This window comes from Vanacampus margaritifer, chromosome 4 (genome assembly GCF_051991255.1).
Source record: "Vanacampus margaritifer isolate UIUO_Vmar chromosome 4, RoL_Vmar_1.0, whole genome shotgun sequence".
NCBI lineage: Eukaryota > Metazoa > Chordata > Actinopteri > Syngnathiformes > Syngnathidae > Vanacampus > Vanacampus margaritifer.
In genome coordinates, this window is record NC_135435.1 from 14,531,351 (window position 1) to 15,070,521 (window position 539,171).

The 539,171-nt window shown below is 38.7% G+C and overlaps 19 protein-coding genes and 1 long non-coding RNA gene across 48 annotated transcripts; 7 read left to right on the forward strand and 13 right to left on the reverse strand.

Moving 5' to 3' along the window:
• Positions 1-3,718: 3,718 nt before the first annotated feature.
• Positions 3,719-24,423, reverse strand: stk33 (serine/threonine kinase 33). 5 transcript variants are annotated; one of them, XR_013293981.1, is made up of 16 exons: positions 17,259-17,778; positions 14,990-15,094; positions 14,468-14,581; positions 13,134-13,238; positions 12,913-13,051; positions 12,491-12,573; positions 11,810-11,897; positions 11,540-11,615; positions 10,485-10,597; positions 10,255-10,340; positions 10,096-10,168; positions 8,554-8,681; positions 7,935-8,009; positions 6,938-7,066; positions 6,067-6,144; positions 3,719-4,388 (listed from the first exon to the last, which is right to left on the reverse strand). XR_013293981.1 is itself a non-coding variant. In XM_077564744.1 (16 exons), exons 3-16 carry the CDS (start codon positions 15,092-15,094, stop codon positions 6,136-6,138), a joined length of 1,323 nt encoding a protein of 440 aa, XP_077420870.1. In that variant the 5' UTR covers positions 22,764-22,851; positions 24,321-24,423; the 3' UTR covers positions 3,719-6,135. The 5 variants fall into 5 exon arrangements, 4 of the variants coding, with proteins under 4 accessions (XP_077420870.1, XP_077420869.1, XP_077420866.1 ...); XM_077564744.1 differs by lacking the exon at positions 17,259-17,778 and adding exons at positions 22,764-22,851; positions 24,321-24,423 and having other exon boundaries at positions 3,719-6,144; XM_077564743.1 differs by lacking the exon at positions 17,259-17,778 and adding exons at positions 22,764-22,851; positions 24,026-24,164 and having other exon boundaries at positions 3,719-6,144.
• Positions 24,424-25,755: 1,332 nt separating this feature from the next.
• LOC144050715 (uncharacterized) lies at positions 25,756-30,000 on the forward strand. The gene is made up of 3 exons (XM_077564248.1): positions 25,756-25,931; positions 28,068-28,112; positions 28,569-30,000. The coding sequence occupies exons 2-3, from the start codon at positions 28,073-28,075 to the stop codon at positions 29,036-29,038; spliced, it is 510 nt and encodes a 169-aa protein (XP_077420374.1). The 5' UTR covers positions 25,756-25,931; positions 28,068-28,072; the 3' UTR covers positions 29,039-30,000.
• Positions 30,001-30,134: 134 nt separating this feature from the next.
• trim66 (tripartite motif containing 66) lies at positions 30,135-53,413 on the reverse strand. 3 transcript variants are annotated; one of them, XM_077564245.1, is made up of 18 exons: positions 53,170-53,413; positions 49,255-49,475; positions 48,764-48,959; positions 45,333-45,456; positions 44,936-45,052; positions 43,673-43,787; positions 43,303-43,449; positions 42,951-43,068; positions 41,954-42,765; positions 36,714-36,932; positions 35,630-35,759; positions 35,473-35,545; positions 35,223-35,388; positions 34,301-35,133; positions 34,087-34,210; positions 33,939-34,013; positions 32,240-32,392; positions 30,135-32,155 (listed from the first exon to the last, which is right to left on the reverse strand). In XM_077564245.1, exons 2-18 carry the CDS (start codon positions 49,261-49,263, stop codon positions 31,919-31,921), a joined length of 3,648 nt encoding a protein of 1,215 aa, XP_077420371.1. In that variant the 5' UTR covers positions 49,264-49,475; positions 53,170-53,413; the 3' UTR covers positions 30,135-31,918. The 3 variants fall into 3 exon arrangements, with proteins under 3 accessions (XP_077420371.1, XP_077420370.1, XP_077420372.1); XM_077564244.1 differs by having other exon boundaries at positions 35,223-35,391; XM_077564246.1 differs by having other exon boundaries at positions 35,223-35,391; positions 49,250-49,475.
• Positions 53,414-55,151: 1,738 nt separating this feature from the next.
• dennd2b (DENN domain containing 2B) lies at positions 55,152-99,306 on the reverse strand. Of its 5 annotated transcripts, none has more exons than XM_077563103.1 (21): positions 99,174-99,306; positions 86,983-87,081; positions 81,857-82,041; positions 80,782-81,779; positions 79,035-79,180; positions 74,778-74,896; positions 73,690-73,905; positions 71,993-72,086; positions 71,800-71,844; positions 71,327-71,511; positions 70,202-70,311; positions 69,910-69,979; positions 68,022-68,099; positions 66,918-67,058; positions 66,619-66,767; positions 59,102-59,279; positions 58,041-58,082; positions 57,800-57,911; positions 56,159-56,398; positions 55,778-55,864; positions 55,152-55,547 (listed from the first exon to the last, which is right to left on the reverse strand). In XM_077563103.1, the coding sequence occupies exons 2-21, from the start codon at positions 87,020-87,022 to the stop codon at positions 55,513-55,515; spliced, it is 3,270 nt and encodes a 1,089-aa protein (XP_077419229.1). In that variant the 5' UTR covers positions 87,023-87,081; positions 99,174-99,306; the 3' UTR covers positions 55,152-55,512. The 5 variants fall into 5 exon arrangements, with proteins under 5 accessions (XP_077419229.1, XP_077419227.1, XP_077419226.1 ...); XM_077563101.1 differs by lacking the exon at positions 99,174-99,306 and adding an exon at positions 95,364-95,511; XM_077563100.1 differs by having other exon boundaries at positions 80,782-82,041.
• A 1,974-nt stretch (positions 99,307-101,280) lies between these two features.
• On the reverse strand, positions 101,281-108,407 carry tmem9b (TMEM9 domain family, member B). The gene is made up of 5 exons (XM_077564863.1): positions 108,180-108,407; positions 106,939-107,030; positions 106,750-106,858; positions 105,738-105,872; positions 101,281-102,299 (listed from the first exon to the last, which is right to left on the reverse strand). The coding sequence occupies exons 1-5, from the start codon at positions 108,249-108,251 to the stop codon at positions 102,144-102,146; spliced, it is 564 nt and encodes a 187-aa protein (XP_077420989.1). The 5' UTR covers positions 108,252-108,407; the 3' UTR covers positions 101,281-102,143.
• A 531-nt stretch (positions 108,408-108,938) lies between these two features.
• Positions 108,939-152,731, reverse strand: scube2 (signal peptide, CUB domain, EGF-like 2). 9 transcript variants are annotated; one of them, XM_077563106.1, is made up of 23 exons: positions 152,469-152,731; positions 152,033-152,149; positions 150,370-150,495; positions 148,789-148,923; positions 146,443-146,568; positions 146,222-146,338; positions 138,937-139,026; positions 134,717-134,833; positions 133,593-133,715; positions 131,814-131,930; positions 130,492-130,614; positions 130,093-130,209; positions 128,263-128,352; positions 128,013-128,135; positions 125,309-125,476; positions 124,799-124,996; positions 117,675-117,845; positions 114,914-115,081; positions 113,651-113,812; positions 113,377-113,574; positions 112,178-112,330; positions 111,965-112,044; positions 108,939-110,113 (listed from the first exon to the last, which is right to left on the reverse strand). In XM_077563106.1, exons 1-23 carry the CDS (start codon positions 152,554-152,556, stop codon positions 109,967-109,969), a joined length of 3,054 nt encoding a protein of 1,017 aa, XP_077419232.1. In that variant the 5' UTR covers positions 152,557-152,731; the 3' UTR covers positions 108,939-109,966. The 9 variants fall into 9 exon arrangements, with proteins under 9 accessions (XP_077419232.1, XP_077419233.1, XP_077419231.1 ...); XM_077563107.1 differs by having other exon boundaries at positions 124,799-124,993; positions 152,033-152,152; XM_077563105.1 differs by having other exon boundaries at positions 152,033-152,152.
• A 1,272-nt stretch (positions 152,732-154,003) lies between these two features.
• On the reverse strand, positions 154,004-160,077 carry sinhcafl (SIN3-HDAC complex associated factor, like). Of its 3 annotated transcripts, XM_077564929.1 has the most exons (6): positions 159,948-160,077; positions 158,901-159,069; positions 157,737-157,836; positions 157,432-157,546; positions 156,387-156,540; positions 154,004-155,667 (listed from the first exon to the last, which is right to left on the reverse strand). In XM_077564929.1, exons 2-6 carry the CDS (start codon positions 159,026-159,028, stop codon positions 155,475-155,477), a joined length of 690 nt encoding a protein of 229 aa, XP_077421055.1. In that variant the 5' UTR covers positions 159,029-159,069; positions 159,948-160,077; the 3' UTR covers positions 154,004-155,474. The 3 variants fall into 3 exon arrangements, with proteins under 3 accessions (XP_077421055.1, XP_077421054.1, XP_077421053.1); XM_077564928.1 differs by lacking the exon at positions 159,948-160,077 and having other exon boundaries at positions 156,387-156,537; positions 158,901-159,921; XM_077564927.1 differs by lacking the exon at positions 159,948-160,077 and having other exon boundaries at positions 158,901-159,921.
• Positions 160,078-160,688: 611 nt separating this feature from the next.
• Positions 160,689-197,831, reverse strand: dennd5a (DENN/MADD domain containing 5A). 4 transcript variants are annotated; one of them, XM_077564088.1, is made up of 24 exons: positions 197,598-197,831; positions 187,877-187,948; positions 186,921-187,030; positions 183,913-184,591; positions 178,513-178,700; positions 176,106-176,417; positions 175,032-175,247; positions 174,365-174,599; positions 172,963-173,113; positions 172,785-172,878; positions 172,515-172,619; positions 171,206-171,337; positions 170,867-171,019; positions 170,681-170,768; positions 170,514-170,601; positions 168,428-168,556; positions 167,262-167,383; positions 167,036-167,181; positions 166,345-166,463; positions 166,075-166,256; positions 164,869-164,951; positions 163,460-163,583; positions 163,216-163,384; positions 160,689-162,065 (listed from the first exon to the last, which is right to left on the reverse strand). In XM_077564088.1, the coding sequence occupies exons 1-24, from the start codon at positions 197,695-197,697 to the stop codon at positions 161,882-161,884; spliced, it is 3,981 nt and encodes a 1,326-aa protein (XP_077420214.1). In that variant the 5' UTR covers positions 197,698-197,831; the 3' UTR covers positions 160,689-161,881. The 4 variants fall into 4 exon arrangements, with proteins under 4 accessions (XP_077420214.1, XP_077420215.1, XP_077420216.1 ...); XM_077564089.1 differs by lacking the exon at positions 187,877-187,948; XM_077564090.1 differs by lacking the exon at positions 172,515-172,619.
• Positions 197,832-198,917: 1,086 nt separating this feature from the next.
• tmem41b (transmembrane protein 41B) lies at positions 198,918-205,267 on the reverse strand. Of its 2 annotated transcripts, XM_077564538.1 has the most exons (7): positions 205,018-205,266; positions 203,604-203,721; positions 203,278-203,406; positions 202,886-202,979; positions 202,300-202,404; positions 201,191-201,329; positions 198,918-201,097 (listed from the first exon to the last, which is right to left on the reverse strand). In XM_077564538.1, the coding sequence occupies exons 1-7, from the start codon at positions 205,130-205,132 to the stop codon at positions 200,928-200,930; spliced, it is 870 nt and encodes a 289-aa protein (XP_077420664.1). In that variant the 5' UTR covers positions 205,133-205,266; the 3' UTR covers positions 198,918-200,927. The 2 variants fall into 2 exon arrangements, with proteins under 2 accessions (XP_077420664.1, XP_077420665.1); XM_077564539.1 differs by lacking the exon at positions 202,300-202,404 and having other exon boundaries at positions 205,018-205,267.
• Positions 205,268-206,893: 1,626 nt separating this feature from the next.
• Positions 206,894-225,272, forward strand: ipo7 (importin 7). The gene is made up of 25 exons (XM_077563092.1): positions 206,894-207,419; positions 211,343-211,424; positions 211,887-212,040; positions 213,032-213,190; positions 213,259-213,415; positions 213,983-214,072; positions 214,163-214,257; positions 214,329-214,413; positions 214,510-214,644; positions 214,942-215,041; positions 215,143-215,219; positions 215,372-215,488; positions 216,113-216,202; positions 216,351-216,516; positions 217,641-217,801; positions 218,460-218,588; positions 219,991-220,057; positions 220,171-220,296; positions 220,433-220,530; positions 220,614-220,709; positions 220,820-221,040; positions 222,311-222,519; positions 222,654-222,860; positions 222,940-223,056; positions 224,225-225,272. The coding sequence occupies exons 1-25, from the start codon at positions 207,336-207,338 to the stop codon at positions 224,320-224,322; spliced, it is 3,120 nt and encodes a 1,039-aa protein (XP_077419218.1). The 5' UTR covers positions 206,894-207,335; the 3' UTR covers positions 224,323-225,272.
• Positions 225,273-226,187: 915 nt separating this feature from the next.
• Positions 226,188-236,703, forward strand: LOC144050117 (switch-associated protein 70-like). 3 transcript variants are annotated; one of them, XM_077563094.1, is made up of 12 exons: positions 226,188-226,393; positions 227,908-228,048; positions 229,408-229,581; positions 229,661-229,885; positions 230,831-230,977; positions 231,794-231,902; positions 231,988-232,169; positions 232,621-232,728; positions 234,736-234,902; positions 234,970-235,168; positions 235,305-235,401; positions 236,395-236,703. In XM_077563094.1, the coding sequence occupies exons 1-12, from the start codon at positions 226,298-226,300 to the stop codon at positions 236,511-236,513; spliced, it is 1,764 nt and encodes a 587-aa protein (XP_077419220.1). In that variant the 5' UTR covers positions 226,188-226,297; the 3' UTR covers positions 236,514-236,703. The 3 variants fall into 3 exon arrangements, with proteins under 3 accessions (XP_077419220.1, XP_077419221.1, XP_077419222.1); XM_077563095.1 differs by lacking the exons at positions 226,188-226,393; positions 227,908-228,048 and adding an exon at positions 228,835-228,855; XM_077563096.1 differs by lacking the exons at positions 226,188-226,393; positions 227,908-228,048 and adding an exon at positions 229,090-229,212.
• A 1,746-nt stretch (positions 236,704-238,449) lies between these two features.
• On the reverse strand, positions 238,450-321,667 carry sbf2 (SET binding factor 2). The gene is made up of 42 exons (XM_077564619.1): positions 321,512-321,667; positions 313,407-313,492; positions 293,351-293,488; positions 289,768-289,902; positions 289,570-289,680; positions 288,911-289,016; positions 284,203-284,335; positions 283,547-283,655; positions 283,239-283,352; positions 281,800-281,877; positions 281,455-281,568; positions 280,763-280,891; positions 280,486-280,584; positions 279,281-279,485; positions 279,088-279,197; positions 277,941-278,090; positions 271,800-271,868; positions 265,604-265,774; positions 264,731-264,996; positions 263,639-263,811; positions 263,324-263,397; positions 260,545-260,740; positions 260,268-260,395; positions 259,165-259,340; positions 258,847-258,980; positions 258,545-258,746; positions 257,713-257,909; positions 257,499-257,639; positions 256,693-256,776; positions 255,577-255,651; positions 252,536-252,714; positions 251,546-251,722; positions 251,243-251,344; positions 246,518-246,703; positions 243,793-243,919; positions 243,430-243,557; positions 242,105-242,329; positions 241,926-242,033; positions 241,672-241,862; positions 241,067-241,154; positions 240,863-240,994; positions 238,450-239,495 (listed from the first exon to the last, which is right to left on the reverse strand). The coding sequence occupies exons 1-42, from the start codon at positions 321,564-321,566 to the stop codon at positions 239,397-239,399; spliced, it is 5,700 nt and encodes a 1,899-aa protein (XP_077420745.1). The 5' UTR covers positions 321,567-321,667; the 3' UTR covers positions 238,450-239,396.
• Positions 321,668-323,737: 2,070 nt separating this feature from the next.
• On the forward strand, positions 323,738-327,190 carry adma (adrenomedullin a). Its single transcript, XM_077564625.1, has 4 exons — positions 323,738-325,035; positions 325,632-325,734; positions 325,818-325,931; positions 326,012-327,190. The coding sequence occupies exons 2-4, from the start codon at positions 325,640-325,642 to the stop codon at positions 326,313-326,315; spliced, it is 513 nt and encodes a 170-aa protein (XP_077420751.1). The 5' UTR covers positions 323,738-325,035; positions 325,632-325,639; the 3' UTR covers positions 326,316-327,190.
• Positions 327,191-332,805: 5,615 nt separating this feature from the next.
• On the forward strand, positions 332,806-343,298 carry ampd3a (adenosine monophosphate deaminase 3a). Of its 2 annotated transcripts, XM_077564623.1 has the most exons (15): positions 332,806-332,857; positions 335,696-335,918; positions 336,543-336,729; positions 337,041-337,206; positions 337,278-337,497; positions 338,832-338,961; positions 339,046-339,240; positions 339,341-339,472; positions 339,646-339,809; positions 339,892-340,018; positions 340,127-340,290; positions 340,363-340,483; positions 340,688-340,861; positions 341,537-341,647; positions 342,043-343,298. In XM_077564623.1, the coding sequence occupies exons 1-15, from the start codon at positions 332,806-332,808 to the stop codon at positions 342,214-342,216; spliced, it is 2,340 nt and encodes a 779-aa protein (XP_077420749.1). In that variant the 3' UTR covers positions 342,217-343,298. The 2 variants fall into 2 exon arrangements, with proteins under 2 accessions (XP_077420749.1, XP_077420747.1); XM_077564621.1 differs by lacking the exon at positions 332,806-332,857 and having other exon boundaries at positions 332,912-335,918.
• Positions 343,299-343,452: 154 nt separating this feature from the next.
• lyve1a (lymphatic vessel endothelial hyaluronic receptor 1a) lies at positions 343,453-347,129 on the reverse strand. The gene is made up of 6 exons (XM_077564624.1): positions 346,970-347,129; positions 346,725-346,902; positions 346,501-346,640; positions 345,177-345,353; positions 345,017-345,089; positions 343,453-343,802 (listed from the first exon to the last, which is right to left on the reverse strand). Exons 1-6 carry the CDS (start codon positions 347,049-347,051, stop codon positions 343,736-343,738), a joined length of 717 nt encoding a protein of 238 aa, XP_077420750.1. The 5' UTR covers positions 347,052-347,129; the 3' UTR covers positions 343,453-343,735.
• A 3,078-nt stretch (positions 347,130-350,207) lies between these two features.
• Positions 350,208-379,217, reverse strand: mrvi1 (murine retrovirus integration site 1 homolog). The gene is made up of 38 exons (XM_077564620.1): positions 379,116-379,217; positions 378,661-378,749; positions 378,427-378,546; positions 378,159-378,339; positions 377,762-377,823; positions 377,619-377,673; positions 377,391-377,549; positions 377,115-377,232; positions 376,980-377,030; positions 376,341-376,418; positions 376,222-376,278; positions 376,089-376,148; positions 375,948-376,003; positions 375,056-375,149; positions 374,828-374,965; positions 374,657-374,742; positions 373,680-374,382; positions 372,683-372,818; positions 370,569-370,597; positions 365,364-365,570; positions 364,206-364,312; positions 363,917-363,978; positions 363,526-363,699; positions 363,097-363,143; positions 362,887-362,928; positions 361,608-362,009; positions 361,421-361,499; positions 360,572-360,689; positions 360,443-360,473; positions 358,768-358,908; positions 358,065-358,196; positions 357,201-357,354; positions 357,002-357,051; positions 356,791-356,925; positions 355,409-355,473; positions 353,533-353,655; positions 353,065-353,196; positions 350,208-351,638 (listed from the first exon to the last, which is right to left on the reverse strand). The coding sequence occupies exons 2-38, from the start codon at positions 378,677-378,679 to the stop codon at positions 351,476-351,478; spliced, it is 4,566 nt and encodes a 1,521-aa protein (XP_077420746.1). The 5' UTR covers positions 378,680-378,749; positions 379,116-379,217; the 3' UTR covers positions 350,208-351,475.
• Positions 379,218-379,808: 591 nt separating this feature from the next.
• On the forward strand, positions 379,809-391,313 carry ctr9 (CTR9 component of Paf1/RNA polymerase II complex). The gene is made up of 23 exons (XM_077564629.1): positions 379,809-380,136; positions 380,803-380,901; positions 381,340-381,579; positions 381,668-381,785; positions 382,509-382,598; positions 382,682-382,938; positions 383,018-383,125; positions 383,327-383,563; positions 383,786-384,004; positions 384,312-384,495; positions 384,581-384,669; positions 384,944-385,129; positions 385,248-385,335; positions 385,410-385,558; positions 385,636-385,752; positions 387,343-387,488; positions 387,654-387,725; positions 388,127-388,262; positions 388,357-388,503; positions 388,863-389,011; positions 389,249-389,336; positions 390,381-390,490; positions 390,562-391,313. Exons 1-23 carry the CDS (start codon positions 380,092-380,094, stop codon positions 391,121-391,123), a joined length of 3,636 nt encoding a protein of 1,211 aa, XP_077420755.1. The 5' UTR covers positions 379,809-380,091; the 3' UTR covers positions 391,124-391,313.
• Positions 391,314-392,438: 1,125 nt separating this feature from the next.
• On the reverse strand, positions 392,439-399,884 carry eif4g2a (eukaryotic translation initiation factor 4, gamma 2a). 2 transcript variants are annotated; one of them, XM_077563054.1, is made up of 20 exons: positions 399,780-399,884; positions 399,583-399,639; positions 399,225-399,350; positions 399,032-399,134; positions 398,807-398,938; positions 398,647-398,713; positions 398,426-398,577; positions 398,140-398,250; positions 397,879-398,061; positions 397,660-397,813; positions 397,404-397,567; positions 397,215-397,325; positions 396,951-397,058; positions 396,771-396,875; positions 396,444-396,659; positions 395,960-396,218; positions 394,937-395,141; positions 394,643-394,851; positions 394,450-394,571; positions 392,439-393,363 (listed from the first exon to the last, which is right to left on the reverse strand). In XM_077563054.1, the coding sequence occupies exons 7-20, from the start codon at positions 398,507-398,509 to the stop codon at positions 393,298-393,300; spliced, it is 2,097 nt and encodes a 698-aa protein (XP_077419180.1). In that variant the 5' UTR covers positions 398,510-398,577; positions 398,647-398,713; positions 398,807-398,938; positions 399,032-399,134; positions 399,225-399,350; positions 399,583-399,639; positions 399,780-399,884; the 3' UTR covers positions 392,439-393,297. The 2 variants fall into 2 exon arrangements, with proteins under 2 accessions (XP_077419180.1, XP_077419181.1); XM_077563055.1 differs by lacking the exon at positions 399,583-399,639 and having other exon boundaries at positions 399,780-399,881.
• A 5,980-nt stretch (positions 399,885-405,864) lies between these two features.
• galnt18b (UDP-N-acetyl-alpha-D-galactosamine:polypeptide N-acetylgalactosaminyltransferase 18b) lies at positions 405,865-480,238 on the reverse strand. Its single transcript, XM_077563056.1, has 11 exons — positions 479,801-480,238; positions 442,204-442,399; positions 440,349-440,515; positions 432,218-432,401; positions 431,692-431,889; positions 430,576-430,690; positions 415,303-415,488; positions 411,722-411,859; positions 408,671-408,766; positions 407,199-407,363; positions 405,865-406,896 (listed from the first exon to the last, which is right to left on the reverse strand). Exons 1-11 carry the CDS (start codon positions 480,042-480,044, stop codon positions 406,750-406,752), a joined length of 1,836 nt encoding a protein of 611 aa, XP_077419182.1. The 5' UTR covers positions 480,045-480,238; the 3' UTR covers positions 405,865-406,749.
• Positions 419,250-426,450, forward strand: LOC144050100 (uncharacterized). The gene is made up of 3 exons (XR_013293784.1): positions 419,250-419,358; positions 424,169-424,259; positions 426,313-426,450. It is a non-coding gene; the product is annotated as an uncharacterized LOC144050100 (long non-coding RNA).
• Positions 480,239-539,171: the final 58,933 nt, after the last annotated feature.

The following is a 539,171-nucleotide window of genomic DNA, read 5'->3' on the forward strand; positions in this document are numbered from 1 at the left end:
TCTTCAGCGTTCTTCCAGTGGGACATGTCTTTCGTTTTTAGTAGGGGTGTGAATTGCCTATTACCTGACGATTCGATTCGTATCACGATTCATAGGTCACGATTCGATTCGATACCGATTAATCCCAATGGAAATCTATAAATTGATTGTTGCGATTTTTCCCCTCAAATTTAGAAAATACAAATCAGTAAACTTGTACATGCACACTGTAAGAATGACATAAAAATGTATTTATTTATCTGAAAATTCTGGCTTATAACTGAGCCACTGCATTTAACAAACAGGTTGCAGTCTGTTTCATGTTTGAACAGCACTGAAATAAAATATTAAGGCTTAATGTTCCATTAATATAACATTCTTGCATACTTAATGTGTGAATCCTAACTCTAAGTAAGACGTTTTGTTGAATATTCCCATAAAAAATTGATGTTTAAAAATCGATTTGGCCGCATTTCGAATCGATTCGAGAATTGCGCGCTGTAATATTGCGATATATTGCCAAGTCGATTTTTTTCTAACACCTCTAGTTTTTAGTCTTTGGTAATTCATTTAATACATGAGCCTTTGGGGATGATTTTAAATGTGATTTTATTTATATTTATTTCAATACTAACTGGAATAAAGACGTTTGAAAGTGTGTCACACAAAAGTGATGTCATCTTGCAGCAGCCAATAGAAAAGCACCTTCAGATGCTAAGCGACAAATTTGCCTGCTTGACTTTTGGCTCCAATGACTCGGCTCGCCTGCTTTTTCATTCAACTCAGCCGAAATGCACCGCTAGGTAAGAAATGTGTTACTTTTTTCATTTTACCATATCATATTGCATAATGCACATTAAATAATAATAATAATAATAATACTGAAACTAACAAACTACACTAAAACTAAGCCTTTAAAAAATTTAACTAATAAAAGCTAACAGAACCCCCCCTGAAAACTGAATAAAAACTAACTAAATTTAAAAAATTAAACTCAAAACAAAGTAAAAACTAAACTAAAATGAAAATTCCAAAACTATAATAACCCTGATATGTAGACATGTGGACTGCACTTCATAAAGGGGAAGTCAACCCAAATATTTTCTTTACAATATGTTGCATGTGACTCCACTACTCATAACATGCAATTCTGATTAACTCATTCACTGCCATTGACGGCTATAGACGACAGAAATTAATTTGAACTATTCATATTAGTTTAAAAAAAATTCCCACTTTTGTTAACAAGATTATAAAAACCTAAAAAAAAATGTATTGTACATTTAGAACAGATATAAAATTTGTGATCAATTGTGAGTTAACTATTGAAGTCATGAGATTGACTACAATTTAAAAAAAATTATCGCCTGACACCCCTAATTTTTAATAATCTTTTCTTAAAAAAATAAAAAATAAAATAAAAAGATTATTTAAAAAATGTCTAGGTTTTCATACTCTTGTTAACAAAAGTGGGGAAAAAATGTTAAACTAATATGAATAGTTCAAATGAATTTTTGTCGTCTATAGTCGTCAATGGCAGTGAACGAGTTCATCAGAATGAACACGAGGGGCGGAATACTATGTATTGACTGATTGAAATGAAGCAGGGTTCGTTTATTGCATTTTAAAACTTGCCCGAGCCTTGTGCGTCACAATTCTGAGAAAACCATTTGCCCTTCTTTGCATGACTTGATAACCGCACAATACTGAGAAACGCTGATGAAAATCTGTTTTTTTTTTGGGGCCTCTCTTTTCATCATCATCAGTCGCCTTAAAAAAAAAAAAGCTTAATTACATCCGCTAATTATTTGCCGAGGAGGTAGAGAAGCATACGAAGGCGCTGGTCTCCGCTCAGAAAGGCAACGCAAACATGGAAGGGGATCAGGATCATCAGCATGTGTGATGAGCTCACACAGATAACGTCGCCACAACACTTCCATGACATTGTAGCTGTGTTACCTCATTACCGCAATGTCACAGCAGCGGCGTGGGGATGTTGTGTTTGGGGAAGTGGTGGGGGTGAACGGGGGCATAATAAAGGCAACGTACGAGGGGGTTGGGGGTCCGCTGCAGGTATCGGGCCTCTGCAGATGAGCTGATTAATTAAAAGGAGCTCAATTAAGGTTACTGAGCTGATCCCCTCCCCACCCCTCGCTTTGCTCATTGGATAAAGGTGGATGGAGCAGAGGGGGGGAAGCATCCTTGCTTCTTTTGACATTAACACGCCGGCGCTCGCTCCACGCACACACGCATGCGATGTTGCCTCAGTGCGGAACACCACACCTTGGCAGGAATGACAGTCTTCGGGGTCTCAAATGGGGCCCACAGTGTTTTAATCCCTGCAGCCCATCAAGCCACCCGCCCACACTTCCATCTGTCAGGGTGGAAGCGTTTGGGGGGAGGGGGCACTTGGGTGCATCTCGTTCCATCCCAGCGGATTTTGTAATTTCCTTCGCCTCCTCGCTTTAGCTAAAATTCACACCCCTAAACTAGCCACCATAGCCTCAAGTCACTGAAACCTCTTACACTTTTTTCTTTTTCTTTTTGGGGACAAAATACAATACGTACTGCAAGTATCATTTGATATCTGGACCCACCTTCAAAGTAAAGGTCTTCAAGTTAGACTTTATATTTTTTGTTTTCATTTAGCGTGTCAAAAAAGGCACATTCTGTAATAATGATTCAACTTAAAGATTGTCTTAATGCGTACACTATTAAACACTCAAGACCAAAGTATTTTTAAACTGGCCAATTTTTTAAATAGAGATGAAATGTATCTTTTATCTGAGAACGACACAAGAACTATTTTTTTTTTTTTTTAAACTGCAAAATGTAGTGGAAAGTATTTCAAATAATGTTATAAATGTTGATAAAGTTCCAAGTATGTCCTTAATTTGTCCCTTTTTTTCTCTCTCTGTACTGTTTTGGCATATTTAATATTCTAGAAATATTGTTGATTTTTTTGAAGTCCAGGTTAAAACTATAATTTTTTTCTCAGGCGTAAGTTTGAGCTCTACGCATTTAAAAATATTTTATTTGCACTCCTAGTAATTTTACTGTCTTTTATTTCTGTACTTTGTTTTTAAATGTCTTTAGTTATTAAATGTTTTTAAATAAAGCTTGCCCATAGTAATCAATTATCATTAGTGACCAAGATTGTATAGTATGGTTGAAATTGTCATGGATGTGAATCATTTTCAAAACAGAAAAAAATGTTTTTTATGATACATTAAAAAAAAATTGACCAAAATAAATTATTTAAAAAGTTTCCCCACAACAACTGAGATAATGAGCCTCGTTTTCAGATTAAACCAATCACATTCACTCGTGTTAAATAGGAGTCAGCATACACTTGCCACCCTTTAAACTGCATAAATAAGGTTCAGATGTTCTAGTAGGCTTTTCTGGACATTTTTGTAGACACATCTTACAGCGCAAGCCATGTTTTGCAGGTTGGGTCATGTTAATGGTAGAACATTTTTAAATCATTTATATTGGGCTGGCATTTGAACTAGGATGTGTAGACTTTTTAAATCCACTGTATATTTTTACACAAGCACACAATAGCAAGCAAATACAAAAAATATGGACCTAACATGCTTTTCATTGGGCGGTAGCAATATACACTGAAATTAAAGTGGCATCATCACTTTTCACAGTTTTACAGTTCTGTGAATAAGATTGATTGTGAATAAGATTGATTGTTGTAAAAAAGAAGTTTAAAAAAAACGAAAACAGGTACTGTATATCTCAGCCATTTATTTAGTTTGAAGACAAAAAAAAGCTTATTTATTTTGTGAGAAAACGCACAGCATCACAGTTTTAATGAGCAATTTGTAATTATACAATGTCAAAAACACAGGTAGTAAACGTCAGCAACTTCTCCAGGAAATGAATTCAGCAACCGAAAACAACATTGTGTGAGAAAACATCAGCTTCACAATTACAATATAAACTCAACAATCTTAATATGTTATGGTTCGCTTTAGTGGGGGAGAAAAGAAACAATTCAACCTTGGTCAACATTTGAGTTGTTTCTTGTGCGTAACGCAAACCAATAGGTGGAAGAAATGACAACAAGCAGCTTGTTTTTGAACACAGGCAGAAAAAAAGGCCCCATTGCTGGCACTCATTCACTTCCAAGATGCAAATGGGCGGATTTGAAATTCAGCCTCTGTGTGTTCTGCTTGGCTACTTTAATGTTGTATCTATGCGAGGGATTATTCTCTCTACAGCGGAAAAAACCTGTGCTTGAATGGAAGCGCCCTCAAAGTAGCTGCGGCTGCTTTCAATGGCCTCCAAACAAGATTAGAGCCGTGGTGCCCTCAGTCCCAATCCTCTGCATTCACACAGAGCAGAACCAGCCGCTGTGACAGTCTTTCTGTTTTGACAGCGAGTGGGAGCAGTCGCTGTATTTGAAATTGAGAGGTCACAGCGTCAGAAGGAAAATCCCCATCGCCCCACTGCAATGTTGGGATAGCATCTTCATTCAGCATCGGAGTAATTGGTTAAATGTTTTTTTTTTTTTTTTTTGCTTTATGTAATATTGTTCATGCTTTTGGCACGCACCATAAGATATAAGCACACCATAAGATGGAAAAACTGGCTGTAAAGTGTAAATAGGGAGAGGTAGAGATGTTGACCTCAGTTAACAGGGTCAAGGTACATCTTGTGATTGTGAAAATTGGGTCCAGCGAAGGACTTCCATAGAATCACCAGACCTCGGCCATTTTGTGCTCTTGGAGGTCAGTGCAGTGAAAGACCGTCTCTGCTATAAAGGATGTCCACAAAGTCTCCTGCAAGAGCAACTGATGAGATTTGTTATCCTCAATGGTTAGCAACAATTATAATATCATTGCACGTGTGTATTTCAGGTGCCCTATTGATGAAATAAGGTAAATACCCTGCAAGAAAAGTGTATTGCGGTTTATTGAACCTAAATCGGATATGCAGACTCAGCAAAAATGTAGAGTGAAAATCGCTATGACATGCCTTTTGTGTCTTCATCAGTCATAGTGACAATGTAGCAGAATAATGAAGCTCTGAGGTTTCTCATCGGATAAACATTTGCGCATATAAAAAGTGTACAAAGTCTCTTAAAATGTCTTTCCTTTTTCATTAGTTTATTTATTTTTTATCGGATGACCATGATTTTGGCATGTCTCACACGCTGCCAACTACTGTGTAATTGATACTAAAAAAAATAATAAAATAAAAATCCTCGCTGTCGGAGTGTAACCAATATGCATTTTTAACAGCATGACAGCATGACATCTTAACTCATTCACTGCCAATGACGGCTATAGACGTCAAAAATTAATTTTAACTATTTCTATTAGTTTAACAATTTTTTCCACTTTTGTTAACAAGAGTATGAAAACCTAGAAAAAAAATATTGTACATTTAGAGCAGATATAAAATGTGTGATTAATCATGAGTTAACTATTGAAGTCATGCAATTAATTACAATTAAAAAATGTAATCGCCTGACGCGATTTAAAGATTATTAAAAATTCGGGGCGTCAGGCGATTAAAATTTTTAATCATAATTAATCGCATGACTTCACTAGTTAACTCACAATTAATCACAAATTGTATCTGTTCTTAATGTACAATAAAAAAATCTAGGTTTTCATACTCTTGTTAACAAAAGTAGAACAAAAATATGAACTAATAGAAATAGTTCAAATGAATTTTTGACGTCTATAGCCATCAATGGCAGTGAATGAGTTAATTTTAACTTCATGAATATGAAGGCAAAGGCACCGTATGGCAAAATGAACTCATCTACCAAACATCCACGTCACGTCCCTCAATTTGCACATGGCAAAAGAAGGCATTTATGGAGACGGGGGTGGGCAGAGTTGGAGAAAGGGTGCTCATATCCAGGTATGATCTACTCCCCATTTTCCTTTTGTAATAAATTGTAAAGAGACTTTATGGACACCCTGCACTTCCTGAATGCTAACATAATATAAACACATTTCTAATAAATAAGCTTTGCTGCATTCAAATGAAGAATTCTCACATGCTACCATTGCCAGTTTTTTTTTGTAGTTTCTATATGTGCCAAGTGTATTTAAATACCTTAAAGCAGGGGTCTCAAACTCAACCTTTTTGGGATCTGTTCAAGATTCAGGGTGTGTCTGGGCCGCATCAAGTATTCTACAAAAAAAAGGGGGTTCAACTTGATATTCGGAAAAAGTACAACTAATCCAGTATTCTCAATCTTTATTAATAATATTTCGCCAGAAGCTTTCGTGAGCCTGTGCCATTAATTTTTTTTTAATGACACAAAAGGTGGGGCCGATAAATATCATCCTGCAGGCCACAAATGGCCCCCAAGCTGTAAATTTGACACCGCTGCCTTAAATAGTGCCTGTATTGTTTGGGCAGCCTGGCAACAGCTGCTGGTGACAAAGTAAACATTTGCATAGTCAATCTGCTCTGTCCCACAGACCGAGGCCCTTTGGCAAAAATAGGACAGTAGAGGAGAAATTCTGGATTCATACCGTGGTTATAAAGTGCACATACTGGCCACGTCATTAGGTACACCTGAAATATGTTTGTGACTAAAACATTAGAAACAGCTCTCAGTATGAGATAGATGTATACACACTACAGCTAATGTGACAAAATCATTTTTTTAACTTTGCAAAGGCAGAACGTGAGCAGGTGTACCTAATCAAGTGGCCACTGACAGCATTGTACTATTATTATTTTATTTATTTGACACAACCATCACCAGCGTATCTCTCCTCATTCTCCTCAGATTGCACTATTCCTTCACTTCCCTGCTAAACCATTCCATTAAATACAGGAAATCTCCTTCAAATCATTTCTTCATCAAATACTAAATCTACTTTTGTTTGTTTTGTTTTTTTGGTCCCTCTTTGTCCCGCGAGGCAAACTCTGTGCCTTTAGTCTTGTTTTGACATCTCCTGACAGTCAGTCATACTTTCAGAGGAGATGGAGGAGATCTCTGTCCGTTTTGATGGGAGTCTGCTTTCTTCTCAGAGTTGACGTTTGTCTTGCGTTGAGACTTGCGTGATTTTAAACTCGACAGTGGGCGGGGTCTCACGCCACTCTGCGGAGATCACATTTAGATTCATCTTACGTAACACAATTGTCAATCACATTCATTTAAAGTATTGCTTCAGGAAAGGTTGATTTGGCACCATCTAGTGGTGAAAATAAAAGTAAGCAACACGGATACTGTTGTTAAGCTTCAACTTTCCTTCTTAAAAATGTAACATCCAATAAAAGATGAGCTAAACTGGGGTGAATTTAAATCAAGCTTGTGTGATTCTGGTACAGATATTACAATATAACATAGTATGTTTGTACTGACCTAAAAAGCCTTTTGAATAAATAAATAAAAAACAATCATAGTGAACTCAGTATTATCTTAAGTAACATGAACAAATGTGTGCAACGTTAATATTTTATATTATTTCTTCTTCTTTTTCTCTTTTTTTTACATCTTATACAGCCTGGGCTAAAAACACCAATGAAATATGAAAAAAATATATATATGATGTTAATTTTTTATGTATACCCAGTTAAAGTAGTCATGAAACAGCTAAAAAAAATATATATATAAAAATAAACATCTTAAGAACTTCACTGTTGAACAGAATGACTGTGATAAAATATGAAATGGTAATCGCAATGTTTATTGATGTCAAACATTGAATTGGGTCAAATTGACCCAAATTGAGGATTATTCGGATAAATGAACAAAAGCAATCGAGGATCATATTCTCCTCTTTTCTTTTTAACACACCATAATTACTTCTGACCCACCCACCATGCATAAGTGGCAAATGTGTGTGCAGTTGCGCACCTAGCAAAGAGATCATGGAGTTTTTCTAACACTTGAAATTATGGCTGTAAATAAGCAACAACTAACGCACAAACTAGAGGAAAGCTGAGGAAAAAAAAGTCCAACATACCAGTGGTGTGGTGGGCTTAACTGCACCGGCAGTGATTTTCTCTTTGTCCTGTGGATGGCCACTGTCCTCTTTGGTCTGAAGAGAAACAACCATAAATAAAAAATTCCACAATAATTTTTTTTAAAGTATGACTTTTATCAAGAGGTATTAATTTAACAATGTTTTATCAATGTGGTTGTCGTAGTGTCAAGGTCAAAATGTTAAGAAATGGATTTGAAATAAAAAAAGAAATGTTTTCACATTTATCCAGATTCATCCATCTTCTCAAAACCACAAAGTGTTGTGAAGAATGGATTAATAGTTTAGTTCATAATCTCACATAAAGACAAATAGCTCTAAATGAGCCCATATAAAGTTTTTCCTCTCATGCAGTTCCTCAACTTTCAGAGGAAATTTACGTTTTATCTGGCTATGTACCTGTCGGCAGTGGGAAAGTGACAAATTATGTTTACGAATTGCAACTGCGAAGCGCGGCGTCCTTTATCATCAGAATGTAAAATGTGTATACTGCCGACTGAAACGCAAATCCTTTTTTAATAGAAATTTGATATCATGTTTACATGAGGGCCATACAGATCCCCAGTAAGGAAATGCATGTGCGGCTCGAGTGACTGAGTACCGGTTTGTTGGATGTGGAAGGTGAACAGGAAGTGTCATCATGGTTCAAGCCGTTGCTTTTCATCTCTGGCGATGTTGGTGAACCAGGAACATGGGAGGGGTCCAGGCTTTTGTTCGGGTTCTGCGTATCTGTCATGGACGGCAAGCAGAAGATTTCACATTTATAATTCATATTTACTTAGTTTTTTGTTTGTTTGCTTTTGCCCTTTTTTTTTTGCACTATTTTTATTTATTTTTTTACAATTATATATTCTAATTTCAAAAACATTTTACGTTTTACTCAAAGTATTTTATGTGAGGTAATGCTAATACTTAGCTAATAGCTAATACATTAGTGTGGGGAAAAAATATATACTAAGAACAGCAGAAAAAGTACTTCCTGAATTCAATTTTTTCAATTCAAAAATTTATTTCACTCTTTAAAATAAAATAAATGAAAGGGGACATAAAGAAGTAAAAACTTGTTGTATCTGCCCCTGATCAACACACACACACAAATCAACACAAAACAAGACGCTTTCAGTATAACAATTCTATAAAATAATTCAACAGTATGTCCTTGTGCTATACAGTGTTCCCTCGTTTTCCGCTGGGGTTATCCGCAAAATAGTTAGCTTTATGTTTTATATTTATTATAAATGTTTTAAGGCTCTAAAACCTCTCAACAAACAGTTTATACACTTTTCTCATCAAGGCATTTACATTTTCTCACATTTGTCTTGTTTAAGCATTTTTCTCAATGCTCAAACCTTTATGAATTTTATAAAATAAGTACATTACTGTAAAAAAAAAAAATGCATGCAAAATTGCACTAAAAAATCTGCGAAAAGGGAACACTGTATATGATTTTCCAGTAATTGTGCTTTTACACATTTAAAAAAAAAATTATACAGATAAACTGAGAAGATTTTGTTTTATAATCCAGATTGTTCCACAAACTGACACCTTGGTTTGGGGGGGGAAAAAATGTCCGTTCCTCTTAATTTTTACTCACTTTCCCTTTTTTTTTTTATTATTTGATTTGTATATTGACTGGTAAAATTTCATGATGGGCTTTATACATCACGGTTAAACTCCACCAATTCATGAAATTTTTAAGTTTTTAGTTGTAAAAATAATGGACTAGTGTGGTCTCTGTATCCACAACAGAAAACGACACAAATTGCACATGTTCAAGAATTCAAGGTGAAGAGAGACAGATTTGATAGAAAAAGGCCACTCTCGCTGTTCATTTTGTTTACCAGTAAACTCTCTACATCTGTTTTGAATTTGAAAAAAGAAAAAAAATCTGACTCTCTTTTTCAATAAAGCAGGGTTTGGTGAATGTGCATAGGAAACTGGTAGGGTTCAGTACCGCCACCAAGGTTAGGAACCGCAGCATTAGTGTGACATAACTAACTAAAAACATTCAAACTCATTGAATGGGAGTCGCCATACACCAATCACTAATAATCAAACTCCAATAATCTCTCAATAAAGCTCAGAGGTTCTAGTAGGATTTTCAATGGATATTAGTTGTGTATTTGTCATTAAATGATGTTACTCTTCTCTTGTTGATGGAAGTTGTGCATCATCTCCAGTGCGTTGAGCGGCATCGCCGGCGTGTTGGTGTCACCCTGTAAACAAAGCACCCAGTGAGCGCTCTTCATTCCATTCACGTTGGGCGCTTTGTGAATGCAATCAGAAGAGTCGGCTGCCTTACTGTAATCCACGGGTTGTCGCGTAACTGATTAGCTGACATGCGGTAAGCGGGGTTTTCTTTCAGCAGGCACGTCACGACTGTTTTTGCTGTTGACAAACAGTCAAGACAGTCGGGGCATTTGTCAAGCGTTTTCTCTAATGACACAAATGTTTCCCTCTTATTTCAAGACCAGTGCGTTGTGCATTTAGCTTGTGGGTGTTTAGAAAAGGACATTGGAGATAAAGTGTCACCTGCATCACTGACTGTGTCCCAGATGGGTGAAGAAAATTGGACTCCTATTGTTCTAATCTCCTTAAGTCGGTTTTCTTTTGATTTGGATATAAATGGAGGCTCCCCACACAGCCTGTTGGCGGACACAGATGAGACTCATGTATTCATAGTCTATGGGTGCATGAATAATGCTTATGTGTGTGCACAGTTAAGCCCATGATTGTTCATACTCAAGACAAATTATGCGCTGAAGTCCATTTGAATTTGTCCAATGGATATCTTGACAACGGATGACATAACAAGTTGTGAAAAGTGTTCATGTTCTCTTATATGTGACAATTCTGAGGAAATAATACTTTTAACATCAGTCTACAGCATGGGTGTCCAAACTTTTACGTTTAAGGGCCACATACAGAAAATCAGAAGGATACAAGGGCCATGCAATGTTATGACGAGAAATCGTGTTTAGTCCTAACACAAATAATTTATTAGTGTTTTTACATATCTAGAAAAACGCTACAGTATATAAAACAATTTATTTGGAATAGTGGCATCTATTTAAAAGTTATCAGGTATCACTGATTGTCACACCCACCTAAGTTCTTTCTTCGCATTTGACCCATCCTCTGAAGGAGCGGTGAGCAGCAGCAGGAGCCGCGCTCGGGAATCATTTGGTGGTCTAACCCCGCAATTCCAACCCTTAGTGCTGAGTGTCAAGCAGGGAGGAAAATAAATGGGTCCCATTTTTATAGTCTTTGGTGTGACCTGTGTCAAAACTGTGTCAAATGCCATTTTTAGTATATGTCGCGGGCCACTGAAAAATGAATGCTGGGCCGCAAATGGCCCCCAAGCCATAGTTTGGACACCACTGGCCTACAGGTTAACAACGCATAATCTATGGCATTCTAATCAACTGTACCACTGAAAAAGCGCATTAATTATTTGCAACATGACTTTTCATGTGCCTCATACTCCAGCTATAGAGCGCCTCGTTGTCCACCATGGGTGTGCGCACTAACTCAAAATTTGGCCTGGGTATGAATAACATAAGGCTCAACTGTAAGTGTATACTTACAAAATATACATAATGACTCCTACGCTCCACATATCACACCAGTGTGTGTATCCACGTTGGCTCATCATTTCCGGAGCTATAATTAGAGACGGGGAATCATTTAAAAATGACAATATCACATTTACAACCCCGACTAATTAAGTTCCAGCATAGGCCCCGTGGCAGGAAAATCAAAGACAGCCGACCACATGCGTCCACACTGCGGCTTGTGCCACCCTTGCTATCATCACGACCATCATCACTATGACGGGATACTGCTGTCATACACACCCATATAGATTGGAGTCCCACAAACGTCCGACAGAATGTTTTCACTTCCAACACCCAAAGTCTTCACTGATAAGCCAAAGTCTGCAACCTGGTTGGAGAAAAGCAAATGACATCATCGCATTTGTTCCATTGGGATCTAAATAAATGTTCCCGATGATGTGACTAGGAATAAATATAGCAATCTACACCCTGAGAATTTTAGATACAAACCACTCAGCTACCATGCTTCTCGCAGGATACCATTCAAAAAATTGCATCGTTAAACAAAACAGTCCCTATTCACAAAAAAATAAAGTTCATTTCAGTTCCATTCATTTGCAGGGTTGTTTCCGTTCACAAAACAGATCATGTACAGTAAATCAAATACACACAGCTAACAAGGTTTTCTCCTCAAATGGGTATGTTGTTTGGAAATGTAAAGCAGCCGAGCTCCCTTTCAACCTGCACGGCACAAATTGCATAGCTGGCTTCTTATGAATGCAACAACATGCTGAGCTCAGCTGGTAGTTTGTTTTAAGAAACTGCTGCTTTACTTTTGTGCAGGTGTTTGAGACCAGAGGGAGGCTGTCCTAATGAAATATAGTTATTGCTAAATATAGTGGAAATGGTGGGTGAAGAATATTCCAACACAGAAGGAGGTAGAAATTATGGAGTCGAGTTTGAAAAGAATTTTAACCTTACCCTAATGTCAAGTCTGCCGTTGTAGTCATCAAGAGAATTTTTCACCAAAATGTTCTCAAGTTTTAAATCTCGATGCATTATGTCTGCCAGTTGAAAGAAGCATATATTATTAGACACACATACAAAAGTACTTGAGATAAACATGCGCGACGTACCCCGCTGGCCTAAGCGGAAGATTAAGGTCAACAAAGAAAATGGCACGACGCGACTAAAAGCTATAGAAACGTGCACAGAAAAACGCACATCCAGCGTGTAGATTTGGTCATGAAGCACATCCGAATGTAATCAGATCAAATGTTTGTTTTCAAAAAGGCTCTTTCCTGTTAGTCTTTAAGAATCCAAGAATTGTAGTGTCGAAAAGCTTTATATCAATGCTGAAAATATGCACCGCTTTCAAAGTTAACAAAACAGAAATGTGTTACTTTTTTTGTGAAGGTAAGTGATGGCGTCAGCTAAGCATCCGATGATGTGTCTCGCCTCCTCCTCAGGAAAGGACTGCTTCTGATGTAACACCTGCTTTAATTCACCTCCCACACACAACTCGGTGATCAAATATGTCATCTGGGGAGGAAGCAGAGATGCACCTCACCACCCAAACTGTAAATGTACCTGAACGTACCTGTACATGATAATAAATGCTTACCTGAGCTGTTTCATAGATCTCCACCAGACGTAATATGTGGGGGTGTTCCACTTGTTTGAGTATTTTGATTTCTTGCTCCAGCATCTTGACCTTTGTACTTCCCGGCTAAAATTAATTAACTAATTATAATAATAATAATAATAATAATAATAATAATAAACAGTAACATTACATTTTGATCTTATGGGTTTTTTTTCAAAAACAAAACTAATAATAATAATAATAATAATAATAATAATAATAATAATAATAATAAACAGTAACATTACATTTTGATCTTATGTTTTTGTTTTTCCAAAAACAAAACCTTTGAACTGGTTAACCAATGTTTTTCAAACTTTTGACACCAAGTACCGCCTTAGAAATATTGTGGTATTCGAGTACCACCATAATGATCAACATTAAAACGGTGCAATAAAATAAAATACTGTACTGGCTATATTTTAAAAAGTGCTTGAATACAGGAAGAAGAAAAAACTACTTATTGATTCAATTAAATTTAGTGTGCATATTTTTTTTCTTTATCAGAATAAATGCTTAACAAACATTTATAAAACATTAAATGTCAATCTATTGTACCTAAAAAGTTAAATACAACTGAACTGTACTAAAAAAAAAGTAAGGTAACGCTTGAAACAAATAAACGTTTAAGCCACTATAACACTATGCACAGTTTGATAATGTCATTGAGTTTTTCACGTTCCACACCCAAAAATGTTCTTTACAATATTATGTTATGCAGCCTCACTAATCTTAACACAACATTGTGATTAATATTTTGCTTGAGAAACATGAGTGAGTTAAGAAGCAAAATCCACGTATTTTTATCCATCTCAGGTGGCAGCCATTTTGCCACTTGCAGTTAACCGAAAATAACATCACAGTTGCTCAGGGCTCAGGTACCAATCATGGCTAAGTTTGCGAACGTCACATGACCAAACTGAGAAACAAGATGAGCCGGGATTGGTCTTAAGCCCTGACCAACTGGGATGTCATTCTCAGTCGACAGCGAGTGGCAAAATGGCCACTTGCTGTCGACTGAAAATGACATCACAGTTGCTCAGGGCTCAGGTAACGACCAATCACGTCTCAGCTTGCGAACGTCACATGAACAAACTCTGAAAACAGGTGAGTTGAGATTGGTTATTACCTTAGCCCTGAGCAAATGTTATGTCATTTTTAGTCAAAAGGCAAGTTGCAAAATGGCCGCCCCCTAAGAAATTCATTCATCAGAATGTTGTGATTACACTAGTGGGCGCGTATCGAACATATTGTAAAGACATTTTTCGGGTTGACTCGCTCTTTAAATGGTTCATTCCATTCTAAATACTCACCTCTGCTTTGCAAACCGTTTTGATGGCCCATTGGGTCTGTGTTCTAATATGTGTGGCTTCATACACCACCCCATAACTTCCGTGGCCCAGTTTCTTTCCAAACATGTATATATCCTTTGGGGATAAGAAAATATCCAAATGTGTCATCTTTATTTGCTGAAACTTACACGTGTCAGACAGCAATATTCAGTTGTGCCAATTTAAAAATCTGGCAACATAGAAAAGACTGTGTTTTTTTTTCCAATCTGTGGAACTACATAATATAATAATTTCTATTCAAACGACAAATGAGTTTGCGTCTGCATTTGGTTTCAATCTCAGGTCTAATTAACTCACTCATTATCTGTGTGCACGCAAGGCTAACCAACAGTGCTGTGTGTGTGTGCTGAGTAGCAGTTTCGTATACCAGTAAAGTGAGCTACAGTACAGCAACAAAATGAACTTTGATTCATATGGTATGTACAGATGCAAAAGTGTGTGACTGTGACTGATTTATGTTTTTAAAAAAAAATCTCACTTTACCTCCACGTCACCATCACCAACCAGACGAAAGTGAGGCACATCCCTCTCAGAGATGCTCTTGGCCACTGTGTTTTTTCCTAAGCCACTAAATGCTGCCTCTGCCATCTAGAGACAGAAAAAAAATGCTGTTATTTTTTCTTTGCCATGCCTTAATTGACCAATAATGACTCGTTGCTTTTCTAATCAATTAGAAATGTAACTAGAAAAATTGGTGAAGCTGGCTTACAAGTAGTGCTACAACATTTAGTGTTTTGTTGTGGGTGAAATACTGTATAATTTGCGTTTATTAATTTTGCCAAAACTAGTACCTTGTGTTGGCGATTGTAGACTGTTTTGTGGTACATTAGCTGTTTTTTTCTTGCAGCAGACACGATGCACTTTGTTTGCTTCTTTTTGAAGTGTAAAAATGATGCCAAACTTTGGAGGTTCTATCTTTTGGGCACTCTTTCCTCTTGGCTTGCCGCCATATTTCTACTTAGAGTGGTGCGTGAACATGAAGAAAAATGATCACTACAAGATTTCTTGTGATCAAATTATTCCAGTTATTCAATTCATTGTTTTAGCTCTATAATAGGCTCATACAAGACTCTGAGTTGTGACAACAGCGCAACTTTTGACAAACTATTCATTTTTGAGAACACGTTTACTAAACTGGGTCTTGATGGAAGAATGACTCCCCATCATCCAATCTGTTTTCAGTTAAAATGACATTACGACCTGTGCTATGAAAAAAGGAACTGTTCTTCTAAGTATTTAACTTACGTCTATAGAATTTTTTTTTTTAATCAGCTCCAAAAACATTCTTTTGTTAGCTACGCTAATTAAATGAGTAACTCTGACTCAATCTCAGGCTTAATACCTTTGGTGTAGCTTGTCATTTTTTAATCACTCGTCTATGACCAAACTGCTGTCTCTGTCTGAGCCCACATTAACTTGAAGCGCAATTTAACCACCTTGAAAAACAGTCTCTGTAGCCAAATTAAATGTAAAGCAATTATCAAGTGATGACTGGGCGCAATGAAGTGGATCCACCACATGCACAGCAATTAATTATTAACAAGGAAGCTGTGTCTTTAACCTCTTCACTCTGGTGCATCATTTTAGCCCTGACAGGGCTCTAATAACAGGCCTGTCTTTCCCATTATCTCCTGTCTATTTTCACATCAAAATGATTGTGACAGCCTCTGGAAATTCCAATCACCACAATCATATCTCATTTGGGGAAGGTAGATGTGTGTGATGAGTGTATCAGTGGGGAGGTGACGGCTAGAGGAGGCAGGTTCTGGGTACTTCTGGTGGCGCTACTGATAAGGTGGTGGCGCTTATACAACCAGATCTTCTATCAAAAAGAAGTGGATTGTCCAGTCGGAATTTTCCAATAACTGATTAAAATTACAGTAGCAGAAAAAGTATATGCATCGTACACTCACCCAAAAGTATCAGTATTCAAGGAACATAACTTTAAGAGCAGCAATATCACACTTGAATACACATGTAACATAAGTTAGGGGCTGAGGGGGGTGGGTGAACATAACCGAGCAAAACAACATACATAAATAAAAACTGTAATTTAAAAAATAATAATAATACTTTGATGGAAATACTTGCAACGTGTCATTAAGTAGCTCTTTATAACTCAAATGGCAATATATTGTGTTACCTGAACTTCACTGTAAATGCTGTAAAATTTTGAGTCACATGATTTGTCCCTGCCTGCATGACAAGTTAAACGTAATTTCATTAAACCATTTCTAAAATGTAAGATATGCAGTTTATATAATGGGTGGGTGTTCTTTTTTTAAATCTCATTAAATAAATGGTTATTCAATGAATACATAATTTAACTTTTAATTTTCTTTACTATAAGATTGTTACATTAAGTATAATGATTTAAAAAAACATTACTATAATTGTCATATCACTAGCATTCATCATTAAAAAATAAAAATAAAATCAGACAAAGTTCGGTTTTTGCTAACCAACTTTCACCTGGCAAACTTCAACGTCTCGACCATGAAAGCGTCTTTTAAAATACTGTACTGCAATCAATCTCGTACTCGTTACGTTATTCCTTCAATCGGATTGGCTAATGAATTTTGACAGACAACAGCATCGTCCAATCACGTGTTATATGAGCTTAAATGTGCCGGTCGCTTCTTGGTTTGTGCCGGTTGATTTCCCAAGTAGAATGAACATGTATGAACAAGCCCTTACGAGTCGGGTTACAGGTGACAAGACGCTCATTTGTTTCGAGGAAGCATCAACCTACCAGTGTTGTTCCTGCTCGCCTTTCCTCTAAAACATCAACCCCATTATGAGAACACCAAAACGGTGGCATGTTTCACTCGTTTTGAGGGACATCTCTCGGACAGCCGACACAAGTCTGGGGAAAGGCGCTCCTCTCCGAATAAATGGCAGCTTTGGAGGCTTTCAAGAGCAGCGACCTACATAAGGAGCGATGTGCGTCAATTGTCTTGTGTTGTAACAACGAGTGGATGAGATGCGGGCCACAAAAAAATAAAAAAATAAAACACACACACAAGCGAAATACAGTCGTGACGTCATAACCACGTTGCGTCAACAAACTGCTAGTTTTCATCGTTTTGTCTTTCATGAAATACATCACGGCGGTACAGTGACTAAGTGAAAATATACCAGCTGACTGACTACATCAAGACATTGACCAGGTAAAGTTTAACTGCCTTTAAAAAAAAAAACAAACGTAATAAGACCAATTAAAAGTGTATGAATAGCTAAGTGACTTTGTCATTGCAGTGTACAACAAAACTAGAAAATAAACATTTTAAAACATAATTTAAAAACATAACTTTTTTTATTTTTTTATTTTTTTTAAATCAAACTCAGTTTAATATGGACAACCCTTTACGATTCAGTGCAGTCAGCACCAACAGGCCCTTATTCTCTGCTGGGCTAAACTATCATAAACTGTGACCTACACATATAACCTAAATTCTAAGATTGTTTATTATATTAAATTGTGTTAATTTTTCAAAAAAAAAGTCAACTCTCTTAATTTTATAGTGTTTTTCTTGGCTGCGCCACTAATTATAAAAACTCATAATAAAAATGGGCAAATATCACAATAGTAAGGCAATGTGTTATATACTATATTTGCTACTTTCTTTTATGAATTGATACTACCTTTAAAAATAATAAATACATAAATAAATGCATAATGGAATTACTCTACCTTATGACTATCAAAAAGATGCGCATACATTTACCAAGTAAAAATTCACTTTAATTCAAAAGGGCACAATCATTTTGGCCTCGTTTGTATTGCTACACTTTATATTGGTGCATTTACACAAAGTAAAATTTAATGTAAATGAAAGGTTTGTAACAGCATGCAGATGCCACACGGTGGTCGCTACGCACTTCAAATGTAGCTCATAAAGCACTAACACTATGCATCTAGAATGTACGCAAATGTTCCCATGTTACACAAATAACTATTCAGTAGTTTAATTATGTAATTCATTATAGTTATGAAACACAGGCCATTTGTAACGTTATGGGTTATTAGTAACTGCATTTGGGAGGAGACACATACTTTTAGTTTCACTTTTGATTGTGCATGAGATGCATTTAAGGAACACAAACAAAAAGACTATTAATGAATTAATCTCATAATATTTGTATTGCTTTGGCGAATTTGAACATGCCAAACAAAACCAATTATTTTTTTATTAATTTTTTTATGTTCAAACAGTCGTACAGGCCAAATCGAACCAAAAAGTAGCAGAGAAGGAACTAATCATATTTGTTCCTTTGCAGGAAAAAAACAAACAAAAAAGAAGTGAAGAGAATACATTGGTGATCCGTGCCGCGCCGAGCAGACTGACTGAGCGCTGTCTCATCTCCAGTTTGGGCAGGAAGTAATTAGAGCCCATACTTCATTCAAGTCGACTCCATACTCTCTCCATCATCCCGTCAGACAGCAATTTCTGCTTATTTATACTCTACGTGGGCTGGAAAAAGCATTGTGCTTGCTTACAGCTGGTGAGTGCGGGACATTTTTGTCAAAGCACACACAGTGTCACTTTGAAACAAATAGACCAAGAATTTACAAAGGTTAGCCTTGATTGTCTGACTTTTCTTCCCCATCAACTGGGGATTACGCATATTTACTTTTGAACTATAATTCTCAGAAGGTTGCTAGGCTGTTTGGTGAATGCATATCTTTGGGGAAGTAAAACAAAACAAAAAATATGAATACATAAAGTGGATATAAAAAGTCTACACACCCCTGTCCAAAAGCCATGTTTTGTGATTAACTCATTCACTGCCATTGACGGCTATAGATCATTTTAACTATTTCTACTACTTTTTAAAAAAAAATGTCCACTTTTGCTAACAAGAGTATGAAAACCTAGGGGAAAATAATATTGTAAATTTAGAACAGAAATAAAATTTGTTATTAATCGTTAGTTAACTAGTGAAGTCACGTGATTAATTACAATTGAAAATGTTAATCGCCTGACGGGTTTAATCATAATTAATCGCATGATAATTTTATGTTATAAATGTACAGTAAAAAAATTCTAGGTTTTCATAAAAAATTAAATGAAATGAAAAAAAAAAAATATATATATATATATATATATATATTTCACATGAATTTTTGACGTCTATAGTCGTCAATGGCAGTGAATGCGTTAAAAGAAAAAGAAGAAAAAATGCTAGATACAGTGTTTCAAAATATTTTACACCAAAAATGCAACCTAAACCTGTAAAACTCACTTTTTGCTGTTACTTTTTCCAAAGAGGAGTAAAGAAAATATGCAACTGAAATAATGCGTTTATTACTTTTTTAACTGGGATGTGGCTGCTCTTTACAACACACACACCTGCCATCATTTAAAGTGCCTCTAATTAGCTCCATATAAAGCTCAGCTTTTCGAGTAGGCTTTCCCTGGCATTTTGTTTTGCTTTCTAGCAAAAGCCTGAAGGTTTTAATGGCAACACTGACTTGATTTGGGACTGTTCATATAATTCCCTCCACCTTGACAAAAGCTCCAGTTCCCTTTTGAAGAAAAATAGCCCCCAAAGCATGTTGCTCTTTTGGTGATGAGCAGAGTTTTGGAATTATGGTGGGGGGGAAAAAAAGTTTAGAAAAGATTTATCTTGGTCTCCTTTTTGTATCACAGAAAACTGGCATTTGAACAGGGGTGTGTAGAATTTTTCTATCCACTGTAACTGATCAATTTCAGCGTACCAAAATTCAGCCCTGATCCCATCTGGCATATGGAAATGAAACTTAAATCGTTACACCAGCCACTCCAACTGCATTTCAATCTCAGTCACATTATCGAGCTAACACTTTAATTATTGTACAGACTCTCTGGAGGTTTGTTTTCTTTAATAGTTGAGCGCATTTGGTTCAAGCAGCACTTTGGCTGTAAAATAGCAGCCACTAAAATTTAGCGGCAACATCAAACAAAGTCTCTCTTCCTAACTGCAATTAACGTGTAAGCTCAATCAATTTTGCTGGAGTCCAAAAGTTACATTTTCCAAATGTGGAACTTAATCATATATTGACAGCTTGGCTTTGATGACAAATGATAAACTTCACAGTCCTAATGAAGCGTGGAATTACATTACCTGATGAGGCAAGAAATTGCATGTTTAGAATGCAAATATAGCACTCATCTTCGTCACCGAGTGATGAGGTGAAACCTAATATCACGCAGGCAGATTATCAAAGCTTGCCGTCTAAATCTGATACAGCGAGGACGTCACGCCCAACACGTCGCTGAGGAAAATGTAGTGGACGTTTCTTTAGGTACACCAGCACAGTCGCATTGGTTCAATGAAATAAAATGGCGCAAATTTGATTGAATGCGGTAGTGAGCTACATAATAGACACGGTTGGTCGGTCAACTGTGACGTGTTTGGAAATTTCATTGGTCAGATGTGACAAGATTATTGGGCGGCATGATGACTCATCAGTAAAAATTCATACACGATGAACCACATCACATTTAAAGCCGCAGGGCTCAAAGCGAGAGAAAAAAGCCAAACAAAAAAAAAAAGTATGGGCTATATAGGCCCAATCGCTCTGATCAATTTTCCCTCTCAGGTTCATAAAGGTTTGCTTTTCTCCCATGGACAGCTTCTTCATGTTTGCTTAACAGCAAAAGCAGTTTTCACTCGTGAAACCCATCAGTCACATGTTCCGATACTTTTACTCACTTAAAAAGTAGATGGCTTCAAACAAAAGGTGCTGACATTTTGTAATTTTGTCTCATTCATCTTTTAACCCATTCACTGCCACAAATTCATTTAAAAAAAAAGATCATTCAAAATTTGGGGTGACAGTCGATTATTATTTTTTATCGTAATTAATCGCATGACTTGGAAAAAATGTTGAACTAATAGAAATAGTTCAAATGAATTTTTGACGTTAATATCCGTCAATGGCAGTGAATGAATACATTTTTTTTAAAAAGATTATTAAAAATTCGGGGCATCAGGGGATTACATTTTTTTAAATCGTGATTAATCGCATGACTTCACTAGTTAACTCACGATTAATCACAAATTTTATATCTGTTCTAAACGTACAACAATAAAAATCTAGGTTTTCATACTCTTGTTAACAAAAGTGGAAAAAAAAGTTAAACTAATAGTTCATATGAATTTTGGACATTTATAGCCGTCAATGGCAGTGAATGTGTTAATCTGAAACCCAAATGTCTTCAGTGTACAACAAAAACAAAGGAACTGACCTTGCCGTTCCAATACTTTTGGAGAGGAAATGTACGAAGCTGCTTTCAGTTGAACTCTTCAGCTGAAGCCCCTTTTTTGCTTTAATTACACCTTTCAGTATTTTTGTGTAGAATCATCAGTAGGGCACATCTTGACTTGGCAATATTTCAATATTTGTGCACTCCAGCTTACAAATGCACTCCAAATGCCCACGATTGTGGAGGGATCGTCTGTGCACAGTCCTTTTCAGGTCACAGCCCAGATTTTCAATTGGATTGCCCGGGCCAATTTAATAAAGACATCTTGTTGGTTTGGAAGTAAGCATGCTGAAAAGGTGAATTTCCTCTTCATCTTCAGCTCAAGGTTTTTGCCAAAATGGACTACTATTTGGAAGTGTTCATAAGTCGCTCCGCAGTGGCTACGGCTTCAGAAAAAAATGCATCCAAGTATTAATGCTGCCGCCACCAATCAACTAATAATTATGTTGATAATCCATGAATCTGTCGATTATTTTATTATTATTATTATTATTCAATACAGCACATTTTAGTTTCCATCCCATTATTCAAAAACGGGAAATTGCACAAGTCATGACTTCATCCGTATTTTTGACCTGGTGTAAAGTAGCAGTAGTAGAACAAATATAGCCGACATTTTGTGCATTCTTACCGTTAAAATGTGCATGTAGCAGTTCTCTCAGTCTTATCGGTGATATTATTGCCATAGAGACAGAAAATAACGTGAAAACGCCACAGAGAAATCAATGTATTCAAAATAGGTGGCCTTATAGCAAGTGGCAACCTAAAATGGCCGCCGGTGGTTTCGCTTTTCGCGACAGCGAGTAAACGTCATGCTTAGTCCATTCATATCTACGTCCGTCATTTTGAAGCTATAGAAACTGCAAATTATGATTACGTTACAGATTTAGTCCGTAGCATGTCGGAAAATAGGCAACAATGAGCATCGTTGTTTTCCAAAGTAAAAGCAAAAGTCTTATTTTAATTCCTATTTTTGTAGGCAGGCAAGGACAAATCTAGCTTACCGTGTTTGGGAATTTGGCAGACCGCGCTTCGCCTCGCTGGCCGTTCTGGCAGACTGAGGGCGTTTTCTATTACACACCCCCGGCGCATCTGAAAAAAAATTTAGTGGCAGAAAGTAGATGAGACTTTAGACCAGGTGAAAGCAGGCACAGGTGTGAAATCCAGGTCTAGAAAGAAAAAGCCTGCCACAGTTTGACTTTTACCACAGGTGCCAAACTGGGGTCAGTGTGACAGACATGCAGATTAATGTTACAGAACATGAGGCGGATCTCAGCTGTTCAATATGCCCCAATATTATTGGTTGTTTTTTGCAAAGGATAAAGAATACGTGCCTGTATGGAGACATACAATTGTTGTCTAGTTGTGTTCAAATATACATTGCTTAAAGGGTTATAGCACTACAGCTTCTAGCTAGTCCATCTATGCTGTTTTGTTTTGTTTGGTTACCATTAAGATAATCTGACGTACACTATCTGGTTATTTTATATACACGTGTAAATCTTTGCTTCATGTTTTGATTGGCAGTTAACTTTGACTGAGTGAAATACAGGTTTTCAGCCACATTAAAGGTTTATCATGGTCTTCATTTTTTTTTACTTTTTGGGGGGTTCTTTTAACAGGGGTGTGTTCGCTTTCTATGTCTGCCTGATGTTTTTTGCTTTGTTGTTGTTTTTAATGCTCAGGCAACTTGTTCAATAGGAAACATTTGATTCAGCTGTATTCTATGTATGTGGGATAATAAAGTTGAATCTGATTCAAAATGGAGACTTATTATCTTTGGTTAGCTTTATTTTTTCTTTATTTTTTTAAAATCAACGTCGTCTCCCTGAATCCAACTCATTTACACCCCCCAACCTCTCAGCCCCCCCTCGAAGAATTCCATGTTTCTAGTGGTCATGTTTGCTAAGTGTCATCTGGCATGAAAACACGCTTTGCCAAAAAGGAAGCAAAAGATCAACTTGTGCCATTTGCTCAGAGCCCTCCACATGTTGCTGGGAGATAAGGGCCAACAAATTCAAAATGTTTTCCCCTCATTGGTTTAATCCCGGTTAAAGCCAATCTGTGCCCTCAGCCTTTGGGACGCGACGAGGGCAGACGTCTGGAGAAATGTGGGCAGTAGCAGAAACAAGTCCAATTCCGTTGCAATGACAAGCCAGAGAAGTCAGCACATTTCTATCAAGTCGCTCGCAACAGCAGCAGCAGCAGCTTGTTATTAAAATCATCCAAACTGCCGCCCCTCACGTCCCTCAGCGTAAACACTTACACATCGTAGTATAGCAACGTTGACCAATCCACATGTACTTTAACCTTTAACTCCTGCCTAAAGAGAATACACAAAATAGTCCACTTTTGAGCTAATATCCTAACGGGTGCGTTAGCTGGTACACGTTGCCATGGCAACGAGTGTGAAGCAGAACAAACGCGTGCTATGGGCGCTTACAGGCCCCCCCGCCCCCCTTTAAAAAAATCAAACACACACACACATATACACATATTGATTAAAAGCATGACAACTTTGACAGCGGGTAGTTCTAAACAATCCGATAAAAGCGCCTTACCTTGTGAGTTTTTTCATTTTTGAAAGACTTCAGATGAGAAGTCGGCGATTGACTACGGGAAGGGAAGATGGACTAAAAGCCTTCGAGTCAAGCAGGCCTCGAGAGGTGGTCTTTTAGCGCCCTCAGGAGGTAGCATGCGTTACTACATGTCCCATCTACTTGAGCGATGGGCAGCCTTCTCCTTTCTTTTGTCCTGGTCAGTAGTCGCCCTCCCGCGGGCACAATTCTTACTGCAGCTTTTTAAGTATTTCTTCGCCTTGATTGAACATTGAATTCATTTAAATTGATCATACTTTGAGGTGACAAATTTACAGGTTGTATTTTTTAAGTAGAAGTGCAGCTACTGTGTAAAATAAAATAAAAAAGACTCATTTAGCATCTATAAGTTGTTTTTTTTTTTTTTTTTTTAATCATCCTTGCATGATGATGAGTTTTACTTTTCCATTAAAAAAATATTAAAATTGTGTTGTTATATTGTTTTTCATTAATAAAAATGCTATTGTTCACAAACCTTTTGTTCTATGTATCACAATAAATTTGGTATATGTGGCCGGTATTTGTCCATCATGTGATTTTCTTTACAGTATGTAAAATGTTTTTAATAGAAAATTTTTTTATTGCTAATATGAAATAAAGGGTATTACTGTATTGAATCGAAGTGTGGCATTCTGATTCGACTCCTGTACCTAAGCGAAAATATAAGTTCAAATTAAAATGATCTCTAATACTATTTTGATATTTTGGAACAACATACTATAGTTTCTTTTAATTAATTTTTTCCCTTTCTGGGTAAGAATGGTGGTTTAAAGGTTGGCACATCTGCCTCACAATTCTCAGGTTCTGTGTTTGAATCTTATCCCCGTGTCGCATATTCACCCCGTGCTTCAACTAGCGCCCTCATTTCAAAAACATATAGGTTAATTCAGCTGTTTTTAAATTGGCAATTAAAATGTATGTAATGTAATTGGTTGTTGCAATAAATTGTACTCAAATGTTGTCAAAAATTAAATGTGGTCCTAGAGCCCAGTTTTCAGGTGGTTCTATTACTCACCCAAGAATAATTTAAAAAATGCCAGAGGAAGAAGCTACAGCATATTTATTTGATATATTACATACAACTTCTCGTCGGTTTCTGGGGTCAAATGTCATAGTGGTATGTGAATTTTGACAGCCGTCTTAATAGAGATTCAATAGGTTGCTCCATATGAATGCTACTGTTGCTGTTGTTATTTAATGAATACACTGATTAATATTGATCTTAAGAGCACCGTTCCATGCGAATAGCTTGCAAATGAATAAGCCCGCACGAAAACAATTGACTTGTTTTTGCACATTTAGAATATATCATCATAATGATGTCATTATGTGTCCTGTCCTCAACTGTTTTAATCAAAGCATTTTGATTCAACGCTTACAAAGATTGCGTGATGTCACTGAGCATTTATGTCTGCACTGTATTAGCATGCATTATATTGAACCACGTCCGGGTTCAGTTTGGCCGATAATTATGGTAGAAGTGCATGTTTTTAAAAATGTCAGAATTGGGAAGCCCGCACCAAATTACCTCTGACTGCAAAGACTGAAGGCATCTAATAGAGCAGTCCACTGAAGGTTTGTATGTACATCAGGGGTGGGCAAACTTTTGTGCTCAAGGGCTGCGTTTGATTTTGAAAATGTGTGTACGTATGTTTCTGTTATTTAAAATATGTATGTAAAATATGTGAAATTGTTTATTTCAAATATTCAATACCAACATCTTAATTCAATCTCCTTTTAATTATTCATAATTGTTAAAAATGTTAATGAATGTATTGGGGGGAAATTATATTTTATTATTTACATTCAAAGAAACAAAAACAAACACCCAATTATCAATAAAAAATCATTTTAAAAAAATTATAGGCCGCAACTTTTTTCGTTGTAGTTAAAGCGCTATATAAAAAGCAGTCAATTCCGTTCATTAACTCATTCACTGCCATTGACATCAAAAATTCATTTGAAATTTTTCTATTAGTTTCACATTTTTTTCCAACTTTTGTTAACAAGAGTGTGACAACCTAGAATTGTTTTATTGTACATTTAGAACAGATATAAAATTTGTGATTAATCATGAGTTAACTATTGAAGTCATGTGATTAATTACAATTAAAAAAAATAATCGCCTGATGCCCGTAATAAAAAAAAGAGAAAAGATTATTAAAAATTAAGTGGCGTCAGATGATTTAATTTTTTTTAATAGTAATTAATCGCATGACTTCACTAGTTAACTCAAGATTAATAAAAAAATATATATATCTGTTCTAAATGTACAATCCTTTTTCTAGGTTTTCATACTCTTGTTAACAAAAGTGGGGGGGAAATGTGAAACTACTAGAAATAGTTCAAATGAATTTTTGACGTTTATAGCCGTCAATGGCAGTGAATGAGTTAATTCAACAGCTTCGTGCTAAAGTGCTTAGCATATCAGCATCACAGTTCTGAAACCGTGGGTTCAAATCCGGCCTCTAGCCTTCCTTTATATAGTTTTCATGTTCTCCCGTGCTTGTGTGGGTTTTCTCTGAGTATTGCATCTTTCTCCCATATTCCCCAAAACATGATTTTAAGGTTAGTTAAAGACGGAATTGCCTGTTGTATTGACTTAATGATACAGATACTACACAGTAAATTTGACTCTATTTAGAGTGGGACCAAATAGACTCGGTTTTAGAGTAGGCTAATATTTACACTTGGAAAAGAGTAAAATAAAGAATTGAGAAAAAAAACTAAATTTAAATACGCCCCTCCTACTGTTTTCTTATCTCCAAGAGAACAAAAACATTATTTTTGGTTTTGGAGTTAGGAAAATTTCAGCTGACACGAGTGCTGCATGCCCCGGGGAGTATATCAGCTGTCTTAAGGTCGTGAGTTCGATCCTCAACCCTTGAGTGGCTTTTTTTTTTCAATTCTTTATTTTAGTCTATTCCAACTGTAATTATTACTCTAAAATTGAGTCTAAATGGTACCACTCTAAATCAGTCAGATTTACTCCGAAACAACACATTTCTCATCAACAAAGCTGAGAAATTGTGTTCCTGTTTATTGATGATCACTAATTGTGATAAATTAATGATCCAACCATCAATTCTGCATAGCATTTGTCCTCATTAGGGTTTTAGAGTCTTCAATTAACCTAAGAAGCATGTTTTGGAAATGTAAGAGGAGAGCTTGAGCACATGAACACGAAGGCCAGATTCCACATTCAAACCCTGAACCCTCAGAAATGTGCCCCAATTGTTGATCAGTTATCCAAAATGTCATAAACACTTCTTTAATTGTATAATAATTACAGCAAACAACCAACATCTAATCCAGGGTGTGTCAAACATACAGACAGAACCGGCGCGTAGTCGTCACTGAGTCTAATCTGGCTTTAACTACAAATTTTCAATGAAAGTAACTGTTGTTGCTAATTTTGTCCACTGGAGGGCGCGCATCTGAAATTGGCTATCGGTAATTCAAGATTTGAAGCCTGATCTTGATAAAATTGAGGAGGCTAAAAGATTCCATATTTTAACAGAAAGTACATCTAGAATGCTGTGCTATCTTTGCACTGTGAAGACTACCGTTCGGTGAAAATCAATGCCAACTGTGAAAATATTTCGAGACTGAATATTGCAAAATATCGCTCAACAGCTTCATGAGTTTGGTAAATATTACTCTTATTTGGTGTTTACTACCTAATTGAATGAAATATTTGATTCCTCTTAGATCAAATGGACGGCCAAGGAGACGGAGACCACAACGGTCCAAATCGTAAGTTGATGTCATGCGATTGTAGAGCGTTTTGTCTCAGCTACAGTATTTTTTGGTGGTTTTGGTGTTCTGGGGTAGGCCCCAGCGCTGGCCACATAGCAAGTGGCAAAGCTAAAATGGACGGATGCATGGTCGAATCAACTCCAAGTCTGAATTATCTTGCAGGCTACCGTACGTCCATACCAGTAGGAGATCTACCACCAAGTGATGATAGTGATGATGATGATGATAATGATGATGATGATGATGATGATGATAATGATGATGACCATGACGATGTTGGCGATGTGGAAGACATGGAATCCGTTTTCCTCATGCATTTGTTTGTCAATCATTACATGAGATTCTTTGTACCCCCGCGAGCGACACTGCAACAAGCTAACGCTGACAGTGAAAACATTGTACGAGATGTCAAGATTGAAAAAAGTAACGCTGATGATATCGTTGACCATGAAGATGAGTTGGACGTCTCAGTCGGGGCCGAGGCCGAGTCGGGTGCCCACCAGCCAATGGAAGAGGAAGAAGACCCCTTGCCGGGACCGTCGAGGAGCAGAAATCGAGAAGACGAGGAGGAGGAAGACGAAATGAGGAGCAGCAGTAGATACTTCCGCTGGTGGCACGAATTTGACAACAGTTCGGACGGCAGCACAGACTTAGATAATGACGAACAAGACACCGTGCCAGGTGGCGCTAAGAAAAGGTCGCGGGATGACCTGGACGGGAATTTAAGACTGCAGGGCGACCTGTCCCTTATGACTCTGAGCGGCCATCATGTTCACGGCTCCAAGAATCCTGCCAACGAGGAACGAGGAGCTGCCAGGGTGGGCGACTTTCATTTTGGTGCGCAAGAGACTATGGATGATGCGCCGTCCAGAGAAAACTATGACAAAGAAAATAAGAGCGGCAAGAAACGATTCAAGAGATGAGAGATGTAGTGGCTGTCTACAGAAAAAAAAATGATTACACATGTAGTTTTCACTTCATTTTAGTCACTTTTGACACAGACAGACTTTTATATCATTTCTGAGTCCTTTCATTGACATGGAAGTGAAAGAATCACTTAAATGGTGATACAAGCATGACATTTGGTAGTTTTGACCTACTCTTCAAATGACACTTTTATTAAAAAAATAAAATAAAATAAAAAATATAAATATATATATATATATATATATATATATAAAGCTTAATCAGTTTCTACTACTAAAAACTACTAAAGGCTTCATCTTCATCCGCAGCATGAATGTGGAAAGCTCCATGAGACCGAGCTCAAATTACTTTAAACACACTCAGTACATGCTACGTTTGATCCAGTCACTAAAAAATCAGGGTCATCTTTATAGCATTGAAAAGGACCATCTTAATAGGGTTGAAAATCAATTTTGCATATGTGTCAATGCAGACATTTATCCACTGTCACGACTACTAAAATGGAAATAAATCATTGGAATCGCATTAATAAATAGCACGAAAAGGTCAGCACATCAAATCGAATAAATGATAGTCCAAAATTTTCATGTGACCAACGCCTGATTCGTCAGGAATCATTTTTCTCTCTTAGTGTCTTTCTGCCTGCCCTTTTCATTGTTTACCAAAGGTTACAGCTGTGTCTGTCTAATTAGCATTCTGTAGTATTTGACTCTGCTGACTGAAAGGTCGCCAACCTTGTCGGACAATGAAACTTAGCAACGTGGCTGTGTTCAGCGAGGGCCACTGACTTACAAGAGTGGCATCATTATATGATAGCCATGTCTGGGAACAATCAGATTAAGCTTTTATAACAGCCTTGTGGTGTCCCCCCAAAAATTCCCCACGTCCAAAAATCACAGTTTTGCAACATAAATCTTGCACTTTTTATTGTTGATATGTGCGGTTATGGCTCACTTTTTAAAAGATGGAAAATAAAGATCCAAACTGTTGTACTAAAAATGAAAACAGCGGTTTAGTATTGTTTTAGTTTCATGCAAGAGGAAAATGAAATTGAGTGAATTGCCATTAACATTAAATACACACTAGCACTACTACTGATGGAACATCATTTATTTCTATAGCACTTTTCAACAACAACAAAATCAAAGTGTACACCCAATATTGTGAACATACAGTAAAAGTCTGTCTAGGGAAGCAAATAAACACGTATAAAATGGGAATGTGCTATAATTAGCGAAAGTGGCTTAGCATAACATAATAACAAATATAATTATCAAGGATGAAAAGCATTTCTGGGCAGAGATGGCAAATTCAGGTCCAGAAAGTTAAAACCCTGCCACAATTTGGCTTTAGCCCCTCGTGCTAGCTAGCTAGCTCCCTAGCAAGTACACAAGCACCCGGGGAGCTAGCTAGCTAGCACCTGGGGCTAAAGTCAAACGGTGGCAGTTTTTTTTTACATTCTGGACCTGGATTTGCCCCCCCTGTTTCTGGGCCTGAGATATTTGGGGTTACTGGGTCAATCATTTTCTGCAACTGGTAAGATAAACATTCATGACAGACAGATTGTCTCCATGTGGCACTATTAAAATCTTCACATACCTGCACCAATTAAATACGTTTGGTAAGTGGCACTTATCGTTTTAATCTGTATATGGGCCTTTATTAACTATGTAAAGACACCGGAAATTATTTCGAGCAAAACACAAAGGACATTTTGAGTTCATGACGATAATTCAGTACATACAGTACATGTACGCCCCGACACATACATACCCCTTTATATACTATGGGGTATAATTTACATTACAAATTTAATTAGGCAGGACGATTGACTGTCTCCAATATATAAATAATATTTACATTAATTGCGTACAATCCTTTTAGCAACTATTATGAAATCTGAATAAGACTTAAATTGTGCATAATTTGACATATACACTGGACATTTACTTTCACTGTAAATACGATACAATATTTCAAAGTGCTGTCATGAACAAAATGTTAAACTGTTCACTCTCTAAGGACATTTTTACAAACATACAAGCGCAGCATTCTTGTACTACGGTAAATTGATATATCGTACAATGTAGATAGAGGCAAGTGATTGTTAGTGCATTAAGGGTGAGGGAGAGAATCATAATGAGTAAAATATGGCGTAATAATTATTGTACAATTCTTTGCAACAGGTTAGAAAATCCAACCCTACAAACTCTGGATTCTTGTCTGCTTGCTATCCTTCTCAACATGTTGTGATATTGGCTGTCATTGTCATTATTTTCACGAGGAACTGACTTTATTCTTCAAGGAATGTTCTCAACACATTCCACAAAACCACCAATGTTTATCCAAAAAAATATGTTTTTAAATCAAATCTGGTACATTTTTGGTAAATCCAGTTCAATATTGAAACTGAGTTGTTTGGATATTCTCAGATCAGTTTTTGGTTTGCTGTGCTTATCCAGAAACTTCATAGCTATTAAGAAGAAAAGCTTGATCACGATCCAGTATTCCTTCTCGCTCCAAGGGAACAAAACATCAATATGACACTCAAAGCCACTTAGTGATTTCGCTACTGACAAAGATTTTTAGCCTTAACACTGTCAAAAGTGCTTTACTTACACCCATCCATCCATTTTCTACAACACTTCAAGCCTCTCCCAGGTTGTGAAGACGCCCTGGACTTGATCACCAGTCAATCACAATCATTCTCACATTTTGAGGACGATTAAGACTCAACTAATATAAATGCTTTTGGACTGTGGAAGGAAGCCGCAATGACAAGGTGAACACCATTTTGACAAAAGTCCAAAAAACACATTCCGCCAGTTGTTTTAAATACAAATATCAAAAATACAGCAAAAATACTGTCGTCCTGGTTACATGTGATGTCTCCTTGACTTCAGCGATTGTCTCCTCTTCCTCTTCCTGTGGCACTGCTCCCTCCTCTCCGGCCAGGGAAAGACACCGTCAGTTGCTCGGAAGGCCTCATCGTACTCATCGCTGTCACTGTCCGCCTCAGCCACTGGCAAAATTATGCCCGGGAACACTTCTTCCAGCTTGCCGGCAAAAAAGGCTTCGAGGCTGCGGCCCGCTTGCGCCACCTCTGAATCGGGCTGAAGTCAAACAGGCCAACAATGCTCATAGCAATCAACAATAATAATAACCTAAACAATAGAAGTTAATGTGTCATAACTTACGTAGTTGAACTTAGCACAGTTGTGGAACATGAGATAAACATCAGCCACAAACTGGTCAGGTGAGTTGTAATGTTGTGCGCTCCTCTTGTTGAGTCTTGCTCGGATGACGGACAGGTCAATAGGCCTCTTGATGATCTGATAGTAATGCCGAGCCTACACCATCAAGCATCCACACATGTGATATTTTGACTTCAACCCTCATCCCAGTATTATTGATTTCAAATTCATCAGCATTCAATTTGTGAGAGGAAAACTTGTCTGCAGTGATTTGCACACAATACGTTTCATAATCTATCTATGGTAAGTGATGTATTTTATTAAATGTTTTGTTTTTGTCACGTTACCTAAATATGTATTCTGAACCAATCATCTATAGTTGCCTACTATAATGCAGTATTGCCATTTTACAGAGGTGGGAGAAACCGTGAATACAATGGTCCGTCATTGACGGATGCCCGCGTGTGCTTCCGCATTTTCGATAGTGCTGTCACTATCGAATATTTTTTGTAATCGATTAATCTATTGATTATTCAATCGATTAATCAACTAATTTGATTCATTACGATGTAAAGTATTACTAAAGCAGCCCCCCGAATACTGTTTATTAACCAGTGATTGGTGTTTATTTCGTACTTCGTATTCGTATAGTGATTTAAAAAAAAAAAGGAGGGATTAACAATTAATGTTGATATGCTGAAATCAGAGGATTTGGACAATTTTAAATTAAAAAATGGCTCCCAAAAAATTACTTGATTATTAACTCATTCACTCCCAGGCATTTTCACTGAAGCAACCCCCTTTGCTTCCGGCTGGATTTTGACTAATTTTGTAAGGCCCACAGAATATTGTGTTCTATTGCTATAAAAAAAAAAACATGGAAAAGAAAGATTATAGTCTCTTCTTTCATCAGGACAAAAAGTATATTTGTATCTGTTTCCGTTTTGCAGCAATTAGCATTAGAATATAGCTAAATTTCATCATTATTCAAAAATCTGTTTAAAACATTGGGGAGAAAACAGCTTTTTTGTGATCTTTTACACTCTGCTGCCACCTGTAGGCCGTTTTTGTACTACCATTGCTTTAGAAGATCTCTTCAGGTCAGAGACTGCATCAAAAGACTTCTGTTTGCTCTAGCATAAGAAAACATAAACACACTTATAAATAAGTTTTTGGGACCATGGCGATATTTAAAATAGAACTTTTTTAGTTAAAATAGTTGTCAATTAATTTGATAATTGATTACTTGTCAATTAATCGATTAATTTTAATAGCGCTAATTATCAGCTTTGACGCCAACCCTAAAAATAAAAAATACACAGACTGAGCACCGATTGAAGTTTCAGTCCAGATGCTCCTTCTGAGTCCGTGTATTTTTACGAGGCTTTGCGTCATAAAGCACTCGCCGACAACTCTGGCCGTTGTATTGACGGTTTTGCCCACCTCTTGATAATTTCTAGAAAAACGACCCAATAGTGATGCATTAAGAGATGGATCTTCCTCACAGATTGCTGAGCTACCAAATGGACAGCCCACCTCTGTGTCCATGACATTAAACATTAAGTTCCTGATCATTTCCAGACTTCTCCTCCATTCACCTTGATAAGCAAAGAGAGAATGTTGACGCCTCAAGGACAACATACGAGACGGGCTTTTGACTTGCAGTTGCCTAAATGAAAGAGGAAGTATGAAAAGCACTCACAAGTGGACTGACGGGCTCGTGAAAGGGAGCACTCAGGATGTTATTGAGGATCAGGAGGGTCAATCGCTCACATTTCTAAAAGAGAATGAACACAAGTGAGCAGCATGTACATAAGCCGTGACGGTTTGTAAAAGGACTTCCTACTTACTCTCTGATCACATGCAGACAGGCCGTGTCTTGATGCGTGCTCCCCAGATGTTCTTTTATTTTCACAGTCATACTCAACCTCTGGCTGCTCAACATCTCTGCACAGGCTGCAAAGCCAGTCGCCCCTGAAGGTGACAACAAATAAACATTTGGTTTGGAGGTTAGCAGTTAGTCAGCAAAAATGTGTATTGCGAGCAAGAGAATTGTTAACTTACGAAGGGAAGCTTAGCAGAGGTGGGATGTGACATGACAAATGGTAAACTTTTGGACAGCGATCACAACATAAAAGATCCCCGCCGATCAGACACACCGCACAGAAGTCCTCACTCTCAATTTCCGCATTGTCATCCTCAACTTCTTCTGGCCTCCTCGGCAGGCCAGGGTTTGCGATTAGAAGTGGCCTCTGACCGGGTCCAATAGGGTACTCTTCGTCGAGGTCAGAACGCAGAGGCTGAGGGTCATCTGTTGTTTCATGCTCAGATTCCACGTCAAGTTCAGACTCCACGGACCCCTGAGAGTCCACATGCTGATCAGACAAATGGTCTGAATCTGTTTCCGTATGGAACATGGCGTCAACTTCTGGTTGGGCATCTGACTCTGTGTCTGCAGCGCCAGCGTCCGGTCCTCCTTGCCCGTCCTCGGATCCTGCTCCTGAAGCTGATTCTGAAAACACGTCGCAATCAAGACTTTGATCGTAATCCCCCATAGACTCATTTCTGCTGCAGATTTTCAGCACTTCATTTTCCTTGCCCGGACTTTCCAGTTCTGTCTCTGATGAGAGCTCTGGTGATGTATCCGATTCGAGTTGCGTTTCCGCTTGAGAGACAACCGCCTCTTCTGAGACTGACCTGGGGTCAGAGTCAGAGTCAAAGTCGAGTACAGAGTGATTATCCTGAGGGTCATCAGGTGGCAGTGTCGATGCTTTAGGAAAGCTGGCCCTTGGACGAGTATCCCGCTCACTGTCTACTGTGAGCCACTGACGATTGTCTGGAGACCGCGATGCTGCGACTGCGTTGGTCTTCGGGGGATCAGGGCCTCTTGATAAACCCTATAAGGAATAGGACAATCATCTCACCTCAGATTTTTGATCAGACCTCAGTTTGATCATGCTATACTTTTTTGCAGTATTCTACGTACCTTGTATGTTACATGGTGCCAGGTTTGCTCCTTTTCTGCCGTGCTTGCAGGTAAGGGGTCGCTCTGCCTTCGTCCATGCGGGGGAAGTTGAGAGATGAGAATTTTCAGGCGTTCCAGACAAACGACTGGAACTCTGGCTCTTCCAGAGCCCCTCTCAGAATCCCTGCTGCTTCACAGGAACATGAATAACAAATTATAAAACAATAAAAACGTCTCATCTTGTGCAAATACAACAGTTGGCTGTACATACCCGTTGTGACCGTTTCTTGACACGCTGTACTTTTCCGTGGCGTCAAGACGAACATCATTTAGGTATGAAGGATCTAACAAGCAGGTACAGGAGATATAGAGCTTATAACATAAATTAGTGGCGTAAATAATTCAAATATTTAATCACTTGCCATCACCTGGCTCAGTTTTATAGGAGAGTAATGGAGACCGTCGGCTTCTGTTGAGGATTACGTCGGATGAGGTTTCCTTGACAATGCAAAGAACACCATCTGAAGCTCTTCTCTGCCTGGAGTCTGATCTGGCATACTAAACATAAAATAATCAACATTACAAAGTCTGTTTCAAGACTTCTCCAGACACTTCAACTTAAAAGGCGAAGTCAACCCAAAATTTGTTTTTGACAATATGTTCTATGCAGCCCCACTAGTCTAAATATGGTATTTTGGTTAATATTGTGTTATATGAGTAAAGCAGCAAAATCCAGCAGTTTTTATCAGTATCACAAGGCGGCTATTTTGATACTTGCTGTCCACTGAAGATGACATCAAAGTTGCTCAGGGTTCAGGTAACAACCAATCACAGCGCAGCTTCAGAAAACAGGTGAGCTGTGATTGGTCGTTGCCTGAGCCCTGACCAACTTTGATGTCATCTTCAGTCGACAGCAAAAGGCAAAATGGCTGCCCCAAGATGGATTTTGCTTCATAACTCATATTGCACAGATGTAATATTAATCAGAATGTCATGTTCAGGTCACATATATTATTGCCAAGAAATATGTAACCCCTTCAGGCCTGCATTTTTTCTCTCATTTTGACTCTCTTCCCACATAAGAACAACATGGGGAAAAAACTTGTGTTTTTATCTGGTATCGTGCACGCCAGGATAATAAGGCTGTAATGTGTTGTAAACTTACAGGTTAGCCCTATATGTAACATTTTTAACATGAACATCATGCAAATCAACTTGCAATTGTAATTGGTTAGCTAGGATCCAATCATCACCAGAAGTGTTGACATCTAAATTACGTGTTTTTATTGGTTTAGACACACAAATATGTCATGTCCACTGCAATTATCTATGGGGATCAATTATTAAGGTTGACTTCTCCTTTAAATCCACATTCGTGTGGAAGCTTGCATTCATTACAAGCCTTTAAGATTTCTCCTGGTAATACACACCATGTCCGTCAAGTTTAATCATGGTGCCAACATTTTCCAGAGATCAGATGAGATTATGTCTTGACTGTGTGTCTATAACTACCTTGCTTGTTAGCAGATTTGCAGTTCCAACATCAGGGCTATGAGTCGATCCCGTTGGCCTTTCAGAATAAGAGCTACCGGATGAGGCTGCTAGCTCTATCGGTGTACTCTGACAACATCTCTTTCCGCTAGCGCACGATGAACTTGGGTTGAGTCTGCACTGCTGCACATCAGAGCCACAATTGTTGCCTGTCACAGGCACCTCGAGGGACGTGGATCTCTGTGCGGAACACAGATGAGCAAACCTCAACAGTGTTTCAAGCTGTGCCACACACGCAGGTGCACCTGTTCGTGTCATGAACAGCAGACGGGTACGATGTGCATACAACAAAAACATCACTCAGAACCGATTCTGGCACTAATTCAAAGCAAGTGGGTCCTTCAGAATCACAGCTGCATACTCTTAATTGTTTATGCAATGAAAGGATTGGTTACAGTAGTAATTACCACATGTACATTCATCATTGAAAGAGCAGTGTGTTGCTTTCAATAAAGTCAAAGCATTAAATAGCTGTTAAGTGTTTTTTGTTTTTTTTCTTGCTAGTGGGCCCTTGCTAAGTTGTAAAGTTGAAAGAAATATGAGCAACAAAGAGCTGGGCAGAATTAAAAAAGTCGAGCCATGAATTACAGTGGTGTTTTGAGGTATTATACGAGTGACCTTATGAGTTTTTGCTCTGACCTGTGAATTCAAATATAATATATACTCAATATATGAGTACTGTATGGTGGGAGTCAATTCAATTCACTTCACAACACTGACAGAATAAGTGAGCAATTCCTCCAAAAAGAGGCTTCGAACTGTTTATTGCCACTCCTATTTGAAGTCTACTGTCACACCACACATAAAAGGGAAACACCATAGACGAATATCATCTGTGGCGCACAGCGGCGGTGTTATAACCTTAAGCAACAGAGATGAGAACACACAAGGTGGTACAGATAATGTTAACGATACTCTCAGGAATAGATTCTTTATCCTCTTTGAAGAACGACTAATAATCCTGGTGTGGAGTTGTGACGTGTCTATGTCCATGTCTGTGTTATACTGACCCCAGGTGGCCAAGGCTAATGCAAAACTCATCAAAACAGGTCTTGGAAAAATCATGTCTGATTGTTTTACATTAAAAGCATGCGCCCACCTGTGAACAACAATATTAGCATTTATGCTAACACAACATGTCCAGGCTTGTCCACCAGTTTCATTAAATATTACAAGTAGATGATCTGGGGTCTCTATAGCAAGTACAAGGATACTATCCAATGTATTATAAACCAATGAAGCTGTTTAAAGTGAAATTTAAAATAGTGCCATCACTTATCGTCTGCTTACGGAAATGTCCTGACATCTACGCAAAAGATTGTATCATTCCACGGGGCTACTAGTGATGTGATTTGAATTTGGCCATATATGCAATTTTAAAGGTATTCAAGTGACACTAAACTAAGAAACTAAGTACTAATTATCTTGTGTTTATCAACTGTTCTATATAAAACAATATTGCCAGCCAGATTGACAGAGCAAGCAAAATGTACAGTAATTCAGATGACCATCTTAAAAATGCTTTCTTGACAACTGTAACCCATTAAGATGATTTAATAGCCATTAACGGCCAAAAAAAACAGGCTGACCGGAGTACGCCCCGCGTCGAAGTTGCTAACAGAAGTTTTTACGACTCGCACCTGCGATTCAACAAACCTATTGTTCCAAGGGTCATCTCACGTTCAGGTTCAGGCTCATAGCCTACTATAATATTTGTTGTCACACTCTAGTGACATCAATATGTTAATAAGAAGGTGTTGACTTTTTTGAAATACCAATAGAAAACTAATCATGTCGAGGTGGTTCTCTCCTGGGCCAATGAAGTACAGGGGATGGGCATTGAATTTAAACTATATAAACAAATGCATTTCATGGTTGCGTAGTTTACTCTGCTTGCGAAACGGAGCATCTCATGTCTTTGTCAATAAAACCATTCTGTTCAGCTTGAATCTCGGCCAGGACTTTTGTCATTTTAATTTGAGAACTTGTTTTTTTGTAACCTGACTTCGCAGAATCTTGCCCCGGGCATGGACCAGTAGAACCATCTTTTTTATACGATCACGGCTGGAGAGGACAAAGGGTCCTCTATCTTCATTTAAGCGTCAGCCTTCAGAAACATTTACCTGCGCTAAGGGCTGACGCGACAACATTAGCGAGCGGTTTCGCCATCCATGGACAACCAGTTACTATGCTGGACGGTCCTTCACCATTTATGCCTGGTGACAACACCAACAACCAGGGGACACTCTCAGCAGAGACACGAACAGAGAGACACTACACTTTTTGGATTAAAGGTTAAAAAAAAAAATCTTTAACATGGAGAGCTCATTTGCCTCGATTCATCCTTTACAGATTACCATGACCTTGATGAACCACCTTTACCACAATAAAAAATATTATACAGGAACAGTAGGTTTTACACGTATTTTATTGCTAATGGATTGGTGCTGCCAAACATTATTTTCCTTCTTCATGTTGGTGCTTTACAGCCACACTACAAATCATCCCTCTGCTCCGTTATTGCAATTTAAGTCAGACGTCACATCGGGCTTCTTTGAAGATTCAGCTGAGTCTTCAGCTTCTGTAAGCAGGAAACTAGAAAAACGATTAGCTTTTTATACACGCCCTTCTTTCCAAAATGAGGTCAGGCCGATATAGAGCACCTGCTCTTGAGTATCATGCGATTAAAACACCTACCTGATCCGTACCTCTTCAGAAGACATATGAAGGATTGCGACTGCTTCAGAACATGCTTTAATCCTTCTTTCTGAAATGGTAGTGTAGGAGTATATCTCGGGGTGTTAACTACAGCTGAATGATGCTGCTGCTATTTCCCGAGTGGCTCATTAATGGCAGGTTAAGTACATAAATGATTACGCTCAAGTGGTTTTATGTCATATTCACAGTCTGTGACACAGAAACAATGCATCTCTGTGTTTCTGACTGTGTTTGTGATCAAGCATCCCGAGGATTTTTAGCGAGATAATTATTGCGGTTGCTCAAACCACTGGCAGCAAATCAAGACTGTGTTTTCTCCTAAATTCTTGGATGCTTTGCTGAGAAATGTGAAACTCTGTTTTCCCGTCATCCTTTCTTCATAAAAGCAGAAGCTACTTTCTGTTGTACCATCTGTTTTCAGGCAAGCTGTCAGCTGTGAGAAGTGATCATTCTGGCAATAAATTAAACCGTGTGTTTTTAGTTAAAGGACTTTGCAGATTTTAATTAAAATAGAATAATCTTGCTCTCTCTTACATGTCAGCCAAGTAAATCAGTCACTGCCTGGCTGCCACCATCGTATTTATTTAGGTATTAGCTTAATAGAATTTCCTTTGTGCCAGCAAGTGTTTGAATGCCTAATCTGAAATATGGTCTTGATTCTGCAAGTTAAAAAAAAAAGAAAAAAAAAAGAAGTAAAATCATTAAACACATAATTAAAATAACATGCACCCCAATATTATACGCCCCCCAACCAAAATCAAACTTAAAAAGCATTTTTGTTTTCTCTTTACTGATACAGTCCCTCAAATTGTTGTCTTTTATTATCAGAGTGACTCATTTGAATGAATAAAGATTCAAAACATAAATAACAATAAAGTGTACAGATCCTTTAAAAAAAATTTGAAATATCATGGAAAAGTTCATTTTTTTCCATAACTCCATTCAAAAAGTCACACTTTCATGGATTATAGATTCTGGGCCCACAATTGAAGTAATTTCAACTATCCATTTATTTATTTTTACATAATTTGGGCTTCTAGTTCATAAAATCCATAAAAACAGGATTACATTTTTTTGAATACTGTTAAGAAATCACCATTTTCTTCTCAGAAAAAAAAAAGAAATTAAGATCACATTAAATCACTCCAAATATTGTACTTTCAAAATGATGTGTCAATCTTTAATACTTGGTTGGAAATCATTTTGACTTAATAAATGCCTCAATGCCAAAGGGGTCGGGTGCGTAGTACAATGTCTCAGAAGTGGCTTGACCCGAGGAGATGCTTTGTGTTTAGTAGATGAAAGTTTTGACTGATTTTGTAACAGTATTCTAATTTTTTGAAATCCTGTTTTTGTGGGTTTCCATGAGCTGGAAAACCAAATTATATAAAAATAAACAAATGAATATTTGAAATACCTTCAAATGAATCTATAATTTATGAAAGTTTGACTTTTTGAATGGAATTATGGAAATAAATGAACTTTTCCATGATATTCCAATTTTTTGAAAAGGATCTGTAAATGCTTTATGCCATATCTATGATTAAGATTTTTCAAAGCATTTTTAAAATCATGTTTTTTGAAATTTTTGGTAAGAGAGATGAAGTGATGTTAGAATCCAGAAAAAAAAAAAAGAATCCAGAGTAGCGACTTTGATGGCTAAAATAGCCCATTTGAGTAAGCCTCGTTTGTTTAAAAAAATCATTAGTATGAACTGCAACTGTGTCAGGCTGTCAATATCAAAATGTACAGTATTTTTTGTCAATCAAACTGCCTTGAAAATAAGTCAGACGACTGTTACCAGTCTATATGAGCACTCGTTAGAAGCTAGCTACTTGCTCGTAACACTGGGAGCCGTGTTCTACAATGTCTGTGTAATTAGTTTTTTTTAGCATCCTTAGTTAACGATTGAACATGATTTCAGGATGACGTGTTGATGTTGGTGGCAACAGTTTGTGATGACAATTTTAACATAAACGGGACTCCAACTTCAAGTCAGGAAGACGAGTCAAGTCAGCCACCACGTGCTGCCATGAATAACTTAAAAATAAAAGTATACCAAGAAACTGATGTCCTAGAAGACTATTTGGGAACGTTTTATTTTTATGTTGGCCTCACCATGTTGGCTACGTGTTCTGTCATAGATTTCATGAACAATTGCTACTGCTGCTGGCGTGACTAGTCTCACCGAGCATTTTTTTTTTTAAATCAAGGTATTTATCTTATCTTTAACTTCTAGGCAGTGGTAAACGTCTATAAAATATATATTTTTTCAATCTGTGTATAATACGGGGGCACAATTTTGTATCTTTTTCCTTGCAAAAAAATGTGTATTATTGTTTATCCAGTATTATACACTCACTGAAATCATCATCTGTATAATGTATTTATTGCTATTATAACTTTGGATTGTGCCATTTTAGTTAACCGATATTTGAAATGACTTCTTAAATTATAGAATTGTTGTGAAAACTTTCTCTCACCCGGCCATTCGTTTGACCTCGTAGCATCAGTGCAGAACTGGTTCTCTGTTGCTCTTTCATCAGCTCTGCTGCTGGAGAAACCTGAAACTGTTGTTGTTGGACAGGACTTTTTCCACTTCTGTCAGGCTGAGGCTCCTCATGTTCTGTAACAACTGTTTGTCTGTGATTCTCCTCCACTCTGCATCTTTCCTCAGCCGCATTGTCTTGCTCCACAACCGTATCGCCAAGCACCTCCCGCAGACTTGCACTGCGTGACAATTTCTCCTGGCACGGGACATGGCTCGGGCGTGACTGAGGTTGGTCTGCGCTCTGCTGACCGTTGCTGACTGGAAGGGACCCTTTCTGGTGATGGTGATGGAGATGAGCTTCGGGAAGCGACTGGGACTCAGAGGCGCTTGCTTGTGTTTGGGATGCAGGTCCACGACTGCAATTCATCTGGTTTGGTTCTACGATGGGGACATGCGATGGAGGCGACGAGCACTGGGAAGATGTTTGCAAGGTAGAGGAGTCACTTGGGTCCCAGCACCTCAGCAGCTGTTTGCTCTGCACCCGGCACCCGGGGCCAGTTGGAACATAGCTGGAGTTGTAGAGTGGGCCTCCCAGTTGGCTCTTGTCCAGATCTGACTGAGAAGGGATGCCATGCAGGCAACACACCTGGGGCTCATAGCACATTTGGTAGCCACAGGCTGATTCTCGTCCTCTATGGCAAACTGACGGCAGAGCCAAGCATGAGATAGGCTGCGGCCTTAGAATGGTGGAACACGCCAAGCCCTGAGGGTAGGGGCAGTGTCCACCTTCCACACTCAGCTGGCCTGTGGAGCAAACAGTTACACAGGTACATATGAAATTGAAAAAAATTTTTTTTAGGTATTATTGTAAAGAAGGTAAGGAGATGGATGTGGAGGACCACACAAAACACATGGCTATTCAAAAAAAAAATGTTTCTCTCATTTAGCTTTGTGAGGAAATCATCATTGTCGTCCTGTTGGCATCTTACCTAAAGACGACATCTGTTTAGTCCAGTAGCTGGCATCCCAATTGAATTTGATTTTTACAGGACTCCAACTTTCAGACTGCAGTGATGAGTCAAGCAGTTGTTGAATTTGCAGAGAAACCTGAAGGAAGAAAAATAGAAATGTGATGGGATGTGCCATTTACTTGATGCAGTGTCCTATGGTATTGAATGAATGATATGGTGTATTTTTTTTTCTTCTACCATCACTGCATAAGTGTCACCATGTCCAGATAGAGGAGTCTACATTCAACTATATATTCCTCTGAAGCTCATTGAATGTAACCTATTTTAAAAGTATTTTAGTGAATGTCATTGGATAATTCTGTCTGCATACCAATCTCCTGCTGAAGAGCACTGGGCCCCGGCAATGGTGTGTCGTTGCCCAATTGATGAACTTCTGCACGTGGTCCAGTTGGGCACATGTCTCTATCGCCCCCTGCAGCTGGTCGTCCAGACTCTGCTGGAAGTCCTCTGAGATTTTCTGCAGAGAAAAAATAACGTGTGTGCAGTCTCTTGTGCCTACTGGCCCACAAGGAGCAATCACCGATCAATGACTGCTCCAATCAATAAATGGTGTGTTCAGATCATTTGATTTAGCCCAATGGGCTTTAGTTTGCTTTCTTTCAATACTTCTAACATTCTTAACATGTACAAAGGCTAACTGGCTAAGAGATAAGAAGTAAAGAGAAGGAGAACGTAATTACCTCCAGTTGCTCTATTAATAGGTTAGCTCGTTTGTTAAGCTCATTCATCATAATCATTTTTGCCATCTTAATCTGGTTCTCAGCCTTCCTGTGTGCAATCTTGACTCCGTGAACTCTACAAAAAGACAGAAAATGGAAAATAAATCTCATCTGGCAGGACAAAAAATACCAACCAATTCCACTTGCATAAGATTGTAAGAAATTCACAGGGCTCAATATTTAATATAGAGTGGATGTAAAAGGTTTACACACACCCCGGTTCAAATACCAGTCTTTTGTGATATGAAAAAAAGAAGAGATATAGATAAATGTTTTCCAACATTAATGTGACCTATAATCTTAAAATTCAATTGAAAAACTTTGATCGTCATTTAATTAGGCCAAAAATGTACTTTGCCCCCTTTTTGTGGCATGCGGCAATTACAAACATTTCTGGGTTGATGTCATTTGCTTTTTTTTTTGTTATATTTTTGCTATATATTTTTGCTAAGTTAAAGTTATCGAAAGCTTTTTGTTTAAATCGAATCTAATCATGGCTGATAGCTGATGAAACTTTGCACACACATCAGACCTGTCATGAAAATTAATATTTTATCAACTTCTTGTGCAATTTTCAATAAAAGGCTCAATAGCGCCCTCCACAAATCATTAATAAAGCATTCCTGGTTGCACGTTTCACCTACACTTGTGAGAAATGAGAGGCATATCTATCAGCCTAAGACCTACAAAAAAAGTCAAGCCATATGCTAAACCTAACAGGAAGTCCACCATTTTGATTTTATTTTGAGAATTGCGTACCATTTTTGGCCGTTTTATAATGAATACGCATGAAACTTTGCCCACACAAGCCCTGGCAAAAACTATCTATTAAACTATCTATATTAGGGGGTTCTTATCCTGACAGTACCCCAATGTGCACGTACCCCAACGTGGCCCCGGGTTGCGAGGGCCCTAGTTTTATAAAAAAATAAAAAACACTTTTAAGATGTCTCTATTCATTTCCATCTCAAAAACGTAAAAACAAAAAAAATGAAGAGAAAAAATTGACTTGTTTTTCACATTCCAGCGATGTATCGTTAAATTATGACACATCTTAATCAAAAATGGACCTTTGCAATAGAGCACATGAAATGGAACTCATTAGATTAATTAAGTGTCTGGGAAGTGAAGATAAATGCATTTTTCATGTTACATTTTCAATGCCACAGTATAACACAGAAGTGAACTCAATGCCATCACGGATTTCTTTCGAGCCGAACCAACCTGTCCTCTATCTGCTTTGCGTTGTTCTCCACTGCAGACCTCCTCTCTTCCACCTGTACCATCAAGCTTTCAAAGAGCCACCGCTGATCCTGAAGAGCCTTCCCAATCTGCACCACCCTGCACACATTAGGTGTAGCGTTCACAGCAGTCACCGCGGAAGAAGTTCATGAATAAACAACGCCAGAAGGAAATGTGTTTCTCCCGGGATGCAGGTGACCTTAGAGCCGAGTACTGTGCTGTAACATCACCGAAAAACAAAAGCATATGAATACTGAATCGATGTGAGGCGAGCCAAGGGTAGTGTTTATGCAGATCTTAATGATAAAAGTGACAGTTAACTTTTTAACCTGCACTAAGCCCTTCTTTGCCGTGTCCTTGTGCGTGTGAGAAGACTGACCTGTGGGTTTTGTGGGAGGACAGGTGACAGCTGCTGCAGCACAGGAGGTCACATGATTCACAAAGCAGCTCCAGGGGCTGCTGTCTATGAGAGTGGCACATGAGGAGGGAACAAGGATACGACCCTGTACCCAAAAAAAAAGAAAAAGATAATATGCAACAGGAATTCGAAAACAGGTGACTCGAGTAGACAACTCGGCATGTGCCAAGCATTTGCGCAACAGGTGTGGATGCATGTTAACGAGGTGCTTCATTAGGCACGTATTGCATAGCAAAAAATATTGTCTTCAGGAAAATTTAGTTTTTTCTTTGTCTTTGAAGATCAGGGATGAGCAACTTTAATAATGGAAAGGGACACAATTTGTTCATCAGTGCTACTGGGCAGAGGACCACACACTTCCTAACTAGATATACGACAAAAAAAAAAATATATATATATATATTTATTAAATATGCACAAAATACGTGCATTAGTATAAAAATGTTGTGACCAGCAAGTGTGTTCAGAGAGAACAAACAACTACTTTAATATCCATGGATCCATTTTCTATCACCTATCATGTGCAGGGCCAGGGAAGAGGCTGGAGTCAGCTAAAGTACAGTATGAGAATGACAACACCTGCAATAGCTGCCATAAGTGAAATAAGCAGTTTTGAAATGCTGCCAGAAAATGATGATGTCATAGTGATGTTAGCATGGGAATCAGCTTTAGCCAGGAGATTACACATGAACCAAAACCCTGCTGTTAAAAAAGACACTATTCATTTGCATTATATCTCTACTATTAGCCATTTTCTTCTAATCTAGCTTAATAGACACACACAAATACACAATACACATATATTGTGTTTTACAACAATACTTAACCTTATTTACAGTTCATTATTTTCCAATAGATGAAATAGTGAAGCTTTTGTTAAATTGATCTGCAACCCCCGTTGCTGGGTCCACTCACTTGAATGCATTCATTTGGTGCCTCTCTGAGGTTCTGCCACCGGACACACAAGGCAGAACTTGGCTGTAAGTTGAAAAGGGCCTTAAGTAGCTACGCCAGCGGACTATGCGAAGGAAAGATGCACTTTCGGGTGTGGGTGTAGCTAGCTAGCTAACCACAAGTCGCATTTTTGTTGGATAACCACTGATGCGAACGAAAACACTTGAGTAAAGCAGGGTACTCCATCATTTTAGCCATGCCCGAAAACATCTGAAAAACTGAAATAGTTTCACACTGTATCTCCACAATTGAGTACTACATAGTTCATGTATTAGCGTCTAGATAAACAAATCTCTGAATTCCCTTTACAGGCCCAATTAGCCATGTTCCCTCCCAGGTGTCAAGTGACATGTTAGTGTTGATAGATGACACCACATAGTATACTTTGCTACAGACCACCAGACAGCATGAATTCCGGCTACTATTCAAGTTAGACTCAAACAGAGCAAGAGCAATCTGAGCGATAAAAAAAAGTGAACACAATATTCCGTGCTGTCCAATCGATTCTTTGATGTAGCAGCCAGCTGCACTCTAAAATATATTTCAAACACTTGTAAATAGGTCAGCATGGAGAGTGCCGAACACAGACTCAGCGCTCTCTGTTGGCCGACCTGCTCACACTTACAGTATGTGGCTTACGAGTGCAACGTTGTTCAGAGTTCACAATGCCAATGTGACTGACCGCATCCTGTCTGCCAGCTCTTCTCACTCTTCACATATTATCACTCTTCATATTATCAGTAAAGCCTCACCATGAACGAGCGCAGAGGACAAACGAGTGGTCTACAAAAGCTTCCACTCCACTTGAGGCTCTTTAAATAGCGCCAAGCTAATATTAGCAAATAATGAAATCTTACAGCCTCTTTACAAATCTGGGACAGTTAGTCAAATAAAGGTGTGATGAAAATAGAGACCTTCAGGAACCATTTGCAGCTATTGCTAAAAGGCAAACCATATTTTCTAAAATAATGGTATGGGGTGTATTTGAAGTAAGTATTATTAAATAAAATGTAAAGTAATCAGTGCTTTGCGACGTTTTGCTTCAATAGACGATGTGCACTTGTGCAGTACTACTACTTCTGGCGTGCACACTTAGGCCACCTGGGGGTAATATACAGGCATGCAGATTTACAACAGTACATGGAGAGTGTCACTAGTCATTAAGCCGTTTTAATCGGATTTGTTCTTTGCAGAGGATAAAGAATATATGCCTGTGAGTATTGAGTCTGTTTGCACGTGTTGCTGCACGTTTTTTGGCTCAAATCGCTTAAGGTTCAAATATGACACGGATTCTATTTGTTAGCCCATCTATGGGTGTTTTGTGTTTATTGTTACCGTAAAGGTAGTATAACTTTACTAAGGCAAATAAATATATGTGGTTGTTTGAAATGCACTAAGTGTAATTCTTTGTTTTACGTTTACTTTGACCATACCTGGGAGGAATTAGTCGTCAAACAGCATTTATTTGTTGATAATGAACTAAGGCATTAATTGAAGCATGGAATTTATTAAAATGGAGGCCAATGATTAAGAAAATAGTTTTTCATGTATTTGTACTCAGAGGTGGGTGGTAACCATGGACTTATATATGAGTGGAGTAACAATGCCGTCTACCCGACGTTGGGAAAAGTGAAGCCACCAGCGGCCATCTTACGTTGCCATTCACTAAGCCCACACCTAACTTGAATATATTGATTTTCCTGCGTCATTTTCATGTTTTTTTTTTCTGCCTCTATGGCAAAAATACCACCGTGAATGACATACAGTTGTACCAATAAGTCTGGGAGAAGTGCTACATGTACATTTCATCACTAAGAAATAGACTTTTAACTTTTAAGATTTGTTTACATCACGTTGTCAGGGGCCAATTGACAGTCCATTCATATATAAGTCTGTGGTGGTAACAAGTTACATTGACGCAGTTACTTTTACTTAAGTAACTTTTGGGATAAATTGTACTTTTGAGGGTAGTTTTAAAGCAAAATACTTTTTACTTTTACTTGAGTATTTTTGTTAAAGAGGAACTAAATCCAAACATTGCCAGCATTAGTCAAAACACTGTACTGTACTCTGATTAATATTGCATTAGTGGAATAAGAATTAGATGAATAATTCATCAACATATGGGGGCCGCAATGTTCGGCGAAATCGTCTTCAGCTCCAGACTGGAAGTGACGTCACAGCTGCAGTTGCACTTTATCTGCTTCTACTGAATTGTGTCTGCTGAGATGGAAAAAATACTACGGCCATCAGAGGAAGTATAGTAAAGAGTAAATCCGCTGTACATCAACTTTTTGAAGTGAAAGACATCCGTAAAAAGAAATCTAGCATTTAAAATACTTCAACGAGATGTTGGCTGACTGATTGAGATCTGGATCCTAAAAAAACCTGTCAGACGGCCCCATCAAAGAAAAGTCATATAAACAAAGCACGCTTGCCTGGTGCAGTCGTCAGAACGGAGCCGGATCCTCTCTGGGGCGGTTCAGGCCTCTGCTGGTCGTGCAGGTCCGTATATTGGGATGACACTGCGGCTCTCTGATGCTGATGCACATCCGTGCACTGGTAACACAACCACTTGTTGCAGAGTGTGCACAAGCTCTGTGCAAGCGTCATCTCTGAGCATTCTGAGCAACTCTGATGAAGGGAGAAAAAAGTCAACAACACTATCAGTAAATAGAACAAAACACAAAGGTGAGATAAAAAAATTTAAATAAATTGTGAGTCTATTATAGATTTCTTGTCATTCATCTTGTTATTAGAACCTTTCAAGACTAATGAGCACAGATTGGCATGTTAGGTAATTTTTTAGAGTGCCAAAAAAAACACTGTAAAAACCTCAGCAAAAAAAAAAAAAAAAAAGCTTGCATGTGCAACCCAGAAGCAACAAACACACAGTAAAACTAATCATCAAAGCAATTAACAACCTTACGTTCTCCATTTCTGTGGCTTGGCAGAGCGGCGGGCGGCGCCTTCGTGGCGAGAAGCGTGTGCCGCCTGGCACCTCGGCAGCGGGAACACTGAGCCTGAGACAAGACTGAAAAGACTTCTACCTGAGGCAGGAAGCGCTGTGCCCCGGAGGAGACCGCTTACATGACAGCCTCACCGCACGCTCTCCCTCACCACTTCACCCGAGTGGCGGACCCCCCCTCGCTGCGGCGGAGGAGAGAGAGAGGGTGTCACACTCAAATTCATCCCCTGCTTGCACCACATAAATCGAAACATCTCCTATTTAAATAAGCCCGTGCATAATAATTGGGAATTAGGGAGAATTTTTTTTTTTTAATAGGGCAAAACATACCTGGAAGCTCTTTTCGTGCAATGGATTAAATAGGACCAAGTGAAGGAGGGAGGAGGAGGAGGAACATTTGTTTGCCAGCAGGTGGGCAGGTGCAACAGAAGGATGTTTGGGACAAGACTGAGGCAGCTGTGGCCTTCTACAGCCCTGTGTCAGCATCAGCACGAGGGCCCGCAGGAGCTAACGTGGCTCATCAAAACCAGGTCAACCTCTGATATGCGCCAGATGGGACCGAGTTACACTCCTGCAACCCTTGCTAAAATTACCAAATCAATTAAGATTCTCTGAGACTGACTGAGATGAAGGTCCAATTTAGACCATGGCTCAACTGATTAATCGGCCGACCGGACTTAATCTGTGTGAATCTCATATGCTCTTTAACTCATTTGCTCCCTAGAACGTATAACTACATTCTATTTTAAATGTTTTAAATGTCCCAAAGACATATTTATACGTTTTTTAATTATTATTATTTTTTTTTTTATGCTTAAGAAGGCTTTGATGCAGCCTCTGAACTGCAGAGAACGGTTGAAGCAATGGTAGTAATTACAAAAACGGCAAGCAGGTGGCAGCAGAATGTAAGAGATCAACCAGGACCATGTTGCAAACAAGCTCATTTACCCACAGGTCTAAACTGATTTTTGAATAATGATGAAACTTAGCTATATGCTAATGCTAATTGCTTCAAAATGGAAACAGATAGAAATATACTTTTTTTCCTGATAAAAGAAGATACTCTAATCTTTCTTTTGGTAGGTTCCATGTTTTTATAGCAATAGAACACATTTTGTGGACCTTGCAAAATCCAGTAAAACAGCCTGGAGCAAAAGGGGGTTGCTTCAGTGAAAATGGCTGGGAGTGAATGAGTTAAGATAAATTTTCTGTGACGTTGATATGTTTTGTATTATATTCCATCTGAGCACTAAAAGTGTGTCATCTCTTTATGTTAAAGAAAATAAGAGCAGAAGAAATGTGATTTCAGCATGAAAGGGCATTATTCATAAATAATCTTTTGCCAGTAACCTTATGTTGCTTATTTACTGCACATACTTACAGTCGAAATTTAAAGCAACCCTGGGCCTTTTGTCTGTGCAACGTTTCAGATTGGTGATCACAGATCCAGATTTCTTGTCTTGGTTTCTTTTAATCGTCTCACTCAGGGCGATTCTAGGTTCTGAGGTTTAGTGGTGCTGATCTCCCGGCTAGGTAAAATCAATTGAACTATTTTGTAAAATTTGAACACAATTTCAACCCCACATTTGTGACAAAGAAGTTTAACACTTTTTGTCATGGGCATTCAATCAGTTAGCACCTCGCCTTTAAAGTTTAACGGGACACAAAAGCTATCTTCTCCCATTCCAACTCAAAGAGCTGGTGTTGTCTCTGACCAACGTGAGCTAAAATGAAATAGAGCTACAATGAGGACTTGTAATGATAATGTCCAATGTCCAATTTATTTACTATTTACTATTACACGGTACACCATGACCGTACTGTTGTCAGTATATCATTGGAAGGTGCAAATTGTCTGTGAAGAGGTGGGAGGTAAGAAGCCTTTTTTTTTAGGCGGGGAATTGCTGTAATTTTCATCAAAGCTTATTTAAGGACATACACTCCACACACATAACCTCGTAAACATTAAGGGGGCTGTAATTAAATGTAGGGGTGGCTGAGCACCCCCAAAAATGGACTAGAAAACGACCATGGCCTCACACAAAAAACCTGATAAAAGCCCAAAACTGAAACCTTTCGTCAATTGCGGTGATAGAATGTGCCCACACACAAATTGAATGACACAGCAATGAATTAAAAGGCGTAAACTTGTACATTAAAACAAGAAAGGTTTCTCGGGCTGTAAAGACACTTCCCTCCTACAAGGACATCAAGAGAAAAAGGGGAAGAATCAAAAGGGCAGTGTCACAATAATTACTGCAGTAGGAGAACACATAAAATCTTTGTTCCATCTTTTGATAATGGAGTATATAGTAAAAGAACATAACATGTGTTTATTTATCATTTCACCGATTTGGTGTAATTATACAGTACAATAAGTTTTTCACTGGCCCTGTTACACTTGAAAATTCCTCTTGTTAAGTTAAAAAAAATACTAAAGGACAATTATAAAACAATGAGATGTTCTGCCTGTAATTCATATATTTTTTGATGTAAGCGTTAAGGGACAAACATTTTAAAAATGTTATTTATATAATAATAATAATAATGTATGTTGTAAAATAATCAGATGATTAATCGGTTATGTGTTTTTTTTTCGGACAAACATCATAATCAGCCTAAAAAAATCAATAACAGCCTGACCCTAATTTAGACACAAATTTGGGTGGTATTGCAAAAGAGGAAAATATTTGAAGCTCCCAGAAGCTGTTATTAGCTGTTATTAATCTGCCTGACAACAACCTCTGCAGCAGCCTGACCTACAAATGTGGCAAATTTCACATCCTTGGGTGCTCCAGTGGGGAGCTCAGAGCAATCCCGTTCCCCGCAGTGCGCCCATGGACCCAATTTGAGAACGCAATTAGTCGGTCGTCATTCACTCGGCTTTTAATATGGGCACGCTGGAACAAAAAGGGCACGGTGCTGTCTCCTACAAGCTTCCATTGCTCAAAGCTTGAATAACATGTCAAAGGTGTGACAATTTACTTTTGCATTTCATTATCCTGTTAGGCCACTGCGATCTGTTGACGGCCTTTTAGTATCCCGGCCTCACACGAGATTAAAAAACTTGACCCCAAATTGTGGAATGCACTTCCTTTCGAGTTGAGAGCTGCCTCCTAGGGAAATATTTATATCAGCAGAAAGTACTAGAAGATTGTTTTGATTTATTTTGTATTTTAATTAGGAATGTTGCATTTTAAATGTGATCAATACTTCTTTACTTTTATTCTTATTTAATTGGTTAGATTGTTTTTTTTGGATCCATGGTTTTTTTTCCTTATTAACTGAAAAATGTACTAGTAGTGTGCAGATGTCAACTAGTGGACAGTTTTGCCTCATTAGCAACATAGTTGTACTAGTAGTATGCCAAAGTTGTCCTACGAGCGAATCATCAAACAGTAGTGGAAAGTGTAAACTTTTGTTTATGAATAAGACACAATGGCTCGCTGAGTATGCAACTGTCTTACTAGTGAGGACAAAGGATGTATGTACTAGTAGTACATATATCTAAAGATGGTCAAATGGCTTTCCATACGAGCCACAGATAGTGTGGCAGTTACAAAACAAATGTAATGTTTCAGATGAGTCCTTAGCACCTAACCATCTGTAATGCAACATCAGTGCTGTCAATTAAATCGACGCAAGCCCCGCCCCCCGCATCCAGCGCCTGCAGCTTCAGCATCGGAGCACATTTTGGGAGATGACGCACCTATCTATCATGGCAGCATGGCGCAGTAGAAAAAAAAACATAAATATTACACAACCACCGGAGACAACGCAGCACACGCACAAAGTTAATGACTATTATGTTAACAAAATAATGTGTGGACTAGTTCGAATGTGCTATTTGAGGTACACCCGAAGTAAACATCCTACCAGGTGTGCGCCAATTCCGTGTGAGCTGCTCCAGTCACGCCGAGACTTTTTTTTCTCCGTCCTCCTTGAGTGTCACAGCTTTAATGGTAGCCTCCAAAAAAAACTTGCTCCGTGTCCCCTTCTTCGTGAGCTGACTTGTTTTATTAGTTTGTGTTTTTGAACCTTGTTCCCTGGCAGTATCTCCGATTGTCGGTCATCACCAGCGGATGTCGCTCTACGGCCCAGACAAATTTGGGAGCTTCAAATGTCGCAGTGTATCGCGAGACTATGGATTTCTCGTGGATTACTTCTGACGTCTTGCATAACTGTGACATTGTTATGTTTTCTTGTTTGTTGTTTTAATAAAAATATACACTCGACTCATTCCAGGATTGGGAGATTAGTTAGGCATTTATTTTCTAAATGTTTGTTTTTAAGAAAAACAGAAACTAAAGACCATTTATTTGATTAATTTTTTTTGCAGTGTTTAAGAAAAATAGCTTATAATCCTTCATAAAATTTGTCTAGCTCAGCTCTCAACAGTACACTTTATTCCATTTATTTGCCATATGTAATTTGCTGTCTTTAGTGTAACCCTATTACAAATACTCTCCTGTAAAGTAAAGTCTATTTAAAAACATATTGTTGAATACATTTTTACATATAATACAAATGTTATGTAAATACTAATTTAATTTTAGTATTATTCTATTTACAGTAACATAGCGGCATATCAATGCAAATATTAAAGACTTCTTGCTCAAGATTACATGCTATCTGTGTTAGCTATTAACCTAAATGATACAAAACAAACTTAACTACAGTTTACCTCATAAAAATTATAATAAATAAATAAAAACTTTGCTAATACTGTGTGTTTTTCTGATAACGAGCGTTTGTTTGAGTGAGAGACTCTGGCTGGGGGAAAAAATGAACAAATATGAAAAATAGAAGTATATAAGCTCTTTTTTTATTCTCTTCTAGAGAGAGAAGTAACGGGTTGGTGTGTATGATGAGAGACACAAGTTTACAGAAAAACATGTTTGCATGTCTTAATGTACTGTACTTTAGTTCAATTTGGACAAAAGGTTTGCAATTTTAAGGCCATTTTGTCCAGATTTAGACATGTTAGTTACAGTAATACAATACAATATACATTTTTATTCATCATCTAAAAAGTTTGAATAATCCTGGAAAATTCTCGAATTTACCGAGCAAGATTAAGTTCTTAAAATCGTCTTCTTTTTTTTTAATAGTATTAGCTAACAAGTGAATCATCTAAATGCTTTTACTGTAGGCCTATCGGTAATTGAGAAGAACATTAATCAACATTTACTGTAATATAGTTTAGCATTTTGACCACTTTAATCATCTAAAGGTGTGTCTCTTACCGTGAGGTTGAAACCCTTTGTTTTCTTTTCCACTTCCTTTCTTCTATTCTCAACTACACTGCGCTGCGCCAATCCCACTTTATTTTCCTCACAACCGTGCCAACAAGTTTATTTTGCAGGCATCTCCGTGAATCAATATGCATAGTAAGATGGAGGAGTTGCATGAGAAGAGGGGTAGGAGTCAAAGCACAGAAATTAAGACTAAAACCACTGCTTTAGATCAAATAAAATGTTATTTTTTTTATGTGACATTGAGAATCTCGGACCCCCAGGCATGGTAAGATGGCCCCTGGGTTGATGGTAACGCAACCATAGTTGCAAACAGTGATTTCATGTTACATGAAGTGAAGAGTTAATTGCAGACAAGCAGGGGAAACGAAACATGTCACCCCGAGACAACGGGGAACTAATGAGAGCATGGCGGTGACAGGCAACAGTGATGAGAACAGACGTAATTGGGTTAACGTAGCTGCTGTTAGACTTAGCGGGTCTTATGGGATCTCTGCAGTGGTCTCAGCGGATGCTGGGCGTAACCTGCTTCGCTTTGGGACACAAAATGATTATTTAGAGGAGATAACTAAAGATAGTGAAGTTGAACATGTATAAAACACATTTTTTCCCAATTATTTTATTGAAGTTTTTTTATTGAAAGATTGCAAAATATGTTTACAGTTCACCATCTTGATGCACTTTAGAATAAATTCTGACGCTTCTGTCTGGAACTGATTCATCATGGAAGCATACAAACTGTACATTTTATGCCATTGTCGTGTCACATACACGCTTTACAAGAACACCAGTGGTTTCTGAGTGGCCCAATTGCTGTGTACCATTCTGCCATGGCTATAGTTCATACTCTGACCAGTATCAAGGCCAGCTCACAGTGAAATATGTACTGTACAAGTTATACATAAAATAACAAGGATCACGATGCAAAGATGCAGGACAGGCTTGAAATCGGGATCCGGCCACCTCAGTTCTTCTTGTGGAGAAACTTCATTTTGCTTCCTGGGAAAGTCCAAACAAATCATAGTAATTAGTTACTGGTAATTATGTAATACAATTTAAGAAATCTACAGTCAGCACACTTTTAAATGAAATGGTTAATGACTAATTGTATTTTCCTTTTCATTCAGTCAATAGCAGGACAACCACTCACAATCACAATCACACCTATGAATAGTTTGCATGCATTCAGGATGTACTCATTGCTTGTAACGGGCCTTCAGACACCTCACCAAGGCCTTTGAGGAACTTGTTGACGCCACTCTGCTCCGTGTCTGGCAGCTCCTCCAGGTACTGATCCACCCTCTGCTCGAACAGACCTGTCACAGTATAGCCACTAGAGGTCAGTACTAGTTCAGCGGAAAGCATTACAGTTCCAGCACAAAGCAGGTCAACACTGAACAAAGTGAAAATATGCAAAGTCCTTTGAGCTTTTAAAATTCAGCACACAAGTAAAAAGATGTTACTTTTTTTTTCACTACTGTATGACATGTCTGCCTATTAGTAGGGCAACTTTGGCATACTAGTACACACAAGTTGAATTCTATAGTCATTCTACTAGCGTAATGAAAAGTCTTACTAGTGAGGACAAAGCGCATACTAGCACAGAATACCTTTGGCACGAGTCTTCCTCAGCTCTCGATCTTGAATGAAGCCGGCGAACATCTGCGACTCCATAAAGACGCCCAGGAAGCGGCGAATACTCTTGGACGCCACAGACTTGCGGAAGGCCTCTCTCTGGAAAAGGCGCTCGCCGCGTTCGTTCTGGGTGATGAACAGAGAGTAGTGGCCGATGGTCTCGAGGAAGAAGCGAATAAAGGCCTCGGACACCAAACTGTTTAACGAGTTGTACTCTGCAAACACACAAAAGGGGAAAGTAAATTTGGATGGCAGGTTGAGACGTTTGAAAGGAAAGAATGGGTCTTTAAGTAGCTTGAGAGCAGCCATTTTTTAAGGAGAAACAGAAGTTTGGCTCAACTTGGCAATAAAATGCACCCGCTGCTCTTGACAGCACAGTGCAGATTCAGGGACACCACTCATAAATTCTCCGAAGCTGATGAACAAATGAGCTCCATTAATTGACACAGTATGTTTGTAACCTTCAGGTCATTATCCCAGTATCTCATAATAATCACAGAAGTGCACGTCCACACAGAAGGTCAAACGACGCTTGACTGTTATGCTTACCTTCTTCTTAGTATTTTAAGAACACAATTGATTTGAACTTATCCTAGAGTTGTGAAATTGAATATACTTAACATTAATGTAGCCAGTAGTAAAACAAAATTAGAAGCTAATGAAGCGAATTAAGCTAATAAAGGTACCGGTACAAAATTTTCTGGTATAATACCATGTCATGGGATCAATGTTGTTTAATTAATCTAGTTTTTACATTACATTAATGCTATCAATAACAATATGAGAGGTGTCTTGGCTGATCCACCATCTTTTTTTTTTTTTTAATGGTATTGCATATTTTTAAAATTATTATTACCATCTGTTTCATGTTGCACCAATAGACCGGAAAAAAAAACATAATTGTGAATGTACTTTGCACTGACGCTGGCGATAAAATCCATTTTGATTCTGAAAATAGGTGATGTAGGGTTGCCATGGCAACCGCTGCTGGAATACCAAACAAATCCTGGTCCTGCTTGTCGTAGTAAGTAATAGTAGTAACTAGTTGAAAACAAAACAGTTAAGCCATTTAAGGGCATAAAATGTTCCATTTCAAAAAAATGTAAGAAAATAAATATACAACGCTGAAATATCATAAATCTGTCTGCTAGAAAAGTGGGGAAAAAAAGGCAAGAAAAGCCTACTAGAACAGCTGAGCTTGAGTGTTTGTCGGAATTTTAAGAGCGAAAACTGTGGCAGACCATTTTACACGAGTTTGAATGTGAAGTTTTGACATGGATTATATTGGTTTCATGTTTTTAATCACAAAACCCTGGCATTTGATTAAGGGTGTGTAGACTTTTAATATTCACTGTATAATGTAGATTCATTAAATGCATTGTGTGATGGTGAAAGTGGGGTTTTTGTTTCTGATGTAACATACAAGTCTAACCTTTTGAAAATAATTTCCAAAATAATTATGCTTTCCACAATATTCAATTTTATTGAGATGTGCCTTTACACTACTCATCAAGCAGTGCAACTTTTTTTTTTAAACTATACAGAAGCTGTTGTTCTACTTAACATGGAAAGCATCAGTCACAGTGTCACAGTGCAATGGTTTGTCACTTATTTACCTTCGTCCGACTCGCTGTCTGAGTCCTGACTGATGATGTCATTCCTCTGCTCCAGCGCTTGTTCCAGAGCTGCTTGAAGTTTCCGTGGCAACAGCGAGGCCTCGTCATCCATCTATAAACAAACGTATAAAAAGACAAACGGCACAATCACTGGCGATAAACAACATTTTACAAGATGATTTTCAACGTGTTTCACAGCCTTGTTAAATAAAGTTCTTCCTCCACGTGTTAAAAGACAAACCTGTCTGATGAAACGGTCAGTTCCCAGGTCCACCATTAATGCCTGATGACAAGGAGAAAAAAGTCAGGAAAAAAATGGCATCTCCTCACTGTTGTTTACACTCACCAAGGACATCCTAAAGACATCTAATACAATACTTGTATCAAAATATCTGCTTTTACAAACGTCAGTTGGCAACATGGAGAGCAACGTGGATGTTGAGCAGATGTGGCTGATAGCCATTGACAGACAAATCCACACTCTGTCAGAATGTAGCCGCCAACACTTTAATGCTCACCACCTGCTTGTACGCGTGTGTACTTGAAATAATACATTGAGGAGAATATTTCACTTCCCTGTACTGGATTTCTTAACTCTTACATACTTCTCATTTTCACTGTTATAATAATTATCTCTGTAAAAGTCTGAACTACATAGCTACCGTATTCATATCTCAAAGCACCATTTACTATTGAAATGAATGGAAATGCCATTAATCCGATCCTGCCTTATCCCCAAAAAAGCAACAACAAAAAGTTGTAGGCTAATGTGTATTTAATGTATTTAATTTTGGTGCTGCACTGTTTCGTTTTAATCCATTGACTATAAAGCACCACAACACAGATGATAATTAGCATTAGCATTAAGCTAACGGTCTGAAAGGCTAAACTATGTACATTTTTAAAATCCCTGTTGTGTAGTTATCATGTATTTTCATTGCTGTCAAATGTCAAAACACTTTAAATTTGATCTGAACACTATCTAAGGGTTTTTCTTGTAAATGAAGCAAAAACTGAGTGAGCAGGAGCCCAAAACGTGCTGGCTGGTGCTACATTGCTTCAGGCACAGTGCCAGCTGGACATACCTTGTCCAGCTGTATTATCTGTGTGAAATATTGTGTACAGGTACAATGGGGATGTAAGGTCTAGACGAGATTTTAATAACTCATAAACACACAGGACAATTTTGCCATGTGCAACAGTTGTATGACTGTATTAAAAAAGTATATACACTTGAAGACACAATAATATTCTGACTCAATTTAGAAGGTAGTGAGGTGAGAACAAAGACGCTGTACTCACTTCTTCAACAGGCAATTCTTTGAGCTTCGGCAAGGAGCTGGACAGCAGCCCCACCAGGAAGGGGGTGGGACAGCAGACAATGTCCAACATGGACCCAGGCAGCACAGGGATGAAGGTGTGTTGCCAGGAGAAGGGGTAGAGCAGAGCCACCACGGCGTGCATGCAGCTGGACAGCGTACTGATGGGGAGGAGATAGACAAGCACAATTTCATCACTGCATTGCACAGGCCACACCACAATATTAATGATGTTTTGTTTGCTCACAGGGCTTGAGATGAACACCATTGGACAATGAGTAAAAAACAAAACAAAGAAAAAACATACTGTCATCACAGCATTTTTCATATACTGAATGGCAGTACAATGATACTCAGTAGAGCTGAAACCTCTGCCAAGGCCAGGGTTGCAAAATTCTTAATTTGCAAACTTTTCTCGGGGGTTAACAAGTATGTATGGGACTAAATGGGGTGCCTGTGAACATGTTTTTTTTTTGCCTTCCTAGAATAAAGTGCAATTGCACATCTATTACAGTAGGTGGCACTGTTAAAGTGTTCACAAGAAGTATTAGCACCTTTGAAGAGGCATACTTACAGCAATTTTATAGACAAATTATACTATTTATAGTCACAGCGGAGAGTTGGGACAATATATGTTCTTCCCTGGGGGGGATGCGTAATAAAAAAATAATTGAGAAACACTAATTAAAATGTTTACACTTTTTATTTAAAGCTACTGAATGCAGAAATTTAATTTCCAGAGCCGTATAAAGAGAGAGTTTAGCCAACTCGGTTTCAGCAGGGTAACAAGATGGCGTCCATATGTCATGTGACCAGCAGTTGACCAATCACAGCATGAATTCATGCTGTGATTGGTCAACTTCGAATCCCTACTGCCACCTGTGGCCAAAAGACGAAACTGCAATTTTACTTTCTTCATATACTGTATACAATGTGCACATCACGTCACATCCGCAGACTGACAAAGAGGGCGGGAAATTTGAACCCGATATCCTGTCTGAAAACTATTGGCCAGAGGCTTGCTAAGGCAATAATCTACTAATTAAAAATGTCATAAATGGTGAAATAAAAAGGCTATTGTAAAGATATTTTGGGCCAAATTGTTCCAGTATAGCTTTAACTCATTCACTGCCATGAATTCATTAAAAAAAAAAAAAGATTATTAAAAATTAGAGGCAAGAGGCGATTCATTTTTTCAAATTGTTATTAATCACATGACTTCACTAGTTAACTATCGATTAATCACAAATTCTTTATGTTCTAAATGTACAATAAAAACATTCTAGGTTTTCATACTCTTGTTAACAAAAGTGGGGGGAAAATAAAACTAATAGAAATGGTTCAAATGAATTTTTGACGTTTATAGCCGTCAACGGCAGTGAATGAATAAAAAAAAAGAGAAAGAAAATATTATTAAAAATTTGGAACATCAGGTGATTAAAGTTTTTAATCGTTATTAATTGCATGACTTCACTAGTTAACTCACAATTAATCACAAATTGTATGTACAAAACTAAATAAACAATAAAAAAAATCTAGATTTTCAAGAAAAAGGGGGAAAAAAATTATGTTTAACTAATAGAAATAGTTCAAATGATTTTTTGCCGTTTATAGCCGTCAATGGCAGTGAATGAGTTATGAAAAATAATCCAAAAATATCTGTAATATGTAATATTTTATAGTATTATTTAAAAAAAATATATTTTTAAATAATTTTATACTTTAATCAAAGAAAATACTAACGCTTCAACATTTTTAGGGACTTTTTTTTCAGGTAACATGTGATAGAATATGTGTCAGGCCCAAAAAAAAAAGTGCAGAACATATCGCCTCACACTTGACCCGTTTATTGACTGCTATCATAAAGTGAAGCACATTTTGTGTGTGAAACCATCATGTCAGCGCACATGGATGCAGAGGAGTTAGCATGATGAATTATTGAGTCACGTCCACTGGACATGCTGTGACAGTTAAATGGGAGCCCAGCTGACGCAAATAGCCCCAAAAATGCTGCAGTTCTGTTCCCCTTTGACAGCTGCGGTATAACATCCAGATCCCAAATAGCAGCCCATCTTTCTCACGATCCGTCACTTGTTGACAGTGGCTGACCCTCCTCCTTCTCTCCCTCCCCCCTCGTCCGCTACATACGGTCCAGTCTGTTTCACAAGAGAGTGAAAATAAACTGCAGGCCCGATCACATACACACACACAAATAGCAGAGCACCAACAAATCAGTATGGATCAAGAACAAGACCCGGGGATCAAACATGGTATGCAAACACACCCCACTTGAGATACACTTTTAATGAGAAATGTCTCTCTGTGCTCGCTGTCATCAACAGTCAGCATAAACAAAAGTTGTTCTCTTCATGACAAACACATACACACACACACAGCCCAGTGAAACATAATCAATCTGTACTGATAAACCATGAGAGCATGTTCCTATTCACTGCGGTTTTTGGAGTCAAACGACCAGCTCTAAATTATGTTTTCTTCACAGGGTAAAATTAAATTGCATTGGTTAAAACCCAAATTATAGTATTTTAAATAAATAAATAACATGGAGGACTTGCATGTTTTGTTTTGACCTGTGGAAGCTTTGATAATTCCTAACAGATCCCGTCCCAATAAGGACTGACGGGGCACACATCTTGGAGAAGCTTCGCCACAGGCTAAATGTAGACATACACACGCACGCGGTGATACCAAAAGGATCAGTTTCATTAAAGTGCCCCATACTACCACCACACACACCGCTGCAGTGAAAACACTCATACGCATACATAACTGTGTCATAAAAACAGTAACACACTAAAAACAACATGACTCCGTAAGCATAAAATCAAAGTAAAGCAGAACTTTCAGACTTTATTTTTACAATATACTGTAAGTCCATTTCTACCCCTGTAAAGTTTTAATAAAACGGATTCTACTTCCTCTTTGGTCTGTTTGATCAGACCATCAGATCAAACTAACCTCATCTAGGTTGTCTCAGTGCACTTCCAAACAAATGCTGGCACAGTTTGACAAAATTATCCCACCTCACTCCATCTAAACCAGCTGCCAAATTAACCAATCAGACTAGACTCTAATAGTATAATGATGATGTATCTACAGGTTTTACTATCTTTGTGGGGCCATCTCATTGACATAATGCATTTCCTAGCCCCTTCCCCTAACCCCAACCATCAAAAATGATTGCCTACCCCTATTCCTTACCCTAACCTCAACCATAACCCAATTCAAACCTAAACTCTAAAACCAAGTCTTGATCCTCAAAAAGAAGTCTTGAGTCGTGAGGACCGGCCAAAATGTCTTCACTTCACAAAAATGTCCTAAATCTGTTGGTTAAAGATGTATTTTGGTCCTCACAATGTAGTATGTACAAGTACACACACACACACACACCAAAAAAAACATGGTGGGGCACAGAGAAACCATGTAAGGAAAGGCACCCAGGAAACACTGGAGCAAAAAACTAAAAGACAAAAAATGAACTGGGAACTAAGTAAATAAATAAAAGGGGTTAAAAAGATCATTTAAATGCCAAACTACTGTGAAAAAAAAAGTGTGTCTTGTGCCTCCTCTTAAAAGTATCAATAGTCTCTACGGACCTGATTACATAGTAGGTGAGGGCCTTAAACACGTCTTCAGTTTAACGTGCGTGGTTAGAATTACAAACACAGCTTTGTTATTTTATTATTGACAAAAAACAACATTTCCAGATGTTGTGTTTCACTCGCTATTCCACGTAGAAAATGTTCTTCCTGTTTACATACAATTGTAGTTCAGTGTGGGAAAAAAATTGATCAGCAGCTCTCAATCTCCTTTACATGAATTCTCCTCACGGTTACAGCCATCCTTCCCATTCAAATAGCTTCCCCGTGCGTGCTCATATGAAAACAAGAAGAGGATGATGGAGGCTCTCTAAGGGGTGGGAGGAGTGGGGCGAATATGCAAAGGTTGTCGGTAAGTGTGCGGGCGTAAACTGTGATGAGAGCTGCTGATGTGAAAATCAGCTGGTCTGCCTCCTCTCTTTTCGAAGCGTTTTTCACAACACATGTTTTGAGTGTGTAGATTTCACTCAAGCAACAGCACATATATTAAGTGCATTAAATTTAATACACATCAAGTTATATTGCTGATTGGAAAATGGTCCGACAGCAGTGATCACACTCAGAACACACTGCACCAGGTCCAATTACTAGCAAACAAAGTGATATGCTACTATGGGTTTTATTATTGGCACAAGGGATGGTGAAACCCAAGCAGTCCAACCCTTGATGAGTTCAGCATGGCCATGAGAAAGCCATTGTTTCAACAAGCTCTCAACAGTCCTCCTTTTTGCTCTTGCTCCTTCATCACATAACCTCCTTGCCATCTGTGTTAATGCGTGGCCACTTTGCATCAAGATTTTGACACATTATTGACATGTCATCTGTAATAAGAAAGGTCAGACACCTATCAGGAAGGAACGTTGAACAGACGTTAAAACAGAGGAACACGCCAAACAGAGATGGATGACTATCAAAGCAATTAGCAGTATTAAGGAAAGTATGGTGAAAAATAATATTAGAGCCAAAAATCAGCAATCTTGTCTTGCTATTCATTCTGTACTGACTCTATAATCTTTTGTTGAACAAATTTAGACATTGACAATTATTTGTTTTAACAGGATAAAATTAATGTTTGTAAAACTGCAGCTACAAGTAAATGTTTTTTTCAAATGGATTTATTGAGTTTTGGAAAAGAGTTCTTCAAAATTGTACCTACACCAGTAAGCCAGGACAAATAGCTATGCCTACACAATCTTCTCAGGTTTGATTAACGCTGTCATAAATGTAGTCATGTATTAATATGCACTAGATTTACTTTTATAAAGTCTACATGCCCATGTTAAAATGCCAAGTTTTGGTGATTAAAAATTTGAGACCAATGTAGACTAGACTATAACTTGTACAACTCAATTGAAAAAATTAATGAAATAACTATGATTGTATAGTTGCAAAAGTGTGCACACCCCCTCACTGGGTATGTGAGTATGTCTTCAACATTAATCAATCACATTCAAACTCACAGCCCACACCTGCCACGATTTCAAGAACCTTTGAATAACACCAAATAAATTCCAGATGTTCTAGTAGGCTTTTCCTGACTCACTGCTGTTTTCTAGCAGAAACCTGAAGTATTAATAAGGGTAAATGGAGTGCACTTGCGTACCACTTTTATTTACACCATAATAGGCTAAAACTAAAAAAATTCCCGCAGAAATTTTAAATGAGACTGCTGACTTTTGCAAGGTGGAAAGCCGCATGTGCTGAACAGTTTGTACACTTGTAGTTGTAGTAGCAGTAATTGTAGTAGCAGTAGTAGTTGTAGAGCTTGCAGTAGTAGTAGTATTTGTAGTAACTGTAGTATTAGTAGCAGTACTTGCAGTTACTTGTAGTACTACTACTAGTAGTAGTAGTACTACTACTAGTAGTAGTAGTAGTAATACTTGTAGCTGTACTTATAGTAGTAGTAGCAGTACTTGTGGTACCTGTAAAAGTGTAGTACTTGTAGTAATAGCACTTGTAGTGCTTACATGAGTACTTGTAGCAATATTAGTAGTTGTAGTACTTGTAGTAGTATGAGTAATAGTACTTGTACTTTAAGTAGTAGTATTTAGTAGTAGTAATAGCAGTACTTGCAATACTACTACTACTACTACTAGTCCATTTACTAAGTATTATCAGTACAGTAACCTCATAATTATATTGAGTGTAAAAAAATAATAAAATTAATCATGATGACTCATTTTTGCACACAAAGCAAAAAAAAGGTATTCTCTATTTTTCTCTTTATACCTATAATTGGGTTATCATTCCCCAAATTAACCTGACAACCATGAGCGTTTGCTTACATAAGCGTAACACATGCAACAAACATCCAGCCTCTGCAAGTTGATTCAGTTTAGCGAGGGTTAGTTGACATAGCTGATGGTGATGTCATCCGATTAAACACTCGACATGCAAAGAACAAATGATCTGTTGAAAAGAAATTGCCCTTGAAAGTGTGTGAAATTCCAGTACAATAGTTACATGCAGACAGTATGGCTACAAAACAAAGAACTATTGTTTCACTGCTTTTCCTCTCACTGTTTCCCTTTTTTTCTGGATGTACATTTTCAGGGAAAGACGCATACATCATATTCCGCTGAGGAGCTATTTGGGGAATGAATAATGCAACAAAACCCCAGAGGGAGCAGCCCTTTTATCATGGCAGTCATTAATGCGGCATTGATGTAAGAAAATAAGAGCTCTGCACGTAAGCACGCTTACTAATCCAAACACAGGCACATTATTCAGCAATTCCACCGACTGTGTCGTTAAGACTTGCAGATTTCAAAATTACAGATCGCTTGTAATTGTATGATGCAAGTTGTGTGACTCAAGATCTTATCTCCTCTGACGACAGCCGTTCAGTTTCGTGCTTTCTTGCCAACACTCGCACATGTGGGCTGCCGGGCACGGCTTCAGAAGACGAATGGTGGCGGCCGAGCAGCACACAGGAAGTGCATTCCGTCCCCTGTGCAGTCACGGCCCTCACCAGTGTTTGTTTAAACTGGCCTCTTGTGCATGGAGACTCGCATCTCCTCCCATTCCACCCTTGCCCCCAGCGCTACAAAAACGCCTCCCGAGTCCCGAGCCTGCGACAAGTTGACACGGCGGGTCCCTTGAGACCCCTCATGACTCATTGTGTTCGACTGAAAGAATATGAGTGCCGTATTTATCTTTGCCCATTTATTTTTTGGTTACACTTTCCTGGTTCATGGAAGATGACGTAGGACGTTTCCAAGATTGAATACTGTATTTGTGTCATAATGACGCACATGGCAAACACTCCACTTGTGTAATCAGCTCCTTTATCTGGATCGCCACCTAAATCTAACAGCCGTTGCCCTGACCCATGAACCACCTTTCAATATAGTTTTGTGACAATCAGGTACTATAGTTCATACGCAAACAAAATTTGGGGTTAAATTGAATTTTCATTTGTGAGTAATGAGCATAATCTGTCTGAAAATTGAGGAAAATAAGTAGAAGTATTTGCCATTTCTACTTACATTATCAAAATTATTCATACTCATAATAGGCTTTTTCACTCATACATTTTGATAAATTATACATTTAGCACTTTGGCTATGCCTCTATTAGGAAAAGCACTAACTAATTTACAACAGTCAAAAAAAGGTGGTTGGCATCATTAACACCGGAAGTCACTGATAACTTTTTTTTATTGCATGGCTAGTTCCATAAGTTTTTTTAGGAATATTATAAATATCTGTCCATACACTGTAACCATACCAAATACTGCAAATGTGTTCAAAGTATGTGCTTCTAATTATATTTTTATTATATTATATGGACGATGACCAAACTTTCGACCTTTTCTGCAAGGGTTTTAATTTCTGAAATAGTATTTGAGTATTTGTGAACCTACGACGGGGACCCTCACCTGAGTTTATCAGCCACAAAGATGACCCTGCGCTCCAACAGCAGCGAGGCAAAGACCCGAATAACCTGGCGAACACCGAGGCAACCAAACAGACTGTCAAAGTCCACGTGCTCCAGTCTGGAGTCGGCGGGCCGCCTCAGCTCGATGACCTGAACAACCACAGAGTTAACATCTAGGTGTTAAAACCAGATAACATCACACATGAGAAACTACAAGAGGCTTTCACCGAGTTTCCTTTCAAATGAGAAATACTAAAAGCACTTAATGTGTGCCATGAAACGAACAGGTTGTGTTCTGACCTCATTTCCTGCACCAGGCAGAAAAGTCTTGACTTTGATGAGCTTTCCGGGGGCAGGAAAGGGCGACTCCATCAGGCTCCTCATGAAGGGATAGACCAGCGCTGCTGATACACCTCGCCGCCGCTCGACCTCATCCAAGATCTAGACAACAGAGAAGTATCAACAGTATGGTATCAATTATGGACATCATGGTGTATCTTTCATTGAATAACACAATGCCTGCTGCACGATAAATCATATTGTTGTTGATACACTATAATAAGGTTTGAGTATTGTTTTGAATTTGCCACTACATCGCAGTTCACCTGCTAACACCGCTGCTGAATTGCAGTTTTTTAAGTGATTGTTTTTTTAATAGGTTTTTACGGTACTGCATACAAATAGCTTGAAGCAAGCACACTGTCTCTTATTTTGAGAACCATGCAAGTGTGAGAGCCATATTTTCATTTTCTCAAAGTGATTTTAAACTATTCCTTGACTATGATCTTATAATAAGTGCGTTTTGTTAAGTTTAAATGTGTTTAAAGGGTGTGGGTAGTGTAAAACTATGCAAAAAAATTATATAGTCTCGATGTAGCGGTGCTTCAGCTACTGCAGATGGGTTTGGAATTTATCCCTTGCAATAAGCAGAGGTTCACTGTACACTGAATGTTTTTTTTTTTGTACAAATTGTATATTAAACATAATCAAAAATATATCATCCGTAATCAAAAGTAATATGAACTTCGACCGGTTGACTTTAATACTGCCATGAGTGTCCTCGTTCAGGTTTCTCTCATTAACTTTAAATTTCGGCATGACAACATTTAAATCTTATCATGATACTTGAAATCTCATCTTGTCACTTTTCTTTTCTCTATCTCTCGATAGGCGACCCTAATAATCAGTTGTAGTTTTGGTGTGCAAACAATAACTCTGCAAACCAGAAACTAAAAAAATAAATAAAATAATAAAAATAATAATAGTAATAAGAAGAAGAAGAAGAAGAAGAAGAATGGACACACATAGAGCTGAAGTTCAAAATTGAGCCAAAACCACACACACACACACACACACACACACACACTCTGCTTATCTCGGGTACATGTGTTTGAATGTACTCACTGTGGAGAACAAGTCAAAACAGCCGAGCCTGCTGATGACACAGTACACTTCTGGAAGGCGAGGTCCTTTACCACTCGGCTGAAAGAGAAAAAGATCCAGTTGAACAGCAGCGATGACAGACTTATCAGCTTTAAAGGAGGAAAGGGTTGCAAAGGTTGAAATGCACCTAAAAATCGAACTCTGACTGATCATGTTGTTTATAGATTGTCACTGAAATCTCAAATCTATTTGAGGTGAGCCACTTCCTAAACACAGGTGCTTTATCTGCTGCTATTGATGCTTATCTACCTTCATAACATATAGTACACTCGCAGGCCGAGACGTTCCTCGAGACGCTCACACAAGGCCTCAAGAAACGCCAAACCTCGTGTCCATATTAGGTATACCATTTTCTCTTGTTTCTCCTCTGCCTTTCCGAATGGATGATTAAATCAACTGTGTGGAGCTTGATTCAAGTGCTCAGGAATGCTCACTTGCTGCCAACTTGCTGGACAGACGGAGGGAGGAAACAAAGCCACCGAAGGAGAGCAGCTCACCGCTTGTTCTACCTTCATTAAAGTCTTCGATCGACATTCATCCTAGCTCATCATTGGAGTGAAATACGAGTGGAGGAATTCACTACATTAAAATTCTCAGTGACCTTTTGAACATAAACATTCGCAGTATGACTAAATCGCAAATTCTACATCATGAAGCTCGGTACCCGCAACTTAGAAACTGGGCAGGCAGCTCAATAAAAAAAAAAAGTTCAAAGAGCTCTGTGGCCTCATTATGAAGATGAAATGTCCTTAAATGACAAAGTTGAGATCTTTAATGGTTTCTGTTGGTTTTTTCTTCCTCATATGCTTATAAACTTAACGAGACTCAGCCACTCTGTCCTGAGCACACAACTGACAGCAAGTAAAAACTCCCCGAGTCCCCGCGAGCAAGAAGCAGACAGGATCAGACGGCCATCTGGCTTGATCAGAAGGTGAACGACAGGCCAAATTCTGCAACGTCTTTGATTTTGTTATTTCAATGACAAATACTGCTATTACTAATTCGCTATATTTATCTTTGTTTCAAACATCTTGATGAAGAAAGGTACAGCGGTTAGTTCTGACTAAGCTTTATTGTAGTTTAGTCGTAATTATTTTTGGCCATCTAGGATTAGAGTTCCAAAGTACATTACATGTATATTTCATTTACCTTATTTTAATTTTAAGTTGGATACAAAGGATATCCCAAAATGCTCAAACAAATTTCGATTTGAAAGCCTGAGCATGGGTTAAAAAATAGGGCCCAAATGATTCATTGATCTGCCGATTTGATCCGCCGATATTGGCTCTTAAAAATCAGCAAAATTGGCCATTTAAAAAAATGTTTTGCCTATTATATATTTTTTATGCATTAATTAACACATTACAACATAAAACACATATTGACATTGAAGCCTCCCACCCCCCCAAAAAAATCCTTAAAACCCCCCCCAAAGAAAGCAAACTGATTTCTGTCAATTATGACCTCAGCTTCCTCCATCTATATGTCATACAAAATCTTCACCAGTTTTCTCGCATTGAGAAAAATTGAGAAAAAGTTCAGAAATCGCCTTTTATGTCGGATTGTCTTATTCAAACTTATGCTACTTTGAATGGTTTTGTTACCATTTTCATTCATGCTAATTAGCGGAATCATTTTAAGCTACATGATTCACACCAATGTACGGTACGAGTGTATTGTTTTTTTTTACACTATATTCATATGTTTATCTTCCTCCAAGCCCAGAAAATCAACTATGGCGTCACTGGAAAACCCTATCTCACGCACTAATGAAAATGTCTGTCACAACAAACATGGCTCAGCAGGGTGCAGAAGCACTGAGAGGGTGGGGAGGTGAACGGTAGCTGACCAGTAGGCGTCTGCAGTAGCCGAACCTCCTGCTGCCGTCTTCTCCAGTCAACATGAACGAGAAGGTCTCACTGTAGCATAGAACAACAATTGGCATGTAGTGGGGGCTTCATATGAAAAACAGTCTAAGGTATTATTTTGAAAAGTCACAAATTGTAATGGGCCAAAAAACCTGTAACCGCTTTGAAATTACGACATTTTGACAGTGAATATGGCTTATTATGAATAATTATGTATGATTTACATATTTTTGTATTTAAAATGTATGTGTTAAAATACACACTCGGCCATACCTGGAATACTCCGTCACGGGATTCCAGTCTTTTGCATCAGGGAAGCAGAACTGAGGAATAGCTTTGAGCCTCTGTTCTGCCTCCCGCATCTGCTTGGTGAGCCTCTCGAGCTGCAGGGCCGGAGCAGAAGAAAAGCCATTCAGATCATTTTGACCACAAAGATCTCTGTGTGACATCATTATTTATTAAAACACCTAGACATGGGCAGTGCTTTTGTAATAGAACATTGCCCCGCTGGTTTGACGTCTAATCGTATATAGGAAAACAATCATTAATGCCACTTTGCCACTGCAACTATTTGGCTCACCATAGCTTTACTGTTTTATGATTGCAATTTGGTAGCTACAACACTGAAACCTGATTTACTAAAAGTTTGCCCATACAAACAGATGTGGAAGCTGATCTACTAACCAGGCTTGCGTCTGCCAAACACTCTTAATTATTTTGCACACTGCGGTTTATATTGCACATTGTGCGAGGATTATACGCACATAAGTGAATTTAGCACAACATAATGTGATTTATCAAAAGTCTTTTGAATTTCGCGGGCCTTTTTTTCATCTTGAAATAGTGCATCTGAAAAGAGATGCCAGGATAGTGCGGGAAAAACGGCAGCTGGTATTCCGCTTGTGTAAACATTTTTGAAATCCTGGAAACAAAAACTATTGCAACATATTGTTTAGTTAGTGATTGAATTTGGGAGCCAATCTTAAGAAGGAGGCATGCCTAACAATGACAAAACTCCTTTTAACTCCTTTTAAAATGTACACATTTCACACTGTGTCTGGTTCATTTCAACACGCTTCAACAATTGGTGAGTCCCGGAGTAGAGTTTCGGCTGTTTCAACACTCACAGAAAGGAAACATACTGAACAACTAAACATATTCAATTTCTGTAACTCAGTAATATTAACACTTTTAATTCCATCCTTTTAAATATCATTTTGCACTTACAGTACTCTCCCAAATGTTCCTATTTGAGATCTTAGTAAATCAGACATTAGTTGAGGCGTGAGGTTGCTTTTTGTCGGACCACACACAAGGGAAAACAAATCACTTCAAATTCTTGTCTTGCTAGGTGTAAAATATGCTTGATGAGAGGACTTAGGACGTTCATGCCCTCACCTTGGGGAACTGGTAAGTGACCTCTGGTGAGTAGGAGTTCTTGGTCTGCTTCTTCTTCAAAGACACAACCACAAAATACTCAAATAGTTCTCTCTCCTGCCACTCAATCAGCTGCAGCTCCAGCGTGCGGTAGCTGGGGGCCCGTCGAAGGATGGATTGCAATTTCAACAACCTCTGCGTGTGAGCTAAGGAGGGAAGGGAAAGAATAATATGAAAAATGCAACCTTAGATCATTTTCCAGTAAATCAACAAATGCAATTTCTTGACTTGACTTCAATTGGTAATGACAAACTGTAAACATTCCGAAATCTTGATCAAAGTCACATTAACTGCTAAAAATCCCATTCATTTGGCAGAATTTGTAAGGTCAAGAGAGGTCCAATTCACAAAAACAAAACTGACGTGGGAACCTGCACCGACCCTCACAGAAGTCTCACACCTCAGCCCTGGAAAGTGGCGACGTGGTCACTCACCTTTGAACCTGTCATCAGAGTCGCTCTCACTCTCGCTGTTGTCATCTGTGGGGCAGACATGAGACAGACAAGAAACATTTCTTCGGTGCAAAGGGCAATATCACAAGCATGTGGGAAAGACATGGCTAGATCTATTTAAGGCTGTTTGGATGAAAATACCCTCCCCAAAAGAAGAAAAAAATGTCAGACCTACCTCTCAAAGAGGTGTCGAGATTGGTCATGGACAGCTTTTTAAGTCTCTTCTTTCCACGTTTACTGCAGTAAATGGAGTTGATTCTCTGGACCAACTGTAAACAGAACACACTATCTGTAGCGTAATCTCAGCAAATAAAAAAATTAATGACTATTCAAAAGTAATAGTTAATAAAAAAATATCACATATAGTTTAAGATAAAATAATACTGCAGTTGTTGCTACTGAACTGAATAATTTACTCTAAACGAGGTAGGCCTCCTCTCAGAGAACATGAAACCGTCTACCTTGGTTGGTGGTGCGCACCAGTACAATACAAACATTCTGGATTCTATTTTCATGATTTTTTGGCTCTTCTAAAGACTGCGGCGCGCCAAGTGGAAGCTGAAAGCAATTGGTCAGTCGTGACTCCTCGCCACAACACCGCTAGCTTGTTTCCAAGCCAATGGAAGTATGAAAGGCGGACGCATAGTCTGACATTGACAAAACAGAAATTGATTCGCTGGCATTCATGCAGAAGTTCGAAGTGTGCAAAGCATAAATACATCACCACTGTGAAGTGGGCAGCTGCAATGATTCAGAGGGGTTGAGGCACAATTTTGTCAATCACATCTGTACCACACATCAGTGGAGCGCAGAATCTGTCTGCCTGTGCCTTGATCAAATTCGCCAATATCCCTTTCCACCACCTGCGCCACAACTTAGGCCTGGTTTTGCCTAGTCTAAAGTCTAGTCTACTTTCTAGTATTGCACTGAATATTCGGCCACCGAAAATTTTCGGCTCAAAATGGCAAAAATATGCACTTTCAGCATTCAAAATAAAATTCAAGCCAAAAAAATATGGCCAATAGAGAATGTTGTGGTGATGCAAGCAAAAGCCCCTCAAGCGCTTCCACTTTTTCACTTGCATTCTGGTGGCCGTGCTAAATACTTTGGCTAATGTTAGCCCTATTGCTATCACCAGTTTTAAACAAGTAAACACTTACCACTATCTCCGGGTGAATACAGATCTGTGCAGGACGCTGTGTGTGACTTTGCAGTTCGTTCCCAAAGCCGACATGTCTGTGGTGTGGACGCATTTCAATTTATATTGTGCTTTGTTAAAATGCCTGTGCTAAATAGGCCTAAATATTTTATAATAATATTATAATTTTAATTATTTATAATGAATGAAATTATAATAACAAATTGGCATTATTTTTTTTCGGCATTTCGGTTTTTGGCCAAGCATTTCTCATTTTCGGTTTCGGCCCAAAAAATTAATTTCGGTGCATCCCTACTACTTTCTGTCACCAAATTGTTAGGTAGAACGGGGCAAAACCAGTCGACTATTATGAAAACTAGTTTCTGAACTCGCATACGGTGCAACATTTCAGTCGCTTGTGGCAATGTCCTTAGACACTTCTTTCCTCTCTCACCGATGGAACGATCAGTCCCTTTTTCCATGTACCTGATGTTTAGATGCTAAGCCGGTTACATATTTATATTAATATATTTAAAATGCTCTTCATTTTGCTCATACTGCTGCGTCTTACACTGAAGTTATCTGGCACCCCTCACGGGAGGCATGCCTCGCGCTTTGGAAACCACTGCTCTAAATCAAAGCATTGTAAGAATCCAAGAAAACTGGAAAGGAACACAAGTAGGGCTTTGCGAGGGCTAAGCGGAGATGTTTGTGTTGGATCCAGCTATGTGTACCTTGGGAATCCGCCAATGCCTGTGTGAGGCCAGGTTATCACTGGTGCCGCAAAGGCTATCGTCCAGCAGGCCACAAGAGGAAGCTGATCCACCCATCTGCGGGAGGAGCAGCGTTTCATCATGACTGTAGCGTTTGGACAACTGTGACACCCGGTGACTTTTCCGGTCATTGGTGCTCATGAGGCGAAGGGACTGACTGCTGGGTTTGGACGGCAACTTCATGTGATTACAGAGAGGAGAATATGAAATGATTAGTAGCTTGACATTGCTAATACCAAATACATCAACCACAAGATTTACATTAAGTGTTTTTTTTTTATCGAAATGAATGGAAATGCCCTTATTACATTTCAGCCTCCCCCTAAAATAAATAAAATTTTAAAAAAAAATGTTGTAAGGTGTTTTTATAATATGGAAAATAGCACTCTATAATATTTGACTTTAAACAAAATAGAGTACTAACATAATTAAATAGGACATAAAAAAAAAAACAGTCTGTCATTATTTTATGCTTCAATTCAATTCATTGCACTGTGCCATCTGGTGTACCACCGGGGGCCAGTGCAATACAGTCATACAGACCAAAACGAGTAACTACTACTGTCAGGATTCAGAAGCTGCAATATTAGTTGTTTTTGTTTGTTTGTTTTGCGCATTGGGTATATAATGTTTGTGACTACTGTGACATTGTTTTTCTACATGTGTTGCTCCAACTTTTGTGTTTAAATAACTGTTGTCTAAAGGCGACAGTCAATGCTATTCATTCAGTGTTTTGAATACATAACACTTCATTCTCTGCTTTTAGTTTGACAATAAACATCAGCTGGTAGTACCATTTAACAGCTTGAAATCTCTCTTTAGAAGAATTTTTCAATATCTACCAAACTGCTGCTTATTGTGGAGTAAGAAGAGTTGAGTTTACTGCCACCATACAGCGCTCACGACCGTATGATAGCTGATCTCTCGAAAAACTCGTTAGTCAGGTAACTTGCATCTCAAGGCACCACTTTATGAAACTCTTTTCATATTACAAAATAAAAACTGCATGTTATCTGAAAAGTGGCAACCCCATAAAGCTGTTGGTTTACCTGAGGTGGAGAATTCTGCTTCCGGTCCATAGCAGTCCAAGATCTGCTGCTCTCCAAATGAGTTTTACGACCCAAGCTCCTCCTCTTTAGGTCAACATCCTCGTACGGGTTTTCCTTCTCTGCGGACAGGATGTTCAGATTCAGTATATATTCAATTACAGTAAGTTTACTCAGGGATGAAGTCCAAAATTCAGAGCAGACTATGTGGTCAAAAAGGGCAGTTGAGGGAAGAAAGGTAAGTCAAAGGTCATTCCCAGCTGAATCTTGCTTTTTCAAAACAGTTGTTGGCACTGGGCCTCGTAGAACCCAGTGAGCCCAACTTAAGCTGATGAGTCACTGTCCAGGCATGCAAACCGTCTGCTCCACTGAGGAAGAGCAGGCTCATCTTCGTAAAGATGTCTTGGTGTGATAAAACTTTTGTGATAAGTAATTTCCTTTCCTGCAAGATGGTAAATCAGATCAAGTGCAGAAATAGGAAGATAAAAAAAATAAAACAAACTGCTACCCCATTAAATTTGGGTAGAAAGGGCAGTACCATCGACGTAAACGAGAATTGCATTCTAACCAGGGCCTCAGAAAAGCTATTGTTTTCTCTATCTATCTATCTATCTATCTATCTATCTATCTATCTATCTATCTATCTATCTATCTATCTATCTATCTATCTATCTATCTATCTATCTATCTATCTATCTATCTATCTATCTATCATCCCTCCATCCATCTATCCATCTATCTATCTATCTATCATCCCTCCATCCATCTATCTATCTATCTATCTATCTATCTAGCTATCCATCCATCCATCCATCCATCCATCTATCTATCCATCCATCCATCACCGCATCTGCGGCTATGTCAGAAGTTAACAAATTCCCAGTGTGACCTCAAGTGACATACAGAGTAGGGCAATTTTGCTATGGTGTCGGACTAACGCGTCAAACGTTGACAATGCACTAAAACTTAAAGTGCATTAATGTGCACTGTGTACTTGCGTCTCAGTAAGTAAATAATAGTAGAAATGGAAAGAATATGCACATTACAGAGAAATGCAGTCTGACTGAGGGCCAACTTAAATAAAGAGAACATTTGTCATGAGTCCAGGTCAACTTAAATAGCTACACTGAGAAAAGCCTTTTGGCAAGGTCTGACAACTGTGAGAAAGTAAGGGAGTCAAATCAAGCAGAGCATGTACCCCACACTTCAAAACAATAGGGAGCAATATTACAGGCAGATCGCTTATAGTGTAATGGTTCACTGACCTGACTTACCGACAATGTAGCAAAGTTGGGAATCCCTAGTTCTAAGTTGTGTGTGACATTTTTCTTGGCAATGTGGCTAGCACAAACCGCATGGAATCAAATCTTTTCCAGATAGATAAATAAATAAATGTGATATTTATGTTATACAATACGACCATCTTAAGCAATCCAACAAGACATTGTGTTGCCTGCGCATGTAAGCCAATTCAGAGGCAGAGAAAGCATTAGCATTGCAGTTAAGCGTCAAAACTTGCAAACGGATATGATAGGATGGAGCGATGTCCGTTGCCAACTTGTTTTAAATTTCATACGTAGCAACTTTAAAAGAACAAAATGTAATTGTATCTTTCAAAGCAAAAGAAAATAATACAGCTCTTAAATTAGTGTTTTAGGTACTTCCTGAGGGGAAACATGTACTCAGGATGTCAAACAATGGGTGTATGTGGAGCATGTTTACCATTAACCCGCCGCCCCATCTTTGTTCTGTTATTTTAAGGTTAATTTTTAAACTTGAAGGGGAGGGCAGAGACAAGAAAATGTGCTTTCCTGGGTGACATTGCATGTATCATCAGAGTTGAGTAGAATGAGAAAGACTTACTTGGCCCCTTGCGGGGCAGCAACTCTATTAAACTGAAGCAGTGCTGTAATGAGAGCCTGCTGGGAAAATTACATGTCTGTGAAGCAGCTAATGTACTGCAAGGTACTAGTTACTCCTCTCTAACACGCAGTATAATGCAGAGGGTGGACACACCTCAACTCCACTCTGTGATTGAACATCTCTGTGTACACAATGGAATCTCCGGCCAGGGTGAAGCACTGAACAAACTACGTATGTATCAGCTTACCCTATTAAATGAACACATTACAGTACAGTATAGAACCCTGATTGTGCATGACAAAAAAGTACATTTGGCAACAGTGGGCGCATAATTTAGTTTGTCTTTCCTGAACTCCTTCTCCACATTGAGTAACAGACAATAGTGTCTACGTATAACAACACCATTATGTGCTAAATGCTAATGCAACCTGATACTGTGTATTCAAAAACCTTTGGCCAGATGCATTTACAAGAATCTAAGCAGATCATTTTGTCAATGACAGTAACACATTAGAACGTCACTGAAATGAACAACACAGACGGCTGACTCATAGCATCAGGGTTGTAAAGTGTGTGATTCATTCTCTGCTTCAACAATTCCCTCATTGACACATCATTAATACGTTACACTTGTCTGGCCTCTTTGCCTCAGTGATGCAACTCTAGCACAACTGACTTACATTCTAAAATCCACATTTAAAGTAAGCAAAGAGCATTTAAAGTGAATTCAGAAATGTATTTCTAAATGCATTATACGTTTGAAGATAAAGGCTGAAAACATATGCAAAGGCTGTGAATTACATAATACTGTGCTTAATTTTTCACCATTTCACATTTCCTGGTTGAGTTTGGGCGTGATTAAAACAAGGCCCAGCAACGCCCCTTTCTCATTTTAACGAACATTAAGTGCCTTTACTTTTAGGTAACTAACTAGCGATGCCTACACCTCAACGGTATCTTCCATTCGGATAGCTTGCTGCCATGGCCACTTTAAGAGTGCCTCGTTGTTGGCTGTAAGTGTGCACACGTCACACAGAGAAGGAAGTGGACTGTGAAAATGTAAAATCTTTGTTGTAGAAGCAGTATTTAATTAACAGTTGACAGTTGAGTGGGGTCTGATTTCAACACAATGCCTACAGCGTTCGAGAATGGAGACTAGAGAATGACTTTATTTTTCATTTTATACATGTGGTATATTTTTTGACTCACGAATTAGGCAGGGCTGTTAACACTCTTCTGTATGGTGTCAAATTTAGAAGTTGTTTTTATTCTCACTTTACAGGGACTTTCAGCAAGAGATGCTTCAAATATGTATCATCTGGCCCCATAACATAGCATGCATGGTATTGATGTGGCAGTCCGTTTCCATTATCTATTTGGGAAAAACTCTCTTTTGGGAGGAGAAATGGGCATTGGAAGACTGCCACTCTGCTGCAACCTCTATACAACCTGACAAACAATGGGCCCCTTGTTGGGATTTCAATGTTCTTATGCTCTCTGGAAGACTACAAAACATCCTCAACCTCAATGAACTGCTGATGAACACATTGCTGATCGTTCAAAAACAACACAAATAATATGATTGTGTGATACAACATGTGTATCAAAATTTAGACAATAATTGGATGTTATTAAGAATTTTTCATGAAAGCTTTTTTCCCCCCACTGAATCTCAAATTAGTTTCATCATGAGACACAGTATATATGCAATTGCAAGCCAGGCTTTACTCATGCTGACACTCATTTCCAGCACATTAAGTATACCCATGGGAGCTGACAATGGGAATGGGCAGAAGGCCTGGGGGCATTTGCTTGTGGAAAGGAATTTGGCTTCGACATCTCCAGCATTTCATGCACACATGATCTCACAAGTAATGACTCAGTGCATCTTACAGTAAACTACTCAACATCCATGTCAGATCGCCTTCAAGTTTGCTTCTGTTTTCAAGGGCAAAAAGAAAATCAAGATTACTGATGGCAATGAATTATTCAGTTCTAGTTTGGTTTTCAAATGTAAACTGTAAAAAAAAAAAGTAAACATTCTGTCAAGTAGCCAAAAATGTGTTAACTGTTAATCTCATCAATTAAGGACTCAGTTAAGGCTTTGCAGACCACTTCCGGGCTGACACATTTGCCGTGAACATCACCCCTCAAAACAGGACAGACACAAGAGCAGGGACAAACCCGCCTAGGGTTAACACATGAATGTTCTTCTATGACCTTCTATGTCTGCCTTATCTACACTGTACAATAATGGAAAATTCTAACAGCTTCTGCTTTGTTCGCTTTTATACACTACAATCAACAACTGCCAGTTAAATACACATTTTATTTGCTTTACCTACTTTTCATCCAAAAGTGTAATTAGTAGGAAATGCCTCCTTCAAGTATGCTTACCTATTATGTCCTCATATGCATTCTCCTCTAAAGTGCTTTTGGAATTGGGTTGACTCTGCGTCTTTGTGGTTACTGTGCCATTCTCTGAGGGCGAAGAGGGGTGTGACGACAAAAGGCTTGTAGCATCCGCTGATTCACAAGGCTCTCTAAAGGAAAAGAAAGTACAATTAGGCTGAATAGGATGGTATCTATATGAGTACAGACAGCTGTAAATAGAAAACGATAATAAAGTCATCACAGAAGAAGGCATATAAACATTTAGTTTTACAAACTCAGCAAATTCCCCAGGAAAACCTTAATCAGCAAATCATAAATAAAAATAAAAAAAGTTTCCAAACGAAATCCCTAATTAGTGTCATGTGGATATTTACTTGTATTTCTGAGTATTCATTGCACATACTAGAAGTACAAATACACCATGGTTATGTTTTTTGGTGCATTAATGCTAGGATTTACATGATGGCACTGCTCGTGGCTTTTAAGCTTGGTCTGAAATTGCTCAAACCACAGGAATGTTCAACGCAGTCTAAGGGATAAACAATTGTCATCCCTATTTCATATTAGGGACAATCCGGAACAGCCCCACCCTCTCAACAGATGACATCCGATCACGAGAGTTTAAGTTAAAAATAAAGGGAACATTAGCCCACAGTTTCAAAAGTCCAGTCTCGGATTTCATAGGTAGTTACGGGATAAGCCGTGCTGCTTGTTTCAATTAAGATGAAAAAGTCAGTATTTTCAAATGAAGAGTAAGTGGGCATATGGGCAATTTGCAATTCCAAAGAACCAAGTAAACAGTCTGCAAATTCCAGACGAAACCACCAGTATGAAAGGTAAGATCTATAATAGCGGGGTTAGCCAAAAAGTCTTGCTAAAGATAAACAGCAGGAAGCCACTAGTTGCATTGTCCCTGTAAAGTCATTCTTCAACATTTTACACATCATAGAGAAAAATGTTGTTAGCCCTGCCAAATTTGAACAATTTAAAGAAAGAGCCAAATAAATACATTGAAGCTTAAAAATCATGAAGAATCACACCTTTTTTTCCTCTCTCTTTTAGATGAGGTGTCTGTCACCCACATACATTTACCTTTGACCTGAAAAAAGGATGCTGCTTCATTTACCATCGTTCTTATGTCTACACATTACTATATGTTTGAGCTGAGAAAACATGCTTAAGTCTCCGGTGGCTGGAATCCCACCGGGTTGTCACAGGGCTTTTCCACGCTGCGACAAGCAAGCGCTCTGAAGCGGGCATGGCAACGTATTTACGGGGTGTGGGAATCGTTAGCTAGCTAGCTAACCGTACATCCAAATGTCGCCAGATAACCACTGAAGTGGACAAATACACTCAATTTCTTTCAAAGGGGGGGGGGCAGAAATGTGGAATCCAGGTCTAGAAAGTAAAAAACCCTGAAACAGTTTGGCCTTACCACAAGTGCTTCTATTCAAAATGTGGAGACAAGCTTGTTTACCTGCCAGCTGAGTAGACACACCTGTGGCTAAAGTCTATCTGTGACAGGGTTTTTACTTTCTGGACCTGGATTCCCCTTCCCCAGTCGGGGAAGGGTGATTCATTGCCGAGCCAAAGTGTATGCACTGTTTAAGCCACGCCCAGAATGGTGAAAAACAGCTAAATACTCTGATATATCTGTATTTAGAAAAACGTCTCAGAATTTTCTTTACAGTGTTGTTGAGGACATACATGAGTGAGTAGGAGAGCAAATGTTAAAAAATCCTACTCTCACCTGTCCTGTGATGGGCTGGAGGTGCCGCCCACCAACTTCACCGTCCGTGTGGCGCTGGGTGCAGGCGTTGAAGGCAGGGGTGGGGGAGACTCGCAGTCTGGAGGTAGTCCATTCACTGACAATGTGCCCTTCTGCTCACGTTTGGACTCATACTCAAAAGTTCGCTTGGGTTTAGGGAGGGGGTTGATGGGAGGTCCACCTGATGTCTGTTGACTGGCTGGTTCCGGGCTCACGGACCTGACTGAAGCCACACTGAACCTTTGCCTGTGTTTTGTGAACTTATCAGGCACCAAAAGAGATTCTGGTTCCGTGGCTATAGAGCAAATACTACTGCGCTTGCTGGTGCATGTGCTGTCAAAGTCCTCACCAATCACAAAAGATTTTTGTCTTGTCTTGTCTGAAGCGTAGCAATTACTCAGATAACGAGGTGGAGATGGGCTAGGATTCTCCTTGAGGGCTTGTTCTATCTTTTGTATCCTGTTGAGGACCGCCGAGGTCTCCTTACGAGCAGACAGGGAGCGTACAAATGCCCCAGATGACTCAATCTTACTTATCCGTTTCTGGAAGCGACCTAAGCCGTCTTTGTCGGAAGCTCCTTCCTCTTCCTCCGTTTCTGTGTAGGAGCATTCTGAGAAAGCTGTGCTCATCCTGCGAATCCCCTTAAAGTCAAATGCTTTCTCGCTACAGGGAGAAGAGAGCAAACTTGGGCAGCCCTCACTGCCTCCGATGCGCTCTCGTCCTGGCCTCTTATCCAGACACAAGCTCATCCTAGGCAAAGAAACCCTCCTGCACTCCCATTGTGAGATCTTTTTGCGGACACCCGTTACTTGCCTGTTGACAGAAAGGGAGCGCTTGTGGCCTTGGTTAGAGAGAGATCCAAGTGAAAGTGTACTCCTACTCAGGGGTCTACCATTAAGTCCCTCCGATGGAGGGACGCCCCCTTGGTTCTCTTTTTGCTCCTGGGCGTCTTGACTTTCACAATACTCCTTAGCTTGAGGCTTATAGATAGAGAGACGGTTGTCCAGGCAGCTGATGCTTTTCGACTTTGTGAGACGGTGTTGTGACTCAATATCACCTGTGAGAGACGGTCCACTGCCAAAGCTTGTGGTCTTGCTGTTCCAGCCAACATGTGCCAAAAAGCGTCCGTCTGTCCTGAGGTACTTGCTCTGTTTCTGATCGTTTTTCCCGTCACCAAGGAGAGGTGGCTCACTCGGACCCTGGCCACCGGACAGAGCAGGGCAGGGAGATGCAGACTGGCACCTAAAAAGAGATAAGGAATCAGCAATGCAAGTAATTAAATGTTTATTCAGCAGGGTGGCAAACACTTTGCATAGCCTAGGCAAGGTACACTGCAAAAACTAAAATCTTACGTAAGATATCATTTCTTAAATTTAACCTAAATTTGCTTATTTTGATTTGACAAGTTATTTTTTACTTATAATGAAATTGTCAGGCAAGATCAATGTGTTTATTTTAAGATACTTATTACTTAATTATCTTATTTGATCAAGAAGTCTTGGCATTGAACGTTAACAGCCAGTTGTAAGTACTGTGAGGATTAAAACAAACATTTCCCACATTTTAAGATGACAACTAACCAACATCAAAGGCCCTCAACTGGGGTTTCATAAGTTTTCTTATTTGAAGATTTTGCATGCAAGTATGAAAACAGATGAATGCAATATGGTTCATTTTGTTATATTTACTAAGCTCATTTTTCCTTTTCTCAGTACCAGCTTAGTGGTCTAGTGGTAGAGTGCCAACCCTTGGACTTGGAAGTTGTGTGTTCAATTCCTGACTGGGTCATGACAAACAAAATGGGACCTGTTACCTCCCTGCTTGACACTCAGGCTGTTATCCAAGTGTTACAAAAAAAACAACTCATGTATTTTAAGAAAATTGTTCTATTTACTACAGTTTGAAAAAAGTCAACATTACTTGTTTTTAGTCTGAAAATACTATTTTCAAGACTGTAGTGGTTGATATGGGCCTAGTATTTTTTTTCTTATTTTTCAAAATTTTACAGGTAAATTTAAGTTTAATTTTCTTGTTCTGTTGGCAGATAATTTTGCTTATTTTAAATAATAATTTTCTTATTTTACTATATTTTTTTCTTAAAATTTCTACTGTCCTTTTTACAGTGTAGTCTTCCTCCCATCCACTTCAAGAAACAATCAAGGACACAGAAAACGTTTTTCAGAGTCAAGAGCTTTTTGTCGTCTCTGGAGAGCCTACCCATCTATCGAGTGAGATTATACAACAATATGTTTTATGATTGCCTATTTCTGAAAATGTGTCTGTGAGCAAGCCATTCTGAGTTTTGCCAGAGTGTGACGCAACAGTGTGGCTAATTGAATACCACTCTCCTACACCTAGCTCTGACTTGGCAGCTAAGCTGAGCAATGATCCACCACATTTAAGAGACAGCTGGAACAACTGAAACACGATGTCAAATGGACAACTGCCAACTGCCAACTACCAAACAACTAAGAGAAAAAAGCCATTCCCCACCATTTTTGCACAAACTGTGTCCTAATATAGGGACAGCATATCTGGGAGGCTGCATTTGAAGTCCAATAATGTTTTTCCCCAAATCAAAGACTCCCTAAATGCAGCCCACAAATACAGTTTTCTCCATTTTTATTCTATATTTTTATCTTTTGTAGGATGCAAAACATGGAAACGTCTCCCAGGCTACACACACCCATTTAACAAAGAATGGCAGCTTTTAGAGGAGCTTCCGAAGGCGCGTAGGCCGGGTCCTCCAAAGGGCGGAGCTCCTGAATTGGGTCACAACCAGTGACGTGTAAAACCCCTTCACCTGTTGTGTTCATCCACAACTACATTTAAAGACTTCCTCTGGAGAAAATTGGTTTTGTAGTTTGAGTTATGCTGGTAACAACAGTCAATAAAAATACAAGCAGGTAATCAATCACAGATGTTGAAGAAGTCATATCAATTCAGACAGTGTCAGACAAATCAGACATTTTCAATTAATTTCCAATATTGTTCGCCACCTTTCTAAAATATTCACAGCAAAAAAATTCAGTATCTTGCATGAATGTGAAATTCTGGGCAAAATAAATCTCCCCTGCATTACAATGCCAACATATGTTTATCCAGATCTCAATATATCAAAAGATCTCACACAGTAAACTATGTAAAGATTTCATCATATGTATAAGTGTGTTTTACCTGTAAGTGTCTTCTCAATCCTCTCCTGTCCAAAGCTGAGTGATCTTTGTCGTTAAATGATACTAGATGCTTATCCCAAAGCTGCCTGGACCAGTTTCGCGCAATGCGTCATTTTAGGTTTCTTCAGAAAGGCAAACTTTGCCTGTAGACAACAGCCTTACCTCACACACCGTACAACTCATAAAGGTTGAGTAAACTTACCATGACTTGGAAGCTGGGTTAGTGCAGCGTTATGAGATCTGATGTCACAGCTTTGGTTAGAATAACAAGCAACGTGGGAGGAGGAGGCTGGGAGCTGTGGGACTGCGATCCAACAATGCAGGTTGGGACAAATCTCTCCTCACACTTGCCTGCCCTTCCCTGGTTTCGATACTCATGCTCCAGGGTGGGAGACTTTTAGGACCCATTGAAACCTGCTTGCTGCTAGGATGAGGACTTCTTACACAATGAACTTATAAAAAATACCTTGTCAGACTAAATCAATGGAAAATAATCTATAGCTTGCTCGATTATTTATTCTCAAGAAAATACAAGAAGACATATATAACAAATTCATTTGATGAAGAAAGCCATCAGATCCAACAGAAGACATGTTGCATTAGAGCCAAAGGGGGATAAAAGAATGTATTCCAAACTAAGTTGGACTTGGTTCTTGGAAATGTTCCAAACTAAATGACCAAATCACATATCTACCATGGGAAGCAACAGAGAAGTACATAGTAAATATTAATTGGAATGTTTTAGAAGTAACCCAACACAAAGACTCACTAGCATCTTGTTGATTATTAACTTATTCACAACTGAAGTTTACCTTGTGGGATGTTTAGCTTGACATACTCTCATTTCACCTTTAGAGTTGTGTCCCAGCAACACAGATACTGCCTGACTGTCTGCTGACATCATCTTAAAGGCATTAAAGAAAATATTAGCACAAGAAATTGTCTTGTGATATCAATTCATCCATTTTCTATACTGTTTATCTTTACTAGGGTCACACGCAGAATACTAAAAATAAGTCCACTTTAGTCACTGTCTTCATATATTATTCACTTCTGTAGTAAAAAAAAAAAAAAGTTCACATTAGGCTATAAGGCTGCCCTAATAACTTCCTCAGTGCACAGCAGAATGTTCTCAAAAGCTCAATTTATACTATAAACAATCAATTCATATCAATGAGTTGGCCTGACTACAGTATTACATTTAAAACAATCCAAATATATGAACATAAATTATTATTTTTTTCATTTACATACCCTGCCTTAAAATGGCTGAGCTGTCACAACGTGCTGTATTTGCTGTATAAAATTTGCAGAAGTCCATATGAAAGGAATGTTTCACTTTAAACACGTAACTGAACTGAATAATTGAATAAGGCACTGTGAATCTACCTATTTAAGATTTTGATCAGGAAATGTGTGGCTAATGTTCTCTCATGGGATATGCAGTATAGCCTACATGCACTTGTAAACCACATTGCTCAAATGCGAAGCAAAGCTAAAATGCACGATATGAGTGCATAGACATTTAGCAACCACATCCTATACAGTCCCATATAATTACAATGCGTGTGGTTAGCCACCTCAAGTGGGCCAATCTTATCATGCAAGTACAGTGGAAACTCTCAGGTCAATTGAGGTTACGTCAACCATAATTTTCAGGAAACATATGCCTTTGAAGTTGCATAAAACTTTGGAGTTCCTTCCACCGTCAATCCTAACATCATTTGAGAGATATTCTTCACTTGACCTTAGTTCAACAAGAATCAAAGAAGTATATCCGTGCAGTATGCTCATTTCCCTTTTTAATTTGGCTTTTTGAGAGCTTACTTCTTTTTTTTTAGCAACACTAAATCCAAAAGAAGGAAGGACAAAGGGTGTTTAGACAAACATACCCTAAGTTACATTAAGGACAGCCGCACACCAAGCAAAAAGACCACCTAACCGTGAGTCATGAGCTGCCAACCATCAGCCAATAGTGCCATTAAAAAAAAAAACACATTGATGCAGATGTAATAGCCAATCAAAAATGCCATGTCGTATCACATGAGCATTCACAATAAAAAATAATGTTACCGGGTATGATCCAGCTGGCCACCTCAAAGTCTTACCAATAAAGTATATACAGTATATATTGTAAATATTCTGTTAATGTTAATTAACTACATTTATAATTTCATCTGTACCTGTGACTAAAAAGTGAAGCACCTAATATATGAGCGCAGTCAATTATAATGGGTGATCACTGCCAAGAGCCTCTCAACTATCCACACTTTATCCTCTATTTCTTGCTTGTTTCCGCTTTGACTCACATTATAATTAAATTGGATGACGTCCCACGTCCCAAGGTATTTTTGCCCAGCCTTAAAGAGTCTTCCTCATTTAGACACAACAGGTTAAAAAGTTCATGAAAATATTGTCTTGCGCGTCTGACCCAGACTCAAACTCACAGCTTCAGCACAATATAAAAGTGGGCTACCAAGAAAGTTAAACCCTCAAGCATGAGCATAGACTACAGGCATGTTTAATAGCCAAAACATACTGAAGAACACTGCTTTCACTGTAAGGTCAGTACCACCATTTTTTTTTTCTTAAACCAAAAATCAGCCAGTACTCAAGCTGGTATGATTGTTGATGGATTACATTTCACAGTTGTAGCCACCACTGTAACTTTATCTTTCTGTTTGAAAGAGTTTAAGAGTGTAAAGAAAACGCATGACAGGATGACGGACCAGCTAGGCAAGATATCCCATATCATTCCTGAAGCTCGTTTCGCTCATTAGCTCACAACATGCTGCAGCTCGCTACTGTTAATAGTTGGATGGGGCCCTTGTCCAGGATCCAGGGACATACAGTACTTGCAAAAGCTTTGGAAGTTGTTGTTTTTTTAACATGATTGACATTTGTTGCCCTTTATTTCCCAGGAGTAAAAACAAATACTCATTACATCCCAAGAAGCAGTTACATAGTTTAGAAATCAGGAGACATGACTGTAAGTGGGGTCACTAACCTGTCAGGGGGGTCCTGTGGAGCTTTACCCCCTCCTGCATGAGGCACAGCCTTTGGACTCTTGTTGGCAGTCATGCTTGCCTGCAAACCGCCCACTCACCTAGTGGACAAACGCAAGCATGTTCAGCATCTTCATCAATTTTACAGTCGATTTATAGACAAAAATATAAATCATTGTGAACTCATTTGCTCCCAAAAACGTATAAATGTGTTCTATTTGTAATATTACGATGTTCCCAAAGACACATTAATACGTTTTTTATGGGGGTTTTTAATACTAGAGCATACAGAAGGCTTTTATGCAGCCTCTGAACTAAAGAGAATGGTTGAAGAAATGGTAGTTATTACAAAAACTACCAGCAGGTGGCAGCAGAGTATAAGAGATCAACAAGGGCCATGTGGAAAAAAAGCTAATTTACCCACAGTTTGAAACAGATTTGTGAATAATGATGAAACTTAACTATATTCAAATGCTAATTGCTGTAAAACGTAAACATATAGAAATATCCTCTTTTTCCCTGATAAAAGAAGAGACTCTAATCTTTCTTTCTTTAGATTCTGGTAGGTTCCAGGTTTTTATAGCAATAGAACACAATGTTCTGTGGGTCTTGCAAAATCTGTCAAAATCCAGTAAAACAGCTGGGAGCAAAGAGGGTTGCTTCAGTGAAAATGGCTGGAAGTGAATGAGTTAAATGCCAATTTAACAATGATTTTTACTGGCAAACGCATACGTTCAAACGTATTTCAAATTCAATACGTTCATACGTATTTGGAAGTACGCTTGAACAAGTGTGTTTAATCGTATTTATACGTTTGTATGTATTTGCAGTACTTTTTTCCCATAATACCATGGGGTAGTTAAAGGAGGGGGTAAGTTATAAAATGTTTGTTATTTTAACATTTGGCCTCCTTTATACCAATATGTTTTAAAATTAAGTAAGTTAACATTTATTTGTAATTTTTATGATTTGTTATGTCTGCAAGTGAATATGGTACTGACTTGTGCATGCGCATACCCAAAATGTATTTAGCCTACAAGTATGTTCAAACGTATTTGCCAGTCAAACATCATTACTCCACATTTCAGTTCAACTGTTTTCATTGTTTAAAAATCTCAAATGACAAATGTACATATTTCCCCAGCTGTGATCAATTGAAGACATTATTATGCCAGATGCCATTTGCCAAGACTATTTAAAAAAAAAAAATCCATCACTGATAAAAGCTGAGCAGACAGTTGAGCTTTGATGGCTAAATCCCACCAGGTCACAGGTACATGTTGTGTGCTGTACGTTCATGCACTTCACAGGGAGAAATAAAAAACAGTTTCTCCGCCCTGCCTGTTTGCCCTCAGACAAGAGGCCATTACTCATGAAAATCACATTTCCCAAAGTACAAGTGACCCTTTGCAGAACGCTCATAGCAATTGCTGTGCAGAACAATGAGGTCAAATGGAGATCCTTAGAGATCAGACATGGAGGATGGGAGGGCGCTTGAGTAGCATGTCATGTTTACAGGAAGTTGTTGTATGAAGAAGCCAGCCAACCAGAAGTGTGGCTGAGTCCTATAGAGACAGATGAGAAGAGAGAGGGAGCATTCCTGCTGTCAGCTATTTCCTGTGACTGTGGACCGTGCTGCAGGGACGGCGCATGTATTCTGATTAGCTTCATGAGACAATGGATTTCATGCATGACACTTCAAAGGCTTTAAGAAAATGTGACATTAAATATTGAGATATGTGGGTTATATTTTCCTAATGAATAAGATGCTCACAAGGCGTATCTTGGTTTTTAACAAATATATAAAGATGACAAACTGCAGCAGCAAATTTCAATATCTGTCATACAGATATTGTTGATTATGCCTGCTCTCACTGTCACATACCTGACTTTTTTTCTTTTTTTTTTTTTTATCTGAACATTGCTTGAATGACTTTTTTATTTCATGTATTTATTTATTTTTAAAAGCTACAATCAGTGTGTCACATGGGGCCCATGATGGACTTTTCAGTGTAAACAACAAGGCGTTAGCCAACTGACTTCCTGAGCTGATAGCATCTCCCCTCGCAAAATCCTAGTGAGTAAACAACAAACCCCTGGAATACTATTGCGCTACTCCACAGAGTGTACATGTTATTTGAATAATTCATATTCTCATATGAACTAATGAACTTAACTACAAATGACACATTTAATCAGAAAGTGGAACATGTCAAGATTCTTACTGCTTACATACACAATGATACAAAAACAGTGGCGCCTTGACTGGTAAATTTAATTCATTCCGTTGGTAATACTCTCAATATGGGTCTGATGTCATCATAATATGTAGATCGATGAACAGGTTCACACCAACCTTCAACAACAACAAAATGATCATCCCAAAATTGCGAAATTGTGGAAAAGCCAAGGGAACCGGTTTTTAGAAAGACAAAAAGTCCAAATTAAAAAGGGCCACTTGGAAAAATCCCCCATTCATCATCACAATGACCTAGCAAAAACATTTCAGTTTTTTTTTCCCCAGGTCTTGCCATGCTCATGTCTACAAGTGCTGGAGAAGATAATGAGTTTTCCCTCAGCGAAAAGCTTTTACGGGAAAGAGGAGAACAACGATGTCTTTATGGCACAAACAGATATTGCATAGAAGAGCCCTTTGTGTTCAAAGTGTATGTCTTTGAAAGGGAGGGAAAAAATGTCTTATCAGCTTGGCTTATGCGCGCATGTAAGTGTGTATAAGACACAGACTTAATTAAGTTGAATGTCTTTCAAAAAAGGGCCAACGTGTCCTTGACCCTGTCACATTTGACAGATCATCTGATATGCAGTTCACCGCCCAACATGCAAGAATGTACTAATATTTGTCCAATCCATCAGGCTGCCGCAGCTACACTGAAACGTATCAAAGGCTGTTTTCACAGACTGGAAGAAACAAAAGAGCGATGAAAACACATCATCAACTGCACAAACAAACTCCATGAAAGGGCACAATGACTTTTCAACAATTTAATGATGATATGATATGTCAACATTTGGTTAATCAGGCATTTTATTTTCATCTTGGAAGGCAAACAGAAGGACACAGCGGCCTCTACAAAGGCTTAAAATATCTCAAATTCCCCTCACTTGTCTCTAGCTACTCTACTATTCAGGCTAATCTGGTCCAGAGTTTCTGCTGATCAGCAACCTGCCTTTTAAAAACCACAACGAAGCCGAGCGAGGGACGCCAAGAGTCAGTGGGAAAAGGAAGAATTAAAATGCTCAGCTATTTTCAGATCTAACTACGCACAAAGCCAGCTACGACATCAGCCCTCAAACTGATCCGCAACTTTAAGTGTCTTGGAGATAAGAATTGTTCGATGTGAACAGGGACAGTAGGAGAATGTTTTGACCATAAATGCTGGGTTAGTAGCATGCAGTGGAAGCGGGGCATTAGTCCAACAGCCATCCAGTGTTCGTGTTAAAGCATTTACAGTACACATCAACTTTGTATGACAGAAGGGTTATTCCGTTCATAGCCTCTGTCTCAAGAGGACGGTTTAAAGCTCTTGACAGCTTCTATAATGTCTACATGTCAAAGAGAAAACTGACTGTTGCATATAATCATACCTATATAATTACCCGCGTTGAACATATGCTTTGCCTTTTTATCTCCATTTTAGCTTTTACAGAGTAGTCATGGTGTATTTTGGTCATGGCGGCAGAGGGGAAAAAACCCTCTGAGTAACCTAGATATGAGCAAGCACAGCTGCAGAGGCAGGCATGTGGAAAACAGGCTTTTATCCATCTGTGCTGCAGGGGGGGGGGTCAAAGACTCTGTGTCATCTGACCTGGGAAACAGTCTTTGACTTTTCCAAGGACATTAAGTGGATAAGATGAATTTTTGTTGCTGTCTGGACGTCTGAGTTCATCTGGTCTACTCAAAAGAATGACATAAATTTTGTGACTGACATTTCTACATTATGTTGTTGGCTTGCAGTGTTTGTAATTGTGATGGGTTAAATCAGATAGAATTTGTGAGGGCAAGAGAGCTGTTTAGCCAACAGATATAACACATCATGAGCCTAATGGCATAATTGTCAATGTCATTGTTTACTTACTGTCACAATTTCAATAAAAATACAATTGCGATCTGACCTGCTAGCATAGGCTTCAGAAGCTTTGTTTTATTTTGGAATATCCACCTCTGGAAAATAAGAAATAAAAAAGGGGGGGAAAGCGTTCCCTTTGTTCGCTAACAAGTTGCCATAAGACTAGCAAACAGAAGCAGAGCAAAAGGAACCTCTGGCTACCGAGAGCATTTAGAAGTGACACTTTTATTTATTTATTTTTACTTTTAACTACTTGCACATTCCACAAAGCAAAACATCAAACTGATAACAGTGTCAGAGTAACACTCTAATACAAATAAGTCACGCTTCCAACCAGCCATGGCTAATGTCAGCTTGTTTACGGTGCTAATGCTAGCTTGGTATTGCTAGCGCTGCTATTTTGTTGAAGCTGGACGGCATTCTCCGTGACTAATTATCCCACCTATGCACTTTCATAATAGCATGGAGTGACGAATGGCCATGTTTGAGAATCATACTCATGCATGTCAGTGAGGGGCCCGCTGGTCAAAGACTCAAAGGGGGCCGCCGTGAGGCTACAATCAAATCTTGCTAACGGTTTGAAAAATGTAAACTCCAACATTAACAGAAAAATGAGAAGCACAAACAGTGGAACGTGACTTCAACAATGTTGAACCCACTTTTCTGTTGGTGCTATTAATTACACCAGGATGTAGTGACTCATGAGAGAATTATATTTTGTGTCCGTGATGCTAATGTAACACTGTTTCTTCTGCATTAAAGCGGGCATTGCACAAGAAGCAGAGCTGTACTGCAAAGCTCACATTTCACCAGTCATTATGAGTTCTAACCTCACCTGTGGTCAAGACCATTGGGAAGTGACCAAAAGAATGAGATTGTGGATCCAGCAGCTGACAGGAGTTTCCTCTGTGAGGTGGGTGGGCTTGCATTTAGACATCTGGAGGGAGGCTTGGAGTCGAGCTACTTTTGAGTTTCCATCCAGAGAATAACCGACGTGGTTTGGGCACCTAATTGGGATGCTTTCTTACACGGTGCTAATGCTCAGCTATAACATTTAACAAAGTTCCTGCTTGGTTAGACGGGCAAAGGGTTGCATTCCAGGAATTGAAACCGGTATCAAACATTGTATTAATACAACTCTTGTGTTTACTTTAGGCTTTAGTGACATTATACCCATGTTCCAAACTTGCTGAATTGCTCAAACTGTACATGGAATGTGGAACTGGCGATCATTTGCCATCCCTGTGAACATGAACAGTAAGCAAGTGCCAAAAGCCAAAGCCATCCTTCCAAATATCCCATTCCAAAGCCACCAATGTCAACCAGTGCTTGTGAAAAATCCACAAGATTCCTCATCAGCGCATGATGTCATATTTAGCTGCTACTTATTTTTGACATCAACCAACAAACAGAAAGGAAAAAACAAGGATTCTTTAAAAAGTAGTGTTGTGTTTAAAAGGCTCCTTTCCATGGAATTATTCGAAATTGAGTAAGTGTATTTATCAAATTAAAATCTGGCTCTGACTTGCATGAACAATGCAGTCTTGAGAGGGAATGCCTTGTTTTGTTTAGGGGGTTAAAGACACAACAATAAAGTCTGACCTTCCATTTAAGTGTTGTAAACAAGCAGCAGCACTTATCACCAAATCAGCAACTATTTCAAATATGTACAGTATTAGCACATTTAACAACCTAAAACTTAGTTATATTCTCACAAATGTTTCTGACAGTTGAACCTCCAAAGCCGAATGCTTCTGATTTAGTATTGCTTTATGATGATTTCTTGTGCAATACATTATTCCAACCGTTTCTGAAATTTTGGAATTGGCAAGTGCAATGAGTTGTTTCCAATTAGGTTTACCATTAACAAGTACTCCTAAAAATGTACTCACTCATACCTACCTTTTCTGTCTCAGAATTACACGTTAACACTGCTGACTGATTAACATTCGCTTTAGGGATGCACGATAATGCCATTTTCAACCGATACGATAAACCAATCATTTAGAAAGTGCCGATGTCGATAACCGATAAGCAAGCCGATAATTGTCTGCAAAATTAACTTGAATACAAATATACTTTCAAGTCCTACTATAAGTGTAACATGTACAAATACTGTACATTGAAACATGTGACACAAAATGACATAATAACAAGGATAAGCAGTAATTGGCTGTTGAAAATGAACACCAAATGATTATTTCCAGATTCAAGTCACTCACACACAAACACACACAGCAGCAGATGAAGGGAGTTTGGCATGCATTTGTGATCTCAGTCTGTTCAAATAAAATAAAAATAAACTGTGATCGTGGATTTGAGGTACCGGTCCAGCCCCTGTATGACAATTTATATTACAACAACAGCAATCTTTGTATTGTACAATAGCAACCGGTGCGTGAAGGTAAAAAGCCCAGTCAATGATGTCGCATCCAATCCTAACATGGCGACTTGCATTCCAATTAACCAGGGGGATTGCAGGTGTGCTGTTTTGACAAATACAGGACTAGACAAAAAGATGAAAACACCAGATATTTATTGAAACATATTATTTCAATTTCTATTTTTCCTAAACCACAACAAATCACATAGAAGTCGACCAGCGTCAGAGGTTCTACTGTAGTTTGTAGTTCTTCAATCAACAAAATAACAGTTAAGCTTCTATTGATCAACAACTATTTCAAACAAATACTAGTTACTGAGTCGAAGCTTTAAAGTGTGAAACTGCGCAGCACTAAAAAAGTGCTTCCATTTCCACATCAATATCCTCAAAAATCTGTACATGGTAGTATTGTGAGTTAAAAAGATGTCCTACATGATTTACAGGTATGCTTAGCTGGACACACAAGCCTCAGCCTAGGAAAGAGATCTTTTATTGTGATTTAGAATGAACAAGAGTCCCTTTCAGAGAAAATGGGGAAAGGCCAAATTCTCTCTTGAATTACTGAAAAGGAACCAGCAAAGAATCTCCTCAATAGATTTTGTTGTTAGTCCTGTCTAGTGAATATACACACAGGCAATTTCCTCAATAGAATAATGCAAGTGAAAGGAAAAGACCAATAATCCCCAAAGGAAGCAATTGTAAGTTCATTTTTGCCACAGCCATAGTCTTTAATTTAAACAAAACATGTCTGAAACTAGCGAGAGGTAATAAAGATTAGTTCAAAATAAATTTATCAGTAATTTTCTTGGTCAGTTTTATTGATAGTCACCGTGCTTACATAATTATTACATTCAAATGTACTTATGTTTATAAACAAAATGTGTTGCACTGTACTTTAAAGTTAAATACAACTAAAGCGTACATAAAAGTTTAAACAGGCAGAGGTCATGCTTTATTCTATTATGGGTAACATATTTTAAATGTAAATTGACATTTGTATTTCTAATTCAGTGATTCTTTCTTGCACCACTAGAGGGGGCCTGTGTGCCACAAATGGTACTCATACTACACTTTGAGAATCACTGTTGTGACTGCAAAGTGTAAACTACACAGAAAGAGAAATGCCACAATACATTAAGCTATAAAACACACTTAACATTAATGAAGAAAACCATCACGTGCATTTAAAAGAAAATAAGCAGTTTCTACTATCACAAATACTGCGATTGGCTGGCAACCAGTTCAGGGTGTACCCCGCCTACTGCCCGAAGCCAGCTGGGATAGGCTCCAGCACCCCCGCGACCCTAGTGAGGAAAAGCGGCCAAGAAAATGGATGGCTGGATGGACTATCACAAATAGTTGTGATGGAGACAAAACAGTGTGCTTCGCTCCACTTTATCTTGCATGAAAGTTCAGGGAAAAACAAACATTCCCATTTCCCATGATCCAAATTCCCCAAATAGTGACACACCGTCGCCTTCAATCACAAATAACTTTTTTGTAGAAGTGATTTTGATTTTTGAGAACTTGATTTTTTCCCCCCCTTTTAGGACAGACCTTTACTGATTACTTTTATTTATTTATTTTACATATAGGCTACTGTACTACTGCCTGGACTTTTGACTCCCTTAATGATAAGTAATTCTACCCACAATGTACACAACAGAGCTAAGAGATGCAATGTTTAGCCATTTAGCTCCCCATTCATCGTTAAACATGATGACCAAATATGGTCACGTGGAGACCACTTTTTAAAAACGCACCTTGAAACTTTTCACAACACCTCCACTAGAATGCTGCAACATATTTGTTGTAGCTAAAACGTGTTTTGAGCTAACGTGCAGCCTCGCGGGTCGTTTTGAACTTCGGCTTGAGAGTGTTGTGTTGTGTTTTTGTTTTGTTTTGTTGTTACCTCCGAGTGGTTCCTCGAGCGCATGGCGGCTGACATTTTGAGATGTTATTCCATTCAAGTTTGTCGGATACCTGTCCTTCCCAATAATGTCCCACTCATGTCTTTGCGAGTATAACTGACACACACACACAAAAAGGAGAGAGGAATGAAGCTCTCCAGCCTCCTCTTTAGAAGGCTGGACTTGTTGCCATGGAAACGGGTTGTTTGCCCCCACTTTTGTCGTGATTTGGCCCCAGCGTCTTCCTCCTCCTCTTCCTCCTGCAGGCATTCTCGCTCGCTCTCTCTCTTTCGCCTTGTTTATTGTCACGGTGGATGAATGGCAGATTTCGGATGAATATTCACCAGTGGACGGCTCGCACGAATCTACGGAATGTCACGAGGACTTTTCCCCACATCCACTCACAAAGAAAGTCTTTAAACACTCATTAATGGCATTTGAATTCAGAGATAACAGAGATACTTGTTTACCTTAAAAAATGGAAATCCCTTTGACCATTTAAAATATTTCGATGTATGAATACATTGAAATGTCATATCAGACTAAAGTCCATGTACTAGTACCTACGTTCTTTGTCTTTACTCAAAAGACAATTCATTACAATACTAAATCAACAGTGTCTTGCTGATCGTGTTTTTTTTCTACTATTAGTACAGACTAGTAGCATCAAAATTCTCAGTAGTAACATGTTGTCCTACTGGTATGACAAATATGACCTACTGGCTGTGCTACTGGTACAAAACATTACTAATAGTCACACACAGTCTCTCTACTAGTGCATTGTCACACTAGTTGAATTGTGTGACTAGTGAGTACAAAGAACATGCTAATGCTGCAACACTAGCCGTTTTGGTGTCTTTCTCAAAAGGGTGCAGATTATCTCTCCAACAACTAGTTGCATTATATTTGTGAAACTGTCATATTTTGTCAAGCTCAAGAGTGGCTATGAAGTACAGTACAGGGCCGCACTAAAAAAAAAATGTTGAATACACAATATGAAGTGTTCCTGTTGACAATCCATCAGACTGTCTTATAGTCCCCTTAGCCTCTCTGGGAGTTTTTATCACCTGACATAGTCGGGCAGAAAGGAAGTGACAAAATGCAGACATCCGTCATGGCAGCGTGTAACATCAAGTCAGCAGGAAGCCTCGCAACTTTGCTTTGCAGCGATTGTCCTTCCTGAACCCTTGGAATGTCCGCACACAAGAGACGGCGACTCCGCTCTGGGAAGCAGTTTGAGGCTGAGCATCTATTCCATATCCTTGATAGCCAGCCGAAGGTTCGTGTACTAGTAGTATGCTCTGTGTTCTCAATAGTAAGACAACTCAGCACACTAGTACAAGGACTGTCTTACAAGTAAGACTACTAGTAAACCCTATTCATTCTTAGTGTACATGTCTTACTCGTGAGGACAAAGTGTGTACTAGTATCTGAACCTTAAACTAGATGCCAAGGAAAAAATACTGGCTATATCCTTCATAAAGTTTTTCTTCTAGTGCGTACAAACATCATAGTCGTTAAAAAACAACAACTGCCACACTAATTGACAATTGCATGCTACTAGTACTTTTACTGACATCAAATTTTACTAGTTAACATTCAGTACTACATGTGTAGTACAAAAAGTTTTGCCTCACTGCTAACTTGGAGATGTGCCACTAGTATGCCAAAGTTGTTCTACTAGTAGTGTGCTAAAATGTCATACAGTAGTGGAAGGCAGTCATGGAAAATATGTTACTAGTAGTAAGACACCAGTGCACTGAATTATTTTACTAGTTAAGACAAATGGCGTACCAGTGTGGCTGTAAAAGATATTACAAAAATGCTCAAACGGCATTTGAGCATGATATCTAGCGTGGGTTTATGTAGTAGTATGTCCATAGTAGTTGAGCAAGTACATGTTGCTAGTAGTGAGGCAAAACTGTGCACAACTGCAGATATACTGTAACTGCATTGTAGAATTCTACTAGTTGGCATCAAAGCGCCACTTGTAGCACTACTAGATGTCTACTAGTGCAGTTTTGTTTCACTAATAACATGTAGATGTTCTACTAGCATGTAGTTGTCCTACTAGCGTGTAGAAATGCCATACAGTAGAAGGGCTGTTAAAAAAAATTAAAAAACAGGTACTAGTACAAGTCTCACTAGCGCACTAATTGTCTTACTATTGAGGACCAAGAGCTAACATGAATCTAGCACTTCATCAGTAGTATTAGTAATGCACAAATGTTTTGTCTCACTAGTAACACAGTTGTCCTAGTATGCCTGTTTTTCTACTATTATACTACTAGTCTACTAGTACATGGACCTTGGCTATCAAGGATATCAGCTGCTATTCGTCACACGTTGACCCTTTGCAGGCCTCATTTGAACTTATCGCCGTTCTGTGAATCACGTCTGGATTCCGCCCGCCGCACGACGTCCCTGGTGATCATAATACAGGAGCATCCCTCAATCAAATCCAAGCAAAACTCTTCACGTCAACAGCTGCGCAGATTTAAAGACTTAACATACTTGATTTCCACACCTGCTCAAGCCGCCATCACATTTATTATGTCAAATAAAACCGCTGAGCTCTACATATGTTTGTTTAGGATTCAGCACCAAGCCAAAATCCTCAAACATCTAAGGGGGATTATTCCACACAGCTCCGGGGCTTTTGCCACCTACTTTCCGAAAATTCAGCTCGGATTCTATCGAAAAGGTGGAAACACTGAAAGCTTTGGTGAAGATGACATCATAAATGCAGCATGCGCATCTTTACTTCCAAAGAAAAGTGCATATTCACGGTTGGACCACTGATCATAAACTCACTTGTCAATTTTGCAATGAGAATGCAAAATCAGATTTATAATCATGTTTGGCCTCAAATGTGTTCCTTCATCATTTCTATCAAAATCACTTGCAAACATTAAGCTCTACTTGCATTAAAGTGAGAGATGTTTTGAAGATTTTTGTCCCACCTAGCCAAATGAAGGAACCAAAATAGTCTTACTAGTGAAGACAGAGTGCACTAGTAGCTACTACCTTATGCTTAGGCCAACTAGTAGGACATATTTGGCATACTATGGGACATGATACTTGTGAGGCAGACATGGTGACAAATCTACTACAGCAGTTAACATTTAGCTTTTCACTGGTAGTACTAGTAGTGGCATGGCCATGTCAGCTAGTGCACAGTTTTGCTACACTAGTAACATAGGTGTTACGATACTGTCAAATTATCTTACTAGTGCTTATTAGTACAAAGAGGCGAACAGTACAGTGAACTTAAGATGAATATCAAGGACGCCTTTCAAAAACAAAACAAAACAAAAAAGTCCCATCCTAAAGAGCACGTCATTGGTGTGATATTGTTTCCATTCAGACAATTGCGCCCACCAAGTTTTGCAATGCAACTTGTTGAGACAGACAGACAACAGGGAGTGTAACATTTAGAGTGAGAAAAAGAGGGGAGAGTACTGTAACAAATATGCGTCTGGTGTTTAGGATTGAGCCATTTCATAGACTGAAGCGCCACCTGTAGGCAAATAACTGTAAATGCAGCCTTCGACTGGAAGTTTGTTCCTATGCGTTAAATGTGACATTTCGTGATGGGAAGACAAATAGAGTATAGGCGTGTACAGTATTAAAAGCTGTAACTTAAGTCGTTTCAATCATGAACATCATGGAACAAATGAAGACATCCGAACTGTGTTTTTTTTTTTGTCGAACACGCAATCACGGTTGGCTACCAAAGTTGGGGAAAGTGTCAACTTTTCTGGTTGATGTTGACATTTACAGCATCAAGCGAAGAAATAATCAAGCCCTACCTGCTTGTTTGCGCGGTTGACGTGTTTACTTAGTGATCCATTCTCCAGCACACTGTCGCTCTTCTTTGCGTGTGCAGTCCCAACACTTTTTTTCCCCTCCTGTGGAAAAAAAAAATCGTCTCCTCCGTGGAACTGCAAAGAAGACGCGAGAGAGAAAAAAAGTGAAATGGACAGGAAACGGTGACGCAACTTGTGTGGATCACTTCTCTGGATGAAAATATGCGAATGGTGATTACATATTTGCTCAAGGGTCCGCTAATTAGATGTGCCTTTCGGGTCCAGCGGGGTGAAACGAGCTTTTGATTTTAGCCTGTGCGCTTTTTCCAATAGCTGACTTTTTTTCTTCTTCATCTCATCAGTTTATGCAGCTCAGAGATGATGAAGCGTGTCGCACGTTTTCAGCAAACATCGCGCGGCTCATTTTGGTTCTGCATTGTTGACTTAACTTTAAAACGTTAACTCTTTTAACCTTCTTAGAACTAGACGACATTCAGATTATATTTTGGCGCATATGCATAAATCAATATATGCACATGTGGCCACGGAACTGAAATAAATTCAAGAGTGGTTTTCCTGGAATTAAGTCGGGGCCAAATGTGTTGTGGCGACGTGTGCTGAGTGAACGGTAAACGCTCAACCCTGACTGAGTGATGCGTTCATTTGCATGTGAAAGGGTAAAGATTTTGATCCAAAAACTACCATTACTGACGAATTAATATTGCAAAGAAATGGGTAGTATAGCTAATTACCAACATTTTCAAACAAGAAGTGACAAATTTCTCTGGTCAAGGTCATACAGTGAGCCACAAATATTTTGGGTGCAGATTTTACACTAGATGTCCTACCTGAGGACATCATTGAATGTAAAAGTAAACAGTTCCTTCGCAGAGGATAAAGAATATATCTGAGTGTTGTTATATTGTCCATTTAAGTGTTGCCGCATAGTTTGTGTTCAAATATATGTTGCTAACACCACCAGAGATACTATTCATTAGCCCATCTCTGTCATATCCTATAGCATTAAACTAGTGGATTTCAAGGCGAAGTTGTGATTTGATTTGATTTTTTATATACAGTCGCTCATATTTCAAGGCATTACTATCATGATCCATTTTCTATTCTTAATTAATGTTAAGGTTTATTTGGTAATACATTTTTTTTATTGTTTTATGTTTATTTTTAATCTTTGTTAGTGCGTGTCAGTATGACTCGTTCTTAACAGCATTTAGAATTTTGATCTTTGTATTGTTTCTGTAAAGCAAGCTGCTTGATCCTGGAATTTCCCCCAGGATTAATAAAGCATATTTTCCGTAGTCTAGCTGGTCCTTTTGTGCTCCCCTACAAAGAACGTAGCATTATCATCATTCTCAATTCAAAAGGTCATAACAGTAAATCCAAATAGACACTTTTAAGGATTACAGCCACCTTTCTAATCTAATCCAAGTATCTGCACATTTATGGCCCAAAAGCAATTGTCGAGGAGGAAAAGCAGCACATCCCAATGAAGAGCATTGCTGGTGCATACTGATGAGGTGTCTGTTGTTACAAGGTGCCAGATCCACTTTAACGCTCAGCATTCTGCTCAGATTGAAGCCAAATGCAGCAAAAACTAAAAAACAAAAACAGTGGGATAAAACAGTGTTTCACAGTGCAGGAAGTTTGATGACCCAAAACATACAGCCAAAGCAAACCGTGGGCTTTTCAAGGCAAACAAATGGAATATTCTTGGCCAAGCAAGTCACCTGACCTCAACCCAAATGAGTCCCACAAAATTGCAGTCGAGGCCTGGAGCAGCAACCAAAGGAAAGGCCACGCAGCAGTTGGTGACGTCCGTCGGGGTTCGACTTAAAAAATAAAAAAATAAAAAATCATCTGTGTATAAATATCAAAATGAAACGTGGCTTTAAATCTTAAAACATAATGGAGGGGTGGGTGGGTGTTCACACTCACAATCACATGATTTTGTTTCCAATCTATTGTGGTGGTGCATCGGAAAATTCTCAAAATAAATCACTAACAGATGTGAGTGGATGCATTGACTTGTGTACGGATTGCACCTGGAGGGAATTTTTGTCGCGGATCGGGCCACAAAATAGTGACGGCACAGTTGCAAGGATCACAAATATTCACATCCATTTATTTCAAAGTTAAAAGGTAGCACACATGTACAACGGTTAAGAACACTTCCAGAGGCCTCCCAAAAGCAGTCATTACAATACGTCCAGTGTGCTGCTCCAGTGGTGGGTATCCAACTAGACATGTTATTTAGGACCTTCATAAAAGGAAGTCAAGTTAACGGAATTGGAACGTTTATAAATCTCTATCATTAAGTTCACATTTAGCGTCATTGATCAACTTCCTCTCCCAATGTGGAATCCATCTGGTGGATGTCAGGCATACAGTTAAAAATAAAAATAAATTAAATTAAATGAAAAAAAACAGGTCAATGGTACAGATTTAGAGATAAATAGCACAAGATCACCTATAACGCTAACAAAAATTGTCAAACATATTAAATACTGAGCACTGCCTTACATTAGTTATCACAAAGGAAACGCCTTCATAAGATGTCATCAGCCTGTGCATGCTGTATTCTGAGAGCCAGTTTAGTGTGTAAAATATACGAGGGTGGCCCAGCGTTGATCCAGCTGGTTCAGCGGATATAACAAATCATTGTCTTCTAAGGTTTTTACTTGGCATTTATTAGTCACATTTCCATGATATATTCCCTGGCGACTTAGCGCATCTGTGCACGGGTTCAGATCATATCATTGAACACAGCGCAACAATAGTAATACGAGAAACATCAATGTAATCTCTTGTGCTGTCACTTTTCGTCTACTTGGTACTTCAACTCGACACTTAGTGAGATGCAAACCACACAATGAGAAAAAGGGAAGAGATCTAAGTCACAGACTCTGTCACAGTGTGTTGTGGTTTTAGTGTGGGTTTTTTTTGTCCTCTCCACCTTTAACTGAGGACGACATGGCGGTCGAAGACAGACTTTCTCTGTTCCTGGACCTGTCTCCTCCAGCGCTGCTGGGCGTGCTCGACTTTGTTCAGCATGTTGGGTCGCGAGTGTGAGCGAGACAGGACGTTGTGAGCGTTTGCAAAAGGCTGCTGGTCCTGAAAACACAGAAAATAGAAAGGTTCTGATATTAGTTAGTTGTATGACATTCAATGACTTAGATTCCAAAGTTTATAATGTAGCAAACATAAAACTTTCTGCAAATGTACTGTGGGTGATATACAAAGTTGACACTTACAACTGCAAGGAATTACAAACTGTTTCAAATCGTTAGCGTTTTAACATAATTGTCCAAGTCATTCAATTAATTTAATTGAATGGTGTACACACTTAAAGTGAGTACAGACGAACGTTGTGATTGAATTCTATTAAAATAACTTGTTTTTCACACATTGGGTGCCTTTGCGTAGTGTTATTTCACCTGTGGGTATGTTTTCCCACAGCATTTGTGCGTAAATATTCGTTACTTGAAAGAAAAACACTCCCGAAGCCGATGCTAACATCCTGTTAGCATTTGAATGGGATCCTCCCTTCGCTTTTAGCATTAGCGCTAGGCTAGCGATGTTTTTAAAACAAATAATGTTTAGTATTTAAATATATGTAATTCTTCGCATCGTGTGTTTAGTTTTACAGTTAACTCCAACTGGGGTGTCATTAAACATCTTAAAGGACACTTAGGGACAACAGAATAACCAGAATAACATACGCTACACACTTGCTAGTTGCTAATGCTACACAAACAAAATGGTGCATTCAGGGTACTTTTACAGAGTCGTAAACTTGGGTTTTCTTCAATGATAATGTTAAGGGGAAAATAATCTGCCATTTGGCCCAATTGGCCGATTGTTTTGGCTGATGTTTGAAGGGCAATAATTGGCCGGGCCCTAGTTAGCCTAATAGCATAATTACCTTAGCTTAATAGCATTATAGCCATTTTGGCTAGCCTTTTCAGAACGTTTTTTGGAAAATAAGAAAAAACAACAACAAATTCAACAACAACAGGAGTACAGTAGCTTTGAATCAACCTTTGTGGATCACTCTGAAAGTCTATAAACTTTATTTTGGGGTTCAGCATGCACATGAAATGGTGGAAGGTGTGTCAAATTATATTTTTAAAGTTGTTGTACAGGTTGTAGTTCACATTACTTGGTTTTGAAAAGATTTATCTTGAGTTCTTTATATCACCAAATCTATATCTATATATATCTATATATATATATCTACATATATATCTAGCATTTGAACGAGGTTGTGTAGACTTCTTATATTCACTTTATGTGCGTAAACAATGTCACTGTCAAAGGACATCGACAGCAAGATAGCAAAGGAAGCCCAGGTCAAACGTTAGATCAGTTCCTGTTTACTGTCAGCATTTTTTCCATCAAGTGAATTTTCCGCAGTGCTAATTTGCAAGCTCGTTGAGGGCCAAAAATTCTCCAGAGGATCATTTGTATTCCCTGGTAGAGTTTCAGTGTCTTCCTGGCACTTTTCTCACCATTTAAGGTACTCAAAAAATTACACAAGCATAACAACCAAATAATCAAGGTTATAATGCAAAAAATAAATAAAAATAAAAATAATAATAATAATAATACTCCGACAAGAAAAACGCTAGAATTGACCTAAAAAACATGTCATAGTAATATGACCTCCACAAGGAACAAATCAAAACGTTAGTTGGAGAGACGCTCGTCTGCCGGTGAATCCTGCCGAGATGCCCCTGAGCAAGTTTCACGTCTGTCATAATGCTGTTCACGCTCTTTTTCATTCTGTTTAAACTCCACATTTTTTCCCACAAATTCTTGGTTACTTCCCACAAGATTACACATTCAAACCGTAATCTGATCACTGATGTTACTGCGTTCCAATACATTTTTATTCTTCTTGACTGAACTCTGCCAAACAACACACAAAAAAGGACGCTGTGCTCCTCTTTGAGCTATTGAACAAGAGGTTCAAAATTCAGCCTGTGACCACATAGCCTCGGGTTCAATTCCCCAGGGCGAAATTAGTTTATGGGCTTGGGAGTGAATATGCAGTGGAGGTGTGTATATTGCTGAAATACTTAATTAATTGCATAGGTGGTGCCTTTACTTACAAGTACAAACCACACTTGATTGAATGCATCTCAAATCGTCTTTCACCATTGAAAGCAATGAAAATGCCATTAATCCGTAAAAAAAAAAAAATTCTATAACAGTTTTTAGGAAACAAAGCACACTATACAGTATTGTACCTTATAAAACCTTACTGTAATACCATAATTAAATAGAATGTAAAAAAAGTAAACAGTTTGGACATCATGACTTCATGCATTGTTGACTCATCACTAATTTTTGTACACTTTGACTACAATTTCATTCTTTTGGGCTGCTGGGAAAGGAAAACAGAGACATTAAGGAGATTAATTTGAAGAAATTCTGACCACTCGATCCATTTTTAGCCAGACGGGTCACATATATCTTGATCGCATTACGGTAAAATGCATTTTTAACAATCTTACAATAATACTTAATCAAAATGGTCAGAACACACTTTAGTAGACTATGTCGGATGGAAATCTGTTCGGTTTATCTTTGCTATTCTCTCCGGACACTCCTTTGTTAGTCCACATTCGCCATTCCATGAACGGCACACAATGCGTGGCACATGACGTCATGTGAATACCATCTATTGTTAGATTGTCTGTCTACCATTGTTGCTTCTAAGTGTTGAAATTCCTTTATGATTACTGTGATATCAATGCTAGTTTTGTTGGCCTCTCTTAATGTGTTTCCTTTATGTGTTAGCATCAAGCTAGCATAATTCCATGCTAAAAAGTTATGTGATTGGGTTATACTTTATGTGTGTTGCCGGACACAAATTTAGGAGCAACTATTTGAGTGGCGTTTGTGTTTCTTTCAAGTCATTCACCACAATATACACAGGCAACAAGATCTAATAAAGGAGCTGTACTGTACATCATCTTTTCTTTGTAGCTGCACAATGTTTGATACAAATCTTGTACAGTATTGGATTTCATTTGATTGTGCAGGTGCTGTGTATATAATGCTGTTCCTGCCTATGCTGCTACATAAGCAGACATGACTGCATTTACCAGCTCCCTCTAAATAATGAATGCGTTATGACGACAAGAAGACCAGCACTCGGAAAGTGAGCATGTGATTGGACTTTCAAATGGATCCTCCAGTCAACTCTCCCACACATTACATTAAAAACTATCATTCCACTCACAACTTATTTTGAGACCACTTTAAGTTTTTGTTTCTTCTTAACCCGACTTCAATTTCTACATTTCAGTATTTCAGATCTATAATCTTGCTAAGCTTGTTCAAGAAATTGGATTAAGGGGAAATCTTCTTATCTTATACACACAAGCCTTCACAGTTAAATGTTAATTAGTTCAGTCAATGTTTAAATAGGAAAAATATCACATGAATATTACTATTAGACAACGGCCACTGGTTGGGGAATGTCATAAAGAGAGAAATATGTTCTTGAAAATGAGTTTTTGATGAGGTGATATGATCACATACCCCGACATCATCGTCACTTTGAATGAGCTGTGAGTGACCGAACAGACGTCTTTTCAAGATGGGCTCCAGGAGCGTCAGGTAGACCATGTAAAGGAGCAGCAGGCCCAATATGGACAAGTAGATTATAATGGTGACCTTAGGTGAAGAAGAAGGAGAAAAGAAAACAGTACATGTTAGGAGGGTTGAAAAGGGGCACGAAATCTCAATGCATGTGCCATGGACCATTTTAGGGTCATCAAGTAAATCAAAAGGAAAATCTTATGTGACAAGCAAAAAAAAATTAAAAAATTGAAACGATTGAATGTGTAATTAGTTAACAGTTGAAACGGAGTCATTTTATTAAGGAAACAGCACTCTAGTCTATAGTATTGCACTAGATAACAATAATATAATGAAATAAAATATTTTAAAAGATGAAATGCAATTCATGCTTCAATTAAATGGGTATTGTACTTGTCCTATAGGTATGCACGGCCACCAGGAGGCAGTATAATACTTGCATAATTATGCAGAAAAAAGACTGAAGCTCTAGTAGTATTGGTCATTTCTCACAATATATTCCCATAACTACAAGTATATTGTCTGTCTATATGTGTTCCAGCATAGTTTGTGTTCAAACATCCATTGCCTTAAGGGTTATAACCACAGCGACACTAATACTAGGTTTGTTAACCCGCCGATGACACTTTGCATTTGTGTGCTAGCATTAAGCTAGTGGACTTTAAGTTATGTGGTTTGGGTAAGGACATGTTTTGTTAAAGTTGGCGGTAGAAAGTTTTGCTCTGACCAAACAATCAGAGGAAAGAAAATACTGATTTCGTTGAGGGCCAGCTCGCTTTAAATTTAAAATCAACAAACACTACATTCAGTTTACACAGAAACACTAAATTCAGAAAATTTCATGAAACAAATATCAGAATGTAGGTTAGTATTTCTCATACTGTAGGTAAGTACTGTAACTGTATTTGTGCTAATAACACTCATACAGTAATGCAACTGGCATACAATTTACCTTAATAGTGTCTGAGCTTCTCTCCTCATATTTACATTCGCAACGTAAACAGTAAGCCTCCACGTCTCTTCCATCCACCGGCATTGGTTCCACTACATGCAGACAGTTACTGGAAAAGGGAAAAACACACAAAAAGACATTGATGCCGGGAAAAATATTCATCCCTTGTTGGAAAAACATTGAGCATACCAGTCTTTAAGAGACACGTTCTGCTTGTAGATATGTCCATCGATTTCTCTGTATGGTGGACAGATGCATTTGCAACGGTAGTCTTCAGAATTCTGTAAGAGATTACAATTTGCAATCATTATATCATATTATCTAAAGCCCCAGTGTGTAATAAGCAACCACTAGATGTCACTTTAGGTATAATGCAGCTGAAATGCAAGCATTTAGAAACATGCAGAAGCACACACACTACGGTGGCTCGGAGGGACCACACTTTGCAATCTTACTACCTTGACGAGTGACGACGAAAGACCGTGTGAGCCAGATTTAGCCGGAGCAGCTAACAAGAGCAGCTAGCGGGAGTTAGTCGGAGCTTAGGCTGGAGTGGCTAACAAGAGCGGCTAGTGGGAGAAGCTAGTAATTATTTTATTTTTTAAAGGGGAAAGTGACAAGCGACGGGAGCCCAAATCACGGGACTCGGCGACATCCACCTGCAGGACCCAGCTGTGGAAGGTAAGCGGCGGTCGACCCATTGGCTACGATACAAAATGCAAGCACCACCAGGGCTAACAACGTTCGCGAAGTTGTCCTTTAAGAATCCGTAGCAGGAAGATGGTGCCAAAATACCAACAAAAATTACAACTCTTGTAAGGTGAGACTCCAGCCATGTCATATAATTAGTGATTACAAGACCCACAGGTTATATATATATATATATAGTTGTTTTTTTAAAGGAAGGTTTATGTGATTGATAGAACATATTTATTTGCATGAATTATTAGTTCACTATTACATGGTGCTAAAGATGACAGCCTGTGTCTTTAATGGGTTCGCCATTTCAATTGTATACTATACGACTGCCATTTAATGTACCCTCACATTAAAATAGGTTGTGCTCATCTCAGTGTAATATTATTTTCACTGCTTGTCCCTGGAACTAGTAAGAGTTACCATAGTGAGTTTGAGGCATCTATGAGCATCCTAGCCTGAAATAGGTTGGGGATGCATTTTCAAGCAAGGATGCATTCTCACGGCAAAATATCCACTGTCAAAAAGAAATAAATGCTCAAAAACGACTTTCCACAGCTATCAGAACTGTTCAGAACTGTAAATAGCTTACGTGACTATATAGCAGATATTTGATATTATTTTATCGGACAACACTCATTCAACAAAAATCCGTATGAGTTGTGATACATAAATAAAACATTTGTGATTGAAATGTACATATTTTCCCATGTCCCAGCTAGCGTTAGCCTTACCTTCGCTGTCACTTCGCAAAAAAGCAAAAAACACATAAAGATAAAAGACCGAAGAAGAAAGGCGGCCTTCATTTTAAAAACGTGTAGTGTACAAAGTATAGAGGAGGTAAACAATTTCCACGCAGCACGCCGGTAAAAGTGTTTCACTTCCGAACGGCTAGGTCAGCCATGACGCTAGCACGCAGACAAACAGCCTCAGGTCGCACCAGCTGACTTGGAGCTTCCGGGGCATGGCGAGTAATTCCGTATATCTTTCGGCGGGCGGTAAATAATGTGCTTTTTTTTTTTTGATCAAAGCATTTGCACAAATATAACATATTAAACAGGGTTATAGTCATATAAGATGACCTTATAATGATAATTTCTTATTCAATTGTGTCTACTATTACAAGAACAGACGGGTGGAGTTAAGTTCCGAAGATTATTGGATGACGTGATGAAAGAAACGAACGAACCTAATTATTCGCAGTCAAAGTGAACGATCAGGTTCCAAATTTTGGTGCGCGAAATCTCGCAAACTTGATGCTAAAGTAAAGTAAAGTGAAATAAAGGATATTCACGACTTTAAGTACAATACTTTTATAGTGGCCGTTCAAATATTACAGTATTTTAAGTTAGTCTTGCCCAATGTAAAGTTGTAACAAAAAAAGGCAATGTCTTTACTCACATTCTTTTCCTCTATATTTTAAATGTGGATTTATTTGAGCAGACGAAAGTCCCTCTCCCAATGTTAAAAATAAAAACCAAGCACTGACTGAATACTGTAAGGTTTCTATCTTTATTTACAGCATAGTAGATGTACAAAACAACCATAAAAATATACACACACACAAATCGTCTATGACAGGTGAGTAGCTCACTTCTATTTTACAAGACTTTTCAAGGACTTACCTCATTTGACTGATACTCGGAAACATGTCTTTCCATTATATGCTCTCAATTATCAGAAGAGTTTACAGCTGTCTTTGGTTGTTGGTTCATAATAAAATGTAAAATAAAATAAAATAAAAAATGGAAGATTTGAGGTGCCCTAATTCCATTTATTATCTCCCTCTCTTTTTGGAATAATGTTTTTTAAGTGATTTCCCATAATGTGGCAACCTCTGAATAGGAGTTGCAGTACTATTCTGTCAAACATGTCATCGCTAGCATACATTGCACCTAAAACTTTTTACATCATATACAAAACATTCATCGGGATAATTGCTTTTTGTGGTTCCACTACTTTTTTTGTAGTGCTAAAGTTCCCCAAAACAACATTTGTGCTATCATTGCTTCTCTGATTGCGTACCTCTGTCACTTGTAAAAGTAGCCTATGTTAAAACTACATACACACTCTATATACAATGTCACTGAGTTTCAGTATATGTTTACTTTCCTACTCCTCGTCAGAATGCCATCAGCAAACATCTCCTAGTGTTATAATGAGCAGGTTGAGCAATATTCAAATAGATGAATACAGATAAGATGAAAATACAGAAGGCATCATGAGACATATACATCTACTAGGAGGTTATACAGTTAATGTAGTTGATCTGTTTTAATACCAACACAAAGTGGCAGAAGTGATCCTGATGCTCTATTGAGGACACATTGTTCCCCCGCTAAGAAGTCCAGTTCAAAAATCTGCTCTCTTTCTCTTACATTTCTCGTCAGGATTGCTTGCATCTGTTACACGATCCACTTCATTATTAAGCATATAACTAGAGAAAACATTGAAACCAGACAAATAGCCTACTGGGAGCTGCTTTAACTATTCATCAGCACGGTGTCATTTCAGCACTTCCTTACGGACGAAGGAATCTCAAGACTTTGGAGCGCAGGAAGCGGATGAAGGATTTGGGGAACATTTCTCGGGATTCTTGGGCTGTGTAGTTGAAGAAGTTTTGTGGGTGAGCCAGAACATCGAACAAGGCCTTCATGAGCTTCTTGTCCTGCATAAGATCATAGGGGAGGAATTATGACAAAAATGCACTCAAGTGGAATAAATGTTGGAGGTGATAAATGATAAATTAGCATGTGCTCTAGCGACAAAAAGAATATGCAGCATTAAATGTATTTCACACAAAAATGCAGTCGTTCAACTCTTGCACACTGAACACCTCTTACAACAAAAAGTCAAATGGCACCAAAAAAAGTACTTCATAAATTATCATCATGTTTGACAACAACAGATCTTGAGGTAAGAAAAAGTGATACTAGACTTTTACCAATACGAATGAACCAAAAACATTAGGTGAAGGCTTGAAATTGCCAATCATCTCATATTTAATTCCTAAACATCACAACCACTAGGGGGCGTTCGTTTTCATTAGTGCTCTAGCGAGGGTCGGGGAGTCCCGTTCCTGTGCGTTGAGCTAACCATATGAACCAGTTTTTCTGGCGATCTTGTGCCAGCTGCTCTGCATCCTCCACCGCAACGCCGTGTTGTTGAAGGTCGCATATTTGCAAAAAACAAAAAAAATCCTGGGATTTGTTATTATATGATATGATATGTTGGAATGTATCAAGGTAACAGCAGGGACATTTCCCATTTCTCATTGTGATTGTAGTTTGTAGGTGTTCAAAATGTTTTCACTCGCTCTTGTAACTAAAAGAAGAAGGCAACCAACATTTTGAAACGACTCAGCATAGTTCTATACCAATTCTCCATTGCTAAATGAATCCCTTCTGATCAAAACCTTGCAATATTATCTTTTGTGAAAACAGTATTTTATGTGTTGGATGCCGTTAGTAGATCATGTTCTAAATGTTGTGGCCAGTGTGTGTATTGTAATATTTCAGCTTCATGGGAGAACAAGAGGCTACTTCATCTTGACTTTGTGGTGGGCCTCTGGAGAAGCTGGCGGTGTGGTGCCGCTCCAAACCAAAACATATTTGTTCTTGTGGCTTGTACGGGAGGGCAGCTACGGTTTGCCTGCATGTCTTCATCCTCATGAGAACAAGCACTCGAGAATTGCAAAAGCTAAACTCAAACATGACTTTATTATTATTATTATTATTATTATTATTATTATTATTATTATTATTATTATTATTATTATTATTATTATTACCAAATTAAATCCTGGCTCGTTTTCTTTTGACTTTGCCACTAACGTTGGCATGAGCAGATGCTGCTTGCAGTTCTACCTGTTTCCAAGAGAGGGCAGTGCCCACTTATATAAACAAACAAAAAAAAGTAGAGAAATGTTTACCGTAACTAAAGGTTCCCAAACTTTTTAACACCAAGTCCCACCTCCTACATGTCAGACGTTTTAGTCCTTAAAAAGTACGTTTTATATATTTGTTAGCCATGTAACATTAACATAGGAAAATGAAACACTGATTATGCAATAAGCATATGCTAATGATTCTATGAAAATGTATACTGTACATAAAAGTTTAATAAATATTGTACTATAATAAAATTCAAATTAAAACAAGAAGTTGTTAAAAACTAAATTTGAATGTACTGTACTTAAAAGTTAAATACAACTGAATTGTTTGGTGCTGGATTAAAAAAAAGAAAAGATTTAGCCACTGTAATTATGTGCTCTCAAAGCTGCTGAGCGCAGAAAATTGAACTGCAAAATGAAACCACAACCCCCCCCCCCCCCCCATGTTCAAGTACACAATGCGCGCTTGATGTCACATCCGCAGACAGAGGGCGAGAAGTTTTAACCTGAATCCAGACTGAAAACTATTGGCCAGAGGCTTTCAGGAGTACACATTGAGTGTGATAATACAACTGAACTGTACTAACTTCCCAAAAAAAAAAATATATATATATGTTGTATGAATACCTTTAGAATCTCTTGATGATTCTCCGATGCATATAACCTTCCGTCCCTTACGATGTCCTCTATCAATTCTTGGTAGTCCTCTAAAATAAAGCCCATCAAGAAAGTCATAAATAGCATCTGAGTGTAACAAGAAAAATTTGCATACATATAGACTTGGCAACATCAAATTAATGAGACAAGAAATGCAATTTTATGATTTTTTCTCTCTCTTACCATCATATGTAACATATGGGACCTGGAAGCCTTTCCCACTGTTTCCCTCATTGGATCGGAATTGAATCCAGAGCCTCTTGGAGCGAGACGTGAAGGCGATGGGACGCTCGTATGTCTGACACGTTTCGTACGTCGTCACAGAATTTAACAGAGCTGTGAAATTCAACCATATGACACAACATCAACGACATGTTCACAATAGAATGACATCCTATTCATTCATTCACTTTCTGCAATGCTTGTCCTCATTAGGTTCAGCCACCTAGTTGATTTTTTGGGGCAAGGCTAAAACCACTGACGCACCTCTGTGTGGGACCAAAAATGCCAAGATAATAAAATTAATAAAAATGACAATAAAAACGTATATAAAATATAATGCAAAATTAAATATATAAATGGAAATAAAAACATAAAAATATATACTTATATAAATAAATAAATAACTAAAGTAAAAACTCAATAAAAAAACTAAAAAATGAGATTCAAAAATATAAATAAATGTAAAAATAAATGTGGAAATAAATACAAAAATAAATATATCAATAGATTTAAATATCAATAAATAAATAAAAATGCTTGTGTATATATATATATATATAATTTTTCCACATTTATTTATTTATATTTTATTTGGGCATTTTTGGTCCTCCATACACCTTGGCCCTGGCATGAGTCGTCCCTCCCCCCAATGTAAAAGAACATTTTGCTGCTTGCCGCGAGTGTGCGCATATCATGCAGAGAAAGATGGAAAAATTAGGAGGAAAGATTATTATTATTTTATTAATAAGTCTGACTTAACAACCAGCGTGTTGACCAGTGCTTCGGGCTAGCTTGATAACTAAAGAGCGCCTCATTGTCTGCTGTGAGAGTGTACACTTCACTCAGAGAAAGGTTGAAAAGCAAGGAGGGAGGAAGATTTAAAAAATAATAATAATCTGACTTGACAGCGTGTGTAAAGGGGCTTTGAGCTGGCTTGGTCACTTTAGAGTGCCTCGTTGTTGCTGTGTGGAAAAGCTCTGTGACGACAGGGATACATTGCAGCCACCAAAGACACACTCTTTTCTGTGTATCAAGTTGACTTTAGGGGTACTTTACAAGTTAAACACAACTCAACTATACGCAACACATGTATTGTACTACATTCGAAACAAGTTGAAGCCACAGTAACATTATGAGAACAGACTAACAGAAACACTGACCACTTTTCCTCATGACTAAGTAGTCTCCACACTCGTCCTCAATTGGCAGGAAGATTTCTGGCACCACAATCAGAATCCTACGTTTGGGCGGCGGATTGATGGTCCACGTGCACTCCACGTTGGCGGGGTAGTTCCCGGGATAGTTGGGAGACTCGATGTAGCCAGTGAAATCTCCCAGCTCGCCTCCACACTGTCTGTCTGTGAACCGACACTGTTTCGTCAACTCTTTTGATTTGTCCAAACCATCAAAATGTTTAACGGTGTACCCACATACTTTTGCACTGCATAATACTAGTGGAGCCATCAAAATCAGTGGAGGTGTTTCCAGGGCAGGCGATGCAGTAGTTTTGACCAAACTCCACCTGAAAGGTGCCCGTGGAGCAGCGGATGCAGCGGTGTGTTGTTGTGTTGTAGTAATGGCCAGGAGAGCACTGAACTGCAAGGACCACAACAAAGATGTTAGTCCATCATCATCTCTTTTTTTATATATTGTATTCAGTGGATGAAGTTAAAAAAAATTAGTGAGTAAACTCCAAATTGTACTTATCAGATATTGTTCATCCTCACATCAACAACTAAAATTTCATATCATTTTAGTCAAGTCAAGTCATCCTTTTAGCTATTAAGATCCTTTAGAATCACAGATCTTGGAATTGAAACATTCTGCTATAAGGCTTGGTGTATTTTCGACTTTTATTGGTTGTTATGTGCATTTGTATTTGTTAAATAAGAGGCGGGGTAACTCCGTGTTACTTTGAGGCAGGTTCACCAAGACGCGCTCGTCAGCTAAAAACACACTAGCTAATGATGCCCTTTGACAACTAATCACTGGGCTGCTGGGAAATGAAAACAGAGACCTTCAGGCGTATTTTGGGGGGAAAATCTCCAAAACAACATTTTTGACTTGATCTATTTCAGTTAATTATGCAAAACTACCTTTTGCAACATACAAACCCTTTAGCCGGAGTAGGTTACATAAACGTATAGATCTTTGAAAGAAATGCAACATTTCCATTCATATTGCAAAATGACAAGAAACTCATTGTATCATATGCCCTCAAACTGAGTTGTACCAAAACAAACCAAATCTTAATCCCACAGAAACAAACCCAATCATACCATTTAAAAATGAACCGCCATTGGATTATATCGCACCCCGTGTATTGAGACACGCATCGAATTGCCTTATGTTGGATAGCTGCACTCACTAGCGTGTATGTATTCATTAAAACAAAAAACTAAATATTAAACAAACAAATAAACAAACAAATAAACAAACAAATAAATAAATAAATAAAATAACATAAATAAATAAATACATACATACATACATACATAAATTAAAAAAATAAAAATAAAAATAAAAATAAAAATAAAAATAAAAATAAAAATAAAAATAAAAATAAAAATAAAAATAAAAAATAAATTAATAAAATAAAATAAAATAAAATAAAAAATACATTTTCTTTTTTAAATAAATAAAGTAACAACCATAAGGGTGTTTAGGTCAGTATGAAGAATAAGCACAAAAGCACACCTTTGGTCTCACACTCTTGAAAGGTGACTGCACCGCTGCGCTTGGTGACCAGGTTGCCTCCACAAGGGAAGCAGGTGGTACGTCCTACCTCTGGCTGGTACGATCCCAGAGGACACAGCAGGCAAGGGGTGAAGCCGTCATGGGAGAACTGACCAGGGGGACACTGACCTGAACACGCACACACACCACATAAGTTTAGCAAGAACTTATTCCCGTTTGGACTGATGTGTTGCAAGTGCTTCCACGAAGACAAGAGAGCAGATGGTGGACGGATAAGCATGGTTCTTTCTTTTTTTTTTTATCTCCAATCACATCACACATAGTAACTGCTGGGTGACTAATACAAAATAGGCGCCTCTGGGAGTGTACAGATAAATCTTCTTGTTTAGTCTGTCAGGAGCGATGTGGATTTAAGCTATGGCATCACACCACACGCTGAGTGCGATAACGACCGGCGGGGAGACCAAAACATGGTGGCTCTCCCTCAACATTTAGAAGAACAAAAAGATAAGTTCACCTTGAAACTCAGCTTCTTTGGTCTTACACAAAGCAGAGAATTTCTGACAGAGAATCCTTATCGAGCTATGGTTGCATCTTGTGTGGTTTCTCATCATGAAAAAGTTACTTACAAGCTGGCTTTTGTATTGCCCGGCGTTATCATTTTACTGTAAACTTCCATTCATTCACATGATCAAATTATAACAATTTTGAATGCGCCTCTAGGCCAACATTCTTACTGGATTCGGTTTGGTGCCTGTTAGGTCATTATAAGTACCTTCAAGGTCATTTCAATGTCTTTTTGCCATAAAAAGCTTTTAGTTTTAAAGAATGTGACTTTTGTAACTCGAATTTTACAAATGTTTAATTGATTTCATAACGCGCGGAACACTTCAGTTGGTTCTCCCAGGGGTGTTACCGTCATTTTTGTAATAGCTGTAGTTATGGTTATGTCTGACAGAATTACATAAATCATCACCACATAATACATTATATACAACTGCCCACACATGGAATTATGATCAATATTTCAAATTGAAATCAAGGAAAATAGTCACAATCAAATATTTTAGTATACAATGGATTACAAAATGATTGCAGCTCGGAAATCATAAATTCACCTTTTCACAGATTCTTTTTTTTTCCTTCCCGGAACTTATCCCCTGTTATTTAATCAGCATTAATCAATTCTGTCTGTAAGAATCTGGGTTTTGGAGTCATTTTCATCATTATTTTTTTGTACAGCCCACGGTTATTCATAAAAACGTGGATTTGCATTGTTTGCACAAGTCAGAATTAATTAATTAATTAATTAATTTAGCGTTATTGGGCTCCTATTCGTGAGATTTTGCTATTTGCATTTGTTCGTAGTCCCTATCCCTTCTCCAAGTTCTCCACTATCTACTGTATAATTTATGTGAAAAATTGATTTGGAAAAAATAAATACTTCTCAATACTCTCAGTGCTTCTCAATTATTTTTGGTTACGCGCCCACCGCCCTATGGAAGAAGAAAGTATTTCGCGCCAACTCGCGCCTGAATCTGTATGCCTGTGCCTTGATTCACTCACCAAAATTGCCTGTGCCACCATTTAGACCGGGTTTTTGCACGTCTAAAATCAAAGTCTACTTCTGGTCACCAAATTGCGAGATGCACCAGGGGCACAGCAGCCAGAATGCCCAGCGAAGCGTAGTGTGCCTACCAAATTCACAAACCGCAAAAGTAGACTTGCACCGGCACGAACATGAAGATGCACCCGTTTTTACGAGCGCACGGGTGCCCCTCTACGAAAATACGGCCCATCTCTCTAATAGTATATGTAAAATAATCAAGTACAGTTTACCTGTATTTAGCACTAAATCTTGAATAACTGACTGTTTTTAATCATTTGGTGCATTCTTTCTTTAACCTTTTCATGCAATATTGTAATTGAATCATTATTTATTTCATTTATTTTCCAATACTTTTCGACAGTAGCTTACAATAGAACGTGTTAGACATTATTAACATTTTTAATTCTTTATTTCATATATTAACCATGTTGAAATGTTTTATAGATGTGTAGAGTAGGTAAAATAGTGTTGAACTCAGTATAATTTGACCTTAACCTTGTTTTTGTCTAAAAATTCCTCCTCAGTGGTTTGCGCACACACATTCTCTTCGTGAGAACAGATTTTGCCACACACATACCCTGAGAGCACCATCACTCATGGCCACTCTAAATCCAGTTCAATTTGTTTGTGAGATATTGTTTTGGGAAAAAAGTACGAAAAGTACCCTGAGAGTATATTTTGTCTAAAAAGATGAACACAGCTGCGGACTGTGTACGGAAATCATATTATGTAACATATTGTGTGAGAACCAATCTGTTTTACTTATTCAGGAGGAGAATAGGTGTTCTCTTACTGATTTGGATTCTTTAAAAGCTGTATTCCGCAAAAGAGGGGGCACACACGCACCCTGGAATTCCACCTTTTACGTGATGTTAAGTGTTGTGTGACCGGAGAATTCTCTGTAATAAATCATCTTTGCAAGGAGTTTTTCTCACAAGAAGTCTATCTTCAAGTTTTTGGAACACGCAAAAGAGGACAAATAATTAGCCTCTTTCAAACGCAATAAAGTTTTTGTCTTACACTTGAACACTTAAGCCTACTATAGCTACTGTATCCTATTTGGCCATAAAGGTGGAATTTTCAAAGCATTTTTTGAGGTGTTTTTTTTGGGGGGGGGGGGGTTTCAGAATCACCATCTTAGTTACATTTTACCTCCGCATTCTGAGACATTTCGAGCTCCGGCCACTTTGGCGACGTCCCTTCCTTCAGGTGTGGGGCACGCCTCGCAGGACGTTTGACCCTCCTCATCCTGATAGGTACCAGCTGGACACGTTACGCACCTCCCCTGGTCGCCATCGTAGTATGTGCCAACACTGCAGCTCACTATTTAGGACAGGTGGGGAGTGACATTGGTATTTAACACATCAGTGAAGAACCTTGCTCACACAAAAAAAAAACTTGTCATGCTTGTGCTTACTCGACAAGGTGAATGTTTTGTCTTGTGTGGAAAAAAAAATACACATCCCCTGAATAAAAATAGCCTGGTAATGTGGCATCTTGGTGCTTGTGTACCCAAGTTGGTGTCCTCGCAAAACCAAAACAAAGAATTAGAAGAGCCAAAGCTAAATATCGTCTGCACTTGTAATTAACATCCATTTAAAAGACAGATCAGTATGTGGCGTGTCATTAGAGCACCCCCGCCGCAAAAGCCATGAGAGGGGAAGCCAGACAACAAATAAACCCGTTTGCCCTGCGGCAACACAAATCAAACGGGCCTGACAACACTGCAGATTTACACCATAAACACAGCACTTCAAGTGTGTAACAAGAACATAAAATGAAAAAAGCAAGCCAGACTTCATCAGCACAGCAGCTGCCTTAAACAGGACCTGACGCGCAGGTGACAAAGCCTGCTACTTTTAAATCACACGCTAATTCCCAGCACATTTTCACACTTTAGCACGTCTTGACAAAAAGAAGTGCAGTTTATTTGAAAGCACTCACTGCCTCTTTTTTCCCCCCCAGCAACAAGTATGTTTTACTTTTGTCTAACTTGGTGAAGTGATGTTACAAGGAAGCCAGTGAAGTCTTTAAACATTGGGGAAAAGAGCATTTCAGTTCAACACTCCATTTATCTCATCCCAACAAACAGATAACATTGTATGGAAAGCCATTTCAGCATTACAATATCATTGACATTAAGTTGAATGTCCATGAAACAGCTACTATTTGTTCTCTGTAAATATCAACAACTCTTGCTAATGTGACCAAGTAATATTGTTGATGTTTTGAAAATAATAGACAGTTTGTTTTTTCAACCCAATTTGCAAAATGGCCTCGAACAACAAGAAAAAACTTGATAAACTTAACAAACAAGGAGACCCAAGTTGCCTCAATTCAATCTTTGTTTATTAACATGACATCACTGAAAAACTATACTAACATAAATACAAAAAATAATCATAATACGCAAGCACATGGATATTTTAAGTTCTATTGTGACACCAAGTTCAAAATCACTTATATAATAATGCTATTAGGCTAACAATATGTTTGTTCATAAGAAATAAATACTAAGCTCTGGTTTTAGTAAGCAAATGTGTAAAACTAAGTAAGACCAGTAATTGTACTCTAGTAAAAATGATGTTGCTTTAAAATAATAATACCCAAGTAAAAGTAAAACAGTAGTCCTCCAAATAATTACTTGAGCAAGAGTAAGAACTCAATGAAAAATCTACTCAAGTGCTGAGTAACTGGAGAGTAAATGTTTTTTGTTTTTTTATTATTATTATTATAATATTTTTTATTATATTTTTTTATTTTGTATTATTCATTTATTTATATTAAAAATGTGCAAATTCCCCAACAATATCACTTCAACAGGACAAAGCTATATACTGTATATGTGTAATTTTGCAAGATAAATAAAGGCACATTTGACCACAAAAAAATTGTGTCAAATAACTATACTGTATATTATAATTATTTAACATATGATAAACCACGTAACAATAGTGAGTAGAAGTTTCTTCTAAACAAAAGGACTCAAGTAAAAGTAAGAATGTATAATTACACTGAAAAGTGTATAATTTATTATTAAGTAAATGTAATGGAGAAAATATTGTACATTACTACCAACCTCAGGGTAGGACGTGAATTGATTTACATGGGTTTAACATCAATGCCATCATGTTATTAAACACCAAAATGTTAAGTTGACCAAAGTAGTAATTTCATGTGTTCATCGCACTTAATACTAGTGTTCCGATACCGGTATCGGGAGAAGCCCCGATAATGCATAAAAACAGTGCTATTGGCAAGTACTGTTATACATTATTAACTTTTTTAATTCTTTATTTCATATATTAACCATGTTGAAATGTTTTATAGATGTGAAGTAGGTAAAATAGTGTTGAACTCAGTATAATTTGACTTTAACCTAAGCTGGTACACATTGTTTGGTCTAGAAGTTCCTTCTCAGTGTTCTGTGGGAAAACCCATTCTGTTCGTGAGAGAGAGCGCACTCCTACAACTATACTACATTAGGAGCTGTCGAGTTTAACTTGTTTGTGAGATTTTGTTATGGGAAGAAGTACGAGAAGTGCCCTGAAAGTATATTTTGTCTAAAAAGAATGAACACAGGTGCAACTGAGAATTCTGTTTTCTTCTCTTATATAACTTATTTACTTATTCATGAGAGGAGGAGGAAGAGGTATTTTTCTTTTAGACTTGATTGTAATAAAAAGCTGGCTCTTCGAAGGAGGAGGGGCATTATTGATCTGAAACTGCTTTGAGTTCTATTCAATGATGTGACTGGAGATTTCCGGAATAAATCATCCTTGCGCAGGGACTCTGTTCATGTCTTATCTCATCATTTTATTTATTGGACACGAAAAAGTATGGATTTTTAATATACGCCCTTCAGTACTAACAAGTAGCATGCCGATACCATTATTTCCGATGCTAATATAGGGCTTTGGATGCAGCATCTTGTGTCCTGCTTGTGCACGACATTCACTGATGTGTGATGTGTTCACTGCATGCCGAGCCAAGATATCCTATTGGCCCTTGAATGCTCTGAACCAAATAACAAGGCAGCTTTTTCATGTTGAAAAAAAATAACAAACCTAGGTATTGGTACGGTATCGGCAATTGGTATCGGAACAACACTACTTAATACGATGGTGTGGAACACCAAAATACAAATAATGACTGCTTTCTAATTTAAAAAATTGTTTTATTCATGGGATGATTGAGACCACTTTTTTTTTCAAACCAATATTGGTACAAATATTCAGCTCTTGAGTAGTTATTGATACTGACACAGAATACCCATATCAATACTACTTTTGAGACATAGAATTTGTAAAAAATATATATTTAAAAAAAGATAGGTACATCATTTTAAAGAAAGACCTATATCTCCCAATATAGCATTTCCCCCTAAAATTGTATGAAATTAAAGTCAATTTTCTATTCTTTTCTAGTTCCCTTTTTTTTTCTTTTTTCTTTTTTCTTTTTTCTGGAGAGCTCAGTATTGTTCATTCGGTAATTTTACCAATTTGACATGTCATCATCATTGCTCTCTCTTTTTTATTAAATTTTTTTATTTTTATTTTGTATGTGGGTGAGTATGTGTATGTGCGTGCGTGTGAGTGTGTGTGCGTGTGTATTCATTAGTTCACCTAAAACCTATTAAAAAATCCCATACCGTTCACCTAAACCGAACACTTCCAGCCAGAGTCGTGAGGCCGTCAGGAGACCCGAGGAAGGACCAAAGAAAGTAGTTCCTGATCGCAAAATGGTCACAAGAGGAATCGGCCGCCATTGCGAGTGCTGATACCTTGAAACGAGGCCTGACCCTGATACCTGGTATCGGTAATAACATTTGGGCTATAAGTTATGTTAGATATTATTAACATTTTAATTCTTTATTTCATATATTAACCATGTTGAAATGTTTTATAGATGTGTAAAGTAGGTGAAATGGTGTTGAACTCAGTATAATTTGACCTTAACCTAAACCATACACTTTGATTAGTCTAAAATTCCTTCTCAGTGTGCGAAAACACATTCTGTTCTCAGAACAGAATCTGCCTCGAACACACACACCCACAGTTCAACTTGTTTGTGAGATATTGTTTTGAGAAAAAGTACCAGGAAAGTATATTTTGTCTGGAGATCGGCACAGCTGCAAATCTGTTGTATAACGTGTTTTAAAAGGCGTTTCACTTTCCAAGCTCGATACTATAAGAAGGCACTCTGAAAATTCCACCTCCTACGTGATGTTCAGGGTCGTCCCGATGTCCGGAGATCTCTGTTTTAATAAATCATCTTTGCAATGGTGTTTTTTCTTACAAGAAATCTGTCTTCATATTTTTGGAACACGCAAAAGAGGAATATATTTAACCTCTTCAGTTACACCTAACAACTGTAATTTAGCAAGGTAAACACTGACTCAGCCTCGCATACCTCCTGCATGAGCCTACACATACGCACGTCACATTAAGGTATGCATGCTCATCGCTCTCCTTCATATCAGTTAGCATGTGATGCATGAAACAGGGCACATCAAAACGTACAAAAGCGCTGCGCCGAGCCGTTAAAAGTGGACGTAAACCCGATGCCAAATGCATTCATGTAAAAAGCAGAGAGACAAAAGAGCGCCAGGCCTCTCCACAGCTGCCTCCAGCCAACGGCTGCTGCGCGCCGCCAAATGACTTTTAATGTCGCCGTAAGCGCCCCAAACACAGAAGCAAATCAAAGAGCGCGTTTCCCTCTTATCTCTTAAACGCTTAATTAAAGGGACCCTTTGCTCGGGTTCCTCCCATTCAGCCTGTAATTAATTTCGGAACCACTGTGTGTTATTCTTAAGAACTCGACTGCAGAGAATAAATCAAGAATCCGAACGCTCCGTGCTCACAAAGGCATTAATTAATTATGTGTGGTTCGGCAAATTGTTCAATTTCCCTCCTTGAAAGAAAAGAAAATATCATCTCAAGAGCGCTTCAATTTTTGGAAGGGCCATTGTTTACCGTGAAACAGCATGAGGAGCCATCATGGCATTGTCCGAACAGCTTTTATTTGACAGAGGAAAGCAGTGAGAGAAGAGACAGAGTGAGAGTGAAAGAAAGAAAAAACCTTGAAGCCTTTCAAATGCAAAGAGCGCTTCCATAGAGTCCTCCAATTGATGGCCCCAAAGAGGTTTAAAAGACCTTTCACCTCTATTCAAGCCCTCAGTCTTTGCCCACTTGATGACATAGGAAAACACTCGGGTATCACAGTGGTAAGGAGCTGAACCCAATAAAAGGGGTCAGCTTTCTGAATCCCCCCATTCTGCTCGGCCCAATCGCTGCTCGCGCCCATCAGGCCGGGGCCCAAACAGCTGATGCTAATTGATTCCCATGGTGTGGCTGAAGTCAATTCTCTTCAGTAGTTTAGTGGCTGGGGGTCATGCAAAGTGGCCCCAGCTGGGGGGCACTTTGGATGCATGGGGGGGGGGATGAGCGACACTCAAACTGCCAGCTTGAATCAACAGGACTTCCTAAACAACTTAAAAACAAACAACGCACCTCATTTAGTCACTTTTTATATTTAATAGTGGTCGCAATTAAACGAGCTCAAAAGATGGCGTCGGCCCGTGCATGCAAATGAAACTGAAGGCGCCAGGAAGTGAAAGCGCACCTCTCCGAATGCACTGGAGGCTGCCTTGTGGTGGAGCGCCTCGTCGCTCCGAGTGGGCTTTTCAATGAAAGGCACCAAAATGCAGAGCTAAGCCAAAGCGGGAGGTGGGGGAGGAGGAGGAGGAGGAGGGGGAGGAGGAGGGGAAAATATAGCTCCTTTAAAGAGCTGGAGGTTAAGAATGCCTTTCACTCACCCCCGCTCCACCTCCGCCACCACCTCTTTTCTCCTAAATTACATGTCCACCCCTGCCACGGCCAATAGACTGCTTAATGTTGACCTGAAAAATGTAGCACTTAAAACCTGAATAACTCCCACAGATTATGAAAACAACATTATATCAGCTCATGAAAATAAATCAACACCTTTCATGATAAAAAAGAAAAAGAAAAGATGTCTCATGTAGGGAGGATTTATTACCGGGAAAGAGTGTTTTTTATGTGCATCTAAATTGTTAATAAATGTGTTGAGAAGTGAGCCTAAAGAGGAATTTGGTAACACTGTATAACAGTGAAGACATTATTAAAGGTATACTAGAATACGACTACAACGAGGCACTCTAACGAGCCACGCCAGCCCAAAGTCCTGATCGACACGTTGGCTGTCAAGTTCAACTAAAAAAACTTTTTTAAATCCCCCTTCTCGTTCTTTCAGCTTTCTCTGCGCACACTCATGGTCAACAATAGGGCTGGGTTGAAAAAATCGATATATTGAAATCGAATCGATATTCCTTTTCATAGCCCAATATCGATTCATAAAACCATGAATCGACACTTTTAATATGACCCTCAACATAAATGAATGTGCCTTCTCGAGTCACGGGGAAATTTGACAAAAAAGCCCTGTGTTTTTGCCACTTTACTTACATAGTGCTGTGGTTGTAATCAATTTCAATTATTATTTTTTGTTTTGATCGGGTCATGTTCAATAAAACATACATGATGAATGTAACTGCATTGGATTGAATTTTAAACGGAAATATTCATATAAGAGCAAGAAGTTTCTACAATTTACAGCATTGATACTTCTGAGAATGTCTTCCATATAAAATCAAAATTGGTAGTGAATGAAATTCTTAACTGAATCAAAAATCAATGTGTATCGAATAGAATCGGGGCCTTCTGAATCGAATTGAACCAATTTTGGAAATCTGAATCGATAACCCCAGCCTTAGCCAACAATGCGGCCAAAATGGTCCCGCCAGCCCAGCCCTGTTTTCCACGCGGGCCGTCAAGTCAAACATTTTTTTTGTTTTGAACACTATATATAGTTATAGTATAAATTATTTCCTCCAAGATTGGTCAGCTGCAGAGAGTTACATAGCTTCAAATCTCAGTGTATATCAAAAGTCTACACACCCTGCCTGTTAAAATGCTACGTTTGTCCAAATTTACTCCACAACATTAATGTGACTTAGAACCTGTATAATGAAATTGAGAGGGGAAAAAAACAACTTTTAGAGAGGGGAAATAAAATTCAGATAATGTGGTTGCATAACTGTGCACACCCCTGTTTATAACCACAGGTTTTAGTCGTTATTTTCGCTTATTGTTAACAAACATAAAAAATTACGAAATGGTTGGGCAGTTGTTGACCTTTTTATGTATAATAAACATTGTTGAAAAAGCATAAAATAAATAAAAAATCAAACTCACCACACCTCCTGCCCACCAGCACCTGTCCGGCCACGCAGTGTCCCGCCGGCTGCGCCAGATTCTTGGCAAGCTCGTAGTCCGAGCCGGCAAAATGGAGGTGGAACTGCTCCCGGTTGATGGACTTCCTCAGAGTGCGGATGGTCTTCCTCAACCTTTTCTCTGAGCGTCGTCTCACGCAGTTCAGGTCGCAGCCCTCTGCTGAGAGAAGAGCTAGATACCACAACTGTCTCCAGGAGGGGAGGAAAGATGTCATCTTTGTGTTTGGTGTCAACTGATGCCTTCCTTGGAGGCTTGCATGCAAATGTGGACATGCATGGAGACAAACACCCTCAAGTAGAGAAACACTCTTGGCAAGGAACAAATCTAAACATGAGAGCCTTGAGCCCCAAACTACTGCCCACCACCATTGCAGCACACTCAAAACAGGAGATACTTTAACAGGCAGAAGCGAAAAGGAGCAGACAGGGAAGCAAAAACTGCAGGCAGGCAGGCAGGCAGGCAGAGACCAACCTGTTACCTCCTCTAGGTTCACATCCAGTTCAAACTCGGCCGTGATGGACGATCCGTCCTCTTCGGCCGCTTTCCTGCCGTGGCGGCTGCGCCCTCGGTGCGCCGACGAGGTGCAGCGCAAGCTCACGTAGCTGAACTGCACGTTCTCGGTGAAGGGAAACCTGCTGTCTGTGGACAGTGGGAGAGCATCATCACTTGTCAGACCATCAATAAGTGCTGCAAATTGAGATAGAACGGCATTATGGCGTAAGAATGTGATGGATTTAGTGGCATACAGAAGCCCTTTACAAGAAACAAAATATTCATACCGCATGTGATTTAGGGCTCAGAGTAGTAAAGAATTCTTGCGCTAATTCCACCCTCGCTTGTCACTGGCAGACAAATGCTGCGCCAAAACGGTCAAGACAAACCAAACCACATCACTTGGCCCACAAATTTCTTTCACATATGCATCTGCTTTTTGCCGTTGTTTTGAAGCAGCCATCGTGTATGCTTGATCTTCTTTCAAGGGCGCCTCACAAATCTCTCTTCTTGGTGTAACCAAATGTGTTTTGAGACAACAATTATACGAAGCTTTGTTCAGAGTCGTTGTTGTTTTAGTCGTGATATTTTATTTAGCGTCGTCGTCGTCGGAGGGGTTATGCGAGTAAAGTCAAACGAGAGCGAGGACTAATTTGACGGGAATTTGAACCATTGTGTCTGTGTGTGTGTTACTTGCCAATAGACAAACTATCGATGATTAGGAAGGGGAAAAAAACACAGTTGTTTGTTTAAATTCATACAAATGTCAATGTGAGGGAGCTCTGCTTGTATATTTTAATGATTAAAGAATATGTATTTAATATTTTTATTATAATTACATTTCTCTTTGTGGCAGCCAGAGATTTTTTTTTTAAGTGCTCCATATAAATTCAAAACGAATTGGGACTCACTGTCAGCAGTTTATATCTGTGTATTGGTTAACCGTTCATAGGTCACTGATTAAAATCCTTGAGTAGACAATTACTAAAGGTTTTGTCATTTTCTTTTTAATATGTTGACAGAACATTGTTTTGTTTTGTTTTACTCAGGGGTGTTCTCACTTTTGTTGCTTTAAGTCTATTTGTTGAGTTATTTGGCAGATATAATAACTTTTAGGTTGACTACATTTCATCATTTCGTCAGTGATGTACCATGTAAAGATAAACCAAAATGATACTTTTTCAACTTCTTTCACTTCCGTGTTTTTGTTTGCTATATATTTATTTAGCAATTATTCAGTACTGTGTGAAAGTAAGTGTCGAACATTAAAACGATGCTGTGCAAAAAAAGACCACCATTATATTGATTGTTTAAGGAATGTCATAATTAAATTTCCATTCAATTCAACACAAAGTCCATTTAAAAAAACTCACAATGAGAAATATAGTTACAGAAGACCGTCTCTGTTTAAATGATGAAACGCTATCATGATTAGTTTCTGTAATTGCAATACTATCACAGAATACTGAAGAAAATCATAAAGAAATGATAAAAAGGAGAACCATAATATTTATCTTAGTTAGTATTTTATTTTTAAGACACTGAGTAAGATATAAGATAAAAATTTCAAAGTCCAAAATGGAGCAAAAATCATTTTGCACAACAAAATTACGTTACAGGAAGCTGTCTCTTAAAACTGTAATTAACCATAATTAACTCATTCACTGCCATTAATTCATTAAAAAAAAAGATTATAAAAAATTAGGGGCAAGAGGCGATTAAAATGTTTTATTGTAATTAATCGCCTGACTTCACTAGTTAACTCTCGATTAATCACAATTTTTACATCTGTTCTAAATGTACAATTCTAGGTTTTCATACTCTTGTTAACAAAAAGTGGGGAAAAAAATGTTAAACTAATAGAAATAGTTCAAATGAATTTTTGACATTTATAGCCGTCAATGGCAGTGAATGAATAAAAAAAGAAAAGAAAAAAAGATTATTAAAAATTCGGGGTGTCAGGCGATTAAAGTTTTTCATCGTAATTAATCGCATGACTTTATTAGTTAACTCGCGATTAATCACAAATTTCATATATGTTCTAAATGTACAATAAAAAAATTCTAGGTTTTCATACTCTTATTAACAAAAGTGGAAAAAAATGTTAAACTAATAGAAATAGTTCAAATGAATTTTTGACGTTTATAGCCGTCAATGGCAGTGAATGAATAAAAAAAGAAAAGAAAAGATTATTAAAAATTCGGGGTGTCAGGCGATTAAAGTTTTTCATCGTAATTAATCGCATGACTTCATTAGTTAACTCGCGATTAATCACAAATTTCATATACGTTCTAAATGTACAATAAAAAAAATCTAGGTTTTCATACTCTTGTTAACAAAAGTGGAAAAAAATGTTAAACTAATAGAAATAGTTCAAATGAATTTTTGACGTTTATAGCCGTCAATGGCAGTGAGTTAACATCATTTACAACCAATCAATGACTCTTTTACTACATTTAAATGGCGGTCCATAAAAGCAACAGCAGAGTAGGTCACGGGGTTTGACTTTTGCACAATTCTGTCTTCTATTTGTACTCATTTTTATCGCTCTTTTTGTCCACTCAAAATTTGGAAGGAATCCTGTATTTCTCCAGCCCACCTTTTGAATAGCCAATTAGGCTGCCAAATATGCTTCCTTGCCCAAGTTGAGTGCACTTGCGTTGTATTGTTGCAACGTGTGTACCTGAACGTGCTGAATTCAAGCTCTCCCTGAGTCGCTCCTGACTTCTTTTTAAGTTGCACTTGGTCGTGCCCGACTTGAACGTAGCTGTGGTCTTAATGCGAGGCACACCGGACAACTCTGGAGCTGCGTGGAGAGGGGAAAAAAGACAAAGAAAATCTCGTCATTTTGATCAAAGTAAACATCCAAGTGAAAACACTCAAAGCCTGAGTGACGACAATCTGGCTTTGAATCGCGAGTGTTTTGTACTTGCCGAAGCATTGCAAGCCACTGTTGTTCTTTTGTGCGTCAGCCAAGCAGGGCAGTGGCATTCCACAGGTCACAGTGTATGAATCCTGCGTCCCTGAAAACACACACGAGAGGCCGCGGCACATACAAAAGTTAGGGCCACAAAGGCAAGCCAGCAGCATGTAGGAACACGACTATTTGGACAAGAGATCCCACAGCGGCTTGATGTTTAAATCATGTTTTATAACAACAGCACCATTGAGGTCTTGTTCACATTCTTGACTGCGGGAGCAAGACATTAAAATAGGGTTTAATGAACTGTACTAGACTTTTGGTGTTTATAATGATTTTCGAGCAGAAAAGCGTCTGCATGTACAAAACTACAGTCAACTCATATGCAATTTAACCTTACTGTTACTAGTGCATCACAAAAGTTGAATTCAAAATCCTTGACATCTGTACTATTATTTTCTTTGTCCTCACTAATAGAAAGTATTTTACAAAAAGTCTTTCCAGAAGAGTGGAACCTGTTGTAATTGCAGGTGGTGTTTTTCCACTTCCTGCCTATGCCAGGTGTCCCAATTCTATTGTCCACACAGTGCAGCTGAATGTTTTTCTAGAGAGCAGCTTAGCCTTCGCGTAAACTTGAATGAATCAGTCATAAGCAAAGTAATGTGGATTTTTTTTTTTTTTTTTTGCGTGTGTGATCTTACAACTGTGGCATCATTAAAGGCCACGGTGGTGAATGGAGGAATGACAAATCCTTTTGAACGGCGTACAATATGAAACAGATGCAGGAAGTGTTGCGTGGGCTACAAACGTTAAGCCATCAAGGGCGGCACCAAAGTCCACAACTGGCATTTGACTGACTTTAAGAAGCAGACATGTTTTTGTTTCAAGAAATTGGTCACAGCTATGTGGTCATTTCATAATTGGAGGACATTTTCTGTCCCGCCCGATGAAATTTCAAAATGTCCATGAGCTTTTTGTATAACTTATAGTTGTTCTAGACAAAATGTAACTGTAGCTGGAGTAAAAGTGATTCCTCAAAAACCTCTTAAAGTTCCTTTTGTCAACTGTCGCTCCCACATGTTGACTCATTTGCATATCAAATATAAGAGATAAATTAAGCTAAAACACTTGGTTCATCACAGACACACCATGCAACTGAAACACTTATAACCATCTAGATTTTTTTTAAGTGAGCAGCACGACTCAGTACATTCTAAAAATAAATGAATCAATAAAGGCTATATATAATATAGTATCACCAAGCTAACTGTTCTGAACATAGGTAGCTACAGTGAAGATTGGTTGTCTCTTCTATTGTTCATATTTTTTCGATTTTTTTTTTTCCAATTTTAAATGGAATGTGTCACCCAAACCAATGAAATTGTGTTCATCATAAAATCAGACAAACATATATTAATATCACGATTTTCTTTTTAGCAAAGTTTGTTGTTGACCAGTTAGCTTAGCAGCCAACACGGCTAGCATGTACTAACATTAGCATTGGCTTGCAATCCTGTTTGTGTAATTTGAGTAATGTTAAAATTAAATGATTTTTAAAATAAAATCTAACATTCTTTATTCAATTGTAAAGGATTTATTCAGCAATATCTTTTATTTTTGTTGCACCAAACACAGCCATAAACGATAAATTAGCTCGTAAAAAGTGTAACCTTGATTCTTGAGTTGGACAAATCAAATTCTATGACGGTTTATGCCCTGTTTTCTTAAAAACATAACAAAAATTTGCCCAAAAAATGTCGATGCCTAAATTGTCCTCCAATTTTGGAATGACCCTTACACAACAGGTTTCATTGTATAGAGCGATGCGCTTGATCTGACTCACCACTGCTGATATGAACTTGGGACTGGCACGTCAGGAAGCAGCGGTCGCCTCCCTCCTGCTTGCTACAGTTCAATGTAGGCTTCGAGGCGGCTTTCGCAGGTAGTAAACCCTCTGCCTCTAGATAGAAACCACAATAAAACTCCAAGGTAAAAGAGGAACGTGTTGGACAGCAGCAAAGAGGAAGAGGAACCCAATATTTGGACAGCAACAACAGCACGGCTCTGATTATTTTACAACCGCACACGAGAAATTGAGCGAGTGAGAATACAAGAGAAAAGAAACAGAATTCAAAGTATCTCCTGTTTTTGTCCCACACTCCCTCCGCCTTCCAGAAATGTCACAAATACATTGGTTTTGTTTCAAATGGCATCTTATCATGCAGAGGAGGCATTGACTTACCAATACAGTCTTTTTTGTTCCAGTGGAGCTTGTAGCCAGGGTTGCAGGAGCATTCAAACCCACCCTGGGTGTTCTCACAACCCTGCTCACAACCGCCATTGTTCACGCTGCATTCATTTATATCTGAGAGGAAAGAGTGCAAGTAAGCTCATATAGAGAGTTTTCGAAAATGCTGGTAACCACTTTTGGTTACTTAGACAGTGCACTTACTACAGCATAATTGTGGGAATGCTGTGTATTCTCCACACTTTTTTTGCCATGTAACAACTCAAATTTCAACTTGCTACAAAAATTCACGCCTCCTGGGGTAAGTATCGTCTGATTTCACATTACTTACAGTATTCGCACAAGTCCCACTTTCCACGCCCACTTTTATACATACAACTTATCATCTTTACCACCTGTCTAAGTGCATTGTCCAGTAACCAGGAAGTGGCGGGTTCAGATCCCACCTTTCGACTGTATATCGCAAATATATCCAGGCCCACTATGCTAAGTGATATACGTATATACTAACTGTCTACCATATCAAGAAATTCATTATAATTTCACTGAAATGACAAAATGAATGTTAGCTTTCAGCATCAGATGACACTTTTCAAAATAAATACGCTATTAGCCATGATTTCAAACAAGTCAAGTAAGTTAGAGCAATTGCCTTCCACCACGGAATACCTGGGTTCAAACCCCGCTTGAACCACATTTTAATTAATAATTAAGTAATTTATCTTTCAATTTACTTAATAAGCACATGCATTCAAATTTTAGCATTCAGCTGATAGCATTCCTACGCAATTTCTGCAGAAACTGCACTTGTAGTGTTAAATGACTACCTCTCCATGCCAACAACATTCGAATAATTTGGTACAAATACACATATTATATATTGGGGTTTAGGGTAAATTTTCAGGATGAAACAGAAATTCACAACCTTTACTGGTGATTTTAATTTGACTTTCTCTAAAATTTTCACATTGCACATTGAACTGAATGTGAAGGGAAAAAAAGTGCTCAATCCATGAATGGACCAATTTCCTGGTTACAGTAGAACTGGCAATAGAACAGTCCACTTCCTTAAAATATTCATATTTTGATATTATTTCTTAGAGAGAAGTGGCCACTGATCTTAGAGTGTCATCATCGGCAGGTTGCAACAGAGAGACTGGCACCGACTGAACAGTTTGACGTGCATCAAAAAGGGTCAAATTCAGATCACCGATGTCGTCATGCATTTCAGCCTACAATAACCCTAACATTTTGAGATTAGTGTGTGCTTTTTCCGTGCGTTCACGTGCCTCCACCTCCACCCAGCCTGATCTCACCTCCACAGTGGGCCAGTCCGTACATGGTGTAGCCTTTGTTGCACAGACACTGAAAGCTACCGGGGGAGTTGACGCACGTGTGATCGCACGTCCGCTCAAAGAAGCACTCGTCTATATCTGTAATTAAAAAACAATCACGTGACATAAAAGTAGGGAACTGTTCATAAGGAGGGATTTCCCATCCACACAGACAAGCAGGTGCATTTGAATGAATGCTCAAACGGCTCGGGCTTTGACAATAATTACAAGGGAGAAGAAAGAAATGTTTTACTGAGAAGCTGTGTAGCTACTATCAGTTATACATCATATACTTGCTGAGATGTAAAAGGTTTGATTACGAATGCATCTTAACACAACACTTAATAGAGAATAAAGTGATACAAGTCTAGTAGTATTATTGGTTAATATGTATTATCATTGGGGGCATGATCATGACATTGACTGGATCACATGCGCATCCTTAAATAATCTTAAACAAAAACTAATACAAAACAGGAGATAGAGGGCATGGCAACACAAGGAATGAGATTTATTCCTGAGTTTTGCATTATAATTTTCAGATTGTTTCAATGTGAATTATAAAATATTTTGGAATACCATTATTTGATGCCAAAAACAACAGAATGACAGATTTTATATATATATGTATATATATATATATATATATATATATATATATATATATTTATTTATTTATTTTTTAACCAGATTAATCACATTTTAGAATTCTGATTAATCACGATTAATCGCCTAGTAAAAAAGCCTTTTTTTAATCAAAAAAAAAAATCCCGCCAAATTTATAGAGCACCTGTTATGTGTTAATTCTTTCGACATTTAATGTTATGAGGACGTCTTCAACATTTTTTGATCCACTGCACACGCTCATCCTCCTCTTTTTCTAATCAGTTAATTACTTGCATAATTTAAAATGAGAAAAAAAAAATGACCCCGATAGTTTGACATGAACAAATATTCTAAATGTGATACGTAAACATTCATTCAATGCTTTACTTTAATGCATGAAATTATGTTTATTGCTCAAACACAACCTGTGCTACCTTAAACGTAGCCATCCGCTGTCACGCTAAAGGCTAATCTATGGTCAAAATTAATAGTGCGATTAATCTGCGTTAATTCATGATTAATATATATATATATATATATATATATATATATATATATATATATATATATCAGAAGCACTGACTTACATTTACAACTTGTGAATTGGCTTACTGAAATGGTTGTTTCTTTTTTTAACCAATCAGATTTCAGATTTACCATTTTGTGCCTTCAAAAGGTTCAGAGTGACATCAGGATTTTTCAGTCTGATTGGTTCAGCTAAATAGTCTGCTATGTTTTCCCCTCTGATTTTTATGCTAAACATACACATTAAAGCCTGAATTACAAAGGAGAATGACGCCGAACATAATTAAAAATACATTGTCACGATAATGTGGCAAACAAACAATGTTGCCGGCTAGCTTGTTTCAACCTGGAAAAGCATTTTTTTCAGCACTTTCAGTAGTCAACTTCCACTTATTTTTATTTATTTATTTATTTTTTAACTATTTAAATGTTACTTGGTCTAACATTACCTGAACACTACAACCGCTTATTCTTATTTCAATTTTTTCTTATTGGGATGGATTTTGGTGTGACTATGAGGTACCACTGTACTATTGTTCTCAATGAAAAAGTGATTGCCACGTCAGTAAAAGGTGATGTAATGCTGATTTTTTAATTTTTTGACACAAAAATGCAAGTCGCATGTTATACCTTGGCATGAGCGTTCATCCGTCAGCAGCTTGAAGCCTTTCCTGCAGTTGCACTCAAAGCTGCCGATGGTGTTCCTGCAGAAGTGATCGCAGCCGCCGTTTTGAAGCTCACACTCGTCGATGTCTGCCGGAAAAAGTGTGGAAACCATTTAAGCATTTATTCCGTAACCTTGATATTCAGCATGTACTTGTATGCTCTTTTTCGTCACTAGTTACCTATTTGAGATCACTAGTGGAATGAGTATGTCTTACACATAATGTTTTTGCCACTACTCGTGGCACTTTTGACTTGCTAGTACATGATTCAACCTTACTAATAAACTACTGTGCTGCACTACTAACATTTCTAGTATTGCCACACTAGTAACATGTAGTTGTCCTACTAGTAAGTTATTCTATTAGTGTGCAGAAATGTCATGTTGCCATGGAAAAAGCCTTACTAGAGACATAGTTGTTCTACGACTGCCCATTTGAGCTTTTATTCAACAGCCAAGACGTCCATCTCAAGGTGCACTAGCAATCTTTGTCCCCACAAGTGCAACAATTCAGCACACTAGTAGAATAGATTGTTTTACTTGTGAAGACAAAGAGTGTACTAGTACAAACATGGACCTAAACTGGATATTAACTCATTCACTGCCATTGACGGCTATAGACATAAAAAATTCCTTTGAACTATTTCTATTAGCTTAACATTTTGTTCTACTTTTGTTAACAAGAGTATGAAAACTTATATATTTTTTATTGTACATTTAGAACAGATATAAAATTTGTGATAAATTGTGAGTTAACTCGTAAAGTCATGCGATTAATTACGATTAAAAAATTAAATCCCCCTATCGGTTAAAAAATTTAATTAAATTTTTTTATTGTGATTAATTGCATAACTTCAATAGTTAACACATTTTATATCTGTTCTAAATTTACAATATTTTTTTTTCTAGGTTTTCATACTCTTGGTAACAAAAGTGGGGAAAAAAAGTTAAACTAATAGAAATAGTTCAAATGAATTTTTGACGTCTAATGCCGTCAATGGCAGTGAATGAGTTAAGTATGGACTCAAACAGCTTGTCGTAAGATCACACGTTCTCAACAAGACGAGACGGCGGCAGCAGCAAGACGGACCTTTGCACGTTTTGGCATCAGGCTGCAGCGTGAAGCCAACGGGGCAGCTGCAGCGCACGCCCGTCGATGTGTCTTTACAAGTGCAATCGCACCCGCCGTTGTTGACTGCGCAGGTCTCTGCAAGGGTAACACACAATATGCAAATGTATGGGAAAGAGGAAATCCTGCAACAGACACAACATGTTCAGTGATGGACAACGTGTTGCATCCAAGCGACTGTGGAAAGTTTTTCAATTTGTATGTATAATCAATGTGTGTGTGTTTTGTTGTACTGCATATGATATTATTACAGCCATTATTGGATACTATGATGGAATAGCTTTTAGTGGCTTTATTTTCCTACTTTCTTTGATTTTGAGTTGTTGTTTTTTTCTCTACTGCTGATCTTTTATCATATACACAGTAGAGAGGCAGCATTGTTTGGAAAGCCATTTATTCCATATCCTTGAAATTCAGCTTAAGGTCCATGTACTATTTGTCCTCACTTGTAAGATAATTCAGTGCACTAGTAGAACCACTGTATCTTATTCGTAAGGGCATAATTGTGCACAAGTCAAGTTGTCAGAAGCATACTACTAGTGCTACTAGTGACATTCAAAAATTCTACTTCTACTAAGTTCACAGCTAGTGCCCATTTTTTCCTCACATGAAGATGTCAAAGTTGTGGTGGCCTTGGCTCAAGGTGTAGAAACGGTCATCAGTAACCAAAAGGTCGGCTGTTTGATCCCCGCTCTCCCCAAGTCATGTGTCGTTGTGTCCTTGGGCAAGGCACTTCACACACATTGCATCCAGTGCTACTCACACTGGCGTATGGAAGGTGCGAACGTTTGGTGGTGGTCAGGGGGGCCGTAGGCGCATACCGGCAGCCATGCTTCCGTCAGCCTGCCCCAGGGCAGCTGTGGCCACTAAAGTAGTTTATCGCCACCACAGTGTGAATGTGCATAAATAATGTATCCGTTCCATTGTAAAGTGTCTTTGAGTGTCTAGAAAAGTGCTCTATAAATCCAATGCATTATTATTATACAAATACAAAAGTATGAAATCCTAGATTTTTTTTACTGAACAGATATAAAATGTTTGATTAATCGTGAGTTAACCAGTGAAATCATGCAATTATTTACTATTACAAATTTTAATCGCTTGACGCCCCTAATTTTTAATAATCTTTTCTATTTAAAAGAAAAAATCTAAATTTAAAAAAAATACGGCTATAGACGTCAAAAATTCATTTAAACTATTTCTATTAGTTTAACATTTTTTTCCACTTTTGCTAACAAGAGTATGAAAACCTAGAAAAAATATATTGTAAATTTAGACCAGATATAAAAGTTGTGATTAATCGTGAGTTAACTAGTGATAATTACAATAAAAAAATTATAATCGCCTGACGGGCCTAATTAAAAAATGTTTTTTAATAAGTTTAATCGTAATTAATCTCATGATAATTTTATATCTGTTATAAATGTACAATAAAAAAAATTGTAGGTTTTCATAAAAAATGACATGAAATGAAAAAAAAAAGTTAAACTAATAGAAATAGTTCACATGAATTTTTGACGTCTATAGTCGTCAATGGCAGTGAATGAGTTAATAGGCTAGTTTTATCCACAACTGCCTTTCTCTACTGTTACTATTTCAGTCTAGTGACGAGTGTAAAGCTACACATGACTAATACTACTAGTGAAGTGTTGTTGACTAGTACAATTTTACAATGTCACTATTAATGCAACTAGTACACAGTTTTGATTCACTATCAGCATATGGTTGGTTGTTATACACATATGCCAAATTTGTCCTACTAGTGAAGACAAAATGTATGCTAGTACATGGCCCTTTACATTGGATATCAGGGATATGGCATAAATGCAGAAACAGCTTTCTTAAGCACTGTGGTTATGGTTGAACAACACCGTGACCAAAAAGGTCATGTTACACATTGTCAATGATCTTTGGAACCACTCGAAGTTGTCCTCGCAAAGAACACTTTGTAGTCAGGACTAGAGTCAGCGGACATAACATTAAGCATACCTGCATAATCTGATAAGATTGAAGAGAAAAAAAAAAAATCTGCCTTCACAAAGACAACTAGAAAAGTTTCCCGCCAGGCATCCTCCAAAATGTTAAATACTACTGAACAGCACTTAACAAATGTGTTGTACTGAGAAAAAAATAAATAAATGGCACACAGTTTGAACACTTCTTATAATTCTTAATATTTCATGTGATATGCTAATGAATCAAGGAGGCATTTAATAAACAGTGGAACCTCTCGGTTTTCCCATGCTCTAGTTTTCGTACAATTCAATTTTTGACCATTTGTTTGATGATTTATTTCCCGGAATTGATGCACGGTCATCGGAAGCGATTCATAAGTTGCGTGGAAATACAATTCAACAGATGGCAAGGCATTTTGCACAATGCAACACTACTTACAAGTCAAAGCAATAACCCTCCCAATCTGCTTTGCAGCACTCAGGCAACATCTGCGTAATGCATCCTGTCAAAATCCATACTTTCAAAATAAAAGCATGGCGTGTAATAAAACGGATTCATCACACTTTCTGTGGTCACACGTTGTCTTATTTAACAGTCACAGTCAATAAACAAGCACAAAATAGTTTAAGGGTGATTAAAATGTGTGTGGTTAAATAACTGGTAATAATGTAACGACAGTAGTGGAAGTAAATAAGTGACTTAATAATAATCAGAAGAGCCAAATTCAGTATAGTGAGACTGTTTCATACTGGAGTGCTTTTATTTTGAAGGTCTGATTTTAGACAGGATGGCATGCCAATGTTGCCGCAACTTGTCCTAGTGTTGTCCTAGTGTTGTCGAGCAGATCGGAAGGGTTGTTATGACCTTGAGGTCAACCAACTCAACGACCAACTCATTCACTGCCATTGACGGCTATAGACGTCAAAAATTCATTTGAACTATTTCTATTAGTTTAACATTTTTTTTCCACTTTTGTTTACAAGAGTATGAAAATCTAGAAGAAAATTATTGTACATTTAGAACAGATCTAAAACTTGTAATTAATTAATTAAGAGTTAATTATTGAAGTCATGCGATTAATTACAATAACAAATTTTAATCAGCCGACGCTCCTAATTTTTGATAATTTAATCGCCTGACGCCCCTAATTTTTAATAATCTTTTCTTAAAAAAAAAAAAGATTATTTTAAAAAAAAGTCTAGGTTTTCATACTCTTGTTAACAAAAGTGGGAAAAATGTTAAACTTATACAAATAGTTCAAATGAATTTTTGACATTTATAGCCGTCAATGGCAGTGAATGAGTTAATAATAGGTAAAAACTGACTTAATATTTTTTTGTTGACATTTTAGGGTTTCTGGAATGGATTAATTGGTTTCATATTCTTTCCTATTGGAAATTTTGTGTTGCACTTTATGTAATGGATTAATCATGAAAACCGAGGTTCTACTGTGCAGATTCAAATTATTCTAACGATACGAGCACAGGTGTCACAATTAAGGCCCCGAGGCCAGGCCCAGACAGCCACATTATTTCATGCGCATCGATTTCATGTTTATTCCTAAAAATGTGTACAAGATTCTCTTTTGAGGAATTGCAACCATTTTCCTCGACTTGTGATTTCTAAACCAGTTATGCATCAATTTGTTGTGTATATATAATAATTGAATGAGGTGATTATTCATTTATATGGTTTGAGTCATAACAACCCTCTGAGGGAAACCAGAAGTACAATGTGCCCCGCAAAGTACCCCCCCCCCCCCTCCCCGACTTGGAGTGAGCAACAGCTACTAATCAAATGATTATTTGACAATAAACTCCCGATAGGGGGGATTTAATTGAGTGTTGCCATTGTTTGATTTACGCCTGCTTGTGAACTTGAAAGTGCTCATATGGTAGCCACACATTAAGCAAAGTTTTATGACTAACATGTAAGGAGTGGCCTGAAAATCTGTCAAATCCAAAGTGTGGAGACAAGTCTTTCACACTCGAGCCTTCCCAAATGGAAGGAAAATGTGAAATGTACCACACTGTCACAAGTGCATATTTTTCAGGGGAGAAGCAGTGGGCGAGACGGTGAGTGTGCAGCCATTTCACAGTTTGCTCAAAAGGCTGAGGAATGCTCTGGTTTACTAGACATTTCGCCTCTTCAACGCCCAGCACTTCCTGGCAGCTCCGCATGCCATCACACAAGCCAATGGAGTGACGTTCAGACTGCTATATTACCCATCAGAAGCCTCCGCTTGACCCGTTTGTCCACCTCGGCGAAGGACGTGGCGTTGTGGTCCGACGACTCGGTGGTGGCCTCGTCTCGCTCTGCGACACAAAGCTCAGAGCTTAGGGCACACAGTCACTATTCACACATACTGCTTGGGCACAACAAAGCAAGTCATGTTGAGCACTAATAGCCATTCCACTCACACCGCAAACAAGGAGTGTGGATAGGAAAAGTCTACACACCCCTGTTCAAAGGCCAGGTTTTTGCGGTGCTGAAAAAAATGGGACTGAGAAGATTCATTTCAAAAACGAAATAATGTGGTTGCACAAGGGTGTCCACCCTCATAACTGGGAAGTAGCGGTAGCTGCGTTCAGATTTATGCAAAATGGGACTTAGTACACACATGCTACCATTTCAAGTGCCACTGATTAACCACAAATACTGTAGATTTCAGATGTTCTAGCTATTTTGATGGCCGATGAAGCCAAAAACTTGACCAATTCCAAAAGTGTTAGACACCGCACATCACCCGAAAAACACCACGCCCAGAGTGAAGCATGATGGTGGCAACAGGATGCTTCGGGACTATTTTTGTGGTAGAGGAAATTACCAATGATTCAAAATAAGAGTCAGCGTTAGCACTAATACTTCAAGGCTTCTTCTACCAGAAGGCAAACAATGTCAGGAAAAGCTTATTAGAACATCTGAACTTTATTTAGGGTTTTTCGGAGGCACTATAATTTGTTTCAGGTGAGTGCTGAATCCCACTTAACACGAGTTTGAAGGTGAGTGATTAATTCTGAACACAGTCATGTCCCAACAATAAGAGGTTATTCAGTTTCCATTTCGTTTCCCTCTCCTTTTTGCAAATGTAAAAGTATTTAAATAATTCATCTTGATCGCATTTTTATAAATCACAAAAACATGGTATTTGAACAGGGGTGTGTAGACTTTTTATATCCACTGTCTACTGTGAAATCTATATTCAAAGAGAACAAATATATTTCTCTCCTTATGTATGCTCTCAAAGAAGGTAATGGCGAATAACTGGATTGCTTTAGTCTAAAGACAGCAAACCAGAAGCAATAGAAATAATTACCGGTAATTTGGAGATGGTTGTCTTTTGATGGCTAATTACATTTAACATGTTTCATTTTTCTTGACATAAGCAATTGATTTTTGTCTTAGCTCTATTACAGTGCTTTTTCTACAATAATAAAGGCAGAACAAATTGAACAAAAACAAATTTTGTCATTTGGCAGGAGACGGATTTCAGGTTTTTATGGCTGCGATCAAAATGTGCGGGATTTATCTATTAGTCATTACTATGGAAACTTTGGATACTTGTTTTTACAGAAATTGGGCGTTTTCTTAGTAGGGATGTAACGATAACGGCAATATCGTGATATCGCGATATTAAAAAGTGCCACAATAAATCGTCGTCGTCACGTCACGATATTAAAAGCAGTTGAGAGTTGATTTCCATTTGTGCAGTTCTAGCACCCTCTGGTGGCTACTTTTTTAGTGCCGTTTAATTTTCATTCGGCATGTTTTGGCCCTTCTATTAAAATTTCTTCGTTTTAAATTCCATGCTAATGGTCAGGTTAAGGGGATGTAATATGCTTGTGACCCGAGTCAATATGTGACGTCAAAATTCATTTTAACTATTTTGATTAGTTTAACATTTTTTTCCCACTTTTGTTAACAAAACTATGAAATCCTAGATATTTTTTACTGTACATTTAGAACAGATATAAAATTTGTGATTAATCATGAATTAACCAGTGAAATCATGCAATTATTTACGATTACAATTTTGAATCGCTTGACGCCCCTAATTTTTAATAATCTTTTCAATTTAATTTTTTTTTTACATTTAAAAAAAATAATAATAATCTGTTCTATTTACCAAAATATTTTAATTATTTTTTCAATTTTTTTATAATATTTTCTTTAAAAAATATATTTTTTAAATATATTTTTTAATCTTTTCTTTAAAAAAAATTAACTATTATTTTTTTATTTGTTATCTTTTTTTTTATTATTGCTTTCATTTGTAATAATTTTTTCTTTCAAAATATAATTTTAATTATTATTTTTTAAAATTTTCAACAATCTTTTCTGTTTAAAAAATATTTATTTATTTTTTGTTTTTAATCTTTTCTTTAAAATAATAATTAAAAAATGTAAATAATATTTTCTTAAAAAAAAAAAAGATTAGTAAAAATTAGGTGCGTCCCGCGATAATTTTTTTAAATCATAATTAATTGGATGACTTCTCTAGTTAACCTTATATCTGTTCTAAATGTACAATAAAACATTTTTTTCTAGGTTTTCCTACTTTTGTTAACAAAAGTGGGGAAAAAAATATTAAACTTACATAAATAAAGTTAATTTTTTACATCTATAGCCGTCAATGGCAGTGAATGAATTAAGTGTTATTAGAGATTGTAGGTTGTTTATATGCATTGCTGTAATGTACAAAAGCACAATATTGTGTGTGTGTTTTTTAGTATAAGCTCTTTTTTTTTACAATATTGTGACCTTTTTTGTGTTGCCAACCTCCTGGGGTATATGCCACGGAGGAGGCGGGACTTTTGACTTCCTGGTTTTCACACATTAGCTTTGTTTCCGTTTCCTGTTTGCGACGCGTGGGCCGCGTCCCAATTCTTGAGCTTCCGCCTTTGTGCCCCTCGGTTGCCCGTTCCTGTCGACGGGTGCGAGTGTGTAGCGTGTCTGTCTCAGTTGTCCGAAGCGTTTCAGATAGTTGAGACGCCCAATGGGCGGGAGCGTGTGGTTGGGGTGGGGCGCAGGGGTGAGGGTGCGACTGTTGGAATGTGGCCATCAGTGGCCGGAAACGACGCTGATGTGTGAAACCCGGAAGTCGGAGGTTCGTGGCATCTACCCCATATCGTGATAATATCGTATCGTAATGTCTGGATATCGTTACATCCCTATTTTTTAGATTTGGACATTTTATTATTTATTTCAAATAAACGAAATCTGTCTAATGGATTGTTAAAAAAAATGGTTTCATCATTTTTGTGTTAAAACTCTTTCATTTAATAATAAGTATGTACTATATGTATAATTAGTTTAACAGGAACTTTTGTGCACGTGCATTTGTCATGAAGATGTGTGAAATCACTATTTCCTGAACGATGATAGATAACATTCACTATGTTGACCTTCTAGAACAAAAAAACACTGCATTATTTTTTGGGTGTATTTTTTATCTGTATTTATTACAAAAAAACAACTTTTTTTTTTTTTTGCACTTCTGAAGTCAATCAACTTCTACAAGAGAACACAAAAATATTTAAAGTCTGGAGAAAAAAAAGACCAAAAAAAAAGTCATTGTCCATTTGAGTCCTCTTACTCATTAAATTAAAACCAAACTCAAATGCAGCCAACCAAAATGCAACCCAAAACTGTCGTCTGTTGTGCGTTGCGTTCAACTTGTGTCATCATTTTATGGCATGTGGCGTGTGCAGTCAGCTGGCCAAAACCCTTAACAATTTAAAATATACTTTTTTTTAAAAAAAATAATAGCCAATTAAAATATTTCTTGTATTTATTGTAGGTGATTTTTACTCCTGAACCTCAGCATACAGCGTCGGCATATCAGGGTTGTGATCTTCCAATTAACTGCACTTAACTTTTACAAAATGACAAATATGGAGTTAGCCCACTGTGGTTTCAGTGGCTCATTTGTGGGGCAGTAATTTGTGTAGTGTATGGATTTGTATCTTGGGAGTCAACAAAATATTCATTCATCCAAAATATCACTAATCTTAGTGCTCATCACGCAGCATGTTTACACTCGTGCGTGTGTATCTGGGCACAACGGGAGACCCGATTTGAAAACAAGGCTGCACGTATATATGCTTGGACCTCACACACACGCGCACACACACATAAAAGCCGCCACGGTGGAGCAAAGATATCACCTGATATCTGCAGCCTGATCCCGATCCTTCATGGTCCACTCAGAGCGCGTTCCCCCGCTACCGTGTTTTCATTCATTCATCAAAATAAGCTCTGCTTGACTAAAGAAACAAAGTTTGAAACTAAGCCGGCCCCCGGCCTGTGCCCTCATCAACTTGCGGTGAAGTTTTGCTTCTATTTTGACAGGAAATATGACAAAACACACTGAAAAACTATTTTAACAAGCACTTTTGCCCTGTGTAGGTCTGAGGTTGGAAACGATCCTTAGCCCCCACTCACAATATCTGTTTTTATAGCTGCACCATTCCGCCAAATGGAAATATTATGGATGCCTTTTGTACAACTTCATACACATTCACCCCAAATGAATCTTGACATATTTGGTATCTTTGGAAAGTACTGTATGTGATATCCAATGAAACTCTGCACATTTGCGTCTGCATAGTCGGCATAGCATGAATTCACACTTGACTGACCTACAAGGAGGTCTGCAGGCTTTTTATAGCTTTAAACGCCGACTTTAATGGAGTATTCATCTTTAGGGAGTTGTGTAGCAATTACAGTTTTGATAGCCTGCCAGCTCTTTGTCAAGTTGAATTCACTGAAATAGTTGGAAATGAGAAGCTTTAACCGCAGAAAGTTGTTATGACTTTTTTAATGAGCTAACTTTAAAATGAAAACAACTGAGCAGCATCATTACCTTTGGCAAGGCAGATGTTGTTGTTTTTTTGAAGGAGCTCTTGTGCTGGATACTGTATAATGGGCAAGCGGTCTATGTTGTAGCTGGTGTGTAATGTAACTGAAAACGCAATTCTAATTCCATAAGCGAGTTGTGTGGAGAACAGTAAACATTGGAACCACCAAACTGTGGAAAGCCGTGTGAGCATTTATTCGCTTCGATATCCTTGATACAGTGTTGTCATTTCTTTTTTGTTCTGTGTCAGTTTTACAGTAAACTTCATCTAGGAGTGACAAATACGATGCTTTGCCTCTTATTTGGAGAACTGTGCGAGTCTTCTTTACACTTCTTCAAAGCGATGTCATACAATCATCTTTTTACAGTGAGAATGTTAACATGCAGTCAATTACCCTTTCAAAACCCCAATATTGGCAATATTCACGCCAAAACACGAATGAGCTATTGAGGATATTATATATATATATATATATATATGTATATATATTAGGGGTAAGAATTGCCTAGTACCTGGCGATTCGATTCGTATCACGATTCATAGGTCACGATTCGATTCGATACCGATTAATCCCGAATTTATAAATTGATTATTGTGATTTTTTTTTTTTTACTCAAATTTAGAAAATACTAATCAGTAAACGCCTACATATACACTGTAAGATTTGTATGAAAATGTATTTATTTATCTGAAAATTCAGGCTTATAACTGAGCCACTGCATTTAACAAACAGGTTGCAATCTGTTTCATGTTTGAACAGCACTGGAATAAAATATTAAGGCTTAATGTTCCATTAATATAACATTCTTCCATACTTAATGTGTGAATCCTAACCCTACGTAAGACGTTTAGTTGAATATTCCCATAAAAAATGTATGTTTAAAAATCGATTCGGCCGCATATCGAATCGATTTGAGAATTACGCACTGTAATACCGCGATATATTGCCAAATCGTTTTTTTCTAACACCCCTAATATATATATATATATATATACAGTATATATATATAAGCATGTATCGGGTACCTCTTTTGAGTGGAACTTTGGTTTGTGTTCTTTCTGCGCATGTTCTATGTGCAAAGTATGCGCGGTGGCCATCTTTACGTTGCCACTCACTAAATGAGCCTAACTTGAATACATTGATTTCTTTGCAGCATTTTTACGGTGTTTTCTGTCTGCATAGCAAAAATGCCACAATTTGTATCTTATGTATACACACATATAATATGCATGCGTATACGTCTGGCGCGCAACCCACTGGAAATACACAAGCAGATGTAAACAAATATGGAGTACCTCAGACACAGCACACTTTTGGAGCAAGGAAGAAACTGGCTACTTTATTAGTGTGGTGAGTGACATGCATATAATTACTTTTATTGACCAAAGAAATTTAATAGCAAGACGACGAGACTCTAATCTTTCCTTCGGTAGGTTCCATGTTTTTATAGCAATAGAACACAATATTCTGTGAACCTTGGCAAAATCAGTCAAAATCCAGTAAAACAGCTGAGAGCAAAGGGGTTTGCTTCAGTGAAAATGGCTGGGAGCAAATGAGTTAGCTCATTTGCTCCCAAAAATTTTCTATTTTAAGGATTGCCATGATCCCAAAGACTTATTTATACGTTTAAAAAAAAAAAAAAAAAAAAAGTTTTTATTTATTTATGCCGGAGCATACAGAAGGCTTAGATGCAGCCTCTGACCCGAAGAGGACGCTTAAGCAATTGGTAGTTATTACAAAAACGGCCAGCAGGTGGCAGCAGAGTATAAGAGATCAACCAGGGCCATGTTGCAAAAAAACTCTTTCCCCCAGTGTTTTAAACAGATTTGTGTGGGGGGGGGGGAAAAAAAAAAACTGATTTGTGAATAATGATGAAACTTAACTATATTCTAATGCTAAACAGACAGAAATATACTTTTTTTTCCCTGATGAAAGAAGAGACTCTAGTCGGTGAGAGTAGGCGCTAAGGAATACTTTAAAAGGTTTATTTTAATAAGTGATGAATTGTGTGTGAGGGGGTGTTACAACTAGAGACTGTCGTTAAAGATTACTTGAAACTTTGCCGATTCTGTTAGTAAAGGTACTATAATTGCATAGTGGGCATCAAACACTGAATTATTGTATTATATAATTTTTAAAGCAGCTTGGGGAACTTCACAGCGCGGATGTACTTTTGCCGCTCTCGTGCGACTAGCGACATTTAAAGGGAACAAAAGGAGCTGCTTTGACCCATTTGATTGGTTATGATTGAAGTAGGCTGAGACCACTCCCACAGTGGCGCAGCCCTCCCTCTTGGCCTGAGATTGCGAAATTACTAACATTGAGGGTGAGTGATACGCCCGCGCCAAGTCGCAAAAACAGAGGCCATGGTGTTCAACTCAAAGGTTCCACTGTTTGCGTTTAAATGCAATGTGCGCTCATAATGCATAATATGTCTTTAGCATATTAACCAAAGCAGCATTTCTGGTAATAATTATTTTTGCTATGCTATTAGGTAATTATGGATTCAGATTCAGATTATTCCTATAACAAGAATGCCAAGCCAAGGTTAATATGGTACTGTAATGCTTTTTGTATGTGTGTGTATGTGCGTGCGTGTGCATGTGTGCACGACATACACAAACATGGACATAAGGCTAAAAGGCTTACCGACACACGACCTCCTGTCAGGCTGCAGGGTGTACCTGACGTGACACTTGCATATGGGGCCACTATCCGTATCCTCACAGGTGTGCTGGCACCCCCCGTTGCCATGGTTACATGTCACTACGGGAATCAACAACACGCAACTATGAGCCGCACAGTCAGCGATTTGAGGCCGTCAAATGTGTATGCGTGTGTTTGTGGTGTAGAGGAAGCTTCACACTTACAGATGCAGTCACTCTGGTTGCGCGCCAGCTCGAACCCCGGGCGACACTCGCAGGCCGCGCCCCCCTTGGGCGTCTCTTTGCAGATGTGGGCGCAGCCGTGTTCCTTATTCATACAGTTGAGGCCCTCTGGGATGCACAGAGGAACACAATGAGGCTCTCTAGACACCTACAGTGAGCGAGCGGCTCCACACAAAAGGCGCTCATAATGAGAGATTAGCACGGGGACGGCGGGACTGGTTGGTCTCACGTTTGGGAACAATACATTAACTGGCGTCGTATTTTTAATTAAGGAAAAAAGTGGGCCTTGAAATACAACATGTTTTTAGTTATGAGTGTGGTCAGGGAATGAATAAAACTCTCAATCTCAAATCGTTTTCCCCATTGAAATGAATGGAAATGACATTAATCCATTCCAGCCTTCCAACAACAACAAAAAATTGTGGCTACAGCTCAGACTCGCACCAAAAATCCATATTCAGCCACCGAGTGACTGAGTCGAATAGGTTACTCAATGCATTTTGCCGAATATATATATAGTTTTATTTTAAACATGTTAAAAATAATGGCAAGAATTTTAAATCTATCTACGTTGCTACTAGCTAGTGCTTCCTAGCTAGCGCTAAGCTAGTTTATCTCTTAGATCCGGCGCCCAAGTTTGAAAAATCTGTTTCATTTGTTAAGCATGGTGTTAGCCGGCCCCAAAAATATTTCCATACCTACTTACAGGTGTCCCGCTCAAATGCAGCGCGTACGTAGCTTTCACGTATGTGCACTTCCCCTTGTAGATACATCAAACATCCCTTTCTGACACTTTCTGACTCGAATGATAAAATGATTTGGCGTTCGTTGTCAAAGGCCAATTAGCTACTTTATTCGAGTTGCCAGCGATTTGAGCGCAGCCCTAGTAATGACATAATTACAGTAAACTGAATTAAAAGGAATGAAAGCACTGCAGCGTAGATGTTAACTAGCATTAGCATCAAGCTAGCCGACTGAAAGACTTAAGCTACCGGTTTGTGATTGTTTTAAATACACAAGGTCTAATTGACTTTGTTTAGTTTGACAGTAAACGTCAACTGTTGATGAATTGTTCACTATTTTGAATTATGTGGATCCACAGTGCACGCAGTGAAACGGTCCTTGTGTGCGCTACCGTGCCCCCTTGATGCTTTCATCTGGAAAATGAGATATGGAGTATTTGTAAAGATGGGTCACAGCGGAGCGGCCGGGTTTAAAAGGCCTGTCAGGAAGCGATGGAGTGGAGAGCACAAAGGCGCTCCAGTGTGATGTGTGACACAGAGCACACAGGGGCGAGTGTTGCACTTATTAACTTGTTTTGTTCTCGGGGATGCAGACATCCTTTTTCCCACAGCGTGTTACCGCTGCGGATGAAAAGCGAAAGAGATGGAAGCCAGCTTGAGGCTGTCAAGCCTCATTGTGCCCCCGAAGTCTCGAATTTGTATGAAAATTTGTTGCTCACAAGGAGACACAAGCATACTTAAATCCCACTTCAAATTTTAAATGCAGAGATGCGCGTGTTTGTTTAGAAAGTCATTCAATCATTTCTTTGGTAACCTTCATATCAAGCAGTTAATCATATTGCAAACTGGGCCTGGAACTCAAGTGAGATTCATATACTTTGAAATGATGCTACATTAGGATGTCTCAGCTTCCCCGAGTTATCAGTTCATCACTAATAATGGCTGTTCTATGCAGAGGATAAAGAATATATGATTGTTATATTATCTACATTGCTTATTATATTAAAGTTTTTTTCCACTACTGAAGCCACATTTGGCATTCCAGTATGACTTACACTGTAGTGTTACTATTGTAGCACATTAGTTTAAGTTTAATAGTCGTAACATTTAATTGCAGCTAGTCGTAAATAAGATACAGCAATTAGCATACTACACGGACCTCATGCTGGATATGAAGTAAGCCCGAGCAATATGGATTTTAAGAGGCCAACGCTGATTCCGATATTTGGCCCAATAAAATTCCGATAACCGATCAATTGGTCGAGTAGTTAAAAAAATATGTAGGCTATTAACAATTTTGGGGGGTTGGTCCCCTAACACTTACAAAAATAAAGATATAAGTTTCAGGCAGAACATTTGACTGTTTTACATTAATTGGAATTATTGTGTTACATTGTCTTTTAGTAATTGTTATCGTTACAAAATTTGCCGATTTTTTTGTGATTTTGGTGGGGAACGTGTATATATACAGTATATATATATTAGATCTACTAGCAGCTGATTAAATCACCCCTAATTATGAAGGATGCAATAAATATTTGATCGGCTTTCCATACCCATGATTACGTGCGTGTTGCACACTCACCAACGGAGCGGTGGATGCACGTGTGCTGGTTGTCGCTGAGGAAGAAGCCGTCCTTGCAGCGGCACTCGTAGCTGCCCATGGTGTTGACACAAGTGTGCTGGCAGCCGCCGTTGTTGAACTTGCATTCGTCCACATCTGAAATTCAAAGTCGAAGCCATTCATGGGGGTGTTTACAACCACGGCTGTCCAAACCACGACCTGGGGGCCATTTGGGGCCTGTCGTTTTTTCTCAGATATTGTATATATGCACAAAAATTGAAATTTGACAATGCCCAATATATACAGTGGATATATTGATGTTAAAAAAAAAGTCAACACACCGGTGTTGAAATGCAAATGAAAGTTTCTGTGATTAACAAAATAAGACCAAGATAAATCATTTAATATTTTTTTCCACCATTAATGTGACCTATAAGCTGTACAACTCCATTTAAAATGTTTTGTTAAAGGCTCTCTAAAGAGAATTGCAAGAATACATTAAACATGAAATAAGATAATTCATGAAAAAATGTGAAAAAACTAAGCGGGTGCCCCGTGACACACTGTTTAGATAGAGCTCCTAGTTGTTGGCTGTGAGTGTGCGCACATCATAGTGTGAAAGACAGAAGGGCGAGGAAGGGGGAATTTTTTTCCCTTAAACAGTCCAATTTGACAACCAGTGTCTTGACTGAGGCTTCACGCTGGTGTGGCAGCTTTAGAGTGCCTCGTTGTGCTGTAGAAAAGTTCCGCGATGAGCAAGTATTCCCAGATACCGGATAGCTCAAGCTTGTAGGGATGTCTAAGAACAGGAAAGATGTGTGGTATTTGATTGGCAGTTGACATTTGATGTGGATGGAGTTTCATGCCCGCAGCATTTGCGGCGAGAAAGAAAAAAAATTTTTCACGAGTTTGAAGCTTCAATTTATGCACTTGGGGATTTTTTTTAACCAGTCCAAATTGGCAGGGTTGTTAACAAACACGCTCTTTGCGGTGTGTCAAATTTACAAGACATTTTACAGGGACTTAATAAACAATAGATATAATGTGGTTGCAAAAGTATGCACACCCTCTCATAACTGGTGATATGACTGCGATCAGAATCAACTAATCACATTCAAACTCATGTTAAATGTGAGTCCAAATACATTTCAGATGTTTTTCAGATGTGATGACATTTCAACAGTTTTTGATGCATTTGGGTTTTGAATTATGGCCTTTGCATTGTTTGATTTTAAATATGCAGCCCTTGGTAGAAAAAGTTTGAACACCCCCTTGTTTAGACTCATTGTTTCAATTCAATCAGCAAATGTTAATCCATCACATCATTGTTTTGTTGATTGCCCCAAACATACGGTAAATACAGCTTTTTCACACCCCCACACACCCCCCACCCCCCTTTCGCTCATTTCATTTCAGACATAAATATTTATCCGACTTTTGAGACGGCGCATGAACAAAACCAAAACTATTTGTATTAGGTTACATTTTCTCTGTGTCAGTTTGAAAGCAAGAAAAGAACTCCCGAGTTAGTGTGAGAAAGTTCGCACGGAGCCAACACAAATGTGATGTGTGCCATCAAAATCTCCCCCCAGCTGATCTTACCTAAACAGTTGTGACCGTCGTGGGCCAAATTGAAGCCGTCGTAGCAAGTGCAGCGATAATTTCCCGGGATATTGTTGCATTCGTGTACACAGCCGCCATTGTACTCCAAGTCGCATTCATCAATGTCTGCGGAGTAAGCAGCACATAAATCACTGAGGTTGAGCAACACCACTACAGTACAAACTCATTTGCCAGAAGGTCAGAGTGGGCTAATGATGCTATGCTATGAGGGGCCTGTCAAGAACATACTGTAATTCCTCTCTCACACACTACTGAAGCACTCTCATGTATTCGAATGAAAAATGAAATGCACACTACTGAATTGTTCTTATAAACGCTACTAAAATGACACAACTTAAACTCTCACACATAAAATTGAAATACTCTCCCACTCACACGACTGAAATGTTCTCATACACACTCAATGAAACGTTCTGACTCACACTACTGATGCTCTCTTACACGTGGATGAAATGCTCTCATTCACACTACTGAAACACTCTCACACACAGTACTAAATTGCTCTCATGCAGGTGACTAAAATGCTCTCACACAACACATCACTGAAATCCATTCGCTCACACACAACTGAAATGCACTCACACCCTCTACTGTCATTTCTTCCACTCGTGTATACTATTGAAATGCTCTCACATACAGTCTCATGACACTACTGGAATGGCATCATACACACTACTGACACGCTGACATTTATGCTCTCATACACACTACTGACTTTCTATTGCTCATCTAAACTACTCAAACACTCTCACACGCAGTACTGAAACATCTCAAACACTACTGAAACACTTTCACATACTATTGAAATGCTCTTACATAACAGTCTCATGACACTACTGAAATGGCGTCATACACAGTACTGACACACTGACATTTATGCTCTCAGTACACACTACTGCCTTTCTATTGCTCATCTAAACTACTGAAATGCTCTCACACACAGTACTGGAACATCTCAAACACTACTGAAATGCTTTCATACACACAAGTGAAACACTCACATTCTACTGAAATGCTCTCACACAGACAACTGAAATACTCTCATGGCCTACTAAAATGTACATCACTGAAATACACCACACACCATTGAAATCCTTTCACTCACAAACAACTGAAATGATCTCGCACACTTTACTGATATTTTCTCACTCATGTTCGCTATTGAAATGCTCTCAGTTAAAGGTCTCATGCAAACTATTGAAATTGTCTCATAAGATGAAATTTATACTGACATTTATAGAACTATGCTCTCATACTGTCATTTGCAATACTGATATGCTTGTCAAAAGCTCTCTCTCTCACACACACACACACACACGCACACCTCTCACACGATACAGAAATATTCTCATCCGAACCCCTTTCACATTCAACTGAAATGCTCTCATGTACACTACTAAACCACTGTCAAAAAACGATACACTCATACATAGCACTACAACACTCTCATGCTGAACCACTCTTATCTCACTACTGAATTGTGTCACTCATATACAATACAGAAATACTCTGGAAAGCTTACATACACACAACTACTGTGTTACTGTGGCATGCATGAGAGCTTTTGAGTAGTATGTGTGAGAGGTAATCCTGAATAACTTCCCTGACGGCCCCCTGATACGATGCTATGTGCACACATTACCTTCACAGTGTTGGCCGTCTCCTTTAAAGCCTGTTTTGCATGTGCACTTGTATGAGCCCTGGGTCGTCTGACAAATAGCATCTATGTGACAGCCATCACTGCCCTCTGCACATGGGTCTGCTTGGAATACCACACAGCACAGTCAACATGGATTTCAACAAGCATTGCCAACCACACGATGCAAATACGAACAAAGTATTGCCAAAGTAATCAAGCAAAAAAAATTAATTGGAGAAAACGAGAGTTTGGCGTCACAACCATAAAGTCAACGTTAAAATTGGGCAAAGAGGAAAGAACGAGCGCACTCTTGAAAGCGTGCGTAAAGTAGACGTCTCAAACACACACGCACATTCACAATCGCGCGCGCGCGCGCATACACACGCGTACGTATATATATGCACACGCGCACGCACATACACGCACTCCATAGTCCCACCTCGAATCTCTGGAAGCGCAGCGCTTTGGCGACTATTTAACAAGAGCAAAAACAAACAAAAGTCCCTTGTAGCCCAAATAGCTCCCATGGTGATACGATCCAAGTTTAGAGGTCTGCTCAAAAGGACGCGTACGCACTGGAGTCGTGACCGAGCGTCCGCCTCATTTTCATTCTAGCCTGTCAATCTGCCTCACAAGGGCCTTTTGAAAAGAGAAAGGAGTGAGTAATAGTGAATGTGTGGGTCTGCCTCTGTGTGCGTGTGTGCGTGTGTGTATGCCCGGGGGAGCGAGAATGAGGGCGTGCGCGTGTGCGCGTACACGGGAGAGAGGAGAGAGAGAGAGGGAAAGGCTTTTGAAGACGCGCAGCGTCAAGGTAAAGTGTTAACGAGTACAACACCGGAAGTACTTTTACACAAAATAAAAGCACCAAGGTCCGTTTAGCAAAAAAAACCTTTTAATTATGAAAGAATCAATCTGAGGTTTGGCGTGTGTATGTGTTGTTTCACTTGATGGCATTTGGCTTTGTAAAGCTCCGTAAACGTTTCGGGTGCTTTTTAATATCAGCAATAATAAACTACGAAACTAGAAAGGCAAACATTTAGTGCAACTAACACTATAAGTTTCCGCCAGCTAACTGGTTGTTTGCTTATATTGCCCCAAACCGCAATCACGCTGACCTAACAACGCGGTTGCTTAGCAACACAGTTTTGGCAGTCAACCGGAACATACATCCGAAATTAAACAGTAGCCTATTTAAAAAAATAATTTAAAAAATTGTTGCAGAACTGTTAGTGTACCTTGCCTTAATATATGCAGTTACTTTATCAAACCCCCGCGACCCTTGTGAGGACAAGCGGTTAGGAAAATGGATGGATGGATGGAATATTTATAGGAAAATTTAAGGGCAGGGAAACGGCACTTTTAGCAAACAAGCTGTCGTCAAAACTGTGAGCAATTTAAATGTGATTGGATGGATGGAAGAGTTGTACATTTTATATGAACTAAAAAAAAAAAAGCAATTCATATAATTTCGTTTTTGTAATTGGTGCAGTTAAAACGTGTATATTTTTCTTTCTTTCTCTTCTTTTTTAAGAAAATATATACACCACTTACAAAAGGTTTGGGGTATTCCGCTTCCAAGTACAACTTTAGGATGAACCTAAAATGCACTATAATTTTAAAGTAAAGTAAACATTTTGAAAGCACGTCCACACATTCCATTACCTTTTGCACAGTTTGCTCGTCTCTAGCAATGAGCTTTCAAAAGTTTAGAGGTCAAATTAGCTTGAAAGGTTACATTCCAGGTACCTCCTGACATTTCACCAAAAGTCCAATACTGAACCCATAACTCGAATCAGTCTTTCCAGTTTGTGTCTGTCTGGGTATGTAAATAAATCAGTTTTTTAATGAACGAGAATGACTCCGACAATTAACTACAGTACAACTATAAATGAATAACAAAGCGTCTATATCTCGAGTTTTAGTCACTATAGCTATTTGGCGCCATCTAGCGGTAACTACAAACATCACAATGACACCGTTTTATTTTTTTATTTTAGCTCATTACAGTACAGCTCTACGCGGTGATACAGTATACAAGAATTGGGAAAACATTGTAAGCTTGCATGTTCAAGGGAAGTGCGCAAGGACAATTGGGAAAAACACTCTACACCAGCTATCTCAGTAAAAGAAAAAAAAAGTTCTGCAATAAATAAATATAAATTACATGAGAAGACAAGGTCAGGTATCCATTAAGGCACATCTAACTTTCAAAAATGCACCTGCCAAAAACAGCTTATCAAGCAGTTTAAAAAGGAGCCAGACATTCTCCTTTCACTGAGAACCTTTACAAAATAAAATAACCCTGCCACAAGAAAAGTTCTGATGGTTTAAAAAAAAAAAAAAAACAGGCAGAGAGAGCATGCCATGGCTATCACAGTGCAACCTGAGCATCATGAACATTAGACATATTTGGACAATAACAATGAATGGAGATTATGGGCTCTTTATACAATTCAATTTGGTAGAATCAGGACCACGGTCACATAATGCCGGGAAACGGCAAGTGACCGAATGTCACACATTCAAAACGTCTGCATAGTTTTTGACATGACAAATCAAATGCAGTCACCTATGCGCACAATTTCGAATGACATTTCAGCATCATCGTCAATAGGAATGAATTGTAAGATGGGTTAGCATAAGTAGTGGTTTCCCATTCTTGTAAACAAAAATAGTGTGGACCAAAACTGCTGTATATTTACAAAAAAAAAAAATCATTTCATTGGTGACTGTACAAAAGGAATAAATACACACCGTGTACATGTGTTCACCCCAAAAGGCAGCGAAACATACTGCATGCATCTTCTAATCACATCTATTCAGATCAATGTGCTCAAGTATTTTTTTTTATAAAAAAAGCTTCAAACTCATGTGAGATGCTTCGTCTGCCAAAAACATCACAATTGCTTTCGTCTACAAAAATATTAAAATCTAATTTCTTTGCTCCCTGCTTGTCGCTAGCTGCCACTCTCGTGGGTACTTAAAAAAAAAATCATGTGAAAGACGACAGGAGAATTTTTTTGCAGCATTGTGTGAAGGAATAACTCCAACACAGAGGAAAAAAGCTGGTTTTAGAAATAGCTGGTGTTTTCTTTTTCTCAAAATGCAAATCATGGAAAAATAGAACAGTCTTGATATGTATGAAACTGACAAACTATTTACACAACATGAAACACATGGATAACCAAAAATAAACGAGTTTCAACAGAATTTTTCTCCTCTTCCTATAAATAAAACTAATGCCCATAAGTTCATCTTTTTTTGTGTTGTGATTTTTGTGTTTTGTATATAAAACAAAAACTATACAAATGTTAAAATAACACCCTTATGGGAAAAAAAACCCCAAATACATCTAACCAACGGATCTAAAGAAGATGGGAAAAAGGGAAGTCTGCCACTGGAGACAAATTCCGGGCGAGTGCCTTGCATAATAACTCTTGAGAGGTTAAACGAGAGCCATCACCAGGTTTCTTTCCTCCGGGAGTTGTGGCGGGAGCGTTTCCGGAAGGAGGGAAGGAACTTGCGTGGACGCCAGAGACTTCTGCGTTTTGGAATTGCAGCAGGGCTTGAAGAGCCGAGGATCGATGATCACCTCCCCGAAGCGGCCCTTGTACACGATCCCGCAGCAAATCTTTTGCCTGCAGATGATTTTTTTTTTAATAACATCACTCATTAACTGCCATTGATGGCTATAAACGTCAAAAATTCATTTGAAATATTTATATTAGTTTCATATTTTTTTCTCACTTTTGTTAAGAGTATGAAAACCTATATTTTTTTATTGTACATTTAGAACAGATGTGAAATTTGTGATTAATCGCGAGTTAACTAGTGAAGTCATGCAATTAAAAACTTTAATCGCCTGACGCACCAAATTTTGTATCTTTTTTTTATTCACTCACTGCCATTGACATGAAATTTCATTTTAACATTAAATTTTTTCCCCATTTTTGTTAACAGGAGTATGAAAACCTAGATTTTTTTTATCGTACATTTAGAACCGATATAAAATTTGTGATTAATCGTGAGTTAACTAGTGAAGTCATGCGATTAATTACTATTACAAATTTTAACCACCTCTTGACCCTAATTTTTAATGATCTTTTTTTTTTTAAATGAATTTATGGCAGTGAATGAGTTCAATTGCTCAAGACTTAATAAAGGGGGCGGTATTTGTCACACATTTCACTTCAACATAGCCTGAAACACAAGGCATTTCCGTTATGTAGTACTCAGTCTGAACACTAGGGGGCATTATGTAAAACAGTCTATCAAAGCAATGAAAACTAATTTTCTTACAGGACTGTAGTTTGCTGCCATTGGATGGCTGTGCCTTTAGCGGGGGACATTTTCTCACCTTTTCCAGTAGGAGCGGTCCAAGAAAGAGAAAGTGGAAGGTGAAGAGCGCCGTTGTTTGGACTCGATGTCTGAGCCGTCGTCGGACAGGTTACTGTAGCTGGGCGATTGGGCGGGAGACACGCTGGAGGTGGTGCTGTGGGCATCTGAGTCTGCTTGCAAAACAAAACATTTAGGTCAGGATGGGAGCTCTGATGCACTATTTGTCAAGAATTTCCATTTTTGTTTCATAATAATAACAGTTTACTCTCTTCCTTTGGTAGCGTTTCCCTTTGATTCACTGCTTCCAGTAAGTATGTATATGTCAATTTTTTGCTTCAATCCAATCAAATTCCAGCCTTATCGTGTTGCCAAGTCAATATAATCTACACAGAGCCTTCAGAAACAGCAACTTAACTCATTCACTGCCATTGACGGCTATGCTATTTCTATTAGTTTAACATTTTTTTCCACTTTTGCTAACAAAAGTATGAAAAGCTAGACTTTTTTTTTTAATAATCTTTTTTTTAAAGAAAATATTATTTTAAAAAATAGGGGCGTCAGGCAATTAAATTTTTTAATTGTAATTAATTGCATGACTTCAATAGTTAACTCACGATTAATCACAAATTTTATATCTGTTCTAAATGTACAATAATTTTCTTCTAGGTTTTCATACTCTTGTTAACAAAAGTGAAAAAAAAGTTAAACTAATAGAAATAGTTCAAATGAATTTTTGACGTCTATAGCCGTCAATGGCAGTGAATGAGTTAAACCACCAGTAATTGGACTGTTTCTTTCACCGACTGGATTTCAAGCAAGTTGGCCCTCAATCAATCAGCATTTTTCAGTCTCCCGATTGGCTGGTCAGAGAAAAACTTGTATCATCATCAGCATCATAGTTGCAATCTGCACACATCGGCTTTTGTATGAAAAAAAAAAAAAGGGGGGGGGGGCCTAAAAGCGACAATAGGTATAAAAGAGCAAACGTAACCATGAAAATTTCCAAGACGGACACACGTCGTCTCTCGCTCACAAATGTAGTTGAGTAAATAAGATGGACTCACTTTGTCTCTTTAGCTTGTGAAGCCTCTTCAGCTTGCTTTTCTTCTTGCCGTCGCTGTTCTTGATCTTTTTGGGTTTTGTCACTTTGAAGCCCGGTCCCGCTCTGGCATCCACCACCTGCGTCAAGTCAGTCAAAACAACAAGTCTGATAAGTGGACACAATGTTTAGAAAGGTGAAAAGCACAGGTGACGGGACAATACAAAAAGAAAACATTGTCAAGTAAAGTACAAAACCCTGAAAAAGTTACTTGAGCACAGTAATAAAAAAGTATTAATACTCTGTCACTTCCCATCAAATGTAACTTACATGGTTCCAGTTCTTCTTGGAGCCATTGGGCAGTTTCTTCCACCTCTTCACCAACAACACGCAGGCGTTGCAGATGTCCCCAACACGGTCCTCCGACAGCCTAGTAAATACATACAAGTTCAAGTAGCGGCTCTTCAACTACCTAAAGAATACTTTGCTTTCCAAGCGCCACCATCATGACCAACATGTTTTCAAGCACTTTCGGCAAATAGTCTGGGTCTTGTCAACTACGCAAGTTCCATCTCCACCGCTAAAATGGACCGACCTAAATGTGCTTGGAGGGTCCACAACTTCAGGATTATTAGTTGTACCAACTACACTGTCCTCATATAGTTGAATGAGCGTTAGCCAGTTTTGCTCACTCCGGTGAGATGACTGTCACCAGAGAAAGTAGTCACATGACATGCAGTTGGAGGAGGCTTGTTGAAGACATTTACAGTCAAACTCGGCCTATGTTTTTTTATTATTAACAAAAAATAAATTAAATGATTATTATTATTTAAAATAAGATTTTTGGGTTCGATACTATATCGCCACAGCTCAAGGCGCGACAATTAAATTGCCAATCAAGCCACGATTATTTTGATATTCGATTATTCATTCAAAGCCATTGTTTAACTTTAAATTGTCTAAATTCTCAGAATTCCAGCCCCTCAAGTAAAGATTCATATTTCTGTCATCCATGAAAGCAGACTTGTGTGATTATCTTTGTGTTTCGTCACAATAAGACATTTGCAAATGCCTGCTTTTACTTCGGCCAGCATTTTCGGACAACGGACAACATCAGTAACTGCATTTTCTGCACTCTCAATTTGAAATAATGACCTTTTTATAAATACAAAAAAATATAGATGGAAATGTAAAATGTTATATCTAATTCATTGATTAAAATAAAAAGTCAACAGATTATTGAAATCATACAATTGGAAACCACTGAAACATTATTCCAAGTTTGAAAATAAACACTGCACTTCAGTATAGGACAATACAAAAATACATGATTAATGATTTGCAGACACGTTTAACCATAATTACACCTAAACAAAAGCTGTACTGTAAAAAAATAAAGGAAAAAAATTAAACGACAGAACTGTACTTAGTGACTTTTCCACACTTTGACAGCAAAAAACAAGAATTAAAAAACAGCATAAATTTTAACATTACCCAAAACAGAGCCGAAACGTGTCTTCATATCGACTGCTGTCTGTGAAACGCGAGCTGGATGACTTGGTCTTGCAGATGCAACAGCCGTCGTTACTGCGGTAGATCTTTGACTTGTGAAAGCCAAACATAGTCTTCCTTCTTTTGCAGCTCAGTAAACACGTAAAAGTACCTGGACGAGAAACACACACAAACACACATTGAAAAGAGAGCTTGCACAAGGAGCGTATGCGCTGCACACTCTGGCGCTCTCCACCATTGTGCAGAGGGGGCGGTCCCCGCACGGAGCACACGTTAAAAGATGAAACTAATCTATCGTTTTTAACATACATGTTAAACTTGCATAGAGATATTTAGACATCCGAAAGCCAATAATCGGATTTGAATGGGCCACTTTTTGCACAAATCCAAGCATCCCATACCGATTTAAATGCAGCTCAACTATGGCTTCACAGGAAACCAAACATGACTTTTAAACCCAAACTGCAAGGCGACGTCCACCATCAACTGACAATGACGTCGCGCCCCCAGACAATCGTTAACACGTAAAATACTTCTGTGTAAAAAGCGCACATATAATTCTAAAAGTCCGTGGGTGTCATTCGACGACCGGGAGCAAAGACAGCAGCTCGCGTATCTCTCGGAGAAACAAAAAGCTACACGGAGCGATTTGTTGAAAGATCAAACAATTTGCTTTCAACACGGACAACTTCATTTCACTTTTATTTATTCACTCGAGTTGGTCGTGTTGGTCAAAAGGCGAAACGTCGCGTAAGAATCGGTGTTCCCTTTAAATTCAAACTTTTGCCCGCTAGAGCGCCAAATATGGCTCATTGTTGTTAGCCGTTAGCATGCTGGCTAACCCGCTCCCCACACCACGCCATGCTGCCATTCACTTCCATTGTCGGCGGCTCTTTGTGCAGCCCACTCGCCACTACAGACAACTCCACGGTCGACATTAAACAACGTTCCTAGCTCACTTCACCCTAAATACATTAGCATCATTTCACGAATGTCACTACCACATAAAGGAAATAAACGGATACTTACCGAAGAAAAAAACTTTGAATCTTCGTCGTTTTCTTGTCAAGCACTGCGCATGCTCCTTACTACGACTGCATACAGCTGGCCATTAAAATATGATTAGCATACAAAACCCCAATGAAGCGCGCGAGTGCACGATGACCATATATGGCGTGCAGGCGTAGGGTTTGAAATGGGCTCGACCAATCGGAGACTCGCAAAGTAAAGAGAATGCTGGGAGTTGTAGTGAACAGCTCGGCGGGAGCGTTGTTTACGGCTTATTTAAAACTATCATACCCATAAGCCACCTGGAGTACGACTTCAAAGATAAACAGGCATTTGACATGGCGCGAACGAGTTTGTTTACATGTTCCAGCTCGAAAGGAGCTCACACCGAGACCATTGTTAAACGAAATGTACTCGTCGAAAACATATATATATTTGAATGCTTTAGTAAAAAATAGTAATCTTTGGATCTTCCACATTGACTGGTGCAAATAAAAGTTCATACTTCACTATTACTATATTTGTAAAACAAGCCATGCATTCAGATTACTTTAGACAAGGTACATTTATATAAACCACATATGAGCCAGATTTTTTGGGTATCATTGGCCTAACATCATAATTGCTGAAGTCATTTTTGAAGGTTTAAAAAAATAAAAATCAGCCAGTTGCCTCAATTTAATTTAAGATTTGCATTGAAAATGCCATCGTTCCAGCGTTTTGGTCATAATTACAAGTTAAGATCTGCAAATTTCACCAAAATTACATTACAGATGCTTTTATTCTTGATATATTTGTACACTGTACATGGTCTCTCACTTAGTAAACACTACATTACACGGCTATTTCATAAATGTACAACAGTTTTTTGGAAAACAAAAATATATATCCTGCAAGATGCTCATGAATGAGTCATACAAAGGAGTTCATTCCAGACACTGTTGGCACAGAAAAGGAGTCCTTCAATTATCAAATCTCTTTGCTCTATACATACAAGTTCATGAGATGACCTCGTGTGACCTCAGGCAACCCTGACATAGGCTTTGTAAGCGGGGCACATTTTCTGCTGTGGGAATTGCATAGCAAGAAACCATGACAACAAAATCAGGTGTAGGGCAATAAAAACATTTTTGCTCCCATTATGGATGGCTGCAGAGAAGTAGGAGGAGATCAAGGATATTTTCTCCCGAGATGCTGACAGGGATTGGATAACGGCTGAGGATGGGCTGGTTGGAGCTATTTACATAAAGGCTGCCATTGTGCATAAAGTTGGGACCAAACATCTGTTGAGGAATTGGAGCACAAACCAATAGCACTTTGAAGGTGTTGTATCTTCCATTCGAGATAGTCTCAATTTCATGCAAGAAGGATCCTTTTTCTGCACTCAAGTTTCTTCACATAAAAAGGTCTGCATACATTTCCCAAGAAAAGGCTGCAATGGATGCGGCCTTTGCCTTCTTTAGTAGGTTCCACAATTCAACTCTGTCAGTCATACATACTTATAAAGCATACCACTACATTTGCTTTAAGCTCTGCATTATGACATTGGAATCCGAGTTGACAACAGAGCAAGCAACTTGACTGATTTTACAAAATAATACTGTTTTTCTCTGACAAAATATATTAACAGTTTTGAACCCCACAACCCCTTTAAATACAGCCATAGTCAGCAGTTCACTCCATCAATGAAAATATTAAGCTTTTGATAAAACGTATCACAAGGTCATTATCAATAATATGGAAAAACATGGTTCATTAAAGAAAACATGTTTGAAACATGACCACATTATTGAGGATAAAAACTACAGATTTGAAAAGGCTCATTGCACTTAATACAATATATGGCAAATGTAACAGTATCTTTCACATAAGCCCAAGTATGTCATGTTAAGAGTCTGTTCCTGCATATAAAAAGTTTCACTGAATTGGTGCAACCAGTGGGAAGCTGGTTTGGTTTAAATGCCGACACCTTTAATGAGCGATGCCTCTAGGGTGATGTTGAACTCCTGCAGAGTTTGAAGGACACGAATCAGAGAGTTGACCAGCGAGCGGTCCTTGATCAGCGCGGCGTCCTCGTACATCTGCGTTGTGATTGGACAATCTGCGAGAAGCGCGATCCAGTGATGTAGCAAATGGTCCCTGAGAGAAAAACAGAACAAGGGGCAGACTCAACAAAAATGCACATCCTTATCATATAGGTATGTTAACAATCACGGCATTACATGTTATTTTTTATGATTTACTCAAGACAAACTCTTAATGTTGGTGATTAAATTGATGACCAGATTGAGCTTGAGCACTTTTTTTTTATTTAAACGTTAATATTTGGACATCGTAGTGCCATTGCAATCATCAGTAGGTTTCTTAAAGTTACCCAATAATGACAGGGTGGACAGCACTTTCAGGGACACATGGAAAATGTTCAATATGATTGTGAAAATAGAATATGCATGATCCAAATGACTTTTTTAATATTAAATTGTGAAAAATAAAACCATGTAAAATATGATTTTGTGTAATTTACCACATACTAAACACACAGTAATTAGCAAAGTAGTATTTCTTTAATAAAAAACAAGAATTAAATAAATAAATTAATACAATTTCAGCCTTTTTTGGCCATTAACTCCCAGCCATTTTCACTGAAGCAACCCCCTTTGCTCCGACTGTTTTACTGGATTTTGACTGATTTTGCAAGGCCCACAGAATATTGTGTTCTATTGCTATAAAAACCATGCAACCTACCAAAAGAAAGATTATAGTCTCTTCTTTGATCAGGGAAAAAAAGTAAATTTCTATCTGTTTCTGTTTTGCAGCAATTAGCATTAGAATATAGCCAGGTTGCATCATTATTCACAAATCTGTTTAAAACAGTGGGGGAAACGACTTGTTGCAACATGGCCCTAGTTGATCTCTTACACTCTGCTGCCACCTGCTGGCCGTTTTTGTAATCACTACCATTGCTTCATGCATTTTCTACAGTTCAGAGGCTGCCCCAAAGCCTTCTGTATGCTCTAGCATTTAAAAAAAAAAACATAAATGCATCTTTGGGAGCAAATGAGTTAATATGTTGTTGTTGTTGTTGTTTTTTATCAAGTGACATCTTGTCCATTTGGTAGATGCTTATAATTTTAAAATTGTTAATAAGGAAACACTAGCTAACATTTGTAATAGATGCTAAAGAGTAAAGTGAATCAACATTCATCAATGAATTAAAGAGTGAAGTGAATCAACATTCATCATTGAATTTTCGGGAGTTGTTAACTACAAACAAATGTTTACTGCCTACCTTGCACCCAAACAAATGAGCATCTGGAACTTTCCGTCCTTGCCAATGCTTCTCGACGTGCTGTTGATGGCGCGCATGAAGCGGCAGAAGTGACGCACTCGACTTTGCCAATTCTCATCCGGATTCACCTCCCGCTGCTCGGCGCTTTCAAAGTACACTTGTGCCTTTTCTGTTTCATGAACACAAGATTTGTAAAATGCAGTACAGAGCAAATATGTTCTTTAAAGGAGAGAGTGGCTCTTACCCAAGAAGTCCCAGATGAAGACATTTTTAAAGAGTCGAGGTGATTTAAAACCATGCTGGAAAACCTGCTCCAGAGCCCAGACGAGGCCAAACTCCCCGCAAAGGAGAAGCGTCAAACTGCCTCTCTGTAAATAGCAGAAACAATAGATCTGATTTCTATTTACTTCCAAGTCAATGTTAACAAGAGCATTCCATTACATACAACTATTTGGAGACCATTGTTTCAAAACACAATATCAAGTCCGCCAGTATCGAGTACCATGTCGATTGCAAGGCGAAACATACATGTGAAAAGGTGTGCAGAGCATATAAGTAATAGTACAAGACTTTTATGATCTGAAAATTATCTGGCTCAGATCAAGGATCGGGATTTTCTTGAACAATATGTACTTTGTACGAGTATAATGAAAAACTATTTCGACCTGTAAGCCACAAAGTGAACCATGCACGGGAAAACTGTGACCTTCTATTGTGTTTTGGGGCTGCACATACAGTACAATGTACTTTATTTTTTATTGAACTACAAAAACATGGTGTGATTGTCAAGGAAGAAGCTGAATGCCATTAAGAGTCAGTGTAAACGGGCAATATTTTGAGAGATTTGTGGCAATGATTCATCAGTTAGGTTGGAGACATTTGAGTATGCCTGTTTTGTTAAAAACAGATAACTGTGACTCTTCAGTGCAGAAGGAAGTTTGTCAGAAAAGAAGATAAATGCCTATAAAATCAATTTCCACTTATTAAACTCCTTAGTCAGCTCATCGTTGTATTCACTACAGCACTCATGAATTAATTAGCTTTGAAAAAGTTGGGAAGATGCTGTAACCACACACTTGTTTGCTTTTGTGAGGTATTAAAGGCTTTTTGTCTGGTTGGGGGTCAGTGTGAGCACAGACTTTGATGTGGACGGCTGGCGTTAGCAACATATTCTACAGTTATTATCAATGAGAGTGTCATAAATTAGCTTTTTTTTAATAGCATATTCAATTAGTATTACATCAACATGAACGATGCAGTGTTAGGTAAATGAAACGAGATGGTGTTTTTGTTTTGTTGTTTCCCCCCCTCAAACGTAGACAGATTCAAGCATTCTGCCCAACAGCGATGATAAGAAATTACACCAAAATCCAAAGCCGCCTTTCAATTCAGTTGAATTGGAATGATCTGTTTTGGTGCTGAATACCATCGACTCAAAACATGGGAGACCACTAAGCATCATTCTACAGTAGGTCAGACAATTCATGTGAGATTTATAACAGCTGATTCATTTAAACTTTAATATGTTTTTAACAGTCCGAAAGAGCCCACAGAGCGGCTCGGGGGTCGCCAGAGGACGATGCTGCTTCGCAACTTGGGTGATGAATAATAGAAGGACATGATGGGGGGCTTGTCTAGACTACTGTCTCCCACCTCCTTTTCTGGTTTGTGGAAGTGCTTCACGATGCCGTTGATGGCTTCTCCCACTCCCTCCTGGATTTGACCTGTGTTTAACTCTGCCAAAGGAGAAAGAAGACCGGGTTGATGAGAGAAGTCGCATGGAGGGGAAAATACTGAGCACTGAAAAATAACATCCCTAATGACCTTAATATGTGATTATTTTGTCTGTGGTCCTCCTCTTACGTATCAAACCCTAGCAATAAATTAGATTGTATTAAAATAAACAATACAGATCTGATTTGTTATACATTCATTGTTCTTTATTCTAGGTTTACGCTTAAGTTAAGATAAAGTAAAGGCTAATAAAACATTAAAGAATACGAAAGATGGTACGTTTTTGTACTCAGTTACAGTTGTTAAGTTACTTGTAAGCGTTCACGACAAAAGTAAAATTTCTGCCTAACAAGTGTGTTGTGAACAATAGTATAATACAAAAACTAAAGTGCAGATTACAACAATAATGCAACTTTTTAGTTTTAATGAAACATGATATGTAAGCATGTGGACTGCATTTCTTAAAACACTGAACTTAGCCAAACAGTCTTTAAATAAATAAATAATGCATTTATGGATTAAAAAAAAAGTTTAATGATTTCCAGTTAGTAATATAACACATACTCAAGTGCAGGTAAAGTAAGGAGAACAAATATCAGCTTTTTATTGCAGATTTTATGACGTAACATGTTCCGATTTTAAAACGGGGAAAACAGCCAGGAAGCATTCCAAGTGGTGACAACAACGTCGCATCAGTCAAATGTTTCGTCAGTGTCCTCAATTTTACTCCTGAAATCAGACGAGGCAACATATTTTGCCGCTGACAACTTGGCTGAGGACTGCAAATCATGTGACCGCAGAATCCATTTTGATTTGCTCGCTGCTAAAATGACGCACACCCAATGAGTTTTGTACCTCGCAAGGTGAAAAACAAAACTCACTGAAAAATGATGCACAAAAAGCCTTAATCACAGCATTGACAATTTAGCAGCACTGTCAATCTATAGAAATCCACCTGCAGGAGAATTTATCTGAATGTTTATATTTAAAAAAATTGGGAAGGAACATTGAAGTGGGACTGCACATGGGACAGTGTTTTATATTATACTGTACCGTCTACCAAGTATACAAAATAAAAAATTGGTTGTTTGGAATTCGGCAAAGTTGTATGCAGCTGTTTCTTACTTGGCTTGCTATTTGGTGAGATGGTCACAAATCTCCTCCTCATCCCCGGCGACTGCTGCATTGGCGGTGTGCGACACATCCTCTCGTCGTTCTCCGTGCTGGGCGTCATGAGTTCGCCGACGAGGATCCTCTCCAGGCTGCCGTCATCCACGCCCTTGCCCAGCCACCGGCCGCACGGAAACCTACCCAGCAAACAAACAAGCTTGTTTGTCTTGTGCTTTTTGGTCAACGCAATGTTGAGGCGAACTTTCCTCGAAAAGCTGAGCTTACTTGTATGTGTGTCCTGTGATCTCATTACGGACCATAACGTATTCCACTAACCACTTGGCGTAGAGACCTGTGTTATCGTGACCCATCTGCACTGTGGTCAACTTGCCCAGGTTCTGGCACTGGAAGAGAAGGAGCATGTTCTCTTCAAACTTTGGGTCAACAGAGAATACATAAAATACTCAAAAATTGTACTCAAGTAATATTTCAGTTACTTTAGAATAATATGATTCTTTTTCTTTTTTTAAAGAGAGAGAGCAATGATGATGACATGTCAAATCGGTAAAATTACCAAATGAACAATACTGAGCTCTCCAGAGAAAAAAAAGAAGAAAAAAATAATAATAATAATTATATGATTCAAGTAAAAGTCCTCCAAATTACTTGGGAAAAATACTCAAGTACTGAGTAACCAGTGAGTAATTTCTGATATATATTTTTAAATTTAGAGCATGAATGGATTTGTCATTTGCTACTAACAAGTGTGTTAAAACATTAAATAATCAACATGTACAAAAAGTCAGAGCAAAGAAAGGACATATAACGTTTATGCTCATGTGCTTTATTTTAGCCTATATCTAACAAACGTCAAATGTCAGATCTAAAAATGAAAGCACTCTATCTAAAATACAACCACTGAAAATGTATTTTCAGGAATTTGTGTCAGAACATAAAACTCAAATATGAGACAAACCTCGAACGTGATCTCCTGAGTGTTCCTGGGGACCTGCAAGACGCCCGTCTCGGCCAGTTCACCTGACACGCACACCCAAGGATTGGCTGTAAACATGGAGCCGCCCAGCTTCTTACTGGGAATCACCACCACGTGATAGGGGATCACTAGGAGGCAAAGAACATAAATATCAGCGATTTCAAGATGAATCAAACACCAAACCAAAGAGTGAATTTTGTGAACTCACTGATGGTGGTGAAGACATTGGTGAAACAGAAGTAGTCCACTGCGTTGAATGACAGGAGATGGTAGAGAAACTGCTCTTTCTCTTCGTCACAGCGCAGGAAGGCATACCGCTTGTATAGTTTTCTAACATTAAAGTGGATTGAAAAAAATTATAATTCAGATTACTTCATTCTTCGAATTATGTATGTACAGTTGATCATAAAAGGGGTGGAAAGTTTTCGTGTATTTTAATTCAGTTTTAGGAAAATTTCCATCGAAAGTTAAGATGGAGAATTTAAGAAACATTCAAATTTGGAAACTTTCTATGGGAATGAATGGAAATGCGATTGAAATGATTAGTCAACAAGTTGACTTTACTACTCCATATCGACATTTAACACTTGTAGTCAATCTCTAATGACACATTTTTGAATTCTCTGACTTTTGACTGGCCTATCTGACTCCCACAAATAACAACAAATACAATTTGTGATTTTCATTTCTAATAATTTCTTTATATGCCTACTTGTCGAAACAAAGTAAAGGCATACCATTCGTTACAAGAAACCGGCCCGTGGAACAAAACAGTTTCCACTTCCCTCGAATTTTCCACTCAAATCGACTATGCGACGGCTCGTGATTCTAAACACTTCTAAATTGGGGCCTTTCTATGTCAAGGTACCACTATGCTTGCATGAAATCTAGTTATGTACCGTTGTTATCAGGATTAGGATAAAATATACACTCCTTTTAAGTTACCTATCAAAAGCCGCAATTCAATTTTGTAAATTGGTGCTTTATTCCTGCTAATTCCCATGTAAAGTTTCTAACATTGAAAATTCCCAAAATATTGCAACCTCTTGTTAGTTCATTTGCCAAAGTTTATTTAGAGCAAATTGTAAAAAAATAAATAAAATAAATACAGAACGTAAGGTCAAAAAGGCAGACAGAAACCCTCCTGACCTAGTTCATCACCTACCATATCCATTATGAAGTGATGTTGATGTGAATTATTTATGCGACGGCAGACTACTGTGTGATGTTTAGCCGTTTCAGAGAGTGAATTAATTATACATGAGTGGATCACATCTTCAATTCTTGTGAGTAAGACATTCTTCCACAAACATGAAGTAGGTTGGCTATGATCTTTCAGTGCCAGAAAACAAATAATATTGTTGTTCTGCTCACTTCGTTAGCTCGAGATCGGACAGCAGCTGCTTCAGGTGTCTGGAGAGCAACTTCTTCTCCATGGAGAGGCGAACCCAAGCTCTGGCCTTGCCCACGTCCGTCTTGATCTCACTTATGTTTTGAATGTGTCTAGAGGGGAAAAAACGGTCATGTCAGAAAAGCCTTGTACAAAAGGAGAAACACAAATATTAATCTGATATCACCATTAAAACATTAAAGTGAACCCACACATATTTGCAGCTAAGCATTCGCTAATTTACGGATTTTCCGTTACTCACTCTTGTTTGTGCTCAGGCTGAAGTAAATGAAGTATTTGGAGCCATCTTTTTACCAAGGAACTACGATGAAGTGGATTGGGAGTGTTTGCTACCATTTGGTAGCATTTGCAGGCAATTATAAATCATTTTAGGTGGCATAAATTACTTTTTGCTATTCGTGGCATGGCACAGATGTAGCACATGATTGCAGACCTAGCGTGTTGTGTATTGTTTGAGGTTTTTGTTTTCCGTTACATCCTTTTAAAACTTTTAATTTGGTGTTATGCCTCAAAAAGGTTCCTGGTCGTGGGACTGTACGAGTCGACATTTGTGTGTGTCATTGCTGCAAGCCACTATCATGACTGTAATGTCCAGACACATTCCCTTCCACTCCACCTGTGCCAGAAGCTTGTCTGCTCTCCTCTGCCTTGTACAGCGCCCTGGCCCACCACCCCACCCCTCCTCATGTCTCCATCCTTTACATTCAGTGAGTAACCCACTTTCTCTGCACGGCATCGCCATGGCAACAGAAGTAACATTTACATGACGGACAAATATTCCAGTGAGCTATTGCCCAGTTGTGAGATTGCACCATTAGCATATTTATCAATCATCTGAACATAAATATCAGTTACATGTTATGACAAAGGGATGAATTATTACAATTCATTAAGGGATGTTTGACAATTGTTTTTGTATTCTGAGTCAGAGAATGTCTTGGCGTCCACACTGAGTTGGGGGTGCAGAGGGCGTGTCTTTCTAGAAGCACAGCTCTGTGTATGTGTGTGTGACCTGACTTAACCCGGCGGGCGTGTGTGGCAATTAGGCTGGAAGTAATGTACTGATACACAAACACAAATGCAGACGCCTCACGGTGACAGTTCTGCAGCCATAGAATGAGTATCACCACACTGGCACACAGATACACAGAACAAACAGATAATTGATCTTTTAAGTTTAATTTCATAGTGACAAATTTAACGATGACTTAAAACACGGACCTCATTTGTGACTCAGCTACTTACTAAACACAGTGAAATTAATTGAAATGCTATTAAGCTGTCCCATCACTCCCAAAAATTTGAATTGTTTTTGTTGTGGGTATTTAATAAAGGAAAATTTATTAACATATAAAAAACTAGGGGTGTCAGGCGATTCATTTTTTTAAATTGTAGTTAATCGCATAACTTCAATAGTTAACTCGAGAGTAATCGCAAATTTAGTATCTTAATAAAATTAATTTTTTCATACTCTTAACATAAAGGTGGGAAAATGTTAAACTAAGAGAAATATGGCTGCATCTTTTAGTCATTGATAAAGTTATTTCATAATAATTCACAAAATTATGTTAAAAATATGTACTGTACTGTACTGTACTGTGTGATATTGATTTGTGTTGGTAATTTTTCTGCCACTAGATGGCATTTGTAAGACACTGGTGAGAACTCAGTGCATTTCTCTTTTCATATTAAAAGCTATTTAATCTTTAACATGAAGTAACTTGTGAAATTTTTCACATTTTCAAAATTATAAAATACAGTTTGACCCCAGTCTCCACAAATATATGTATTACTATTACATTTATTACTGCTAAATTTTGACGTGGACGGGTCTGCTGCACTGCGACTGGAATTCCCCCAGTAAAGGTTTTCCAAGTAAAGGGCATCATTATTCGCGCGTTAAAAAAATTTGTGGCGTAAAAAGGCACTTTAAATTAACTTAAAATTAATGCACTCATTTTTACATCCCTAATAAAAATATAAACGTATGTTCAATCTTGGATACAAACATGAACCCTATTGCTCTTTTCTATACTCTTTCTTCCTCACCTCATGTCCTGGATCAGGGACACTTTAAGGGGGGGCATGGCAGATCCACCACCATCCGATTTCCGTCTTTCAGTGTCGTGAATAAAACCTGACACAGAAACATATGCCAGGTTATGTTTTCACTCTCACCTGTTTTCATGCAAAGTCAATGTCAGGATGTTCTCTACCTGGAGGTCCCAACCCAGCTGGGGTTGCACTTTTCTTTTCTTTGCTTTCCTGGTAATGCAGCAGGTGGGACCATAGAGCTGATTTCCCCTAAAAATTGAAAACGAGGTTTAAAAAAAAAAAAACACCTGCAGGGCCTGTGTTGAGTCCTGTGCAGCCCGGTAAAACTACCATGTTGTTTTCCTGACCTGTTTAACCTGCAACCCGTGGCTCCAGATCCTCTCCAACAAGTCACACAGACTGGCAATCAGAGTGTTCTCTTCCACACCAGTGATGCTGACTTCGACATGACCCAACTCCACTGCCTCTCGACCCATCTTCTCAACAAGCATACGTTTGGTCTGCAGGGTAATGGACAACCAATAAGCGAGAGGTCAGTTTTTGTTTTTTTTTTACTTGAGAATTTATTCGTTGATATATTATATTGAAAACAGTTATCTGTACTTCTACTTAAGTACAGAGTGTGCTTACTTGATGTTTTACAGATGAAAATGGAACACCAAAGAGTGCAAACAACATGTGCAAACCTTGATCCGGCACTCTTTTAGTAACCCCTCGACAAACTTCCAGTTGGTCTGAGCGATGACAGAAGGTGACAGGTTGGACAGTTTGGGCTGTCTGATGGTCGTGCCCAAGTTCCGCGCTTCTTGGATGTATTTCTGTTGAAACACAAACTTCTTTCAACATCTAAAAATAAAACTGTGCCAAAGTAACACTAGAGTTAGCATTTCATTTTTAAAGAGGAAACAACAGATCTACATTTAGTGGGATACAAATTCATTGTTATAGGGACACTTGACTCATTGACCCATTTTAAGCAGTACAAAGTTAATATTTTGTCCTGAATTAATTTGGGGGAGCACGAACATCTTTACCAGATAAAAATGCATGAAGTGTTGTTAGAATGCTGTTCAACATTCAACAAGGAAACTGTGAGTAATTCTGCAAGAACAGAATTAATTGAAGCGGCCATTAATCTATGCTAGGTTTGTTTGTTTCCCCCGGTGTCTGCGCTTCCTGGTTTCGTCACAGCTTCATGTCCCACCCTAAACAACGCCTGATTGGTCCGACCTAAAAAAAGGTCGGTTGCAAAGGTATCAGCTGGAGATGGATTTGTGAACAAATACTGTGAGAATTCAGTTTGCTGGTAATGTTAAATTTGATAACTTCATTATTTTTCATGTACATTTAACACCTTGTAAAAACACATTTTCCCACTTATTGCCGACTGAAGATGACATCACCTGTGCTGAGGAAATAGGTAAGAACCAATCACGGCTCACCTGATGTCTGGGTTTGGTCAGCAAACTGAACCATGATTGGTCGTTACCTGTTTCCTCGGGACAGGTGATGTCATATTCAGTTGACAGCAAGTAAAAAAAATAGTTTTGAAAAGTATTAATTGTTCATGAATAATAATAAAGTTATCACATTAATTATAGACAAAATATGATCTTTTTACTGTTGAAAATGGCTCAATGAGTCAAGTACAGTATCCCTTTAAATTAATAGCTCTCAAATGGTATTTGAAAGTGAGCATTATTATCCTTCAAGTTTAAAAAAAAAACTGTCTCATATAGGAGAGTGTACAGGTGTGTCTAAAGAGGTGGCCGTTGAAAAATCCTTGTCATCGTGCTGTTACTGAACAATCCACATCCATGAGACTACAAATTGCTTTGTAAGGATTTCACTGGTGCCAATTAATGCCAATTAAAGTGGTCTTATATGACACAGAATCTCAGGCAAAGCTGGTCTGATGGCGGAGGAAATGGGAAAAATCACTAGCGCAGCTCATGTGGTCTGAGCATGAAGGCCTCACCAAAGGCCAGCACATACCACATCCACAGTCACCGACTTTAGACAGGGCTTGAAGGACTGCAAGTGCCAGTAGTAGTCAAGAAACAGCAGGAGCTGCAGCTCCGGAAACAAACACTCAACATGCTGAGTGTGCGAGCATGAGTGCAAACAAAGAGAAAAAGACAGAATGACAAAAGAGATGATGAAAAGACAGAACAAAAATAAGAAAGCAAAGTAAAAGAAAGGATCATGCAAAAAGAACACAAGAAAGCTGAGGCCGTCGGTGTGCTTGAAAAGAGGGACGCTCACTTCTCTCTGGTCATTATCCAAATAAAGGTGCTCGGCGTGCTGCTTTTGGCGGTCCCGCCTCCTCCACTGGGCAGGAGCGCTCCTCTTGGCCCATCTGGAACAAAAAACATGGAATAAATGGCGTGAGCTAAGAGGAGGGAAACATCAGTAGAACATGCAAGTGGTGCAAAATAGTCACTTGTAGCTAGTGGGCCCAGAGGAGAGCACATCAGACTGCAGTCGTGGGAAGAAGCCTTGCTCGTAACGTCCTTGGCCGATTTTCATGTCCAGGAGATGCGGATGGAGGGCAGTGTGGTCGATCTTCATCACTCTCATCTCAATGGCCTTCTCTGTGAGGAAAATATTCATTCTTCATCATCATGTCCTCTGAATAAGGTTGCAAAGTTATGTTTTAACATTGGAAACTTTCCATGGGAATTAATGGGAATTAACAGGAGTATCTGGAATTAAATTGGGAATTTACGTAATTGAAGATGGCCTCTTAATGGGGAACTTAAATATAGTTGGGGGAATTATTATTATTTTTTTGCAGAATCCTTACTAAAATATTATAATTTCATGCAAATGCAGTGGTGCCCCAACATGTTTCTTTGTAAGATTTGGATATTGCTGCCACTCAAGTGAAATGAAGTGAAGGTACTATAATGCCCTCACCTGTGGGATAGGACAGCTTTCTATTTTGTATATATGTCTGCTTATGATGAAACTAGGGCTGCAGCAAACAAATTATTTTTATAACCATCCTTTATTCATAAAACAGGAAATTATTTCATATTCTCAGTAAAGAAAATGCACCAATATAAATTCATTAGTTACAGGTTTGATTCATAACGTCAGAAAATAGTCAAAAAATGTTGATCGTTGTTTTCCAAAGTAAAAGCAATTTTTTCAAAATTTTGATTAAACACTGGCCATTCAATTGACATTTTAATGGATTCTTTCTGGCTAAATCAGAAAAATTACAATTAATTGATGTGCTTTGACAGTTTACGAAATGTACTTTGTTACTTTGATGCTCACCTGTCTGTTTACTACTAATATTGTCTAAATTTGGGGATTTTTGCTTGATTTCACATGAAACATGATTAACATGTAGAGGGCCCACTGTGATAACGATTGCAGACTAACAATATTGCATCAAAAATGAAAGAATACTGTATAGGCTTGCTTGAACAGACAGATTTAGCCTCATAAAAATTGTAGCATAAATAGAACACTAATGTCATAAATTGCGTATTATTAGCATTTGTTTTAAACAAAAACATGGATTATCCCAAAAACTCTGAAAAATTCGAAAAAAACAATGTCATTTTTAGATTGATGATCAAAATAATCTAAAACCACAGAAATTTTCCTGGCAGCAAAACGTGTTGACCAGTGTAATCAATCAGATAATTTGGGGGATTTATTTTGAGAATTTACACTATTGTAAATCAAATAAGGTCTCAAAACAATTGCCAAAATAATGACGATTAATCAGTGTACCTTGACAAAACAAAATGTCTCCATTAAATGAACCTCAATTCCCACTGAAAGTTTCCAATTCCCCAGCTCAACTTCCCAGCCCTCATCTTACTTACCCGCCTCTTCAATGTTTGTACACTTCTGGTACATGGAAGTGCGCAGGGTGGGTGTGCGGACGTTCAGCATGCGGACCTTATCGACGCGGCTGTCAAACACCCTCAGCGTGTGCTCCTTGTCCTCGTCATCATGGCAGAGGATCTTGCTGTCGATGAAGGAGGCAAACATCTGTGTCTCCAGGAAGCGAGACAGAAAAGGTAGGTAGGGCTCCGGCTGGTCGGACAGGAAGGAGGCCTACAAACGTGCACAAACACGCAAATGTACACAAACATAAAAGGCTGTTCAGTATGAAATGAAATGGGATAACTGTACAGTAAACCCCTTTTATGACAGGGAATACATTTCAGAGATACCCCTGAAAAGCCACAATATGGAAAGACCGTACACAGCACTCTAAAAACGGTTTCTTTAAAATAGTTATACCCCTCCTAAAAATGACATCACAGCCACATCCTCCCACTGTTTCCATAACTTTCTGTAGGAAAGCTATGGAGGCTTACTTCCCTTTCTTTGTACTCCTTTAATTCAAAATGACATCCAAAAGCCCGCAATGTGGCATTTTGACTCCTTTTCGGTGATGTTTTGCTCAGTAAAGGGCAGCAACCATTCTATTCATGGCGGCATACATGGAAATAGTGCTTCCAAATGCCTTACGCAACATCTCACCTTATCAAAGTTCTGCATCTGGTCCCGATTGGTGAACCATGACTCCTTATCCTGACTCGGCTGGATCACAAACACCTCGTAGTCAGCAAACATCTGGGTGAAGCGGTTGGCAAAGACCTCGCGCACGTGGATGTTGATCTGGTGCATCTTGAGCTCCTCTTCGTCGCAGTGAAATCGTGCATCCTTATTGCCGCCGGCGTCCTCTCGAGCCTCAAGCTGATGTGGACATGTGCATGTGTGAAAAGCAAGTCAAATGCAGCATACTCGGTAATAGCGAAAGGGTGTAAAAACAGCTTTGCTGCCTTAATTGAAAACTCAGCATTGAGTGCAAGCGCTTCAGTGAAGACAGTTATGGAAAGTTATGACTGTGTTTTGAATGAAAATGAGCTGACAAAGCTGCACAAGACATCATTTACTTCACAAATGAGCCTTCCATTTATCTTGATATCAATGCTTTTTCTACTGTACAAAACAAAAAAGACCATTTAAATGGACAAAGGCACAATAAGCATAATGTATATTACAGTAAAAATCTAAATAAAAACATTCCATTCAGTATGGTGCATTCACCAAATGCACATCCTAAATTTGTATTTCATGTTTTTTTGCAAGTGAAATTTCAACACATACCTAAATTTTATTTCAAATAAATGCAATATAACAAGTAGCACGTCTTTGGTGCACTGAAAACCCCTCCATAAATGTCTATGACGTGTGTAAATGGTTCCCTCTTGTGTTCACTTGGAGTTACTGCAGTATTCTTTTTTTTTTTTAGCAACTATAAACTATAGTATTGTTACTAAATTCATATTAAATATGGAAAATCTCTTCACTAGTTTACTAGTATGTTCTAAACTGAGCATACTTATCACACGGAGGACATTTTAGTTGGATGGAAATTGTTATGTAAAAATATTAATTGTACAATCACAATTAAGGACTTGGAATTCATTTTTTGATTGTTATAAAACAAACTTAAATGTCACAATATTTTTCAAAAAATTTAAAATAATACAGTGAATTAATTTGATTGATTTGATTGAAAATTTTAAAGAATAAAACATGTCATGTCACCTTCTCCAAACTGACGCCTGTCCTCTTGACCAGAGCCTGTAATCTGGCGATGGTTACGTTCTCCCTCAGCAGGTAGGAGTTGAGAGGCGACGCCAGGTTACCGTTGCGTTTGTCAGAGACTGCGTCCACCGATCGCAAGCCTCTGTGCTTGACCTGGCTGTCAGTCGAGTGGATGTTTCCTTCCGGCGACATGCCAAAGGATACGAGCACCTCTGAGATTTCTTGTATGAACTCTAGCTTGTTGGGAAACTGTGGCAACTCTTCCGGAAGTTCTATAAAGTGGTTGTCGATGTCCACAAAACATAAGTTGGCCTGGAGGGACACACAAAAATGTAACAGATTATAGGAGCAGAAATACAGGTCTGGAACTGTAATGGTTTCATTCGCGCCTTGTGTGACATAAAAGAGGTAGTACGACAATAGATTGGAAACAATGCTGAGAGCAATAGCTGACCTTGAAATACTCTTGTGCACTGAGACTACTTTGCATGTTTTACAATGAAAGCCCAAAAGGCTAAAACATCTGGAGGAACTTTTAAAGAGCTCAACATGCAGGAATGTGAATGATGCAACTGTCTTATCAGTACTAGTAAAGGAAAAAGCTTACACTGTAAAATATAACTCGCACGTTGACTGCGGAGTTAATAAAAATTTCATGACAGTGTAAGAAAAAAAGGATTACAAAATATGTATTTAAAAAAAACATCTGGCTCTGTGAGGCTCTGCTATGGAAAGCCATTTGAGCATTTATTCTATATTCTTGATGTCCAGTTTAAGGTCCAAGAATTAGTAGATACACTCATTGTCCTCAAGAAGTAATACAATTTTCACACACTCAAAGGGCAAATACATGTAACCAGTGAGGCAAAATTGTGCATTAGTTGCAAGGTTATTTTAGTTATGGAAAACTAACGAAAAAACTAAAACTAAAATTAAAAAAAACATTTTCACTAACTAAATAAAATAAAAATGAAAATGCTTTTTAGAAAACGAAAACTGACTGAAACATTTTATGTTTACAAAACTAACTAAAACTACCGGTAACTGTAATTATAGTGAAAATATCTTATGTTTTAGTCTTTGGTAATTAATTTAATACATGAGCCTTTGTGGATGATCTTAAATGTGATTTTCAGTATATTTTTCTTTATTAACCGGAATAAAGATGTTCAAAAGTGTGTTACACAGAAGTGATGTCATCTAGCAGCAGCCAATAGAAAAGCACCTTCAGATGACGTCGTTCCTCGGCGACAAATTTGCCTGCTTGACTTTTTGCTCCAATGACTCGGCTCGCCTGCTTTTTCATTTGACTCAGCCGAAATGCAACGCTTGGTAAAAATGTGTTTTCTTTTTTCCTTTTACAATGGTGTTATTTAAATATTGCACACAAATAATACATATTTAAAAAAAGAAAACATATACTGAAACTAACTAAAACTAAGCATTTTTTAAATAACTAAAACTGATAAAAAATACCAGAACCTCCGTGAAAAGTAAGTAAAACTAACTATTTTTTTTAAAAAATTCCAAAACTATGATAACCCTGACTAGTTGTCAACTGCGTGCTACTTGTACAACTCATGAAATTATAAAATACCAGTTAACTAACAACTAGCATTTCACTCGTAGTTCTAGAAGCGTGCAAATGTCAATAAGTTTTGCCTCACTATGTAAATATACTAATAGTATGTCAAAGTTGTTCTACTAGTGTGCAGTAATGTCATTCAGCAATGGAGAAACGATACTAGTGAGGCACAGTCTCAGTGCACTCACTGAATTGTATTACTAAAGAGGAAAGACAACGAGCGTACTAGTATATGGGCATCAAGGATATCGAATAAAAGCTCCAACAGCTTTCCATACCTTCACGATATCTAATTAAAGGACTGCGACAATGCTGAGCATCCAATAGAATATTTCATCATGACACATGACGCCTCTGACATTTTGTCAGATTTGATGTCTGATTGGATTTTACCAGCAGGGCTAACGCACTGCTTTCAATCTAAAGTAGAGACATGAAAATCAAAAACTGCATTACAGTTCTTTTTCAACAAAAGAACTTATTATAAGACTCCCGTGTAGTAATTCTCCATCTGCATAGACAGTTCGAACTGGCAACACCGAGTTTTTTACATGCCTAGATGAAATGTGTGGGACAAAATGTTCCATCTCATCTATGACGGTAGTTAGTCACAGACGCAAAGTGAAGGCTGCGCACAAAGACAGCTGGTATGAGTGGACACAATCAGGGTGGACGCTGATGCGGTCATGTTACATGTCACGCGTCACTCATGACTATGAGATGTAGAGTCATACACTATGCAAAGCTAATACACGCTGGCTTATGTGTGGTTCCATCCAAACGAGTGATGTGACATAATTGGTGGGGTGCGAGACTGCGTACCTCCTGTGGCAACTCGAGCTTGGTGCGGTCATCCTGTCCATTGGAGTGAAGGCCCATGAGATACGGAACAGGGGCGTCAAGGAAATGGAGGAGAGAGGCAGGCAGAATGGGAACGTACACGTGCTGCCACTGGTAGGGGAACATTAAGGCTGTGATGCTCTCTGCTACTGTCATCAGCCTCTGGTAATCTGTTAAACACACCAGAGAGAACCACTTTCATTTGTCACTTGTGTGGCTACAATGGCACCCATGTGAGAGTAGTTCTCATCAAGGATGAATAAAAGATTGTTTTTTACTAGACAAAGTGTCTTGCCCATTGATCTAATCACATCCATGTTTAACTCATTTGCTCCCAAAATGTATAAATACATTCTGTTTTAAATATTATCAGTGTCCCAAACACGTATTTATACGTTTATGGGGAGCAAGAGTACAAGAGATCAACCAGGGCCATGTTAAAACAAGCTGTTTCCCCCCAGTTTTAAACAGATTTGTGAATAATTATGAAACTTAGAAATATACTTTTTTTCCCGATGAAAGAACAGACTCTAATCTTTCTTTTGGTAGGTTCCATGTTTTTATAGTAATAGAACACAACATTCTGTGGGTCTTGCAAAATCAGTCAAAATCCAGTAAAACAGCAGGGAGCGAGGATTTTCAGTGAAAATGGCTGGGAAAGAATGAGTTAATAATACCAATTTAAAACATGTACTTAAACTATCTCGAAGACTGGAAAATAGTATTTATTGCCTGCCCTACTTCCTAAAATTAGACTTTACCATGAAATATCATAGTTTAAATCATTCACAACTGGGATATTTTTTTACATAACTGTTCCTCAGAGGTGGCTAATCCAGGTCCAGCAAGTAAAAACACTGCCACAGTTTGGCTTTAGCCCCTGATGCTAGCTAGCTAGCTCCCTATCAGGTAAATGAGCACCATGGGAGCTAGCTAGGGAGCTAGCTAGCTAGCATCAGGGGCTAAAGCCATACTGTGGCAGGCTTTTTACTTTCTGGACAAGAATTTGCCATCTCTGCTGTTCTTCATCCCAACTTTTCTTCAAATTAAAATTTATTTTAAAAAAGAATAAGAAAAAAAATGAAAAAACTCCCATATTACTTTAGCCTCAGTACAAGAACAGCGAATAACAGTATTGTTTTGATGCCATCTGGTGGCATCTTGGTACCAAAGAACTATAAAAGTGAGCCGAGGAGCTTGAATTAAGTCAGTCATTTGCCCCCACCTTGTGGCATCTATAGTAGTACAGTACACTACAAAATACAGTGACACAAACATTCACCAATTCTTCATGGTAGAAGCAAAAAAATATATAAATGTGTTCTATTGATTCACATGGTAAACAAAAAGGTCACAAGCTGATGTTTTCAAGTACATAGCACCTCCAGGCTACTGTCCTTGGGAGTTCCCAGTCTCTGAAGTGTGACCGCCAAATTCAGCTGACCCTCTAAGCTCATGACAAATTCCCTTTTCGTAACTTCACACATCAGCACTGCTTTATATTCACTGTTTCACTCCAGTCAAGTGGGCCACATACAAATACGCGTCTGCTCTTCCTCATTCACATTCCGGCTCTGTCCTGTTGACAGTTACTACACGGCGTTGCCTTTCCTCTTATGGTGACAAGACTAAATAAGCCTCCTTCATTTGGTCATGATCTGGTGGTGCACAAGACTGCTACTTCTAAACCAGATTCCACTCTCAGGAGGGAGGCTAGAATACTAACCCTGACCCCCTTCTCTTTTGGCAAGGCCACAATGACAAGAACCACTTCATCTTTGCTGCTTAATGCACTACATATTCCTATTGCTATTTATAAGGTGCATACTCATTGGGCACTCCATTCTGACTGAACTCAGGGGGAAAAAATCTTAGAATCACCTCTACGTATGACACAGCACAGCTCTATAACCGCATTAACTCAGCAGAGAATGTTTCGTTGTTCTCGGCGTGCATTTACTTGTGTGCGCAACTTCCCCTCTGCAGTTTTTTGATGCGTCAACCTGGAAATTTTATGAGTGGGTATCCTCTCAGGGATGTCCTGATAACATTTTGGGGACAACCCAAAAACAGGTTCCATCATAAAAATATTTGTGTAAAACCGAGAAGAACTTTGAATCTTATCTGATTTGAATGTGTCAGAAGTTGTGATGCAAAAAGGGCTTCGCTGTGTTACAGGCGCTGATATCTGTGTAAAATATCATTACAGGTGGGTGTAATTAGAATAGATGTTGCTGAATAGGTGTAAATATTTATCTGTCCATCCATTTCCTGAACCACTTTCTAAACTTTGATACAATTCATTATGTTGTGCAAGGATACCAACTGAAGTTTGTATTTGGTATCTACTAGATAGACCGATATGTTGTGGAATTTTTTTTATTTTATTTACCATACTATATTTAAAAAATTATACATTTTAGAGCTGCACATTCTTGATACGTGACACCGCAATATTTTTATTATCATACCATCAAAATCTGATATCGGTCTATATTGTACCTAGTATCAACTGTATATTGTACATCATCTTAATATGTATACACAGTTTTTTTTCTATTTCATTTAAAATATTATGCCGTTTTTGTTGGCACATACAAGTTTCTTGCTCTCCAACATTGTAGCAGCGTTGCAACATTTCTGCCTGAAAAAGAAAATCGTCTCTCCCTGACTGCAGTTCAGCAGCAGTTTGAGAAGCTTGACGGCCATCACACTGTAAACACTTAGTGCAAGTTAAAGTAAACTGGACAGAAAAGGGTTTTTGAAAAGCGGCAATTTTGCAACGCGCCAGGGAATGATATGCTTAAAAACAACAACAACTGTAAATCCATAATTGTCAAATGCTGATTGTCTCACATCTGTCTAAATGAAACCTGAAACGAAAAGGGAAGTGTATAGTACTTTTGGGACACCCTGTATTGATTCCTCCCAGTGTTTTCCTTGCTTCTACTCTCTTTTCCACTAGAAGAAAAAAGCAGAAATGGGCAATAATGTGACTTTAACTGCAGCATGGCACAATGCTTGCCTCATGATGCACCCCCTGAGAGATTGGGTAAACAAGATCATGGGAAAGATGCTGACCACAATTTTTAACCAATTATGAATCCTAGTGTTGCGTAAAAGCCTCATTTTCATCTCCTTTTCATCAGCGCGTGTGCATGTTTATGTGCGGCGCTTCCGCCAAACAATCCTTTACTTCTTTTCCCCGCGGACGACTGCCAGTCGACACCCTTCACACGTTCTGCGGCTCTCTCGTGGGAGAGAGGGCATGATGTCACCTCCAACCAATGATAATCATCCTGCATCCTGGCTATCCTCCCTGGCTGGAGGTCGCCTAGCAACACCACGGCTTTCCCTTTAAAAGCTTCTCACCCAGCAGCTCATGGTGTTTTCTAAACCATTTGCCCAGCTCTTACTATTGTAATGGATCCAAATACCACTCCACTCTAGTACACAATCTCCAAAGGCCTTCTATGCTCAGCAAATAATTGATTTGCTCTCGCATGACCACCAAGAAGGTTTTAAATTTTACCTAGAAGATTTTTCAACATGTACATGCAGCATCATCAAATAATGCATAAAAACCTCTGACTGAAATGGGCACGAGTCTCAGTATTATACAAGCTCGTACTCAAACTACATTACTTTAATGGACACTTTAGTAGGTTATGTAACCAGATGTAACAAGAGAGCCACCATGTATATCAAAGACTTGCCAGCGCCTCCGGTCTATGTTCTTTAGACAGTAAAATGTTACATCACTTCATTTTAAAAAAAAAAAAGAGAAAGAAAAACGAAAAAAAGGAACCGGCAGCATTGTTAATAGGGCTCACAGTGTTAATCAAAAGTATCCAGGTGCAAAGGCAGACAATTTTCCACTTTACAATAAGGGTACCTCTATTAAGCTTCTGAAAATTGTAACATCTAAAATCAGCTTTCCCTTATGAAGTTTAAGAAACATCATTAAAAAAAAATACAGAAAAATCTGTAAAAAAAAAAAAAAGTTGAGCTAAATGTCAACTCAGGATTTTTGCTGTTACTGAATGTATCGAGAATTTAAAATGCTGTCTTAAGAATCCCCTTATTTGTAAGTAAGTAAATGTTTTTTCTATAAAAGTGTTTCCATGCTTCAATGTAAAATTACAAAAACCATACAGTTATTTTTTTTTTCAATTGCAAGAGGTACATAAAAAAATTGCTACATTTAGAGTACTTTGTCAATGAGGTATTCATTTAACAGTGCTCGTTGTGGTTCTAGTTTTTCTATTCTATGCTATTTTAATACAGTGGTGCCTTGAGATACGAGGGACCAAACTTTTTCGAGATACAAACTGTCGCTAAGCAGATTTTTGTGTTGACTTGCAAGCAAAAATTTAAGAGTGAAGCAGCTCGTTTGGCAGACATTGTGCCCTTCTTCAAAAAAAAAACAGGCTTCAAGCTGTTTAATGCCGCTGCCATTTGAAGGGTCCTTCAAAACTAAATGGAGCTGTCAAAATTAATTCATTAATCTTCAAGTAATGGATTATAAAATTAATCGGCAACTATATTAATAATTGAGTAATCGTTTGGCGCTATTTTTTTTATTTGAAATTGTCCAAATCCTCTGATTTTAGCATATCAACAGTAATTGTTTGCGGATTTATTAGTCCTTCATTAAAGACATTTGAAAACATCTGTTTTTACTTTGTAAAATAATGACCCAACGGGTAACATAGTACAGCATTTTTTTTCTCCACTATACAAATACAAAGTACAAAATAACCACCAATCACTGGTTAATAAACAATTATCCGGGGGGGGTGGTTGTAATACACATATATGCAAAATGAAAATGGATCCGATAGGTCGACTGATTGAATAATCGATTCTAAAACTATTTGATAGTGACAGCACTAAAACTATATAAAGAGACTTAGAGATCGTGTTGTGATTTAAAACAACCACACAGCGTTGCCTTCTGTTAGCTTAATGCTAACAAACAATTCAAAACAGCATATCATGGCTAACAAATTACCATTGAGAGTTTGTGGTATTATTCTGTCCATCAATGGAAAAGTCAGAAATACCAGATGGAGTTGTGATTACTTAATCACAATGGACAAACTGTTTCATTCTATTTTTAAAATACAATATTTTTGAGTGCCATTTTCCTTAAATAAAATTTGAGTGTGGAACAGATGAATGGCATTTCCATGCATCTCAATGGGGAAAGATGAGTCGAGTCGTGATAGAGCCAATTCAACTCGAATCTCAAGGCACAACTGTATTATTATGTACTGATCCCATTTGATTATACACAAGTGCCTCAAAATACGTTTTGGTTCTGATGGAAACATCAACTAAACACTGGTCGAAAGGCTGAGGGAGCGCTGGCTTACTTACGCTGTGAGTAGAGCAGTATCTGCATCTCGAGCAGGGCGCAGGTGAACAACTGAAGAACGTTCTCCACCCCCAGCAGGTTAAACATTTCACCAATGGCAAAGTCAAAGAGCGGAAGTTCCGATGTGCTCGGCCTCTGGCACACCACAGGACCGTAGACGCCTGAGAACTTAAGGGATCGCCCGGAGGGTGGCAGGGGCACCTCATAGAGGATGTTGAAGACGTAGCTCTCCAGCGGGAGAGGCGGGGGGTGGGGCGAGGTGACGGCTCGGTAAAGTTGCTGCAGCACCTTCTGGCATGCTTGGGCAAAGGCCATGGGTGTTATCAAGCAGATGCACTTTGACACGTACAGCGTGTCTCGGCTGATGTCGTACGAATTGAAACGTTGCAGGCGAGAGATGGCCGGCGCGGCGTGGAGGATGGGCCGAGGGTGGTGGATCCGTGGCTCCTCGGGGCCACGGGGGGACGTCGGCGTATGCAAGATGTCGTACTGCTCCGCGTTGTGCATGTGGTACAGAGTCTGCATGGCGCTGCAGATTTGCTTACTGGTCACCTCCTCGAAGAAGGTGAGAGCGAACCCGTACGTCCGAGAGCCGTCCTCCCTGGTGATGATGAATGAGTGGAAGTGCGGCTCCCGGGAGTCCACCTGCGTCCTGAAGGCCAAACCTTTCGGCATACAGAGCTGCAAGGGGGGGGCGGGGAAAGAATGTTCGTGTCATTCATTTGCAGGGCTAAGCAATATATTTTTTTTATTTTTGTTCAATGGTAAAATTGCAATCTACTGTAATATGGGATCATTTTTTAAAGGTCCTCTTCCTATTTATTAACATATACAAGCAATAAATCAAGCTGGAATGTTGGTCTTACAGGTTAAATAAGCCATGAATTAATATGAAAGACAAATGATTTACGTATCTACTTGAATTACAGTTGTTATATTCTTCTAAACATTGTAACATGCAGTCTTTCAATGAAGTGGAAGTCAACCTTCAACACTACTTGACAATAATATGTTATATGTGACCTCACTAGTCTAAACATGGCATTCTGATTAATTACGAGTTACAGTATAAAGCAAAATCCAGCCATTTTTATCCAACTCAGGGGGCGGCCATTTTGCCACTTGCTGTCCACTGAAGATGACATCAATGTTGCTCAGTCACAGCTCACCTGTTTTCTGAAGCTGAGCTGTGATTGGTTGTTACCTGAGACCTGAGCAACAGTGATGTCATCCCCAGTCGACAACAAATGGCAAAATGGCCGCCACCTGAGAGGGATAAAAACGTCTGGATTTTGCTGCTTAACTCATATTCCAATAACATAATATTAACCAGAATACAATATTTAGACTTGTGGGGCTGCATAGAACATATTATTGTCAAAAAATATTGGGGGTTGACTTTCCCCTTTAAGCATTCACTATGACAACTTTACAAAATTCTACCAAACAAGTGTGGGGTATACATAAATCAGTAAATCAGATTACAACAATAATGCAAACATATCTCTGACTTTATCACTTCAGCTTTTCATGTTTTATGAAACATAACACTGTACTACATTACATGTGGATTGCAATTTTAAAGCACTGGAAATATATAAACGCTAAATAAATAAATAAAATACAGTAAACATGTTTATAAGAGAAAAAAACAACAACCAACCAAAACACTGAAAATCAGTTTTGTTTCCCCCACAAAAATTTCAGCCTTTGCATTTGAAAATTGGATTCTACTACATTGTGATGAATTTGATAAATGTTTCAGCTCTATTAAATTGTCAGATGAGTACTGTACAGTGGGGCTGGACAATATAGCCAAAAACTAAAATATGGATTTTTTTTCAGTCATTCAGGATGATTATGATTTTAATCGATTTTAATCCAATAAACACAATTAATGTTTATTTAAAGGTTTCATTTATTCAAAAATAATCCTTGTGCAAAATGTTCAGACACCAATAATGTATACTGATTCTAAATCTGTTTTAACATAAACTTAACATTCATCGTTTGTGTTAAATTGCCAAAATTAAGTAGTTGGTAGCTATTGCAAACATGTCTTGTAAATCACCAATCCAGCATTGTGCCACTTGTGGAAAATTACAAGTCACAATAACATCTGGATGTAACAGAACATGAAAACATCTTTAATAATCCAGAAGACAAAATTCTATTTCACGATTTTGCAAATTTTCAACGATTCAATTTTCAAAAATAACGATTAATTGAATTGATTGACTTCAGATTTTTTTGTAGTTGACACGCAGACCACGAATTGAGTCGATGTTGATTAATTGATATCCCGGATATTTTTTTCAGTTGTCACCTCGCCGTGCGCGCTTTCACCACCAAACAAGCTCGCTCGCTCACTTTCCCCGCTTTCTTTTGCTGCACTGGCCCCTGCCAACAAGTTCATCCAGTCATATTCTGAGACTTGCAAGGCCTCGCAGACAGTCAGAACTTGTAAACACCAATTGAGTTAACATAACTGCTACTACTCACTACAAGTTGTAATAATAGTAAAATGTTAAAAAATAATAATAATAAAAAAAGGGAATGCTTTTCAATAACGTATTGCAGCAAATTTACAGCGGTGTTATGTGGATTTTTGCAAGAGGTTTACAAGCTCCCACTGACTGCGAGACCATGAAAGTGTCTGAGTCACTGTGTGATTTGTGAATGTATGAGTCGGGAGAAGGGCGAGTGGAAGGAAGAAGACTTTTATGGATAGAATTTCTTCTCAGCACAGCCAAGGCCTCGACTGTGTCCGGTATGGTGACCTCGGTATTATTATTATTGTTATTGTTCTGTTGGCATCATCAAGCTGCGCTCTTCAGGTCGGGGGTGAGATCACGCCCCAAAGTAGAGGATCAATCATCTTTCCAACATGTGTGCCGTTATGACCTAACTTCAATTCTTTGTAACCGCATTTTACAGGTAATTGGCCAGTGCATTTTACATCAAATTTTAAATAATCCACAAGGAGCCTTTGGCTGATTTGTGATCTTACCATGCCAACTGCATCCTGGTCAAACGGATTCCACTCCACATTGCCCGGGTAATGTGCAAGAACTTTGGATTTAAAGGTTCTTCGTAGGGGACTCTGCTCAAAATTCTCACCTGAAAAGGCCAAGAGGAAACACAGGAAGTGAGGATACAAAGGAGAGAAAGACTCGGCGCAAATAAAAGGCAGAGGTGCACAGGAAGTGGTTGATCAGTAGCAGGTTGATCAGTAGCAGGCGTAACTCTAGAGGGGAGAGAGTCAGTTAGCAAATTGGTCTACAAGGAAGAATGTATTGCGTCATTTAAAGCTGCCATCTGCATTCTCAACTTAAAAAAAAAAGGATAGATTAAATATCAATGGGCCATCTGATGATGTTCACCAGAAAATTAGAGAAAGGAAAACAAATTACAAAAGTTCAAGATGCTTCCTGACAGCTTTAATGGCAATACACAGAAACACACAAAACAATCCGTTAAGAACAGCCCGAACGGAGTTTGATTTGAACCCAGAATGAAGCAAAAAGTGATGCACACGCCAAGGCAGTACTGAAAAAGTTCATTCAGAGTTGTAGGGGAAGAGTAAACATTGACCAGGCAATACCAGCGCAGGCAGCACCGGATTCACCAGTGAGTGAGAGCGCAATGTGTGCAGTGTGCGCGCGAGCCCGCACAGGAAACAGGAGCAGTGATTGTCAAACATAAAGCTCATTGTTCAGCCGCTGCTTGGGGACGTGAGGAAGAGGGAGGAAGGAGAAGCCGGGAGGAGAAAATTGAACTCAAGAGGGTGCAAAAAAAAGAAAGGGCAAAACCTCACAATCTTTGAAAATAACAAGATACAAAAAATGGAGAAAAAAAAAGGGGGGGGGGACTACTGAAGAATTTTCATAACCAGGTTAACGGTTGAGGGGTTAAAGCTCAGCAAGGGTTGTAACGGGGAAGGAGAGTGTGTGGTGGGAGGGTTACCTTCATTTGCCCCTGCCAAATTTCCTCTGGCCCCATCTCTGAATTTAGTAGCCTCTATATACTGGCATAAAGCTACACAGCAAATAAAACAAAAATATCATTACAAGCCTGGTTGCGAGAACGGAGCACATCACTTCTCACACCCTGACGCCTAGCTGCACACAGACACAAGCTTTCCAGGTTCTTTCCAAGCTGATTTTGCCACTTAACACAAGTTGCTGGTGTTTTGGTGCACAGATACAGGAAGCCTGTGATGGAATTTCAGCGGATTTATAAAACTTAAAAATCGATTGGGCAATATATCGCGATATTACAGTGCGCAATTCTCGAATTGATTCAAAATGCAGCCGAATCAATTTTTAAACATCCATTTTTTAATGGGAATATTCAACAAAATGTTATGATTTACACATTAAGCATGGAAGAATGTTATATTACTGGAACATTAAGCCTTAATATTTTATTTCAGTGCTGTTCAAACATGAAAAAGACTGCAACCTGTTTGTTAAATGCAGTGGCTCAGTTATAAGCCAGAATTTTCAGATAAACAAATACATCTTAATACAAATCTTACAGTGTACATGTACAAGTTTACTGATAAGTATTTTCTAAATTTGAGTAAAAAAACAACAACTCAATAATCAATTTATAGATTCGCGTCAGGATTAATCGGCATGTAATCGAATTGTGATCTATGAATTGTGATACGAATCGAATCGCCAGGTTATAGGCAATTCACACCCCTAATATATATATATATATATATATATATACACACACACACACACATATATATCTATACATATATATACATATATATATACATATATATACATATACATATATATATACACATATATATACATATACACATACATACACACACAAAACAAAATAACTTTTTCCACCATACCATTGATATGACCTATAACAACACTCAATTGGGGGAAAAAACACACACACAAAAAAAACACACCTCTGATTAACCTGAAATAAAATTCACATGATTGAGCATGCGTTACATGACATAAAGGTTTACCTGTACTGACTTCAGGTTGTTCAAAGGCTTCAAGCACAACATTAAGATGCTCACCAACTGAAAGTCGATATAGTGTATAGTGACTTTTGCGACACCTTGTATATAGTGCATGCATTTGTTTCCTATTCATGGATTTTTCGGGGGAGAAATTAGATTGAATTCCACAAATAAGGACTTTAGACTTTCTGAGAAATTATGTAACATTTCAAGCCCATTTGGGCCACTATGACCTCAAGCTAAAACATGTCAAGGTGGAGAGAAACTGTCACGAATATGGCCATCCAATCGGCGGACCGTCATGGGTTTGACTTCTGTGAATGGCTCTTCTTAGTTCTTGTATAACAAACCCTGCAGCAATGTAGCAGAGTGAGGTTATCTGAACAGAAAAAATATAGCCACACTAGAGCCAGTCAAAGCTTTTGCACAATGTTTGTTCTGTTTCACATGAAAATGGCAAGACTTTATCAGCAATTACTTCTCTTATATACGAACAAAATAATAAAGTTGGGTGCCCTGCATTATATTCTAATGTGTACAACGCAAGACTAACGGAAGCTGATGATTCCTAGTTCCCTTGAACTAGTGCTGCCATTGTGCCTCTCCTTTAGAATTATAAAGATTATAATTGAATATTTGCCCCTTGATTGTTTTACCACAAAGAAATGAGCTAACAGCCAAAGATCCATCTCAAGTCTATATTTGAAAATACAGTTTTCTGCCATATTTGACAATAATGGTCAAGTCGTATTTTGACGTTTGTTTAAGCGGTGTGTTAGAGTATTGTCAGAGTTGCTGATAATCCACCCAAATTACAATCACTGATGACACAAGACCACGAGGGGATGACCACACACTGATTGTAACCCGAGTGATTGGATTTACTCTCTTTTCTAATCCTAACTGGATGGAAAAGCTTGCGGTACCGTTATTCTGACCAGTAGGTGACACCGCATAGAGAGATGTGTGTGTGTGTGTGTGTGTGTGTGTGTGTGTGTGAGATCACGTCCACTGTCTAATCTTCTTTCAACGCTGCAGTGCAAGAGATGTTGAGTTGAGACAGGAAGTAGTGAGTCGATACTCGCAACAGATTCATTACACTAATAAAGCTTTAAATCTTTAGGATTAAGGGAATTAATCTGTTGTTTTCTTTCACCTCCACATTGGCCACATGGACACAAAACACACTAAAAGCTCGCAATTATATAACTAGAAGCAACTCCAAAACAATATGCCAAATTGATGACATTAAATGTGAATCCGTATTCAGTGACAATGTGTTTGCTACACATTGTAAAATCGGGAAGTAATAAAAGTACACACAGGCAGGAATTTATAGCTGTAGCATAACGAAATAAGTAATCGTGGTTTTAACAAAACGATGTTAACGGTATTTCAAGTTGCATGTTGAAACATGACACACGTCGTTGCTCAGCCTCCGTTTTCATTTATTCATAGAAGACTGCACAGGTGTCACCTGTCTGAAACTCTCGGTTTCCATTTACTGTGTACTTATTTCCGCAATGCTTCAAATATACACTCAAGTAGATGTTTTTGCAGACCACAATAACAACCACAGGGTTGATGTTGAGTAATTTGGCAAGTGTTCTTTTCTGCATTATGTCGAAAATCGGAGATTGGAATTCAATATGCTCGTTTAGGTCTGAGATCACAACAATCCTCACAGAGCATTAACATGGATTTGATTTTGTAACAGCAATGAGAGTATGTATACTGTTAGCATTACCGAGCTCTCAGTTTCACACCGTCACCAATCCAGGAGCCACCCACTCTTCTCTGAAATACATGCACCCGCTGAGAGTACATGGCATTCCCCCATCATTTTCAAGAAAATGACATATGTGAGAGTTGTGAATTTTAGTTCTAATAGTTGCAAATAGTAACTGGTCAGCCATTTTGTTTTGTTGTCTCTTGCTAGCATGTTTTGTCTCTCCATATTCTTCCCACTTTTTAACTCTGATCTTAGCACATCTAATGAGATTGAAAAACAAATAACATGGATGACATTAACTGTTTAGGGTTTACGCAGAAGAAACTAACAAATTACAAAAGAACACGAGTCCTTTCAAGCCTAGCTTCTCCTGTTGTCAATCGTCACATAGCAGACAAACATACCCATCACGTGGTCAAAAATGATCTATATTACACATGAGCTCGATGGAAGGCGTACGTATAAAGCAGAATGATCATGTGAGAAGACTTGTACATTTATTAGCATTTGCTCACATTGGTTACTGTTAACGCGAACAAATGGAGGCTTGAACAACAATTGTCTGCATTTTGTTATACATTATTAACATTTTTAATTCTTTATTTCATATATTAACCATGTTGAAATGTTTTATAGATGTGTAGAGTAGGTGAAATAGTGTTGAACTCAGTATAATTTGACCTTAACCTTGTTTTTGTCTAAAAATTCCTTCTCAAGTGTTTTGCGCACACACATTCTCTTCGTGAGAACAGATTTTGCCACACACATACCCTGAGAGCACCATCACTCATGGACACTCTAAATCCAGTTCAATTTGTTTGTGAGATATTGTTTTGGGAAAAAAGTACGAAAGGTACCCTGAGAGTATATTTTGTCTAAAAAGATGAACACAGCTGCGGACTGTGTACGAAAATAATATTATGTAACATATTGTGTGAGAACCAATCTGTTTTACTTATTCATGATGGGAGGAGAATAGGTGTTCTCTTACTGATTTGGATTCTTTAAAAGCTGTATTACGCAAAAGAGGGGGCACACACGCACCCTGGAATTCCACCTTTTACATGATGTTCAGTGTTGTGTGACCGGAGATTCTCTGAAATAAATCATCTTTGCAAGGACTTTTTCTCACAAGAAGTCAATCTTCAATGTTTTGGAACACGTAAAAGAGGATAAATAATTAGCCTCTATCAATTTCCAGGTATTAGTTTCAAGTAGTGCTGTGTGGAAAACGCACAAAGATTCCACTAAAATTGCGAGGCAGATAGACCAAAGAATTGTAATGTCACAAATCCATCTTGACAAGCTTCAAACTGATGGATAGATTTACGGTTTGTTGACAAAAAGATTAGCATGGGTGCTGCTAGCAGAAGTACAACATTTCTTCATTTACAGAGACAGAAACAGCACTGAACTGTTGACTGGATTCAGGGAGAGACACCAGCTATGTCGTTCCACTTATTGACATGATTGGGCTGTAATTGGCAATGATAAAGACACGCTGAAGATTTGTCAAATCACTGCCAGCCCTTTACCCAACAGTTAGTATAAATGTTCGTCAGAAGCACCAGCGAAACAAACCATGTGAGTTTGACGTATGAATTTCAAGCTATACAGAACTCCGTGGATTTTGAGATGTTAATAACGCTCTAAAAACAGAGCGAAATATGTAATCCTGTGTTAGCTTTCCTTTGTTCAGCCAGTCATCCTCTCATCTGTTTGCTGATTAGGACTGGGTGGGGAGGTTTGTCTGTGAAATTCTAAAGGTTGTTTAGCATTTGAATAAGCGGAGCCTGCGTGTGAACGCACTTATGTCCCTGAGCGCCCCATTTTTCAGCGAAGCTGAAGGGTCATACATATGCTAATCGAGGTCATCATGCACCAAAAAGAACACTCTGGTCACTTCTTTTTGTTTTACTGTATAAAAATCCATGCACTGTGGATATAAAAAGTCTACACACTCCTGTTCAAATGCCAGGTTTTTATGAGACTAATTTCATTCAACTCATGTTGCTTCACAACTACTGCGCTAAATGACATTAAAGTGAAAGTCAACCTTAAACATAATGTGACCTCACTAATCTAAACATGACATTCTGATTCATATTAATTTTTGGGATTATGAGTTGTGAAGCAAAATTCAGGGGCGGCCATTTTGCTACTTGCTGTCGACTGAAGATGACATCAATGTTGCTCAGGGCTCAGGCAACAACCAATCACAGCTCACCTGTTTTCTGAAGTTGCGTTGTGATTGGATGTTACCTAAGACCTAAGCAAAATGTATGTCATCTTCAATCGACAGAAAGTGGCAAAATGGCCGCCCCCTGGGATGGACAAAAACGGCTGGATTTTGCTTCTTAACTCATATTCCAACTCGATAATGACCAGAATCCCATATTTAGACTAGTGGGAGGGCTGCATAGAACATATTATTGTCAAAAAATGGGGGTTGACTTCCCCTTTAACTCATCTGGATAAATCACAAGATCGATGTCCGCACATCTTACGGCTGCCGCGGGGCTGATCAAATTAACGGAGCAGATCGGAATGGGTCACGTCACATATGAACAGGTGACCAAAGATCGGAATGACAAAAAAAAAAAAGTCTTCATGTAAACATGGCTACTGTCTACTCAAGCATGTAAACGGGTTATTCCAAATCTTTCACAAACCAAAATTTTGACCTTAAACCGAATATTGACGGCAGATAAACTAAAATGTCTCTGATTAAGCCCAAATAAAGTTCAGCTGTTCTGGTCGGCTCCTCCAGCTTTTTTTGTTTTTGTTTTTTTAGCAGTTAAGAATAGCATTGACTGCTATTTCGAACTGATCATAATTCCCTCCACCCTGTGTAAGGCCTTTTCCCAGCTGATGAAAAACAACCCCAAATCAAAATGCAGTCACAATGTAGGTGATGAGCTATGTTGTGTTTGCTGCATTAAACACACTTTTTGAAATTATGGCTTAACACCTGCACCTTGGTTTCGTTAACCCGTAACCAAAATCCCCCAAACACATTTAGGAAAATGTGCTTTTATACCTACTGTAGCTACCTTACTATAATTGTGGCCATGCCATGAGTAATGAAGAAACTCTGTGGTATTCAAAAACTTTCACTTTGAGACTTGTTTTCAAACGCAGTAGTGATACTCGGAACCCAGCTGAGTACCTTTGGGAGTTTTTGGTCGGATAGCAGAATGCACAGTTAACAGGAATTTCCAACCCATTTCCTCCCTTCGAGTCAAACTGAAACAATTGACAAGCGCAAGTCACCTGTTTTTGACATGCAAGTAGGACAACACGAGTGAGGAGAACTTACTCTGGTTTGTGCATAGCACATTTGACACCTTATATTTTAAAATCAAATCCGCAACCAAGTCGCTGGACAGTACGCCCCTCTGTCTGAAATTTTCAAGCAACATTTGTAAGAACGACTGCGAGAGATGCTTAAGACAAGCGACATCATTTCACAAATCTGCCTTCCTGTCACTCTATATATAGAATCTGACTTCATATTTGTTAGCCTCGAGCGCAGCTACGTAATGAAAGCACGAATGACAATCACACGCCAGCATTTTCACAGACTGCTAATGCAAGCTCGGCGCTTTTAAATGCGCCCGCTGTGTTCAAAAGGCCTCGCAAGTGGACAATGGTTGGTCTCAGGTAATGCAGGCTCAATGCAGATGAGACCGGGGTGTCAACAAACAGTCAAATACTTTTTTTTGATTTGCATGAATTCGAAGAGGAACCTCATTGTGGAAATGGAAACAGGAAGTGTGCGTGTGGAGGCTGGTGTGACTCTTTGAAAACTAACTGTTTGGGGTTAAGCGATATTGCGTCGGAAGGAACACTTTCACCAAGACTTTGACCTCCTGTGCACTGACTCAACATGCAATTCACACTTGTATTGGAACGGCTGGAATGGGGAGCTAACGAGACTGAATATTTCTCAATCATTGACTGACTTCCAAAATGTCATGCTGCTTTCTTAGTCTGAAAACTTTTATTCGAACATGAGGTCAAAAGTTGAGTGACAGTAGTTTAGAAAAGTTAGGAGTCGTGGTCAGTCACACACACAAAAAAAAACAACTTCATCCTATACAGTCTTCTCCACCAAAAAGTTGAAATGAAGATTACCTTGGCATGACCCCATTCAAATACTTTTCCTTATTTAATGACATAAGCACCTCTCTTGTACATTATTTAGACCTTATTTAATGGTCTATGCGTTGGCTGTAGTTTAGATTTACAGCTGACATTTGTGCGTGTTTATGTACACATCATCGATCGGCATGCAGTGGTGCCTTACTCAAAACACATATCATCTTTCCCATTTGAACTAAATGAAAAATGTCATTAATCCGATCCATTCCCTCATAAAACACCAATGAATTTATGTTTTTAATGATATCTAATAGAATGTAGTAAAGTTGTAAAGTAAAAATCATTTTATGCTTAAATACATTGTGCGATTCATTCTTCGCTATCAAGCAGCTGTATAAGATGCGGTACTAATAGTCGCTTTTCACAGAGGATAAAGAATAAATGCCTATAAGTAGCGTTGGGCAATATGGCCCAAAAATAAAATCTCGATTTTTACAGACATTCAGTACGATTACGATTTTAATCTAATAAACCCAACAAACATTTATCTAAAGGTTTCAAAATTATTCAAAAATAATTCCTGTGCAAAATGTTCGGACAACAATAATGTATACTGATTCTAAATTAGTTTTAACATAAACTTAACATTCATTGTTTTTTCTTAAATGCCACAATGAAATAGTTGGTAGCTATTGTAAACATGTCTTGTAAAGCACCCATCCAGCATTATGCCACTTGTGCAAAATTACAACTTACAAAAACGTTTGTGTAACACAACATAAAAACAACAGCTTTTTAATAATCCAAAAGACAAAATTCGATTTCACGATTTAGCAAATTTTCAACGATTCCATTTTTAAAATGACGATGTATCGAATTAATTTGATTCATTGCCCAGCCCTATCTATGAGAATTGTTTTTGTCTGTTTACATGTGCTGCTACACTGTGTTCAAATATCTCCTGCTTAAATGGTTATAACACTACAACATCAATGCCAGTTTTGCTAACCTATCTATTTCATTTTGCATTATGTGTTAGCTTTATGCTCACATAATATTTAAATTGTTCACTGCTGCTTGTTGTTAAGTTTGCTGGCACCATCTAGCACAAGTAACTCCATTTTTTTTTGCTCGCAACTCAAAACAAAAGCATTGACCAAGCAATGCCTTTTATCTTGAGGAACTCATAAGTCGGGTCACTTTTAAGTCAAGGTACCATTGTACTTAAATGACAAGATCAAATCCACGCTTCGTCTTAACAGAGTAGCCACACTGGTAGATATCTGATTCTGAGCAGATTTCTATCCAAATTGGGACGAAGGTTCACTTCTATCAATAGATATTCAAGTCCATGCTTTTTCCTCTTCTTTAAACACATGGGTAACAAAAAATAAATAAAATAAAATAAATTTGAACTGAGTCACTTGAATTACGTTGCATTAGTCAAATCTGAAAGCTGTTCAAGACAAATTACAGAAATATCACCTCTTCTCACTAAGCAGCATTAATTCTATGAGAAGGCCAAGAATCATTAATCAAGCCCAATTAATTCCACCATAAATGGCAGCACAGTTTTATTATAGTAAACTCTGCACTGTGCTGTAGCATGTTCCTTTCGTAGAATTACAATTGACAACCACAATGTCACACTATTTCTATTACGTTTCTATAACACAAATCTGTGTTAGTAGGCGCCTCTCCTTTTTAAGGTAATACGTCCACTAGACCTCATATCAAGATGTTTATTACACATCATAATTACTGCACAGGTGTGCCTTTGGCTGCTCACGACCAAAGGTCACTCACACAAACAGGCCATTAGTGTACGGTACATATAAGTCTGATCTTTGCATTCAGCTCAAGAAAAATGACAGCAAAAACAAAAATGTTGTGTTGATGTTTTTCTGTAGTTTATGCTAATCTTGCTCATCTTCGTTTCACTGCAGCATTATATCAAAGTGAGAATTTAATTAAATATGTCGCATCATATATAACCGTATTTTCTTTGTATTGACTGCAATATATTTGTGCATCTTGCTTTGCACTTTGGCCGACCCCTTATCAGGTTGAACTGCTGCTATCAAAATAAACTGACCAGACTGTGGACACACACACACAAATAAAATATTTGACCACATTTGGACCTAAAAGAAGAATTGGCTCATAAAATTTATAACATTGGGATCATCAGACAAATAATGTTTTCCTGAACCCCATGTTGTTCTAAGAAAAAAACATTAATAGAAACTCAAGCCAGGTGAATGATGCTACAAATAGATGCACTACTTACAGACAAATGTTTTTACAAATCACTCACTAATCAGGATTATTGTGTTCTGGAAAAGACAGCACTAGGACTCAACATGTTTATGAATTATTACACATTCAATACTGGTAGTAACCTCCATGTGTTTGCTTATTGTTTTTTCAATAACACATTGGCAATGGTATCTTCATCTGAACCGCATATTGCCCCACCGACCAACTATTATATAATGATATATATAACAGGTTCGATTGATTTGGACATGAAGAGTATTAAAGGCCACATGACATTTGAGGCTTTTAAATGGAAATGCACCTAACGAGTCAGTAATCCCTCGCTCTGTGCCGAACACTCCAAATAAACAAGGCAGGAAAAGGACCAGAGCCAGGCCTAGCATTAACATTAGCACAATATACGCTACGGTATTAACTCACACACGGTGGGTTTGGAGGAAGAAAAACATCAGAAGCAGAGTAAATTTGTCCTAAAACGCAATGGGCTGACCGAGTAGTATTGTTTTCCTTTCGTTCTGACCTTACAGCATCGGCCCAGGGAAAATGTCCTCGATGGCTAATATGCTTACCGGATAGTTCGTCTGGTTCCAGCCCGCTTTCGGTGTCCAGTCCGCAGACCACGAAATAATCTGCGAACCGACAGGAGACGGGGCTGATGCCGGTGGTCATTTTGAGACTGGTCCGGTGGCTCCCTTTTTCCCGCGACAGGGAGCATATTAAGTGGAAGCAGAGAAGTGATTTGCGCCTGCCATCACCGATACTGTGTATGCAGCCTAGAACGCACTACGCACTGCTCGAGAAAATCACAACCTAGCCCTTTACGCAAAGGCTCACAATCGGTCCAGCAAACTTCCGGTTACTCCCTTTCAAAATAAAGCAAAGAAGGTGACTATCTGTTGCGCTTTACCGTCACAACAAGGAAAGAAAGAAAGGAAGAAACAAACAAACAAAGAGTATCCTACTTAAGCACCCCACGACACCTAGTTAGTAGTTACACATGGTGGTTTGGTTTTATAATATTCTCTCAAAGGCTCAGAAATTCTTTACACTTCCGGCTGAGATTAAATTACCTCTGACTTCACACACGCTTGTGAAGAGTTGCAGTCCAGCATGCGTTTTAATAATCCGCAATGACAAAGTCATGAAATGAATAAACCTGACAGTTACAGGCGGCTATTGCGCACAAAATCTTCAATTTTCCATACTTCCATTATTTTCAACAAAGTTGCATAATGATTGCAATGGTGCTATAGCCCCGTCACAAATATGCAGCCCCATTAAGCCCTTCCATCATTTTATTTGCTGTTCTAAAATTTATTTCAAAATTATTTTTCTGAGCTCCCATTAGCTCCTGGAGAGAAAAAAAATCCTGGAACCGTGCATGTGGCAAGGGCCACCAAGGACTACAGGAGTATTACTGTATTAGTGATTGGATGTGATTTCCGCGGAATGTTGGTGACAAACAACCAGCTTCTCCATGATTCAACTCTTTTATGTCAATCCCCAAGCTGTGGGTCGCCACATTAGAGTGCTATTTTTCTAATAAACACAAAAATGGTTGGTGTTTTATGCAAGGGAGCTGGAACGGATTTGTCATTTCATTAATTGTTGAGAAAAAAAGCTTACTTGTTGGTTCAGATCATTACTGGTATAGTGTGGCCACCTAGTGGGGTGTCTACTAGTTTGCAAGAACTGTTTCCACTGCCTCGCAGCAAGATGTAATGAGCAATGACATTTTGCAAAACGGATTAAACAAAACCTAAAACACCCCAAGACGGGAAAAGAAGCAAATATATTGTACATAGGCTTCGTCCATTCCAAGTATTGATATACTGATATATATTGATATACTGGAGATGGGAAAAAAATGACAGAAAGAGATACCAGTGTTGACATATTGAGGCATAATTTATTAAGACATTTCATTCACCACTTAAATAACCCTGTAAAATAAAGCTTCCTTCTAAAGCCGATGAGAAAAGAAAACAAGTCCCAAAACTTTGATGAGGAACACATGACAGCAAATGTTCATGTTCATACACTTAGATTTACACATAACAGGTGGTTTATTTTATTTACTTGTGTTAATCTCATTCAAAATTCAGTTTTGGGAAGCTCTTACAGTAGTTTGCAGAAATATATGTTGTGTTACTGTTAAGACATTTCATTGACCAAAAGGAATAAAATAAAAACTCTGATAATGCTATAAATAAAAAGCTTTAACAAGATTCAGCAAATTATGTCATATAAAAATGTTGCCTGTATGTTTACTTCATCAATGTTACTGTAGTACAGTTCATGATCAGTTCCCCCAAAAAATAACCACGCACAAAATTAACGATTTGGTCAGCCTCATGATACAGAAAATTCTAGCTAGGCCTTCCAAAAAAACATTAATCAGTCATTTTGCACAAAATAGAATGCACTCGTTAATCAATTGGCACTGTACTGGAGCATTGCAGTGACTTGACAGTCAATCCTCCAGATTCAAATTAAGGGGGGCATGAAAATGCTTCCATGGTTTATGTTGTTATTTAGCCATTACAATGTCTATAAAGACTAAAAACAAAACAAGAGAAATAGTAGTTTGTGTATACAGACGCATTAAGAGGTAGAAACACATCAACAAAAGTTGCACTTGCTTACTTATCTCAGCCAACTTTTTTTTACTCTTCCGTACATTTGAATTCCCTCCTCTGCACTGTACATTTGATTAAGCAAGCACCTGATATGATATTTAAAAACTGAACTTCACTTTCAACACAGAGATGACAGTTATTGCTTCCTTAAAGACAAAAATAAAACAGGAAAAAAAAATACTAAGACATGACTGGGAGTGAACATTGAAGTGCTACAAATAGAATGTTGAAGTCATTCACTTGGGGGGAATTCCACCGTGGTGCACTTCACTCTGAAGTGATGTTATTTTTAGCAAGCAGAAACACTACCACCAATTAGAAAGGAGGCCAATTGCATTTTCTAAAAAAATGACATAATTTTCTTATATATTTATAAAGCACTTTGCGCACCATATGGTGTAGATAGTGTTATGCAAGTGCACTCCATAAATTTAATATAATCCAATCACAAAATCCTACAAGTAAGTAGTGCCTTTAAATCACTCTTAAATAAAATAATACACTTTCTCTTACATAAAATATGTTATAGTTATATGGAGCCCCTTATTTGGGGTGAGGGGGCACGTTTCTTGTGTGCACCAGTTTTTTTTTTTTTATACTTTTTGTTGTGTACCAGAAAAAGCGACTTTTCTTGTGAGCATGAGAAAGGCTCATGAGTGCACCAGAAAGTTTTCTCTTAAGCATTAGAAAGATTTCTCGTGCGCACCAGAAAGTAGCATACCACAAAGTTTTCTTGGGCGCACCAGAAAATGTATCGAACGTGGCAGACACTCTCGCGCGTGGCAGAATTTTTTGTGTGTGATAGTTCTCTTGTTAACGTTTTCTTGTGAAAATTGTAACGTGCGCATTGGAAAGTTTCTGGTCTGTCCCCGAAAGTTTTTTTCGTAATGGTAGAAAGTTTTCTTATGCGTGTTAAAAACTTTCACGCAAAATCTAGAAACTCTCTCTCACAGGCCAGAAACTTTTTCATCCGCACCAGATATTATCTCACACCAGAAACGTGTCCCTTTAGAGGCTCCTTATGATGTGCCACAATCAACAAGGTAAGCATGTACGCAACATCAGGAACAAGCCACCATTGTGCGGACCATGCGGTCGAGCAATGTTTGTTGTATTATCGGCGGGGGACGACCTCCCACCAGGATGCAGCTGTGAGCAAAAGGCGCACGTTCCTGAGGCGAGAGGAGTGGGAGGGTGGGGGGGATTTGTTACTCTTAGTTGGGCTCAGCCTGTAGATCAGGTGCCGAAGTCTTTTGTGGTCTACTCTAGTTTCTGCTGCAGCTTTTTCTGGAAGCAGACAGGCAAGATGGAGAGCACAGCGAGGACGGCGAGCACAGCCAGAGAGTTCCAGGACACGGCCTCGCCGGCGGTGGTCAGTTTGTACAGTGTTGTACCAGCGTTGATGGCTACGAAAGACGGCGGTGCCACACCTGTGAATAACATGGGCAAATTCATTCCAATAGACTTAATGACAAAAGTTTGTTTCAGCACAACATACAAAGAAGGAATCAAAAACTCCTTACCCAAAAACGTTCCAATGAAGAAAACCCCCAACGGTACATTGATGACAGGTGAGGTGATGTTTATGAACCAGTTTGGAAGAAAGGGAGTTATCCTCAGGAAAATTATGTAATTGATTAAATGGTCTCTGTGTTTATCCACCTGCCAGCGAAAAACAAAATGTCAAAAGTTAAATGTCTAATCAAAGGCTCCAACGCTATACACTAAGTAGCACCTCAAAGAATTCTTAGCTCTCCAAGTATCCACATCATAGCTAACATTTCATTGAAAAAAAACGTACCAAAAGAAAACCTAAATAAAAAATTCAAAACAGTTTTTAAATATTACATTCGGATGTATTATAAAAAGTTTAATGCAGCGGTACCTTGACTCACAACTTCAATTCTTTTCAGGACCACGCTCGGAATGCTAAAAATCTTTTCCCATTTAAATGAAAGGAAACGCAGTTAATCTGCTCCAGCCCAGCAAAAAACAAAATAAAATAAAAAACGTTTTAAAAAATAAGTATAGAGTATTGTACTTTATAAAACATACATTAATAACAAATAGAATTGTTTCATGCTTCTTCTGGTGTGCACGCCTTGGCCTTCAGGGGGCAGAAAGACATACAAAAATCACAACCATTTGACTCAGTAAGTTGCAGTGATATTACTTTTGCAGAGTTAAAGAATATCTGTTGCCTAAAGTTTTATAACTACCGCAACACAGATGCTAGTTTTATTAGCTTGTCTAATGCATTTTGCATTTTCTGTTAGCATTAAGCTAGCAGCCTTTCATACGTTATACTAGTGTTTCGATAACCGGTAAACAAATACACAATGTGTAATTGTCTTTGTTTTGTTTAGTTTTACAGTAAATTTACACTAGGAAAGGCAATAAACAGCTTGAAGCAAGCACATAGTCTGTTGTTTCTTTCTATTTTTTAAGGAGAAAAAAAAACAAAGCTCAGGTCACTCATTGGTGACAATTCAACTGTATGACTGAACCTAACTTAAACTTTTTCACATAACACAAGAGGGAGCCAACATGCAATCACACTTCAAGAATTACAGGGCAAGTGTTCTACATTATCCACCTAATAGTATTCCCTTTCAGTCACAATTGTTCTTACCTGCTGTGACCACTTTTGGGCTTTTTCCGTGAGATATTTGTACACTATGGGCCGACCCACCAAGTAGGACAGCATGTAGCAAAAGGAAGCCCCCAAACCAGAGCACTGCCATGTCACAAACACAAAAATTATAATGACAGGTGCTTTTTTTCATCTTTACACAACAAGTGACTGAGAAACTAAAGTTCATCTTGGCTGCCAAGGCACACAAGAAAAAGGAAATAATTTTGCCACGTGTCCACTACGTATAGTGCACAACTTCTGTGCTGATCTGTAATTCTAAATTGAATAAATTGTCAACTGTATCAATCCCACTACGCCACAAAAAATATCAGAGCTTTAATTACCTACTTTCTTTGTAACATTATCTTCCTAAATAGCCACCAGATTAATTCGCAATTATGCTAATAATAAAAACTTAAATGAACACTACAGTGGCTGGATTTTTTTTTTCCCAACACAAGAAAACTAAAATGTATGTCTTTACATAAGCGGAATGTAGCCAAACAGACATTCTCTGGCTTGTCATAAGTTAAAATGGGTATCTGTAAAACCAATGTTAATATAATTTATTTTGATTACTCACCAAGCAGACTAAGAAGAGAGCCAGGGGGAATGGGTAAAGATATCCACACAGGATGCTGAGGAAAATCGATCCAGGGATTGCAAAGGTCTGAAGGCTAATGGAAGGTGTCAAGGTATAATTTTTTAAAGACGTTAAATAGAGTACAGTATTATACAGATATGGAGACGGTCACAACTGACTCTGCTACTGTAATATTAGTCGTTCTTTGCAGAGTATAACTCAAAAGCCTCTAACCCAGCAACACCAATGCTAGTTTTATTATCTTGTCTATGGCATTTTTCTCTGTTAGCGTTAAGCGTAACAGATGTCAATCAAGAGGGAAAAGGGAGAAAAGAAAACAAATCTTTAAACACAAACTGTTGCAATCGGTGTCCTTTTCCACCTGAGGATACAAAACATATGTTGCAAAGTAGGCCACCAACACCTGGCTGTAGTAGGTGTCTTTGTATTTGGACAATACAGTTCCCAAAGCTTTGGCATCGTCCATGTCTTTAGGTATCTTGATTTTTTCCATTTCATCACTGGAAGAAAAACGAACAATTAGCATTTTTGCTTCATCCTTTAAAGTTCATTTTGGACACCTGCTTCAGAGAAAACTAAGACGCATTACCGGTCAATGTGTTACCATCACGGTAAACACAGAAGCAAGAACACATCGCTACAAATTCGCAGAAATGCATAACTGTGTGGGTTACCATGGCAACCAAAAGCTACTTACTCTGGAAGCTCTGGGAAGTTCCTATAGACCAGGTACATGAATGAGACTGAGCAGGTGAAGATAGCAAGGAGAATGAAGAGGGACATTCGTGTCGAGCTCTTTGCAGCATGATGGCCGTCTGTGAGGAAAGGACAAGAACAGAAATGAATATACACACTTAAATGTGTTCATTTTGGGTTGACCAAATGCATGTTCAATGGAAAATGTCATTTCAAGATTCACATCTTTATTTATCTGTCGGTCTGTCTATTAATCTGTTTCTTGTAACCCATTGATGTCCACGCTGTTCTACATGTAATCATGTAAAACAATGTAACCGAATGAAATCTCTCCGGGCTCAAATTTTCCCAATCAACCAATTACACAGGTTACAAATCTGAGACAACATTTACCAAATTTATAGTTAACGAAACCCCTCAAAAACATAAAAGGTGAGTAACATATTTTTTAAAAAACGAATTCATTTGAATTATAAATATTTCTGTGATTCTGCCAAATACTATGTCAATTGATCGATTCACACACATTTTTTGGAACACGCTTGTGATGGTACTCCAACCAGCCATAATGCATCATATATATAGGTTTTCCCCGCAGCAGTTTGTTAGCCCGGAAGCCCAACAGGCTTTGCTTGCCCACCAGGCTAAGATAAAATCAGCACATAATTGGCAGCCATTGAAATGCATTGGGTATTTTTTTACCCCCCCCCCCCCCAAAAAAAAAAAAAATTAAACACTGATAAACATTCAATATATGTTTTCCAAGAAAAATGGAAGGCAGGCTTTTACCGGGAAATACAATAATAATAATAATAATGTGATTTTTTTTTTTTTTACACATACGTAGTTAATTAACCAAAGTTGTTTGTGTTTATTTGTTTGTTTTTTAAAGTAACTAAATTATTTAGAAACAGTAAGAAGTATGAAGCACAGATATGTCCCCAATTGTATGGAGAAAAAGTAAAAAGTCGCCCAAAAAAAAATACTTGAGTGCAAATACTTGAAAAACCCACTGTAACGTACTGTAATGTAAATTACATCACGACGTATCCCAAGATGCAAAGCGGCTTGACTAATGTATTCAAATAAATGTATCATTAAAGCCTTTGAAGCTGACTACCAATGTTTAATAAAAACAAACGAATTTTGCAATGGCATTGAGGCACATCGTAACCGGTACGCTAATCGTCACGTGACAGTGACAAGAAACTGCATCATGGCAGCACTGGTTTTGCCCTGATGCTAAGCTAACGGAGCGTTCAAATTGTCCTTAGCTGCATTCAACTAGCCAAACAAAACCAAAAGTAAATCATCTACTTAATCGCTAACTTGGGCAGGCTATAAATTCCGTGTGGATTAATATTTGACCCTTCAATGCCAGAGTTTACATGTTAAATTAGCCACTTCAAGCCTACCTGTCAATGCTATGGAGTCCTTAGCATTAGCTTTAACGTCCCCCTGTGACAAAACCAAGTCGTCGTTGTCTCCTCTGTCCCTCCGCTTTGTGGCCATTTTCTGCGATAACACCATTCCGTCCCTCCAGTGCCGATCGAGCCGGCAGAAGAATAGATACCGATGCACTACCGGTGGGATGACACGTTACACCGGACGAACCTTTCCCTTCGCTTCTAGTGCATTACGCGTACAATCGACAACAGCGCCTCCGGCTGGAGCACATTGTTACTACATGTGCGACTTGGCTGGTTAATTTAAGCATCACCTAATAGTCGATAGCCTTGATATGATATCACTACACACCCCTTTTAAGGTCCATGTACTAGTTCGCTTTCTTACCTCACCAGTAAAGCAATTTGCCCCACTGGTAGAATGACAGTGCTTTACTAGTAATGTTCCAGTGTATGCCTCACTAATTGTCCTACCACTATACCAAAATTGTCCAACTAGTTGTTCTACTGTAAATCTCAAGTTCAATGTACACTAGAAGAAAGACTGTGTCTACTAGACTAGTAATGATCCCCCCCAATGCCTTCCATCACTGTATGATTTTTTTGCGCACTAGGATGACAACTTTTGGCATAGAAGAGTAGAACAACATGTTAGGACTAGTGAGGTAACTCTATAGTGGGCATGATTTTGGTGCTAGTAGGATACAGAAGGCTAGTAATGCGTAACATGCGTACTAGTTAGACCTAGGAGTGTGTTACTAGTGCAAAGTAGTCCCCCCAACCCACAATTGTGCAAAATTATCAAAATAGATAATGACCAATAGAGGGCTACAAAAATAATTTCTAAATATTTTTTAGAATAACATAATGCTGCCGATCTTAACTGGGGCTACACAGAGATGATGGTGACTTTTTTTTTTTTGTAGCGTAATATTTGTAACCTGGACAATAAAAAAAACAATGTCCCGAATATTTGGAATGTTTAATATTTGATTCAATTCTGAAATGTAGAAGTCGTTTGAATGTCATGCATAAGGAGATAATAATAGTAATAAAGTGCCAACCTTTACTATTTAAAACCTTTTAAGACCGAACCTCCCGGACTTTGAAGAAATTGTGAAGAAGTTGCGTGAAACAATACACTAATCATGAAAGAATATTAAATTAAACTACAGAATCGGGGCTACAGGAATATATAGTCCATTTTACATCCCCCAAACACAACTGAAATGCCAACTAATTTAATTATCAAATCGCTATTGCACAACACAGTGTAAAAAAAATTGGCTCTCCCGCTGTGCTACTTCATGCAAAACACACAAGCTGAACAAATCTCACAAATGTTTCCTTTATTGTGACACAACATTTGAATAATTCTTGTGTAATATCCTCTTTTTATTTTGGGTACGTAATTTTCGAGCAAAAGACTGAAAAACATCTTAAAGAGTTTTCATTTGCTTAAATATTTTCCTGTTAACCCTCGATACCCCCCCCCCCCCCCCCCGCACATAGACAAAAAAAGGCAACATAAATAGTTGTAATACTGAAGTGTTTAGGAGAGATCATGAAACCCATATCGGGTTTATAAAAAGATCTCACCTCATACATAATCTTCATATTGAGTATACATATTCAATACAGAAACAAATATAAATATGAAAATATGAAACAAATATAAATATGAAAATATGAAGCCCTACGACTAGAGGCAATACACCATCTGACTACCCTACTGTTCTTTGCTTCAAGGTGTCATCTGGTGTTTTCACGAGACACTTTACAATGGCATCATGAAGGATATTACATCACTTGCTTTGAATTTTGTCATTTGTCATCCCTTTTAGTGCTATTGCGCATTTTCCAACAACAGTCAATCTGCTCACCGTGACCAACAGTCATCCGGTAGAAAAACACCACATGTTTGTTTGTTTGTTTGTTCGTTTATTTGTTTTTGAATTATGGGTGACTAATATACACAGATACAAAATGTTTTCAGCTTGCCAAAACCTAACTATAGTCTCATTCAAAAGTCGGTTGGGTTTAATTGCGAGGGAAACATGTAAAACTTCGGTTATTTGACAAATTTGTTTTTAAAAGAAAAAACACAAAAAAACTACAAGTCCCATAGGTGTGCGGGCGCAGCCGGAAATTGGTTCCACACATTTGGCGCTGATCTATCCGGGTTCTTCATTCGCTTCTTCCTTTCGCGCCGGGTAACCGGAGAGCTGTGCGTCCATGTGCGCAGTCCCTGGGAGCTGATAAGACATCTAAAACAGCCTCAATCCGAGCCAAGCAAGCAAGATTATTTTTCTCTCCCCTCGCCAGCGATGGATCCCGAGGTTTTGGTCGAGGCCCTGCGGGGCACCATGGACCCCAATCTGCGAGAGGCGGCGGAGAGACAACTCAGCGAGGTAAAGGTTTCCAACTTGGGCTTTTTAATGGCTGACGATGGCGCGGTCTCGCATCGGGCCTCTGCTCACAACATCAAGATGGTCTGAACGCGCAGGCTTTTTCCCGAAACTGTCCCACTGTTTCACTTTCTTCTTTGGTGACACCGTACAAGTAATTGGCACGTAGATCCCAATCGTGCGGTTTTACGTTCTTCGTTCATCGCCAGCTCAATGAGCCAGCTGTGTGGCTAATAATGCTAAGCTAGCTGCCTCGTCGTTTAGCTGTCCCTAAAGGAGACATGTTAGCATAGCACGCTCACATTTAGTTAAAAGCAAATCGTGTAAAGAAATGTAAATATTCGGGGTGGGCAATCGCCATTTAGCGCACTGAAGACAAACGAGAGCTATTTCGGCTAACGATGAGCTAGGTTAGCAGAGGGAGGGGGGGCGGGGGTTACTTAGCTGCTGCTGCTCACGTGTCACTGACAAACCGAGAAGCAATGACATGTCGATTCAACGTCGAAATAATTTTTATTCCCCGAACATAGCCAGTACGTTTGGTACTCATGATCTACGATGACATGTTAAAATAACGATTTCCTGTCAATTTCTTTGAATGTGTATGAATATCGAGTATGGTTAACGCCAAGTTAGCAACCTCTTCGTTCGGGCAGTGGCCGTTTTTTCTCCTCTGTCGCTTTAGATACACGTTTGCTTCCAATGTTTATAAAACAAGGTTAGAACATATATGACGCCTGTTTGTGTAATCGAGTTGCGAAACTAAATTATATTGTACACTTTGCTGTTCTAGTGTTGTAACGATACAAACATGGTAGTGGTTATTTTGCCGTGACCGGCATCTCGCTCCTGCTAGCGTTATTTTATTTTTTTTATTGTGAACGGCTCCGATTGGTCAATCGCTGGAGCGATACATTTTTGGTCAGCGGTAAATCGGCCATTTTATCGTCATTACAGTAGGTTAGCCGTGAATAGAATATTTTAGTAATGTGTAGGCTGCTGGGAATCTTTCATTTTGCCGTGAGCCATGCACTGTTTGTGGCTCCGTCCTCGCTTTACCCCCTTCTATTTAAAAAAAAAAAAAATGCAGTTTTCATTTTGTATTGCCATTAAAAACATGTTATCGGCATTACCCACCAAATCATAACCCTCAGAGCAGGGTTTATCAGGCAGTAGGACATACTTTTGCGTCTTTTCAAATGCAGAAATCGCATCTTCTACTTCTTTAAATGTGGAAAATTCCTCAACGGAGAGCAAATCCAACTCCATCGAGGCATTATTAACAGTCAAATGTGGCAAAAACGGCATTGTCATTCAAATTCTTCAGTAAACACGTGAAAAAAACTGCTCAGTTACAACTCCCAACTGTCTGCAAGAATTGTAAATGTAGTAAAAAAAATAAAATAAATGAATAAATTGGTACAGAGCGGTATTTGAACTCATCACCCAACACTTTCTATCCGAGCCCTCTACCCACTAAGCTACGAGCTGTTACACTTAGACTTAACATCTGTATAAAGTACTTTACGGAAGACAGATTTATGTCAAACTAGCGTAGACGTGTGATAACTAGCACACATTTCTTTTTCCACTCTTATTTTATTGTTTGGTAAATTTTATTAAAAGTGTTAAGATAACCAAATTATGCCTTCAATACTGAAACAGTATGATCAAAAACCCAAAGCATCAGTAAAAGCAGCTGCTAAGATTTGTAACTTTTTTTCCCAACAGTATTTCCTCACAATAGTTCAAATTGCTCAGTAAAGTACAAATGTGTATGGAGTCATTTGTGTAAATTCTAATTGTAGTTAAATGTACTGCAGTAGTGAGGAGGTTAATAGTCCTGCCAGACATATTCATACTAGGGATGCGCCGATCCACTTTTTTCATTACCGATACCATGGGTTCAGTATCTGCTGATACAGATCCGATCCATACTAAATTGTCTTTGCACTAGTCCCTCCCAATAATATTCAATATATTTTCACTAAAAAAACTCAAATGCTTTAATGTCTTGGAAATATTTTTTTGAACATTTATTGGAGTATATTTTTCATTCAATATTTTCAATACATGTATTGAATGAATGTAATAATTACTTAAGTGACGGTGCACTTTTATTTTCTTACATTCAAGCTGTGTTAATGTTTCAGCTGTGCAAAATGTGGCCATTCAACAACACCGGTTATTTCCGCTCACGCGCGGCGCAAAACGAGCCATGCAGCATAATTGATAGCTCTTCTGTTTCCACACGGCCCATTTAGCGAGCACACAACAACACAGGGCTCAGCTTTGAACGCCACCCCGGGAGAGTTGCGTACCCGACGGCTGTGGGTAGGGTTCCGCGGCCTGGCCTGGACCAGGTTGAGTGGACATGGGGAAAGGGGAGGTCAAAACGAGGCGGCGGCGAGTGTGGTGGAGGCAACGCGCCGGCAGGAACCACCAGCACACCGCTCGCCGCGCCGCCGCTCCATCGCCGCCGGCCGCCTCCCCAACCTCCCGGGGCTGCGGTCCGCGGCAAGGTGGGGGCCGTCCACGGCCGCCCGCTGTAGAGGCCATAGGCCGAAACATTTGAAGCCGTGGGGCCGCCATCTTGGCACTCCCAAGAAACGTATCTCGGCATACGGATTATGGCTGCAAAATGCCTACATATGTAGCAGTAAAATGCACAAATTGCCAGTTTAAAGGCTGTGGATGAATATTTCACCTGTAAGAATGGTTGAAATGGAAAGAAATTGAAAGAAAAAGAGGGTACATACCGTCCACGTGTTATACATGGCACCCTATTTTAAGAGTCTGTCCTTTCTGCTGTATGTGTAAGGCAGCAACTTAAAAAAAAAATAGATATATTTTCTGTTATTTTTTGTTGTTTAAAAAAAACATTTTCAAAAAAGTGTGAATTTTTTTTGTCTACAATAATTACCGTAAAACTGTGTTTTTTTTCTCAGACAATAATTGTACACAAAAATTTGAAGCCGTTGCACCCCTTGTTCAAACATGAAACAGATTGCAGCCTGTTTGTTAAATACAGTGGCTCACAGTTATATGCCTGAAGTTTCCGATAAATAAATCCATTTTCATACAAATCTTACAGTGTACATGTACACGTTTACTGATTACTATTTTCTAAATTTCAGTAAAAAAAATCACAACAATCGACTTACAGATTTGAGTTGGGACTTATCGGTATTGAATCAAATCGTGACCTATGAATCGTGATACGGATCGAATCGCCATAATATACGAGGCAATTCACACCCCTAATTATAAGCTATGTGTATTCCATAATAACTGAACAGCCGTTTATGTTACATCGTTGTGAGTCACTGTAGCTGTGATTGTGTCCACATTGCAGCTGGCAGCAGGTCCCAATTTGTTATTGTGCTGGTAGAAATTCTATACTTGTCATGAAGTTGTGCCGCTAGCGAAAAGCACGTTGTCTGGGGGAGGATGGAGTCCTGCTCAAGTGTACACTTTCTAAATCAAGACCTGTGCTTAGTCATGGGCTGTTTTTTTTCCTTTTTATTATGGAAGCTGGCCAAGCACAGACGGAACAAACAGGGCAATAGGTTGGAATGTAGAACATGGGTTTCATCATGTCAGAGCGTAATTGTAGCAGAAGGGACACATTTAGATTATGGCATGTATCTTCTGGAATGAAATCTACACACCAATCTGTGCTACATGTGCCACCTTCACAAGTCAAATTTATTAGTGACTGAATGGTTGGTTGCCGATGTGCCCTGCCTGCTGGCGACTAGTCCAGGATGTACCCTGCTTTTTGCGCAAAGTCAGTTGAGATAGGGTCCAGCAGACTTGGGAACCTATTGAGGCTAAGCGTTATAGAAGATGGGTGGATAGATGTTAGTGATAACATTGCTTCTTTATGGTATGATGATGATGAGATATTTGTTTCTGATTTACAGGGTCACACCCAGGTCAACTTTTTATCCACTCTGCTACGCATCACCATGACTGATCAGCTGGATTTGCCGGTCAGGCAAGCAGGTGAGTCTCTGGTGTTTGTCAAATGCGTTTAATGCAGCAATACAGATTAAACCTAAACAAAAAATATACAGGTTCTTGGTAGAAGGTAGTAGATTGGCAGAAACAAGTTCACTGCAGTCGCTTGATTTTTTATTATTATTTTTAATTGGCCAGTAGTTTGACTCTAGCCAACGGTGTTGACATTTGTGTCAGCATTCTGTCAGCATCCCTTGCGACACTCCTCCTTTCCCCCGTTACCTCCCACTTTGCCACAGAGAAACACACATACAACCGGTGTATATACCCCGATAGCACCTGTGTCACATTCAAAATCAACTACAGATGACAGGTCTTTGATTCTAAGGGACGGTAATGAAAGTTTATATTTTCATTTCTATACAGCATTGCTGCGTTTTTGCATACACGTTTAAGCATTGTCAGCTGTCATGCCTCCTAACATGTTCATGATCCCTTTCAATATAGGTGTTATTTACCTTAAGAACATGGTAACTCAGCACTGGTGTGTTGGAGATGGTTCTTCTACAGAGGCGCCTGTCAACAACATCCCTGATGAAGACCGACTATTCATTCGAGACACCATAGTGGAGGCTATCATCCACTCGCCTGAGCGCATCAGGTGACTACACGCGTATCTGCTATTTAAGTATAATATACTGTACATTACTTGGACTAGTTGACTGTTAGCCACCCTGACAACCAATATTATCTTTGGTTTTCCTTTCCAATAACTTGAATGCCTACACAACAAATTGCGATAGCTACTATAACAGTTGTAGCTTAATTTAGGGGTCCTACAATCTAATGGAATAAGTTACTCAATTTAATTACCAAAAAGTTTAAGCAAAATTTCTGCCTTGAGGCTTGGCATCGATCATTTTCCCCCCACATAAACTATTATTGCAGTTGCACGCAACACTCCATAAGTTGGTGCGATGACAGTAAGTTACGAGGAAAGAGTCGATAAATGACAATGTCCAAAGTTAGGGATTGTTTTACACTGAATGAGGAAGATAAAATGCAATATGTATCGCAACAGCACATCTGTGACTGACAACACAAGCTAACGTATCAATGTTAGCTAATTTAATGTAGCCTTCCACCGTAGTAGAAATGCCCTTGTGGATGCTGGCTGGTGGAAGGAAACAAACATGTAATAAGCACATTCATATGTGAGCTGCTGATAGCCGCACCTCACACAGTTACTCAACACACAGCCAGCCAACTTTATACCCCTCATTCCCTGACGCCCACGTCACTTACCAGGCCAGACCTGGCCCTTTAAAGCCATACACACTCAGTCACAGATATTAAGTTATTTTGTTTAACAATGCAGAATCAATTTGTATCCAATTAATCAATAAGATAATCGGTAGAATAATCCATTATGAAAATACTCGTTAGCTGCAGCCCTTGTGTAGTGTATATTTCTATGTTTAATAAATCTTTTGTCAGACTACTGCATCTCTGCAGCATGGATGCATGTGCTTGTCCCAACTTAATAAGTAGTAACCCCTACTTAGCAATGTTTCCTACATGGAGGTCTAAAGTTTCAAATGTCCAATTCTCTGGAACACGGAATCAAACCTATCTATTTTTACTTTTGACAGAGTCCAGTTGACAACATGCATCCACCACATGATCAAGCACGACTACCCCACTAAGTGGACGACCATCGTAGACAAAATCGGCTTCTACCTTCAGTCCGACAACAGTGCAGGATGGCTCGGCATCCTGCTTTGCCTTTACCAGCTGGTGAAAAACTATGAGTGAGTCAGTGTACCGTCAGATAGGAAGCCGCTGTCTTGCTCGAGGCTGACTTGTCCATATCAACCAGATACAAGAAGCCTGAGGAGCGTCAGCCTTTGGTGGCAGCCATGCACATATTCATGCCCATGTTGAAAGACCGTTTCATCCAGCTTCTCCCAGACCACTCTACCGACTCTGTGCTCATACAGAAACAGATCTTCAAAATCCTCTATGCCCTTTTCCAGGTAATACCGCCTGGTTGCCAAGGGTACTTGAAAATAGCAAGTTTTGAAAGCTTGAGTTAAGATTCGTAACTACAAAACCGACAGTTTTAAAAGACAAAGTTAAAGTACCACTTGACGGTCACACTTCCTACCTAAGTGGAGCGAAATTTGTAACAATGGTTTTATGCTATGGGATAATTATAAAGTTGAATTGTTTGTCTATAAATTTGTGTGTGTATACTATATTTTTGTGTATTTGTGGGTATCTTCTGTAATATAAATTTCCATATTGGGCTAACTAGTGTACACATGTACATTAAGGGTGGGACAGTTTTTGAAAACAGATTGGTTCGTTGTTGTTCCCCTTCTGCTCATGCAAACTTTTATTTATTATTGTGGCTTAAATCTCATATTGTTGTAAAATAAAATAAAAAAGCCATTTGTAGATCTACTGCTGCAAATATAAATGCTGGAAGCGATTAATGTTAAAAGTGCAGTATTAATGTGAGTGTTGTGTGTTTATGACAAACCAATTTAGTTAGTCAGTGTGAGAATTATTAAAGTGACTTTTCTCTCCTCTTTGCACAGTATAACCTGCCCCTGGAACTCATCAACAGGCAAAACTTGACGGAATGGATGGAGATTCTCAAGACTGTCGTGGATAGAGATGTCCCCCCGGTGAGAGAGTCTGCATGTCACTTTAAAATTGCAAGTGATCTCTTGCACGCATTTTCGCATTATCCACTGGCTTGGTTGTTTTTGGTTCAGGAGACAATGCGGGTTGATGAAGAGGAGCGTCCCGAGCTTCCTTGGTGGAAGTGTAAGAAGTGGGCACTTCACATCTTAGCTCGGCTATTTGAAAGGTACAGATTTCAATAGTCTTAACATGTCATTGGTGTTACTTTCAAATGTTACAATTTAATTACATTTCTAGATACGGAAGCCCAGGCAATACAACCAAAGAGTACGTAGAGTTTGCTGAACTTTTCCTAAAGGAATATGCAGTGCCAGCACAGCAGGTATGGTCCAGGAGGTGTGACGTATGCTGCAAATCGCTGGCCAAACGTCAGACGGCAAATGATTTTAAAGACATTTGTTCATTGGTCTGTTTTTAGGTGCTGCTGAAAGTCTTGTATCAGTACAAGGAAAAGCAATATGTGGCTCCTAGAGTACTCCAGCAGACGCTCAACTACATCAACCAGGGGATAGCTCATGCGCTCACATGGAAAAACCTCAAACCACACATTCAGGTATGCAATCAATGCAAAGCCATTTGAATGATTGGTTTGGAAAGTTTTTGTCAGGCTCATAAAGCCAAAACGTTCAGCCAAAAGATGATGAATGATTTTTGATTGGTATTGGAAGAACTACGATTTTTGTACATGACATGTACTGACTATAATGCGGGTTGTTTTGCTTATTTATGAATGAGCAATTTTTTTATTGCTCAGTAAAAAAATAAAGGAGACGATAAAGTGTTTTTTTTTTTTTTTTCTGTTCTTACGCTGCCATGATTCTGACTTCTGTCTTCTGTCTTTGTCCTTCAGGGCATCATTCAGGATGTGGTTTTTCCCCTCATGTGTTACACAGACGCTGATGAGGAGCGCTGGCAAGAGGACCCCTATGAGTACATTCGCATGAAGTTTGGTAAGCAAAGGAGACTACAGGCAGTGTCTGGTCATCCTTAAGGAATTAATTGACTCACTGGGTGAGTAATTTGTTCAACTCAATCACTTCTGTCCACTTAGATGTATTCGAGGACTTCATTTCTCCTACCACAGCTGCCCAGACGCTGCTCTTTACTGCATGCAATAAACGAAAGGAGGTTAGTTGATCTGCTTTTTTGTTTTTTTTAACTGCTGAGTTGCGTTAATATCATTGAGTGTTGTGTAGTTGGTAGAATCCTCTGAGTGGCTAGGTGAAACCCATTTAACCCTCTTTTGGCATTAATACAAATATTTGTCCTCTTCTGTTCAGGTGCTGCAAAAGACAATGGGCTTCTGCTACCAGATTCTCACTGATCCTACCACTGATCCCAGGAAAAAAGATGGTGCCCTCCATATGATAGGCTCTCTGGCTGAGATCCTGCTCAAGGTAAGTTGCATCATTCCCAACCCACTTTTAAAAGAGACTTGGCCTAACAAGATCTTTAGCAAACATTCTAACCTCTGACACAACTAATTTCCTGCTAGTTAAATTATGGTCATGAAACTAGAAATGTGGATTTTCAGCAACACTTCTGACCAGTGACCTAGAAGGATCTTACATTTCAATTAATAATCATCACTCACCTAATGACCTTTTTCCACTTATAAACGGGGGTCACATAATCGGTGTGTAGGTGTTCTTTCACGCTAGAAACATTGAATTGCCTACCAGATTCAAGTCTTAATAGTGATAAATCTGATCACTCATAGAATCGCCACTGCTAGTGAGGTCGGTGCATGGTTTGGGGGGTGAGCACCAAAATTATGTGCACCCTCATTAACCAATGCTTTATATAAATGTCATTATAATTTTTGGTTTAATTTCAGTCAAATTTGAACTTTTTTGTTGTGTTTTTTGCTTGACATTGTAATGGTGGAGCACTATACACACACAAAAATCTTACATGTTGCACATCCTAAACATACAGGAAATGTCTCACACAGCATTTTGCTTTGTGTAACATGATTATGTGATTATAGTCTACCCCCTCTCCTTTTTTTCCCCCCATAGAAAAAGGTTTATAAGGACCAGATGGAGTTCATGCTGCAGAGTCACGTCTTCCCCTTGTTCCGCAATGAACTGGGCTACATGAGAGCCAGAGTAAGTGATTATCTGAATGTTTTGGTTTGTCCATTAATAGCTGTGAATAATTCAAAATGAAATAAATACTATGGGACAGAATTTTCTATTAAGACATCATTTTTGTGGGTTTTAATATGATCTATATTTCTATTAAAACTTATTGTAGGCCTGCTGGGTGATCCAGTATTTCTGTGAGGTGAGGTTCAAAAGTGACCAGAACCTACAAACTGCTCTGGAGCTGACCCGCCTCTGCCTAATCAATGATAATGAGATGCCAGTGAAGGTGGAGGCTGCCATTGCCCTGCAGGTTCTCATCAGCAACCAGGAGAAAGGTGATCAAAGATGATGCTGTCACAACTCTTGTATACATAGTATTCACTGACGTCACGGGATCGCGAGTCCGCCCCTCATGTTGGGTCAACTTTCCACCGGTGTCAACTGTGCTTCTATTGTGTTTACACCAAATGTTCTTTTGTTATTGATGAATGTCACCCCCAGCTTCTTCTAACGTTGCTAAGATTCTAAGATTTAGCTCAAAATTCTTTGCAGCGGTAAACGTTGAAACCTTTGGTTAGTGGAATCGTTTGGATTACAAACTTTTGCCGAAACTGCTCGGACGACAGGGCACAATGTATGCTCTAAGGTAAGATTGCTTGGCTCTCATAACACGGACATTCTTGCGTCTTCTGTACTTTCGGCTTTGTGCATTTATCATTTTTAAATTCAAAGTGAAGAATCTCGGGTTCTTTTTATACCAAGTTGGCTAGTTCCCCGAAGGCGCTAGCTACTAGCGCTAGCATGTTACAACAACAGCATTGTTGATTCGTCACTTATTTTCATACACTTTAACAGCAATTTCAACTTTTGGGCTGGGAAAGGAACATAAGAGACCTTAAGGGGGGTGGGGGGGGGGGCTGCTATTTGGGGAGATCTCAAAATCGAACATCTTGACCACTAATCAATTTTTAGCCAGAACTAGCAATGCCTAACGGCTCACATATCACGATCGCATTATGGTAAAAGCATTTTTACCGTCTTACAATAACACTTACCTTAATCAAAATGGTCAGAACAGACTTTGGTAGACTTTGTCAGTTGGAAATCCTTTTGATGTATCTTTGTGGGGCAAATGGCGGCATATGAATATTGTCTAGAAGTTTCATTTCACATTGTTTGCCCAATTTTGCACCCGTGAATGGCACACGTGTGCACCATTGTGAAGCGGTTTGTGAAAATCCGGAATGAATGAACAAAATGAATCAAAGTAACTTGTAGTAAGCAACATGAGCGCTCCTCAGCATTTGCTTGCGTTGACTCACTGGCTGTTTGTCCCACCAAAAGTGTGCTGGGTCGATAGGTGGGGGTCGGCGACGTCATGTGAATACTATGTATAGTTCTGGAGTAATGTCCGTCCTCCTGTTGTTTGTTGTGTGACTGTATTTTTTCCCTCCCTTAGCCAAAGAATACATCACCCCCTTCATTCGTCCAGTAATGCAAGCATTGCTGCATATTGTCAGGGAGACGGAAAATGATGACCTCACCAACGTCATACAAAAGATGATCTGTGAATACAGCGAGGAGGTCACGCCTATTGCAGTAGAGATGACTCAGCACCTGGTAAGCACCTGTTTTTTTTTTAAAGCACTAGGGCGTGATTGACTCTCAGGTAGAAATTAGAAAAAGGTGGCTGTCTCAATTGACTAATGGTTTAAAAAAAAAATGCTCAAAATCAGGGCTGAAATGATTAATCGAACAACTTGAATAATTCATTTTCCAAAAATAAAGCGAAGTTTAGAAGTGATAATTTTTCCACACAGACTTATGCTATGGTAGACTGTTGTAAATAAATTGGCGCCACAGCACATCTACAATCTCCAATTAAGTTATCCATGTCATTAATTCACTAATTCAGTATAGCTTGTCACCACTGCTTCCAACATATTGTAATGGTGGTCGTGGCACTCAACAGTATGTACACTGGCACACTGTTAGCCAGGCAGCCGCTAATCTGAGATCACAGCAGCCAACAATACACACTCATTCGCTCACGAGACCCCACTTTTCAAAGCCAGTCACAATTATTATATTGTGGAACGGAAGGATCACCACCTGAAGTGCACTATAGTAATACCAGTATCTCATGCTAATTTTGTTGTTAAAAATGGCAAAATCTTTTGTCCAATTTCAATTCTAATAAACAATGCTCAAAATATTCAATAGTTGCAACTGCACTCCAACCACACCATCACAAGTATCTCTGTTTGCTGTCTGGCAGGCTATGACGTTCAACCAGGTAATTCAGACTGGGCCTGATGAGGAGGGAGGAGATGACAAGGCTGTGACAGCTATGGGCATCCTCAACACCATCGACACATTGTTGAGTGTGGTGGAGGACCACAAAGAGGTGAGCAGCAAAGTCTCTGAGCAGGCTGCCTATGCTTTGTCTAACACACACATACACGCCTGACTTATCTCTGTACCACTTCCCCTGACTTGCTGTCGCCTTTCTGCCAACACACTTCAGCCGCCCACCACCTCCTTGGAACGTGCTCTCTTTTCGCTATGTTCCAAAACACTCATTCAGGCAGTTGCTACAAATAGTTCCGGGGCCCACTGCCAATGTGTCTGCGCAAGCACAGGCACACACAAAGCCAAATTGCTATTAGATGTTATAAAGCCTTGGGCTCCAGAAAAGATTTGACTGTTCCATCAAGGACGGTTGAACATTTGTTTCCCCCAAGTTTTCATCTTTATTTGCGCAAGCAATAACACAAATATACTGCTACAGTACATGCATGTGTAAGCCAGTGGTTCCCAACCTTTTGTGCTCCGCCCCTGCGATGACCTTAAAAATGTTATCACACCTACTTCAAAAGTAGATTCTGATTTGTAGATAGACTGCATAATTGTTTAACTGCCATATTGCCAGCGGTTTTAGAACATATTGTGATCAATGTTCAAAGTCCCATAGAATATTGGTTCGAGAGGAAATTATTTTCTTTCTTTCACTTTCATTATATTTAACTAGAAAACATTTTTCTTGCTTTTTCCATTTTGTCATCAGCAATGGAGCATTGATAGAAGCGGCTGTGTTTGGTGAAACCTAACCAGAATTTAAGGAAAACTAGCTTTTTTGTCCAAAATATATCAAGTAGAACAGTTACTTTCATGCTAAATTGTTAATATATTCATTTCGCTTTTGTGACCCCTCAAGCTATAAAATAATAAAAACAAGACTGAGAAACAGAGTTCCTCATTCACTTCATGAACTACTGCATAATCCTTTCTCACATTCACACACACACACACACACACACAAACACACACACTTAGTACTACCTATGGCAGTGCATGCTCTGTTTATACGATACACATACATACTCTGAGTGTGAGGTGCCTACACTTGTTGGACTAGTATGTTTGTATGCATTTATCTTCCTCATAATCGATGTGACAAGCTGAGATTTACGTCCCAATCCTTATCTTCCACTCAAAAGTTGTGCTAATCTCAAATACAGAGTGCTTCAACACTGCAATGTACAGGGATCTGTTAGTCTTAGCAGTGGGCTACAACAAATAATGAACAGAAATGTTTTGTTTTTTTATACAATTGTATTTTGTATAATTTTCTATTAAGTATAGCACAATTTACTTGATATTGAAATATGATGACCCAATTTAATGTCACATTGCCATAATTTAAACAAAATGCCTATCAAGTACCATCCGCATGCAATATTTGTATGCAAGTTTATATGACACTTAAATGTCACATTGACGCCAACTGCTTTCTTAACCTTGCGCAGATCACACAGCAACTTGAGGGCATCTGTCTGCAGGTGATTGGCACAGTTCTGCAACAACACGTAATGGGTAAGCTGTGGCCAGTTCTTCCTGTTCAGCCACATTCTGCCTGCCTGCTCCTTGCTTCCAACACTTACTTAGAGAGAGAGCCCTGTTTTCATTTGTTACTTGACTTTTTCCAGAGTTTTACGAGGAGATCCTGTCATTGGCTCACAGCCTGACTTGCCAGCAGGTGTCACCACAAATGTGGCAGCTCCTTCCACTTGTGTATGAAGTCTTCCAGCAGGATGGATTTGACTACTTCACAGGTTCACAGTCACACCCTCGAACAAACGCCTCCTGTCGATGCTCACAATACTCCAGATCCACACCGGTTTTCCTGTTTTTAAATGTCACCATGGTTACAAGCAGTTTTTTGTGACTTAACACCTGTTTCCATTGCAGACATGATGCCTCTCCTTCACAACTATGTAACAGTTGATACAGACACCCTCCTCTCAGACACCAAATACCTGGAAATTATGTATGATATGTGCAAAAAGGTAAAATGCTGCAAACTAGTTAATGTTCAGAAGCAACTTGTGTTGTGACCAGAAGGTTAAAATTTGTTTTTGACCCCACCAAGATTCTGACAGGTGATCCAGGCGAAGATCCCGAGTGCCATGCAGCCAAGCTTCTGGAAGTAATCATTCTGCAGTGCAAAGGCCGAGGCATAGACCAGGTCGGTTTATGTACATTTCAAGATCATACTTGAGGTTCACAGTACCAAGGGATAATCTACCCAATGTTATATACCTTCCCAAAGTAGTTATTTTTTGTGTGCAATTTCAGGTTGTGCCCTTGTTTGTGGCTGCTGCCCTGGAGCGTTTGACACGAGAGGTGAAAACCAGTGAGCTGAGGACTATGTGCTTGCAAGTGGCCATTGCCGCACTTTACTACAGCCCCCCTTTGCTCCTCAACACTCTGGAGAATCTGCGATTCCCAAATAACACAGAGCCAATCACAAACCACTTCATCACCCAGTGGCTTAAAGATGTCGACTGCTTCCTTGGGTAAGCTTTTTTATTCAACGTCAAGAATCTCTCAATACAGTAATACGTCCAGCATAGCGGTTGTGATGGATTATAATGATATGACTACAGTAATTTCTGGACTACAAGCCGCTACTTTTTTTTCCACTTGCATTCGACCCTGCTTCTAATACAAAGGTGCAGCTTATCCATCAGATCAAAAGGGGGGGGGGGGGCGCACTATAAAGAAAGCGCAAGAGCGTCAGGCAGAGCAAAACAAACCAAGTGAGCCCAAATACAGTAGGAGACACAGAACGAGAGCGAGACAATTTGCACCCTCATTATGGAAAAGAAAGTAGTTGGAACCCGATGCGGTAACATTAAAACACCTGCGGCTTAGTCGGGTGCGGCTTATAACAAACTCGAGTATTCCCCAAATTTAGCTAGCGAGGCTTATAGTCAGGTGCGCCTTGTAGTCCAGAAATTACTGTAAATGGAATATAAGCCACAATAAATGTATAAATAGCTGTGGGGCTATTGAATTATAGGCTTTATTAGTCAATCCCATTAAATGAAATGTTCACATTTTTCCCAATTTGAATAGTTAAGACTATGAATCGGTTGTGATTTCAGTGGGCGTGGAAAAGCTTGGATCAGAATGAACCCTTGTAATACTGTTGTGTGTACTTGTGTGTCCCTTTAATTGAGAGCTCAATGTCTGATGTAACGTAGCCATGTGGGGGAGTGCTTGTGCGCCTTGTGGGGAAGCAGTTTCGTCAAGCTGTTAACACGGAAGTGTGTTCCTACAGCCGTAACTGGATGTACGTGTGTGTGAATAGTAAGCCAGTTAATGAGCTTTTAATAAACTGGTCACCAATGAATGCCCTTTGCCAGAGAGAATGTCTCCTCAGCTAGTTATGTTAGCTTTATTATGCTGCTGATGCTAGCAGGTGTGGAGAATTTATTGTGACGCACCCAGTAGGTGCAATAACTAGCTTATACTTTTTGGCGAGGCAGGATAAAGTAATCCGTTTTAAACTAAAAAGTCAAACTTTTTTAGGAGTTAAAACAGCAGAAGGCAGCCACCAGCATTCGTTACAGTTGCCCCTGTAATTATCAATTCAATAGATTAAGTTTGCAAATAAATGAATGTGAAGCGGTTTGGGCACCCACCGACTACTAATGGTTGGATGGATATGTCATAAGCATTTGAAGGGTGTCCTGTGGGGATACATTGGAAATCTATAGCATTCTGATTTCAAGCTTTGATCGCTCTATATATATTTTTTTCTTTTTCTGTTTTTTCAAACAGTCTGCATGACAGGAAGATGTGCATCCTGGGCCTCTGTGCCCTCATTGACCTAGAACACAGGCCCCAGGTCATCACGCAGGTTGGCGGTCAGCTTCTTCCAGCAGCTATTCTCCTCTTTAGCGGCCTCAAGAGGGCGTACGCCTGCCGAGCAGAGCACGAGAATGAGGATGACGACGACGATGAGGATGGGGATGACGAAGATGATAATGGTATGATTTAAGTTTTGAGGGGTTTGCGATGGGTTATTGCTTGAGATGCACGTTTTATAGATGCACAGTGCACACTGGCCTTAATTATTGTACATGTACTCTGGTGTTATTGTAAAACTTTGCTCTGTTTGTAGCTGAGCTGGGAAGTGACGAGGATGACATTGATGAGGAAGGTCAGGAATATCTGGAGATGCTGGCCAAGCAGGCAGGAGAGGACGGAGATGACGAAGACTGGGAGGAAGACGATGCGGAGGAGACGGCACTCGAGGGTTACACTACAGCTGTAGATGACGAAGACAACTTGGTAGACGAGTATCAGATCTTTAAAGCCATACTACAGAGTAAGAGAAACACTGAAATCCAAAAAGCTGTATCACTTTTCAGTCCCTGTAGTCACTATTGATCGTCACTCTTGCGCAGGTATCCAGACGCGTGACCCGGCGTGGTACCAGGCATTAACTCAAGTACTCGACGAAGATCAAGGCAAACAGCTTCTTGACATTGGCACACTGGCAGACCAGAGACGGGCAGCACATGGTGAGCCTTAGTAAATTTTCAGTAGTTACAGGAGGATTTAGCAATGGTTAAAACTGCTAGCAAAACACCTTCTTTCTTTGAATGGTTGTTTTTCCTCAGTCATGGTGTTTCTCAAAAATCAAACTGAGATACAGAATTGCCCCTCCTCCAACCAAACCCCCCACAAATTTACTCACCATGAATCCACGTTTGCTTTTCGTGTTGACATTAGTCATCGAATAACCCAATCAACTTGAATCACTTGTGATTCACTCAAGGGAGTTCTCCACATTATCAGTCTGCGACTGCATCACTGTGATTAGCTGGGGAAAGGCGGGACATTTTGTACAATACTTTGAGCTGATTGGACGACACGGCATCTTGTGCACACTTGCCAAACTTTTCTTTTGACCAATCACGACAATGCATGTGAACGTCGTTGTCCTACAAAGAAAAAAGTGTGAACATCTTTACCAGCTAAAAAGCATGAATCGCCTCTCACTGTACTTTAAAGAGGAAACGGAGTAATTGTGCGGAGTGGCAAGCAGGATGAGCAAGGGGGAGGGTTGTGAGCTGACAGAGGATTTCTTATGTGAATTCAAAGAAAGGAGCCCACTGTGCCCGTCGCTCACACTCGCAATCTAGTGGAAAGTTAAAATGTACAGTAGCGCTAATGCTAGCCAAAATGCATGTTTGTGGAGGCTCCTCGTTGTTGACCTGTTTGCACTATTTTCCTTGCTTGTTTATCGGTTCTGCAAATTGAGTGACGAAGGGCACCTGGTACCTGTTTCGAATGCTTTTCATTATTTGTATAATTTACATGAGTTTATTGTACCTTTGACCATCCAAAGGAAGAACATTGAAGTCACTATATGCCGCTTGCATAGATATATATATATATCTCTGATTAATAAATATGTAACTAATAATACTATAACAAAATAATTGGTAACTTTGTGAGATAATTTCATGTGCTTTTGCTCTTTCAAATTTAACCAGAAACTACACAACACGTAATTGATTTTCCCAAATATCAAAGTGTACTGAACAGTGACCATAAAACCGAGATACAAATCAAACTGGATTTAGTTACCCATTTCACCTTTAAATTATACTTTTGTCTATATGTGTGTGTTTCATAAGAAATAATCACTTCTTGTTGTCACTACTTTGTATTTTCTACTTTCAGAATCCAAAATGATCGAGAAACACGGTGGATACAGGTTCACAGCGCCAGTAGTGCCACCTACTTTTGACTTTGGAGGCACCGCTCCCGGAATGAATTGAGTCACCCGCTCTACTTTTTATTACTCTGTGACTGATTGTAGTGAAGTGAAAAAAAAAAAGCTTGTGTTGTCCCCTTAAGTAGTGGTTCCAGAACTGGTTCTTCTCAGCCATTCTTCAATCTTTATCACACGAGGGAAATAGCACGAGAAGATGCGGGAGAGCAACCAAAATGCAACCAATGGCTGGGGAAAACAAACCAAGAACTTGAGCAACAGAGGAAATGCTCTGAACAACACTGTCTTCTGGAGTCCAGTGACCAGGGCTGTCCCGATGACAACTCCTGTCCCCCCCCCCACTGAAACAAAATTGGAGGATCAACCTTAAATTTGATAATGGGACTAAATATTGCATTATCACTGTCTTGGCCACATGGCCGTAATAAGATTATACCTCTGGTAGTGGTGATATCTGTTGTTTTCAGCATAAACAGTTCGGTCTATGTACATACAAGCCAAGGTTATTGAGTTTTCAAGTAGCCTTGAAAAGCAACCAGAGGCGTTTATAAGGTGTCAACAGCTGTATTCATATGTAGCATATTGGATACTTCATAGCGCTATGTGATGCCTGATCTCTGTAAATTAATGACTAGCACTTTCATATTGTTCAGGTCTCCTAGCCTTCTGTATCAGACTGCAATTTTTTTTTTTTTTTTTTTTTTAGAATTGAAAACTATTTAAAAAGAGTCCAGCTGTAAGTTTGTTGCGACAGCTGCTTGTCTGCATACAGAGCGGATCCGAGGGGCAACTTGGAAACAGACATTTCTACAAGAGGAGAATGTTCTTGGTGTTCAGTATGGCTACAGGATATGTGTTTGTGAGCACTGAAAAGTACAATTGATTACATTACTGCGGCATGTACAATTGGACTTATCGTGAAGGTCTCAAGCTTTTGGTTGGTGTATGGATGAACCATCTATATAACAACATATTAAAAACAAAAAGCTAAGGGAATTTATGTCCCAGCGTGTTTCTTATGCAGCCATGTTTATTGTATTATACACTTACTGGCACAAATATAGCTACTATCAGACTTTAGAAATATAATGCTCAGTAGTACCGTATTTGAAATAATTAAAAAAGACTGATGGCCAATGATTCTTACAGCATCTGTTTTTCTACACTAGACCCGGAGCATGAAAAATGAATGTCCCATTTTATGGTGACACTGGCCAACTGACAAACCTATCCCAAAAACAATTTTCACCTTGAGCAAATTGTAACAGTACAAAGGTTTATCTCACATTGACCCCCCCACATTAATGCAAAGCAGAAGGTGAGATTTCCAATTACATAACTTAACTACACAGTAAATTGATAATTAGCTTACAGCTAAACAATTAGAATGAAATGTCTACAAATTAAGAATATTCCAACATGTTTTAATGTATAGAAATCAGTTGGGAATTTGCGTTATCAAAAATATTTCACCATGTATTTAGTAGTCATTGAAATTCACTTTTTGAACTGCAAACTTTGAATGAATGACCAAATGTGCACTTATGTTTCCCTGAGACGAAATCTCCGATTTCAAGATCACCGTATATCTCAAAAGCAATTTTATTGGTATGATTTTAAGTCTCCCTTGAGGCTGTTTTAAACTATAACAATTGTGCTCCAGATTTGCCTCAATATGCACGTATCATGTCGATCTAATCCTTTTTAACAATCCGAAGGCGCCCATTTTGCATTTTGTCACCTTCCTAAAACAATGGCCGGATCATGTTTTTTAAAAAAGAAAGAAAAAAAGAACCAAAGACCAATTGCAATATGTTAAGTAAATAAGACTACTGAAATGATTTCATTTAAATGTACATACTCTGTGTGCCAAACTAGCACCAAACTAAACGTAGCACAAGATGGCGCCATCAGCTGTTTGATTGGGGCAACATCACGTGGGTGTTGCACATGAATGAACCGTCAAGAGGCACAAACAAACACTCGGAACAGGCTGACAAGCGGGTAGACTTGAGGACAAAATGTGGCTTCGTGAAGACCTTTTAAAATCCATTTGGCACGCTTTCACAGCCCTGGACGTGGACCAGCGGGGTAAAGTGTCCAAGTCGCAGTTAAAGGTGAGCGCCATTACTTCTTATGTCACGTTTCATTGAGTTCTTTATTGTAAATGCAGAAATTTCACCTGCTCTATTAGCATTGACTTTGTTTTTTTTTTAAATGTTAAACAATGAACAACAAATTAACATTATTTTTCTGTATGTTTCTTTTAAGCAACTTTTCCAAGTAGGCTATCAGTTTGTATTCTCATTCAAAACAAAAATTAATAGATTTGATTTGGTCTAGAATGTCAGTTTCCTTTGAAATAATGTTGACCCATAGCAACCCCTGGGAAGTAAAATGAAAAGAAGCACACTGAAGCCAGTGTAAAAAAAAAAAAAAAACATTAATTGTAACAGGCAATAATGGTCAAATGCCCAACACCACATTACAGATTGCTACTACTACTAGAAAACCGAAAGCTAACATCTCCCGTGAAATTAGAATTTCCACTGTTAAAAGTTTTTTTTTTAAACATATACATATACTGTAGCTAGTTATTATTATTGTTATTATGTATGATATCATTGATTAATAGAATAGAACATAGGGAAACATGTTGATATAATGATATTAAATAGATTTCCCTCCCCCAAAGTTAAAGCAGATATTTCATTTTGTCTTATGTTAAACACTAAAGATAATGAGCCATTTTTCATTGAAGACTACATAAATCAGAAAATATTTACTGTTGAGAGGCTGAATTCAGAGGATTTGGACAATTTTAAGATGAAAAATGGCTCTAAATGATTAATTGATTAATTTTTGCACTTCTATACTGTACGGCACTGTTCAGATGTGAAGAAATTTGGAAAGAAGATAATCACATTAGCTGTGTCTAGACTGTATTTGTGGTTATTTTAATGTCATCTTCATTTAAAAAAAAACGCTTTTCCTTGAAAAAATATGGATATTTCTAAGTGACCCTAATCGTTTGAACCCTAGAGAGTATACTGTATCTATATGTCTACAAAATATGCAAGTACTTTATTTTCAAAAGTAGGAATACATATTCAGTACATACAATGTACCGTATATAAAAAGTCTACATATCCCTGTTAAAATGCCATGTTTTTGTTATAGGAAAAAAAAAAAGAGACAATAATTTCTAAGCTTTTTCCACCATACTGTGTATTGTACAACCCAATTGAGAAAAAACAAAAACAAATAATTCAGAGATGGGACATAAAAACGAACAACTTAAATAATGTGGTCGCGCAAGTGTACACTTTCTTATAACAAAGGCTGTGTTAACTTCAGAATTAACCAATTATATTCAAAATCATTTTTAAATTAACATAAGCGCACAACTGTCACCTTTTAAAGTGTAATTTGAGAAACCCATGTATTATTGTAACTGCTCGAGAAGGAATATTTAATTCTGCTAAATGTTTCTTAAAGGTTTTTCTGAGCATGGAGTCATCGCTTGCTCAGTCATGCTTGTAAATGTCATCCCTATTTTGCATTTGCGTAACATTTGCACTCTTGGCACTTTTGTTTTGCACAATTGAATATGTTACGCGTGCTTCTTCAGGTGCTGTCTCATAGCCTGTGCACCGTCATGAAGGTCCCCCATGACCCCATAACTCTTGAGGAGCATTTTAAAGATGATGATAAAGGACCTCTCTCCAACCAGGGCTACATGCCCTACCTCAATAGGTTCATTCTTGACAAGGTGGGACAGTTCTGAGTGAATTCAATATTTTCTCTCGTAGTACTATTTTAGATGTCTTGATAGAGGCTTACTCTGAATAAACATGTCCCACTTTATTACAAGTTTATTTGACAAAGGTCCTCTTACTAACTTTGTACAAGTGCAGAGCTAATGGTAGCTGAACTTTCAGCACTATATCTAAAATAGAAAATGCCAACTTCAATCTGCAGGTTCAAAATGGTGGATTTACACTTGTTAACTAGTATGTGCATCAATTGAAAGTAACTCTAGGTAACAATAATTTATGTAACAAGGGCCAGCCCACAGACACATTTAAAGAAACGGGCAACATGATGATTAGGCAAGCACTGACAGACACATCGGCAGAGCTGGACACTTGCGGATCAATTTCGTACCTTCGCTTCTTGCCCTTGACGACGCCCACTTTTCGGCCAGTGTACTATCTCTAACTGAAAAATAAATTTTCAATAGCATTGTTCAATCAGAATAGATTTTTTTTTAAATCAGTAAATCCATTTAAAAACATAATTGATCATTCTCGTTACAAGGGAAGCACTTCACTTTCCTTTCATCCATTAATTTTTTTGTACTGTGTACGCTCATTTAAAGGGATACTTGACTCATTGAGCTATTTTTAACAATAAAAAGTTAATATTTTGTCCAGAATTAATTTGATAACTTCATTATTTTTCACGTACAATTAATGACCAATCATGGCTTAGTTTGCTGACAAACCCAGAAAACAGGTGAGCCATGATTGGTCATTACCTACTTCCTCAGCACAGGTGATGTCATCTTCAATCGACGGCAAGTGGAATTTTTTTTTTTTAAAGGTTTTGAGTGTACGTGAAAAATAATGACGTTATTAAATTAATTCTGGGCAAAATATTAACTTTATGTTGCTGAAAATGGCTCAATGAGTCAGGTATCCCTTTAACTAATGCTACAATAAATCCATTTGAAGTAAGATTTAGAGTAGTTGCAAGTTTTGTCCCCTCACGATTTCTTATTCACGTTTGAAGCCAAATGAGTGAAGTTCCAGACTTTCTGTTTGTACTTGCAAGTTGTTTACTTGCTTCTCTCTGCTGGGCTCTGACTTGAATTCCAATGAGGCCCTTAACTACTTTGGCTAGTTGCACAAACAAACACTGGACAATTCATTAGGTACACCTGCTGAATTTCTAGATTGACACTGTATTTGTGTAACAAAATGTTTTGTTTTTGTGTTTTACAGTAATACAGTATTGTGGTCCATCATATTATTTAACAGAGCATTACTATTATTAAAGACATTATTGTGAAATGATATTGTTAATATGGTGTGAGTCTAAGAATTGAATGCTGCTTTTTCAAGTGCAGGTGCAAGAAGATTTTGATGTGCTGGAGTTCAACAAGATGTGCTGGACGCTGTGTCACAAGAAAAATGTCTGCACTGATAATCTACTCATCTCAAACGGCGACGCTTTTAAAATCTGGTGCATTTTCAACTTCCTGTCTGAAGACAAGTACCCGCTTGTCATTCTGACTGAGGAGGTGAGAGGGTCTTGCTTCTATCTGCTTCCTCTGTCTCACTCTTTCGGCTGCGAGAGTTGTTGTGTGTGTGTGTCTTTAGGTGGAGTACTTCCTGCAAAAGCTGACCGAGGCCATGGCGAGCGGGTGGAGCGAGGAGGATCTTTCGGATGCCAAGATCCAGTTGAGGAGGCGACGCTGGCTGACTGTGTGGGAGATGATCCAACTGGTGGGAACGGGTGCCTTCAGCAAGGGCATGGACCAGCAAAGTCTTTCTATGGGCATCAACGAGGTCTTCCAGGAGCTCATACTGGACGTGCTCAAGCAGGTTGGTACTGAGAGGTCCGCAATTACATCTGCTTCTCAAACTTATTAATTACACCAAGTGCCACCTCTAAAAATAGTTGACTCTTACCAAGTACCACCAGCATGACCAACTTGACAATACGCAGCTTGGAAGGCCACTACAACATTTCAATCTAACTTTATTTGGAAAACACCTTTTATACATTAAAATGCAACTCAAGGTGCTGAACAATTAAAACATCCATAGTACAATAAAAATAAAAAGAATCCCCCCTCTGCCCAACAATCCCATGAGCTTAAAAACAAACAAAAAAGCAAGGCACAGAGAAACCATGTAAGGATAGGCAACCAGGATTTTGCAGGTTTACCATTAATATTGTGCTGGAAAAAAATTGTATTTAAATAATACAATTGAAATGTACTGTATTGCACGTAAAAGTTAAATAGAAATTGCACCTATATATAAAAAACAAACTATAGCTCTTAAAAAATAAAATGCAAATGCACTTTTAAGTTAAATTTAAATAAACTCCACCAGCGATACATGAATGACATTTTGAGAGTCACAGACCTAATTGTTCAATAGTTGTCCTTGTCAGTCAAAAACTTTTTCTGAAATTTAAGTGTGCATTTATAAATAACTCTAGGATTTTTATTAGTTCACTGATCCAGTGAGTAAGAAAAAAAAAGATTTCATAAAAACATTGAATTATGACAACATCTAGTGGTGTTATCATGATTTGTCAACATGAATTAAGATGTAATGTGAGACCATGGTACCTCCGTGGTAGCTCTGTGACACTCATTTATTCAGATTCCAAAACAAATTTCACATAAGAAATAAGGAACTATAAATAACATTTTCTATTGTAAATTGTAAACGTGAGAAAATAATAACAAAGTGAATACAAAGTCTTACTCCTAACATATTAATGCCTGCTGATGAATACTTCCTGTGTATTTAAAGGGCTACATGATGAAAAAGGGCCATAAGAGGAAGAACTGGACCGAGCGCTGGTTTGTCCTGCGACCCACCTCAATGTCATACTACGTTCGTGAGGATCTTGTTGAGATGAAAGGTCACATCACTCTGGACCAAAACTGTAGTGTGGAGGTATGTTATCATTAGAGCATCATATATTTGACTTTTTGCAGTGGTGAGCGGCATATCCGAAACACAATCAGAAGCACTCAACTACATTTATAATTGAATGTTGTATTCCTTGAAACTGTATTCATTTAGTTTAAAACAGTCTTTTCTTTGGATTTTGAACCGCTTCCATACCATGTATGTATTATTATTTTTTTGTCCAATCAGATTTCAGCTTTTTATTTGTTGCCATACTTATCTTATCTGGCCAATGAGTAGTGCTGGCTGATGTGACTGTCTTAAACTATTAGTTACGGGACTGTTTCTTTAATTAACCAATCAGATTTTAAATTCTTATGATCTATTTTATTTCCTGGTCTTTTTTTTTTTTTTTTTGTCAAGTTAGTAGATATAATTTTAAAATTTAGTGGATATAATGTACAATGGATATTAAAAAAAAAGCCTACACAGCCCTATCGAAATACCAGTTATTATGTAAATAGATAAATAAATCCACCATTTTGTGACCTGTAGAAAAGTAAACGCAAATGACTTTACTCTGATTAAAATTCATCTGCTTTAGTGAGCTTTTCATGACATTTTCCAAAGGTTTGATGCTAACATTGACTGGCATTTAGAACTATGAATAATTTCCTCCACCTTGACTAAGGCCTCACTGACGAAAAATTGTGTACTTTTTATACATAGCATACATGCTGTAGTTGCATGCTGTTCTATTGTATTGCTTTTTTCATATAGTAATAATGTTTTCTGTACAGTAATTGCAATGTAAAAAAGTGTTAGTATTAACATCAATAGAAATAATGTTCTCCCCTAAAGTCTCTCCCAGACAAAGAAACAAAGAAATGTCTGTTCATCATCAAATGCCCCGGTAAAAGCTTTGAGATCAGCGCGTCCGATAAAAAGAAGAAGCTGGAATGGATTCAAGGTAGAAGACGTTCATTTTCCGCCGCTCTGCGTCTCTTTGTGACTGCAAATGTAAGCTTCCCCCGTCTCCCTCTATCACCCGTCAGCTATTCAAAGTTGCATCCAGCTGCTGAGGTTGGGGCTGCCCTCCCCTCATCGCGAGGCCCGGCTGAGACGCCGCCAGCTCCGGCAGAGGCAGCGGGAGGAGGAGGACGAGCTGGCCGAGAGGATGAAGCAGCTCCAGGCGGCCAATGACAGCAACCAGATGCAGCTGGACGCCATGAGGAAGGTGGCGCTTTGATGACACTTTGACAAAGAAATACGAGTTAGCAACAAATTGCATTCAGAACTTGGAGTGAAGTTTACTGCAGCATGAGTGTCACTCAATCATGGTGGAAAAGCTGCACTGAAAGCAGTAGATATGGTACATATATATATATATATATATATATTTTTTTTGTAACCTTGTCTTGAAAAAAATTGAGATGTGCATGTGTGCCGGTCTACGGAAATTAAGACCTACAGAATATCGCAATTCCATTTCAAGCAGTTTGAGATCGGGAAGTGAAACCTCGTATGCAAATGGCAGCTTTTACCATCGACACCTGCATCTTTGACTCTATTGGTCATGACACATTTGACACATTAAATGTTGACCATTTATAATGTACTTATCTGTGTGGTGTTTTTATTGCTGCACCCACTCAACATGCGTCCCCATGTGATTTTTTTGTTCCCAGAAAATGGAGGTGGTTGCAGCTGATGCGGCGACAGAACAAGAGAAGAGGATGAAGTCTGAGTTGGATCTGCACGTTCGCTTCAGGCTGGACCTGGAAAGAGAGAAAATGGTGAACAAGTTATTTCTGTCTTTCTGCCATCACTCATGCGTGGCTCCGTTCTTCCAGGAAGGACATGCGTAAAAATCATGTTGACTCATCTGCGGGTGTGTGTGTGTCAGACTCATGATCTCTCGTTTATCAGACTACACACAAAGATTTGGATGGATCCTGTGTTTGTTTGAATGAGCTCTGTAAATGCAGCGCATTTGTGGTACAACTTACAATGTTGAACTGAAGCCATTCTATGGCTGTAATTATTTCATTTAATCAATTAATCTGTTGACTATTTGCTCAATTAATCGATGACTCCGAAAAAAATGAAGGTTATTTCCATCCTTTATTCAAAAGCAGAACATTATTTCAAATGGACAATGTAAGAATGTTGATCAATGTTTTCCAAAGTAAAAGTAGCTCTTTGCAAGTGTTTTATTTTGAGGGAAAAAAACACACGCACACAAAAACCCACTAATCAGTCTGCTTGGTTGAGACACCGAAATTCCAATGGTTTTGGACATTTTGAAGTTAAACAAGGTTATCTAAACCATGAGATTGATTCATTTGCTAATTGAATAATTGTTGATTAATCGTTGCACCACTAATTGATTCCATGATAGCATTTTTCACTTTGGAAACAATCTAAATACAGTAACATGAATTAATAAGTTCCAGGCTCAAACCGTCACCGTCATTAAACCTTTAACTGTACATTTAATAGTTTCAGTGGCATAATAACAATTACACAAGTTTAAAGAGAAGTATAATACAACTAAATATTTTTTTTAATTAAACTCCTCTCGAAGACGCCAGACAAAAACACAGAAATGTTGGTTTGTCAAGAGATACTGACACCTTGTGGTCCTTTGCATGTACTGTAGTTCCTTGGCCACCTTGGGGCAGTATAATACAGATTACCCACTGACCCACCTGTGACTGGATAGCCGATATAGCACACGCCCGTCCGTGCAAGCCGTTGAAGCGACAGGGTGGCCATCTTGCTCCTCACATCTCGCGAGCAGACTACTGTATAAAATTATACGATATACGTACAGATTAGACATATACAGCTTGTGTAGGCAGTTAGTATCGGGCTGGGAGCTGGGTGATCACTATTTTTTAACAAGTAAAAAATAATAATATAAAAAATTAACAAGTGGATGGTATGTGGTGTTTTGAAGACCCCCTTTTTCTTTCATCGCTCAGTTCCTTAGATCCCAATATTAGATTTGTGAGAGGCATTTTTTGTTGAATTAGTTATAGTTCTTTAATTTAAAAAAAAGTACGTTTCCTCCTGTAAACACAATTAAGCATATAATTCATACATTTATTTAAGGCAAGTTGTAAAATGTCTGAAGTCCTCTTGTTTATGTTTAAAAAATTTAAAATATCATAAATCATGCTGTTTCTACTAAGTACTTTCTCAAATGTTTTTCCAATTTCGATACTGTAAATGTATCGGGTCTTATGTCGAGAAACGTTTCATGGGAGGAGTAATATGGCGGCCTCGTGGCATCAAAAGGCTTGGCCTATCGGCTATCCAGGAATATATTCAGATCAGTGAACATACTAGATACTGACAACTTGTGGTGCTTTGTATGTACTGAAGTTCTTTAGCCACCAGGGAGCAGTATAATACAGATCACCGCTATCTGTTGCTTCGACATACAGTACATACTGTCATACTGATGCTATTTTTTTAGCCCATTTATTGGCATTTTACATTTGTCAGTTAGCATTAAGATAAATGTATTTTCCTAAGGCAAAGCAATGAAGTTTCTAAACAACTTAGAACCTCTTCTTTTTTTTGTGGAATTATTCACTACCTGTAAAACTGCTTCGGCAACACATCCCCTGACCAACAGCTACTCTTGAACGCATTTTAAGTTGGCTCCTTGATATCATTTCAAAGGCTTCATGTTTGAGCAAGGCTTTGGTCAGGTGTGAGGCAAATGAAAGCCTGCTAAATGCACGATGGGAACAACACAGCACTATTGTGTGTGTGTGTGTTTGCTCATGCAGGTTCGTCAGCAGATGGAGGAGCAGGTGGCCCAGAAGTCCAGCGAACTGGAGCAGTACTTGCAGCGTGTCCGCGAGATGGAGGATATGTACCGTCAGCTGGAGGAAGCCTTGGAAGACGAGAGGCAGGCCAAGCAGGACGAGGAGGCCATGCGCAAGCTGCAGGCCAGGTCTCACGCGCACACACACAAACACCTGTCATACGTGTGAGGTCAAAGAGGTGCGTCGCCATGACAGGCTGCTGGAGGAGGAGGCGGCCAGGAGGGCGGAGCTGGAGCGCCTCCACCTGCAGCAGAAGCGGGCGCTGTGCCAAACGCAGGCCGAGAAGCGGGAGCTGGTGGCCGAGCGGCTGGCCAAGGAGCGAGAGCTGCAGGCCGCCGCGGTGCACCTGGAGAGGGTGGAGGTGGAACGACACGGGGCTCTGCACAAGTATGAGGTCAGCGAGTACCAGGGATCAACAATTCCATCACATCCTGGATCTTAAAACTTATTCGGCACCTTGAATCATCATCACTTTCGTCCCTGTTGCTGTTCTGATATACACCTGTCTGAGATCCATATTTATCACACAGGAGGTGTCGAGGAATCTGGAGCGAGCCGCTAACAAGACCAAGAAATGGAAAGACCAAGTGGCCAAACATGAAGGTCTGGTGCGCCTCATCCAGCCAGGTACAAACTTAAAAATCTTTTTTTTGGGGGGGAGGGGGGGGGGGATCACAACCAGACTAGACTCAACATTAACACACAACACTTGCACAATTGAATATAGAGGTGGCAAAAAGAATGACTTGCTCTGTTGTTGAAGCCCACCCACCAAACATTTACTTATTTATTTTATTTGTTGCTTTCTATTCCTACACATTTTTTATTAAATTGTACTGAATTGATTTATTTAGTGGAATAACTGGTTGATTGATTGTAAATGGTAAACTAAAACAAACAATATTTATAAATAATGCAATTTTAAGTTGAGAATTATTTTCTATTTAGCATAATTATCTCATTCAATGACTGCTTCGTTTACTGTAAATATTAAAGGAAAGGCATACTACTAAAATAAACCATTTGAAGTGTACATTTGAATTGCTTCTTGTTATAATTGTATATTTTACATGTATTTATTAGTTTTTAAAATATATTTTTTATTTAGGTATCTCATTAATTGATTGGTTAATGGATTTATTGTTAAAAAAAAAAGTACATTTGAAATGAGGAATTTAAAATGTAAAATTAAAAAATATATATTTTATAAAAAAAAATGGAGAAGTTATTGCAGTTAAATACATAAATAATATAATTTTAAAATGAGAAGGAATTATTCATTCATTAATCTATTCAGCTGCTATATGTCATTGATTGGCTAATTGAATTGTAAAAAAAAAAAAGTAAGATAAAACATTATGGAAATGATCCATTTTAAATATACACTTAACATTTATAATAATTAAATACAGTTGTTTTATTATTGAAATGATATATTTTACTTATATTTATTATTTTTTTTTTCTGTTCAATTATCACATTAATTGATTGGTTATTTGTTTTTGTTTTTTTAAATAACGATAACCTATGAATATATGGTACGACTTATCCCGGCATCAATAATCTAACGCTAGCATGGGAAAAAGGAGTTCAGAACATGGTCGCTATGTGGTCTTGCAGGCCACAAGGGTCCCCAGAGGGTGACCAACTGGGGGCCGGCTTCGGTGACCGACGTGGAGCTGGAGCTGAGGAAGAAGTTCTGGCAGGAGAGCAAAAGCCACCAGGCACAAAGTCCATGAAGGAACAATGAAAAGTGCATGCATCTCATATTGCATTTGTTGATTCCACACCACGACTGCCTCAACTGCCAGAGTTGACTAAATGATACACTGCAATGTAGTACTGCATTTTAACTAACTGCCATTAATTAAGTCATTTTACTAATTAAAAAAAGAGAGAAAAAAACTTAAATAAATCACCTGACGTACATTTCTGACTCCGCGGATCTTATGACCGTGAGTGTCCTTTAGGTGGCAGCATAAAACCATCTTACTCCGTTAGCTAGCATGAGACGTGACAAAGCCTTAAAATAGAAACATTTTGACGTGGCATTTTTATTATATAGTATATTTTTGTCAGTTATTATCAAATTTATATATATATATATATATATATATATATATTTATTTTATATATATATATATATTTATTTATTTTATATATATATATATTTATTTTATGTATATATATATATATATATATATTTATTTTATGTATATATATATATATATATATTTATTTTATGTATATATATATATATATATATATATATATATTTATTATATATATATATTTATTATATATATATATATATATATAAAATCCAATCTGTTCAACAACTGTATCAAATAGAGTGTGCATATTGTTGAGGGTTAAGGACTCCTTATTTCTTCTACGTATGCAAAGTATTTATATCTCAGCAAATAAAAATGCGGTGCCGCTTCCTCTCGCTTTCACAATCACACAAGCATTCCGACACGGAGAACATCTCCAGTTGTCTCGCCTCATGCCCCCCCCCCCCCCCCCCCAAAAAAAAACACCCGCAACAAATTCATTTGGATTCATCTCCAACATCTCCTCATCCAAACTGATTGGGAACATTCTTCAATGTTGAAAAAAAAAACGGACAGATGCATCTTTGCCGGGTGACCTCAGGGGTCAAATGTTTCACCAGCACCAAAACAACATATCAGGCCTTCTGCTCTCTTATTATCTGCTGGCAACGTACACACACCATATATTTAAAAACATATTAAAAATGTTTTTGTGTGCTTTTTTTTTTTTTTTTTTTACTGCTTGGTTCTCATGATTTAGTTTTTATTTTTTTAAATATAATTTAGCATATTAGGATTTGCATTTGTCATTGAAGTAATGCAGTATATTAAAAAAAAATAAAAGTAGGATTCGGACAAAAATAAAATTGGGAAATAATATACTATGTACCACTAAAACAAATACACAATATCAATTTATTTGTATTTGATCCGAATTGATGCGAAGGAGTTAACCTCAAAAATGAAATCTATATTATCAGTATAGTCTTAGCAAATAGTACATACGGTTCAGAATTCTTGAATTCACAACTTTCACAAGTTAAAACACCCAAAATAGCGCTGGAGAAGTACTTGTGCCCATCTGGTACTCTTGAGATGATCAGTCTACATAAGAAGCATGACAGCTGTCATCATCTCAGAGTACCAGATAGGCTCCTGTGCCCACTTTACAGGCCACATAGGGGGCCCGGTTTGCCGAAACTGGACTCAATTTAGTGTTGATTGTTGCTTACATAGCTCAAGTATTATTGGCCTCATTGTGCTTACATAACATCCAAACCGCGCGCTCGTCCAAGTGGATTACATCAAATATCCGCATCCTCCTCATGGGCTCACGTTGCAAGAATGCGGCAAAGAGAAGAAAAAGTATCTCGCCGTGGCATGCGTCCACACTTCCTGCTGGAAGACCTTCATGTAATATGGCGGGTGGGCTTCCTTCCGCATCAGGGGTCAGCAACCCGCAGAGTTATCCTCTTTGTGCGTGCACTCGCAGCGGACAACAAAGCGCTCTAAAGCCAGCGCACCATCTGAAGGGACGATCGCTCGCTAGCTAATTGCACGTCGCAATTTCTCCAGTTCGTCGTGGTAGAGAGGTCGACTCGCACACACAACCAGGAACAAGTTCAAGTACGTCTGATTTATTTCCACCAAAAAAACAGTTAGTGTCGGCACAAGACGGCAAAATGATACCGTGACAAAGCTTCTGATAACTTTGAATAGCTTCATTTTCTTTTGATGCAACAGTAAAAGACATTTTTGTTAAAAGTAGTGCTGTCAAAGTTGACGCTTTAACTCCAGAGTTAACTCAAGAGTTAAAGCGTTAACTTTGACAGCACTAGAAGTTTTAAAAAGACAAAAACAAAGCGTCGTCCTTTTGAGAAAGAGTAACAGGTCACTTGGGTATTTGCAACAGTAACTTAAAAAAACAACAATTAGTCACATCAGGAAGGTTAGAAAAGGTTTGCTTTACAAAGTCAAAAGTTGACACAAATATTTACACAAAGAAACACAAGGAAACTAAAAAAAGAATAATTTACAAGCCACGAGACGACGTCGTTAGGCCTGATGGACATTTCACAACAACAGTTAAATAGAACAAGAACGTCAGATAACTTTTTGAACCGGCTGTGCAAATTCTTTTTCTTCTTTCATATTTCTTTGAACATGTGAAGTAACATCTCGCTAGAGGAAAGCTCACATGTAGTGTGAATGGAAAAAGCTAACAAAATGGCTTCCGCCTCACTTGGGGAGTGCGTACGGTTCCTAAGTGCAACAAATTGCCTTGTCATGTGCATTAAACACCAAGCAGCAGTAACTTCTCCTGGTAGTAAAATAGAACTTCTTCTTCGTTACAAAATGGCGTCCACGGTTTTGACCAGTGAGTCATATTGCTTACAAGTGGTCCCTCTCTCCTTCTCCTCCTCGATGGCGGCTGTGGTCCCTAAAAAAAAAAGAGAAAAAAAAGTCTGATTTGGGGGGGATGGCGAGCTGTCTTTGATGGCTGATGTCCCCGGCAGGCCGGCCGGCGCCGCGGATAACCCGGCTCGACCTCGCGGCGGCCGGCGCGGCTCAGGCGTCAGAGATGCAGTTCTGGATCTTGTCCATCCACAGCTGAGCGCTGGCCGCGTCTGACGCGCAGAAATTGTACACTCGCTTGCTGGTCTTCAACTGAGAAGGAAGAAATAACACACACAACAACAAATGTTGGCAATTGAGCAGATGTACTTTGCCACTTGCCAGCATGACGAACAACAACACTCCATTCACTTGTCAATGGGTCTACAGTGGATACCAAAAGCCTTTTTTTCACCATTACTGTGACCTATAACCTGTACAACCTAAGTGAGTTTTTTTTTTTTTTTAAGAGTTGAAGTGAAAATAAACAGCTGAGATGTGGTTGCACAAGTGTGCACACCCTCTTCTTTTTCACATTAACAGGTATGTGGCTGTGCCCACAATGAAATAATCACATTCAAACTCATATTAAAAGGGATACGAGCACGGACCTGCCACAACTTAAAGAGCCCCAAATAAAGTTCTGCAGTTCTAGTAGGCTTTACCTGCAATGCCTTTGCTTTCAGGCAGAAACCTGAACATTTTGTGCTGACTGCTATTTGGAACTGTTGATGATTCCCTCTACCTTCACTATGGCGCCAGACCTAGCGACCAATAAATTCCAGGTTCAATTATAATTGTTTTTTAAAGAGTCCTCCTCTTCATGCTATTCACTCAGTGGTCGGAGTTTTTGTGTCTTAGCCTTGAGTTCCATACTGCCTTATTTAAATGGATGTATAAAAAAGGGGGGGAGACAAAACAAAACAATAATTTAAAAATTCCATTTATACTTTCTATTTTCCTAATGTATTTTTTTTTTAAATTAGAATTTATTTTATTTTATTTAAAATAATTACAAATCCAATTATACTGTTTATTTTCCTTATTATAATTTTACATTTATTATTTAAAATAATAAAATCCAATTAATTATGAATTATGAATAAATAATGTTTATTTTAATTTTACTTTTTATATTTTTTAATATAAAGTAATTATAAATCCATGTTTACCGTTTATTTTCCTAATGTTTTATTTTTAATTGAATTTTTATTTGGAAATAATAATTAAAAATCCCATTTATGTTTAGTTTCCTAATGTTTTCTTAGCTAAATTTTTATCTTTTTAGTTCAAATAATTTAAAATCCCATTTATGTTTATTTTCCTGTTTTTCATTTTACTTAAATCAAATATTTTTTCATTTTTAAATAAGTAATTATAAATCCAATGTTTACTGTTTATTTTCCAAATGTTTTTCTTTTATTATTTTATTGTTTAAAATTACATTATATATATATTTGAAAAAATTATAATTACAAATCAATTTAGTAATAATGTAATGTAATAATAATGTTTGTTTCCTAATAATTTCATTCACAATGAATCAAATACCCAATTATTCAATGAGATAGATAAATGAATAAAAAATACTGAATAGTTGAACCAACCAGTTTTAAAAAATAGTAAATATCGGATCTCACGTCAAAGAACGCCTTGTCACTGATGTGCTTGGGCGCTCCGGTGGTCGGCGTGGCGATGAGCACCGACTCCACCTCGGCCAGCTCGATGTGACCTCGGCAGTTGGTGTCCTCGCCGGTGTCGTAGTACCTCATCTGCCAAGACCAATGAGCCGTGTCACAAACGGCGAGCGCTCTCTGGCGCCCCCTTTTGGGAAGTTGCCCCACCTGGTGCTTGGTGACATCCAGCACGAACCAGCGAGGCTTCCAACCTTTCAGCAGGGCTCCACGTTTGTACAGGACGCCCTCGTACGACCTGCGCAGATGGAAAGACGTACCAGTGCTTTCTTTGTCATACAAGAGTGTACTAGTAGAAGGACTGTTAGCATGATGTAGCGCACGCTAATATAAAACGACTCCCCACATCTCGCTGTACATAGCGTTCCTGCTGTGTTGAAGGGGGGCCAGCTGCGGTTTCCTTGAAGACTTCCACACATGTTCTTTGGAGATTTATATCCGCGCTTGACTACACGCGTCAAAGTAAATCAATTAAGAGTGATCAGGTACTCCTCACTGTATGATTCTATGATTTACGGGCAATGGAATTCAGACATATGCCGTATTAGCAATTCATGTGCGCAAGTTGATTTAGGGAAACTACAACATCCAAAAGTGTGATTAGGGTGAAATCATCAACATCTTGTACTTGAAGCACTTCGCCGCTATCGTGTCACGCAACATTCTCCCGCGTTGACTCAAGAGCAAGCCCGCGCCAAGTAAATCGAGTGTGAAGCCCCCTCGGGGGCGGGTGTGGGGGTGGTTTCACGGCGCACCTGTTCTCCTCGCTCTTGGGGGTGAACTGGTTGTAAAGTGTGGCGGCGCGGCGGTTGATCCCATTGGACGTGGCCGCGCCGCGCTCGTCCACCAGGCTGCTGTCCGGCAGGTGCAGCATGGAGCGCCGCTGGAGAGCCTGCAGGCTGGACGTGGGAATGAGGCCGGAAATGCACAGCGGCTGCTTGCAGAGCTGCAAAATACAAAATGACGATGACAGATGACGCCATCATCAAATATGGACGGACTAACTTACACTTCCTTCTTGCTTGAGGTCTTCCTGGATACTAATGAGGACTCGGTCCAGAGTGGTTTTCCATCTCTCGGGGCTCTGGTTCATTTCTCCCTCCAGCTTCTCAATGTCCTGCCGAACGTGGGAACGTTTGATTACAAGATGGCCGCCGAGGGAGCATCGCGAGGTCGTCTCCCACTTACGGCGAGCAGTTTGGTGATGGCGTCGGGCTGGGCGCGGCTCACGCTGCTGTAGCAAGGCCACACGATTCTCCTCTTGCTGCTGGAGATGGTCTGGGGCTCCTCGGAGCCGTCCGACCTCGCCGCCATCAGGCGCCAGTCGTAACACGGACCCGTCGACAGCGTCTCGTCAGTGAAGAAGTCCCACTTGGTCAGGCTGGGGATGGCGACTGATGGTTTGAGGATGGTCTACGAGATCGGAAGGGTTTTGAAGAGAGGCAACTTTTGTGATAAATGAGCAGCTGGAAAAAAAAAATTCTTGGAAATATTTAGATTATTTATTAACTACAAGTTCCTCCACATTGAAAGCAGCATGGACATCTACTATAGATGCCTCCCTGGTACAGAATTTTGTTCTAATTCGGATGCCCATTTTAAAAGTTGCCTGTACTCATTTTCTTATGTTAAACATTGGTGCCTTGATATACGAGTGACAAAAGAGTGATGAGAGACTTGAAATACAAGCACTAGATGGTGGCAGGGAACTCAAGTTAACACACTTTATAATAAGCAGCAGTTCGACAAATTATGAACAAATCATCAATGTACAGAAGAAAAAGAGAATTACACATTGTGTATTGAACAGAAGGCCCTGCTAGCTTAATGCTAATGCTAATTAGCGCCTATGTTGCAGTGCTTTAAACTTTTAAGGAACAGATTCAAAACAAATAGTTGCGCAACAAGGTGGCTAACCGTACTCACTGTTCATATTCTTTATCCTCTGCGTAGAATGACCAATATTAATACTGTACTGATGACTTAAGAGAGAAGTGTGCTGCAATATGATTGGCTGCTGCAAAGAGGCATGAACTGCCTAAAAAAAAAAAGTTGGATTCATAATCTTACCTCAATGAATAGTCTGTATTGTATTGTTCCCAGGTGGCAGAGTTTGGAGCAGCATTTAACTGATGTAATGTGATGAAGACGGTTGAATTTTTTTGTAATTCTGTTCATATATGTCATTACGCTAAGTTTTTAGTATGCACAACATTACAGAGTGCAATTTTCCCTCATTAAAATACACATTCCAACATTTCTTTTCTAAGGCTGGAACGTATTAATGGCATTTCCATTCATTTCAATGGGAAAAGACAATTTGGGATTCATACCTCAAGGCACCATTGCAGTATATTTTCTATTCTATTCGGATAAGCAGCTGAAAATGGATGGATGGATGGACTTTGGGAACCATCAAGTTTGCAAGACCAAACCCGATGATCATCTCGTATCAGATCAGGATGAAAAAGCACTGCAGCAGCCAAAGTGCGTCGCTGGCGATAGAAACTCACTTCGCTCTCTGCTGCGTTGTACAGATAGTTGAAGAAGATCGGACTCCGCCGATGCATCCTGTTGATGCACTCCCAGATGCAGATGCCTTTCCTCGCCTGCTTGTCACCCTTATCGTCAAATAACAAGCCTGTGGGACGACAAGAGACTTTTGAACAAGGAGAATTATTGCCTCCACAGATTGCTTCCTTTGTGTTGAAAAGATGGAATTTCAGAGCGATTCATCATCTGGCTGGCGAGTGTGAATGAGAACGATGTGGGACGATAAATAGCAGGAACAAAGTGTCCATTTAAAATAAATATGAATCAAAAACGTTAATTAAAAAAACAACCCCTGCTGGTTTGGACCGCAAAAGAACACCAACCATGCTCCAAGCGCTCGTAGTCGGAGTCCAACAGGAAGTTCTTGAAGCGGTTGGAGATGTGATGATAGGCCAGGAACTTGAGATAGTACTGATTAAACTCGAACTCCACAGGATGCTGCATCAAAACCTGATGGGATAAACACAAACAGACAAAAGACAATAGAATCGACGTTAGTGTTTTCCAGTGTTGGCTAATTTGTCAAGTTATTATGTAAGTGTTTCTTCTTCTGGTTGCTCTTTGGCGAGGGGTGGATTCAATTTACAATTAACTACAATTTCATGAAAAGTCAATCAGTGCCAGGGTTTAGGTAGGTGAGTGTTGTTTTTACAAACCTCAGCAACAACTGACGAGTCATTCACAAAATTGGCGTGTTTAGGATGAGTGGACAAACACTACTTTTAACGTATGAAACTAAATCTGTGTAGCATTTTTTTTCTTTTAAACTTCAATTACAGCGTACAATATGTCCACCGGTTGTGGTTTGAGGTCAAATAGATATTAACTCAAAGGGACTACACGTTGCTATTTTAAGCCCTTCCACAGTTAACTATAGGCATATTATGATGAAATCTTACCTGTAATGTAATTTCTTATGAAATATGAGTTATTTCAGTGGCTTTTTTTTTTCTTTCCCCGGAAGTCAAATGCTCGATTCAGTAAAACCCCGCCTCTCCCCCTGAGGCTGCCGCGCCCCTCTCATGACGTCGTCCGAGCCGGCTGCTTCACACATCGCCCACGAAACATACAGATATTTAAATATATTTTTTTTTAAAATGGACTCTAAATTTCATGGGCTGCTAGATCTCTGCGTTTGGTCACGCAAGCCATTAATTCTTGAATAAACATTTGAAACAAAACGGGTCCTTGCCGCAAGAAATGGTGGAGGGGGGGAGCACCACAGGGGGTCATGAACCAGCGCCATGTTGCATATGGGGCAAGCACACGATCCACTACACCATCCATTCGTCTCAATTCATCAGCGCAGATTTTAAAACACTTTGGCATTGCAAATGTGAAGAATAATTAATTGCTTTGAATTCATTTGGACAGAATGTTTATTGATAAAGGCTACTTTTGTCATTATCCCATGGAGGGAGGTCTCAGAGAAAGTGGGCGTGCGTTTAGTCCGCAGAGGCGGCGCGGGGGTGGGGCCGCACGCAATGACGTCAAACCGTGCCAACAGCTCGTTTTCTCAGGTTGGGAGGGGCTGGTGCTTGGAGAGCAGAATAACCTAGAATTTCTCATAATGGAGGTAAACACAACTCTGGTCACGTTTTTGGTGAGGAATTAGCATTTTTTACATGGCTAAAAGCTCCAAAAAGTTGATTTTTCATGTTGCTGTCCCTTAAACTCTTTGACTGCCAGACGTTTTCAGAAACGGGTTGTCGCCAGTGGCAGCCAATTTTAAGCATTTTGACTGATCTTTCAAGGTCCATAGAAAATGATGTGTTTGGACTATGGAAACACACATACTACCAAATGAAAGATTGGACTCTCATCTTTCATCAGAAAAAAAAGTTTGTTTCTACCTTATTCCGTTTTTCAGTAATCAACAATAGAAAATGGTTAGTTTCACCTCTGTTTTGAAACAAACGTCTTTTAACGTCTTTGGCACTCCTCCATAGGATTTTACTAAACGTTATTTAACGTTTTTGGCAGTCAAAGAGTTAAATGAAGAACTGGTTCATGAAACTCACGGAATTTTTTGTATTTTTTTTGGTCTTATTTGAGGGCTTTCCAAAAAGTACAGCAATAATTAACTTTACCAGATTTTTTTTTTTACACTTTATTCTGGCAGTTTTTCCTGTTCATTCTCGCACAGTTGTGACTTTAGTTAACTGGAAACCAATTGCCGACCACCGATCAGATCCGAAGTATGTTCTGGACTTGGTGCACGTCGTCCAAATAATTTGGTTAGATAGGACAAAGGACGCTCCAACATGACAGCCAAATCGCATCTTTGTGACTTTATGCCCTCTCCAAGGGTCCGAATGACCAATTTTGAAAAGGAAAGAACTGTTGGTGCTCTTATGGAGGCAAACGATGTCATCAGTGCACGATCCAAAGCTAGCCAGCCGGCGGCGTCCGGCGCCATTATTCCCACCCACTAGTATGAAGTGGCCATTGAATATTTGAGGCCACCTGGGTCTGCTGGCAAAAACAACAGCTGTTTTGGACATGAGGCGCTTCTATTCTCAGCTCTTATCTGAAATCCCGCTGTTTAGAACGCTCCAGAGACCCCCATGGGCCCCCTCCCCCAGCAGAAGACAAATGGCGAAACTATGTATTGATGTAAGCGGGTGTTGCACATTAATACACAATATTGTCTAAAGTAAGCATTTTAGTGTGAACATCATGTGTTTGCACTTCATTCTTAAAGCCCCCTCCAAAAACCCCACACGCACACACGAGCCTTCCTCTCAATCCCCCAAACGCTACTTTTTCACGTGTTGCTCCAAACGCGAAGAGATGCCGAAACACGCGAGCACAAGACGCTTCGACGCCGATCACCGGGTTCACGCGCCATCTGGGCCGCAGCCTCGCTGGTGTGCAATACGCGCTCGACATCACGCATTCATCCTTGGGAATTGGACGCGGAAAAGTAAAGTGAAATGTATGTCTTTGCGCTTGTTTGGTCCTCGGGAATGTGATGAGCTCATGTAGAAGATATGAATGACGCGGGGTCATTTTGAAAGTGGGGTGTAAGCACATCTATTTGCTCACCTGGTGCACACAGTCCAGGAACTGCAGAAAGATGGGCATAAAGCCGCTGCCCTGACTGCTGGGACTCAGGTTGCTCCGTTGGCTAAACTTGTGGCCGAATGAGAGCCACTCTTTCTCCAGCAGCACCTGAAAACCCTCCAGCGTGCGGTAGAAAGGGTCGCTCAGCAGCTGCACTAAAGACACCACCTGTACAAAAAGGACACGGCTATGAGATGACAATCCAAATGTGAATTTGCATGAACATTGAATTGCGTCTTTGGCGTCAGTCGGTTTGCATTCAAATGGAGCATAATAATAATAATAATAATATAATATATATTTTTTTCTTTTTCAGAAAAAAAAAAAATATATAATTATAATTCCATTTTTTATTGGACGCATATGATTTTGCTCAGCAAATGTTTAAATGCTACAGTTTTTTTAAATTCCCACAAGATATTTGATAAAACAAGTCAATTTAATTGTGTTCTATTATCTTCATATGATGTTTTCAGTGGCATTGCGACTAGCATTTTGTATTTCAATGAAAACGGAAATAAATCATTATATTATATATTATGCATGCTTGAACATCATCATGCCCATTTTGTCACTGTGAAATAGCAACTGATACATAAAAAAAAAGGTTGCGTGGAGGTGAGCTATGTGCAATGGAAATGGTCTCAGAAGTCAGCATGTGGTGATGATACCAGCCCCAAAAAGAAGTAAAATATTATAACGCTTAGTTTAACTGACAATGACTGTACTAATTCAACAATAATTATATAATAGAAATACTACGACTACTACTACTAATAATAATAATTGCATATATAATAATAATTTAATAATAGTTGAAATATTTTTTATTTAAAATATTAATTGCAAAAATAATACAATAATTGTAATGTGGAGTGGGCGTTTCTAATATATATTATCTCTCAGTATGATGCATTGCAGTGCTACAACCTCAATAACAAAACATCCAACCATAATGTTAAAATAGTGTCTCATTGTAAAAACAGAGTTTATCTTAACTCATTCACTGCCATTGACGGCTATAGACGTCAAAAATTCATTTGAACTATTTCTATCAGTTTAACATTTTTTTTCCACTTTTGTTAACAAGAGTATGAAAACCTAGAATTTTTTTAATTGTATATTTAGAACAGATATAAAATCGTGAGTTAACTAGTGAAGTCATGACACAAATTTTAATCGCCTGACGCCCCTAATTTTTAATAATCTTTTCTTTTTTAAATCCTTTTTTTAAAAGAAGAAAATATTATTAAAAATTAGGGGTGTCAGGTGATTATTATTATTATTTTTTTAATTGTAATTAATCGCATGACTTCACAAGTTAACTCACGATTAATAACTAATTAATAAATGTGCAATACATTTTTTTCTAGGTTTTTTTCATACTCTTGTTAACAAAAATGGAAAACAATGTTTAACTAATAGAAATAGTTCAAATAAATTTTTGACGTCTATAGGCGTCAATGGCAGTGAACGAGTTAACAGCATTTGCAGCCTAAGTGTATCTATTGCTGTGGGCAGAGTGTACCGTGTACACTGCGAGGAATCTGTTTACAAAAGTGGAACTAACTGGTACTATATAGAGCTTGATCAAGACCCTTTTGATGCCCAAAATACTTTACAAAGCCCCACAGTGTCAAAGGTCACAGACTGAAATTACGAATCCTCATTTATGAAGAAAAAGATAACTATTATATCTTGCACATATGCAGGTTAAGCATTTTAGCCGACCTGCTCAAAGACCAGTCACAAAGCGGCGTTCAGCATATTTGTCATACATGGCATTCAGTACCATGCACCCTCCTTTGAAGCCGATCTCAACGTCAAACTGATCATCTGTTATCAATAACACTTATATAACAGGCTAGTTAAATACAGGCTCACTCAACTTGCCCACACATGCAAAACGTTTGTGTCACCTCCAACGCTTCTAATGAGCCCTGACATGGATGGAATGAGAGGCGCTTGCCTGCAGGCTTTTACTATAACGTCCAACACGGAGTGATGGAGAAAGCCGCCGACTCCCTGGCACAGATACCAGGCACTTAAATTACAGGCAGACCACAGAGACAAAAAAAATGAGGACTTAAGAAAAAAAAAAAGACAAACAAAAGAAAGTTGTGTTTCCTGTCTGCTGGGTGTCTACGGCCAGTGGAGAGCAGCCAGAACGTATGGTGCGCATTAAACAGCAGCTCAAGGCTTTAGGCGTCCCGTAAACACGTCGATGGCCACGCACTTGCAACATGGAAAACATGAGCAATGAACATGACGGAATACGGACACTGAAAGGACCCCTGGCAAGTGTTTACATGCCTTGGAACTGCAATCAGAAAGCTTTCTGATTGAATTCAGCACAAATCAGTGACATCAGGCTTTAAGAACCTCAAACCTTCTCATAATCCATCTTTGCACGATCGGTTCAACGGTGACACAATCGATTGGAAGATGAGCAGAGAAAACACATTTATGATTCATACACGGACGGTTCGAAAGTGGAGTCAGACCTTCCGTACCTTGTAATATTTTGACTCACGCGGGGATTTTCGGGGACTTTTTGTACTGGGAATGAGATACTCAAGTGAAAGCAAACCATGGCATGAAAAACAAAAGCAACATGGATGAGCTCGATCACGTTTGACGCAGCCAGATAGGTTTCACGTTGTGCTTAACCAAATTCATTTGAACCCCCGGCATGAAAAACAAGTCAGAAGAGGTCAGCCGGCATCATAAAGTGCATTAACGCGCACTCTTTTATAAATTCAGAGAGCGCTTGAGGGGGAATGAGGAATGACTTATAGTATAATGTAAAGTAATTTCCATTTTCGAGAAAAATTCAACCACTGCAGATTACTATAAAGTGGAAGACTGAGAATCTACAGACATAATGAGAAACTACATTTTTAGCAAGCACAATTGGTATTTTTTTTTTAAATTTTTTAATTATTATTGTAAGTTGAAAATGTATTTAATTTTGCTACAATCCTAACAATAGGTGTAGAAGGCCTCTCAAGAACTCCACAAGTGTGTTTCACTTATTCTTAGGATAATAGCAATGGGATGGGCGAGTACAGATCAGTGTTAAGAAATTTTTATTTAGTTTAAGTTGTTGTCTCTTGAGTAAAATGAATGAACGTTTAAGTCATAATTTAGACATCTGACAGTATTTTAGTTTTAATCCAATTTTAGTCTACGGAAATAAAAGAGCAATTTTAACCAACGAATAAAAAGCTATTTTAGTTAAGTAATTTGGCAATTTAGCTGATGTTTTCCTTCAGCTTACATTTCAACCTTTATACAAAAATACTATTTGTAACTGTAGTTTGATACGCAAGACACATTTAATACAACGGTGTCTTTCTTAAACTTTATTTCAATGAAATATGTTCCACTGATAATAATATGACGCCTTAAAACTTCGTTTTCACCTAAATGAACTAATTTGCTCCCCGAAACGAATTTTTTAAAATGTTTTAAGTGTCCCAAAGACATATTTATGTGTTTTTTTTTATGCTAGAGCTTTGATGCAGCCTCTCAACCGCAGAGAACGGTTGAAGAAATGGTAGTTATTACAAAAACGGCCAGCAGATGGCAGCAGAGCAAAAGAGAACAACCATGTTGAAAAAAGCTAGTTAAACAGCCGGGAGCGAAGGGGGTTGCTTCAGTGAAAATGGCCTGTTAGTGGATGAGTTAAAAAAAAAAAAGCATAAGTGCCTGAGATCAATTTTACAGCTGCACAATGAATGTAAACATGTCTAAACATTAAATAAAGTGCAATGAACAGTTTCAGTGGGGCATACACAGTCATCTGCATCATCAGAGCTACTGTATGACAGTTAAGAATGCCAAAATCCTTACTCATTATTTCCATATATGCTACAGGATCATTGAAGGGTAGGTTTTTAAAATGATTTTTTTGCAGTGTGGACTGGAGTCAGTACAGAGCATGTGGTTAAAACGTCTACAGCCACAGCCAAAAATCTAGTTTCAACTCTCAGCTGGACCCTTTCTGTGTAGCGTTGCAGGCTCTCCTCGTGCAAGTGTGAGTTCATTCTAGGTATTCCGGCTTACTGGCACATTCCAAAATCATGCCAGTTGGGTTAATTGAAGATTCCGAATGCCATTTAAAAAAAAAATGTTTTAATGCGTTTAGGGAAAGACAAATAGTCTGTTTTGGTTTCTCAATGTGCCAATTTTCCAATTTCATGTGGTTTGAGAGGAACTCTTTCACTTTCTCAAGACTTGTTTTCTGTTTTTTTAACTCATTCATTGCCATTGTCGGCTATAGACATAAAAAATTATTACCTATAATAATATAATATAATAATTATAACTATTAGTATTAGTTTACCTAAAACCTAGATTTTTTTATTGTATTAGAACAGATAAAAATGTGTAAAAGAAGATTACAAATTATTATTATTTTTTAGTTTTTAAAGAAAACATTATTAAAAATTAGGGGCATCAGGCGATTAAAATTTGTAATCGTAATTAATCGCATGACTTCACGATTAATCACAAATTTTACATCTGTTCTAAATGAACAAAAACATTTTTTTCTAGGTTTTCATACTCTTGTTAAAAATAGGAAAAAAAAAAGTTAAACTAATAGAAATTGTTCAAATTAAATTTTTTTACGTCTATAGCTGTCGATGTCAGTGAATGAGTTCATAAGGGGAAAAAAAGGTACTTCTTGTGCAATATTCTCACTTGTGTGGTAATGTCCCAGCCGTCCTCTAGACTGAGCAGCACAGATGAGCCGCTGTCCAGGAGCTCCACCAGAGTGAGAGCCAGCTGCAGGATCTTGTGAAGCTGTGACAAATGGGCATATGAACAAATTATCTCTGCAGTAAATCCCTTATAAATGTTGATTTATTACTTCTTGTCTAGTTTTTGAGCATGAAGAACAACATCCACAAAAGAAACAAATTCTACAGAGGGTCAGACAGACGACCGACATGATAAATGCTTGACTAACACCACACAAAAAGCACCCTGAAAAAAAGGTGTCACCTGCAGGATCCATTCAGAGTCCTCCAAGGCTTTGAGGAAGGTGTCTTCAGAGTCGGAGGAGTTGGCACTGGGAGCGCACGCCCTCAGCAGCTTCTTAAAGGAGCTTTTGATTTGCCGCATGTCAGCAAAGTCCACCGGCACCAGTTCACAGTTCAGAGAAGTGTCCACTCTGAGGCCCTGCACAAAGTAACACACAGCACGGGTTGTTCATGTAATATGTTGTGAACTTTCACATGAGCAAATCTGATTGTAAACAGGTTTTTCACCAATTTTATTGCGCCTCTAGGAATATGTTTTATATTAGAAAAAAAAACCTCACTGTACTGTTCAATGCAGATTTTCTGGTGGGTTGCAGGGTCTTGACCACCCCCAAATCTTGTACAATCCTAAACTACAGTATTTGCCTTATAGAAAGCCGTTCAGGTGGCAGTTTAAAAAAAAAAAAAAAACTAATATACAAACAATATGCAATTTCTGTATTTTATTTTATTTTTTAAATTCTTGCTTCAATTCAGTGTTTACTGTTAATTTTCAAAAAAACTCAAAAACATGCTACATGCATGGTGGGGCCTACTCCCTATCTGTCATGAATAGCAGGATTTCACTGTACAAGTACTGCTTCGGTGCCATCTTGTGGCAAGAAACTATGTAAGCCGGTGAAGGGAGGCACTTAACTATACAAGACATAGCCATGTCTAACAGAATAGCAGTACACTGTTGCCATCTTGTGGCATCTATAGGTATTTTTAATGTGCTTGGGTTATTGCTGTTATTTGCAGCAGGTCTCATTCCCTACCCCCATGGAGAGCTGGGGGACACTTGTATGAATGGCAACAGTTGGATGAACATGTTAATTGTACTTTCTGCTAGTTAACTGTTCTGCTTGCAACACGTTCTACACAAATGGCCCAACACATTTTCTATTTTGTGACAAAGAGTGTTGAGCTTCTTAGTGCCACTTTTGAAAAAAAGCCGCCAGCTCCTTCTTACCCTCAAATGAGACTTTTCACCAAACACATAGAAAGCAGCTTGCTGTTTGAGTAGCTGAGTCTGTAGACTGTTACTCCCTGCAGGGGGCGCCAAATCCTTCCCTGCTAGTCTGGCGCCCACGTCCACTGTGGATTGGTGTTGGCTGAGCCTGCTGCTGGAGCGCAGGCTGGCCCACATGCCTGCAAACACAAAGACACAAACAAAAATCACAACACGCATACACGTGTTCATTCACACACACAAACACGGGGCCGTCCCAATGCCTCTGATGTACACATGCTGTCAAACAAACTAAGACTGAGTGATGAACAACACATGCAGACGGAGTTTACATGCACAGCAGCACAGGGAATTATGGAAACACCTTCATTTTTTAAGTCCGCTAGCAAAACAATTTGTACCTTGAATGAGGCAGTGAGATATTAGAAGCAGGAGGTGATGGATTGTATTTTTGGCATGTCAACAAATCTACAAGCAGTTTCACAAACTACTGAGAGGAAGGACGTTTCACAGTACCGTAATACTTTTCAACTAGTTAAAGTTTTGCGTCTGTTTTCTGCCATAAAGTTGGCCTTTTTGACATGTTTGAAATTCAATACTCTTCAAAGTCGTAAGTATGGAATTGTCTAAGAGAGATGAAAAATCAAGGTTAAGAAGGAACTAGAATAAACTGGTACAGTTACAGTCTAAAGGGTGGACACACAATGTCATTTAATTGATGTAATAATAATAATATATTTAATAAATGAACTACAAATGCTCAATGTCTTTTAACTCATTCACTGCCATTGATGGCTATAAACGTTAAAAATTCATTTGAACTATTTCTATTAGTTTAATATTTTTTTCCACTTTTGTTAACAAGAGTATGAAAATGTACATTAACAACATAAAAAAAAAATATTCTACTTTTGTTAACAATTTTTTTAATTGTACATTTAGAATAGATATAAAATTTGTGATTAATCGTGAGTTAACTAGTGAAGTCATGCGATTAATTACAATAAAAAATTGTAATCGCCTGACGAGATGATTATTAAAAATTAGGGGCGTCAGGCTATCATTTTTTTTTTTACTCGTAATAAATCGCATGACTTCAATAGTTAACTCACGATCAATCACAAATTTTATATCTGTTCTAAATGTACAATTTAAAAAAATCTAGGTTTTCATACTCTTGCTAACAAAAGTAGATTTTTTTTAATGAATGAGTTAATAGTAAAAATAGCACTCTATATTAGTAGACGTGTTAAAAACATATGGTAATGACACATATTTAAATAGAATGTAAAGAATAAAAAAATTTTTGCTTTGCTTTTTTGGACTGTGCTGCTCCTTCTAGTGTTCACACCTTGGCCACCCGCGGGCACTATAATACAGACCTACACTGCTCTTCACAGAGGATAAGGAATAAGTGTCTGTGAGTATATTTTTTATTATAAGTGTACATGTGTTACTCCAATGTTTGTGTTCATATATTCATTGCTTAAAGGGTTATAATACTGCAACACTAATGCTATTTTGTAGCGGTCATCAAAATGGGATGTGGCCAAAGGAAATCCACTTCTACTTCTTTCTGTGACTCTTCCAGTCTCTCTATATCTCTGTTGCAACCTGCTGATGACACACTGTGGCACTCTAAGCTCAGTGGCCACTTCCGCCTGAGAACGTCCTGTTTGAAGAATCACAATGGCAAAGTACTGTTGGTCCATTGTTAGGTGTCGTTGTGGTCTTTTGATGTCAAAATGTGAACAGCATGATGAGGACGACTGTTTAAACAGTCTAATTGAACCAGGACATCCATTGGTCGATTCAAGGATCAAACACCTGTTGTGAATTTTTTGCCGTTAAGCTCCTCGTTAGAGAACAGCAAAAAGTACTGAAACATTTAACAATTGGACATGTGCATTCTAAATCTAAGAGGTCACATTAAATTCACCTGTGAAGGTTTGAATGCATTTTAGGCTCATCCTGAAATTCCACCCAAGTCAAATATCCCTAACTTTTTGTGAGTATTGTATGTCGTTGTTCTAAATACACATTTGTTTTATGTTTAGTTTGACAGTACTTTAACTTGAAAGAATTGTTCACTTGTAACTTGTGCTTGTTGTAAAGCGAGTTGAGTTTACTGCCACTATTCAATGCTCGTATACAAAATTTAAAGCAAAAAACATCCATCCGTCCGTCTTCCAAACCGCGTAACCGCAAACAAAATCAAACAAAAATGAAATAATAAAAAAAATAACCTTAGAATATCAAATCTCTTATCCTCAAACAAAATGAAAATGAAAAAATACATCTTGGAATACTCGTATCACTATACAGTATGTATATGTGTATGTCTTAATACATTAGAACACACCATACCTAAACTACCAAATGTGTTAGCTGAGGACTTCATCTTATTTAGTTAGCTATGTCACACATTTAAAAATCCTTTTCTTGCTTTGACATTAAACAATGTCACACAAAGATATTTTCGTAATTGTAACCCAAGCGCTAAAAAAAACAAATTGAAACATCTCAAGCTGACATATAGAAATGATCCCAGACATGAATGACAGCCAAATCCTACAACCAATTGGTGCTTATCGTCTTGTTGCTTCACTGGGACTAGAATGAGTTATTCCTTTTGAATTACATTTAGACTTTATCTGGGCTGTCTTCGCTGAACTACGTGCACGGTCAGAGGTGCCTCATTTCATTTGATTCATGACGGTCTGCCAGGATAAACTGCTTCCTTCCCTCAGCAGTCTGCACTTGGCTTCCAACTGACCACAGTGGTCGTCGCTAAGCCAACATATTTGCGGTGGAATAGGCCAGATCAGAGCGGCCACTTGGGCTTGTGAAAAACCGCAGCTCCCAGATGTGCACTTATTTCACTTCAGTGATGATTAGTCATTAGCGGCTCAGGGGGAGTTTGGAGAATGGCGATACGCCTGGTGTCTGGTTAGTTTGCGAGAGGAAAGATGAGGTGTTAGAAGTGAGACGCAGCCCTGAAAAGGAAAGTAGGGGGGAGGGGCGAGGCAGTTGCACTCTACCTTGGCTGTGGATTCTCTCCTTATTGGTAGGTTTTGGGTTTGAGTGAGTGAATAGTTTATCTCTGTACTCAAGCACTGCATGGTGGTTGTGCAGAGGAGGTCATGATGAACATGAAACATAATGTCAACGTCATGAAAACATTTCAGCTCGACATACCGCTCGCGGTCATGCATGGTCGGAATGAAGAGTTATAGTTTAAGGTCAAAGACGGCCCATTTACTTACATTTTGAAAATGAATTATATGGGTAGCATGCACGATGGTTATATTTGGCAGTGAGATGGCATATGTAATGTTTCACTCTCCACAAACACCGAGGTGGCATGAAATTGGTTGATATGCCCCAAAGTATAGAAATCTTGCAAACACAGCGCAAACAAGCTGCGATATAATCTCAAAAATGCATTCTTGCTCTATTTCTTCCAACATTGCTATGACAGGTTTGAAAAAGGCACACAAGAAAAATGTGGATACATTTTTTGGAAAGGTCATCCTGGCAATTTACAAGGAACTAATGTGGGAGTGTGGCTATTAATTGGAGGTGGATTACGTGTCCCACCCATTGCAGCAATTAAGGTTACGACCACCTTTGGAGCGGTCAGTTTGGATTTGTAAAAGAACGTGCTGGCAGAGTGAAGCAATATAATTACATATTTCATAAGTTTGCAAGTGCCAGATAAATGAAGCCAATTAGTTTTTGACATTTTCTTGGCAATTCTGTTATTCTTCCTTTGAGGGTAAACAGTGTCAGCATCTATTTGAGTTATAACTGTATGAAGAGACAAACCTGTGTAGTCTGTCCAAAAATGAAGAATTGGCCAGAACGTGTTTTCACCTTTGACCTTGATCTACTGTTTAGTCATGACTAACTCCTCAGACATGATAAAACATTCAGTGCTAATGGACTCCTCTGAACGTTTCACATTCTTGGGTGATGTCATTTACAGTAATACTTATCTGACAACAGGTTAATACAAGTCATACAGAATCAGTTAACTCAAGTTATTGCTCACTCCGCAACTGTACATTATTATGCAATATTATGTCAAGTTTTGGCTGTTACTACAACAAATCTGCACCCTTGCCTTTCAGTTAATAACATTGTGTGACACTCACCTCCTCTGGTAAAGCTGTTTGTAAATGGGATGTCTAAATGGACAGGAGCCATCTTTGGTATTCTGGATGTTCTCCTTTCGCTCCCTGAGGGGACACAAAATTCACGCATGATGCAAGAAGGGTAAAACAAACAAGCCATGATGGCTATTTTCCCTTAAGCACAAGAACAAGACAAAACGTCAAAAGCAACACAAGTTTTATATTGAAAAACAATATGTGAGAGCAAAAAAGCATCCTGAAGAGTTTGAGAGGAGGATACAGAAAAGTCTGAGGAGATGGATGGGTCGGGTGGTGACCTGTGCTTCTTCCATAACCTTTTATTGTACAAGTTTCCTTCCATATAGTTCCAAATAAAAGCTACAGTGCCTCATTGTCATACAAAACACACGCACGCACGCACAATAAAAAGGTATAAAATAAGTAACAACCGGTGAAAACACACTAGGGTAAAGATTGATGGCAAAGCAGAACAGACCAAGAGTGCACCAAAATAAAGAGTGCAAGCCTGCAGTTTCTTCTTGTCAAGAAAAAAAATTGCAGTTGGCCTCTTTTCCCTTAGAAACACAATTGATTTTTTTTTCCTCCCGGCGAGATGTCACATGACAAATTTAGGTCAGGTGGAAGCACCAGTTTGACTTGTCACATCACAATGATTAATTTTCAAGCTACTAACTACGAATCGCTGTGAATCTTTGATGAATTTAAGAAAAAATAAACACAGCTTCTTATCTCAACATGGTCCCAACAAGAGATGAAAATAGTGGGCTTCAAAACAAACCCGAATGTGAACATAATCATCCACATACCTGGTGAGAGCCCTATGATGGAGCGGTTAGAGAGGGTGCTATGGCCGTTCATCTTGAAATAAATGGGTATGGAGTCCAGGATGGCTTGCAGGTACTTTTCTTGTTCAAGGCTACTGGACGACTCGGAGGATGATGCAGGTGCTAGATTAGAACACGGCAAGTCATTTATACAAAAAAAAAAAAAGAAGTAAATTCTTATTACATTTAGGCTCACCTGTTGAAGAGGGGTTCTGTGACTTAAACAATCCCACCACACTTTTGCCGTGAAAGCCTCCCGAGCGTAGCAGCACAGCTTTAGTGCGAGGATGTTTCCAACATACAACAGGCAGACGGTTGTGTCTATAGCCTCGCGCCACTTTATGTAAACTGCTGTCTTGTATGGCCTGGGGAACCACCAGTAGGCCCGGATAACTGAGGCAGGGACAAAAAATATATATATCAGGCAAATAATACAGAAAATTGATGGGTCACTGCAGGTTGAATAACTACAGATTTCTTGTAGCTAACGGTTTAAGTCAATATTTTTTTTCTGTTGTTAAGGAGCTGCCCGCGTAACTTTGCCTTGCACCTCCAAAAACAGGCTTAACACTAAATCACGTAACACGACTGCAAGGCCACTGCTTGCTACATGACTATAATTAAAAAAAAAAAAAAGTTGAAAAAAATCACAATCAAAGTTGAGGGAATGATTTGCTATAATGAGTTGTACCAACCCTGTTACGTGGCTTGTTACTAGAATTCTATAAGATCTGAAAGGTGTTGAAGGTGATTTGTGATTGGATGAGTGAGCCTTAGTTTTATCGACTAAGCAGACAATTGTCTTTTCTCTGTTGTACAGGGAGTTTGGTGAATTTGCTGATGAAACAAAATGGAGTTATAAATGGACAAGAGAATCAAATAGCGGAGGAGGGCTTAATGTCGTCGACTTCAAGCTCTAACCATCATTGAGGAGTTGCAAAGTTGACACGCCAACTAGTAAGTTCAACTCATGTGTCACAAGTGTAATGCATGTCAGAGGACTCTCCCATGAAACAGATGTGGCATACCTGCGACAAAGTGAATAAAGCCTATTGACAGCCGTGATTCTAAACTGGTCGCCCGACTTGGAGCGAGATGAGCTAGCCGTGATGGTGCCGAAACCCATCCGCTGGTAGTCACGGAAACAGGACTGCTCCACCAGCTGCTCCATTGTGGACTTCTCGGACGCTCTCATAGTGCTGCAAGGCGGTGGCTCCCCATCATCTGATACTGCAGCACACATGCAGAGGTGAAGTTTGACATTTAACCTACAATTACAAATTTGGCTTGAATAACAAGAACTTGATGGATGCATTTTTTCCTCTCTCACTGGAAATGTCATCGTCTTCGTGCCAGGTCATTCTGCTGCCTCTGTCGTTCCTCTTCAGTGAGCTCTGGCTACCACGGCCCATTGTAATCTTGCTGGCTCTTTTGGCTCCCTTGACAATAGTTTTGGATAATGTTCTGAAGCGACGACAAAGCAGAAAGCAACTCAACTGACATATTTTTTCTCCCCCCATATGAATTGCATGAATATGATTGTCCACCACTTCCAGCTGAGTTAAAAGAATAACAGACTTTCAGATCTGATTACACCTCTAGAAATAGAATTGAAAATACTCCTAATCAAAGAAGGTCAACCACAAACCTAAAGCCAGTGTTCCTCTCTTTTTGCTTTGGAAGGATAAGCTGAGGTTGAGTTTGCCCTGCAGCAAATGCAAAGGAGCTGAAGATGGATTGTGGGTAGCGGATCCGCTGTATGTGCTTCCTGAACATCTCCACTGTCTCAGAGTTCACCTCTTCGTCGAAAGCCACCTTTATCAGCTGAAAAAACAACAATAAAACAGTGCTCTGACTTATTGCAAAAATACAGCGGTGCCTACAGATACATGTTGAATTAATTCCAAGACATTTCTAACTCAAAATACACATATCTCAAATCCTTCAGTTTTACCACTAAAATGAATGGAAATGCCATTCATCCAATTAACGCTTCCCACACAAATCTCTCTTTAATCTTGTACTTAGGATAGAGTAATAACATATAGAACATAAAGAGTTTGTACATCATGATCTAATGCTGCAATCCAATTGTGCTGCTTCTTCTGGTCTGCCCACATTGGGCATCGGGAGTTAGAGTAATGCAGACACAAATTTAAGAAGAATAGAACTTGTACTATCAATAAGGTGCTGTAATAGTCATTTTTGTGGATGATAAACCATCGTCCATTGGTTTGAATGGCCGAGCTACGTGGGGCGACAGGACTTTGTTATGTGAACGCCCCATTCATTTGAATAGGCTGGGCTACCAGGGGTGCAGTACCGCCGGGCCTATGAGTAGTGGTATATTATCGTTCTACATGTGTTACTCCACTTTTGTGTTCAAATATCCATTACCTCTCAAATCGTGAATATAGATGATAACCATTAGCAGAATTTGGTAAGGTAAAAGTATGAGTTTGTTTTAAATACGCAACATCTTATGTTTTGACAGAACATTTTAACTGGGAGATGTATTAAACAGCTTGAAGCCTCTTTTTTGACGAATTGTTCACTATCTGGCAAACGGCTGCTTATTGTTAAGCGAGTTGAATTCAATTCACTTTCACCAAACAGCACTCATATCGCCTGAGGTCCTACAAAATCAAAAAAAAAATCCCTTAATGACGGCTTGTATCTGGCAAAAACTCTTAAGTCGGGTCACTCGTATCTCAAGGCACCACTGTATGGATAACCCTGCCGTCTAATCACCTGAAAAGATGCAGAACGGAGCTGGAGGCCCTCCTGCATGTTCTGCTGTAGCTGGTTCTGGATGCTGATCTTCTTCTCCTTAGTCAAGGTGGACACTGGGAAAGCTCTAATCACTGCCTGTTCCCCCACTGTATGTATAGACAATGGTTCATGAATATGTGTATGACAAGTGCAGTAGGGACACAATACAATGACCTATCTGCTTGAAGTGGATGGTTGCACATGACCACATTAGTGTATTTCCTATAGTTTCTTATTGTTATCTGAGTGAATTTACCCAGGGGGTCATGGGGGATGCCTTTGAAGATAATCCGGTACGTGGTAAGGAAGAGTGCTCCCTCTGCTGGTAGGATGTGTGGGCCCCCCAGCAGGCCCCCAGTAGCTTCTTCCCTGCCATCGGGATCCAGAAGCACCCTCAGCCCCTCAGTGACAAACTCCTCCCCGGGAAGTAGAGCTGGACGTAGAATTTTAGGCTGATAGGACGACATGTTGAAAATTTAAACCAGAAACAGAAATGACACAAAATATGTAATTTTTCATTTGGAATTCTTGTACTCTAAAAGCATATCGGTATCACAAGATTTAAACATTTTAAACTACAATGTCAAATCACAGCACTTTGATAGACATTCAAGCGTCACAAGCATGCCACTTTTGAAAACAGGCATACATACAACTTTTGTTTAAAACAAATATTCCCACTGTTGGTAAATGCCACATTGGGATAGAATTCCTCATTATGAGAAACTTGATTCAATGAAATGAAATAAAAAATGTCACTCATTACCATGACCATCTTGCATGCTAAGGCTCATTAATCTGATTGGGAACTGACAAAATAATTTTATTTCTTCAGCATGCCAGGTGCAAATATTTACCCTATTTTGAGTTCCAATTAAATTGAGGCAAATCAATATTGGACTGCAATGTATTCAACACCTTAGCAACCAAAGGGGGTATTCAATCAAAATCCACCATCATTGAAATCAATAGCACGTGCCTGGTAGGTAAATAATTACAGCATGCAGGCATGTCACACTGACACAATGTGCAGCTCGCACTGGGATCACAGCAGCCGTGGAACCAGTCTCATAACGCTGTTTTTGGTGGCTGTAGGCCAGCTTCAAACTGTATCTACTACAGACCTTTTCATGATGTTTGGAAACAATAGGCGCTGGGGTACTTCCGGATGGCAGAAAATGAGTAACCACCACTGACTTCAGCAAAAAAACCGGTGAGATTAACTTGTTTGGGGTTCCCCTGCTAGATTTACGTTTCTTCAATTTATTTAAAAAAAACATTCAAAAACAACTCAGTGGAACCTGGCGTTGAACGTAAACTATCCTCAACTGACACTTAACACATTCAAACTATGGCGGTAGAAATTTATCAGCCATATACCCTGTTTTCTGGATTACTCTGCCTTGGTTAAATGACATAGAAGAGTTCTAGTGGTGGCATCTGAGCTATTGCCACCCGGAAGTGACATGGTGAACAGGTCTATTGGTGTCTAATAGTAATAGGATTTTAATAATTGTAATTAAATGTGTCAGGCAATGCCAATCCCTCTCAGTGAGTTAATAGGATCCTTACAGAATGCCCAGGTTTGCCTGTTGCTGAGTAATTTGCAAAAATAGAGATGGACATTGGTTCAATAACCTTTTTTGACCCAGGTCAGCAGTTTAAAAGAGGTATTAGATTGCATCTTTAATGCATTCCCTGTTTTTTCCTTCCAGGAATCAGTGCAGTTATTACAATACTACTGTGACTCGTCATGAGGCCGGTGCCACTGTTGTTTAGACACTTTTTAGTATTTGGCATGCGTCTTGCAGCTAGCAATCCAGCTTGGAATGAGCCACAAAGTTCAGCAGTCGGCTCACCACAGCTTCCAGGTTGGTCTCAAGGGAGTACTGGGATGTTGTTTTTCTGTGTGTACGAGTGCGTGTAACAAGGATTACCAAGTGCTGGCAGACACAATAAAAGCACAGCAGGGTTCAAAATACCAAGTAAAATATTTAAAAGTGCATTTGAAAACATTGGAAGCCTTCCACTTGCTGCACATGAGCAGGGAAGAGAATAAAAACTGTGGATAGGAGTTGAATGCCACGGTCTATAAAAAAGGTCAAGACATATTCTGTTTTGAGTTTAAAACCAATATAAAACCTAAGATAATCCCCATAGAAAAACATTGCTTATTCGTTTGCTAAAATTAGGTTACTTATATAGTCACATTATACTGATTCATATCATGCGTACTGCATGGCGGTAATTCATAGGAATATGATACAAATATCATTTTTGAAATGGAAACAATGTGTCACGATTGTCTGATCTAGTTTTATCTGACTCACACAATAAAATAAAGGTTTCAGGGGGTTTGAATGTTCCATCCAATAAAATGAAGCTCGTGTGCTTTGTGAATACTCCCACTTCCAAAAACAGCATTTCTTGACAATAATATGTTGTATGTGACCTCACCAGTCTAAACATGACATTCTGATTAATATTACATTTGTGGAACGTGACTTATGAAGCAAAATGCAGACGTTTTTATGTGTCTCAGGGGGCGACCATTTTGCCACTTGCTGTTGACTGAAGATGACATCAATGTTGCTCAGGCACCTGTTTTTCTGAAACTGCGCTGTGATTGGTTGCTACCTTAGACCTGAGTAACATTGATGTCATCTTCAGTCGACAGCAAATGGCAAAATGGCCGTCCCCTGAGATGGATCAAACCGGCTGGATTATGCTGCTTAACTCATATTCCATTAAGGCAATACTAACCAGAATACCATATTTATACTAGTGGGGCTGCATAGAACATATTATTGTCCCAAAAAAATTGTTGGGTTAAAACCACAAAAAAGTAAGGTTAGCTAAGGTTAAAAAAAAAAAAAAGTCATTGAAATAACTTTTTTTTTAAACAAATTTTGCCTTGAATGTGTGAATGGATATATGGATAGCAGCTAAATTAGTTGTGGACATTTTGATGCTTATCCACAATTTTAACTCCTGTATATATGCTCCAAACATTTTGCAATGTAAGCATCACACACCTTCTGAATGGGCGGTAACCTCCTGCTCTCCCTGTGAACTGCCTCTAAAGCCTCCATCTGCATGGCGACGACGCCTATGGGTCACAAGATGAGGTAGGTTACCTGGTATCCACACAGGCACAGAGCCCGTAGAAAGAAACACATGTGCTCGCACATCTCCATACAACCAGTGTGTGTATTTAAAGGTTTTAAGGCCATTTAACATGTTACAAGCTAATCAGCTCAAAGGCCGGTGTTGCTGAGAATAAACACCAGCAGGAGTTACTCAGGGAATTAAGACAGCAGATGCGTGAATGAAAACTGTCCGTGACGTACCAGGGATCATGCTGTGGAGGTTCTTGATGTGTTCCTGGGTTACTCCGCTCTCAGTGCACACCTTGTCGATGAAGCGAGCCACAAATCTGACCACCGAGTTGGCCACATCGCTGGTCTCCGAATCTTCAAAGCCGCTTTCTGTATCGAAGCTCTCAGCGACGCTGCCGGCGATGCTATAAATGATGAAAAGCAAGAACATGTAAAGGGTCAAGCAACTGTGTCCATAAGGAGATGTGAGAGCTGTGTGCTGACAGAAGCGATCAACGAGCTGGCACAGGCAAAGTGTTGATGCTGGGATCAATTTAGTAGCCATAGAGAATGTTACACATGAAGCAAACTGCCTTCTGGTATCCTCAGTAGTGTGTGGCAGGATCCAAATGTCTTCTATAAAACGTTTGGGGATACAATGAAAAAAATAAAAACAATGAAAGAAAATGACTACACAAACAATTTTGCAGCTGTTGTCTCATAAAAATTACATGCAAACAATAAGGAATAAATTGTTACATCTTGAGGCAGTTTTGGGAATAAAACACCAATTTGTGTCCACAAAAAAAAAAAGGTATACGCCCCAAACAAAATGAGAACACCATGTTCATCTGAAGGATTTTGGCAACAAACTAGCTACTTTGAAGCAAAGATTGATTTCACAGTGCGCAGCAAGGGAAATCAGTCATTGCTATTTTGTTTGGTTTGAGTTGAGTAGAGAGTGGGCCCATTAATGATGCCCAAAGGGTTGAAAGCCTCACTATTTTGTGCAGTAGCAGCATTCTGAATGCATCTCAGTCTGGATGTGGAACAAGCATAGGAGCCATATTCCATTCCATTGAGCAACATGTAAATGAACATGTGAACGGCTTCGACCACATCCACCCACATAACTTGTCAACGCTTTATGAATTAATGATCTTCCGATTGAACGGCCACAAATCGTGATTAGATCAATGGAGGGTAGACAGAAAGAGAAAATAACGGGGACATCAGTAAAATGGAAATTAAGAATTCAGTTCAATATGCCCTTTTAAGAGCACCGCTAAGACAAAATAATGCATTGACTTAAACAAATAAACCCTTTTTCCTCTGCCTGCTGACCTGTTGGTGACGATGCTGTTGCTGCCGCTCTCCCAGTCGGCTACGGGCGTGTTGCGAAGCAGTTTGTTCTTGCTGGTATCCAAAGGAACTAGCAGGTACACCATGAGGCTGGCATAATGGATAGCCTGGCTGAAAATTGTGCTCTCCTCATTCTTCACCAGTTCCTGCTGCTTCTCTTTGCTCAGGCTTGGCCACAAGCGCAGCTGCTCGGCAGCCAGGTCCATAGCTGTCTGCTCCTCGTCTTTTGCAGGCGCTGTGCCCACATCCTAGAAGGAGATGGAAGAGAGAACGGTAGGAGAGGAAATGTTTGAGCGGACTGAGGGCCACTTGAAGTTCAAAAAGCTCAGATTTAACAGGTTTTCTAAAAAGACTTCTTGCAGACAACATAGAGCTGGCCAGCAGAAAATAATTATTAAACAGTGTTTTGATTGTACAGCATGTGTACATAACTAGATAATCCCCAAATTATTATAGCTTTTTATTTAAATAAAATTATACTTAGTCCTATTCTATAATTTTCCAAGTTTTCCAAGAATGACATTTAACAATTTGTAGTAGAATCTCTACAACACTGTCATTGATTCCAGCGGTACGAAAACATCACCGGTGACAACCATCCACATAAAGTCTGTGCTCAAGCCAATCCCCAACCAGACAAAAAGGCTTTAAGACTTCATGAGTATACATTTTAAGTGCTACTTTTCATGGAAAACAATTGTGTTAAATGAAATGAGAACTACCAAAAATCTTTGACCAAAGTTACAGCTTACTAAAATAGCGTCATCGTATTCTAAATGATCTCTGATGGATTATAAGAGACCAGCTAAATGAGACTCCATATAAATCCAAATTCAAGCAACAGTATCATTTTACCTTCAGCCTAGCAATGATGCCCCACTTCTCCGCTGGGGTGTTGAGATATAAAGCTCGGATTTGGCTCTGGACCTCGCTGTAGAAAGTGGCCTCCCAAAATTGTTGGTTAGTCCAGATGGGGTGGTCCTGGATGCAGGTATAGGCAAACTGGTTCACCCCAGCAACCAGTTTCTGAAAGAGAGTAATACATTTAAACGGTAATGCAAATGAGTTGAGTGTGACTATTATAAGAAATATAAATGCTGTTTTCTGCTGGTCAATTCTGACTTAATTAAGTATTACTGTCATTGTGGTGTTAGATCTTTAAGTTTTGTTTAATTGTATTCGGACAGTAAACAAAAATCATGCTTAGAGTAGCTTTCTTTTTCAATGCATTTGCTTTATTCTCATGACTGGTTACTTTTGTAGATTCTCACTGAAGGCATCAAAAAACTATGTATGTACTGATGTCGAGTTATGTATCTAACAAAAAAAAAGGTGAAATAACTGAAACATGTTTTATATGATAGATTCTTCAAAATAGCCATCCTTTGCTTTGGTTAGTTTTTTTGCATACTATTGGCATTCTTACCTCTGGGAACTCCTTAAAGACTGTTCGAAAACTCTTTCAGGTGACTACTTTTTGAAGCTCATCAAAAGAATGCCAATAATGTGCAAAAAAGTAATTAGCGAAAAGGGTGGCTTTTTATTATGTATTTATTTTATTATTTTCACCTTTTTTGTTAAGTACATAACTACACTCATTAGTTGTCGTCATAGTTTTGATGCCTTCAATGAGAATCTACTATGTACATAGTCATGATATAAAATAAAGCAATGTATTGAATGAGAAGGTGTGTCCAAACGTTTGGCCTGTACTGTGTGTGTGTGTGTATAGTGAAACAGAAAGCAAAAAAAAAAAACAGCCACTATAAAGACATTCAGTAGGGTCACACACCTATTTCATAACCATTGAATGATTTTTTATTCTTGCACAACTTCCAATTCAAAATGTGTATTGTGTTATGTAAAAAATCTATTGTTTTTGATTGCATCAAAATATACAGCCATAAGACCAACTATTAAATGTAAATTAAAAAAAAGAGAAAAAAAAGACTTAAATTGTCTATGTGTTCTGTCCCTGCCTTACACAAAATCATCTGGGATAGGCAGCATAACTGGTAGAAAAATGAATGGACGGACACTGGATGAGGAGGGGCATCTTCATATCTAATTCATTTCCAATGTGATGATGACATTGACAGCTGCTCTTATTTTTCCACATCACTCAAAACAGGCCATGACTTAAAGGTAAGACAATACACTTTCCAAATTGTTATCTGTATAGGTGTAAAGTCACTTAATGCAAAAAATGGCAATTTATTTTTGTTGTTGCTATGGGTATTAAAAAAAAAGAAAAAAAGTACAGTTTTCTTTATTTTGTGTGTGTGCGTGTGTGTGTGTGTGTGTGTGTATTTACAAGCACTTGTTACCTGTAAAAGCAATCCAGTAAGGGAATGTGCAATGCTCTCCTTCTGGCATTTAATCTGGTTACCACTTGGAACACTACAATGCAAATTATGGCTAAATAAAATAATCCCAACATGAGCCAAAACAAGTCTAGTGTGAAGATCTTATTGTAAGACCCAGTGCAGTTTTTTTTTTTACACCAACTTTTGATTCCTTTCCCCCCCGCAATTTACTAAGCATTGTTTTTTTTTTATATTATCACTTTGTTGTTTATCCTCAAGTATGAGAAGCGTAGGCGGTTGCTATTATTAAAACCAGCAAAACCAAAACAGCTTTAAACCCTCTATGATGGGCCGAAAGCCAAGAAAGACATGGACAGCCTACCATGCTGTTCCTCACGTGGCCTATCCTGGATCCAAGTTCATTGGAATCATTGATAATAAAATTGTAATTAAGATAGGAAGAAAACTATGGCCAAAATGTTGCAGATAACCACAAACTAATAAATCAAGTCCCTTTAGAGAAAAACAAAACAAAAGTGACATGTTATTGCAACACCAGACGCTTCTCTTCTGTTTCATTACACACTAAAGGAAATTTATTTGGGAATGATGTACACAAAGGTGAGGACTTTCATGAATTTTATCACCTCTGATTTACACTAGGTATAAATATACAGTATTCTTTTTCGCAACAAAATATCTTGATGGGGGGTCCAGTTTACATGACCCAAAGTGGCAATTTAGCTCAAGCCACTTTCCCACTGCATTTCCCGGTAAATTGTCACATCAGAGGTGAAGCAGGGAGTATTCCCCTGAGCCTCTCTCTCAGAACTCGCAGGAACGGCACACTGGCTTGTCCGAAGTACACGTTCACACAGCAGATGCGAGTTGCTCCATTGGCACAATAAGATGGTGACCCGAAGTCAGCGTGAGAGCAGCAATTGCTTTTTGCAGAAAAGGGACAGTGAATCTCAGTTGTTAAACTACATACCTATCTTTGACTGTCATCTCTAATACTACGTTGGGAGCTGGCAGATTACTGTGTCAACCTCAACCCCCCACCACACATCAGTCCCTTATACACAGGAAAGAAAAGTCAAGAGACAAGAGTACAATAGTTAAAATGGTGGCTTGTCACTTCTGTCAGGAGTTCAAAACGTTGAGCTCTTCTTGGAGCTTCTTCACTGTTCGTTCATGTTATTTATATCACTTATCAATAGACTACAAAATATGCTTTGTTCTCTATTATGAAACATCGAAAGCAACAACATAACTAACACAATAAGTCATTACCAAGTTATTTCAGAAAAAAGAGAGCTCAACTTCTGCGGTCAAAAATAATTCGAGGAAAGACTTCACTGTGACCAAAAGCTGCCAGCGCATGCGGAAAAAGAACACATCCTAGTGGAAAATCTTCACAGACGAGATGAATCTCAGCGATACGGATAAAAAAAAAAGTGTATTACAAACAAGCATGTAAATATGAAAAAGAGGATGGTCTATCAGAACCTCTGTAACACCTCTCTGTGCTACAAGCTATGTGCGCGGGGGGGCGTGTTTGTGACGTATCTTTGCTGTCTATACTCAGCCTGCATGTGTTTTTCTGACTCTTCAGACATGCGGAGGTCATTTCGACCTAGGTCATCACTTTAATACAGCAAGACACTCACAAGACAGATGGCAAGGCGCGAGATCGGGAAGGGGAGAATAATAGAGAGGGAGGAGGAAAGGAAATCAAGTTAAAGGGAAAAGGGGGAGTACACTACTATCAGACACAACTGGCTGAGGGACTTGATTCATGGAGGGTGGAATGTAAATTTGAGAGAGGGGTAAAAACAAGCCCTAAAAATACAAAGGGAGGTAGAAGGGAGAACGTGTGTGTAGGTAAAAGGTGAAATGGCTGTCAGGATCTTGGATCTTGTTTTTAACATGGGGGGTACGATCCTGAGGTTCAGGGCAGAACAAGCAGTAAGTAGCCTTCAAGTACCGACTGGACAACACATGTCAAGTATGTCTCGCATATACTGAGTAATAGTTCATGTTGTCACTGAAAACGCTGGGTCAAACCCAATACGTCACCAGCCTGGAGGCAGAATTCAGAACATTCCTGAATTGCAGGAGAAAAAAAAAAAGGTAATTATTTTTTCCATAACTGCCTTGCACATAATCAATCTCCTCTAGTGTAAAAAATGTATTTACTCATAGTAAGATGATGTTAAAAGACAGAATCATAAACAAACCCGCCAATAGAACATAGCTGTGTAATAACACAATGTACAAGTAATGTAAATGTTCCAAAAGGAGGTAAACATAAATTAAGTAAACCAGAAGTTGAAAAATTTTGGAGTCACGCAAGGGTCAACCAGTGCGTCATTTTCCTCATGAAGACAGCAGTGTTCCTGCAGTGTAGGTCATCAAATGACTTTTATCCCGCAGGATAAAATATATTGCATCAAGTACAACAAAGACATCTAGTGTGTCACATTCAAATGGATGGAATATTATGCAAAAGAAAGACATACTCAGATGTCAGTGATGCTTATACATCTCCTGATAAACACTCATTTTTAGATAATAAAGGCCAGCCAAGTGAACTGTGCAACTCAACAAAACTCAGTCATTGCATCTAACAAAGGGCCACTGTGGCCGTGTAAAACCTACAGTAGATGAACTTTACCAACTGGTATCATGCATGCAAAATACAGAGGCATATTTTGGACATCCGTTTGTCTTTCTTCCCACCGCAAATATTAACAAGCATCAGCAACATGCAGTGTATCAGAAGAGTCAGGGGACATGGAACAGCAGAGATATTTAAGGAATGAACCGGGAATGTGGGTCAAAAACATCAGCTGCTAAACGTCAACATATGGAAAAAACAAAGTTACTAGTAGTTGTGACGATTGTGGTAGCTGGCGGCTTTAGTGTGAGCAAAGTTCCCATGTTTCTTGGCCTGAAGAATCTACATAGGAGCTTGTGGATAGTAGCACTGACAACATTAAAATAGGGTGAACTTTGAACTCCTGAACCCAAAATACAGTAAAGGGAAATGACAATTTATACATCAACATTTATCTATGATTTCACACAACCAGAGTGGTTTCAGAAATAAAGCACTGTTGCAAAGAGAGGGAAAAGTTATTTAAAAAGGGAGGTGTATAAAGACCACAAAGCAACAGAAGTTGGGAAACAACACCATAGCCTCTTATGACAGTGTCTTGGAAGTTGGGTGACATGACCATGAACTTGCCAAGAAATATGCTGTGTAGTTGAACAGCTCTGAGTGGCGGCGACGAACAAGATGCCCCATTACTGATCTCTGTTTATGTAATGGTTCTACTGTGTTGACTTTTGCACCAGTGCACCAGTAATTCCAGAATCTAGACTTGGCAAATTCTTGCCTGACCACATTTTACTTTTTACCCACTACGTGAGGAGAAAAGTAGTTGCAAAAACACAAACATTGCTGTTAGAGTCTGTTTTATTGGCTTTCAGGCCTCGGTAAGAAATCATTAGTATTATTGCACTGCGGCTAGCAGAAATTCTTATGAAACCGCACACACACGTTTGAAATCGTGACAAAAATGATTCCCTTTTGATCTTTATCTTTAAGTTTTACAAACGTAACGTCAAGTGCAACTCAGGTTCCAGTCCAGATGAATAAGGTAAAGAGCATAAATTGTAAAAAAAATTGCACAAATTTGCAATAAGAGCACTAGATAGAAGCAACGTACTTACACGTACGTACACAATAAGAAGCAGTTCTGCAGACAGTGAACACTTCTTTAAAAAAGAGGCCATGTGCTTGGTTCACCCATTTTACAACAAATAAAACGAAAAAAATTGTTGCCTTGAAAAATAATAATATAAATTTGTAAAATATATATATATATATATATATAAATGAAGAAATCCAAATAAATCAAAAACCTGCCTTTGTTATGTACAACTCTTAGAACATTTATTATTAACACAAACAAACCTGTTTTTTACTTGATCTGACATGTGGCAGTTGAGATTTTGCAGCTGTGCCCCAGGTTATTGTCTACCCAGAGGAAAAAAGTTGTAGCGCACACATATGATTTTATTGACAGGCTTGTGAAATGACAAAAAAAATGGACTTACCATCTTGAAAATAAATTCTTAATGTTTCAATGTACTCCCTGCATTGTGCTTGCGTACTCCTAGTTGGGAAACATTGCCCTAAGCAACTCATATGAACACATGCATAACCACTACATAAAAATGATTATTACTGGAGCTTACTGAGTAGTTGTGACTGTCTACTTCATGTAGACTTCTATCTGTATTATACAGTACAGGCTCCTGGTGGCTAAACATCAAATTAATCATGACGCAAGTACAAGTCTGAAGTGCTATTTATCTTACTTTTTTTTTTCTATTTATCTTACTAAAAGCACATTACAAAACTTTTTGTTGGTGTTATATGGGGGGTTGGAACCAATTAATGGCATTTCCATTAACTGCAAAGAGAAAATACAATTTGACATTCAAATGTTTTAAGTTATGAGAGTGGTCATGGAACAAATTGGACTCATAAGTCAAGGCACCACTTACTAGCAACAATGGAATATTGTTGGGTCTCTTAAAGGCTCAAACACTATTGCATGTAAAAGGCAGAAAGCGATTTTAGCAACAGGCATGGCACCCCCTAGCACTTTGTATGCATCATCTGTGAAATAAGCTAAACAGAAGCCACATCTGTGTTTAATGAACCTACTTACTCTGTAAAAGGCTGTTGACAGTGGCAGCAGCGCAGCAGCCACGATGTACTCCTCAGAGCTGGAACAGTCCTGTGGGTCAAACAACAGGGGACAAGTGAGAGCGGGGCAAGACGCAGCAGGTCACAGGTTACGCATTTCTGTTCCAGCTCCCAACACACAGCAGGGCAGCTGAAAACAAAACATATGCATGTTTTGGTAATGGAAAAGTGAGACATTGCGTTATCGCTGGTACGTGTTCTTCAGCTATATCTTAAACAGTCTATCTAAGTGGACATCAAGCATGCATGTGACACATGGGAATGATCGACGTGATGAACACTAAGGGGTAAACTACTCAAACACCAGTTACATAAAGACGTTTGTGTCCTGTTAAATGTCAGCACAACCAAAGAAAATAAATAAATAAAAATCTGCCAAAACCACTCACTTCACCATTTTCCATAGTAGACATAGACATATGCTTTCAATAGCCTTATATAATCCTTGCCCTGACACACTTGTTTAAGCACATCAGTCTTGAATTTATTTGCAGTCTTATCGCAAACATTCAACATGTTGCATAAAAGCTTTATTTTTTCCAAAGCCATTTGGCCATGTCGAGACACAGAATCAATCCTTTGTCTTTCCTGCTTTTAAATCAAAGAATGGTTGGAAATATTTCCTCGGTGACAAATAAAAATGTGAGCAATTTTTCTTTTGTAATCTCTCTGTGCACCCGCTTGTCCATCTGTCTTGGAAACTTAAAAAAATTAATAGATTAATTAATTAAAATAATAATAATAATAATAATAATAATAGAGCGGGTATGGAAAATAATTTAAACAAACTGTCAACATACAGGACAATAATTTGAATTTATAGGTCTGACTTTTGACTCCTTATCCACATTACACATTCAGTACTATTCAATATTATGTATACTAACACAGCTTAAAAAAAATACTATTATCTATATCCATGCCTGTGAGTTTGGACTCAATACGCAAATAAGACACATCATACATAACAACAATCAATTTTATAGTTCCATCATGCACTAATTACATAAACACTGCTATCGCACAATTGGACATATTTATAACTTACCATATCTAATGCTTAGATTAGATTTGAATTTCAATTTATCTAGAAATTAACAAGGAAATGGAAACAAATGTGTGTGGGGGGGGGGATGCTAGAAATATTAAAATATTAGCAATTTTGTTTATTTTTTTGAAAATTATCTAGTTGATCTCACAAAACATATACAATAAATCATTTTAGGCTGAACTCTATGTATGTTTAGTTTAACCTGGACAAAATGCAGCGTTTCTGTCACAAAAATAGCAGCTAACTAGTAAACACTATGGCAGGCACGTCTAAACTGTATTTTAGCTTAGGTCAGGTCAAAGAGGTGGGGTTTATCGGTGTTTCAAGAGAACACCGTTAGGATGGAGAGTACATCAAGTTATCAAGCAGCAGTCTTGGGAGCTCTAAAAAAACTGATGAGAACTCCTTTTGAGGACTCCAAAAGTACTTAATTCACAGGAAATTGTTACTTATTAGTGTGAAGCTATGTCAGGATAAGCTACTGAACTTAAGGAGAATATAGCCAGAGGAAACATAAGTAATACCATGCACAAACAGCGGCACTTATTTTGACCTGATAGTGTAACTCATAACTCTCAATTGGACTTGTTTCATATATTTAAAAAAAAAAAAAAAAAGCACAAGCATTTATTTCATACTCTGCCTGACTTCAAAGTCATGAAAAGAATGTTGTATACATAGTCACACATTGAGAAATCAAGAGTTCACAGCATAGGGTGAAGACTGCAGCATTCTCTGATAGTGGTCTGCAACGGGGCCCCTGCTGCCATAATTGCTCAAGAGAAGACGACTGAAAAAAAGAAACAAGAATGTACAGAGGAGCAAAAATGCAAAACACAAGTTCTGCAGCTACACATGAAAGCTTGCCTGCCCCCTGTGTGGACTGAGCAACAGTTTCTGTTTTATTTTTGCCCGTCACTTATGTTTGTCTTTTCTGCCATTAGGGCTGCGATAAAACGTTCCACCTTGGAGCGGCACCAGAGCATTGTTTACCGGAATAGCGAAAAAATGCTGCAGGTCATTGGAGTTCCCAATCGTAAATGCACAGGTGCACAAGTGAATGTCTACCAAACCAAAAACAATGAAATTCAGCGGTGCATATAATATTTTCTTTGCAACAGAAATTTTCAAGATGATGAAATCATCACAAGATCAAGGGGAAGCTCGGGGCCAGAAAATTATGTCCTGTAGTTGGTGGTAATGTCCGCAGTCTTTTGTGTAGCGCTGCTGTCACAATGATGAAAAACAATTTTCTGGATTTACAATCCAGATGCACATAAAATATAATGGTTGACTCATAACCCCAAACATCAAAACATTTGGAAATCATTTTCTCAACAAAAAAAAATTCTCCCCTTTTTTGCTGGCAGTATACATGCAAAGCCACCCTAAACATCTGTAGGATTCTAAAGAGGAAAATGTCAAGTAAATGTAGCCAACTATGTTATCGCCTATAATCTCCTCTAAGCAGACTGGATGAATAGCAACGGCACAAAAGCTTTCTAAATAAACTCACATAGAGATAAGCACCACATTATCTACAAAGGGCCTGAGAATAAACGGATGAAAACTGATTTTCCTTAGGCATTGAAGGCAATGCCATTCCAAATCCACTGCATGCAGGGTGGACAGTACATGTTAGTTTATTCGGGGAAGAATTTACTGACAAGAACTTGTTTGAATGCGCAGTCTCACATTTCTGGCTGCTACGACATCCCTCCGTCTTCTTTTCCTCCCATTATTTACTGAATTTCTCACCAGTCTTTTACTCCCCCTTGAAGCTGCAGGAATGCTTAACGGCTACGATGACTAACGTGGTTATTCGGCCTCCGACACGTACACGATACAGTGAGCAGCCAATGACAGAAATGATGCAGGAAGTGAACAAAGGGAAACTTCCTAAGACGCTATCCAGGAAATCTGCTGGAAGTGAAGTGTCTGGAATGTGCATATAAAATGGCACTTTTACGCACACATAGTGCATAAACACATTTTAGTTATTTGCAACAGGAAAAGAAAGAGAAGGCCGCATAGTTGACCTCTGTGCTGTACTGAGAGTTCTGAAACCTGATTTCAGCAGATGTTTACCTGGCCACGCTGGATAGCGAATGCCCAGTTCCAATTCCCAGTGACAATTACTACGTCAAGCAAGGTTAAGGAGGCAGACAGGGGTCATGTTCTCACAGCAAGAAACTAATTTATGTGCTAAATAATGAATAAAGTCATACACTGAAACTGTTATAGTGGTCTTTAGGCTTACCAGAGAGATAGGGAGTACCTCCAAGTATGTCAGCTCCAAGACAACAGTGAGATAAATTTTATCTGACCAACATCTGTGTGGAACATGTGCTCGCCTTGCCCACTTCGCACCTTAGCAACATCAAACTCGCCATCATGTGGGACATATGGCTTCGGCGGCACCGTGGCCACGTTGACCGCCCACCATAATCCCCTCTCCTAGTAAACCTCTATTCAAAGTGTGTGTTTTAACAAATATGAGGCCCTGGGCTACGAGAGAGCAAAGCACAGAGGACTAATAATCCTATCTGACAGGAAATGGTTGGGATGCCAGGATACATCCACAGCAGGCCTCATTCCCCCACATGGCTTGTGTACGGCGGGGAGCAGGAGCACTGACCGGTGTGTGTGTGCGCGCACAACTAGATGGGCAATTAGCTCAAATGCGTCAGTGGGACTTGTTACTTTGTGATTCATGGCAGAAACACAGATAAGGATAATAACCTTTGTTTAAACAGGAAAACATATTGTAAAATCTTACTGGCGACAACATCACATTCCTGAGAATCCATCATTTTTTTTCCATGCATTGCAGGCTTTGAAAATTGGCTTCTTGTAAAACATGTAGGGCTGCAACGATTAATTGAATTAATCAATTACAAAGAAAAGTTCACATAAAATCTCCGCTTTGAAGTTTATTGAATTCATTTTTACGCACAGCTGAGCGAAAAAAGTTTGTAAAAGAGAGAGCAAGTCAAGTTTGGGATAATTTCACAGTGTCACTCAAAGCACAGATTGGCTAACCTGTCAGACAACTTTACATTCTTATTCACCTAGCCAGGACCCCTTTTTACAGTCATACACACTCAAAGTCATAGATTAGTGCTGCTTGATAATAAAGAAAATATTAATCAGTCACGGTTATTTTGGTAATAATTGAAATCACGATTAAGATGATCAATTATTTTTTGGTACAAAACAAGAAAATGTTTAAACGTAAAAAATACGAAGACAAATAAAATTCTTTAAAACACTATAATTATGCAAGTGCCTTTTGGATGAAGCAGTAGTTATAAAAATTTAAAAAAGGTGCTAATGTATGAATTCAAACAACTCAAAATTAGTATTGATATAGAACGATTATGCTGACTTTGCAATTATGGAGTGTAATAATTGAAATTGGAACTGAATTTTGCTCAATTGCACAGCCCTATCATTGATACTATAGTGGAATGTATAACTGCACCACACATGCACATATTGTGTTTAATAATGCAAAATCATTTTTAAAAATCAATTTCTCGATTCATTGAATTTGATGGGCTAATCACAAAAATACTTGATTTTAAAACTTTCAAGGGGCAGCCTTACATGTAACTCGTATCAAACTGACATTTGACTTATGATACAGCTTTGTGTCACACTCCACCATTTGATCCCAAAAACTCTTTGAACACTGATCACGAGCACAAAAACGAAACTGTTATACACCCTGAGGGGAGCATTTCAACGATAAATGTCATGATTGGCCTCCTAATGATGATGTCATTGTGAATCAACGTGTCACGTACATGTGGGCGCCAGAAATCCTAATGAGGCATCATGCTATCGTTCCACAACAGCAAGCAACATTTTTTACAGGATAGGTCACTCTGATCCCTCATTCACTCCGACACACACACATGCACACACGCATACAATAAAATATCACTGTGAGTCCATTTAATGGCAGGGTGTTGCAAGAAAGGGTGTGAAGTAATAATAACTTGACCGCCAATTTGCTATTTATATTTCTTCCTCAGCTCATCTCAAAGAAATCCATAAAAAACACGCTCAGAACAGATGTCTGGTTCCAATGGAAAAAAAAAAAAGACATTAAAATCAGAATGTGTGTCACTAGCTTTAGCAGCACACCGGGAGTGTGACTGTCTAAAGGTCTTTACTTTTGTACACTTTGTAACTATATGATAGTAGAGAATGTAAGTGTGTCTGTAAATTAAGCCCAGTTTAGTTATGGAGTTCAGCAAGTGAGACTGCTACTGCCAATCAATAGTTTTGTCACAGGGCGGCAACTTTAACATTGAATTCATGTCCTGCACAGCTGCCAAGATCAATTGGCTTTGTATTAAAAAAATGACTGGAATCCCAAGTCACTCACTGAAATCTGTACACTGGGAACTGCTTACAATGATTTAAATCCAAAGAGCGCTCGAGCCGATTCAAGGCAGTAAAAATGAAGTATTAACAATAAAGCCCTGGCTGCTATAGCTGAGTGAGGCCTCAGGCTCTTCCAGGACAGCACAAAACACACGGCTTACTGATTTTGACACTTGTTTCAACTATGGCGAAACCAGGAAGAGACAAACAGGCTGTCTGATAAACAATGAGCAACATTACTGGACTCATTTTTACAACATGTTGTAAACAACTGAAGAATACAGGAAAGCAAAAAGCAGGAGGAAGGGTAAGCGTGGACAGTAGGTCTTATGTACAATTGTGCTTATCTGACAATTCTTTTGCTTAAAAGCTGAGGACATTATAACTATTTTCCTGTTTTGATTTCCGTTCTGGACGGATCCGCTACCATAAATTGTGGTTATTTTTACCTCAAAATGATTTTATGTAAGAGGTTGGAAAAGAAAGGTGGGGTAGTTGCAGTTTTTTGCATAGAAAGTCGAAGATAATAATTATCACTTAATTTGACAATGCTGAAAAAAGCAAAGCGATCACAATTTCAGAAGAAGAAAAAGATTAAGGCATTTGCTGGCAATCCAACAAAAAATGTTTTCATGGTTTTGGATTTCTGTGAATTACCTGCAGGGCACAATTCATCATCCGGATGATGTAGTCAAACTGTTGGTGGTCCAGTATGGCACGATTTTGCTGGACATGAAGACTTAGCTCCTCAGTCAGACACTGGCGAGCTGCTTTGCCTTTGAGTGCCCGCAGAGCAGCAGGAAGAGTCTGTTAAGTGGGTGATGATGGACAGAGGCAGGGTTGGGGAAGAACTCAGTCAGACTGTAACTGATGTACAGTAGATGGAATAAATTTGATAAGCCATATCAGGAATAACAATAAATAACAGTGAAAATGTTAATTTAAATCTATTGACTGATTATTAAAATCTTCAAATAGTCACTGTGTCATTGTGGTTAGCAGTCTAATGGAATGTAGTTCATTTTCTGAATAGTATGGAAAATGTGACTTTTTGTCATTTTATTTAAATGAGCGGTATGAAACATTACTACTTTATTATAAAGTCAGTATGTACATTTCCTTGAGTACAGCCCTGTGTTTATTCTGACCATATGTCAAAGCAGGTTTTATAGGTTCGTGGACGGTTCACAGGATAAATGGTAAGCATTCTTACATAAGCAGTAAGACGCATGCTTTAATTATAGAACAATTATATGAAGTCAGTAAGACACAAAGGAAACAGGCTGTTGGCCGACGTCAAAACAAAAAAAGTGTTGTATTTTTGCCTCCAATATTCCCGTTTGTGCACAGTGGCCCACGTAAAGGAAAATGTGAGACAACCTCCACGTCTGTTAAAACCTTAGGATGCCAACACACAGGATGGACTAATTGACCTTAATAGTGAAATAATCCGTTTCTCAAGGAAGTAGGCAACAAAACACTACCTGACTGAAAAAGTACATTCAATTCATGACTGTGATTCTCGAAGTGCAGTATGGTACATGGGCTTCCTCTAGTCTTAGTATGCGCCTTTATAATCTTAAAAAAAATTGCAGTTTTTCTATATTTATTATATAAAAACACTTCTGCGCTAGTATTTTAATGTTGGTCATGACGGTGATACTTGGAGAGCCAAGTATTTTTGGAGCTGTTAGTAGGTGTAAAAAGTGTGATAAATTCTAATCTGGGAGCCAAATATACAAATACATAATCAATCTTGAATAATAATAATAAATAAATAAAATAGAATGATTGTACACTGAACCTTTTCAGTCTCGAGGGTCTTGTTTTCAAAGATGAAGGCTATGCAGCTCCTCACGACCTCAAGCCTGCGAGCACTGTTAAACACAGAGACAGTCTTTCCTACAATGGACACTGTAAAACAGAGAAAAGAAATCACTCCAAATCTTAATATTAAGGATGGCTTCTGATATCATGATAGTCATAGGTGTTCATACCGACAGGAGGACCAGCAGGTACAACACATTTTTTTTCTGGCCGTGCTAATGGAGGGGCATTGGTGTGTTTGGCCACACCCTCCTCCAGTAGCTTCTCCACTTGATCGTCACACAACGGGGGGAAGGGTACCTGGTGCACGCGAAGGTGTGAACCCTCGGATGGTCGAGGCACTTTTTGGAATGCCATGTGGGGGTTCGGAGTCTCCTAGCGAAAATACACACACACACACACACACATGATATACCCAATTATGAAGAGTGTCTGACCAGTGTATTAAAATCAGATAGTGATGCCTTGAGATATAAGTTTCAACAATTAGTTTTAACTTGAAACACTCGTATCTCAAAGCATCTATCCTAGTGAAATGAATAGAAATGCCATTAATCTGGTGACTTCCCCCCTTAAAAAGTTATGTGTTTCAAAAGGGAAAATAGTACTATATAATATTGCACTTCATACAAACATACAGTAATGACATAATTAAACAGAATGTAAATAATTAAGCAGTTTAAACAGCTTTTGCCACAATTATGGTTTTGGGCATTGTGCTGCTCCTTCTGATGTGTTCACCTTGGCCACTAGGTGGCAGTATAATACAGACATACGGATATACACGGAGATGGTCTCGTCAGATATTATCTGAGTTTATATTCGAATATCCGTTGTTTTGAGAGCATTACACTGCCAACACATGCTATTCGTTAGCCCATCTATAGAATTTACCATTGTTTGCCAGCATTGAGCTAAGCGGACTTTCCTAAAATAAAGCTATAGTATGTGGTTGTTTTAAAAACACACCATGTAATTCTCTTTGTTTTATTGTTAATTTGACAGTAAATTCTAATTGGGAGTGGTGATAAACAGATTGAAGCCTCTTTTATTTTTAAAGACTTCGTCACTATCTGCCAAACTGCTACTTGTGAAGTGAGTTGAGTTCACTGCTGCCCCGCAACACTTCTATCTCAATATTTGCTTGCAAATCAAAGCAAAAGAAATAACCTGAACAACAGCTCGTATATTGAAAACCTCCTAAGATAGGTCATTCGTATCTCAAGGAACCACTGTAAAATACACAAGATGCCTAATACTGACGCATTACATGCAGAAGCATTAGGCCCAGGTATTAAGAGTTAAGAGTTGAAAAAATGTTGGTTAGCATGCAAACACTTTATATTCAATACAACAACAAATGTGCCAGTCTCACATTTCTGTATAGCTGTTCAGAGAGTTCCCTGATGCGCCTCTGCAGCTTCGCAGGGTTGAGATCTTCATCCCTAAATTTCTCAATGTCTAAGGCCACCAACTATAAACACAGAGAGAATAAAACTAAAATAACTGCTAAATTCTCCAGAAGAACCTGCAGTTACAAGGATGGCTTGGTCCAGTAAATAACAAAAGACAAAAAAACAATATTGTACTTCAAGTCAAATATATGTGTACAGTTTTACGACGTATTTGACTTGAGCATGAGGGGGCCTTACCTCATCAAAGAGATCACAAGCTCGGAAAGGCGGACCACGCTCAGAGACAAAACCAGCGAAGGCCATGCCATCCAAGACTTTGGTGAGGAAGTCGTTCTCAATGAGGCCCCGTTGGCCTAGAAAGGCAATCTGGACAATGTCAAAATTAAAACAGTTGCTTACTACAGCAAACCAGCAAGTTAGTGCAGTTAATGATTAAATGATATTTTCCATATTATCTTTCAAGCAGTATCTGCAACGTTATAATCAAGTGTAAGCTCTTGTGCAACAGAAATTGCTGCATCTAAAAAAGCATGTCAATTGAAGCTCATTATTTGTTTGATTCCCAGGAAATAGGCTGAGCATGATTATAACACAATCCATGTGGGGTACTTTGATGATGATGACCTGCTCTGGAGTTACAATGGAAACACCCCGGACATAAACAAACAAAATACCTAGTAATCTGTAATATGTTTCATATGGCACAGTTTAGAAAAGAAAAAAAAAAAAAAAAAAAAAAAAGAAGAGCACTCTGAATTAGTCAAATGTTCGGAACACACGTTAACACACTGTTACTAATCATTCCTGGAAGAGTAAAATAAAATTGTTTTTCCTGGGAAGCATTTGTTCAAAATGTTTAATCAAGTGGTGACTATCAGGAAAACTAAGTTTTAGAACATTTTGCTCGGAATAGTTACTTGTTATCTTACCTTGTGAAAGTGAATAACGGGTTCGGAATGGATGCGAATGAGCTGCAGGCATGACCTGTAGCCCTGGAAGAGTTGTGCAAACAGCCTGAGAAAGACAGCCCTCACCTCCTTGTCCTGACACACAGTAACATACACATACACAACGCATCAAAAAGCTATGAAGCAACACCACAATGACTATAAATTAATCAGCAGGTTTAGATAAGTTAGTTGTTGTTGAACCTTTTATTTTGACCCTTTCGGGATAAGAGGCCTTTTGTTGAAAGAAGTAGTATCCTCCTCGTGGGGGAGGAAGACGTCAAACTATGGATAAAAGCAAGGCATGTGACAGTGATGCTGACTTACCAACAATTTGAGGTTGGAGGGTGCGGTGCGAGACGGAGGGAATGCATTGTCTGCAATCTCCAGGTCAGGATGCAATACCTAGAAGAGGCAGACCTCACGCATGACGACTTTCCAGTTCAATTGTGAGAACGGCAGGGTGTGTGTGCAAGTTCCCATGTTGTTAAAGTACCCTGATATACTATATGAAATACTCATATGAAGACGTTTTTAGAATCAATTATTTCATCAATTAATCAAATACAATTTTATTTTACATTTAAGTGTATTACAAAACAATTTCTTCCCCAATTATTGTTTATTGAGCAAATATTGTTATTTGGTCATGTTTAGTGATAACTAAACAACAGTTACGCAATATGACACGAGAGGGATTCACCTTGTACTGACCAACCTTTTTGAAACTGATTCAGTTACTGGTTCGTTCGGTCATTGTTTTCCATATTAAAAGCAGATATTTGCAAATGTCTTATTTTCGCTAAACACAAAAGATAATCAATCAGCTTTCATGAAGGACTACAGACATCAGAGAGTAATTTCTGTTGAGAGGCAGAAATCAGCGGATTTGGACAATGTTTAAAGTCAAACAGCTCTTAAGGCTCTAAGTTCTAAACAATCACTTGATTATTAAAATAGTTGTCTATGAACTTTATAATTGATTAGGTATAGACTATCGATTAAGTTTGACACCTCTACCTGAATGCACCATGTTACGTGGCAGCAAGAGTGTGATGTTATGCGATTCTACCCTATTGAGCATGCTTCAAACAGTTTAATGAAGCTAAACACACAACAAAAATACTTATTGTACACACGTCGTATAATAGAAAATAAAAACAGATCAATAAAATAAAATAAATACGATAAAGATAGAAGGGAGATGTTTATTCATGGTTTGAATGTTTTCAAAGATGCAATGCAGCAAAGGAGTTGATGAGGCAGAACGAAAATGCAAGAACCTTGATTTCACGTGACATTCACAAGGCCATTTTGCCCTTGCCAAAAAGAATAGTGTTCCACGTGCAAGGATGAATGGCCATGGCATTTTTGTCATTGAGTTTTGCAAGTAATAATTAGAACATTTTTAAATAATTTTTTCTATATTTATCAATCGTGATTTCAACATCAATCAAAAATAATCGTCATGATTACCTTTCCCCCATAATCGCCCAGACCTAAGACTAAATATATTTGGCATTGAGTTTAAATATGAGCCATCAACTGTTAATTCCCACTCATTGTTTATTAAGGGTATTGCCACCAAGTTTAACAACAGTTTTGTGAGTAAGTGTGCACAGTCCTGAGAGACCAAAACAGAGTCAAAGTAAACTTAAATGCTGAAAGGCATTTTTACATTTAGGGTTAGGCAATTTGTTTTGATCCTAATGTTATGGTTATGCATATAAAAATGGATGAAGATGTATTGGCATGCACTTGCTTACCAGTGACAAGGCCGCCTGTGTTTGGCTGAGCAGAGGTTCAGGAAGTAGAGACAAGTGAATGCACTCTGGGATTTTTATAGTGCCTCCATCCAAGTCCGCGATGATGACATCCAACTGGTGACAAATGAAATACTGACATATTAGGTGGTTTTATTGCACCTGGAGAGAAGACGCAAGAAGCAACACGAGGCATAGGCAAACGCATCTAAACCATAAACTCTCTACTAAAGTGCTTGTGAAACTGTAAACATTGCATCATCACATTTTAAAAACTATTTACAGGTTAGGAGATTTCATTCTGTACTCACCAGATCCTGGATTTCACTCTGAAACATGGAGTGCACGCCGATGATGAAGGGTGTCGGTGAGCTGAGCACCTCCAGTAGGCGTGAAGGCAGGATAGGGATGTAGGGATAACTACAGATATAATATATTCGTACAAAATATACATTGTATTTCAAGCAAGACCAATAAAAAGGAACTAAAAAAAAATATCTGAATGATTGTGCATCACAAAGCACTTTCATAGCAGGGAAATGTGTTTAGTTGAAAGGCCTTCACAAGGACTCTCAAATGAGTAAACTCATGAGAAATTGCACGTAGCACACAATGTGCAAATAATGTGTAATAGCATCCTCATAATGACTGGGCTATCATCATTTACTGGGAACTTTGGCAAAATTAAACATTTATGTACATTTTCATGAGATAAAAAACTGATTAAAATTATAGCAGGCGTTGGCAGATATGGGTGAATTAAGAAAAGTAATTGTACAAGCGTGGTAGGACCAAATGTATGTTTCAAGACATCGTACTTAAAGAAAAAAAAGGGAGGGGGGGGGGGGGGTAGATGGAAATAAATCAAGATTCAACAGCAGGATAATACAATTGTTAAAATGTTATTATATAGTGCTGATTGTGCAACTGAAGGAACACAATAAAAAATAAAATAAAATTCACTCACCTGTATTTGAGGGGAAACATGAGGGCTTCCAAAGCGCGACACGCCTCTCCAAGCCTCTGGTAACTCGTGGAGTGGAACAAAACTTTGTGCTCAGTCAGAATAGCACAAAACAGGCTTAAAACATGTTGAATACCTGGAACAGGGAAACAATAAAAGAAAACAAAGAGGATACAATTAATGAGGTGCTCGTAGGAAGGAATGTTGAAGGTAATGACCGCATTGTTCCAAATTAGTTATCTAACAAAATCGGCTACTTCTGTGATTTTACAACTTCAGGAACATAGAAAACAGGAACAATTAACGGTATCAAGGTAAAAATAGACAACATCCAACAAATAATCACAGTGCCACTAATGGGTTTAAGTCTTTGGGTAACTCATATACTAGTAAAAAAGTAGCACTAAGGAACTTTTCAACCTTAATAAAATAATTTCATAACATAACATGGACTTAAAACCAGTTGAATGGTAGCTTTGCCATGGCCTGAGGTGGTCTGTATCATTTTTATTGGAACTAAGCAACTTTGAGGAAGATGGTAGGAACACTGCCACACAAAAAACTACAAATGTGCTGAATGCTTTATGGCATATGTCACTTCCCCCTTTACCCATTTGTTACAAAGACGGAAGTCAATTTGAATGTTGACGCACGATAGCTGCAAAACAACGGAAAAGCGGAAGCTACTTGCATAAATGTCAAAGATTTCACTCGCTGGCGTGAGCTCAAAAATGACAATGCGCTTGTCCTCATGGGAAATGTGGTCTTCCTTCAGACAGAACAATACCGCTTTTGTCCATATGGCGTCGCCATAATACACGTAAACTGAAAGTTATTTAGTGTTGCTAACTTAATCAAGGGGGGCATACATTATTTTAGCTACACTGTTAAGCTTTTAGGAAATAAATGATAATCCAAAGACAAAGTAACTAGCACAGTGCAGTACTTAAATATCCTATGTGTTGACTGTATCGACTATTCAAAGCCATCTAAAAAGCAGACTTGTGATGACATGAGCTTTAATTTCTGTTCAACCAACGGAAATGGGAAACTCTCCAACATAAATTATAAATAACATTTCTAATACCAACATGACAATCAGAAATATTTTTAAAAGTTTACAGTTCCTGTTATTGTTTCCTATCAAGCATCTGACAGATCAATCCATCACACATGGGAATGAAAAAACAGAGAGGAACACTAGCAGACATGTCTGACCCACTGGGGTGCTGGGGCTGGATGTTTGGCACCCCAGAGTGCAGCTACAATCTGATAAACCCCAAAATTCGAACAATTTAAAATGTTGAAGATGAGCAAACTGGTCCTTCTGAGTAGATTTGTAATACACTAAAACACATACTGTATATAATGGTCTACAGTACATGGCGAACTCTCCTTACACGGATGAGGCCCCATCTTAATGTCCGACCCAGGTGTTTACTCATCTTATGAAAACAGTGACACATTTCCGAGCCTTAAATAACGAGAGACAGCAGCAGTCCCTGATAACAGCGGAGACAAAGGCAACAAACAAACAAACAGCAACACTCTTGATGGCCGGTTTTATCTCACTCAGGGGGCTCAGGGGGGCTGTACTTCCTCCACAGTGTGACATGTTTAACACGCATTCCTCTCCACTGACTTCATTGACCTGTGCGCACTGAAAGATGTGGCAAGCCGCCAGTCTGTACGTCTTTTTCTATGATCCTTATTTGGGCAGGAGGGCGGACAAATTAGTGGAAATGCTACATTGGTTCTCTTTGCGGATCAGATGCCAACAAATTACTGACAGCACCGAAGAGGAATCTGAGAAATGATTAACACAAGTCATACTGGACACGCTTTGCAGATAAAAATCAAAAATAAATACTGGACGTGAGCAGCCAATAAAAGGGGGATTAGGGACTCAGGCTCAGTTATAAACCATCACTTGTTGCTACAACAGCAGCACTGGCAGCAGATGGATATACTCTCCAGACATACAGGTACTTTAGTTCAGTAAATGTCACAGGATGAAAAAAACAGCTCCTTTTTGGACAGCATGTTTTCATGACAATTTTGCAGGATGTTTGTAATTGAGTAGGGAAGGGTATGTTTGGAGGGTAACTTAGAAAATTTGGGGGGGTATGAACTAATTTAGGGTACCTGAATTGCTTGGTGGCTCACATTGTTTATGATATTGTTAAGGATACTGTACACTACATATAAAGACAACATGTCAATTGCACGCTCCCTCAAATCTCAGGATAAAAAAACAAAAACAGGATCTTGCTATGCTACATCTGTGAGGTGGATGAATTATCTCGGAAAACAAGTACTCGATAACACATGACTTATAGTGGCCTGTTTGTCATCAAGGCCCGCAGCACACCAAGCAACACTTTGCCAGCAGTAAATCAAGACTCATTTCCAATGAGGGTTTGCCCCCGCCAAGGATGTCCTTTGTCACAGATCTTCATTGCCAGAGCAGAATTTATACATGCAGCCGTGCCGTTGAGGGGGTCCGATTTTGCAGATGATGTGATTCTGATGTATTCATCACACCATGATTTTCAACTCTCAATAGAGCAGTTTGCAGCTGTATGTGAAGCGGTTGGGATGAGAATCAGCGCCTCCCAATCTGAGGCCATGGTCCTCAGTCGAAAAACGGTGGGGTGCCTTCTCCGGCCGGTTCAGGGAGGAGATCGATCCCGATGACTAAAAGAACAAGCTTGCGAATGCAAGTAATCAAATGAGTTTCTTCCTCAGGGTACCCAGGTTCTCCCATAAGGTGGGTGTCAGTGAGCGGCGAATGCTTGCTTGCAAGTCACAAATTTTGGATTTGCCATATTTTCTGACAAATCTTAAGGAAAATCAGGGGATGGCTTCTGTGGGAGTCGCTTCTGTCACTCACGATATTTAGCGACTTTTAGCGATGCTTAGAGACAACATGCATGGCAAAGTGTTTGTGAAAGACAGATGGTATATAACAATTAAGGTGGTATTTCTCTTTGTACATTGTACCAACATACATTGGAACCATGATCAGTCACATGGTCTCTCTAGCACTGGCAAATAAACATGACCAGTAAATATGATCGTTTAAAAATGCTTACAACTGCTTTGCAAACACTTGCCACTGCTAACGAAACAATGGATTTGACAAGATTTTTTATTTTTTTTTGCAAATGTCTGCAACCTTTTACAAATCTTGACAAAACCCAAAGCTAGCTATGTTCGAAAGCATTTGTCGCTAGGTGAGATACAGGCTTTAGAGTTAGGGTGAAAAGCTCGGTCGTCCAGGAGAGACTCAGAGTCGAACCGCTTCTCCTAACCATCGAGAGAAGCCAGGTGAGGTTGCTCAGGCATCTGATTAGGATTGATGGTGAGGTGTTCCAGGGTCCCAGGGACGATCCAGGACACGCTGGAGAGACTTTGTCTCATTCCAACAGAAGAATGGATGAAGTGGCTGAGGAGAGGGAAGTCTAATCTTCCCTGATGAAGCTGCTGACCCTGCGACCTGACCCAGGATAAGCAGCATTAACTGAATGGATGGATGAATGGATGAGCACACACAAATGTGCTCAAGTGTGGATGAGTGCAGTACAGTCAGAGTGCGGGCCAGTGGGGGACAGGGAGGGAGGTGTAACTGCGCAGAGGCATAGTATACTAGAACTGGTTCAGTGTGACCGCCCTAATTCTTACCTTTAATGACCTGAATTGACCTTAAAGCAAATTAAACATGAATAGGACAGCACTGGGCTCTTTTGGAGCATGGATCTTTTCATGACATTAAGAGCAATGAATTTGCACCTTTCCAACACATGCAAGTACCAAAATCTGCTTTATAAAGACCAACAGAATTGTTTGCAGATAAATGAAAACATATGTGTAAAATTGTTGGCTTTTATGTCAAAACAGTTTTGTTTTCTTTATGCAGATTGGCTACAAACATATGACTTCCACATGACCTTGTTTATCGTGTAAGTACCCCCCCATGCGGACTCACAAAATCAAATAAAATCTGTTTTCAAGCACATTCTTGTCCCCAAATGAGGTTAGACGAGGGCCAATTTTCCATTGTAAATCAGATTTTGTAATTAATTCACCCCTAGATCACAGATACTAGTCGGCTTACTTCAAAAGTGAGGTCAAAGTCTAAAAATACAACATACATCATCTACATGAGTGGTCTATGTGGAATAGTAATATTGTGATGGATAAACATCCTAAAAGCTGCACGAGTCACAGTGAACTCGGCACGTACTGTACTGGTCATACAAATGGCTTACGCAAAGGTTAATTATATTGTGCAAATGGCGCAACGTGAGCCCAACAAAATGCATCAAATCTTCATCATGTGCTTGTTCTAGCTTCAAGCAAATTGCAGAATGACTAATGGGAGGTCAAAACCTCATAATCTTGCCTCAGACTCTTACGATACAATAAATCCAAACGTCTCCTGACTCTAAGATCTGCACTTGTGATTTAGCCAAAATAATTGGGGCTCTAAAATCTGATAAGATTGAATTAACTTATACCACGTCATGTCAACGATATTAAGTTAAATCAGCTAAGAGGGAAATTTTATTAATACTTTAAAATATTATTTTAAGAGATTGAATTTTTGGTATATGCATTTAATGATACACCATTACTAAAAAACATGACTAAATTATGAAGGCTTCTTGTCAAAAGATTTTCTAATTGATCACTCAGTGTTGGAACGCACCTAGCTGCTGAAAGAGCAGAGCAACACTCTTGCATGTGACAGGCAATGTGTCATTCAGAGGCGTCTGGATTAGCTGCCGGTCTCCTGCTCCCAGGCTAAACAGCTTCTGTCAAGTAAAAACAAGGCAACAACGGTCAGAAAACATTGTAGTTTGACACCCAATCATTTAACGGTACAGCAAAGTGAGCTTTCTAGTCAGGACTGTTTGGGCACACAGCTTCAACCAAAATGTCAATAACGAAGATGCAAAAAAATGTAATTTCAATGATGTACTGTCTTCATGAAGTGTGCAACACAGATGGCTCATTGTAAAAAATAAAAAATAAATGCTGATGCAACAGTCATCGTAGCTTGCAGGACACAAACGTTTTAAAATGCAGCAACAAAAGTGAAATTTTACATCTAAAGAAAATCTAGCTTTTTCATTCATACAATTCCTCACATACCAGTCAGAAAGGTTGGAGTAATGTGTCTGTGACATTTTGAAGCTGGGACAAAAAGAGCACATTCACTATTTTGACCTTGGACTTTGGTTACATTGGTGTTAATGCTGGTAGTGAGTCACTGTTTTTTTTTTAATTTTCATCAGTAAGCCATGGCCAACTCAAAGATAAACAATCAAAATCAATACAAAATACTATAGTTTAAACAAGACATACCTGAGATCCACCAGCCACAGGAACCTGGAATATAAACAGATTGGCCACCAAACCCTCTAAAGGGATAGTAAGGCTATCAATGTGCACGGTGTAGATCAGTCCCAAACAACCCTAGTAGGACAACACATACAGAGACATAAAAAAATGAAAGTTTTCCGAACAAGACAGAATCAAATCAACCACATTGTGCCTTGTTACCCTGAATATTTCTGGATGATCCAATCTGGACACGAGAATGAGGCTCTTTGGTGCAAACACTTCAGCTGGCTGGATCAAGCAATCCTCTTCCACCTCTTCATCTTCATCCTCGTCAACCTCAATACTTTTAGATCCCTGGGATGTTTAAAAATAAAAATTATTGTAATCAAATACGTTACCTTTGACTTTAAAACAAAGAACTGGAACATGCCAACACAATTTAAATTTTAAACATTGAAATGCTCTTCAAATTGAAAACAACAAAATTGAAAATTGTATGGTAAATTCCGGAGAAACATTTGGTTGTCAGCATCATTTAGCAATACCTTGACTCATTTAAAGCAAAATAAGCATGAATTTTAATTTCCCTGGTAGTTCTGTGGTCATTTTATTGATGGCTAAAATGAGGCAGAAAACATACAGATTTTGGTGGAAGTATTACAACATACTGTACATCAGACAAGCCAAGATCCTGGCTGGCTAAGGGAATTTTTAGTACTGATTTATAAATTATATTCTATTAAAAGATTGAACACTTGGAGAATAAAACAAGATTAATTCTGGGTCCCACTAACACAGAAACATGCCAATCTTCAGAAATATTAGTGGACTAGAAGATGCTAACCATTGTACAATATTTGAACTTAACTTACATCATATTGGCAAAAAAAACGACTAGCAACTTCTGATTAATGAATTTAGAAATAATCATGACTTAAATGTCAGCTGTGATAAAAAATGTAACATTAATGAACAAGTAATCTTTGCTGGATCCTCAGCCAAGAGTGCTCATTCTTAACTAAAGCCCTTATCAAAATCTAGTATATTTCTTCACCCAGTGAAAACATGCCAGAAGAGTTTGAAAATATCTCATCCAGACGGGGATCCCATTTCAACATTATTTTTAGGATTTGGTTCAATTATTAGACGCAAAGCATTCCTCTGCCACCTGTCTGGACTCTCGGAAATCTGATTAGTCAGATAAGGATTCATTTAGAGTAAAGACTGTTCAAACAATGTCACGTTTCAAGAAGATCTTCAGTGCCTTACGTAGAACTGAGGAATGCGTGTTTGTTTTGCTGGAGTATGATGTCTTGACAAGGCCAAATATAGCCTTGGCTCCTTAACAGGCTGAAGGAAAGGTGTAAGGTATAATACAGTTGCATTTAATTTACAGTCAAGTGGCTGGATAAGAGAACAATTCAAGTAGATAAAAATGTAATGGGTAATCAAATCTGCTTAGGGAAATAAGACCATTCAGTGTAGCTTTTAATGCTTTTATTGGTAGGCTGTGTTTATTTTAAGAAACTTCCTGCTTCTGGTGTGGAGCTTTGGTGGAATTTACAGCCTACTTGCCAGTCCCGTGACTTTCCTTAAAAGATTAGAAGGTGGGACCTTGACACAGAGAAGGAACTGACATTTAAGTGGAGTTTTTATGGATTGCATCAGCCCGACAGCTACAAAACAAAATAAGGCAAATGTTGGTAAATAAATTACTGCGTAGTACATAAATAAAGCACACATTATTTGAGTCAGGCCTACGAGTGTGTACTACTGAGGCACAAATAACAGCAAAAGGATGAGCCTGATGATGGCCTGTAGTTGAAAATTTTCAACAGCAAGTGACAACGGATGTCATTTGGCTCCTCTGCAAAACAACGGGGCTATTTTTGTTTTTTTCTGTCTTTGATGTGGTAATTTGCCCAATGTGTTTTATGTTTGTTTTTTTTAAACACTGGTTGTACAACAAGAGGGATGAAAATAATTATGGTCTGATTAACACAACGCAGGTTAAAAAGGAAAGATCATTAACGATTGTTTATTTGGAAGATTCCTCTGTAGTGACTTGCTCACTTTTTGAGACTTGACACATACTTCTTGTATGAGATCTCAAAAATCACCTAAACAATGATTTGCTGATCAAACTGGAATGTGATTGACGACTGCCGTGCACATGTTAAAGGATGTGAAGTCACAATGGGCAGAATGACAGGAGCCATTGGAGGCTTCTCGCAAAGGCCAACACAGTGAAACAATTACTTTGGTATTCTGTGGGCTTTTTGGCACGGAGAGAATTCAACAAGGTCATTCATAATCATACACCAAATCAAGCCCAATCGAATATGTTGTGATCAATGATAGATGGGGATGTCGACTTTCATGCATGAGTGAATCCAAAAGCCGAAGGCGAGTATAGGTTCATTGTAGCTCTAACTATCAACATCCAGCATGCCTTTTATTAGGTTGGATTTGTGCATACCTTTGTTTTGACCTTATTCTGGACAATGTCACGCATGTGTGTTCCTACAAGTAAAAACAAAGTGCCAAAGAAAATAAAAAAAACAAAAAACTAAATGATAATCCAAAAATAGAAAACAGCAAATGAGAAACAATCTCATTGCTCAGCCAAAATAATAAACTTTGATGGCTTATAAGCATTATGATAGCGACATACCAAACTGAAGGTACTTCACACTCATCGTCAGTGTTCAACAAAATTAATTTTACTACTGTGACAATATATTACAGGGTGAGGAGCTTGAGATTTAAGATTTCATTAGATCAGGATTAATGAGGCCCGTGCGCAGCAGTTCAGGAGTAAGCAGGGGGTGTTCATAGTTTATCAGGATTTTCTTGAGTGTGCATCACACAAGCTGATATACCCTTAGGTCCACAAGTATTTGGACTATAATAGTGATGTTATCAACTAATACATTTGAAGTCCAATGAGATCTCAATCCAAGTGAAGGCGGACATCATGAGGTTGAGAAAACAACCACAAATCTATAATAGAGCATGAACTTCAAAAGTTTGGACCATTATTAAAAAGCTCAAGACCATCAAAAGAACCGGATGATTATGGAAGATGATTATGAATAGTGTAAATGAAACAAAGGCCAACTTGTATCGGAATGATTGGAAGAGAGAGAAAGTAGGAGAAGGCAATGAACAACTCATGATCTAAAGCATACCACATCATGTGTCAAACATGGCGGACCCAGTGTTATGGTGTGGACATGTATGGCTTCAAACAGTACAGACTAACATGATAAAAGGTCAATGACTACCACCGACTTGAACTGAAAACAAAGATAAAAACTTGCTTTGTTTTGGGATGGGCCTCCAGAATATACTCCAAAAGGTTTATTACTATCATTATTTTTATTTACCTGAAATATTTTGTGCCTGTAGGTGAGGAGGATAAATCGAGTGGAAAAAGTTGTAGACAGAAAGAGACAGACTTGGAACCAAACCTACATCAACGGGTTTTGAGAAAAGATTTTTCAACAGGTACTGTATGTATGTAATCTTGGTTCAGTTGTCATTGAGTAATTAATCAAAATATAATGGATAGCCTGCCAGCTAAAGAGCTAGCACGTCACCAATTCAAACATCAGCGCTAGAGAAGAAAGCCATTTACCGTTTTTTAATTTGCTTTTCCTAGGTCAGATGACACGGTAAGGTTTGTTTACCAACGGTGCATTCAGAGTTCCGGACGCATGTGTGACATCATGGTGAAAAGGTTTATAGGTATGCCATTAAAGGTATGCAACAAAAAAGGTTTATAGGTATGTAATCTTACCTGCAGATTGACCTCCGCCTCGTAAAAAGTGAGGCAGGAGCAGTAGTGTCTGTCTGATTCAATATCCGTCAGCACGACAGTGAAGAAGGTGGGTGCTTTTCTTTCTCTGGACAGCTTCCAACCTCCTGGCTGGCAGAACTGTAAAAGGAATAGATGCTATGACATGTGAAATGTTGTACAAATTAAGTTAAATAACAGCAGGAACACATATCAGTATTACATACTAAACAGTTTGCAAAACTATAGGCTAATTGCTCTTGCTAGCGTTCTCTGAAAAGTGTTCGAGATTATTTTGTGCACTAGACTGGAAATGTTTGTGTTAACAAGTGATAATCAATTCGGCTTTAAGAAAAAGCATGGCACAGACGTGTGCATTTATGCTCTAAAATAAATTGTAGGATAATATCTCAGTTACTGAGCACTTGAGTTTGTCTGTGCTTTATTGATGCTACAAAGGCTTTTGACAGAGTAAACTCAACTTTAATGCTTTGTTTTGAATGGCTTATTAAATGTATTTTTCAGCTATAGTTCAGTGCATAATACAAAATACAGGAAATTAAATTTAATCAAATGGCATATGCATACAAATCAGTACAGATAGAATTAACATAAAGGGGCGCAAAAACGTACAACAGTACTGATAACCTTCTAGAGCAGAGATGGTGGATTAACTTTTCAAAAAGGCTACATGAGAAAGTGGAACGCCAACATACGTCTCTTATTTTTAACTCTTTGAGCGCCGTTTGGCATAGTCACTGATGGTGTACACTTGCCTGACTTGTATGTAGGCAGCGTAGGTTCTGTTCACACTCTGCGACGGTGTGCATGTGAGTATAAATGAAAAAAAAATGAAATATCTACTACTCACTCCATGTCATGCTACTGAATGCACATGGATGAGACCAAATAAAGCATAAATAAAGGCTTGTAGGAATCCACAAACGTATAAAGTGCACTAACAAGTACAGCAAGATAATGAAATAATAATAATAAAAATAATGAATACACAAGTGAGCACTGCATACAGCACAGTCTTGTACAATCTGGTTCTCATGCAATTAATGATCCTGCATCCCTTCTTTTGCGACTTTCTGCTACTCATTTCATTCCTTTAATGCAATAGGCAATAGCATAGTCACCAGTCATTTTTAATGCCCCCTGAGGAGACTGCAAACAGGATGTGTACGTACGTAGGTGTCACAATTACATTTGCTCATTTTAGATGGAAGTAAGTGACAGGGTCATATTAAGAAAGAAAGAAAAAAGCCAAATACAAGGTTGCATTCCAGTGAAAGCTTTTGACACATCCATTCAAGTTGCAGGAAGTAGCACCATAGAAGCAAATAACAAGACAATAAAGAAGGACTGGTTTTCTTTTCTTTCTTTTTTTTAACAAAATCATGTCATGACAAATAAGGCAAAAAATGTATACAATAATAATGCATCAGATTTATAATAGCGCTTTTCTGGACATTCAGAGTCGCTTCACAATTGATACATTATTTATGCACACACATATTCACACTCTGGTGGCGGTAAACTACCGGCATGTAGCCACAGCTGCCCTGGGGCAGACTGACGGAAGCGTAGCTGCCAGTGTGTGCCTACGGGCCCCTCTGATCACCACCAAACATTCGCACCATCCATACACCAGTGGGAGTGTCTGTCTTTAATACGAGTTTCTTTTAATACAATTTTATCATTTTGCCCTCAGAAGGATTATAATCCCTCATTGAGAGACTTAGCTCTAAAATATGATCTGGAATTCATATTTCATTTTCCACACACAGAAGACAAATCATGGGTTTTACAACTGTCATTAGAGTCATTTGCAAACAATGGAACTCGGCGAGACTTTAAAATGGTGTTAGAGCAATTTTAATTCTAAAAAAGTACACTATATAGTACCGATCCATTTACACAGATATGATATGCCCTGAGACACCACATCAAGTAACCTCTGTTAGCTGGACAAACTTTGAAGGCGTAATAGAGAAGTGGTGCCAAAATATGGGAGGCAGACAGGCATTTGGCGTAAAGTGTTTGTGTCTGCTCTTGTTGTGTTTTTGCTAGAGGCTCAACTGGCCTGGCTCTGAAACTGTGTTTAGACTGCTCCATGGAAAAAGCTAGACAGCAAGTAAAAGATACAGTGGATTGATTCGTTTTGAGCGAGCGAGTGAGTGCCTTAAAAGCTTGTAAAATTTTGAGTTGGATGAAAGCTTCAGGAAAAATGTGTCAAAAAGTGTGACGTTGTCTCAAGTGGGCCATCGGAGTGCCTCACATGACCTCATTTCAGCCAGCATCAAATGATGAGCTCGACCTGTGTTTTTTTTTTTTGCATTCCACTTTTTCAATAAAGAAGGACGGTTATAAGAAAAGAACATGAGAAGAGGCTAAAGTAGTGACCAATGACTTGTCCAGCATTACAGAACGTTTCGGTGCCAAACCTGTCATATGTTCAGTGGTTAGGGTCAGGGTTCTGGTTAGTAATGGCCCTACTAAGCACATTGTTTAAAAACACATTTACGGTATTTCATCTTTATATTGACCAGTTTATTTGACTTTTTCATCGTTATTAAAGGCCAAATGTTATATTTGAAAATAAAACTACCTAAAAATAAAAAAATGTAATCCCTGCGTTATTAGTTTGAATAGTAGACTAAATACATAAATACAAATCAATTTATCTAAAATACTTTTACCGTGACACCCCTAGTAGTAGCCTTTGCCACTTGTGTTACAGTTAATGTTTAAAAATTTAATGGTGGCAGCAATGGCCAAGCAGTTAGGATTGTCACCTCCCTCCCTGGAGACTACGGTTCAAGACCATCCCTAGACATATGGCTGCGTGTGCTTGAACAAGACAACGATACCAAACTGCTCCCCCGGTCGCTCAAGAAGCCCCCTACTCCAGTGGGTGCCACAAACAATGTGTGTTCACTGTGACGGGTCAAATGCAGAGGTCAAATTTTGTGTACAAGACACACAAAAAAGATTATTTCATTTTAATTTCATGAAATGTGAATGGTACATCAGTGAAACATCGGTTCGTAATCCTCCTCATTCAAATTGAGTGCTTTATTAATTGATTGATTTTATGTAAAAAAGAAAAACTAAAACTAGTTAAGCTAAAGGTTTCATGATTTTATGGTAGCGACAACAAGGACTCTGGAACAAGTATGTAGTTAGAAATATAATTGATCTCAGATTTTTGTTTATTTTTTTTATTGAAAGTGGACAAAATCTTATTTCTACCAGTACCCACATGATCCGTCTACCCTATCAATGAATACACTTGTATTCCCCCAAATCTTAACTATAGTAGGCATTTTGTACAATTCCATGCTTCCAAATTTGAGCTGTTTGGGGAAGGTCTTGGGATGAGTTTAGTGCAGAAGTTCTGGTCATGTCAAATCAAGACAACAGAGAATGTTGTGGGACAGAGGAAAAAGTGAGCGCAGAAGAGCATGCAAAAAGGAAGGAACGGGAAAGGGAGCGGAAATTGCTGGGGAGAAAGCAAGCGAGCTTCTTCAACGTGAAGGTTTTGACCAGGAAGCCACCAGATACAATGGCTTACAGGAAATCTGTTTAACCTGTATTGTGGTGCTGTGAGGGTAGGTGTGTGAGCACGCGCACATTCACGCCAAAAACGACCCAAGGATGACAACAGTAACCCCGTCCTAAAATATTCCAACTATGCCATTCATTGTTGTCAAAAAAGAGAGACCAACACTGCGCAGACCACATACCTCGGACGATCACAGTTGATATAACATCCTGTGTGCGTGAGTGTTTATGTCTGTAAGTGTATGGACATGTAAGACAAAGACACACTCATTTACACATGGATGGAGGCTTAGATGGAGGCGGGAGCATGTTCAAACAATTTCAGTCTAAATTACAAAACCACATATGTCTTTTCAAGTATTACGTTTATCGATAGCGAAAGCCAGCCAATGGCAATCCTTTTACGGGGGGGAAAGTGAAAGGGACACACACACAGCTGCTGTTGGACAGAAATACAATTCCGGCGGAGTCATGTGCCGTCAAGCCATAGAATATACTATATACGGTAGGCTACACATTGTTTACAACAGTACTTTTGACTATATATATAATTTTACATGTACCAGTAAATAGCTATTGCGACGCTTGCTGTAAAAATATACGAGCCGCCAGTGACTCGACTTGCCGGCCTATTCAATTGAATGGGAGCTTGTCCACATTAAGCTCATGATAATAGCATTTGTCCTATTTCTGTAGCAACCTGTGTGTTCCTTGAATGGCACTCATATCCTTTGATGGATTAACAAAAAGTGATAAGATGCAAAGCATTGTATGGGGGTTCTCAAAACGCGATCCAGGCTGGCACAGTTCACATTGCTGTGAGTCCACACATATTACATCGGCTAATGTGCGGAGTGCGGACGTGAGTGGCCAACTGTTTTCAGAAGCTTCATGCACGGTGTAGCGGGAGTCAAGCCACAATGCTGTTCTCAGGGAGAAAAAATATTTTTATTTTTTATAAAATTTGTTTTTCTACTGTTTTGTATCAAAATGCAAAATAGTCACGGTCTGTGTCTACCATTTTATTCAGTTGTCCACTAAAATCCATTTAAATAAAAAAAATTGGCTATTAAGGATAAATAATGTAGGGCAGCACGGTGGCTGACTGGTTAGCACGTCCGCCTCCCAGTGCAGAGGACGTGAGATCGAGTCCGGGCTTCGGCCTTCCTGGGTGGAGTTTGCATGTTCTCCCCGTGCTTGCGTGGGTTTTCACCGGGTACTCCGGTTTCCTCCCACATTCCAAAAACATGCATGGCAGGTTAATTGAACTCTCCAAATTGTCCCTAGGTGTGAATGTGAGTGTGGTTGTTCGTCTCTGTGTGCCCTGCGATTGGCTGGCAACCAGTTCAGGGTGTACCCCGCCTACTGCCCGAAGCCAGCTGGGATAGGCTCCAGCACCCCCGCGACCCTAGTGAGGAAAAGCGGCCAAGAAAATGGATGGATGGATGGATGGATAAATAATGTAATTAATTAATTAATTGCCAAGCCTGTAACTACTTTTACACTTGACATTTTCTTCATTGCAACATTTTTGCCCAGCTTGCCTGCAAAATTCAGGTTTGTATTTGTAAGCTACTGTAATGAAGAACAGTTCACCATTCGATAGAGGCATTGCATCGTTTTGGATTTGAGATCAGTTTAGCTTTTAAGTTGGAGATTTAAAAAAATTAGGTGGTGAATCTCAGCTCATCACGTTGATTATGAGGGAGAGAATTTCCAACATGTTGGAAGCCATACAAGTTTAGGTACAGAGTGTCACGGTAGGGGGAAAAAACTAATCAGAAAACAAAAAAAATATATTTTAAAATAACAGTGAATTTTTTTAATTTATTAATATGCAAATCCACGGGTGACCGGGTCCCAAATTGTGAATATATCTGTAAAAAAAAAACATTATATTGCCCTTTCTCAGTCTTGATTTTGCTGTTATATAGTTGTAGTTGTCACAATAGCAACGCATTAGCATCAAAATCGAAATCAAAAAGTTATTGACATGATTTGCATGCAAAAACTCATTTTCTCCGCTTTCTAGTTAAAAAACATGTTTTTGGTGGAACCAGCCCATGCTCTACTTGAAAATGGAAAACGCTAGAGGTGAAAAAACACTCCACTCTTTCTAGCGCTATATGGACTTCAGTCTAGTTCAGTGCTTATATTGTCAAAGAACACAATATTCTGTGGGTCTTAAACGATCAGTCAAAATGTTCCAAAATTGCTGGTAATATGGGGAACGTTGAAAATGGCTGTCAGTGAATGAGTTAAAAACAGACACATGATAGTTAAAGTAAATCAGGCCGCTATGATCCTAAGGCAATAAAACAAATGCACATCTGGAAGCCCACCAGCATAAGCAAGGAGTGATCGGTTGCCTTTTCAGAGAAGAAGAGATTAAGTGCTTTGCTCAGGGGTACATCTGATGTCTCATTGACAACTCTATCCACCTAATGCTGGGAAATTTATTAGGGAATGAATGACAGGCAGCATCAAAGATAAGTTGAACTGTAAATTAGCTCCGCGAAAGCACAACAAAAATCCACGTGAGGAACAGGTGGAAAGATCGGCACGTATAACTTTATTCAGAGGCGCGCACGCCACACACACACACACACACACACACACTGATACACACGCAAAAGGCAACAAGACAGGGCATCTCCTGTTCTCAAATTAGCCTGCAGTCAAGTGACAATTGAACTCTGGGACACACTTGCTGTATTGATGTCAAAGTCGAGAAAAGGGGTTGACCTCCAGCTATACAGCATGACTAACTCCCACCCCGCTGCCCTATTCACCACCTCGGCCTGTGACACCAGATCTGCAGTCTGACCTGCTAAGCATCGTCACTGTGGGGTCCACGAGAGGCAGCGTTGATTGAAAATAAAAATGCACTTGACTAGGGGGAGTGACATTCTCCTGTTGTGATGGAACACCTACTGGTAAGTAAGCGTGACACATCCTAAATATAACTGGGTGGGGATGACCAGCGGAAAGCGAGAGAAGTGTCACAAGGCTTTGTCTTTCTCTGCAGTGATGGAGCTTGAACAGGGAAGGAAATAAATAGACTTGTCCTTACACTTGCAAATATATTTATTAGGGGGATAAATAAAGACCAAGTTTCACACAACCTTTCAACCACAAAAGCTCCTTAGACACGGTGTTCTTAATGCAGTGTTCCCCCACTACATCATGTCTTAGCCTTTGCACCTGTGCTATATTGTGGAATATTGTTAATACTTGTGAACATCCTGAATAGTTCAAAGTAAAACATTAAGAACAAAAGATGAGGCAGAGAAGGTCCCTAACATGGTCACTGCTCTAACAGAGCAAAGAGAATATACATTTTGAGTACTGTTGTATGTAGGAAAGCCCCGATCCGATCACGTGATCAGAAATCAGGCGCGACTGCTGACTCGATCGGAATCGGATGTTGTATCCTGATCAGGACTCGGATAAATATACGAGGTTATTTTCATAACTTTTTATTAAATCTGGAGTTATGCAATGACACAGAGTGTGACCTAATTTTTCCACACAGCTATATTGGCTAAATGCTGTCGAGCGGGCTATGCAAGGCAATAGCTATTAGTTGATGAGTTATTATCATCTTTAGTGTGTAAAGCGGAGACGGTGCAACTTTGGTGCCAGTCCAAACCCAAAGTCAGGATATGATAAGATTAAATACATTTTGCTTGCTTGCCCTTCAAATGCAGCCTTTTGTTTGTTGTGAAGTTCTCTGACCCACCTCTCCCAATCGTGCTAAACTGGGGATCTGAAACGTACTCAGGTGCGGATCGATTGCGCTCACACTACCGGACTTTAGTGGCAAGCGTACTTGGGCATGGTACAATGGTCCTAGTGTAAGTGTGCCCATTGTATATCTTGTCCTGAAGAAAAAATAAATAAATCAGAATCAAATGGAAATCACAATTTCTGTGAGGGAAAAAAAATAAAATAATCGCAATTCAATCTTTCCTTGAAATCGTTCATTCCTAGTCTGGAGAGTATACCTTGTGATAAATGGGGTTCATTGTACAAGAGAATGTTACAAATTACACCTTTTCAATTAATCAGTGGTTAACTTTGCTTTATTTCTTCACATTTCTGAAACTTTTAAACTTAGATTTGCAAGTGAGGCATGATAAAATGTGCACTTTTGATTGATTGTTCTTTACAACATGATGCCATGGAGATCACAGAGCTGGTGAACATTAATGCAGCCTGAACGTCAACGCAATGCTGGAGACAATACAGCCAGGAAAACGTGCGCTCCATGATGTACTTCCAAAATCCTCTACTTTCTACCTTGTACTTTCCCCATTCATTGGAAGAGTCGCACGGCAGGAAGGCAAACACAATGACGGAAAGTGGAATCCGAGGTGTCAGAGACCAGCGAGGGGGTGAGAAGGTCAACGGCATGCTGCCTGCCCAGAAGCGCCATATTATCAGGTCTACAGGATGAGCAGCAAACAAAACAACAGAGGTCCGGCCAAGACGGCTGATGGCCCACATTTTATCTCTCACCTTCCTCATCTACCTCCATTTCTCAAGGTCAACACGATAAATATAAGAAACAAACAAGTCAGCACACCTGCTTGGAAACATAACATGCAGTCTGTTACGTTTTACTCCATCATGAATTGTTTCCCAAAAATGGCACCGCCATTGTTCATCTTAGATTCCTGCTGTCAACAACAATAACGGTTCTGTGTTGTTGATCTGTTATGCAATGGTAGGCACATATGGTTCATTTTAGGGGTAGATATTTTTAGATGGCCATGATGGTCTGAACCACAGAAATAAGAACACAAAAAGTTAAGTCATACAGAACAGGAGGAATCGTCTAGGAAGTTTAAAAATTCCTTTGCATGTAATTTCAGCTTTATAAATGCCATGTGTGTAGGAACTGCAATGTCAGAATAAATACTTTGTGTATTGTATTGTAAATGAAGAGCTTTTGCAGCCAAGCATTGTCCAGAAACAAGCTCAATATGCGGATTTACTCAGCGTAGATTAAAAACATGCAATGAGTTCACCGCATACAACTTGAAAGCAGAAATGCCCCCCCCCCACCCCCAATACAATTATCCATTTTCCAAAGTAAGTTCCCTGAAAAAAAAAAAAACTTTTTTATTTTTTTTTTAGATCAAACTAAAAATCTAGGTTTTGGCATTGATTTTCAAAAACTGGTTAACAAACATCATCTTTTCCCTCCATTTTTATTTTTTTTACCAGTAATATGAAGAATCAATTATCAGATGAAGCTTTTTTATTTATTTTTTTGCTTGCTTGACCTAACACAAATTCACCTAAAAAAATGACTCACACATTTTAATCAAAATTCAGCCAGAAGCACAAACAAATTCCCACGTAGAATCCACAGAATGTCATGTAATTATTGATGTAAACTGCAGATTGTATGGTCAACATTGATACCATTAATATAAAAAAGAAAAATGAAAAGAAATGAGACCAGCATAATTACCCCCCCCACACACACACACACCCTCACCCCTTTTTTTTAGTTTCACTAACAGGACAACATACAATTTTGTGGTTAATGTATAATGACAAACTTCCAGATTCTGATTTTACTGCAGATTAATGTTACAATCACAAGCCCATACGAGCTGTTTCAACAGAACATAAGTCATGTTTTTATGAATACCATGTGCAAAATCTGAACACAAAACATCAAAAATACACTGCTGAGCTCAAAGAGTGATGAATGAAAAGACAAGGGTAAACAGCTTTATCCTGAGCTTGCAGAAGAGTACAATGAAACCTTGGGTCAGAGTGCTGAGCGCCGGCCTCAACAGCGCACTAAGATAACGGCTGATAATGACCCTGCTATGGAGCAGGTGCTTCCTCCGTCGCCTAGAGAGGTCCCGTTTAATTTATTCCCTATAGGCTACAGTAATGCTTCTGCTCCTCATCAGCTCAGCTAAAACCGGTGAAAACATGAATGCTATGTCAGAGGTATAAATAAGCCTATTATGTATGCTGATTTTTTTTAGGATGAACAACTGTTTTTTGCCCCCAAAAAATAAGTGGCCGTGACTAGTCTGGACAGGAGAAGCTATTCCTCTGAGAGGAAAGGAAATACAATGTGCACCGACTACTTGTGGAACAACCTCGGCACGTGGCCATAGGAGCAAATGGGGTGTTGTTTTAAAACGATAACAAAGGATGTCACTTGTGATTTATCAAACACATGATGTCCATCTTCATCTTTCATCTGCACAGTCAACAGTGCACGCTAAGATTTCTGTCAAAGTGGTTTATCTTTCAAGAGAAACTGCATTATCAGTTTATCTCTAATCCACATTAGGACTACTGAAATAGGGCGTGACCTAATGCACTAAAGCTGTGCCACTGAAATACATGCATTGTTCGGAATCTTTTATGCGTTTTTATGCAATTATCTCCTGAAATACAGTAAATTTAGTTTGAGAGCTTCAATGAGAAACGACAATAAGGCTGCATGCAGCCTCTAACAGTTTTAAAATTGATTATGATTATGTTGTAGATTATCCTATTGATTAATCGGCCAGTCTGCATGTTGATGAATGTCTGCGTGTCACTTGTGGCTATAGGTGCTCATGTATGAAGGTGCTCATAAAAAAACAAAAACTTTTTGTTAACGTTTGGAACAATAAAGTTATTGAAAGTGCACCGGTGGCTGTATCTCTCCTAGACAATTTGAGGGGGCACGACTACAATACTTTTTAGCTAGCAGTGATAAGCTATAATAAATTAGCTAACTTTGTACGTGTGCTGTCAAGGTATAGTTTTGCTGCCTTGTACTGTATTCTTTTTTTTCTCATTTTTTTTTTAAGTGAAATGATCCCAAATGTTTGACATATGTCTTTTATGCACTCTATGCTTCTGGCTCACAGCCATTGTGACAACTTATTTTTACGCAGCATGATGCATGAGTCCTCAGTAACAACAAATCGTGTGGGAAAATTATCACAGGTCATCTTCCGTCGACATTTTAATTAAATTAAATGATTTGAGTCACCAATTGGGGAGGTTTAGCCGTAGGACTACACAGAGTATGATCAGTCTAATAAATAATATAAAATAAAACAAAACAAAACAAAAACAACAACAGGACATTTCACAGGTAAGCCCTTAATTATTTCACAGCTGCTCCGGGCTTCCCAAATGAACAACGGAGGGTGCGCACATGTTAAACACATAATAATGGCTTAAAATAAAAACGCAACACAAACAATTACTATAAGAGGTTGTGCAACAGTTTTGTGATGCAAAAATAGAGGTAAAAAGTTTTCATATTTGAATTTTTTTTTATAAAAATAAATGTAATTTGCAGTGGGTTATAAAATTTTGCCCCAAAAATTTGAGACAGTGTCAGTACATTTTTCCTCTACTTACACATGTGAGACCGGTAAATGTGCTTATTTAAACACATAAATACATTTTATTCTTGAATACTTTTTTGTTGTTAACCAACTTCTGCTCCAAACCTCAGCCTATTTAGTGAAAATGACTGGAAATGTGAATATTTACTTCACAAGTCAATTTACTGTGAACCCCTAATTTTCCTACATGCGCCCCTAAAATTTCAGGCCAAGGGCTACTGTGCTCCCAATAAAAAAAATAAAATAAAGTGAATCTGGTGCCCTGATATCTTCCTTTAACTGTGCCCTGCATCTCTCCACAAAGTTTTACTCTTCAAGTCATGTGCTTTGTCTGGTACCACATGGTTTATAGTTGATTTGATGGTGCTTCAAGCTTCCAAGTGACCAATGACTCAAGGGTTTTCATAGAAAGCAAGACTGCTCTTTCTTGGTAATCCTGGTACTCATATGATAGCATACACTGTATATGCCAAGTAGGAAGCTTCTGGTTTCACACCAACTGCCCGAAAATGCCTGATGTGATCATTTGCTACAATATAGGTGGATAAATCTTGCGCTGATGTGACAGAGTGGGGCTAATTATTGAGACAGTGACAGCATTTGGCAAATATGAACGTATATTTCGTCATATAGCCAAAAGGAAGCCAGTAACCTTAAAGATCCTTCAAATGCTTTGCTGTTTGTCAAAGGTTTGACAACCTCATAACGCTTCCATCCTAACTAAGTGCCCTACAGTCTAACCAAGAGAACTAAAAATGTCAACAATTGATATAATATATTGCTACACCATGTGATTATGCTGTCAGACACTAAGGCTCGTCCAAAAGGGTCTGGATATTTTTCCCAAAAAGAATCTCAAACATCTCATCCAGGTCAATATTAATACTTTTTAAACACATCTTTCGGGATTCAGGATAATATATGCCAAAAAGTCATCTCTTTAAATATGTGCTTTAAAGAGCTTGATGGTCAGAAGGATGATCGAGTGGCTTACAATAAATTGCGCAAAAGAAAACGTTGGCAGCAAAAATAAGACATATGGCAACAATGTACAGTATAAATAAATGGATTCCTTGCAAAGCCAATTTTAGTCATAAAGGCAAATCAGAATTAACTCGCCTGTCTCAGGAGGCTTTATAGCAGTTTGATGCGCGATAGATTCAACACATATAGGAGAGCCAACCCAAGAATCTGTCTCTCAGATGGTTTTGGCATTTGAAATAACTCCAGTGTTGTATTGAAGTGAAAAAGGCTGCCCTGAGGAGATACCCTTGTACCGTAGATGTCTTCTAGCTCAACTTCACAGTGTCATGTTATTCTTTAGACCTTCAACTACTAGTTGAGGGTGAATTAACAGTGCCTCTACTGGTTGTAGCCAAGTAGTGTTTCAATTACTTCAAGATGCTATTCGCTTTGCTCTTCAGTTTTCCTGCGGCTTCAATTCATCCTGTCCCATTTCCGGGTGATCATACAGCACTTTTCAGCATGGAAAGTACTGCTTGCTTGGCAGCTCCAGCTTTGTTTCCTGGTGTGTTTAGCATCACTAGGGCACATAAAGCATTGATTACTCATGTGATGGTCTTCCTGACAAACACATGATCCTGTTCCCCCACTGGCCAGGACAGCATCCTGCTATGTGGAATGCACTGTTTAGATTTTCTCGGAATGTTTTACAAACATCATGAGACAGACGTGCAATGCGACATGTCAAACTATGGTGACGTGACTCAAAGCATCAGGTGATAAAAATTTGCTACATTCTTTCTTGAGTCGGCGACATGGCGGGGAGTATGAGTGACTAATCATGTGGCTGAAGATGAACAATGCCATTAAGGTTTGTCATAATGAAGCTGCAAAGAGAACAAGGCCAGAGGAATGATTTGCTTGCAGTACTAAGAGAGATTCCTTCCCTACCGAACTGACCCTGACCTTTGCCTAGTCATGCTGAAAACAAATCTTGAAAAGTATAAATATAATTTACAGAACTCGCATAACCGTCACCAAATGTGAAACGTGTGCTTCATTTTCTTTTTCTTTTTTTTTATTCAGCTAGCAGCGTGCAAGTTTTCGGGATAACATCAGCGTCCTTCCCGGAAGTGTGAGCCACGATCCTCATTAAACAATGGGTCAACGTTTTAGAAATTACACAACCGTTTACAGTCAAATTCCTTTATAGTAAGAAGCTGGCCTTCTAGAGAAATTTTAAATATTTTCATATCCCTACTTTTTTCATTAGACGAACAAGCTAGGTTGTACGGAAGAGGATGATGGCCAGTGAAGAAAAAAAAAAAGGGTTTACACCAATGGTGGGCAAACTCGATCTTCGAGGGCCGGAGTCTGCAGGTTTTGGATGTTTCCCTGCTCCAATGCAGCTCATTCCAATCACCAGGATCGTTAGCAGGCTTATGCAGACCTTGCTGATGAACTGATCATATATCAGCTGTGTTGGAGAAGGGAAACATCCATAACATGCAGGACTCCGTCCATTGAGGACAGAGTGTGCCCACCCCTGTTTAACACCATTGTGGGATGGAATTTAGCAGACTCCCAGCTAATCGAAACGGCTCCCCTCATTCCAATTATAATTAGGTAAACAACACAGTACACAATTGATTCGCTGCGGTTTGTGCAAGCAAAGGGTGTTTATACAGCTTAACTACAAGATCTACCCTTGCGGATGATTTAGTCGGCCGCACATGTGACATGACAATTGGAGACCACCTTGCAACCACGACCATGTGTGACCACCGCCCCTGAGTCTCCAAGCTTACAGTATAGGGTTGCCGTTGGCATGTAGCTCAAGGTGGGCGTGTCGTATCTACCTATATCTGTGGTAATGACGTAATGAGCAGTAATGATGTTAGTGCAGCGCAATAGATGTCATGAGATACCATTGGAAAACTGTGCTCATTCTCTTTTATGATTATGCCAAAACCTCATTTTAAAAAATAGGTCAATGTGACTCAATTTACTGTGGCAGTTCACAAATGGTATGTAGAAACCCACACCACATAAAGTGTGCTTGATTGGGCTGCTACAGGATCGCGATTCTTCACCACTGCAGCATCTCGTCCTCAGGCCCAAGATGAGGACTTGGCAACGTGAGGCTGAGACTTGCACTTTGAAACAGGCAACACCGTTTGAAAAGGTTGCAGTGAAAACAAACAAAAACAAATGTGTCAAGGAGGGGGGAATGCGCGACAAATGGAAAGAAGGTCAGTGTTTCTGAATCAATGAGTCTCTTTAGTTATGAAGGGTCAATGTCAAACTCCAGGCCACTGTTTTGTTCTGCTAAACGGCGAGACAAAATTTAACAAATAAAAACTTGGACCTAAGAAAAGTCTTGATAAAAGTTAAAAATATTTGCATCAATCAAAAATAACTACAGGGAAAAAATCTTTCCCCCTGTCCCCCGCCATCTATCCATTTCAGTTTTTCATACGTTCTGCTGCAGGTAAACATGACCCCAGTGTAGACAGCAGGAATGAGTCTGCTGATTGAACAATGTCTGCAGGCTACATGTAAAAGATTTACCCTCATGTTTTAACACTGAACTCTGTGGCATTTTAACCCCACAGGTGTCGTTTCCAAGACGACACTCAGAAAACATATACAAACACGCGCACAAGGCCAGCTAAGCACAAACATAAACAGCTATGTAGTTCAACTGTAGAGCATGTGGCACATGCACAGTACCGTTACCCCTTGGGATTTGTACCCAATCCAAAGCTAACTATAATGTTTGTTTTAGGAAAATAAACAACTTCACAATAAAATGAGTCTCAAACGGAGAAGCATTCAGACATGTTTTCGTGGTTCTTAATTCAATGGCTGCAGCTATCAAAAACATTTTTTAAATCAAGAATTCTACCATTCGATTAATTGAATTTTTGAAAATGAGTTTGTATTGTCGAACATAATAACATACATGTGAGGAGCAGTTATTTTTGTCCACTTGGTCGCCGTCCATACATCTGTGACTGAAGAGTGTATAGATTTAACCCATTAAGGCCGGGAGCCTTGGTTTCTTCGCCGATGAAATGCATCAGAATATGCACGAGAGGGTGACGTGGGCCTCATAGCATGTGCTGGAATTTTATCCAAGCGTTTATGGTTGACGCAGATTTGCGGGACGCCATTGACGAAGGTGCAGGAGGAATTTCAATCAGTGTAACGAGTCGACAGTGACATACTGTTAAGAAATATGTTTGTAGACAATGAGGATGTTGAAAATTTTGACAGCTTTATAACTGAATGGACGACGAATAATCCCCCCCTACACCCCGAGTTTATTCCAAATGTGCTCCAGTGTTGAAAGTAAATATATTGTGTTGTACACCCGCAAATGCGACATTTGTTTGTTGATTTTTAAAATGTATATATTGAAGGTTTCTGTAAACGCCACAAGTGTAAGCGCTAAAATGTTTTGGGGATTATGCTTCTGCTTCAGGAGCTGAGATATCAATTATTTTTAATATTGTCGAATTTCCAGGAAAACTTCAGGTTTTCGGGAGTGACTCAAAATTCACCCATAGGTTTTAGAGGCATGTTTTGCCAGGCGCTTTAGGCCTTAATGGGTTGCCCAGCTGTTAACTGGCAAACCTAGAGTACTTTAACTTGGTGTGACTTACCGCCATCGGCAGCTGGTGTATAAAGGTGCATATTAAGTGTGTGTGTGTTTTTTTTTTTATTTTTTACTGTTTGTTCAATGAAGCTATCAAAAGTGCACTTGTACACATATCCTTAACCATTAACTAGTGATACAGGCTATATCAAATCAACTAACATCGATATGTGTCCTTGTGTTGGCGAGCGTTAAAGTGGACACATTGCAATTCATCTTTTTTTTTTAATCAAATGACCCCAAACACTTTCTTTTACGGACACTTTTCTCCTGGCTCGCCTCCATTGCGCCAACGTATTTTTGCCCGGGAAATTGTGTACGGTTGCATAACTTTAGTCTGGGTGGAAATATGGATCCTATACAAAGCTTTGAGGCAGAGATTTTACTTCAACAATTTTCCAAATTGAATTACTCGAGTTACGATCTCACAGCCTCCCGAACATCCTTTTACAGAGTACAATGTGATGGAAATATACTGACTGACCTCCATCGAAAGACATGGCTCATCCATAACAGATGAGGATTTGATCTGGTTCCTATCATCACTTGCCTGAAAAGATTAGAAACACATTTTTGTGCGCACGAGTTGTAAACGCTTTTTTTTGGTGCATTCCTCATCTGTGGTTATTTAGTTTGCTGGGGGTCGGTTGTGACCACAAAATGCTTTTCGTGCTCAGCTCCATGCACTGTTTTCACCAGATGTGTTTCTTGTTTGTAAATGACTCATTTTCTTTTTTCACGGAGCATAGACAATCTGCAACTAATAATGGTCAACATACCAGAACAGAATACAACCAAAATGCAAATTACTGAGTGGATCCGCTAAACACTATGATCTTCACAAAGCTTCAAAGATGGAATTCTTGTCATTTGGCACTCAACCAAACATTGTCACACACGAACCAATAGTAGGAGGGTATAATGTATAGAAGAAACCCTATTTTCTGTCCTTGATCCTTGAACTCACTAGGAAATAATGACAAGAACACATGAATCACATTCAGCCTGTTATCCAACTATTTAATTCTCTTCATGTACATTTTGTTTTATCTAAAAAAATATATATATAATAAAAAATAATAATAACTGGAGTTATGTGCACTACTGACTATAGGAACCAATGCGCTCTGTGAACTCCAGATTACATTATGTCTCAATTTAAGTGTAGGCTGAAGCATAATGAAGAAGCAATGCAGGTTCAACTTAGTGAAAAAGAAAACAAAATAAATTAACACACCCACAAGCTTATAAAAACAATGTGCAGGTCCTCAACTGACATCTGGAAACACTAAACTAATAGATTTAGGGAAACATGTGGCCATGTTTCTATATTTAAACGTGGCGAAACATCCACAGGATACTTGAGAGATGATTCTCAGAGAGCAGAGCCAACATGGTTTATCACCCAGAGTGAATTAAAGGCCAGCGCTGGACTTTGAAGGTGGACAAAGTCGATCAATCCATCCATCCATCCTCTGAACCGCTTAATCCAAACCTAAAATTAATTGAACTAATTTTTGTGGAAAAACTTATTTTGAATAAGATGTACCGATACCGCTCTAATACAACACACTGATATCATGGTCTGGAAAATGAATGAACTTTTTTTTGGCATGCACCGGGTTTCTTGAGCCCCGTCGCTGACTACAGGCAATACAGCTTACGCTACCGCCCTCTTGCTCCCGGCTCTTGCGCAGAAAGTCAGGCAGGTGACACGCTGTGCTTGTGGTATTTTGAAGAAGCTGTCTTGCATCTTTTTACTAGTGCTGTCAAAGTTAGAGCGTTAATTGATTAATTAATCACCAAAAAAGATCGCATTAATCATGAATTAACGCAGATTAATCGCACTATCAATTTTGACCATATTAGCCTTTAGCGTGACAGCGGATGGCTACGTTTAAGGTAGCACAGGTTGTGTTTAAGCAATAAACATAATTTCATGCATTAAAGTAAAGCATTTAATGAATGTTTGCGTATCACATTTAGAATATTTGTTCATGTCAAAATATTGGGGTCATTTTTTCCCATTTTAAATTATGCAAGTAATAAACTGAAAAGGGGAGGATGAGCGTGTGCAGTGGATCAAAAAATGTTGAAGATGTCCTAATAACATTAAATGTCAAAAGAATTAACACATAACCGGTGCTCCTCAAATTTGGCGGGGGAAAAAAAATATAGATAAAAAAGCTTTTTTTGATTAAGTGATTAATCAAAATTCTAAAATGTGAATAATCTGATTTAATTTTTTTAATCTTTTATATACTTCCCCTAGTGTTCAGAAGGATATAAATGAAACGCCTTGTGTTACAGGCTAAATTTAAGTGAAAATGTAAGTGAAATATTTTTGGAAAAATAATTGATTACAATAAATTTTCATATTAGTATTGGTACTCTGAATCGGCGAGTACCGATAATTGTACTCCTAATCGGTCTAAAAAGAAAAAAAGAGAGGGATAAGTGCTTCCTTAATATTTTAGCATTTTTTTAAACTCAGATAGTCAGCAAAAATTAACTCACAACCAGACCTCCACATACTTCTTGGCTTGGATTGAGAGACCCTGCACGCTGCTCACCGCACCCACTCACAACTTGTCTATTTATGTTGAAACAACTGCCTCACTTGACCTCAATTGCCTCATGAATCCCACTGCATAAACAAGGGCCGTGGTATCTCTTTGACCACATTCACACACAGGCAGCAATTCAGCTACAGCTTATTATAATTGTGGGCCATCTCTTTTATCAGCGATTGAAGGCTCCATCCAAGCACAACAGTGTATGGCTACAATTAGCCTTATCTAGTGAGATTTGAAAGAATGCTTGATGGTGTGCGCTCTTGGCTTAGCGACTGACTTTTATTATGCAACTTGTTGGCCTCAACACCTGCTGTTCTTCTCTACATCACGTAGCTCTTGAACCAAATACCTCAGGTTGTGATCTCTGACATTCCCCAAACTCAAAACACCAGACGCACGAGACAGGGTGGTGGGGTTAACAACAAGAGAGCGACACTGTTCCAGACAGGGAGTCGGCGATAGAAAGCTGAAGGGGTTCTGTTAACAATCTTATAATATCATGGTTGGTGCATGGTTGGGCTGTACTGTGATTGGCTAGCTTTTCAGTCACTGTTGATGCAATCATTGGACAATCTAATGGTCAGTCATTTCATGAATCATAGAAACGGTCAAGACTGAGCTTGCTGAGCAGCACAAAATGTGTATCTTGGAAAATCTTCTATTTTTTTCCTTTTCATAAAATGAATGTGGCTCACCAAACTTAGTTAGTTATCATTTTTGCAATTTCCTTTGCAAAGAAATGTCGCTGTTTATTTATTTCTAGGGCCGAACATTGAATAGAAAGATTTGGCAAAAATGCATCTTCTGACTGTGTTTGTAATCTTTATTTTAACATTGCAACTATTTCTAAAATTTGTAAGATTTTGTTTTGGCATAGTTGTCTTGTTAAAGACCACAAAAGCATACAAATTAATTGTCATACTTAAGAAGATTTAAGTGTAAGTGTAATGACTACAACTGCGCTCACAAACCAAACATGTCTTCAGCCCACTGTAAGAGTTTCAGCTGATGTTCCCTTTCCGACAACATGTAATTATGATTTTGGAGTGAATGACCTAGAGTGAAAATGCTTGAATAAAATGAAACTAAGCTGAACTGAAACTGAAAGAAGCGTTGTCTCTTGAGTATTTACTCTACACTAGCAGTTTTTACATTGACATTTACAGACTTGTTACCCCTTTGTTCTCAAACCAAAAGCAACCATGCGTACATACCACAGTGTTTAAGAGTAAATTTAACATAGACACATTGTGGGTGGTAATATAAAGAATTACCAATACGCTACGGCAGTATATCATGATCAGCACTTCCAAGTCATCATGTGGTTTTTGCTCCTTTACTGCCAAGACCACTGAGCTTACCAATGTGCTGCAGCCAAGACAAATTAACAAAATTGATATAAGACAGACGACATCCTTTGCAGAAAGATAGAGTTAAAAGAAATTGCTGTGAGGGAGATTGAGAGGTTTTTGTGTTGCTCCATTGGAATGTCCTTGCAATATGGGCAATAGACCCCCTGTCACAAACACCCCAGTGGCTTTCCAGAAATGGAAGAAGCAACTAAGAAAAGCTTAATGTCACCAAAGACAAGGCTGAGAGGGTCAATTATGCAAAAAATGACAAGAGCTTGCTAATTAGTCAGCACAGGAAGAGCTTTTCAGTAAACAGTTCATGATGAATGTGGCAGGAAATTCCGTTGTCCATTAAAGGGGAAGTCACAAGTCAACCCAAAAAATGTTCTTTATAATATACAGTAATATGTTGAATGGGCCCCCACTAGAATAAACACATCATTCTGATTAATACTGTGTTTGTGGAATATGTGTTAGGCAGCAATAACATATTCTGATGCATGTCTGCCACACAACAACAACAACAAAAATCAATTAGTTTATGAGACTCACCATCTCCACCCCCTGAGGGAAGGCTGTCCCCTCCCAGTCCTTCTTGGGGAATCGCTGAATGATTTTCCCGCATCCCTCTCCTGACCCTGCCAATTAAAATAGATAGAGAGAAACATGGTATCAAAGATTCAAATAAATAATCTCATTAGTCTGACAATTTGCAGTTCAGTACATCCTAGGATGTTAAAAAGTAAATATTTGTTTCCAATAGACATAGCAACCTGAAGATTCATAATTTCGAAAAACAGAATAATCGCTGGTCAATTAATATTATATTCTCAAATGCAGACATCAAATTGGTGCTACGTAAAAGATAAGAACCTAGTTCCGGTATATATTGAACATATTTTGAAGTAAAACAAAAACAGTTTGCTAATATTTCTCTGTAGTACAGAATAAAACTATGAAAATTTTGTACCATAATTATCAACATTATCACGATATTGCTCAAGTAAATTTATCAAAATGCACCGAAAGCACTGTGACACGTTATTTTAAATACCCCAAAAAATACAAAATATTTACTTACATTAGAAATTGAAACGCCCAAAGTTAATTTTCATGCACGCACAATATTTAAGACGCACGAGACATAGTGATAGGACTCAATCAAAACATAAATCTATTTAATTGGAGCTTTTATAATTAATATTAGTTAATGAAATAACATTTAAAAAAACAGCATGAGTAACGGTTTTCAATTCATATATTATATACATAAAATTTTAAATATACTTTGGGATTTTTTTTCAACCAACTGCTAAAATAGGAATATATCGCCAGATGATTTGATTTAACCTAACGATAATCAAAATGCTCTAAGTCATAAATTTAGGTTGGCTACATTCAAATTTGGAAATGACTTTTTGAATTCAAGAAATTATTATCCAGGTGTTAACTATTCCATTTTGATACTCGAGACAAGATTTGAAAACAACTCGAATTATCTTTAAAAAAAAATGTACGGGGAGCCAGTGAGAGGATGCCAGGATTGGAGTTATGAGCTCCCTCCTACGAGCTCCAGTAGGCGACATCACAGTAATCCAGGCAGGATGTAACAGACGCTGTTTTTAAGTTCCATTGAGAAAGGAGAAGCTTGACCCTAGCCAGCAGCATAAAATGAAAAAAGCTGGATTTAACAACAGCACCAATATGTCAGTCCAAATTAAAACCCAAGTTCAAGACTGCTGACTTTAGTTAAGGTGCCAGGGCGCCCAAGTCAGGAGGGCGGGATGTACAAGGGCCATTGGGACCAAACTTGATAACTTCTGTTTTCTTTATTTGAAATTCAAGAAATTAAGTCCCACCCAGGCCTTGAAATATAAATGACATCAGTTTGACTTTTTGAGTAATTCCCACAAACTGTGTTGATGTGGTAAAAAAAAGACGGCCAAACAAAAACCTGACAAGCGCATGATGAGAAACTCCTTTCTACTGTGGTCACCCCAGTCTTTGCTGCAGGTCAATAAGTGCCAAATTAAACTCTGTCTCTACAATTAAGCGGATGACACTATTTATGGGCAACATTTTGGAACTTGCCTGATCTAGACCAGAGAAGGAATTTATTTACACAAAAACTAAAACTCATTTTACTAATCAGACCGAACGGCTGATAAACTTGACTCAATTAGAGGCCCCAACATTGCTTAACTCGTAAAGATGTCCTATTACCTGCAACATTACTCAACACCGCAAATGGCTTTTTGTTTGTTTTGCTGTTACACATGTCAACATGAGTTTGGTTTTGTAGCCTCGTTTCTGTAATTAATCAATTTCATAAGGTTAGTTCAGGCCCTCTGTAAAAGTATTGGAACAGTGAGGCCATTTCCTTCATTTTTGTGGTAGAATGAAAACGTTTGACATCAAATGTATGTCAAAAAGATGTTTGTCCATCCCTAATCAATACCATAATCACAGGAAGTGTGCCGCTCACACGAATGATAGGACTTTGCATCTCGACAATCTGTTTGATTATTTTGTGTCACGGTTTGGTGGCAAGTCAAACGCAAGCCCCACAAGAACGCAGATCTAGCACATGTCATCCTGCTGACTGCTCCAGCTCTTAGAGCCCATCTATGGCTTGCTCTCAACAACTGGCTCCTAACCTAACCTCCGCTAAAGAGTGTGAATATTATGATGAGGTTTTTGGGTGTGTGGTTCATGCGCATTTGCTTGATCGAGTAGCGTATGTAAGCTTAAAACACACTTGATCTGGAGTTATCTTTATGCCCGTGCATGTGCGGGAATAGTAGTCAAGTCATGCTAGTAAAACAGCAGTCTGCTTGACAGTTACGTGTAGTTTGGATTTTACAGATCCCCTAATTGAAATCGTATGCTCGGAATGCTCCGAGTTCTAATTTTCGAGCAAGGATGAAAATAAATGACGGAATTCCTCACATTCCATGAGGCGACTCTCTCGTATTAAAACAAGCTGTGCTCGCCAATGTTGCCTGATATAAAAAGAACACCATCAGAAAAAAATAATAGAAGCCAGGCTGAGAAGACACGTGCTATTTTTAACATCCGCTCACAAGATGCAAGGATGAAGTACAGTACTTTCAAAAAAAGCAAGTTAAGTCCTTGAGCAGAAATTATTTTAAACCAGATAATTTGATGTGTAACATCAGAATCAGCATAACTGATTATTACATTTTTTTAACTCAAATTTAGAAAATACTAATCAGTAAACTTGTACATGTACACTGTAAGATTTGTATGAAAAATTATTTATGTATCTGAAAATTCAGGCTTATAACTGAGCCACTGCATTTAATAAACAGGTTGCAGTCTGTTTCATGTTTGAACAGCATTGAAATAAAATATTAAGGCTTAACATTCTTCCATGCTTAATGTGTGAATCCTAAACCTAAGTAAGACGTTTTGTTGAATATTCCCATAAAAAAAATGATGTTTAAAAATCTATTTGGCCGAATCGATTCGAGAATTGCGCGCTGTAATATCGCGATATATTGTTTTTCTAACACCCCTACCTGGCTCCATTGTCTGCTATTTAATGTGCACAAAGTGCAATAAGTTTCCCATCACTTGTCTAGATCACGACTTGTGTTAAAGTGCTACAACATGAGGACATTTTTTTGTACCTTTTCTAACAATAATTCATTCCCATTAATTAAAAAACTAGAGATTAAAATATTTTTTTCCCCAAGAGTGACCTGGCCAATAAACAGAATTTACAGTATTTGTACTTAGGAGTTCAAGTGTGAACCCTACAAGGTACGTCACGAAAATTCGCACCTTGGAGAACAAAAATGTTACGTAACAGCTTCGCACGAGCTGCACAACAAGAGCGAATAAAACGTTGTCCTTCCTATGTGCTAAATGCCAATGTAAAGGGATTTCTGGTATAGAAAATATTGTTTTGCACAGCTATGTTTGCTATTAAAGTGCTCAGGAAATAGTATATGTTTATTTTGTGTCATTTCAGAGCTGCAATTTCAACATGCACAAAAAAGGTTTCTACTAGTGCATGCAGTCAATTGCACAACATTTGAAAAACCCAAATGACAAAACTTCAGGTTTTTTTTTTAGCAATTCTTAGAAACTGGCTCCATTCTGAAAAAAAAAAAAAAAACATGCCAGTGCCTTGATAAATTGCTGAACTTCCCCAATGTTCAGATGTAGTTACTTCCTTGGATACTCTATTTCCAAGGCTGAATGGCACTCCGCAAAGAAGAAACATTACCAACATATTCAAATATACTGAAAGTGATTCATAAATCTGACCTTATGTTTGATTTTTATCAGATAAGTCACATGTCATATATTTGACTAAATGGTTGTACTAAAATGTTCCCTGGCACGAATTTGAGTTTAATTTGTATAGTCAAATATAAAGAAAAGTCTGATTGTTTTCCATCTTATCAACAGGCTTAATGCAGTGCTGAGGTAATAGTTGTGAGTGGAGTTTCTCTCAGTATCAGTTTTAAACTTTACAACTCTCAAGGAAGGAACACTTTCATTGTGGTCAGGGCCACCACCAAGTATCAAGTCTGAATCCAACCATAAACTTCCAAATGTGGCAAGAAAACAAAGAAAGGAGCAAAACCAAAACATACTCAATGAATAACAATGTTTTATCATACACTGAAAACTGGAAATTACTGCGCATTGACAAATGCAAAAAGACAATAGAATTTTTGTATTGTATTGTATTCGTACTAAATTTGTGAATATGTTTCCAGTTCTGCCAAGCCATTAGTTCTACATTTTCTTTGTCTTTCTGTCTACAAAACAGACCAGATTATGGTTATGGGATTAAAATAACATATTTTCACAAACCAAACCAAAACACATGGGAGCACTTCAAGAAATCAAAATTAAGTCTCCTGCTCTTAAACTAGATGATTTATATTTTGATTTGGACTTTTTCTGGCCACTGGATTTTTGTATTTCATTTATTTAAATTCATTTTATTGCGTGTTCTATACAAAATATGTATTTTCAAAAAACAAAAAAGGTCATATAAAATCAGTAATAACCATTAATTTTATGCAACTTTAAGGGGAACTGATACATTGGGATGTATAGGTCTCTAAAATATCAATGTAATCATTACATAAGTGTGAATAAACAGTAGACAGTGACAGACAAAAAAAGATGAAAAAAGGTCAAACTTGCACTTGTTTGTGGGTGTGCCAAGTGTGCCAGTAGCACAAAACAAACCCTCTTTGAGATTTTGCAACAAAGATCCAATTCATGATGCTTTCAGATAATAAAGCTGAGCAATGTCAGCATGAACTCTGTGACAACCTTCAATGCAAGGCATTTATTAACTTCTTCAACACTGCACGTCGGAACTTGTCTTCCGTTGATTCTGCTCAACAATTATGTCACCAGAAACTGTATGTTGCTAATTTTCCTTTGGGCAATCCTATTCCAAAAAACATGATTACATTATGTTACATAAGAAATCCCCCAATTCAGACCAGAGGATACTAGAGTTGAAATTGTTTTATGAAATACACAATACTTTGGGCTAGTACTGCTTCACTTCATTTTCCACCCATCAATCCATTGTCTCCATTGCGTATCCTGTTCAGGGTCACAAGAGCTGGGCCTATCACTGCTGACCACTCGCTTGCACCATTTTGTTCTCCTGCTCGCAATGCATTGTGGGTAATTTTGAGTGCACTACACTTTTTTTTCTCTCTGGACATTCGGACACCCCTAAAAAAATGGTGTGACCCCTATACAGTGCACTATAAGGGTAATAGAATAGTATGGACATTTGTGAACAGCCATAGAGCAGGGCTACAAAACGTGCTCCAAAACTACCTGGCATCCAACGTTTCATCTGCAGAAAAAGCCTTGGCTAAAGGTTAGAAATGTGACTATCAGAACACAACAGTCAGAGAGAGAATGTACTGGCATCCGTTGTACACAGCGGGCCTAAACATAGTGTGGCTTTGAGCCTACCGGACTCAGCAGCCCCTGCACGCAAAGCCCGTCAAGGACATCATGAAAGATCATGAGAAAACGTAAATATTGAGAAAAAAGAAAATGTCCAAAATCCTATGGTGCACTACCTTTAGGCAAATGTAGCATTATACCTTTTTTACAGAGCCCGCTAATGAGGAGATTTGTCTGGTTGTTGAGGCTGTCGAATTGATTGAATGTAACGGTTGATTCCACCTTGGAGGATGTAAACACGAAAAACCCACTCAAGCACAGGTAAAACACATAATCATATACCCACACATACCATGAAGCCCCCAAAACTCTAAAACAGACATGAACCAGGAATACTAATTCATGTCAGGCAAGCCATAAAGGATGAGTGGATATTTGTATCACACCTGCTTGGAAACAAGTGCATCTGCTTACCATCATAATGTCCAAGAATCTAGTGGATAAAAATAGATTAAAAAATGATCCTCCCCTAATGTCTGAGCGTGACTCTATTCAGACTCTTAATTGAGCCAGGAACATTTTGTCCCATGAGTGTTTATAATAAATAAATAAATCATTTGTGCGTTGGCGATGGGATGCACAGAGCTGATGAAAGTCACTGTTTAGCTTATTGTGCAGAGCAAACAAGCTACGCTGGCTAAGAGGTTTCAGCTGTTCTGGCCACTGCATGAGGTAATATTGTGGCCTATTTCACTTGTTGATTCCTCCTTTCAGCTACTTCAAGCAAATAATACAACATTACTATGTACTTGATGCCCCCCCCTCCCCCAAAATGTTTCTTTGCCTCTATTATAGGTTTAAACTATAAATATTAGGTATGTGCCCAAAAAATCGATTCACGATTCTCATTTAGTACGATTAAGAATCGATTTTAAAATCGATTTAATTTAAATTATTTTATACCGTCTTGCCTTTGTCTGTGTGTGCCTTTATTTGGAGCGCTGTTAATGTTGTACCCGATTTTGGGGCAGTGTGGTTCCACGCGGTCTAATACACTGTTAAGTTGTAGCCACATTAGAGAGTAGAAGGAAAAAGTCACGATCAAGTTATTCCAATAAAAAAGTAGTTTTTTTGCAGTGTGGAGCCGTTCTTTTGAGTGATAAAAGTGCCGCGAGTAGCGCGCTTATTAGCATTAGCGAGTCAGACTGGAGTAGATCATTACAATTCCTTGCACATCTATAGATTGAAGCAAAAATCATTGTCAATCAAATCATTATGAATAAAAAAATCGTTCTTAATCGAAAATCGATTCTGAATCGAATCGCAGACCCAAAAATCAGAATCGAATCGTAAGACATTTAAAGATTCCCACCCCTTATAAATATACCACAGATAATGAGAGCTCTTGCCCAACGTACAAAGATGTTAATCTTAATCAATCCTCACTAAATTTACTAACTACTAACTAAATTGTCACTAACACTTTAGTTTTATTATTAATTTACTCCATACCCACCCACCACTCCTGTTTACTTACAGACTTACATATGAATATCATATGTCTGTCAGTGTGTTCACACACATACATCCCACTTTTAGGACGATACGTCCGCTCTTTGCGGGTAGGATATTTTCACTGTCTGTTAAGTAAGGTCTGCCCTGACTCAGAAATGCACTTGATGCTGACAGTAACCAGTGGATGAGTCTGGTTTCCAGGCTAGAGTACCCTGTGAAAATATACAGAAACACAGGGAGAGCATACCAATTCCACACAGGAAGGCCGCAGCCCAGATTCAAACCCCCAACCTCAAAACTGTGAAGAGGATGTGTTAACTAGTCATCCATCCTGCCGCCAATTAATCAATTGTAATGAAACACTGTTCAGATTTTTATGGAAGCTGTTTGAGTTACTCCAATTTAATAATTTACAAAAAGCTTCACAGAAGAGATTGTGGCTGTCCTTAGATGTGTCATTTTAGATGAATATGTTTTCTCTGACCCAAAGAAAGAAAGAAAGAAAGAAACAAAGAAAGAACAATTGGAGCTGAGCTTAAGGCACAACAAGTGGAAGCAGGGGAAACTTCCTGTCCCAGCACATATCAACATTTGTGAGTGTAAAAAGAGGGAAGCGGACTGAATGCCTTTATTCACAGCTGCATATTGCAGCTATCGTGGAAGGAAAAAAAACGTGCAGCTCTCTTCCGCAAATACAAACTCATGACAACAAATCATCAAGCGCTTTTGCAGCAGAATATAAATAGAGAGCAGAGTGGGCAGGTCTAAACCTAACAGCCAATACTTAATACAACTTGGATGCACAGCTTGACTATCATGGAAAACTGAACCCAACTCATGTCAACAGTTCTTTTTATGACAATCTGTTCCTTTTATCCAGCCCCTAAACTGCTGCGAGCATATATAGTGACTGCAGCCCCTTTTCCTTGACTAACACCCAACAAACACAACCGTCGCGGACAGGATGTGACTCGTTTTAGATTTGTGAAGATTCAATTGGTTTACAACCACATCAGTACATAAAAGTATGATACTCTTAAAAGCACCGCTAACCCGAGAGGATCCACCGCAATGACCGGGTTAATGAGAAACACGAAAGAATCCCTAAATTCGCCTGTTAGCATTGCGGCTAACCAGTAGCTAGTCGCCAAGCTTTCCAGCATCAACATCATCCCACAGTGAGTGTCGGCGTGGCCACAAAGCTCATTTTACACACTTACCGGCTTTTTCCTGATCATATCCCACAACAACAAAGTAGTCAGCCAATCTAGCCATGTCTGCCGCTTTTCCCGAGCTGTGCCAACACAATTCAGCATTTTCCCTGCTTCCAAAGCACAGCCATTTTTGACAGAAGGGCAATTAGTGCGCATGCGTCGACGACATGGAGCTATCCATGGGCGTGGGCCCCTGGAGTTTACAAATACAAACGCCGCTTTGGCCCTCAGACTCGGGGGCCAGTCCAACACACCCACCAGGGTTCACCACCTTTTTGAAAGTGAAAGATATTCATTGGGAATTGAGTAATGCAAAGTGATATCTTTTATTATTTGTTAATGATGGTCATCTATGTGAAGACACTTAATCATGTTAATCATTTGATGATGTAAATATTAATGTGCAACACTTTATTTCTATAGATCTCTGCAAGTGGTTACATTTTCAAATCATCACTTCTACAACATTCTACGAAATCACATTGTCCCTTCGCTGGTGAGTTATTTTCAGAACAGGCCTCTGGGCTAATCATGTGGTGGTTGCTCATGACCATTGCACTATAAAATAGTTGTTTTCAATATTTTACATTCTTGATTCATGACCACCAGTCTGTTGTTTCAGCTGTAATCTAACAATAATGCATCATGCATCTGCTATAATCAACGAAAAAGGTGTATGGAAGTTGTTTGAAGGGTTTAAGTCATTTAGTTTCATGTACTTGTACGCTCTTTGTCCTTGTTTGGTTGGTTGGGGGACGTGGTAAAGGAAGCTGTAGAAGGGATGACCATACTGCAAGTGGAGTAGAAAATGTATTACATGACATGATGCCATACAATGTTAGTTAAAACAGCATGAGTGTCCATTTAATGAAATGAATCGCCGCAGGTAGACGCCTCAGAGGAAGTGGTCCTCCTCAGATCCTGTTCCGGACGTAAGAGGGGATGGGAGAGGAGAAGCGGCAGTAAAACAGGCCAAATCTGCATGTCAGCGGGTGACACAGGGCGGGCAAACTCCAAACAGGAAGGTCAGATCCGAGATTCATATACTGAAACTCAGAACTGTGAAGCAGATTTGCGAATTACGTATTTACCGTGCTGTCCAGTTTCTTTACAAACAAAACATCTGCCCTTGTTCTTAAATGCTACATGTCTCATATATTTTATAATATTCACAGGTGGCAAAACTACAGGGGCTTAATGGACAGCAATTTTGTGATTTTGCACATGCAATTGGTTAGTCAATAATATTAAATGGCATTTAAAAAAAAGTTGTCTCAAATTCAACTGAAACTGTAAAAATTAAAAATAGCAGGAACACAGTAAAGTACAATATGTACTATTATCTTAGCAATCATTCTTTGATTTTGTGTTTGTCACTCTCTTTGTGTAGCCACCTCAAAGCTCGGCAAAAGGAATGATGACATGCAGAACATTTTTGAACATGAGCCAAAACATGAGGAAATCCACAGTGGGTGTTTCATGTACTGTTGTTGATCATTACACAATAAATATACATAAATCGCTACATACAACACGTGTTTGACAGATAATCAATAAAAATTATGAATCATCCAACCAAAGCGTGGCCCCAAGCGCCACGCGCTCTTTTTCCTGACATACACGGCTATAATTACACACGTTTCCTGCCACACGTTCGTACCGGAACTGGCAGTGAAGGATGGGACAAACCATGTCACTCATCCTACGTTTGTCAAAAGATGTCTTTATAAGGAGACAGAGAAAGCTGGCGCTTTACTGTCATCATTTCACAATTCTGATTGTTGTCTTCCTGTAAGTGGATCACTTGAGGCAATTGTCATTACTGGTTTACAACACATGTGTTTGGCATTTATGTGTTGTGTTGAGTTGAGTGTAAAAAGTCATAAATACAAAGTGCTGAATAGCTAGCAAAGGTTTCCCTTTTGCAAGTACTAAAATGAATCAGATTTATTGCTGTATTTATTTATAGAAGTTTGGGATGCTGATGGAATGTCAAGTGAGCTTGCATCAAATTAAGAAAACATGTCGCAACACATTTCCCCTTCGATTCCAAACTGAAAGGAAAATACAAAACTGAAAGCACTATTCCATTGCGCTCGATAAATGAAAATTATAGTTCACCGGACCTTGGGGAATTACTATTGTGGAATTTATGCAATGTTAAAACTGACAGTAATCAACAGCATTTCATGTGCTGTATTTTCTGAAACAGTACAAAATAATGTCCATAAGATGCCCATCTCTCTCTCTCTCTTTCTCTCTCTCTCTCTCTTTCTCATTCTATTTCTCTCTTTCCCTCTATTTCTCCCTCTCTCTCTCTCTCTCTCTCTTTCTCTCTCTCTCGGTACATGAAAAAAATCTCTGAATTAAAGAAAAATAAAACATTTACAACATTTAAACATGAAATACAATCAAACACATAAAACTGACAGTAATCAACAGCTTTTCATGTGCTGTATTTTCTGAAACAGTACAAAATAATGTCCATAAGATGCCCATCTCTCTCTCTTTCTCTCTCTCTCTCTCTCTCTCTCTCCATTACCTGAACCATGAGGAGAAGCAGTATATTGTAATATGTTTATTGTAATTGATGTTTATTGCATTTTCAATCTTTTAGAATTGCCTATTTCACATTACTTAACCTTTTTTTTTTTAATATAGATATTATATTTAAAAAGCCTGGGTAAAAAGCACACGAACCTGAACAAATGACAATATTTGTCTGTTCTATTCTATTCATTGATGGATCCCTGCGCTTACATTCCTAAGGGCAAACGTGTGGCTAAATGATTTGCCAAGTCTTTCCTGAAAGCAACAAATCATCCAAATTTTTCAAAACATGTCTGGACCAATATTGTTCAAGCTGATTTTTTTTTTTCTTACTCAATTTATTCTTAGATAATTGTGAAATTCCACCTTCCCGTAGTCGGCAAGGTAAAATAAATCAAGGCGTAAGGCGAGTTATTTACCTTGTACAAACAAATACCTTGAGTGTATTGGATTTACAGTCAGGCATATTTACCTTATTTAGTGATTTGACCAATGCTTCTCTCATCAAAAAAATCTCAAATTCATCAAGCTGACATGGAACTTCACTGTGTCAGGGAGTGGCGTGAAAAGGAGAAAGTGGAAACATTCCTTAAATTTGACATGCGCAATTATGGAACCGTATCAAATCAATGGTCAGATATGGCAATATTTCCATTTAAAGAAGAATTATAAAATGTTGTCATATTACTTTGATGTATGTTTTTTTTAATTATTATTCAGTAAACGCTCTACAACTATCCATGGTGTGTTTTGCGCCACTGGGAGAAGAAAGAGGGGGTAGGGGGGGTAAAGGATGAGAGTCAGTCAATGAGCCCCTCCCACCTTCTGTATAAAAGGCTCCCTGTCTGGTGTGTAGCTATTAGCAGAGTGACACAGCTGCCTTACAGGACTAGTGGCAATATTCCCCAAACCTGTGGAATACGCGTCTGAATATCTGACCAGAAAAAAGAAGAGCTTTGTCATCCAAGTGAGAATTACAGGTATGTTTACTTCCTTTTTTCTCTTTATGAGCACTTACCTATGATTGCTGCTCTCCCAGCTGATGGCTTTATCCTTGCTTTTTTTGAGGTCAGGGCACAAGTGTATAGACAAGGACAGGTTATCTGTCTGGTTATATAAGCAGTTCAGCTCTTAATATGTGCGCGCGTCTGTGGCGGAACCTCTTTCGAGGTGTAGCACATCTAAGAAAAACCCTGCAACTAATTACAAGGCATTTTAATCACAAGTAAAATGTGTTTCTATAGCTGTTGTTTTACTGTTATTGCGGCAAGTCTATTTTGGTCGGTTCTATTGGTAGACAGCGTCCTTCACATTATTGGCCAGGGGCCCAAAGCATGGTTGTAGGTTTACTTAACTGAGGAAAATGTGACCCTAGCTTAACTTCTCAAATAAATGAATGATAAGTGCAAATAACTTGGCTTTTGGACTCTTGTGTAAACATTACTAATTTACAGCCATACTGTACTCGAGGGATTAACACACATAGTGAGTGGCACAGTAGGGAGTTTGAAAAGTTAAATTGTAATGTACGTGTGATATTGCAAATGTCTAACTGGATGTTTTCTTGCTTCCACAGGAGGAAAAATGAAACTCATCTTCCAGGCCTTCCTCTATTGCTGCCTGGTGGCCACAGCGGCACACTGTGTGGAACTTGAAGTGAATCCCAAGTTAAAAAAGAGGTGAGTTGCTGGGGTTGCTTGTCGAGACGACAGTTGTCATGATCGGACTTAAGACTAATGGATTTTTGCCCTTCCCCATTTAGACTCAGCAAATGGCTCGAGAGCAGACTCAGACGGGATCTGGACAGCACGACTGCGAACTCTGAGCACTTTGTCCGGCAAGAGGACATCAGGGATACCATGCTGCCACATTCCAGGTATATACCTTCAACTCAAGTGCTTTTTTTTGTCACAGACATAAGCATCTTGAATCAACCTCCTTCTCTTCCTCCTCCAGCACTGAAACCAATGTGCGAACCAAGAGGTCCAAAAATTCTGCCAACCAGTCGAGAAGACAGGGTTGTTACCTGGGGACCTGCTCGGTGCACGACCTGGCGCACCGTCTGCACGTACTCAACAACACGCTGAAGATGGGCACCGCCCCCCCTATCAAGATGAGCTCAAAAGGGTACGGCCGCAGACGTCGCTCCCTACCAGCCAGCACAGTCGCACTGAGGCTGGAGCAGGGCAGGCTCAGGCCTGTGTGGCGCAACACTGACTCTCAGGTCCATAGGCTTGAGGCTCTGCTCAGGCAAACATGAATGGGACTTTTTGCAAGAAAGAAGAACGAAAGCCAAGGGAGTCTAAGAGTTAGCGTACTCTCTGCTCTCTGCTTAAATTCTCTGAATGCCTCAGATTTGCCAAGTATTCTCCAGCAGCATTTTTCCAGGTCTGGGGACCAAGTCAGAGCAAGACTGGCTGCACTGAGTTTCTTAAAGAGCTGAGCCTCGCTGCTCGGTGATGTGGAGCGAGCAAACCACTGCAAACACTGGATGGAACAGCGTGGAGCAACTACAGGTGCTGCTCTCTGCTTGGCAGGGGGCGAGCCCTCACAGGGTTGATTCCTACCCAAATGAGTGGACTTAAACTCTGGTGTAAAAGAGTGAACACTCACAATTCCTCCTCCACTTTGATAAGTGCTATCCCGCGAGGATAAAAAGCTGTGAGCACTTTGCCATTTGGACTTTAATGAATGGTCAGGAGAAAATGATGTGCATTACGATGTCAAACAAGGGGACAGACACTCTCAGCCTATATCAAGTTTTGGGCACTGTATAAAGGAAAATAAATGCCTTAGATTCTGTGAGTTATGTGCCAGTCCACAATGGATTGAAATATACTTGAAGTTGTTATTTGTACAAAAACACGTGCAATCTATATATTTTTTTTCCCATGGAGATACTGTATATGTATATAGGAATTCATTTATTTAATATTATATAGAAGTTACATCTAAACACATAGAACTATTTTTGTACAGAAAGAAATATATGGTATATGGGCATTGTATTATTTTGCAGACTGTGGTAATAGGAGAATTGTTTTATTTGGTATATTATATATTTGTAAATGTTCTCTATTTTATTTGTGTTAAAGCAATAATATTGTCATGTAATAAACATTTTTGCAAACGAAACCTTGACCTTGTCCAGACTTCCTTTTGCTTCCGGCCGCCGTAAATTCCAGCTCAAGTGGCGCGGTCTAGTGTCTAGAGAATATAGCAAGACAGGCAGCACCTGGTCTCTGTTAAATGATTACAGACTCTCATTAGAGTTTCCCCTCCTCTCACTACATTCCCTCAGTTATGACCTTCCACCTCTCCAGCCCCTTTTTTTAAGAAAGGGCAGACAGGGTCCGAGGCACATTCCTGCCTTATTCAGCTCATATTTGTCGACTAAGCCAACTCAGAGCCGCTTTGGGATGGTGAGGCTATTGCTTTATCTGTCTTCATTGGTAAAAGATGGTTGGAACAGAAGTAGAAGGATGTGGTGGTGGGATAGGGGGGCTAACATTCCCATAGGAGCAAACTGCTGGTCATTCCGTTCATATTCAAGCAGCCAAGGAAGGACTATCAGGCTGCAGATCTCATTTATTATCAGCTCTCACTTTTTGAGCTAGCTTAGAGCAGGGATGTCCCAAAAAATTTCCACTGGGGGTCCACATGCAAAAATGGAAGGAAGGAGGGCCACGTCACCTCATGCTTAGGAAACATGCTCAAATCAATCTAATACTGCACACTGCAGGTCAACATACAGTATTGTTAGCGTAATAGTACAGTTGCCAAAGTCATTTTTTGTGTGTGTTTTTTGTGAGTTATCGAAAAAGCAATTTTGGTCATTTTTAATGGCAAGCAAAGTTCTTAGTGTTTGCGTGATTTAAAAAAAAAAAAGAAGAAAAAAAATCTGTTTATATTTTTTAAATATTCAAAATTCAAATCAAAAAATCTCTAATTTCCATTAAACTGTTTTTTATCATTATTATTTTTTACTTTTTAAAGAAATATTTTAAATAAAAGTGCATCTTGTTACATTCAACTTTTTTTAATATTAGTATTTAAAAACACCACAATATCTTGTGGGCCATGTATAATTTTAATTTTGGAATATCATCAGGCCAATAAAAAACAGACCATGGACACTACAGTATAGTACAGCATCACACATATTTATTTATTTCTTAAATACACAGCATTGACATGTATAAACCATTCATCAACTGCAGTGTTCCTCCTGTTCAGGGTAACCGGGAGTTTGGAACTGGTCAGGCAAATCACTATACTTCTAGAATCTTTTGATCAAAAACAAGTCGTCCCAGCTTGACCGTGGTAATGAACCATGACAACCCACTGAGGTCATCCAGAAGGTGCTGTTTCAATTCAAGGGCTCATTAAATGCTATAGAATTAAATAAGCATAATAAGGTGGCGTATCATTTTTGAGATGTTATGTGCATGATTAAGCGTTTCATTTTCTGAATCTACACCAATTATCCTTCAGGGTCAGGAATCTGAAGCCAATCCCAACACACTTTTCACCTACCTGCTAATTATACGGCGGACAACTGTAGTTTAAGGCCTAAGTTTAGTCTTACGTGACTTGAACATTCAAGTGCTGGATTGTGGGAGTATGATTGAATTATGAATACAAGGAGAATTTGGAGATTTTGCACAAAAGCAATATTTGAAGCCAGAACCCTAAACCTTCTTTGTATGCTTCAACTATGATGTCCACTCTAAAGCACTACATATTTATTTAAATTCTAATCACAGTTGCATTGCTGTTGATTTTAAAAACATCTGCTGGAGATGTTCTTTGATTTAATTTAATATACAACACCAAAATGGATGTTCCAACATGGAATTGTGACAGTAGGTGACCTATTTAGAACTTCAATTATGCATTCTCTATTGCCATCTAGTGTGTAAAAATAGTTACAATGTCAAATTGTCATATTTGTAAGTTTTCTTCCTATTACGTTATGATCTATATTTATTACAGTTTAAAACAAGATTTGACAACAACAACATAATTTTTTCAATTCATTATGAACTTCATATGCAATAGTGGCTTTTCAATGAACTTCACTACACACACTTAAAGGCTTTATAATGTTTGATCCTGATTGACAAGAGTTATTCATTTACCAACATGTTTGCTATTGTTGTAGTAGATGACAGTTCTGTCAGTCTACATTGTATCATACTGACAGTTGTTATTCATATTGTATATAGGCCTACTGTTTACTTTTGCTTATTGAGAGTGACATATTCAAGACCCATTTTAATGCTGAACAGCACAGCTTTATATTATTGCACACTAGAACAAGAGACTATTTATTTATTTATACATTTCATTAATGTCATAACTAAGCAAAAACTTAACTTGTGAAGACATACTTGCACCTGGATCTCATTGTATTGCAAATATTTTGTCTTGTGATGCCAAATATCAGTATTAGAAGTAGCCTACAGTACTGGCAAAATACAAAATCGAAAACACTAATAAATAAAAGGACACAATTAAAAGCACCGGAATTTGGTTTTCTATATTTCTACCCGTTAAATATAAATTAGCTGTATCCTCAAGTTTGCGTGAAAGGTATACGTGTTAAGGTGTACCATGATTAGACTCAATTAACCTGAATGTGGCCTAGTCACTGTACTCTAATTATGTGCGGTAGTCCTCGCTTCAGTAAGCCAATGAGCTGATGACGCCATTGGTGTGATCACAGCACAGAGACACTGATTAGTGCAGGTCAACGTGCATGTTAAGCCAAAGAGAAAAATCATGTTTAGATAAGTGATGTGTTAGATGACTGAGCAATGCTAAGGGAGGAGAGGGCAAGTGTATAATCAGTTGTTCCCACTCAGATGTCCATTAAGGCGATACAGGCGGCTCAATGTCAGTACTCTAAAGCCAACTCTAAAAGTACACTGATAACCTGGACTGAGAGGATTAGTCTCATAATCTAAACTAACCTGGCTAAATGAGGGACTGTGGACCTTTGGCTGCTTATGTAGTCTTCAGGGTTTCCAAAAAGAGATTTGAAGTGAACTTGAGCCTGATGTGATATTTCATCAGCCCGATTCAGACATTATGACAACCAACTTATTAACACCAACAGTGATAGAAATACAGTACTGTGCAGTTGTTGACCTTTTTCTACTGCAGTCGTTTTTCTGTCCTATAATTCAGTTGATGAAGTCCTCACCTGAATTATTATTATTTTTCTCCAGGAATGAGCATTGGTGCTCATTTTGGCTTTGCAGTTTTTGTTATCATCTAATTTTTTAATTGACATTGAAGCACTGTTGCAAACTTGTCACCTGTCAATAACTTTTCTGTCCGGGACTGCAGTTTAGTGCCAGTTGGGAGCTTTCTGCCAATCAAACTGCTCCAACACATAATACAGTTTACATGATCAAGTTTCTCAAAACAAGATCTGTTCCTGACAGGGCTGGACTGGCTAAAAAAATAAAATAAAATAAAATAAACAGCCGTAGCATTTTGGCCCAGACCGACTCCTGCCTAACATGTAGTTGTTCTGCCACTGATGTTTATTGATGATGTTTCAGTTTGCTATCTTTATTTGAACTGGATTAATGGACTGCTCGCTTTAAATTGTGGGCCAATCTCTTGGGGTAAAATGTAGGAAAAAAATAGTTAAAAAGCACTGCATCGGCCCCAAAAGTGGCCGGCCCACTGGTCATCTGCCCTGTATGCCAGAGGATCAGTCCAGCCCTGGTTCTTGACAAACAATGCAGCAGCAGCAAACTCTTACAGCAGACATTTTACACAGGCCAAGGTGAGGTCAAATTAACAAAAAATCACTGACTAATTGTGGAAGAGATAAAGCTTTATCTACACTAACATGAAGTTGCTCAAACAGCTGCAAACGGAAGATCATGATTCTCAACAACCTGAAGTCACACTCCAATGATGCTGAGGTCCATTGCAGATGGCCGGATAGACTTTTCCTGGATTTTTGTGAAAATTTGTGGGCTGCGTTTGAAGGAGTCTGCAAATTGGGATAGCCATAGTCTTTACGCTGCATTACATTAACATTGGCCTTCATAGACAGCCTCAGAATTGGGATACATAATGAGAATGGATTGTCCATGAGCAAACAGCTAAATGGATTGCTGTAAATGATGCAGTTCTAGTATAGTGGCTCACAAAGCTATCACTGCAGCATGTTCAGTGCCTATATTTTATTTACAGTATCTCACATTTGTTTGAATTTTGTTATACCTTTTCATGAGACATCAATGAAGAAATGGCACTTTGCTAAAATGTAAACAAGTCAGTGAACAGTTTTTATAACAGTGTACTCCTCAAAATAACACAGCCAATAATGTCTAAACTGCTGACAACAAAGGTGAATACACCCCAAAATGAAAATGTCCAGATTAGGGAAATTAGTCATTTTCCTTCCCGGGCTCATGCGACTCTAAATCGTTTCAAGGTTTCAGGTCCTGTATGGGAAGCAGGGGTGTTAATTTGGGTATCACTCTCACACTCTTGTCAAATATGTACACCATATACTGTGTGTTGTGAAATGTTTTTGCACACAGATCAGGCAAAACAAATGACAGTACTTTAACTGAGTTGTTTAGTTGATTTGAACTTTAGTTGAGTTGATTTGGTTTAAAGAGAAATACATATGAAAGGCGCTACTCTTTGTAAGGACTATTTATTGTCAGGTTGATGATGTGTTTGCAGCAAGCTATGGCAATGAAGGAGTTAAGGATGGACTGACGTGGACTTGCAGGGTGGTGGATGAGGTATCAAATATTGAACGAGGCGTGAGTCGTCGTTTCTCAAAAGGAAACATGTCCACTATTTACAAACTCTTCAGAATCTGAAGTGGTGAGTGAAATTTTTTGAAAATGCATAATCATGCCGATGGCTTGCGTAGATTAAAAAATGTCTTACTTACAGCTTTGTGATACTGCAAATACAGTGCACATTAGAATCAAAACATTGCATGTGCCAGCACTAATAATGTTTTGAAGCCGTTAAATTGTGATGGAGGAAGAAAGATGCCTGGGGTGGATTTCACTCACCAAGGAGGTATACGTTAAATATGTGCCATAAAAGTTCAACAGAAAGATCAGGCTTAAACAAAAAGGTAAGTTTCTATTGCTTTTTTGATGGATTTGTTTCCTTCTTACATGACGACCGACTGGACACTTCATTAGATACACCTGTACAATCCAATGATTTGTTGAAATTGATACATTTTGTCTGAAGTCAATCAAAAAATTGAATGATAAATGTTTATTATTGTGCTTCTACTTTGCAGCGGTGTAGATTCTCACTGAGTGCGTTTTTTAATGGCTCTCTCTTGGAACTAAATGAGGAAAAAAGTATTAGAATGAGAGTGCGAATGGTGTACTTTTGATACAGCTAGTACATTGAAGCTCATTAAACTGCAAGTGGCCGTGCATGTTATGGCCCAATGTGGAGTTGGACTAAACTGCCACCTGCTGACCTAAAGCCAGAATGCAGCTCTCAAACAATTTTCACGCCGTAGGTAAAAATCAAGATGAGAAAAACTAGAAACAGAAACAACAACAATACAATCATAAACAACAAGGCATCTAAATAAAGTGTCTGGTGTGTTCAAATCCACTTTTTATTTTTTTTATGTATTTATTTTTATCACAGTCAGGGAGGCAGTGCTGTATTCAACGACTGAGTGCAGTTTACTGTAATTTGCATTGATCGTGATGTCTTCTGGGAAAGAAAGGATGAGAAGACAAATCATTACTCTTTCAAAGCAACAAGTTGTGTTAGGAAAGAGTGAGACGACTCCTTTCTACTGCGTTCTTACTGCTTGCCTGGTGATGAGGCTTTAGGTCCCAATAATGGACGGACTCCTATGGGATTAACACATGCTGTGGGGAAATAATGAATGATAATGTCAGAGATCATTTATGGATCTTTCCATAATTCCACATTTACAGTGCAACAGACTTTCTTTTTTTTTTCTTCCTGGAGAGCTCAACAGACTTAACTCTAGGGCACTCATTGCCACAGTTGCTCCAAGGAACAGAGAGAGCACCATTAGCTTGCTCCCCATGTTAGTGTCCAATTGTGCTTTCTAAAAGGCTTTGCCACAAAATCTAATCTGTTTCCACCCACTCAGGCTGCAGCAACACTGAATAAAACATGTTTCCTGGAAGCATTTGAGCCATTTGTCCTAATGTGACAGTCATCGACAGAAATCCTGAATCTATTGACTCAAGAAAACTTGTATATTAATCACATACTGTGCTGTATTAAAATGAGTAGTGTATTTCGAAGAATTAAAAATGCATGGAATGATGAGGAATTTATATCCACTTGTGAAGGCCTGGTTCAGTCTCTTGTTTTTGTTTATTCCAAATGTGTATCATAGAGTTGAGGACAGTAAAGTAGTCAAGTCTGACTGTAGTTTCAAAAATATCCGATGCGTGTACTCACTTTTGTGGAATACTGTAATTAGCTCTTATACAAACCATGCAACCTATGATACGATTTAGTATCCCTTTAGCAGTAAGCAAGCCGGTAAGCAAGATAACCAATGTCATTGCAAAAAGCTTGCAGGCGAAAGAGATTGCTGCGGCGAAAGTAAGTATAATCTCATTCGATTTACTGAATAATTGAAAAGGTCGCCATTTGCAGATCAATACAACAGTAGGATCCTATCACGTTTCTTGATAATGCTCTACAGCAATACACACTTGTTGTCTGAATAGCGTTGTGTCTGCAGGATGGCAAGTTTCCTGGAAGCACTCTCACACAACGGAACATTGGATTAAATAACAAGATTCAACTTGGCCTGTCTCTGATGTTGTGTCTATGGCAAGCTGTTTGAACATGTATTCCATATCCGACTTCTCTGCTGGATTGCTCATGTACTACTAGTATATTCCTTGTCCTTGCTAGTCAGACAATTCAACACACCAGAATCTCGGATTCAGGAGGAGCAATGTGTTTTTTTTGTCCCGGCCGTGTAACAGCTCTAACCCTCGGCAGGGTCCTCGAGGGTGCGTGGGAGTTCGCCCAACCGGTCTACGTGTGTTTTGTGGATTTGGAGAAGGCGTTCGAGTCCGGTCGGGTCCCTCGGGGAGTCCTGTGGGGGGGTGCTTCGGGAGTACGGGGTACCGAGCCCCCTGATACGGGCTGTTTGGTCCCTGTACGACCAATGTCAGAGTTTGATCCACATTGCCGGCAGTAAATCGAATTTGGTTGGACTCCGCCAAGGCTGCCCTTTGTCACCGATTCTGTTCATAACTTTTATACAGAATTACTAGGCACAGCCGAGGCGTTGAGGGGGTCCGGTTTGGTGGCCTCAACATTGCATCTCTGCTTTTTGCAGATGATGTGGTGCTGTTGGCTTCTTCAACTCTCACTGGAGCGGTTCACAGCCGAGTGTGAAGCGGTTGGGATGAAGATCAGCACTTCCAAATCCGAGACCATGATCCTCAGTCGGAAAAGGGTGGAGTGCTCTCTCCGGGTCGGGAATGAGATCCTGCCCCAAGTGGAGGAGTTCAAGTATCTTGGGGTCTTGGAGAATGACAGGCGGATCGGTGCAGCATCTGCAGTGATGCAGAATCTGTATCGGTCTGTGTTGGTGAAGAAGGAGCTGAGCCAAAAGACGAAGCTCTCGTTTTACCGGTCGATCTACGTTCCTACCCTCACCTTCGGTCACGAGCTGTGGGTCGTGACCGAAAGAAGATGATCAGATACAAGCGGCCGAAATGAGTTTCCTTCGTTGGGTGTCCGGGCTGTCCCTTAGAAATAGGGTCAGAAGCTTGGTCATCCGGGAGGTGCTCAGGGTTGAGCCGCTGCTCCTCCGCGTGGAGAGGAGCCAGTTGAGGTGGCTCGGGCATCTGGTTTGGATGCCTCCTGGACGCCTCCCTAGAGAGGTGTTCCGGGCATGTCCCATCGGCGGGGGGCTCCAGGCACTATGTCTCTCGGCTGGCCTAGGAACGCCTTGGGATCCCGTCGGAGGAGCTGGTTGAAGTGGCTGGGGAGAGGTAAGTCTGGGCTTCCCTGCTAAAGTTGCTGCCCCCGCGACCCGACTCCAGGTAAGCGGTAGTAAATGGATGGATATTCTACTCTCTTCCTAGTATAAAGTTTACTCTGTTAAGACTGGGACCGAATATAGTCTTTTCCTGAGTAAAATTTATTCTACAAAATTTACTGTGCAGATATTAACTCACTCACAACATGTACAGTAGTTGTCTCACTAGTACGCCAAGGCTGTCCTACTAATATGCAGAAATATAATAGAGTTGTGCAAAAGCGCTACTATAGTAAGACACAGTGCTGCTATAGATGTGCCCTATAGTCATTCTACTACTGCACTAAATTGTCTTACTAGTTAGCACAAACATCGTACTAGTACATGAACATTCAGCTGGATGTTCGGATGTTTTATAAAAACAGCAGATTTGGAACAGTTCACCTTTCGCAGGCACTTCTGTTGTGCAGCAGCCTGCCCTCATAATGTCACACAAACTGTCCCATGTGAGGATTTTCTTGTTTACAAAACATTGCAATCTTGTCCAACTCCTGTCCAGGCAAGAAGGGCGAGTCCTTCCCCACTGTACTGTCACCACTTACTTCACTCTGGCTTCTTCTAACCTGCAGACATGCCTCGCCAATTCCCCAAGGTAACTCTGAGTGAGGCTGAAGAGGAGACCCAACTGCTGGTGGAAAAGGTGTACGCGTCAGCCCTGAAAGAAGAGGACAATAAAGATGCATTATCCATGTTTACGGTGGCCGAAGATTGCCCCATTGGCCTCCAGCAAGCCAAAGAGCACGAACTGCTTAAGGAGCTGGCGGAACAGCAGTCTGAGGAGAGCGCCAAAAGGTAGGCCTCGCTTATATGACAGATCAATAGTATACATTTGTGAGAAATCAGAAACTGACCAAATTTGGACATAGGAGGCCTTCACTTCGCTGAGACAATATATGTGCTGTTAATAATATAACATTAGCTTTATAATTGCTTATAAATGCCACAAGATGGTGCCAAAGCACTACTTTTGTTTAGCTGAAACTCATTACCTTACTTCAACATAGTTCCTTGTCACCAACATGCCACTTGACATATATACTGTATGTGCTTAGGTGCATACAGTATATATGCCAACGACATATAGAATATGTAAAGGTATGCTTTTAATTTTGATAGAATTGTGTGGCCTCATATGCAATTAGAACCGTGTTTCTTAACCCTGCTCCTCAAGTACAGCCTGTTTTCCATGTCTCCTTCAGCCAACACTGCGGATCGTTATCAGGCTTCATGCAGAGCTTCCTGATTAGCTCATCATTTGAAACACCTGTGTTGTCTGTTGGAGACATGGAAAACAGGCTGGACAGGGGTACTCGAGGACCAGGGTTGAGAACCACTGATTTAGAAGTTCCTCAGATACACAATAATAAGACCGACCTTTGCATTGAACTTTAATCAATTGTGTTACTCGTTTTACAGGCGCAAAAGCTTGAAGATGATTCGTTCGCAGTCCATGTCCATCCAGATTTCAGGGAACCCAGAGTGGATATGTCCAAGGGCTCCTACGCCATACCTGTCTCCCAGCTCCAGCTCGCTGTGCTCAACTGTGTCAGAATACGGCCCTGATTACCAAAGGGTCACAATTAGTGGCGATTACTGTGCAGGAGTGAGTGCAACTGGCTCACACACACAACTGATAAACACCAATACAGCAGTTGAATTACTTTCCCCAATAAAAAGAATGGAAACCGTTCATCCGTTGTAATCCACCCCCCCCCCCCCCCTAAAAAACACAACAAAAACAATTTTTAAATATAGTGATACTATCTGGAGAGGTCACAACTCCATATTAATATTTATAGCATATAAAGCAATATTTCAAAGTAATTCGTAGTGTTTTTTTTTATATACATGTCTGTGTTTCCCCACTGTGTTCAATAAATAAATGTGTCCTTCTTCTCTTCACGATTGATTCAGATCACCGTGGAAGACTACGAGCAGGCAGCCAAAAGTCTTCTCAAGGCTCTGCTGATTCGTGAGAAATATTCCAGACTGGCTTACCACAGATTCTGCAGAACCACAGCGCAGTTCCTTCGCAGGGCTGAAAACGTCAGGTGGAGCGAAGAGGACGAAGTTCAACCAGGTTTTAAGATACGTGAGCAAACCAGACTACTGTGATTGGTGGAAGATGTTAACTTTGTCTTGGGTCTCCAGATATGTGCCCGTGTCCAACAGAGGATGAGGATCCGTACAGTATGGAAAACATCCCAGAGAACCTGACCTATGAACTAAGGATGTTGGATGGAATAGTGCACGTGTTTGATAGCGCTGAGGATCTCAGAGAAAATCGTCCACATGACCTTCCTTATCCAGATCTGGAGACCTTTGCTATAGATCTTAGTCATGTGCTTGCAATGATTGCAGATGGACCCACGTAAGTTGCCACAACAAACTGACGACCATCATCTATGCTGGTTCTGTAGAGTCACTACATGTTCTTACAAAGGTTTCCTTTTAATGGACACCTCCTCTATTGGTCTATTCTTATGCTTCCCAACCACTTTGTTGTGGTAAATATCAGAGTTTACTTAATTGTTCTGCCAGAAGGTACAATTAACCTGTGTTGTCATCTGTTGCAATTTATACAACAGATTACAGTCAACTACTAGAGCATATTTGCAGTTTGGCATTTGCAATTTGGCCTATTGGCGGAATTTTTTGTGTGTGGAATCTATCCTCTGTTCTTCTCTAAAAGCTGTCACTTTGTTGAGTAAGAGGGGCTTTTGTTGTGTGTGAGACACTTTTTGGGGAGAATTTTTGTTGCAAGTTGTTTTTTAGTGTGTGTGTGTGTGTGTGTGTGAGAGAGAAGTATTTTGTTGTATATTTGAGTTTTTTTGTCTGTCAGATTTTCTTTTCTTGTGTTTTTGGTGAGTGTGAGAGTTTTTTAGTGTGAGAGGTTTTATGTGTGAGTTTTTTGCTCGCTAAGAGTTTTTTGTTGAATGAGACGTATGTTGTGTGTGTGACAGTTTTTCGGCATGTGTTAGATTTTTTTGTTCTCATATTTAGCGATTTTTAGTCTGTGTGAGAGAGTGTTTTTTTTTGTTGCATGCCACAGGGTTTTGGTGTTTTTATGGGGTTAGAGTTAGTGTCTTGGTGTTTGTGAAATATTGTATTTATTTTTTCTTGTAAGAGGTTTGTGTGAGTTTTGTGTGAGAGGTATTTTATTGTGTGTGTTTTTTTATTGCATGTCAGAAATGTTTTGTCTGAGGAAAAAAAATTGTGTTTATAAGATATATGTTGTGTGTGTTTATGAGATATATGTTGTTGTTTGAGAAAGTAGACAGTAAGTTTTTTGTTGAATGTGAGAGGTATTTTTAGTGTGAGTTTTTTTTATGTGTGAGTTTTTTTAGTGTGTGTGAAGTTTTTGTTGATGAGTGAGACTTTTTTGGTGTGTGAGAGGTATTTTGTTTGTGATAGAGGTTTTGTTTTGCTGTTGATTGTGTGAGAGTTTTCATGTGTGTGTGTGAGAGTGATAAATTATTACCTGATAACTGGGTTTATCCTATACGACATATATATATATATGTACAGTATATATGTATATATAGTCTTGAGCTGTTAGGTACAACATGTCGACTATCTAACATCTAAATAATTTGTTCTGGCTAAACTTGCCCCCAAAAAATGTCATTGATTTTGGTTATTAAATGCAACTGTGACGTACTTAAAAAAAAATTAATCCTGACTTGCTTAATTTCTCATTTTTAGAAAAACCTACTGTCACAGGCGACTTAATTTCTTGAGTTCCAAGTTCCACCTCCATGAAATGCTTAATGAGATGGCTGAGCTCAAGGAACTAAAAAGTGTTCCTCACCGAGATTTCTACAATGTGAGAAAGGTAACACATGGGCAACGAGACCATTAATCATGCTCTTTGAAAATAAATAAATAAATAAATAGGAAACACTCTTTTTCCACACAGGTGGATACACACATTCATGCGGCTGCGTGCATGTCTCAGAAGCACCTGCTGACCTTCATCCAGACCACATACAACACCGATTCGGACCGCGTTGTCATGGAAAATGCTGGCCAGGAGATGACTCTTGAGGGAGTGTTCCACAGACTCAACATGGACCCCTATGACCTTACTGTGGACTCACTGGATGTTCATGCCGTAAGGAAAAGAATGTCACCATTCACGTATATACAGTGTATATACCGGTATGTACCATCACAGTTGATACAAACACATTTGTGTGTGTATATCTCTACAGGGAAGGCATACGTTCCATCGCTTTGACAAATTCAATTCCAAGTATAATCCCGTTGGAGCTAGCGAACTCAGGGAAATCTTTCTCAAAACGGACAACCATCTCAATGGCGAGTATTTTGCTCGCATAATAAAGGTAAATGTAGTCACAGTCACAAGTTAGCATATCTGCCTCATAGTTTTGAGGTTATTGTATGTTTTTATAAAGTACAATATGGAGCGCTGTATGTCTTGTGTCTCAAGTCATGGCTGCGTTAGCAAAGAACAGATGAGACTGTTTTGGTCACATTCCATTTCCACCATTAACAGGAAGTGGCCCACGACTTGGAGGAGAGTAAATACCAACACGCGGAGCCACGCTTGTCCATCTACGGACGTGCTCCAGAAGAATGGCACAACCTGGCTAAGTGGTTCATTCTACACAAAGTCTACTCTCCAAACATGAGGTGGATGATTCAAGTACCGAGGATATAGTGAGTCGTCCTTATTTACCAGACCCAATTCCTAACATTTTCAACAACACCTTGATGAGAAAAACATTTTCTATGTCTTAAGTGACATTTTTAAGTCAAAGAAGCTGGTGCCTAATTTTGCCAAGATGCTGGAAAATATCTTCCTTCCCCTCTTTGAGGCAACCGTCCACCCGCAGAGTCATAAAGAACTTCATGTTTTCCTCAAATATGTAAGTTAAGTATTTAAACAAAATTCCACAAGGATCAAGAATTATAACACATGTTTGACCCAATATTTCTATACCTTCTCTGATGAATCATTCCTCTTCCTTACTCAGGTATCGGGCTTTGACAGCGTAGATGACGAGTCCAAACACAGCGATCACATGTTCTCATTCAAGAGCCCAAAGCCAGAGCAGTGGACCGGAGATGACAACCCACCATACAGCTACTACGTCTTCCACATGTATGCAAACATCATGGTCCTCAACAATCTCAGGAAGTAAGAGCTCATTCTTGTCTGCATACTATGGCTTGTTGAAGGAATGTAGTTTTCACCTTGTGGGGTCTGCAGGGAACGTGGCCTGAACACCTTCCAGTTTCGCCCCCATTGTGGAGAAGCAGGCTCCATCACTCACCTGGTATCCGCCTTCCTCGCGGCAGACAATATCTCACATGGGCTCAACTTGAAGAAGGTACGTCACACTGACCTGATGTCTACTGTGAATCAATGAACAGCATGGACTGAAATCAGTTGCATGTTGTCCTCTGTCGCCCTCTATTGGCCAGTCACCACTGCAACATCGCAAAATGACAACCAAACACAATACTAACACAAGCCATGCACAATTTTTCATAATGTATGAAATAAAAAAGAGCATCTAATTCCCACCTTGCAGAGCCCTGTGCTTCAGTATCTGTACTACTTGGCCCAAGTGCCCATCGCGATGTCTCCATTGAGCAACAACAGCCTGTTTTTGGAATACTCGAAAAACCCTCTGCGAGAGTTCCTGCACAAAGGCCTCTGCGTGTCCCTGTCTACTGATGACCCAATGCAGTTCCACTACACCAAGGTAACGCTGTTCATGTGGAGTCAGACTTGCATTTCAGTGCACAGAAATTCAACTCATTGAATGAAATCTATTGCATGAATAAATGTGTTGGTTGGTTGACAAACTTGACATCAGTGTGCAATTTGTACCGCAAGGGACTAAATTCTAAACTAGTAGAATTGTATAACTCATTTTTTCCCAGCCATTTTCACTGAAGCAACCTCCTTTTTACTGATTTTGCAAGGCCCACATGATATTGTGTTCTACTGCTATAAAAACATGGAACCTATTAAAAGAAATATTAAAGTCTCTTCTTTCATCAGAAAAAAAAGTATACATTTATTTCTATCTTTTTCCGTTTTGCAGCAATTAGCATTAGAATATATTGGGGGAAAGAGCTTTTTGCAACATGACCCAAGTTGATCTCTTATACTCTGCTGCTTCGTGCTGGCCGTTTTTGTAAGAACTACCATTGCTCCAACCGTTCTTTGCAGTTGAGAGGCTGCATCAAAGCCTTAAGTATGCTCTAGCATAAAAAAATAAAAATATTTAAAAACAAACAAAAAACAACAACATATAAATACGTTTTTGGGAGCTATTTGAAATAGAACGCATTTATACGTTTTTTGGGGCGCAAATGAGATGTCAAATTGTCTAAAACTCTTCTAATATTAATATCGAGCTTCTTGTTGACAGGAGCCACTGATGGAGGAATACGCTATTGCAGCTCAGCTGTGGAAGCTCAGCACGTGCGATGTGTGTGAAATAGCTAGAAACAGCGTGCTGCAATGTGGACTCTCGGATCAGGTACTTGCTGACGACTACTGTTCATATTTAGTTAGATTTTTCTACTCTTTCTTCTTCTTATTATTATTCGTTGTCAGCATAAAGTAAGATCAGTTTTTGTCTGCATAATATGACAATTATTTTTTATTTTTTAAATCCCTCTTGCAGGAACTAAGAATATGACATGAAATTGTTCTCTTGTCCATAAATTCATAAATTATGTAAAGTGGCCACAAAGGAGCCCGGCGAGTGATTATTATTATTCTTGTATGAACTTCCCTATTATGGGAGTAATAACGCTTATTGTACACTGTTTTGCTTTTATTAAAAAAAAATATTTTCAATGACTTTACAACAGTCTGTAGGGTGTTAGGGAGTTATCATCTAATATATATTTTGATATTTTTAATTTCCAGGACAAGAAGCACTTCTTAGGGGTGAACTACCTGAAAGACGGACCAGAGGGAAATGACATTGGCCGCACCAATGTGGCTCAGATCCGAATGGCCTACCGACATGAAACTCTGTGCAATGAACTCAGTTTCCTTGTGGATGCGGTCAAGTCTCAAGCCATGAACTCTCTTGTGTGAATCCATGATGAGCATGCTGGAACACAATTCGGGACTCAAACACTCGCATACACATTACTGAAAGACTTTCATAGATATTACACCACTGAACACTCTCACACTCACTACTGATTTTATTTGCTCACACACTACTGAAATGCTCTCACACATACACTACTGAAGTGATCTCACACTACTGCGACAATGTCGTACGCATTGTTGAAAAAAATCACACACACCCTACTGAATACCTTTATACACTACTGAAACACTCATTCCCTAATGAAATGCTCTCACATATTCTTTGCTCAAACATACTGCACCATTCAAACACACACTACTGAAATGCTCTCACACTCACTCCTGAAACACTCACACACTACTGAAATGATCTCACACTACTGCAACAATCTCATTCAGACACTATTGCAATGCTCACACACTACTGAAACACTCTCATACGCTGATGAAATGCTCTCACACACATAACTGATTTTTTTGCCTTCACACTACTGAAACGTTTGAAGACACACTACTGAAACACTCATACAAAAACGTTCTCATACACTATTGAAATGTTCTCACAATACTGAAATGTTGTCTATTGACACACTTTATGTTTACATACGTTATTGAAACATACACACACAACTGAAACTCTAATGAGGAAACACACTCACACACCACTGACCCCCCCTCCCCTCCATACTGAAATGCTTTCACACACACACTATTGAAAAACTCCCACATACAAAACTTAATTTTTTTTTGCTCACATTCAGTACTAAAACACTCTCATACACACTGCTATTTATTTCAATATATTGTATGAGCACATTTCGGGTTGTTATATGAACACATTTCAATCAAACCTGTAAAGGATTTCAGTCGTGTGAGTTTGAAGGGATTTCCGTGGTGTATACGAGAGTATTTAGGAATTCAAGTCATTTATGTACTGGTATGTAGTAGTTTTCCCCAACAGCCTGTCATACTGCACTTAGTATTTATACTACATTTTTATTAGCGTGCCCGTACCCGTGACTAACTGTACTGTCACAATATGCTGCCTTGAATAAAGGAAATATTCACCAAGCTGACAAAAGGGAAAATATCCTGTATGATTAATTTTTTTCATACACTTATGACAAGGGCAAACAATGATCCATCTTCACACAAACCCACACTGTATAAACATTTGCACTCCAGACTGAATTATGTAAGAGCTGTTTACACAAGACACAAGAAACCTGTCGAAAAAGCTTTTCAAACAGTTTAGTTTGGACTAATGTGATTACACACAAGATAAATGATGTCTAGTCTAGTTCATTAACGTCTCATTTACTTGCATGTACTTATAGCAAAATCATAAAAACAAGGAGTCAGTCTTCAAAGCGATTGTGATTGTTACAAAGAGGCTATATACTGTACATCCTTACAAGCGTTTTAACAATAGACACAAAACATTATGCACGGTGCAAAATCAGATGCGTGTCGCTCAAACACGAGTGAAATCAGACAGGCAGTAACTTGAAGCGACCGTTTAACTTGCAATGTGAATGACGTCTCCACGCTCTTGAATCACGTCAGCTCTCTGGAAGCGCCTCTTCCTGTTTACAAACAGACAATGTCGCAATCAATGCCTGGTACGAAAAGAAAATTATATGAGAGTAACTGACGCCCCCTAAACAGGCTTTGCATTGCCAATAGATGCCACATGATGACTCCTCAGCTCACTTCAATTGAAGGTACTAAAATTGGTACTTGGTACTAAAATGTCACAAGATGGCGTCAAAGCACTACATGAAGTTCCACAAATTGCTTCAACATAGTTCTGGGGTATGGATGACCAAAACTGCCAAAATACAAAATAAATAAATGACTAAATAAATAAATAAATGACTAAAAGTTAAAAGAAAAACAGATATAAAAAATATAATTAAAAAAATAAATCCCCCAAAATAAATAAAAATGGAAATAAAAACAATTATATATATATATATATATATATATACATATACATAAATAATAATAATAATAATAACAATAAATAAATAAAATATATTTAAAAAAATTAAAAATATATATTTAAAAGAATTAAATATATATATATATATATATATAAAAATAAATAATAAAAATTAAAAAATACATAAAAGCAAAAATAAATACAACAATAAAAAATGAGAGCGGCCCGGCGAACAAGGAAGTCTTGCCGGCTTGCATTGGAGAGCCCCAGCAATGCACGACTATCTTGTCACCCCGACTTGTTGTCGAGCAACTCAAGTCGCAAGTTGTGGCGACAGTGGACAAGATAGTACTTAATTACTCATTCAGTACTCACACATTCCTAATTATAACATATTTATCATATAACAATTAGCGACAGCTTAAAAATGACTAAAGCGTCTGTGCATCATGATTAACTCATATCGACCCCTTTTGGTGCGCGGGCGACTTGGCCACCAGGGGGAAATAAAAATAGAGGCATGCAGTCACAAACGAAGAAGAGTTTCACCACTACTGTGACTAATATGCAGTAATATTAACATTTTTCTGCAGAGTGATTATTTTTATTTTGTCTATGTAACTACACCGTTTGTCTTTTAATATCTGCTGCTTAAAGCATTTTAACAATACAACATACATGCTATTTATTCTATTCTGTTTTACAGTGTTTCACATGATCTGCCAGCATTGTTTTGTTTTGTTTAAAAAAAAAAAAGATTTATGATAGACAGTAGTATATTACTTGTGGATTTCTACTATTTAGCACTTCTAGAGAATAAGTTGAACACAAATGTTCCAAGAGAAGTCAACTTACACTTTCATGTATGCAAAGACGGCTATTGCAACCAGGAGAACGGCACACGCTGAGGTGATGAGCACAACTTTTCCTGCAACAGTCAAACATGACAAGCTACATTGGTCACATGTGCAACTTATCAGTTAGGAATTTTGTGTAATGGAGACAAGTGGAGAACCTTTCCCAGAGCTCTGTTCACTGCCGGATAAACGGGCCAGCTGCGCACCGTCCAGGCTATCCAGCACTGAGAGGTCGGAGGGCAAAGAAAGGTTGAAAATAAAGAGCGCGGGGGTAGGACTTAGGGAGTCAGAGGACTTGGGGGTCATCGCTTCGTCCTCGGGTTGATCTGTGTAATCTGCACATGGCAAAAACACAAGGGGAGATTGATTACATAAAGTACATCTCACTGGTATTGATCATACTTTGTTAAGGTTGTCAATAAAGGAGATATGGTAATACAAATGATTTCAGTATTGAATTTCTCAGTATTGTAGATGATGAGCAAATTATATATTGACACCTTCGTAAAATAATGATAATAATAATAATGATAAATAAGTCAATCAAAATTTTACACCTAGTACTGTTCGTACTCAAATAATGATTCAATTAAAATGTATTGCACATTAAATAAAGCTGCCTAAACTAACAAACTAAAATAAACAGTTAAAAACAAACTTTATTTAAAAAATAAATGTAAATGTATTTAACTTTAAAGTTAAATATAACATGACTGTACTTAGGCAGTGTTTCTACAAAATATATCTTCAGTTGAACTGCTTATGCAATATATTTAATTATGTTTGCTGAAAAACGTACACAAAAAAAAAAGACTTAGTCCATCTGTATCCACAATTTCCCATTAATTCCCCCCATTTTATTTGCAATCATATGTTTATTATTGTGGTTTTCTTTTAACACAATTTAATGCAGAGCATGTATTTTTTTTCTTTTTTTTCCCTTGTCTGCATAGCTATATTTCTTACTCAAGTAGCAAAAATAGTAAGGTGCCGTACACGGGAATAGAACTACGTGGCAAGAAAATATCAATCAATTACTCCATTAAATAATAATTGAATGTTGTTGCCAACAAGTTGCATGCAATACAGAAATGTTCCCCTTCAGCCTTTTTTTTTTTTAACCTACAACCTAAAATTGCATGAAAGCAGTTAATGTTACCCCAAAAAACATAACAAACAACAACCACAACAATAAACATATTGGTAAATACAATTTTGGTAAATATAAAAACAAAAGGGAATGCACATTGAAATACTGCATATTGATTAAGATGTCAAATAGTATTTATATCCTGAAAAAAAAGGTTAAGTAATCAAATAATATGCTTGATCAATTTTTGACGTCTGAGCTAAACTTGGTTATAAAAAAAAAAAAATTATTTCTCATTCCTGTTCGAAATGGTAACATATTGTAACATATTAGTAAAATTAAAAGAATCTGCAGCACATTTTACATGCATTTCTAATGATGAACAATCCTACCTGATTGATTAAAGCAAAACACATCAAACTTCTTGTCCAGTGCAGCTCGCCATGGGAGCAAGCCGATCTGGTTTTGGCCGCAGTTCATAAGTGCCTTGATACGGGGGATGACTGCATAATGCTCGTCAATCCAGCCAAACCTGAAGAAAAGGGAGAAAAACTCAAAAGAACATTCTTTTTTCTTTTCTTGGTCAAATGTCACTTTGTGTGTGTTTCGGTCTTACCTGCATGTTTCTAAGCCCCTATTGAGGGCTTCGGCGACTTGATCTTTGGTGGCGAGGTTGAGTCCGAGGTTAGTGCAAAGGTCGCGTGCTTCGGTGACATTGAATCCGTACTCGGGCTGGTTTTGATCATTCATACGGCTGAGCTGGACCACTCCGGCGATGCCCTTTGCAGGGAACACTGTCAACAGCATATGCGTTGTCATTATTGAAAACACAAAGAACCTGTAAGATAGAAAAAGCCGTACCTTGCAGGTGGATTGTGACGTTCTGACAGAAGGCCGCAGTGATAGAAAGCGCAACCGCAACACAAAGGAAAATGGTCTTCATGGCTCCGGGTGGTCGAAACGATCGAATGCAGACAAAGTGTTGATCGCTGTTTGTGCGCCCCCAGCCAAATGGACGGGGTTAAATAGAGGTGATCTGCTCTCATTGCGCTGTGTGGGCTCTTTGCCCATTGCCAGAACGGAAAGGAAGGGGAAGAGGGAAGTCGGGTCAAAGGACCGAGCGCAAGGCCCACGAGACCAGAAGATAAAACATATGGAAAGCACACTGAAGTTCAACAGCAGGCAAAATTGAGCTGAAAAAATAATAATCGTGTGGAGATAACCTGAATTTCACCTTCTCTAAACTTTTGAATGCGTGACAAATTGTGTCAGTACTTTTCCCATAATTGGCTCAATTTGGCCACAAAAGTTGCATTTTTTTTTTTATATTTCCGAGCAAATCCACTTCTTTGCCAATTCCTGTCTTTCAGCAAGCATATCTGTTGCACTCTACATCCCAACCACCCGTCTTGCCACTATTTCACTATTCTTACCACATCATTATCCGTCCACCCATCAAACCAACCATCCATCATCCATCCATCCATTTTCAGTCCAACCATCCATCCAGTTGTCTGTCCATCCATCCGTCCATTTGACCATCCATACACCTGTAACGATTATCTGCCGGTTGTAAGTTTTTCAACCTCAACACAAACAAAGGAATTTAATTTCTTTGTCCTGGACTTGCCACAGTGGCGGTCAGGGGTGCCAAGAGATGTTCTGTCTCACCGCGCCACAGACCTCCAAGCCCCCCAGTTTGGAGTGAGAAGACTGACTGAAATCTGACTGTTTTTATTTTGCAACAGAACAATGAAGTATGAAATGTTAAGTGTTTGCCATTTTTGAAATGTTGACTCCATGAAGTGTCGTGTCTCATTGCATGGCATATTCTCCACTTAGCTTTAATTTGTGTGCGCGTTTTAACAGTTGCAAGCTAGGTAACATTTCTTTTTATGTGTCCAACTATACATGTTTGCATTGATTGAATTTTGACCTTAGAATCTCATCTAACATGGGATCCAAATTCAATCTGATGATTCTTCACAAAAGCCCAACCAAGCTGGTAGATTTTTAGCTTCTCTGAGACCTGAGGTGCATAGACCGCACCCCTGGAGCGGGGGTGGGACCACCGGAATAAGACCCGTGACCCACAACCGCTACTTCCTCTTTGTTGCTCTTTTTCCCTTGTCTCCCTCTTCACACTGCTGCCCTGCAAGTGAAGGGATAAATGCCAACTAGTAGAATTGTGAAACTCATTCTTTCCCAGCCATTTTCACTGAAGCAACCCCCTTCGCTCCCGGCTGTTTTACTGGATTTTGACTGATTTTGCAAGGCCCACAGAATATTGTGTTCAATTGATACAAAAACATGGAACCTACTAAAATAAATATTAGAGTATCTTCTTTCATCAGGAAAAAAAAATCAGTTTCCGTTTTGCAGCAATTAGCATTAGAATATAGCTAAGTTTAATCATTATTCACAAATATCCCTCTCCAGCCAGCAGGTCGGCCCCCGTGAGGCTCCTCTGCCCGTCCTAAAGAACTCTCTCTCTCTCTCGTGAAATGAACCTCTTTCATCTCTTCTTCAACGGCTTGGTGACCCTCCAGTCCAGGACAACAGTTCTCCGCGTCTCGGGCCAACACGAGACCATCTGTAAATGCAACTTTGCAGACATTAACCAGATTGTACTAATTGGTGCATCCAATTGAGTTAAGCAATTAGGTTAAATGTTGGGTCCCATGTTTGTTTGATTAGGAAGTCCATCACCTCGTTTAAGACCGTTTCTCTTTCCTTGTTTGATTATTTTAACACTTTAGTTCTTGTTTCTATTTCCTATCACAGTAGTTAAGAGTTTTGCTTCTTTTAAGTTCCAAGTAGATTTTCCTAAATAGATTAGGAAATAAATGTGTACAAAATCAAAACCTGATTATGTACTGCGTGTGTGTTTTATCAATTTATATTAACCAACCTCGAAGCTGAACAAAGAACTCACAAAATTATTAAAGGGTACAACCTTCATTTTAATGACTAATTCAACGAGGTTCTCATCTTTTATCCTGATAAAATGATCAAAAATAGATGTGCTCCGCAGGCTTGCTCAAAATTAATTTAAATATTAAGTTTGAATCTCCTTCAATTAATGAGTCAATCGATTATTAATTTAGTAATTAACAATTATTGATCTAATAATTAATTGAATACACACCCATCCGTCCATCCATCCATCATAGTACTAATGGCACAAAGATGTCAAGAGGGCTTAAAACATCATTACTTTAATCACGACTGCTGCAACAGTAAAGCCGTTAAAAAACACACAAATGTAAACAGCTCAGGTGCGACACCACTCATCAATTCATGATGTGTATTAGTAAATGCAGCTTCGACGTTTCACTGGCTGCCCTGCAAGAATCCATTCAGTGTCGGTGACAATTGACATTTCACGTATTGGTCCAAAGGATTTCCTCCCGTGGGAGCTTGCATAGTCACGAGCATGGCCGTGATCTCAGGATCCTGTCGTGATCTCGCTTCCACAAAAACACCCCATGCATGTCACGGCAGCATGCGAAATGACGCAGACACACTCGTTACCGCCATCATTTTCTATTCAGGTCTTTCAATATTTGTCAAACACTATGCAAGTTACGTACAAGTGAACACAACATTATTTCCAAGCTCAGGACTAAATATAGTGAAGCATTAAAAAAGAATGCTTTATTATTAGCAAGTATTGAAGTTTGAAGAAAAAAAGTTATACTTCCTTATGTTTGCATTAAAACAAAAATATATGAGGTTATAATAAACAAGCTCCTACCTTGGGCCACCCATTACAAATCTGCAACATTTTCACCCAAATGTGCTTATTCCATGATTTTCAAGTCAAGATTTACACTATATATGACCTCTATGACCTCTCTCGTATAAGTTTCCCTCACAGTCCTCAGTTTTGTATTGTTTGTGGCATGAATTCATCAAGTGACCCTGCCATTTTGCAGAATGTTATCTGCCACATGACTTCATGGCCAAGCACAATAACATCCTGCAGCTCCAGCTGCTTGACTGCTTATTCTACGAACAATACACCGCGCGTGGATGAATGAGCTGCAAGCGGCCTATTCACATCACAATCACATTTTTCAATAAAAAAGGACAGTGATTGAATTGACAAACATTTATTTCAAGCTGAAGTGGCAGAGCAAATCTCTGCAGAGAGTTGATAGCACAAGTAGGCACACGTGTAAAGACAATCAAAAATAAACATTGTGTAACATCTTTCAGTGCCCCGTAGATACAATCCAAAATGGCACAAATGATTGATTGCGAAACGTATTGCACTCTGGAAACTACAGTGGAACCTGTAAAGTCTAAAACAATCCCTTCCTGACTTCAGAGTTACATATCATCTAATTAAAACCACATATAGCTTTGCTTTAGGAAAGTCCACTTAGCTTAATGCTAACACACAATGCTAAATGTCATAGACATGCTAAAGAATAGCATCGATAGTCGTGGTCTTATAGCCCTTTAAGGGATGGATATTTTACCACACACAATGCAGCAACACACTTAGACATACAATATAACAAAACTCATAGGCATGCATTCTTTATCCTCTGCAAAAAAACAATATTAGTAGGGCCCAACTGATTAATTGGCTTTTCAATTTAATCAGCCAATATTAGCTCTTTTAAAATCTGGCAATGGATTTTCTTACAACTTAGATTAAATCACAAGACACATTGACATCCAAACGGTCCCCCTCCCCAAAATAAACAAACAAACAATCCTTCCATTATACAAACCGCTTATATGGTCGCCAGCGAATCGCAGGGCACACATAAACGAACAACCATTCGCACCGACAATCACACCTACAGACAATTAGGAGAAGTCAATCAACCTACCGTGCATGTTTTTTGAATGTGGGAAGAAACCGGAGTTCTCGGATATAAAATAATGTGGCGGGTTGGATATGGCCCCCGGGTTTTGGGTTTGACACTGGTGACTTTGAGGTTCCACTGTACTTGAAAGTGTTTATATTTTAAATCTTTAAATGCACTTTTTATAAATAATAACCACAATACATATGCTCTATATTTTCTCTCTAAGTATCAGCTGGTAGTCAAGGTCCTTAAAAAAACAAAAACAAAAACAAAAAAAAAACTATTGGACCTGAGACATAAGTTACAATTTTACATGGTTGTAAATTATGTGCATGCTACAATTAATGGCAGCACTTTCATATTCACATGTACCACAATCATATTTGGTCCCTAAGTAGAAGTGAACAAGTAGTAACTGTAACAAACATTATACATACTGTAAGGCCTCAGAAACTTTTTCGTTAACGGCATTCAGCAGTGTTCCGCAATGGAGTAAATGGACTGAGACAGATTGGTGTCGGTGAATAAAGTGCTTGTGTTCTTATGTGTCGTCACGCTTGCTGTAGTAGCCAGAAAAGAATGTGAAAATGCTGATAACCAGACACATCACCAGAAAAACCACCAGCGCCATCCAGAGAAGCCGCTTGCTCCACGAAATCTTTGGGCAAATGCGGCTAACAAGAACCAGGATCTCCTCCATCCTCCTGTGGAGAAGAAAGAAAACAATGAACCTGCATGAGCTTTAGGTGGCAGTAATGTGCATTAGAGGTTACTAGCCACCTTTGGAAAGCCGTTAAAGCATTTTTTCCCCCATAACCTTAAGTTAATATCTAGTTTAACTCATTCACTCCCAGCCATTTTCTCTGAAGCAAACTCCTTCGCTCCCGGCTGTTTTACTGGATTTTGACTGATTTTGCAAGATCCACAGAATATTCAGTTCTATTGCTATAAAAACAAACCTATTAAAAGAAAGATTAGAGTCTCTTCTTTCATCTTCGAAAAAAAGTATATTTTTCAGTTTTGCAGCAATTAAGCTTGTTGCAACATGGCCCTTTCTGATCTCTTATACTCTGCTGCCACCTGCTGGCCGTTTTTTTTTTGTACTACCATTGCTTTAAGCGATCTCTTCATGTCAGAAGCTGTATCAAAGCCTTCGTCGGTATGCTGTGGCATAAAAAATAAAATTTAATAAAATGTATAAATACGTTTTTGGGACACTGGTAATAATTAAAATAGAACATATTTATACGTTTTGGGAGCAAATTAGATAAGGTCCATGTATTAGTGTTGTAATAATGGTATCTAATCTTACTATAATTATTATAATTTTTTTTTACACTGCTTCCTTCCACTTCTGTGTGACATTTCTGCACACTAGTAGATTTGTGGTGGCCCTGATGAAAATCGGCAGATGTGCTGAAAACACTGTAACGGAAAGTTTCCCAGGGCTTATGGACTTAAAAGTATTTATTTTAGCAACTTAATTAAACAAAAATTATTAACAAAAAAACAAAAACATTTTGTGGTCCAGGAGCAGCTCTAGTTGAGCTTGTGAAAGGTTGCCTAACAGTTCTGCACCTAAAAGTGTGTGTTTTTTTTGTTTTTGTTTGTACATCTTCAACAATTGGTAAAAAAATAAATAATGAATTTAAAAAAAAAATGCAATTTTGCTGACAAATTGTTGGAAATTGACCCAGGGAAATGTTATTTTTTGCCGTTTACATTTCTTTGGAGTGTTTGTGAAAGGTTTTCCAACAAGAGTCTTAGAAAAAACAAAAAAAACAACTTAATACTGCATTTCCTTCAATTCACTTCAGTTCAATGAAAAAGTGTTTACTTAGAGCAGCAAGTAAATAACGTAAACAGTAAAAATTGTCAACACAGAATTCAGTCATTAATTTCACATGAAATTTAGACTAATACTTAGAATTAGAAATTATTAAGAAGAAATCAAAATGCTAATTGATAACATACTAAAAATACAAAAAAAATGAGTTGTGCAGCATCATGTTGATGGAGATGCCATTCCAATGTTGAAATTAACACGTGCCATGAGATTGTGTCGGAAATTAAATAGTAGTTTCACATTTACACATGTAAATATCAAATATATTTTTCTGTGTGGCATACCGGCTTGCTTGGATTTTCTTTCCGCTTTCTTCATCCCGTATCTTTGATTCCAGCAACTTGTCTGCAGCTTCGTCCTCCACTTCAGGCTTTTCTTCCTGAATTGCTTTGTTTTGCTTTAGTCCTTCTTGGTACCTTCAGTGAACATACACAGTCTCATTTATCAGAGCGTTCAAACAATGTTACAGACGAAATGCCGGTAGCGTTAATAGAGGTTTTATCATTTATACTGGTGACAGATGGACCTTGGAAGATATTTATATTATTTCCTATGTAGAAAAAAAGCTAATCAACATTCTGGAATGACTTGATTACACTGTATGTAAAATTAAAAAAGAAAAGTTATTACATTTGATATCTCTGTACACGTGAACGCAATGTGTAAAGTGTTGGTTTGTGACGAACCTTCATAATGGCTGTGGTGTGTTTATTTATCACAGAAGGTGCATGTGCATAGAGAGAAGGCCTCACCCTTTATTGTACGCCGTTTCCTCAATCTTTGCCTTGAGCTCTGCCCTGATTTCCGCTCTGATCTCTTCCAAGTTGACAGCGGGCTTGGCCGGCTCGCCTTCCTGCTCCGACGTGCTCTTTCCACTGCATTGTTTTGCATAGGAAAGCACAGTCAGGCCTCGGCTGCATCGCGGCAATCATGAGAATTCATTACGACATAAACCTGCTGAACTGCAACGCAAGCTGTCCAAAGACAAAACGGAGATAATACAAAGGGTCTGATTTACTAAGATTCCAAAAAGCGTTCCGTTCCCCTTCATCTGGCCAGTTGCGTGGGCCTTATACATAGGTGGCCAAAACGTGCCTAATTAAAATTAAACTGGACTAGTAAATGAACCACAGGTTGCTGGAACTGCACACATGGGCTTTTTTAAACAGATGTGCTGCTTTTAATATCGAAAAACAACGGCAACATAATGGCAATTTTAATATCGCGATATTGCGGTTATTGTTGCATCCCTACTATATTGGTATGGCTGACTGGGTGTCACTTATGCTTCAAAACACTTCTTTCTTTTTTTTTGCTGTGAACCTTATGTTTATTTTCCATACACAGCAAAATGAGTGGTCAGCAATCGTCCACTGGTGAAAAAATAGTTGCTGAACGCCTATTAGATTAGATAGGTGACTTGAGCTAAGCCGTTGTGTCGCTATGACCTGTCCTGGCTTGGCGTCTTCCTATCTATCTGCACTCTGGCGCACTTATCCAGGTGAAACCATTGAGGACCATCAGGTCGCACATTTTCATATGGGATAGGCTGAGCCATTATAAGAGTAGAGACCATTTTGAATAGATTAGACCTTCTTCCGCATTCAGCAGAAAAGGCTCCACAGCTGTGTACTCGATCTTTCTGGCATCCAGTAAATAGTTCAACTGAGAATATGCAGTCTCCTGGTTGTTATTGGTAGCATAGCAAGCATTCAAGATAAAAGAACCGATGAAAGTTCCAATCGGAACTTCACAACTCGTTTTTTTATGCACACTGAACAACAGTTTGGTTTTGGCACCATCACTCAGTGTGCAGTGGTCCAAACAGAGATGCAACAGATGTAAAAGTGAAACCGCCCTATTTCTTTAGCTTTAGATAGTTCTGATTAGTTTCACAATGGAAAATTACAGAGTATTGCAAGTGCATAACAAAGTTTGAAGTCACTTAATATCAGCCAACTGCTCTGGGAAACTATTACACTAATTTCCACAGTGCGCAGATGTAAGGGAATGCAGAAATGAAAGGAGTTTTGGCATGACTCCTTCTTGTGATTGTCTTCAAGTCAGCCCTTAAAACATCCAGAAGCTCCACCTTGCCAAAGTAAAAATTCTGGTATAATTCTGTCTACACATGCAGCAAACTCAGCTCCAATTTATTTAGAGAGCACTTCTGAAACAACCATTGCCGCATACAAAATGCTGTACTTGCACCTGACGCATTAATTAAAGATGCAAAATTAGTCACCAAGTTACAAGTAAATCAGGCCTATAGAGTGAAAAATGGCAGCAGCCAGCTGTTTTCTATTGCTCTTCTCTGTCTTTGGCACAACACGCAAGCTTGCACCGTGACCAGGATACGACTGGAGCACTGAGTCTGGACTTGGTCAAAATCTCGTGTTTAGATTATGAGCCTGGAGAGCAACGTCAGTGACATTTAATGATATTATTCCATTCATTTCCACATTTCTCAAGCTTTGCCGCACTTGAACACATCCTCTAGGTCACACAAACAACATAAAATGCTTTTTCAGCATTTTTGGCCCATTGTTTGGAAGACTGACTGGTGACCTCAGGAATCAACCAATGTTATGTGCACGTCCATGCTGTGTGTGTGTTAGCAAAACCTACCACTCTGTTGTTGCCTGTTGTGTCGACTCTGGTGAGGAGTTTCCTTTCACATCACTCGCTTCACTCTGCCAGGATGGGAGTGGTCATGAAATTATTAAAACATCCTGTAATCTAACTTTGACACACTTTCACATTTCTTGATGGCCAATGTAGATTTTGGTTCATCAAAATAAATGACAAAGGGAGGACCCACAAAGGGCAATAATATACACTGAAATAAATAAATTAATAACAGCATTGTTTTGATTTCATGCCCCTACAGTGAGTGTGTGTCTGTCTAATTTTGTCTAACTGCTGAATTTGAAATTGGGGCATTGTGAGCTCTGCCCCAAGTTAACATGGAATTAACATTAACAAAGTAGCTGTATAGCATAAATGCCCAAGTCCTTTTAACTTGCTGTCAAAATGTCAATAATCATCATGCTTGCTAAAAATAGTTTTTGTGATTTTTTTTGCTTTCCGAAAACATTCAAAAATGACTTTACAATAATGCTAGTAAGCTAATGACAGTTTTTATTTATATATATTTTTTATGGACTCTTTTCTGTCGAATATGTTGCTGCACCTTGCAAGCTAAAATGCTATTTCGGATTTGAATCAATAGATTATTTGTAATTATTGCATGTGGTTTAACATTAAAAAAAGAAAAATATAAAATATAAAAATATAATGTTGATCTTAATTGTAGTACTGTCACAAGTTTGAGCTTCAGCAGCTTTAGATATAGAAAAAACCTCAACAAACTCAGAAAACTCAAGAAAAAAGGATCCAGAAAATGAATTTGTTATCGAGAGCAGATTTTTATTCATAATGTAAAAACAACAATATAGAACGGTGATAAAATTTCCTGACTTAATTATTAAATTAAATTTGTACCGTAAATTAGTTTGTTTGTTTGTTGCTGAAATGTACGGAGTTCCACACATGACATGACAATTTTTCATTTCTAAATTGCAGTATATAACGTGCCCAAAATGCAACCTGTGGCCATGAATTAGATGTAGTATACTATCATTAATTAACAGACACATAAGCAACTATTTTGTGCGGTCATTATACTTTGTGGCTACAAATGTTTATTTTGTGTACACATTATACCTACAGTGTTTTGTGGCCACAATTTGAATGTTTTTTTTGTCCCATATCATGTTTGAGGCTTTTAGAAATTTTGGTATGGTTATTTTTTGGTGCCAGCTGTTTCATGATCTCACTGGTGCACACTTTGAAAACCCCTCATTATTATACGTACAAGTCAAGCTGATCATTTTTTGAACAAACTAACAAACACAAAAGGGAATGTCGTGTGTTTCGGCCTTGCTTGAGAAACAATAGTGGTATGAAATAAATTCTATTTGGTTGAGATCAGGAAAGGAACGACTCACCAAGGCAGGAAGCGCTGCTCCAGGAGTGGAAGCTGTTGGCGCGTTGGGGGCGACAGTGGGTGGCGTCTGACCCGGGATGTTCAGCAGGTTAAACTTGGGCACCACAGCAACACTCACCCTGCGTCTGGGCAGCGCCTAAGCGATAGATGACATCACCTTGTTAAGGTTATGTCCAAAAAGTTTGAGAATATTGTATGGGACTGTTGCCCACCTTTCCGAGAGTGAGTGACATGGATCTCGAAGCCCGGGAAACTCCATCATCTTGATGAAGAAACATCCAGTGTTACATTTGGAAACACTTTTAATATTGTACTGGATTTTAGAATTACAATGGAAGAAAATGTCTGCATTAAAATAACATGGGCTATCAAGTTAACAGATTTAGCTTGCTCTGTGTTCCTCTGCCTTACCTCCACTTTCTACGGAGCTTCCATAGCAGCGATTGGAGTTCTGGTTGGCTAGCTTTTTAAACTCCGTCAGCTCAGCGTGGTCTTTCTCATATGTCCTTTTGAGGTTTTCAACATATTGCATCATGACCTCGGTAGCCTTGCTCATGCGTTTTTCCTGTGGCCAAAATAGGACAAATTTTCAGAGGAAATGTTAATTTTTGGCTCCTCTACCCATCTCTGATCTACCTTCTGTAGATATGAAAACTACGTGCTTAAGCACAGTAACATAAAATCTATAATCATTGAGGTTTTGTTACAGTCACCCAGACTTGCTTCTAGCTGACCTCGGTATATTTAGAGGGAAAATAAACTACTTGGAACATCAAGGATGATAAACTTCCCACATTGAGATTCCCATGAATAATTGTGCAGCTGTACAAAATCACAGGAAATAAATTAACTTTGAGTTTTATGCTCATAAATAGCAACAGCAAATGTTAGCTTTGGCCGCACTAATGTCTGCCCATGTCATATTAAATTAAATCCTTCATCATCAAACATACCAAAACCATGCCAAAAAGCACATTTCTCAAAAAAGGAGTCTAAGAGACAGACACTTTATTAGGTACACCTGTGGAAGATACCAATACTTGTATAAACATTATGCCTTTATAAAATTAATACTTAATTGAACAATAATATTGAGAGTGCAATTTGCCGTCATGCACAACTATATACTGTGTCATTTAAACTGAGCTTTTCTTTTTTTTGTAAAGGACACTTTTTTTAGATAAATATTTTGTAATGTTTCATATTGGATCATGTAGGTGTACCTAATATTTCGACCAGTGAGTGTAGAGTCAACAAAGGTTAATGTGACAGCACCTGTCGAACTGCTCCAACTATCTCGGATCTGCTTGAGAGGCGAGTGGCCAGCCGATGCAGCACTGCCAGCGTGTCTATAAGGCGCTGGTAGGCTTCACGCTGCTCCAGGTTCTGCCACTGTGGGGAGGTCATCTGAAAGTAAAAGAAAAAAAAACTTTTCTTCTTTTAGGAAAACTGTAGTACAAATGGTGGCAAAAGTACTCACACACTGTACTTAATTACAACTACAAATATGGGTTTAAATACTGTACTGTACTGATTTAACTCTTGTACTTCATGAAAAGTAAACAAAAATTTACAGATTTTGAAATGTACTTAAGTCAGTCTTTCTCTGACAAATGATATTATTTATACTTGTGGTGGAGAGATGGGGGCGCAAAATATTTTCTTGTTCCCAGGGGGGCGGCAAAACAAAAAATAATTGTGAAACAATGACTTAAGTGCAAATCTAAAAATGATTCTTTTGTCAATTGTATTATTGTTATTATTATTATTTCCAATACCCCTATTATTAACATGTCATTGGGTGGGGGAGGTTGGGGTATATATATTTTTAAATGTAGAGAGTAAAAAAAGAAAAGAAAAAGTATTTGTACTGTTTTTTCCCACCACTGACAATAGGATTCTTAACCTGACAGGATAAATGTTTACCGTGGAAATATGTTGAGGAAACACCATGTTTTTTTTTTATTGAATGACTAACCTTCAGTGCGCCTTTGAATTCTTCGAGTTCTTTCTGTGTATCTTCCTCAGTCAGGTTCCTCTCCCTCTCTGCCTGTTTGAGGCGGGTCTCCAGGGTGTAGTTGTCATTACGAAAGGCCAATGACAGCTGGACAAACGCATTCTGAGGGGAGGAAGTGACAGCAATTGAACTCAAGAGTGCCACATTATGTTTCACATAAAGCACTGATGAGGTGGAAACAAAGGAAGTCACCCATTGTAAAGGGCATGTAGAGTGTTATTGTTTAGTGTGTGCATTAAATGTTAATGTTAACATGTATGGCTGTCAAGCAGCCCGAGGGACTTGCTGTGATTCTGACTTTTCACCTTGTGCCGTTAAACCATCAAAGCCAGGCTGCACATTTTCCAACACACTATAGTCATGTTTGGGAGGAAACATATGACCTCCGACTGTTCTGATGCACAAACAGCCCAGCGGGACCAACCAGACGGGCCGCTGCCCGAGCCAGACAACGTCACTCATGCTTTGCATCTTCGCCACAGGAAATCACCCCAAGTCTCTTTTGGGTGATTGTGGCCACATAATCACTTTCCTGTTGACAAAAAATGCCGCCACATCCAAGCAGCTGTGTTTGTGACTACTATGGTAACAAAACAGGGTTTTGTAAGTTCTGAAATGCATCTGGCAAAAGCGCAGCGAAAAAAAAGTCACCTTTTTATGGCTAAATATAGACTCATGTTTACTGTACATGCAACTATTATTTGAATGTGTTAATGTAGTAATAATGGACTATTGGAACTTTTATAGGAAAATATATTGTAAATAAGTAATTAGTGTGTAATTTCAGGTTTGGAAAGAAATGAGGTCATCAGCATTTGACAGCTAACTTTTGCAGTTTTCGTTAGTATGGCGTTGCAAAAATTCTCACCTGCCAAGATGTTTTTCAGTCCCGGACTGCAGTTTATAACTGCTCAAACACATAGTAGGATTTACACTCTCTATGTTCAAAGGCGTTCAAGCGGAAGATTAACCGGAAGTCGGTCAGGGAAAGCTTTATTACTCTCCAAGGTATCCGCTGAATTGAGGTTTTGCTGATGTCTGGTTCCAGTGCACCGTATGGCTTTCAAATAACAGATCCTGTTTGGAGAAACCTGCTGTGGATTGCGTAAAATCACACTATGCATTGGAGCACCGTGACAGGCATAAAGCTTCCCAAACCGACTCTGAAATGCATTCCGGGACAGAAAAACTTCATGGCAGGTGGCAATTTTGCGACTTGTTCCTAGAAAAGAGACACAAATTCTGTACATTGCATTAATGGTTTGACATGAGGCTAAACTTTACAATGTTGATTTAGCAATTTGCTGAAAAGTACTGTATAAAAATAGCATGACTAAAAATGTATATTTGAGGGATTCCTTTTGGGCACTTGTTCCAAAAGTCAATCTTATTTAATTTAAGGTCGAGTTTACAGTTTTCAGACTGCTAGCAAGAATGTGGCTCAATCACATCCCTCACTAATGCAAACACACACAAACACAAGCCATTCCTAGACATGGCTGCTACAATGCTAGTATGCCTTTTTCATGATGGAAAATTATAAATCCATGGCTGACAACCTGTAAAAAAAAACGTTTGAGTATATGCAACACTGTTTTCTGGTAAATTACGTTGCAAACCTGGAAAGATTACAAACCTCAACTTCTTTTTCACTGAGTGGAGGTGGACTGGAATGAAAGGAAATGAAATGGTTAGGTACGTACAGATGCAGGTAATGGTGTATTAAAAACATCAAATTGAGCAGCTGCTACTTGGAGACACACACCAGCCAGGAAGGCCGCGATGAAGTTTGAGTTTTCTCAGCATGACGTCGGAGATGTTTGGCATGGCGTCCGACTTGCTCTCTTCACTGCTCGGTGATGAGTTTGGAGAGGAAGCAGGTCCTGCATACGGAAAGCCGTCTTAACATTTATTTGATATCCTTGAAGGTCCATGTACTTTACTAGTATGCTCTTTGTTTTCATTTGTAGCAATTTTGTTACAACAAAGGGTAAAAACTACTGATGAGTTAAAGCTACTAGAAGAAGCAATGTTACATTACATTTATTCCAATTTCAGAACACAAAACTCCAAAATGGCAACCGGTTTCAGACCGTCTAAATCCAAACTTCAACCCAATCTGCTAGGTCAAAATAATTAACCCAAGCTTGGGTAAAAGTAACCCCAACTGCTCAAAATCTATAGCTCCTGAGTGAGTGCGTTAGGAAGACAACCCAGCATTTTTTAGTGTATTGTGTGAACAAAGGGTGTACTAGTACATGGAAGGTGATGCACCTTAAGATGGATATCGAATAAACGTTTAGCGTGGTCTCTATTCGTCAGCCATACAGGGTGAATTGGTGTAGATTATACTTTGATGATCAGAAATCCACTCTGATTTGTGCACTACCACCTTAATTTTAAATAGGCGCTCTGTGTGTTTAAACAATCACATCATCGACTAAGGAAACCTGAAAAGAACATCTGATCACCAAAGGAAAAACACCATCATCATCATTATCATCATCATGATCATCATCATCAGATTTTCCCAGAGATTCAGGAAGTGCACACCCTCGGAGACATTCTGTTCTGAAAGTACTTTTGGGTCAAAAGGGAAAACAAAGAAAGTCACCTTTTTCCTGTTCAGCGGCTTCACTCAAGTCTGGTAACTTGGAGCCGACCATGGTTTGGTTGCGTAGCAGCTTGTGCTCCTGTATAGACGCCACACAGATATGCAAAAACATGCAAACTTTGCACATTTGCTGGTAAAAAATCAGCTCAAACTTAAACTACATGAAATTGCAAGAGCGGTGTTTCACCTCTCTAAATTTAGACAGTTTGGGTGCAGGGAGCTCTTTAAGCCCCGAAGATTTTAAAATGCCATCCCGGGCTTTGTCCGAGCTTGCGTCTTCTGCTCCATTTCTGGAGTTAATGCCCCCGATGGCATCCCAGGAAACAGCCCTCATTAGTGGTGGAAAGGCACCAATGGTCTTTATTTCAGCTGTACAGGGGGCCTGCTGCGTTGGGGGTCGAGGGACGGGCTTGGCGACCCCTGTGGCCGGGGCCTGGTTGGAATTTCGTCCTCCATCGTCACTTTTATTGGCTCCCGGGGAACTTTTGGCTTCACAGTTCTCCTTTGGAATGGCAAAACGGGGCGTTAGGGTCCCAGAAGACACTTTCCTCTTCTCTGTGGGCTTCCAGTCCACTGCTAGTCTGCTTCCCTAAGGGAGGCCATGACATTTAAGTAAATTGAAGTACCACTGTTGTGTTTAAATGCTGAGCTGAGAGGACCACACATTCCATTTTAGAACGCTTATATGATTTCATTGCTGCAGCACAATACAGTGGTGTCTTAAAGCTTTCCCAATTGACATGAATGGGAATGCCATTAATCTGTGCTAAATTATAATTAATCTTCTAACCCCAAAAAATGCAAAAAATGTTGTAGGTTTATTTATTATTATTATTTTTTTATATTGTACTAAAACATAGTCAAAGCACAATTAAACAGAAGACAATTAACTAGTTTGTGCATCATAATTAATTGCGACTATGCTGCTCCTGGTGGGGACATTTTGACCACCTGGGGGCAGTATAATACAGATATATGGATATACAGTGTACACAAAGACGTGGTCACAACTGATTATTATCATTATTATTATCATCATCATCATATTACATCATATCTGTTTATAACAGCACTTGAACTGGTGCTATTCGTTACCCCATCTATGGTGTTTTGCATTGTTTGTTAGCATTACGCTAACCGAACTTTCCCAAGATAAAGCTATGTGGTTGTTTTAAATACAAAAGGCCAAATGTGATTATCTTTATTTTACGTGTACTTTGTCAGTAAAACTCAACTGGGAGAGACATTAAACAGCTTGAAGCCTCTTCTTTTTTTATTTATTTTTTTACAATTGTTCACTATCTGCCCGAGTGCTGCTTATTGTATTATTACCATACAGCGCTAATTTCTGAAATGTTTGCTCGCAACATGTAATTAGAAAAATCTGTAGGCTAAATTGGGTCACTTGTATCTCAAGGCACCACTGTATTTGGTTTGAGCAATGGGGAAACAAAAGGAAACCTGACCTCCACATCCTTTTGTCCCCTCAAAGAGGCAATGTCCAGATGCTACAGGAGAGGGCGACACAGACAATGACTTAACAAGCAGCAAAGTATACAGAATTTGTTGACCTACTGTACCTTCTAACACGAAGAGAAAATCAAAAGACAGCATTGGGTTTCATTTGGGAGATGTAAAGACAGTAAAAATAACAGAATTTATATGAATCTGTGTACCTGACTGATCGACTGGGGACTGCAAGTCACCTCTGGACTTCCCGCAACTGGACCAAGAGAAAGCAAACAACATTAATTGATAACAGGAATATCACTCTGATTATTCTGTAGTTTTGTCTGGGATTTCATGCATTAATGCACTATAATTGCATCTTGAAATTTAAAAAAAAAAAACAATGCAAAGGAAAATCCCTGGATTGACAGTTTCATGGATAACAATTATTATTTTTTTTTTTGTTGCATAACACGGCTAGAGTCTGGATTGACAGTTTCATGGATAACAATTTATTATTATTATTTTTGCATAAACCTGCTAGAGTACGATATATAAATTTGTATATTGAGCACATTGGATTTGGCTATAACTCAACACAGAGTACAAATAGAATAGAAGTTTTACCACTGTATATGACCAACGGTGTGTGTCACCTGTGATAGAGTCGGAAAGGCTGCTGGTAGAACGGCGGCCCCGCCGCATCAGGAAGCGGTCGCTGACCTTTTTGGCTTGTTCCAGCAGCTCCAAATTCTTCTGACGATCCTCCTCGGACAGCTGCATCTCCGGCAGCTTGTCCTTCACCAGGTCGATCACATGACCTGCGCTGTCTACAGAAAGCCATGTATACAGTTAAGTACAGGAGCATTCAAACAGTTTTTAACCAAGCATAAATATGTTTGTTATGGAGGTCTTCTGTATCATGAATGTCTTCCACGTTCACATGTGGTGATGTACAAAGTTGTAACTGTCCAATGACTTATTTGAATGTGAATGACCGTATCTATCAAATGATCAGATTATTAATTAATCAATTATTTAATCTACCAACTGTGGTGATGGATCCTGCAGAAGAGTTTCTGGCCAGACGAGCTCTGGGACTGTGTGGCCTACAGCAAAGCACATAAATCATTAAGACTCTTGGATAGATGCTGTTATCAGACCAATACTTTCATCCATTCACTTATACTATGCAGGACAGAAGTCTTTCCCTGATGACTTTTGGTAAAAGGCAAGGCAGACTGATTGCCAGTAAATCACAGGGCACATGCAGACACAGTCAAACTTCCACTCTCACATTCACAATACCATGGAGCCGTACTTTGACTGTGCTCACCTGGCCTGCTCTAGAGGACGTCCATCTTGCTGGACAATGGAAGCCTGCTGTGGGTAGATAATAGTGGGGCCCGTCATGACAACAGCTCCACTCTCAGCAGGTGCACACTGTGCAAAAAACACCACAAAGGCAACGTGTGGGGGGGGGGGGGGGAAAGTCATTGTGACAATGTCACCCAGTGTTTAAAATGGCTCAAATGATTATGCAGTGACTAAAGAACATTATTACAGTGAACAAAACACTTTGGGAATGTGTAGAAATATGCTGAAAAGCAGTGTAAGGTAAAATAGTGAGAGTGAAGATGATTAATTTTGACATTTTGCATTAATAAATCTGCAATAAGAATTGTGTGGATGAGAAAATTAGACTGGGTGTCTTAAATCTCTGCAACGTGAGACTTGATGTGTTTCACTTTTGTTCATTTTAGTAAGGGTCATAAATATTGGGTTTCTTGGTTTCTTCAGCATTAAATGCATGAAGCTACATTTCTCCTTTGGATTTGAATGAAAGAATGGTGGTGAAGCCAAAAGACAGACTGCAGAAACAGACTGTAAATACAGCAAATCCATTTCTTATACATGCGCAAGAGCCCTGAAGATTAGATTGTGTAGTAATTTCTGGATAATTGTGCATAATAATAGGCATAATATATGTTTATGTATAGAATGAGTTAAGTCTAAACCTATACCAATCCAAACGGCTATAAACATGATGCTTATACTGTACAGTAATGACAGTGTGAGACAGAGTGAATAATCACAATCATCTAACATGTCAAGAGAAAGAATTAATGTCTTTCCATTTAAAATTGAAGTAATAATAATAGTTTCTTGTCCTGTTGGAATGTGGCCCGTTCCACACAACTTCACAAAGTTTTGCGGAATTTAAACATTTTGTTTTAGCTATGATAGTAACAAACAAAACAAACCTATGGCTTAGCATCACTTATAATAAGGAGTACACTAGGATTTTCTCTACAAGGCATTCATCACTGCTTTAAAAAGTCCAAAAACCTTACCTTTTTTGGAGGAGGAAGCCTGGAGTGGTAACACTGAGAGCGATTCCTCACTATGGCCAATTTGATTTGACTTTTATGGACTCACATGCTTTGGCCTAATATGTGCTTTTTTGTCGAAGGACACTGTGTTGTGTACTCACCGTACTGGGTGAGCTTGAAGAACTGTCCAGATCCTCGGGGGAGTCCTCTTCTTCCTCAGGCAGCGTGGGCATGGCAGGGAGCAGACAGGGCCGGGAGCGGGTGAGGGGGAAAAAAAAGGTGCCCTCAGAAGTGGAGGATTTGCTGGACTCGTTGGTGTTGTGGTGAGCTACAGTTGCCTGAAGGATGTCCTTCGACTCTTCTCCCACCTGAAAAAAAAGTTTCAAAAAGTCTGTCTTGGATTACACTAGAAGTATTTGAGCACATTTTGGTCAACATTGAGAAAGATGTTTCTACTTTATTTGTTTGTGGCTAGAAAGCAACACCTGGAGAGTCTCTGTCACCGAAATACACAGGTGCGTTCACTGGCAACAGCATCGCAAAATCTCCACACTCTTTAAATATCGTGCCATCAGGTCACATGACTGGCCTTACAGTTGGTTAATATAATTTTTTATGACTATAATTTTGAAAAAGTTTGACATGTTGTTGCAGGTCACATATACAGTGTTTCTGGAAGTATTCACTATATTATATCATAGCAATACTTTTCCAATAATAAAGTAATTATACAATAATCAACATATTAAATAATACTGTTGACATTAAGGAGTACTGTGAGCTCCACATTGACTCTTCAGTGTGCAAAATCACAGCTAAAGATGATACAATATCACCTCTTTATAAAGAAATCCTAAAATAGCCTTAGTGCGTTGCTTGCTAAATTGATTAGATACAAAAGACGTGCTTTTGAACAGACCTAAGGCTAATCCAAAATGAATACAGTGTACTCTTGTAAACAATTAATTCATGAAGCTGCGCCAATGGAGCTGTGGATAGAACCTGACTCATTCGTTAAATATACATTCATAATAATAATAATTATATGAAAACGGAGTGTTCCCAGTCAAATATATTCCTATTAGTATGTTTAACTGTTGGGGTGACAAAACGACACTGAAAGAATAAGCAGATTCTTCAGGAGTCAGGCTTGATATGACTCACTCCCACAGGCTGACTGCGGCAGTGAGTTTCTGAGGGACACTGTAAAATAAACATAGGGGCTTTTCCATACACAATTTAATAAGTACATCCTGTGTGGGACTCACACATTCACTAACAGAAGGGGAAATTACATAACTACAGCTGTGTTCTTTTTCTTGTGAGGGGGGGGATCAGGATCAGTTTAGAAAAAAAAATATTTTAGACATTAATATACTACAAGCAATAAATTTGGTGGTTGTTAGGGGGGAACAGAACCTCATAGGCAAGAATATAATGAGTATAATTCATCCTGAGATTCATTCAAAATATCAGCATCCCTATGAAAGTACTGTAAGGTCGAATTGGGTTATTTTGCTCCCAGGCTAGTCTATATTCAGACAGAGAGGTAAACATGCATTTAATAACCTGCGATCATGCAAGCTAAACAAGTCAATCCAATGAAATGGACATAAATTACACATTTTATGTCATAAATAAATGTCTTGAAATAAACAAACACTTTGTGATAAATGTTAATAATAATTGTTTGTACAACCACTGCTGACAGCAATATCAGCAGCATCCAATGAACATTTTGAATTTTAAGCAGTTATTTATGTAAATGTATAGAATAGTGTTGCTTATTGATAAAATATAATCTAATCATACACGTGTAAATTATCTGACACGTAAGTGCGTCCTTCCAATTTTGATGATAATGACTATTTAAACCTTCCTTTGAACTGTTCCCTCTTTTGAAGCAAATGTATGCAAATCACCACACAGTGTTAGGCTACTGTGCTGTATCTTCATTGGTACGGTAACATTTGCATAAGGTTCTCTCTGCCTTTGCCTCACAATATGTCTGTCTCTGTGAGATGCAAAGTACAATAAAATCATGATTCTTTTAGACACGTGACAAATGTTCTGTTAGCTGCACTGCTCACAGGATGAAATGTTCTAGAAACATGCTGGGACAAAAAAGCAAGTGAGTCACTGGTGAGAAAACAAGTTGGTCTTGCAGTGAGGAAATGGCACTCTCTCTGACAAGCCCAGGTACTAATCCACAGTTAAAGATAATATTCTTCTTCATAACTTTCCCCCCAAAAAACTATAGGTAACAGAATCGAAAAAGGACACTGACAAGTCCTGCAGAAAATTATTTCCCAATGTAGTCACTGCTTCTGAAGCTTTTTTCTCCACACATCATCTTCTGGACCTGTGGAGGCACTGCACCACTTGTGTCAAGATGCAAAATGCCCATTGGTCAAAACCAGAGCCGACTTGTACATTGGATAACACGGCATAGGCAAATGCAAACAGCGCTGTGGCCTCTAGGGGGCGCCACAAAACCAGCGGAAAATACCACCTTTAATATGATTTTTTCAAAACAAGTTATTATTACTAATACATAAAAAAAAAAGTCTATGAAAAGATAACAGATTAAAATTTAAGTCAATGCCCAATTTATATCAAGACAAACAGGGTTTTTTCTGTGTACAAAATTCAGAGGCGGCCGCCTCCACCTAATTTTCTCACCAGCTCCAGCCTGAGCCACTGATATAGCTGTGTTTATTGAGCTCGGCAGCAACGCATTTTAACTGCAGTTTCAGTATTGCGCAATTGTAACAACAGCAGTTCACCCGAAAGACCTGACGCAACAACTGAAGAAGAAACAGCTTTCTTTTTTTGAACTTTAATGTATCGAAGAAAAGACAGATCATGGAGCAACCGTTGCAAAAGGCCATTTCCTGGTTGTGAAGCAGAGGTGGCGTGCTCCAGCCATCGCCAAAGTTATAAAAACACATTATATACAATAAACATAATGGTGTTTTACAACAACGCTGAACCATATTTATAATTTAATATGTACTAGTGGATGAAGTTTTAATGATTGTAGTTAAAAAATGGCAAAAATGAATGGCAACTTTGCATTCAAATGATTACTCATTTCTAGTCCCTGATCGTAAAATGGCTACAGGAGGGCTGCCGATAATGGTATAGGTGACCGCCGCGAGTATCGATACCTTAAAATAAGACTAGTATTGGCACTGATACTGTCGCCCATTATAGTCAGGATGATACCACCCCTGCCTCATTTTGAGCCAAGAAAAGCCTTGACAAATAATAACAGAAACCCCGCACGCCCCGCTGCTCTCTTCTAACTTTGGTAACTTTGCAATTGTGTCAACATGACTGAAAGTGTCTGGAGTACTGGGAAGAAAAAAAAGATAAGAAAAGGAGGATAAATGAACTGTTCTGTTAATAACTTGCTTCTAGGCGATTAGCCTCAACATGGTATGCGCATCAGTAAAAAATCCATCTGAAGTGACATGCAGATGTCTGTTTTGGATCATTTATAAAGATTAAACCTACTCAAATTAAATCTGTTTACACGATTAAAGAATCCCACCAGTCCTGACAATAAGATTTTGGATTCTACCTGTACCATCAGGGAATATAGAACACTTCCAATCTGGACGTATATCAAACAGTTAACCATTTTACGATGTATTCTTTTTTGTCAGGGCTGGTGGGAGGACAGAATAGAAGAGCATAATGCAACACAAGAATGAAAAGGTCATGATAAATCAGGAATGGCAACTTAATCTGCCGGTAGTTGAATGACGTCACTTGTATGAAGAATGTTTACTTAGCATCCAAATCATATGACATCAGCAAGTCAGTTTTTGTGTTTGTAGCATATTTGGACAGCAGTTGTCCTCCTAAGCAAACATGCAACACTTTAGATTTGACACTGCCGACGTGACCGTGAGACAGAGATAAATGAGCACTTTAATAATTTCCTGTGGGACAAGGGGACAGAACACACAGTTGTGTGCACACGCAATTCAAAAGCAGTCTTGTTTTCTCTTGCAATAAGATCATCCAAAGAGCTTTTAACAAGCAAACAACAGAGACGTGGGGACTGTCACCTATGTCCCCCTCATCTTTATGTTACATAAGACAGACCCCTCCTGCCACATTGTGTAAAATGTAAGCACGGGGCCCACAAAGGAAGTGATCTGCGAGAGAACCGATGTGACATAACAGGGCAAAGGAGTGAGAGCCAGTGAACAAAGATGTGCAGTTAGTAATCTGCTAACTTCCAGATGCATCATCACACTCAAATACAGTCAACAATTTGCATTAAAACACTTCCAAGTTCCAGTTGCAAGTCATCCAAGTTCCAGTTACAAGTCAGATTGTCGAGGAAGACCCTCCAAAACACACAGCAGAGGTTAACCTGCCTCTCATGCTGCACACGTCTCAAACAAATCACAAACAGCGACCCCCCCACTACAGAAGCCCTCCATCTGAACCTGCCCAGCCAGATTGGAGCATTACCTGCGTCCGGCTCCCAGCGGACCTCCCGACTCAGGCCGACTTCCCACCAACTGTCACCACACGCTGCCTTTTCTCACAAAACGTCTCCAGCCTCTCGGTCTCCGCTTCCTTCTCCCATCCCCTCGGTTCGCTGTCTTTTTTCAGCAGCAGCAGCCTCTCTTTGACTCCTGGGAGCTTTGACCATTTAAGGAGAAGGGCTGTATGCCGCTTTGAGCTACTTCAGACTGTGTGCGTGTGTGTATGTGTATGTGTATGTGTGGGTAAAGTTCTACACGGTTGGAGGAAACCACATTTCCTTCTCTAACCTAATATAATCTGTCATGTGGGGTGAATAGCATTTTCAAACCTAACAAAGACTAAATTTATGTGAAGTTTTAAAACAGATTTTTTTTTTTGCTGTCGCAAGCGTACTCGGGGTTTTCTTTTTTTTATGAGCATGAGTGTGCAGTAGTCACACAAAACAGAATTAATGTTCACTGCAAATTGCAATTCAAAATCAACAAGAACATTTGGATGCTTACTATGTGGTATGATTGCTATTTTGTCCATGAACAAGTTTTTGATCTTTTAGAGAAAAATTGTTTGTGGTAGAAACTGAATTATATCATAGTGCCTAATAAATCGTTTATATTATTGTTATGTGGACTTAAAGGGAGCATTATTATGAAAGCTTGACAGCCCTTTTTTTTTTAATTCAAGAGCATAATTTGATCATAAGTATTCTCTACAGCTGCACAGCATCAAAATGTTCGACTTTATTTGGACTCTTGTATAATTGAATACGCTTGTCATGTAAATAACGCATATCATTTAAGAAATTGAGGCTCTACCTAAATTCAATCATATACTACTGTATTTTACAAAATATGTCTCACCTTGTCGCAGCGGTCTTGTTCCGTGTCACCTGTGGGGTCCAAAGAGATAGAAGATTAGATTTGCATTTAACAGGAAATCATATGCAATGCAAATGTGGCACAGGGCAACAAAGGGAGAGACAGTCTGGCACAACATAAAACAGACTGGAAAGAAACTGAGCATTCTGGCCTGGCAGGTGTTGGCAAGAGTGAAGTTGATCTGCCAAGTCGAACTGCTTCATCACTAAGGGCAACAACAACCTGGCAACCCAGTCCAGAGACATGATTGAGTCATCTGCTCAGGTTGATAGCACACCAAGTCCCCCCATCACACTTTTTTTTTTTGGGTATCATTCAGACAAACGTGAGGTCTCCAGCATTTCACACTTTGAAGTTTTTTGCAAGCATATCCCTCACTTGCCCGTGGCTCATCAATTGGCATTTGAGCAGCGTCACACTCCTCCAACACAGAACACGATTTACGCTCTCCATAGCGAGGTTCTTGAAACAGAATCTGTTCTTGACAACTTGATAGAACGGAAAGCTAGATACTACTACCACGGATGAAAACAGAAAACTCCTAGAGCAGGTGTGCAAAGCCAGGGAAAATTATCTGGAGGGCTGCACTGAAACTCAGCATCAGGTAAAAATTGGATTTAGTGGATGCCTCAGAGTCTCAGTCTTCCTTTTACCGACTTATAGTTGTTCAGCATCACAATCTTCTGCTTCTGCTTGAAGCCTTTGAAGTCATAACCAGTAAACTTTATCACTCTCCGAAGCATCTGTCGAATTGAGCTTTTGGCTGATGCGAGTGAGTTCCACTGACAGCTATAAAGCTTCTCAAACCGAATTGCAGTCAGGAATAGAAAAACCTTCTTGCCAGGTGGCAATTTGGCAAAGCTATTTCAATGTCAACTGATGAACCATAGGCAAGGAAATGTTATGCTTATAAAAATTGCAAACCCTAAAATAAAAATAATAATTTAAAAAAAAAGGAAACGCAAGTAGAGGCCACATTTTGTCAGACTTTTGTAATTAACTGTTGAACTGTATCTTTAATTTCTGATCAATCCCCCACTTTTTAAAGTTTATGTATTGGGTAAAAAATAAAAAAATAAAAAAATATCATTTTACTAAGGTTACTTGTTATTTATCGCTCTCAGATCATACCCGGAAATGAGATTTAATTTTTGTTGTGAAAATGCCTTACAACATCACATTTATGATAAGTCATTTACTGCCAGCTCAGTTAAAATTTATTTTTGACGTCTATAACCGTCAATAGCACTGAATGACATTGCAATGGTGCTCACCTGCGGTTCAAATTTCAAATCTCAGCAAAAGCTGTTGCCAACAATTAGCCACTCTGGAATTCACACTGCGCTGCATTTCAATTCGTGTCGCTTGGTGTGTGGTCAAGTACTGTATCGACACACAAAATGTGTTCTGCATACAAAAAAAATGTTTGCTGTTGACAAGACAGAAAATGAGAGATCTCATGTGTCAAAGGTAAGGTACCTTCATCAGAAAAATATGTGAATAAAGAAGATTAGGTTTTAAAATAAGCGAAATGTAAATAAAAGAATTCACAAATGCCAAGCAACGATTATTTGAGTGTCCACTCGAATGGTACCTCAAAACATTGTTTTCGTGATGAGTACACCATGCAGGGGTGACGTGAGTTAGTATTTGAGCGAGGGTCGATCCTCAGGTGTTTGTGACTGTAATCTGTTTGCGATTGTCCAGTTGCTCGATGTGTCGCCGGTCTCTATGGTTGTATGTTGTTGCGGTCGACTACCTTGTAGTTTGTAATTGAAAAAACTTGAAGCGCTCACATTTTGCCCAAAAATGCTACTAAATTCTCATTAGATATTCAACACAGCTTGACCCTTCTCTTGGACAGTAGCTTGCTACTATCAAAACAAATTACACCTCCTCCAATTGACCCTGTAATTGATTATACTGTATGTGCTCCCAAAGACATGAATCTTCCTCCCTGCTTATGGTCCCAGCTGTCATGTGCGATCTGAATAACTGCCTTTTACATCTGTTTTCATTCCATTGGCCAACCAATACAAAAGGAAGTCACTTTCATTCATCTGCATCTGAAGCAGTATGCGATGCAGCCATCATACCATTCATGGAAAGCTGCGGAGACTCACTGACTTCTGGGATTACATGAGACGGAGGCGGGGGACTCGCCACTCGGTCTTCATCCGGTGTAACACACTCACTTGAGTGGTCTGAACCAGAGGACAGCTCGGGACAGGACTGTCTCAGAAAAGTGCAGAGGGAACATTTTATTTATCTTCCCACGATATATTGCTTTCCATATAAGATGTTCAGGAAAATAGCTTGGCATTTGCACATTCATACTGCTTATGTTTGAATATTTCTCACTTATGGAGGATGCTTCCAAAGTGTTTAAGTTCAAGTAAACAATGTGTTGAAGTCAACAACTGTACTGTATATTTGAAAAAGTGACCGTTTCAAAGATAATACCATCAGTGTGAGATGCACATTTAGGTGGTCACAAAATGTAAATCAAAATTGAAAATAATTTGTGTTGTCTTTGCGAATGTAGGTTGCTTATTCTTTCTCACTACAACAGCTGAATTTAGGCCGCTAATGTTCCGCTGGTTTAATGTTGTTTTAAGTTAGGTTTTAGTTTTAAGTTTTTGCCGTGGTTTCGAGGTACTAGAGGTGCAGTATCAAAGTCAGACTTTTGGTATTGTCACAACATTAATTGAGTTCATATTGCTATATAAAATATACAGTACATGTTCAAATAAAATTTAATCTGGAAGATTACCAGTGTTATGGGGATAGTTTATGCTACATCTGCGGACAGTTACTACAGTTTAATAAAAAACATTGTTAATTAAGGGGCAGAAATCAAGTCCATTTATGGTTTGTTACTCTTTCCATGTGACTGTATTCATTTTTGTTACGCATTACATGTTTGAAGTAAAATACTTAAATAAGAAAGAGTAGGATTAATATTTTAATCAAGTCATTACGTCAGAGCCAAATTGTTGTATTTTCATATAAGTATAGCATTGAGACATTTGCTAATTGTGTATTACTATCAATATTGTGTTTCTATTTAGACTACAGAAAAACACCACCAACCTGCTTATCTTTGTCCATGATCCGCGCCTCAAACGAGTTCAGCTGCAAGTCGGCGTCAGCTGTCCATCCCAGGGCGGCCTCCACCCTCTGAGTGATGCTCTTCATCCTCACCCTCACCTGGCTCACCCTCTTCTCGCTCTCCTTCACAATTTTGGCCGACTCCAGGGCTCTGTTGACCATGGCCTCCATTCTTCTGAGAGCCACCAGCAGTGCGTCCGAGGTCACCCCGAGTTGGACTTGCAATGAGGTTGCTCCACTTGGGCTGTGAACTGGTTCTGTGGCTACCGACGCATCCCTCCGCTCCGTCACGCGTTTTCCCTCATCTCTGTCTGCATCCTCCCTCTCAGTGTTGGTTTCCTTGTGCACTAGAATAACTCTGCTGCTGCTTTTTTTCTCAGCCACACATTTAAGAGAAGCTTGCAGGTGGCAGACCTGCTCCCTCATATCAGTGATGGTCCGCCCCGCTTGATGGAGCCGAGCTCTCTCGGCCAGCTCCCGAAAGGTCTTGCTTTCGCCAGTCCGGGCCTTAGCGCCCTCAGTGCCAATAGCTTTCCACCACTTGACAATGGCCACTTTCTTGGACTGCGGTATGGACTTCCCGGTCTGGCTTGGTTTTTGCTCCTTCTCCCAGGTTTTCCACTGCTCATCCACCTTCTCCCCTTTATCCTCCCACACACACTTCTGAAGATCTAGGTCCTGTAGCCTGAAACAACCAGCACAGCTTTATAAACATCTCCTTCACACACTGTTATGTCTGTAGTTACCAAAGGGGCACTAAAACTGCACTTAGCCTCAATACAGTCTTACATACAGAGGATGGTAAAGCCTGTGTGTTGCGTAAGGGAGATGCCTGTAAATTTTCTGTCAAAAGCAGACATTTTATTAGCAGGAAGAAGCTGCTCAGAGTAGATTCTAACATCAACTAAATCCACTCCGTTACCATAACAGGAGAAAAAGAAGACAAAAAAGTCACATACACATTGACAAGCTGCTGCTTGATGCTTGCCTGTTGCTGCTGGTGCTGAGGAAAAGGCTTCTCCTGGGTCTCAACAGGGGAAGAGGCCTATAATGAAGAAGCCAACAACAATATTGATTTACAGGCTTTTGAATTGAACAGGTGTCATGTCTCTTGTGAAATTCGAACCCACCCTTTCTGGATACTTATTGCGCCAAAGGTGAGCTATTTCTGCAGATTTGATCCTGTGGATGATGCTCTGAATGTCCTCGCATTCTGTATGGAGGGGAGGGACGGGGACGCTTCTTTCGTCCACAGCTCTGTGATTGTGCTGCCAGAAAGAACACAGGATGGCCACAGTTAACATGAAACTGAAAATTGATTCTGCAAAAGTCAACCTGATGACAGTTTTTAACAGTACCTGCTGCATGTCTTGCATTTCACTTTGCAGAGAGCGCAAGTTTGGAGGATCTCGTGCGTACAGTGTCTGAGGACTGATGCAGAGTCTGTCATACCTATAAGGTAAAAAAATAACAGTCAAACTCTATAAGTAATTAAATGGAGTGGATATCAAAAGTCTACACACCCATGTTTCAAGGCCAGGTTTTGGGGTGAGGTAAGAGCTGAAATTGTTCCACTATTAAAGTGACCTATAACCTGTACAACTTTTTGTTTTAAATATTCTACTAGATTGTCCTAATTTTTCTGCAAGAAAGCAACATTATAAGGTAACGGTTTAACTTTATTTGGGGCTAAAACATGACACAGCCACAACGCAGCTCAAAGAAGGTGTGAACACTTCATTTCAGTTTTTTTTGTTTTGTTCCCCTCTCAGAATTAAAATAAATAAAAATTGGATTCTGCAAGTTAAGATTTATATTTCTCTAATTTTGAACATTACAGACACCTGGAATTTGAAGGGTGGAGGGCTTTGTAGATTTTTTTACATCCACGGTTTTGGTTCTGTTGGAATATCAAAGGTAAAATCCAGGAGGAGGAAAAAAAAGGCAATAAAAAGTTAATTTTGGCTCAAAAAAAAAAAAGGAATATCAAAGGTGAGATCAAGGGGGAAAACGTTGCAAAATGTTGCAGCAATGATACCCTACTCACAAAACGTTAGTGATTTCAGGTGAAATTTCAGAATGGACCAAAAATGCACTACAACTTAATTTGAATTTCTTTAAACTTCTGAATGCACTTGCCCAACCTTTCAAAGTTGTAATACTTTTTGCACAATTTACTGTTCTCTAATAAGGAACTGAACAGTAAAATTCACAACAGGTGTTTGATCCATAAATGTTTGGCAGAAATACCTTGACAGAACTTGATTCGAATGTTCATGTAATCTCATCAGCTCTGCCTGCACGCCCTGTGACATGACACCATGGAAAATGATTATTCATGCATCATACATACAGTATTTACGCTTTACTGATTACAGAGTTGAAACGGACCTCAATGATGTTATGATTCTCCACATGCGAGCTCTTCATTTTACCCATGAGAATGTCTTTCTACACAGGTACAAAAAATAAGGTGATTTTGAAAGTAAAAAAAAAAAAAAAGTGTATTGATCAATGAGCTAACCTTAGTAATTTCTCTGTCTTTTAGATTCAGCATGACCAGAGTTTCTTGAAGTTCAGCCTGTCAATGTTTGAATGTTAAGCAAAAAGAAAACCAGAGCAGAGAAACGAGTATGTGCTTACCCTCAAATCGGCATTGACTTTGCGGAGTTTGTGGATGCCATCTTCTGAACATGTCTTGTCAAAGGACAGTTTTTCATTCTGTGGAGATGGCCATTTTTAAAGAAGACATATAATGCAAGATTTATATAAATGAAAACAGCTCCCAGATGTTGTAATCACTGTTTGTGTCATGCTTTGGTCAAAATAGCCCAAGGAACAAGAATTACAGGACACTTTTTACCCTCTTAAAGCCCTGTTGAAATCAGTATGTTTTGAGCGGCATTGTCCTATATCAAGCAATTGAAGCAAATTGTAATGAAGATTAAAGTAAATGTGATCTGGTTTAATCGATAAATACAGAGTTTAAACAGCTCAGCTAACTTTGAATTGGCATCTACACAGCAACTCTAAATGTCATCATTTATCATCTTAGTAAAGACAAAACTGACTTTTTCTAAAATCAGGAATTATAATGCCACATGTTGCATTCACATGCCCGAAGGGGAAGATGTACTGTAGAGTACATCTTCCTTTCAAATCGACAGTCTGTCCAAATCTGAAGCAAAACTACTGGTATATCTATGAAATGAGAGTATAAACCCTGAAAAAGTAACTCTAGCAACATCTGGGCTTGTATTTTGATAAGAACTTCTGTTTTACCTTGTCTTCAAGCCTCCTGATGTGAATCTTCAGGCATTCAACCTCATTGCTCTGCAATAGACCAATAAGTCTCAATTGACTTTTCTTTTATTCCATTCGTAGCATTCAAGTTAGCGGTTCAAGTGTATGAGATACCAGCTTGGTGCAACTGGCTTGCATGCGGCTGGCTCTTTCCTGGGCCTCTTTAAAGGCCCGACGGGTCTCCTCCAGTTCCTCTGTTATGGATCGGGCTCGAACTGCTGACCGTTGGGAACTACACTTGCCCAAAAAAAAGAAAAGAAAGAGATTCCATCGCCATCATAAATCTCTCAAGAAAATCAGCCACGATGTTGCTGTAGTGTATTGTAACAATAGGATTACAATTTCTTCATCGTAGACAATAAGTAGAGAGTTTATGATGGGATATTTTACCTGGCCAGCTTTGCTCTCAGCTCAGTGATCTCCAGGGTGAGCTGCAGGTTGACATCTTCACACTGAGCTACCGTCCTCAGCAGGCTACTGTTCTGCTCGCTCAGCTTGCGGTGAGCTTGCTTCAGTTCGGACACGGTTGCCGACAGGTCTTTTCCATCACTTAAACCAAATGAGCAAATTAGTTGTAAAGTAAGAAAAGACATGACATGAAGAGAGACAAAAACTAACCAGGCACAGTGTTGGCTGTCATTGGGAGCAGACTTTGTTGTTGAAAATTCAAGACCTGAACATTTGGTAAATTTATTTTGTCAGATTAAAACAATTTTAGAGATCTGATTAAAAAAATAATAATAATAATAAAGGCGACTTACCATTTACAGGCAGGACTGAAGCATCTTGATAAGATGCATCATCAACACTGTCCACATCAGCACTAAACAGCAGCAAGAATCACAACATTTGTAACTTGAAAATATATCAGCAATGGAATTGCTTCCAATCATATTTCACATTCCTCTTTACAGCCTTTCAATAATATCAACATTTTTCCGTTCTCTGATTAGTTGGAGAAAGTAAGCCAGATTCAGCTTCTACTTCGCAGTACATATGGAGTTACATTCTTTTGTCCGTCATATTTCATCCAATGTCCATATTAGTAATGGAACTGTTTCTTTAACCATTTAAATCACAGATTCTACATGTAGAATGCATTTGCTAAATGACAAAGTCTTTAATATTTGCATTCAAAACTTTAGAAATACTGTGTACCTGTCCTGACTGCACTGGGCGATCCACTTCTTCATAGTCAAGTGGAACATTTCTCTGCTCACAATGGGATCCTGACACTCAGGGTCCAGCAGCTGCTGCAAGGATGCCAGGCGGCCCTGCTGCTGACTCTGGGACGTCACCTTCTGCAGGTATTGTAAGATGGTTGATGCCGTCACCTCTCCTGATGGGGATCGACAAGATGGATCAAGTGGTGTACACGTTTTAGTGAGTGTTTTATGATATTTATCATTGCTATGAGTCAACACACCTGTGCTGGAAGTGTTACACGCACTGTACATGATGTCAAGGAGTTCATGTTCAGAGAATTCATTGGTGTCATTTGAGTCCTCTAGTCCGTCCCTCACCCCACTGTCAGGAAACTCCCACACTAAACATTCATAGACATGTAGTTTATACTTACATTGTTTAAAGATCAGAGGTGGGTAGAATGAACAATGGATACAATAAAATGGAAAGGATAATGATGTATAAGTTCACTTACCATCATTGCTGTCAGACATTGTGCCAATTGACTGGATTCCCGTACAGCAAAGAGACTGATGGTCTGTCACATTTCTACATATGCTTTAACTGGAATCAAGTAGAGAAACACAGTAACATCCACTTATTTTTTTCAAGATGCGGATTTTAGCACATAATGACTAAAAGTGGGGCAAGTAATGAAATTAAGAAGTAGTTCATCATCTCAGTCAGAAAACATCATGTTTGTGGGCTTGATTATTAAAAATAATAATAAACTATAACATGTAAATACACGAAAAGGCCCAAAAAAGAAAGATAAAATCACCAGATGCAGTAAAAAACAAAACAAAAAACACACACACACACACAAGGCATGCTTGTCTATTGATTAACAACACATCCATCAATCTTGTGGTTATGAAGCCACTACACACTTTTTAAAAAGATAGTTCAATTGTAATTGTAAATTCTTACTTCCCAATCCAGTGTGGTTCTTCTGAAAATGAAAACTTTGTCTTAAATATATGGTATTGTCCTTATTTAGCTTGTCCTCTGATTCACGTAAGAAGCCTTCAAGATGCTCTTGTGCTTGTATGCACTTCACATCAAAACCAGCTGACATCCCCCAGCCAGCACCCACCATCAACCCCCGCCTCGCTGCTGTGAAAATGTATGCCTGTGAGAATGGTGCATTTAATTGGTTTTAAATTGCTTGCTTTAGCACGCCAAATAAAACATATTTTGAAGTTATGTGGATTGTGTGTCCAATTTAAACTTTAGATTCCCATGCAGATCTCCAACTGGGGGGCCCAGACCCCGGGGTGATACAAAAAAATAATTAGCATTGAGTTATTAGTTATGTTGTATAATTTTAGAAAGTTAATACCAAAAGTACTAAAACAGCATTTCTGGCGATTTCGTCTAGAGTACTGTACACATTGACGTCTTTCGCGGAGGTAGACAAAGGTAACAGCCCTATTATGTCAAAGCAAGAAGTAAAAACTTTAAGAAATGTAGGAAGTAAAAGTAAAACGCCAAAGCACATACCAAGCTGCAATTTCACATAATTTTCATATTATCCAGTGGATGGCAGTAATGCAGATGGGGGAAAAAAAGTAGTAGAAGAAGAACAACTAGTGGACAACCGTATTTTTTTTTACGTGAATACGTTATTTGATAATTCTTTCAGCGAAGACAGAAGAATGTGACTAAAGTCATATCTTATATACGTATTTGCAAATCTGCGTCAGTAATACAGTAAAGTCGTAAAAAAAAGAAAGAATGTCAAATTGTGTTCCCCCTCCCAACCGGACACAGTTTTCGGTTGCACGATCTGTGTGCTTACTTTGTGCTGGCTTCCGGCCTAAAGCATCATTTTAGGACCAGGCTTATCAACTGCGCTGGCGTTAAAGTTACTATTTAACTGTATTTGGGCTTTTCCTCCACCAAGATGTCTCGAGGGTCTATCGAGATCCCTCTTCGGGACACAGATGAGGTAAATCTTTTTGTTTAAAAGGTGGTTCTCATACGACGCTGTTGTGTTGCTAGTCATGTGTGCTAATTATTGCTAACATCAGAACAAGTGCCCCGTACTGCAAGCTGCGTTACTGACGTAGATGTACTAACCCTATGCCCCAAATCCCCAAATCAGCAGATTTCTATTTTAATTTAAGATAAAGAAAATACATATGATGTGATTGATTAGGAGCTAAAAATAAAGAAAAATTAAAGTAACCAAAATATTTAAAACACCTCTCGCTACCTGTCATTGTCCACAAAAACTGAACATCCCCATTTCTTTTTAAATGAATGCACGGTTGTTGTTGTTGTTGTTGTTGTTTTGTATGTATGTATGTATGTATGTATGTATGTATAAACAGTATTTCTATTGAATATCATTATTAAAGGTAAGTAGTAAAGTAGAATTTTTCGAATTTTCAATATTCATTAATAAAAATAAAACTTACTGATTTAAATATGCATAATTATGTAAAACGCCAGAGATGGACTAACAAATTAGCATCACGTTTCATCATGGTATGTACATTCAAGCATAAACTACTTAAAAAAAGGGAAAAAAGTATATCTCTGCAGATGGGTTAGGACGATCTTATTTGTGTTTTATCAAATTGATGTAAATATAATACGTGTCATTCTGCAGGTCATTGAGCTTGATTTTGACCAACTGCCTGAAGGTGACGAGGTCATCAGTATCCTGAAACAGGAGCACACACAGCTGCACATATGGATTGCTTTGGCGGTAAGTATATATTGTACTTGTAACAAATGTAAAACTCCTAATTGTCCTCAAATAAGGTGTGAGTTTTACAGAAAACAGTATATATATTTTTTTGTTATCTTAATGAAACAACCAAATCTGATTTGAGAGAATACATTTCTCAAAGAAAGGTATAGATATGTATTGGTTAAATCATGGATTTCCTGTTGTGAATGTTGTTGTTCAGCTCCATTGTTAGAAAATTGCAAGTTGTGCACAATGTGCTGAAACCTTAAACATGGGCTTGTGTGTTCAAAATTTTAGAGAACTAAACCTGTAACGGTTATAGTGCATTTTAAGTTCCTCTGAAATTTCTTCCAAAAGCCTAATAATCCCTAACTGCTTGTGATTAGTGTAAGTTTTGTAACAAATATTTGCTATTTTGATGAAACAATAACACTGCCTTTTTTGTTTTCTTAGCTGGAGTACTACAAGCAGGGCAAAACAGAGGACTTTGTCAAACTCCTTGAGGCGGCGCGTATCGACGGGAACCTGGACTACAGTGATCACGAGAAGGATCAGATGACATGTCTTGACACTCTGGCAGCTTACTACGTACAGCAGGCGCGCAAAGAGAAGAACAAAGATGCCAAGAAAGAGCTCATCACACAGGCCACGCTGTTGTACACAATGGCAGACAAGATCATTATGTACGATCAGGTGAGAATAAGACCTCTGGGCAGGTTACGAAAAAATAGAACTTATGCATATAAATACAAATAAATACAACTAATCTTGTCTCATTCAGAACCATTTGCTGGGAAGAGCTTGTTTTTGCTTGTTGGAAGGAGATAAGATGGACCAGGCCGATGCTCAATTTCAATTTGTCCTCAACCAGTCCACCAATAACATCCCTGCTTTACTTGGCAAGTTGTACGCTCTCTCTCTCTCGCTCTATTTCTCTGTCTCTTTCTCTATTTCTTTTTCTCTATCTCTATTCCTCTCTCTTTCCCTCTATTTCTTTTTCTCTATCTTTATTCCTCTCTCTTTCCCTCTATTTCTTTCTTTCTCTCTCTATTTCTTTCTCTCTCTCTCTCTCGGTACATGAAAAAAAATCTCTGAATTAAAGAAAAGTGAAACATTTACAACATTTAAACATGAAATACAATTAAACACATTGGAATGAAGCTCGTAGCCATGCAAAAAGCCTGTTTAATTTTGCTATATAGAGGAATTTCCAAGTTAAAAACATGCAAAAAAGTAGGGATGTTCGAAACCACTTTTTTTTTCAGACCGAGTAATCTCCAATACCAATAATAAGCATCGGTACCGATACCTTGAAATAAGGCCTCATATTGACTCGATACCTGCTATCAGTACTCCCCCCTTCCCTACAAAAAAAAAGCATTGACTGATGAATTTATCTTTACATTTTTGTCTTTATAACTAGGAGAGTGGACAATGTCATTTTAATCGAATAATAGAAAGACAACAATAAATGACGCATTGTTGCAGCTTATGGAGGAAAAAATGGAGCTCCATCATAAAATATCCAACTGAATGATAATGAGCCAGTTTATATATGACATATTTGATCAAATAATGAGACATCATTCACTGAATTAACCCACTCTTTTGTTGTTTATCAGGTAAGGCATGCATCTCCTTCAATAAAAAGGATTACAGAGGAGCACTGGCGTACTACAAAAAGGCTCTGCGCACAAACCCCGGCTGTCCAGGTAAAGATTTGAAGCCGGTGCTTTTTCTTCTTCAGTCATTCATAGATAACATGCTGTATGACATTGATTTTGTATGTGACCAGCTGAAGTAAGGCTGGGCATGGGCCACTGCTTCGTCAAGCTCAACAAATTGGAGAAAGCTCGCCTGGCGTTCGGCCGCGCCCTGGAGCTCAACCCCAAATGCGTTGGAGCCCTCGTCGGCTTGGCTGTTCTGGAGCTTAACAACAAGGAGGCCGACTCCATCAAAAACGGAGTGCAGCTCCTGTCGCGCGCCTACACCATCGACCCTAGCAACCCCATGGTTCTCAACCACCTGGCCAACCACTTCTTCTTCAAAAAGGTAGCCACTAGCATTGTACCCGCTTGCTCGACCTCGTTTGGAATGTTGTTCACATCGTTTGCCCTTTTTCTGCCTTTAGGACTACAGCAAAGTGCAACATCTGGCCCTGCATGCTTTCCACAACACTGAAGTGGAGGCCATGCAGGCGGAGAGCTGCTACCAGTTGGCACGATCTTTTCACGTGCAGGTAGCGTCATTGTGAAGTAGCTTCTTTCTTATTAACTGCGTGTTGTTTGGCGGCAAAAGTTTCTTCAAGGCAATTGGACTCTTTTTGTTTGGTGAAGGGACACTCAAAACTTAAAAAATTATAGCTGATGAAGTCTTTTGGCTTAAAGGTGGAACGTCTTCAACAAACTAACGTCTTTAATTTCTCCTTCTGTGGCCATAGGAGGATTACGACCAAGCCTTTCAGTATTACTACCAGGCCACGCAGTTTGCCTCCGCCACCTTCGTGTTGCCCTTCTTCGGCCTGGGACAGATGTACGTTTATCGAAGAGACAAGGAGAATGCGGCCCAGTGCTTCGAAAAGGTTTTAAAGGCCTACCCGAACAACTACGAGACCATCAAAATCCTGGGCTCTCTCTACGCAACGTCTGACGACCAGGAAAAGCGAGACATTGCCAAAGTATGTGTTCTCAATATTCATTAATTATGTCATGCATTTATCGGGACAGTGTTCGCCACAATTGGCTGGGGACCAGTCTAGCGTGTACCTTGCCTCACATCCAAAATCAGCTAAGATAGAATCCAGTTTACCAGTTACCTATTGAGGACAAACGCTATAGCAACCTTTTGACTCCAAGTACCTAAAAATACTTAGCTCAAGTATTCACCTGTGCTACTTTAGGGCCATCTGAAGAAGGTAACCGAGCAATACCCCGACGACGTGGAAGCCTGGATCGAGCTGGCTCAGATCCTGGAGCAGACCGACATCCAAGGCGCGCTGTCTGCGTACGGCACAGCCACCCGCATTCTGCAAGAGAAAGTGCAGGCGGACGTGCCCCCGGAGATCCTCAACAACCTCGGCGCGCTTCACTTCCGACTGGGCAACCTGGAAGAGGCCAAGGTAGAGGGCCACTAACTATTGTTGTATGTTTTAATGAAGCAATAGCTTCTATGTTAAAGTCTCAAAACAACAGTATTGTAAATTATTCTGTAGATCTAAAACCATAGTAAAAATTGAATGTAAAGAAATAAACTAGATTATAAAGTGACATTAAACCGACCTTTTTGGCTGTTAGTCCGTTCAACAAATTTTTTTCACTTCATTGAAGTGTCTCAGTAGCTCGTAAATTGCACCACTTGTAAATCAACGCACCACCATATTCTTTTAGAAAGGTAAATTTAGACTTTAAACGGGCTTCCCCCTCCAGAAATACTTCCTGGCCTCTCTGGATCGGGCCAAAGCCGAGGGCGAGCACGACGAGCACTACTACAACGCCATTTCTGTCACCACCTCCTACAATCTGGCGCGTCTGTACGAAGCCATGTGCGAATTCCACGAGGCGGAGAAGCTCTACAAGAACATTCTGAGGGAGCATCCCAACTATGTGGACTGTAAGCGCACCAGATATACAACAATACATTACGCAGCTCAAGTATGATGAAAATGGATTGTGCAACATTTGTGTTTGCCTTTCAGGTTATCTGCGGCTTGGTGCGATGGCACGGGACAAAGGCAATTTCTACGAGGCTTCCGATTGGTTCAAGGAGGCCCTGCAGATTAATCAGGTATATTTAGGGGGAATATTCTGGCAAATGATCTGTTAAATTTCCAAGGGAAGCTGAGCTGGGGAGTTTGGTGATTATTCCAAATTGGAAGCTATTTAATTATAGGAATTAACTGACAGTTTAGTGTAATTTAATGGTAAGGTATCACATTCAAGCGTATTTTGTTTTGTCATAACAGACTCTAAGCTCTCCTTGCCAATATTCAAGGCCATTACAGAATCCATAATTGTGATTCCAGACTGTCATCACCATTCTCTGTTACTGTTTGTTGCAGGATCACCCAGATGCCTGGTCTCTCATAGGAAACCTTCACTTGGCCAAACAGGAGTGGGGGCCGGGTCAAAAGAAGTTTGAGCGCATTCTGAAGCAGCCGTCCACTCAGAACGACACCTACTCTATGTTGGCGCTGGGCAACGTGTGGCTACAGACCCTCCATCAGCCCACCAGGGACCGGGAGAAGGTGGAGTCACAAAAATCATTATTTATTATTCAGCTGAATATCCAAAACACCAATTTTTTACTGTTCATCCTTTGTGGAAGTCTGCCTCTGCTGATCTTTAATGTTTTCATGTGTACAGGAAAAGAGACATCAGGATCGAGCGTTGGCCATTTACAAACAGGTCCTGCGAAATGACTCCAAGAACCTTTACGCGGCCAATGGGATCGGTATGTTGAGCTTCCTATCTGACTTTAAAAAAAAATAAAAAATGTCAGTCTCAAGAGGACTATTGTGTGTACAGGTGCCGTGCTGGCTCATAAGGGCTACTACAGAGAGGCCCGGGACGTGTTTGCACAGGTGAGGGAGGCCACGGCCGACATCAGCGACGTGTGGTTGAACCTGGCTCACATCTACGTGGAGCAGAAGCAATACATCAGCGCTGTGCAGATGGTAAGCGGCATACGTTTTGACAGCTATTGTGTCTGCACATCAATGGGCGTACTAAATCGTGACTTTCTGCTGTGCAGTATGAGAACTGCCTCAAGAAGTTTTACAAACACCAGAACACGGAGGTCTTGCTCTACTTGGCACGAGCACTCTTTAAATGTGGCAAACTCCAGGATTGCAAGCAGATGCTGCTCAAGGTAAAATCGCAGACATGCTCCTCGTAAGTTATGGTGGAGCATTTGCCCCCCCTCTGTGCCCCCCTCTGTGCCCCCCCCCCCCAAAAAAAAAAAGAAATATAGTGCTCTGTAATGTAAAAAGGTGCAGTAATTAACTCAGTAAACAGAATATACCGTAAGTAAGTATTTAGCACACATTTTTGCTTCACTCAAATGGACATTGTGTTGTTTCTTTTGGGTTTTTTATCTTGCAATCTGGCCACCTCATCAAATATAAGGCAGGCATACACATATATGTGGAGACTGTAAAAACTCATCCAAAAGCTGTTGTAAGATTACAGGATTTCTGCGGGTCATTAAAAAGCATTAAAAGTCGTTAAATGGATTTTGCTGAAATTGAGGCCTTAAATGGCATTAAACCGCATTTAATACGATGTCCAGGAGCATTAAAAATTTAATACAATTGATGTAAAAACATTGATGTTAATGCTTTATTTTACATACACAATTGTGCATAACGCAATTTAATGTAATGAATGTGATTTAAAAAAAAAAAAAGAAAAAAAAAAGAAGTAATTTGTGGGGACTGGTGACTTTACAATTTACGATGAGCAAACTGGCCTGGAGTCCACAAGTTGTTTCATGTTCCAAATACCAATTGCTCTGAATTTGATAAGAAAATGTTCTGTTTCTCTCACATGAAACACTAATGCCATCTAGTGACAGAAAATGACCTCAACACAAATCTATGACTCAATGTTTCACACTCCTTTTAACTGTATAGTATTTCTTTTTATCTTAAAATAACTTTACGAGTTACTCATAACATTACTGTCTCAGTGAACTAGTGCTGACAAAGTTAAAGGGTTAACTCATTGATTAATCACCAAAAATTATTACATTAATCATATATTAACGCAGAATACTCACACTATTCATTTTGACCGCAGATAATCCTTTAGTTTGACACCGGATGGTTATGTTAAAGGTAGCACAGGTTGTGTTTGAGCAATAAACATAACTACATGCATTAAAGTAAAGCTTTTAATATTTTTTTGCGTATGACATTCAGAGTATTTGTTCATGTCAAAATATTGGGGTCTTTTTTTCTTTTCTTTTTTATTATGCAAGTAATGCAAGCAACTTATTAGAAAAAGAGGAGGATGAGTGTGCAGTGGCTCAAAAAATGTTGAAGTCCTCATAACATTAAAGTTCGAAAGAATTAACAGGTGCTTTTCAAATTTGGCGGCTAAAAAATGTTGATAAAAAGCCTTTTTAATTAAGTGATTCATCAAAATTCTAAGATGTAATTAATCTGATTTAAAAAAATTAATTTGTCGATAGCTCTACAATGAACTAAAAGATAGAGCCGCATTAGTATTTGTTTAAAAAAAAAAACTTAAAAAATAAATATTTTATTGTCCTGCAGTGTGATTAATTTGCGATTAATCATAAATTGACTATGGCAATCAAGTGATTAATTATGATTAAAAATAGTTATCAACTGACAGCCCTAATATATAAAGAGTATATGTACAGTATGTATATGTGTGTGTGTATGCAGCACGACGTAGTGTGAGCTTTTGTCATGTATTGTTCTGTCGCATTCAGGCCCGCCATGTGGCGCCCAACGACACGGTCCTGATGTTCAACGTGGCCCTGGTGCTTCAGCGGCTCGCCACGCTGGTCCTCAAGGACGAGAAGAGTAACCTGAAGGCTGTGCTGAGCTCCGTCAAAGAGCTGGAACTCGCTCACAGGTAGCTGCAGTCGCTTCGTTTCCACTCAGGGCCGAGCAAACCTTGATTTAGATTTTTCAAATGGCTGATATGGTCGTAGAGGGTTGACATTTGTGAAAATGCTTGCAAAATGATCATTCCACTTAAGCTGTCCTGCAGCTTCCTCACTTCGTTGTCCCCTCTCAGGTATTTCAGTTACCTGAGCAAAGCTGGAGACAAGATGAGATTTGACCTTGCACACGCAGCTTCTGAAGCCAGGTATGTTTGGAAATCCTTATTTTTCAAATGTCCTCCTTCGGAGTAAAAATTTTGAGACGGCAGCGATTTTTGCAACAAGAAGCCGTTTGGCAGATAATGAACTTAAAAAAAAAAAAATCAAACGGGAGGTTTCAAGCTGTTTCTTGCCACTCTGAATTACACCTGTATTTAAAACAACCACACCTTAGAAAAGTTTGCTTAGCTTAATGCTAACAAACATTGCAAAACTTCATAGACACGCTAACAAAATAGCATCTCTTTTGCGCAATTGTAACTGATCATAACAGATATTTGAACACATACTGAGCAGCAACACATGTAGACAGAAAATACAACAGTACTCGCATGTATTCCTTTATAGTGCGGATTCCGACATCATAATTGTCCTTGTGGGTTCGCAGGCAGTGCTCCGACTTGTTGAGTCAGGCTCAGTACCACGTGGCACGCGCCAGAAAGCAGGACGAGGAGGAGAAGGAACTTCGGGCCCAACAAGAGCAAGAGCGCGACCTGCTGCGCCAACAGTTGATGAAGGAGCAAGTACGTGAATCACGGCAATGATTTGCGCTTTGGAGTTTCTCTCTGCTGAAGTTATGCCCCCCCCCCCCCCCCCCCCAAAAAAAAAAAAATTCAGGAAGAGAAGAAGAGCCAAAAGGCTGAGGTGCAGAAGAAGCTGCTGGAGCAGAGAGCTCTCTACGTGGAGAAGACCAAGAACCTGCTCACCTTCGCCGAGAGCATTTCCAAGGAGAAGAAGAAGGGAGGTGGAGGTGGTGGAGGACGCGTGAGTGACACACACACACACACACACACACATTGACCAGGATTTCGCTTACTTGAGTCCAGGGACAATAAATTATATCATAGGGCTTGGTGATTACGAAAAGAATAATCATCACGATTATTTTGATATTGAAATCACAATAAAAAAAAAAATCATTGATTTCAAACCTTAGTATTTTTTTTAAGTGCCAAAACTCAACTTTAAATATTACTTAAAAGGACAAGAAAATCAATTAGTAACTAGTAAAATACGAATGTAATAATATACTAGCAAGGGGCAGTGTGGTGCATGTACATTTATATAGATAAAAAAAAAAAAGACTATAATAATCGTCACTTTTCTCTGCCATCCGCTCACAGCGCAAGAAAGGAGGCGACATGGACGATTTCGTCAACGACGACTCTGACGAAGATCTGCCCTTGAAGAAGAAGAAGAAAAAGGCCGCCAGCGGGAGCGAGCAGGACGAGGGCGAGGACGGAGAGAAGAAGGCCCGTCGGAAGAGGAAGAAGTGAGTGCGCCACTCTCATCTGCATCACTGAATCTCAAAGTATTATATGAGGAATCGCCAGAGTTTAATGTTCAAATTGTGCATTGTGTTATAGTGGCTGGAGCTGTTTTTAATGCAGTACAATTCAGTTTTATGTCCATTTTGAAGTGCTTTCGCATTTAATCTTGTAGAAGAGAGGGTTCTCAAACGTTTATTTCGATAGAGTTGGACGAGTGGTTTTGATTTGTATTGCCGCAGAGCTCCTAGAGAAGATGACAGCGATGATGAAGAAGGCGCGCAATCCAAGAAACAGCGTAAAACCAAAGAGCGCAAGAGGATTGAAAAGGTACGTCTCAACTGAAGGAATTACACTTTATGAAGCCAATTCATTTCTTTACATTAGCTGTTTTTATGTTTTATTAAGTTTTTGTCACAATACAATACAGTGCTACTTTATTAAAAACACATATCAAAAATGACAATTTTGGAGCCCTTAGGAGCAATGTGGGCAAACATTAGGGACCGACCGATTAATGGCCGCCGATATCAGCTCCTTAATCTCATTCAAAACCAAAAACCTATAAATGTTTATTAATACTTTGTCCTTCACTCCCAAAAATGAATTCATACGTTTGTTTTTTTATGTTTTTTTTTTTATATACTAGAGCATACAAAGGCTTTGATGCAACTTCTGACCTGAAGAGGTCCCGTAAAGCAATGGTATTTATTACAAAAACAACCAACAGGTGGCAGCAGAGATAAGAGATCAGCCAGGGTCATGTTGCAACAAGCTTTTTTCCCTCAGTGTTTTCAACAGGTTTGTGAATAATGCCAAAACTTAGCTATATTCTAATGCTAATTGCTGCAAAACGGAAACCGATACAAATATACTTTTTTTCCTGATGAAACAAGAGACTATAGTCTTTCTTTTGGTAGGTTCCATGTTTTTATAGCAATAGAACACAATATTCTGTGGGCCTTGCAAAATCCAGTAAAACAGCCGGGAGCAAAGGGGGTTGCTTCATTGAAAATGGCTGGGAGTGAATGAGTTAAACATCGGAATCGGTATCGTCCTCCCAAAAATCGTTATCAGGCCATCGAAAACAGTCAGGCCCTACAAATGGTCCAATACAAAATGAACACACTCGAGACTGAAGCCACTTAACACTGAACTAAGGTTGACAAGCCAACCTGAGCTCCTGAGACTAACCAGCCATGTTCCTGATGTCATTCAATAGACCACGCCTCTATCATTTTTAGGAACCACTGCTTGGTGTGTGAAAAAAAAAAAAAGGAAAGCCAGTGGACTAATGGAGTGAATGAATAATGTTGAATCTAATAGACAGATGGCTAGATTGCTTTCGAAATTGCTCATCTTGGTCCGTTTCAGTTTCAGCCTGAGCGTCCTCCGCCTTCTCTCAAAGGAAAGATCAAGTCAAAGGCAATCATCTCGTCCTCTGAGTCGTCAGACGAGGATGGGCTGAAAATAGCTGAGGACAGGTAAAAGGCGAGCGGGAGGAACCTTCGAGGCAAAAATAAGTCTTACAAAGTCAATTTTTCCTCCTCTTTAGGAACCAGAAAGACAGCGGTTCCGGATCCGACGACGATGATGACGACGACCACAGAAAACGCATCGTATCGGAAAGCGACTCTGACGCAGGTAGGAACCGCTCCGGCAGCGAGGCGGGCAGCCCTCGTGGGAGGAACCGCTCCGGCAGCGAGGCGGGCAGCCCTCGGGGCAGGAACCGCTCCGGCAGCGAGGCCGGCAGCCCTCGGGGCAGGAACCGCTCCGGCAGCGAGGCCGGCAGCCCTCGGGGGAGGAACCGCTCTGGCAGCGAGGCAGGCAGTCCTCAGCGATCCGTGGGTAGCCCCCAGCGCTCGGCGGGCTCCGACGACGACGACTCCGGCAGCGACCGCCCGGTGAAAAAGAGGACGGCGCAGCGGCAGTCCGATTCGGACCAGTCGGACAACGACAGCAAGAGGTCGGGATCGGACGACGAGTCCCGGCCCGGTTCGCCCGTCGCGGCGTCAGAGCGAGAATCGGAACCGGGGTCAGACAACAGGGGCTCCCCTCGCCGCTCTGACAACGGGTCAGAACCTGAGGGCTCTAACAATGACGATGACAGTGATTAAGTTTTGGAGGACTTGCCTCATTTATGCCCATACTTGGTCAAGTCTTTTTTTTTTTTTAGTCCAGCATTACCATGTCTTATTTTGTTCTTTTTCAAAGTTCAAAAAGGTGACTGTTTTGAAAGCAAGAAATACTGTATTTTGTGTTGTCCTATAAACAAATGACAATTAAAACAAAAAAAGTTTACCCTTACCCTCGCTTTTCTGAATTTTTAATAATGCTTCATTATGAGAGGGGGGCAAGTAACAGGCCAAAATCCAGCTATTAGGAGTTGATGCACAGCAAGAGACAAGTTCCACACCTCAGCTATCATTTTGTTTTTTTCATTATAGTTGGTTCTTTTTGCTTTTTTCTTAATTTGGTTAGTTTTAAATCATTTTTAGAGGGGTTTTTTTTTCCCCTTCAAAAATTTCATTTGTTAATTTGTATTAATTTTAGCATGCTTTTTTTTCATATGGAGTATTTGTCAAGTGTAGGGAAAAAAAACGATTATAATTCCTGAAAGACTGTTTGACCTTATTCCATATGGTGGTCGTTTAATGTAGTAGTGAAAAATACATTTAATAGAAATGTTCGACACCAGTATGAGAACTCAACTTTTGAGAAGTCACGGACACAGATACTAGCAAATTTTCCTTAAAAATTGTCTGAATTTAACAGTACTGTACTTTCCAACTATTGTATTTCTTAGTTCCTGGCCACATTAGTGCAGCTAATACTGGTGTCAGCAGCTGTCGCAAGTACTGATACCTTGATGAACTAAGGTCAGGTATTGGTAGGCCCCATTTAATACCAACTCTGAAAACTGGATTCATATAGTACTTTTATTAAAAAAAATTATAATTTGTTTTTATGTTAATACAGTTTCAAAAATATTTCTCAATTTGTTTTTGTTGGCTATAATAACCTGGTTGTTTGGTTTAATCAAACATGCGAGTGTCTTGCATCAAGATCGAGTCATGTTCTTCCGGTTGTTTTTTCTGCTTGTCTGTTCTGCCAAAAACATGTCTCTAAAATTAATATGGATTTAATGAATATTTATGAATTGTAGCCAAAATCAGCTAGGATAGGCTCCATCCAGCTCATGGATGAACAATTGGAAGTGGAAAATCACCTTTGAGTTTAAAAATGTGATTTAATTCAAACAATGTGAGTACATCAAATCAAACTTACTGATTTGTTCCATTTTAAAATGTACAATCCTTGAATCGTCGCACCCCATGCATCAAGAAACACATTGAACAAATTCTTTATAGGAGGTGCATGCACACTCCTAACGAACACTAACAAAGTACAGCTGTTAAAAAGACAACAAGGGACCGTGAAATGTACTTTATTCAAAGTTGATCTGACTGCAGATGCCCACTCAAACCGTTGCTTACGTTGTTACATCGACACCCGAAAGAAAGCGCAGGTGGTCACATGCAAAAAGATTAAAAAGACCACTTAAAAACCCCGATGATATGGCAAACTGGAAACTAAGCTTTGGCTGTCTCGTATGATAAAACACTTTCAAGTATAGTCAGATACAGAGGTATATCCATAAAAAGTGATAAATTAAAAAAGGCAACAGATTTATTTTACAGCACATTAATGTCCACACTCCAAATGCTATATTCAAAAACAAAAAGCCAAAAAAAAGTGATTTTGCAAGCATCAAATCAAAACCAAACGGCAACTTACTCCCATCATTAATTACTTGTGCCGTGTGCCACAAACACAAAATGGCCGCCTGTTGTCGAGTTCAACACAAGAATAAAAAACGATTGGAGGAGCTTCCAGACAGAAAAAAAAAATAAAAATCATCTGCAACTTAGGATTGTTCTTTATATCAAAATTAAGAAAGTGTATGATACTATTGCAACGACTCACGACGTGCAGCAAAGTGCATCTAAAAACAGATAAAAATGAGAGTCTCTTTACAATGCATGTTCTCATCTGTAAACAGCAGCACGTGATGACTGCGACCCGATTATGAAACAGTTTATGTATATGTTCGGCTAAACACCTCCTGTTAGCGCTAAAAGCAAATCATACTTGGACACATTACGTCTTATAAATAAACGGAACGTTGACGCTGGTTTAAGTCGATTAGTAACAGTGGCGTTGCTGACTGAAACAAAGTAGTTAAAATAGGAATCAAATTCAAACACGGGGGTGGTGGGGGAGGGATTTTTTAGTAATCTTCATCCTCGGACTCCTCGTCTTCAGCCGTCTCCAGCCAGGTGAGCCACTGGTTCACCTGCATGGCAAAAAACACAAAAACAAATCAGACACGTGTTCACAATTACCCAATTGAGTGAGTCTGCCATTTTGTGGTTTAGAGTAGATCTATTGCTATAAAAACATGGCACCAACCAAAAGAAAGATTAGCGTCTCTTCTTTCATCAAGAAAAAAAAAAGTATATTTCTATCAGTTTCCTTTTTGCAACAATTAGCATTAGAATGTAGCCAAGCTTCATCATCATTATTCACAAATCTGTTAAAAGCTGAGGGGGAAAGAGACTTTTACTACATGGCCCTGGTTGATCTCTTATACTCTGCTGCCACCTGCTGGCCCTTTTAGTAATAACTACCATTGCTTCAAGCATTCTTTTCAGTTTTGAGGCCGCGTCAAAGCCTTCTGTATGTTCTAGCATAAAAAAGAAAATACGTATTATACGTCTTTGGGAGCATAATATTTAAAATAGAACGTATTTATTAAGTTATTGGGAGCAAAAAATTGTGTCAAAATTAAGAGCGAATATTTTTTTCTTCCTTACCCTTTAAACTGATTATCTTTTGGTGATAATTAATTGGCATCTAATGGATTATCAAGTTAAAGTTATTTTTTAAGTTTGCTTTTCAAAATGAATTTGTCGACAACAAGTTGAATTTTAATTATGGCAGCCAAAATTGTGCAGCCATTTTTGTAAGCCATCAAGAGTCTTCAATAAGGGATTGGATGATTTTTTTTGTCAATATGATTTATATTATTTCCTTAATGCTTCAGTTTTTAGATAAGAAAACTTTTCGGAATGTATTTTATATAACCCCCCCCCCCCCCCAAAAAAAAAATTGCTGTACTATATACACTGAACCAGTGTGTGTGTGCGTTTTATTTTTATTTTTAGGAAGCAATCCTGGCTGAAAACTTTTTTTGTGATCTGGCCAAAGCAATGTATAATATTGGGAATATTGTTTTTTGGCAAAGGCACTATGAAGTGAAGGAACTATATTTATTTAGCCTTGCATAGAAAATGTCTTGTGGCATCTACAGGTAATAACTAGCATCCAAGCTAGATGATAATTGTGCGATCATTTTGTTTTTTGCGTGGAGAAAACATACGTGAAACAAGGCTTTTCCTTTGCCCGGATACTCTTGGGTGACGTCTTCTTTCCATGTGAGGAAGGCTTCTTCTTCGATGATTTCCATGTCGTAAAAGTAGGCAAAGAAACGCAGCAGCATGCCTGGAAGCCGAGAGCCTCGTTAGCTTTTCTGACTAAGTGTGTGTGTGTGTGTGTGTGTATGTGTTAGTCACCTTTGGGGAAGTGTTTAGCGTTGCAGTGGACCTGCAGCGCATACAGCGCTCTGACTTGCAGGTCGGCGTGATCGTGCAGGAACTTCTGCATGACGGGCTTGAAGGAGAGCAGCAGCTGCTTCTCCTCATCCAGCTGCTCTTTGCTGGGCGATGCCAGCTGCTCTTCGTCGTCGTCCGGGTTGATCTCGTAGGCGATGTACTGCAAAAAACTAGCAAACAAAAAGGAGAATGAATGCGAGTAAGCGGAAGTGGGGCGGCAGTGGGGATGTGAGGAGGGCGTTGCGGTTGGTCCACCTGGTGGTGAGGATGTTGACGAAGCCTTTGTCCGTGTGGAGTTTGGGCGAGATGTTATCTTTGATCCACTTGTAGATGGACTGTGGCGACGGGTCCACTTTGATCTGCTTCAGAAGCTCCTTCTCCAACTTCATCAGCGGGAACAGAAAGCTCAGGCTTTTGCCCTCCAGAATCTCCAGCATCCGGTCCTTGTTCTGGTCCATTTCTAGAGACGTGAAGACAAATCATCAAAACACCGCTCCCAGAAAAGTTGAGCTCATTTTAGACCAAAGAATTCGTTTGGCAGCTTTCAGGCGCGCCCACCTGAGAATGCATTTCTTCGATCCTTTTGGGCAAGCAACAAGGTATTTAGTGTTTCCATTTTGTCCTCGTTACAAACATTAACATTTTCTAACTATTTAAAAAATAAAATAAATAAAGTAATAATTTTGACTGTTTAACTACATGTGTGGCAACACGTTCTCAGCTTTGTGCAGCGAGACAGTATTAGAGTTGATTTTTTTCTTACTATTTTCCTTCACAAGGAAGTTTGTCCTTAAGCTTCTTTTAATCTTCTAAAATGTATTGAAATACTTGTGTATGTCTTTATGGATTCTGATTTCAAATTATGTAAAGGGGGCTCACTTGATAAGTTTGGTTTCTTTCTGCCCCTTCTCAAACTTGCATCTTATATTGTGTTTTTATTGCTGTTCTTGTTTGAGACTAATAACATCAAATCAAAATCAAATGGCAAATACTAAACGGATGTCTGTTCAACAAGTGTAATAAGGAGGCCCTCTACTTGACTAATAATACATGACATCAGCGACAAGTATTTCACCGCGAGTGTACGGCCACAGGCGATAAACACACAGACGAAAAATTGCCTCATTAAGTATATGAGGAGCCGCTTACAAAATTTAAAACATTAAATTAATTACTTACAAAAATCTAACCAAATAACCGGCGTCTACAAAGACCCGCTAAAGAATTCCGGATATCCGCACCACAGTCTAAAACGATGTGAGGGAACGTGGGCAATACCCGGTAGCATCTTCTGCATGTTGACTTTGCTCTTCTGGAAGACGTCGGCAAGCCAGTCGCGATCCTTGAGCTTGGCCATCTGTTGCAGGCAGAGCAGGAAGAGCGGGAAATGGGCCCCGTTCTCCAGCTGGTGGGACAAATCTGTCATGCTGATCAGGTCGGCAACGGCGCCCCGGGCTGCAAACTGAGCCAGGTACGACTTCACCAGTGGGACTTCTTCCTCGATCTTGGGACACTGGTCCAGGACACCCAGAATGGCCTGTGCAGAAAGCGTCGACAGTTTTGGTAAGCGAGTAGTGACATCATGACACTTATTTTGTATACAATGTTTCACTGCTATAGTACAGATTTTTAATATGAATATACAAGCAGACAAAAAGAGCAAAAACGGACGCAAGCACAAAACTGTGCCAATGTGGATTCCCCCAGCGCTCTATAGGCTTGGCAGCACGCCGGGAGATCACGTCGTCTCCTTCGCACTCACCTGCAGAAGGTTCTCGCTTGTGACAAGGCCCTCTGTGCAGAGCTCGTGAGTCAGGGTGCTGGCGAGTTCCTTATCGTCGTCTGAACGACTGAGCGAAGATACCAAAATCTTGTTCAACATCTCCGATAAAAAGTGTTTGGGCGCCTTCATCTCCTTGACAGTGGCCACGGCCTCACTGACGTTCTTGCTGTCCATGTAGTCCGCAACAAGCGTGTCCTAAAAAACATAATGACGGCTAAATGTTTAATCTACTCATCTTGAACAAGACTGCATACATATAAATATATTAAAAAATAATAATAATAATGAAGAAAAAAAGAACATTACCGTCATTTTCTGCAGCTCTTCCTTCGTCGGAGGTAGTTTTTTGGTGGACTTTGCGGGTTTCTCCTGAATTGGTGGTGGATTGGTTTTAAGACCAAGCTGTGGGGGCTACAAAAAGATAAACATTTAACCATAGAAATTTTGTAGAGCAGATTTTTTTTAAACTAATATTTAAATAATTACCTGTCCCATTAAGGAACCTTGGGCACTTAGCGGCATCATCGTCATCTGTGGCTGCAACTTTGGCACTTTCTTGTTTAAGATGAATGACTGTGCTGGCCTCAGGCTGATCTAAAAAGGTGTAAAAACAAGATAAAACTATCACCACCTTTTATCATCTACATTAAACCAGCGCAAACCAAAGTCATTTTGCTTATAAAAGATAAATTAATGTCACAAATAAACTTGGCGACAGTCTTCCCACCATCTTAAGAAAAGTCCACGTACCTCATCCACATTGAGCTTCCCTTTCTTGAAGCGTGGGCCCATATCCTTGGACTGCATCTGCATCTGAACAGAGCCATTCTGTTTATGGCTGAAAACGGGCGAACTCTGACCCTGAGGAGACATTGCACAGTTAAATGTTGCTAAATGTCCACACAATTAACGGGATGAAAAGCACGTGGCAGCACTCACCTGCATTGGCTTGATGAAAGGTTTGCTTCCTGTATCAAACTGGGGCTGATGCGAAGTGTTGTTCATCCCAATATGGCCATTGAAAATCGGGTTGGAGCGATGGCGGCCCAAAGTTGGAGAGTAGTGGTCCTGAATAACTCCAGGACCTGTTCCAATACCAATACCTGCACAAATGGTATGGAAAAACAAAATATTGCATTTGTGATGCGTGTGTGTAGCATTGTGGGGCGACGAGGACAAGCGTACTGCGGCCTACCGGGCATTTGTCCAAACATATCTGCCAGCCCCCCAAGTCCTTCTTTGTCAAATCTGACCCTGCTGTGTAGGAAAGCGTTGTCCAGGAAGGTATGATCCATGAAAAAGTCAGACCTCGAGCCATCCGACTGAGGTGGAATGAACACGCCCAAGTCCTGCAAAACAATTTTAGGTTAGCGTCGGGCCACAATGACGAGCAAACCTGATGAACAAGATCGACCTTTACGGCATCCTGGCGAACTTGACTGATGGTCTTTGGCCCGTTGTCAAAATACGCTTTGCGAGGCACCCAGTTGCTCGCCCGCAGCTCCACCGTGTTCTGCAACAGGAAGCGAATCCTCGCGGGTAATTCCTTGTTGTTGGTCAAGGCCTTCATGCGGTCGAAGTACTGATTCATCAGGGACTGCAAGAGGAAGGACGCTACGTTGTTACAGAAACAAAGAGGACTGCTTTGACACAGCAACGCTTGCTACAAACGTACCCTAGCCTTCTCATGATCGAGCTTGGGTCCCACCGTCTTCATTATCTGACAGAGGCACTCCAGGTCTTCTCCCATATCCTTAAGTTGGACTCGCTTCTTCTTTTCCAGAAGCTGAAAGCAAAAATAGGACATTTCACATTCGAGATGCCCGATGCCCATTTGTTTGACTTCCCAATTCCATTATATTTTATTTTCCCATGACCAGCTTTCAAAACCCTCATTGAACGGAAATAATCCATTAGCCCATTAACACCAATACAACAACTTGTTGTGATTGTGAACCTACTGTTTTAATGCATTTGTGGAGGATGGATTCGTGGATAAGGTGAAGTTTCCCAAGCTCTCCGATGAATTTGATGTTGCCAAGCATTTTAATCTTGGCAATGGCACGCTGTTCCTCCTCCTCAGAGGTGAGAGGGCAATCGTGCTTGTCAAAAACTACAGAGGGAGAACAACAACAAAGTTAAATGGGTTCTTCACCAAAAAATATATATATTTGCTGCACACCTTCAACATTTCTGGCACGATTTTCAAACTCATCTTGAAGCTTGGATATGAGAAGCCTCCTGAAGGTCTGCAATAAAAGAAGACAAAATAAAATCAGAATATTGAAGAAAGGCCACGAAAAAAGGCAAATACTTTCTCTTCAAAATAGTTAATCATTTACCGTATTCTGCTTTTTTGTTGCTGGATTTTCGGTTGCTGGATCTTCAAAGTTTGGCGCGTCTTCTGCCAAGCGTAGACATAGCTGAGCATATAACTGACTGTACTTGGGCTCTTCAAGGGCTTTGTCAACAATCTAAAAACGGTCAAAACAAAACATAGAAGCACATAATGAACGAGTGCCTCGATGCGCTAACAAACAAATGCAAGAATTGTAGACAACACTGACCAACAAGATGACTCCTTTCAGGATAAGCTTCGAATCCACACCCACATTGAGGAGCTCCAGGCACAGTTTGTCAAACTTCTCAGGTGTCAGCTTATTAAGTATGCTGAAGAAAACAGAGGCACACAACACTCAACCATGCAGCTTAACACAAAGCGACGTCGGCGATAGTCAAGAGTTTCCAGCCAAAACTCACCCTCTCACTTTTCGGAAGATTGCATCGTGTTGCCCTTTCTCAGCAGAGAAGATGGGCTCTTGTCTAGTGCTGCGAGAAGGTATCCATCTCTGAGCTGCAGAACCTGGGGGCTTCCCCAGGAACTCGCTGTAATGAACCCAAAAAAAAAGAAAAAGAAAAAGAAAAAGCTGACGTTACAGCAAAAGTACTGCAAAACAGAACCTTGTGTCACTTAAAAGAAAGTGCATTATGATTACTACAAAAGCTTGTTTTAGTCTAGTTATAGTGTAAATTAATGTTAGCTAGTGCATGAGTATGTGCTTAAAAGCTCATTGGCAAATAAGTTAGCAGCTAAAATTAAAATTAAAAAAAAAATCACCTTTTGCTTTCAGCCTTGGGAAAGTGCTGAGGTGCACCCCCACCTCCTCCCCCTACTCTGTGATGCAAACAGAAAAAAAAAAACGTGTTGAAACAAGAAAGGGTGTATGCTAGTTTGCTAGTTCCTGTTTGTGCGCGTCATGTTTTGGGAGCGTTCCCAGTGCAAGTAGTAAGCGACGGGTCCCTACATAATAATACCTGAAATGAGAAGGTACCCCTGGTGCAACAACACTCTCCACTTTGGCGGCTTGACTACAAATATTTGAAAAAGAATTGTGTTCTGGGGAGGAATCAGGGAAAAGCAACCTACAAGTAGAAAGAGAGAATAACAGTGTTACAAAACAAGCATGTTCACAGTTCATCAGTTGAAAAGTCACTTTCATAGTGAGCATTTATTCATACCCTTAAAGTGTGAATAACTTGTGACATTATAAATCTCTGCTAGTTGACATCTGGTGCTTTACTAGCCCAAGGGGACAAAAATGAGACCTTCATGAATAATAATGCAAAATACATTATCCCATTGAGATAACCTGCAGAATACGGTACTTTATTCTGAAAATATTCTGTGACTGCAGGCTTACCCTAGACATCAAAAGAAATGCTCTTTATGGACAGCCGTTCTTCACTAGTACAACCAGGACACACAGTTGTCCTATATTACTATGTCAAAGATGTCTGACTTCTGAGAACAATGTTCACACTAGTAGAGGAGTTTAAGATGGATACCGAGGACAATTAAAAAAAATGCACGAAGGGCTTTCGGGCCTTTTAGTAGAAAAACTTTACTAGTAGGACTAGCAATATGACAAAAACGGCTGTCTGTAAAACTACCGAGTCTGGTTGGTATGACCACTTCAACAGTACAGTGTACAAAGAACTTTGAAAATCAGATAATTCGAGAGATTTTTTTGGTGTGTGTGCTGGGAAAATTTGCCTTTTTTGGGGAATGTTTTTATGCGGTATGGACTACAGAAAATCTGGCCATAAACATCTTCAAATTTAAACAACACAATCTAATGTGATTATTTCCTATTTCCAAACATATCTCCTGGACCCTTTGGTTTCTTCTGCTACTGCCAGTTGGCTGCCAAGTTTTAGTAAAAAAAACAACAACAACTATGAAAAAGCTTGGGTCAGAATTCAGAGGTATTCTCCAAATCGATGCATCAAAATGACGGATATTTGAAACGTGCTAAAAACTTAAATAGCGCAAATGGAGCATTATTTACAAGAAGCACAACATGAGTACTTAGTAAGGAATAGGTTATGTACTTTAATCATCTATTGTTTTGAGGGGGAATTTTTGTTATGAAAGATTTTAGAGCCGTTTGATAAGTGCTCAAGTGTTGTGTTTTTGAGTGTGTGATAATTCCAGTGATAGTCCGAGCTATAAGTACTACTAGTGAAGCACTGAATGCTAACTATAAATTGATAACATTACTAGTCTAGTATAGTTTTTCCTCACTGTTACCATGTAGGCCAAAGTTGTCATACAAATGAGTAAAAAGGACGTCATAGTACTGATAACCAAGGATATTGAGGGGGGGAATAGTATTGCTAGTAAAACAGTCACTCTATAGCCTACTAGTGCGCCCTAGTTGATCTGCTAAATAGATCCAACTATATATTATGCAGTTGAGTTAAGTAGTACTCATTTGAACAACTGAAAGCCATTTTGTTTAAAAAAAAGACACTTGAGCACATGACTGCTACACGTGCCGGTGGAGCCAAATTCTTCAGTGGTGTACACACACAGGCGGCGCTATCCTGGTTCCTGGCACGAGGCATTAGCTTAGCAAACGTCGACGTCTCAATTCGCTTTCACAACTAGATTCGTAGACTAGGCCGAATGCAGGACGTCATTAAATGGAAAACTACCGGTGATAATGGCGATTAATTAACAACTCTGTCACAGAACAATCATCTGATCGACACACGACTGGGATGGGACTACGTCGATTGATTATGGCAATTCAAATAATGTTTAATCGGATATAAATTAAAAGAATTTTCGAATGATTTGTTAAATCAATTCTGTTCTGTATATGCGTTTGTGGTTTAGTAGTATTATCGTCAGGTTTTGGTGATTAATTTAAAAAGAAGTGTTGAAGGGCTATTTAAATGTTACCGTGATTGTTTTTATTATTATTTAATATAATAGTATTACTGGATTAGATGTACACAGGAATAAAGGGTGAAAGCGAGAAAAAGGAGTCCAGGAGCTATTTTTCCTCAAGTCTTTGTTAAGAAACCGGATGTTGGCACACAGCGACAGACTGGTGGTATCTTCTCGAGATGGCCGTTTAGCGGTCATCGTCACACAATAACTATGATCAAAAATTCAGTTTCTTTGTTTTGTCGACGTCAGATAACGACGTTAACAATCCAGTCCACCAAAAGCCACAAACTAGGTCAGTTAGCTAACATTAGCCAAGCCGTGAAAAACGGAAAGTACTTACCTTTTACAAAAAGAACGTCAGCTTAATTGATCTCTTGTCGCCAAGTATTAAGAAAATTAGGCGATGAATGGGGGTGAAAGGATGATGATCTGTCGTAATTATCACCAGAAGCTTGGATTTCCACGCAATAAAAGAGGACGGCCTAGTCGTAGAGGCTCGCAGCTGCTGTGAAGAAAGACTGCTGACTGGTTGTGTGCGTCACGAGGAAGGTAGTCGCTTTTTGAATGGGAGACGTGATCAGCCTGCCCCGGTGACGTCACGTACTGAAAACTCACCGAACGTTTCGCAATTCACTCCATTTCCGGAACTACTTTGAAGGCAAGCCCTTAACGGTAAACTAAACCTAACTGATAATAAAGATAACTTCAACAGAAATATGAGTAGTAAGAAACTCAGACTCAGATTTATTGTCATTCATCAAACATAGCATCCCAGATGTCACTGAACGAAAATGCACATCCCGAAATAAAAACACAGAGAAAAACAACTATACAGTAAATAAAACCTTAAATTAAAAACAATAATACAATTTACACTTTCGGGAGCGTTTTAACTCATTATATACGTATTGCACTCGTCCCTTTCATTTTCTTTTCAGCAGTCTTATAGCAGGTGGATAAAAACTCTTCAAGAGTCTGGCAGTTATGCACCTCAAACTCCGATAACAAATAGAAGCAACAATTTCTTTCCGACTAGTCATAATTACTTTGTGGTTATTATTAGTAGACATTGAAGTAGTTCTAAATAATAATAATAATAATAAACTTGATATCATATTAATATGTTACTTTCAGAACACATGAGTCACATGGTTACATTGTTTTGAGTGGCACTCCATTACAACAACAAAAAGAAAAAGAAAACACCTTCGGTCTACCCATAGTCAGAAAAAAAAGCTGGCAATAGGCACCCTTGGACCACATAAGTTGCCTGTGGGCACGTTTGAAAAAACAAAAACAAACAAACAAGACAGTGATGGGACATTGTAATTTCCTAGAAATGATGTAGACGTGATCTTTTGCAAATGTAAACACTCTCAGAGATTTATAGAAATACAGAACTATAAAAAAAACTTTATCAAATTTTGGGGAGAAAAAAAGCCTAAAGCTCAACCGTGGTTGGCTTTATCTGTCTCGTAAGTTAAAACACCACATTCAATATACAGTAACTCTGTATTTGTAATGATTCAAAGAGACAAAGTTGAAAAGTATGGACTGAAAAACCGGGCCTTTGCTCAGTGACTTATCTGTGAACAAAATTTACTGTTGTGCACTCTTATCATCCCGTTTCAGGCGGACTTTCAGTTAGGTGTGCAAGCTCGAATCAAGTGCATAAATGATGTCCACGAGCACTATCGCTTACTGACATTCTTTATTGCCGTGTGACCTCTGGGTGGTGCACTTTGAACACCGTCTTATTTTTTTCTTTCTGTTTGGTTGCAGTCATTGAAATCACAAAGAAACACACGCACATACCTGTGCAATCGCCATTATAACACAATTGTGTTTACAGCCGTAAACACAAAATAAATATTGACACAGTAGTAGTAGGCCTCTTTTCAAGTACAGTTTCTCATATTATGCACCTCCAATTTGTATGATTTCAGTAAACCATTAGATGTCACTCTCTACCCATTCACTCGCTGTAGTAAAGGATGTCAAACCAGCAATGAAAACAAGACACCATTTACTGTACCATTTTGAAAAACAAGCCATTTATTATATTTTTGAGAAAAGGATAACCACCAATGGTACACTTCTTATGTATTAAATATTTTATTCGTAAATCATATATTTTGCACAAAAAACACAAACAGGTTTGCTAAATCAATGCTAATGTCAAGAGTTTTTGCTTGAGAAAACATCCTAGCTGTGTTGATGTGTTGTTGTGTGATATGATAACTAAAAAAACAACAACTTAACTATATGATAAAAAAAAAGAAAGAAACTTTTTGACATGAATGTCTGTTTTGGATAATATGAGTTGTCTTAGTTTGAGTGTCACACTCCATTAAGGTTGGGGAATTAAATTATTATTATTATTATTTTTAACAAATAGAGGACTTACCTTAGGTCTAACTATGGTCAAAGCATTTAGCTTCATGATGTCATTCCTGCTGAGTACTGTAACTCACTTTTTTTTTCTCTTCCACTAGATGGCTAAAAAGGTTTTAGTAAAAGAGCTGTGTATGATGAAAAACAAATTCAGAGCATACTGTTTAATACATCTCTGTGATAAAAACAAAATATTTTAACAGTTACAAATAAAACCATATAAAAAGTTGATTTAAAATGTATTTTACAAGTTATATTTTATATGTAAGTTAGTCATCAATAAGGGCCAATACAAATACGCCATTTGGAGGGACAAAAATAAAAATGAAAAGAGAAAAGATGTTTTTAAGGACTTTTTTTTTCAAGGGAAGGGGGCTGTTTTCATCTAACATATTAAATTGGACATTGTTACTTTCTTTGAACAGTGGGGAATATTTTTACGAGGATCAAACTTCACTATCTAGTGGAAGTAAAAGTCATCACAAGGTTTCCGGTTGAATGGAGCGTGAGATCGACAGCGGATCAGCTCAACGTCTGCAGTGATGCAGACTCTGTATCGGTGTGTCTTGATGAAAGGAGCCGAGTAAAAAGCGGAAATTCTCCATTTTCTGGTCGATCTACATCCCCACCCTTACCTATGGTCACTAGCTGTGGGATGTGATTGAAACAACAAGATTGCTGATACAAGCAATGAGTTTCTGTCGCAGTGTCCAGCGCTCCCTTAGAGATAGGGTAAGAAGCTTGATCAACTGCTCAGAGTACAGCCGATGCTCCTCCGTATCGAGATGAACCAGATGTGGTGGCTCAGGGATCTCGTTGGGAAGTCTCTGGTGAGGTGATTGGAGCATGTCGGGAGGAATCTCCAGGGACAACTCAGGACGCACCGGAGAGACTAGTATGTCTCCTGGCTAGCACTTTGTCCAAGTGTAAAATCTTGTGGGCGGGCGAGTGTGGCCATTTTCTCTCGTGCGTACTCACAAACCGGGCTGACGTCAAATCTAAATTAGTGCATCGCTGCCATCTACTGGCACTTGTGCATCAATACAATTGTTACCAAGCTGGAAATTCAGTTGAGCAGAATCAGATTCTCCCGTGGCCATCCCCATACAATGAACTTTCAGATTCTAAAAGTTTTGTAAGTGAGTAGTAATTTTCTGTATATTTTTCAGCATGGCCTGCTTGAGCATACAGAGGGGATCATGTTGCATCTATTAAAAAATGCAAGTGAAGGAGGTCTTTTTGATGAAAGTGGGTTTCCATGTATATTTAATCTGTTGAGGCCTGTTCGAGTGCAGTTTCTAATGAGGACAGACATTTTGAAAACAGGCTGGGCCACCAGTCGCCTCCTCAGGTGCACAAAACAGTCGGAGCAGGGAGTAGACCTATTTTTCACTGACATCTCTTTCCATGCTGTGTACTTTTTGAAAAGCTGCATATGTGTGTGCAAGAACATCTATTTTGTTTCCCTAATCGGTATACAGTATACGCTCTCCGGCGATAAGCAAGAAGCACCTTATTATGTGAACGGCAATTCACATTTCTTTTTCACAATACAACGTAGTAGTTTTCATCATGAATTTCATTGCCCCGCTTTCCTTTGTAGCTCTCAATGTTGCAAAGCAGTGGTGCTTCCCAAACACCTGATAGATTATTTTAATTGTCCTGCAAACTATCCTTTGATTACCGCTCTCTGTTTGTACAAACTGTACTTTAGTGTTCTTTTGGTGTGTGTTAATTGCATTTTAAATAGTTGATAGACATTGAGATTCTTGTCTTTGTTAAAAAGGCACATACAGCTAATGTTTTAAACATTTTTTATTTACCGTTATATATTACAAATATTCAGGTTATTAACAATCAGAAAATAATCAACATTTTGTTCCCCATTTGTCCCATGGGCTATACAGCTAATTCACAAAATAAACCTGAGACCGTGAAATGAAATACTTACAGCAGGAACAGATTGCTACACGGTAGCCATAAGAAAGCCCCAAAACAACCTAGTTTTCAACCCAGTACCTTTTTTTTCATCCAATGAAAATATGACTGTACTGCTTTTACCAGAAAATATACAAAGTATTCTAGCTTGCCATAGAAATATCAGTTGAAATACTAGTCGCTCACCTTTCCATGGGCAAATTTAAATGTTGTAACATTGGCAATATGATTTAGCATCAAATGGCGTCATGGTGCCATCCTTTCCCCAGCCCCATTTGATCTTTTTTGCTGTGTTACAGAAAACTGTGGTCAGAGATTTCCAACCTCTGAAGACAAATGCATTAAATGTCACCTGAAGTCAGAACAAAGTTTGGCCAATTCACAGATGGCTTATGATGCCAACAGTAATGAGCCTGGAATTATTTCAATGTCCATTACTGTATTTCCTATAGCAAGTTAAACAATATCAAAGTCTACGAGAGTCATGGATTGCGTTTGGGTTTGGAGGTTGTAGCTTGAATGCTAATGAAGCACTTATCGAGGTCATCAGCCATGTTTTCTTTTGTTTACCTTGGACTGGAACGCTTTGAAGTTGGACATTGGAATTTTCAAGTGTGATATTTCTGCTTTGCAGCTGACTGAAAAGCAGAATTACCCTCACAGATAAAGACACAAACTTCATACGCAATCAGTCAGTCAGCAAGTCAGGTGTGCTTATAGAGAATTGCTATACAACACGTTTGTGATGAACCATTTCTGTCCAGTACATTTCTGTAGAGCCAGTTGGTAACCAAACTCGTTGTCGCTGTTTGCTACAAGTTCCAGGCATCTCCTTGATTTCTTGTTCTGAATGGATCCTCCCTGAAAACATAAAAAATGGTTATGTCTCCTCAAGAACTTTTTTGGGGGGACACACAGCTGTATATTAATTATCGAGACAGTATCTTCTTGTATCTTCTTTTTAGCATTTCAGGCGTTTTATCTATGGGCTGGTTTGGAGACAATCACAAGAAGGAGTCATGCCACATAATCTATGACAAAATTCCTAATATGTTAGTGTGAACATTGCTAAACATACTAGGGAGGAATAATAAAAAAAATAGTTCCCACTATTTGGGATCTTAATAAATTAGGTCATTAGTTTTGTTTAAAAAAAAAAGCACCTGAGTGAAGAGCCAGTGTAGTTTCATGCGTTTGGCTGTGGCATAGCCACACTCGATGAGTCGTGGTCTGCTGTTCACATCCACCAGGCACTTGTTGTCATCATCGTCAACAGTGGGACTGAGGAGACCCAACAGGAGCTGCTGAGTACTGGTGTAGTACACATTCTGTAAGAACATAACAACTGGTTTTCGATGTCTGAGGCGACAGAGAGGGAAGACGGTGGAAGGATCACACAGGGTGTCATTTAGGATGGAGCCTAATTCTAAACATCCATCCATCCATAGCACTTCTCTCCACAAGGATTCCTAAAATGTATTTTCAATGTACTGTATTAGCCTAATTGTCAATGGATTGTAAAATTGGATCACTTTTGGAAGAATCTAAACTACCTATTTTCTTGATTTAAAGTCACTGCTGACTGGAGAAGTACGAAGACAGCATACAACACACACACACACACACACACACACACACACACACACACACACACACGATGGATTCGAAGTCGTCATAAATATTGAATCCTTACAAATGTCCTTTTTTTTTTCAAGGAAATCGGCTTTCCTGTATTTAGCTGGGATACTGATCATTTGAGAATTTAGTGGGGAATTAATCTCCGTTCAAAAAGAAAAAGGCTTTGCATTTAAATATGGAAGAGTGTGGGTTTGATGATTTGCAATGCGCTCATGTTGACACTGGATTTTAAATCTGTGCTGCAAATGCAGAGAACACATTACATTTTATCATTGCCATACATGCATCTTCTTGGTGTTCAGATTCCGCACATTTTTAAAATTATTATTATTTTCTTTTTTATTTTGCGCATTTGTTCAATATCCTTGATGTCCACTTTAAGTACTAGTTAGGTGAAATGTGACACCAGCAGAGGAGGAAAAAAAACCTCACCAGTAAGTTCTTCAACTAGAGTGCTGAATTGACTTGTAAAGACATAAAGCAAACTAGTGGATATCAAGGATATTGAAACTCAAACAGCTTTTCATTAAGGGCACTAAAATGATCAGATGGCATTTTGTTGTGCTTTAATTATTGCAAGCACAGTGGCCGAAAAGTAAATTATACATCATAATTGAGCCCTGGAGCCAAAATAAAAAGGTTCCTTGCACACTATTATAATTACAGATTTAGAAGAATGAAAAAACGGATGCAATTAGTTTGGTACCATTTGTGAAAAAGAATGCCAGAGTAGTTTAGACCCCAAAAGTGTCCCAGCAAGGTTAAAGCAATTTGTTCAGACAAAGAAGGATGAAGAGATCAATAGCAGCTTGATGAGGCTGGCAAACACAGATGAGGATAAAGCTGTGCTAACATTTGAGGACATTTAGAGTCGCTGTTATTTAGGCTGACCTATCCTGAACAAACAATCCAATTAGGTTTGAAACTTGCTAGACAACAGCCACGCAACATGCTTTGAAATGCAGCTGCGGCTGTTAAATGAGAACATCGCTCTAACCTGTGGTGTCATTCCGTGACAGAGGTACATGATGGGAACATTGTCATTGTCGGGCCCTTGATCCAGACACACGTCGTTCTTCAGAGAGTTTTTCAGCTGTAAGACACACACGCATGCACACACAAATGACTGAATTGGGCAAGTGTCAGTAAAGTCAATAAAATGACGGTGCTAAAGATTCGAATAAAAGAAAAAAGTAGCTCTCCAAATAATTACGTTAGTAAGGAGTCAGTGAAAAAACTGCTCAAGCACTGAGTAACTGTTGAGTATGAACATCAACAAGAGGACATTTTCTAAGTAAATACAGTATACGCCAAACTGAAGAATGTGAGTCATAATATTTGAATATGGATTTCTTTTTTGCTTCATAAAAATGCAAATTTCACAGCATTACCTATGCTCTTGTCACACAGTTATTAGAGCATGCCCTGCCTGATTGGTGCACCACAAGCAGCTCCGAGAATGGTGCTTTGAGAGCGCGGAGCGAGCGGCGGTGGAACACTGCCAGGGATGATTCCACTCCCCACCGGCTCTGTAGACGTTTACTTTATGTGCTAATCAGTAAAGCCACAGGCAGCGCAAGGTCTTTGTGAGAGCTTAAATGTAAACCTTTCAAGTTTCGTGGGGTAAAAAAAGAAAGAAAGAAAAAGCAATGTTTGCGACACCTGTGGAGACAAACTTGGAAAATTTGACAACTGATGAATGACAGTGTAGAAGCCTTCAAGTAATCGTGGATTAGCAAATGCAAGTTTAAAATCATTCATGACTCACAATCGATTGGCCTACTGTCTTCAAAAACAGCTTAGTTCTTAAAGCTTGCTTATTTTCCAAAGAAGATTTTGGTGTTGAGACATATCGGTCACAATTTCTTCTTCTTCTTTTTTTTGGTATCGATCTGTCCCTGTATTGTTTGTTATTTTTTTGCCTCTCCAATCTCCAATTTCAAGAGAGCATAGCTTAAAAACAAATCAACAAACTATCTGAGAAGTGTTGTAAAGCTCCGCCTTTTTGCAGGAGCTGTGCAGAATTATGGCGCCTCAAGAACGAAAATTTCAATGTTAGCTCGTTTTGTTAAAATGAATCGCAACGCTTCAGTGGAGAAGGAAATGGTCAGGCATGAAGGTAAGATTCATTTCTGCCTATTACACTGCTTGGTCAGTCGTAGACTTTGATGCGGAGGGCAGCAGCCGCCTGTGACATATTCAATTATTCCTACCATTGTAATAAATAATGAATACTAAATTAGCAATTTTAGTGCAGTCAATTATTGATTGGACGATTTTGGGGTGGTGCATAGAAGGAGCATAATGTGTTTTTTTTAATTTTTTTATTTCCTGAAAGGTAGTGATTTTAGACATGCAAGAATTCTCCCCAACAACTGTATCCTTTTTTTTTAACACACAGACAAAAAAAAAAAAAATGAAAGTGTGACAACTAATTAAAAATGAATGTAAACAGACAATGTGTGGTGTGTTTTATTTTAGTGTCCCGCTGTAGTGACTCGTCAAGCCAATGCCACTGAGTAGCACATCAATTGCATGCAGCAAATATAGAATAACGAGGACTACAGACATGAATGAATGTTATAAGGTTGGCCCGCTTCCTTGCTTTCCAGCTGCCGTTTGTCAGTTTGTACAGGACAAATCACCCATACAACGGGGGGGAACCACAATAGTGCAGTCCGACTGTCACTGTGCATTAGGGAGCTTCTCAGATGAGATGTGGGAGGAAAGGGACATTCCAGCTTGGGCCAGTACAAACAGTGCCAGCATATGTCTAGGTAGCTGTGTGTGTTATCCTGACTAATACAATTCTGCTGCAAAGTCCTCCAGTTGGATTAGCATTATCTACAGTTTAAACTAGAATGACATAGCTGACCTCCGCCAAGGTTGAATAGTGAACAGAAGCAGCTTCTTAGTTCTTAATAGGGTCCAACCCTTATGGATATTTATTTTAGGCAGAGGCAGATTTTGATATTTGGCACAATACAATTCTGAAACCGATTAATTAATACATAAAAAAAAAAGGTCTTTGATACAGGCTACTGGAGCCTAGTTCTTATGTTAGGGGGCAACTTTCTGGTTTACAGAGGTGCTACATGCTGATGCAAATGATGCGGATTTGCGCGGGACAGTTCCCCAATAGCCAGCCACTACCTGTTCTAAGACAAGTATATGAGTGGGCCCGGCTGCATCATGATGAAGGGCTTCTGGCATAAAAAAAACAAGTAGCCCTGGATGCAGAGTGCAGTTCGAGGCAGCCGCCACGTCGAGTGGATTTAAACATTTCACTCCGCCAACACGGATTTTTCAAAATGGTTTAAACAATTTTTTTCCCAACAAAATTTGCAGATTTAATAATGCGCCGTCTTATGATGTAAAGTAATTTAAAAAAACACACTATGGAGCATCGAAAATTACAAACACTCAACCTTCAGTTAGCCGGGGCGAAGCTAACTAAAGGGTTTGAGGATACGGCCGAAGTGCAGTACTTCATGTCCGCAGCAGATAGCGCATACCTGGACAGTTGAGGTTAGTATTTGGGTTTCGGTCAGTTTTCAATGTTCCATTGTGACTCAAACTGCAAACATTTTAAAATAAATGTTCTTGACAGAAATGATGGTGTCTGTTTTAGTGAGCAGGCTGCTTGTATTTCATGGAGGTTGACATAAGACAACAAGAGCGTATTACTTCTGAAGCAGAGCCAAACAGCTGAATGAGAAAATGCATTCTAAGAAGATTCTTTTTTTATGTGGCCCTGTGTATTTGTGCTTGTTTGCTCATCAATTTCTTAGCAGTCTTTCAAAAAAAAAAAAAAAACGATGTTGTGAATAGAAGCATTCTAGGGCAACCGTTCCATTGAGAGAAACAAAAAAAAGACAAAATAGATACCTCTATCTACATTGTGCTACACTACAGCAATAGTTTTGGGAAATCACAATTTACTTTCCTTAGGTAATTCAAGTAGTTTAAAGTGACGGCAGCAGTGTATTTGCTTTTGGCTTTTGCTCTAATGTAAGCAAGGTGAGGATTAAAAGATGACATTTCTTACTACTCCATATGCCACAGTTTCGCTGTACATTCTCATCTCAGGGTAGATGTTGACCAGGTACCATCTGAAGGTTTTACACTGCAGCCTCTTCCTCAGAGCCTTCCTCTCGGATATGTCGCCGATGTCAATGCCCGAGTCCTGGATTGATACACACAAACACACATAAGCATACAAAGCAGAACATTGATTAGGTACAATTGGCAGAGGCGTCAATCACCACCAAGGCCATCTGTTGTGTTAGCAAATCGCCTCTATAGACATTGGACATTTTCCTAGCATCTATTGTAAACCGTGTCACATCACATTTCCACACTCAGCCTTATTATGGTCAATCTCATTTCATGATCAGTGATGGCTGTCTTTATGTCTCATTCAAAAATGCATTCAAAGCACAGCGTCACTGCAGTTCTTCTCTGGTGGCCAGAAAACATCTAGAAGTGTCTCATGCTGTTGGTTTTCACTCTCTCTGAGGTAAACCAACAGTGGCATTTGCCCTGCGTGCTTAATTCTTTGGGCTGCGGCTAAATTTCATGCTTAGTGAGTACGGCCCAAGTTAAATGCCTCATTATTGGCTGAATAAATTGCCTGCAGATGTTCATCTATTTAACAGAATATACAGTACAGACGTCCCTGAGGGATAATACAATTAACATAAGAAGACATAGTGTGCTGATCTAATTATTCATCAAATTCAGTTCCAGAGAAGAAAAACATTTATCTCTTGATTCTCTCGGAAGACAATCCCCTCACCCGAAGACCTAAATACTGTTCAGTGAAAGCTCTTAAATTGTAGACAATCAATCACAGGATGATGAATGATTTTTTTTTGGGGTCCTGTTCAGCTACATAATCACGCAGAAAGGTGAATCTGTCTGCCTTTTTATGCTGGAACAGTTTTTCTGTGCAACAGGGAAGTTAGAAATACTCTCTCCACCATTATATTTATTGGAAATAAAGCCTACAGGACAAGGTTTGAGAGAAAAAGGCATATTTCCATTCCAGTTAGTAAATTATCAGCACGACATCTGTTCACATGATATGTATTACCAAAACGCTAAACACATCCGTGGAGAAAATCTGCAGATCATGTAAAATTGATTGGAAAATGCTGGCGAGACAAACATAAATGAACTAATGTTAATTTCTTAGTTGGTTAATGTGCAGCACATTTCTATTAACATACAAATGAACTCATTTATCAAGTTTATGGGAACATTTTGGGGAAGGTCTATTTTATGTTCCAGCATGACTGCGCTCCAATATACAAAGGAAGGTCCATAAAGGCATCATTGGGTGGCTAAAACAAAGACTGGATATGGATGAATGGACAAACTTAGGAATTTTTCAAATTCATGAATAAATAGATAAGTAACTTTAGGCAAGGCAAGGCAAGGCAAGGCAAGTTTATTTGTATAGTACACTTCACGGACAAGATAATTCAGAGTATCGAGATAATTAAAATATTATTAAGACTTTGCAAAAAATATATAATCATGTAAAATAATTAAACAATTAAAATGATTACTGGAGAATCCACAGAGTCAAATTTGGCCCCTATAAATTCTGCCAAGACCTTTTTTTTTTAAAGTTTTTTTAAATTTTTTTTTACAAATTTAACTTCAAAAGTCCAGAGTGCCACTTCTGACCCCTGCATGGGGCCATCTAGTGGATGAATATTGCACTTACATGAGCCAGAGTGGTGGTGACAAGATGGCTGGCAACATGCTGTTTTGTTGAGCTGGAAATCAATCCAAGCAAAACCATCTTCTCAGCAAACCATCAGATGGTAAAATTTAGTTGTTTTTGTTATTTCATATCATGTTGCAGAATGCCTAGGAGTATGTTTTATATATATACAGTATTTTGATAAATTAGCAACTCTGAGCTAGTTAAAAAAAAGGGTTAAAATTGAAAAAACATATATTTTGGTGTTCAGTGAACTTATCGCAGTCATTTAATGTATAATTCATAATTTTCCAAAGAAGAAAAGGGTTCTTGGGTTCTCCAGGGTTAAAAGCAAGCATTAGTCCAGATACATTAAAAGGTAACTTTAGTAGTATGCTTGTTACTACCTGGCACCAGACAGTAGGAGAAAAAAAATGAACAAATCGTGACTACTCTGCGCAAAATGAGAACCTTGAAGAATCCTCAGAAAATCACCTCAGTATAAAAAAACCTCCCAAGATATGACAAATGATCAAGTGTTTCAATTTGTAAGCAGTTCAAGAGATTCATTAGGTTTCAAGAGTCAATTAATGTGCATAGATAAGTTACCTCAACTTAAGAGTTGTATTTGTTTAGTGGCCAAACTCAGTTTAATTGTATCAAATCACTATTAAAAAAAAACATTAAATTGAGTTGAGATGCCATTAATCTTCCCCTCACCCTGATCCACCCCCACCCCCACCATTTTTGTTATGTGTTTTTGATAAAGATTAACACTGTTTTGTTTCAAAAGACATAGTAAATCATAATGAAAGCTGATGTTAAGAATTTTTTTTAATTTTTTATGAAATTTAAAGTCACAGGTTCACAACAACAACTGCAGTGTTGTGTGTGTGTCTTTAAGGGGCGTGACCTAGTCCCTAGTGGGTCACATCACAAATATGCCAAGTTTGTCTGTTTATGTGAACATCTGGACTCCAGTTTTGGCTTTCTATAGTTACTTGTAAGTGTTCTCATTTTGTAATTGTGTGTTTGACTGTTTGCTCTGTTCCATGAATTTATTTCTTTTCAGCGTATTTGAAGTTCAGTCGCAACACAAATTTTAGTAGGGTGTGAACACAAGTCAGATTACAACAATAATGCAAGCAATTGTGTGGCTTTAACACATGAAGTTTTCATATTTCATGCAATAATGATATGTAAAGAATTGCACTGAAATTATACAGACACTATACAAACAAGTAAATAAATATAAATACTGTATATTAATTACGTAAACAAAATAAAACCCACGGACCGCAATGAAGGAGAGGTTGTCTTTTTCCTCCCCAAATTGCAGCCTTTGAGATTTGAAAACTACATTCTACTACATTGTGATGTCGATTTGAATTTGAAATTTAATTGTTCAGCTCGAGTACACTGTCCAGTAGGTCTTCAGTTTACAACAATATTCCTCTTCCCGAGACACAGCGGGAACACAATTTTGTTGTCAGAACACACTGCAAACCACTCATTGGACATAATTTTTAACCACAAAATATTGGTGGATACTAACGTAAAACAAGGATTAAATGTAGATTATTTTCTCAAAATTGTAAAAGCAAAACATTACATGAGACATATAAGCCCACGAATAGTGAAAATCCACCATTGAAGCCGCACCAAATGCTCGCAATTGTCCACAAATGCCACAAGATGGCGGTAAAGTACTATGCATGTCAAAATGAAGCTCTTCAATTAATTTCAACACACAGTACTTCTGTGACAAGAAGATGCCACCAGATGAGCACAGCAAAATCAAATAGGAGCTTTTCAGCAAACAACAGAGGTTTATTTTATTTTACTTTTTGGTCCTCCAGCGAGGTTAATTTGCGCCAAAACCTTTCATGGCGTTCCTTGTGTGGAAGCTCACTCACCTCCTGAGGAATGTTCCAGGCCATGTAAACATGACTCTTAAACTCATCCATCCAGACCTCTGCCACTCTGAGGGCATTGCGTCGCACGTGAGACGTCAAATCCTCCGTGTAGGGTTTATGAGCGCGCTCGATGTGGGCGATGCGGGCGCAAGGCAGAACCTCCACGCTGCCGCCACACTGCCACACCTGGTTTGGAGCAAAAATATAAATACAATGGAAGAAAAGAGTGTCATTAAAGGTTGTGACAGAGTTACAGTGTAGGGTTGCAGACCTTCTGTATGCCGAAAGAAAGAAAAGTTGAAAGACTATCTGCAATGCGCCGCTCACAAAAAGCACTTCTGCAGATGTGGTGATTTATTATTGTAATGAAAAGGCTATTTTGTCTGCACAGAAGAGGGAACCACATTCATTATGCTCCAATTTGCTGGTGCTTTGCGTCTTTTCAAGTGTGAGAGCAGCTGAGGAGCCTCTTCATAGTGAGTGCAGCGAGCCACCGTTCACAAGCAATCTTTATTGTTGTCACTTCTCTAGCTTTCTGCGGTCTCAACTGTCAGGAGGTAGCTCCCCAGATGCTAAATGTTCAAAAGGGGGAGGACGGAAACCATGTTGATTAAAATCCAATGACAGTGAACTATGACATAATGAAGATGGCTGGGAGGTTTGGGATTGTTTGATGACTTTGTGACTTGACATTCAACCATTAGTGAAGAAGAATGTTGTTTTCAACACTCCAGGTGCTATTAAATACAAGTTTAATAAAGTGTAAATAAACACGTTTACATTGGGGGCAAACAAGTCAGATCCTGCAGATGGTGATAGGCCTACTAACAGGTATTAAAGAATTTATTTCCACTGTTACATTTGAACTTACATTGGGGCCAACCACCTCCACATTCATGCGCACGGCTCATCATGAGAAATGACTGACCCCACGACTCTGGCTGGATTTTGAAGTGTTCGGTTTAGGTGAACGGTATGGGATTTTTTAAAATTTTTATTACACGCACGCACGCACGCACGCACGCACGCACACACGCACACACACACAAACACACATCCACATACAAAAAAAAAGGGAGAACAATGATGATGACATGTCAAATGATCAATACTGAGCTCTCCCAGAAAAAAAAGAAAAAAAAGAAATGACTGACCCAACTTCCAGTTTTTTCAAGATCCAAACTGTTGTTCTGAAGATTTCTTTGCTTGGGTAAAAATTTATAAATAAATAATAAAAATAAAATTACAATAAATTTGACATATGACACACTTCACAAGAAGCAGCAGTTTGACAGACTGCGAACAATTCTTCAGAAAAGAGCCTTGAAGCTGTTTATTGCCACGTCCAGTTGAAGTTTACTGTCAAACTAAATATAAAACAAAAGCAAATGACACCCTGTCTATTTATAACACAACCGCACCTTAGTAAACTTAGCTTAATGCTAATGAACAATGCAAATGGCCATAGACAGGCAAAAAAAAGAAGTTATCAAACAATACTCACCGGCAGATAACCATTATAGTTTGTGAAGAAGACTACTGTGGCTTACATATCCATGAATATCCGTAAATCTGTATTACATGTGGAGTCAGTCCTCCAATACAAATGTCCAAATAGGTCGTTTTGAAAAGGTGCCAAATTACGACCAAGTGCTACATTTTTTAGCTTAGCGACCTCTACCGTCCATGTTAAATGGCGCAAAAATACAAAACTGTGACTCGAACCCAGTTTGTCTGGTCAGAAGACACGTGTTTATCTGACTTAGTTATTCGTCCAGTGATTGTCTTAGTGTTGTCTACATGTTTTGCAACGGTCTACAACCTCACTGTGCCTTTTCCTAATCTCAACCATTAGTGTCCCATGTAAAGACGTAACGTGTACTGTACAACCTCATGAAAGCCTCATCCTAACCCCAACCATTAGTCCGACGGCGAATTGACATACAGTACATGTCAACACTAAAAATGAACACTAAGATCAGACCAGACAATCTGGGTTCAAGTCTTATCTTTGTATTTTTTCGCTATTTAACATGGTTGATGGAAGCCGCTAAACTACAATACGTGACACTTAGTCGTATTTGGGTGCATGGTAAAACGGCCAATATGGTCGTTATTGTCGAGGGACTTGTTATATATGTGGCCACACAACAGAAGGAGCAGCACATTGCCCATTGAAGTCAACAAAAAAAATATAGCAAAAAACTTTTATTCAATGATGTCATTATTGTATGTTTTTAGGAAGTATAATATTAAAGAGTGCCATTTTCTTTATTTAAAAACACATTACACATTTATTTTTATTTTTGGCATGACATTTCCGTTCTTTTCAAAAGGGAAAGATGATATGACATGTTTTTTTCCCAATTAAACTCTTGTTTCAAGGCACCACAATATATTATTTATTCATGTCACTCCACCTCTGATAATTAATATTGCTGGTTTCATCCCAATTGCATCCATACTGTATGTAATACTGTGGATCCATGTATAGTATAATAGTCATGACATATAATGTTGCAGCCTATTATTGCTGTTTTTAATCACAATCAACTGCATATGTACTATTAGTATACATAGTACTGTCAAGTATCTTGTCTGAATATGGTTGATGTATAGTGGTCACTCCCACTACTGCCAGTTTTTTAACTGCTCAGTATGGATTACGTTGTATAATTTTTCTGCTGCATAACACACATGGCCTATTCTAGCTTCAGGACTGGACGGATTTTTTTGAATAGTTCATGACATATTTGTGATTGTTCAGCCTTGAGTGAATTCTAATTTGAGTTGTAAAGTTCTGTGTGGTTTAGTATAATGAAGGACAAATTGGAAGAAAACAAAGACAGACAATTCAGTCGTCGTCGACTTCTGTGCTTTTTGTTGTTGTTGTTTTTGCTGATGTGATTGCAGCACATTATTCGGCTTTTAAACGTCTGCATGCCCTGCATTTAGCAGAATAATTTAAAGCTTTCATATTGTTAAGTCTTGTAATCAGCTCTGTGGGTGTGAATGCTGCTCAGTCGCTAACTGCACTTCATTTAGATGATAGTTTTTATAGTGCCTCCTCATAACGGGCTGTAATTTGTTGTCCTTATAGCGAAAATGCGATAAAGTAGGGAAAATGCGATAAAGCTTTCAGTCAAGATACCAAATTACTTCTGATTCCTAGGGAATGAAATGCCACACCACAATCAATATCATTCACACATAAATTTTACCGGTGTCAAAGGTTAATTCAAAAGGCGGAGCACTTTAGGCTCAAGCTGGGCTGATCACCTGTCAATCATAGGGCGACTGACACAGAGATAAGCAGCGTTGCCACAGTTACCTTGAAGAACATTGTTTAGAAATGAAACATTCATTCTTCATTTTCATAGACTGCTTATATTAGACATACATCTTCCTTGTGTGCTCCACAAGTGCAGCGTTTGTCATCCATATTTATTTTTATAGAAAAATAATACTACATGAGTGCATTAATTGGTGCTCAGAAGCATGCTATAAATGTACCTGCTGTATTAATGTATTTTTAAGAGGTTCTCAAAAATAAAGCTCTAGTAAAAAATTCAAGCTCATTGACATTAATGGTTAAATGGTATAATGGTTAAAAAAAAGCCCTTTAAGAAATTCATAGTGAAGTTTACATACAGTAAAAACTTCATGAAATTAAAACACACACACGGACGTTCATACAATTTCATCCAAAAATAGCCCAAAAGAACTGGAATGAGAACCGGAATCGTCCAAATTCAAACGATGCCCAACCCTAATTACAACAGTCATGCATAATCTGAGTTTGTATTCCTAGCAAAGTGCTCATTGATTGTTAGTGATGTCTTCGCACAGACTACACGATGTCATCGGCCACAGCTTTCAAGTTTCAGCTCATTACGAATAAATAAGCCACAATTTCAAATCGACTTTCTATCTTCACAGGCCTAAAAGTGCTTTATAGTGTTGCCTTGTTCACCCTGAAATCTGGAGAAGCATGGGTTCATCCATCAGTCATGCCATGAGTCATCATTGAAGGCCCGAGGTAGAGAAGTGGCTGAGGTAGGCTGCATTTTACTGATAAACATCATGAGTCTGACGTATCATTTAATGGAAGCGCATTTATCATAGCTTTGCTTTTGGAACACACACCACATTCTTTTTTAATAAAAAACAACAACATTAATAAATAGAGTGAGGGCACTTAAACAGCAGATAGAGCAGATGCTTTGGGAAAAATATCCCTTAATTCCCTCAAAACTACAGAGTTCATGAATGATGACTTATGAGATGCCCGCATATCACGCAAGACTTCAGTTCAGCAAGCGTCAAAGGATCAACTCTGCATATGTTTTACTATTTATTTGGGTCAATATCACTTTAAAGTGCCTTTAATGTCCTCACCAGAATCACTCAGTCATGATGAAAGCGTAGCAGAATAATGAAACTCAAGAGTTCTTATTAGAAGTGGCCAAGCATTTGCACACATGTGAGTGCAATGGTAAGTCTTTTAAAATGGACTTATTTGGCTTTTTTCCCCACGTGTGAAATGTAAAGTTACAATGTTAAAAACGAGATGCGCGAGATGCAAACACATCATTACAAACACTGAATGTTTTCTGTAGCTTGTTTTTACGTCTTAATATTAAAAGTGGCTAATAGTTTTTACACTTTACGGGAATGTTAAAATCTTATTTAAGGTATTGCTTGTAAAGTAAAGTAAATTAAAGGGTTGTGAATTCCAAATAAATTAGAGGTTCGACATAAGAGGCTCGACTGTATCTCTACCAAGGTTTCAAATATGTGAATCAAATGGCTGACCAAATGGTTTCAAAATGGTCCTTAAATGGTTCCAGGTAGTGATGAGATTTTCAGCTCTTTTGGGTGATCCGGTTCATTTGGATAAGCTCAGTGAAAAGAGCTGGCTCTTTTTGGCTCTCAAACAGCTCTTTTAGCTTTAGCTTTTCTTTTAATATTTTTGACAAATTTAGCATACATTTTGATAAATGACTTGGTGAACTACATATTGCACTCTACTGACTACAAATAGCAACAATTATCAAGCAAAAAAAAATAGATTTTTGTTTATTTTATTGAAAGTTAAAAAGGCTACAAACAATAAATAAGACAGAGAGAGAGAAAGAGAGAGAGGGGGAAAATGACAGAGGGAGTTCACTTCAAAGAACACTTCTTTGTGCCGGCTCGTTCGTGAACGACCCGTCCCTACTTCCAGGTGTGCGCAGTTTCCCATTTAACATGAGTTTGAATGTGACAGTTTAAGGCCCCGTCCACACGAAAGCCAGTTTCAATGTAACCTAACAAGTGTCTTACCATTTAGGCTCTTCGTCCACATGACGGCGCGGTTTTGGATCTTAAAACCAATTACTTTTGAAACCGGGCTCCAGAGTGGAAAGATTTCAAAACGCGCCCCGTACGCGTCCGTTTGGACACCATATGCAGGATACTCCTCCAGTGATGACGTAACGGTCGCAGCTCGATGACGATGCATTGTCTGCTCCAATTCTCGTGTGACTGCTCGCGATCTGGTCTGTGAACAACAATGGCGGCTAGCCGTGTCTTAGTCGTTTTGCGCAGCCTCTTTAGCTTGCTTATGCTTTTGCAGTAAAATATTTTGCTTCTTTATTCCCACGTTCAACAAGCGGTGTTGTACTTGAATCAACCGCCATTGTCACTTCTTGTTGTTTTGATACATGCAAAGCCATGTTTGTTCTGTAGATTGCAATAAAGTTAGAAAAAAAAGTGTTTGTCTTCTTTGCTGATTCTTCTTCTACGCTTTCCGTTAACTCCCCGTGGCTGCGCTACAGCGCCACTCCAGCCTTGGCATATACATTACAGCCGTTAAACGTCCTCAGCGTCTTCTTTTGGACACACGCAAGTCTTGAAATGCTTCTGTGTGTACGAGATTTGTTTGAGCAACGAAGCCGGCTTTGCTTCCGTCTGAACGGGGCCTAATTCTGAACCCAGCCACATGATAATTATAAAAAAAAAAAAAAATTGTATAGGTTTTAGTCCACAATAATGGTGGGAAAAGTTTTGAAATTATTTCTCTTGATGTGTGTTTTTAAATCCACATTTTGCACTCCTCTACAAAAGTTTGAGTACTTTTTGCATAACCCTGAAAGAACCCTAATACCAGAGCATAAATGGCCTCTTGACAAAAAATATGAGAAAATCTGAAACTTTTCAATGCACATGTGATTGAGAATATTTCTTTAGAAATTCAATTTTCCATTTCATACTTGTATGTCTCTCTGAAGCATTCTGCTTTCATCTCACTGTGCCCAATCTCCCATCCTTCAACGCAGCAAGACGGGCTCTCCCCCCAAAAAAAACACCCAAAATATTTCCCGCTGCAATCATTTCGCATTTCCTCAGCAAGCCATGATAACTCTTCACATCAAAGCACATGCAAGGTAAAGCTGCTCCTCCTCTTCTGCTGCCCAGAGCAGTGCAAATAATTGGCACCGACTTGCCGCTTGTATGCATCATCTCACACTGTCTGCTATCAGTACATTTACCGGCCGCTCCACTCAATTTTCGCATTATACCGCCATCCTTCAACACTGTTCCTCACAAAAAGCATGTGATTTGACATACTTGTAGTAGTATTATACTATGCGTCACTGCTCACTAACAATTCATTTGCTATCCCTGCGTATGATAATAACATCTGCCTTGTCAGATGATGAGAAATGTTACCTAATTCACTGCCTGCCATATTCAAAGCAGCAAATTCCTCATATTGCCAAGCCTTTTTGACTGATCTTTCAAGAACCAGACAGTATGGTGTTCTCTGATTGTGTACTGAAACTAACAAAAGAAAGAGAAGACTCTCTTTTTTCAAAATAAAACTTTTTCCGTTCGATAATAGTCAACAGTAGAGCGTTGGTTGGTTTCACCAAAAACATTGTTTTCTGACCAAAAAGCAGAGAAAACAAGCTTTTTGTTGCCAATCAAAACAGGGATTTTGACGGTAATACCTTTTGCTTTTGTGACACCTCAAACTAAAAAACAACAAAAACATGACTGAGAAATAGATTTTGATTGAAAAATAATCATTTTCTTAGACATATGCTTACAAGCGATGCTCATCCACTCTTTGAACAGCAATCGACTATCTACAACAACAAATTCTCTGTTAACCCCTGGGCGTTATTTTATTTTGAAATGGCTTGGGTCAGAACCAACAAAAAGCCAAAAAATGGTCAAATAACGCCCAGGGGTTAAACCATACATAATCAAACTCTGTTCAAGTGAAAGATGCCTAACAAGTTAGACCTCTAATGTATTGAAAATGTTCTCTCTCAAAATCGATGTGACAAGCCAAGATTCACATACTCATTTTTATCATCAACTCCAAAATGAATCCAAAGCGATGATGCAATGCCACCATCTACAGGGATTTGTTAGTTAGTACAGTGTTAGGCAAACTTGAATTTCATAAACAAACTTGGCGAGACCCTCTTCCATGACAAATTCTGTACATATGTTACATAGGTTTACTGTAGATTCCACTTGACAAACATAAATGCAGTTTCTAATTTATCGTCATTTATCATCATAAGTAAGCATTCTCCCAACTCCTTGAATCTATTCCGCCCTGTCTGGCCACACATAATGCACATGCCAGCAACTGCCACTACTTTTATCGAATGTAGCTTTCTTTCAGCTTAAAGGATTGAAGTTCACAAATGTATTGTACTGCATGTTATTTAATTCATGGGTAAATTGCTATATAAAAAAACGAATGTTTAATTTTAGATAATTAATGTATTTTTGTTTATTATCCTTGTGGACCCTAATCAGCCACAATGTTAACTGCTCTGCACCGCGCGCGCACACATGCATACTTACACATGCGGCTGGCTGGTACTGAGGCAAATGCTACTGTATCCCGCCAGTCTCGTTTGTTATGAGCCAAGCCTCACTGCTTTAACAGCATGGTCTTCTTGCATAAATTTTTTTTTTTTTTCTTCTGGAACATATGAGCACTGGGAAAGTTAAATTGTAGTTACTGATGCTGCTGCTTGTAATGCAGGAAGTTTGTCCATCTTGTTCACTGCCGCTGTGCTAAAATAAGATCAAATAAAGGGATTTTTGCACCGAGGGCTCGTGGGTCATTGCCCCCACCTTATCAAGCAGATGGAACTGTGGTGGTGCTTTTCTTTTTTTATCCAACCATTTTCTAAGCTTATCCTGTTCAGTGTCACTGCAGGGGCTGCATCTCAGCTTACTTTGGGCACATTAAGTGGGAAGGGATCCCGAGGCATCTGCCTGAAACTCAGCTATGTCAACCGCTACAATCATTTTCTTGTATTTCAAGTACGCAGAGAAATGGGTGTTTATGAGTATAGTGTTAAAGGGACTATACTAGTTACAACTCGACGTGAATCACGGAAATGTGTGAATGATTAGCTCCCACACAAAAAGGTTTGTAATTGCCTGTAGATGCCAGAAGATGGCTGCCAAGCACTTTTTTTGTATTAGACAGGGCTATGGCCTGACTAAATTAAGTTTTTCCTTCACACCTATTAAGTGTGAATTACACATCCAGTTAAGTCTATTTCTGAAAGTGTTACCGTGAGTGTGTTTGTTTGTTTAATTACACAATCTTAAAAAACAAATACAAATATACAGTAGAGGTAGAAACCCATTACAGGCTTATCAAAGACCCCACCTAATAATAATAAAGTAACATTTAAATAAAAATATACTACCAACCTCAGCAAACATTTCTTCAACATAACTGAATTATTATTTTAGCAAAAAAATTTCATCAGAATTTCCGCCCCACTCTTTTATTTGCATAACAAATGTTCTTACATGAGTTTCTCTGCCCATAACTTGTCAGGTAGTCTTGGTGAAGATTTGCCACTTTCAAGTGACGGTTGGAGTCCGGCCGCCAGACTACACATTCTGAAACACGATGTAAAAACCAAAAGGTAAGCAGACCTGCAGTACGTTTTGTTGGCTGCATACTGTACAGTAGATAATCGCTAACTAACACTGTTCGCTTCTGATAAGCGGCAAAGTCTTCATCACTCTTTGAAGTTGTTGACGCTGTTTTTGCAAGTGCAATTTCGTGGCTTGGTAATGAAGTTCTGCAAAAATACAATCCATTTGGTCTTTGTGGCAACTCGCATCTATTTTACAGTTAGAAGTCAGTCATGATTTTAACTAGGGATGGGCGAGTACTGATACCAGGTATCGGTATCGTATTGATAGCAATACCGACCTTATTTCAAAACATTACTACTCAAAACAGCAGATATTACCAGTATAGCCTCTTGACGCCATTATATGATTATATTAAATTATAACTTTTGGAAAATAGAAAATTGCCATTAATTTCATGCAATTTAAGGATAAATAATATATTGGAATAGATAGGTGTGCTTTAAAATTATCTGTCCTTGCTTTTTTTGTGTGGAAATTTTATGTATCAAAAGTACTAATGTTTTCAGTACTTGTTATCGGTATCGGTGACTACTCAAGAGTTGAGTACTCCTACTAGTATTGGTCTAAAAAAAGTGGCTAATTTCAACAATAACCTGGTCTCACCAGTGTTCCAGCAATACAAGAGGCGAGATGGGGTGCCACCTACATGAGGCAGGAGCAAGACTGTTGTTCTGCTGTTGTAGTCATTTCCTTATCGAGTATCTGTCTTTGTTGTGTGTGACAATGGAGCTGTAAGTTATAGCAGGAAGCCACATCGTATACGTATGCCACTATTTTCTGCACCAGAGTGTGATATGACTAGGAAAAAGATTTTCATTGCTGTGCCTTCTAGCGAGCTAAAGTTTTATTTCTCCTACACTGTTGTTGTTTGTTGGCATGTCATATTCTTACTGACGTGTTCCCAGTTTCCCGTGTGTAGGTGTAAAAACAACCCCCTCAAAACCAAAGTGAGTACATGAGATGAGCCAATTAGAGCTCCAATTCCCTTATGGTCCTCTTACTACAACACAGAATGGGAAAAATGCTAGCTAAACATGAGTAAACGAAGAGAAATGACTAACCTTTGACTAGCTTTTGACTCACTTCAAGAAAAGCCTCTGAGGTGCACAGCTAATGCTTTCTAAACATAGTGTCCGGGACAACGTCACACTAAGTCAAGTAGGTCATTGTGCACAACAGTGTAATCAAACCAGCCGTCCATGAAATTTGGAGTGTGTCCATTTTTTCGGCTTATGTTAAAGCAAGCCAAAGAACTGCCAAAGGCAATTTGCAGATCCAGCATATGATGGAATAATTTAATAAATATATATTTTTTAAAAAGTACCACGCTCTCCCTCAGACACTAGGGTTGAATATACAGCATATAGTGCCGATAGAGTCAACCTTCAAGGAGCGATTTGATTATCTGGCTATCAGGATGCAAAAAAAATTTTTTTTAAATGAAGCCACAACTTTCCAGATGAGAGATGACAACCTGAGCCCATCTGCCCCTTTCTAAGTACAAACAGATGTTTGAACTCCTAATGTAAGCAATGCAGAAAATGCATTTTGCCACTTTGCCACCGGGGTGCTGACTCCATCAGCTGTAAATAATTTGTACATGCCCATCTACCACCTGTGTCACTGTGTCCTACTTTACCTTCACCGACCTTTACTCGAAGAATAAATAGATGAGGCCAGAGCGAGCACGCTTATAGGCATATATTTTAATCCTCAATGAAAAATAACTAATAAGTAGTAGTAGTAGAAGTTTATTTTTCTTTGTTTGTGTCTGCACGACTATATAAGACAGTACTGCCTCCTAGTGGCGAAGGCGGGCACACTTGAAGAGACAGCAAATTGAATAGAAGCATTAAATGCACAAACTGTTAATGCTTTACGTTCTATTTAGTTATTTTCTTTTCTTATTATTGTTGACTTGAAGAAACATGTCAACAAAACACTACTTGGACTTTAAAACACAACTCTGCGACACAGCAAGCTACGCTTGTAGCTAGGAGGATACCACTGCAGGAGACCTGCTTGTTTATGTTACAGATACTGGACAGAAGATGAAGTTTGAGAGGCAATGTCGAAAATCTGACGCCGCTGCTTTGCTGTCTGTGCATTCTCTCCATGGGGATTCCACGATTAGGCTTTGGTATTCTCTCAGCGCTACTCAATCCTCGCAGCAGGTGTGTTGAAGACTGTCACACTGCCTTCAACTTCTTCACTCAGTAGCCACAACATTTGCTACACCCGCACAATCTTTTGATACCCTGCCCAAAAGATGTATTAAAACAATCTGCCTTTATAAAGATAATTACGGTTCATTTTGTTTTCATTTTTGTGGTTGCAGTTTGCAGGGTAAAGCTGGTTTTATATCTTGTCCCTGTTTTGTAGCTTAATAAGGCAATGAAAATGTGGCACTCTGTTGAACAGAAAACATCTTGATTTGAAACTATTTTGAATTCCCACCAAAACAGTGCTTTATATTGTTATGGTGTATTGATATTTATGATCTTTACTGTAGTATTTTAATGCCCTTTGACAGTGTTTGAATGAGCTCAATGATTCTCATTTGTTGGTACACATTTGCCGAGAATAGTTGATGATGGCTGCTGAGGTCCTCTGTTCCAGGCAGGCTGCACTGGCACAGTGTTAGCGTACTGTAGTAAAAAACATGTGGCTATGCAGGATGGGGAAAACTTCAATAGTAAAGGTGACGGGTCCTTAAGCACTTTGGGTGTTAGTTCATGTATTGCTCAATAAAGCAACTCTCCAACAAGTTACAACCAATCCCAATTTTCACATTTCAGTTTGCAGTGGGATCCTCAATGCAGTGAAGCTAAAGCAGTGAAAAATGTCCTACCCAGAATCCAACCTTGAGCAATAAAGTGAAAAATGATCCACATTTCCAGAATTATTTGCATGAGACCATGATGGCATTTACATTTAGATTAAATTAAACTGTAGAATGGGGGGGATAAAAAGGCTGTCTCTTGCATAATTCCTTAATCCAATTCCTTTTAGAAATATTGTCATATCCATATATCACCTCCCTGTATAGCTAATAAGAGAGAAAATCCTATAACCAACTCAGTTTACTACTATAGAGATCTCAAATGACTGGAACATTCAATTCAAAACATAATAATCAGATTGTTAAATTAAGAATCAAAACAGAGTATGACTATCTTAATAAAGACCACATTTTTGATACAACTCTTTTGATGGATAAACTCAGTAAAATATTTACTTCCCCTGAGACAATAAAATCCTACTACAAAAGGGTTCAAATGCATGATTTAGGGCATCTACTATCCTTATCTCACGAGACAGTCACATAAAATAAACATTTATGTCATTGAACTTAATTAGAGTGCAGCGACTGATTGACAACAGACAGCTCGGGTACATTTTCCCTTTCATTTTACCCAGGATGCCGCTTTCAAGCATCTGCCAAAGACCTTATCTGTCGGCCTAGTTTGTCTCTGAGGATCCTTCAGCTGCCAGTCATGCTAGCAGCTGGTGTGAAGGCATGACCGGCACACAGCAGACAAGCCAGCCTCCGTGGGCACAGCATTTCTAAACCATAGCTGAACTGTCAGCCTGGAGGCGAGTGAGGGCCGGTCTTCAACAGTGCAAGTAAACAACTGGCAGTTTGAGTCTGAGGGACGATGTCATTCCTGGAAAAAATAAAACCATCACAGCACGAACTTTGTTTCTTCTGGCTATCTTTGCCACAAGTGACCTTTCTGCATTCAGTATCCTTTTATAAAATCCAGTGAAATGTTGTCAGGGTCTTACAAGATGTGTCAGATCACAGAGTGAACGCTGACATTCAAAATGTTGCAACATATTGCAAGTATGTTGTGACAAGCATTAGAAAAGTGATCCAGAGGTAATGAAGATGCTAATAAATTGCAAGGAGTGGCGTATACCGTTGGTCACATGATTCTCGGTATGTATACAAGCACAGTTCCCACTTATGCGTCATAAATTTGGACTGTTACATCGCTTATTTTCATGGCATCAAATTCTTATTCGTATTATTGTACATGTTCTATTTGACGTCTCGCAATTAGGGGTGTACGGTGTAAACCATATATGTGGTAGACAGTATAAATCTGGCATATGGTAGAGATTTGGAGTCAACTGACCAATTGTAATAACACTTAGATGACACAGATGGCACGTTTTGTGTGTGATCCCAATTGCAATTTCTAGTTGATACAGTAAATGTAATATTGGTAACAATTCATAGTGAAATGTGTTACATGGTCCAGCTAACTAAAGTGCAACAGGTCAATTTTTGCCTGCAGTAAAATAAGGCACAGTGTTGAGAGAATTCCACATGTGTAAAAAAATATACTCTAATATGCCCAGTACACGGTTGCGGTTAAAAACAAACTGTATACGATCACATTAGTCACTCTAAAGGTTAATAACTGTAAAATGTTGTTTTCATTGAAGGATCCCAACCAACAAAGAACCTGCGCTCTGCTACGAAACAGTTCAACTGTGCAATCACCCTGAACATGAGAATTGGCGCTTTTATCACACACGTACAATTTTGCTGCTCTGTGCTTTGTGATGATGCGCATGGTGAGCGCAGAGCAGCAGTCTTTTGAAATGAAGACGGTTATTACAGCCGTATCGTCAAGACCACTTTAGAAGGGCTATTCAACAGAGGGCTAATGCAGCCATACTTTACGGCGTTGATGGGTTTGGTCTGTTTCTTTGGAAAATGCTGACGAGGAAAAAAAGAAGCACCTGCAGTTTAATGTGAGGATGTCTCGATCACATTAGAAACAAGAACAACAAGACTTAGGAGACACTTCAACCAATCAGGTGTTGGATTATAGAACCAATAGTTACATAGACGATTGTCTGCTTCCAACCTTGTGGGAACAGCTTGAGGAAGGCCATTTTGCTGTTTTTAATGCATAAACCAAGGTCCACAAATGCACGATTTAATAAGTTTGGCATTGAAGAACAACCCAGAAGAAGCTGTTGTAGATTCAGGTTCACTTTAAGTTGCAGTGTGTGTGTGTGTGTGTGCTGAATCCCATTTAACATGAGTTTAAAAGTAATTGGTTAATTCTGAACACAGCCACATACATCCCTTAGGTGTGAACACTTGTGCAACCACATGATCTCAGTTTTTTTTTAACTCATTCACTGCCATTGATGGCTATAGACGTTAAAAAAAATCATTTTAACTATAACTATTAGTTTAACATTTTTTCCCACTTTTGTTAACAAGAGAATGAAAACCTAGAATTTTTTTGTGAGATTTGTGATTAATCGTGAGTTAACTAGCGAAATCATGCGATTAATTACAATTTAAAAAAATTATTGACTAACGCCCCTAATTTTTAATAATCGCATCAGGCGATAAAAAAAAAAAAAATGTAATTAATTGCATGACTTCAAAAGTTAACTCACAATTATTCAAAAATGTTATATCTGTTCTAAACATACAATAAACATTTTTTCTAGGTTTTCATACTCTTGTTTAAAAAAAGTGGAAAAAATGTTAAACTAATAGAAATGGTTAAAAGGAATTCTTGACATCTATAGCCGTCAATGGCAGTGAATGAGTTAATGGAGTTGTACCAGACTAAAGGTCATATTAATGGTTAAAAAGTGTTTTGAAATGTTTTACCTTGGTTTGATAAAAAAAAAAAAAAATCACAGAAACCTGTCATTTGAACAGGTTGTGTAGACTTTTTATATCCACCGTGGGATGCGTAATATACAGTATATTGTATATGTCGATATAGTTGAGAGGAGTGTTTTTCCCTTTGCTTCTTGTGCGTTGCAACAGAGTTGCTGTTCTCTGCACCAAAAATAAACTGACACAGTTGCGAGGCGCATGACCAAAATTGGTTGCTGACAAAAAAAAAAGAAGAAAAAAAAGAAAAAAGAACTTTTGAGAAAAAGCTGACAGATGGACTCAGATAATCGTGATGCAGGGGAACCTAATTACGTGTGACGCATACTCAACCACAATGCAAAAACAATTATGATGCACAATGCAAATCTTTTATCAGACCTTACTGATGTAGTAATAATGGCATTCTTAACCACAAACCACAGTATGCAACCCCAATGGGTCTGTTTTTTCTGACTAAAAAATAAGCACTCAGCTGATCAATATTTCTTAAGAGACTGCGGCTACTGAAAGTGAAAAGTGACTCCCAGTGTGACCTTGCTCCACAAACTGCCATAAAGTGCCATTACCTTAGGTAATTTTGCACATATTTCATGGATGAACAATGGTCCATGGCCACACAAGGTGACAACATTACTCACCCTAATGCCCAGCTCCACATTCTCGCCCCCGTACACCTCCATGCCTTCATCCAGAAGACCTATCTCCTCAAAGTACAGCCTGTCCACCACAAAGCAGCCAATCAGAGCGGGGCTCCTGCGAGAAGAAAGGGGATGCGGTTCGGTATTGTTGACTTTGATGCAGTAAATGCAAAAACAAAAGAAGAGCAAGCCTGTAACCTTGGCGATGAAAATGAAAAATGTGTGCTTGAATAATGCACATAGAGGTCGGGAATCACAAAGCAACTCATTCATTTTCTCACTGGTAGCGGAATACAGGACAGCCATGAGATACGAGTGACCCGACATATGTCTTTTTTTTTTCAGAGATTTTTCCGAGCTGTCCTTTGACCAATTATTATTATTTTTTGCTTAGACTTGCAACAAAAAATATTGAGATGGGAGCGCGGTATGGTGACATTGAACTCAACTCAACTCAACATAATAATACAAAAATAGTAAATACTCAGCATATATTCTTTATCCTCTGCCAAAAAAAGACTTCTTGACTGTATTATACTGCTCCCTGGTGGTCAAGCCATGCACACCGAAAGACAACGCAATTAATTAATCATGATACACAACTGCTAAATTCTTTAATGTGCCACTTTTCTTATTAAAGTGGAAGCCCATCCATCCATTTTCTGTACTGTTAAATTTTCTTGACAATATTATTTTCTATGCATCTCTACTAGCCTAAACACGGTATTGTGATTAATATTGTATTTGTGGGATATGAATAAAGTAGCACTATCCACCTGCTTTTATATTTATATAATTCATATCAATTATAAATGCATTTGGGGGGGGGGGGATGCACCACAAAATGATTGAAAAATGGGAATAAACCTGAAATAATTTTTTTTCATGAAAAAATTGGTTGACCCTCCCTTAAACACCCAACTGGAAAAAAAAAACTGCAAATAGGTAAATCCATGGGTGCAAAACATGAAGTAAGTGGGGATCCACTGTACAACAATATTACACTTGCTGGCTATTTTGTCCCAACATTAATGAATGCATCTAAGTTAAAACAAACAAACAAAAAACACTTGAAAAAAAAAACATGTCATCTATCAGGATGTGACATTCACTTACTGGATGGGAGCACTTTTGTTCCCCTTGTGCCACCAGGACTTTGGGGGGTTGAGGTAGCGACACCACAACTCCCAGTCAAAGCCCTGAGCAGACAGCGGATACTCCTCAATCTCAAATGTGTCGTACTTGATGTTATCAAACGAAGGGGAGATTATGCGAGTTCTGTCCTCTTGAATTCTCTGAAGAACGGGTTCCGCCCTTTAAATGAGACAGAAGAGCGCACGCTTAATTGGAGCATTTGTTTTCGCTGGCTTCTTATCTCCCTCGTTATTATGCGTGTGCTTATGAGAGGGCACGGAGATGAATTCATTTATTGCACATCTGATAAACTAATGGGAACTGCCCTTGTGTAATGTGTGCGTAGATGAAAATGCTAAATAACAATTTGAAAACACATTGAAATGCACTTTCTGGTTGAATACAAATGATCATCATGCTGTATTTGTTTACAGGCACATTAGGCAGAGGGCAGGAAGCCACTCAAATGTATTTCCAGCAAATCCCCTCAGAACCACGAGAGACTCACCAGCCAACATTGAACTCTACATGGGCGTCGAAGAGGGCAACGACTGGAGCGGTAGCGACTCGCCATCCGCTCACTCTGGACCGGATCAGGCCCTCCTGCTTGGCATGCCGCACCATCTTGATAAATCCCGGACGTTCGCTGTTGGTCTCTGACACAAAAATTTTCATCTTCTCCTTCAGCTCTTCTACAAAACACACACACACGCACACACATAAGAATATGGACTGTTGTACAAATTGAAGTTGCATTTTTCCTCCACCTAAATTCCTCCAACCTAACCCCTCCAAAGCTCCCAAAAAACATTCTCATACATGATAAGAACAAATTCAATATAGAGGATAATGGCTATAACCTGTAGGACCGCACAAGCGTCGGGGCTGGATTTCACTTTCCTTTCTTTTCTTTGGTCCTTCCTCGGGTCTCCTGACGGCCTCACGACTCTGGCTGGAAGTGTTCGGTTTAGGTGAACGGTATGGGATTTTTTTAATAGGTTTTAGGTGAACTAATGAATACACACACACTCACACGCACGCACACACGCACATACACAAACCCACCCACGTTCAAAAAAAAAAAAGAAACAAAAAAAAAGGAGAGCAATGATAATGACATGTCAAAAAAAAAAAAAAAAGACCGCACAAGCGTGAAAAATCCCAAACTTTGGATGTTCTCCGTCATTCACAGACTCTTCCATCGTGATTCCGCGCTATCCGGTGTGTGTGACTGCAGTAACATTAATCCGTATGGGAAAATGATTTTCGCAAGGCTTTGAGGCAGAGATCTAACCATCTAATCGACAACATAATGGATTACAAAGGTGGAATTTGCAATAATCAAGAGAACTAATGAAAAAATCCAAACACAAATAAGATGCTTGCAGTGTTTTTTGTTGGGCCATGGTAGAGTTCATATTGGGTTGGCCCTTTTATGCAACCCAGCAAACTAGTTGAGTGGCTGTCTCTCCCTAATAGCTTTGCTGTGACTTGCCAACAACCGGAAGCCTGCCGAGGGGAACCATTAGCGCGCTTCACAGGCATGCAGTGCTGGAGCCACATTGCTGGATAACGGCATCCTTATTGGGCGGCGGAGCCATTTGGCTCGGAAATAGAAAATAACATTTGAAATGGCATTCAAAGCTCTAATACGCCTGATCGTTTTGCTTACTTATATTACATATTTTTTTATGTTGGGGAGGGATGTCCAAACTATGGGGGTGGGCCTCCATATTTTAGCCTATACTACAATTAACAATTAAAACAGGCAATGATGAAAAAAATAATAAAATGACAATAAAAATTTTAAAAGAAGAAGAAGAAAGTAATTAACTAAAATAAAAAGTTACTTTTCAAATGTTTTATTTTTTTATGATTTAGTCATCTTGCTGGGCATAACTCCTGTGTGTAGAATGTAGCTGCAGTAATAATAATTTTTTTAAAAAGTCTTAAAATCTTCAGTTTTGCGTTTGCTCACCAATACTGGCGGACTTCACTTGGGCAGGTATTAACTATTTGAAAATAGGCAAAAATCTGTTGATTTTTGCTAATATGTTTTCCCCCCATCAACAGAGTACAGCATAAGAAATGGATCGTCCCTTGACCCCCCAAAAATGGCATAAATTTGTCTGATTTCGGCAATTTTTCTCTCTATTGTAAAGTTAAATAAATACTAAAGGATAAAGTAATGTAAAACTGTCAAATAATCTGCGTGTAATTCATATCTTTATTGTTGTAAGTGTTAGGGAACCAAAAAACAAGTTATTTTATTAATTACGCATTTTTTGTAATTAACTGGATTTTATTCTGCCGAGTTATGTCGAAATTGGCATCAGCCTCCAAAAATCCATATAAACTTCAAATTTGCAGAAGCCTCTTCGGTCCAGTGATGTGAGCATATCCTGTTGGATTTCTTCCAATAAAATGATGCCCACTGGAGTAGAACGTGGGTGGAAGTTTATTCACCAACACTTTTCGCTTGACTTCATTCGTCATCTCCAGGAACTTTTTGCAATACTGAAAATGTGTGTGTGTGTGTGGTCTTGTTTTTGTTACATAGTGGGGCCAACATTTCGGGATTTCACAGAGTTGTGGGGCCATTTTGCTGGGCCCCACAAGTTTAGATCTCTTTTTGAGGGTCAAGACTTGGTTTTAGAGGTTAGGTTTGAATTGAGTTATGGTTGAGGTTAGGGTAAGTAATAGGAGTAGGCATTTTTGATGGTTGGGTTTAGGGGACGGGGCTAGGAAATGCATTATGTCAATGAGATGGCTCCACAAAGATAGTAAAACAAACTTGTGTGTGTGTGTGCGTATGCCTGCGTGTGCGAGTGAGTTTGTGGGGGCCTTTGAACTTTTGTTTGGTGTTTAAATGCTTTTATAATTCACGGGTCAGAAATGACCCATAAGACAATCTTTGTACCCTAGTGGTGTACTGCCCATATGGAAAGATAAACAAAAACAAAGTGTCACTTTTTCTGATGATGGGGTCCATTTAGGAAAAGTCATTAAGTTTCAAGTTGGAAAACTGTAGTTTAAGTTATTTTTTCTACAGCTAAACATGGTAGTGGGTCACTTTTGACCCGCAAGACAACACAAGGGTTAACAAGGACAATGATGTCCAATGCGTACCACCACATCAGCATGAATACAATCACCAACACAAGGTAACATAATGCATGTTAGCGGATTTAATACAGTATTGCCTAATAGCGCTAGTTCAAACATATTGTAATGCTCCACAAGTGGTAAAGCATAGACAGAGGTGCCAGTGTACTTTCAATAATTGTATTAAACTAACGGTAAGAAAACAAAGTTGTAATGAGCACGCTCATAAATGAGCTGCCAATGGCCACAAACGCTACACTCTCACTTACTGACTCCCACATCACTCACCAGGCCAGGCCCTGCCTTTTAAAGCCATACTCATTCAAAGTCACAGATACTACAGTGGAACGTGATAATGGCAACCCCAAGTGGACAAAAATATTCATATGCACGTTATTTTGTTAAATAATGCAAAATGATTTTTACTCAATAAATCAACGGGATGCTCGATTCTAAACATACTAGGTAGCTGCAGACCCAATTTATTTCATTCACTATTTTTCTTATCTTATTTTCTCATTATTTATCTTATTTTTACTGGACTGCTGGGAGTAAGACGATTGGTGGAGCGGACAGTTGGTTTGTTTGGATTATGACTGTAACACATATTGAGTCATTGTTGCTTCCTGTTTGAAAACTCAACCAACAAACTGTTAAAAATGGAAAGAAAGCTGTGCGTTTCTGCCTTCTAACCTACGAAGCAACAAATGCAACAATACATTTCACATTTATGCTTTGTCCAAACAGTCCAAACTACAGATGGAATGAAAGTGCACAGCTAAAAAAATTTAATTCCCCTTTGCATTTTAATTTATCAAAAGAGCATTGAGGGCCTTTCATTTTTTTGCATTTTGTTTATAGCAAAGCCACTGTAGTTATTCATTTTCACCAGTGCGCCAACAGATTTCTGTACTTCTAATCAATTCAGATCTGTCAGTAATGAAGGTATTCTGTATGTATGTGAATGGGAAATAAGAAGGATGGCGTGTTATGCCTCACAACAAATCATAATAAGGAACAGTTCATTAAAGCAGGAGTGACTGCTGGCCAACAGCCATCCATCTTTCACTAATGATAAACTTGTGTCACTATGATGGAAAGCAATGGGCTGTGGGACCGAGCCGAGCAGGAGCAACAGGTACTTGCATTCATGTGGTAAATCCAATAATACATTTTCGATGCGGCAACAGTGAGCAATAACAATATAACAGTGGTTGAACTGGCTCAGTACCGTCTTTGTACATCCATAACACAGCAGCACAATTGAAGTTGTTGTTTTTTTATTATGTAAGAATAGGTGGAAAGAATTACGAATGCTGTTCTTTAGATATCTAAGAAAAGAGCATCTGCAGGGTAGTAACAATTCATTTTCCTTCTATTGTTGCTCAGTTGTTCTGGGCTCATGTCTATTCAATTTATATATTTTTAATCTGACAGTTGTATTCACACTGCACATCCATTTTCCCTACAGTGTTTTAAGCCTATATTGTTAGAAAAATGGTACAATAAAGGTCATTTTTTTCCTCTTAATCCCTTACAGGTACGATTCTAAAATACCATGTAAGGATGAATACTTGACCTGAAGGTGTTTATTTATACATTTTCGAGTGCATATTTGTTCCCGACATAATTTATACACGTGACATTTTGGTAAGCAGGCGCACGTACGCTTGGCATAAAAACTGCCACATCTTCATTTTCATGCCAGGGCAAGTCTAGTTTACCGTGTATGGGAATTTGGCAGACAGTTTTGCACCTTGCTGGCCATTCCGGTAGACGAAGAGCATTTTTTATTACACACCCCTGGCGCACCTGACAATTAGGTGACAGAATTTAGATTCGATTTTAGAACAACTAAAAGCAAGGTCTAAGTTGTGGCGCAGATGGTGAAAAGATTTGGATGGATTTGACTTTTGAATTTTGTATTGAACAGATCAAACAATTTTTTGATACATTAAGAAGATAATTGTCATAATCATAGTAACTGGTCACAAAATTGACATATTTAGATAATGTCCCTATATTTTAACATCCTCTGAATGTGAATTCACCTTGGACCAATTCTACGCTTCTGGCATAACAATAGCACAGTAGAGATGGGCAATTTTCTGTTCCATGGATTAGTTTAGTGTTCAAGAAATAAGAGCACACTGATGTGACACTGACATAGAGTAGATACTGTCACACTTTTGCTTCAGTGTTTCGCATTAACACCTCATTGGAATTAATAGAATTTGTGGCTTATCGAATCATAAATCATGTGATAGGTATAAGTCTCGCACAGACAAGACTTCCCAAGCCACAGCGTGGGACGTTATCCAATTAAGTAGGAATGAGCTAGGTATATTGGCCCTCCTCCCACCCCGTACTCCCCCCCCACCCCCCACCCCCTGACGGCTACATGTTCTCCTGCCTGCTAATGTCTGTGGGACGTGAGCTGTGACACCGGCAGTTGACAAACGTAATGACTGACAGATAAATTTGGTCTCTCATGATGGCACTATGTCCTCCTACTACCATTAAATACTATGCTTGACTTTTCATTTTGGCAATATATGGCTTCTCTGACGCCAAATTGTTGATCATGGATTATGTGATACCAAAAGGAGTCAACAAAATACATCAGGTCAGATCTTGGAAAATCATTCATAATAGAAAAAACCAGGCCAATACCGGTGCTAAAATTTTGCAGTCTGATCAAGGGATCAGCTGTGTGGCTCATGAGACAATTCCACAGCGGCAGCTACATTGCGGGTCAATAGGCTAATGGCATTTTTGTGAGATGCCATCCACAAGTTTTGTCATGACAACATGAGTGGTAAACAGTGTGGATTGCCACCTGCAAAATGTCAAATGGTGACTCGCCAACCTGGAGGAGCTAAAGGGGGCTGCTCCGGGGCTGCCAATTAAAAGCTGCACAATGCTCGTTTTTGAGACGTAACGAAGCAGAGAGCTATGCATTCTCCCATTTATGCTTTTTAAAGTAGATATTTACAACTCTCAGGCCATCAGGAGCCCGTGGGAGTGTGATCGTTGTCATCTCAGTATGTTAAGATAACATAACACTGATCTACATTCTGCTCCAGCAAGCTGCAGGCCAAGCTGCATGTTTTGCATTATTGACTTGGGTAAACAAACTTCTCTCTGGGCCAGTAGTCACCGTCTTGATAACATCTAATGGCTAACTAAATTGGCTTTCGCGCAGATACAGTACTTTTAAAAACTGTTATCCTATAAAGGTTTGACCTTGAGAGTGTATTATTAAAAACACTTTATACAATGCAGTCTTGTCAATATTTGATGCTGGTTATGAAGCTACTGAAAAGCCTTTTCAAATTGGGTTGGAAGTAAAATAGATATGGTTTTATCACTGTTATAATGCAAAGCCTGAAAATAAGGGTACGTGTTCATACACTTCTAAACGCGGCAGGATCTGGAGGAATTTTGCTGCTTCGAGGTATAAGCACTGAACTACCCTCTCTGACCACAATGTTATGCGCCTGCACAATATAATGTAACGTTTTCAAACCGAATCAGGACCTAAAATGGAGCACAGGACAGTTTTTATTGGTTAAAGTGGAAGTCAACTTAAAACATTTCTTGACAATAATATGTGATATGTGACCTTACTAGTCTAAACATGACATTCTGATTAATATCACATTTGTGGAGTAATAAAGCAAAATCCAGCCGTTTTTATCCATCTCGAGGCGGCCATTTTGCCACTTGCTGTCGACTGAAGATGACATCAATGTTGGTCAGGGTACTGGCAACAACTAATCACAGATCACCTGTTTTCTGAAGCTGAGCTGTGATTGGTTGCTACCTGAGACCTGAGCAACAGTGATGTCATCTTCAGTCGACAGCAAGTGGCAAAATGGCCGCCCCCCTGAGATGGATAAAAATGGCCTGATTTAACTCATATTCCACAAATGTGATATGAATCAGAATGTCATGTTTAGACTAGTGAGGTCACATATAACATCATTGTAAAAAAAAAATAATAATTGGGTTGACTTCCCCTTTAAGTAAAATGCTGAGAGCTATTTTAATTGGATTAAGTGTCGATTTGAAAGCTGTGTTAAAAGATGAATTTCTGTTTATCTTGAAACAGACAAATAAAGTTGTGTTCTATTCTTAATGAGTCACTGATGGTGTAGTGATTCACTTTCCTGATTTCCGTACAAGCCACATAGGTTTATTCCCCACTTAAAAACACTGTATATGTATGTATCTTGTGATTGAATGACTGGCGACCAATCCAGGGCATAGTCTGTCTTCTACACAATGTCAGCTGGGATAGGATCCAGTTTGCTACAACCCTGAAGAGGAAGATGGATGGATGGCTATTTTATTGATTGTTCTTGGCAAAGGGCTTCTTGATTGATGCCTGTTGTGTTCTTTAGCTTTCAGTTATGTAAAGTATACGTTGATATTATGGTAATACATTATGCATTATTCCAGGAAGGAACTACATTTCCAATTTGGTTCTTCAGCTAAAAAAAGGTATAACAAGATCTTCCTTTTCAAAGACTATAATTAGAGCAACATTTATTTGCTAATATGATTATGCTATGCAAATCTGATACCGGGGTTCCATGATTTATAATGATCTGTACAAGCCACTTATTTTCATTACTTTTTATTCATAACCTAGGTGTGTTCATCAAACAAATGTTTACTATAATTATGAGTTTATGACACTACTAGCGTTGATTAGTGTTGTAGAGATATTTTGGCTTATTTACATAATTGGGTTTTATCTGTATAAATGAAGCCCCGTCATAAGTTACCACCACCTCGATGCAGAAACATTTGCAGTAAAGCTTTGAGCCAATTATCCTAATCAGGGCTAGTCAGCCATTCATTAAATCCAGAGAAAAACATTTTAAATTGACAACATTAAATGGGCCAAAGGAGCAGTACTGATTACATAGGTGAAACTATTTATGCTTCCTTAAATTACTGCAAACCAATTTCTATAATCGGCCTTGCACAGCCAGAAGCACAGGTGGTAGACAAAGTGCATCAAGCATACTGTGCACTTATTCTGAGCCCCACTTATTCTTTATGCAGTGACAAGGAATATGTCATACCCTGCACCAACCCTAATGTCGTACAATTTGCAATCAGTACAACATTTTTGGGGTGAAATTGTTATATAGTGGGAAGGGGCGACTCATGACAGACTCCAAAGTGTTCATGTGCTACCATAAAAAACAACAACAACAGTAGGCTATATATCGGATGACTGAAATGATCAAAAACAGTTTAATACTGTAATGGAGTACTAGATAGAACTCTTTTTAATTATCTTCTAACATGTATAATGTATTTTAAAATAAAAATCTCAATTCACTTTACAGGACCTTTCATTATTCATATGACAAACAATGGGGGGGACACTATATATTGCTACTGTTTTGTGGTGTAAAAAGACTAGCGAGGGAAAGTACACTTTGCATTCCTATTTACTCGGCGTGGCAATGGACACTGTGCTAAGGCAAGATAAACTGTAAACGGTTGCTGATTACCGTTATTGCTGTTGTCGTCCACCAGAATGATCTCCTTGAGAAGATGGGAGGGCGTCCTGCTAATGGCGGAGTGAACGGAGCGCAGAATGACAGACAAGGCTTCATTCACGAAAATGAACACGATGCTCACTTGTGGGAGGTTTAAAGGATAAGTGAGGTTTCTGCACCTGCGGAGGACAAATAAATAGCTGGTGAGGTAAGTAACCCTCAAGCTGCTGTAACGGAAAAACTGAATGCAATTTGAACAACATGAAGACTATTTATTTAGTAGTAGTGTATATGGCATTGTGGTTAAAATTTGAATAGAAAATAAGTTGATTACGCACTCACAGAGTGATTAATGTTGTCACATCTCTCTTCCAGCAATGAAGCTATTTACATCTCATGCCACTGCCACATTAGACAAATCACATCACCACATCGCGTTGTTTATCCAAGCAAACAGTCGCTTGCTTACATAATGCTATTCCCTGAGCATGTCTTTAAAGATATGTGAGGACAACGCCAAGGCCAAATGTGTGATTAATACACCCCTCACCCCCACACTAGTTTGAATGTATCTAAAGAGCTTGTTTTGGTGGCAACGGATGATCTGGAGGGACTGCAGCGGAGAAAACATCCCCTGGAACGTTTAACTGTGCCAGAATTAGCACCAGGACCTCCCCTTGTAGGCTCCTGCAACCTTGTTAATGTCACTATAAAAAGTGAGTCACGGTCAATAATGATGTGTAGTTTGAAGTTCTTTTTGTCTCTGACACTTACAATAAACATCTAGAGTGCCTCGTTGTCAGCCATCAGTGCATACACATCATGTATCGTGCAGAGAAGGGCGGAAAAGCGAGGAGGGTAGGATTTTTATTATTATTATTATTTTTTGACAGCCAGCATGTGGACAGAGGCTTCGCATTAGCCTAGACAATTTAGAGCTGTCGTAGCATGGAAAAGTTATGGACACTTAATGGTAATTTTCGGGATTTCTTTTTTTGTTTTTGGACATTTTATAGTTACTTATTAAAGGTTTTTTTTTTTTTTTTTTTTTTTGGACTTCTTTTGTTTATTAACATTTCGTAGTTACTTTTTGAACATGTTATTTTCTGCCTTAAAACAATATATCTGACTTGATTTTTCCAAAAATATTTTTATTGGAATTTTCTGCCTTTCTTTTGTTTTTGGACATTTTAAGATATATTTTTTTAACATTTTCTTTTCTGCCTTTTTAAAAAAATAAATTTTTTGACTTTTTTTTGTGGGGGCAATTTCATGGACATTTTATGCAAAATTTCTGCTTTTCCTCTTACTTTTTGGACAAATTATTATTATTATTATTTTTATTTTTTTTTATTTTTTTTATGGTCACTTTTTGGACATTTTTAAATTTTTTATTTTTAATATGGACTCTAAGAAATGTTTTTGATTATTCATTTTGTATCTAAAACATTAATTCATTTGAGGATTATTTTATTGTAAAAATACAAATAAATATGTAAATAATAATTTTTACAAATTTATTTTCTTTAACCACCCCCCCCTTTTTTTTTTTTGAGAACCACAGGGTGCCACAGGAGAGTCACTAAAGAGCCACATGTGGCTCCAGAGCCAGAGGTTGCAGACTCCTGTGCTAGATTAAATAATTGTGCTGTAAATAATTGTGGTGGTTGCAGTGCAGAGAAGGATCAAATCATTCAAGAGAAAAGGGCTTGATTTTCCCCATTTTCTATATTGTGCTTGGATTTTTTTTAATCATTCAAATTTGACATTGTTTTCAACAATATTTGTCTGTGGCGTTTAAAATGTATAAGACATATTATTTTTACTTTACACAGGCTCAATTGTTTTTTGTACTGCTGCAACTTACCCAGACGGCCTGAGATCTGCTATCGGCCTGTCTAATGGGAGACGGTCGCTGAGGTAGCTGTTGTAGCCGTAGTACTGAAACAACTTGAGCGCCACTCGTCGATTGTCAGCGCTGAGCTCCTGACCCCAGTGAGCAAAGAGGGACGAGTCTGAGAAGGATGTGTCGGTCTGCTCATCCGCTCCTCGGCCCGGAGCCTCTGAGACACAAGAAGACAAATAGCATAAAGGATTGTCTCAAGCACAGGCGTGCGCAAAATGACAGCAAAGGAAAACGGCGCTGTGATCATATAGCCACTGTGATAAATGACAGAGTTATCTTAAAACAGACCAGGAGTTCAGACTCTTGACGGAAAGCCCGAGTGTCCTTGAACAAAAGATTCAATCACGAAAAGCAGCCGGTGGTTGAGTCTGCAGACGCTCTGACTCTTTGACCTCCAGGGAGGTAAATGAAAAAATCCCAGCACGTCGCCACCCTGCTTCTAGAGCTGCTTCAAAGTTACAGCTTGCCAATGAGCACAGCTATTTGTTGTTTTGGACCGAACCAATGCAAATTAAAAAATAATACTTTTTTTTGTTGCATCTCGGCCTTTTTCAACTCATTTTAGGTCTGTGAAAGCTGAATACATTGGTACATTAACTAACCTTAATAAAGGTAAGGACTGTTCTCTCTTTTTGTTACTGTTTTTCCATTTCATTTTTTTTAATCTATGGAAGTGTTTCTCATACCACTGTTTGATGCATTTATGACTTTACTACGGCATTAACTTGGAATAGAGACTAAAGCCCCTATTTTGGTAGATGTGTGCTCGAATAAAAACTGTCATCTTCATTTTTGTGTCAGGGCAAGTCAAGTTTAGCGTGTTTGGCAGACCGAATTCCGGCAGACGCACAGTAGAGTATAATTTAGACCAGCTAAAAGCAGGTCTAAATTGTGGTGATTTTGGTGAATTTGGCCAAGGTGCAGGTAACAGCATGGGAAAATCCCACTCATCATTGTCACCACTCACGCCTATTCACTGACTAACACTAGCCTGTTAACAGCTAGACAAATTTACTCTCATTTGCAGACGCCCCTTTCACCAGGACAGGCCCAGTTTTCTAAAGCCATACACATTCAATGTCACAGATACTATTGTATAGTAGAAGCTGACAAAAATAATACCGGCACCTTATATAAATTTTTACTCGTTAATTGTTTCAATACTCGAGTCTATAGCCACAACCCTAAATACAACTTGGGCAGTAATTCTTTCGCGTACGACCAGAGGGAGCCCTTGTCGGAGGAACAGCAGGCAAACGTTTAACAAATGTGCAAGTTTCAGGTGTCAAAAACAAATACGCTCGCAGCCCATTCTGATAGACACGATCTCCATAAAACATTGGCGGCGTCTGCTCAAGATTCGACGCTGCCTCCAAGAGCTTTGTAAATGCGCTTCAGAGGTGTTTAACAGTCAAGACGCCAAATAGGTTGGAATGCCAATAAAAGGAAGGTGAAAAATGCACGCTTATTGTGAATTCCACAGGTTGCTCGTTTCTTACAGGCATTCCTTTGACTCTTGCTGCCTGTTGAGTCATTACACCAGGAATGTTCACACTAAGGTGTAGATATTAAAGCACTAAACTGTTTGGTTTAGTACACCGCAGACCGGTTTATGGGAAGAAAAGGTGAGGAATAATGAATAAAAGTTTACATCAAGAAGACGGTATATCTTGTTACCAATTAAATTATTCTAATTTTTTTAATGTTGCGTCTCCATGGTACAAAGGAAAAAGGAGAGAAGCTTGTAGAAGATAATGGTATATATTGTTCATTTGCATGTCCCGATAAGAAAGAAATGAAAGAAAACCAAAAGTCGCTTTGGTATCATCTGTTAATCCCCGTGTCTTATTGAGTCTATAAAAGAGCGGTTTTATGACACAGCTTTAACAGCCTACAATACTGCTGACAGATTGAGGTTATGCAGAGGAATAATTCACCGCCTGACACAACTAATAAACACCTTTTAACAGCAGGTGGAAGCAATTTCTTCTTTTAGTTGTTTTTCTCTTAATCCTCTTAAAACTGAGAGCGGCTTTAACAGTATACGCACACATTGTACATGACAGTGGTTTTACGTTGAAGCAAAAAGAAAAGCTGAGGCACGCTCATTCACATATTTATATATTTTTATGGTAATATGCTTGAATTAAGGGTTGAACTAAACGATTTCAAGCAGGATAACAATATGGATGGTCAACAATTTTTTTAATAGTGTACAGATTCAAGTCATTTGCGGCTTAATGATTTTTATCCAATCAGATTTCAGCTTCTATGTGTTGCCTTGTAGATGCAATCTGCCCAAGGCCTTCAGATTCCCATTTGCTGGCATAGAATACACACAAAGACACTGTTGAACTTAAAATGGTTGTTTAATGTTTGAACAGTTTTATCAGATTTTTTTTAATCAGATTTTCAATTCAACAAGGCTCAGAGTGACGTTGGCATCTTTCCGTCCTCACATTAAATGATTTTCAAATTTTTTAAAGCAAGTACCACCTAAAAAATTACTTTGCCCTCCAAGTACCGCCATACTGACAACATTAAAATGCAGTAACATGTATAAAAAGTATAATTTAAAATTTTAAGCCACCATAACATTATGCACTGTTGGAACATAACCACAGTACTTATATAGGAAAATAAACAACTACGCACGTTATATGATATTACATTAAGTTAAAAAAAACTTACATGAAAAGTATACCTAAATGTTTGAAAACAATCGATTCTAAAAGATGAAAATGGAACTGTATTTCAACATTAAATACAAATGAACTATAATAACTGCACTGTAAAAAAAAATAAAAAACTGTTAAATTAAGTGATTCTTTCACATACCACTAGAGGGAGCCTGAGTTCCACCTGTGGTAACATTAGCACACTTTGAGATTCACTGCTCTAATTGGTTCAGCTAATAGTCTGCTATGTTTACCCTTCTGATTGATTGACCTTAAAATGCCACAAAATATTGATTTACAGGGAATGATGATGATGGTCATGATTAAACATTTATTTTGAAGGTGTGCCTTTTTAGAAAAACTGGACATTGTGAGGCGAAATCAACCAAAATATTTGCTGACTGGCTTGTTTCAACCCAGAAAATATTTTTTGGGCGGGCACTTTCAGGGCAGCATGTATTAGCGTTACAGCTAGCTTACACACAGGGCAAAAAAAAAAAAAAGAGGTATGCTGCATCTGCATCTGTATTTTATTTAAAGTTATATTTATTAATATTCATTGTGAACTGCTATATTGTAGTGCAGAGGTTTGGAGTTGTATGCACGTGATGTTTTGGAACATAAATATTACTGTGTTTCTTGCTTTAGTATTGATATCCATCCTCAAAGAGATTCAGAACCCCTGATGAGACACCGTAAAACAAATGACAAGGTTATACAAGATGTTTATGTGTCTGTTTGTTTGTATTAAACATACTGGACATTTCATATTTATGAGCATATTGTCTAACTAACACATGAGTGACAACCTTGTCAGTCCAGTTGCAATATGGATGGCGGTACCGAGGGAACACTCGCATAAAACAATGAAATAACTCAAAGGAGAGATGCATAAGCAATGTATACGAGGTGTGCCAGAAAGGTTTCAGGACTGGTGTGACAAAAGATATATTTCAAATCAAAGTTTGCCATTTGGAAGGAGTCCCCTTGGAGTCCAACACATTTTCCAGCCTCCTCTGCTGTGCCTTCACGTCTCCTGGAAGGATTCTTCCGGGGACAGGCTAATAGAAAATTAGCATTGAGTTCAGCAAATTCAAATGAAAAATATTCACATACAAACACTGTAGTAACACATACAGACAGTTATTATAGCAATAGTCAAAGCCATATATTTCTCCTAATCTGTAAAAAATGTATTATACCGCCATTTTCTTTTTCTACTTTACTTCTACTTCGTGTCTCTCCCCGTGCATAAACGACACCACACTACCCCTAAGAAGCCTATTATTTTATTTCAGTATATTTTTATTTTAACTTATTTTATTTTATCAGTCACAGTCATTGAGTGTTCACTGCGTGCAAATCTGACCATCCACATTAAAAAGCACAACACGCACACACACAAAAACAAACATGGTTGTTTTAAAACTCCCCATTGTCCTCATTAATAAAATTTTAAAAATTCTGAATTTGTAGCAAGGCCATTCTTCAATTACAACAACAAATGCAAATGAACGGTTAAATATGTGTTTCATGAAAGTTGACCGATGTGAACATTTTGCTTCACATAATAAGATTGCATCATTGGATATTCATTCATGTCCTCAATGCAGCCTGTGGAGATGAAACTGCCATGTATTTCAAAGGCCAACCATTATTATTTAGTATCACGTCATACTCCTTGAAGATAATGCTCTTTCATCAAACACTCTTTTCTGCTGTCACATATATGGTGAATGAAGCCTGACTAAAAATTTGTGTTCGTGCGGTTTAAAAAAAAATCCTGTGAAAAACAATAATAATAATAATAATAATTATAATTGACTACTGCAGTTGACTACATTTATTATAAACCAAAGTCAACATGAAAGATGCAGCACCTTAATCTTTTTTTTTTTTTGATTATATTTACATTTCTTTTAATCCCTACTACTTTTTGTATTTACAATATACTCTTAACAGCTGTCCAGTAAAATGTTTGGAATTTAGCAGTGTTATTAAATCCTTAACACTTTTATTTGGATGGTAATGAATGGTATGGTAAATGGCACTTCATTTATATAGCGATTCCAACTAAATGTCATCATATTTCAAATGAATACTGTGTCATTCACAGATGTCGCTTTGTTTGTTAAACTCAAATTGCAAATGCATTTTGAATGAGCTGCTCCACCACTCCAGCTGTTCCACTGAAGAAGACGAAGCGCAACACGCCACAGTTGCTACCACCAGCGATGTTACAGACTGTCATCATTGAGCGTTGCATTGTAAAGAGAGGAGCGAGGTGCAATAATGTGTGAAACAGCATTCTAATGGTCTTTTGGGGGGGGGGGGGGGGGGTTGGGGGAGCACTTCTATCCAACTTGCAGTTGTTGTAAAATTTTGAATATAACATTTAGGTCCCTATCTCACAGCTACAGTTCCTTTTTACGATGCCCTACTTTATTTCTACTGAGATAAATGATCATGTAAATCTGCCTCTGGGTTAAACTGCCATCATCATAAAATCTTCGTTAATTGTACAGGCAATGTTTTAAGTAGCATTTTGAAGTTTCTTAACTTTCATACAAGTATGAATAGAGGGTAATTAGAGAGAAATGAAACGCAAACTATAAAAGTCACCTCTGTGTGGCACAGAAGTTATGAGCAGGAGGCTTAACTTCATGCTCGGCACTTTTTTACTGTAACATGGATGTCCTACTCAAAATTTGCTGCACTTGATTTTCAGTATCTGGCGATTTCATGTATCAATCTGATACCTCAGTAAAGCAACAACAACAAAAAAAGAGAGAGAATAAAAAATTAATTAATAAAAAAAAAAAAGAGAGAGCAATGATGATGACATGTCAAATCGGTAAAATTACCGAATGAACAATACTGTGCTCTCCAGAAAAAAATAAAATAAATAAATTTAAAAAAACGAGAGAGAAAGAGAGCACATCCAAATTGCCTCAACTGACTTAATTATTTTATTTGAATGCAAGCATCCCAACATGATAACTTTTTATATGGCTGCAAGTCAAGTGCAAACAGTGAAACAAATAAAATCTTCTTATAGCAAATCAGTGGTGCAGCAAAAAATAACGATGCAATCAATTGACGTTTACAAATTCCGTCTTGAATAAACCAAATAAAATAAAAGAAATTCCATTTAGTGCAGTAAAAAAATAACAATTTTTTGAATAGCCAATGAATCAATTTCACAGAGTGCAACATTGTAGAAGTAAAACTAGAGTGCTTAACTTTAGTGGTCGCTCTAAATTCAATCACAAATAATAACAATAAAAATAATAATAAAATCCCATTTCAGGGTAGTGATGCATTCATAGCATACAGACTACTTTTGAAATCAACAACAGAAACCTCAGTTCAAGGTGAAATGCTCAATACATTACGATCATCGGTTTCCCATTTAAAATACATTATGCCTGTTTTACAGCAAGCCCACAACAACTAACGTTAGCAGAATGTTCTGAAGCTGTTTTAAATTGTGTCTTAACACTTATCTTACTGTGTGAAGCTGTGCCATCGACATCAGCGCCTGTCTTGGTTGACGAATCATCAGCATACTCATTATTGCCACTTGCTGATAATAACAGAAGGACACATTTGATGTAACTCCTCTTTTCTTTTGTTGATCAACGCAGCCCATAACTCTATGTTTTTTTTTGTTTGTTTGTTTGCTGTTGTTGCTTGGTTGTTTATAGATGAACAAATAGGCGCCGTACAACCGGGCTTAAAAATCTGCAGTTTGAATATTTGACAAGCATATTGTGGAATCTAGCACACATTGACTTTCTTTTTTGCCTCTCGTCTTTTTTTCCCCCCCATCTACAAACCCAAAATGTTACATTGCATAGTTTAAAACGAAGCTATTGCTTTTTCATTTGGCAGTATATTTGAACCTCAGGACTATTTTTTCACTATGTGACCTAAAAAAAAATAAGAAGAAGAAAATACAAAAATCTGATATTTTTCCCACACATACAGTATGTCTCGCCAATGACTAGCCGGGCTTTCATGAGAATGACAACGGGGCTCCGCTGGATCTCGCCGGTCGTTCCATATTGATTCTGACGTCACATTCTGCTGTTAAAACCACCTGCTTCCATTTGTATCTGTCGTCTTTAAGTTGGTATGGCTTGATTGGATTCTATGTGTGTTGCATTCCATTGAGTGGACTTGATTTGGAAAGTCACCTCCCATCTCCGTAAGGATTGTAGCACAGCACAAACCTTGGCAAGGTTACAGAAAAAGCTCCACTTAATGTTCCTAAGAACAAAGTGGCCTCTACAATTCTAAAATGGTCACTCTGGCTCAGCTCCAAGTACAGTGATGAAAGGAAAATCCTGAAGAACCACCATATTAAAAACTAAAATGTGCATGCGTCTCCCTGAAATGCACATTGATTGTTACACTACTGATGCTACATGCTGACAACAAAGTCAAATGGATGTGAAGAGATAAAAAGGTCTCAGGATTGACATCAGACAGACATTTGAAACAAATCTGCTCCAACAGTCCAAACACAAGCAGACATTTTACAATTCATCCTCAGCCACGGTGTCACTCTGCATATAAAGTACAGACGTCAGACACTTAGCTGCTGTCATAATATGAATTAAACTTTCCTTGGGATGGCGACTAATAGGCAGGACGAGACCTTGAGGCAGACTACGGTCTGATCTCATCATTCTTGTGAATCACACTTCAATATTTATTTCTCGGTAAGAAAAAAAAAGCTGCCATACAAAGGCGATCAAGTACCGGTATTTGAGAAAACATTTGACGCTCAGCATCAAATGCCATGCAGAAAATCCCTCACATGCTGTCAGTAATATTTTTCCAATTACATCTCCTGCAGAGGAAATTCATTGCTGCACATTGTGACTGTCTTCTTGCTTTTAGCTTTTTGTAATCGTGTCATGGGGTGCGACTATCAAACTTTTGAAAAGACTTGCAATCCAACATGAACAATTGCCACATTTATGACTAAAAGATTGTCTCAGTAAGAAATGAAACAAGGGCGAAACATTTCTCACCAAAAAGATGTGCCCTGCTTGAATACATCAATCGTGTGTCATTGAAGTGAGCACCACTTCATGCAAGCCAGACTGACTGACTCACTGAATACCTTGAAAGTCAATAAAGTTATTACTTTGAGTAGTTAACCTCGACAGTTTGAAATTTGGTAGAGCACTGAAAAGGAACATTTACTGTACTTGCTTTGATTTAATCTCACCTACATTCACCATCTTGTGTCAGGTCTCGTGACAATCAGCGAGGTTCCAACTTTTGACACAGCAACAGAACTTAGTGAGGCACATTTGAAACTTCAAGACAAGACAAGGGCAGCAAAGTAACTGAGAATGTACTTGAAAACATAAAAAGAAATCATGGTAAAAAAAAAAGGTTAAAAGGTGTTTTGTGTATATTGTTCAAAATACACAAACCAACAGTTGACAAATGAAAATTAAAACCCTAATCAAGTTTCAAGCAAGGTTATTTTAGTTTTAGTTAATTAAACATTTGTGTTAACGAAATAAAATAAAAATGAAAATGCTTTAAAAAAAAAAGAAGAAAAAACTAACTGAAACTACGTTTTACATTGACAAAACTAACTAGAATTATAGTGAAAATGTCCTTAGTTTTCGTCTTTGGTAATTAATTTAATACCTGAGCCTTTGGGGTTGATTTTAAATGTGATTTAAGTATATTTATTTCGTTATTAACTGGAATACGGACGCTTGAAAGTGTGTCACACAGAAGTGATGTCATTTAGCAGCAGCCAAAAGAAAAGCACCTTCAGATGACGTCGCTCCCAGCTGACAATTTTGCATGTTTGACTTTTGGCTCCAATGGCTCGCCTCGCCTGCTCTTTCATTTAATTCAGCTTTAACGCAACGCTAGGTAAGAAGTGAATTACTTTTTTCATTTTACCATGGTATTTATTAAATCTTGCACACAAGTAATATGCATTTTTGTAAAACTAATATTAAAACTAACCAAAACTAAGCCCTTTTTTAAATAACTAAAACTAATAAATACTAACAGAACTAACCCTGAAAACTAATTAAAACAAACTAAAAATAAAAAATAAAAACAAAATAAAAACTAATTATAATGAAAATTCCAAAACTATAATAACCCTGCTTTCAAATCACTAATGTCCTTCATCAGGGGCCCTATTTGACCAATATACGCAAACACTCCGACATGTACTTGACATGATGTCCTAAATTCCCTTCGATCCCCCGCCCCGTTGACTAAATATTTTTGGGCCATGAAGGTTCACCCTGGGCTTCATTTGCCCGTCAAGCGTGAAATCTCCAATATCCACTTGACATGCCGTCCACAATCCCGTCTGCACTCGTACCCCTCCACCGCCCTCTTGACAACAACTTTTAAAGTGGAAGTCAACCTTAAACATTTCTTGACAATCATATGTTATATGACCTCACTAGTCTAAACATGACATTCTGATTAAGATTGCATTTGTGGAATAAGAGTTATGCAACAAAATCCAACTATGTTTATCCATCTCAGGGGGCGGCCATTTTGCCACTTGCTGTTGACTAAAGATGACATTACAGTTGCTCATGGCTCAGACAACAACCAATCACAGCTCACCTGTTTTCTGGAGCAGAGCTGTGATTGATTGTTACCTGAGACCTGAGCCACTGTGATGTCATTTTCAGATGACAGCAAGTGGCAAAATGGCCGCCTTCTGATATTGATAAAAACTGCTGAATTTTGATACTTAACTCATATTCCACTAACACAATATTAACCAAAATACCGTATTTAGACTAGTGGGATATATCGTCAATAACTTCCCCTTTAAAGCCAAGAAAATATCTGTTGGGGCCCCCCAAAACGAAATCTTGCTTGGGGCCACAATTTGCTCAAGGTTGGCTCTCTCAGCACATGCATATGGTATAAACTCATCAACAGAGTCATTCATGACCAATTGCCCTTCCCCAGTCTTTGTTTTTGTTTTTTATTAGTTTGAGTAGTCACTAAATTGTCAAATTTGATATTCCGCTGGCTCATTTCTTTTTTTTTTTCTTCTTTTTTTTCTTCTTTTTTTTACAGGAGAGCTCAGTATTGTTCATTCGATTTGACATCATCATTGCTCTCCTTTTTTAAAAAAAAAAAAATCCAACAAATCAATTAAAAAAATTTAATAAATGTTTTTTTTTTTTTTTTTTTTTTAAATACATATACATATATATATACACATATACACACATATATATATATATATATATATATATATATATATACCCTTTTTTTTGTATGTGGGTGAGTATGTGTATGTGCGTGTGTGTGTGTGTGTGTGTGTGTGTGTGTGCGTGCGTGCGAGCGTGTGTGTATTCATCAGTTCACCTAAAGCCCATTAAAAAAAAAATCCCATACTAATAATATAATATAATAATAAATTGCCAGATGCAGAAACATCAATGTAAGTTATCACGATGTAGTGGCTCTCGCTAACAGACAGAATTAAGTAACCGGAATTAGGTTAAAAAATTCTATATACGTAGACCATGTTTCTATAAATTTTGATATTTGGTTTTTATTTGAGGCAGATATTTTTTCCATTAAAATGTGATTTATGAGGAGGTTAGACCATTGGTCGATATTCAGAGTTTGTTTATTTTTCCAGTTAACAAGAATTGTTTTTTTAGCGATAGTAAGGGCTACAAGTGTAGATTGAAATTGTTTATGTGGTAAGTCAGTTGTTGTTAGGTCACCTAGCAAACACAAGTTTGGAGATAAAGGTATCCTACAGTCCAAAATAGCGGAAAGTTTTTCTAAGACTTTAGTCCAGAAATACATAATCGGAGTACATGACCATAAAGCATGAACATAAGTGTCTGTAGTGTTTTGTAAGCATTGGAGACAAATGTCGGAGTCTGAGAGTCCCATTTTCTTCATCATATATTGAGTAATGTATGTTCTGTGAATAATTTTATATTGGATAAGTTGTAAATTTGTGTGTTTTGTCATTTTAAATGCGTTTTCACAAACTTGAATCCAAAAGTCAGGTTCCGGTGCTATAGACAAGTCTGTCTCCCATTTCGAGATGGGTAAAGACATTTTATCAGTATATGAAAGTAACTTATATATTTTTGAAAGTTTTTTTGTTGTTGTCGGAGAAAGCTTGTTAATATCTTTAGCTAAAACAGGCGGTTGGAGCGTACCCCGAAGTGTTGGAATTTTTTTCTTTATCATATTTTTAACTTGTAGATAATGTAAAAAATTTCCGTTTTTTATATTGTATTTTTGGAGCAAGGATGTATATGATATAAACATATTATCTGAGAAGAGATGGTGGAGATGTGTAATTCCTTTCTGCTCCCACACAGCTAAATGAAACGGTTGGTTGTTAAGTTGAAAGTCGGGGTTATGCCATAGGGGAGAAAGTCCACAGGGCTCCACTTGGGCTTTTGTCAATTCTAGTGCCTTCCACCAGGCAGTCACGGTGGCGGAAATCATTGGGTTTTTAAAACAATTATGGCGCTTAATTGATGTTGTAATAAAGAGTAAATCTCGAAGTCTGAGGTTATTACAATCCTTCTGTTCTAGTTCCAACCAACAGTTAGTGTCTCTGTTGGGTTGTGCCCATAGAATGAGATATTGTAGCTGGTTAGCTATATAGTAGTATATAAAATTTGGTGCCTCTAGACCACCTTTGGATTTGCTTTTCTGAAGAGTAGATAGACTAATCTTTGCTTTTTTTTTATTCCAGTAAAATTTTGTTACGGCTGAGTCCAACAACTGGAACCATTTAGCCGTAGGTTTAAATGGAATCATTGAGAAAAAATAGTTTATTTTAGGTAAAACTTTCATTTTAATGGTGGCTATTCGTCCTATTAGAGGAATAGGAAGATTATTCCAGCGCTCCAAGTCACTATAAATGTTATCCAGAAGTGGAGAAAAGTTTAAATGAATTAAATCAGTTAATTTAGGTGAGATTTTTATGCCTAAGTATTTTAAATTACCTATAGGAAATGAGTAGTGTGGGTCCTGGCTTGCAGGGTTCCATGCATTTTCTGTAATAGGTAGAAGTGTTGATTTTGTCCAGTTAATAGAATAATCTGATAACTGTGAGAATTTAGTTATTAAATTAAATACTTCCCCTAGCGAAGTAGCCGGCTTTTCTAAATAAAGTAAGATGTGCTGGCTCATTTTCTATCTTTTTGGTCAGAAATTGGTGTTTTTAGTCAAATCACCTGTTGTTCTAATGCAGATTAATAAATAGCGGAAAAAGCTAGAAACACACTCTTTTTTTCCTGGTGAAAGACGTGTGTCTACTTTTCTTTTGGGTAGGTTTAGTGCTTATGCTGTCAGAGAAAACAATATCCTGTGGGTCTAGAACAGTAATGGGCAAACTCGGTCATTGAGGGCCAGAGTCCTGCAGGTTTTGGATGTTTCCCTGCTTCCAATCAACAGGATCGTTACCAGGCTTATGCAGAGCTTTCTGATGAGCTGATCATATATCAGTGTTATGTTTCGATTTTGTAGGGGTTGGATTTTGTTTATTATGGGTATGTTTGTTGTTTTTGTCTGTGGTTGGTGTTTGTCATGTGTCCCTGATTTCTCCCCTTGTCTCGTTATGTCTGATCACGTCCACCTGTGTTTCTTCCCTTCCCAGTGTGTCTGACCAATCAGTGCCCTCAGCCTATTGTGTTCCCCAGGTGTGTCTTATTAGTAGTGTTGGTGTATTTAGTCTGTTGTGTTTGTCCAGTCTGGGTCGGTCAATTGTCCTTTTCAAGTTTTGTCGTTTCTCCCATGTCTTGCTAATTCCTCGTCATGCCACTTGAGTTTGCTCTGATTTCAGACTGTTTTTTGTCGGCACGTTGTGCACCATCTTGTTTTTGTTTAATTAATAAAACCCTTTTGTTTTGGACTTTATCTTGACCTCCTTGCTCTGCCCCCCCCCCCCCCCCCACACACACACACACTTGGGTCCAAAACCACAGCCAACCGTGACAATCAGCTGTGTTGGAGGGCACAGGGCAACATCTAAAATCAGCAGGACTCCGACCCTTGAGGACCAGTGTGCCCACCCCTGGTTTAGAAAGATCAGTCAAAATGTTCCAAAACAATATAGGGAGCTCTGTTTTTCTATTCCACCCCTGTGAAACCATATGATGTTCCATTAGCTTCTCAGCCGATTGTGGCGTTTATGTGAAGCATTTTCATTCAGTTTATTGGCTTATACTCATGGCTAATTGGCCATTAGCTATTGGCTATTAGCCATTGGCTAATACAAGCTAATGCTCACAGTCATCTATTCTGAATTGCCATCACACTGTAAAACAGAAGAATCGCTTCAGTGTGATCATTGAATCGCAATATATTTGTTGTTCAATTTAGTTTCAAAAATCCAACAAGTGATGTTTGGTCCACCATTGGTAGGTGCTCTGCGGCTAGGGACGGGGGGGGACACACGATCTCTCATTAGAATGCATCAGAGGCTGGCACATCACACTGACATTTTCCTTTTCAAAGAGGAGAGGTTGTGCGCTGCTTTGTCTTTCTCTTTGTTTATTCCCAAGAGGGGATATGCAGAGGCAGAATTTAGTAGCAGGGTCATGTTTACTTGCGGCATCCTTTGTCATCTCTACCCCTTTTGTGCAACTCTCCTCATTAAACCCAGAAATCGCTTTTGCCCTTCAGAAGGGTAGAAAGGTTTTCTTTGTGCTTTTTCATCATTGGGAGAAGCAGTCTCGGTTTTGAAATTCATTGTCATTAGTGCAAGTAAAGTGTCAGCGTCTAGCCACCACACACTTTGCTTTTCAGCAAGAACAGAAGCAATTTTATTCTAAGGCAATGTTGACTTTAAGGTATTGCGTTCTTTGGGCTTTGTCACAAATTACCACAGTGAAATAATAAGTTGTCTTCTAAAACATGTGTATACATCTCGTATGTTTTCGTATATGAAAAAAAAAAGTCATGTCTGCCTTCAGTCTGATATAATTTGACCTTTAAAAGCATGTAGATATTTGCAATCTATTTCCTGGCATTGTAGGTGCCAGTGGAGGTGCTGTTGATTCTTAGGTCACAGTGCTTGTTTCTAAATCAGGGTTGGGCACACTCAGTCCTCGAGGGCCGGAGTCCTGCAGGTTTTGGATGTTCCCCTTCTCCAACACACCTGAGCATTTGCCCACCACTGTTCTAAATGAAACCTGAAGAAACAGTCACGTCACATGAACACAACTCTCGTGAAGGGCTTTTCATTTCAGGATGCTCTGCTCACGAGATGAGTTATTGTAATACATTACCAGAACTAAGATGTGTATATGCACCGATGACTTGTGGTTTTCCATCTTCACTACACTCCAAAACAAATGGTCTCATATTCTGTATAGAGCTATTTATGCATCTTCCCTTAGTATGTGTCTGGCTGGGCAAACATTTCACATGATAGAAAAAAATCCTACAAGCTAACTGTCCTTGTTCTTCAGTTGGAAATGTTTTTCAGAGGTTGCGGGTTTTAATCTGGATTTCGGTTTTATATTCTGTGGAGAATGGATTTGGATGGAATTGATTGCATGGGTTTTCTTTGGCTTCTTCCCACATTCCAAAAACATGCATACTGTATTCGGTTGATTAAAGATTCTAATTGTGTGTGAAAGTGAGTGTGATTGGTTGTCTGATGTGCCCTGTGATGGGATTTGTTGCCCTGGAAAGGCATCATCATGCAAACCTAAAATGGATAAGTGTTAGAAAATGAATGCATTGACAATAAGTGACTGAGTGTTGCTCTTTTTTTCCCCATCATCTAGAAAACCATAGTATGACTCAAAGGGAATGAACGTCATCTGCAGGCAAGGCCACACACTCTTGATAAAAATGAAAAGTGTGCTTTTAAAGTGGAAACCCTTTCGAAAGCCAAAGGCATTTGGAAATCTTTCAGAGATAAATGCAGAACCTCACAAAATTCATATCTGGTGGGAATCACTGACTCACCATTTTATATGGAGGCAGGGGTGGTTCTTAATAAAGTGGAGTGTGAGTAAAAGCCTCTCCAAGCGCCCGTGTGGGATATAAATCAGAAATATATTTCTGAGCACAGCGATAAGATAATGTTGCCCATGAACCAGTAATAAGAAGAGGGCCGTTCACTCATCTGCCTGAGCCAATACTCTGGCAGTTATACTGTTAGATTTGATAACGCTTTTCAAAGCTCATCATTTCTTCACATCAGGAGAAGAAGAAAACGAAGAAGATTTGCCACAATTAAATAAAGTCATATTCAAAGTAAAACTAAAACATCTTTTTGCAGTAACAGTGAGTCACTGATTGCTATATTGTAAGATGAATAGAAGTGGGTAGTAAGGCGCTACAATTACTGCATTACATTTACTCGAGTAACTTTTGGGATAAATTCTACTTGGCTGTGTAGTTTTGATGCACCATACTTTTTACTTTTGTATGTTACGGGTCTGTTCACCAAACAAACGTAATCACCAGTGACCTTTGACTCCATTTCAACCAATCAAACAATCACATGACCGCACAGTCTTTGAAGGCTCATTAATGTGACTCATTTCTGTGTGAAGAATGGACAAAGAAGTCGAGGATACACCAGCGTGTGACTATTAAGTTTCAAGAAATAGAAATACAATTAAATTTGAAAGAATAAGTTGAACAGAAACAAATTTATACTTGTTTAATAAACGCAACTGTTAAATGCCTTTACAGTCAGTGAGCGAAAGTTTGAAGTAACTAGTAGAACTGTAGTCAAGCTTTATTTAGTCCAAGTCAAGTTCAAGTCATTACAAGACTCTAAATGATGCCATCGCCTAATTTGCATAATTGGACATTTGCATGTTTTTGTCATGGACACTGTAGGAGAGAGGAATAACGTCGTGGGAGAAGCAAATAGGGAGTAAAAAACTTTGCCTCGCATCGATTGTGAGTGCTTTATAACGAGCGAGCGGCTCATGGCAGCACCCGCAGCTCGATGAGGACAGAAAATACAGAATGTGACGTCCTGTCACGTCAGAGACTCCAGAACACCAAGAAAAGTCATTATATTATAAAAGTCATTATATAAAAGTCATTATATAAAGTTGCCAAGAGACTTTGGAAAGTCACCACAGATTTAGCGAAACAGTCACCAAGTTGGCATCACTGGTCCAAGTCAAGTCCAAGTCCAGATGAGATCAAGAATAAACCTTAAGACAGAAAAATGCTATTTTTATTATTTATTTCATTTTTAGCTCTTTATGGCCAATGTCAATGTTGGTATATTTCGATCATCTGAAAAACTTTGTCAAGTTTCTTTTGAAGGAGGAAGTTCATTTTCAGAAATAAAAACTAGTTGGATTTGGCCGAGTCAATAAAAATATTTTGTGAGTCCAATGGCCGAGTTCGAGTCAAGTCCAAGTCAAATACCAAGGAGTCAGAGTCAAATCTGAGACAACAAAAAACAAGTCCATGCTCGTGTACAATAGTCCGAACTAGCAACAGATTCTATTTATATTTGTGTCATATTCAATAGTATCTTCTTTTCACTGTTCATTTAAAATTGATCAATTTATCCAATTTATCCATTAATGTTTACAAAACATTTTAATCCACCACTTTTTGGTCAAACACAAGTGTGTGTTTGTACCTCATAAAGCATTTGTAATTATGTGGGGACTTTAGAAAAGGAGTTGTATTATTTGCTTTTGCCATGCCACTGATTTAGATGAAAATATTTTTCATTATGAATATTCACCAAGTCACATAATGTTCCCCATCTAATCGTAAAAGGGTGGCGGTGGTACTAGCTACAATCTGCATGACCTGATTCTTTATTTCCCTTTTGGAAAGGCAAGTTTTATTTGCTTACATTTTACTTGTCATTTTGGGGCTGGTAGAGACAAAATAATGTGTCACGCTTGGCTCTCACTTCTTTCAGAGTATCCTTTTTTTGTAGTTTGCCCTTGATTTCATTGAGGAGACTTTTAATGAGTCCTTTGAGGTTTTTGTCCGTTTTTATCACGCAGCATCTTTTGAATTCACGGTATCAAACCACAGGATCTTTTTTTTTGTGTGTGTGGCTTGTTCAACAAAACAAAAAGCTAGGAAGTTAAATGTGAGGCAGGCATTGTGATGTTGAAGTGTCAGCACATCATGTGTGATAAGAGATTGCGTGCTGAATAGCAACCAATTCAACCTTTTCTTAGTGTTGTTCTAGCTCTGTGATTGAAGGTGTATTGATCAATACGTTCAATGGCGCCAGTGATTGGCTGGAGAGGAAATGTTATTGGAGGTGTTGAATTGTCATCTGCTTGTGGACAGCATTGGCCCAATCTACTGGACTAAAATAAATGCAGAGGATGAAGGAAAATGGGTCACTTGCAGTCTTGTAAGGTAATGGAGTACAAATACTTTTTAAAAACTGTACAGTAAGAATCACATCTGTACTGTACTTTGTTATTTATATTTCTGGAAACTTCCACTTTTAGGCCACCACTACATTTCCGAATTGCAAAAGGTTGCTCTGAAACATTTACACTTAACCATCTTCCGATTGTGATTTTTCTGGCAGATATTGTGATTTTGATTCAATTCGCGATTTTCTGCACACCGAGTACAGCAATATTTACAAACATGACAGAAAATAGCAGAATCATAGCATCAAAAATTAAAAACTATTACTCTAATGTTACAGGGAGACTAAAGAAGGTGTGAGGGAAGGCAACCAAAAAAAAACCCCACAACACCCCCAAGAGGCTGCACAATGATGATCCTTTAGGAAATGGAGAAAAACATATGCCACTCGCTGTTGTGAAAGCAGCCATTATTGTTTATAGTAAGATGAAAGGCAGCAAGCAAGCATTTGAAGAGGAATACAGAGTAATACAGTGCAACATCAAAAGTCTTATAATGAAAATTTAGGTGGAAATATGCCTCAAAAGTCGCACAAAACATTACGCTCAAGTCATCGTGCAAAACCATAACCTAGAAGTCCCTCGTATTTTTCAACAGCACATTCTACTCCACTCACCAATTCCCAACATGCCAGGAAACGTTTCTAATAGCCACAAAATGATCTACATTAAACCAGAGGATAACTGCAAGACATGATATAGTCTTCTGTCATTGCACAAAATGATGATAAGGAGAGATATTTCGTTAATTGAAGCTTCAAACAGGAAATGGAATGCACACAGGTTCCATTGTATTTCACAGTAAGCAATATGAAGTCCATGCGGATCCCTGTTAATTTGAGGACATCATGTAGACCACAGACATTGCCATTAGGGAAACCAGGCAATTGCTTGGGGCCCCCTAGTCAGAGGGGCCCCCAGAGGGCCAACAGATTTCACACAAACCACATATCTTATTCTTTCACATTAGGAGTGCCAAGGTGCAATGACAATTGACCGTCTCAAATTCCCTAAAAGTGAGCCAAACTCACCCCTCCCCCACTTATTGCTCATCAGAGTCACAGCGTAAACAAATAGGCCGACAGGAGATTCTCCGACAAGACTGACAGGATGAAGAGGAGTTAACCATCTGGGAGGGAGAAGAGAAAAGAAAACAAGACAGTGGAGTGGTGACTGTAAGTAAGAGTTGTTTATGACCGTCTGTGTTAGGAGAGACTGTCAGGGCTGGATTTCATTTCAATCAAGCACAGAGTGAGATCACTGAATCGTGAACATATAGCCTAATAACAATAATAATCAAAACTGAACTGATGTGGAGTTATGTACTCTGGTGGGTACCCTTGCCACCACCATCTATGTCAGTATTGTTTGAATTTGCTTTAGCTTAATTACTAAATCATTTATTATTGTCAGTTAATATTAAGTCCGTAGTTTTGTTTGGATACATATTTTCAGTGAATATTTGTCGGAATATTTACTGCATTGGTTTTTGTTTGAGGGAAGAAACTAGGCTGGAAGGTGGGAGGAGGGAAGATCTGGCACCTGCCATTGTTCAAAACTGGAGGGGGGGGAGGATGTATTTGTTTATTGATTTGTTTGTTGTATTTATTTTTGTTAATTTGGTTTGAATGCACTTTCGTCTTCACTCGTTAGAATTTTTGGTTAAATCTTTTTGCTCTGATTTGATTGAATGGAACCTTTTTTTTTAAGCGCCTGTGTCCTTGTCCATGCTTCCACTACAGTACTTAACAAAAAAAGGTGAAATAACTGAAAACATGTTTTATATTTTAGATTCTTCAAAATAGCCATCCTTTGCTCTGGTTACTTCTTTTTTTTTTGCATACTTTGGGCATTCTTACCTCTGGGAACTTCTTAAAAACTGTTGGAAAACCTTTGCAGATGACTACCTTTTGACGTTCATCGAGAGAATGCCAAGAATTTGCAAAAAAAGGAATCAGAGAAAAGGGTGGCTATTTATTTATCTGTTTATTGTATTATTTTCACCTTTTTTTTGTTAAGTACATAACTCCAACTGTGTTCAATAGTTGTCGTCATAGTTTTGATGCCTTCAGTGAGAATGTACAATGCACATAGTCATGAAAATAAAGCATAATTTTGGATAAGAAGGTGTGTCCAAACTTTTGGTCTGTGCTGTATTCTATTTTTGGTCCCAAATTTAGTTTGTTTAAATAAATGTAGGCCCCACTTTACTATTGTATTACTGTTTTTATTTTGTTTCAACAAATTATTTGAATGGAGCACAATTCATGTTCTTTAAGATGCAGATGTGCAATTTCAAAATTTGACAACATGCATCTGACGAATGGTTGTCTGCCGTGCCCCGTGCCAACCCCCCACCCTTACCCCATCTGCCAGGGCCCCCAATCCTTGGGGCCCTTAGGGACCCTTGCTATGCCACTTAACACAGAAATATGACAGTTGAGGGTTGTTGTTTTTTCACTTCTGACATAACAATGTGACAAACGTGCCTTTGGGGCAGTGCCTTTTTTTTTTATTATACACTCCTTAACATCTTTTGAGTGCCGCCTTCCGTTTCCAAAAACATCTTCTCACTTTCTGATGGCGAAACAATGAGATGTATAATTAGCTCCAAAGCTCTGCTGTGTTGCAAAAATGTGAAGCAGCACAAGCGCTTATCGGCGCACAGCAGACAAAAGCACACGACGGGCGACTTTTACAGACTCTGTCTGTTTAGAAGACCGGCCAGTCGGACTGAAGCGCTTCTGGCTAGTGGCCGATGGCGGCCGCTGCCCTCAGTAGAACACTTCCAAAATGTTGCCTCACAACTGGGCCCGTCATGTTTTGTCAGAAAACTGCAAATGCTTGCAGAGCGCAGGGTTAGAGAAACGGTACAGAGACAGCCACGGGCTAATATTGTTATTATATTATTTATTAAAGAGAAAATTCTGTCTGGCCCTACAAGTTCTAGTGGCACATACACAACCAGTGGTGGGCACAAATATAACGAGATCATTCCACCATTACAATCCTGAGTCTCAAGACCCTGAAGCAATAATGGATTTCACTTCATTTGGCGCTGCACTTGGTTTGCTGCCTAATCGGTGTGAAGCGACATTTAATGCCAAGGGTTAATAAACTGTTTAGAAAATAACAATGTTGTTTGTAAATATCGTACTTATGATATACTATTTGCACTCTATTATATAAATGATATACTTTGAAATGTTAGTTTTATTAATATTCTTTTTTGGGGGGGGGGGGGGGATATGTATCAAAAGTATGTATCAAAAGTCCTTGGTATTGGTATCAGTGACTATTCAATAGTTAATCATTTGTACTGTATTGTTCTGTAAAAAAGTGGTGTCGACAATTCCTACACAAAAATGTCTCTAATTAATGCCTCCGGTGGCTGGAATATAGCAGGGCTTTCGCCGTGACAACGAGGCACTCTAAAGTGGTCATGTAAGTGTGAGGACACTGTCCATATGCTGGCTGTCATGGTTGATTTTTTTCCCCCTCACTTTTCCTCTCCATGACATGCATGTACTCACGGCAGACAACGAGGCGCTCTAAAGCAGCTACGCCAGCAGACTATCCGAAGGGAAGATGCATGAATGCTATTTACAGCTGTTTAATTTCACAAGCCAGCTGTGCTTTTTTTCCCTAAACTTAAAAAATAGATAAACCTAATTTAAAAGCATCTCTGCTAAACGCTGAGGATTGTTTACAACTGATATTGTTTGTTGACATTGCTGTTTTCTTGGTGAAGGCCTGGCCTCTCTTGTTGTTCTTTGATGGTGTGAATGTTCATAATAGAATTTCTTTGAGAAATAGAGATTATTGTGTGTTTGTGAATGTAAAACGAAAACATTGACAATTGATGGCAAAGTTTTCCGATCATCAACGAAGCAAATTTCTTCGAAAGCTCTTCTTTGCACACGATGCTCTTCGTTTCTAAAAACAAATCTCTAAAAAATGCAACACAAGCTTTGAGACTCTGTTCCATTTTTTTCTAGACAAAGAAACATCCGAGACATCCCCGAGCAAATACCAGCCGAGTTCTTCAGGGAGATTTTGTAATGACTTCGCTTCAGCACTGTATCACCTCCTTAAAATGGATGGAATCTATTTTTATGCTAAGCATTTGCATTCCGGAGGAATTTTGAATATTTGATGGCTCCGGCTGTCTCAACAGGAGGAGCCACAGACAGCTGGAGGATGCTGGCAAACTGCTTCAGGCATCAAATGCTCTTTCATGTGCCACCTAAATCTGTTGTGTGCTCGTCGTACAGTTCGCTTTACCCGGTCGGGGGCTGAGGAACAAGACAAATATTAGAGATAATGGAAATCAAACAGATCTTGAAATGTCAAATAGAAAGTAGAGATTCATTAGGTTAACTTAAATTCATTATTAACATAGTTTGTGTACAATGTGTGCGACTTTTTCCTTTCTTACAAAATTTGCGCTCTACTTGCAGCAATACATTTGGCTTCAAACGGACTGTTCTCTAACCATACTACAGCAGTTGGTTGTCATAGCAACTAGTCATACACATGATTGTGTGGAAGTGAAAATGAAGGGAAATACAAAGCTGTCCCAAAGTTCATCCCAATAGTCTGAGATCTTGACTAGAAAAAACATGAATAAGCTGTTGCTTGAACCACTAAAGATTTTTTGCAATCGACTATAATATGATGAAAGTCAAGCCGAAGTTAAATCAATTAATCGATGATGTCACTGATATTTTTCAGCAGTCCCCAACATTTATTGGGCCAAGGACCAACTTGTAAAGATATATTTGCCATAGAAGCAAATAAAAACCAATAATTAAAAGCACAATTCAGCATTACGCTAAATGTAGATGTTGTACTTTGTAATTAGTGGAAGTTCTTGGCGCGTTTTTCTACGCAACTAGCCGGCCTGCCTCACTTGTGTTTCAACGCATTGCATGGCGTCAGAATGGACATTGTAGCCAGACTCTATAAAAGCGAAAAAATGCGAAATGATTCAAATGCCACTCGCTGAAGTTAACATATCGCGAGTGGAGATTTTGCTTCGAGCCTATGTACTGGTAATCAAGCAATGATTCCTTTCCATACCACACTTCCTGTCTTCGTATATATGATAATTTATCATGTACAAATCTAGTAACCTTTGAAACTGCATACTAAAGAGCTCATGGGCAAAATTTGAATTGATAATCTTACATGCACTAAACAGTGATTATAAGTTCATGTAGAGTTCACTGATGTGTGATCTGTCTCCACCCACACTAATAATTACAGTCCTCATGGCCTACTTTTTATTTCCCACAGCACTATCAGCCACAGAACGTCCTTTCCTTCACGAAAGCCAAGCTGTATGTAGAGACACGCAGGTGTGAATTCCTCTTTAAATTCCTCTCACTGAAGTTGCCTTCTGCTCTCCAGCATGTTCTTACACACATTCTTTTTTCTATGTCTGCCAAAAAGATCTTTTTAAAATTCATAAGCAGGTTTTGATCGAATGTTGTGTAGAGTCAGGCCTGTAATGTTTTCCTTTAGAGGTCAGTCAGTTTTTGGGCATTTTAAGTTTACTCAAACACAAGCAACGATTACAACATGTCTTGTCAAGAATTTTTTTTTTTAAGTGCTTTGGCTCTCAAGTCAAGTCGACAAAGTGAGGGCTCGTATCTCAAGGTTCAGTACTTCTTACGTCTGTTAATTTGAACACATGTATCTGTTTATTCAACTCTATGAATAATAAATGGTTCGATATGTCTGTTAAAGGGATTTTAAATTTGTGGTATTAGTCAAATGTCTACAGAAATAACACATTCGGAATTGCTTGTATTACTGAACCATTGATACTTTTTATGAGCTCAAGCAGGATTTCAGGGTAGGCACAGCATCTCAAGGGAAAAAAAGAATACAGTAACTTTCCTTTAAATATTAAATAAGGTAGAAGGTAGAATGTGTGAAGGTGTCAGGTTGAATTTATCCAGCACTTTATTCCATTTTACAGCAAAGTACCTCCGAATGGTGTTTGACAGCAAATGTTGTAAAGATGTTACAACATTACAACACGGGAAAGTGCCCCGGAGGAATCCTTTTGTATGAAATCTGAAGCGTCACCCTTGTATCTACCCCTCTCCTTTGCCTTCTACACTTTTAGAGTCACCTTGTGGACCCTTCTGTAATCCACATGATGCAATCTGAGGGTAACTACTCATCTGCATCTATATTTTCTCTCTGTGCTGTGTGTTGCTGTCTTGTGAGGATAACTAATGCTGTGGCTTAAACAAACTACAATCAAATAAACTCTGGTCTGTATCATAACATGGAGGACAAAAAATGCCAATATATTAAAAAAAGAAAAACAATAAAAGTGAAAATAAAAACTGGTATAAAAATATATTTCAAAAATTAAATATAAAAAATAAATATAAATGGAAACTAAAAACAACATATATTATGTATATATATATATATATATATATCCATCTTCTTAACCGCTTGTCCTCACAAGGGTCGCGGGGCACGCTGGAGCCTTTCCCAGCTGGCTTCGGGCAGTAGGCGGGGTACACCCTGAACTGGTTGCCAGACAATCGCAGGATATATATATATATATATATATATATATATATATATATATATATATATATATATATGTATATATATAATTACAAGTAAAAATAAATACAAACATAAAAATAAAAACAAGATTCAAAAAATAAATATAAAAATAAATATGAGAGCAAAGCCTTTTTATTTATTGATTGATATTTAAACATTTTTTAAATATTTTTTTAAATTATTCCCACACTTTTGAGTCTCGTTTTTATTTATGTATTTATTTTTAGTTTTTTTTTTAAATTCACAGTATGTCTATCCATATTTTTTTAATATTTATTTTAATATTTAATTTTTGAATTATATTTTTACATCTGTTTTTATTTTCACTTCTATTTATTTATTTATTTTTGATTTAGCCATTTTTGGTCCTCCATATCTTAATGGTGCTGGTGATTAAAAAAGAAAAAAACATGAGGAGCTCGCATTTCTGGTTTCCATCTTATCATTAACTCAGACGCTAAGGTCATCCTCTGCTAGTAAGAGGTCATTTTAATAACAAAAATCTTACAAGCATATAAAATGGGACTTCAAAATCATGAACAACCAAGTCTCCATTCTCGAATGCTGCGGGTGTGTCCGCTGAGTCCAAAGAAACCTCCGCTCACTCAGCTGTCAACTGTCAGTCAAATACCTCAACTATAACCTGTAAAAATGGATGCTACTTTAACGAGCGTATATCCCACTGGGTCATTGCACGGCTTTTCCATGCCGCAATGACGCGCTCTAAAGCAGCCATGCCAACCTGAAATACTGGTCTACAAGCTGGCTATCAAGTCATATTTGAAACCAAAAAAGCCTACATGACGTGCACACACTCACAGCGGACAATGAGGCACTCTTAAGTGACGGGAGGATGCATTTTTGGGATAAAGGCATTGGTATCTAGCTAACACAATTGCGCCGGATCACGCTCAAGTTTTTATCAAGTGTGTGAGAAGAGACTTATGCCGGGCTTCAAGTATGCCACTCTTGATAACCGAAATAGTTCTCAGACTTTGCACATGTTTTCCGAAATGATCTTGAATCATGTTAAATGCATTTAGAAAGAAATCTCTAAATTGACTTGGCATGTTCTTTTAATTGACTGTGAGTGCATCCAATCACATACACACGTGTGAGGCATAAAACTTAGCCAAAAGAAAGCTTTTAAATAGAGCGGAAAGATTGAGATGATCATCTTCATCGCATCCATATCAATGTTTGCTTGTGGATTTGCGAGGCCGCGGCTCATCACTGCTTGGCTGCACTTCCACTTTTATCGCGCTCGCTGATGAATTCATAATGAGCCAAGGGTGGAAGCGTGCACTTGGATAGAAAATCTCAATTGTAAGTAGCTTTGATGAATATTGTTTCTAGGGTTACAGTAAATCATTGCTGCCCTGTCTGGCCTCACCCTCTAATCCAACCCGCCCAGCCCCCACCTTCATCATAACCCCCATCTGGAAGTGCTGACTCAATAAAAGTGAAGGATACACACAGTATAAAAATGACAGCTAGAGCCCACGGACTTAAACTGGAGGTTTGTGCTGAGTGGAGAAGACAAGGCCTTACTTTTTGTGATGCTTTAAATATACCGAGATAAAATGAGTCAAAGCGGTTACTCAGCAGGATACCTCATTAGATCAATTATGTTTAGGGGATTAGCTTCACACACTGACAGCTTTATACATAGGCTGCTCATTATTGATTCGTCAGGCCTGCCCACCTCGCATCTTCAGTCTGATCCAAGCAGGTGGCGACAGGCTTTCTTTACTTTTTTAAATAGACCGCCTTGGTGAATGGCAAAATGGCAAAATGGCTTAAAACGTGAACATGCTCCGAATATTATTGTGTCTTATGTTCTACACTAACTCCAACACGAATCAACCTGCCCGTGCCAAGAGTCTACTTTGTATTCAAAATATAACATACAAAAGATGGAGTAGCGGGCCCAAATGTCTAATTTGCCAACTACAGTGCAAGCCACACAATCAAACATGTCCAAGGATACTTGTTAACCACCACATTAGTTTAGATAAACAAAATACATAAATCGGAAACCATCATTTCCAGTTCAAGGGTCAGCCTCATAAAACTTTATTTATTAACTGTAGAACCAACTATCAAAGCAAGATTTTAACATTCATAACTGTCAAATAGTGGTGCCTTGAGATACGAGTTTAATTTGTGCTGTGACTACTGCCGTAACTTCACACACTTGAATGTCAAATCCTCTTTGTCCATTGAAATAAATGGAAATGCCGTTAATTGGTTTCACCTCGACAAACATTCTTGCAATTTGTTTTTTAATTAGGAAAGCAGCACTCCATAATATTGTACTTACTTAAAACATTAAACAGATTGTAAAGAATGTGCATCATAATTCATTCATTGTGGCTCCTTCTGGTGTATGTGACTTGACCACTGGGGGCATATTAGTCCAGTCATGAAGCCAAACAAAGGAGACTTTCATGACTACTGGAAGTGACACAGCAACTGCAGTATTTTTTGCAGAGGATAAAGAATATACTGTATACCTGTGATTATTTTTATATTCTCTGTCTACATGTATTGCTGTTTCTCCCCACTTGTTCAAATATCCTTTGCTTAAACCACCACATAGAAAGATAGCATTTGCTAGCCCATCTATGACATATGGGTTAGCATTAAACTAGCGACTTTTCCTAAGGTAAAGTTATGTGATTGTTTTAAATATGCAACATGTAATTCTCTTTGTTTTATGTTTGCGTTGACAGTAAACTTCAACTGGGCATTAAAAATCTCAAGCTCGTCATCTGAAGTTGTGCTTGCAAGCCAAAGCAAAATACTGTCACTTGTATCTCAATAAACCGCTTTACAAATAAAATAACAGTACAGCACATTTTTAAAAACATCTCTCTTAAGTCTAACATAAAACTAAGTAACAAAAAATATTCTTGAATTTTTATTTTTTTATTTATTTTTTCATTTATTTATTTATTTATTCATTCATTTGTCAAATTCCAAATTGCACAAAAGTGAGAAATTTTCTGAATTGACTAATTATAGCAGCATGTTACATTTGGAATATTCTTCGAGTTTTTCTGTTTGATTGAATCTTCTTTTGTTCCATAAATATATATGTATTTTTTTAAATCCATGTTTTCATCATGTTCTGGCATCATTCATCAAACAATTCCCCCAGGTTTAATGCGCCTCCGCTCCGACATATCTATTTGCAACTTTGGCATAAAATTAACCTTTGCTCATTTAGTATTTCATGGTCTGGTAGTGTGTGTGACAAATTGCATCAGACATTCAGGTTTCAACTCAAAGAGACGTCTTGAGTGCTGCGCACCGTGAGGAAATGACAGCGTACACTTGTTCATGCAGAAGATGAAAAGATTGAGCATAATTGCACGAGGGTGTTGGAGATGTAGCCCACTTACACACTTTGCGACATTAATAATGAAAACATGGGCAGAGGAGGAATATGAACTCCAATCACTGTTGACAAATATTGAAAATGAATATTGAAGAAAGGAAGAGAGAAATCCAACAACATTTTTCAAAATTGTGTTAGACGTCACTTGTCACATCTGACATACAGTATACATAATATTTATTGACGTCACGGGATCGCGAGTCCGCCCCTCATGTGGGGTCAACTTTCCACCGGTGTCAACTTTGCTTCTATTGTGTTTACCAAATGTTCTTTTGCTATTGATGAATGTCACCCCCAGCTTCCTCTAACGTTACTTGTGTAAGCAAGATGTATGCGGAAAATTTAGCTCAACATTGAAACGTTTGGTTAGTGGAATCGTTTGGATTACAAACAATTGCCGATACTGCCTGGAAGGGACAACTTGAAAACGTATGCTTTAAGGTAGGATGGCTTGGCTCTCAAAAATTGACATTCTTGCGTCTTCTTTACCTGCTGGTTTTATTTGTTGCTATGTGCATTTATCATTTGTGAATTCAAAGTGCAGAATCTCGGGTTATTTTTAAGCCAAGTTAGCTAGTTCTCCAAAGGCGCTAGCTACTAGCGCTAGCATGTTACAACAACAACATTACAGCAATTTCAACTTTTGGGCTGTTGGGAAAGGACCAAAGACCTTAAGGAGGGTATTTGAAGAGATCTCAAAATCGAACATCTTGACCACAAATACATTTTTAGCCGGAGCTAGCCACGACTAACGGCTCACATATCACGATCGCATTATGGTAAAAACATTTTTACCATCTTACAATGACACTTACCTTAATCAAAATGGTCAGAACACACTTTGGTAGACTTTGTTGTTTAGAAATCCTTTTTATGTATCTTTGTAATTCCGGACACTTTGTTGTTCCCATTTGACATTCCATGGATCGGCACACAATGTGGGGCAAATGACGGCATGTGAATACTATCTAGAAGTTTCTATTCACATCTTTGTTCGCCCAATTTTGCACCCGTGAACTGCACGCGTGTGCACCATTGTGAAGCGGTTTGTGAAAATCCGGAATGAATGAACAAAATGAATGAATAAAAATAATTTGTAGTAAGCAACATGAGCGCTCCTCAGCATTTGCTTGCTTGCTGGCTGTTTGCCCCACCAAAGGCGTGCTGGTTCGATAGGTGGGGGTCGGGGATGTCATGTGAATACTATGTATATCCCTCAAAATTAATTAAACGACTGCATCACATGCTATGAAAACACTTATCAACACATTCACAATTTTACTTAATTGAATGTATAGATACAATATAAACACTTAGTGATGTAGTTTTTTTTTAAGATAAAAAAAATCAAACTGATATAATCATAATTAATGCCAGAGTGCAAGAATGCAATTTTTGCTATCTTTCGCAAGTGGGCTTGATTAATTTTTAGTCCGTCCATAAAATTTGAAACTAATTACACACTGTGTATTTAAAGCAACCACATAAATTTGCTTTGATGCCTCAAATCCCAGCTTGATGACATGCTCCTCCTCAACATTCTCCTTAATGTACCATCGCTGATCTGCGATGGAGGCCGTAAAAAAAATTCCTCAACAGGGGTGCCCGACATTGCATGTCCCGACACAGGCTTATTTTATTTATCCTCTGCAAAAAGTAACATTAATATTACTGCATTTTAATGAGTCACTTCCAGTAGTTGTGAAAGTCTTCTTCGTTTGTGTCTTCATAACCGTATTACACTGCCCCCAGTGGCCAAGTCGCACACCCAATGAATGAATTGTGATGCTCAAACTCTTCCCCTGTGGGCCCTCTAGCTGGCGGAACCGTCATGGTGCTGTTGACTAAAATGTTAAATTAACATTTTGAAATGAATCGCTGTTTGTATGTAGATTTAAATAATAGCAATTGTTCTTGGATTTTTACTGTGGACGCAATCAGGATAAAGTGCATATTTTAATTCTTGTTGCATGTCGAAAAGGAGGAAAGCAAATTGAGAATATGTGCACTGGGGAACTTTATCCATTTAGTAGAATTTGCCAAGGGACATTTGCTGAATTGCTACTTTATGCCTGATTTGCACTCCGCCATGATTTTCTCCGCTGGATTCAATGTAATTAATTGTTTTCATTAGCAAACATCCTCCAGTGCATCCATATTCCTGTAGTTTCAATTTAACCGAATTTCTACCCCGCTTTGCACTCATCACCCCAGACGCTCTCCGTCACAGCGTCTACGTTACTGCCTACAGGCTGCTGTACTGGCAGATGATTCAGACTTTTAATAAATAGTGAGCGCAATATTTGTAGTAACCAAAGTCAAATTAATCTCAAACTCAGGGAAAGCTGGAGGAAAATCTCGAGGTAACACAACCAATCAATCGCAGCAATATGATTCCACTCACATAAAGACAATAACAAAAGCACAAAGCTATTAACAAGTCAGAACATCCACATAGGGATTTTATAGAAGATGATTCTTTAGAATTATTGAAGGGTTTCTCCTGGTTAGTATCCACAACCATATCGACACTTTTTTTTTGTTGTTCTTCTCGTCACCATGGCAGCAGCACTTATGTTTTCATCAATCTTGAGCCTGCAGTTTAGAGTCTGCAAGTAAACTGAAATGGTAAAGACAAGAAGGCCTACACAATAATTCCCGAGTTTCATTTCCCACCCAAAAAAGGTGAAAATGTTGAAAACATAACCAGAATAAACTATCACCCGATGTTAAGAAAGTATTGAATCATTAAATAAAGGATGCTTAAAATCAACATTATTGGTTGGCCCAAAGTTCTTTATTTCTGGATATCTTGTTCAAAGTTAGAAACCAAAACAAGTCCAGGTGGAAATGAGACCTTTATTGATTTTAATATTTAAAGCAGCAGTTAGGACCTTTTTTTCTTTTTTTTATCTTACAGGCCTGCCCGACAGTTTTTAATATGAATATTTCCAGAATGGAATATTCTGTTTACTATCCCATCGATGAACCGAATAATCCGACAACATTGTTGTGCAACCATTTTAAGATACTATGATGAATAAAAAAAAAAAAACGCATCTGTAAAGCGAACTTGAAGAAGCCATAACAACAAAAGCTTGTGATAGCGTTCATGTAAAATAATCTTGGATGTCAATTTCAGTTGATATCTTAAAATCTCACCCTATTGGGATGGTTGAAAACGTATGGAATATTTTGCTTAAGTCTTACTCCACAAACATAATATTAATCAGAATACAGAAGATATTGCCAAGAAAATGCTTGCATTGAGTTCACTTTAACTGGGTATCCGATTCTCTCTGTGGAAGCTCTGAAGTTTTCAAGTGTCCTAATAATCGCATCTTGGGGGAGCTGTGCCAAAGTATTTGTGTCCTGTAGCTCAAACTTCCCATAACTGATGTCATGTAGTTATTTTTTAAGCAGCAGATTAGTTGATGCTGACTCATCAGCGCCTCTTCTGGCTGCGGGTCAAGCAGTGCACTTTATGTATATTCCCATCCCTACTTTGGAAGCTGTGATTAAGTAAAATGACCCCAAGGTGTTGATTTACGAGTGACAAAAAGAGCGGAAACTCTGGAAGAAACATGATTGTGTCTCTTTTCAAAGGAACAAATGAGTCTTTTGGCTATAGGACTGAGTGCTTCAAAGGGAATGATGTATACGTTTACCAAGTTGCATACAAAACACCAAGCCCACAAACTGAACAATACACATACGCGCATACACGGAAACACACACGCTGCTCTGATTTCTCTCATTTATGCGGCCGCTTTATCCATTGTCATTCACAAAAACGGCATCAGATAAATGCCCAAATATAAATGTCCTCCGAGCATGAGAGGAAACGCTGATTACCTGAGCTTCTCGACTGATGTGATGGGCGGATTTGCTGGAAGCCATCTTTGGAACCGTCACAATCATTTGGGGATAAATCATGGTTGCGGTAATCACACGCTCCCGCATGCCTCCTGGCCATTCAATCAGGCAACACAATGGAAGACACAAATCCACAGTGGTCAAAACAAGCCTTCAAACAAACTGCTATTTAATGAACCTCCCGATCGTGAAGAGTTTTGCTGAAAAAACGTCCGTCATGCCAACACCGATGTAGCGGCCATTATTTCTACATCACAATCATTATTACTGCTTTGGAAATAGGAAGAGACGAATGTGGGCATCTTTGAGTCTTGGAGGGAAAGTTAACCAAGGGAAATCTCTGTTCACAATAATCACACCCTCAGGAGCAACTGGGGGTTTGGTGTCTGTCTCAAGGATACTGAATGAGGAGTCATTTTCCAGCTGCATGATGGCAAATCTTTCCACCTACAACTGACAATACACTTCTTAAACATTTCTTGACAATAATGTTATTCCTATACTTCAAACTTCTCACTTTTTCGGCATCTATCTACTTCTGCATAATTCATCCGATTCTCCTCATTCCAATTTTAACATATTCCAAAAATTCACGCCATTCAAGGGTGTATTTTTCTTATTCCAAATATTCACGCCTTACCCACAATTCCCGATTTTGTACCCTATTTTTCCCCGTTCATTCATAATGGGAGATTCTACATTTCACATTTACTTCCACATTTTTCATCCCATTCACTTTTTTCCTACTTCAATATATTCCACTAATTCATGCCATGAGCGCTTCCATTTCTTTCAGTACCAAAATTCGCGCCTTACCCACAATTCCCCATTTTGTACCCTACTTTCCCCCACTCATTATTAATGGAAGATTCTACATTTCACATTTACTTCCACATTTACTTTTCATCCGATTCACTTCATTCCAACTTCAATATATTCCACCATTTTACGCCATGAGCTCTTCCATCTGTTTCACACGTTTTCATTCAGCCTTACAGCCTTCACACGCAATTTCTCCAGAAATTGCATTTTCTAGTATGTTACATTTGACCTCACTAGTCTAAACATGACATTCTGATTAATATTACATTTGTGGAATATGAGTTGTGTACCAAAATCCAGGCTTTTTTTATCCATCTCAGGGGGCGGCCATTTTGCCACTTGCTGTCGACATCACAGTTGCTCAGGGCTCAGGCAACGACCAATCGCAGCTCACCTGTCTTCTGAAGCTGAGCTGTGATTGATTGTTATCGGAGAACTGAGCAACTGTGATGTCATTTTCACTCAACAGCAAGTGGCAAAATGGCCGACTTCTGATATTGATAAAAAAATTTAAAATAAAAACTCAATATTAACCAGTATACCGTATTTAGACTAGTGGGGCTGCGTAGAGCATCTTATTGTCAAAGGAAAAAAATTGGGTTGACTTCGGTGTTGGGCTGAGAATGAATGTTAAGTCTTCATCTTGACCAGACACTTTGTGGGAACCGTTTTGGGCAGGCCCCTTCTGTTCATTCAGCTCTTGTTGGGTTGAACGAGGTTAGAGATGGCGAGCAAGCAGACCCTCTCTCTGGTCCATCGTGATCAGTGAACTCTGACCTGACAAATGTTCTTCTGGATGAATGGACAAAAATTCCCACTGATGCAGTCCAACATCTTGCAGAGAATAATGGAAGCCATTATAGTGGTAACGGGCCGACCAATACAATCACCTCTTCCATGTTTACTTCCTGTATGCATAGCCAGGTAAATCATTACTTTTATTTGCCACAGTAATCTCAAAATCAAAAAGAGTTAGCATATAATTTTTGTAGCTGGAATGAAAACGATACATTCATTTTTGGACTGGAAAAAACAAATGTTCTATTAGTGCTACAGTGTATTGAAAGTGGGAAACGCTGTTCCGGTTCGGTTTTCCCAAACCAATTAGATACTCAGCAGGGGACGTCACTTGCCTCAAGTCTACTGCATCATCTGATCAGCTGTGATGCAACTGCGCTGACAGTAGAAAAATTGATTCAATACTTGCTTCCACTGGAGCATCTGTGTGATGACAACATTTCTAAATCATCCAGGGCATTGCATTTGGGTTACAGATGGCAGGAATTCCAAAAACGCAAATATATACATCCGTTAAATACAACATCAAGTGAATCCAGATATGTGTTTCGGAAATACATGATACATGTTTGGCGGTGATTATTGTAAACATAGTCCTAACTATGTAGTATTTAGTTGAAGATATACTGCTTTCACCTGTCAGTTTCTGTCAGTTCCCCTGTGAAAGAAGAGCTTGAGCGCCTTTGTACGTATCCGCAGTTATCTGGCGCAATCATAACATAGCTAGCTACGCCTACACCCAGAAAATGTATCCTCCCTTCAGATAGTCCACTGGCACTGCAGCTTTAGAGTGCCTCATTGTTGTGGTTGGCGGCCGATCAATCGGAGCACCACTAAACCTAACCTGCAGATTTCTAAAATCAGCGTTGCCAGGCCATGTCGCCACTAAACGATTGCGTGTTCACTGTATGCAAAATAACAACTACTCCCTCATTTTCCCAAATAAAGCCAAAAGCACTGACTGACACAAAGGACACACTGTTCTCTGGACTGTGAGCAAAGCGCAAACACACAGCTGCTAAATTTTTTTCAGGACTTTTGGTTGCAGTACAGTAGAAGGCAATGATCACAGTGGCACATGCAGGCCTCATGGTGGGCGTGTGTGAACTTGCACCATTTAACTGGCCAATAAATTCTCTACAGGCTGACTACAATTTGATAAAAGATGGAGTTCAAATAGCTTATGTGCTGTTGCCATGTTGCTTTGTCATGGCAACGAGATACTTTGCAATGTCACATTGGGCTTCTCCTCCCACTCTGTGTATCTGTGACGCCACAAACCTTTTTCTGAACAGGCCGCAGCAAACCAGCTGCAATAAATGTTCCTTACATGCTCTTTTGTCTGGGACTGAATATCGGTGCACTAAAAGTAAGTGCAAGATCACTTGCTAGATGTGTTCGTCGTGTATCTGTGAAGATGTCACCGTTCCTGCAAAATGCCAAGGTCAGAATATATCAAATGAGAACATGACTTCGATACTTGTCCAATACAATACAAGCAGAGAATGTATTTTGAGGGACACTTGTGAAAGTGCACTAATGACTGTCTGCAGCTAGCTGACTGTTGATGCCGCCGGCAACTATTACTAATAGCTTCAATACATGCTCTTGGGGCAATTAGATGGGAGATCTAGACAGTGGCGTGTCCTCAAAGTGACATGTAATAATGCAACGACAGCACTGAAAATACTGCGAGGAAGCTTGAATCATCCCACCCATAGTTCATGTCAACAAACAAACTGAAGGCTGAAAAACAGGAGCTAATATATAGTGGGCGTTGATGTGATCCATGTTGTGCCCCTGCACTTTGCCTGGCATTTATGAACAGATTCAAAGCAGCCATCCACAGCAGAAATAATGAAGCCACTGAATGTGCACGTGCTGCCGAAACATTGAGAGAGTGTTTGATATGCAAAAGACTTGGACGAAACTAATTACAGGAAGTCTGTCCTACTTTTAAAAGTGGCACAAAAAGACAATGACGCTACAACGAGCTGACAAACACCTCAAGGTGCTTATTGTTTTACACAAAAATGGGGGAAAAGCAGCGAATTTAAATATAAATGGCAGCAGGTACATTTTTGCACATGAATGGAAAGATATGCTTAAAATGGAATAATCTGTGCATGCTGTTAGTATCCAGGTTGTGCTTGTGCTAACAGCACTGGCACAATTGACAACATTTGCAAAAGTAGTGGTAACTGCTACATTTACCAGAGTTTTTACCATATGGAATTTGGGAGAGCACAGCAAGCACAAAATTAAGTTTGGAGTGATGTCATTGGAAAGTTTGATGTATCTGCCCATCTTGCGTAATATAGTGGACCCAAAGAACTGCTCTGGGAGAGAAAATTGCCATAGTCTGCTGAAATGACCCAGAAAGAAGAAAGAAGGAACAAATGCAGAGTTAAAAGGAGTTTTGTCATAGCTGATATGGCATGACTCCTTCTTGTGATTGGCTCCAAATCATCTCTCAAATCATTCAGAAGCTCCCAAATGTATCCGCCCGCCTTTTAGATACGTCTGGAAAAGAAGCCAAATCAGCCACTGCATTTCCTCTCAAGTTTGACGAAACACATTACGCTTGCTATATTTATCTATTTGCATCTATACTTCACAATATATTATACAAAATGTAAACGGATGCCGCAACTATTTTAGACGTCATCCTGATTACACCCAGTAGATTATAAATCAGACCCTAAATGTAAATGTGATATGTTCTCTTTGCTGGATTCACCCTTCACATGATACCAACATACAAGTGACTACCATGTCAATGCCAGCTTTTGTCGTGGAAATCGCATTGTGATTGATGACGTACACACAAACTGCTGATTTATACATACACAACAACAATTGTCAGATACCATGCAAATATGCCCGCCAGTGACTGGGAGCACTATAAGGAACGTGTCAGAGAAATGTGAAACTATAGCTCACTCACTTTATCAGAAGGAGGCATACATTTTGTCATTATGTTTAATATGTTAGGAAATGACATCACAGAAAACTGAAAGAATAAGGTTTGGTACAAAATAGCCACAAATTATTAGAAAATATAAGCATTCACAAAATATTTTTTTTCCTAGCTCAACTCAGACATCAATGTGGACTTTAAATATTAACTATTGTAAACTAATTTATTGATATTATTGTACTAATTTCCGCAATTTATTTCCTGTTTTGGATTTATTGTGAGCTCTGGGAAGGGAACATTTTGAAATATTGAATGAATTCACTAAAAGCTGTGGAGCACCTGCATAACACTTCATTTACCTCACAGGAGCCTTTAGGTGGCAAACAGAAATGGAGACGTGGCTCCATTAGGAATGTTTAGCCGAGCTTAACTTAAAGCTGCAGCGCTCCGAACACCGTGAATAGATTTCTGTCTGCGTCTCACTTCGGCACCAGCCACCACTTATGCTATTTCAATTTGAGAAATGCCCGAAGACCCCCCACAACCATACGCCACCACATGATGACAAGAATAGCTCTTTTAAAGACCCACTACAGAAAGAAATTAACTGGGTGTATTCAAGCATATAAGAAACTGTAGACCAGAAGTGACTGAAAAGCTGGAGTGAAGCAGAAAAATGATTGTAGACATCCCTCTAACTAAGGAACATGTCAAAGGTGTTATATCTTCAAGGTCGGTTATTTTTAAACACTTGGTTTCATAAAATTATGAAGAAGGTGGAGGTTAATGGAGTTGTGACACATTAGCGCACAGAGTACACGATAAAGTGTTATGAGAATGCTTTCCATGCCAGTGATATAAGTTATGATGAATGTCACGCTGCATTTTTTCCCCATCTAAAAACACACTGCTGCTTTGTGCTTAGGTATTATGTAAATTAACTCCAACCATCGAAAATCAGAGGAGCCATCTTAAAGTGCACCACATAATCAGGAGAAAATCAACAAAGAAAAAAAGTCATTTACAAAACCAGCTTCTGGCTGCCAAGTGTTGTACTTTATGTTATTGTAATTGATTTTGAGGCTGTTACTCGGGCATGACTAGCAATTAGCGTTTCAGGCTACAATACACGAGTGCCATTACACTTACACCTCCCGCTGCATCCTCCTCTACACTAATGACAATCAGCTCAAAATACAGAGGTGCTTTGAGATTCAAAATTTTTCACAAGAAAAACAAACAACATACAGTAATACAATAGAATTTAAAAGATTTAATCAATGAATTAATTGTTTTTGTCACACTTTTTCCTTTAATGCACAGTGCTGCTCATTCTGGTGTGTACACCATGGCCACCTGGGGGCAGTATGGTAAAGATGTTCCGATTTAGTGGAGACACAGCTCCTCTCATATTAATTGTTCTTTGCAAAGGATAAAGAATATATTTCTGTGTGTATCGTTATATTATCTGTCTACGTGTGTTGCTGCACTGTTTGTGTTCAGATAGGGTTCGGGTTAGATCCACAAGCATCAAGTGGAACAGCAACACCTCATACTGTAGATGCTAATTGTTATTGTACCTATAGAGCTTCCTATTATACAGTATGTTAGCATAAAGGAAGTGGAGGCTATGTGGTTGTTTGAATGTTTTTCATTTATATTGTGTATTTAATTGAAACAGCTCTCATTGTAAGTATGGATGAACAACAGTGTCAATCAAAACTGCATAGTTATTTATTTGAAGGCAGAATTTTACATTTTAAATTTTAAATATAAATAAATATTGGATCGCAGCTTGTGCAAATGCGGGACAGTGTACGATCATATAAGACTACATTTGCTTTATGTGCTATGTAACGTGTTGTTACGTACCCTGTATTTTGCAACTGTAAAAAACAGACGAGGCAGTTTAAAAAAAAAAAAAAGCAATTGGGCATGCACACACACGCAGGCACACACCCGTGGCTTGCGAGCGCCGAAAAAGCCTTCACAACTTTCCTCTGCAGGTGAACTCACGCATGAGACTAAAAAGCATGGCGGTGATTGAGGATTTGATTTGCTTTACCTTGTATGTGTTGATTGACCACATTCTCCAGCCGATCAAGTCTCTCCATGAGCCGGAGAGTGTCTCCCGATCTTTTGTCCCCCTCCTCCAACTTTCTCTCGGGGAAAGGCATGGGCACTTTGATGTAAATATTGGCGATGTAATTAGTCACCCAGCCGACGTAGAGCAGGCACACAATGTTGGTCATGCCGCTCAGGATGACGCATGTGGACACCAAAGTTTTGGTTCTCCTGGTGCAAGCCATGCCCACATCCCTCCATGCAGGTTAAAATTCTTTCCAAAAAATTAACTATACGACAACCTCCACGCAACAACGACAAAAAAATATGGCAAAGTGAAATTAATCCCAGCGGTAATCCGAAATCTTCAATTTGGGGCTGTACCATCTACAGGTGAACGCTACCTCTGTGGACCCATCGCAAAGCTCCGGCAGGTCCAAGAACATTTGACGAAGAGGGAGCGAAAGAAGCAGAAAGGCGGCCAGCATCTCGCTGCAGCCAATGAGAGGCGTGAAGATGACGGACGGGCTCCGTGCAGCACGCCTCCTCCCCGCGCTACACACTCGTCGCTCACTAGCCGCTCTTGGACGTCCAGCGTCAACTACTGTAGGTTGCTCTCTGTAAATTAATCCTTACTCAGTTTTACGTTATTGTTTTACTCAGATAGATGCGGGGCTACTACGGTACTGTGTTGCACTCACTAATATTTTTTTTAATTTTTGAATAATTTTTTGGGGAAGTTCTGTTTTATGGAATATTTTTCATCTGTGTGTTGTTGTTTTTTTTACAATAACAACTTTTTTTTAAATCAGAAGAAAAAAACGATTTTTTTTTCTAAAGTGAATGCAATACCTGTATATGCTTCCATAAATATACATTTGGTACAGTGATTTTTTTCTTCTTCTCAGTATGATCACTATGTGAAAAATTAGGAAACTATTGACGTCCACTATTGAGACTATTGAGTAATGCAGTAAACTGAACTGGAGGATCAGAAAAAGAAAAAGAAAGAAAGAAAACATTTGGCGGTTCAAACCCGCACACCAGTCCTAAAGTCCTAATTTCACATTTGTGGCATCCATAGTGATGCAATCCTTATTGACATATAGATTACATTGCGGTGACCCACTAAAATACACTTCTTGCATAATGGTTAATACATATAATATAGCTTCGTTAAAAAAAATTCACTTGCACAATTTACATGTGTTTCCTTTCAAACTGCAGCCGCAACTGCATAAATGATCCTATACTCATTAAAACCCATTACATTCTCGTTGTGCAATCAGAAAAGGGGTAAAGACATGCAATCGTTTTGACTCACAAATTCATTACTATCTCAGAAATAACACCATTTCTTTTGCTATCTGTTATTGTGTGAATGCAAAATGGCTGCCTCATCATGGCACTTCAGTTCACAGATCCCTCTGGTGTATTGCAACAACATAATGAGGCTCTCTCCAGTGGCATTCTCAACCCAACTTTATTTATAGAACACTTTAAAACAACCATTGCTTCAAACAAAGTGCTGTACAAGAATAATAAAGACAGACACCATTAACAAAACGCTGAAAATGTTGAATCTAATGCTGAATCTCATGCAGAGAGAAAGGCCAAAGAATAAACATGTGTTTTGAAACAAATTTAAAATTGCACAAAGATTAACATTGACTAACATTAACGGGAGGTCAGATGTACTCCCTTCTATGAGCTCCAGTTAGGAGTAGAGTAGCAAATTTTAGACCAACTGGAGACGCTTGAGGGTTGGGGAGGACAAATTGTAAAAAGTAAGCAATAGTCGAAAATCCTATAATTCCAAACCAAAAATGGAACTGCCATTTATGAAACTCCATATATAACTACAGAATGTTTTTTTTAAATCATTTGAATCATAACATCTGCCAATAATTCAAAAACGTATTACAGTAAAATTAATTGATTTCCAAAAGAAAATTAAGTATATGAAAATGATCCATGTAGATACTGTATACTTTATGTTGTATTGGTATGGCATGTCACTCCTTACTTGCAAACGTATTTTTTTTAATGTGATGTGAAGCTCTCCACATTTTTCACATAAGCCACAGGTACAAATAAAATTGTAAATAAAATTATGTTTTATTTTGGCTTGGATCACTTTTAATACATGTATATTATTAATATTAATATTTTGGTTGTGAAAGCTCACGTGATACAACATGACATTTTAGAATGAATCGCAGGAAAACCCGTGAACTCCACACTTTGGCCACATCGCTTAGTGTGTTGCGGGCATTTCCCCGCAGGCAAGTGGCCGCAGGTGACTATGTGATGAAATGATACATTTCAGCTTTTTTCTTTTTTTGTCCCCATAGCAGCTCTCAAATGGGAGCTGCTAGTAGCCACAAACAACTGCAGAGGGGGAAATAAAAGCTTATGTTGAACAGATTTATCCCCAATTGTAGTCATGTTATACGTCCCTCATGAAAACAACTTGGCGACCAATAAATACAATAGTTTCATGATCTTAGTTAATAATGGATGTTCTGAACTCCTGTTTCCAGGCCAGTGCTGCATTGAGTAGAATAATGTAATAAGGCAGTGTGAGAAAACTAGTTAAGAGTTACTTAACTGCACATCTACTGATTGCATCTAGTACCTAGTGCACCCCATTTTGCCTTGATTGATTAAAAACAATTAACCAATCAATGAGTATGGTCGAGCATAGTTATTTATGATTGACCCAACTTGCTGCTCGCTTCTGGAAAGCTGTTCAACAGTTTTTGCTCTTGGTGCTATTCTATAAAGTTCAGCATCCTCTGCTTCCAGACTTGCTTGGCGCTGTAACTTGAACCTAGCACATCACTAATGTCTCGTCTGTGTCCTCATGAAGGCCTATAGCAGGAAAAACACTGGCTGGACTGGCTCAGAGAGCAATCTCTGAATTTTTAGAAAGCATAAAAATAATCTATTTTAGACCATTTAAATTCAGTATATTGCAAACATTTTTTTTATCATCATTATGTTATGTACTGCATCTTAGAGAGATTGCGTTTAAATGAAATGTACATGACCAATAGGGCCTCTAGAGCAGGTTCGAGGGTCATATTATGATCCATTAATCCATTTTCTATCTAGCACAATGTTTCTTCTGGGGTTCAGCGGAAGTCAAGACACACACCAGCCTCAAATGATTTGTGATGATATGCCCCGCTTGGTCATCATTGGCTGCAGGAGATCATGCTACATTGCTTGGCCAATCTGTGCTGCAGAATTTGGTGTGTTCAGTAGTCGACTTGAGGCTGTTGCGGTGGTACGCCGTGTGATTTCTTTATTATTGTAATTCCTTCATAATATGTCACAGAAAAAAATTGGTCAGTCAAATATGTGCAATATGAATTCACATGTATAACAGAATGTATGGCGTTCCGCAGGGTTCAATTCTGGGGCCTCTGCTGTTTTCATTGCATCTGCTGCCCCTGGGTTCCAATTTAAAAAAGAACAGCGGTTGTTGTTGTTTTCAAGTGCTCTATAAATATAGAGTTGAGTGAGAGTGGGAGTTAGCGTCCTAACTGCATGATTTGCAAAGCCAAGTTGAGCAACTCTAGTCTAGTACAACAAGTAATACTAAAGGAACAGTTCCTTAAGCTGCATGGAGATGCGGAATACAAGGACACAACGCTTTCTGAATTCAAAGTGAAGAGAGCCAGATTCGATGACTACTTTACCTCTTAATTTTGTTCACCAGAAAACATAGTACCTAGTCTTGAATTTGAAAAAAACTAATCATAGTTAATTGTTTTAATAAAGAAGGGTTCGGTGAATGTGCAAAGGAAACTGGTGGGGTTCAAAACCTCCAATAAGTTTAATAATCACTGATTGTACTCATTAGTTTTGCGGGTATTGCAGGAATAGACTTATATATAATAGACTACGTATAATGGACAATTTAATGTTGGAATGCCAACAACATGATTAAGACTATTACTTTATGCATAATCAGTCAAACGATGGCTGCGCTAAGGCTGAAATAAATTATTAGTTTTTTCAGCAGTTGTTCATCTTGTCTGAACTTTTTAATTAATCACAATAGTGTAATTACAAAAAGAAAACTTGGCAAAGCTGCATTTGTCTGACTTGTCATTTTTACAGAAATATGACGTTATTTTCTACTTGCTTATCTAGGTCATGAAAAGAGACAATTATTTTTGTGTAATCCAACTGATCAATTAATCATCCCATTATTACAGCACAGTCAGACCTCCATTGTTGTAAATGACTTCCGCCCAAGTCAGCATCCTGAGCTTAATGGCACACCAGAGCATCGTCTGTACCGCATGGGGCGTCGAAATCCGACAATTTATTGACTTTCAGCACAACCTCTTGGGTTACGGGAAGTCATTAGACCAGCCAGAAAATCAAATAACGAACTTTCATCACATCCAACTCGCAAATAGAAGAAACGTTTTTCTCATCCTGTTTGCCGAGCTGAATGTTCAGCATGCTCCTGCATTGAGAGCTGTTAATGGCTGCTGCTGAACACACACAGAGGTGGGGGTTACTTATTATACCTGGATCATGGAAGCGGAAGAAAAATCAATCTGGGAAGGCTGACGCTCTTTGTATGGAAATATAAAGAATCGGCTATTATGATGTATGGATTTGAGTTAAAATAATTTCAGTTCATCGTGCGATGGAAATGAAGTGTTTATGTGTCTTTTCCACTCCAGTCACACTCCACAATCATACACATGAATTTGTTTTCAGCCCATTAAAATCAGTCTGCTGCACTGATGAAAAACATCTTGCCCTTTGATTGACAACATAATTTACAAGACAAAATGATAATTGGCAACTCTAATAACCATTTTGCTCCACTTCGTTGAGTCCAGGCCTTATGGCAAGTTAGGCCTTTATACACACTCCAACTTTCTACTTATTCTAAATATCAACAATATTGTAGTTTGTTTTGGCAAGCGTAAAATAAAGGGTACAAGGGTTGACATAATAGACTATTATGTGGGTTTTTTTTTTCAGGTCTAAATGGAGAACACAATTTTTGATATATAAATTACAAACATTTCCATTGACAAAAATGACAAATTAGGGCTATGTACTGTATGTAAGAAGGAAAACTTGTGCTGCTTTTCTGTCTGTGCACATTCTTTCATCAACTTGATGGACTGCTAAACATGCATTCAGTCATAAAGACGGTGTTCGGGTTAAAATAAGTTTCAATTAATTATTTTTCTGTAGCACATAAACTATCCTATGTCATAGAGAATATAAACACATGTTTTCCTTCAAAAGTGTAAGAGTAGTAAGACTCACTGGATCTGCAAGCTCCGGCCTTTTCAGATTTACAATGTGCTTTGTCTTTTTCATGGATTTCAATGACACTCACAAATCTCCGGAAAAATCCATGCTGCGTGAACTCCACACAGACTCAGTTGTCAAGGAATCACGCCTCGATGCTATGGCCTCGTTCTTTACCAACACTCTGGGTGTGTTTAAAGTCTGGACAGGAGAATAAATAAAGAATAAATGAAAAGCCAACGAGTTCAGGTGATTTAAAAATGACTTTCGCACCAATAGTCCAATATAGCCTTTACATGTCACATATGCTGTCTTTAAAATATAACACATAGACCTTTTAGGGAATTGGAGGAATTCCACTTTTATAGCAAAAAAGTAAACAACACTGCAGTAGCACAACATAGGAAGAAAAATATGCATATCCAGTATATGAGGAATATCCACAGTATGCATGTATTCATCGAGGCAACATATTGCAAGCAGCATCAGCAGAAGTGCATGTGGCAATGTACATGAATAAATAAATTTTATATACAGTATGCATGTGCAATGCAAATTGAACAAAGTGCAGCAAGAATAAAGCGTTGGAGTGATATACACGTTCAACTTAATTACACAATTTTCTATCGTGTATACTGTTGTGAGGAGGCGATTTAGCACAGTGTTAGAAAATTACATTAGCTAATTGTCGAATTAAATTGATCTGGTGTCATAGTCAATGATGATTTTTAGGTATGTGGGAGTATTAAGCCGCCCCTTGGTGTTCATTCACCTATAGTCTTTTTTTTTAATAATTAGAGGCTAGGGGTAAAATTTAGTTGTATCTAATTTCAGTGGTTGTCAATTTTTTACACCAAATACTACCATAAGAATATTTCATTCTCCAAGTACCATCAAAATTCACTATAAAACTAGGCACATTTTGAAAAGTGGCACTGCACGTAAATATAAGGAGAGAAAAAAAAACCTGACCAAGTTGTCGTGTTTTTTCTTTTTTTTTCTTTTTACTTTTGTCATAGTTCAGGTTTAGTTTGGGTTTTAGTTTGATTTTGTCAATGTTTCCTTAAGTTTCTGTCATGATCTGTGTTATGTTATGTTTTCCTTGTGTGTCTCCCCTGTCTCGTCAAGCATTGTCATGTCCACCTGCGTGTTTGCCTGCCCTTCCTCTTGCGTCAACCAATCAGCACCCTCTGCCACTTGTGTCTTGCCCAGGCGTGTCTTCTTGTGTCAATTAGTGTGTGTGTATTTAGGCCCCGTCCACACGAAAGCCAGTTTCTTACCGTTTAGGCCCTTCGTCCACATGACGGTGCGGTTTCGGAGCTTGAAACCGATTACTTTTGAAACCGGGCTTCAGAGTGGAAAGATTTCAAAACGCGCCCCGTGCCCCTACACCATATGCAGGATACTCCTCCAGTGATGACGTAATGGCCGCATTGTTGTCAACAACAATGGCGGATAGCCGTGTCTTAGTCGTTTTGTGCAGCCCCCTTAGCTTGCTTATGCTTTTGCAGCAAAATATTTTGCTAAGCAATGTTTGTTCTGTAGATTGCAATGAAGTTAGAAAAAAAAAGCGTTCGTCTTCTTCGCTGATTCTTCTACGCTTTCCGTTAACTCCCCGTGGCTGCGCTACAGCGCCACTCCAGACTTGGCATATACATTACAGCCGTTAAAAGTCCTCAGCGTCTTCTTTTGGACACACGCAAGTCTTGAAATGCTTCTGTGTATACGAGATTTGTTTGAGGAACGAAGCTGGCTTTGCTCCCGTCTGGACGGGGCCTTAGTCTCTTGTCTCCCCTCTGTCTGCGTCGATTCATTATTGTTTTCTCCCGACATGCTGCCACATTTTTGCTCTGTAGCTCCTCCCATGTTTTGCTTTGCTTGCCTTTTTTAATGTTTTTCTCAGCCAGAACCTTGTTTGCTTCCTTGTTTTTGTTTTATTAAAGATGAATTTGGACTTGACCTCTGCCTCCTCGCTCTGCCTCCCTGCATTTGGGTCCACTACCACTACCACTACCTCATCCCACCAAACCCTGACACAACTTAACAAATTATTAAATTAAAATGTATTGATACTTAGTAAAGACTGCAAATGTACTAAAAAATATTAAAAAGTTAAACGCTTAATTGTTCATATTCTTATATTATATTATTTTTATAAAATCATGAATTAATTTATTATTATTATTACAGTATTATTAAATGGTGTATTGTAGACCACATCAGATTACAAAATGTCCTTTTTTCTTTTTGCTCAAATGTTTTGTTCTAACACTAGTGCTACACTGTACACTTGTATGACTTTGTCCTATCCTGAGAAGTGAGCATTCCAGAGAAAATAAGACGGAAAACAATCATTTACATAAATGACCTGGTAGCCACAAAGTGTGATCATGAAGATGACCTGAAAGCAAGTTCACAAACTTTTGAAGTGGAGCCAATGAACTGTTCAGTCTACTTGTAGTTCCGTGTAACAGAATACTTAAGAAAATCAACCCTGATCAGTGTTTTTGTTGCATCAAATACATTTACGGCCACTCAGAATCAACGCAATTTAGTAAACATATATGTTGTTTTTTTTAGAAAGGGTAGGTCTCCAATGTTGTGAAATTGAGTTTTTGCAGTATGGTACGTCATTTATTTATATACAGTAGTTTACATACCGCAATAGCAGTACAACCCATTGCTAATTACAGCCGTCACCCATATAATATAGGCCTCAGTCTGGGTTTCAGAGTGGGTGTCAAGGGAAAAAATATATAAACAAGAAAAAGAGGATCTGCTCGAGCAAGGCTCAATGTTCCCCAGAACGTAAGACTGCCACAAGAGATGTCAGTGGAAACGTCTTCTAAACTAAAACAAACCACCCCGCTGGGTGTAAACGTTTTTTGTAGTTTACTTGCAGATCTCCTGTTTCTTTAGTGCAGGAGGCCACTGCCGCATTTTATTCTGAGCGTGATTAATTAGAGTGCGAGAAAGGTTATCCTTTAATCATGGATGCAAGGTCTACGGGATGAAGACACGGCCACTGAAGGTTATCAAGCTTCGGAGAAAGGAACCATTAATCAGCAAAGCACAAACACATGAGCAAAAACATTACATTATTTCTTGACAACACGACAAATGTTTTGTAAACTACAATCAGTGAGTCATTCAAATTATAGGGAAGGAGGTATTAATAAAATTTTGATTGACACCAATTGCCCACACTCACCACCTCCTCCCCGCCGAGCTGACCCTTTATTCCAAAATCTCAGTGGGTGGTTGGCCAGAAAGAGAAAGACAATTCCCCTTGAGACAAGGAATGATTTAACTTATGTTTGACTTCAAGAGCCCGTCAATGAATTTAAATTGAAAATAAATCATTCATCCCTCCTCATTTTGGGATTACCAGCAAAATCCTCTTACAGTATATTGTTTGAATATGATGATAGAGTTAAATGAGTCCTTTAACATGATGGAATTGGTCACTGTGCAATCTAGCGATCATTGGAGAATTGCAAAGTCCAGCAAACTCCTCCTAGTTATCACTGCCAAATAAGAGAACAAAAATGTTCAATATTCTTTCTCTTTTCTCAGCTCAGGTGCTTTCAATGTTTCTTCCTTTAAACAAGGCGCCTTATTAAGGTAAGTAATAACCTCTATTTTCTAATGTGAACGCCAGGCCTCTGAGATGAGAACCAAATTGAGCTGAAGCTTGTTTATTTATAGCGCCCTTCATCAGCACGTCTCCACAGAATTAACAGGATGAAAGTGAGAACCTATTTTGGGTTCTTTTAATCATAATCAATCACCAGACAAAACGGAATGCTTGTAATATTGTACATGATGAAACTGGCCAAATTCAAGGTGGTAAAAAGGACGTGGGGATGTTATTTTTTTTCTCCCCGGTACTTAAAAATCTACTGCAATCCAATTCATTGACGCTACAATAAATCTGGCCTCGGTAAAGCACGTTAACGATGCTTTTGTTGAGACTGTGAAAGAGGAGCTGACTCTTTGGATTCAATCTTAACTGTTAAGGAACACCTTGCATTTGTGCGACTGTGCGACTCTTGTGCAAGGTTACATCACAGCTGATTCATGACAGTACCCCCCCTCCCCCCGCCCTCCAACCCCGCCCTTTTAAATGGCATAGTCCTTGTTTCCAACTAAAAACTGTTGCGATAGGCAATTACAAGAAGAAGAAAAAATCCACTCTCATAACAGGCTGTGAAGGCTTGACGATGAAGACAACTGGTTTGAAATAGCATCAGTTAACTCTCAGGTCAGTGATCTGAGTTCTAATTATGTCTTATGCTTCGAAAGCGGCGGAGCAACTGAACCTTGCAGATTAAATTAGCAAATATCAGACAACTATTGAAGATAGCAGCGTTTAGGCGCTATGTAGCAACTGTTAATTAGCAGTAGGAAAAATTGGTTGAAAGCAACAAATTAAAATACTGTGCAAAAGTGACTGCTTATTTTCATGGTCTATTCTCCTCTAATGTGCATTATTTTGACCGTACAGTGATGCCTTGAAATACGTTTATTTCATTCTGTTTTTCATTTCTATTTTCCCATTAAATGGGCTATTACATTAATATTGTACTTTAACAAATTTACAGTAAGGTCTTAACTATATATAATTAAAAATAATGACATTTTTTTCATTACACAGTTTTAACTGAAGGCTGTGTTTTCTAGTGTGTGACCATTAATATTAACCGTTCTATACAGAGGATAAATAATATATGACCACGAGTACTTTTTTATTGTTTGTCCATTTTTGTTCAATCGTACCATTTTGTACCGTTTATTCACCACAACATAGGCGCATTTTAGAGAGCAAGAAGTTGCAAAAGTTACTGAAAAATTCAACAGTCAGACGTGTATGCAAAAGTTGAGAAAACTCAAGTTCACCTCTAAAGGGTCTAATGCATTTCAGCTTCATCCTGAAATTTCATATCCATAACTTTGTGAGTAATTTATATGTACTAGACCAGCATACTTCAATAACGTCAGACTCACATTGACCGGGTTTATTTGATTTGGCCGTTCATGTATTAACTGTGTTTGCTGGAGGGAAACAAATCACAGACGAATATAATCTCCCAAATGTTTAGGATGTGGAGTGACTTGCTGGTGGTCAGGGCATGGATCAAAGCTTCTGTCACGTCTGATAGAATATTGAAGGAAAATGAAAAATGGGAGCTCACTTGACTTTTAGGAGGCTTGCAAGTTTGAGACGGAGCATTTGTCTAAGTATGCTGGCAGAGGAAGTCAAGTAAGGCTATCACCATTTGCCCAAGGTAGAAGATTACAGGCCGCACTCGAATTGAACTTGCTCAAGGAAAGATGAAGGAAGGGAAAAGACAGAAAAAGACTAAGTGGATCCCAAAACAAGGACTCTGACATGACAGCAGGCCACTGTTGTCAGTGATTAGCTGGCAAAGAGGCTGTTCTAACAGCCACACGCCTCACTAAATATGCCTGGCATTGTTTTAACTCAAAGTCACCTCATCCCCGTAGAAATGCTCCCAAACTCGTCTTGAACTTTATAAAGGCCTTTTGTGACTCACTGAGTTCAAGATGGAGATGACGAATATTCACTTTTACATTTAAAGTCCTTGTAAGGTGGAAAGAATGTTTCCTAAAATAATTTTTGGGGGTGTGAATATTAATTGAAATGGTTGTTTGTCTGTGTGAGCAGACGTCTATTTCACAAAGCAGGTTTAGTGAGAACCCTGAGTCAATAAACCCTGAAACGTGGGAGACTCTTCCGTTTCAGAAAGGGAGGTAACTGAAACCAGAGAAAAAGAGGTCATTTACGCTCTCGGTCAGTTACCGTAGTAACAGTGCCCATGAAGTTAACCTGGTCGGAAGAAGGTTTTAAAAAACGAACCTCGAGTTTTTCCCTGTACCCGCCTCCTTTCAGCCACACACGACATTTCATTTCCTCATTCATTCAATCCACTGAGGCGATTTTTGGCATAAATACGCAAGTCCACTTTTGTCACGAACATGGCATGTCCTTTTGATAATGAGTTTATTGCGCAGGGAATTAAATATTCGTCGCAAGATTGTTATCAGACCGCGCATAGATATGCTGGCATTTTGTTGGAATTTAGATGTCTCTGGGGTTGGTGAAGGACTCTGGTTGGTGGCCTGGTGGGTGGTGTCTGGTCGGTGCTGGATTTCACTTTCCTTTCCTTTCTTTGATCCTTCCTCGGGTCTCCTGACGTCCTCACGACTCTGGCTGGAAGTGTTCGGTTTAGGTGAACGGTATGGGATTTTTTAACAGGTTTGAGGTGAACTAATGAATACACACACACTCGCACGCACGCACGCACACACGTTCATACACATACTCACCCACATAAAAAAAAAAAAAAAAAAAAGGAGAGCAATGATGATGACATGTCAAATCGGTAAAATTACCGAATGAACAATACTGAGGTCTCCAGAAAAAGAAAAAAAAGATATGCTGGCATTTTCAGACAGTTATCTTTTTTCACATCACAGTCCATCATCTACATACACAATTTCGCAGCATTACCCGTCATAGTCATATGCGCTCACATCTCAGCATTTATTGTGTGTTGGCTCCGTTTTTTTTCTTGTAACTGTTTGAATAATGTTTTTTTATATTTCATCTTAAGTCAAGTGCGCTTCTCCCCCGCAGGATTGCACCTAAATGAAATAAATTAATGAGCTACCATTCAACAGGTTTCCCCTATAATATTATTGTGAATGCAAAGGATTTAGGATTTAAATTTACGCATTGACCCGAACATTCTCCCACGCTGTCACTTTTTTTTTTCTAAAGACATGCTCAAATTTGCCATATGATCGCATTCAATTTCCAGTAGAGGGGGGTAAAAAAAAAAAAACGCGGAAGCAGAGGGCGGCTTCCCTGTTGCCATGGTGACTCGTCAAATCGGGGCTCCGTTGATGTGGTCTATTTAGTGTAGTAGTAAATCCAGTTGAAACTACCTCAAATCAGCTTTCCTGGACCCGAAAGTTTCGGAGAGGCAGTTTCCTCTCTCAGTGTATATGTCAACTCGGTCTCACTGTTTGTTGAACATGCTTTGTGAAATGGACCCCTGGTGACCAATCCAGGGTGTATCCCACCTCTCGCTCAAACTCAGCTGTGATAGGCTCCAGCTCATCCACAACATCGTGAGAATTATCCATATAGAAAATGGATGGTTGGATATAAAGGAGTAATTACGGCGCCTGGCAGGCAGAGACATTTAATGTCTTAAACATGTCAGACATTAGGAGCTAAAGACTTAATGCAGGCCTGCACATACTGTATAATGTACCATGCTGACTGCATACCTTACAATAAATCAAATGCCTTTGTTTGTAATATCAACAATTGTGAAGCGCATTGAGGAGCTGCAAGACACAAAACCCATGGCAGATGAAATGACCTACATGAATATTTAATGGCCAAGTGTCAGGCGTCTATGAACTGAGAAGCGACTTTTCATATATCTGTTTTTTTTTTTTTATCATTTCGAAATGTTGCAGGCAATAGACAACTTATGAATAATTTACAATCACATTAAATCCAATATTTACAATATGTATCTAAAAACAATCTGCTGACCTGTGACACATTATTATTATTATTATTATTATTATTATTATTATTATTATTATTATTATTATATAGCAATAAATATGACACATTTGGAGGGAACTAGTCTATCCCTAGCTGACTTTGAGCGAGAGAGTAAAATTTCCAGTCAGACTTCTGTTAAAATTGTGCTGCATCACCGAAACACTTACTCTTGCATTTCGCTACTCACATTTCACATTTCATTTGCTTCGTGGTTAACATGGCTTCTCCATCTTCTCCTGTTCTCAGTACATCACATTATTACAGTAGCTACTCCTCATCCTCTTTTAGAGATAAAGATAAGAGTTTAATGAAGAAAATGGTACATGAATTTGCTTCCTTTTGGCATCATGAAATGTAAATCCTTGCTGTTTGTATGGGAAACTTACCCACCCTCAAACTTGGGGTCGTACCATTCAAACTAGGACCACCAGTATCATTTTTTTTTTTTTCTGGAGAGCTCAGTATTGTTCATTCGGTAATTTTATCGATTTGACATATCATCATTGCTCTCTTTTTTTTAATTTTATTTAAAAAACAACAACATTATTTATAAATTTTTATTTTGTATGTGGGTGAGTATGTGTATGTGCGTGTGAGTGTGTATTCATTAGTTCACCTAAAACCTATTAAAAATCCCATACCGTTCCCCCAAACCGAACACTTCAGAATCCAGCCAGAGTAGCGAGGCTGCCAGGAGACCCGAGGAAGGACCAAAGAAAGGAAAGTGAAATCCAGCACCGACCAGACACCAGTATCATGACATCATTGGTATTGTTTGCTATTATATTGTGATGTTATCCTATTGAGACTGTCAAATGTAAGCCCTCTAAAATAGTTCTTGGTGATCAAACTGAAGTTAAAATGAGAACATTCTAGTAGCGCCGCAACATAACGAGTAGGAAGGGGCAGAAAGATGGTGAGTCCCCAGGCTTAGTTTTATTTTCATTAAGCTGCCGAGCACAAAGGTAAAGTGGATAAAAGAGCAAGACTTTGTCCCCCTCAGGTCATTGCAGGTTGAAGTGATGAAGAGTTGGCTGAGTTTCAGATGCAAGTTGATTAGCGACTCAAACTAAACTCCAGGCTCCACTCTACTCTGTTACTTTTTTTTTCCTCTCCATTTTTTTTCCCTGAGGCTCCACGAGTCGCTAACCTGAAATGCTGCTGTAAAATGAGAGCGTGCTTCCTTTATTAGACACGCATCTGGCATCAGACACAGGAGCCGCATGCTTCACGGAAATATAACACAACTGTAAGCTCACAAATCAGGTGCCGCTTGTTGGACTTAAAATACTGTAGCTGCAACCAGCAGGCACCGTTCAATACATACAGTACATGCGGATTACTTGAATCATACATGTTGAGTCTTAGAAAATGAGATAATACATATAATGTGTTTGATGCTAATTGTGCTAGATTTAAAATACTGGGACACCTGTATAATTAACAGAAGAGATTCCACAGTTTGTATGTGCAACAGTATTACTACAATACTAATTTAGTTCACTATCATTTGGTTGTATTAAATAACTTTAATTATTATTATTATCAATATTAATATTATTATGTTTCAATGAATTAACAAACCCTAGCAAAAAAAGAAAATAAAAAAACCCTGTACAGCTATATATAATTGTGGAAAAAAGACATTTCACATTATTTTAGTACACAACACCTTTAAAAGGCTCACTTTTTGATTACCATGTAGCACGACATCTACACAAAGTCCAACATTTGTAATTGGTGGTTGGCCAAAGTCATAATATTGTGTAAAGATGAGGAAGTTTCCAACAGTAAAAAAAAACAACTAAGTCTTACTTTTTAATAGCGAGACATTACATCACATTAAGTAATACTTTTTTGATAAATCATAATTATGAGATACTAAGCCATAATTACGAGATAAATCATATTAAGGGGCATTCAATCATGTTTATGTGATTACATATCTCAGATCTTGTATATCATCATAATGGAATACTATCTCATAATTACAGTATGGCTTAGGTCAACTACATATATTCAACATTTAGACTATACATGTAGATGTTGGTTGTAGATGTTGTCTAAAAGTGAGCTTTAAAATGAGCTTAATTGACTTCATTACTTTAAGTGAGCTTCATTGTGTACTTTTACATGGCAACATGTGGCAAAATAATATGAAACATTGTTTAATAAAAACTATCGAAAATAAATGTTCAGTGAACCTAACGTGCATGTTTTCGAGAGTCCCTGGAGTATGACTCACAAAACATGGCATTGAAGTTTGACATATTCAAATTCTAATTGGATAATGCTCCAACCACTTTTGCTACTCTAGTTATTGCAAACACTAGAATTCTTTACACCTGAAGCTGTGTTACCATGAACCAAGTCAATGAGACTGTCACATGTTTCGAGTCCAAGTGGCATTCACAAAGGTCAGATGGAAAGGGTACAAAAGAAAAAGTGAAATGATTGAAAATCTCGAATGTTTATTGGTCAGACAACTGGCAGTTACAACATTATCCGCCATGGAACATCACCAAGTTGTACAGGATGCCAGCAAAACAGTACATAATGTATGCGGTGGCATTTTTTTTCTTGACATTTCAACCTTCACCTGTTTTTGAGTCCAGGTTTGCACTTTTTAATGAGCACACTAAATATTTATCAGGCATTTACACAACAAGAGGAACAATGTTCAGCTTCACACAGTAAGGTGAACCTCCTTTTTATTTTTCTCCATTCCTCCAATATAACATTAGTTGACGTTGGGTCTCCCGGTTGGGTCCTTCTTTCCATTTCAAATCGAAAATTAACATTGTGAAGGTATTTCAAGCTCGAATAGAACCAGCGACTACATAATGAGTACTCATGAGATTTTTAGTGGAAAAGCAAAAGGTGCTGCGCTTGAATAGGTTTGAACTACAACAACATGACTGTGCACAAAAGCTATGAAGGGCTACACTGAAAAGGGGGGGGGGGGAGTACTATTAGTGTCAATATCACAATATAAATTCCCTTTGGTGTTCTCATCAGAATCACTCAGTCATTATACAAATGTTGCAGAATAATCAAACTCTAAGGTCTTATTGTAAGTGATTAAACATTATTGTTCACAAAAGGTTAATTGATAAAAACAAGTCTATATTTAATCATGGATATATAAAGAAACGTTTTGTATGTGTCCCTGAAATTGCTGTCCACCCTGTCATTATAGGGGAAGTGCTGCTTTAAAAATCACCTGATGTCTCTTTGCATTTTGTCTTTCGTCAACTGAGGCTAAAACAGTGGATAGTAAAGATTTGTGCAATTTCCCTAATTTTTGTGCAATTTCCCAAATTTTTGTCATATATGTGTCAATGAATGTTCTTGGTGTGAAATATTAGTTACTGCAAAAACCTTTAAGAAAGTCTTAATATATTAAACGGTTGGCTCAAAGGCGAAGTCAACATCAAATATTTCTTGACAATAATATGTTATATGTGACCTCACTAGTCTAAACAAGACATTTTGATTAATATGACATTTGTGGACAATGAGTCATAAAGCAAAATCCAGCCATTTTTATCCCTCTCAGGCGGCGGCCATTTTGTCACTTGTGAGTGAAGATGACATCACAGTTGCTCAGGTCACAACCAATCACAGCTCAGCTTCAGGAAACAGGTGAGCTGTTATTGGTCGTTGCCTGAGCCCTGAGCAAATGTGATGTCGTCTTTAGTCGACAGCAAGTGGCAAAATGGCCGCGCCCTGAGATGGATAAAAAGGGCTGTATTTCGCTTCATAACTCATATTCCACAAATGTAATATTAATCAAAATGTTATGTTTAGACTAGTGTGGTCACGTATAAGAAATATTTAAGGTGGACTTCCCCTTTGAAAAGTGAATCATATTGCTATGTGAAGGGCCACCCTTTACTCATTAAATGCAAAATTAGCCAATAAATGCCCACCCTTTTATTATCCACCCTGTCATGAAGCTAAGACAAGTTACACAACCAAAATAAACCATACATTTACCAAATCAGTTAGAACAAAATCCCCTTCGGTGCCGGCAGCATGAGGAAACGAGGTCAAACGCTTGGTTGTGTGCATTCAGTAACTGTTTTGTACCACCCAAACCACAAAGAAAAACACTTTTGGTGGTAACAAAAGGCTTTTTAATGCATTTCTATAGGATGAATGCTCCTTCATGTGGCTTCTATTTCGTGACAAGCTGACAAAGAGGGCTTGCAGCGAGCTTGAAAAAGCTGTTTACATGGTGAGATGTAAGGTGCTGCCTGCCTCAACCTGTGAGCTCCCTTGACTCTCAGCTGTGTTGTGCAGATGTAACTCCAGTCGTGTCAGAACAGCTTCTATCTTAGCTATGAAGCACAAGAAGAAGGGAAAAGGATCCTGTTGTATATATCATGTTCTCTACGTGACCTACTTACACTCTGAGGACTAACTTCAGATTTCTTTTCCGAGTTTTCGAGACAACTCTGAATGATGGTTCTGATATGTGCCCTAGTTTGCCACTGTGGATTAGCTTAATGAAGGCTGATATAGTCAGATGGTTTTTATTATTATTATTATTTTAAAAAATTCTGTATGTAATTATAGGAAGTTTCATTACTACTTTTTTTCATCTTGATAAATCTTGTTTTCAAATTTGTATGGTTTCACTTTTGTAATTTGAAAACAGTAATAAATAAATAAATACTTACATAAGTATCCAGCAACCAGCAGAATGTCCAAAATCACAAAACAAACATTTTGTGCTGTACTGAGTGTCTAAGATACTTTTTTAAAACATATAAGGTAACATGACAGTATCTGACATGACCAATAAAATCTAACGTCAACTCTCTCTAGGGAATTAGATTCCACATATCTTCTAGATTAAATTCTAGAATAATAATACCACTCAGATTGTCTCGATATCTGTTTGCCGTGAATCTGATACTCCTGTGGGTGTTGTCATATCGTTATGGCTAAGAAACAAAAACATATGTTTTAACAGGCAACTGCCAACCTGAGTGTCACAAAGGGAGAACGATACCAACAAATTTCATCCTAAAGGCATTCTCTGGGGTGAAATTGAATCAGCTGTAACATGCAGCAGCAATGAATACCAATGAGTGGGTGCACGAGAATCATGGGGGGGGGGGGGGAGAGAGTGGTTAGCCTGTCTGCCTCGCACTTCTGAGGTTGTGGGTTCAAGTCTCAGCTCCAGAGTTTGTTCACATTTCAGTAGCGATACATCCAGTTGTTATTGTCAGGGTGGCGCGGCTTGGTGATAGAGTGGTCGTCTCGTAACAGTGATAGCGTGGGTTCGATCTGAGGCCAGTGTGATTATGTTTGCTCCTGATGCTGTGTCATCAGTAGTCAAAATGTAATGGCCTTGTAAGGAGGAAAAGGGCTATATAAATGAAGTACCATTTACCAGAGTGTAGTTTGAACTAAATGTTTGACACTGAAACTAGTGTAGAGTACAAACCCAATTCCAAAAATGTTGGGACACTATACAAATTGTGAATAAAAACTGAATGCAATTATGTGGAAGTTCAGAATAGAACATAGATGACAGGTCAGAAGTTTAAACTGAGAAAATGTATCATTTTAAGGGAAAAATATGTTGATTGTAAATTTCATGGTGCCAATAAATCTCCCAAAAAGTTGGGACAGGCAGCAAAAAGAGGCCGGAAAAGTCAATTGCACTTATAAAAAAAAAAACTGCTGGAAGACCAGTTACCACTAAAGAGGTCCATTGGCAACTTGATTGGAGTATAAAAAGAGCTTCTCGGAGTAGCAGTGTCTCTCAGAAGCAAAGATGGGTAGACAATCAACAATTCCTCCAATGTTGCGCATAAAAATTGTGGAGAAATATCAGAAAGGTGTTTACCAGCGAGAAATGGTAATCATCATCTACAGTGCATAACATCATCCAAAGATTGAGAGAATCTGGAACAATCTCTGTGTGTGAGGGTCAAGGGCGAAAAATCATACTTCAGAGAAGATCTTCAGAGAAGAATCATCTTCAGAGAAGATCTTGTATTTCTCAACCCGATAACGCCAGACCACATGCAGCACCAATTACAACATCATGGCTGCGTCGGAAAAGGATGCGGGTATTGAAATGGCCAGCCTGCAGTCCGCTTCTTTCACTTCTAGAGCACATTTGGCGCATCATAAAGAGGAAGGTGCAACAAAGAAAGCCCAAGACAGTTGAACAGTTAGAGTGACGCGTGTTAGACAAGAATGGGACAGCTTTCTTATTCCTAAATTTGAGAAACTTGTCTCCTCGATCCCCAGACGTTTGCAGACTGTTGTAAGAAGAAGACGGGATGCCTCACAGTGGTGAAAATCAACATAGTTTTCCCTTTAAATTATACATTTTCTCAGTTTAAACTTTTGACCTGTTCTCTATGTTCTATTCTGAATAAAATATCAAAATTTGGCACTTCCACATAATTGCATTCAGTTTTTATTCACAATTTGTATAGTTTCCCAACTTTTTTGGAATTGGATTTGTATTTTCAACACTACTCAGTGTTTACTAGTGTCGATTACTGTGTTAGAGAAACACTGGTTAAGTGTGAAACAAGTAACACTTTGAAAAGTGTAAGATTTACACTCACTGGTGTGGACACATATAAACACTTTTTTAGTGTTAGATTTAACCCTCTCGGTGTTAATCTAACATTGGCGATTTTGCTGTACAATCAAATGTAATGGTTTAATCTTAAGCCTAAAAGAAGGCTTTGAATACAGAGCTAGTTTAAAATAAAAATGTGTATTCCCTGAGCTTCTCCCTGCGTCTCTGTTAGTGTTTAAGGTCCACATCTATTTAAACGCTTTAGATTTGCTGAACTTTGTTTGTCTTAACGCCTTCCGATCAGAGAGCTAATGACCTCGGCAGGAGCACTCTGAGACGTTTTGTCAAGCAAAGTGGAAGTTGTTAGTTTACTGCAGCCAATCAATAGAAGTATATATAGCATCTGGGGAAATAGGAAGTGAGTACATGGGAACAAGTCGAGTCAATTTTATTTATATGGCGCCAATTCACGGCAGATGTTCGGAATCTCAAGGCACTTCCCGCATCTCAAGAACCACACTCCTCATACGTGATACTGGACCTTTGTTGAGGTGTGAGGCACATTTACCTACATTTCCAATGCGTCTGATGGTTGTCAGTTTATGTGCTGATCCAAAAAAGGATAGCCATGGTGCAGATCTGAGCTCTATTAAACATATTTTCCGTTCTTGTTTGAAATGAATGGACTAATAATCCTCATATATTTGGAAATGTGCTTAAAAGTGTTAACTGTTACATTGAGTATTGGCTCCACATTCATGTTTCTGCTCTTCACTGTTCGCCTGGGATTTGAGATTTCAAGCCTGAACGAGAATTTATTCAGTTGTGTACGTGGCCGTTTTAAAATTCAGTGCGGTTAAAGATGATGTTCATTCTGCATGCACTAATCTGATTTCCAGTCAATAATTGGATAGGTATGAGAATCACTTGACCTCAAGGAGTGCATCTTTTAACCTAATTATTGACTTACGCTTCAAGATCCATAAATCAACCTGTCATTATTAAACTAGCCACAAATGTTCACATGTGATGGCCGATACAAACAGCATCGTGCTGTTGTGGGTGGGCGGAGAACTCGATACGGAGAGAAGAGAGGGATGTTGTGCTGAGAGGAAATTAAACATTGATTTACACTGTTGCCCAAAATGCCTCATGTTAAATAGATTACCTGAAACAACTTTTCCCCAAGTGCATCGAGGAAATCAACTTTAAAAAAATAAATAAATAAGTAACGTGTTATTGCCGATCAATAAGCTCCACTGCCACAGGTGCAGTTCATAAAATCTGTATTTTAACATGAATTATAAATAGGTCATACAAAATATAGTTTTCTTCTAAGTAATTACGTAAAAAGATTATTATTTTATTTTACTTCTGCTCTCCACCTTTGTAACCTGCTATAATTAATTTTTGCTGGCTCCCCGTCTGGTATCTGATATTGGTGTCGTTTTGGGTTTGTTTTTAAGTGACGTCAATGTCTTGGCAGATCTTGATGTGGAAGGTTTTGACACTCCTGTTGCTTCTATGTAAATGTCATCCTTGTAGTGTCTGAGCAAATATCCCCATGAGTTGCATTAAAATCATCGATTTTACTCCTTGGGATTTGCTATTGAACTTGACATTGATTTTATTAAGACATTATGCTGTTAGAAATGCATTATTTGTCTAGCTCCCACATATATACATATATCGCCTAATAAAAAAGGCTTTTTTATCAACATTTTTTTCCCGCCAATTTTGAAGAGCACCGGTTATGTGTTAATTGTTTTGACATTTAATGTTATGAGGACGTCTTCAACATTTTTTGATCCGCTGCGAACCGCTCATCCTCCTCTTTTTCTAATCAGTTAATTACTTGCATAATTTAAAATGACACCGATATTTTGACATGAAAAAATATTCTATCAACTTTGACAGCACTAATATATATCTATCTATATCTATATATCTATATCTATATATCTATATCTATATCTATATATCTATATATATATATATATATATATATATATATATATATATATATATATATATATATTAATTAGCTGCAAGCAGAGAATGTACATACAAAAACAAGAAGTGAGCTTGCCGACAGGGTGGACAATGACAGGATGGACGTTTAATGAGCACATGGTGTAACCTTCACTTACCGACACGATTCAGTTAGCAGGCTGACTGTGTCCTGTTTGACAAGATTTCTGTTTGTTATTTTTTTTTTTTTAATAAAAAATAGTATTTCACTTTGACGGAGTACAGTAGACATGCTTGACTTGACAACATGGTGGAAATTAGTACATCACAACCGAAACAACTGTTATTGTCAGTTGGATGTTTTTATGTCTAATGGAGTAGCATTACATACTAAACTATGCCCACGTATGCTGATGAAGGTTTTAAAAATACAGAAAAACAGAACCTAAAATGCACACTTTTGTTGTATGACTGCATCTCTCTGGATCTCATGTTTCCAGCGCGTCTGTGAAATCAGATAGTGAGCTTCACCCAAACAAGCATATTACTGTCGCGTCTCGATGTTCCTTCTGTGTCTGTGTCTTTTGTGTGAATCTGTGGATGACCCAACTGGCTTTTGTTCAAGTGTTGACCCTCGTCGACCTCCCCAGTCTCACTTACCTGGCTGTCTCACCCCACAAACCCCTGATGGTAATCATCTCGGTGCAGAATATTAACGCTCATGCCTGTCCCTGAAGCTTTATGTGCAATGAATACATTTAAAGTAATAATTTCTTCTTTTTTTTTGCCTGCAGCAATTTCAGTGTCTCCCATGAGACTATATTGTTGGTTTTAGCATTGTTAGATATTGAGATTCATAGTCATGCAAACAAATTCCATACTTGTGCACTCATTATACATCATCAGTCTCAAGGTTGTTGATGTTTATTTATTTTTTTAAATCCCCACTACATAGCCTACATTTATATGTGATCAGCATAAAGTCAAATTTGCTGAAGTGCTTTGGAATTGTCTAAAGGATTTTAGCATTTTAGCACACGTGTGGATGCCAGATTGTGGAATTGTTCTTCATCACTGCTTTAAAATCAAATTGACTTGGATTTCTTGACAATGGTCATCTGCTATTGAAGGTGCATTGGCACCACCTACAAGACTGGACTGCAAGCTCACTGTCAACTGTATAAAACCTTCTACATTTCAAATTTACAACCGCACTTGTTCTTGTGTGTAGTCAGCTCTTTCCTGCTCTATTTCTCTTACCCCACTAGATTATACCAACTAAACTCTTGGCTAATGAAATTGGAGATAATCTACCACTAGCATGAGCAGTGAAGCCTTTGTGGAGGTCTGTCTGTGGAGGTTTATCGTTTACATTTCTGTGGAATGCTAAGTGCAGTAAAGTCTCGACAGAAAGACGCGATAATTATAGCTCATGTCAATCAATACATTACTTTTCATTGTCTTGCTTGCTGCCTTCTAGTTCCACATCCTTACTGATGTTTTAACTGCACTTGTGACTGGGCATTTGCAATTGAGTGCACTAAGTTTGACTAGATTTTGAGGTAGCGATTGATGTACAGTAAACTCCCCGCCTTGATGGAGTTATGTTCAAGACCATCCTGGTGATTTGTGTAATCAGAAATACCCCTATGCATTTTTATAGCAGTTATAGCACTCTTTTTTTTAAGGATCTTTGTGCAGTTTGTCACTTTTTTACTCATGACTGCCACCTCTGGCCCAAAGCGTAACTGCAGATTCTGTGTCAGACTCGTTTATGGTGCGCGTGTGAGTAAGTGCACGCCACATGTCCACTACTCTGCGGGGACTCACAGGGGACATCACCCTCCAGCACTCCACCCCTCCCCTCCCCAAAGAAACTGTGTGAGTGTGCAGGGTCCGCGCACTCTACCATAAAGGGAAGATAAAAGCTGATAGGTGCAGTCAGAGCAAAACAGTCAGGGCTCTTCATAGTCATCTGGGCATTGGTGGAGCATGCACAATGTAGAAAAAGCTTTAATATTACCTTTTTGAACGGCACAATGCACCTTTAAGGTCCTTAAACACACTTTTAAAATAATACAAACCGTTTTAAAACATTAAATATATTAAGAAAGAGCAAGGGCAATGGATAAGACAAATTCACAAATATTGTACAGTGTTAAGAATACTGATCCTGCTATGTGTTTATAATAAGCAAATCTCGTATTTCCAAACTACTAGATTTACCTCATCATCTCACAAAACACATCAACACTGCCCAAAGATTTACTTTATTCGATGAACCTACAGCTGTCACTTTCTGTAGTCATAAAAAGCAGGATTAAAGAGGATTTAACGTTCAATAATCTTCAGCAAAACTAGGGTGTGCTTGAAATAGGCCTACTTCCTGTTTTCACTCTTCTTCTTTCAAATTTACAGTGTCAAACAAAATAGTGTGCTGCCATCTAGTGACCAAAATTTCATTACACTCATAATAAATTGAGTTATAAACTGTTCCAAAAAAAAAAAAGGCTGTGAAAAAGCAAGTCAAATACCCACGACGGAGCGTATTTTACTGCAGGTATGCATGTATTACATACTAGTTTTCTTCAGTAAAGCACAAGGATTTGATTTTGTGCATAATGTAGTTCAGCACAAGCCAAAGACCATCTCTTTACAAGACTCCTCAAAGTGATGTCATACTTCGTTATGTGTAGAACTCATAATGAAACTTTGCCAATTAAACTGACATCATTTCCAAGTTAAAGCGGGGAGTTAAAAATAATAATAATAATGAAGAAGTCAAGTCATCCTCCGCTTCCTGACATCTGTCTTGCACCCACTTGCTAATGGTGCAAAACTGTATGAACAAATGCGAGATGCGTGGCGAGCTACAAATCGCATCAATCAACATCTGCTTCCCCGCTTGAAATGCGCCAACTTCTACCTGAGAAATAAAGTAAGATAAATGATGACACCGCTCCTCAATACTTCACAAAGGAACTCAAGGAAGTGATTAAAAGTATGAGGTTAAATTACTTCACTTCCTTCAATCTGTTTAATCTCTATACATTTTAGTCCCAAGTGGCTGCAATCCATAACTCTGTTTTTAGGAAATTTTGAAGTTGAAAATTGTTTGAAGACATCTTGGACTGTCCTTTTGGTGTGGTAACTCTAATTTGCACATGGAATCGTGTTTTGTATGAAAGATCAATAGGGGGGGTGCCTCAGCCCAAAAACTTTGGGCTGAGGCATCCACCCACCCCCCACCCCACCCGCCCCCCCCCCCCCCCCCCCCTCCGCCCTACCCTCACTGAGGCAATAATTCCATTTTATTGTATTTCCTCAAATATATTTGGACATGTTGTCCACTGCCATTGATCATGAATTAATGGCTTTTCCATTTATTTCAATGGGGAAAGATGATTTGAGCTGATACGAGCATGGTGAAAAAATGTACACTGTACACACATGAAATACCATACAAATAAAAACAAATAAATTCTCCCCTGCAGTCATTGTCGTCATCGTCCATTTGATAATATATCAGAAATTTAAATATTATTAAAAACCAAAATAAGGGCAGTTGCCACTCACCTCAAATCCACTATCTTGACTGAACACCTGTGTGAGAACAAAATGGGTACAACCGTGACAAACAATACTTTAAAAGGAGACTCGATTCATGTTATTCACAGTCTGCTGATGATAATGTTTATTCATTACGCGACCTTCACATGACAATGGACGAATACTGAATCTCGACTTCTCTAATGAGGCACATTCCAGATTGGCACCTGTGTAAAACCTGTGTTCCAAAGAAGATTACAATTTCTAGAAATGGTTGATGAAGGATGTAACTGCGAATCTACAGAAGGCGAGAATTCCTACCGTCCGCCATTTTGGCATAAAAAGTGCATGGATTCCAATTGGATGTCATTCACAAGTGAAGCGTTGTTCATATCTTCCATGCCGTGTTCACCGCTCCAGCATGAAAATCAAGTCTGAAATTCAGCTGAATTCCTCGACACGGGGAGCACGAAGGGGAAACGTTATCACTCCAATTCTTTTCTCCGCATACACTAAAGGCTAGACTGAGGCAGGGCATTTGCTCTTTCCCTGTACTGTAGAGATTTCACATTTATTTTGCTTAATTGGATTCGGGGAACCCATTGTTCTGTTTCTGTTCTGACCTGCAAGCTTTTTTCCTCTCAAAGCCCCACCACAGCGACTGAGGCAATCTACCTAAGGCTAATTAATTCAGGTAAGCACACCAGAAAAAAAGTGCACAAATTAGCAGTATTTGCAGTCACGAAGAGAAAATGATTACACTTTTGGAGAAGGTGTTATTATTATTAAAGCTGGAGGTTTAAATGTGACTGGAATCACTTTTAGGAGGTAATTTCGTTATGTATGTAAAAGGTTGTGGGGGAATATTGTATTAGAAAAGCTTGGAGGAAATTGAAGAGTTGTGGCTGTTTGATTGACAACAGTTGGCAGACTTGCCACTGGCAACAGCAAACAGTGAGAGAAGACATCAAGAAACTTGAGACGAGTTGTAAAATATTGATTGAATCTGTTCAATATTGATGCTTTTTACTGAATTATTTGCTTTTGAAATGCAATATGCATGTTTGGATCTTCACGACGTGAAGCATAGAATACATATACTCGTCAATTCAATATGTGGCTCAAGCTCAGCTTTCAAAACTGTATTTTGAACAGAATTTTTTTAAGGGAGCCCAAATAACATTCAGCTTTTTTAATAGGCTTTTTTTTTTCGTTTTAGCAGAATACAGGAGTTTTTGTGCTAATATGTTTGTTTCTTTTTTTTTTTACTGTTCTTAACTTCCTCCCCTTTGACTAAGGCGACAGTTCCAAGTAAATTAAAACAGCCCAGAGCATGATGCTTATTGTGTGTTGTTTTTGCATAACTTTTAGATATATGACCCAAAAGTTAAACTTTGGTTTCAAAATTTTGCAAAATTGCGAAATCTCACATGTTGGAAAATGGGCCAATGAAACCACGGTTGAACTTTTGGCCATAATTTTCCATGGCTTCTGATTTGAAATGTACTATTTTTTAAATATACATATATATATATATATATAATCAATTGTCAAATGTAATGCAAGTTATGTATAAATATTTAAATAATTATATGGTTTGTTTATATATTTATATGACTTTCTAATTTACCAAACCATAACGACAAAGCGGTCCGTGACATAAACAAGTTTGACACGGCTGCTTTCAGTTGTCAAAAAGTGTGAATGTCAGGTGTGCCCAGCAATCGACCAGTCCAGAGTGGACCTCACCACCTCAGTCTCAAGTCAACTGGGATCGACTCCAGCTCGCCCTTAACCCTAATTAGGATCAGCTCTATATAAATTTGATGGAATACTACTTCAAGTACACCATATTAATCACGTCAGTTAATAATAAGGTAACTATCTGGAGCCAGGTTTGACATGATATGATCTATCTATGGTCAACAAACCCAAAAAGTGTCTGTGTCGTGTCAAAACAAGCTACGTGGAAGCATGAGTAATACTGCACTGCATGCTGTAATCACCACTTGCTGTTCCATCAAAAATGAAGAGCTGCCTCTGTTCAAAGCCTGACTCATATTACGACCAGTGCTGGGGCAGAATTTTTAGTATATGACCATTAAGTGTTCACGACAAAAGCCAAACCAATCCCACCTCATTTGACCTGCTGTAGTTCTAAATTGAGTTCTCTTTCTCACTGCGGGTGAAGTCACGTGATCCTATGACCCTGTGACTCACTCTGGTGCGGGACTACTGTTTTCCCAAGATAACACAACTCGCATTCCCCATATAGAGATTTTATAGAGCCGTTATATTGCAGAACCACTTTAAAGCAAAGCTTGATAATAATATACGTGAGTGGCAGTAGGGCCAAAATAGTTTGTATTCTTATACACCAACATTAGGTCTGCTCTGTAGTTTCCTCCTGTTTAAATTACTGTGGCTTAAGCCAAAGTATTAACACTGGTACTCAAGGGATGGGATATTATAGTTTTCTTCTTTAACAAACATGGCCACACTGCACAGTAGGTGGACGTCTTGTTTTTCATTTAATAGAGCAAAGAGGGGAAGGTGGTATCACAATAAAGGTAGGCGAGAAAATATCCTGCAAGGACACAAGGTCATTGTTCATTTTAAGGACCCACACAGCTACACACCATCGTGTTTTTCCTCAGAGAGGAGGGACAGCTTCATGCAATGCAGCTGGTTTAATTTCTACAAACTTCATATGTTTGCAAACAGCATATGTGACCATATTGTTGTTTTTTGTAGTGCCAGCTTTATACATAGTGCCCAAAATGTAATTGATTGTTTGAGCGAAACACACGTCACCTGATCCTGTAAAGTGCTAATGTGCTGTGATTAAAGAGCATGAATCCATTAAACAAGGCCAATATAGTGGTAGGCAGAGGTCATGGATTTAGACCCCTAATAATCTCTTCAATTATAATTCATAATGAAGCCTTAAATAAAGCAGGTGCCTTCGCGCTGTTACTGTTATGTCTGCCTCTAAATTCTGTTGGTTGAGTACACCTTTGCTGCACATATATGCTGTATACTGTGAGTTTTAATCATTGCTCTACTTATATGAATCCCCTTGGAGAAATTCTGTAAGTATAAAGATAGGGTTGCATGACAAGCAGGCCAACAGGCACATGTGGCCAAGTGGTGAAGAATAGGGGTTCTATCGAGACAAAGATATGAGATGAGGGTATTGATTTCGATATTTGTATGCAACCTACAACATATTTTTATGGCTAGCAATACAGGGTTTTATGATGTGAAATCTTCACTCAAACATTGTTATCCACTGCACTGGAATATTACATATCCATCAACCACATTAAGATAATGAAGAAAAAAATAAAAAATCATTAACTGTTTATAAGAAACCACATCTACACACAACACTATGAACAGGACGCAGTCATTTCAAGCCACAGATATAATCCCATGAAACTAAAATACTTCCAAAATAAAAGCACAATGAGTCCTTATGTTGTACTGCACAGTACCGTATAGGCAGCACGTTAAATTACTGATGCTGGACCACACACCAGCCAAGCTCTGAAAGCGCTAGGCTTGCATACTGAGCTTTAAAAGTGAAGCGTTACTGGTCTGTTTTGTTAAATGTAGTCATTCAAATGATCCAAATTCTTGAATCGTAGGAATAATCTCAAGTACTGTTAATCAGGGCTCATCTTTGTCATATTCCGCCAGGTCATTATTATATGGTAGATATATCAGTGTAGGCAGACATGCCCTATTAAACCCATAGACAGTAATTACTGAATATGTCATTTCTGATAGGCTGAGAGAAGCCACATTCAGCCATATTATATTACATTGCCATAGTAATCTAAAAGCTTATGAGCATGTTCCATTGATTCTGATTACGTTTTCCAAATGATAATAATCAAAAGTCCTCTAATTGCTAACCTACTTACATCTTATAATAGGCCATGTGATGGTGGGTTACAGTTACAGTACTGTGCTTGGAAATTCTCTATTATAATGTATATTAATCTTCTGGCATAGTGAACATGCAGCCTTCTTTGAAAGGCATTATGAGAATTTCCATATTGGATGATCAGGAACAGGAAATATTGTTATTGTTGATATGTACCCGTATTCATAATAAAATGAGTGTACAGTTCTGTGTTCTGTTTTAGATCAAATGTTTATTATTATTATTATTATTATTATTATTATTATTATTATTACACCCATTTGTCTGGAAATTTGAATTTATTGAGACCTCTGACCCCATTCACCATCGACTAGTGTCAGATATTTTTCTAAATAAACTGGGTTCCCCCTTCGATACCACTAAATCATTCCTGAATTTCCTGAACTTTTTGAGGAAAGAAAAAAACCTATGAAGTATTAAAATGAACAAACAGTGAATTGAAATTGGAATTAATTAAATGTTCTCAGGTTATTGAATCGATTGCAGCTGCGCTATTTTGGTGATCTGAGAAGCCATTTTCGCCTCTCATCCAATCAAACTTCATCAGTTCATGCTGATAGGTTAGATAGGATATCTTTACCCTGAAAAGGTGAACTACATAATGTGAGACTTAAAGATTGAATAGTTTTTGTTGATAAACAAAAAAAATGAGATGGATGAGGTAAATGTGCAAAATGACTCTCAATTTTGAAATGTCGCTGCAAAATATGGGAATTTGGGTACCAGGTAATGTCAGGGATGGGCAACTGGTGGCCCGTGGGCCCCCAAACACACTCTGAGTGTCTCCTTATTTGAGATAAATAATTTTGATAAATAATTCCGAAGATGTGCTGAATGAGCTGAACAGTGGTGAGTTAAATTTGGAAAATGTCTCCATTCATTTTAATGGGAATTGTTTTCATGGGGAAAAAAAATGGAATTATGAGAATTTGGTGACTGTGGAAAATATTTGCCAAGATGTCCTGAATGAGCTGAAAACTTTGAAGTTGGAATGCTTTGAATCGATGGATAGATATGGAAGGAGTAGCATGGCAAAATAAAAATAACCAAATTTAGGAGAATAGCATATGTTTGAATACTTGTCTTGCATTAACATTGTATTATTATTTCATGCAAAAACTGTGAAATTGACGTGGTCAATAGTCAGTCAATCACATATCAAAGCCATCTCAGCATGACAAGTTTCATGTGATTATAGTGTCCTTTTTTCATAGCCATCATGACTTCCAGTCATGGTTTGGAGAAGCAGATTGACGGCAAAGTGATGTTAAAGATCAGCTCTGTTGTCTCCACTGAGACCTTTTTCTCCCTCCGCGTTTTCCAGGTCAGCATAGGACACAAACACGGACTGGGAGCCGAGCCACCTCAAGACGGCCGACGCAAGGTGGGAAAGCCTGTCCTGTCTTATCCCGGGCTCAGGGGGCAGATAGCAGCGTTGGGCTGGTGAACACACATCCTCACTGAGGTACCTCTTGAATAGCAAACAGCAAATCCCACCAGCAGGAAGAAAAAAAGCATTTTCTCGCTTTGAAGTGCATAAAATTAACATACAATTTGTACATTTTCAACACCTTCTCGCCGTTTTTGCAGCTGTGAAATGGATAAATCATATGCAAGCTTACACAATGTACTACTTCATCTAATAAGATAAGATCACAGTTGAGGCACAGAAGACATCGGTATGCAATGATAAAAAGCAAAAAAGAAAAAAATTGCTTAGCTCCCAATCCAGCCAAGCAGGTAGGTATCTAAATGCTAACCACAGGCGAAATAGCGTGTGAGGCTTTGTAGTGAATCACTAGAACATTTGAACAGGTGTTAGGTTGTAGCCACTGTGCTTGCATACCAAATGCTGAGGTTCAAATCGAGTGTGAGTTGGTCGACTACTGATGGTGCCGACCCCCTTCAAACTGCTGGGTTAAAAGTAACCCAATTTGGGAGAAATAGCTAACCCAGCACTTTAAAGTTAGAGTTAATGCTGGGTTATTTTATTTATATGGTAGGCCTACCCAGCGCGTTGGTGGTGAGGATTTTGATCCAACAAGCAGTAAAAACTACCCAAAGTGATGAGTTAAAGCTACCAATTAAAAGTAATGCTAATTTTATCATCAACATTTTCTAAGAAGAAGAAGCAGCTCTCCACTGTCAGGTGTTGACAGTGAGCCACATACATGATATGTTTGGCACCGTTTTTACACCAGATGCCCTTCCTGAGGCAACCCACCCATTCTTTTACAGTCAGTGGGAATTGGCATATGGTGTAAAAGCAGGGGTGTCAAACTCATTTTAATTCAGGGGCCACTGTCACTCAAATTTGATCTCAAGTGGGCCAGATCAGTATGTCCGTGATCTCATAAGCTATAAATAACAATGACAGGTGAAAAGTATTTCCTTTTTCTCTCTTTTCTTTTTTTTTTTTTTTGGTGCAAATAATTACACAATACATCCATAAGTTATAAATAATAATGGCCGGTAAAAATATTTTATTTTATTTTTTGTGTGCAAATACTTACACAGACATTCTGAAAATATTCCCATTTATTTTTATTTTATTGCAGAAAAATGGGACATTTCTTAACGAAAATGAGCACACGATATTTGCATCAAATCCCGAGTGAGACCCAAATTTCAAAGTGTCATTTAAGTGGTTGTCAGTGCGATCTCCAGTGGACAAAATTAGCAACAACAGTTAATTTTAGTGGAAAACTGAAGTTTATTTCTGCCTTCATGGGCCAGATTAGACCCACTGACGTGCCGGTTCTGGCCCGAGGGCCGTATGTTTGACACCCCTTGTGTAAAGGGTCTAGCCAAGGAGCCAAATTGGATGTCACCATTCACCCTGGCTGCGATTTGTCCAATGTCAGAGACTGAGCCATCCAGTTTCCGCCAGTGTTTCTGAGAATGTTATTTTAAATTTACTTCAATTTCGCTACACAAAACTGTCCAAAATGGCGACCAGCTTCAGCCTGCCCGAATTCAGTCTTCAACCCTGTCTAATGACTCAAAATAATTCACCTAACCTTGGGTAAAAATAGCCCAATCTGCTCAAAATCTACAGCTAGTCATAGGTTATATAGTTAGGAAAACAATACCGCATATTTTAAAGCGTAAGGAAAATGAATGCACAAAAGTCGCTATTCATCGAGGTTATGCTACCAAGCTGTTGCTTGTCCGCCATAGGTTTGGAAAGTAGCTAAGTACAGTATATGGACATGAATTAAGAGAGGAAGAAGGACATGTTGAGATGAAGCATATTGAGATCCGAACGATTTAAATATATAAATTCTAAACTTGCAAGCCCACTTATGGATATGTTAAGGGATTATGAAGGATTCATCCCTTTGGGGTCTGTGAAAGTTTAATGTGAAAGATGGGTAAAGCCAAGATATAAGTAACCCAGAGGACAAACCAATAAATGTTTCAAAATGTGCAATTCTCAGTGTGAGACATACGCTGCGGTCACAGTACAGTATATGTTGCATACTTGGACACTTAGACAGACAGTGTAACAAAGTACAATACAAGGGTTGTGTCAAAAATGTTGACTTTCCAAAGTTATTATTACATTTTGATTGGAACTGTAAGAGAGATATTAACCAGCTCCCACTCCTGACTGTTCCTCACCTTTTGTACACGAAAGTGACATTCAGTGTGTTAGGATGAACAGTGGCCCACTGTGGAGCTGTGATAGCTATGAAGACCACACCTGTGTTAGACTAGATGGTGTTAAGAATTGATGGGCATCATGTTTCCACACCTGCGCTGCGATTAGAAGAGACCAGATGCATCACGCATGCCTTGGGGAAATATGGTATATAGTACTGGTGGGTGGAAAAGGTCTCCACCGATCAGATGAAGAAAAAGAAGGAACTTTGCTCAGTGGATAAGGCTAGGGTGGAATCCAGATGTCTAATTATATTTGGAGATCTATGACAGCTGGAGTGTTTTTCCTCACTTGTGTGGAATTTATTCAATCCCCAAAAACATTATAATAATCTTTGTGGCATACATCACTGAATGTATCAGTATTCAAGGTTGTTTTGCTCATCAAGTTGATTTTAATTTGTGAACTGAGTATAAGTATGTTTGTTAAAACGGTAGGTTGTTCGATTTTGGGGATTATTTAGATTCTGGTAAGACAGAGTAGCACATGTAACATTTTCCAAATATGGGCTTTTTTGGCTGTGATTGGCTGGCAACCATTTCAGGGTGTACCCCGCCTACTGCCTGAAGCCAGCTGGGATAGGCTCCAGCAACCCTCTCGAGCCAAAGCGGTTAAGAAAATGGATGGATGGGCATTTTGGGGGGGCCAAATTGTCAGATTACTATTTTGATTGCAAATCCTTATGTATGCAGTCAGTCAATACTGAATTCTGAACAACAGACTGCATGATTGTGATGTGAAACAGAATGCCAATTAGGACCTAAATGAGGAGGAGCGATTGGTTTGTATAACTTGACTCGGACTGACTCCAAAGTCATTCACTGTAATATAATTGACAAGGAGAAGAGTTTGCAACTGCAATGTAGTTACCAGAAAAGCTAACAGTTTGCTGTATTTGTTCTTCTACTACATTACTACTCTTATTTTGTATTTCACTTGCACACTGGCACCATGCTGCCCCTCGGAGGTCAGTCTTGGTACTTTGTCAGACTGGGCGGATATATTGCTATGTTTGTGGTTCGATGTGCTGGTCAAGCTCTTCTGCGGGTCATTTCAATAGTCGAGGTTTAAAACTAAAGGCTTGATGTTTATAGACTGGCCTTTATGTAGTTATTTGTATCTTTAAATGTATTGTTTTAATCTATTTTTACCATCCTATATCAGCCATCCTGGTATCAATTGGGTCATTGCTTGGATTTTTACATGATATACTATATTCGATGATGACAATGATGATGATGATAGATGAGTTTTTTTTCTTGATGTGAAATATGTGCATTGGTTCAATAAAGGTTGGGAAACAGTGAAGTAGGGCAATGGGGGGCCCTTTGTCTGTGGAAGTCGTCATTCACTCTCAAACTCTTGTGGCATAGAAATAACACATTCTCTCACACTGCAATTGCACAGGAAAAGATTAAGGCTGTGGGGGTGGAGGACTCAAGAATGAGGAGTGACATCAAAATTTTTTCATGCCCTTTCTCACAAAGAAGACTGAAAAGGTTTACAGTCTTAAGTCAGGCTTAGCCATCGCTAACAATGTCTCCACTGGAAGTTAACCTACTGCCGCTTTGTGACTCCAAATAGCAGTTACCGATTGTGCATATTGTGACATCTTTGGAAAATGTGGGCGTCTGCAGCACTTATCTCCTGCCAAATCACCAAGACGCGCATGTCATGGACTAGAAAAGAGAGCAATAAGCCTCCAGTCAATCCGTTTGTTGGAGGAAATTTACTGTTGCATATTCAGTGTGTGGAAATTCCTCCACTAGGGTCTCAAGAGGAATTGGAATCGTATTCATCACAGCCTGTAGAGATGTTGAGCAAAACAAACTCGAGGAAAAAAAATTCAGACATTTCACTGCAGTTATGAAAAAAACATTCCCGCAGTGATTTAATGATCTGGCAGTGATAACGTTTATTTACTTATACGTGAGCTCCCCTTCTGGCTAGCTTTTGGATCTTGGTAGCAAAATCGCACCTCATGTTTATTCATTAGAATTGTATTATTTGCTCCTCTGTTCAGCCAATGTTCAACTTCATTTCTAACATTTTTTTTTTTTTGGAGGAGAGAACAAAAAGAAAAACACAACCAAAAACAACACAAAACCGGAACAATACCAAAATACAAGAAAAACCTGGACCATAACAAGATTTCAGGTCTGATCAATCACATTGAGCGTGTTCAGTTCATTTATTTGCATACGTTCCTCCCAATCCTGCAATCCTGCCCAGTTAGAAGATGAGCTTCCACATCTGTCTAAGTGTCCCCAAGAAAGGCCTGATTGCATACAGCGGATTCTTTTGGCTTTGGTGTAGATCTGTGCTCTATTGATTGCCGTTCTATTTTCAACAATTCCATTCATGCTTCAATGCCTGGATTCAGTGTTCTTAGAGTCATTCAGCGCTAGTGCACCACTGATTGCATCCTGCATTTACAGTGAGACATTTATTATTCTTCTTGATGTAATTGTGTGACTTTTATGATGTATTATGTTATTATAATACACTCTAAAAGAGAATTGTTGAACCAATTTAAGCTTAAGAAGAGAATTGTTGATTGAAGTTAATCCAAAGTGAATATATCAAGTTTATTGAACATAAACTATTAATTTAATCCAAAGTGAATATATTAAATTTAATGTTCAATAAACTTGATATATTCACTTTGGATTAAATTAATTCATATATTGAGTTTAATGAACATTCAATTTAATATATTCACTTTGGATTAACTTCATTCAATCGTGTGTTACCACTTGAAACAATGTTGTTTTTTTTAATTGGTCAACAATTCTCTTTTTAGAGTGTACAATTTAGGCAGTCCATGTCTGGGAGACTACACTTATAACAAAACTTCTTGGATGTTACAGCAAGCATTTCATCTCAATCAAGAATTTTCCCAGATCCAAGTGAAACAAAATATAGTACAAGCCTAAATTATGTGAATGGATGAGATTAAGTATGTAAAAGGTGCACTCCAATCTGGATCCAGATGTCACTTGCGTCAACATTTGTGTAACCGGCATACACACATTGGGTTGATCGTGATATGATTTGATCCTTTATATCTTTATATCCATCTGCTCGTCTTTATTTGGGTCAGGGTAACGTGAAGCCTATTTCAACTGACTTTGAAATAGTGGAAGAAAACCCATCCAAACATGAGGAGAACCAAACAAACAAATGTTCCAAAAGAGATTACAACCCAGATCTGGTAACCAGTCATGACTAATTGAAGCTTTTAAGAGAATGTTTTCAATGACCAAAAATTTAAGATTTACACCCCAATCACAGCATTTTTCAGCCATGTCTAAAAATGTACTGTACCTAATTCACACTTGGTTTTGTTTCACACTGATGGTTGCTGTAGTAACCATTTATCCGCACAACGTTCCTCAACTGTGTGAGATGACTAATATATCTGGCCTGTCTTTCTTCTCATATTTTTCTGACTCAGCCGTCAATTCGTTCTAATGTCTAATTCATCAAAAAAAAAAAAAAAGTTCACAGTCCTTTACAAAAATGTATCCCTCTCGGACGTGGTCTGCTCACTGCATTCATTTATATCGAGCGCGTCATTACAGCTTCCTGCTGTCAGCACTTACATAATGCTCCTTAAAGTCTCGCTCGTGGCCATGTGTGCTCCACTGTGTGCATCGCTTCACTTTTAGACTCCTGCAGCATGAACAGTTGGCCCAGCTGCCTTACCTTCCACCTCATAATGTGACTGGCCCTGAAATTTTAATACAGGAATTTGCTGGAGCGTATATCTCTTGAGACAAAGATGTCTGTCATGCTTCACCTGATGACCTTGTAGGAGTTTGGAAAATAAGACCAGTAGGAGATTAAAGACAACACCGATCAGGTTGAGGTATGTTGTGAAATGTTTACAAATGTGTCAGTTTTGTGAAGCTCTTCGGAAACAACCGACACTCCGACTCACTCCGACAAGATAAAGAGGTACAAATTAGTGTGGAGTGGGCGAGTTCCGCTGTTTGCATTCTCTCTGACAGAGTCTTAAGGGTGTTAAGTAAAAATATGCACACTAAACCAGAAGTGTAGTGAGTGGTTAGCTCCCAGGGCGATTCAAGCATCTTTAGACTCAAATCTGTGGATCTGTAACATGCAAATTCGTCCAGTATGAGCCTTTTTGACCCATTAAAGACACCGTAGGTTTTGCTTGCAGAAGTGAGCCGAACAAACCCAAATCTGTGCGTGTAACAATTGGCATTGCGCGTCATGTTGACGAATCAGTTTAGATGTGAGCTCCTCGGCCGGATAACCAATCAGAAAGTTTCAGATCTGTACGAAGCGGGTTGATGTTGCTGATGATACTTGTTTCTTTGAATTTAATGATCTTGAATAGGCTTTGAAGAGCTCTTACATGTTGTGTTATTGCATTTTCCTAAACATGACAACAACAACCGTTCTGATTTGTGTTTGCGTTGATATGGCTTTGATGGCGGGAGCAGGATCAAGTGGCGGCCGCGGGATTTGTGCTGCCCGGAGCACGGTCAGGTGGTGCCATCAAAACAACAACACAAACACAAATCCAACTGCCAATGCACTTCTTCTCTAGTCTTTTTTACAGTTTACAGTTCATTTACAGTCCTGACAAGTGAAAATTCACTTAAAAGGATTGTCTGGGGGGTTTTATGATACTGCCTTTCAAGATAGTATAAGAATGCTGTGAGTCCGCTGTAACTGCACACTTGCGAGAGGACTGCAGCCATTTGTCTGTAAACTTGCTTGTGTCCGGAATATTCTGTAAAATAAATCCTTCGAAGGACCTGTTCACCGATTTCCAGTCTGTTCAGAAAATCAACATTCTCTCTACCAGAACAACAACGAACACGCGGAAGACAAAGATGGGTCTTCTAACAATACATATATGACATTTCAAAATGCCTCAATGTCCATTAATTAACATTAATGATGACCCTCACTGTCTTTATGCTGCTTATTATCTCCACTGCCTTTTCATCCGTCATGGAAATTCAAACCTTGCCCACAAAAATGCAGGTGCAGTCGTCAGGTACTCTGCTCACAGAAAAAGCACGAGGCACGAAACAGCTTTGCAGTATTAATGGCAGTCGGTATATGTGAGTGTGTGGTTTATCTGCGCGCCATATTCCTTCAGACAGATAAATTACTGTGAAAGTGATGTAAGAGTGAATGGACCTCTAACGAAGAATGAGTGATTAAGCTTTTTGAATTTCTATAGGGCACATGTAACTCATCTGAAATGATGAATATGTGGCATTTACACAGTCTTGATTGAAGTTTGGCCTTGAGCACTGATACACCTCACTTTACTTCTTCACAATTTAAATACAGCACATGGAATTAATTTTGCTAGCCTGGAAATCCAGACTCACTCGCGGCATCCAACCTATCAGTCGCATTTCTGAGGCGGGGCAAACCTGACGTGACCGTGACGTCAGAAAAGCGACTCGTTGAAGTATTTTATTTATTTTTAAAAAAAATTGCGTGGACGGAGTAAAAATCCAACATGATTACTAGCCGAAGAGAGACAGTAGTGAATGACGTCGTTGTTGTGGGAAAAACTGAAGAGTGACGTTGCTCACGAAGACGACGTCACGCAAATAGACAAATTTGATTGGGCCGTCCTGTTTTCGGACGGAGCCGAATCGATAGGTCTACGTCTATGGCCGCCTGTGTCCAGACCCACTTCTTGTTTGAAGAAAGTAGGTGCGGTTTGCCAGGCTATAATTTTGCAGCACTTAAGTTAAAAAGACAAAGTATCGTTCATGTTGTGTATTTCAAGGTCATACAAAAAGTGCCATATGCTGGCGTGACTTTGCAATATTGCATCATTTCAAACTCTCTCAGTCGGTACAATGACATCTGCGCAAAACCAGCACCAACAAAGCACAGGTACGTATGTTCATAAACAGGCTTGGGGAGTAACAGAATACATGTAATCAGATTTTTTTTAAAATGTAGCTATATTCCATTACAGTTACATGGAAAAACATGTAATCAGATTACAGGTACATTTATTAAAAATAGGGATTACTTTGACGGATTACAATTTCTACGAGGAGAGAGAGTGTAAAAGAGGATGAGAGAGAGAGAGAGAGAGACAGTGAGAGAGACAGAGCGAGAGAGAGAGAAGGGCAGAGTGAGAGAGAGAGAGGAACAGAGCGACAGAGCGAGAGAGTGCACGTTCACGCCCACACCAGTGGCACCGTTGCTACATGTCGGGGAGGTGGGAACGAACGAACTGACTAGTTGTGTCCTCCACACGCGGGCAGTTTGAAAAAGCTTCACGGACGGGAGGAGGAGATGGTGACCGGTATTCACTGGAACTTACTCAAAGCAAAAGTTTGAGCTAAGAGTCCAGCGGCATGCTACGCGCTGTAGCTTCTTGCTAGCTATCCCGCTAGCCTAAAACCATAATGTGAGTTACACCTTCCAAACATATCTTCCTCCCACCAATTCACTATTTAAACATCATGCACAACATATACATGGCTAAACTTGTGAATGGGATAAAAGTTCATTTTGCAGTTGATGTCACGCATCATCATCTTCATTGGATCTATCTATCTATCTATCCATCTATCTATCTATCTATCTATCTATCTATCTATCTATCTATCTATCTATCTATCTATCTATCTATCTATCTATCAAACTGTGAGGTGTGGTTGCTTTCTTTCTTTCTTATTTTATTTTTAATTTTTTTTCTCTGGAGAGCTCAGTATTGTTCATTCGGTAATTTTACCGATTTGACATCATCATCATCATCATTGCTCTCCTTTTTTTTTTATATATATATATATTTTTTTGTATTTATTTATTTTTTTTGTATGTGGGTGAATATGTGTATGTGCGTGCGTGCGTGCGTGCGTTCATTAGTTCACCTAAAACCTATTAAAAAATTATTAAAAAATACCATACCGTTTCCCGAAACCGAACACTTCCAGCCAGAGTCGTGAGGCCGTCAGGAAACCCGAGAAAGGACCAAAGAAAAGAAAGGAAAGTGAAATCCAGCACCGACCAGACACCACCCACCAGGCCACCAACCAGAGTCCTTCAGCAACCCCAGAGACATCTAGATTTCAACAAATCAGGGAGACCTCAAGAGACCAAAGGAGAGACTGAGGAAAGGAAGGAAGGACAGACGAAGCGGAGTGAGATCCACAGACACCAGCCTCCACCGATTCAATGACCTGAGGAAGATTATGTCTGAGTTTCGATAGATGCTGGTTTGGTGGATCTGGCGTGCATGAAAATCTCCACCAAAGAGGGGAGCCGTCGACCCCCGCCAGGACAGAGCAAGCGCAACACCTCAGGGCCCCCCAGGTCGCGGCAGCGCCAAAGGACGACCCCTGGGCCCCGCAGGGGCCACCGGCTGGAGAGCAAACGCAGGAGCAGGAGCGCCCCCCACCCCAACGCGGCCCGCGCCCCCAACCCAACGCAGCAGGATGGGGCACTGCAGGCCCGCCAGGAACCCCACCAGGTGTGGTTGCTTTCAGTGACAGTTCGAAAACAGCATAGGGCCTTCAATCAATCAATCAATAGCCTATAGCTTTTTAATTACAAGGATTTTTGCTATTTGTAGGCTGCCCGGGTCCCTAATCACCTGCAAATAACAGGGGCATTGTATAGAATATATATTGTGGTGATATTTATTTTTATTTTGTCTTCATGAGCATACTCAATATTCGAGTAATCCAAAACTAATCCAGTTACATTACTTTGGATTACGTTACATTACAAACTACACTTTTTAGCAGGTAATTTGTAACTGTAACGGATTACATTTTAAAAGGAACCTTCCCAACCCTGTTCATAAACTATAAAAATGTCACCTTTAAAGAGTGTTATTTTAATTTGTGAGTATACAAACTGTCTTAGTGAACAAATCACATCTTCATTGTTCTCGTCAGCAAAGTTGACTTTTTTGCAGGCAGCTCCTCCACCTGGAGGCGTCACTTTTGTGTGCCACGCTGCATAACAATGTTCATCTGCTCATTATCTCCATCCTTAGCTCACTGTTTGTGTCATTGTCCTCAGGCAAAGCGCTCATCAAAAGAGTTGAATGTGAACCACCCATTCATTCTGGAAAATTTTCTGCGACATGCGTGGGCGTATTTATCATCATATGTTGTCTTATTTAAGACAGCAACCTTGATGTTGTGTCCACTCTCCAAGCTATAGTAAGCATGTCGGGTTTTTAAGTGCATATTTACACATTGAAAATGAGGCCGTTTTTTTAAGATGCACATTTCCTCCAGCTCTAGTCTATTATTAACACCCTTCTCCCGAGTTATGGCCAATGAGCACAAAGTTTATGTAGATCTTCCACAGACGAGGCAGCAGATTCTAAAAAAAAACTAAAAAACTCCCAGTAGAGCTGGGCCAGGCTAAGTGTGAGATATTTTGACAGCGTAAAGAATAAGGAGCATTTGCCTGTGGTTCCCTAACGGGTAACTCACAGGAAACAATTTTATGGAAACTAAAATGATATAACATTGGAAATACAGTGCTTTGAGTCCTACTCTCATAGTTTGATAGATAGACAGGTCTTTTTTTTTATTATTATTATTAACTCATTCACTGCCATTGACGGCTTTAGACGTCAAAAATGAATTTGAACTATTTCTGTTAGCTTAACTTTTTTTTTTCACTTTTAACAAGAGTATGAAAACCAAGAAAAAAAGTTGTTATTGTACATTTAGAGCAGATATAAAATTTGTGATCTATTGAAGTAATGTGATTAATCACAATTTAAAAATGTAATCGCCTGACGATTTAATTTCTAATAATCTTTTCTTTTCTTTTTTAAAATAATCTTTTTTCAAAAACTAATTTTTGATAATCTTTTCTTTTGTTTTTCAAAATTATCTTTAAAAAAAAAGAAAAGAAAACATTAAAATTAGGGCGTCAGGCGATTAATTTTTTTTATTGTAATTAATCGCATGATTTCAATAGTTAACTCATGATTAATCACAAATTTAATATCTGGTCTAAATGTACAATTTTTGTTTTCTTACTCTTGTTAACAAAAGTGGAAACAAAATGTTAACTAATAGAAATAGTTCAAATGAATTTTTGCCGTCTATAGCCATCAATGGACGTGTATGACTTAATTGATGGTAAACAAAACTTTTTAATTTGCATCAATTTATTCCTAAACAGATCTAAATTGATTATGATTTAGTTACTGGTTTTGACAATAATATGCCAGAAAATGGGCAAATATTTAGATAATTGTTTTTTAAAGTAACAGCAGATGTTTGCAAATGTGAGACCATCTACTATTGAAAATCCATGGATTTGGACACTTACAAGAAAAACAATGCCTAAATAAGTAATCAATTACAAAAGAAAAAGTTAAAAATTGCACTTGCAGCAGTGAACTGTGAGTGACCAATTAACAGGCTGTCTGGTTGTCGTTGGCATGGAGACAAGTCCTTGTACATATACACGTGCTGACCCAACCAAAAAAAACACAGTGGAAAGTAAATCTATTACACCGCACTTGATGCAAACTGGTGCTGTGCCGCGTTATAGTAGCATCTACACGTAGTTTGGGAAGGAATTGCGGTTTTAATTCATCCCTAAAGTACCGTCACCCTGCTAGCAAGTCTTATACCATACATTTGTTTTTTTTAAAGGCCAACAACAAGGTGAATATCATCCTGAATTTGAGGTCAGTTGTTGATCTCCACTCCTACAGTGTCTGTCTGATGCGGCGCAATGCCTGGAGACGCATGACAAACCTGCAAGCCCACGCTGCTTTGGCCACTGTTGGGCCCGCAAGGCACACGAAAAGACAGCAAATGTGTCTTCTTCATATTTGTGACTGCAGCACTAAAAAGCCAAAAGCGGAAAAGCCCAAGGTCATTATTCAACTGGACAACTTGAGCTTGATTATGCATGAAATGGCAAATAAAAGTTATCTTTGGCTGAATAAAGAACTAGGAGCATCACAATATATTATTTTATTTTATTTAATTTTTATTTATTTTTTTCTGGAGAGCTCAGTATTGTTCATTCGGTAATTTTACCGATTTGACATTTTATCATCATTGCTCTTTTTTTTCTTTTTTTTTTGTATGTGGGTGAGTATGTGTATGTGCGTGTGTGCGTGTACATGTGCGCGTGCGTGCGAGTGTGTGTGTATTCATTAGTTCACCTAAAACCTATTAAAAAATCACATACCGTTCACCTAAACCGAACACTTCCAGTCAGAGTCGTGAGGCCGTCAGGAAACCCGAGACCAAAGAAAAGAAAGGAAAGAGAAATCTAGCACCGACCAGACACCACCCACCAGGCCACCAACCCCAGAGACATCTAAATTCCAACAAATCAAGGAGACCTCAAGAGACCAAAGGAGAGACTGAGGTAAGGAAGGAAGGACAGACGAAAAACAGCCTTTCCCTATATATCAATATATTATTTTTGACAACAATATTGATAAGATGGTAATACAGAAATTGTGTGCTAATGTATACAGTGCAAACTAACATACAGCTAATAAATACACAGCAAGATAAAAATCAACATGCTGTACTTCATTTATTCACCCATTATCAAAGTGTATTTGTACTGTATGATGATATGCTACACAGATATAAAATGACTACAATGTTGAAAAGACCTGCTTTTGTAAGCAGAACAATGTTCATCAATACAGTATTTTGTGAATTGTGAATAACTGCAAATTTTTTTCCCCTTTACATACAAAAGGAGCCTTCTTGAAGTGCTGAACTCGTTCCTCTCTGCTTACCACTTCCACATTACAAGAAGGCATCTTGTACAATTTTCCAGTCTTTATCTCCTTTTTCAAAGAGGCCCGCTTTCATCGAGCGCTCGCAGCCACCGAGCGAGGCAACACAATGGAAGAGCCGCTGCATAGTCAACACATTTGACGTTTCCACCAGATGTTCGCCTCCTTTTCATAAGGAGAAGCTGTAACGAGAAAAGTTTTTTCAAACTTTGCCTTCAAGTGTGAATCTCTTTTTACCCATCGGCTCCACTCAAAGACTTGCTCCACTTCAAGTGATTTGCTGAATCAGTCACATTCACTAAGCAGCCATCCGTTTTCTATGCCGCTTGTCCTCATTAGGGTGGCGAGATTCAGCCGTTCATTAGACATTTTGAAAAGACTACAAAGGCAAATTGTTCACATTGCTTTTTACTCTTTGTGGAAAGTTAAAAGTGCTTGTCTAATTCTACTTGTTCGACATTCTTTTATTGACATTTCTTTTATTCTTCTCTTGGTAAACCTTTTGAAGTCATCTTTGAGAACAGGGGTCAGTAACCTTTACTGTCAAAAGAGCCATTTTTGGCTAAATAAATAACCAAGCATCTGCCTGGAGCTGCAAAACATTTGAAGATTGTGATGAAGGAAACTGTGTGTTAGTGTTAGTCTAATGTACTGAGGGCCCAAGAGCTAATTAGAGCTGCACCAGAACAGAAAAATATGCAGCATCCAGTACTTTGACATTCATTTTCTTCTATTTTTCGTCTTCCGTGTTTTGGATTTTTTTTTCTTTCATACTTAATTTTTCATCATTTTTTAGACTTTTCTGCCTCTGTGTCAAATTTCTAACATTTTTGGCAATTTTATGGCCATATGATGGTAATTTTCTGCCTCTCTTCTTCCTTTTTTGGATATATTTTCCTGCCTTTTTGCTATTAATTTTTGGGCATTTTTGGCAATTTTGTGTACATATTATAGTAATTTTCAGGATTTCTTTTGTTTTTGGACATATGCTTACTTTTTGAATGTTTTCTGCCTTTTTTATTCAATTGTCTGACATTTTTAACAATTCAATGGACATGATATGCTAATTGTCTGCTTTTCTTCTTCCTTTTGGACATTTTATGCCCACATTTTGGACATTTTAGGCATTGAAAAAAACTTTTCCACCTAACTTTAGTCTCTCTTTTTCTGACAACTATCTAAATGTCGGGTTTTTAAGTGCATATTTACACATTGAAAATTAGGCTGTTTTTTAAGATGCACATTTCCTCCAGCTCTAGTCTATTAATAAAATAAAATTTTGAATATTGAATTATTAAATTATGTAATCATTTATTTATTTAAATATTTTATCTAAAAAAAAATGTTTTGATTTCTAGTCTTTTTTTTTTAGAGATCCACAGGGAGCCACAGGAGAGGGACTAAAGAACCACATGTGACTACAGAGCTGCAGGTTGCAGACCCCTGTTTTAGAATGACTTCCTGTCTTTGAAATGAAGCATACCATGGGTATGCAAGTTCGGTCCTAGAGAGTGTTAGACATTATTAACATTTTAATTCTTTATTTCATATATTAACCATGTTGAAATGTTTTATAGATGTGTAAAATAAGTGAAATAGTGTTGAACTCAGTATAATTTGACCTTAACCTAGGCTGGTACACATTGTTTCGTCTAAAAAAATTCCTTCTCAGTGTGCGAAAACACATTCTGTTCGTGAGAACATATTCTGCTTCGAAACAGCACACACACACCCCTGACTCTGTTCGCATCATCACTCACGGCCACTCAAGTTGTTTGTGAGATATTGTTTTGGGAAAAGTACCCTGAGAGTATATTTTGTCTAGAGATCAACACAGCTGCAACTCTGTTATATAACATATTTACTATTCATGATGGGAGGAGAAATAGGTGTTCTCATACTGATTTGGATTCTTTAAAAGCTGGATTCCCCGAGGGAGGGGGCACATGGGCACTTTTTAAATTCCACCTTTTACGTGATGTAAATTGTTGCCGGTGACCGGAGAATTCTCTGTTTTAATAAATCATCCTTGCAAGGAATTTCTCAAAGGAAATCTGCCTTCAATGATTTTTGAACACGCAAAAGAGGACAAATAATTTGCCTCTTTCAAGAGGTGTTCATATGGAGCATTTTCATTCCATTTGGACCTTCAGTTTTCAATCTAAGAGGTTCCATGTTAACCTTGCTAATGTGACCCTTGGCAGTACTGATGCACAGGCCAAAGAGAAAATGTGTGCTTCTGTACCCTATTGAAAATGGACTGGATGCCATAATATTGTCATTCACCAGGAGAACAATGCTGTACGCACATGCCAGATAAGTGATGTGATGATGCGCTTACGCTGACGGCGTTCCACAGGGCATTGTGTGTCTAAAGCTGCAATAGAAGTCAACGAAAAATAACCCAACGCTGCTCCAACATGCTAGATAAAGATAAAGAACTGCTTCAAAGGGTTCAACGCAAAGACTTTCATTTCAATGTTGATGACATTGACGCCCTGATAATTGCTAGAGATTCACTTGTCCCCTTCCCCTGAAGAGGGTCAATAGAACAGTACAAACTGTGTGCGTCACCTCAAAGCAGAACTCTACATTTGTTTTTGTTGAATTTCTGTTGTGGCTATCACGTAGCAGCATAAAGTCATTCTATTTAGTGGAGCCACTTTAAAATTCTGTTTGTGCAATCCCTGCAGCCGGCATTTACCGGGATTTATTCACTTACAGTCTTTGATGATAATAAAACAAGTGCAGCTCGTGTTACTTCACAGAAATCGGAGTAGGCGTGTGGAACCCAGTGCTGGTGGGTTGCAAAAGGTCAACAATTCATTTTTAAGATTATTCGCTGCATGTGTGTCTGCAAGTGAATTAGAGCTTTAGAATGATCACAACAACAAAGTCTTTCTAGTGTAGTCATGAAAATGCCATAATTAACCAGAAGCTGAATCCTTTGACGCAATGTGACATTTGCTTTGAATCCCACTTCAGGTGCTGCCTTTGTTTGTGTGCACTGCAAAAGTCTTTGGGGAATCCACAAAGCTCCCTGATGTCGATGCCAGAGAGCAAGCTCATTCTCGATGCTGGGAGGAAGTTTGGGAGGAAGAATAGCAGTCACCTGAGAATAGATTTGCGGAGGGAGCAAGCCTTCAGTCACCTGAAGGTTGACGGTAGATGAGGAAGGTTAAGAAGCTTATAGTACAAATTCATTTTTAGAAGACTTAATCCCCGCAAAGTCATCAGAAGCAAATTCAGAATTGGATAGAATTCTTGCAGTGTTCCTCAACTTGCACTCATTGGACAATTTATTAGGTACAATCCTCATTAGTATTGATTAACAATGTCACCAAAGTATTAATTATCATTGATAATTTTGTGACTGTTGAGTGCACAGTGTATGTCATATACAGTGGGTATAAAAAGTCTACACACCTCTTAAAATTATTATTTATTTAATTCTTTTGATATAAAAAAATGAGACCAAGAAAAATGATTAACTCAAATGGAAAAAATTAACAACAGTCATAATGTGGTTGCACAAGTGTGCACACCCTCTTATAACTGGGGATATCGCTGTGCTCAGAATTCACTTTCAAATTGATGTTAAAGGGGAGTAAGTTTAGCACACACCTGCAACCAATTAAATGATTAATTCCAAATAAAGTTCAGCTGTTCTAGTCGGCTATTACTAAGTTGTTTATTTTTACTTCCTCTCTCGAAAACATTTTTTTTTATCCATTATGTTCAAGTTATAAGTCACATTAATAGTGGGAAAAAATGATCTCGGCCTCTTTTTATTTATTTTTTTAATATCATGGCTCAGGGTGTAGAAACGGTCGTCCAGTAACCAGAAGGTCGGCTGTTCGATCCCCGCTTTCCCAAAGTGATGTGCAGTCTTGTCCTTGGGTAAGACACTTCACACACGTCAGCTTGCCCAAGGTCAGCTGTGGCTACTAAAAGTACAGTAGTTAAAATTACCGATACCAGAGTGTTAATGTGTCAGTGCGTGAATATTTCCATTCCATTGTAAACCATCTTTGAGTGTCTAGGAATATAAATATGATGCATTATTATTATTATTATTATTACAAAAAAAAAACATTTGAACAGGGGTGGTGTAGACCTTTCGTATCTGCAAACAATCTAATTAACAAGACGAAAATGAAAACACATGCAGGGAGAATGCAAGAGAGGCTTACACTTAACTAGCCAGTCCTTGACGATAAACAAGACTAACTTCGTGCTCCTGACATCACTCACTAGGCCGCGCCCTTAAAAGGCACACATTAGTACACTGATATTACATTATGTTAGTATAGTTTATTTGACAGTTGCTGTACTATCATTCTTTATTCAAATCATGTAATCAAAAAATGGTGGGGATTCTCACCCCTGTCAGTCATGAGCCTTTAGAATCATCATCACTTTTTCCCACATTCACTGAGGTGTTACACAACCCATCTGTCCAGTCTAATACCGCTGTGCTATTGAAAAATAGTCATAAAATTCCAGTCCTCCAAGTGGATTTTCTACCACAAGCCACAATCCATTAACAGACAACATCTGCAGTCCCACTGTTGGCTGGTGTGTTCTAGTTGAGTTGACAGCTCTGCAATTTATATCAGCACCTGTCACCTACCAAAGTATGCACATTATGAAAAGCTCATTTTAAATGTCAGGCTTTCCAAAATATTTTTGAAACCTCGTGACACTAAAGGACTGAACCGGAAAATGGACTTTGCAGTACACTGGCTTCTGCATCGCATGTGTTTTTGTAGACGTTATTTCTTAGATTTAGTTGTATGATGTTTTCTACATGCCTTGTTTTGCCCTTGCTGTGAATAAATACCATTTATTTATATATAACACCTTGACAATATAACATAATTCAATTGATGTTTCGCAAAACAGGTTTCCCTGTATTTCATACCATCAGTGCTGTACTGTACCATTTGCGCACTGTGCAGTCACTGTAGCTAACGACATTTGCTCGCAAAAGCAAGTAAACAGCGCTTTGCCTTGTGAGTTAATAATTCAAGAGTGTTAACTGAGTGAAAACTTGAAAAAGACACATTCACTTAAGTGCTGTTCACGCTGTAGGAGACATGTGACAAGCAGCCAGAAATGCTCCAGTGCACCGCAGAGAGCTTTGGCCAGCCAGCTTCTGCCTCTCTTTCCTTCCTTCAGACCTTAAGAAGGTCGTCCATCCATGCATCTCATCCCTTGGACACCACAACTTGCTTTTAGTTGAGCCAAAGCAGCAGCTGTAAGGCTCCCGGCAAACTGTAAAATAAATGAAACAATAATTGCAACCTCGCTTCTTTGGCTGTGGCGATAATTATTGTTATATATTGCTATCGTGTTTTTTTCTTTGTCGCACAGCAAAGTTGGGAAAGCAGTTGCGCATGCCTACATTTGATTAAACTGGGCAGCAGGAGAGACTTGCTTTATATGAAACCCACTAGAGGGTGAGGTGGCTGCTTCACTTCCAAAGCCACGATCTGTATTATGCTAAGGGGGGTACAGTATATTATGCACTTTTTTTTTTTTACAATTTAAAACAGTTCCCAGGTGACTTAATAAAAAGGTCTCTGACTTTCTTCAGTCAAAATAAAAAAAAGAATAAGGATTTATAGCCCCCCTGTTAAGAGTGGCCAATCTGTTTTTGTTACAAGGGGTTACTTCTTTCAAATAACCCGGACTGAAGAGAAGACATTTTGTGAAAGTTAATTGGAATTAAGTGGCAGATCTTCACCAAGCCTAACAAAAGTTATGAAGAAACTTACATTGTGTAATTTTTGCCACAATTTTACTTACAGGCGTGTTTTTTCTTAAATAGGAAGCAAGCAAACGATTTATGTGGTTGTGTAATCAATTACACACTTGATGGGGGGGCACGGACATATTTACCTTATGTTAGATATTATTAACATTCATTTTTGGTGGAGATTTTCATGCATGCTAGATCCACCACACCAGCATCTATCGAGACTCAGACACAATTTGTTTCTCCCTCAGGTCATTGATTCGGTGGAGGCTGGTGTCTGTGGATCTCACTCTGCTTCGTCTGTCCTTTCTACCTTTCCTCAGTTTCTCCTTTGGGCCCTTGAGGTTTCCCTGATTTGTTGGAGTTTGGATGTCTTTGGGGTTGGTGAAGGTTAGTGGCCCGGTGGGTGGTGTCTGGTCGGTGCTGGGCTTCGCTTTTCTTTCTTTTCTTTGGTCCCCCTTTGGGTCTCCTGGCGGCCCCACGACTCTGGCTGGATTTTGAAGTGTTCGGTTTAGGTGAACGGTATGGGAATTCTTATTTATTTTTTTTTTTTTTTCGCAAAAACACACGCACACACGCACAAACACTCATACAAAAAAAAAAAATAAATAAATAAATAAAAAAAATAAAAAAAGGAGAACAATGATGATGACATTTCAAATGATCAATACTGAGATCTCCCAAAAAAAAAAAAAAAAAAAAAAAAGATATTATTAACATTCAGATTCTTTATTTTCATATATTAACCATTGTTATACATTATTAACATCTTAATTCTTTATATTAACCATGTTGAAAGGTTTTATAGATGTGTAAAGCAAGTAGTGTTGAACTCAGTATAATTTGACCTTAAGGTGGGACATATTATTTGGTCTAGAAGTTCCTTCTCTGTGGGAAAACACATTTGGTCCTTGAGAACAGAATCTGCTTCGAACACGCACCCCTGACTCTGTTTTCGCCATCGCTCACGGAAAAGTACCAAGAGAGTATGTTTTGTCTACAAATGAAAGAGAGGCGGTCTTTTTAACTATAAGAAGCCATTTTACACGCGGAAGAGGCACATTCGGCACTCTGAAATTCCACCTGTTATGTGATGTTTGGAGCCTGTCACGATGTCCAGAGATCTCTGTTAGATTAAAATCATTTTTGCAAAGGTGTTTTTTCTTACATTAAATCTGTCTTCAAGTTTTGGAACACGCAAAGAGGACAAAGATTTTTTATTCCTCTTCACTTACCAGCCCAAAAAAAAGCACAAAGCTCCTCTCGCTGTTCAACATTCAACAAGGAAACGGTGTGTAACTCTGCGAGAACAGAATTAATTGCAGCGTCCAAGTTAGGTTTGTTTATTTGCCCCGGCATCGGCGCTGGCTTCCTGGTTTCGTCACAGCTGAGCTGCATATCACGCCCCCAAACTAAATGTCGCTCCATGATTGGTCCAAGTGGTTCAGATCGGTGAAAATCAATGGATTCTCTGAAGTTTGTAAACTCACAAATACCGCGAGAATACATCTTGCGAGAGCAAGGTTAGGGTGGGCCACCTCAGAGAATGAAATAATTCTAAACAAGCAATATTGTTTATGGAGTTTCAATTTTCCATGGTTCTGCTATTGTTCCTTGACCTATCTTTTGTTCTGTCAGGGAGATACACCGTATATCGCAGAAGAAACAAAAACTCTCCAGCCATACTCTCGGGCTACAGAGTCTCTTTATGTGACTGGACCTCACACTATTTTATAAAGTCAACTTTCTTCACATTAAATATATATTGGATATATAGAAATAAGATTCAATTCCTTTGTCAGAAGGTGAAATTAGAACATATATTGCATGACATTAATTCACATTGGATTTGTAGTTTATTTGGAATACATTTCATGTGTTTTATGGAAGGATTTTATGTATCTGTTTAAATTTGACAAAATTATGACATTAAAGAACATTTTGTACTTTCAATTGCTGACAGCTTCTAGTGCACAGTGCAAGATTCATAACGGCATGTTTAAACACTTTTGGGATTAACTAGAACAAAGATTATAAACTATTTTGAGTGACCTCTGACCTCATCAAGTGTATGAATGAACAAATATTCCCTCATAGGTACTCCAACAGTAGAAAAGCTTTCACATGAGCAGAAACTGTTATAACTGAAATAGACAAACTACACATTAGCTTGTTTTGTCTCTTAAGGGTCAGGTGTCCCAAAACTTACGTTCATATAACGTAGCGTAGAGTATTGATATAGTACTGCTCACCGGCTACCCTAATAAGGACAAGTGCTATAGCAAACGGATGGATGGGTAATCTGTAAAATAACGTAGATGTTCATTTTATTTTCTATGCTGTATCTGATCTTGACCACATATTTAAAACATGCTCTTCAAATTCCCTATGAATTGATGACATAGTTAAATTCTCTGCAGTATTCAGAATATTAAACCTGCAGGTCGGTCCTCTTCAACTTTTCTCCCAGTGAGTCGCTTTTGAACCTCTGTGCATTAGAGATTGTGATTGGATTTCACAGTGGCCTATACGCCGTCATTATCATGATAACAACCTAAGACATGAAATGGCTTTCTGGAATAAGTATTGGCATCTTTTAAGGCTCCCTTCTGCTATCTCCATCAGTATTGCACAAAACACTTGGGAGACATGCAACTCTGTAACATGATGTTATAAATAATTCAGCAGTGATGGCTACTTCCTATACTATTTGCTGTGAAATACGCTGGCTGCGTTTGTAATTGATTCTTATCATTTCAATGGATTTGGAGTGTAATCCCATCGCATACACTATATATATAAAAGAAGGATGTCAGTTAATTCATATTATGGGAAATGTATGTACATTGCAGGTCTACCTTGAGGGTGCTCCCAAATGACAAGTAGTGTGTGAACATGTAAATCATATGCAATGTAGCTAGTTGATAATAGTAGTGAAAAAGTATTTTAGTCATTCTCAGTATTCATTACTATTCATTTTTAAATTATCACTGGCCATTTGTTAAAATTAGTTTAAAGTTTATTTTGAACATGTAGTCATAATATATATATATATATATATATATATATATGTATAAATCCGTCATTTGTACTTGCTCACGATAATACATTTATCATGACTTGTTAAGAATAGTTGGTAACACAAGCAGCCTGAAATAATGTAAAATGTATGTAATGTAACAAAAATTGTGAAAAACAGTCTTGATTCGACTTCATTATTGTTTATTGCTAAATCTTAAACTACTTGCTAAATCTTAAACTAGTTATCTAGAGCATGTAGTTAGTGTGTAATCGGCAGCGTCCACAGTTCACCAGAGCTAAATTTAGAAGTGGGTATACTCAATGCTGACTGAAAAAGAAGTGGGTATACTCCGTATTCCCTCGTATACCCTGGACTACACCACTGCTTAGACCGTGATGTAATATGTTAATCCAATAAAAATATTGTAGATATTGTATCCTGGGGTTTGCCCTCTGGCTGGTGGCTTCCGCGGGCCCGGGGGTTGTGCCCTGGCACTGCCACGGCCTGGGAGGTTGTGCTTGCCCTGTCATGGCCGGGGTCGACGGCTCCCCTCTTTGGTGGAGGTTGTCATGCATGCCAGATCCACCACACCAGCATCTACTGAAATTCAAAAACAATCTGCTTCTTCCTCTGGTCGCTGAATCGGTGGAGGCTGATGTCTGTGGATCTCACTCTGCTTCATCTATCCTTCTTTCCTTTCTTCGGTTTTTCCTTTGTTCTCTAGAATACTCCCTAATTTGTTGGAATTTAGATGTTTCTGGGGTTGGTGAAAGATTCTGGTTTGTAAACCCGTAGGTAGTAGGTGGTGTCTGGTCAGTGCTGGATTTCACTTTTCTTTCTTTTCTTTGATCCTTCCTCAGGTCTCCTGACAACTTCACAACTCTAGCAGGATTCTGAAGTATTCGGTTTAGGTGAAGGGTATTGGATTTTTGATGAGGTTTCAGGTGAATTAATGAGCACAAACTCACACGCACGCACATATGCAAACACACACATACATGCACATATTCACGCACACACTCACAAAGATAAAGAGCAATGATGATGACATGTTGAATCGGTAAGATTACAGAATGAACAATACTGAGCTCTATCTCGAGAAAAAAAAAAAAAAAAAGATGCCACGGACTTCAGACTTTCTGGTTTCACACATGGCCGCGTTCCAACACTTGCACCCCCACTCCTACGCCCCCCCAACCGCGCACAGCGCATCTCAACTCTCTGAAATGCTTCGGACAACTGAGACAGACACACTTCGCGCCCGTCGACGGGAACGGGCAAATGAGGGGCACAAAGGCGGAAGCGCAGAAACTGGCCCACACGTTGCAAACAGGAAACGGAAACAAAGCTCATGTGTGAAAACCAGGAAGTCTGAAGTCCCGCCTCCTCCGTTGCATATACCCCCAATGAAGAAGAAGAAGAAGAAGAATCAGCAGCAGCAACAATATTAGCTATACTGGCCCAAGGTTATTTTAGTTAACTAAAACTAACAATAAAAACTAAAACTAAAATTAAAAAACAATTTCGTTATCTAAATAAAATAAAAACTAAAATGCTTTTTAAAAAAAACGAAAACTAATAAAAAAAAACTACCCGAACCACCCTGAAAACTAATTAAAACAAACTAAATTAAAAAAAATAAAATAAAAATAACTCAAAACGAAATAAAAACTAACTAAGATGAAAATTCTAAAACTATTATAACCCTGTACTGGCCTGGTATATTCTTAGTATTAGAGCAATAACAAATCTTGCAATGTTGCACAATGCACATCACAATGGTGTCCTCCATAAACGAGGCTCTGTAATATTGTTGTGTCACAGTGACCCCTTGTGGTTAAACGTTTGCATGATATTAGATCTCCCTTTATTTTCTCCTCATACTGTGGCTTCCTTTCCATGATCCAATGACATGTATGCTATTGAAAACTCACATTAATCCTTAGTGTGATGATTGTTTGTCTTTAGGTGCTCTGCCGATTAGTCCAGACCAGAGTGTACCACAGGCAGCGCTCGTTCTCCTTACGACCCTAATGAGGACAAGCAGTAGCGGTGGGAGTCACATACTGTATGTGCAAGTAAGCAGGTCGCAAGTTACTGTTGCAAAAATCAAAGTCAAGAAGCCGTCAAGTCATACAATCTTGCTCACTCTCAATGTGTATTTGCACGTTATGCCTCTTTTGCCCTCAGCCATACTGAACACATGCCTAATCATTGCCTAGTGTTTTTTTTTAATGGTCCCTATAGCCAGTCTCCATATCATCACTTTATTGTCTTCTCAATTTAAAGGCACATGAAGCATAGTTCAATACGCGTTGGCCACCAGCTCCTCTTTTACTCTCTTTGACTTATCCGTTATGCTGCCACACCTTCCCGTACTTCACTTCTGACATCAATGTTGTGTCTGCTAGACAAATGAAACAAGGATGAGCGGTGGCTGATCAACGACCATATTGTAAAAAGGAATGGTTAGGCCTACTGTGGGTTGTCATGCCACATAAACTCACAAATGGTATTTCGCTCAACCATCAACATTCATCCTCCAGACACACTTGGACATTCAAAGACAAAATGAATGGTGTACTGTTTAAAATGTATTTTTCCAAATATAAGCAGCTAGTCAAGCCAGGCAAAGTCTAGTCCATTTAAAGTCACATCTTTTGTAAGTTTTAGCCCTGCAAGTCCCAAGCCCTTATAGGTCTAAGTGTGACTGCAAAGCTACTGACGTATTCCCAAGTCCTAAAATTGGTGACTTAAGCCTTAGAATACACGATTGCCGCAGCATCTGCTTGCTTCAGTATGTCAAGCAAAGAAATCCTGGGACTATAGTGCTGGTTAATACACCAATCAAATCATAGCAATCCCCAGGCAGGGGATGTGAGCAGTAGAGACGACATCAAAACTGTGTAACTGTTATTTCGTTACTACCCCAAGAAAATTATTGTCCCAATCAAGGTGCATATTTGGTTGTGACTTTAACCTGATAACTTGCAATTTTCCTTTTTTGGCTATGAGCAGCACAGGGACAAGCTTAATCTCTTTCTGTCTTCTTCTACTACAGTGATTCTCAACGTGTGGTATATGGGCTCCCTCTAGTGGTAAGTGAAATAATCACTGCCTGAGTACAAGTCAGTTGCATATAACTTTTATGATCTATATATTCAAATTTGATCCTTTAGTATTTTTAATTTTTTATTATTTAACTTTTCGTGCAATACATTTTAATTGAATCATGTTTAAGTATTTTTGTTTCTGTATGTAAGTGCAGTGTTTATGTTAAAATAGTGCATAATGTTACAGAGGCTTAAAATTCAACCGTGCCGAACATGCTAACCATTCGGTCACCATGCTGCCCACAGTTGGTTCAGTATTTCAGAATTATTTCTAAAGGTTTTCATTAAAATTTTGTTTATTCTGTATGGATCATTGAGTGAGAGTGCTGCTGTTATATGAGTCAAAGTATCTTGTGTATTTTGCAAACATCCTAAAAGTTTTGGAATGATTGGACAGATGATAAAGGGATGAAGGCAATTACTTGCTCAGCCAATCCCCTGCATCAAATATAGTGTGGATGAATGACAAGGACAACCAAACGACAAGTCAATCTGACTGAGAGGTTTGAGTTCAAAGTTGAACATTGTAACTTTCAGGCTTAGTAATAGTCCCATTGGTGAAAATTGCACGGTCCGAAGCTTTTTTGGGTGGAGGACATTGATCTGAAATTGTGTAGAAAAAGTACAAGTCAATCTTACTTTTTTGGGGCAAGGGCTTTGGTTTTTGTACATTTAATCCTCTGAGAAAGCAGCCAAAACTAATGGGGGGGGGGGTTCATGGACATTTTTTTTCTTTTCTTTTTTATATTGACATTGAGTTGGATGTGTGGATGCTTGTCCTTCAGTATATCCACACTTGTATCCTATATGTAATTGTGATGCACAATATTGCAAACGCATTGGTTTACATGCTTGTCCCCCATCTGTCACAATTATACATTTATACACAAGACAGGAATGATTGTTCTGACACATTTTCAGTCGCAGTGTCATCGTGTTAAAAGCGTACCAACGAATAAAAAGTTGAACTGCAGGCCACATCCGTGGTGGGCCTCAACGTGCACCTCAGTGATGAGATTCTAACTTCTAACTTGACACCAGCACCACCTGTGCCGGGTAGTCAGACGCTCAGATCAAGAGTATGTGATGGATTGATGTGCGAGTATTCACATAAAACCACACTGACAAGACTTGCATATCTTTGCAAGCCTTTGTAACGGCGGGATAAAGCCCAGATTTTGTGGGCAAAACATTGGCAATGCCGCAAAGATGAAGCCGCATCACCATTCGAATGATTAATCACCCGCTGGATTGTAACGCCCTTCAAAAGCAATAACGGGTAATCCACACGGTATGACTTAGATGTTCTGTTTGTTTGGTTTCACAGGCAAAGGTGGGATGATGTCACGTCTAAATATACACCTTTTCGTCATATGATATCGTCAAGTGAGGTGACCTCATTTCATGAAAAAACTAACACCATGTAGAAAGTTCAAGGCAAGCATCCATACCTTCAAACGTTCAGCACAGAGCATGGCGTGAACAAGTGTAAAACATAAAATGTACATTGAGAAAAACTCTTCATTGGCCCACGTTGAATTTTCCTGCAGTGTATTAAATGTAAACTGGGACCTAAATCGTCTTCTGTTATGTTGACAATCTATTTAGCAAACGCATCCATTCGCAGTTCAAAGAGTTTTTTTTATGCGCATTACTTTCTTTGTGACATTGCGGGTTAATGATTTGCATGCAATTCCTCGCATCCTTCACTGTCAATTCCTCCGGCACACCAGCAGCATACCATTACTGACATGGCTCACATTGGGACTGCATGAGCTAACCAGAGCGGCTTGGCTGGGTGGAGTACGGTACACTTGTTTTAAAAGAAAATGTCGTTAACTTGACAGTCAAGAAATCGGCCAGATTGAAATCTTTGTGTTTGATATTGTCTGTTGGGGTGGAATTGCTTATTGTTATACGATTAAAATAAAAAAACTGAGGTCAATGAAAGGGAAGTGTGAAGAAATATTTTTCTTCTTGTGAAATATTAAGAAAGGGTCTTTGGTGATTACCTAATACATTTTGTGACACTGTTCATCAGAATTATAACAGCCAAAACTGTGCAATAATTGCATATTTAAAGTCATGTTTTTCCAAGAACAAAGAAGATGCCACAGAAAAATTATATATATATTATATATATATATATATTGACCAGGCCAGTCCACGAATAGTGAAAATGTGTGTATAATTGACAGCCAATAAAATGCATTGGGATTTTTTTTTTTCATTTTTCTTTTCTTTCTTTTTTTTGGTGAACAAACCGGGGGAAAAAATCTTCGAAAAAGCTGACAAACATTCAACATTTATCATATCAATTAGGGGGCTATTGAGAAAACAATTCTGGAAAAAAATAATGATAAATGAAATGAAATTAAACACTGTAGGCCTATTCTAAAATTGTTAAAAAAAATAAAATAAAATACTGAAAAAAAAAAAATTGAAAATACGAACCCCTGGGTGGCAAACCATGAGTATGCGTGGGGTCAACTGTAGCGTGGGGTCAAATGTAATACAATCTATTACCGTATATTTTCAAATGCTGTTTCAAACGAGTATCACTTATTTCCAAAAGCATATTGCTAGCCATGACATCCGCTTGCCACTGTTTCCAACCCACCCAAAATGGGTAAATGACCGACGTTTGGGTCCCCAAGGACCAGTTGTGAATCACATATTGTGAAAAATTATGACATTTACCAAATTGTGACATAGGAGGCTTCGGCCTGACGCGGCAATATTCTTTATCCTCTGCAAAGACACACAAATATTAATGCATCTGTGAGAAGTTTTGACTGGTGTATCCATCTGTATGCCTTTATCATTCTCTCCCCAGGTGGCCAAGGTGCTTACACCAGAAGGAACAGCACAATGTCCATGGAATTGAAAGAAAAATGTGGCAAAAACAGGTGAATTTCTTTATTTTTAATTATGTGATACCTGTATGATTTCATAAAGTAGACTATAGAGTATGAATGTACAAATGTTGGGTTCACTGTACTTCACGTTACATTATTTCCTATCTAAGAAAACAAATTGTATTTATCTGCATGTTGTGTTTTTTTAATTATACTAGTATATCATCAAAAACATATTATATATGAAAATGTTGTTCCTGGAGTCTCGTAATGTTAATATACTACAATAACTTTCCAGGGTTCCAATTTTGAGTGCCACGTAAAGGGTTAAGTGAAGTGAGTTACTAGCGGATTAGTCTCAGGGGATTGCCTGACTGGCCTGTCGTCCTACCCCACCCGTCACGACCTTTACAGCCATACAGTATGCGACGTGAACCATAAAATAAATTGCGTTGCCAATAAATTCAAGTGACAGTCCTTGCCATTTCAAAGAGTATACTTTTTCACCAGAGTCTCAAAGTATGACACTTACCAACACCGCAGGCCGCTGAAGGTATTCCGCAAAGTGTTTGATGCGCTAATGAGGGGGCATGAAACTGGACCGAGAGCAAAAGCAGTGTCTGGGGGCAGCGCGGGCGCAGGTGTCGAAAGCTGAGTTGGTAGTAAGCGCTGGTGTCACGAGGATGGATGCCTGTCCTGTCCCCATCGATGCATTGGTAAAGTGACATCAACATCAACTGTGAAATCGCTCATCGATGACCAGGGGAGGGCCCGCCGTCCATGTGTATATAAAGGCCAGAAGCCCACTCCCACCAAAGGGCTGATCAACAAGTTTGACTCCTCTCTCCATGTACCTGTAGTCCTATGACAACAACAAAACCAAAACAAGATTCATATCCTGGATATAAGGCAAAACTGGTAAGATATGGGCTTGACAAAAATAATCCCAAACTTTTTCTCTTAACCCAATATTTTTATTTTATTTCAGCTCATCATCATCATGTTTGTGCTACGCTGGTGTGAAACAACTATTTTGATACTTCTCTTTGCAAGTTTGCACACGGATGCGAAATCAGTGAGGTAAACGCCTTTCTAATGTGCAGAATGACATTACTGTCTTTTTCAGTCAAATTTTCAGTATAAAATTTTGAAAAGTCACTCATCTTTTCCTCACTGACTGCCATATTTTTGTGTGCAGAAAGAGAACCATCAGCGAGGTGCAGTTAATGCACAATGTTCAGGAGCACAAACAAGTTG

Coding starts and splice junctions, on each gene's coding strand:
- eif4g2a (XM_077563054.1), bottom strand. CDS start 398,509: ATGCTTGGCAACATCAAATTCATCGGAGAGCTTGGGAAACTTCACCTT. Junction 397,568..397,659: donor TATGTTTGGACAAATGCCCG/GTAGGCCGCAGT, acceptor CCATTTGTGCAG/GTATTGGTATTGGAACAGGT. Junction 393,364..394,449: donor AAGGAAAAGCCTTGTTTCAC/GTATGTTTTCTC, acceptor TTTGCCATGCAG/GTGAACCAGTGGCTCACCTG.
- tmem9b (XM_077564863.1), bottom strand. CDS start 108,251: ATGAAGGCCGCCTTTCTTCTTCGGTCTTTTATCTTTATGTGTTTTTTG. Junction 107,031..108,179: donor TTTGCGAAGTGACAGCGAAG/GTAAGGCTAACG, acceptor AATCTCTTACAG/AATTCTGAAGACTACCGTTG. Junction 102,300..105,737: donor AAAGTGACGATGATGTCGGG/GTATGTGATCAT, acceptor CTGTGTTTTCAG/GACCAGCAGCCTTTTGCAAA.
- ampd3a (XM_077564623.1), top strand. CDS start 332,806: ATGAGAAGACAAATCATTACTCTTTCAAAGCAACAAGTTGTGTTAGGA. Junction 337,498..338,831: donor ATGATTGCAGATGGACCCAC/GTAAGTTGCCAC, acceptor TCTCATTTTTAG/AAAAACCTACTGTCACAGGC. Junction 341,648..342,042: donor AATGTGGACTCTCGGATCAG/GTACTTGCTGAC, acceptor TTTAATTTCCAG/GACAAGAAGCACTTCTTAGG.
- tmem41b (XM_077564538.1), bottom strand. CDS start 205,132: ATGGTGTTATCGCAGAAAATGGCCACAAAGCGGAGGGACAGAGGAGAC. Junction 203,722..205,017: donor GGACTCCATAGCATTGACAG/GTAGGCTTGAAG, acceptor CTTTCCTCACAG/ACGGCCATCATGCTGCAAAG. Junction 202,405..202,885: donor CTCTCTTCTTAGTCTGCTTG/GTGAGTAATCAA, acceptor GTGACATGGCAG/TGCTCTGGTTTGGGGGCTTC.
- ipo7 (XM_077563092.1), top strand. CDS start 207,336: ATGGATCCCGAGGTTTTGGTCGAGGCCCTGCGGGGCACCATGGACCCC. Junction 214,645..214,941: donor ACCTCAAACCACACATTCAG/GTATGCAATCAA, acceptor TTTGTCCTTCAG/GGCATCATTCAGGATGTGGT. Junction 220,710..220,819: donor AAGGCCGAGGCATAGACCAG/GTCGGTTTATGT, acceptor GTGCAATTTCAG/GTTGTGCCCTTGTTTGTGGC.
- mrvi1 (XM_077564620.1), bottom strand. Junction 377,674..377,761: donor TTCAGTCCTGCCTGTAAATG/GTAAGTCGCCTT, acceptor CCAAATGTTCAG/GTCTTGAATTTTCAACAACA. Junction 357,052..357,200: donor AAGCTCCGTAGAAAGTGGAG/GTAAGGCAGAGG, acceptor TTCTTCATCAAG/ATGATGGAGTTTCCCGGGCT.
- ctr9 (XM_077564629.1), top strand. CDS start 380,092: ATGTCTCGAGGGTCTATCGAGATCCCTCTTCGGGACACAGATGAG. Junction 382,599..382,681: donor CACAAACCCCGGCTGTCCAG/GTAAAGATTTGA, acceptor GTATGTGACCAG/CTGAAGTAAGGCTGGGCATG. Junction 389,012..389,248: donor GCCCGTCGGAAGAGGAAGAA/GTGAGTGCGCCA, acceptor GTATTGCCGCAG/AGCTCCTAGAGAAGATGACA.
- galnt18b (XM_077563056.1), bottom strand. CDS start 480,044: ATGGCTTGCACCAGGAGAACCAAAACTTTGGTGTCCACATGCGTCATC. Junction 432,402..440,348: donor GGACGACAACAGCAATAACG/GTAATCAGCAAC, acceptor TGTGTTTTGTAG/AAGAGCTGAAGGAGAAGATG. Junction 408,767..411,721: donor AAACTGTGGCATATGGAGTA/GTAAGAAATGTC, acceptor TGTGTCTTACAG/CTGAAAAACTCTCTGAAGAA.
- dennd5a (XM_077564088.1), bottom strand. CDS start 197,697: ATGACCACCGGCATCAGCCCCGTCTCCTGTCGGTTCGCAGATTATTTC. Junction 187,031..187,876: donor TTTGGCAGGGGCAAATGAAG/GTAACCCTCCCA, acceptor TGGCCTTTTCAG/GTGAGAATTTTGAGCAGAGT. Junction 174,600..175,031: donor AGATGCAGAACTTTGATAAG/GTGAGATGTTGC, acceptor GCACGTTTGTAG/GCCTCCTTCCTGTCCGACCA.
- adma (XM_077564625.1), top strand. CDS start 325,640: ATGAAACTCATCTTCCAGGCCTTCCTCTATTGCTGCCTGGTGGCCACA. Junction 325,735..325,817: donor AATCCCAAGTTAAAAAAGAG/GTGAGTTGCTGG, acceptor TTCCCCATTTAG/ACTCAGCAAATGGCTCGAGA. Junction 325,932..326,011: donor ACCATGCTGCCACATTCCAG/GTATATACCTTC, acceptor TTCCTCCTCCAG/CACTGAAACCAATGTGCGAA.
- LOC144050715 (XM_077564248.1), top strand. CDS start 28,073: ATGGACGGCCAAGGAGACGGAGACCACAACGGTCCAAATC. Junction 28,113..28,568: donor AGACCACAACGGTCCAAATC/GTAAGTTGATGT, acceptor TTGACCATGAAG/ATGAGTTGGACGTCTCAGTC.
- sbf2 (XM_077564619.1), bottom strand. CDS start 321,566: ATGGCTAGATTGGCTGACTACTTTGTTGTTGTGGGATATGATCAGGAA. Junction 263,398..263,638: donor CCTCCACAGCATGATCCCTG/GTACGTCACGGA, acceptor TGTGACCCATAG/GCGTCGTCGCCATGCAGATG. Junction 242,034..242,104: donor CCATCACCAAACTGCTCGCC/GTAAGTGGGAGA, acceptor CACGTTCGGCAG/GACATTGAGAAGCTGGAGGG.
- scube2 (XM_077563105.1), bottom strand. CDS start 152,556: ATGGGAGCTATTTGGGCTACAAGGGACTTTTGTTTGTTTTTGCTCTTG. Junction 128,353..130,092: donor CCAAGTTCATATCAGCAGTG/GTGAGTCAGATC, acceptor GTGTGTTTTCAG/GGACGCAGGATTCATACACT. Junction 115,082..117,674: donor AAATGTCTCAGAATGCGGAG/GTAAAATGTAAC, acceptor GTGCGTGTTCAG/GTCAGTGTCCCCCTGGTCAG.
- sinhcafl (XM_077564927.1), bottom strand. CDS start 159,229: ATGTATGTTAAAAACGATAGATTAGTTTCATCTTTTAACGTGTGCTCC. Junction 156,541..157,431: donor TCACAAGCTAAAGAGACAAA/GTGAGTCCATCT, acceptor TTGTTTTGCAAG/CAGACTCAGATGCCCACAGC. Junction 155,668..156,386: donor GACCGCTCCTACTGGAAAAG/GTGAGAAAATGT, acceptor AATCATCTGCAG/GCAAAAGATTTGCTGCGGGA.
- stk33 (XM_077564740.1), bottom strand. CDS start 17,327: ATGCCACCGTTTTGGTGTTCTCATAATGGGGTTGATGTTTTAGAGGAA. Junction 15,095..17,258: donor GGCGAGCAGGAACAACACTG/GTAGGTTGATGC, acceptor TTCTGTCTCTAG/ATGGCAGAGGCAGCATTTAG. Junction 10,341..10,484: donor GGACACAGTCAGTGATGCAG/GTGACACTTTAT, acceptor GTTTGTCAACAG/CAAAAACAGTCGTGACGTGC.
- LOC144050117 (XM_077563094.1), top strand. CDS start 226,298: ATGTGGCTTCGTGAAGACCTTTTAAAATCCATTTGGCACGCTTTCACA. Junction 231,903..231,987: donor GAAGCTGGAATGGATTCAAG/GTAGAAGACGTT, acceptor ATCACCCGTCAG/CTATTCAAAGTTGCATCCAG. Junction 234,903..234,969: donor ATGCGCAAGCTGCAGGCCAG/GTCTCACGCGCA, acceptor TCGCCATGACAG/GCTGCTGGAGGAGGAGGCGG.
- dennd2b (XM_077563100.1), bottom strand. CDS start 87,056: ATGACTGCCAACAAGAGTCCAAAGGCTGTGCCTCATGCAGGAGGGGGT. Junction 71,512..71,799: donor CTCTGATGACAGGTTCAAAG/GTGAGTGACCAC, acceptor TTCCCTCCTTAG/CTCACACGCAGAGGTTGTTG. Junction 67,059..68,021: donor GTTTTGACTTGTTCTCCACA/GTGAGTACATTC, acceptor TCTGTTGTCTAG/ATCTTGGATGAGGTCGAGCG.
- trim66 (XM_077564244.1), bottom strand. Junction 43,788..44,935: donor GCAAAGCAGATAGAGGACAG/GTTGGTTCGGCT, acceptor GTCTTTTTGTAG/AGTTCACGGAGTCAAGATTG. Junction 34,014..34,086: donor TGTCTGCATGTGATCAGAGA/GTAAGTAGGAAG, acceptor ATTCTCTTTTAG/AAATGTGAGCGATTGACCCT.
- lyve1a (XM_077564624.1), bottom strand. CDS start 347,051: ATGAAGACCATTTTCCTTTGTGTTGCGGTTGCGCTTTCTATCACTGCG. Junction 345,090..345,176: donor TGAACAGAGCTCTGGGAAAG/GTTCTCCACTTG, acceptor TGACTGTTGCAG/GAAAAGTTGTGCTCATCACC. Junction 343,803..345,016: donor GTCTTTGCATACATGAAAGT/GTAAGTTGACTT, acceptor GTTTGTAAACAG/GAAGAGGCGCTTCCAGAGAG.